This window comes from Chiloscyllium punctatum, chromosome 3 (assembly GCF_047496795.1).
Source record: "Chiloscyllium punctatum isolate Juve2018m chromosome 3, sChiPun1.3, whole genome shotgun sequence".
NCBI classification, from domain to species: domain Eukaryota; kingdom Metazoa; phylum Chordata; class Chondrichthyes; order Orectolobiformes; family Hemiscylliidae; genus Chiloscyllium; species Chiloscyllium punctatum.
This window is the reverse complement of record NC_092741.1, coordinates 56,831,951-57,314,744: the sequence shown is the minus strand read 5'-3', so window position 1 is coordinate 57,314,744 and position 482,794 is coordinate 56,831,951. Positions and strand designations below refer to the sequence as shown.

The following is a 482,794-nucleotide window of genomic DNA, read 5'->3' as shown; positions in this document are numbered from 1 at the left end:
CAAAATATTAAAAGCAAGAAATGAATTACTAACATGAAAATAACTTAGTGAGGAGTGCTAATGGTGAATGCACTTATTTGCTTCACTGCTGCTCTTGGGTGCCATGGTGAATGCACAAGGGTGATAATTTTTTTTAAAAAAACAGCACAAGTCAAGGTGAAAACACGAGGTAAACAAGTGATGGACACACGAGAGATGCTTTCATGACTACTTCCTGGGACGAACTAAACAATGTGCGACCTGAACATGGTGTTCGGATTCTAGGGTAAAATTTTCTCGATTGTTTGGATTCCAAGTTGTTCGAACATAGTGTTCGGCTTCTGGGGTCACCACTGTATATAGTGTAGGTTCAGCATCAATTGTTTAGAACCTTTTAAATGCTCTTTAATACTTTTGAATCATGTTTTGGTTTCTTACAAGCAGGATATGACATAACTAAATTAATGAAGTAATGTTGCACTGACATTATCTTCTACTGTAGTTGATGCTAAATCTCAGATTTCTTGAAAAGAGAATCAAATTTCCAGAATCCTGTAAGTATTAAGTATCACCTTGGCTCAGTGGTAGCACATTCTGCTGAGTTACATGTTGTGAACTCCTGTCCCATCCAGTGCACCAACCAGCTGACTGTTTAGTGAAGTTCTGAGGGAATGATATTTGAATATATTGACTGCTAAAGGAGGTCCTTTGTGAACCCAAAATAGATTAGCTGATTACAATTGTACTGATTTGAGTGAAAGATTTTAGTCAAATGTGAAATTGAATTTAACATGCTGTATTTTTTCCCATCTATAAACTTTGCAGGTAATATCTAGCCTCTCATTTGTCAAACTTGGCTACTTTCTGTACAGCAAACTACCACTAGGATACAAGTTGATGTCAGGAATGGTGTGTTTTTTTTTAATTGCGACACAGTCCCTCAACAGTTCTGCACTCAGGATAGACTATTACTCAAATTGGGGCTTGAATTAACAACATTGTTACCATTAAGTCAATAGAGTACTTGTTGATCAGGACTAAGAATAAACAAATCTGTGTTTGCAGTAACTCTAGCATTGTGGGCATCCAGTAGCTCAAACCCATTGATCATCTGTTCCTGTATCTTTATGGGCGATGATTTCATGATGCTTCCAGCAAATAAACTTAAAGGGGAAATGGGACAGACCAGTTTGCCCTTCATCAAACTGGCATGGAATTGATAGTCTGACCTCATTCTGTGTTTGTAGATGACTGGGTATTTGAAGTCCAAATGTGATCCATCTAGGGTGGTGATACTGCTTTATTTAAAGGTTACATTGTCCAACATATGTTAGGACTTGTCACTGGTGGGCAATCTTCATTGACTTTGTAACCTACAACCTGATTTTGGAGATCAGACTTGGAGGCTGTTGGAGGGGGTGTGTGATTTCTACGAGGTTCTTTGTCATGTCTGAAATCAGGGCCCACGTTTCAAAGCCTTGCATAAGAGGTAGATGCTTAATAAGCAAGATGGAAAAGAGTGCATGTAATTATGGAGTTTTTAACCAACTTACTGACTTGGGAGACCAGAGGTTCCACTTACTATGAAATACAAAATGTGCATGAACATAGAATTGGCCAGAGGTTGAAAGTCTTTTGTTTTACTTTAACCTGATATGTATGAGGTGTACTTTGGTCATTACAGATAAGCAGTGAATCGAGGTTGATGCAGCCTGTCTGTGTATAACCCGATTTTGAATTTGCTGAATGATTTACCTGTTTTGCTAATACGTGGTGCAGTATCAGTTCCTTTATAATTTGATCTTTTTAATCACTTTGCAAATCTTTGAAAATTGACCTTGCACCCACTTCAGTTTGTTCATGTAGACTTCTCAGCCTTTTGAGCCTGCTCTGCCATTCAATAAAGATAATGTTCAATCTGACTTTAACCTCAACTCTAAATTATTGTATATGTCTGATAATTATCCCCTTGGTAATCCAGAATCTCCCTAAAAGCTATCTTAAAAATTCTGCATCCACTGTCTTTTGAGGAAGGGAATTTGAAGACACTCAATCCTCTGACCGAAAAACTGATTCCTCATTTCTGTAATGGAGTGAAACTTTTTTTTTATCACCCCAAGTTCTAGATTCTCCAAGACTAAACGTTGTGTACATGTCCCAACATGTCTAGTTCCCTCTAGGATATTTTGTTTTAATTAAGTCACCTGTGGCTCTTAACTCCAGAACTGTAAGAGCCATCTTTCAATTTACAAGAAGCAGAAACCTCCAATTTGTGCTTAGTTCATCCTCGCCACTGTGGCCAGTTTTGTCTGGGACTTTGGAATAGAATGTTTTATATGAGCAAAATAAATCATGAACTAGAGGGGGAAAATAACACAGTATTGTGGATTCTGGAAATCTCGAAAGAAAAACATTTGTAGGGGAAGCTCAGCAGGTCTGATGGCATTTGTGAAGAGAAAAGTTAACATTTTGGGTTGAGACACCTTTCAGAACTGAGTGCAACTAGGAAAAAGTGGTTTATGTTACTGAAATGGGGGAGGGAAAGGAGTAAATGACAAATAGATATGGAGCTCAAAGAACAGCAGTTGGGTAGGCAAAGGAATGGATAATGGTGAGCTGAGGGGAAGGATGAGCTGCTTAAGAGGCAATTAATGTGTTTAAAATGGGTTGGAACCATCGGCTTCCAATCTCTGGCGCAAGGACAAATGTATTACTTTTTTTCCTGTTTGGCAAAATGGCTCTTAGCAACATTAGGGTTTGCTATAATTTTTAAGTTTGAAATGCATGATAGCAGGAAGATGCAATATTCGAATTGCTCTAAATAGTTCCAGTTTAAAATCAATGTTTATGACCACCATGGAATTAGCTTTTTTTAAAAAAAATACTCAGTTTGAACTGGACCTAAGTGCAGGTGAAATAAAAGAAACCTCCAAAAGAGAGCCTCACGAAAATTGTGATCAGTCTCTGCAGATACCGGAATTGGTGACACTGTTGGAAAAATCTAGCTGTCAAGTGCATATTTCAAAAAAATCTTGCATTAAGAAATGTATGAAACAGCAACTGTGATTTTAAGTAAAAACCGAAGGTGCTGTAACTATATCTGCAACATCTGTGGAGGAAAAAGTTCACTTTCAGGTCACTGCAGCACAAGTGTTTACTGCAATTCCTGGCATCTTCAGAACATAGTTTGCTGATTATTAATATGTAGAAGATTACTAAATTTTGGGATTTTCAATGATAGGTGTAGGGGGGGAAAAGGACATTCCAATTTCTAGAATCTCTGAAGAGAGGTGGTAATTTAACTTATTTGAAAGGGCTGTCTAATTATCTTATTTTCCCCCTGGATTCATCCTTTTTTAAATTACTAATAGGTGTCATTATCACCACCAGGCAGTGCATTCCTGTCTGCAGACACCAGGCTGAATGGCCTCCTTTGCAATGTAAATCACTTTTTGTATTTGTATTGCAATACAAATACATCCTCAGTGCAGTTATGTGGTGTTCAAATTTTTAAATGTTACTTTTTATTTTTGTTTCTCCAAATTGATTCCTATTTCTTCACTATTGAATGTGTTATAGCGATTTAAACACAAAATAAGAGCAAATTAAGTGGCACAGTGGGAAGTGAACGAAATGGATGACAACAATAACCTACATGCAGGCCAACTCTTTGTTTGTACGTGGCTACTGAAGATGTGTTACATCGATTTTATTAAGGTATCTGGAAACCTTGAAAAGACTGGACACTGGACACATTTCATAATTTAGTAACAAGGGACTGGAAGTGCTTTTGAGTATGATTTAGGACATTTTTTAAAAAAAAAACAAATGCACCAATTAATAAAGAGTATCTTCGCCTACAAGCTATACAGCCCTCCTTGAGCTCAGCAAGAAGGTGCTGAGGCTTGAGGGTACATAGGATGATCCAATAAGTTATTGGAGCGATGGGGCGACTGTCTCTGTTTGTATTAGGGTAGTAGCAAACGTGGTCTTGAAATGGGAAGACATGGATTCTGGAAAGCTCTCCCTTGGAAGGGAGGCAAATTCAAGAGACTCCTGATATATGCTTGGCCTAGTTGGGAATAGCCATACACCATCTAATAATTTATCACCTATCCTTTTTCAGGACCATTATTTGTATTGTTATCTAACATTACATAATTAAAATTAGAAGTTGATTTATGCAGTTACCATTGTTTGAACATTCTTACACCTTAAAAATGATTCCTTGTATTTTCCTAAAAGAAATAACAGGATTGAGGGCAAGAGTGGTTGATGTAATCTACATGGACTTCAGTAAGGCATTTGATAAGGTTCCTCTAGGGAGACTGGTTAGCAAAGTTAGATCACCTGGAATACAAGGAGAACTATCCACTTGCGTACACCACTGGTTGAAAGGTGGTGGTGGAGGGTAGCTTTTAGCCTGGAGGCCTGTGACCAGTGGTGCACCACAAGGACTAGTGCTGGGTCCACTGCTTTTTGTCCTTCATGTAACTGATTTGGATGTGATCATAGGAGGTATAGTTAGTAAGTTTGTAGATGACCCCAAAATTGGAGGTGTAGTGAACAGCAAAGCTTACCTCTGATTGAAATGGGATCTTGATCAGATGGGCCTATGGGATGAGGAGTGGCAGATGGAGTTTAATTAATCTAATGTGAGATGCTGCATTTTGGAAAGGATAACAAGGGTGTTTGGTATGCTTTTATTGGTTAGAGTATAGGAATTGGGAGGTCAAGTTGCAGCTGTACAAATCATTTGGTTAGGCCACTTCTAGAATATTGTATGCAATTCTTGTCAACCTCCGATCGGAAAGATGTTGTGAAACTTGAAAGGATTCAGAATAGAATGTTTCCATGGTTGGTGGGTGAGCCATAGGGAAAAGGCTGCATTGGCTAGGGCTATTTTTCACTGGAGCTTCAGAGGCTGAGAGGGATTTTTATAAAATCATGAGGGGCATGGAAAGTGAATACACAAGGTCTTTTTCCTGCATTGGGGTGGGGAGTCCAGAACTAGAGGGCAGAGGTTTAGGGTGAGAGGGGAAAGATTTAAAAGGGACCTGAGGGGCAACATTTTCATAGGGTGGTGTGGGTATGGAATAGGCTGCCAGGGGAAGTAGTGGAGGTTGCTTAAAATTACAACATTTTAAAAGGCATCTGGATGGTGTGTATGTATATAGGAAGGGTTTAGAGGGATAAGGGTCAGATGCTGGTAAACAGGACGAGATTAACTTAGGATATCTGGTTGGTATAGACTTTTCACCAACTATTCCATAGAATCCCTACAGTGTGGAAACAGGCCCTTTGGCCCAACAAGTTCTGTTTTACTTTCATGAACAGAATCTGAGATTTGATATTTTTTTTTAAATGTTCCTATAGAACAGGATTAGTTGTTGGCTGGTAATATATGGAAAAACTCATCTTCACAGGATCTGAGGAGAACATAAGCCAAAGGGTTGCAGATATGAACTGGGAAATTCTTGAAATAGTTCTGTAATGTGATGGTTATGTCCTTATGCACCATTCCTAAAGCATGATTGCTCAAGTGCTGGTGATGTAATCAGGTTACAGCCACCATGTTTTAAAGGTTGCATTTTAGAAAGTGCCCCTAGTTCAAGTGCATTACTGAATTTGCAGAAGCAAAATGTATGTTATAGTGGAATGACCTGTATTCAGCTGTGCACATTGGTAAATGGTTAGGGCAAGTTCTACTGCCACAATTGGCTGAGTCAAAAGGATATGGGTACTAGACTGTCTGGGGGTAGAGGGAAAATGTACCTGCCCTTGTCTTAAATGTGCTTGTAGCATATACAGCTGTCTATAACAGTATCAACAATAATGACCATTGTAATTTAGAGACCGTGTTGTGTTATTATCATGCTGCATACGATAGATTTTGAACAGGTGTTGTAACTCAGACACCTATTAAGAGTTGTCAGTCATCAACAAGCACTGTAGTTGATTTACTGACCATCTGAAACCTCCTGGCCAGGCTTATCTCTCACTCTTCATTGAACCAAAGTTGGTTCCTGGATCATGACAGAGTGCAGGAGGCTATGCCAGGAACAGCCATACCTTTTAAAAAAAAAGTGTTAATCTGGTGAAGGTAAATGCAGAACCATTTAGGATGCCAAGCAGTGTAATCAGCCTGTAGTATAGGCAGGTGCTTCTACAACTGAGATCTGATCTAAGCTCTAAAGTCTTGTCACATCTATCCATGTTACAATAACTTAATGGAAGAGGCTGCACAAATAACCACAGCCTTAATGAGCCCAGCTCATTAATGCACACAAAAAAACAAACAATTGCATACATCTTTATCTCAGCCTCCTCAAGGCATTCTCTGTCACAGATGCTGGTCTCCCTAAGTTAAATTCACTCCATGTGATTACAAGAAAAAGCACTGAAGACTTATGCTCCAGAATCAGTCCTGCTGCTGTACCTACAGCGTGAACCTGACAATGTGGAAAATTGGTCATGTATGCCCAGGACAAATCCATCTGGCCAACTACCATGTTCAGTCTAACCTTGATCATTAAATTGGTATAAGGAGTCACTAATAGTGCTAATCAAGTGGCATTTATTTAACAATAAACTACTCAACAAAAAAAAGCTGGAAATCAGAGCAAAATTAAGAGCTTTAATCAAGATCAGTGAGAATGGCTGTCATTGCCATCAATGTACCATTTGATTGAGGGTGGCTTAAGGAGTCCTATCAAAACTATTATCACTGAGAATCAGTCAAACCTCTGCTGCTTGGAGTCATAGCTAACAAAGAAAGATGTTATGGGTGCTGGATGTCAATCATCTCTGCAAAAGTTTCTCAGGCTGGTGTCCTCAATCCAAACATCCTCACCTACTTCAATGACTTTCCCCCTACTGTAGGTCAGAAGTAGCAATGTTTGCTAATGTTCAGTACATTTCATTGGACACAGATGCAGTCTATCCAAATACAAGACCTGGACAACATTCAGGCTCAGGCTGCTAAGTGGTAAGTAATATTCATTCCATTTACAACTGCAGTATTACACCAAAGTTTATTTGACAGCACCTTCCAATCTCATAGCCTTTACCACCCAGGACAGCAGTTACAAAGGAATGCACATCTGCAAATTTCCCTCCAAGTCACTCACTATCCTGACTTGGAAATATATTGCTATTCCTTGCCTGTCACTGGGAAAACAGCTGATACAACTCCTCTAACAACACTGGATGTCCCATGGGCTGCAGCAGTTCAGAGGCAACTCACTGCAATCTACCCAAATACAGTTAGGGATAAGCAATAAACACTGGGCTGGCTAGCAAAGCCCACATTGTGATTATTTTTTTTAAAAAAGCAACTTCTGATTTCAGTTCCATTATGTCCAGTCTGATCAGATTTTGGAGTTTCAATGCTAGATAATTATCTTTGTATGTTGTACCAAGACAATTTATTTGCTCCTTGGGGGCTAACTTACTCTTTCCAATGTCCAGGGAAATTGTTAGATAAAAACAATGACTGCAGATGCTGGAAGCCAGAGTCGAGATTAGAGTGGTGCTGGAAAAGCACAGCAGTTCAGGCAGCATCTGAGGAGCAGTAAAATCAACATTTCGGGCAAAAGCTTTTCATGTATTCCTGATGAAGGACTTTTGCCCGAAACATCAATTTTACTGCTCCTCGGATGCTGCCTGAACTGCTGTGCTTTTCCAGCACCATTCTAACCCAGGCAAGGCCAAGGGTGGAACAGAAAAGGTTTGCTACTCATGCCATCTTTAACTTAAGGTGGCAGAATAAATATTTCAGTGGAGTATGGCTTATGATAACTACCAAACATTCATGGTAGTATGTATGTGTACTATGTATATATGATATTGACTTAGGTATATACAGTACTTTGCTTTGTTGCTCATCGCCCATAACAGGCTGTGAATTATTTTCAATATTTGGCTGATTTAAAAAAAGTTGACTTTTCACTTCCAGTCAAAGCAAAACTTGGCAACCAAACATATCCTGATATAAAAGCCATATTTTAATTGATGGCTTGGCCCTTCCTCTGATGTTTGCATCGTCACAGATGTTTTGATGACATTAGTAGCTTGAAATCTATCTCTGTTTTGAACTTAGTTCATGACAAAATTTCCACAGCCCTCTGGGTTAGACAATTCCAAAAATCTACCTCTCTGAGTGAAGTAGTTACACTATATCAGTTCTAATTGCTTGTTTTTTTTATTCTGAAACCAGGTTCTGGAGCAGGGTTTAGATAGTCTTTCCTCTAATCACCAGAGAGTACAGTTGATCAAATGTCTCTTCATAGACACTCAAACCATTGCAGGAATTATTCTGGAGACCCTTCTTTCCTATGGTTTGTGGGTGACACGGTGGCACAGTGGTTAGCACTGCTGCCTCACAGTGCCAGAGACCCGGGTTCAGTTCCCGCCTCAGGCGACTGACTGTGTGGAGTTTGCACGTTCTCCCCGTGTCTGCATGGGTTTCCTCCCACAGTCCAAAGATGTGCAGGTCGGGTGAATTTGGCCATGCTAAATTGCCTGTAGTGTTAGGTAAGGGGTAAATGTAGGGGTATGACTTGTAATGTAACCTAATTTCTGAATGAACATTTGGTGCAAGAGGCCTCGGATCATGTCCCAGCTGCTTTATAGATGTATCATAACAATTGAGCATAATGATTAAAAATATCTGTCCTTCCTTAGACTTGACTCAAAGAAGTCTTGGACCACACAAAAACTTCAATTTTAAAACTTTATTTTGATTAAGCTGGCCAGAGATCAATAGTCTATGATCCAGAGTATCAATCAAGACATCCCTAGATGGACTAATGAGATCTGATATTTAGCAAAAAGGCAACATAGTTTATAACCCTTGTGTGTGTAAGAATTTCATTTGGTTTCAGTTCCCATGCAATGTAACATTTCTACTTTTAATAATCTAATTTTAAATATAATTTATACATTTTAGTCTTGTTCACATAGATCTAAGCTATTGATATAAAGATTTCTACCTTGTGTCAAAACAGATAAAGCTAAACATTTATCAGTATTTTATTTGGAGATGACCAAAGTTCTGCCTGGGGAAGTACAACTTCACGGTTATGCCAAGAGTCTTACATTCCTTAATTCATTGTCATGGTCACTGTGACATCCATTTTAAACATGTAATAATAATTTGTCTTACAAGTTGGAGACTTAAAATGGAGGTTTTTAACCATTATTGCCCCAATACTTTATCATTCCCTCCTTTTAATCGTCTTTATGACGATAGCAACTAGGTGTTAGTGACCATAAGCATTTGAATGCAACAGTAAGTAATGTTGTCCCAAAATGTGAAAACATGCCCCGATAGTCTAAAGAGGCCCTTAAATAGCCACCATCCTGTAATACTACCAAATGCACCATAATCTCTATCTCTGAGTTTTGGAACCTCCTGGGTAATGTGCCTGGAGAGGTCAGGATCTGTCAGGAACATAGGTACAACATTGCTTTCCTACAATGGCACAAGTGCTACCCTCCTTAGCTAGTTGAATATCCAAGACCAAATGATTCTAAAGGGCCACTGTCCTGATTGATTTCAGCATTGATGTTAGTCAGGGCATTGCCAGTATTATTGGTCCTTAATCTACTTAACTCACTGCCCTGCAAATGGAAATGCAATTGGTTGGGGTTGGGGTTGGGGGGGGGGGGGGGGGGGGGAGGAATCCCATCCCCATAAAGGATAGACCAGGAAGGTACCTCTTGGTCCTTGGGGGCAAAGGTAACTTGTCTAAAACCCACATGAAAGGAAGTACATACCCTATATAACAAGATTCCCACCAGTCTGAGGGGAGCCATGGCTTCGAATCTGCAAATAAAATAAGTGCTGTTAGGCTATAACTCCATCTCTCCATGGCTTGGGAGTGGGGCCATTCCAGAGGGACCCTGATGTTTTATTATGGACGGCAGACCAATCAAACAAAACATAACCAAATGTAGTCCCAATTTTGGCTACGTTCAATCCATGGGATAGGAAAGAGTTTCGGCGTATTAGCCATTTGATCACCTTGGGCCAGCGAAAGGAGATAGGCCATAAAGGAATACACCCTCCCTTCTCTCTTTCCCCCCCCCGTGAACATTGTAACTTTTCCCATCATTTGGGTACTTTGGTAAGCCAAATACAAAAACGCATCATGGGGTATAGATCATCTTAGTCGCCCTCCCAGGGACAAAGAGGTGTCCATCTGAAATCCTTCTGCCTCAAAGTAAATCCACCCTCAAAGTCACCAGTATCCAACACATTTTTCTTAGTCCTTGTCTGTTCCTTCACTGACTCGTTTACAGTCTGTTCTATGGATCCCGCAGAGTTGTCCTTGCACCTTTGTGGCCATAGGGTGGTCAACAACACCTGAAATGCTCCTTTCCAAGTTACCCCAGTCTCCGTTCTTAATCAGGACAAAACCTCCAGTTTCTCAGTAGGGCAGTCTCCCTCAAATGACCTTCTCAATAGGCTTGCCATACCCGTGGATGTAAACTTTGAAGAGTTTGGGTCAACTAATTTAGATATTTTCCTACATTTTCATCACTGTTGTAGCAATATTATCAGTTGTTGGGATGGCTTTGATCCATCTACTACTACCAGCCAATGCTTACAACAATGTATGAAGTAATTCTATAAAACTAAGTTGTAGGCAAGTAAAAGGTGCACCAGGCAAGGGGGTTGTTCCAGAACCGCAGGGCATCCCTTTTCCAGCATTTGTCTTTTTACAAATTAAACATGCTCTAGCTCTTAGCTGCTTTCTGGAAATCTGGGTGCCACCAGGTTTGAAGTAAAGTATTAACCATCCCCTCCTTGGCCAAGTGTGTACGATTATGCACACAATCAACTACAATAAGTCAGATCAAGGATGGAACAAACATGTCCTGCAGGGGTGACCACAGCTTGGTTTGAGTGTTGAGGGAGCACCCCATTTGAGTATATAGTTCATGCTCCTCAGCAGGGGCGTCCCCCTGTCATTCCTATATCTCACCCAAGCCTGGAATACCGGTCCTTATGCTGTTTCTGACCAGATGTTTTTGGGAACCCAATGGAAGCAGACGTATGGGGTGTAAGGCCACCTGCTTAGTATCAGTGTCTACCTACTCATTGCCTTTGGAGAGCGTAACCGTTACACCAGTGTGAGCTAAACATTTGTTTACCGCTAGCCTGGCTGGCAATTGCAAAGCTGTAAGAGGTTATACACAAGAACAGCATTACTGATAGGCTGTCCTGTGGAAGTTAAAAATTGTCCATGTTCCTACAAGGCTCCGTAATCGTGGGACACGCCAAAAGCATAAACGAGTCGGTATATACATTTACCGATATTCCTTTGCTGAAATACAAGCACGAGTGAGGGCAAACAAACTCAGCTTTCTGTGCCAACAGCAGACTTTCAAAAGCTGTTTGCTTAACAATCACAGAATCGGTGGCAGCTACGTATCCTGACCAACATCGTCCTATCCCAGGGAGGGTAAGTAGTTAAGTAAAACTGCAGTATTGGTTTCGCAGCTGGACACGCCGTTACTGACAACAAGCAAATCATTGACATACTGTACTACTGTCAATCCCCGTGGTAGTTCCACGGTCACGATAAGGATGCTTCACTTCCCGGTGGCCATCTTTCCCGTGGTTAAAGCAAGGGCCTGCCATTCATCCCGGAGGGGATTTCACTGTCTTATTCCCAGTCCCAGAAGTGTATTACTGGGGCCTGCCTGTACCCCTTTCCAGGGCTCCCTCAGGAAAGGGTTACTCAGCGGTGGTCAATGACAGGCACCTGAGGTAGGGTCTGCCCCCCCGTGGGCACCCTGGTCCCAATCAACCTCGTCAGGGTTGGCACACTGGGTATAAGGACTGAGGTCACTGGACATATTTGCTTTTTACCTGTAACCTGGATCGTGATTTGGGATCCTTCTGGCCATCCCAGAAGACGACCACCGCTCACCTCAATTGCAACTGGGAATTCTTGGTCCAGATCATGTCAACGACACCAGTAAGAAAACATTGCAAAAGCGTAGCATTAAACAAAGGTGAGTCATCTTGATTAAAGGCTTGATCACCTGCAAATGTTCCTAACAGGCAACAAAACTCTCCCAATAATCACTTCCTGACCCTCCAGATTTGGGCCTTTACGCCAGTACTTTACTGATGTTTACTGGTTGTTGTAAGGCTTGTTCTAATGCCTGGATTAAGTGGTCCACCTGGACATCATTGTTAGGGAATCTTGCCTTCAAGTCCTCATAACTACGGCCTGGCCCCGCACCACCCTGGTCCATCTGTTCATGTCACTTGGTAACTTCTTCAGGAGAAAGGATCATACAGCAAGGAGCAAACAAGTCCTCGGGAGTGGCATTATACATCTGTATTGTCCTTTAGGCATATTGAGCAAATGGGGCCGGTTTCTCCTTGCGGTATGGGGCTTGGTTCATTATCATTTCTTGAGATTTCCAGGGAATATAAACACCGAGAGTAGGTGGTTGGTTGGTTAGTTGGTGGTCTTCAGCAACCTTAGGATTCAGAGTTTATCGGTGAATATTGCCCCCTGCCCCATCAAGACTTACTGGACTCTGTTTCCTGGGATGGCCCTTGGTTGAGGATGATCCAGGCCGCTCGTCCCAGTGATGTCGGAAATGAAACTGGTGACCGATACTGAACCCTACATCTTCAGAGTAAGGGGGAGGTTTAGAATTTGGAGTGTACAGGGACTATCAGGTAATGTTCAGGGCTCAGCGGGTATCCTGGGATTGAAAAATCAATTCCTCGTCCTTATCAGTATTATCCCCTTCCTCATACAATGTCGGTATGCCAGGCATAGGCTCAGGAGCCTGAGTAGAACTTAGGTTCTTCTTATAGTGCTGTTGCTTTAACCCTTTCTTATCTTTCTCAGACTTAGTGTCCTTACACTGTTTCTTCTGTTCCAGTATTCACCTTCCAGCCACCCTCAGCTTTTAACATCTCCCAGCTTTTGGGAGTTCCATCTGCTGTACATACTTCTATCCCCCTATCACATGCATTATTCCTCCAACTGGCCATTAAGATGTCTTTCCATTTGCTATCAGCTTTATCCTTCCATTCTTCAATTAATAATTTACACTTTTTCTCTCAATTTTTCTTTCAAATTAGGTTTACTGCCTGTTCACAAGAGGTCACATTCCAGATCCCTAGACAGAAGGTTCAGAATCAAGACTTAAATGTCATATACTTCCTAAAGTGTTTAAATAATAAATTTACAGTCATTAGTAATACTTCAAGTACATCCCTGTTAAATTTTCAAATTTTTTTAAAAAATAAGTTGATTAACTATTGTTGAGTCCTAAAATTTTCAACGTACCCACTGCATCTGCTAAACTGGCTGCTGAGCTGTTTGTTTGCGGCCAATGTTGTCATTCCCCCAAGAATGGCCTTTCTTTTGCAACTTTTGCTTTCAATTCTTTAAATTTTCCTTTTTGCCCTGTCAATTTGAACATCCATGAGAATTCAAGCCTTCATACTATCCAGAAATAGCTTTGTATTCAAGAATTTTTGAAAAAAACTCCAACAGTTAGATTTTTCATACTCTTAAGCAAGCTTATCATAGATCACAAAATCAAAATGGCTGCAGCACAGAATGTTATCCAACCTGTTGTATCAGTGCCAGTTCTTTGCAATGAGGAACGCAGCAAGTCTCAATCTCCCTTAATGTTTCTTCTTTCGCTCCACTTCCATACATTTTACTGAATATTGCCTTTACTTCTATTGCCAATTGCATATACAATGCTCAATTTGTTTTAAGGGATGGTATTGGTGAACATTAATCATTACAGCCATGCGTCCACTTAACCATGAGGCAATGACTCAGATCACTGACAATGTATAAAGGTATGAAAACCAATTGAACTTGCCAACTAATTCTGATTTTGTAATTCAGGACTAATATAAATACGTTGACCAATATAACCATATCCTCTAATTGAGAGATGGAAACTGAACAAGTGGCTAAGACGTTTCACTGTAAATTAGAAATCTATTTTATACCACATCCACAATTTCCTTTTCTACCATCTTCAGAGAAAAACAAAAGCAATTTAAAGTATTCTGAACTGCTGTAGGTCTGATTTTTTACACTACTGGCACTCTAACTTAACCCTCACAAATTCCACAGATTTTAAAAGGCACCAAACCCAGAAAAACAAATTAATATGGTCAAGCCCACATAGGAAATGAATATTTTCCATGTCTGTGAGCACAAACATACCAATTTATAACCATAGAGATAATTGATTTATCATGCCTGTTTTTACATTAACAAAAATGGGACAGACTCAAAAGTGAATCAAATGACATAAACAGTATAAATTTTATTTCCAATTAACCCAAGTGACTAAACAGATTATGATTAGAATTATCAAGTCAATCTGTCCATTCCAAAAATTCTATTATATCAATAAAATGTAAGTGAATGCTTCCTTGACCACCATAACCATCTTCATTACATATTCTGAGTAAATGTTATATTTGCATGTGAACCTCTATGAAAGGGGTCAAGTAATAATCACTCTCCATAATGATGTATACTGGTTGACATGCCTACATATTAATCCCACAGCAGCAGACTAGTTTTTCTTTCCAGAGAAGGGAGTGTTTTTTTTTTAAGTAGAGTGATTTTTTTTTATTATGCTCGCATCGCTGATCACAGAACTACAGTAGCAGTTATAAGGGCAGGAGCCCTCCCATCTCATTCAATACCCAAATATCAATGAATGTCACCCTCACATTTTGATCAGTTTTCTCAGATTTTGGAACATTTTTCCAAAATTTAGTTCCAACAGGATTGTATTTCAAAAATTCCAATTTTCACTACTGTTTCAAATCATCATGGATTTCCAAAATGTAGACTTAAACAAAATATTCCCGGATCTCGAGTTCCAGGGACAAAACAAGACATATTATACAAGACCACATGTAACCACAAACAAACAAAAGTACATTCAAACCAGACCACAAAGAGATCACACTTAATTCAGTGATCACACCACCAAAAAGCTGCCGTCTGTCTCAGTTTCCTTTGCCTTTTTGATTTTTTTTCAAAATTTCTGCCAATTGTCTTATGCGATCGTAATTAAATGTGCTATCAGGTGGAAATGGCTTCTCAGTTCTTTGTGTCCATTTCACCCGTTTTGTGACAAAGTTATTGTTTTGGAATCAGTTCTCCAGTCATTAGGCAGCTCTCACACAAATACACACTATCAAAATCATGCAATCATTCAAACTGGACGTCACTTAATTTGTATATTACAATTTACCAAGTTGCCCAGTTTACACAAAGGATTTACTAAAATGTCCAATTTTTCTGAGGGGTCTCTAACTCTTATAAATCATTTTCCTGATCAGGTATTTGCTCACACATAGTCTGAAATTGAGTCCCCTATCCAGCTATCATATGTTATGACTTCTTACTCTAATATAAACATATTGCAACTGGCTTTACCAGTACTATGGAGTGAGGAATTTACTGAGCCTGCTCTCCTTTCTCTATAATCTCAATTTCAACTGGCCATATCTGAGGGAGGCAGCTCTCAGTCAAATCTGTCATTTGGTGGTAGCCACTTCCCTGACTGGAGTCCCCAGTCTCGACTCTATCTCAGGAACAATACAGAACAGCCAATGCCACCCCACAGCAAGCTAGAGCAACCTCGTCAAAAAAAAATCCTACTGACTTTATAATCCAAGTCCGCGTGGTTTGTTTGATCCCTTCAAGGCACTAGTCTCACTGGGCAAGGGGCAGATCATCCGCCCAAACACAAGGAGTGGTCTGAGGTAAAATACTACTACTACTCCATTATGCTCAATTCAAACTCTCAGTCACTTATTCAGCCCAGAGAAATGTTTCCTATGTTGCGATCAGAATCATGGCACCAAAAATGGTGACTCAAAGTAGTCTTGGACCACACAAAAATTTCAATGTTAAAACTTACTTCATTTCAAGTAAGCCGGCAAGAGATCAATAGTCTATAGTCCAGAGTATCAATCAAGATATCCCTGTGTGGAGTATTGAGAGATCTCTGATTTTCAGCAAAAAGACAACATATTTATGGCCCTTATGTGCATAACAATTTCATATGTTTCCATTCCCACACGATGTAATGTTTCTAACTCTACTTGTGTTCTCATAATTAAAATTAGATGATGAATATATTTTAGTCTTGTTCACACAGAACTAAACACATGGATGGATTTAAATGTTTCTACATCTGATGCCATTCTCTTGCTCAGATAAAGGTAAACATTTGTCAGTATTTTGTTTGGAGGTGACGAAAGTTCTGCCTAGGAAAGTACAACTTCACGGTTATGCCAAGAGTCTTATATTCCTTAATTCATTCTCATGGTCACGGTGACTTCCATTTTAAACTTGTAAGACAAATTATTATTGCAAGATGGAGACTTAAAATGGAGGGTTTTAACCATTGATTCCCCAATACTTTATCAAGACAAAGGAACTAGAACTGCACTCAACACTTCAACTAATTGCATGTTGTCAGTTACACCCCATCAAGTCCATTCTTTCCAATCTCCATGGGCTTCCCCTACACCAGAAAATGAAGGTCACCACCAGAGAATTTGTTCTGATGAAAGGTTAACTGATTCTCTCAGAGGGTCTTACATGCTCAGTATTTCCAGCTTATTTTGTTCTAACACTTGCAGTATTTTGCTCTGTATCACTTAATGTTATTCCTCCATGGACGTGATCCTCTAAGATCTTGAACAATCTATTCTCTTTGCAGACCACTTCCAAACGTTTACTTATTTTGAGTTCCACCAGTTACTTTGCTTTTTCTTTCAGCCACTGTACCTCATCTTCTGCAATTCTCCCCTACAATCTCACTCTCTGTTGCTACTTTGATTTGTCTTAAAAATTTCCTGAAATCTTTCCTCTTCTCTTGCACCTACTACAATCCTGAGTAACTAGATTGTCTTAGTTGTGATGTACATGAAATGCAATTGAGATATAATAGATGACTGGACAACTCTATAAACTTTTCTCCCTCCCTCCAATTTGCATTGATACATCCAATTATTTGCAACTTGTTCTGACAAAGGATAATTTTATTCCAAAATTCCTAGAACTGGAATGAGATTATTCATTCAAAACAATTGTATACTTTTTTTTTCACAATTACTGAACACGACAATGTGCTTACCGCTTATGATATATTTTGAACTTGCAGGAAGCACAGCAGCCAAGGGTGGCCCAGTGGTTAGCACTGCTGCCTCACAACACCAAGAACCTCGGTTCGATTCCACCCTCGGGTGATAGTCTGTGCGGAGTTTGCACATTCTGCATGGGTTTCCACCTGGCGCTCTGACAGTCCAAAGTTGTGAGGGTTAGGTGGATTGGCCATGCTAAGTTGTTCAAGGGATGTGCAGGCTAGGTAGGTTAGCCATGGGAAATGCAGGGTTATTGGGTAACGGGGTTTTGGGTGGGATGCTCTTTGGAGGGTTGGTGTGGACTCGATAAGCTGAATGGTCTGCTTCCACACTATAGGGATTCAATGATTTTGGTCACAGCAAGCCCCCACAAACAGGAATGTGGTCATGAGAAACTGATCATCTGTGTGATGTTGATTGAGAGATAAATATTAGCCAGGTTTGGGTGCCCTACTCTTATTTGATATAGCATATTGGATATTTTACACCTACCTTCGAGAACAGTTGGAGCCCAAGTTTAACATTTTGCCGGAAAAGTTTAGGTTTCTCAATGGGGGGGGGGGGCTTTAGGCAACATTTTTCTGAATCAAACGGAGGGAGTGTTACCAATCCTGCTCCATTACATCTGCTCTCTTTTCTGTTCTATTGACTACAAAATACACTTCAAATGTGTTGTGAATATCTAGCAATGGGAACAAAAACAGAAACTGTTGGAGAAACTCAGCAGGTCTGGCAGCATCTGTGGAGAGAAAGCAGAGTTAACGTTTTGGATCGTGACCCTTCATCAGAACCCTTCTTTCAGGATCACTGGGTCTGTAACCTTTATTATAACCTAATAGATAGTGGATGGGTTTTGGACATAAACTTCCCTGAAGCAATACTAGTAGTTTTAAAGAGAAGCAAATTTAACTTGTATAATAACAACTTCAAACTCACAATTTCTGAAAGCTAACAAACTTAATTAATTGCACATTTTTGGTGCCCCTACTGTCACAAACTGCATAGATGATCAGGCACGAGCAATTGTCCATGACGGTTTCAACTGGGTGGTTTTTCCAGAGACGACAAGGTGAGAACATTCTCAGACAACAGGAAGAAAATAAATATAATGCAATATATCAACTAGGTTATTGTTAGACATTCTGCTATTTGGTCAAAGACCACTTTGGACTGGTAAGTGTTTGATTGCATGCATGCTCATCATCTGTTAATGTGAAAGTTCAAACAATATCTTCATAAAGTGCAACATGTATGAAGTAGATATTTTATTGGCCATTGTAAATGTTCATTCTATACTATAGCACATCAAATTCTAAATAAACACGTTGTTAGCATGATCTCCAGTTCTGGTGCAAAATGTTCAAAAAAACAAAAAGGAAGTCGGGGTGTCTGTGATCAGAAGCCACCCCACGTTAGCCTCGCCACATGATCAGTCTTCTGTTTGGTTGGTTTAATAAAGCCCAAAAACTCCAGCTCAGAAACAGCACGAATAAAACGAGCACTGACAAAGTTAGTCAAGGAAAGCTGTGTGCTTCGAAAGTACTATTTAAAATTTAGGCAAGTTACATAACATTTCCTATAATTAATCTTTCTTTTCCATGACTATCCCTGGTTCTGGACAATACTCATTTATGGCAATGTAAATGAAGAGACAGTCCAAATTATTTTCCTCAATCTCCATTTAAGAATGGGGAGCACTGAGTGAATGTACAATGTGGTCTTTCCTGGGTTCGAACATCCAAGTTCAACTCTTGATCAGTGCTTCACAGCCTGTCACACTGAGGCGGGAGTGAGTTGCTATGATTGGCCTTGAGTCATGGCTAAGAAAGCACTTTGAAGAGAAAACTCGTTTTATTTGAAAAATATTTTTTAAAAAATCATATGGATGGAGGGACAGGATCAGAATTGGCTGCGATTTCCTGAAATACTGGAAGAATCTCATGATCTTGCAGATAACAAAGAAATGGAGGCTTCACTTATTGTGTAGCAAATTGAAACTTGCAAACAAGCAGAGATGTACTGCCATTCAATTGCCTCATGTACCACAATTACTTGTGCCTCGTCTGTTATCTGGCTCTAAGTTTGCTTGCCTTTTATTCTCCTCTGGCGTCTCTATCTACAATTCCTGTCTCTAAACATTTGTCAAACCTCATCAACAGGTGGTTTCATAATGACAAGAAGTGATTCATGCCCATAGCCAGGCAGCTGATTGGAAAGTTGAAAAACAGCAATTACTTCAAAATGAAACCTAGTCACATTATTGCATAAAAAAATGAACTAATTTTAAATAAAAGTTGGGAGCAATTCAGTTTAATTGCACGCATGAATTTTGGTCACTGATTAGTCACCATCTACAAGTCTGAAGCATGCAACATTATAAGAAACAAACTCGAGCATGGCTTTCACCAACCTCACTTTCTCCCCCTCCCTTTCTCTCTCTCTCACACATATGCACAAAACTGTGCCTAATGGTCCCTTTCAGAAGTGGATTGTTACCACGTCTCTGAATCAACCAGCAAACCATCTCAGCTGCCATGCATGGTAGGGGGCGGCTGGAACTATTGCTGAATTATTTGAATGAATTCCAATTGCAGAGGGAAAGGGGAGGAAAAATTGTGGTACCAAGGAGATGTTTAAAAAAAAAAGATCCCTGCACTCTGGGAGCTTCCTCTTACACAGCCAAATGGAATTAATGGTCCAATTCAGATTCCCTTTTTCTTCGTGAAGCTTAGGATAGCACATTTTGTTCAATATCTCAAGGTCATGGGAGAGAACACTGGTTTTGTGTAACTGAATGCTAGGTCATTTAGCACAGCATAATTCAATATACTCAATTTCTTGCATATCTCTAAAAGGATTCGGGTCGGGCTGGCTTCACCAAATGGTCATGAAACAATAGACTAGTGACCACAACTTATCGTCTTTCTCTCAAACACCCTGTTTGAGCAAGGATATAAGTGGGGCTGTTGGTGGGTGGGAAGAGGGACATTAGCATGTTCTGAACTCTTACATTTCATTGCCGTAGCAATATTGTTCAATTTTACAAAAATTATAAAATGAGAAGATCAAAAATAAGATAATGCCTGATCTGGGTTTTGCCTCAGTTGCATTTTCCTGCACGTCCCCCATAATCCTCCGGAGAAGTTAACCCTGCCTGACTATTTCATGGTTAGAACAGACACACATCACTTACAGTGTGCATTGTATGTGACAGGAAGCATGATGAATAGATTGTAACATCTGCCTGTGTGCATATTAGCATTTGCAGTCTCCCATTGAGCTGCATGCAGGAGCCGGAGGATGTATGAAAATGTAATTTATTGCAGTGTCTGAAGAGTGACAGCTAACAGTGCCAGGAAGCCTTCACAATACAGAAGATTTCACTGATACATCTATCTACACGTCGTACTTAACATAAACTACTTTTGTTGCTATGGGTTTCTAATAATAGAACCGGTTGGTATGTAAATGCAAGAAAGGATACTGCAGAACTTGATCCACCTGTCCTTTACTTGGTTTATCTGGGTCCTGTCCTTCTGAAGCACTAACAACAGTAACAAATGCCTAGGAATAAAGAAAAATCCAGTTCAAGTAACAGCAAAAGCAGCAGCACAGATACACTGTCTGGCCACATGGCCATTTTCAGTCTCATAAGCAACTCTTGCTAAACAAAAGAATTATAATTAAGGGGTAAAGTGTACTTAGTTTGAGAGACATTCATCCATTCAATCTTCCTAAATAATATGTCTTTATCAACACGGCAGGATTTTCAGAAGGTATAAAGGAAGCAGCAAGAGACAAAGAAAGTTCTATCAGGCAAACTGATTTTATTTTAAACAATTAAAAATAACAGGGACGTTCACTGGTGATTGCACCATGTTCAGCACCAGTCACAATTCCTCAGATACTGAAGCAAATGCAGCAAGATCTGAAAAATGTCCAGGCTTGGGCTGACAAATTGCATTTAATATTTGCACCACACAAAGGTGCCATACAATGACCATCTTCAACAAGAGAGAATCTAACCATCCCCCTTGACATTCAATGGCATTACCATGAATTCCACACTATCAACTGGGGGTTACCACTGACTTGAAATTGTGTCAAAATCCTGGAACTCATGTTCCCAACAGCATTGTGGGTTGATCCATAGTGCATAGATTGCAGTGGCTCAAGAAGGCAGCTCACCACCATCTCTTTCAGGGCATCTATGGACAGACGATAAATACTGGCCCAGCAAGTGATGCCTACATCCCATTAATGATTTTGAAGATAAATAAAGCAGCTTAGCAGTACACCATGATGAGGGCTCCAACCGCACTGCTGCATGGTGACAGGACAACATCTAGAGGGCTCATTCCCCACATACCAATGTTCCAAATTCCAGTCAGTATATAAAATATTCTTTCAGATTGCAAACAATTCTTCCGAATCCACCATTATCTACCCAAGATCTCGGAACACAATATCACAATGTAACAGGGAACTCTTACTCTCTTTCTTCTTGAGTTCTCTGCCTAAAGGCAGGTCTGACTCACAGAGCTATGAGTGGTAAGGTACATGGGTAGGTCAACAATTCAGCCAGTCAGAATGGGGATGAAACCCTGTGGCTTTGGTACAGGCTCCAAATCCTTGCCAAGATGTGGCTGACCAGAATTCCCTCCTGCTCTTACCACCTGGCACTGGTGTACATTGGAAGGATTTGCAAAATGATACCCATCCTGCTTGGCTGCGGTATGAATGCACTTTCCTCGGTCATTACGTCCCACAGATTCTGGGTTCATAGGGGCACTCCCCACTGCATCTTCTGACCTCCCTTTACTGTTTACATCCACATCGCAATACATTTCCAGCAGTTAGTGCACAGAGTGAGCATTTTGTCAAGAATCCCGGTTTGCAATATCATTTATCCAAAAATCAGGAAGAAAGCAAGTACATTCCTCATCAATATACCCATCTATTTAAACTGAGGTCGACAGAAACTCTGATTAACCCGACATGCAGTCACTCAGCCAATAAATGATACTATTTACAGAAGCTGGATGGATAACAGTACACAGTGAAACAGTGACATTTATACTCTTTCATGCATAAAACAGACGCCACTCAGTTTCATTCTAAAACTGAAAACAGAAAACCACTTTCTGTAAGCTCAATCTAACAGAGCTCATTAAAAAAGACGCCGAGGCCTGTATAAAACAGACAGCCCTTTGACTATTGTCTGTAAGATGTGCACTCACTACCAATATAAAACGTGTAAAAAGTCTCTGGCCAGTGACCAATAATTCAAGATAACAACCAATTAAATTGCGAACAGGATTCGAAGGGAAAGCTGTATATAGGCTAGCACAACTAGCACTAGTCATAACTATCACCAGGAATTTATTGGTGTTAGGCCTATCAGCTCTGTTCCAGGATATCACTCAGAGTGCTGGAAGCTCCTCACTAGTATAATGGTTAGTATTCATGCTTATTACACAGGAGGGGGTCCACTTCCTGATAGGGAGAGCTTGATCTCTGTGCAATTAAAAGCATCAGTCTTTGTGGTCAGTACATTCAGCAGTTCACCGAAAGGTTGGTATTGCCAAACTGTCAAGGTCGGTCGCGCCATCCAGGAACCCCTTTCCAATGGGTGTACCTACACCATATAAACAGAAGCCATTCAAGACAACAGCTCACTGACAAAATCTCAAAGGGCTGAGAGAGGGTGGGTGATAAATGTTGGCCGTATCAGCAATGCCCACACTGAAAAACAAATGATAGAGATCCTGCCCTTATTCAAAGGATTTTGAAACTGCCATCAATTAAAGTTACTGCCCAAAAATACGTTATCCATTATTTCTGTGCCATGGGCAGGGAGCTTCTTCCTAATTCAAGTGCCAGACAACCGAATGAAACACCACCTTAAGCAGCAGGCTATCCTAAAGTGATAGGCAAAAGTGAGGATTGGAGCTGGAAATCAGAGTTGAGATTAGAGTGGTGCTGGAAAAGCACAGCAGGTCAGGCAGCATCTGAGGAGCAGTAATATCGATATTTCGGGCAAAAGCCCTTCATCAGGTCCTGATGAAGAGCTTTTGTGGAAACTGTTGATTTTCCTACCCTGCGGACCTGCTGTGCTTTTCCAGCACCACTCTAATCGATCCTAAAGAAGTTCTGAGCAACAAACAGCACAAGCTTGTTGAGGCTGCACATAGCTCATGGGGTGATTCATCAGGTCGCTACTGCACAGGGTCAAACAAGTGTGGCAAACCTGTGGCAAATTCAGCAGGCAATAAAATACTTTACATAGCCCTTGGAGTTAGCCCCTTATATGTTGATGTCAGCAATTCATAAATACAAGTGATAGAAATCCCAAGAGACAAATAATTTAAAGGAATCACCACCTCAACCATACTCAGGCTCCTTCGAGGGTCTGTTGCAGCAATGGGAAAAAAGAAATGCAAGTTACTTAATCATCTCTGTTGCACATCAACTTCTTTCATCAATGCTCCTTCTTTCTCAAGCATTTGGCTTCTACTTAACATTCGATTCCATACTACTTTTGGCTACACAGGTACAACTGGCCAGTTTTCTGAGCGAATGGTGACCCAGCAGTTGCTTGCCATCAAACTCATGGGATTTCTCATCAGCTAATGCCCTGGACCTGCTTTTCCAGTATAGGCCATTGGATGGCAATCAAAAAGAGGGAAACCTCCTCTCCCTCAGCAAGAAGCAAACTACGGCATCTACATTATAGCCCTGGCTGATGCAAGCCAATTCAGCCATAAACAAAACAGTTGTTTTATATTATTACACTGAGTCATCAGGGAGTTATAAAAATAATTTTAATAAAATCATTTACGTTTGTATTTGGAACCAAAGCCACGTAAAATCCAATGGATAAAAACAATAATTGCGATCTCATGCACTCTTTAAGAACGCACACAATAGAACAAGGTCTCAAAAGGGAATGCTGTCTATTCCATCTGGTACAGGAAGTTACAGTTAAATGACATCTCTGCCTGAAACAGCTGTTCCCACCATTCAAAATTATCGTGCAATTTTATTTTTAGAAAAATTTCAAAATTTCTATTTCAGCCTATCATGGTTGTAACTATTGTCATTAAATTTTAGTGGGAGTCAAATCACAGATGTCCGGAATTGTTTCCAGCAAGTTGGGATTATTGGTGTAAAGTTTGCACTATGCTGTTAAATTACTGCGACTTCCTGCAAAGGGAAGTTAAACTGGGAAACTTACTACTTTCCTGAATTTGACCAGAATTCAACCAGCGCAGCGTGTGGGAAAATGGGCGGTAATAATAAATGGCTGAGGCCTTGAGATTAGCCAAACAGGGAGCTAATATGGTGCCAGGTGGAGATAATGCTGGCTTTGATAACTTAACCTTCGATGTTTATTTCAAGTCAGCCTAGTCTACCTCAGATTACCCCAGAAGGGGAAAGGGTTGTCAGAAATGTGAATAGGTGAAGCTCATCGTGTTACTATTGTGCAGCAAATCCACAAGTAGGTTTGTCCACTGAAAGGCCAAAAGGATGTGTTCCCTACCACGCGAATGAGGGATGTGATAACTGAGCTTCAGTGCCAGTGTGATGTAGGCTGGACATTCCAATGACTGATGGATCAGATTAAAAACACATTCCACTGACCTGTGACAGCTGGCAGCATGCCACTTGTGCTCAACTAGCTCATGTTTACAAGTCTCAGAGAAGCATATCCTCCATTAGATATGATTCTGTCATTGTCATTCTGTTACTTAATAAATAATCTGGAGTGAGCGAAGACTCTCAGTGAAAATCAATTTAAGATCCTCAGCCAGGCCTGCAGTGTGATGCATTTGCATGTGCTAGAAACTGCATGCGTGAATACACAGGACCACATGCACATTCACTGCACCTTTTTCCAAAAAGAAGAGGGCTGTGGAGCCAGCCAAACTCTGCTGCATCCCCATGGCAACACCAGGACAAATCAGAATCGACCTGCCTGGTCCGAGCATTAAGATAACTGTTCTTGCTGCATCTCCATGCAGATATCGGCCTGACCAATCACCATCCTCTTCTCATTCTGTATAAAGTCGTCTCCCTTTTCTCCAGTCTGATTCTTGTGTCCAATGAGTGCAAGACAAAAAAAAACTTCAACTTAATGTCTCCTTTCAGCAACGGTTTAATTCTGAGCTGAAAAGAAACTTTAAAATTTGGGAGTCTGGAAATAACAACGCAGTTTTGTCTATTGTGGGGCTGCGGGAGGAGCACACAGGCCTTTTGAGGCCCAGGTCATTTGAAGACTGGGCTTCATTGACCTGTTGCTCGTAAGCTACCTGCTCCAAAGAGATATCTAATTGTTTAATGGTCTGCAACGTTTCAAACAGTATAATTTTGCAACTTCAGGCATGGGAAGCATTGCAGTACACCCGCAGGAATTTAGCCTCTAACCACAACAGAGATCAAGCTTAAAATTGGCTGTTGGACAACAGTCAATAATTGAATTCTTTTTGAAACTGTAGGGTTACATTTTTACAGTCTCAACATTTCGGATTTAATTAGGTAGAATAATATTTCTCATCATCAGATGCGGTTACTGTCTTCTAGGTTAATAATGATGTGAACAGAGTACTGACTGCCAGACAGGACACGAGTAGGAATAAACAAGGCTTTTTTTGAATGGCAGCAGTGACTAGGGGGTGGATCAGTTCCTCGACCCCAGCTATTCACAATAAATACGAGTGAAAAATCTCCAAACTCGCAGATGACACAAAGCTGAGGGAGAAGGTGAGCTGTGAGGAGGATGCAGAGATGCTTCCCTGTGATTTGCACAAGTCGAGTGAGTGGCCAAAAGCACAGCAGATGAATATAATGTGGATAAAAGTGAGATTAACCACTTTGGTAGCAAAAACAGAAAGGTGGATTATTCTCCAAATGGCAATTTAGAGGGGGAGGTCACAGATTAAGGATATGGGGTGGGATATTTCGGATTGAGATGACATGTAATCTCCTCACCCAGAGTCTGTGCAAATCTCTGTAACAGAAACAGCTGAGGCCAAAATATTAAACGTTTTCAACAAGGAGTTAGATATAATTCTTGGGGCTAAAGAGATCGAAGGGTACAATTGAAAGCAGGAACACAGTACTGTTGGATGAACAGCCTTGATCATATTGAATGAAGTAACCAGCAGGAAGGTCCTGTTTGCTAAATTCCCCAGAATATATAGCTGCATACAACTGGACTGCTCCTTAGGTGTAAAGATCAGCTTGGTTCAGTACAAGGCTGAACAGAAATATGAAAACAGACTTCATTCTTGTTTTCACAGTTGAGATGTATGCTCTTATACAACACCGTAAAACAGCTGGTAAAGTAATCCTCGTGCTCTGGATGCAAGCGGAAATTTATTATCATGACGACACAGAACATAAAACCTTAACATAACCCTATTCAGTTTGATGAACATTAGTGGCAAGTAACAGAAAGGTTCTGTTCCAAGCAAGTCCAGAAAACTCAGTGTCGACTTGATTCTACAATATCTGAGTGAGGCACGTTGTAAAATTGTGGCCGTGAATATTGAGGCTTAACTATTAGTACTGATACTTCATTGATGAATGAAGCATAAATCAGAACATCAATATTTGTTAGTTCCTAAACCAAGCTTGAAAGATATGCAATTTAATGGCAAGAGCTTAAAGTGGTACATTAAGTTGGAAGGATTAGGCACTCCTAGTAAAATTACTATATTAACTGGGGGAGGCAATGATCTAATGGTATTATCGCTGGGCTATTAATCCAGAGACCCAGAGAATGTTCTGGGGACCAAGGTTCGAATCGCGCCATGGAATTGGAGTCTAATGTTGACCATGAATCTATTGTCAGGAAAAACCCATCTGCTTCACTAATGCCCTTTAAGGAGTGAAATACCTGGTCTGGCCTACATGTGACTCCAGACCCACCGCAAAGTAGTTGACTCTGTTCTGCCCAATGGGCAATAAATGCTGGCCGAGCCAGTGATGCCCTCATCCCCTGAACGAATAAAGAAAAAAATTAACTGGAAAGCAAGACATGAATACAATTTGAGCGACAAAGAAACGAAAACCCACCTGCAACCAGTCATACAGGTTAATCAATCGCCCGCATTCCAGGTGAAGTTTATAGACTATACAAATATCAGGTGCTGTATTAGTAATGGTTTCTCCCTCACTCCTCAAGGCTTCATTCTGTTCCAGTGCAAAATGGTAAAATTAAATTTCCTTTTTGAAAGATGCCACGTGCTGTATAATAATGATATTTGTGGAACTGAAAGTGAAACTGTGTTTCATAAAATCAGAAAAACATTCTAAACCAAATATAAGTATTTAGCTTTCATGTCTCTACATTAAAACGAAAAGAGCTAGTAAGAGGCAGCTACTTAAGCTCGATTTTATACTTAGCTGAATCAAAGGGAATTATATGGATGAAATTATTAAATGCTTCAATAAATAATTAATAATACACAATTAGTGAAATAAATACAAAATAAAAAAGCTAGCGCTAGTTCACTAGTAGCCCATCAGGAAGCAAATATACTAAATGGTTAAGTTATGACTGATTGTTTGCTGCGTTTTACCTGTAGATAGTTGTACGGCTTACTTAAAGCTGTCTGCAAGGCAGTGCGAGGGGTAGCATTTAAGTGTCTACGAATAGTGCTGGCACCACTGAAATATATAACCTCATGGAGTGGCTGGGTCTCTGGTGGCAAAAGATACTGCCTGCAAAAGGCACAAAAAACACATGTAGTTGACGTTTACAACTTCAAAAAACACATCTATCTCAACTGACTAGTTAGAGTCCACTCTGCTCCAATAAAGAACCTCATTTTCTTATCGAGAACATCCAGCGGGAGATAAAACACTCTCGCACTAGTATTTCTCTTCAGTTCTTTGCAAAACGCATTATAATACATTTTAATGCAAAAGTGGACCACAAATAAGACAACCACTGTTAAACACAATAAGGAACTCAGGAAGGAGTTCTAAATCCAAACAGTGGTGAGAGTGTGGAACTTGAGAGTGAGTGGAGCAGCTGGGACAAATAGCACAGATGCATTTAAGGGAAAGCTAGGTAGGTACACCAGAGAGAGAGGGAAAAAAATAGAAGGACATGTTCATAGGATGAGATGAAATTTGCGTGGACCACAAACACCAACTTAGTGTGCTCAGCCAAATGGTCTATTTCTGTGGTTTAAACTATGTACCAATTCTAAAGTTGACAGGATTTTTCTAATTTTGCAATCTTGGGCAGGGATGTTAAACAATTAAAGCTGGAGTCGAGACTAGCAATACCTGACATTACAGCAATGGCAGCTGATTAAAGTTTGCAGGCCACACATTTCTATCATCAATGTTACTTCCAGCAACAAGAGAGTGTTTCCAAGTCATTGCCTGGCAACTGGGAAGAAGAACTAACATAACATTCTTAAAGACAAACACAGATTGAGTCACGTTTGGTACAACAATAAACATTCAGCTCTGGGTGATGTGAAGAGAGCAGAAATGTCCGACTATGTCAACAGGCAAGCAGAAACAAGAACTGCCTCTCAGCAGATGGTGAGTGCAATGCTTGAAAAATGATATGCTAGAATAAATTGCTCTTCTTTCCTGGGTATGCTTTAATTTTATTTCTTCAAAATTATTTTTCAGTTTTATTTGCAAATGGACTGATCCAAAGTATGTTTCAGTCTGATGGTTTCAACTGAGTTTGGAAATTTTAAACTCATTTAAAGTTAGGGCAATTGCTTACAAATAACAAACAAGAATTGGCTCTAAGTTGTATGCTTTAATTTTTTTCAAGCTGGTATTTTGACTGTACTTTATGTAGCAAAAGGGCAAAACAGAACAAGCAAATTCTATAAGTAATTGTTGATTTTCATAGCCAAGGATCCATTCCTCAGCTTTCATTTTAAATGTTATCCACAAATAATATAGCTAGGAGTTGGCGTGGCTCAGTTATCCAGATGGTTACAGTGCAATGCAGAGTGATGCCAATGGCGCAGGTTCAAATCTCCTTGCTGGCTGTGAAAGTTCATGAAGCTCTGCCTACTTACCTTGTCCAATGCCTGCTAACTGGTGCTCTTCAAGATGTATGTAATAATTGTCTTTCCTCAATGGGTAGAGACCCATAAAGGACAGGAACAGGCCTCTCAGACCAACAAACATGCGCCAACACATGATGCCTTTCTAAACTAAAAACCTTTCATCTCTGTAGGATCTGTACCCATCTATTTCTTGTCTATTCATGTAACTGTCAAGATGCCTCTTAAATGCTTGTACTGCCTCCTCTGGCAGTGCATTCTAGACACTTATCACCCTGTGTAAAAAACCTTGCCTCTCACTACGACTTTAAACTCTTCCCTCTTTTACTGTAAACCTATGTATTTTATATTTCTACCCTGGAAAAAGATTCCAACTATCCATTTTATCTATTCCTCTCATAATTTTGTAAACTTCTATGAGGTCACCCCACAGTCTCCAACATTCAAATGAAAACAAATCAAGTTTCTCCAGACTCTCCTTATAACTAATGCCGTGCAGTCAGGCAAAGTTCTGGTAAACCATTTCTGTACCCTGAAAAGCCTCCACATCCTTCTGGTAATGTGGCAATCAAAATTGTACACAATTTTCTAAATGTGGCATAACTGAAGTTCCACATAGCTACAACATGACTTGCTAGTTTTTATACTCTATGCCCCAACCGATGAAGGCAAGTATGCCATACACCTTCTTGACCACCTTATTCACTTTTGTTGCTGCTTTCAGCAAACTGTGGAATTCTATGCCTAGATCCCTCTGAATATTAATACTTCTACAGGCTCTGTCATTTACTGTATACTTCCTTGTTGCATTAAACTTTCCAAATCTTCCATCTGTTTAGATTAAATTCCATCTGCCGTTTCTCCACCTAAGTCTCCAGCCTATATATATATATCTGGCAATCCTCCTCACTATCCGCAGCTCCCTCAGTCCATGTGTTGTCTGTAATCTTACAAATCAGACCACCTACAATTATCCCACAAATCATGTATGTATATTACAAACAACAGGGGTGCCAGCACTTATCCATTCAAAACACCACTGGTCACATATCTCCAGTCAGAAAAACACCCTCCCCTGCTACTGTTTGCCCCTGCTGGCCTTCATAACAAGAGGAATTGAGTATAGAAGCAAAGAGGTGCTTCTGCAGCTGTACAGGGCCCTGGTGAGACCACACCTGGAGTACTGTGTACAGTTCTGGTCTCCAAATTTGAGGAAAGACATTCTGGCTATTGAGGGAGTGCAGCATAGGTTCACGAGGTCAATTCCTGGAATGGCAGGACTACCTTACGCTGAAAGACTCAAGCGACTGGGCTTGTATACCCTTGAGTTTAGAAGACTGAGAGGGGATCTGATTGAAACGTATAGGATTATGAAAGGATTGGACACTCTGGCAGGAGGAAACATACTTCCACTGATGGGGGAGTGCCGAACCAGAGGACACAACTTAAAAATACGGGGTAGACCATTTAGGACAGAGATGAGGAGAAACTACTTCACCCAGAGAGTGGTGGCTGTGTGGAATGCTCTGCCCTAGAGGGCAGTGGAGGCCCAGTCTCTGGATTCATTTAAGAAAGAATTGGATAGAGCTCTTAAAGATAGTGGAGTCAAGGGTTATGGAGATAAGGCTGGAACAGGATACTGATTGGGAATGATCAGCCATGATCATATTGAATGGCGGTGCAGGCTCGAAGGGCTGAATGGCCTACTCCTGCATCTATTGTCTATTGTCTATTGTCTATTGTTTCTTCTATAACCAAGCCAGTTTTGTATCCGTCTTACCAAATCACTGCAGATCCCATGTGACCTCACTTTCTGTGTCAGCCTGCCAGGAGGCACCTTGTCAAAAGCCTTGCTAAAGTCCACCTAAACAACGTCTACTGCCCTGGCCTCAATTCTCTTCGTCACTTCCTCAAAAAACTCAATCAGGCTTGTGAGACACAATCTCTCCCTCACAAAGTTATGCTGCCCATCGCCAATAAGTCCATATTTTTCCAAATGTGTATAAATTCTGTCCCTAGGAATCTTCTACAATGATTTCTCTGCCACTGATGTAAGGCCCACCAATCTGTAATTTCCCAGATTAACCCAGTTGCCCTTCATAAACAAAAATGTTGTGCACTATGCTAATTACTTACTAGTATTTATAATGAAAAAATGATTGAGCCATGCTAAAATGCTTTATGTTGCAAATTACATACTAGTCATACAAATTTCCTAGCAAATTACAGGCACTTTCCTAGCCTTGATTGGAAGCCACAGGCGGAGTTAAAATGCTCGACATTGCCAGAGCTCTTTGCCTTATTATACCCGACAATCAGGATTACATGTAAGGGTTAAAAAACATCGGCAATAGTTCTGTACAGGGAAAAACAACATTTATGCTTTAGAGAACTTTAGAGTAAATGTATTGCATACTTTGTAAATACTCACTTATACTCATCAGTGATACAGCTGCATAGATACACCGAGGGAGTCATTTTGACATCATTATTCTATCAACCGGGGACTAATCAGTCAGAGCAATACTCTGGTTACTAATCATACTGACATCAATTTGGCAGAAAGCAAACTTGAATTTATTTCCTGTTATTTTAGATTTTGAAACCACATCTTCTTTCAAACAGGCCTTTTGGAAACTCTACCAAATATATAAAACCATAAGACATAGGAGTGGAAGGAAGGCCATTCGGCCCATCGAGTCCACTCCGCCATTCAATCATGGCTGATGGGCACTTCAACTCCACTTACCCGCATTCTCCCCGTAGCCCTTAATTGCCTGAGACAATAAGAATCTATCAATCTCTGCCTTGAAGACATTTAGCGTCCCGGCCTCCACTGCACTCTGCGGCAATGAATTCCACAGGCCCACCACTCTCTGGCTGAAGAAATGTCTCCGCATTTCTGTTCTGAATTTACCCCCTCTAATTCTAAGGCTGTGTCCACGGGTCCTAGTCTCCTCACCTAACGGAAACAATTTCCTAGCATCCACCCTTTCCAAGCCATGTATTATCTTGTACATCTCTATTAAGTCTCCCCTTAATCTTCTAAACTCCAATGAATACAATCCCAGTATCCTCAGCTGTTCTTCATATGTTAGACCTACCATTCCAGGGATCATCCGTGTGAATCTCCGCTGGACACGCTCCAGTGCCAGTATGTCCTTCCTGAGGTGCGGGGACCAAAACTGGACACAGTACTCCAAATGGGGCCTAACCAGAGCTTTATAAAGTCTCAGTAGCACAATGGTGTTTTTATATTCCAACCCTCTTGAGATAAATGACAACATTGCATTCGCTTTCTTGATCACAGATTCAACCTGCATGTTTACCTTTAGAGAATCCTCGACTAGCACTCCCAGATCCCTTTGTACTTTGGCTTTACGAATTTTCTCACCGTTTAGAAAGTAGTCTGTGCTTTTATTCTTTTTGCCAAAGTGCAAGACCTCGCATTTGTTCACGTTGAATTCCATCAGCCATTTCCTGGACCACTCTCCCAAACTGTCTAGATCCTTCTGCAGCCTTCCCACTTCCTCAGTACTACCTGCCTGTCCACCTAACTTCGTATCATCTGCAAACTTTGCTAGAATTTCCCCAGTCCCTTCATCCAGATCATTAATATATAATGCGAACAGCTGTGGCCCCAACACTGAACCCTGCGGGACACCGCTCGTCACCGGCTACCATACTGAAAAAGAACCTTTTATCCCAACTCTCTGCCTCCTGTCAGACAGCCAATCCTCAATCCATACCAGTAGCTCACCTCGAACACCATGGGCCCTCACCTTGCTCAGCAGCCTCCTGTGTGGCACCTTATCAAAGGCCTTTTGGAAGTCTAGATAGACCACATCTACTGGGTTTCCCTGGTCTAACCTACTTGTCACCTCTTCAAAGAATACCAACAGGTTTGTCAGGCATGACCTCCCCTTACTAAATCCATGTTGACATGTTCTAATCAGACTCTGCTCTTCTAAGAATTTAGAAACCTCATCCTTAATGATGGATTCTAGAATTTTATCAACAACCGAGGTTAGGCTAATTGGCCTATAATTTTCCATTTTTGTCTTGATCCTTTCTTGAACAATGGGGTTACAACCGCGATCTTCCGACTCCAGTGACTCTTGAAAGATCTCAACCAATGCCTCCGCTATTTCCTCAGCCACCTCTCTCAGAACTCTAGGATGTATCCCATCGGGGCCAGGAGATTTATCAATTTTAAGATTTTTTAGCTTTTCTAGCACTCTCTCTTTTGTAATGACAACCATACTCAACTCAGCCTCCTGAATCCCTTTAATTGTTGGGATATTACTCATGTCTTCCACTGTGAAGACTGATGCAAAGTACTTGTTAAGTTCTCCTGCTATTTCCTTATCTCCCATCACTAGGCTTCCAGCATCAGTTTGAAGTGGCCCAATGTCTACTTTTGTCTGTCGTTTGTTTCTTATGTATTGAAAAAAACTTTTACTATCATTTCTAATATTACTGGCTAGCCTCTACCTTCATATTTGATCCTCTCCTTTCTTATTACTCTCTTTGTTATCCTCTGTTTGTTTTTGTAGCCTTCCCAATCTTCTGATTTCCCACTGCTCTTGGTCACTTTATAGGATCTCTCTTTTTCTTTAATACATTTCCTGACTTCCTTTGTCAGCCATGGCTGTCTAATCCCTCCCTGGATAATCTTTCTTTTCTTGGGGATGAACCTCTGTACAGTGTCCTCAATTATACCCACAAACTCCTGCCATTTTTGCTCTACTGTCTTCCTCGCAAGCCTCTTGGTGCACTATCAGAGTTCTGTCCAGACCAGTCACCACTTAGATAAATATAACCCTTTTGTTAACTATTTAACAGATACATTTGTCTGATTGGGGGAGTGGATGACTTCAATTTGAATTTACCAAACCTCAAGTTCAAGCTCAATGATGTAAAAGGTCAAGTCGCCACTGTCCCACAGGAGTATGTGGCTACTTTCTTGGTAGACAGAGCCAAGGCCAGTGGTGGTTTAACCGGAGGGTCACCATGCCTTAGACAAGGAGCAAATCTGAGAAGGTGGGCCCTTCATGGGAAATTCAACCTGCGCTCTTGGCATCACTCTGCTTTGCCAATCAACCATCAAGCCAACGGAGCTAAGTGACGAGACTCAACAATACTTTGCTGTGAAGCGGATGTAGATCACAGTTAATCAAAATCACTGGTTATAACCTGGAGACAAGAGTGTTGTGCTGGAAAAGCACAGCATGACAGGCGAATCAACATTTCGGGCAAAAGTCCTTCATCAGGAATCCTGATGAAAGGCTTCGGCCTGAAACGTCCATTCTCCTGCTCCTCGGATGCTGCCTGACCTGCTGTGCTTTTCCAGCACCACACTCTCGACTCTGGTCTCCAGCATCTGCAGTCCTCACTTTCGCCTCAAAACCTGCAGTCTGGCCATCTAACTCATTCAATCGCAGGAGGGAAAGAAACTGGGGGAGAAAAGGGGGATAAGACAGAAGAAAGAAGTGAACCTACAAGTACAGAAATCCTCCCAAGCTGTTAAAAAAACCAATCAGATAGAAGGTAGCAGAGACAGTGGGCAGATTTTTGCAAGCATTCTTAAAGTGTGCAAATCACTTAGTGAGATTCCAGAACAGCCAACACATAACTTTTCAACAAGGTGGGACAGGATGCTAAACTGTACAATGAACCAGTTAGTCTGACATCAGTCCTGGGTAAATCTTGGAATCCATTATTTAAAGTAAAATTGTTGAGTATTTAGAAATATGAGTTGATTGATGACAAATGCACACATTTGCAAAGAGCATTGTATTTTACAAATTTAAAGATTTTGTAGGGTGACCACCTGTAACAGATAAAGAACGAACAGTGCATAGAGAGGAAATAGATTTTCACAACATGTTTAATGGGGTGTCTCACAAGAGATTTTACAGGAAAATACAGCATGTAGAATTAAATATCAAAGATCAAAAGATCAAAACACACTGTAGTAGGGCATTCAGCCCGTCAAGCCTGTTCCACTATTCAATAGGGATCATGGATGATCCAACATTCTTTTAGTCCCCTTTCCTGCATTTCCCTGAAACCCTTGATTCCCCAACTGATCAAGAATCTTTCTAGCTCAGCCAAGTATACACAAGGACTCAGCCCCCACAGCTCTCTGTGGCAATAAGTTCCAAAAACTCTCAATCCTCAGAGAGGGAATTCCTCCTCACGTAAGTCTTAAATTGACACCCTTTTATTCTGAGACTATGCCCTCTGATCCTAGACTCTCCCATGAGGAGAAACATTCTGTCAAGCCCTTTAAGAATCTTTTATGTTTCAAAGAGATCACCTCTCATTCTTCTAAATTCTAATGAGAAAAGTCCCAGCCTGTTTAATTTTTGCTCATAAAACAATCCTTCCATACACAGAATTATTCCAGTCAATCTCCTCTGAACTGCCTCCAATTAAATGACAGCTTTCCTCAAATAAAGGGATCAAAACTGCTTTCACTATTCGAGATGTAGTCTCACCAGCACCTTCTACAGTTGCAGTAAGATTTCCCCATTATTGTACTCCAGCCCCCTCGAAATAAGAACCGACAGTTCATTCACCTTCCTGGTTACCTGCTGTGTTTGTGTGCTAGCTTTCTGTGTTTCATGTGCAAGTCCCCCCAAGTCCCTTTCAGGTGCAGCTTTTCTCCATTTAAATAATACTTCATCCTTTAGTTCTCCCTTCCAAAATGAGCAACTTCACCTTTTCCGATCTGTAGAATAGTTGTTAGGAAACAGAAACACAGATTAGGTGAAAGGGGACTGCTTGTATTGGGGGGGTAGGGGGGGGGGGGGGTTAAAAATGTGTCCCTGAGGGGTTTCTGCTTGACCACTTTTGTGCTGTGCTCGGACACAATTTAGACTTGGGCAGTGCAAACGCAATCCCAATCTCTAAGGAAAACCCAGCAAGTTACACAAGTCTTGGAGAGGACTCTGATATATCAGCGTGTTCAGCATGATAGGTAAGTGCTTCACTTTAATGTGAATTTTCCCTGGAGTGTTGGAGGCTGAGGGGTGACCTTAAACGAGTTTTAAAAATCATGAGGTGCACAGATAGGGTGAAGAGCCCATGTCTTTTTCCCAGGGTCGGGAATCCAAAACTGGAGGGCACAGGTTTAGGGTGAGAGGAGAAAGATTTAAAAGGGACCCAAGGGGCAGCTTTTTCACACAGAGGGGTGCTTGTGTACAGAATGAGCTGCCAGAGGAAGTGGTGGAGGCTGGTACAGTTGTAACATTTAAAAGGCTGGGTACATTAAAAGGCTGGGTAACACTTAAAAGAATGGGTATGTAAATACGAAGGGTTTAGAAGGATATGGGCCAAAAGCTGGCAAATGGAATGAAATTAATTTAGGATATCTGGTTGGCATGGATGAGTTCGACTGAAGGGTATATATCCGTGCTGTACATCTTTATGACTGTAAGTGTGAGGTAATATATTTTGAGAGAAACAACCATGAATAGCAGCATACACTCAACAAAAAATAACTAACAGTTGTTATTAGACAGACAGAGCCAACAATTTGAATATATAATGCCCTGAAAATGAATATCTATATGGAGCACTGTATTTAAAAAGGTCAACAGCATTTTGGGTTTTCTGAGGAGGATAAAGCAGAAAAGTTCACAAGTAATGAGAAGCCTCTACAAAATGCTAGAGAAGTTAGCATTAGTTCTTGGTCACCCCTTTGAAGAAAGGATGCAGTGATGGCACAGAAGAAAAACAGGAGGAAAGGCTGCGCTAACTGGGCTTGCTATTCCAATTAAGTGCAGCAAGCTATGACAAGACTTAACATGGCCTTTTAAAATGTTTGATGATTTTAATCGAGAGCAAGTAAGGACAACCTGTTTGGTTTGGTCGGGGAGCCAATGATAAGTTGTTGTCAGATTTGTAGCGGTCACTAAGACAGTGAGTGGGGCTTGGAGAAAGAACCTGCCTGGGATTCTCTGTGATAGGTATTTTTCAGAGCTTTTACTTATGTCTTGACACCCACTGCCCAGAGATGTTTTGGCAGCCTCCTGGTTGTCACGTTTCAGTCAGGAAGCAGGAAGAGATCGAAGTGTGTAGGGAATATGGGGAGGGGGAGAGAAGCTGAGAGATATGAGAGCGCAGTGAGACAGAGAGAGGTGAATGTGGATAGAAGGCTGGCACAGAGATCTGCCACAGCACACTCTCAGAACAGATGCAAATGCTCAATATTTTCTTTACACCCACCATCCTTAGAAGATCGAAGGGTTTTAGAGTCTTAGAGACATAACACACCATCACCTTGACTAAATCTAGCAGGAAAATGGCACTCAGCTCCTGCCTCACAGGAGCAGCACGACACAGACATGCTCACCAAGCTGAGAGGTCCAAAGGAAATCATATTCCTGAATCAATCATGACATTCCAATAGTTCCCACTACCATTTTTTCTGTCTCACCTCACAAGTTTGTCCATAAATTCAAGAACTTCCATCCGCAGTGCCTCAAACCTGCTTAGTTTTTTGGATCTTCTTGATTTCTTCATTTCCATCAAGGTCTATGAAATTAAAAATAATACAGTAGGTTTCAACAACCACTCATTCATAGAATGGGTAAACTGAGCACAATGCCTTTGTCCCATTCTCTAATGGGGTCTGTTTTTGCAAGCAAGGGTGCTCTCTTGCTGTGACTGGGCTCATACGCCTTGCACTGTGCAGCTCTTTCCCCAGACAGAGAAGTGAAACTAGGCAACGGTTCCAAGTAGTGTGATCAGCTTACAATCTGAAGTCATTCTGATCATCATCTAAAGGAAACCAGATTGTGTGAAAGACAGAATGTGCGAGACTGTAACAGAGAGGAGGTTAAGAGTTACAAAAGAGAAGTCAGAGACGGAGAGAAAATGAAAAGAAAGTAGTCATTAGGACTGCTCAACTTTCACGGCTACTTGGAACTCCCTGACATACACCAAATAAATATATCCTTTGGTTGCTCAGTACATATTTGCACTCTTCATAGGCCGAACAAAACAATATTACAACTCAGCTGAAAATGATTAAAGTAACATTCAAAATCACACAACACCAGGCTACAGTCCAACCGGTTTATGTTCACCTATGTTTTTGAATGCAAGTCAAATACAGAATTACAGAATGGCCTATGATCAGTCAAAGTGTAAAACAGAAATGTGGTGCTTTCAGATTATCCCTTGTATTCAGCAGGTGTTGATGGACTTCAATGGTTAGAACTAAAGGACAGGAAATGATGCAAGATAGTAGCTGCATATTTATAATTATGTATATGAGAGAGATTTTAACATCTATGTATGCATAGACCAAAGCACCTAGCAAGAGACGTGTGGTAGTAAAAGTACATCTTAACAACTAGAATTTGGGAGACATGGATGGCCACACAGATAGAAACATAGAAAGTGGAGAAGGAACAAGCCAAAATTCAAGCTTGCTCCACTGCCATTCAGTATGGCCATGACTGGTCGGCTAACACAGTATCCTATATTGCTTTCTCCCCATACCCTTTGATCCCTTCAGCCCTGAGAACTATATCCAACTCCTTCTTGAAAACATTCAGTATTTTGGCCTCAACCACTTTCTGTAGCAGAGAATTCCACTGGTCACTGCTCTTTGGGGGAGGGAAGAAATGTTTCCTCATCTCAGAAAACAAGATCAACGATTGATCTTGGAGAGTTCAAAAACAAAGGAAGTTTCCAAAAACAGTATGGAACAGGAATTGATACTTGTCATGCCTGAGCTCTTGAAAATAACCCTATGTTACGGAAGCATCCAGGATGGCCTTTTAAAACAGACATCCAGTCCATTCCATATGGTAACAAGAAGCTTATGAGGACCTCTGAGATCAAGAATGCTTTTAGCAGAGTAGTATTCAGCATGCAACCTACCAAAAAAAAGTCAGTGAATTTAAAACGAAGTTGAAATTTCTGTTGTACACACTGTACTCCCTACTGCTGTTTTCTGCCTTCATCAGCTCTCCTCCCATTCTATCCCTCTCTTCCCTGAGGATCTCTGTCAAGGTGCCCACACTGACAGATATGTACAAACCAAACATTAAATCATTATGACTTCTATCGACATTTTTCAAGTAAGGGTTTCAGCAATGTATATCGTGCCATTTTGTCATCTTTTTTAAAAGACAGAACAGAAACAATCTGGAAATTTGGCAACATTACAGAAAAATAAGGTAATTGAGAATTGAAAACCTTTTGGAGTTCATAAAGGTCAGTCTTTTTCTGTAGTGATTTCTCTGGTGACGTTTTGTTATTTTCATCGCCTTCTTTGTCGTGCATCTCAGGAGCAATGTCTAGATACAAATGAGACAAGATTTTTGTAAGATCAGTGAGGTAGTTTTTTTCCCCCTCCAAAGAACACTTACAGTCATAGTGTCATAGAGATGTACAGCATGGAAACAGACCCTTCGGTCCAACCCGTCTATGCCAACCAGATATCCCAACCCAATCTAGTCCCACCTGCCAGCACTCGGCCCATATTCCTCCAAACCCTTCCTATTCATATACCTTTTAAATGTTGCCATTGTATAAGCCACCACCACTTCCTCTGGCAGCCCATTCCATACAAATACCACCCAACAACTACTTCGGGACAAGAGAAAATAAAACTGACATAAAAACAGAATCTCCTTGTGATAGTGTGAGGTAAGTGCCACTCACCAAATGGCATTACTTTGCTTATCCATTGCTGGGCGACAGTGCTATTAACAAAAAGGGCCAAATAGCCGCTGACTGTGCTCCCTTTGCTGTTACTGAAGGCGATCCAGCCTCTACAAACACTTCAGAGACTCCATCAGCTAAAGGCTAATTTGATCAACGCAAGAAACAAAAAAAACCACCAAGGTATTTAAAAGAAATGAGCTTTCTTCTCATTTACTTTTAAGGCAAAGCAATACCAGTATGCCAGCAATAAAGGAACAGAAAGATACGCAAATCAGGTTTGATAAAACAAGGAGGGAAGACAGACTCGTGAGGAGCTTAAACACTAGCACTGACTAAATGGCCTGTTTCTGTCCTGTTATAACAATGCAATGTCTTTGTTCATTAGTTATAAAAATATTAAAGATCAGGGATAAAGGCTTTTGGACTAGACAGTTAAAGGTAGGAGGTCATCTAATGAAACCTCCAACTGGAGTTGGCAACTTCATTAAAACATCCAAGTGGCCTTAAGTACTCCCATTGTAAATGTTTGTGCAACTGTCTGATCAGGACCAAGACTTCTTAAATCGGAATCAAAACTAATTGGCATGGAATTTTTTAAAACCAATAAGGCAGATTGGTCTCTTACACATATAACGCCAATAGTTAGCAGGAAACTCTCGTTGTAGGCTTAACACAAATACAAACAAGCAGAGAGTATGCCTGCCTAGCTGTCCAAGGGGTTTGAAAATATCCTTTCACCTCAGATATAAAGGTCCCAAGGCAGCCATCGGCCAAAGGGTTTCTTCTCTGTTGCCTTCTAAATCAACTGGCAGGGTTGTCCATTAAACGCGTTTTGGTGGTCAGTGGGTCAGGGATAGAGAACACTCATTACATGGAAAGAAAACTGACAATCTCATCCAAAGATCATTGAGATAAATGGCGAGTGTACTGGAAAAATTCACATTGCCACCATTAATTTTGCTTAACTTCTGACCCGTGTCTTAATTCATCTGACATTACACAGCAGAGGATGACAAATGGATTTCATTTCTCCATCACTAGAATTCCTCAGCATGATAAACATAACTCATGACTAATAGGTTGTGACCATCACAATTAACTGGAACAAAAGGTCTTGTATCCATTTCTACATTCACTGATGCAAATGGTGACTAACTCCAAACTGATTAGGTATTGCTCAAGTCTGTAAGCACACCGATTTAAAACAAAAGATATGAAAGAGTGGTCAGGGATACGGCAGATGAAATTTGGTGCAGGGGAGTGTAAAGTGTTGTATTTTAGAAGGAAGTGGCAATTATAATTAAATGGTGCAATTTTGAAGGAGGTGCAGGGATACAGAAACATGGAGGTTTAGATATGCAAATTAGATAAATAAACAGTTGGACAAATTGAGAAGACTACTGAAATTGTACATCCTTTGAATTTATTAATAAAGGCATAGAGTACTAAAATGAAAGAACTATGCCAAAACTTTTTAAATCACAGGTTAGTCTCTGTGACAGAGCTGTGTCAAATTGTGTCTACCCCACGGAGGTTGTTGAAACTTTCGACAGAGTGTGCAGAGGAGATTTTCTCTAACTTTACCAGAGTTGAGGAACTTCGATTGCACGGAGAAACTAAAGATGGGGCTGTTTTCCTCAGAACAGAAAGGTGAAGGAAAGATTTGATAGAGAAGGTGGGGAGAATTGGTTTCCATTTACTAACAAGAGTTCACAAATGAGAGATGATCAATCAAACACATCTTAGTGGCAATGAAATGGCTTTTAAAAAACAACTCAAAGGTTATGACAATCTGGAATGCATTACTTAAAGGATGTTGGAAGTAGATTTATTATACGCGAAAGAGAAGTGTACCAATTCCAAAAAAGGGGAAATTTGCAGAACTATTGAAAAAGAGCAGTGAGTGGAACTAATGAGACAACTCTTTCAAACAGTCACAATGCACCAAAGGATCTCTTTGTATAGTTCTAGGAAATTGAATTGAATGAATCATTTAATATGCAAGAGTCTTGTCAGCTGACACATTCCACAATGATACTGGAAATCTCAGCACTGCAAGGCAAATTCTGACTTGTCATGCAACAATATTGTATCAGTGGAATACATTGCTCAGCACTTACCATCCAGTTTCTGAAACTTTGAGAGGAATTCTTCAAGTTTTTGCCTTATGTCAGTGAGAGGTTTTTGTTGCTTGGAAGACTTTAGCACGTCTATGCATTTCTGCAGCAGACTCACCAGTTCATTATTTGCCATCATTCTGTGCCAGATAGAAAAAAAAATACATACTTTACCCGCATCATAAATTCAACAAATGTACTGAAATGAACCTCCCTTTTCCACCTAAGGTAGGAACAGGTCAGGCCATTCAGCCCCTTGAGCTTGTCCGTTCATTCAGTGAGATTGTGGGTAACTTGACAACAGCAGAATACTGTATTTTTCCAATGCTTTAGAACAAATGGGTAGCTATGTGCCCTGCATAATATTGTTTAATTATTACAAAAATGCAAAATGCATATAGCAACTGATCAGACAAGAAGAGAAAATGCTGACCACGAGATGGAAATAATCATGCCAGGTGTTTTGCATGCCTCCTAGCAGATTAGCTCAAAATTGGAGCAGCACTGAACTGGCTTACTCACCCTACGTCTGGAGTAGAGTGGTGCTGGAAAAGCACAGCAGCTCAGGCAGCATCCGAGGAGCAGGAAAATCGACGTTTCAGGCAAAAGCCCTTCATCAGGAATATAGGCAGAGTGCCTGAAGGGTGGAGAGATAAATGAGAGGAGGGTGGGGGTGGGGAGAAAGTAGCATAGAGTACAATAGGTGAGTGGAGGTGGGGATGAAGGCGATAGGTCAGGGAGGAGGGTGGGGGAAGGTAGCAAAGAGTAAAATGGGTGAATGGGGGTGGGATGAAGGTGATAGTTCAGAGAGGAGGGTGGAGTGGATTGGTGGAAAGGAAGATAGGCAGGTAGGACAGGTTATGGGGACAGTGCAGTGCTGGAAGTTTGGAGCTGGGGTAAAGTGGGGGGGAAGGGGAAATGAGGAAACTGGTGAAATCCACATTGATGCCCTGGGGTTGAAGTGTTCCGAGGTGGAAGATGAGGCGTTCTTCCTCCAGGCGTTGGGTGGTGAGGGAGCGGTGGTGAAGGAGGCCCAGGACCTCCATGTCCTCGGCAGAGTGGGAGGGGGAGTTGAAATGTTGGGCCACAGGGCGGTGTAGTCCAACCAGAAGAAAAACAGGGAATTCGACCTCTTAAAATTTAAGAAATGTAAACCAGTGTTACAGCAGGAAACAGCCTCTACTTGGCCTTCCTGTTTCAAGTCATTAAACTGCTGCTGTAAACAAAAATGATAGGTTTTACAGTCTCAAATTCATCTGGCAAATAGGCCATGTTCCTGCAGCAATGTAAATATAAAGTCTCAATGATATTCCTTAAGGAGCAGCAGTGATAGCATCACTGCACTAGGAATCCGGAGCCCCAGACTAATGTTCTAGGGTCATGGGTTTAAATCCCATCATGGCAGGTGGTGAAATCTAAATTCAATAAAAAAAATTGGCAATCATGTATCACGGTCAATTATTGTAAAACCCATTTGGTTCACCAATGTCCTTCCAAGAAGGAAATCTGCCATCATTATCTGGTCTGGTCTACATGCGACTTCAGACTTACAGTGATTTGGCTGACTCTTAAGTGGTCTCCGAGACATTAGACCTCGCATCACCCATATGAATGAATTTAAAAAGAAATTGTGAATACTTTACAATTGTTGAAACAGTAGTGAATCCTGTGGTCTGACATAAATGAAAGAGTTGAGTTGGGGTTAGCTGACGAAAGGACTGAATTAATTTAGCACAGATGCATTTATGAAACTAGATAACACACGAGTACACAAAGCACAGTGGATTATAGAGTCATAGAGATGTATAGCATGGAAACAGACCCTTCGGTCCAACCCGTCCATGTCGACCAGATATCTCAACCCAATCTAGTCCCGTTTGCCAGCACCCGGCCCATATCCCTCCAAACCCTTCCTATTCATATACCCATCCAAATGCCTCTTAAATGTTGCACTGTACCAGCCTCCACCACTTCCTCTGGCAGCTCATTCCACACACGTACCACCGTCTACATGATAAAGTTGCCCCTTACATCACTTTTATATCTTTCCCCTCTCACCCTTAGCCTATGCCCTCTAGTTCTGGACTCCCCCACCCCAAGGATCAAACCTTGTTTATTTATCCGATCCATGCCCCTCAAGATTTTATAAATCTCTAAGGTTACCCCTCAGCCTCCGACACTCCAGGGAAAACAGCCCTAGCCTAATCAGCTTCTCCCTATAGCTCAAACACTCCAATTCTGGCAACATCCTTGTAAATCTTTTCTGAACCCTTTCAAGTTTCAAAACATCTTTCCGATAGGAAGGAGACCAGATTTGCACGCAATATTCCAAAAGCGGCCTAACCAATGTCCTGTACAGCTGCAACCTGACCTCCCAACTGCTATACTCCTCAATGCTTTGACCAATAAAGGAAAGCATACCAAATTCCTTCTTCACTATCCTATCTACAAGCAACTCCATTTTGAAGAAAAACTACCTGCTAGTATATTCATCCCCTTCCAATTCAGGTGCAATCCATCCTTCTTGTAAAGGTCACTTCTACCCCAGACTCCAATGTGTACAATGACCTCCTGCTGGGCCCTCTCCCCCTCAAGAACATTCTGCACCCTCTGAGACATCCTTGATCCTGGCACCAGGGAAGCAACACACTGTTCTGATTTTTCGCTGCAGGGCACAGAAACATCTGTCTGTACCTTGGACTAGAGAGTCCCCTATCATAATTGATCGCTTGGAATCTAACGTACTCCTCATTACATTAGAGCCAGTCTCAATACCAGAAACTTGACTATTCACGCTACATTCCCCTGAGAGTCCATCACACCCTATATTTTCCAAAAACAGCATACTTGTTGACACGGCTCAATAACGAGGGCTGCAGCCAGCATCAACCAGTTTGGCCATACGGACTGTGTCTGTGCTGCAAGCTCTTTGTAAAATGACCATATGAACCATGAAGGTAAGGACGCATCATTGACAGTCAGCCTCTCCAGAAGTGGCAGGAGGCACTTAAAAGCAGTAAGTGCAGTGGCTTACAGCTGCAAAATACTGAGAGATTCCAAAGGAGTGAGTGAAATTAGAGAATGTAATCACTGCCGATCATAATTACCCAAGCAATTGGAAGGCAGAGCTATACTCCTCCGTTTCCCATACGTTCCTCTCCAAACATGTAACATAGAGTTCCCTGATCTGTGGAGAATTACGAGTCATGTGTAAATTGCATAGAATGGGCAACTGAAGAAAAAGTTCAAAGTACACTGAAAGAGAAAAACAGCACCATTAAATAATAATGATTTACGCAAGACTTTTTGCCCAGAACAGCAAATTGTTGGTTACTCATGACTTCATTCAGCATGCTGCAGTGACTAAAAGTAAAGATGAAACACAACCTTTTTGGGTGAATTTGAGTCACCTGCTTCAGATCTAGGCCTTGGATGCCTGCTGTACTCCTCAAAAGGTTGGTGACCACACCTCAGGCACAGGATGTGAGAGCATACAGTGTTAGCTCAACTGACCATCAGATGCCCAGTACAGAGCTGTAAAATGGCGCCATGCAAATGAACATCTTGCCTTATGTTTCACTGCGATCAATCTCTCACTCCCCTAAGATGTCTGAAACATCCATGTAATTAATTGCCCTCTGGAGTAAATGATGACAAACGGAAATCACAGCTTCGATAAGGAAATGTTTACAATATGTATAAAAGCTGTTACCAGCTGAAGGGCCTTAACTGCTGGAGCAAGACCATGTCATTTCAAGCTGCATGCCCCCTGGATGGTGGTGAATCCTTGACTATAGAGAGGATGGACTCTCTTTGCTAACTGCAGCAGTCACACATAACACAATCCACAGTAACAAGAGGACTGCCTTCCCAACAACAACTCTGTTTCTTGAGACACAGGGTTCTTCATGTTTTAAAAAGTAACATCCACATGAAGACTCTCAGATAGGGTAGGATCTTACTGCTCCCTGTGGAGCAAGCTGGAAGACTTGGGTTTTCGGGCTCTTTGGCAGTGGTGCCATACCCACCTCCAATGGTTCTTTTACCAGCAGCAGGGGAATCCTGTGACCTGGGAAATATGGGGTCTCTCCCACTGGTGGCACCCTGACCCCAAGTAGGCTGTTGCATTTTCAATATTTATTCCATCAGTAATGAAAGCCTAGAACCTGCAGGTTTGTCTCAGCAACACGTTGTAGCAATCCAGAGATCAGTGTACTGATTGGTTGGTTAGTGGGCTCTTTATCCAGCAATACTCAAGTTCTGGACTATAAACAACAAATTAACATCTTGAATAAATAATCACTGATCCCCGGAGGACTAAAGAATCAATAAACATTGAGGAAATGCAATAGAGCAGAGTTTCACTAAGTTAAATATTTAAACGAGTGATATTCAGTGACTTGACTGCTGAGTGCAATATGCCCTCCGTTCTGACTGCTAGAATTAATTAATTTTCAACAATGGAGGACCATAAGACACTCCTTCCTTCCACTAACAATTGCCAATAACAATTTCGCTGACATAATGAGAAAGTAATTCCATTCACAGACGGTCAATTATAGATTCAAAAGTTCCCTGTTACTTTATGCTTAAATTCATAGAATCTCTACAGTGTGGAAGCAGGCCATTCAGCCCATCAAGTCTACACCGACTCTCTGAAGAGCACCCCACCCAGATCCACCCCCTCTACCCTATCCCTATAACTCTGCATTTCCCATGGCTAACCCACCTGGTCTGCACATCCTTGGACAGTATGGGCAATTTAGCATAGCCAGTCCACCCAACCTGCACATCTTTGGACATTGGGAGGAAACTGGAGCACCTGGAGGAAACCCACACAGACACTGGGAGAATGTGCAAATTTCACACAGACAGTCACTCATGGCTGGAATTGAATCCAGGTCCCTGGCGCTGTGAGGCAGCAGTGCTAATCACTGAGCCACTGTTAGCATCATTAAAGCATTGTTGGTGGTTTTAGACAATAACTCATCTGTATCAGAGTAGCAGCATAACGAGGAAAGGGCTTGCGAATAACAGTTGGATCTTCTCAATGTGAATGACAGAGGATAGCTCACATAATAAGCCTTCTACAAACCCCGAAAGTATTAGAAGCCCCGAATTCCATTAGTCTTTAGCAGCATAAACAATAAAAAAAATTCCAGTTATGTATTTCATGTACCATTTAAGGGAGCACTCACCTGTTTACCCAAAGGGTATTTTGGAAGAGACGATGTGAAAACATGAAGGCATTTCAGAACTGGGAAGTAATTCTCGTGGTAAATATGGAGGTCTTTCAGCAGCTTCTGTACATCATCCTGCATCATTTGAGGGACAAATAAAATGGAAGCAGCTTTTACTGCTTTATCTTCAATTATCACCCAACAATGAACTGAAAATTCTCAGAAAGTCATATCTTTATATACCCCTAAAGTATTTAATCATCTGGATCTGCTATTGCTAGGACCAAAGTCCACGGTTCTTGCCAGTTTTGAAGTAGATTGGCTGGAATGACCTCCACAGACTGGGTAAAACATTTCACAGTTCGTGACATTACCGCACTTGGGTCACTCATAAATTGTAGACAACAGATAAGATTCTAAATTGTGTCCATAAGCAAAACCATGCAACTTAACAGCATTGAATAAGAGCTATCAATCCATTGTGTGGTTGCCCATCGCTTCTGGAGCAATCCAAAACCGTACTTTCTTGCAAAAAGATGAGTATCTCTCTGCATTTACTCGAAATTTCCATAAAATAGTCAACAGCCTAGGTCACAACTACCATTTGTGTCAAACATCCCATATTCCATAAAACAAATTCCCCTAATCTGGTTTCTCTTACTTCCCTGCTCTGCCTATCCTAGTCTTTTGTTGCCAGGGCCTCCTAGCTTGGGTCAGGCAGTCCCCCCTCAATCTGCTCAGCTTTCATGTTGCTTCAGTTCCTCAGTAGGGCTATTGTGATCCCAGCAGTGCTCACTAAACCATTGCTGAGAAGGTGTGAGTTCCTGTCCTACTCTGGGCAAGCTCCTGGACTCTGACGCAGTGGGAAGGACCTCTGTTAAATTCAGCCCAAAATCAAATATTAATCCATATTCATTCTACCCAATTCCTTTGTAGCCTTCGTAACTGCTCAGTGAAACTCCTTTAAGTTCTCTTTTGAACAGGAATTGTCCTGGTTTTCTTCATTAATATGGGTTCTCATCATCCTGGTGTATCGAAGATGAATTTCGCCAATGTTTCTAACATCTTTACTGTAATGCGGCACTCAAAACAGCGCACAGTGCTCTAGTTTCAGCCTAACCAATTTCTGCATAAATTATTTCTTTACTCTTGTAGTCCAATCAAGAAAATCTTTCCACTTTAGAGAAACAACAGTATCCGGCAGCACAACGTTATCAACCTTACAACTGGGTCAACTTCAGGAGGTAAAAGCAGCTTCAACAGCAACTTGCATTTATGCAGCAACTTTTGTTTTAGGAACATCTCATGGTGTTTTTAAGTGGTGGAAAGTAAAAGTAGAGAACAGTTAAGAGCTAAGAGTTGAAAGGTCATTGAGTGAGACTGTAACACATTATGTGAGAGGTGGAAGGCGTGAACAGACATCTGCCTATTAAGATGGGTCTATGATGAAGCTGTGAAAGTTGCAGAGAGATGAAGAGCATGGAGGCATTGGGAACAAATCTCAGAGAGGGGTCTTTGAGCAACTGAAAGGTCTACCAACTTAAGGAGCACCAGTATAACAAAGGCTGGAGTCAAAAGGACTGAAGGTTGTGCGTATATACACAGGACTAAAGAAAGATACAGGGATAGGGCAAGGTGAGGACATGAGGAAGCTTTAAAGGGACAAACAGTTTAAGTTTAGAGCAGTGGATGATAAGTGGCCAGGGTTGATTAGGAAGGATGAGCAGGATAAGCACTTTGCCCCCATAACTTGTTTGGAATGCTGAATAATCAAATAGTTTACCTTTAAATATTGATCATTAGTCAAAAGTTCAATCTGCTTCTCAGAATCCTGACAATCAACATATCTAAAATGAAAATGCATACACAGATTAATTTTTCCAATAGGAGATACAACGATAAGAGGGCTTACACAAACATAGAGAATGCTGGAGAAACTCAGCAGGCCCGGTAGCATCTGAGGAGACTGAAATAGAGTTAACGTTTTGTGTCCGATATGACTCCTCTTCAGAACAGTGATTAGTGCTAACAGACTGGGGGAGGGGGTCAATGAAATAAGGCATTGAATTGTAGCATTGACATCATAAAATACATTGCTGGATTTTTAGACCACAACACGGGACCAATGTAATAATATAGAAGAAATGCCCAGGTAACAGCCCTCTAAACTTTGGCTGCTGATTTAAATCATATCACTGTAGTACAAATAGACTGAGACTTTCTTTAGTCAGCCAGTAACCTCCAACTCTCTTTAGCCAATTGCCCGCAAAATGTTCCAAAACTTACCCTCCACTTATATTCCCAATGACAGCTCACTTCAAATCAGATCACTGCAATCTCCTGGACTTAACTATTGTACATTCATTGGTGAAAGGCGACAGCTTCTGGAGTACATACATAACTAAGTCAGTGCCATCTTTCTGTTGCCTTCCAAATCTGAGAGAGGAGGTGCAGAAAGGTTCTTGCCTTTCACAGAATCACGTTCATTAAATCAGATAGAAGCAGGATCAAATGGCAAACAGAAGCAAGAGGATGGTAAAAAACACTTACTCAAAAGCCATGCATCATTGCAAAATATTTGAGTGGAACAGAATGGCAGCGTTACTGAGATGTTCCAATATGGCAGCATTAATGAGAAGTTCAAATACAGCATTAGTGCCAAAGATCTCACAGGGAATGATTTTAAAAAAAACTTAAATTTACACAGTTAAGGTTAAGGAATTAGAAGGAAACTTACTACATAATGTAAAACAATGAAAAGCAAGAGTTCAGTGAAATTTTGACATACCAGAGGCTGAAGGAATAAAGACGTCATAATAAATAAAAATACAACATTCCTGAAATACTCAGCAAGGCAACTAACATCTGGAGTCAGAAACCAGAGGTAAGGTTTGAGGCTGATGATATTTCAAAGAGTTGGAAGACATTAGAGATGAACAAGTCAAGGAAAAAAGATAGGAAGAAATTAACAAAATGGAAATTTTATTTCAGGACAGAACTAATTAACGGACAAAAAGGATGATAGTGCAAGGCAAAAAGAGAATGATAATGGATTAAATTTCTTCAATGATAGAACTGACACAGTAGGCTCATTGGAGCCTGTCCACTCCAGGCCTGCAGCAGCATTTTCTCTAGGTACTTATCTTTTTTCCTTCTTTTCTTCTTCATCGTTGAGGCTGAAGCAGTGTCAGCAGGACACTGATTGCAGCATGGGGTTGTGGACTGAGACTTCTGGTGGTGGTAGTGGTACCCAGAACCTGGATTCTTGGCAGTGGTACCCCCAGAGCCTGGACCCCTGGTGACAGTAGGCCCAGAGCCTAGTCTCATGGCGGCGGTAGGCTCAAAGCCTGGACCTCTGGCAAAGGCAGTGTCCACAGTGGAGGATCCCTGCTGGCGGCAAGGCCTGGAATCTGGATTCTCGGCATTGGTGGTGCCACCAGCAGGGACTCCTGGTGGCAGTAGGCCTGGAGCCTGGAATCCTGGTGGTGTCGGTGAGGCAGGGGCGGCAGCAGAGGTCTCATGGAATATCAGCATGGTCACTGCTGTTGCTGGAACAGGACTCCTCGAGGATTGGAAAAGCTTGTAGAAGCTCTGAAGCCGTGTTTGAGGCCCCAATTTGAACAGAAGCTGAACTCTTATTTAAGTAATTCCTTTTTGTCCCTATTGTACCTCAAAATGGTGCTGGATTGTAGCAACAAAACATTTTTCACAGTTTCTTCAAGATATGTGAGACAATAAATAAATAAATCGTTAATTCATTCATTTACTTGTTTGCTCATCTCTAACAGCTACCGATACACAATGCCAAAGCTTACACATTAAGAATCACTACTTGGATGAAATGAACCAACTCAAAATACAAAACATGGCGGGATGGAAACACTCGAGACAGAAAGTGAGAGAAAAATAAATCATGCCTTTGATGAGAAACCAGTAACTTCTACTTACCTCATAAAAGATGGCACTTGACGGATACGTTCACAGTCACCGTGGGCAAGATTCCGAATCCTGCCATTGGCCTCATCTAGTGAGCAGCACAGGAGACTAAGAGGCTGAGAGTAGAAGTGTTCTAACAAAGATAGCTGGTAAAACAAGGAGCCATGAGAGGTGGAAGGGATGATAATACAAGGTACTGATTAATAACAAATTTCAACATTTTTGCCATCTACGTAACTCCTTCAGCTTGCAACTTCAACCTACCTGAAAACCTTTAACGAAATTCCTTACAGAAAAATCATGGTACAGGAATATGACAATCAAAACCTGAAGCACTTTTCCACTCAACTTAAAAGGGAATTTCGTCGTCAGCACCAACTGTGAAAGATTGCAAAAATTAGAAAGAACATGCATTTATAGAAATCACTGAATCATATAGTAGAGAACATGCCCTTCAGCCCACTAAGTATACATCAAGAAAAAAAAAAAATTCTAAATCAACAATAGACTCACTTTCCAGCACTTGGCCCATAGCCCTGAACGTTATTTCAAGTATTCACCCAAGTACAGTTTAAAAGTCGAGAGGTTTCCAACCTCAGCTACCTCCCCAGACAGCGCATGCTCTGGGTGAAAACATTTTTTCCTCGTTCTTTCCTCTAAACCTTCTGCCCTTCACTTTAAAATTATGGCCTCTTGTTACTGACCCCTAATCTAAGAGAGACAGTTGCTTTCTATTCACCTTGTCCTTCCCCCTCTATTTTATGTACCTCAATTGTCAGCCTCCAAAGAAAGCAACCCAAGCTTACCTGGCCTCTCTTCATAGCTGGGCTCCGATCTAGACAACATCCTGGTGGATCTCCTCTGCACCCCCTCCAGTGTAATCACACCCTTCCAAAAGTGTAGTGATCAGAATTGCAGATAGTACTCCAGCTGTGGCCCAACCAGAGTTCTGTACAGCTCCAACATGACCTCCCTGCCCTCAGAATTTATGCCACAACTGATAAATGCTTTAACTACCTCATTAACCTGTCTTGCCACCTTCAGAGATCTGTGGACAAGCACCCAAGATCCTGCCGTTTCTTTGAGCTTCCTCGTGTACTATCATTCATCAAGTACTCCCTTGTCCTGTTATTCCTTCCTCACACTTATCAGGGTTAAATTCCATCTGCCACTGATCTGACCAGATAAAGAGTCACTCTCAGGAGCATGCTTAACTAGGCACAATATGCTTTAATAAACTAAATTAAAACAACTAGCAACAAGTGATATACACAAGAATTTGTGAATTGAAAAGATCACAAGAAATAGAGCTATCCAGTCTGGTCCACTGGTCAATAACATCTGACTGCAGCCTTAACTTCACTTTCCTGCCTATCCCTCAGAACGCACCTCTCCCTTGACAATCCTAAATAAAAATCTGTTTAACTCAACCTTTAATATCATCAATGATGCAGTGTCACTGGTCATTGAGGAAGAGAATTCCAAAGACAAACAACACTTTGAAAGCAGAAATTCCGCCTCATATTCACTTTTAGGAGGAAACATCTTAGTTTGAAACTGTGCTCCTTCATTCCAGATTCTCCCCCAAGAGAAAACATCCTCTCAGCATCAACCCTGTCAATCCCCGTCAGAGTTGGTTATGTTTTAATAAGGTTACTACTCTTTCTTCTGGACCCCAATGAGTAAAGGCCCAACTTGCTTCACTTTTCCTCATAAGACAACTCTTTCATCCGAATGATCAGACAGCTGAACCTGCTCTAAACTATTCGAAGTGCAAGTATATTCACTCCTCAGTAAGGAGACCAAATGGTACAATGTACTCTGGGTGAAGTCTCACCAACATGTTGGATAATTGTAGCAAGACCTTTCGGGTGGCACGGTGGCACAGTGGTTAGCACTGCTGCCTCACAGCGCCAGAGACCCGGGTTCAATTCCCGCCTCAGGCGACTGACTGTGTGGAGTTTGCACGTTCTCCCCGTGTCTGCGTGGGTTTCCTCCTGGTGCTCCGGTTTCCTCCCACAGTCCAAAGATGTGCAGGTCAGGTGAATTGGCCATGCTAAATTGCCCGTAGTGTTAGGTAAGGGGTAAATGTAGGGGTATGGGTGGGTTGCGCTTCGGCGGGTCGGTGTGGACTTGTTGGGCCAAAGGGCCTGTTTCCACACTGTAAGTAATCTAATCTAATCTAAACCTCGCTATTTCTTTTAAACACCACGAATGCTGGAGTAAGTCTGGCAGCATCAGTGAACAGCGAAACAGGCTTTATGTTTCATGTCTGGTATCACTCTTCTTCAGAGCTGTTTTGGCACATGCTATCTTACAAACGTTTCATTTTAAGATTAAAAAAACATTTATTCTGACACTGACTTCACTTTGGAAGCACAGGCCTTTAGATAAACACAGAACATTGGTGGTCGGCAAATTGTATTTTCCACAGTAAAGCGTAATGATTACCTTATCAATAACTGTAGTCAGGTGATCACTGCAGGAAAGAGACTGAAATAGTTCAATGCAGAGCAGTGAGGAAACTGCATGAGGCAGCATTCGGTGTATAGTGATCGGGGATGTGGCAATTCCAAAAACCAGCACTAGAGGCAGCTGTTGGATATAGTTACTGCAACAACAGTAAAACAGAATTAATGATAATTTCTTCATAAGATGGAACCTGTTTAGAAATCACATCATTCATTAACCCAAATCGACCTACAATCCCACAATCCATATTGCAACCTATTTCCTTCCCATAAGCTTTATTGCAACTTGACTATCTTCCTTTGACATTTGGCATTATCATTGCAGAATCCTCCATCAACATTCTGGAACTCACCATCAACGAGAAATTATCTGAACCAGCTGCATAAATACATTGGCTGCAAAAGGTTGAGGAATTCTGCAGCACGCAACTCACCTCCTTGTGACCTCTACAAAACCGGACAGGAGTGAGACGGAATATTCAGCCTTGTGTTGTTGGATAGGTGAGGTCCCAACAACACAAGAAGCTTGGCTGCATTCTTGGTCAGCACCACCTGAAATATTCACTCCCCTCACCACTGATGCTCAGTAGCAGCAAATGGGACTAACTACAAATTATGTTGCAGCAAATTACCTTTCAAGTCCACCTTTCAAACGGGTGACCACTACCATCGTGAAGGACAAGGACAGTCGATATGTGGGATCATCACTGCCTGCAAGCTCCCCTCCAAGCCATTCCCTATCCAGACTTAGAAATATATTGCCGTCCCTTCATTCATCAGACTCCCTCCCTAACAGCATGGGGTACCTGTGCCAGATGGACTAAGGCAGCTGGCATGATCTTCTTAATTAAGGGCAGGCAATAAATGCAGACCCAGCCAGTGACACACACACATCCAAAGGACAAATTTAATAAAATATAGGAGGTGTTCACTAGACACAAAAGCACTTGTTCACACTGAGGAAGTCTGCGATTCACAAAAAGGTTGAGGATGCTGAGCCAACTGAGGCTTTCCCGACAAATTGGTAGATTTTGTCAGGGAACAGTGTCAAGTCAAAAGGAACAAAGGTTGGTAAATGAGCTGCATGTACAGATGAGCTATGACCTAACAGTGAGAGTGAATGGCCTTGTCCAAACATAGAAAACTGCAGGAGGAGGCCGTTCAGCCCTTCGGGCCTGCTCCATAATTCATTGCGATCATGGCTGATTGCTCAGCATGGTAGCCTGTTCCTGTTTTTCTCCCATATCTTTAGATCCCTTTAGCCCCAAGTGCTGTACCCAACTTCTTTTCGAAATCATGCATGTTTTGACCTTGCGCTCACCACTCTCTGGGTGAAGAAATTTCTCATTTCAGTTCTAGATGGCTTAGCCCATATCCTTAAATGATGACCCCTGCCATGTTTCAATGCTGCTGCTGTGTGAGATAAAGGTGCCTTTTACCCATTCAATGATAGATACCAATGTGGCAGGAGAGCTTTCTCTGCCCTCGATATTCAACTTCTATTAATATCCAGGAGCAAACACATGATCAGTGTTGAATTTCTCCCACGAGGAGTGCCGTAGCCCCTTCAGATAGTTATTCTCTCTCTGTGCCTTAGCCAGTATATGTAGTTCAGATACTTCCAATTGATTGGTAAACTGTTTACCTAGGTTCACTTGGTCACATCATCGCTCACTCACAAACCACTGTAAATGTCAAGGGCAACAGAGAGCTTCATCCACCTCAAAAGTAACATTTTCCAAGTTCTCAGACTAGTGCTCAACACAGTTAAGTTCAGGAGCTTCTCCAACTGACGGTAAGCAGTAATATTAGAATAGACTTGTGTGCTCATCCATTACCTACAGATGGTAATGAAATTCTGCAGAACTTCGGGTAGGAAGGTCTCGAGGTCTTTGAAAATGATGACGATAGGAGGGGCCTGCTCCTTCTCAACGGCACAGGATTTCCTCTTTTTGGACGGGCTCCCTGATCCTGATGTCTGCATCAGAACAAAGTACATCCAAATTAATCCCATTCAAGGAAAGCCTCAGGTCTCTGACTACAATAAAAACTGAAAGAACTGCAGATGCTGTAAATCAGAAACAAGAAGTTGCTGGAATAGCTCAGCTGGTCTGGCAGCATCTGTGGAGTGATATTGCGGAGAAGCCGGTGTTGGACCGGGGTGGACAAAGTTAAAAATCACAAAACACCAGGTCATAGTCCAATAGGGTTACAGTAATTAGAAACACTAGCTTTCGGAGCACCGCTCCTTCATCAACATCCTCCATAGCATCTATGGAGGTAACGTTTCTGAGGAAGGGTGAGTGGACCCAAAACATTAACTCAGACTTCTCTTCACAGATGCTGCCAGACCTTTTCCAGCAACTTCTCTGTCTTTGACTCTGACTATAAGGTAGATTTTGTTAGTTTTTTTTAAAAAAAAAGATTCTCTGGAAGAACACTAAGATATCCTGTTTCCCAATTTGGAAAAGACAAACATTTAAAAAGTAATGCCATGTCACAGAAAGACAACTATGAATTCCCTACCCTGGCTATGCTATTCTATCGGGTAGAGAGAAAACTATTCTCCACAGAGCAGGACAAACTGGGGAGGCGGTGGCCTATTGGTAATGTCACCGGACTAGCAAAACAGCGTTTCATGGGTTCAAATCCCACCGAAGCAAATGGTGAAGTTTGAATTCAATAAATACCTGCAATCAAAAGCTAATCCATTGATGACCACATAATCACCATCATAAAAAAATCCATTTGGTTCACCAATTCCTTTAAGCAAGGAAACTCCTGTCCTCACCAGATCCACAGCACCGTGGTAGACTCTTAACTGCACTCTGAGATAGCTAAACAACTCAGTCCAAGGAATCTTAGGGTGGACAATAAATGCACACATAAATGAATAAATAAAAGTGAAAGGCACAAGAACAAGATAGTGGAGAGCATTGTTCCATGTGGTTCAGGAATGCCCGGCAGCTGTTTAGCTGCAGTCACTGGGGTATCTGCTGCCATATGTACCATCAACTTCTGTTTTTGACTCTGACTACAAGGTAGGTTTTGCTAGTTTTTAAAAATAAAATCTCTGGAAGAACACTAAGATATCCTGTTTCCCGATTTGGAAAAGACAAACATTTAAAAAGTAATGCCATGCCACAGAAAGGCAACCATGAATTCCTTACCCTGGCTATGCTATTCTATCATTACTTCATGATATGGAGGAGCCGATGTTGGACTGAGGTGGACAAAGTTAAAAATTACACAATGGCAGGTTTATTTGCAAGCACAAGCTTTCGGAGCGCTGCTCCTTCATCATGTGGTTGTGGAGCAGGACAGTAAGACACAGAATTTATAGCAGAGACTACAGTGTCATGTAACTGAAATGATATATTGAACAAACCTGAAGCAGGAGCTACCAGTATGGTATCGACGGCGAACAGGAAACAGCCATTGTTCTGCCGGAGAGAGCAAACAGCTCCTTACGGGAAAAGCAGTATCCTTAGAGATGTAAGGAAGCCATACAGGCAAATTTACAGAGCAGTTACAACTGGCACAAAGAGATTAGGAGAGGCCAATTATAAATTGATGGGCGGAAAGTGCTGATCTGGCAGGTATGTACTATCGTGCACCAAACTGCTAGGGCTTACCCAATCAAGATTTAAGTTCTGATGATGCAGGTATGCTCCATCACGTGCTGCTTGTTGACCACAAGGGACCATTAATTAGCAGCTGTTTAACTTCTAATTCCCTCCCCTCTTTGAAAATACAAGACCACCCCTGAGATGTTGGAAATCTGTGATGACCTCCTGGATTTCCATTTTAAATTTCCACCTGCACAGAGTCCCAACCTCCATGGTACTTTGAAAATCCGGTTCCATGATTTTGAACATGCACTGAAAATGCAACAGCGATCACGATGGCAGATTAAGAAAAAAAGGCAAGAATTTTGTGAGAAAGCACTATAAACAAAGAACACATTTGTATTTATACAAGATAGCCTCGGGGCATTCAAATGGACTTCACATGCAATGAACTGAATCCATTTTCTAGTTGCTGCTGTGAAATGAGAAATGCAGCAACAGCCAACTTGCACATAGTTTGATCCCACAAAGAGCTTTTATTAGCACTTTGGTCGGGGTATAAATGTTGGTGAGAACGTTGGGGAAAACTGTGCTTCTTCAAACGGTGTCTTGGAAGCTTTAATACCTACTTAAAAGGGCAGATGGGAACTTTAATTGAATACCTTATTCAAAATCCAGCACCTCTGGCTCATCCCTCACAATGTAAGTTGAGATATGGGTGTACAGCAGTTATGTGCTCAAGTGTCTGGAGTGGAGCTGAAACTTTTAACAGTCCAGCTCAGAGATGAACATAAGGCCACGGTTGTTTTATTTTGTAACGAACCAGTTCCAACACAGGATTAACAAATCATGAATGTGATCTGATTCGTCACAGCATGTCTTTCTTTCATGTCTCAATTTGTCTTTGGCATAACAGTGCTGCTCTGATTCTGTGAGTTACATTATGCAGTGTCCTCAGTCTTTCACAGCGAAGAACAGAAAAAGAAAAATTAATAGAATGCAGTTCTAACCATTTGGCAAGAATCAGTCACAAGTCAAATGTTTCAGATGCTGGAGAACAAAAATGGCAGTTTGCGATGCCTGAGACTTTATGTAAAAATTCTGTTCAGGACTTAAATACTAACTGGTGAAATGGAAAATTCTCTGATGCTTTTAAAAGCTAAACCCTCATTAGTTACTTAGGTGGTTTGGAAAATTGTCATGTCATGATAATCACGATAATAATGGTGGCTGCTGTCATTTACCTGTGTGATAGCTTTGTACCACCCAGGGAGGGAGGCCATAGAGCAGTGTATTCTCCTCTGGGAGAGTGGAGTAGAATGGTGCATATCCTCCTCTTCTGCCTCTTCATCATTCACAGTGCCACCCAGGAGGTGCATCAGAACTTTCTGTAAAACCTGCTTCACAGCTAGTCAGAAAAATAAACAAACATCATGGCAAAATGCCTGACGCAGCGAAGACACCATTATCTGGAAAGATCTTGATGGAACATTTGATAGTATCAGGCGTGTTGTCAAATCAGGCGAATAAATGACCCACAGTCAGGCTTTTCTCATTACACCATTTCAAATCAATTTGTCTGCACTGAGCGTCTTAAACTATTTCCAGGTCAGGGGGGTCACTCTGACAATCCAAATGGCAAAAGTCTGCCCTTGCTCGCAGGAGCATTGATAAACAAATGAACTTGAGCAATATTTAGACATTGGAACTGACTAAAGAAATATTTGCATGTTAACATTACAACAAATTTGTAAGTTCAAGTGACTTAATTTTCATCATTTCACCCTTGGCAGCTACCTAGGCTCTAAGTCCTGGCACTGCCTCCTGAACATCTCCACCTCACTGTCCACCTTCTTAAAACCTGCCTCTTGGTAAACTGCCCTAATATCTTTTGTTATGTGTACAAAGTTAAATATCACCGAAACGTGCTCCTGGGATATGATTTAGGACACATTTCCCACACTGAAATGTGCCAAATGAAGATGCTGTTGTTAATTGAACTTTCTCTATATGCAATTGAAACCCCCCCTTCTGAAAGTGGCTCATGGAAACATAGAAGATAGCAGCAGGAGGCAGCCATTTGGCCCTTCGAACCTGCTTTGCAATTCATCACTATCATGGCTGATTGTCCTTTGCAAAAACCTGATCCTGTTTTCTCCCCATAACCTTTGATCCCATTCGCCCCAAGTGCTATATCTCATCGCCTCTTGAATACATTGAATGTTTTAACATCAACTACTTCCTGTTGTAATGAATTCCACAGGCTCACCACTCTTTGGGCGAAGAAATTTCTCATTTCCATCCTAAATGGTCCACCCCGAATCCTCAGACTGTGACCCCTGGTTCTGGACACACCCACCAGCAGGAACATCCTCTCTGCATCTACCCTGTCTAGTCCTGTTAGAATTGTATAAGTCTTTATGAGAAACCCCCCCCCAACCCCTTTCAATCATCTGAACTCCCTCTCCTCACATGTCAGTCCCACCATCCCCGGAATCAGCCTGATAAACCTTCGCTGCACTCCCTCGAGAGCAAGAGCATCCTTCCTCAGAAAAGGAGACCAGAATCGCACACAATATTCTTGGAGTGGCCTCACCAAGGCCCTGTATAACTGCAACAACACATCCCTGCTCCTGTATTCAAAACCTCTCACAATGAAGGCCAACATACTATTTACCTTCTTTACCGCCTGCTGTACCTGCATGCTCCCTTTCAGAGACTGGTGCACAAGGACGCCCAGGTCCCACTGCGCATTCCCCTCTCCCAATTTACAGCCCATTCAGGCAGTAATCTACCTTTTTATTGCTTCCAAAGTGAATAATCTCACACTTATCCAAAATAAACTGCATCTGCCATTGATTTGCCCACTCAGCCAACCTGTCCAGATCATGCTGAAGGATCTTTGTATCCTCGTCACAGTTCACCCTTCACATAACTTGGCATCATCTGCAAACTTTGAGATGTCACCAAATCATTAATATATATTGTGAATAGCTGGGGTCCCAGAACCTATCCTGGTGGCATCCCAGTAGTTACTGGCTGCCATTTTGAAAACGGCCTATTAATTCCTACTCTTTCTTTCCTCTGTGCTAACTAGTTTTATATCCTCCAGCACTAACTTCTTCCCGTACCACAAAAACTAGCTGTTTTGTGGATTCTGAACTCATGCACAATCTAAAACCAAATTACAAAATCCAAAATTCTGCACTTCTGAACATTAGGAGAAAGTAAGGACTGCAGATCAGAGTCGAGAGTTTGTTGCTGGAAGAGCACAGCAGATCAGGCAGCATCCGAGGAGCAGGAGAATCGACGTTTCGGCAAAAGCCCTTCATCAGGATTCCTTATGCCCAAAACATCGGTTCTCCTGCTCCACAGATGTTGCCTGGCCTGCTATGCATTTCCAGCACCACATTCTCAACCTCTAAACAGGAGTCAGCGTGAGGAAGCACACTCGAATGCCAAGCCTGGAGTTTCGCACAAAGTTGTTTAAAATCCTAAAGGAAACACAAATAGGAGCCTAAGCAGGGAATAAGAACATAATCATTGCAGAAAAACTAGGATTAGACCATTAGCAGATTGTCTCATATAGAAAGCATAAAGTCGGTGTGGCATCAAAGTAGACTCGCTCTTACTTGTACACTCCTTCCCATGCAGACAAACCACATGTGGGGTAAGAGACTGTTTCACGAGGTCTGAAAATCTTTGAAACGTCATTTCATGGTCAGGAACATTCACACCTGCAGGGTAAGTGGATGAACAAGAGACAAGCTAAAAAAATGCACCGCACAGAATCACAGAAAGATCAGAAGAGTTTCACAGAAAGACTGACTGCTTTCCTCAAACACACTCATATTCCACCAATCGAAAATAGTACCTTACCTTCTCAATTGTTCACCAAAACAATGTTATCATTTCAATACATTGTCTTGATTTCATCCAAACATTTCTATCCTAGGCCAGTCGCAGTGTTCCAGTGAAGACCAATGCAAACTAGAGGAACAGCACCTCATTTACCATTAAGCACTTTACAGCCTTCAATTCAACAACGTCAGACCATAAACTCAGTCCTCCATTTTGATTAGTCCCTTCCCACCCCACTCCCCACCAAGTCTTGAATGCATGGGTTTGCTCTCAGTAGAGTTGACACACTTTCTGATTTTCTGCTATTCACACCTAACCTTCATCTATATCTCTTTTCTACTACTATTAGCAGTTTGCCTTATGATCTGGACACATTTCCATCTGTCCCACATGGTCCGCCTCCCCACTGCCATCTAAAACAGCATAGAAATCATCACATTTTTAGCCCTCTTCAGTTTCTGAAGAAGTCATACTGGACCTGAAGCATTAACGCTGCTTCTCTCTCTACAGATGCTGCCAGACCTTAAGTCATAGAAATAGATGTACATTGTGGAAACAGACCATTCAGTCCAACTCGTTCATGCTGACCAGATATCCTAAACTAATCTAGTCACATTTGCCAGCATGTGATCCGTTTCCTCTAAACCCTTCAAATATCTTTCCAGATACCCTTTAAATGCTGTAATTGTACCAGCCTCCACCACTTCCTCTGGAGCTCATTCCATACACACACCACCGGTTTCTCCGGCATTCTCTGTTTTTATTCCACCAAGCTAGTATTTGCCACACAGTTGTCTGAGTTACACTGGTAGAACAGTCAGGTATGTCCAATCACCTTCATCCATGTGCGTGACCCTGAATTTTCTGGAGTTTGCAATCTTCTTAACCTAATTTGCACACTGTCCCCTCAATCCCTGGTCTTCTAGACTGTTTCAACCAAGTTGTGGTGGACCCCTTGACAACGAGGGTATGAAGTAGGATAAGGGCTTGGGGAAAGTGAGGACTACAGATGCTGGAGGTCAGAGTTGAAGAGTGACAATCAAGTTCCTCTGTTGGACATAGTCCTGATGAGTTACTGCTGTGCCCTTGTGTTGGCTTAAATCTTTTTCCTCCATTTTGGACATGACATACTCATTGTCTGCTTACGTCTTTGCAGTGATCATGCCCTGTCTTGATGTGCAGGCTGATTTTATTTCTCAATTTTCTTACCTTGTTTCTTCGTGCCTCTCTCTCATAACCTTAGCCATCTGCATGTTTGATTTTCTTTTTGCTGATTAAGATGATATTATAATCTCATCAACTAGAGTATTGGTTATTTTCCATCTTAGCGATTTTCCCTTTTCCGAAAACGTTTGTTTGACTTTTTGAATCTAAAGCAGACTAATAATAGTCATTTCTTCAACACATGCTAACTTGTGCAGTTCTAACACTCTCTTATTCTCAGGCTCTCCTCAATTTGCTTGAGGGACTGCTGGATTTTAATTCCAGTCTGAAGGTTTCTAATTTCAGACTTCTGTTTACTTGCTGCTTCTTTTGTTGAAGTACCTTTGCCAAAATATGATACTTTAAGGAGACTGTCAGTGAAGGGAAATATGAGACTTTGTTCCTCTCTGTAAACCACAGCTAAGAATCTCTCTCTAAGAAAGCAAAGTCTGAACTGATGAGGATTTATCTTGATCTTGACTTCTGTCATGTCATGACAGTCACCATGGAAATACAATGAATGGGGAGGGTATATATTATCCTTTGCCATTTTGATGGAAAGGCTGGAGGCACGTGACTGGTCTGTGCCAAACCTGTCATTAGGAATGCATTAACCAGCCCATTTTGGAGCCGTGGTGGTAGCAGTTCGGGGATAATATCTCTTATAATTCTCTCACTTTTCTATGAGTTAATAACTTCAGAAAGAAATGTTCAGAAATGGATCTCAAATTGCCCTGACTCGTATGGAAAGCTGAGGTTATACCAGAATAGGGTAAATAAAAATAAACCATTCCCACTGATTGAAGATTCTCGAACCGGGGCATACTCTAAGAACTAGGGCCAGACCTTTCAGGAGAGATGTTAGAAAGCACTTCTATACACAGACAGACAGAGGCAAGCAGACACACACGTGCACACACACACAGCAGTGCAGCTTTGGAACTCAACTGTTAAAGTTAAATTTGAGATAGACAACTGTTATTAAGCAAAGATATTAAGGGATATGGGCCCAAGGTAGGCAAATGGAGTTAGGTCAAAGATCAATGATCTTGTTGATTGACAGATCAGGCTCAAGGGGTTCAATAGTCTACACCCTTTTCTATGTTCATGTAGGACATTAATCAATTCTGTAGGTCGTCAATCTCCAAGGGCTTAGAGTTAGAGAGTCATAGAGATGTACAGCACGGAAACAGACTCTTTGGTCCAACTCGTCCATGCCGACTAGATATCCCAACCCAACCTAGTCCCACCTGCCAGCATCTGGCCATATCCCTCTAATTCCTATTCATATATCCATCCAGATGCCTTTTAAAATGTTGCAATTGTACTCACCTCCACCACTTGTTCTGGCAGCTCATTCCATACACGTACCACCCTCTGCGTGAAAAAGCTGCCCCTTAGGTCTCTTTTATATCTTTCCCCTCTCACCCTAAACCTATGCCCTCTAGTTCTGGACTCCCTAACCCCAGGGAAAAGACCTTGTCTATTTATCCTATCCATGCCCCTCATGATTTTATAAACCTCTATAATGTCACCCCTCAGCCTCCGACGCTCCAGGGAAAACAGCCCCAGCCTATTCAACCTCTCCTTTTAGCTCAAATCCTCCAATCCTGGCAACATCCTTGTAAATCATTTCTGAACCGTTTCAAGTTTCACAACATCTTTCCGATAGGAAGGAGAACAAAACTGCACGCAATACTCCAACAGTGGCCGAACCAATGTCTTGTACAGCCACAACGTGACCTCCCAACTCCTGTACTCAATATTCTGACTGATAAATGAAAACATACCAAACGACTTCTTCTCTATCCTATCTACCTGCGATTCTATTTTCAAGGAACTATGAACCTGCACTCCAAGGTCTCATTGTTCAGCAACAGTCCCTAGGACCTGACCATTAAGTGTATAAGTGCTGCTAAGAATTGCTTTCCCAAATGCAGCACCTCTCATTTATCTGAATTAAACTCCATCTGCCACTCCTAAGCCCATTGGCTCAGCTGATCAAGATCCCATTGTTATCCGAGGTAACCTTCTCCATTGACCACTTCACCTCCAATTTTGGTGTCATCTGCAAATTTACTAACTATACATCTTAAGCTCACATCCAATCATTTATATAAATTACAAAAAATACTGAACCCAGAACCTACCCTTGTGGCACTCCACTGGTCACAAGCCTCCAGTCTGAAAAACAACCCTCCACCACCACCCTCTGTCTTCTACCTTTGAGCCAGTTCAGTATCCAAATGGCTAGTTCTCCCTTATTCCATGAGATCTAACCTTGCTAACCAGTCTCCCCATAGGGAACCTTGTCGAACGCCTTACTGAAGTCCATATAAATCATGTCGACCACTCTGCCCTCATCAATCCTTTTTGACACTTCTTCAAAAAAACTCAATCAAGTTTGTGAAAAATGATTTCCGATGCACAAAGCCATGTTGACTATCCCAATCAGTCCTTGCCTTTCCAATTCATTGAAATCCTGTCCCTCAGAATTCCCTCCAACAACTTGCCCACCACTGACATCAGGCTCACTGGTCTATAGTTCCCTGGCTTGTCCTTACCACCCTTCTTAAAAAGTGGCACCAAGTTAACCAATGTCCAGTCTTCTGGCATCTCACCAGTGACTATCAGTGATACAAATATCTCAGCAAGAGGCCCAGCAATCACTTCCCTAGCTTTCCACAGAGTTCTCGGATACACCTGATCAGGTCCTGGGGATTTATCCACCTTCATGCATTTCAAGACATCCACCACTTCCTCCTCTGTAATATGGACATTTTCAAGATGTCACCATCTAATTCCCTACATTCTATACCTTCCATGTCTTTTTCCATAGTAAATATGGATGTAGAATATTCGTTTAGTATCTCCCCCATCTCCTATGGCTCCACAGAAAGGCCGCCTTACTGATCTTTGAGGGGCCCTATTCTCTCCCTAGTTACCCTTTAGTCCTTAATGTATTTGTAAAAACCCTTGGTATTCTCCTTAACTCTATTTGCCAAAGCTATCTTATGTCCCCATTTTGCCCTCCTGATTTCCCTCTTAAGTATACTCCTACTACCTTTATACTCTCAGGATTCACTCGATCTATCCTGTCTATACCTGACATATGCTTCCTTTTTTTTTAAACCAAACCCTCAATTTCTTTAGTCATCCAGCATTCTCTATTTTCCTACCAGCCTTTCCTTTCACCCTAACAGGAACATACCGTCTCTGGACTTACTGCAAGAATTCTGCTTAGGGCTGAAATACTAACGAGTGCAATGGAAAATCACCAATACTCTTAAAAGGCAGAACCTCATTAGTTTCTCTGGTGGTATTCATGTGTTTGGAAATACATTATGATAATAATAGTCAGTATGATTATGGTGGCTGCTGTCATTTACCTGTGTAGTAGCTTTGTACTATTCAGAGAGGGGAGGCCTTGTCTACTGACATCAGAGATCAACATACTTACCAAGAACAACCGCTGCTGTGGGAATTTCACTGCATCGCATCCGATAGCTCCAATCATTTACTTTCGAATTAAGGTGAATGTGGGAATTTTTAATAAATGATAATAAACTATCAAATATCTTCTCATTTAAATTATCTTGAAAACGCTGTAAATTAAAAACATGTACATAGTATATTATAAACGTGTATTTTTAAATTATATATGACATATATACTATGCAAAATAAACATACTTGAAAATGACAGACTAGTCCAAAGAAAAATCCTACAAGTGTTCATATCTGTGTTTAACAATTGTTATGGGAAATGCTAGATTCTATTACGAAGGTGTTATAGCAGAACATTTGGATAATCTCAACACAATCAAGCAGAATCAACACAGTTTTGTGAAAGGGAAATTGTCTTTGACTAATTTATTAAGAGTCATTTGAGAAGGTAACAGTCAAGCTGGATAAAGGAGATGCTGTAGATGTGACGTACTTGGTTTTCAGGACAGCAAGTGATAAAATACCGCACCAAAAGTTTTACAAAATAAGAACTAATGGTGTAGGGCTAAGTTAATAGCATCAGTACAGGATTGGTTAGCTAACAGAAAATACAGCACAGGCCTACTTCTGTTCCTAACTCATATGAACATCAACCAATATAGAAATTGCCCCAGCAACAAAGTATCTTCAAACTAATGTTCTTAAATTAACCCGGCCTGTTAAACTTTTTCTTTCCCAACATGTTCTATTTTTATTTTAGATTCCAGCATTTAGAGTATTTTGCACTTTGATTACCTTCAAATTATCCTCAGCGCAGATGGCTGCAATTTCCAATACAATTTCTCAATCTCTCACTGGAATTGAGTATGACATCCAGTAAAGTGCATTAGCAGCTATTGACGAATTTCCTCAGAGCCTGCATTGACGTTACAGTGGAGCAACTGGGGGAACCGTGCATAAATTCTATCCCAGGAATTTACAGTGTGCAACTAGATTCAGCATGGCCTGGCAATTAGAATTGTTGATCTTGACAGACATCAAGAGAGGCATAGTCAGACCTCTGGCAGCAGAATTACTGACTGTCCCTAACATGGCACACTGCTGTCAGTGTGAAACACTGTAATGTCCCTAAAGCAAGGCTTCAAGAATATTTGAAACTTACTCATGCAGCCATACACACAGGGTATTGGGATAACCCAGCATAGATCACCCGTATCAAACTGCTCTTGGTACAACTGAATGGCTTGCTAAACTCATTGCTCTAGATCTGGAGTCACACACAGGTCAGACTAGATATCAAAGGCAGATTTCTTTCCCAAAAGAACATTTGTGAACCAGACGGCGTGTTACAAAATATCCAGCAGTTTCATGGCCACTGTTTCTAGCTATTCCAGATTTACTGAATTTACAAAATTTAAACTCTCCAGTGATGGAATACAAACTGGTGTCTCAGGCTTACTAGCCCAGTAACATAAGCAATTTAGTATGATATCCCCAAGCTTTCAATTGATTGTCGAGGATTCTAGGTAATCCAAGATGGAGGAGAGGAAAAAAAATTGGGGCTCTTTTTTTGAGGTATAATCAGTGTTGGAACTGATTTCCTCAAATTCTAGCAGTAATAACTGCTTTATAAGCTGTTGCATTGTTTTGGAACTTTGGGGGAGAAAAAAAAAGATCAAAACAGCTGCATTTTAAAAAGGAGGAAGGGTGACAAAGTAGAAGGTAACCTACACTGCTGGCTGACCCAGCAGTGAGTCTGCACAGCTGCTGACTTTGCTGTAGAGTTTCATGTATCTTTGAACATCAGATGTAGTTCTAAGAAAAATAAACGAACAGCGAAACTTACAGCTGACCTTAGAAAAACCGGTGCGTGGGACCTCATAGCAAAGGAGCAGCTAACTGGCTTTTTAAAGTGTAATCTTACTATTTTTCTTTTGTAAATCTACAACAGTGAGTAGAAATGGGCCCTTTTTGGATTACGTGTTGTTATTGAGATCTGTCTCTTGATAATCTTTAAAAACATGAAAACACAGGGACCAAGCTAGCCTGGAGCAGGGATTTTAGAGCAGAAAGATTGTGCTATTTTCTGGGTCTATAGATTGTTAAGGTGCAAAGGCAGCCATATTAGAGTGATCTGCTCTTCTTGTTTGATGTGGCAGATTAGGAAGAGTTTCCATGTTACTGATGTTTATGTCTGCAGCAAGTCTGTTTAGTTGCGAATCCTATTGGTTCCCATGGATCATTTGGAGCAGCTTTTACAGGCAATGAGGAATTTACAGGAGCTCAGGGTGTGATGGATGGCAGTTGCAGGAAAGGAGATAAACTGAAGTTATGGGTGACGTCCAGGAAAGGTAGGAGAGGAAGGGCAGGTAGTGTAGGAATCTCCTATGGCTCTCCCCATCTCAAACAAGTATGCTGTTTTGGAAAACGTAGGGGGTGATGGACTCACGGGTGAATGTAGCATGAACAGCCATGTTTCTGGTACCAAGACTGACTAAGGAGAGGTACATTAGATCCCAAGTGATTGATTATGACCGGGGACTCTCTAGTCAGAGAATATGCGATTTGGCAGCCGACAGCGAGATATCAGCATGGCGTGTTGCCTCCCTGGAGGCCAGGATCAAAGGTATCTCAGAGAGGGTGCAGAATATTCTCAAAGGGGAGTGGAACCAGAAGATGGTCATTGTACACATTGGGAATAAAGTCATAGGAAAAGGATGAGATTCTGAGGAGAGAATATAGGAAGTTAAACAGGAATTTAAAAAGGAGGTCTTCGAGGATAGTAATATCTGGATTGTTCCTGGTGCTACGAGCTAATGAGGGTAGGAATAGGAGGATAGAGCAGATAAATGTGTGGCTGAAGAGCTGGTGCAGGGGAAAAGGGATCACATTTTTGGATCATTGGAATGTCTTCTGGGGTAGCAGTGATCTGTACGAGAAGGATGGATTGCACCTGAATTGGAAGGCGACTAATATACTGGCAGGGAGATTTGCTAGAGCTGCTCAGGATGACTTAAACGAGTAAAGGGGTGAGGAGGGTGAGATCCACAGAGATAGTGAGGAAAGAGATCAGTCTGAGAATGGCACAGTTGGGTAAAGGAGGAAGTTAAACAAACAGGATAGACAGGAACAAAGTAGAGAACAAGGTACAACTAATAAACAGCATTTATTTCAATGCAAGAGGCCTAACAGGTAAGGCAGATGAACTAAGGGCATGGTTAGGAATATGGAACTGGGATACCATAGCAGTTACAGAGATGTGGCTCAGGGATTGACAGGACTGACAGCTTAATGTTCCAGGATACAAATGCTCCAGGAAGGATAAAAAGGGAGACAAGAGAGGATGGGGAGTATAGGAGTTGGATGGTCATGTTCTGGCTATACAGGACATTGGTCAAGTCACGTCTGAAAAACTGCGTGCTTATTCTGGTCTACCTGCTATAGGAAGGGTGTTGTGAAACTTGAAAGGTTTCAGAAAAGGTTTACAAGGATTTTGCCAGGGTTGGAGGGTTTGAGCTGTAGGGAGAGGCTGATTAGACTGGGGCTATTTTCCCTGGAGCCTTGGAGGCTAAGGGGTGGACTTATAGAGGTTTATAAAATCATATGAAGCACGGATAGGGTAAATAGACAAGGTCTTTTCCTTGAGGTGGGAGAATCCAAAACTGGAGGACATACGTTTAGGGTGAGAAGGCAAGATATAAAAGAGACCTAAGGTGAAACTTTTTTGCACAGAAGGTGGTGCGTGAGTGGAACGAGCTGCTGGAAGGAATGGTGGAGGCCGGTACAATGGCAACATTTAAAAGGCATCTGGATGGGTATATGAATAGGAAGGGCTTGGAGGGATATGGGCCGGGTGCTCTCAAATGAGACAAGATCTGTTTAGGATATCTGATTGGCATGGATGATTCGGATCGAAGGGTCTGTTTCTGTGCTGTATGACAACGTATCCAGAACAATTGTGTTGTGTTCTTACATGACGAGTCTACCAGCATACAACATTTTTGTTGAAAACCCTGGCTGTATTTCTCTGCATGGATTATATTCAATGGGTGAAAATCAGTCAATAAATATAACTGCGTCTAATCTGTGCATTAAGGCTGGAACAAGAGCCATTTATATGGTCCCTGGAGCTTTGGGTATTTGAGTTTTGTAGCAAGATATTTGATTGGCAGTTACCTTGGCAGGCAGGATGCTGCAACACCCCCAATGCATTATGGTTTCTACAAAACTAACTTGTTCAATTGTGAAGATCTAAGCGTAACTGCCCTATGAAAGCCACTCAATTCAAGGGATTTAGGGATTGGCCAACAAATGCCAGTAATGTTCACAATCCATGCAAAAATAAAAGAAATTACCATTGTTGAATCCCCTCACATTTAACATGCTGGGAGTTAGCACTGAACAGAAACTGGGTCAAAATCCTGCAACTCCCCCCTCTAAAAGTACAGTAGGTGGATTTACCACCTCAAAGACTGCAGTAGTTCAAGAAGGCAGCTCTCCACCACTTTCTCTAGGACGATTAGATCTGGGTAATAAATGCTGGTCTAGTCTGGAGTGCTCATAAACCATAACAAAAAATAAGCTATAAGCAGTGTCAGAGCAGACAGTAGTCTGTAACATCCTGCATCCTCATTCCTAATAAACAGCTTATGCTCAAAACATCGACACTTCTGCTCCTCAGATGCTGCCTGACCGGCTGTGTTTTTCTAGCACACATTTTGACTCTGATCTCCAGCATATGCAGTCCTCAGTTTCTCCTGTAACATCCTGCAGTCACGTGATATCAAGTTCCACTCCACTGCACTGGATTAGTATGCAACACACCAGGTCTGGGGACATGTTTTCAAACTTCATCATGGCAGAAGGTGAAATTTGAATTCAATTAAAAATTTGGAGTAAAAAAACCAAAGCAAGCTGTTGCAAAGACCCAGCTGGTTCACTAAGGTGCTTCAAGGAAGGAAATCTGCCATCTTTACCTAGTCTGCCTACACGTTACTCTCAGTCCACAGCAATCTGGTTGACTCTTAACTGCTCGGTGGACAATTAGACAGGCAATAGTTGCACCATCTTATGAACAAATATTAAAAGACGTAGTAATGGTGGACAGCAGGTATATTTTTGATGCCAGTAAGATCTGACATGATGTGACCAGAGAGGAAGGCTACACAATGCATCTGGGTACAGGTTGGCACTTTTTAAGGAGCACAGTCCTTGACTGTGATTCTGGATCAGTAAGCAACTGTGAGGTAGAGCGGCCCCTTTTAGTGAATAAGTTATACCTTCCATCCTGCATTCTGTTCTATCCCTGATATTTTAAACAAATCTGGAGCAGGTGGGATCTGAACTTCAGCCTCCTGGTCTAAGATATAGGTACACTACCAATGTGCTACAAGAGCCTTACCCCACTTCCCCCTTCCATTTTTTAAGCACTTATAGAGGTTTATAAAATCACAAAGGGATAGGGTGAAGAGCCAAGGTCTTCTCCCCAAGATAGGGAAGTCCAAATCTAGACTGCATAACTTTAAGGTGAGAGGGGAAAGGTTTAAAAGGGACCTGAGGGGCAACCTTTTTTTACACAAAGGGTGATTCGTATTTGGAATGAACTGCCAGAGGAAATGGTATATGCAGGTACAGTTACAATGTTTAAAAGACATTTGGACAAATACATAACTAGGAAAGGAAGGATATGGGCCAAATGCAGACAAATGGGTCTAGTTCAGTTTGGGAAACCTGATTGGCATAGACGAGTTGGACCGAAGGATCGGTTTCCATCCTATGACCGCTCACTCCCTTTTTTTTTGAAATCTGGAAGTGCTATCACACACAACTGAACAACTTCCCCATGACCAAAATCACTCTGACTGTGTGTTTTTGTTTTCCTTTTTAAATAGTAACTACCACCAGTAAAACACTCATGTAACTAATTCAATATTTTCATGCTAAGCCTGTTAAGGGCAATTCAAATCATCAGAAGTGAGAGGAAAGTCGGGAGAGAGGGAAAGGACTAAATCAAAATGGAGTTGGAAGGAGAGATAAAGCAATATATCCCACACGTTGCCTACCTCACTCTAAAAACATTAATGGACATGCTTTCATCAGTCACAGCATTGAGTATAGGAGTTGGGACATCTTGTTTTAGCTATACAAGACATTGGTAAGACTACTTTTGGAGTACTGTGTGTAGTTCTGGTCATCCTACTATAGAAAGGATATTATTTAACTAGCAAGAGTGCAGAAAAGACTTACTAAGATGTTAACTGGATTGAAAAGTTTGAGTTAGAAGAGGCTGGACAGTCTGGGACATCTTTCCCCAGGAGTGTAGGAGGCTGAAGGGTGACCTTATAGAGGTCTGTAAAAACATGACAGGCATAGAGAGGGTCGACAGCCAACAGCTTTTCCCCACTGAGTCTAAAACTAGATGGCATAAGTTTAAGGTGAGAGGAGAGAGAGATACAAAAGGGTCCAGAGGGGCAATTCTTTCTCACAGAGGGTGGTGGTCAGGAATGGGCTGCCAGAGATAATGGTGGAAGCGTGTACAATTTTATAAATTAGAAATGTTTAGACAGGTACATGGAGGGATATGGACCAAAGACAGGGAAATAGGACTAGTTTACTTGTGCACACTGGGTGGCATGGACAAGTTGGGCATGCTTCCACACTGTAAACCTCAATGATTCTATGATACAATGTTATCCCTCCCTTGGGAATGAACATGACCATGCAAAAGGGGCAGGCAATCGGCAGAGGTGACTTTCTCCATAGCCCAATGCCTGGAACTGTTAATAGCCAGCCTGGCTAGGCCCAGGAACTGACCCATGAGGACATCCTCCCATTACCCACACCTCTCCCCACTAGCTGCCCAACGATTAGGAGCAAGGAGCTGAAGCACAACCAAAAACACAACAAAAGGTTTTTCAAATAATTAAGAGAGTGCAAACACCCATAACCAATATACACATGGTCCACGGAGCCGAAAAATAAACAGTTTGGACAGGGAGTCTGTGAACCGCCACAAACTGTGGTTACATGGGACTGCTGTGTGCAACAAATCCACCCCAGGTCACCGAGTGGAAGAGAGAGGTCTCCTGCGTAAAGAACTCTCTACTGGGGATTCCTGCTGCATGGCAGTAAATAAGCAGACCAAGGCCTGTCTGGGTGACAGATGAAGGAATCAAAGTGGATGGAGTGTAGCAGCATCTCTGTGCCATATGGAGAGACACACTACACATTTTCAAGATGTGGCTCAGGTTGTGGCCTTCTGAGGGCGGTCCAGGAGCCTGGGGCCGATATGAAATTCTCTCCAAACAGGGGCATACACACACACACACGATCCAACCACACACCTGAACACCCTCCAACTGGTGCACTATGTTGGGTCCAAGCACTGCCATCGTGAGGAGATGGATGGCAGCGGCTGAGAGTTGGATGTCCACCCTGCACTGTGTGCCAATTCCCGGGGCAACATCCAACTCAGGCCCCCACCACCCAGCATGTGCCCAACTCTGGTCACCCCTTTGGCCACGGTGATGGTGCAAGTGTGGATTCCTGAGCAGCAGCTTTCTGACGAAAGCAGTTACTCCTAATGGTGGGAAGACCCGGCACAAGTTGACCGTGTTTCAGACATTGCTGAGGTCCAATTGCCAGGCAGCATTCGGAGTGAAACCTTAAGACCCTCGTGGTCTATGACTAGGAGCTGCGTATCGGAAATGAGGTCATGCACCTGGCAGGAGAAATAGAATCCTAGAGCACACCATAACTTTCACCTCTCTATCCCTTTATACTAAGGGTAAACTTAAACAACTTGCATATAATAAAAACTGTAGAAATTAATTGATTAATCTTCACTAAATGCAGCACATTTAAACTCACTGAACTGAACCTGCATTTATTTACACAAAAACACAGTAATGATCCCGTGAAGTGGAGGCTGCTCAAGTGGAAAGCGCAATTTTACGATTGATATAAATCAATTAAGTGACATCTTCTGTTAAACTCATTATAATCCGAATGTGTCATTAAAATCCAGGCCTGACTTCTATAGAAGAGCTTACCTCAGTTTCCTCTTTCATCTGTTGCCATAGTGACTCATAAGTACTAAACTGCAACCTGTCACTCTCTGAAATAGCATCGCCTTTATTGAAGAAGTCAGCTGCAATATAGAAAACAGAGCATAGCTTTGGTCAGAGTTATAATAATTGTCATAACTAAACAGCTCTGATCAACTGCAAAATTTAAAAAATAAATATTTTGGGATACCTTAAAATCCACCGCAGCCATCTTCTTTTTGTTGCCTATTCAGCATACACCTTCTTTAATGAAAACAGGAAATAGGTCCCCACTCCAGGCCCTTATAGAGGGGGGAAGCGCCTGAACTTCACATGGGAAGGATTTTATAAAATGCAAAAATGATTTCATTGAACTTCTTCCTAAAAGCTCAATGCAGCATATCAAACAGCCAGCAATGTCCTAAAGCGCACGTAATATAAATAAAATTTTCTTGTGCGACAAAAGGACTACGTTTCCTTGTTGTTCTCACTGACTATAAGTATCAAGGAGACTGCCTACACCACTGATAATGGTTCACAAATTCTTTGCCACCTTGGATCCGGGGTGACAGACAACTCGTCTCTTGATGCTTAGGGAAAGCACCCATCACATATAGACAAATGACAAAGTGTGCATGGAAATATATCAAGCCCTGTCTGAGGTCCAAGGTGTTGGTTTAAGAGGCCTGTGTTCTGAGCACCTTGTGGTACAGCAGGAAGCAGAGACAAGAACAGCTGCTCAATGACACTCACCTTCGCTGTTTGGAGTGCATTCTGCACACCTTGCAGAAGGACAAAATTATGAGCGCTGCAGTCCTCTCAAAGGCAAACCTCCAAAGTAACACACTGCAGCAAACAAGTCAAATCACCTTATCCGTTACTTCAATTTTCTGCTTCAAAAATTGTTTTTTTGGCTAGTTTTGGGATATAATTTCAGCCACAACATGCCAAACTCACATTCATAGTCAGCATCATCGTTGTGCCCAAGAAATGCATGTTCTAACTGGAGGTAAGGGATCGGCAGGTGACCAGGTTGTTGCTGTGAAGTTTAAGGCATGGTCACACAGAGATGATTCAATGTGGTCAACAGTGAAGTCAGTCTTCTAACAAGATAAAGGAAGCTCGTTTCCAGCTAATAGTCATAATACTTGCCAATTCTGTAAATATATGTACTACAGTGAGGGAATTTGGTGTTCATGAAGATCTGGTAAAAGAATGGAAGTAGTAGGAATTGACCCCGAAAGTGATGCTCAAGACTAAATGTGCATTGAGCTTTTAGGAAGAATTTCAATGAAATAATTTCTCTATTTTTGTTGCCATAAATCAAAACAGGGACAGCCACTGCCTGATATTGGAAAGCATGTAGTGGAATGGTTTCATCCTCATCAGAAATGCAATGTGTTTATACTCACTTCAGTGGGCCCAGTCAAACCTGGAGCTCAGCAAAGATTTCCGAGCAACAGTTAGCTGGTGTAGTCACCTTATGGAACAGCAATGTCTCGTTGCGGGAGAGACGACAAAATAACCAGCTAGCAGGGATTCATCATCAAACAGCAGAAAATACAGGAATAACCGTTATATCACAGCAGGATGAGACACGCATACATTCCGATATTCCCAGCAACCAAGTGATGGGGTGGAAAGATGGAAAAACAGTTCTGATGAAAACAACAGTGCACGAGAAGACAAGATTCACAGTGGTGTAAGCCTGCAAGACCAACAGAACAAAGCTGATGCCTGTTCCCATTTTCAAATATAAAATCACGCCAAACAATGGAGTTCCCCGAAAACATGTTAACACAAATCTGTGAAAATGGCGGGAAAAATAAGAGGGAGTGAAGTTATTAATTTGTATTGTGTGGAAGAGGCATCACAATCTTTTGCATTAATAATGCAGCTTTTATTCCGATCCCATTTAACCAGTGAGAGCTAGAAACCCCTACAAAGAAATAATGTACACATTGTAATTATACTGTGGGGCCTCATGTCTGCAGTCCAACCTTTAGAAGAGCTGGATGGCTGTTAGGGAAAAAACAAAATCACCAAGACTGGAAATGTACACACTAACCCCTTGACGGTTTGTCAACATTTTCCCATCAAATCATGGGAAGTCAATAATGTAAAAACTATCAGATTATTCAGACAACAAAAAAATGTTAACTATCCAATTTGATGGCAGAGGGAGGATTCTGAAACAAAAACACATCTAGCCAAAGGGACTCAGAATAAATTCTATGAACTCTTTGCATCAGACTCCAAACACAATGAAATTAACAGGTTTTAAGACTTCAATGTGGTTAATGGTATCTTTACACAACTACTTTCTGCATAAGCTTTGCCACATACTTCATATGAATTACTGGTATTTTGTCCCCCTGCATTTTAACATGAAAACCATCCACATCAGTGATCACACTTTGGTGTATAAGTTCACTTGACCCCCCAATCCCCATTTTGGAAACACCTTTTGGAGGCTTCAAAGGTCGATTTGTATGACAACATCTTCAGTATGTTGGCACTCATTCAGCTGCAGCACTTGTATGTAGAATGATGAATGAAAACAGGAATATTTCCTTCAAAAAGCTTCTGTATCAGCTGTACCAGAAGGTGGTGCTGTAATAGGTATTATCGACATCAAATAAAGTGCACACATTTTTACAATTTGAATATAACTCCTTTTTAGTCCCTTGCTCAAAATTTTAATTTGAAGTTATCAGACTCTCCCAAAAATCTGAATTGATCCAAGAAAAGCAAAGTTTCACACCTCAGTGTGGACAAGTTAGACCGAAAGGTCTGTTTCTGTGCTGTACATCTCTATGACTCTATGTTCATTGTTCTTCGGAGTGAGAGTTGAATTTAATTGTGCCGTCTGAATGCATGTCTGGTGACCTGCAAGACTTTGCCTTTATCTGGGAGCAAGATTATAAATTTTCAAAGTAAGTTATCAAACTAAAAGTTTCTCTGCACCTTAGAAGTTCAGTTGTTTCTCCGATTTAAGTAATAAACTGCCCTGATATTCTTCCTGCCAAAATGAACAAATTTACATGATCCTCCATCTTCCAGATTTTTGTTCACTCACTCACCCTATACAAATCAGTCTGCATGTGTGTATTCCTCACACAACATACTGTCCTATCTCTCCTACTGTCATCTATAAATCTTGTGAGCATACCTTTGCTTCCTTCATCCAAGTCATAGAGACATACAGCAAGAAAGTCATTGATATGAATTGAAAAAAAATTGATGCCCCATCACAGCCCTTTGCGGGACCCCACTCATGACATTCTGCCAATCTGACAAAAGCCCATTTGAAAATCCTCTGTATTCTGCCAGCTAGCCAATCTTCTATCCACGCTAATGTATTACCTCTTATCCTGTCAGCTTTTATTTTCTGCAAGAATCTTTTATATGCCAACTTATCAAATGCCTTCTTGAAATCCAAATATGGTATAGTTGCAGGCCTCCCTTTATCCATAACCATGTTAGATCGACCAATGGGCTGAGGAGTGGCAGATGGAGTTTAATTTAGATAAATGCGAGGTGCTGCATTTTGGAAAGGTAAATCAGAGCAGGACTTCTATATTTAATGATAAGGTCCTGGGGAGTGTTGCTGAACAAAGAGACTTTGGAGTACAGGTTCATAGTTTTTTGAAAGTAGAGTTGTAGGCCGCTTTTGGAATATTGTGTGTAATTCTGGTCTCCTTCCTATCAGAAGGATTTTGGGACATTTCAAAGAGTTCAGAAAAGATTTACAAGGATGTGGCCAGGGTTGGAGGGTTTGAGCTATAGGGAGAAGCTGAAAAGGCTGGGACTATTTTCCCTGGAGCATCAGAAGCTGAGGGATGACCTTATAGAGATTTATAAAATCTTGAGGGACATGGATAAGATAAATAGACAAGTTTTTTTTCCTGGGGTGGGGGAGTCCAGAACTAGAGGGCATAGGTTTAGGGTGATTTAAAAAGGACAACTTTTTCATGCAGAGGGTGGTGCATATATGGAATGAGCTGCAAAAGGAAATGGTGGAGGCTAGTACATCATTCAAAAGGCATTTGGATGTGTATATGAATAGAAAGGGTTTAGAGGGATATGAGCCAAGTGCTGGCAAATGGGACTAGATTAGTTTAGGATATCTGGTCAGCATGGACGATTTGGACCAAAGGATCTGTTTCCATGCTGAACATCTCTATTACACTATGACAGATATGAAGCCAAGTTGTCTATAGTTGCTGTTTTCTCTGTCCTCCTCTCTTTTTGTTTAAGATTAGAATTTTTTTAGATTACTTACAGTGTGGAAACAGGCCCTTCGGCCCAACAAGTCCATAGCAACCCGCCAGAGGGCAACGCACCCAGACCCATTCCCCTACATTTACCTCTTCACCGAACACTATGGGCAATTCAGCATGGCCAAGTCACCTAACCTGCACATTTTTGGACTGTAGGAGAAAACCGGAGCACCCAGAGGAAACCCACGCAGACATGGGGAGAATGTGCAAACTCAATACAGAGAGTCGCCTGAGGCAGGAATTGAACCCGGGTCTCTGGCACTGTGAGGCAGCAGTGCTAACCACTGTGCCACTGCGCTGCCCATTTCTTGAACAGAGGTTTAAGATTTGCTACTTTCCAGTCTGGAACCTTCTCTGAATGGAAGGATTTTGGAAAAGTAACACCAACAGATTTTCTATCCTGTTAGCAGCCTTGTTTAAGATCTGATCCCAGAGACTTGTCCACCTGAGGTTCTATCCATTTGTTTCCCTCATGATTGTAATTTTGCCAAGTTCCTCTCTCCCTTCTGCCTCCTCATGTACAGCCATTATCAAGATATTTTTGTAACCTCCATAGTGAACACAGAAGCAAAATTTGCTACTTTCATCTGCTTTAAGCATATTGTAGCTTTTTATCTTTCAGTATTCTTGGGACTTAAATGCAAAAAGATTCATTTAAAAGCCAAGGACTGTGGAAGTGATTGCTATACTTCTTAAAATCAAGAAACCTGACTCATTGTTCAGGCTTTTTACACTGATGCAATGCTCTTTACTCAGCCAGTGATGGGAGACTAGTTGCAGATGAATTGGATCAGTGTGTACAAAATGGGATTCAGCCAGTAACAAGAGGCTGATTGGTCCGTGGAGTCAATGACAAAGACCTCCTGCCTGCCAACAACTATGTGCTTGTTGATGTGAACAAAACAGGCAGAAGCTTTCATGCCTCCAAGACGGGAGGTGGTGCCCATGGCTCTGCAGTGAAATAGTTCCTAAAGCCTGAAAGTCACCAGTTTACTTTCCCTTAACAATTGCTGTAGGATGTTGCTTTTAAACATTAAGCCAGAAACTTTATAAATTGTGCATCTTTGTCTCCTACAAGCAAGTGAAAGTACCTGGAGAAGAAAGATCGAGATGCAGAAAGTGCTGACCACCCACAAAGCTCACTTCAGTTAACCCTATGGACAGGGACCATTGAACTGCCTCTGCTAAGAACACCAATTTTTTTTTCTACGTGTGAGTGTATGTGTGTGTGTAGGGGGATGTTAAAGAAAATCAAGAGTTTTAGAGTTTTAATATATGTCGACAGTTAATAATTATTTGCCTGTAGCTAGAACTGATTTATTTGTAATAGATAGCAGTTATTGCTATATACAAAAACCTGGTCTGAACTTTCCGTTAATCTGGGTCTTGAAAGAGTGATAAATTGGGGAATTTTGCATATACTGATAAATTCTTTTGAAACTTTTGTGACAAATTGAGGAAGAGCAGGGCTTGATGTCCAGATGTTACCCTAGTGAGGCATTGCATTGTTGTATATATAAACTCGTCATTCTCATTCTCTGGAAAACCAACACATGATTTACATATTCATTTCCTTTTTAAATACACGCAGAAACGCTTGCTGTTTTTAAATTCCTAGCTAGCTTCTTCTCACACTAATTTCTTCCTCCCGATTCACCTTTTATTCATTCTCTGCCATTCTTTATTTTCTGACCAATCATGTGAACAGCCAGTCATCTTTGCACAGATACACTTCTTCCTCAAGTTTGACACTTTCCCTAACTTTTGTTAGCTATGGATGGTGGGTTCTCCCTTCAGGGCTTTTCTTTATAATAGGAATATATATATTCTGTGTATTCTGAAATATCCGCTGTGTCTCTGTTCTATCCCTTACCTGGGAAGCCAGTTCACCTCAGTATTGTCAGCTTTCATACTCACATAATTGCTATTATTTCAATATTAATCTTAGTCCCAATCTTATTCCTTTAAAACTGGATGTAAAATTCAAATCATACTGAGGTCATGGATTCCCATAGTTAAGGTAATTAATTAATCCTGTCACAATACCAAGTCTAAAATAACCTGCTCTCTGGTCTGCTGTAACACTGATTGAGTGTTTAGAACAATGAACTCCCCATTCATCTGTGACTGATAATCTGATTTTTTTAAGTTTATATTAAAGTCTCCCATCACTATAGCCGTCCCTTTACCACAAACATCCAATATTTCTTCTTGTAAACTTTGTCCCACTGTATGATTAGTTAAGGACATTCAGACCACTAACTCAAGTAATTTCTTTCCCTCCCATTCTAGTCTACTACACACCCCTCTCTACCCAACAATTCTCACCTCTCCAACCCTGCACGCTCCCACCTTTCTTTTCCTGTTCATATTTTTGAGTAAATTAATTATTTAGGTTAATAATGCAGCTGAGCAAAGGGGCCAGGATTATCACTTTCATTTTGTACTTTACAAACTTTTAACTGTATGCAAGCTAATTTTAAAAATGAAAATGCATGCTGTAGCATCCTAGGCTGAATCATCCACTTGTATTAAGATACATTGCACCTCTTTCTGCAGCTGAAGTACAGGGTAGCAGTTGGTCAGGAAAAGGCACACACTCCAGTTCCCAGAATCTTGTGCACGTGCATGTGTTCATCCTCAAAACACCCCTTTATTGAATCAATGTTTTGGGAGGGGAGGTGGAAATGTAGGAATTAAAACATTTGAGGAAGAGACAGCAGAAACAAACAGGTGATAGAAATAATGATTGGAACATCATTAAATATGGCAGTGTTTTTGTTTTAAATGCAATACTTATTTACTCAATGTTATCATGGGTACAAACCTGCAACAGGTATCTTTCTCTTTTTGGAATCTTTTGGCTTGAAGACAAAACAACCCTGGATGGCAAAAGAAAAAAATAAATCAAGCTTCTTGCACCAACATATTCTTAAAATGATCAACACGTGTGGAACACATCACTAAATCTCAGGCAGTATTTATGGATGTGGAGATGGTTAGTATTGCAAATAGCTGCCTACATTAGTTTTAATTAATTAGTCTTCTATTGCCAATTGTAATATCCCTGCGGCCAAACCATCTGAACTTGCTACCTCAGTAGTCTTCTGCCATTTAACCCATTATATCAGTTTATATGAATTAGCCACCTTCAAAGGAAAACAGCGAGTAATAATTTTGACGAAAAACGTACGATGATTGACATTAATTTAATATCTTGTTCATGACACACTGAAGACAAGAATACAAAGAGCATAAAGTTTTAAAACAATCAATGCAGCAATGTCAGCCAGAATGGGCTGGACACATTAACACATCTACACACCAATGCTGCTATCCAACATTGTCAACATGGCTCCAGGCTATACCTAGGGGTAAGAAGCTGTTACTGAAGTGAGCAACTGGCTGGAACAAATTATTGTAGCTCAGGTGCTGGATTCTGTAGTGGAATACAGAGTTCTCCACACAAGTACATTTAGGAAGATGGCAGCACATAAACTGCTCCCTTAGCCAAGATTTTCCATTAGAACTGACACGGTGTCTACTTAACAGAGTGTAAGATTGCTCTGATATAGTTCAGCCTCAGAAAGCAAGGAAATTCAACATTTTCAAATTGCGCTGACTTATCCTCTACACCAATATCAGCAGCACAACAGCAGTAATCTATAATGCAGTCAAGACACACCAAATCATCAATAACTTCGCAACATTATGTAGGTTCTGCTAGTGTCACCTGGATCCGGATATTATCATAGCCTCAATCCAGACCTGGTGCAGGAACTGAGTGCTGGAGGAGATGGAAGAATTGTTGTCCTCAATATCAGTCAGCAATTAATCCAGAGATCTAGGTAACGCTCTCAGAACCTGGGTTTAAATCCCTCCACGGCAGACGGTGGAATTTGAATTCAATTATAATCTGGAAATGAGAATCTAAAGATGACCATGAAAGCATTGCTGATTGTCAGGAAAGGCCCATCTGGTTCACCAATGCCCTTTATGGAAGGAAATTTGTTATCCTTATCCAGTCTGGCCATCATGTGACTCCAGACCCACAACAATGTTGTTGTCCCTTAACTCTCCTCCGGCAATTAAGAATAGCAAGAAATGCTGGTCCAGTCAGGGACACCCACATCCTATCAGAATCCCACCGGGTCTGTACTGACCCTCTGAAGAGCATCCCATCCAAGCCCAGTCTGCCAGCCTATCCTCATATTTCCCATGGCTTATCCCCTTGGCCTACATTCCTGGACACTACAGGCCAATCAACCTAACCTGCACATCTTCAAACTGAATGAATAAAAATAAAAATAAAAATAAAAAAGTTTGGTTTAAGAAGATGTAGAAAAGCCAGGCCTGGAGTGTCATGAGGAGGAATACCCCTAAATAGTTGGAGCTATATGTTATGCAAAACTGGGATGATGAGAGAGCACGAGTGCAGGAATTCCTCTGAGAAGTGCTGTCGGTCCATGACCTTCCATCTATAACATGGAACTGTTTACTCATGATTGCACAGTTCCATTCCCAACTCGTTCTTCAGGATATCCAGGCTATGAAGCGAGAGCTAAATGTTGTCCACACACCCGTCAATTCAGTTTCATTCTACTTCTATTTCTTTCTTGAATTGTATAGTGTGGTTGCAAGCCTCATTCCTGGATTTAAACACTCCTTTTAAGCTGAAACCTACATTGCACTGAGTTCGTGCTGTTTTTGAGAAGAGTCAGTACACTGCGACCACACTTGCCCATTCAGGTGGATGCAAAATATCCAAATATTTCATCTGAACAAGGCTAACGAATTTCTGCTGCCATATTGGTCAATACTGACACCTCAAATAAAAATTAACAACCATCAATTCTCTCAGAGCTTATAATAGTTTATTTAGGTGGGGTTTTCTGGCACAGTGGTAGTGTCCCTATCTCTGAGTTCAGGCCCCACCTGCTCCAAAAATGCATTATAACATCTCTGAACACGTTGATTCGAAAATATCAAACATAATTTCTTCTCCTTGTGACCTTTGTTTTGTGACTGGCCGTTTGTTGGGAAAAGCAATTAATTTGTTCTGAATCATTTGGGAAATCAGGACGAACAGAAAGATGCTTCAATAAATTATTTAATTCATGGATCTGTGGGTGATGCAATAGACTGTTCTCAACACTGTAGCCTCAAGTCTATGACTCCAGAAATGATCAATAAGGCAAAATCAGAACACTGTTAGAATTAAGTATTTAGGGTATAATCAAGAGGTGTTTTAAAATTCTCTATATTGTGTGAAAGCTCATTGTATATACCCATGAGACTTGCAAAATAAAACATTTGGGGATACTCCTACACGCTCTGCTCACTACAACATCACACAAGTTTGTTAAAGACAAAGTAAGATTACATATGAATTTTTACATTAATATATTAACTGGCCTCCGACATAAAGCAACTACAGTTAGAGTTGCATGCATGGAGGCATCGGCGTCTGCAACATTACTGCAGTCCCTAACTTCACAAAATCATTACACTACAGGAGGCCATTCAGCCTGTCAGAATCCTCTAACTGTGCAGGGTTATGGGGAGATGGCAGGAAAACGGCACTTCCTTCCTTTTCAAATAACACTAATTCTTTTCAATTGATGCTGGCTCAGCCACACCCTCAGACAGCACACTGCAGCCCCAACACCTTCATGGCAATGCCCAGGCCCCACTGACAAGGCTGAGACAGGTTCAAGCACCTTCAGCCAGATGTGCTGAGTGGACAATTCATCTTGGTGTTTGCCTGAGGTCCCACAGGTTGACATACAGTCAATTTGATTCACTCCATACGCTATCAGGAAACAGCTGAAGACACGAGATATCACAAAAGCTATGGGCCCTGATGACATTTGGGCAGCAGTGCTGAAGACATGAACTCCAGATCTAGCTGTGTTGCTGGTCAAGCTAGAACACTGGCATCTACCTGACAATGTGGAAAATTGCCCAAATATATCCTGTCCTCAAGAGGCAGGACAAATCCAGTCCAGCCAACAACCATCCTATCACTCGACTCCTGGTGATCAAAGGATGCAAAGTGTAGATGACTGTGAATACAATGAAGTTGTATTCACTCAGATGGGTTCAGCCCAGGCTAAACCTCTCCTGTCCTTGTTACAGCCTTTGTCCAAGCATGCACAAAAGAGCTGAACCCCTGAGATGAGGAGGGGGTGACTGCCTTTGACATCAAGGAAACACTGAATCAAGTGCAGCATCAAGGAGCCCCAGAAAAACTAGTGCAGTGTAATGGGAATTGGGGTAATTCTCCATTGGCACAAGAGGATGATGGTTGTGGTTGTTGGACGACAATCATCTGAGGTTCAGGACATTGTTGTAGGAGCTCCTCAGTGTAATGTCCTAGGCCCAACCATCTTCAATCACTACAATGACTTACCTTCACCATGTCAGACGTTGGGATGTTCCCTGAAATTGTAAATTATTTAGCACCATTTGTCACTTCTCAGATACTGAAGCAGTCTTTATCCAAGTGCAGGAACACCAGGACATAACTGCCTGGACTGACAAGTGGCACCTAATGCTTGCACCACACAAATGTAAAGCAAAGACAAAAGAAAACATAACCATTGCCCCTTTACATTGAATGGCATTACAACTGTCTGAAGTGCAAGTTTCAACACCCAGGGGTTACCATTGACCAGAATCAGAAATGGACCAGCCATAACAATATTGCAGATATGAGAGCAATTTAGAAACTGGGACTTTTGACTCTCCAAAACCTGTACATCATCCTCAAGTCAAGAATGTGATGGAACACTGTTGAACGCAGCTCGAACACAATCTGTTTGATGCTAAAAATAAGACAATGCTGGTGAATTCCTGGCCTTCTTTCCTTGTTTATCTGTTTCAGCTCTCTCTCTTTCTGGGCCTCATTTTCACCTTTCCACTCATTGCTCCCCTCCCTTCCAAGACCTCCATTTCCTTCTCTCCCACCCACCCAACCAGTAAACTTCTACTGACACACTCACCCACCCGGCTGAACTGGTCCTCCCCCTCAACAATTTCTCCTTCGAATCTTCCCACTTCCTCCAGAGCAAAGGGGTAGCCACATGGGACCCAGCTATGCCTGCCTCTTTGTACATAGAACAGTCCATCTTCTGCAGTTACATTGGCATCATTCCCCACCTTTTCTCCCGCTACATTGATAACTGTATTGGCACCACCTTGTGCTCCCACGAGAAGGTTGAACAGTTCATCAACTTCACAAACACCTTCCAGCCTGACCTCAAGTTCACCTGACCCATCTCAGACATCTCATTCCCCTTCCTGGACCTCTCCATCTCTATTTCCAGCAACCGACTCGACATGGACATCTACTTCAAACCCACCAACTCCCACAGCTAACTGGACTACACATCCTCCCAGCACCCTCCTGTAAGAACGCTATCCCTTACTCCCAAATCCTCTGTCCCCGCCACATCTGCTCACAGGAGGACCAATTCCATCGTAGAACATCCCAGATGGCCCCCTTCTTAAAGGATGACAATTTCCCCTCCCATGTGGTCAACGATGCCCTCCAGTGCATCTCCTACACTTCCCGCACCTCCGTCCTTGAACCCTACCCCTCCTTCGCAAAAAGGACAGACCTAGCCCATCCTCACCTTCCCCTGCACCAGCCTCCAGATACAGCGCATCATCCTCTGCCATTTCTGCTACCTACAATCAGTCCCCACCATCAGAGATATATTTCCCTCCCACTCCTTTCAGCATTCCGTAGAGACCATTCTCTCCACCACTCCCTCATTAAGTCCACGTCACCTCCCCACTCCCCGTCCACCAAACCAACCTCCACTCCTGGTACCTTCCTTTACCACCGCAAGAGGTGTAAAACCTGCGCCCACACCTCCTCCCTCATCTTCATCCAAGGCCCCAAAGAATCCTTCCAAATCCGACAGATTTTCCTGCACCTCCAAACACCTCATTTACTGTGTCTGTTGCTCTCGATGTGGTCTCCTCTACATTGGGGAAGACAGGATGCCAACCTGCAGAACATTTCAGAGAACATCTCTGGGGCACACGCACTAAACAACCCCGCCGCCCTGTGGCTGACCACTTCAACTCCTTGTCCCACTCCACCAAGGACTTGCAAGTCCTGGGCCTCCTCCATTGCCAGATTCTAACCACCCAACACCTGGAGGAAGAACGCCTCATTTTCTGCCTTGGGACCCTCCAATCACACAAGATCAATGTTGATTTCACCAGTTTCCTCATCTCCCCTCCGCCCACCTTACCCCAGATGCAATCTTCCAACTTGGCACTGCCCTCTTGAACTGTCCTACCTGTCCATCTTTCACCTTATCCCAGATCCACCTTCCAACTCAGCACCGCCCTTTTGAACTGTCCTACCTGTTCATCTTTCTTCCCACCTATCCGCTCCACCCTCTGCTCTGACTTACCACCATCACCCCTACCTCCATCTTCCTATCACATTCCCAGCTACCTTCCCCCAAGCCCCATCCCCTCCCATTTATCTCTCAGCCTCCTTGGGCCTCCCTTACATTACTTTTGAAGAGTTTATGATCGAAACATTGACTCCCCTGTTGCTCAGATGTTGCTTGACTGGATGTGCTTCTACAACACCATACTTTTTGACACCTTCCCACTCACCCAAATTCACCTTCAGCATAAATACCATTTTTTCCTAGCTGTTTATGGTTCGGATGAAGAATCACTGGACTCAAAACGTTAACTCTGCTTTCTTCCCAGAGTTGCCTGTTTTGCCTGCAATTTTTTAAAATTTTTGTTTCAGATCTAGTGTCCAGTTATTCATTTTACTGTTTGACACTACTCAGCACAAAGCATCAGCCTGACTGACACCTAATTTAACACTTTTAACTATCACTTCCTCTAATACCCCAGGTAGTAACAATAAGACACACTTATCAATTAGTGTCTAGATTAGAGTGGTGCTGGAAAAGCACAGCAGGTCAGACAACATCCGAGGAGCAGGAAAATCAACATTTTGGACAAAAGCTCTTTATCAGGAATAGAGGAGGGATCTCCAGCACCACTCTAATCTAGACTCTGGTTTCCAGCATCTGCAGTCCTTGTTTTTACCTACACACTTATCAATTAGATAGCATTTCCAAACGGACAAGCTCCACTAAGTAGAAGGATAGGGGCAGCAGGTTCATGGAAGCACGACCTGCAAGCTTCCCTTCTGAGTCACATATCATCCTGAACTGGAACAACATTAATGCACTTTCACTGGGTCAAAACTCTGGAGCTCTCTTCCTATCAACGCTGTGAGTCTACCTAGGCCACACAAGGCTTCAGGAGTTCAAGAAGGCAACCCAGATCCATCTTCTCCAGGGTGACTGGGAACGAGGAATAAATGGTGGCCCAGCCATCAAAGACCACATCTCCTGTATGATTAAGAAAAAAAAACCGCCCACTTCATTTCAGTGCCCAGGGCCGAGATGCGGGTGCTGCACAGTGGCGGATGTGCTCAACTCTCAACACCTATCAGCATGCAAACAGAATCTCATATCATTGCTCAGTTCACAGTCAGGAAAAAGGTACGCTGCAATATTTCTACCACACGTGTCTGCACTGGCTAACCCGTTGAGCACATCGTTTGATTCTGCATGGTCCAGCCTCCCTCCGTCCCCTTGCACATTGTTACTATTTAAATAATCATCTCGAAAACCCCTTCTAAGTGCCTATGCTTCCACCGCACTTGCAAGCTGCAGACATCTCTGGCACTGGACAGTACTCCTTGGGGGGGTTTACAGTGAGTTGCAGCCTGCCCTGAGCTGCTGGAGGAGTCTCAGTAAGAGCTGCCTTTACCCGGGACACTGACGAAGTCGCCATTGTCTCCACATTCTCTTTCCGAACGTTGCAACATCCGCCCGCTAGCAGCCAATCAGCGCGCCTCTTCCTCCCCCCCGCCGGCGGCCGAGCGGCATCGCCATTGGCTGAGAGTTCCCCCCCCCCCCCGGAGAAGAGATCAAAGGTCGGAGGTTGGAGGCTAGTTGCTGCTGCTGCTGCAGCCAGGGGTGTGTAGCGTTAAGCAGATGTCAGCGGTCGGATGGATCAGGCACAGTCAGACTGGGAATTGAGAGCGGATTCCTGAATTTTAGGGCCTGGGCAAATGATGGTATGGCTTGTCTTTTCCGAAGGTCTATAGCAGCGCAGGTACGTAGCAGTAAGCAATGCTCTTCATATACACTAATGCAGAGGTTCCGTACTGCGTGACCTTCAGTTGCTGTTTGCTGAAGGTTTTCTTTTGGCAGTATATTCTAAATAGCCCAGCTTTTTAGGTTTTTCTAAATAACGCTTCATTTTAAAAAAAAATTGGAAGCTGAGAAATGGAGAAGCTTTAGGCTACGCAGAATGACAAGACCTAAAGATCTTACTTTCTAAGCTTTACTCTTTTTAAAAAATGTGAAATGAAATGTTTGCAGGTTGGAAGTGATATTCTCATAATCAGAGGTATAAACTATTTCATTTGATGAAATGTATGCTTAATCAGTTAATTTCCATTAGCATCAGCAGTAAAATAAAGATAAATATTTGGCATTTAATGATGGTATTGTACAAAATCATTACCTTCAGCTGTCTGAAGTGCCAAAATGATTTTAAAAAAATACTAATATTAATAAAGTAAATTGGATGCCCTTCTTTCCCCATCACAAGCTCTGTCTGGGGCTTTGAAACTGTGGATAGATGCTGTTGAGGAATTCTTCATTCCACATTGTATCACATAATCCAAACTGTAGCTTCAGTGCAGCACCCCTGAAGTTCTGCATCATTGAAGATGGCATCTTTGGCATGTGATTTAGACTACAGCTATTGTTCACAATAATATGGTAGTTCCTGTGGCATTACTGAAGTGCATGGAGTTGCCCTGTAGACCTGGCATTGTCCATGACCTTGTCACCAAACCAAAATCGCTAATAATTAGTTGGACAACAAAATACAGGTATTTGAAATCTGAAATGACAACATAAACTGCTGGAAGCATTCTGGTGCATCTGTTAAGAGATGAACGTATAGTTAACCTGGAGGGTCACTGATCCTCACGTCAGTTCTGATAAAGTAGTTGACTTGAAATAATAAGCCTATCTTTGTCTTTTCATAAATGCTGTCTGTCGTGACAGTATTTTCAATTCAAAACAATGTTGCTTTGTGAAATACTTTGGGATGTTCTGTGGATGTGAGGAAATCTCCTGAGGAGATCTCTGCAGGCTACTTCATCAATGACCTCCTCTCCATCAAAGGTCAGAAGTGAGGAATGTTCACTGCTGATTGCACAATATTCAGCATAATTTGTGACTGTTCAGATAATCCATGTCTAAATGCAGCAAGACCTGGAAAATTTCCAGACTTGGGCTGCAAAATGACAAGTAACATTTGTGTCACACAAGTGCCATCTCCAATGTGGTACTATCTCCATGTCACCCCTTGACATTCAATAGTGTTACCACCATGCAGTCTCCAGAATTAACATCCTGGAACGGGAAACTAACTGGACTAGCCACATGAATACAATGGCTACTAGAGCAGGACAGATGCTAGGAATTCTGCAGTGAGGAACACACACCTCCTGACTCCCCGAAGTATGTCCATCATTTACAAGTCAGGAGTGGGATGGAATATCCCTACTTGCCTGAATGAGTGCAGCTCCAACAAAACTCAAAAATTGACACTATCCAGGACAAAATAGCTCACTTGACTCGCACCATATCTGCAAACATCCACTCCCTCCATCACTGATGCTCAGTTGTGACTATCTGCAAGATGCTCTGCAGCAATTCACTAAGGCTCCTTCCAAACCCATGATCACTTCCATCTGGAAAGACAAGGAAGCAGATACGTGGGAACGCCACACAGCTGCAAATTCCCCTTCAAAACACTCCCCATCCTGGTATGGAAATCTATCACCATTCTGGAATTCCCTTCCTAAAGGCATTGTGGATCGACCTCCAGCACATGGACTGCAGTTTTTCAAGAAGGCAGCTCCCACCATCTTCTCAAAGGAATAAGGGCCAGCGATATTTGTTGGCCCAGCTAATGTCGCCCACAACTGAAGTTTTAGAAAAAAAGATGTGAAGTACGACATAATTTTCTTTCAGAAAACATGTATTTATGTTAACAACAATGGTTTACTACTTAAAGCATTTCAACTTAACTTAAAATAATAGGATTAATGAAGCTAACATAATTATTAGACATTTACAGCACAGAAGGAAAACCATTTGGTCCAAAGTGTTCTTGTTACTCTCAACTGTGTTTCGCTGTGTTTCCCTCAACTGTCCTTTCAGACCATGAGTTCTGGATTATCACCACTCGCCAGGTGAAAATGTTTGACTTGAATCCTGTCTGAGCATCTCGATCCTCAAACTTTTTGACCTAAGTCTTGTTATGGACCTCTTAACCAAAGGGAATAGAGATTTCATGTTCACCATTTCTAGAGTCCTGCATAACTTTATACATTTGGAGAGGTCTCTGCTCAGCCTACTATTTCCAAAATATGAGCTCGAGCTTATGCAACCATTCCTCAATGACTAAAATTCTCCATTTCATGGAATATCATTGTAAATGTTCTCTGTAGGCTCTTGAAAGCATCTTTCCTATCATGCAGTGACTAGAACTGCACACAGTACTCCAGCTGTGGCCTCACCAATGTTTTACACAGTTGCAGCATACCTCCCTGCTGGTAAGTGCCTTGGCTAATAAAAGCAATGTTTCCATATGTTTCCTTTACCACCTTACCTACCTTCACAGGAACTTCGGGGATCTGTGAACCCACATAGCAAAATGCTTCTGTTCCTGTACACATCTCAGAAGATCCTGTACAGTTCTCGGTTTACAGCTATTTATTGTACACATCGTTGCCTTATCATTCTTCCCCAAATACATTATTTCTCAATTCTCTGGTCTGAACTCCATTCACCACTGTTTTATCCAGGCTTCCACCAATTTTTAATCATGAATTGATAGAGGTTTACAGCTTTGCAGTTCTGATTCCTAATTTATCCTGTAGAAACTTCAGGAACAGTGTATACTGTATATTTATTACAAGCCTTTAAATAGAAGATCTTTTAAATTGTCACTTCTGTTTGTGACACTATCCAGACCATTTGACTTTGTGAAGACGTGAATGAGTGTGACAACATATATTAAATTGTCTAAGTATTTCGGAGTTCATTTTCTTCCTGTCCGTGTCAGATGTTTTCAGAATTCAACGTACCGTTTCATGTGAACCTCTTCCTCTGTGTAACTATAATAAATAGTCTTTAAATTGTTGATAGAAAGCTATATCATGTAAGATGCACCACATCATAAATATTATATGCAACCTTTTTTGGCATGAGATTGCTAACCGTGAGATTTGTAATGTGGGGATTAACAGTGGTGTACTGGTACGGATAGAGAACTGGTTGGCAGACAGGAAACAAACAGATCCATTTCTGAGTGGTAGACTGTGAACAGTGAACTGCATGGATTAGTACTTGGACACTAGCTGTTCACAATATATTTGAATGATTTTGGATGAAGAAGCTAATTGTAATATCTCCAAGTTCACAGCCAACACAAAGCTGGGTGGGGGAGTGAACTGTCAGGAGGATGCAGAGATGCTTCAGTGTAATTTGCACAAGTTGAGTTAATGGGCAAATACATGGCAGATGAAGTATAAGTGGATAAATGTGAAATTGCCCACTTTGCTAACAAAATCACTCCAGCAGATTATTGTTCAAATGATGATCGATTGGGAAAGGGGGCCTTGCTCATTCAGCAGTTGCTGAAAGTAAGCATACTGGTGCAGCAAGAGATTAACAAGACAAATAATATGTTGGCCTTTGTAGTGAAAGGACTTAAGCACAGTCGCAGGGATGTCTTTCAGTAATTGTATAGGGCATTGGTGAGACTTTATCTGCTGAAGGGTGTTTTTCTATGGAGGGGAGCACAACAAATATTTACCAGATTAAACTCAATCTCAGGAATGAGATGAGTCAGTGGGGATCTCACAAAAACTCATAAAGTTCTAACAGGACTGGACAGGTATTATTGCTAGACTATTAACCCTAGAAATTTAGCAAATATTCTGGGAACCCAAGTTAGAATCCTGCCATGGCAGATGATGGAATTTGTATTCAATTTTAAAAAAAAATGGAATTTAAGAATTTTCTGACCAGGAAACCATTGTCGATTGTTGGAAAAACCCGTCTGGCTCGCTAATATCCTTCAGGGAAGGAAATCTGCCACCTTCACCCAGTCTGGCCTACATGTGGCTCCAGACCCACATCAACATGGTCGGCTCTCAACTGCCCTCTGAAATGGCTCAGCAAGCCACTCGATTTGTTTCAATCGCTACAGAGTCGGCACAGTGGTTAGCACTGCTGCCTCAGCGCCAGAGACCAGAGTTAAGTTCCAGCCTCGGGCAACTGTCTGTGTGGAGTTTGCACATTCTCCCCGTGTCTGTGTGGGTTTCCTCTGGGTGCTCCGGTTTCCTCCCACAATCCAAAGACGTGCAGGTCAGGTGAATTGGCCATGCTAAATCGCCCATAGTGTTAGGTGAAGAGGTAAATGTAGGGGAATGGGTCTGGGTGGGTTGGTCTTCAGAGGGTCGGTGTGGACTTGTTGGGCTGAAGGGCCTGTTTCCACACTGTGTAAGTAATCTAATCTAATCTCAAAAAAAAATGAAACCGATGGAGCACCCAGTATCAACTGAAGCATCAGAAAAGACAACGGCAGGCAACAGCTCTGTTGACCATGCAGAGTCCTCCTTACTAATATCTGGGGGCTAGTGCCAAAATTGGGAGTCCTCAACATTTGACCCTATGAAGCCTCATGCTTCAGGTTAAACAGAGCAAGGAAACTTGTCGTTGATTACAATTCACTGTGCTCTCTTGGCTGATGAATCTGTATTCCTCAGTGTTGAACAACGCTTGGAGAAGCACTAAGGGTGGCAAGGACTCAAATGTGCGCTCAGGTGGTGTTGATTTCAATGTCCACCACCAAGAATGGCTTGGCAGCAGTACTACTGTTCACATTGGTCGAGACCTAAAGGACATAGCTGCTGGACAGGGTCTGCAGCAGGTGGTGAGGGAACAAACAAGAGGGAAAAACATTCTTGACCTCGTCCTTACCAAACTGCCATCTGCAGAAGCATCTGACCATCTATCGGTAAGAGTGATGATCACACAGTCCTTGTGGAGATGAAGTCCTGCCTTCACCTTGAGAATAACCTGTGTCGTGTTGTGTGGCATTATTACCGTGTGAAATGGGATAGAGTTCAACAGATTCTAGCAACTGAAGACTGGGCATCCACGAGGCACTATGAACCATTCTCCAGCACAATCTGCAACCTCGTGGCCTGACATATTCCCCATTCAACCATTAACATCAAGCCAGGGGATCAACCCATCTACCCAAGTTCAATGTGGAGTGCAGGAAGGCATACTAGGAGTATTACCAGGCATACCTAAAAATGAGGTGTCATCCAAATGAAGCTACCAAACACAACTACCTGCATGCCAAGCAGCAAGTGATAAAGCTAAATTCTATCCCACAAACCGCAGATCAGATCTAAGCTCTGTAGTTCAGCCACATCCAGTCGTGAATGGTGGTGGACAATTAAACAACTCTCTGGAGGAGGAAGCTGCACAAATATCCCCACCCCCTCTGATGGAAGAGCCCAATCCATCAGTGTAAAACATAAGGCTGAAGCATTCGCAGTAAACTTCAGCCAATTTCATTCACTCCACGTGACATCAAGAAACGATTGGAGGTACTGAGTATAGCTATGGGCTCTGGCAATAGTACTGAAGACATGGGCTCCTGAACTTAATGGTCTCCTCACCAAGCCCTTCCAGTACAGTTACAACACTGGCATTTACCTGACAGTTAGGAAAATTGCCCAGGTATATCCTGTACATGAAATGCAGGACAAATCCAATCCAGCCAATGACCATCCCATCAGTCTGTTGATCATTAGTAAAGTGACGGAAGGTAACGCCCAGTTTGGGTTCCACCAAGATCTTTCAGCTGCTGATGTCATTGGTTCATGCACAGACAAAAGGGCTGAATTGCAGAGGTGACAGTGATTGCCCTTGATATCAAGACAGCATCCAACCAAAGAGCTCTAACAAAACTGCAATCAATGGGTATCAGGGGCAAACTCTCCACTGGTTAGAGTCATACCTAGCACAAAGGAAAATGGTTGTGGTTGTTGAAGGTCAGTCATCTTAGCTGCTGGGCATCTCTGCAGGTCTTTCTCAGGGTAGTGTCCTTGCCCCTCATCAATGCTTTAATTACCTTCCCTCCATCATAAGGTCAGAAATTGGGATGTTCAAACATCAGTAAACAATGTTCAGCACTATTTGTAACTCCTCAAGATACTGAAGCAGGCTATGTTCAACTGCAACAAGATCTTGGGCTGACAAGTGGCAAGTAATATTCATGCCACGTGAATGCTAGGCAATGACCATCTGCAATAAGAGACAGTCTAATCACCGTCCATTCACATTCAGTGGTATTACCATCACTGAGTCACTGAATAGCAGCATTCTAAGGGTTACTATTGACCAGAACTCCTTGTTTATACAGCAAGTTCATGAACAGGTCAAATGCAATGAACACTGTGGCGAGTAACTTGCCTCCTGACTCCCCAAAGCCTGTCCACCAGGCAGTGTCTACAGGACTCCTGGTAGTGAATTTGGTGGCAAGGCGAAGGGACTCTAGGTGGGGCCGACCGCTTTGTGCTGACCTTGGACTCTGTGTCAGCGTGGGGAAAGGGTCTGATCCACAGCCATAGCTCAGGCACGTGAGGACTGTAATTTTGAACTTTTAAATTTTTACCTTGATATTCTTTTGAGTTGGTTTCTTTTCTGTCTTTTTAAGATGGCACTGATAGTGATGACATTACGGTGTTGGTCACAATTACATGAAATGAGCACATGATAATAAATCAATTAATATTTAGAAGGACAAGGGCAGCAGATAGATGGGGACACCACCATCTGCAAGTTGCCCTTCAAGCCACTCACCATCTTGACTTGGAAATATATCGCCTTTCCTTCACTGTCACTGGGTCAGAGTCCTGGAGTTCTCTCCCTAATGGCATTGGGGATCTGCCCACAGCAGGTGGACTGCAGTGATTCTGGAAGGCAGCTCACCACCACCTCCTCAAGGGCAACTTGGGCTGGACAATAAATGCTGGTTAATGCCCAAGCCCCATGAATGAATAATTTTTCTAAAAATAAAATGCAGGGAGGATGTTTCCAATGATGGTGAAGTCCAGAACCAGGAGTCATAGTTTAAGGTTAGGGGGCTGAACCATTTTTAGGCCTGAAATCCAGAGCAATTTCTTCACCCAGAAAGTGGTGAGCCTGTGCAGTTCTCTGCCACAAAGAGGTTGAGGCACACTCATTCAATGATGATTTAACTGTTCCATAAGTTAAAGGAGCCTGTGGTCAAATATCAGAGAGTAATGAGATCATTAAAGTTTAAAAAAACCATGCAAGCCAAATTACACTTCAATAAATAGCCAATTTAACATGATGTGATTAAATTACAGCCTCATACCTCAGGTGCTTATTGCTGTTTACATATTTAAATAACATTTTTAATTGTCAAAATTTTGGAAAGTTCAGTTTGCATATTCTCAAGATTACTCTAATTTTGTTGTTTTCCTCAGCTTTCCAAAGTCCTGGGGACCTCAACAGAGAAGCTTATTCCTATGGTGTCAGCTGTTCCTGTCTCCAAAAAACAGTAATTTAACCATTTTATATATTTTATGTACACTGTTGATTTAGATTGCATTAATAAAATTTAAAGAAAGTGCACCTTAATGCCTTTGTAGCAGTTTAGTTAGTATGTAGCCTAAAGTGACACAGTTTTCATATGCTCAGTCATGTGATTGTCTGGGATGCATCCTACTTTCAGCCCCTTTAATTCATCTTGACTTGCCTCCTCCAGTTCCTGCCCATCAAATCTCCGTCCACTCTGTACGCTATGCTTTGCCAATCATTGTTCATGCAGATATTGCTCCTCTGTGCTTGGCTGAGTGCAGCACATCAACACTGTACATCTGACCATGATTGGGATTCATTGGGTAATAAATAACTGCTGAATGAACTTGCTGACTGGGAAATAAATATTTTTAGACTCATGGAGCAAAGGAAGGAAAAACATCAAAGTAAAGGGAAAAGTTTAATGTTGCTGAAATAGCTCTCTTTATTGAGGAGGAACTTATGACAATCATGTAATATTTATGATGCTTTATAGGCATGTTTTACAAATCATGAAAACAAATAATGTAAAACTTTTAGAAGTTCCTTGACTACTTTTGAATTCTGAGTATTTAAAAATATCCAGGTGCAAGCAAAGATCAAGATTGAAAAGAATAAGGCAAGATATGAGGCAAAACCAAATGCAGTGCCATGCTATTTTTTTATTGGAAGTCTGAAGATTATCACATAAAGGGAACATTTCAAAGAAAACTTTGTCCTGGAAACAAATGTGTTCAAGGTAATAGGTTGAGAATATAATGCAACTATAATTGACACTTCACAAGATACACTTAGAAGTGGTGGCCTATGTGTTATTCTCATAATTGCAATATAAATAATTTTCAAACAAACATTTTAGATTTCATTCACCTACTTTCCATAAATTCATAGTTAGCTTTCTGTATTTTCAATTTTAAATGTTGAATCTCTTTTTATGTATAGATTCAGATTTCCTGTTTTGAGTCCAATCTCAATCTCTGTCATAGGAGCAGAGTTGGGTAATGGTGCAGAGCTGAAAGGCATTTTGGATTTGACCTCCGTTCTGGCGAGCTCAGAAAATAATGATTTTGGTTTTCCCGATGCTGACCTGAAAGAAATTATCGTGCATCCAAGATTTGATGCAGGTCATGCAGTACTTGAGCACAGAGCTCAATGACCTGTAAAAGTGATTTGATTAGATTAGATTCCCTACACTGAGGAAACAGGCCCTTCAGCCCAACCGTCTACACTGACCCTCCGAAGAGTAACCCACCCAGACCCATTCCCCTCTGACTAATGCACCTAATACTATGGGCACTTTAGCACGGCCAGTTCACCTGACCTGCACATCTTTGGATTGTGGGAGGAAACCAGTGCACCCAGAGGAAACCCACACAGACACAGGGAGAATGTGCAAACTTCACACAGTCACCCGAGGCTGGAATCGAACCTGGGACCCTGGTGCTGTGAGGCAGCAGTGCTCACCGCTGAGCCACTGTGCCAGTGGTTCCTGGAAGCTGATCTCCTGTTTGTAGCTGGTGTAGATAAATAGGCTCCTCCTACCCTACAATTTTCCAATTTTTAAATAATTCCACCACCAGTGAATGTGCTTTCTTCCTTGTTTCTCAGATTATCCTTTTAATCTGGTTTTTTGGTTATCTGCCCTAAAACCCTCCACGTGTGGCATGGTGTCAAATATTGTTAGTTAATGCTTCTTTGAAGCAGCTTCCAATGCTTCATTCTGTTAAAGACACCATATTATTGCAAGCTGTTATCCCTACTGATGGGGAAGACCCCAATAAAGGGTATGAATGATGAAATTGTAAGGGAGGCAGATTATTGGAGCAGAATAAACGTGTACATTCAATGACCTGAATTTTGCTGTTGCAATGACAGTAACACTGTCAGTGCTGTTGTAACTCCATTGAGACCTGATGGCAAATGTCTAGTTAGACACGGAACACCACTGTGTTCTCCTCAGAATGCAAGCAATTAGAAATTGCTAAACTGACAAAAACACTTCCATTCCTGCATGCTTAATCTTTCTGTAACAAGCTTTATGTGAAGTAAAGCTGGGGTTTTATAACTGACATCCTACCTTCATTGTTATTTTGAGACATACTGTTGTAAAAAGATGAACTTTAAATATTTATGTATGAATATAGGCCGTTCAGCCCCTCGAACCTGCCTTATCATTCAATAAGATTACAGCTGATGTGATCCCAACCTCAAATCTGCCTTCCTTCCTGCCTCTGATACCTTTTCACCATTGTGATGGGGAATTCTAAATGTGAAAGAGAAAGTTTGCATACAGTACTTCTATTTTCTTAATCTCGTGTGTTACAATCCATTATTGGTCTATCTATAAAAGGTGAAAATCCAAAATCAAGCAATTCAGTGATTTATATGCTTCCTGGTTTGCTCTTTGTAAGAATGCATCAATATGATTTGGCTGTTCACCCTATCTTGACGATACCAATATTATTGGTTACCTGGTGGTCTCATTGATTTGGAGCCAGATCTCAGTTGCTGTCAGCAACTGGATAGCTGTGCTGCAGAGCTCTGTAGGGTTTTTTTGGCAGCAGTTTTAAAATTAGCAACATATGACTTTGTTTTGGCATTGACTGCAAGCATGCACTGAATCGATCCATGCTTCTATTCTGTGTGCCAGTCACTGTGGTGTTTTTCCAACCTTGTTGCAGAATCAGTAGCTTCTGCAGGCAGGCTGTAGGAAACCACTGCATCCTAATGACTACCCCAAGGAACTCCTGTTGTGAAGAAGCAATGCGTTACCAATGGTGAGAAATCAGTGTTGTTAGCAACAAAAAAAAACTGTTCCACAGCGTTACATAAAGCAACAGGCAATGAACTGTAATAGTCAAAGTTGACGTACGGCCAGTGTCATGACTTTTCTAAAAAAAAGGTTTTGGAAGGTTTTTTTAAGATGGAGACTAACCGAGTCTTCTGCAGATACTTTTTTTTTTAAAAATACCCAATAGATAAGCCAAGGCAATCAACCCCACTTCTGATCTGATAATGGAGGATGTCATTGAAGCATCTGAAGATTGTTCAGTCTAGGACACTACCCTGAGGAACTCCTGCAGGGACATCCTCAGACTGAGATGATTGGCCTCCAACTACCGTAACTATCTTCCTTTGTTCTAGGTGTAACTCCAACAAACGGAGAGTTTAGAAATGATAAATAAAGCTAAGCTGATTTAAGAATTATGATTATGTTTTTCTTTCCTGATTTTCTTATCCAGTTGTCTGAAAATCCAGCGCACTTTGGAAAATATGGATGGTAATAAGATCAAAGTTCACCATCTTTTTTGTTTCTGTTTTGTGTGACCTATTTAAATAATACTGGAGTTTAAAACAACAAATGCCTGTACCTTATTAGAAGGCCAAGGCCTGATTAAGCTAATTCTAAGCCAGAATTAATGTAATAGTTCATGGAAAATATTGCAAATATCCACTCATGAAAGGCAGTTTGAAAGTAAAAACTTGCACTGTTTGTGGCATTTTTTTCCAAGCTCCCTGGATCTCTGAGTACCTTACAAACATTGAAGGACTCTTCAAAGTTGTTATTACAACAGTTGTAATGTAGAAAATGTATTAGTCAATTATATCACAGCAACTTCCAAAAACAACAATACAGTAATGAGTAGACAGCCTGTTTTGGGATGTTAAATGAGGGATAGATATTTCCAGGACACGGGATAATCCTCCTACTCTCCTTCACAGCAGTGAATGGGATCTTCTAAATCTAATGAAGGATAAATGGAGCCTCAGTTTATTATCTCACTAAAAGTAGGCTTTTTGAATCTGGAACTCTAGGACACCAAACTTGCTAGTAACCAGGGTGTGGGTGATACACTGTCTGCTTTGGAGAAAACAGCAAGACTGCATTTATTTGTGTAATAGCCATATACCTCCATCTTATTCATCTGTCCAGAAACAGCACCAGTTTTTTTTTGGTAAGGATGAACGATTTGTTTTTTTGCCTTCACTATTACCAGAAATCTATTCCATGTATTGATTTCTCTTTTTCATTTGGAGAATAATATCAGTACCCCATTCTGCCTTTTGCTAACTTGAATCTTCTTGCCATACCCTTTCAATTTACATTCAAACAATTCTCAAATGATCATATATGTCTCCTGTAAGGCCACTTCCTAGAAATTTCCTTTGAAAAATTGAAAATAATTTAAGAAGATGTCTGAGCTCCACCTTATCCAAGTCCTAACTGGCCCGTACATTATCCTGAGATACTACATAGTTGTATGTTATAAAATCAGAGGAAACAGCCCCTCAACATCTATCTGTTCATGTTTTCTATGTTTCAATAAGATCTCTTTTCAAGCACTTAAATTCCAGGCAGTATAGGTCCAGTCTACACCATCTTGCAGTCATCATTCATTACTCTGAGGATTAAAGTATTAAATGTCTCCATCATGTCTATGACCAGAACTGGATGTGATACTTGAGGACTGCATTTGACTCAACCTCTATACAGTTTAACCATATTCCATTGGAATTATTTTTTCTTTGTGATATAACTTAGCGTTTTGGTTGATGATTGTTGTGCTAAATTGCTTGGATGTGTTCAGTCTAGGTCTCTAGGTCTCTTTCTGTTTCAACCTTGGCCATCTCAACACTCTTCACTGAGTGCCTGTATATTTTTTTTTCTTCTCTGCATTGTTTTTTATTTAGAGCCATGGAGTCCTAGAGCTGTACAGTACGGAAACAGACCTTTCGGTCCAACTCATCAATGCCAATCAGATATCCTAAATTAAGCTGGTTCTGTTTGCCAGCACTAGACCTACATCTCTCTGAACCATTCCTTTTCATAAACCCATCCAGATGCCTTTAATTGTACCAGCCTCCACCACTTCATCTGGCAGCTCAATCCATATACGCCTCTGTGTGAAAGATTTGCCCCTTCGGTCTCTCTTATATCTTTCCGCTCTCACCCTAAACCTTTGCCCTCTAGTTCTGGACTCCCCCACCCCAGGGAAAAGACATTGTCTGTTACCCTATTCATGCTCCTCATGATGTTATAAACCTCTATAAGGTCACCCCTCAGCCTCCGATTCTCCAGGGAAAACAGCCCCAGCCTATTCGGCCTCTCCTCATTGCTCAAACTCTCTAACCCTGGCAACACTCTTGTATATCTTTCCTGAACGCTTTCAAGTTTCACAGTTTTGGGCGGCACGGTGGCACAGTGGTTAGCACTGCTGCCTCACAGCGCCGGAGACCCGGGTTCAATTCCCGCCTCAGGCGACTGACTGTGTGGAGTTTGCACGTTCTCCCCGTGTCTGCGTGGGTTTCCTCCGGGTGCTCCGGTTTCCTCCCACAGTCCAAAGATGTGCAGGTCAGGTGAATTGGCCATGCTAAGTTGACCGTAGTGTTAGGTAAGGGGTAGATGTAAATGTAGGGGTATGGGTGGCTTACGCTTCGGCGGGGCGGTGTGGACTTGTTGGGCCGAAGGGCCTGTTTCCACACTGTAAGTAATCTAATCTAATCTAATATCCTTCCTATAGGAGGGAGACCAAAATTGCTCATAGTCTTCCAACAGTGGCCTAACCAATGTCCTGCACAGCTCCATCATGACCTCCCAACTCCTATACTCAATGCTCTGGCCAATAAAGGAAAGCATACCAAATGCTGCCTTCACTATCCTATCTACCTGAGACTCTGCAATGTGATTTAAATTTTATCTGTCAGCATCCAGTAAAATGTTTGCTTCGTTAACTCATGCTACAATTTCATGTCCACTTCCATTTTAGTGTCAGTAAATCTTTCCACTCTCCGTATCCAGATTGTTTGTGGATTTGAGGTAGTAGTAGTGGACCTAAAACTAATCAAATACAATACCCCTACTTATTCTGGCTGCATTTATCTGCCTACTAATAGTTCAGTCTTTTTATCAACCCAAAAAGCCCTGAATCTCCACACCTTTTAGTATGATCTTTCATGTGAATTTTTTTTCTGTTGTCCTTTTGGAGGCCTGCATTTACCTGTATGATTTACAGACTATTTTTAGGTTGATGCCTGTTCAGAGATGTGAAAGAGTTAACCCAGATAGTATCTCCCTACTCTGAATCCATTTTGGCATCTGTTTGCGAGGATCTTTTATATATAAGACATAATATTCAACTTTACTCCTGATGCATCCGTTATATTATATTGCATGAAGTAGAAGTCAGGTTGGTGGGTCTGGTGATGTCTGTGTCAGTTTTGCTATCGGTTTTGAAAACGGACACTACATTGATCAGCTTCCAATCCATTTGTAACTCACTTGTTAAGTCTTTGCAAATCTCCTATCAGATATGTCTCCACACTCCATCTGTCTGTGGTGGTATTAATTTTGAGCCCTTTTAATCTGACTCTGATATCCATCTGATTTACTGTGCATTCGCTGGATTTTATCTTGGTCATCTGTCGTGTTACTCATAATCACCTTTAAGCATTCGCAAAGGAAGACATGTTCACCTTCAGTTTTAATTCTGATTACATCTCTTATGATTCTGTTTCCTCTCTGAGAGATCTTACTGTTGGAACACTGATAATATTCTTTACCCATCTGTTTGAATTTTGCTGCCGGGTTTTATTTTTCTGGATCACCCTTTTTGTCCCTTTGATCATTATGTTCGCGTCTTTATCCCAATGCAATGCTAATTCATTCTGCCTGCAGGATTTAAAGAAGTTCCTTTGTTTTAAAATTTGTAATAATCCATCAAAGACATAACCTGTTGACACAAAAACAGAAATGTCTGGTTAAACTCAGCAGGTCTGGCAGCATCTGTGGGGAGAGAGCAGAGTTAATGTCTTGAGTCCAGTAATTTTTCATCAGAAGCTTTCATCAGGGCAGTATGGTGGCTAAGTGGTTAGCACTGCTGCCTCACAGCACCAGAGTCCCAGGTTCGATTCCAGCCTCTGGCACCTGTCTGTGTGGAGTTTGCACATTCTTCCAGTGTCTTCGTCGGTTTCCTCTGGGTGCTCCGGTTTCCTCCCACAATCCAAAGATGTGCAGGTCAGGTGAATTGGCCATGCTAAATTGCCCCTAGTGTTACGTGCATTAGTCAGAGGGAAATGGGTCTGGGTGGGTTACTCTTTGGAGGGTCGGTGTGGACTTGTTGGGCCCAAGGGCCTGCTTCCACACTGTAGGGAATCTAATCTTAAAAACCCCAGTTTCCATAAAGATGTACCAGACTCGAACTGTTAACCCTGCTTTCACACTCCAGAAGCTACCAGACCTGCTGAGTTTCACTGCCAGTTTCTGGACTATTTTTTTTCTCCAGCATCCACATTCTTTCTTTTATTGTAACCTGTTTCCTCCCCAATGTCTGAAACTTATTGGTGTTTCCACAACTAGCCCCTAAAGCCTTTCATAAGCAAGGGTTAATCTATAATTTTGTGACTTGTGTTTACCTTTATGCCATTACTCATGCTATAACCCCAGTTCCCATTCTGTAGAGTTGGTTCTGCTATAGCACAGTAGTTCCATTCTCGTGCAACCCCAACTTATAAGAAAATCACGTAATAGCAGCACCATTTAAATTATGGGGCTGGAATTGTGATGTAACCAATACAACCTTTAAACATTCACACTTTTGAAACAGTGTCCCCAGTTTGTAAATCGTGCTGTAGCGAATTCACATCAAGGAAACCCGCATTATAGCCAAATGACTTGTACTACTTTATTTCCCCCTCAGTGCATGCATGTTAAAGTCTTCTTTTTGAAATTCCTCCTTATTTGAGTCATTGAGCATGGAAACCGATGCTTCAGTTCAACTAGCCCATGCCAAATTAAACTAGTCCCACTTACCTGCATTTGATCCATATCCCTCCAAACCTTTCCTAGTCATGTATTTACCCAATTGTCTTTTAAATGTTGTAACTGTACCTGCATCCACCACTTCTTCTGGCAGTTCATTCCACATACTAACAGCTCTGTTTTTAAAAAAATTGCCTTCCTAACTTTTAAAATCTTTCTCCTCTTGCTTTAAAAATCTGTCCCCAGTTTTGAAGTCCTCTATCTTTGCTATTCACCTGTCTATGTCCCTCATGATTTTATAAACCTTGACGAGGTCACCCTTCAATGACCTACGCCCCAGTGAAAAAGAAACTTCTAAAGATTGAACCCTCCCTAGCTTGAAGGGAAGGAAGACTGTAGTCTTAATTAGCTTAATGTCTTAAATATAAATTGACTGTGTTATAAAAACAGACTATAAAACCCTGTTTGGTTTGTTACTTGCTTGCCAACATATTATTCAGAACTCAAGTAATACTTTACTCTCTGCTCGCGTAAAATTAAAAGCTTTGGTTTGAGCAGCTTGGCACTGAATTTTTATTTGGGTGCAGAGGCATGTTCTGACACAAATGCTTACACTACTTTTGAGGTGAAATTCTCTTTTTTTTCTTTCACATTCCCAACGCTGGTGTCATTTTCATCAGGCCTTTTTGAGTCTTTGCTTATTTTGCTTTGAGAGTTTTCTTTCTTACGGTTCTTGTTTTCTGCTTGTCTTTTGGTTTCCAATTGAACAATGGAGTTCACCATTCAGCTGTTCCACTCTTATCTGTTGAATACATTTTCTGTGTCCTTTGAAACAATTTGTGACCTTAATCTCGCATTTGGTTTTGTCATTTTTTTTTAGTTTTTCCCACTTCCTGATGTTGTCTGCATTTCTTTGCAGTGGATTTTGACATTTTGTCTATCTGTACGTCTGTCTAATGTGTTGAGGAAAGGCAAGTTGCGTTTAATGTTCTTTCAAACATTTTTCAGGCAGACCCTAGATTTTCGCATATCCGTGAACTCTGTGCTGGAGAAAGGCTGCCTAAAATCGGGGTCGGCTGTCCAGAGTCAAGCAAGGCAATTGTCTGAGCAGGTACTGTTACTTGAGGACACCAGGTTGTGCATGTTGCGTTGGAAGAGGACGGTGGTTATTACTGACTTTAAGGTGGAGGTATTCCTGGGTCTGTATCAAAGCATTGGCTAGAAGCTGTGTTTATCAAGGAATCGCATTGGACGGAGTTTTGATTTGAATGGAAGGAGTATCAGGCAGGTGGGCGATGTTTGGCTTGGCTTTCCAGTTTTTGATGCAGCCAGGCAATCCAGTGTCTTCAATGGAATCCCAGGATTCTGCCCCTTAAATCTTTTGAGGCTAACAGAATAGAAAATGTAGATTCGGTACTGATTTTATATTTAAAAGGTGAGCTCCTCATACTGAAAGTGCCTGTGATGTACAGCCATTCCTATCGTGTAGCAGGGGAGTAGGCGTTTACTTTGGCAGAAAACAGCCACCCTCCCGATGATGAACGTTGCAGTTGGATCTGATATGCTGCCATCAAGTAGCCGATTGAAAATACATCTTTGTTTCTCTTTCCTAGCAAGAACAAATCCAATTGTATATAAACAGAAAACTTAATAAACAGAAATGTTTATCAACAAGGTAAAATAGATTTTAGAAATTTTTGTTATAGCTTCACTCTTTACTGGATGATAAAGTCCTCAATGGTTTGAAGAAGATTTCTTCTCATTGCTAATCTGTAGTACTTATTCTTCAGGATGTGGATGGTGCTGTGAGGAGGTGGTGATGAAGGATTTATCTTTATTGGACCTCAGCATTCTGTGTGGTGAGGGTATTCTTCCAGTGCTAAAGGACTATGGTTTGTGTAATGTCGACTCTGTCGAGTATTTTGCACAAGTCACTCCCTGGTAAAAGTAAGGCTGAGAAGAAATGCTTTTTTTTAAAAAAAATGCAAAGAACTGTCGATGCTGAAAATCAGAAAAAACATAAAGTGCTCAAAATGGTCTGTAGGCCTGGCAGCGTCTGTGGAGAGAAAGCAGTTAACATGTCAGGTCCAAAGTGTTCTGAAGAAGGGTCACTGGACCTGAAATGTTCACTCTGCTTTCTCTCCATAGATGCTACTAGATCTTGAGTTTCACCAGCAATTTTGAATTTTTGTTTCTGAGAAGAAATGTATTTGAATCTATTTTCATCAAAGTTGTGAAGAAACATTGATTCTTATAGGATCTTAAAGTTTACCTATTAATAGAACATGGAAAAGTACAGCACAGAACAGGCCCTTCGGCCCAAGATGTTGTGCCAAGGATTAACCCTAATCTAAAATAACCTAATCTGCGCAGCCATCAACTCACTGTTATCCATGTGCATGTCCAGCAATCATTTAAATGTCCCCAATGACTCTGCTTCCACCACCACCACTGGCAACGCATTCCATGCATTCACAACTCTCTACGTAAAGAACCTACCTCTGACGTCTCCTCTATACCTTCCTCCTAACACCTTAGGACCCTTTATGGCTGTCAATTCTGTCCTTGGGAAAAGTCTCTGGCTATCGACTCTATCCATGCCTCTCATTACTTTATACACCTTGATCAGGTCACCTCTCTTCCTCCTCTTCAGAGAGAAAAGTCCGAGCTTTGTCAACTTCTCTTCATAAGACAAGCCCTCCAGTCCAGGCAACATCCTGATCAACCTTCTTAGCACCCTTTGCAAAGCCTCTGTATCTTTCCTATAATAAGGCAACCAGAACTGGACACAATATTCCAAGTGTGGTCTCACCAGGGTTTTATAAAGCTGCAGCAAAATCTCGCGACTCTTAAACTCGATCCTCCTGTTAATGAAAGCCAAAACACCGTATGCATTCTTAACAACCCTATCCACTTGGGTGGTAACTTTGAGGGATCTATGTACTTGAACACCAAGATCCTGCTGTACCTCCACACTGCCAAGAATCCTATCTTTAATCCTATATTCAGCATTCAAGTTTGACCTTCCAAAATACATCATTTCACATTTATTCAGGTTGAACTCCATCTGCCATTTCTCAGCCCAGCTCTACATCCTGTCTATGTCGCGCTGCAGCCTACAACAACCCTCAATACTATCAACAGCACCTCCACCCTTTGTGTCATCAGCAAATTTACTAACCCGTCCCTCAGCCTCCTCATCCAAGTCATTTATAAAAACTACAAAGAGCAGAGGCCCAAGAACAGAGCCCTGCAGGACCCCACTCAACACTGACCTCCAGGCAGAATACTTTCCATCTACAACTACTCTCTGCCTTCTGTCAGCCAGCCAATTCTGAATCCAGATAACCAAATCTCCCTGTATCCCATACCTTCTGACTTTATGAATGAGCCTACCATGGGGAACCTTATCAACTGCCTTGCTGAAGTCCATATACACCACATCCACTGCCCAACCCTCATCAACCTGTCTAGTAAAATCCTCAAAGAACTCAATAAGATTAGTGAGGCATGACCTGCCCCTCACAAAGCCATGCTGACTGCTTTTAATCACTCAATGCTTTTCCAAATAGTCATAAATCCTATCCCTCAAAATTCTTTCCAAAACCTTGCTGACCACAGATGTAAGACTGCCTGGTCTTTAATTGCCAGGGATTTCCCTATAACCCTGCTTGAAAAGAGGAACAATGTTTGTCTTCAATCCTCCGGTACGACTTCTGTGGAGAGTGAGGAAGCAAAGATCTTCACCAGCAGCTTAGCAACCTCCTTTCTCATTTCCCAGAGCAGCCTAGGATAAATCCAGTTTGGCCCTGGGGACTTATCAATCTCAATATATGCCAAAATTTCCATCACGTCAACTTCCTCAGTCTTGATCTGTTCAAGCCTGTTTCCCAGCTCCTCAAAGTTCTCATTCTCAACAAGGTCCCATTCCTTCGTGAAAACCGAAGCAAAAAACTCATTTTGCGCTTTCCCTTTCTGCTCAGACTCCACGCACAAGTTCCCTACACTATCCCTGACTGGCCCTACCTTCTCCCTGATCATTCTCTTATTCCTCACGTCTGAGTAAAATGCCTTTGGGTTCTCCCTAATTCTTCCTGCTAAGTCTTTTTTGTGCCCCCTCCTGGTTCTCCTCAGTCCATTTCTGAGCTCCTTTCTGGCAAGCCTATAATCCTCTAAAGCTGTGCTAGACCCTTGCTTCCTCTACCTTAGCTGCGGCCTTCCTTTTGATGAGAAGCTCCTTTTGTTCTCATCGTCCGAGGATCCTTAATCTTACCTCTTACCCCTTCTTGCCTGTCTTAGAGGAACAAATTTATGCATCACTTGCAATAACTGCTCCTTAAATAATTTCCACACGTTTGTTGTGCCCTTTCTCTGGAACAATTGCTCCCAGTCTGTACTTCCCAACTCCTGTCTGATAGCATCATAATTTCCTTTTCCCCAATTAAATATCTTCCCATGGTAACTGCTGCTTTCCCTCTCCATGGCTATGGTAAATGTGAGGCAGTTGTGGTCACTGTCACCAACGTGTTCTCCCAACGTGACATCTGACACCTATCCTGGCTCATTGCTGAGCACCAAATCCAAAATGGCCCCCTGTAGGCCTGTCTACATACTGAGTAAGAAAACCCTACTGAACACACCTCACAAAAACGGCTCCATCCAAACCATCTGCACTCAGGAGGTTCCAGTCAATATTGGGGAAGTTGAAGTCACGCATAACAACAACCCTGCTACATCTACATTTTTCCAACATCTGCCAGCCTATGAGATCTTCGATTTCCCTACTGCTATTAGGGGGTCTGTAGAAAGCCCCCAATGAGGTGGCTGCTCCCTTGCTGTTCCCAACTTCCACCCATACTGACTCAGTAGACAAACCTTCCTCAACAACCTTCGTTTCTGTAGCCGTGATGCATCTCTCTGATTAGCAGTGCTACACCCCCTCCTCTTTTATTCCTCCTCCCTGTTCTTTTTAAATGTTCTAAACGCTGGAATATCTAGCAACCATTCCTGTCCCTGTAAAACCCACGTCTCCGTTTTGGCCACAACATCGTAGTCCTAAATACTCATCCATGCTCTAAGTTCATCACTCTTATTCCTGACATTCTTTGCATTAAAGCAGACACGCTTTGAGCAATCTTTGTTCCATCACATGAAAAACCTTCCCAATAGATTCACTACATTCTGTCACTGCCCCATCTGCAACTAGCCCCATATCAGATATGTAGCACTGATTCCCATCCCCCTGCCAAACTAGTTTAAACCCTCCCACACATAAACAAATCTCCTACCCAGGACATTTCTGTGCCTCCAGTTCAGGTGCAATCCGTCCTTCATGTGTAGATCCCACCTTCCTCAGAAGGCATCCCAATGATCTAAGTATCTGAAGCCTCCCTCCTGCACCAGCTGCGCAGACATGTGTTAAGCTGCACTCGCTGACTGTTCCTCACCTCACTATCTTGTGGCACCGGTAGCAAACCTGAAATCACTGGTCTACTTGTCCTGCTCTTCAGCTTCCAACCTAGGTCTCTGTAGTCACTTTTTAGATCCACAATCTCTTTCCTGGCTATGTCATTGGTGCCAATATGTACCACAATTTCTGGCTGCTCCCCCTCCCCCTTCAGAACCTTGTAAACCCATTCAGCGACATCCTGGACCCTGGCACCAGGGAGGCAACCTAACCTTCCGGGAGTCCCGTTCCTGACCACCCACTTAAAAAAAAAAATCACCTACCCTTCCCAGCAGCCCTTGCTTCTCTTCGCCCTTTCTCCTCGCTGCTCCATGACAAACAGATCAATCTATTACCTTCCAGTAAAGGACACAATCCAAAAGATGTTCAAACAAACTTAAATCTAATTATCATGACATGTCTAAAGGTGTCATCAGGTTTGACTTGCACAAGGAAATACATGTAGAGGTATGCTGGAGCCTTACTGTCTTGGCTTCAGAGCAATAGTACTATTAGGCCAGTGTAGGGCCAACCTGGTGTACATGTGCAGTACAACACAGTGATAGTGTTGGGGGTGAATGTTGTAGAATTACTGGAGTCTGTTAGCTTGAGACTGCAGGTAACAAATTCCTTAAGCTTCTAACATCTATTTAACATGGCTTCAAAACTGAAGTTGAACTATAATTGTGCTGCATTTTTAAAATACATTTTCATGTCTTGGTTAGGTCTAACACTTTTTTGTTTTAATATTTACTTTAGTTAACTTGTGATGATGTGGTTACTGAGATTGCTGTCGGGCAAGGAACCATTAATTTCAAAGTGAACCGATCCTTACTTGCTGAGGTGGGTGTCTAATGTTTGTTTGGCTATCAGTGACGCTCCAGCATTATTGCAGACCTTTCATTCTGGAACTCTAATCAATAGGTGAAATTTTCTCCCCTCTGGGCTTGAGAGTACAAAGAATCTCAATGTGAGAGTTGTTTCCGACTTTTCCCATACACTTCAATTGGTAACTTCAGACTCTGGTTATTGAGCAGTGACTACCTTCTTTCCTTATTTGCATGTCACTAATAGTCCAACTCTCCTTATTTATGCGTTGCTTCCAATTTTCCTCTCCTTTCCTGAGAAACCAGACAATGTAAAGGTCTGACGTGTTCGTCAGAACAAGTAGCTGCCCTTTGTGTGTCCTTGCCATTATCCAACTGTGTCTTCAGTGCAATGTCCTGGCACACTCCATAGGTATCATTCTCCTTGAACATGGGTTTGTCACTGTATGGGACCAGGCTATAATGCATGTACCTCTAGCAAAATGTCTGAAAGGAAAAGGTCAAGATGTTCTGCATTCCGTGAGGGAGTGCCACCACAGTCAGTCAAAGGCCCTGTCCAATTCCAATCCAGGGGGTTTTCAGTAGTCAGGAGCTTAGTCCTACTAGAGCCTGGGGCCCTTACAGTCTGGGTTCTGGGACTTGGTCAGTCTGCAGGTCAAGTCCCAGAATCCTCTGGGGTCTGCAGGTAGGTCAGTCAGCAGAATGTGGAGATGTCAAGCCAGGGGGGTGGACCAATTGTTCCTGATGATGGAAGTGTACAGCAGAGCACTTGGGGTGATGCAGGAACTCGAGAGGTGATGAGGTGACCCCCAGTGAGTCCCCATGAGCATTAGTGACGTGAGTGAGTGGCCTTGTAGGTGTGAAGTAGCATTGTTGGTGGAACTTCAAAGGTGAAGGATTCTGGGTAAGCCAAGATGGAGGACGGGAAAAATTTCTGGCAGTAACAGCTGCTCCTTTTTTGTTTGAGATATTTTAGGTGAATTCCAGGAGCAGCAATTACTATTTTATATGCTGTTGCATTGTTTTGGAACTTTAGTCAAAATAACAGCAGTTATAAAAGGGAGAAGAACAGACAAAGGAAGCACATGGTGAGGTCAGTCCAGGAGAGACAGAGAGAGAGAGAGAAAGAAACTGACACCACAGTGAATCTGCACAGTTACATGAATTCAAACAGCAAAGGCAGTATCGCTGGACATTGGGGCGCGCCTGGGAAAGTTAACAAACAGTGAAATTCACAACTGATCATGGGCCTGCTTCCAGCACTGCTGGGCATTCCTTTGAAGCCAGACACCTAGCTCCAGTCTGGCTGTGTCTGATGATGTGGCCTCATCTGACAGGGAGCTGGACCACACCGTTCACCAGCAACTCCCAGGTCCCTGTCCACCAAGCAGGGAGTGAGCTTTCCTTTCTGGGTCATGTCCTCAGTGACTGACTCTGGACATGCATCCAGAGTAATTGTCGTCATCATCTCAAGTAATGTGCAACTCGGTTTTAAATATGGGGTCAGCAGAGGGATCTCTCCTGTACTACCTCACCTTTCATGATTCCATGGAAAGGCCATTGATGATGAGCCTGGAGGCAAAATTAATGAGGTGAAGAGCAAAAGATTGCACGAGAGAAATTTCTGTGAATTATGACAAGTGACAAAACATGTTAACTGAAGATGAGAATTCTACCCAGTGTTACAATAGGCACTGGGCTTGTTTGAATACTTGGTTGTGGCTGTAGCACTGCATTTCTGTCGTCTTACGTTCTGTATCTTTTACCTTTACAGCTTGTGATGCAAGAGATTTCAAAGAAAGGTTCGAAATATGGAATAGAGAGTGAACTCTTCCAAGGTTACCCCTGTGGCCGAGTTATAGTGGAATTTAGGTAGGTTTCTGACTCGAGTAAATGTCCCTAAGTTTCAAACTAAATCTATTTGTTTTATTTCAAATTGGCTCTTTTACATGAATTAATTGAAATTTTATTCAACCTTTCCCTGGGGTATGGTGACCCTCAGATTAAACCCCGATTCTCTCCGCCCTTTGCCTCTCCCTCTGCCTCTCCGTCTCTCCCCCACTCTTTTCCACCCCCCCCCCCCCCTTGCTCCAGCAGCCATAGTATTTCTGCTCACAGGTAAGTCACAGCATGCTGATGGTGTGGAACACAGTAACGGTAAGGTTGCTGAATTTCAGAGAGAGATAGATATTCTCTCTCTGTTTGATGGTTGTTTCACGTGCAGATACGACTTGCCGTTTATTAGCACAAGCTTGAATTTTGTCCAAAGCATTTGCTATGTGTCTCGATTGTCTGAGGGTTTATGAAGGGTACTGAGCACTGTGCAATCACATCTGACTTTACAATGCAGGGCAGGTCATTGATAAAGCAATTTGAAGAGGGTTGAACCTAGAGTGGAACCATGACTAAGAGCTGCAGAGATTTCTTGGGACTTGGATGATGAGTCATTACAACTACCTTTTGTGCTTTGAGAATGTCTACAGCCAGTCTGGTTGAGTGAACCAAGCTGAGCTTCTGTGCGTCTTTGAGCAAGCTGAGCAATATTAACTTTTCCTTCTTTCTTTGCAGCTCACCAAATATTGCAAAAAAATTTCATGCAGGACATTTGCGTTCAACAATTATAGGTAAAAATTTGTCTTTGTACTGCAAGAAATGGTACTGTTTCTAGAATTATTTCAAGTCTGGTAAATAATACCAATTTGAAAGCCTAATACAGAACCCAAGTAAACGCTGAACTGCATTAGTGACCCAAAGTGACTTTTTCCCTTGGAGATAAATTTACTGATGTGCAAGTTACAAGCTGCATTTCAAATTTCATCACCAAAGGTAAATTATAAACCAAAAATAAATTAGCTGATTACTTGTAGAAGGTAAGAAAATATGATTTTGCCTCTAAAGCTGCTCAACAAGATCTTAAAAACTGTACACAACTCCTCAGGCAGGCAGACAAACTGGGATTCTGTACACTGTCAGCACTAGGGTATCCTGTTACTGTAGCTCTGCACTCTAACCCAAGGTTCTGCATATTTCCTTGTCCTAGGGGTTACACTGCAGTCATGTCCCCAGCTCAAATTTGGCTCGGGAGGTTCCAGTGCCTCCGTATTACTTTATCCACTTCTGCAATTGAAAGCAGCCACATTTCCACCAGGTGAATGTTGAGGAATTCCTCCTTTTTGGTTTCATCAGTGAAGTGTGGCAGCTGATCGCTCACTGATAGGGGAAGTGTGAGTATTCTAGTGCCCATAATACAGGAGCCAAGTCATTGCCTTCTGCTTTTCCGGGCTTGTTGAAGTGAGATACCTTGACAGAGAAACACAGCTTGAGCATTAATTACCGACAGTCTCAGACAGATGGCACTTCAAGCTTTCTGTAGGTTTGGATGTACATCACATTAGATTGCACTTTGTGTGATCATTCAAACTAACACTTTGATGTGCTGATAGTGCAAAAATATAGTTTCTTGAAAGAAAGAATAAAAAAAAAACACATTTGGTAGTTTATACCTTTTTATGTTCTTTGGAAATTAGTATTTGGAAACTCTGTTACTCCATTTGTAAATGCAGTAACTGCAAACTGTAGCAAAATAAATGAGTGAATCAGAGGATAGTCACAACACAAGGGCCCATTTTAGTCCCACCTCTGTTTTCTCCCTGTGTCCTACCAATCTTTTCTTTCTCAAATATTTACCCAGCGTCCTTTTAGAAAGCTGCTGTTGAGTATGTGCCCCCTATTCTGTCAGATATTGTTTCCCAAATCTTAACCATTCATTGCACTAAAAATGTTTGGGTTTTTTTGCCAATTACCTTTAAATCTGTGCTCTCTGTTTATAATTTATAATCAAGCTGCTCAGAAGTGTTCTTGCGCAGCTCTGTAGCAGGTGAGACTTGGACCCAGGTCATTAGAACTGTGCCACAAGAACCTGTGCTCCCTGTTTATTGACTTTTTTCAGCTATTGGCAACAACATATCTTTATTTAAAACCTTTGTAATTTTAAGCGCCCCTTCCAAATCTCCTCTTAGCTTTCGCTAGAGAGATCCTCTCTAGCTTCTCCAGCGGGTACACATAACTATAATTCCTCACGTTTGCAGGTATTCTGTGAAATTGTTTCTGTAACCCTAAGTTCTCCTTCAGTTCCTTCCTAAATCCCCATGGTCTTCAGTCCTTTCTAAAGTGTTATAGAAGGACTATAATGTGGATGTTGTAGATCTAAACTTAAACACTAAATGCTGGAGAAACTCAGCAAGTCTGGGCAACACCAGTGGAGGGAGAAACAGATGTAACATTCAGAGTCCAGAGGCACTTCTTCAGAATTGAAGGGGATAGGGAAAATATGGTTTCTATGTTGTTGACAGAGGCAGGGAAGGAGGAGCGATTGATTACAGATGGTGATAGTGCCCAGAGCAAAAACTGAAGGGAGTGTTCATGGTGATAGAAGTCACAAATAGGTGAGCTCAGTTGAGAGCAAACCCGTGCAAATGAGATATTGGTTGAAGGGGAAGAATACAAAGTGTGGTGCTCTGAGTTGAAATTGTCTAAGACTGCCAGACTATTAGATTAAGGTAAAATACTTCGGATGCTGGAAATCTGAAATCGAAACTGCTGGAGGAACTCAGCAAGTCTGGCAGCATTTGTCGAGGGAGAAACTAAGTTCCATCTGACTCTTCGGTGAAATCATTGAACTTGAAACATTAACTCTGTTTCTTTTTCCACAGACTCTATCATACCTGCTGAGTAATTCCAGAATTTTCTATTTTTAACCTAGTTTTCTTCCTGTTGTTTGAGCAAGGAATGTTGGCCTTGGTACTGGGGAAGAGACTCTCCTCACAGTATTGATACATTCCATGAGACCTTTGGTTAAGAGGGCAAACCTTGCACTAGTTTAATGAATCATCGAGAAGACGGCTCATTGGGCAATGTAGCACTCTCTCTTTGACCTGCACTAGAATGTCACCCTGGGTTATCATCTTGCATCCAGAGTTTAGGGCTTGAACCCTTTTACCCTATGACTCAGATGGAATCTTGCCAACAAATGGCAGTGCTCAAACAATATTTCACGATTTATTTTGAGAAAACCTAATTAATACAGCAGGGATAACTTGTATTTGTGTTGTACTATTTTGTTAGGTAACTTCATTGCTAATATAAAGCAAGCTTTGGGAAATGATGTGATCAGGATCAACTATCTTGGAGACTGGGGCATGCAGTTTGGTAAGTTTTTAGGGCTATTGCTAATTCTCAGTGTTTTTGTGTTGATTTAATATGTGAATCTAAGGCTATGGTTGTAAATGGTTTTGAGCTACTAGCTAATATTGACAAGGGAACTGTCGAGATTCTATTCCGTTACAATAGTTTATCAACCTGTTCAGACACAGTCATAGAGATCCACAGCAGATACATGGAAACACCACCTGCAAGTTTCCCTCCAAGCCACTCACCATCCTGACTTGGCAATATATCGCCATTCTTTCAGTGTCACTGGGTCAAAAATCCTGGAATTCCCTCCCTAAAAGCATTATGGGTCAAATGTGGGAGATGTCTAAAATAATGAGGGGCATTGATAAAGTAGACAAGAAGAAACTGTACTCCTTGATGGAAGTCAGGGGACATGGATTTAAGGGAAGTGACAGAAGGTTTTGAGAAGGAAAAACTTTTTCACCCAGTGGTGAGAATCTGGAACGCATTGTGTTTAAGGGGGAAACGCAGAAACCTTCTCCTAATCTTTTAAGAAAGATTTAGATGTGCACTTGCTGTGCCAAAACATGCAAGTCAATGAACCAAGTGCTTCTTTCTTGATGGAAGTGATCTGTTACAACGCACTTAGCCCTCTGGCCCAGAGGCAGGGACACTATCATTATGTCATATATCCTGTTTTTCTTCAGCTGCCTCTGATTTAGGTTGTAAGTGGCTAGCGAATGTTTCTCTTCGAGAAAGTGGAGTGGAATGCTGGCTGTGCTGTCGCCTTGACTGGGTAACAAACACATTAAATCTAAGGTGTCGTGAATAATTGTGAAGTGGGTATCTTGGCTAATAGATACAACAGAAACTTCAGGCCTTTTTGAGTCAAGTTGGGTGTGTGAGTGATCTTTAACAGGGCAAATTGTATATCCTTCTGTGAAGATAGTCTCCTTATTGCTGCATTGCAATTGTGGTAAATTAGAAAGACAAAGGGTTTTACATTTTTTTGGCTGTTTTGTTCTTTGTACTTTAGGCTTGCTTGGAGCAGGATTTCAGCTCTTTGGTTCAGAGGTGAAACTGAAAGCAAATCCATTACAACATCTTTTTGAAGTAAGTAAAAATATAAGAATATGTTCAAAGTTTGGTAGAAGATTTGTAGCTCGGGTGCTCGTTGTTGTGGTTCTGTTCGCCGAGCTGGGAATTTGTCTTGCAAACGTTTCGTCCCCTGTCTAGGTGACATCCTCAGTGCTTGGGAGCCTCCTGTGAAGCGCTTCTGTGCTGTTTCCTCCGGCATTTATAGTGGCCTGTCTCTGCCGCTTCCGGTTGTCAGTTCGAGCTGTCCACTGAAGTGGCCGGTATATTGGGTCCAGGTCGATGTGTTTGTTGATAGAGTCTGTGGATGAGTGCCATGCCTCTAGGAATTCCCTGGCTGTTCTCTGTTTGGCTTGCCCTATAATGGTAGTGTTATCCCAGTCGAATTCATGTTGCTTGTCGTCTGTGTGTGTGGCTACTAAGGATAGCTGGTCGTGTCGTTTCGTGGCTAGTTGGTGTTCGTGTATACGGATCATTAGCTGTCTTCCTGTTTGTACGATGTAGTGTTTTCTGCAGTCCTTGCATGGGACTTTGTACACTACATTGGTTTTGCTCATGTTGAGTATCGGGTCCTTTGTTCTGGTGAGTTGTTGTCTGAGCGTGGCTGTTGGTTTGTGTGCTGTTATGAGTCCTAGTGGTCGCAGTAGTCTGGCTGTCAGTTCAGAAATGCTCCTGAGGTATGGTAGTGTGGCTAGTCGCAATTTCATCAACAGATGCCTAAGGGAGAGACAACGGAACGAGGACATGCCGCAACCCAAAGGACTAGCCACACTACCATACTACCATGTTTTAAAATTAGGTGTCACTCTTTCAAGATCGAGATGCAGAGACACTTTCCTTCCTCAGTGGGTTGTACAACTTTGGAACGCTGCCCCAGAAGATGTTGGAACGTGGTCAGTGAATATTGTTTAAAACAAGTGTGGATAGGACCTTACGGCAGATGAATCACAGACAAAGCCTAATAAAATAACAATTATGATTCATCGGTAAACAGACACCTCCAACTGCATTTTTTTCTTTCACTTCTCTATTTCTCACCCAGAACTTTCTGTCCCTTTTTTTTTTATTTTCTTATTTTATTCATAGAAACTTATTGACAGGGAGCACAAAATTAAAACCCCAGTTTTGACATCAAGCAGACCAACTTTTGAAAAATGTAAAAATAGATAATTGGCATGGATTGCGAAATGAACTGAATTGTTAATGGAGAGCAGTATGGAAAGTGATATACAAAGTAGCTAGCCCAAAACACATGTTTAAGCACTAAACAAAATCAAAGTCATAATATAACCAGATTGTCAGTATTAAATGGTCTTGTATTTGTGTTGCAGGTTTATGTTGAAGTGAACAAGATGGCAGAAACCAATGAAGACATTCACAAAGCAGGGCAAGAGTTTTTCAAGAAACTAGAGGGAGGGGATGAGCACGCCTTGAGATTATGGCAACAGTTTAGGTCGATAAGCATTGAAGAATACAAAAAGATTTATCAGGTGTGAAATAGTGGATTCCAGTTGTTCCTGCTATGCTGGTGCATATCAGCCGTTGTTCTACTGTAACCAGGTATCTTCCCCCACTCCTAGCTCACAAAGCATGGTGAGCAGATGTGTGCTGATGTGGCTAACTAACAAAACATCTCTGCATCATAAGTAGGCCTTAAGTAAACCTTGATATGTAAAAATGCTGATCCAGGCTATTTGCATAACATTATTTAATTGATGTTGATTGTCCTACACTACTGCACTTGGGATTACCACAGGTGCAGTCATTGGGTGAAATGGAATCAAAGTATGGAGATGTAATCCAGTGCCCATTTTAAAGTCATACAATCTGTCATTATTATTAAATGTACTTTGATATTAACTAGAATTGAAATTAAGAAATAACAATTTTTTAAGCTAAGAAACAGAGTTGATTGGAATATTGGGGTATCTTTGCTGTATTGGCTAAGGAGTTGGGGGAATTGGAAAGGTATCAGAGTGACTAATATTGAGAGGGCATAATTGCAGCATTATATTTATAATAGAATTTAGAATTTATAATAAAAACAAATGACAAAAGTGCAGCAGTTTCCAGTATGTAAAATGTTGACTTTTAGTCATTTGGACCTTTCAAAATTTGGTTTTATTAATTTCACTGCAACACCTTTAATACATAAAATCAAATGTTCCTGTGGCTCTATTATATCCAACGGAGACCCTTTCAGGAAGTTAAAAATTGTACATCAGAGAGACAGTATCTGCGTGACGTTGACAGACTTTGTAACTGCGAAATGGCTGATCTTAAACTTTTCATTACAACAGGGCTGCAATTTAACAGATGCAGCTTGATGAACAGAAAATTTATTTTCTAATCATGTTCACACTCAGTCTGGGGAAGTATGTGCAAAGAACAACAATTATTGGTCATGATCCCATTGTCAAAGGCATTATTACCCAGCATGATACCATTAAAAACCTATTCAATTAATTCCTATTAGCTTCCGCTCCACCTCGCCCCACCTTATTTATTAGCTTCCGTTTCCTCAGTGTGTCTTATTGACATTGTCTATAGAATGCTAATATTGTAAGTCTTCCAGGAACTGCCTGACTTATATATATATATGTGTGTGTATATATTTTAGAACTTAGAATCCCCACAGTATGGAAACAGGCCCTTTGGCCCAACAAGTCCACACCAACTCTCCGAAGAGCAACCCATCCACACCCATTCCCCTACCCTATATTTACCCCTGACTAATACACCTAACCTACACATCCCTGAACACCTGTACATCTTTGGACTGTGGGGGGAAACTGGAGCACCTGGGGGAAACCCACGCAGACACAGCAAGAATGTCTGTGTGGAGTTTGCACAGTTGTCAGAGGCTGGAACTGAACCCGGGTCCCTGGTGCTGTGAGGCAGCAGTGCCACCATGCTGCTCTTAATGTGCGTGCCTACCAGCATGTTGGGTATGTGTTTGCGCATGCACAATTTTGGCTGTGTATGCAAACATGTCACCTGTGTAGAAGTCCAGAAATGATCAGGTTACATTTTCCATGCAAGCTTAAGTGGCACTATGTGGGAATGCAATGGGCCTTCCATTTAAAATCACATTTACAGTCAGTTCTGCTATAATGCAGTAGTTCCATTCTCATGCAATTCTGAGTTATCAGAAAATCGCGTAATAGCACCATTTAAACTAATGGGGCCGGAATTGTATTATAACCAATATGCCCTTTAAAAGTTTGTGCTGTAGAAACAGTTCGCGTTCTATTGAATTTGTGTTAATGAAACGTACATTTTAGCAGAACAACCTGTACAAAGTTAAAAGTAAAATGCCTTAAAATACCCTGAACAAATATTTTTAATTCAAAGTGTGTATTGTTCACTGTGTTGACTAATGGAAATAATAAGTGCACTTCTGTTCAGCATTTTGTTTTGTGATCAAGTAACTTTGAATATTTGAATTAAATTTCTGAAATGTTTTTGATACAGTTGCTGCAAGCTGCTTGTGGTTAATCTAAATTGAATTGTGATTTTGCTGTGAGACCTGATTTGAAAGTGATCTTTTACAATTAATCCAATTTGTTAAAATTGTGTATTCTAATAGCGGCTTGGTGTGCATTTTGATGAGTATTCTGGAGAATCGTTCTACCAAGAAAAAACGCAGGAGATTCTGTGGCTGCTGGATCAGAAAGGATTACTCAAGAAAACAATGTACGGTTAGACTTCAGTAGTCATATTTTGTAAATCTAAATGTGTACAAACATCAGATTAACGAATAGAAGTAAGCCGTTCAGCCCCTTGAAAGCAATCCAACCTTCAATAAGATCGTGGCTGATCTGTTGTTTTAAGTTCCACGTTCCCATTCACCCGATAACATTTGATGCGTTTGCCTGATGAGAATCTATTCTCCACCTCCCTGAAAATATTTAATGGCCTTGGCTTCACCATTTTCTAATGCAGAAAATTCCAAAGTGTCTCAACTCTGAGTGAAAAAAAATTCACCTCATCTCTGTCCTAAAAGCGTGACTGTTAATTTTAAAACAGTGCCCAGTAGGTCTGGACTGACCTTTTCCACATGCACCCTATCAGGAACCAATCAGGATCTTACTTACATCAGTCAAGTCACCCTTCACTCTGGTAAACTTCAGTAGAAACTAGGCCAGTCTGTACAATCCATCACCATAAGATAACCTGCTCATTCCAGGTATCAGTCTCGTATACCGCCTCTGAACCTCCTCCATTTCATTTACAACCTTCCTTAAATAAGGAGACCAAAACAGTATTCAAGATGTGTCGTTACCAATGCTCTGTATAGCTGAAGCAGTAAGATCTTTTGTTTTTTTTTGTTCATTTCCTCTTAGTATTCCATAATTCCTTTAATTTACTTACTGTAGCTGCATTCTAACTTGTAAATCATGTATTAGAAACGCATAAAGGTGGCTAAATCCCCAGGACCTGATCATCTGAAAGACGTTGTGAAACTTGAAAGGGTTCAGAAAAGATTTACAAGGGTGTTGCCAGGGTTGGAGGATTTGAGCTATAGGGAGAGGCTGAACAGGTTGGGGCTGTTTTCCCTGGAGCGTCAGAGGCTGAGAGTGACCTTATAGAGGTTTATAAAATTATGAGGGGCATGGATAGGGTAAATAGACAAGGTCTTTTCCCTGGGGTGGGGGGAGTCCAGAACTAGAGGGTATAGGTTTGGGGTGAGAGGGGAAAGATATAAAACAGACCCACGGCAAGGATGGGTTGGACTGAAGGGTCTGTTTCCATGCTGTACATCTCTGACTCTATGACTCTAGGTGTGTCCTAGATCTCTGTGGGAAGCTAGAGAAGTGATTGCTGGGCCTCTTGCTGAGATATTTGTATCATTGATAGTCACAGGTGAGGTGCCGGAAGACTGTAGGTTGGCTAACGTGGTGCCACTGTTTAAGAAGGGCGGTAAAGACAAGCCAGGGAACTATAGACCAGTGAGCCTGACGTCGGTGGTGGGCAAGTTGTTGGAGGAAATCCTGAGGGACAGGATGTCCATGTATTTGGAAAGGCAAGGACTGATTCAGGATCGTCAACATGGCTTTGTGCGTGGGAAATCATATCTCACAAACTTGTTTGAGATTCTTGAGGAAGTAACAAAGAGGATTGATGAGGGTAGAGTGGTCGATGTGATTTATATGGATTTCAGTAAGGCGTTTGAAAAGGTTCCCCATGGGAGATTGATTAGCAAGGTTAGATCTCACAGAATATAGGGAGAACCAGCCATTTGGATATAGAACTGGCTCAAAGGTAGAAGACAGAGGATGGTGGTGGAGGGTAGTTTTTCAGACTAGAGGCCTGTGACCTGTGGAGTGCCACAAGGATCGCTGCTGTGTCCTCCAATTTTTGTCATTTACATAAATGATTTGATGCGAGCATAAGAGGTACAGTTAATAAGTTTGCAGATGACACCAAAATTGGAGGTGTAGTGGACAGCGAAGAGGGTTACCTCAGATTACAACAGGATCTGGATCAGATGGGCAAATGGGCTGAGAAGTGGCAGATGGAGTTTAATTCAGATAAATGCAAGGTGCTGCATTTTGGGAAAGCAAATCTTAGCAGGACTTATACACTTAATGGTAAGGTCCTAGGGAGTGTTGCTGAACAAAGAGACCTTGGAATGTAGGTTCATAGCTCCTTGAAATTGGAGTCGCAGGTAGTTGGATAGTGAAGAAGGCGTTTGATATGCTTTCTTTTATTGGTCAAAGTATTGAGTACAGGAGTTGGGAGGTAATGTTGCGGCTGTACAGGACATTGATTAGGCCACTTTCAGAATATTGCGTGGAATTCTGGTCTCCTTCCTATCGGAAAGATGTTGTGAAACGTGAAAGGGTTCAGAAAAGATTTACAAGGATGTTGCCTGGGTTGGAGGATTTGCGCTATAGGGTGAAGCTGAACAAACTGGGGCTGTTTTCCCTGGAGCGTCGGAGGCTGAAGGATGACCTTGTAGAGGTTTACAAAATTGAGGGGCATGGATAGGATAAATAGACAAAGTCTTTTCCCTAAAGTGGGGGAGTCCAGAACTAGAGGGTGAGGGGGGAAAGATATACAAGAGACCTAAGAGGCAACTTTTTCACACACAGGGTGGTACATGTATGGAATGAGCTGCCAGAGGTTGTGGTGGAGGCTGGTACAGTTGCAACATTTAAAAGGCATTTAGATGGGTATATGAATAGGAAGGGGTTTGGAGGGATATGGGCCGGGTGCTGGCAGGTGGGACTAGCTTGGGTTGGGATATCTGGTCAGCGAGGACGGGTTCACCTGAAGGGTCTGTTTCTATGCTGTACATCTCTATGACTTCGAGCCCTCTACACCATCATGTTTCTCCATTATTCTGGTGTAATATTCTGCTTTGTTTTAAACTCTTCCCACCAAAATGAATAACTTCGCATTTTCCCACATTGCACTCCATCTGCCAGATATTTGCCTGGCCTCTGTCTATGTACATCTGCATCCTCCTTGTGCCCTCTTCAGAATGTACTTTCCTACCTATCTTTGTGCCATCAACAAATTTATCTACCATGCCTTTCCACCCATCATTGATATCAATTGCTAAAGATTGAGGCCCCACCACGGATCCATGCTGGATACCACTTGTTGCATTCTGCTAATCATACAAAGATCCATTTGTATGTACTGTTTTCTGCCAGCCAGCCATTCATGTATCCATGCTAATATATTACCTCCAACAGTATGAACTCCTCCTTTGTACAAATCTCACTGCAGGACATGATTTAATGTTTTAATAAAAAGACAGCTGGAAATGTGCACATGTTCAGCCAACATTTGAAAAGAAGGTCTCCTGGGTTGACATTCTTCAGAGCTGAGAGAGGAAATCTGGACGGTTACTTCTAAATGAGGTCAAGTCTTACAGTTCTGGAGCATGGGCCCATAGATGCCATGAGGCAGCAAGTTAAAGTGACCCAACAGAATTTCAGTACATGTTCTCCTAAATCATTTGAAGGATGTTGGGAATTAAAATGACCTTTGGTTCTCCTCAGACATTTAACCGTATTGATCTCATTGTACCAACGTACAAGTCCTGGATGAGCCCATGGGCTTGAAGGACTGACTCGTTCTTGTGCTCAGTGACTTTTGTCCAAAACTTTGTTTTATTTTGTTGGGACGTAATGAAGAGGGAGATTGGGTGCTTTTGGTGAAATTGGCAGCTTCAGTCTTCCCAGTGATTATCTTGGGTGAGCCAAAAGTCTTTCTCAGCTAGTGGGTTGGATGACTAGGACCAAGCAGTGGGGAAGAGGTCAGAAGAGGTGATGGGCAGGTAGAGCTTGGATGTTATCAGCAAACATATAGAATATAGCCAAGTGACTTTGGAAAATCTTACTGCTGAGCAGCCTGAGATATTAGAGTTTGGGTGTTCACGATCACAGTTATCTAATATTGATAATCAACTATTGAATTTTCAGATAGTCTATACGTTTAAGAAGTAGTTACCTAGACAAAAAAAGGTTTGCAGCCCATGATGATTGAAGCACTGTTCTTCATCCTCTGGCATCAATCTCATTAAAATTATGAAAGCAGCATCCTAAATGTTTGGGAACCCTTCCCTGAGTCTTCCTTAAATGTCTCCTGGTCCAACTTCCACAGAAGCTAGCTGACTGACTCTGACTCGGATTGCCTCCTACAACCTTCTGACCGTAACAAAACAAAAATCTACAATCAACCTGCCAGAGATGTTATGAGATGCCCCTGGGTCTCCTGATTCTGAGGTAGAGACACGGTCATTATGTTGCGAGAGTCCTAGGTGTTCAGCACAAAAGAGGAATGATGAAAGTGGGATTAATGCGCCCTATTTTTGGGCTGACACAGCATGGGTTGCCAGTCACATGTCTGAATCCTTTTTAACCGTTGAACATGAGCCAACCACTTGCAATGTCAGCACAACTATTGTTACCCTCTCTGCCCACCTCTATTTTATGGTCAGTTTACCACTTTTTTTTTCATAAGAACAAACTGTTCTATTTCTCTGAAACAAATGGGGCCCCAGGTTTCAGTGGGCTGGTAGCTTTTGTAATCATTATCTTTATAGCTTGCCGTTTGTCCTTGTTTAAGAAATCATTTGTATGGGGAAAGGTTAGAACTGTTGTACTCTCAGTTACATGAAGGCTCATGTAAATACTTGAAAAATTCTATTTCATAGGGACATGCCTCTGTGGCTTTAACTCAGATTTCATTTCGTCATGTCTCAGATGTTAAATGTGGGCTGTGTAAGGACAAGTTGTCTTCGTAGTTAAAGGATCAAACACTTCAAATGCATTCTGAAAGCTGGTTGGATTTTTTGAGTTTTCCAGAAGACAGCAAATAACTAATTCCTGGTGAGAGATATTAAAATGCAACTGACATTCTGCGTCCCAAATGCCAGTCTAAGTATCATCTTCCCTGAAGAAAATTCTGGAATTCATTGTTTGTTTTTGTGATTTGTAGTCCTCCTCTGGTGCCACCTGACTTATTGTATTCAGATCAGCGCCCCATCTTAGTGAGTTTGCAGGCAACCTCTTAATTTTTCTCTCAGAATTTAGAACGGGTAACTTTTGGAAGTCAGCCTTTAATTTGCTTGGCGAAAGTGAGGATTGCACATGCTGGAGATAAAAGTCAAGATTAGAGTGGTGCTGCAAAAACACAGCAGGTCAGGCAGCATCCGAGGAGCAGAAAAATCGACATTTTGGGCAGGAGCCCTTCATCAGGATGAAGGAGCTCCTGATAAAGGGCTCCTTTAATTTGCGAGGTTCTAGATTATTCCATTGGTAACTGATTTTTCTAATGTACATAACATAGCGAGTAGATTCATTGTAAAACTGAGGGAAAATTGGTATCAACTTAGATTTCATCATTTAGGCAAGTCATTGAACCTTCTGGCAGGTGGATGTGAAAGACCCCATGGCATGTTTTTTTGAAGGAGAGCAGGAAGGTCCATTTTCTGATCTATACTTCCCTTATCTCATACTTCACTGATAGTTAAGCCAGCTATTAATTCCTTTTACTTTAAAAATGCATTAATTAAATATGCAGTAATAAGGGATGTGATGAGGTGCTATACAAATTCAAAGCTCCCTTTGTTTGATATCTAGATTGATCTAATCAATAAAATTAACATTAAGCAAGGGCATTTATAATGTTCTCTGTAAGCTGTGTGTCTGTGCAGAAACCTGAAAACTCTCAAACACACCCACATTAAAAGTTTAAAGACACCATGTATTTGAACAAATGACCCAGTCACACCAAAGGAAACAAAATGAGAGATCAAATCTCTTTGAGGTCTTGATCACATTATCTGGGCTGGTTTCAGTGGAGTACTTTCAAGGTGTTGCACTGTCTTAAGGTATGGCATTTGGCAAGATATTAAGTTTTCTGTTTGTCTCCTCTGGTGAACAGGATCGTCCTGACACTGTTTAAGAAGAACAGAGAATCTTGTATTATCCTGGTTGGTAAATTATAATGTCCAAAATATCAGTGGGCACTTTAATCACATGCAGCTTCCTCCAGGCTCCAGGTGTAGGGAGAGAGCAATATCTGATTAAATTGAGTTCTGAGGAAGGGTCACTGGATCCAAAACGTTAACTCTGATTTTTCTCCATGGGTGCTGCCACAGCTGTTTCCTTCAGTGTGATTGGGCATGATGCTTTTAAAACTTTGTGCATATGAGGTCACCAGGAGCTGACATCTGCTTGGGAGTCTTCAGGTTCCTGCTCAGACACACAGCAATTTCTGTTTTTGTTTCTGATGAAATTGGGTTGGAAAGAATATGGAGTCCTTTCCCATTCAGAATTATCAAAAGCAACTTGTGGTCACTTCTTTGTTTGCTTTTGGATCCCGTTGTTATGTTTGCAACTGTTTACTTAACTAACACTAATCACTCCATTCATTGTAAAATGCTTTATTCCCTTTATGGGAAGGGAATAAATAGCAACCGTTGTCACATATCAAATAAGATTTCATTACAAGTGTGTGGCACAAAGCCAGTGCCTCCAAGGTTAATTTTGTATGCAGAATTTGTAATCAGTTATGCAAATAATGGTCCAACTGTGTTTTTTAAATTATTATTGGACAAATTGGATCTCAAACTGAAATCTGGCCTGATAGAAAATATATTGTTTTATTTTTATTTGACACACTGTCATTCATGGAAGCACAGCACACAATGCTGAAAATCTGGTTTTAACAATTAACACAAATTTGTTATATTAAGGAAAATATAAAATAGAATAAAGCAAGCTATTTACATGTAGCACAATTGTGTACAAATACAATATTCCAGCTCTCCTAATAGCATCTCTACAGTACTCAAACACCAGAGAATTCTCTTCTCTGACACATCTATAGCTTTGACAGTTTGATAACTTCTTCCTTGAGTATTCATGTATCTGAGCTTCTACTTTGAGTAACCCCTTTGGGGTACTAACCAAATACGTCGGCCCGAAACGTTCACTCTGAGGGAACCTGTTTTCTAACTTTTCTGAACTAACTGCTGTCTTGAGGAGAAAAAGTCTTATACACCAAACATCAACTAGGGCTTCAGTAAACTGAAACTAAAAGTTTTCCAAGCAATGGATGCTTCCCTTCAGCAGAAAAGATCAATTCATGATCCTTCTAACTGAAAGCTAGCTAATGCTCTTCAGCATTTACTCTGCCCACTCTTAAAACTCTCTTAATGCAAACCAGTTAGCATTGTCACTTCAGGAAGCTTCTCTCATTCTCATTTCAAAACTAAACCATGGCTCCAGAACTACTCACCAATATAATGATATTAAAATATATAAAAATTGGATACCTTGCGCTTCAAAATTGAGACTTTGCCTAACATCACATATAGAGTCATAGAGATGTACAGCACGGAAATAGACCCTTCAGTCCAACCCATCCATACTGACCAGATATCCCAATCCAATCTAGTCCCACCTGCCAGCACCCGGCCCATATCCCTCCAAAACCTTCCTATTCATATACCCATCCAGATGCCTTTTTAAATGTTGCAATTGTACCAGCCTCCACCACTTCCTGCGGCAGCACATTCCATACACGTACCACCCTCTGCGTGAAGAAGTTACCTCTTAGGTCGCTTTTCTACCTTTCCCCTCTCACCCTAAACTATGCCCTCTAGTACTGGACTTCCCCAGCCCAGGGAAAAGACTTTGTCTATTTATCCTATCCATGCCCCTCATGATTTATTAAACCTCTATAAGGTCACCCCTCAGCCTCCGCTCCAGGGAAAACAGCTCCAACCTATTCAACCTTTCCCTGTAGCTCCAATCCTTCAACCCTGGCAACATCCTTGTGAATCTTTTCTGAACCCTTTTCAAGTTTCACAACATGAAACAACATCAACCTTAAGTTAAGCCAGTCTTTCTTTCTTGTTAAACATTCATCTGTCAAAAGCATAAGAATCCATCATATAGAGTGGTGTTGTATATGACAATGACAAATCCAGTTTTCTTTATTTCTCCGTTTTGAATGACAAAAATATGCAAACAAAGTAATTGAAAATTTGCCTCTGTGTTTTTCTCCAAAGGCAAGGAACTGGGGTAGTAGATCTTTCACCAAACGGTGACCTCTCAGCTTATGCCAAGGTGCTTCGCTCTGATGGAACAACCCTTTACTTGACCAGGTAATTCTTCCCCATGATTGGTGTATTTTTGTTCCTATATGTTAAAGTATTGGTGACATTTACATATTATCCATCCAAACATTCACATCTGAAACTATTATATTTGGTCAAGGTATACTTTACCATACTTTCTGCCACCCACAAACAGCCCCCGCTACTAGGGATAAATGTCCCTCCACACCCCTATCTTTGTTTCAGAGAGACCATTCACTTGTCAGATCCACGCTCCACCCACCCACCGGACCACGCCCCATTCCCAGCACCTTCCCCTGCCAACGAAAGAAGTGCAAAACCTGCACTCACACCTCTTTTCCACCCCCCCCCACCTCCGTCCAAGGCCCCAAAGGATCCTTCCAGACATGTCATCTACTATATCCATTGCACCCGATATGGATTCCTATACATTGGGGAGACAGGAAATCAGCTTGTGGATGGTTTCAGAGAATGTCTCTGGGACACCCGCACCAACCAAATAACCCCACCACCCCATGGCTGAACACTTCAACTCCCCCTTCCACTCCACCAAGGACATGCTGGTCCTGGGCCGTCTCCATTGTTAAACCCTAACCTCCTGACGCCTGAAGGAAGAATGCCTCATCTTCCATCTGGGGTTCCTGCACCCACACTGGCTCAATGTGGATTTTACCAGTTTCCTCATTCCCCCTCCCTCCACCTTATCTCAGTCCCAAGCCTCCAACTCAGCATCACCCTCATGACCTGTCCATCTTCCTTCCCACCTATCCATTACACCCCCCTCTCTGTCCTTTCATCTCTCTCTTTTGCCCCCCCCCTCCCCAATCTTCATCTACCTATCACATTCCCAGCTACATTCTCCCCCCCCCCCCCCCCCCCCCCCCCCCCCCAAAGCCACATACCCCCTCCCACTCTTCTCTAAGCAGCCCTCCCTGGCCCACAAGCCTCATTCCTGATGAAGGGCTTGTGCCTAAAACATCAATTCTCCTGCTCCTCGGATGCTGCCTGACTGGCTTGCTCTTCCAGTGCCATCCTCTCGACTATATCAGCTGTATGTCTGCACTGGCAACGCTTTGTTCTTTCCTATAGGTTTCCACATTTTCTTTTAAGCTTGAAGGGAGTTATAAAATGGCTGCAATTAAGGTCAGGAACAATGGTTTTAACAAAGGTAAACCTATCCATCACTGATTAGTACCCTTACCATGAGCCATTTTGAGCTGAGTCTAAATTTACAAAATTGGATTTGTTCTGCATAAGTTAAAGTAAAAATTTAAAAAGGTTGAAGTTGGAACATTTAGCTGTAATTAGCTATTGACTCTGTGCAACAGCAAGAATGCTAATGGACCAATACTCCACATCAGTGTTGCAGCCCTAAGGCTGATGTTCACTTCCTTGTGCAGATAGTTTTCAGTCATGACGTTGTGAAGAGAAAGGTGTAAGAGATGAGATGAACTGCTTCCTCCTTGTGAAAGAACAAATTCAAGCAGATGGGTCACTTCAGCCTGCTGTTGTAAATTGCTGTAGTCAATTAAAGATTCATGGGCAGAGATTTGAAGAGAAAATCTTACTGAGTCCTTCATCCTGGGAAATGTGGTATGCCTTTGTCAGAAGACATTTGAGAAGAAAAGAGTTAGTTATGTCACTGAAAGCCCACAAAATTTCTGCAATTGATTATTGTTAAGAATAATTGAGACACTGTAAAAAGTGTTATTAAATCATGTCCTTGGGGGAGTTGATGTGGTTGGCCACAGGACAGTGAAGTTGTTTTATGCACGTGGACCAGAGATGTTCCTGAACTGCTCTGAGAGTTGGCGTCCTGTCTTCCCAATATAGATCGAGCACCAACACACGGAGCATTTCAAGGAACATCTCTGGTCTGCACGCACCAACCAACCCTACCACCCTGTGGCCAACCACATCAACTCCACCCTCCCCCTCCCCCAAGGACATGCAGTGGAGGTGGCCCAGGATTTGCCAAATCAAAGTCACCCACTGACTGGAGGAAGAACACCTCATCTTCCACCTTGGGGCCCTTCAACCACACGACACTACATCAGCTTCAACAGTTTCCAAATCTCTCCTCCCCCCGCAACTTCATTCCAGAACCGACCCTCCAACTCTGCACAGTCCTCTTGAACTATCCTACATGTCCATCTTCCTTCCCACCTATCTGCTCCATCCTCTACTCCGACCTATCACAATCACCTCCTACCTGGATCCCCCTATGGCCATCCCACCTACCTACCCCCAGCCCCAGCCCCACCTCCCCCCACCTCCTATCTGTATCTGAGCACCTCCCTTTCCCATTCCTGATGAAGGGCTTTTGCCCAAAAGGTCGATGTTCCTGCTCTTCAGAAGCTGCCTGACCTTGTACTTTTTCCAGCGCCATGCACTTTGACTCTGACTCTCCAGCATCTGCAGTTCTCACTCTTTCCACTTTGAATAGCTGAATACTGTGGAATATAAACCAGAGAGCTTTCCAGAAGTGTATTTCGCCCATCGACTTTACGCTGTTCACCACTGACTTGATCTCATGAGAATTTTGAATTGTACTTTTCCCCATTTACGTCATGGGTAATATGTTTGATCAGATATGCAGAAAGCTAATTGATTTTCAAAGTGGTAGATTGTACACAATGAAAATAATTAGATATGTTTTAACAACTGACTTTTTCTTTATTTACATAAGGAGTTGACTGTATCCACCCTTTCGTCTCCAATTACTCTCTACCCTTGAACTTTTGATTAGAAGATGCGGTAGCAAAGCTAGACCATTTGGTGGTCCATTTACATTGCGAAGGATTTATCTTTATCTTTATCTTCCACCTTGGTATCAACCCCCAGAGTCCTGCACATCCTGGTGTTGTCAATTAAATCAGATTGGAAATATCATGTGTTCTGTAGAATCATTGTTCATTGCCTTTCCAGAGTATGGCCAATTTGAGACCACAAACATCTTCCTTCCCATGTAGGCATTTTCAGTTTTGCATTTTCCAATGTTCGGGACAATGTCTAAAAGGATATTGTAACCTAACAATTTCAAATAACTTGAATTGGCATTTTTAAAAACTTGTTACCGTTGCTACATTCAGTCCATTCCCTGGAAGAGATTTTCCTCCTCTGCCAACACGTTGAATTATCATAGAGTCCTACCCATGAGGTGTCACGAATATGTGGGTGAGGTGTTGCCTAAAAACAAATGCAAAACAACTCTCTGTTCATGTTCTAATTTTTTGTTGTATCTTTAGCTGTAATAAAATATTTAGTGCAAGTTATTCCCACCTCTACAAATTGGTTGATTGAATGAAAATGGTGAGGCTTATGAATAGTTTGCACGTTTACAGATAATCAATCATTTATATTAAATAAATGGTGTAAATGACTTTCCCAGTTCATCTTCCATTCGGTGAGCAGATCTTTTTAATAGCTGTAATATATTTGCTTACTTGAATCAATGCTTTTGTAGAGAGTTTCTACATCATTAAAGTAAAACTAAGACGTTTTATTATGTGTGGATATGGGGATATTTTAAAGGTCTGTAATTAGAAATGGGTGTGTCTTGGTGCAGTACTGAAATTATAATCATAAGCTTTCTACTTTTTTTATGGTGGGACATTTCAAACAACATTAGTAAGCTCTTCGAGCTAAAGAAAATATGCAAAATGTACCTTTGCATGGAAATATGTCAATAGTAGAAGATAAAATGAAAAACATCAGCTTTTTTTTCACGAGCAGATGAGAGAAAGTCTTTATTTCCATCACTGAACCTAACAGGAAATATCCAAGTGGAAGAATGTTACAAATATCCCTTGCATCATATGTTATTATTTCATTCGTAATGATGTATTACCAGACATTACGACTGTGTGGCCTGATTTTTCCCTAAGTTTCCATTACTGTTTAAAGCAGCAGATTGCCCTGCTGTGTTAATTTATAGGCCAGCTTTGTAAAAATAGATTATTTGGATCTGCTGTTAACTACTTTCCTCAATTTCCTGAACAAGGGAGTACAATGGATATCCTCTTCAGTGAATGACACCAGGGTGAAATTTTAATTCGTTCACTTTTAGAATTAAAATCAAATCATTGATTTCTGTATTAAGTGTAAACACTGCATTATTTCTGCTAGTGTAAACTAATGAATGTATTTTGTTTGCAATGGTATTGTCTAAATTTGAACAACTTGTCTGTATCACCCCAAAATTGAGATACGGTTCTTTGAAAAATGTCAACATTTGCAGAAAATTTACTCCAAAACTTGAAAACAATTGTTCACGTATGTTTGCTCTCCTTTGGTTGCCTGTGTTTTGGACGACGAACAACGATAAGTGAGCAATTCACCACATAATATATTATTAAAATGCCAGAGGTATGGGATCTTTTGCTCCTTTACGTTGTGAAAGAGAATACCCATTTGTAAGGTTTGCTACCTGATCTACTTGATGGGAGGCATTTTGATTTTCAGCAAAAAATATTGAAACAAGAGATATCATCCATGGAAATAATTGCTGTTCTTTCACTATTTTGTTTACAGAGATATTGCAGCTGCCATAGATCGAATGGAGAAATATAATTTTGACCAAATGATTTATGTGGTAGGTAACTAAAGTGTTTCAACAAGAATTGCCCTTGGGAGCCTGAGAATTCATATAACTTGCAGTTTGTTTTTTTAATTAAGCAGTTTGGATGTACAGTCATTATTTCTACTACCTTTTATTTCCATTCTGAGGGAATTCTTTTTAACTGGAGTACTCAAAAGATTGAATAATGTCAAATTAAATGAAAGATCTGATGAAACTTGTATGAAATTATCTTGCTAAAGTTTAAACTGCTGTTTTTGAGAAATATTTGTCTGTGTTAGAATAACATAGCCAGAATAAAGCCATGTGACTTGCTTGGCACAACACAATATTAATAATTTGCAAGGAATTCATAAACTTTATGCATGAATTGGTCTGTTCAAATTTTCAAAGCCTCTCTTAAAATTCATTTTCTCCTATTTTTCCCATCTGTGCGTTTTCTCTCTCTCTCTCTCTCTCTCTCTCTCTCTCTCTCTCTCTCTCTCTCTCTCTCTCTGCTGTTGAGCCATTGTGAGATTGTAAGCCTTAATTTGTATCCTAAAGATATTCTGTCCAATATTGAATTCAGTGTCAAATGTAAGAGCTCTGTTGTCTGATTTGGGGTAGCAAGTGTATTCCTATAAAAAGGTAGCTGAAAGGTCAGATCTTCAGAAGCAAATATTGTTGATGAAGCAAGTTTATTTACACTGACCAGACTACCCTGACTATCCATTTCTATCAGTGAGAACTGCCAATAAATTTGAGAATGAGCCCGACATGCTTCACAGAGACATAATCAGACAAAACAGAGGCTCTTAAACAAGCAGGTATTAATTTGTGATCAAAAGACCGGTCAAGAGGTAAGTTTAAAGCACATCTGAAGGAAAATATGGAGTCAGGTGAATAAGGGGATTCCAAAGGATGATATCAGGGAGACTAAAACCAAGCATCAGTAGTTGAAGGAGGCAACAGGCAGGCATGTGAGACCTGATCTGAAGGTTATGAAGAACTCTGCTGGGTTGTAGACATTGGGAAGTTGCAAGACTATGATGGGGAGAACTTTAAATTCAATTGGTTGATGGATAGAGGACCAGTGTAGCTTAGTGAGCTGGGATGATTGGTGAAGAGGACTTCATGTTGGATAAAGTATGTACAGCAGAGTTTTAAATTTGCAGAGTGTGCAAGATGAGGCAGAGATGGAGATGGGCATGGTTAACGGCACAGCATGCAATAGCTAGAGCTACGTGACCCCACAACTAACTCTTGCAGTCAACACTCTGCATTCTTGCTACATGTATTGTGAATGATATTAGCAGTTAAGCCAATAAGAAGAGGAGGATCAGTGAATTTTATCACCTTCAATGATGACAGTTCCAGAGACCTGAGCACTGGAGGCAAAGTTTCAATCATCATTTGTCCAGAATTGCCATTGGCTTTGTATCTCATGGTGGGCATCTCCGGACAGATCTTCAGCCAATGCAGTTCACTCATTGGCACCAACAAAGTAACTGATTACACTGGCTACATCAAAAACTATCCTGAATGCCTGTATTTCCCAACTACCCTCAACCGAGCCATTCCAGTACAGCTACCTGGCACGTGGAGAATTGCTTGCATTTTTTTCTGTTCAGAACACACATCCAATCTGCCTGTGTGTACTTGATCATGAGGAAGCTGATGAGAAGCAGATGTTATTACTAATAGCCTGTCCACCAATGTAGAGGTTGGGTTCTGTGTCTAATGTTTGGCTTAACCCTCATGGCAGCTTTGGGTCAAAAACAGGAAGAGACAGGGATTTGTGTGTGGGCAGTGGGATGGATGGTGCAGGGTCAGGTAATTCTTTTGTGGACCCCAGGGAAACTGGGTAGGGAAAAAAATCCATGACTTTGTTGTCATTCAATGCGTAAGGTTAGGACTGAGCAACTGATATGAATGTCACGTGGTAACTCCATTTTCAACTTGATCATAAAAGAATAAAAACTTCATTCAGCGTGAGAGACACAAAGACCTATTGCCCCATGTTTTGTTGACAGAAAAAACAATGAATGGTGCTCACTGTGTGTTATGCATACTCTTGCAAAATATAGCAAGCTTTTACAGTACGGTTTACAGTAATTAGAAATTAACTTCTGCCTGATCTTCTACTGAGGATTTGGGGCCTGTGTAGACGGGGCTAAATACATATCTTTTTAGTCAATTAGATTGAAACATGCAGAATCTAAACCAGGAAGTGTAAGTTAGAATATTTAATTGAATGTAAAATCATTTACAGAAAGCAAAATAAAGAGCGAGAAAGAAAGATGGGAGTTGGAGAGGGAGAGAGACAGATAAGAGACAAAGCAAAGGTAAAATTTAATTTTTGTTTTAAATCTCCAATAATTAAAATCTGAGGGAATGACATTGTACTTCTGTTTAAAAAAGATACATTTGTAGTGCCAGGGACGTGGCTTGTCAATAATTATGGCTTATCGTTCTATTAAACATGCAGTTACACTTGAATGGGCAGCCTCTAACTTTTTATCCATTTAAAGGGTGTCTCTTGGATAACTACTGCAACTTCTTTTGTGTATGGGAATAGTGAGACTGTTGATCAGGCATAGGAAAGCTTCTGCAGAATAAGGGCAGCTTAAAAAGCAACTCACTGATATCGATGTTTAATTGCATCTATGAGTACACTGGAAGTTTTTGTCCAGTTTAATATAAGTGAATGCTGCTAGCCTTGCCCTTATACAAACTGCAAACTCCAGATTATTTCTAGTCTTCTAGTTCATGCAGTAATATAGGATGATGGAACATACAATAAAATTTTCATTTTTTTCCTCTTGTGAGAGGAGAAGCTGTATTTCAGCAACATTACAGTTGAATAAAGGTAATTATGAAGGCATGAGAGAGGAACTGACTAAAATAGACTGGAAGCAGAGGCTAACCGGGAAGACACTAGAGCAAAAATGGCAGGAGTTTGTAGGTATAATTGAGGACACTGTACAAAGATTCATTCCCAAGAAAAGAAAGATTAACCGGGGAGGGATTAGACAACCTTGGCTGACAAAGGAAGTCAGGAAATGTATTAAAGAAAAAGAGAGATCCTATAAAGTGGCTAAGAACAGTGGGAAATCAGAAGATTGGGAAGGATACAAAAGCAAACAGAGGATAACAAAGAGTGTAATAAGAAATGAGAGGATCAAATATGAAGGTAGGCTAGCCAGTAATATTAAAAAAAAATAGTAAAAGTTTCTTTCAGTACATAAGAAACAAACGACAGGCAAAAGTAGACATTGGGCCACTTCAAACTGATGCAGGGAGCCTAGTGATGGGAGATAAGGAAATAGCAGGAGAACTTAACAAGTACTTTGCGTCAGTTTTCACAGTGGAAGACATGAGTAATATCCCAAAAATTAAAGGGTGTCACGGGGCTGAGTTGAGTATGGTTGCCATTACGAAAGAGATAGTGCTAGAAAAGTTAATAAGTCTTAAAATTGATAAATCTCCTGGCCCCGATGGGATACACCCTAGAGTTCTGAGAGAGGTTGCTGAGGAAATAGCAGAGGCATTGGTTGAGATCTTTCAAGAGTCACTGGAGTCAGGAAAGGTCCCTGATGATTGGAAGATGGCTGTAGTAACCCCCTTGTTCAAGAAAGGATCAAGGCAAAAGATGGAAGATTATAGGCCAATCAGCTTAACCTCGGTTGTTGGTAAAATTCTAGAATCCATCATTAAGGATGAGGTTTCCAAATTCTTGGAAGAGCAGAGTCTGATTAGAACAAGTCAACATGGATTTAGTAAAGGGAGGTCATGCCTGACAAACCTGTTGGAATTTTTTGAAGAGGTAACAAGTAGGTTAGACCAGGGAAACCCAGTGGATGTGGTCTATCTAGACTTTCAAAAGGCCTTTGATAAGGTGCCACACGGGAGGCTGCTGAGCAAGGTGAAGGCCCATGGTGTTCGAGGTGAGCTGCTGGGATGGATTGAGGATTGGCTCTCTAACAGAAGGCAGAGAGTTGGGATAAAAGGTTCTTTTTCAGAATGGCAGCCGGTGACGAGCGGTGTCCCGCAGGGTTCGGTGCTGGGGCCACAGCTGTTCGCATTATATATTAATGATTTGGATGAGGGAACCGGGGGCATTCTAGCGAAGTTTGCCGATGATACGAAGTTAGGTGGACCGACAGGTAGTACTGAGGAAGTGGGGAGGCTACAGAAGGATCTAGACAGGTTGGGAGAGTGGTCCAGGAAATGGCTGATGGAATTTAACGTGAGCAAGTGCGAGGTCTTGCACTTTGGCAAAAAGAATAAAAGCATGGACTACTTTCTAAATGGTGAGAAAATTAATAAAGCCAAAGCACAAAGGGATCTGGGAGTGCTAGTCGAGGATTCTCTAAAGGTAAACATGCAGGTTGAGTCTGTGATTAAGAAAGCGAATGCAATGTTGTCTCTTATCTCAAGAGGGTTGGAATATAAAAGCAGAGATGTACTACTAAGACTTTATAAAGCTCTGGTTAGGCCCCATTTGGAGTACTGTGTGCAGTTTTGGTCCCCACACCTCAGGAAGGACATACTGGCACTGGAACGTGTCCAGCGGAGATTCTCACGGATGATCCCTGGAATGACAGGTCTAGCATATGAGGAACGGCTGAGGATACTGGGATTGTATTCGTTGGAGTTTAGAAGATTAAGGGGAGATCTAATAGAGACGTACAAAATAATACATGGCTTTGAAAAGGTGGATGCTAGGAAATTGTTTCTGTTAGGCGAGGAGACTAGGACCCGTGGACACAGCCTTAGAATTAGAGGGGGTCATTTCAGAACAGAAATGCGGAGACATTTCTTCAGCCAGAGAGTGGTGGGCCTGTGGAATTCATTGCCACGGAGTGCTAAATGTCTTCAAGGCCAAGATTGATAGGTTCTTGTTGTCTAGAGGAATTAAGGGCTACGGGGAGAATGCTGGTAAGTGGAGCTGAAATGCGCATCAGCCATGATTGAATGGCGGAGTGGACTCGATGGGCCGAATGGCCTTACTTCCACTCCTATGTCTTATGGTCTAACATTTGAAAATCTTGAAAGCCATGAGCACGCAAAATACTTGGCATGCTACATGTTCTGAGAGTGGGGAAAATTGCCTTGTGTGGGAGCAGTGGGAAATGTTTTTGAAAGTGTAACAATTACAGAGAATAACAACAAGGTTTCCCTGTAATCGGGATGTCCAATTTGACTTGTTTGACCATCGTTCTCTTGCCAGGCCTTGAAAATTGGAGCGATGAGGAGAGATAGAGTTTTTTTCCTGAGAACACAGGAAGCTGGGGTGGGAGGGGGGAGGGGCGCTGATGTAGTTGCGACACACAAAGTAACAGAGGACTTGGATAGAGTGACCAAGGGGGATCTGCTTCCCCTACCTGAGAGGTCACTTTCCAGAGGGTACACATTCAAGGTGACTGGTAAAATGATTAGAGGACATGAGACAAGTTTCTTGTCCAGAGGGTGGGGGCTATCAGGCATGTGTTCCTCCAGGTTGGTAGCTGACGCAGAAACCCTCAACTTCTTTCAGAAATACCTGCATCTGCACCTGAAGTGTTATAACCTGCAAGGCAACTGCCGAGGTGCTAATAAATGGAATTAGAATAGGCAGCTAGTTTGTTCAAGTTGGTACAGACATGATGGGCTGAACGGTCTCTTTCTGTGCTGTGTCTTCTCTATTGTCCAATATAAAAATACAATGCCTGTCGAATTGTGATAAAGCCTGAAAATCTATCTTTAAAAATGCCAGCTGTGAGAGATTGGGGAGACCACCTCTGTTCATTTCATCAGCTCACAATGAGACTATTCCCTGTTCCATAACTTTATTTCAAATGATGTTCGATCATTGCTGCAAAATGCATGACAATTATTTTTGATATTTTTATCAAACTATCAGTTTTTGAGTTGTTAACTAATTTTCAGTTTTCTTTTGCCCCTTCAGCATGTTGTTTTGTCTTCTCCCATCTTGGGTTCACTCTCTTGATTGAGATGGCTGGCAGGCAGTTTTACTGATGTTCATCTAAAATTCATGGAGATGCACCTTGCTCGGTTGTTTTTCTTTAATTCCCCTCATTGTAAAATATCTCCCTTCTAATGCATGACTTCAAGGAGGAACAACTTGAATTCAGGACTCGCCAAGTGAAGAGGTGGGGATGCCATCGTTACATTCAAACTGTGCGGCTGTACATCTCCAGGATTATTAATTTTGATAGGTATTTGTTTGCTCAGATGTTGCCCACTTGCTGAACTGAAGCCTTCTGCTCAAGGGCAGTTATAAAGTTGTTTGTTTGCCACAAGACTTTGATCATACTTTGCAACGGCTAGAAGCACAAAGTGATTCCTTACTGGTGCATTTGTGTTTCAGCATTTTTTTAAAAATAAACTTATGCTGTGCTGTGCTGTTTTCAGTTTGGATATTTTGGGATACCTCTTGACATTAGATTGAAAGGATTGTGATTGAGGCTTTCGGCTTTGATAGAGAATCATAGAGTCATACAGCATGGAAACAGACTCTTTGGACCAAATAGTCTATGCTGACTATGTCCCCAAACTAAACTGCCACCTGCCTGTGTTTGGCCCATATCCTTCCAAACCTTTCCTGTTCAAGTACTTATCCAAATGTCTTTTAAACATTGTAACTGTACCTGCATCCACCACATCCTCTGTCACTTCATTCCACACACTAACCACTCTCTGTGTGGAAAAGTTGCTTCTCATGTCCTTTTTAAATCTTTCTCCTTTCATCTTAAAACTGTGCCCCCTAGTCTTGAACTCTTCCACTCTAGGGAAAATACCCTTGTTATTCACTTTATCTGTGATTTCTATATTAATAGCTGTATATCTTTCTTCAGACAGATAAAGAACAGTGTACCCATTTCCAGCAGTTGTTTGGTGTACTGAAAGTCATGGGCTACAACTGGACCGAACGGTAGGTACCAAGTAAAGAAGGTTCTGTATAACTACCACATTTCCATTGTAATGTAGTAATAAACCACAGTCCACCACAGACTACTCGAGTACAATTGACTCCACCCTTTTCATATTCGATAAAATTATAGAAGCTGAAAAGGAAAGCAACTGTTGGGAGTGAAGGGAAATAGAGGGAGGGAAATTGAACCAACATGAACAAATGCTGTCAGGCATGCAGAGAAAAAGGATCTTTTTATTCAGTCATGGGAGTGGGCATGACTGTCTGGGCCTAGATGCCCCCGTCCCTAGCTGTCCCTGAGAAGGTGGTAGTGGGCTGTCTTCTGGAATCGCTGCTGCACGTTTCTTGTAGGTGCCGAGAGGAGGGGAATTCCTTTCTTTTGACTGAGTGACGCTGAAGGAATTCTAATTCTAGAAGTGAGACAAGCTGAGAAAAGCATTGGTTGCCAGGTAACTCGAAGCAAAGAAAAGTACAGAGATTTTTTTTTTTAAGTTTTAAAGTTAAACTTTTAAAACAATCAAAAGTGTCCATCACTCAAAATAAATTAACTGGTTTCTAGAATAAATAGTACTGGGAAACTTCAGCTATTGTTAAGAAAATGTTTTATCCAGAGGTCGCACTGGTGGCATTTTCTTGTTAACTGCCTCTCAATATCCTCCATTCTCACCTCTTTTTGTCTTCACAGACCAATTTGTATTCCCTGTCTAATGTTCTTCTCTGCCTCATTTGGCCTCTTCAGGACAGTCACTAATCCCTGAACGAAAGGTGTTTGGATCACCCATTCCCAGACCTTTGCTGGTACTGCCGAGTAATAGACTATTGGTCCAGTGTCATCATTAACTTTGAGTGGGGATATATGCTGATTATTGCACCATTCAGGTCTTCCCCCCAATACTGAAGCTACAAGAGGCTGACAAGTAGCAAGTAACATTCATGCCATACATGTGACCATCTCCAGCAAGAGAAAATCTAACTATCATCCCTTGATGTTCAATGACATCGCCATCACTGAATCCCCCACTATTAACATTGTGAGAGTTATCATTCACCAGAAACTGAACTGGACAACTACATAAATAGTGTGGCTACGAGAACAGATAAGAAACTGAGAATCCTGTGGCGAATAACTTGCCTTCCAACTCCCTAAAGCCACAAATCACAGTCTGGACTGTGTTGGGATGTTGCCCAATTGCATGGATGAGTGCAGCTCCAACAACATCAAGACAAAACATCCTGCTTGATTGGCATCTCATCCACAGATATTTACTCCCTCCACCACCAACTCTCAGTAGCAGCAGTGTGTATGATTTGAAAGATGCATTGCAGTAATCCACCAAATCTCCTTAATACCATCTTTCAAACTCCCACCACTATATCTAGAAGGACAATGGTATCAGACAAATGGGGCCACACCGTCTGCAGGTTCCCCTCCAAACCGCACACCATCCTGACTTGTAACTGTATCGCTGATCCTTTCAGTGCTGTTGGGTCAGATTACTGGATCTCTTTTTGCCCCCTGGCCCCGTAAAACAAAATGCCATTATGGATCGACCTCAAGCACGTGATTGCAGTGGTTCAAAAAGATAGCTCACCACCACCTTCATTTGAGCTCGGGGCAAGAAATAAATGATGGCAACCAGTGACACCCACATCCCATGAATGAATGAAAATAATTAAACAGTGTCAGGTTAACAAGGACTATCAATGGGACTCGGGGAAACGTGTCTTTTGTTCCTGAAAGGTTTAAGCTGCCCTTGTAGTTAAGAGTTAAAGAAACTCAAATCATCTTCCTTTTGCCATGTGTAGTACTTTCACTGGTCACTTTTGCAGATGCCGGCATGTTCCCTTTGGGTTAGTTAAAGGGATGAAGACTCGGAAAGGAGATGTTGTCTTTCTAGAAGATGTTATGAATGAGGCCCGGACCAGAATGCTGCAAAACATGGCTGCCTCAAAGAGTGAGTGCTCCACTCTAATGGTTAAAACTTTACCTTTTCTCCGTCCCTCCAAAGTACTGCCTCCTTCATAGCCTGAGGCTGAGTCGTAGAATCCCTACAGTGCGGAAAAAGGCCATTTGGTCCATTGAGTCCACACCGACCCTCCAAAAAGCATCCCAGCCAGTCTGACACCCCATCATCACCATCGTAACCCTGTAACCACCCAAATTCACCCAACCTGCACATCCTTGGACTGTGGGAGGGAACTGGAGCACCTGGAGGAAACCTGGAGGGAGAATGTACAAACTCCACACTGACAGTTGCCCAAGGGTGGCATTGAATCCAGGCTATGAGGCCCACCCTTTGTGTGCTACTCAAAGTTTTCTGAGTACTTGCTCCTTGGGTAATTTTCTGCAGCTAATGAATTTACCATCGGAACCATCAGGGATATCTGGGCTCCATTATGGTCAGGAAGCTTTGAATCCTTTTGTTAAAGCCAGGTGGTGATGGGTGAAATAACATTCCTCTTTCCCCTCTCTTTGTTTTCATTCAAATACGGTTCGTTCTGCTTTAATGCACATTTCATTAATGCAAAATCGCTGTGACACAATTGTTGAATTTGGGGACACTTTCTACAGCGCAAATTTTTAAAGCATATATTGGTGATAAAGCACGAATTCGGCCATGTTGGTTTTTAAATGGTGCTGCTAATTACCCGATTTTTTAAAAAAAATATATCACACAGGGTTGAACGAGAACGGAACTACTGTGCTATAGCAGAACCGACTGTTATTCACATTTGTGTTTCATACTTTGTTTTTATTCACATCAAGCAACAAAGGAATTGGAAGACCCTGAAGGTACGGCAGAGAAAGTGGGTGTGGCTGCACTTATTATTCAGGTAATGACTGCCCCTTGCTGTTTTCACCTTGTTGAGAGATTAGATGGTTCTTCAATTTTTAATTTTTTTATTTGTGAAAACTTTGGTGTGATGTGGGGAGTACGTTAAACTAGAAAATTCCATGATGGGACTTTTACTGGAAGACGACACGTCCGGGTTATGTGGAGTTATCTCAAGTTTTCCTTTCAGTGTTGTGGCTGTGTTCCGTTAACAAACAAACTGAAGGTGCCAGCCATTCAGGGTGGCCAGTTAGTGCCATCGGTCATCATAAGGACATGAGCTAGGAGCTGGAGCAGACAGCTCAGACTCTCAAGCCTGCTGCACTATTTAATATGATCATGGCTGAATTTCTCTTGGCCTCAACTTCACTTTCCTGCCCACTCCCTACAATCCTTTAAACTGTAACTAACTAAAAATCTGTCCATCTCCTCCTCAAATTCATTGTGTTCTGGCATCTGCCGGGCTTGGGGATAGTCAGTTTCGCAGACCCTGTGAAAGCAGTGATTGTTTTCCTCGTCTCTATCCAAACACTATGACCTCTTGTTCTAGATTGCCCCACATGAGTAAGCTACCTCTTTCATCTACTTTGTCAATCACCTTTACTGTCTTATCTATCTGAATCAGATCTTCTCTCACTCTTTGGAACTCTTGAGAGTATAGGCCTAAACTGCGCAATCTCTCGTCAGAAGACAAATCTCTCATCCCTAGAATCAATCTAGTGAACCTCATCTGAACTGCCTCCATTCCAAGTATATTTCCCTCAAGTAAGGGACCAAAATTGTATTCAATACCCCAGATTTTGTCTCACTAATGTCTAGTACAGTTGCAGCAACACTTCTCTACTTTTAAACTCCTTCCTTTTGACTTCAGCTGGTAACAAGGAAGTCAGAAGTCACACAACACTAGGTTATAGTCTGACAGGTTTGTTTGAAGTCACACATTTTCAGAGTACTGATGAAGGAGCAGTGCTCCAAAAGCTTGTGATATCAAATAAACCTATTGGACTATAACCTGCTGTTGTGTGGTTTCTGACTCTGTCCATCCCAGTCCACATCTCCTCTCCATATTACCGAACTGTACTTGCATACCAGTTTTTTCTGAATTATGCACAAGGACACCCAGATCCCTCTGCACTGAAGTACTCTGATGTTTATAGAGGCACTGAGATCTACAGCCTGCATTAGTCAAACACAACCACTTTCCTACTGTCACCCCATTTCCAACACTTGACATTGTATGCCTTGGCATTGCAAGTCTAAACACTTCTTAAATCTTACAAAGGTTCCTGCCTCTCCCACCCTTACAGGCAGACAGTCCCAGATTCCCACCACCGTCTGGCTGAAAAGGCTTTTCCTCACATCTCCTCTAAATTTTCTGTCCCTTCTCACTGATCATTCCATTAGGGAAATGTTTTTCCCAGTCCACTCTATCTATGATTCTCATTATTTCATATGTTTCAATCACACCCCTCTCTCAGTCTCCTGCTGTGAGGAAAACTTCCTCAGTCTATCTAATCTGCTCCTATCTGAAACTCTCCAGCTGAGCAACATTCTGGTAAATCTCCTCTGCATCCCCTCCAGTGCTGTCACATCCCTGCTATGGTGTGGATCCCTGACCTGCACACAATCCTGTAGCTGTAGCCTAACCAAAGTTGTTTTTTTTCCCAGCTTAATCTTCCTGCTGTTAAACTCAAACCTCAGCTGACAAAGGCAAGTACACCAAATGCCCACTTGGGCTCCTGTGATGCAGTGGTAGCATTCCTCTGTCTGAGCCAGGAGGCCTAGATTCAAATCCCACCTGCTCATGTTGAGTAAAATAAACACCATATACCTTTTTTAACCACTTTATCAACCTGACCTCATACCTTTTAAGGGACCAGTGTAAATACACACCAATGTCCCTCTGATCCTTGGGATTTTGTAGGGTCCTACCATTCATCATGTATTCCCTTGCCTTGTTTGTCCTGCCTAAGTGCACCACCCCACATTTCTCTGGATTGAATTCTACTGATCACCCCATTTGACCAGCCCGCCTATATCCTCCTGCAATCTAAGGCTATCTTCCTCACTATTTATCACCCCATTTAGATAATGAGTTAGCCTTGTATTCCTCCGTCTAAAATGGATAACCTAGCTGTCTTAAACTTCATTAATTTTTGGCCCATTCACCTAACCTGGTCAGGCAGCATCCGAGGAGCAGGAGAGTCAATATTTTGAGCATAAGCTCTTCATCAGGAATGGGAGGGTGGCCCAAGGGGGCAGAGAGATAAATGACAGGGGGCTGGAGATGGTGGGAAGGTAGCTGGGATTGCAATAGGTAAATGAAGGTAGGGGTGAAGGAGGGTGGAGTGGATAAGTGGGAAGGAAGATGGACAAGTGGAGCATTTAAGACGGCGGTTGGAAGATTGGATCTGGGATAGGGTGGAGGGGTGGGGAAATGAGGAAACTGGTGAAATCCACATTGATCCCGTGTGGTTGGAGGGTCCAGAGGACGAAGACGACACGTTCTTCCTCCAGACATCAGGCGGTCAGAGTTTGGCGGTGGAGGAGTCCTAGGACTCGCATGTCATTAGTGGAGTAGGACTGGGAGTTAAAATGTTTGGCCGCAGGGCAGTGGGGTTGTTTAGTGCGTGTGTCTCAAAGATGTTCTCTGAAATGTTTCACATATTGGTGTCTTGTCTCCCCGATGTAAAAGAGACCACATCAGGAGCAACGGACACAGTAGATGATGTGTGTGGAAGTACAGGTAAATCTGTTGGATGTGGAAGGATCCTTTGGGATCTTGGACGAAGGTGAGGGGGGAGGTGAGGTTGCAAGTTTTGCACTTCCTGCGGCGGCAGGGGAATGTGCCGCGTGTGAAGGGTGTGTTGGTGGGGGGCATTGACCTAACAACTACATGTACTTCAACACACATCATCTACCTTGCCTGTTGCTCTTGATATGGCCTCCACTACATCAGGGAGACAGAACACCAACTTGTGGAACATTTGAGAAAACACCTCTGGGACACATGCAATAAATAATCCCACTGTTCTGTGGCCAAACACTTCAACTCCCCCTCCTACTCCGCCAAGGACATGCAAGACCTGGGCCGCCTCCACTGCCAAACTGTAGCCACTTGACACCTAGAGGAAGAACACCACCTCTTCCACCTTGGGATCAATGTAGATTTCACCAGTTTCCTCATTTTACGCCCCCCCCCCCCCCCTTTCCTGGATCTAACCTTCCAACTTGGCACTGTCCTACCTCTCCATCTTACTTCCCATCTATCTGCTCCAATCTCCTCTCTGACTTATCACCTTCACCCCTGCCTTCATTACCTCTCGTATTCCCTACTACCTCAGCCCTTTCCATTTATCTCTCTGCCCCCTTGGGCCACCCTCTCATTCCTGATGAAGGGCTTATGTTCAAAACATCGACTCTCCTGCTCCTTGGATGCTGCCTGACCAGCTGTGCTTTTTTAGCACCCCTCTCTTCAACTCTGATCTCACGCATCCGCAGTCCTCACTTTCTCCTATTTACCTAACCTGTCCGTATAATGGTCAATTTCTTATTTCTTCAGTGCAACTTACTTTCCCACTTATTGACATGACCGAACAGGTCAATTTTTAATTCTCAGATCATTGATTAGACTAGATTAGATTACTTAGTGTGGAAACAGGCCCTTCGGCCCAACAAGTCCACACTGACCCGCCGAAGCACAACCCACCCAGACCCATTCCCCTACATTTACCCCTTCACCTAACACTACAGGCGATTTAGCATGGCCAATTTACGTAACCAAGCAAGGTGTCCTAAGGGGTGCTGTGATCTGGAGTGCAGATTTGCAATATTTTCATTTATTCTCGTTGAGCTGTTACGATTAAAAGCAAGATGTGGTTTGATGGACATGTTGTTGCCTCACTGAACAGTTGATAACAAGTTCCTCCTGACCATTCATGTCCTGCTGCTCTGCTCGCAAGGAGAGCTACAGAGTGTCTATGTAGTGTTTTTGTTGTCCATTCCTGGGCCACTGATCTTTTGAGTATTGCAAAAACTGGATTTGGCGGTGAGGCACTTTTCGATCATTCAGATATAGCCCAATCCATTGGCTTTTTGGACAAGCTTTTCCTGAATGTTTATGGAACTGGCTTCAAGAGGACATTGGTTCTTTGTTTAGTGGTTCTCTATTGAATGTGATGGAGTCTTTGCTGATGGAATTTTTCTCGTGCTGTTATAAGTTTCACACTGTGAACAATGTGGCAAAGCTTTATGTTCTGGCCTCGCCATCACCGATTCTTAGATTAGAGTTCCTACCGTGTGGAAACAGGCCCTTCAGCCCAACCAGTCCACACCAACCCTCCGAAGAGTAACCCCCCCCGACCCATTTCCCTCTGACTAATGCTCCTAACACTATATGGGCAATTTAGCATAGCCAATTCACCTGACCTGCACATCTTTGGATTGTGGGAGGAAACCGGAGCACCCGGAGGAAATCTACGCAGACACTGGGAGAATGTGCCAACTCCACACACAGTTGCTCAAGGCTGGAATTGAACCTGGGACCCTGGTGCTGTGAGGCAGCAGTGCTAACCACTAAGGCACTGTGCCACCCTTAAAACCAGCTGCTCAGTAATCTGCACAATTTGACCCCGAGAGTTAGCAGGCTAGCAGCCTCTGCACACTCATTCATCTATAAGGAATCTCTGCTGCTGACTCTGAGTGGATAGAGTCTCTGATTTGGAGGAGAGGTTGATTAGTGGTAATATCCCTGGTTGGGTAAGACAGAGATCCAGTGTAATGCTACAGGGCAGTGGTGACATTTAAATTCAGTTAATTAATGATCTGGTATTAAAAGCTGGTCTGTGTAACAATAGTACCATGAAACTATCATCAATTGTCATTAAAAACTGATCTGGTTCACTAATGTCCATTTCGGGAAGGAAACCTGCTGTCCTTACCCAGTCTGACTTGCGTGTGATCCTGCAGCATTGTGCTGGACCCTCTGAAGTAGCTGAGCACCATTGGACCAATCCGCTGCAGATATCAGATATACTGCCATTGTTCAGCAAAGTAGACAGGCAGGAGGCTGGAAGAACACAGCAGGCCAGGCAGCATCAGGAGGTGGGGAAGTCAACGTTTCAAAGGTATGCCAGGCTTGCTTGTTTTTCTGTGTTCTTCCAGCCTCCTGCCTGTCAACTTTGGATTACAGCATTTGCAGTTTTTTTTTTGTCTCTAACCAAGATTGTTCAGGAAGGTAACTCATCACCATCACCATCAGCTCGAGGACAATTGGGAATGGGCAGCAATTGCTGACCTTTGCTCCACTAAAGAATTTCAAAACCTGTTTCCTAAGTAGCCATATATTAGGCACCCACCTTTGTTACGCACTTTAAAACAAAATGGTGGCCAAATGCAGCTACCCAAAATGGAGGAGGTTAATTTCCGCCAAGAAGTGAATGACTTTTGTGACGCTCAGCCCCATGATTTAAAAGGAATGAAGAGAGAAAGTGTGCCTGTCAGGTTTTGCATCCTCTCCTCTCTAATTAGCATGCCCCTTTGGCATCTTGGTGTACGTTTGACACCCAACCAAATCTGAGCAGTCTCTCAGTCTGAGACCCTCTCTCTTCAGCCATGTTGGCAGACAAAGGTTTTGAATTTTAACAAGCTCTTCCTGGATATGGGCAGCACGTGCCAGGATCCAATATGCTGGTGGGTGGGTGGGCATTTTAGAAGGGCTTGGAATTTCTGCTTCACTGGGTTTATTTTCCTTTGCAAGGAGCCGCCTAACCTCACCCAGTGTTTCCAAACCATGAGCTGAAACTCAGTAACATTGAGGCATGAGGATTGAGAGTTCATCACCTCCTTTTGTCAGTACACCAAGCTGCACCAGTACACTGATTGTGTTGTATGTATATTTTAAACGCTCCAAGTAGATTGTTGGTACTACATAAAAACCGAACAAAAGTCTTAGCTAATGTACACTTTTGCTATTGTGGCTGTTCGACCACTGGGCCTGTAGAATGTGTTGACTATTTTGTAACCAGCAGGGAGTACATTGCACATTAATGTAAAGGCCTTTTAATAGATCAAAGCAACTATGTAAGTAGTATTGCCAACTGTGTTTAAGTATGTTTCTGGAGGTTTAATCACATGATTTTCCCCTAAATAACACCCATTAATCGGCAAACGCATCCATTCTGTGAAGCATTGTCTTCCTGTGCCAATTGGTAATCAAAGAGACTCCTTTTCAATTCGATGATGCTTGACTGTCGGCCAAACAGCCTTATTTGTTTCCATCCCCATTTTCAATGTGTTTATATCTGGCAAAAAGAAACATTCAAAGAAATGATAAAGAAGTGCTATTTTTTTAATGCCTATGACCTTTCTCTAGGATTGCATGTTCTGGAGATTGTTATTCAATCCCTGGAGACTCCAGGTCAATCCCAGAATGTTGGAACCTTATGTGCAGGATGTATCAGAGTTGTCAAATTGTGAAATATATATATATATATTAATGACCAATATTTTCATTGCTTTCCCAAAGTCAACTTTTCCTGAGTTTCTTCCAAGTTAGTAAATTAGGATTTTTTTTTAAAAAGTGACTAACTCTTTAATGTACTTTATAGGATTTCAAAGGTCCCCTCTTATCTGATTATGAATTCGATTGGGATCGTGTCCTCCAAAGCCATGGAGATACTGGTGTATTCTTACAATACACACATGCAAGGCTGTGCAGGTAAGGTGCAAGTGCGGAACAGCCAAAAGCACTTTCCAAGGTGCTGGATCAGTGTAAAACATACAAAGTTTTCAAAAGGTCAAAATTGCAGGTTAGTGGGAAATGGAAGGGCATTAGGATTGGCTGATTTGTTTATATTTCAAACTCTACATTCCTGTTTATCCCCATAGCTTTTATTTGCCTGCTTAGAACGAATCTACCTTCATCTGCGTTACAAATATTTAATGACTTTGCCTCAAGTCTCACAACCCTCAAAAAGGATTTTCCTCAATGCATTCCTGAAAAGGCAACTCCTAATTTTAAAACCGTGTCATCTAGTTATGGACTCAACCACAAGAGGAAACCAAATTTCCATAATCGCCTTGTCAAGATCATTCGGAGCCTTCTACTCTTCAATCAAGTCAACCCTCACTCTTCAAACCTCCAGTGGATGCAAGCTTACCCTGTCCAACTCATCCTCCTAAGACAATCCACTTACTTCATGCATAGTTCTCGTAAGCCTCCTTTTAACCACCTCCAAAGCATTTACATCTTCTTTTAAGGAGGCCAAAACTGCACATAGTATTCAAGACGTGTCCTGTCAATGCCTGTTAACTGAAACATAGTATCTTTACTGTTATATTCAATTCCTCTCATAGGGATAGCATCCCATTAACCTTTTTGAATACCTGCGTACTAACTTTTCCTGACTTGTCTACCAAGGTTGAAGTCCATCTGCACCCATAGAATTGTCAGTTTGCAGTTCCATCGGTTTGCTTAGTGCTGCTTCCTTTATGATTGTAAATTTGCAGAGTTCATCTCTCCCTTTTCACCTCCTGATTTACACCTATTATCAGCATGTTTTTGTATCCTCCATAATGAAGTCAGAGCAAAATATTTGCTAATTTCATCTTCCATTTCAGTTTTGCCTATCAACTCCATCCTCTGACCAACACTTACTGTACTTTATTTTCTTTTGAAACACTTGCTGTCCACTTTTACGTTCCTACCTAGCTTCCTCTTGCACTGTAATTCCTTCCCACCCATTAAACTTTTTATTTTCTGCCATTCTTTATATTCTGAACAATCCTCTGACCTGCCATTCACTTTGCACAGTTGTATGCTTTTTCTTTATTTAGTTAATCATAGATAGTGGGCCCACTCTTTTAGAATGTTTCTGATATATTCTTAATACAGTAAACGTTTTTTTAACCAGCACCTTTTGGGACCAGGAGGGTTTCATTTGATCAAATATTCCAGTTGATCAAGAGATCCACAAAATCAATATAAAAATACACACTAAGTAGCAGAAATTTAATGCAGGAGGTATGCATGTCACTGTTATAATTTATATTTTATTTGCAGCATAAGTTACTTAAATAATAATGCAATTTTGCTGTAAATAAAACTTAGCGGCAGAGAGCCTTCTCTCACACACCCTCAAATGATTTGGAGATGCTGGTGTTGGACTGGGGTGTACAAAGTTGAAAATCACACAACACCAGGTTATAGTCCAAAAGGTTTCATTGAAAGCTGGTGCTTCCATTTAAACCTGTTGGACTATAACCTGGTGTTGTGTGATTTTTAACTTTGTATACCCTCAACTGACTACTCCAACATTGCGGAGATCACAGTAATACAATGAATTTCCAGAATTTCAAATATTTAATTTTTGCTGGTTTATTAAGATTGCCAGTTAAAACAAATTTGGTTTGTACTCCAAGATATCACTTTAAATACCTGCCAGTGCATCTCTGTTGATCCATCCCCTAGTCTCTTGTGGCATTTCACTTCAGTTAGCTCAGGCTTCATTCCCACAAGGCCATATCCCTTTCCAATTAGGTGTACAATTCCATCACAGAATCCCTACAGTATAGAAGCAGGCCATTTGGCCCATCGAGTCCACACCAACCCTCCGAAGTTAGCTTCCCACTCAGACCTACTGCATTCCTGGTTCCCTGCAGTTCCCATGGCTAACCAATCTAGCCTTTACATCCTTGGAGACTATGGGCAATTTAGCCTTGCCAGACCGCCTAGCCTGTGTACCTTTGAACTGTGGGAGGAAACCGGAGCACCTGGAGGAAACCCACACAGACACTGGGAAAATGTGCAAACTTCACACAGATAGTCACCCGAGCCTGAAATTGAACCCAGGTCGCTGTGCTAGGAGGTAGCAGTGCCAACCCACTGAGCTGCCCATATGTTTATATTGGATATCATATTATGGTTGTTGCTACCTAGGGGTTCATTAATCCTGTTGTATTACACAGGTCTGATATAACCTGCTTTCTGGTTGGTTCTAGAACTTGCTGCTGTAAGATACTACCTCAAAAACGTCCATGAGCTTCTAATCCAGGCTGATGATTCCAGGTTACATATAAATTAAAGTAACCATGAATATTGTTGACCCTTTATCACAAGCACCCATATTTATTCTTGTATACTCTGATTCTTTGTCCCACATTGTTCCTTCAGGTGCCTAAACCCTAATGTCTGGAATTCACTTCCTGCCTGCCATTCTAATTCCTGACTGATTTAAATATGAAAGGCAGCCATGAATGGTCTTTAGATAGATGAGTTGGGAGGAGGGTGACCAGTCAAGTCTCTGGAGATTGGTCAGCCAATAAAATCTTTTGTTTTAGTCGTTCTACAATTATCTTACTTCAAGCATGTGCACTTGTGAATGTCTGACAGCCAAATCTTGATTTCAACGAGACCTCCGCCCTCAATCCTCAAAGGAAAGTCACTGAAGGATAGAATTCAAATATCTGGATTGGTTAGCCTGGACTCATTATGCACTTTTTAGATGTTTGGATGATCATTCAAAGCAGGAGCAAGTCTCCTGCAAAAGTCAGACAGTTATCTAATTATTAAACCACAATTGTGCTCTGATGCACAGCTCAGTGCTACAACATAAGTGTAACAGTATGTAAAGGGGGAAACCTTTAGCTGTGGGACATTAGGCTAGTGATCTTGAATTGGGAAGTGCTGCTTCCCCAAAGCACTTCCTTGGGCCAGGAGGAGAGCCTTTGAAAAGAATTAAATCCCTCCCAGTATCTCATGGGTACAGATGGGCTGGGCCAGAAACTTGACTGGAGAATTTTAGCTGTGGGATTGTAGAAGGGATGGGTGCACGTTTGGGAAATCAGAAGGAGTTCAGGAACTTCAGAGGGGAAATTATGTTGGAGATGGGCAGTTTACTTGCAAGGATACTACATGTGTTAAGTAGTAGGAATGAACCAGATCAGTAATCTTTGAAGGTGATGACCTTTTTTAAAAAGGAAGGTAGAAATGTAGTGACCACGGCAAGATATTTTTCAGCTAACTTGCAAGTAGTTAATGCCTTTTAGTACCACTGGTGGTGTTCTTTTCTGCTGCTTAACACGTGTTCAGCTGTGCAAGGTTGAAGAGAGTTCGAACATATTACCACTGATGCCAAGTCAACATTGCATCCTTATTTGGACGATCAGCCTTTTCTGTATATTTCCTGTGGATGCTCTCTGTATGTGGAAACATCCTCAGCAAGGTGATATCTGGTATGATGAGTGGCTGAAGTCCGAAGGAGCATTCAACTCCAGTCCGAGCATGAATAGCAGCCATAGCATTGGAAGTATCAGGTGACCAGAATCTATTGCCAGAAGTCATGCAAAGGATAGGTTTGTCTGCCAGAACAATGAAAACTATGGAACAATCTTAAAGAAATAATAATAGTAGTGACACAAGAGGTCTTAAACTGTCTGACTACAAAATGGTGTACTGCTGGTATGAGGGATTCTTTTGAGATTAGCCTTTCTTGTGAGCGATTTGGTGAATAAGGCGGTATTTGACCATCATGAAATCTCCACTGCAACAAGAACCTGTTAAAAGTTGGATTCCAAATCCGGGTCTGTAGAATATGAACAACTTAGACAAGTTGAGTGAGTGGGCAGGTACGTGGCAGATACAGCATAACGTGGATAAGTAAGAAATTCTCCACTTGGGTTGGGAGCAAAAAAAAACAATTACAGAGCATTATTTCAGTGGTGATAGAATGGGAGCTGGGTATGCTTGTACGCTGGCCCTTAAAAGCGAGCATGCAATTTGGCAGCAAGCAGTTAAGGCAAATAGTATTGCAAGAGTTTGAGTACAAGAGTAAGGATGTCTTACTACAGCAGTACAAGGCCTTGCAAGAGCACACTTGGAGTGTTGTGTGCAGTTTTGATCTCCTTACCTAAGAAAAGATGTAATTACCTTAGTAAGACTGTAGTGATGGTCTGCCAGACTGATTCATTGAGTCATACAGCATCCTGGGTTGGCAAATTTGTCCAATGAGTGGAGATTTTACTGAATTTCAGAGTGAGATGGAATTTCATTGAAACATACTATGTTCTGACAGGACGGAACAGATTGAGGCAGAGATGGTATTTCCCTCAGCCATAGGCTTTAGAGCAGAGTTTTATGGTCTCTGGGTGTGGGATAGGCCATTTTGGACAGAGATGAGAAATTTCTCCACAGAAGGCTGCAGAGGCCAAGTCTTTGATATGTTTAATAAACAATTAGATTTGTAGTGTGTTGAGGAATATGGGGGCAAACAAGAGTATGGCTTTTGAGGTAAAGGATCAGCTGCAATGGCAGAATGACCTCTCTGGGCCATATTTGGACCTACTCCTGTTCCAGTTTCCTATAAAAAATACCTGAGACTAAACAGTGACATTATTAATCTTGACTGCAGGGCTCAAATGTTGTTTATGATGTGTTCTCCTTGACATATTTACAGCTATGATGTTTTTTAATTAATTCAGTTTGCAGAGAACATTTGAAAATAGAATAGATGAGCAGTTCAACCCTGCGTGTTTACAAGATCCTCAGGCAATTGCATTGCTGCAGCACCTCCTCAGGTATGACAGGTACAGTTATATCTTTTGAGAAGCAGTGTTGCAAATATAATGATTTAATAGCTGTAAGTAAGGAATCATCTACTCGTGATGGTTCTTACTGTTCTAAATTGTAATCCTGATCTGTTGTGTTCTGTGCTGGATTAATATCCAGGACACCACTCCTATTGTGTGGCTGGTGAACTACAACACACAAACTCTAACAGTCCAAGGAGTTGATTCTCCAAGAGCAAATAAACAATAAATACCAATCTTAACAAATATACCTTTGTCCTATGAACAAATAATGTGGGTAAATAGTTTGTATTTTAAAATTATAAGAAGTCATTTTGCTAATTTGATTTCTTTAAGAAGTGCTTTTCAGATTTTTTTTATTGAAGTAGTACATGAAATGTTATGACAAGGAGTCATGTGTTTTTTTAAGGTATGATGAAGTTCTATTCCAAGTTTCGGAGGACCTCCAACCAAAACATCTTGTAAACTACCTGATAATGTTGAGGTAAAGATTGTTGCTGCCTCAGTGCCATTGGTCACCGTCAGTGCTTGAGGATTCATCTCCCTTTTCAAAATCTGCAGCTCCAGGGTGTCACAGTATCTTGACTGAATTAAAATGGCAATAGTGGGCAAAATGTCCAATTGAACAGGCACATTTTGATAACTCAGGGAATTGAAGGATATGGAAAATGGGCAGGAAGATAGAGTTAAAACCCAGCATCGGCCATGCCCATATTTATTGATTGGGTGGTACGGTGCTCCTATTTCGTGATGTACCCAATATGTACCTGAGCACTTAACAGTAAGCTTGAATATCAACCTCGATTAGAAGTGCTTCCTGAGCCTCTGCTTGGTCACACAGTAGGGCCCCCACTACATTCATAAAAAATAAATGTAACAATTCTGTTTCTCTTTATTAAAATGTAATTTTATTTTTTTGCAGTCGTCTTGCTTCTATAGCTCACAGGACTCTGCATGTCAAAGGCAGCTTATCTGAAGTAGCAATGGTTAGTATGTATTAACAAATCTGTCCAGCCATTAAGATGTTATTGCACAGTTTATTTAAAATAAATATTAAAAATCCAACAGCATTTTTGCTGTATCAATTTAAAGATTAAGTTTGAGTCCTGTTCTCTTTCTCGGGGGGTGGTAGATGGGGTCTAACTCGATGTGTTTGTTGATAGAGTTCCAATCGGAACTTTATCAACAAACAGAGTTAGACCCCATCTACCAACCCCTGAGAAAAAGAATCGGTAATGACATCACCACAGGAGATGTCATCAACAACCCAAAGAAACCCAAACAGGAGTTATCAGCAGTGCTTCGCCCGAAGGCCTACTGAAGATGTTACCTAGCTCAGTGAGCAAACCTACATCCAGAACCTCAACCTGAGCTACAAATCTTCTCAAAACTTGCTAATATCTGTCCTTCGTTAAGGAGCACAGTATTCTAGCTGTAGACTGACAAGTCCTTTTATATGGTTTTTGCAAAGCCTTCCTACATTTATACTCCATTCCCTTTCCCTTTTGAAATAAAAGGCAAAGTCCATTTGCCTTCCCTATTACCCACGGAATTTGGATGCTAAAATAAAACAAAACAAAGAACTGTAGATGCTGGACTTCTGAAACAAAAACAGGTCTGGGAAGACAGCAGAGTTAACATTGCTGTTTTTGAATTTGGATGGTAGCTTTTTAGTGATTTTTGCACAAACACTCAAATCCCTTTGTGCTGGAGCTTTCTGCATTTAACTAATAATCAGCTCCTCTATTCTTTCTGCCAAAGTAAATAGCCTCGCATTTTTTCTGCATCTGCAAAATCATTGCCCATTCTCTTAATCTGTCTGTATTCTTTTGAAGACTCTGTGCGTCATCCTTCTCATTTGTCTTCCCACCTATTTTTGTGTTGACCACAAACTTGGCTAAAGTACATTAACTTTCTCATTGGCATATATCTCATGAGTCATACTTCCTTAAACGTCTGCCAGTGTATCTCAACCATGACAGTGGTTTGGGGACAGTGACCACAATTCGGTGATTTTTACTCTAGTGATGGAGAGGGATAAGTGTGTACTACAGGGCAAGAGTTATAGCTGGGGGCAGGGAAATTATGATGCGTTGAGGCATGACTTAGGATGTGTGGATTGGAAAAGTAGATTCCAAGGCAAGAGCGTAATTGATATGTGGAACTTGTTCAAGGAGCAACTATTGAGTGTCGTTGATAATTACGTACCTATCAGGCAGGGAGGAAAGGGTCGTGTGAGGGAGCCGTGGTTTAATAAGGAATTGGAATCCCTTGTTAAATGGAAGAGGGCGGCCTTTGTAAAGATGAGGCGTGAAGGTTCAATAGGGGCAATTGAGAGTTATAAGGTAGCCCGGAAGGACCTGAAGAGAGAGCTAAGAGCAGCAAGGAGGGGACATGAAAGGTCCTTAGTTGGTAGGATTAGGGAAAACCCTAAGGCTTTCTATAGGTATGTTAGGAATAAAAGAATGACTAGGGAAGGAATAGGTCCAATCAAGGATAGTAATGGGAAGTTGCGTGTGGAGGCTGAAGAGATTGGGGAGGCGCTGAATGAATACTTTTCGTCAGTATTCACTCAGGAACAGGACATTGTTGTCGATATGAATACTGAGGCACGAATAAGTAGAATGGATGGCTTTGAGATATGTAGAGAAGAGGTGTTGGAAATTCTGGCAAGGGTGAAAATAGATAAGTCCCCTGGGCCTGATGGCATTTATCCTAGGATTCTCTGGGAAGCAAGGGAGGAGATTGCAGAGCCATTGGCCTTGATTTTTGTGTCCTCTTTGTCGACAGGAGTAGTGCCAGAGGACTGGAGGCTAGCAAACGTGGTTCCCTTGTTCAAGAAGGGGAGTAGGGATAATCCTAGTAACTATAGGCCAGTGAGTCTCACTTCTGTTGTGGGCAAAGTCTTAGAGAGAATTGTAAGGGATAGGATTTATGCACATCTGGATAAGAATAATGTGATCAAGGATAGTCAGCATGGTTTTGTGAAGGGCAGGTCGTGCCTCACAAACCTTATTGAATTCTTTGAGAAGGTGACTAAGGAGGTAGATGAGGGGAAAGCGGTAGATGTGGTATATATGGATTTTAGTAAGGTGTTTGATAAGGTCCCCCATGGTAGGCTACTGCAGAAAATACAGAGATATGGCATTGAGGGTGAGTTGGAGGTTTGGATTAGGAATTGGCTCTCTGCCATCAACTACTACCCTCTGTCTTCTTCCAAAGGTTCATCTTGGAGTGCCGTCACTAGCGGTGTTCCGCAAGGATCTGTTTTGGGACCATTGCTGTTTGTCATTTTTATAAATGACCTGGAGGAAGGGTTAGAAGGTTGGGTGAGCAAGTTTGCGGATGATACGAAAGTCGGAGGAGTTGTAGACAGTGAGGAAGGATATGGCAGGTTACAGCGGGATATAGAGAAGCTGCAGAGCTGGGCAGAAAGGTGGCAAATGGAGTTCAATGTAGCTAAGTGTGAAGTGATTCACTTTGGTAAGAGTAATAAAAAGATGGATTACTGTGCTAATGGTAGACTACTTGGTAGTGTGGAAGAGCAGAGGGATCTTGGTGTCCATGTACACAGATCTCTGAAAGTTGCCACCCAGGTAAATAGTGCAGTGAAGAAGGCATATGGCGTACTGGCTTTTATTGGTAGAGGAATTGAGTTCCGGAGTCCTGAGGTCATGCTGCAGTTGTATAAGACTCTGGTGCGGCCGCATCTGGAATATTGTGTGCAGTTTTGGTCGCCATACTATAGGAAGGATGTGGAGGCACTGGAATGGGTGCAGAGGAAGTTTACCAGGATGTTGCCTGGTATGGTAGGAAAATCCTATGAGGAAAGGCTGAGGCACTTGGGGTTGTTTTCATTGGAGAAAAGAAGGTTTAGGGGTGATTTGATAGAGGTGTACAAGATGATTAGGGGGTTAGATAGGGTTGACAGTGAGAACCTTTTTCCACGTATGGAGTCAGCTATTACAAGGGGGCATAGCTTTAAATTAAGGGGGGGTAGATATAGGACTGATGTTAGGGGTAGGTTCTTCACTCAGCGAGTCGTAAGTTCATGGAATGCCCTGCCAGTAGCAGTAGTGGACTCTCCCTCTTTATGGGTATTTAAGCGGGCATTGGATAGGTATATGGAGGATAGTGGGTTAGTGTAGGTTAGGTGGGCTTTGATCGGCGCAACATCGAGGGCTGAAGGGCCTGTACTGCGCTGTATTCTTCTATGTTCTATGTTCTATGTCTGCTGCTCAAATTCTTTGCCAGCCTATTCCAGTCAGCTCTGCCTTATTGCTTTGTAAGTACAGGTAGACAATCCTTTATCCAAAGCCCTCGGGACCAGCTGTCTTTCAGATTTTGGAATTTTTCAGATAAAGGATTAAATGACATTTTCATTGTAAAAATGTTTTAAAATCTACCGAACAGCAGACACACCTGTGAGTGCTACGAGTGCTGAGACAGAATTGACATCTGCAAAATGCTGGGTGACACTGCTGAGTCATACCTGAGTGACGTGGGTTGAGTGGGTGTGGAGTTGAGTTAATTGTTTGTATACCAAACAACATGGTTATTGAGAAAAAAAGTTCAGGCAAAAAACTTCACATTTCAGTGCTTTTCACATTTTGAGATTTCTGGTAAAGGGTCGTCAGCCTAAACGCTTATTTAAGCTTAGCCCAGTTGTTTTCAACCAAACGTTCTTCACTTTTAAACTGAGTGCTAAATTCTACTATGTTATGGTCACTGCCTCCTAGGGGATCTTTTTTACTCTGACATCATTTATTAAACTTGCATTATTACACATCAACAGATCAAAACTAGCCTGACCCCTAATTAGATTGACAACATATTGGAGTAGACTCGATGGGCCAAATGGCCTTACTTCCACTCCTATTTCTTATGGTATTTCTTATATTGTTCTAGGAAATTGACCGAAATTCTCTTATGAATTCTCCCTCAAGGCTATCTTGGCCAATCTGACTGTGCCTAGTGACGTGAATATTATAGTCATTTGTGATTAATGTACTGTCTTTGTTACTTGCCATCATTACCTTCAGATCTATTCTCTGTCCCACTGCATAGCTACTGTTAGGGGGTCTAGATTCTACTCTTCAGTGTCATCTTCCCTTTCTTTATTTCTTTCTGTCATTCATGTGGATTCTACACTTTTCAGTTTGAAATCTCCTTCTGTAATCGTGTTTATTCCGTCCCGTAGCAGCAATGCTACCCACGCCCTTTCCTTCCTGCCAGGCCTCAAAACGTCATGTACCCCTGGTTATTAAATTCCTAGCTTTGATCTCTTTGTAATTCTTTCTCTGTAATGACTGTAATGTATAAATACGTTAACCTGTATTTGTGGCTTTAATCCATTTATCAATTCCAAATACTATTAAGCATTTAAGAGCCATTAATTTTGCCATTTTCCATTTTGTTCCCCGGTTAACCTATTTAAGTGTTGTTTTTTCTGTTTGTGTACTCTGTCTATTCCTGTCCCCCTTTTTTTTGGTGGTGGGTGGGTGGGGGGGGGGGGAAAATGCTATTGTTTTCTAAGTAGCTGCCCTGTAATGCTCTTGTGCCTCCTGCTTGCTAAGCTTACATTTCCCCTCTCCCAAGTCCTATTTATTTATTTCACCAGGACACTGGTCCCAGCACAGTCCAGATTAAGCTCAACCCACCAGAACAGCTCCTTTCAATTCCAGTCCTGGTTCGAGAGCCCCATGAACTGAAACCCATTCCACTCACACCAGTTTTTTTGAGCCATACGTTTAACTTCTTAATTCTGTCAGTTTGCCTGTGGCCTAGGTAGTAATCCAGAGATGATTACCTTGGACGTTCTGCCTTTTTACGTAACTCAACAGTTCAGAGACTTTCAGAACCTCCTTTCTCGTCCCAGCAATGTTCATTGGTATCAAATGGAACCCTCCCTGCGCACGCTAAGTTCTTCTCCAGCCCTGCGGAGATGTCCTTAACCCTGTCAGTGGGCAGGTAGCACGTCCCTCAGGGTTCAGGTCACTGCTGTAGAGAACCATATCTATCCCTGCTAATTATACTGCCTCTACCTTGAACTTGAATGGTTCCCTGTACCAGGGTGCCATGGACAGTTGCAGGGGTTGGGGTTCCTCAATTGCAACTCTGAGTGTTCATACCTACTTCACTTGCAGTTACACCGTCCTGTCTCTAATCATAGATTAATTTTGAATTACCCAATTGAATACAATCTGTTAATATTACAGGGGTAATATCATAATACCTGAGAATTGTACTTGTATTAACACAAAAATGGCTGTCTTTTGTACCTAACTACATAATTACTTTATAAAGTACTTAGTGTCTATTAAAATCTTTTAACAATATAAATTCAAATGGATGTATTATTCAATATTTTTCATTCTTCAATCCAAAATGTGCAGGTATTTCACAAAGTTGTGCATCCAGTATTTACAATGCTCAGAGCTTTTTTTCACTTCTATTTCTCTTTATTCTAGGCAAGGTATCTACTTTTCAAGGGAACTGCTTCTGTCTTAGCCAATGGAATGAAGCTACTCGGTATAACTCCAGTGGAGAAGATGTGATGTAGCATCTGCTTTTATATTCTAACCAATTTAATGGCTCTACTCAACATTTAAGTAAAGATGTGACTAAACCCACACGTTTACAATAGTTGATTAAACCCAAAGTAAACTTTGTTTTTAGCGGAGTACCCATCAGGAAGAAAACAAGATGGTAGACTAAAATGCCCTGGTGCCATATTCAGTGGAGAGCAGGAATTCCTCTAAATCAACTCCACAAGTGATGTATAGCCTAGCATCCAGAGAAAAGAAAAATGAAGAGCTGAAGAAAACCTGTCTGGTTTCTGACAGCCTACTTTTATAGAACTGAGATCGTGAGAAATTGCTGCCGGCTCATCTGATAGAGTCACTGCAGGTGGAAGAAATGAATTGTATTATTTAAGAGAGAAATTGCAGAACTCTGTAGTATGGAGGGATTTGAGTATCCTAGGACACTAATGTCAAATTGTTAGTACACAAGTAATTCAGAATGTTGGAATGTCTAAGCCACAGTAAGACCACATGGAATATGCACATAGTGCTCTACAACTCCTTAAGGAAGGGTATAATTGCATTGGAAGTGGTTCAGCGAAGATTCAGTTGACTGATTCCTGTGGTAAAAGAGCACTTTTGTGACAAAAAGTTGAACAGGTCCAGTCTTTATCCATTGGAATTTAGAAGAATGAAAAATATGCTTATCGAACTTGCCAGGGTGGATACTGAGAGGATGTTGCTCTCTGTTGGGGACCCAGTTTAAAACCAACAGATATCCCATTCCTGCCATGGGGAGGAATTTTCTGAGGATCATGAGTTTGCCAAATTCTCTTCCCCAGAGAGCATTGAACGCAGAGTAATTGAAAGTTAAACAAATAATTAGACAGGTTCTTGATTCATATGTCTGGTCATATCCTCCTCATAACTTGGAAACCAAGTAATGTTTGCACCATTAACCTATTTGACCACAATACAGACCGTCCCTTCATCAGAACCATTAACATAGATCAGAAACAGTTGAATTCCATAAGATTTTTATTACTGGATTAATAATTCAATTTAACCTCCTAGATGGGGCTGAGGACAGGCAGATAATATGTGGTGAAAATAGTTGAGATATTGAATGAGGTCAGCACTGACTGAACAATGAGTAGCTAATTTTAAAAAGCCCTTTAATTACCCTTCCAATTCTCCCCATCGCCACACCAGCTATCAGAACTGGATTTCTACTCTGGAGGGGAAATATGGTCAAATCAGCCTGAAAATGTTTAGGCAACATCTGTCTTGTAATTAGTGTGATTAGAGTTACTATCCAAGATACCGCTGTCATGCACTCCTCCACAAACAAAGCACATCTGCTTTAATTTGGTAGTCATGTTTGGGACTTTCTGTGAAAGATCAAAGACATGAACTTGCACGGTATGTCACAAAACTAGTTTTTATTGTGGTAATTATCCATTTGAATTGGCTGATAGTGTTGCATATAATAAAAACTCTGAGGAGAATCATTTTCATTTGGATCTGCAACCTGTACTTTGGTATTAAGGAAAACAGCATGTTTGCACATTGTAATCCAAGTGGCTATAAAAAAGCTAGTATGGATAATAGCTACACCTCTCTTGTGGAATTAAGACTGAATAAAAGGAGCTGTTATTCTGCATCTGGCTATCCTATTGCTGATCTGGAAGTACAAAGTGGGGGGCGGGGGGAGTCCATGCTAATTGAACAGTGATAAAATGAGTTGTGGACATTGCCTCTCTAAGCAGTAATTTGCTACTAAGTCACAAAAAGAAGTTAAATGCAGTATTTTTGCTCACTCCAATCCCAACTTATTTATATGATGAAAATTTGTGGGTAAGTTTATTGCATCTTTTGTATCCAAGGGAATAGTTTGAAGCACACTTCAACATGAAAATGCTAACATTTTTCTGGTGTTACATCCAATGATAGGTGAATGCACTGAGCCAAGTGCATGAGCACCCATGCAGATAACCATTTTCTGCTGGATGTGGTATAATTTTGAACTTCCATAATTTAGCAATTTTCAAGCTTATTTTCCATGAAAGAACAATCTCCCCTATGAGCCAGAGCAAAGCTAGAGCCACAGTGCAGCATTTAACTGGTCTCCAAGCAAGCTAGTTTACAATTAAACAGGATTGCTGACAATGGTATATACCACATATCAGTAATTATATCATATCAGTAACCCTGGCCCAAAGTAGAACAAACAGACTAAGATTTGAACTGTTCGCAAAAACAATGAGTTTGTGTGTTTCAAGTTTGCTAGCGCTGCTTGGCTGGTTTTGTACACTTTGCAGTAGTCAGAGACTACTGTATTTAGCTGCAAACTATTAAAGAAGTTTAAACTAAGAATTGGCACTTGTTACTTTCCTCCTTTTATAGTTGTCTTCATCTCTAGTGTCATTGCATTTTTTAATTTGAATTGACCGGATTTATGTCTAAAAGGCAATTTCTGGTTCAGATATGTGACTGTTTCTTAGTACAGGCAAAATGGTCTAGATTTGAATATTACCTTGGGAATGCTGTGGCAATTTTGAGCTGCTGTAATAGATTGTTTTCTTTGGTCTTTGAATTTAGAGGCAGACTGCTACTGGGAGGTTTCTTTTGTACTCATTGCTAGCTTCAGTGACTTTGGTTCTCTCAATTATACAATCTGCATCTGAAATGGCACCAAAATGAATGTCCCTGTTCCTCTAACTTCTGTCAAGTTTGTTTACTATGTTGATTCAAATAGTCGATGTGGCTATTTTGTTTTTTTTTGTTTCTGCTGCTCTATTTGTTCAGTTTTCCACTGAAGTTGGATGTGGAGACATAAATTGTGAAATTGCTGGAATCGGCAATCTGGTAAAGTCCTTCTGAGACCCGTCATGGCTGATATGTTTCTCAACCCCATTCTCCTGCTTTCTCCTCCTTGATACTCAAGAACCTAGCTATCTCAGTCTTAATGATCTGGCCTCTACAGCCTTCTGTGGAAATGAATTCCATAGATTCACCACTCTCTGGCTGAAGTAGTTTCTGCTTGTCTCAGTTCTAGAATGTCTTCCCTTTACTCGAAGGCTGTGCCCTCTGGTCCTAGTTTCTCCTACCAATAGAAACATCTTCCCAACATTCACTGTCCAGGCCATCAGTATTCTGTATGTTTCACTTAGATCTCCCTCATCCTTCTAAACTCCAAGTATAGACACAGTGTCCTCAAACATTCCTCTACATGAAGCTTTTCATTCCTGGGACCATTCTCATGAACGTCCTCTTAACATGCACCACAGCCAGTACATCCTTCTGGAGATAGGGGGCCCAAAACTGCACATAAAACTCCAAATGTAATCTGACCAGAGCCTTTATATTCATGTCCTCTCAAAATAAATGCCATAATTTTATTTGCCTTCCTAATGAATGACTCAATCTGCAAGTTTACCTTGAGAATATCCTGGACTAGAATTTCCAAGTCTCTTTGCACTTCAGATTTCTGAACTTTCCCCCTCATTTAGAAAATAGTCCATGCCTCTATTCTTGCTACCAAAGTGCATGACCTCCCAATTTCCCACATTGTACTCCAGCTGCCACTTCTTTCGCCACTCTTCTAACCTGTTCAAATCCATCTGCAGCCTCCCCCCCTCCTTGCTACCTGTCCCTCTACCAATCTGTGTTGTCTGCAAGCATAGCCAGAATACCCTCCGTTCCTTCATCTAAAAAAGTTTTTTAAAAAATCACGAGCTCAGGTTATAGTCAAACAGTTTTATTTGGAGGTACTAGCTTTCACCTTTGTCGGATACCTAACTTTACCATAATCATCCAACTATTCCGAAATCTCATCCTTCACAATGGATTCCAGGATCTTACCCACAACCAAGATTAGGCTAATTGGTCTGTATTTTTCCCTCTTTTGCCTTACTTCCTTTTTAAAGAGGGGTGTCACATTTAGCAAATTTCTAGTCCCCACTACAGTCTCTCCAGTGTTGTTATTTTCCACCTAGCCCCTGTCCCTGTAACCCTGCATTTCCCATGCTTGACCCACCCAGCCTGTACAATGCTGGACACTATGGGCAATTTACCATGGTCAACCTATCTAACCTGTACTTCTTTGGACTGTGGGAGGGAACTGGAACATCTGGAGGAACCCCACATAGACAAAAGGAGAGTGTGCAAACTCCACATAGTCACTTAAGGGTGAAATCAAACCTAGATCCCTTTTGCTGAGGGGCAGCAAGGCTAACCACTGAGGCACAATGCTGCTCTAAAATACTTCACCTGGCAAAACCCACACCGATACAATGTATGAGAGAATTTCCTGGCAGGGGTTTGCTTTGATTAGAAATTTAACTGGACTCTCCATATAAATAGGAGAAAGTGAGGACTGCAGATGCTGGAGATCAGAGCTGAAAATGTATTGATGGAAAAGCGCAGCAGGTCAGGCAGCATCCAAGGAGCAGGGCTTCCTGAAGGGTTTATGCCCGAAACGTCGATTCTCCTGCTCCTTGAGATGCTGCCTGACCTGCTGTGCTTTTCCAGCAACATTTTTTAGCCATATGAATACAATAGTTTACAAGAGCCAGGGAATTCTATGCCAATTAACTTGTCTAGGGGCAGGAAACAAGAGTCAAGACAGGTTTGTAGTGAGATAGAATATTCCCAATTTACCTGGTTGAGTGCAGCTCCAACAGCATTCAAAGATTGACTCCTTAATAGCACTGTAGATTACCTACACCAGATGACTGCAGCTATCTTTTCAACAGTAATTAGTGAGGAACAATAAACGTTGGGCTTGTCAGTAACACTCCCATCAAATGCAAAACGTCAGTCTAAAAACTAACATGTATCTTGTACCTGTGCAGCAAGGCTATTTCATTGTTACTAAGTGACAATAACTGACCAATCAATGTATCATTGTAAAGTGTAGATGTCAATAAAAGATAATGACAAAACTATCACTTGTGATTCCTTTCCAGGGAGGAGTTTGCCAATGCAAAATCTATTTCCTGTTTTTCAGTTTCTCTATAGCTTCTCTCTACATTTGCTCATTTGTTAATCCCTGCCACAATGAAGTAATATGCAAATGCTACTTTCCATGATTGTGGTTCTATTGTAATCAATTTGTTCCTAAAAGCCTTCAATATCATACAAAAGTAGTCTTGTGCTTCAATGTATGGCACAGTCTTAGATTTAGATTTGTTTTGAAGTTTTTTTAAAAATTCATTCATTTACTCACATTCTGACATGGTGCCTCCAATTCCCTGAAATCAACGTCAGCAACTCCCTGGTGCAGCAACGTCCCCTGCTAACTCCCACTGACTTACACTGTGCTGACCCAAAGACTGACCATGACCCAAGCAACTTTGATGACAGCCACTGACTGATGGTCATGCGGCTCAAGGGACTTGCAAGACAGAAGTTTTTACATATAAATATAGAAACAGTCAAAGGTGACAACAAACCATCCAGAAAGAACGTAGGTGCAGATACATTAGCAGCACGAGTTTCGTTTGGTTTAGGAATAAGAAAACTTAATATTTACAAGAGGTCCCAGCCATGGAACAGACAATTGACCAGGTTAACAATCACACCCATATAAAATTTTGCATTTATCACTGTAACCACAGAATATCCTCAGACAACTGGTTGGTTGATTCACTAGAAGAAAGCAACGACACAGGAACCAATATGGGAGAGACGTTTACACCGAGAACCTCTTTCCCCCAAAGAAACAGAAAAAGATGAAGGGTGTCACAATTAGCCTCAAACAAAGGTGAAAGAAAGGTAGAGAGAGTAATCAGTATTTCTGGAATCCTGGAATTGGAATCTGCCTGCTGTGTCCCTGCACCATATGGTTTGCAGTGATTCAAATAATCTGATTAATACAAGATTTCACAAGCTTGACAGTAACAGTCACAACACAATAATAAATTTAAGAAAAAAGTAAGATTTAATTAAATCAATAATATTCTAGAAAATACATCAAGTGCCACGGACTGCTTTTCCAAATAAACAGACAAATCAATCCATGAAATAGGTTATGTTTTATAGTCCAATGAATGTGGAAAGGATACATGTTGCAAATTTGGTCATTTGCACTTCTTGACAACTTCATACAGCTGTAAGGCAAATAGCTTTGCTAGTAAAAAAATTCCCACCATGAAAAAAAAACAAAAAAAAATTTGGACGTTGAAAAATGATGTATCCTTCCCGGTAACTTGTGACATTGACACCAAAAGGTTTTCATACAAAAAAAATCTCAATACCAATTCATTTTTGATGCACATTTAAAGTATTAAAATACCACCCAATAATGACCAGCAAAACTCTGAGCACTGCACAAGTCTGTACTTAGAGGCCCCAAGACTCTGCTAGATAATCTACATTCAGGAAAAAAAAAGTCAACTCTGTAGTGGATTGTTTTAAATAGGCTCAATTCTGCATACAGCATTTACAGACCACACTTTCTACAAATATTTGCACCCACACCAAAACTGCAAATATGTACGTTAACACCAGGAACTTTCATCAGCTAAGTTTGCAGTAACATGTTGTTGAAGGCACTAAAACATAAATTAGTAAATGTTCCATAAATTAATTAATAAATGTACTGCTACATTCAAGAACATTTAAAAAGATCAGTTATAGAAAAATAAGACGAGGCAGAACTGAAATTAGGGAGGGAGACACTGGTACATTCATTTGCTTCATTCAAAACAAACTGTTACAGCCAAAAAAAATTGGAAAATTCCTCGGAATGATAATGATAAAACACTAGAAATTCAGTTATACTTCACTGACATCTATATATAGATATCAAAATTTTACAGACTTCAAATTGAGATTATCATGTCATTTTCTTCCAGGATCTCTCAGCAGTTCACATTTACTGTGAGCAAACACTTTAAAGAGATTGTTTGTAAATAGCCATTACCACAGAAGACGCAACTATTAATGAACGGTTAAATTGTGATAATATGACCAGGAATTATCTTGAGTTTTGAACAAAGAATGTACTATTTTGTACCCGATTATAGCAATCTTTAGTAATCGGCGGGAAAAACAAACATGACTCGAGCAGCTAAAGACCACTAGTCAAACAAGTGACAATGCTTGTTTGAGTGGTTATTACATTATTTTGCCCAAGGTAAGGGGGAAAAATTGAGAACAGCAGATGCATTAAAACTGGAATTTGTTTTTGCAGAGAAGTGCCAATATAACTTCAGGTTATTAAATTTATGAAAAAAGTATTTTAAATGGTTACAAAAAGACAAAGTTGCTGTTCTGAAGGAGGGTCGCTGGACCTGAAACATTAACTCCGTTTTCTGTCCATTAATACTGCCAGACTCCGTTTTTCCAACAATTTCTGTTTTTGTTTCTGATTTCCAGCATCTGCAGTTCTTGGTTTTTTTCCAGTAAGTTTAAATGGTAGTGTAATAAGAGTGAGTACACAACTGTTGAAGGGCAAATGCACCACACCTTCTGCAACTCCCTACAGGGCAAATTTCCTACTCGAACCAGCTGTCACAAAAAGTTCAAATGCAGTCTGAACACTTTGGTGCTTGAAAAAAGGAATAAAACATTGTATTTAAACAACAATCATTAATGTATGCTATGGAATGAGTGAATGTTTAGGCATTGTCCCATTGCATCCCTAGCATGCATTCAGGCATTGTTCTCAATCAGAAATGAGGAAAGAAACAAAGTTATCGCACATTGCTTGCAAAATGTATGTCAGCCTTCAATTCAGTATGCCAAGCAAATTCTGGTAACATCTAGAGATTTTCACACTTTGTAGCAACACATTATTCACTTGGGACATAAATCTGTCATATCCTTTTGTCAATTACAGGTGACAAAGTTAACTCTGCACTGCCTCTGTTACCTGCACAAAAAGAAAAGGTAAACGTGCAGTTATGAATGTCAATCCAGACTTTGGCAGGAAAGTGCAATGTAAGCAGGAGTACTAATTCCATGCTAACCCTGGTCAAATTACACTACAAAATTCACAGGAGCCTTGCTCAAATTTGACTCAGTCTTATTCGGTGGAATAACAGTGAGCAGCCTTCACGGGGTCACACAAAAGATGCATTAAGTTAGTACAGAACAGACTATGTTGACCTAATAAGTCCATCAACTCTGCAGACCAATCTAATAGTTTTTATCCCTGTAACATTCCATCTTTATTTCCCTCAACTGTGCAACCAATTTCATTTCAAAATTATTCATTGTCTTCACTCCCACCTCCCTAAGGGGCAGACAGTGCCAGATCATTATCACCATTTCAAACAAAAAACCTCCTTACTCTTCACCATATCCATTGTCCAGAAAAAAACCCTACAATTGCTGTCTCTTCCCTTGTTCTCACATCAGTTAATGAGAACAGGATTACATTGTTTCATGTTGTGAAGCCTATTTTAAGGATTTGCAAAAAAAAGTGATTTGATAACATCTCAAAATAACAACTACATAAGGTTTTAAGTACCAGACTTGTTATGAATGTCTTTATTATTCCCCCCAACTAGTTACCAAGTTGGAATTTTTGTTTCCTTCTTCAGATGGAATACGTGCCTCATTTGGAGGGATATATAAATGTTTAACTTTTACCTGCATCAGTTCTCTGACAGCCAGGTACCTAGTCTAAAAGGTCCAATTCAATAGTTGCTTTTTTGTTTGCAGAGGGCTAACACATAAAAAAAGTCATTTTTATATTCCTTAACTTCAGATCAGAAAAGCAATGAGTGTACATAATTTTCACTACAATTCCTCTTCTTGCATCAGCATTACTTCATGGTTAAGAATAAACTTAAGAAAGGATTTATTTTATAGATTATTTTAGCAACAAAAACAACACTTCTCATCACATAAGTAGATCATTATTGAAGGTTACAGAGATTTAAAAGAAACAAAGAGTTCAGAAACGTTTGATAATCTGGAGGAACTAGCAACAGAAAAGCAAGAAAATCCCAAAATTATTGTCTTGGTGGGTGAAGTGAGATTTTACTTTCCAAATAGTGGGAGAAGTCTTACAGCTAAATTCTCCATGGGCGACTGAAGTAGTAAATACAGGACACTAAGTTTGATGATAACAGGCTCATGTTTGAGGTGATCAATAAAACATCTTGGCAATCACTTTGTCTTAGTCAAAGGTACGAAAAGGGATTTCAGAATACACACTATTTCCCTGATCTGTAACACCAAATGCAATCTTCTAGATTATCCTGCAATTGCACGCAGACAAGTTTAAGAGATCAGATCAAACCAGTCATTTTGTCTCAAATCTAGTTCCTGTATAATGTCAATGTTGGTGAATGATAACTAGAATGCAATTTAAAAATTAAATCTTGCTCATGCAGAACACAAGTAGCAATGTAAACAGCAATTTTGAAAAAAACATCTTTGCACATATTCCAGCCAAATCACATGATGGATTTACAAGTAGACTGCCCCGCTTTCAGAGGCAACTACTGAAAATTAATCTAACAGTAGCAATAAGAGAAAAAGAGAGTAGAATCAGGATTTGCAAGGGAACGATTGCTTCTGATACCAACTAGGGAGACCAACACTGAGTAACCCAGTAACTAAAAAGTATAACAAACATGGCAGCTGCAAAACACTGACTTTTAAAAGTTTGCACTTCAAAAAGGCCATGCGAAAGAAAAGTCTACCAAAGAATTCTGTGACTGTTTGAAACATGACACCTTCCGGAAGTAGATGATTAAAAACAGCTTCTTTATAAACTTGTTAAATAACTTAGCTGTGTTCGTTGGATTGTCACAATGCAGAACAGATCGTCACCTTGTTGGCACTAAAGTGCAAAAAAAGGATTTATGAATCAATAACCAATGGAGATTTTTGTTTTAGAAAATATCCACATCCCTTGTAAAAGCTGGGAGAGGATGCAGATAAGGTTTTTTTAAACTCTTCACGTTTTGCCTTTTCTTAATGAAGTGTTTACGATCACATATCTTCCAGTGGCAGTTTGGACTTCTCTGTTACAGTCTGTTGAATTGTCATTGTATTTTGCTTTGGTAAACCATAACAGTATATTGCAATACAGACGAGAATGGCTCCAGATACAAAGGTGGGAGCTGAAATGAAACAAATAAAATAAACAGTACTTCACTAACATGAGAAAACTATTTGTTTAAAATTTGTTAAAACATTCCACAACATAACAAAAATTCTCAAATGCACTATTCTTCAGCCATGCTATTTTGTACATAGGACATCGATCACATTTGCAGTTTTTAGGAAAAATACAGCACGGAAACAAACTCTTCGGTCCAACCAATCTATGCCAACCAAAATCCCAAACTAAACTATAGCCTGCACTTGGCCCATATCCTTCCAAACATTTCTTATTCATGGACTTAACCCAATGTTTTTTTTAAACATTGTAACTGTACCCAAATCCACCACTTCCTCTGGAAGTTCATTCCACACAGGAGCCACTTTGTAAAAAAAGTTGCCCCTCGTTACTTTAAAGTCTTACTGCTCTCACATTACAAATATGCTCCCTAGTCTTGAAATTCCCAAACCGAGGGAAAACACATCTTATCTACACCCAGATGATTTTATAAACCCCTAAACTTCCTACGCTCCAATGAAAGAAGTCCCAGCCTATCAGGCCTCTCCATACATCTCAAATCCTTCATTCCTGGCAACATCCTGGTAAAGCTTTTCTGAACCCTCACTGGAATCCCTTGCTTTCTCCCAAGTAGGTGAGGACCTGGAGTATTACTTAAAGATGTTATATAATCTTCAATTGTTAATTTGTTGCTGGAAAGTTGAAGAGGACTTTGATACACGTTGGAAGACTTTCTGAAACACTGAATATTGGTGCAGTCTTCAGCAAGTAGCATATCCTCAGAGGCATTCATCCAAAAGATTGTGTGTTGTGTTCTCTACCTGTAAAGAAGTCACTAGGACCAAAAATGCGGACTAAACCAGATGTTTAAACATATGAATGTGGTAATAATACAGGACTGATTCAGCCCTTGCTTTCACCAAAATAACCCCAATGTTCACAGGATCTCGGCTCATCTAAACAAACCCTATTTGCCTGAGAGGCAAAATATGTCACTACACCAACATGACGTGTCATTTAGACAGTGAGAGCCCGGTGTTAGGAAAGGTGATACTTACTTATCTGCAAGCCAAACAACAACATGGAAGCAACAGTGGAAATTACAATTGCTGCAGCAGCTGAGAATCCTTTCATAATGTTGTCTGTGTACTTCACAACAACTGAGGTGTACAGACCTCCAAGACTTGCTAATACTGTGGAGATGAAAGCAAAGTGATCACTGCATAGGTAGTTAACAAGATAGCAAATTGTTTCAGTTTGATAAAAATAAATGTAGACTCTATGTGAGAAACACTGACAAGGTTTTTTAACGTGACAGTAGTCAGGAAGCTTTCTCCTTGGACCTGCAATTCCTTGTGCTGATCATACTCCCATAAGAGCCAGGACTTTTGCCCAATGACAACACAGCAACAATGCACAGGCAACTAATGTGCTTGGAGGGAGCAGAACCTGGCTGGAGATATTCATCCTACAGTTTAGCTGCTCTAGTTCTACTGGTGTGGGATGGCCCAGGAGTGAACCAGACTGTTGAAGTAAGCTGGTGTGTTGTTGCAGTGTTGTTCATAGTCAATACAAACTAGAATGAAAGCAGGTGTGAAAACTGGTCTCAGTGACAGGAACACCTGCTGAGTTAAAAGGAGGAGATAGATCTTCAAGACCCTACAGGGGAACCTTACTCAGCCAACAAAACCAAGCCCATTTAAACTATCAACAAACCACACAACCCAAATATCCACTGTGGGGACACACAAACCAGAAGGCATTAAAAAAGGTCATGCTAGGAAACAGTTTGGGAAACATTGTTTGAAGGCATTTAGTACATTGTACCAGGCCAAGTCTGCAGAAGCTCCTACTGCAAAAATTTCCCAAGCCAGCTCAGGGAAGCCTCTCTGAACCAGAATTCCAAGCAGATCTCACCATCCAAATTATTAAACTGGAAACTGAACTTGGATTGGAGTGGACAGAACACCAATCCCACCCGAGACACACTGGAATTCCATCAAAAAGAAGATTTTGCATCTCACAAAATGGAAGATTAGTCCTTTTGTTTGCTTATCTACTCACATTGCCATCTGAATCATATCTGAGCACCAAATGTTCTTTCACATCACTTACAATCTTTCCATTTGAGGAAGGGAGATTCCTGACTTCACTCTGCATTATTTTGAATTGTTATAATGTGAAAATAAAATTTCACTAGAAAGATAATGGTACTCACATACAACAAACCAGACCCAGTGGGTGTACCCAAAGAAAAAGCCCTTCTCCATCACTTGGGCACCATCATTCACAAGAACTCCAAATGCAGTGACCACAATGCCAGAGATATACATCTGTATGTTCCTCACCCACAGAGATGTTTCAGAACTTTTCAGCACCTTCTCAAAGTAAACACCTACATACGAGAGAAATGAAACATATTAGATGAACGACATCAAAAGCACAAGTTAAATGTTTGACTCTCACTAAATACTAATAAAATCAGATCAGATCAGATCAGATGTAAAATCCTAACCACTCTTCACCACACTTTCTCCACTTACACTGGACTGACGTGGAATTCACCTTGAACTCCAGCCTAAGAGCAGTAGGCCCGCCATATCCTGGAAGATAACCAGTGTGAAAAAGCTGTAATCTGATCTTGTTGAACGTAGGGCTTAACATACACAAAGTGGAATGCCATTCACTGCTTTCAGCAGTTTATCATATCTGACAAAAATCAAACTTTTGGAAGGACTTCCAATGCCTATTCCACAGCTATTTTTACATTTCCAGTGTAGTACAGACAGACGTTTCTGTGGTCAGGGGTTTGTGTTAGGGGACTCTCTTGTCCGAGGTACAGACAGACGTTTCTGTGGTCAGCAGCGAAAATGAGAATGGTGTGTTGCTTCCCTGGTGCCAGGATCAAGGATGTCTCAGAGAGGCAGAGTGTTCACAAGGGGAAAGCGGGGCCAGCAGGAGGTCACTGTCCACATTGGAACCAACAACATAGCAAGGGAAAAGGTTGTGATTCTGAAGGGAGATTACAGAGAGTTAGGCAGGAATTTAAAAAGAAGGTCCTCGAGAGTAGTAATATCTGGATTACTCCCAGTGCTACGAGCTAGTGAGGGCAGGTATAGGGGGATAGAGCAGATTAATGCATGGCTGAGAAACTGGTGTATGGGAGAAGGATTCACATTTTTGGATCATTGGAAGCTCTTTTGGGGTAGAAGTGACCTGTACAAGAAGGACGGATTGCACCTAAATTGAAAGGGGACTAATATACTGGTAGGGAGATTTGCGAGAGCTTCTCAGGAGGATTTAAACTAGTAAGATGGGGGGGGTGGGACCCAGGGAGATAGTGAGGAAAGATTTCAATCTGAGACTAGTACATTTGAGAACAAAGACGAGTCAAACAGCCAAGGCAGGCAGGGACAAAGCAGAGAACAAGGTAGGACTGATAAATTAAACTACATTTATTACAACGCAAGGGGCCTAACGGGGAAGGCAGATGAATTCAGGTCATGGTTAGGAACAAGGGACTGGGATATCATAGCAATTACAAGAACATGGCTCAGGGATGGGTAGGACTGGCAGCTTAATGTTCCAGGATACAAATGCTACAGGAAGGAAAGAAAGGGAGGCAAGAGAGGTGAGGGAGGGGTGTTTTTGATAAGGGATAGCATTACAGCTGCACTGAGGGAGGATATTCTGGGAAATACATCCAGGTAAGTTATTTGGGTGGAACTGAGATATAAGAAAGGGATGATCACCTTACTGGGATTGTACTGTAGACCCCCTAATAGTCAGAGGGACACTGAGAAACAAATCTGTAAGGAGATCTCAGTTATCTGTAAGAATAGGGTGGTTATGGTAGGGGGTTTTAACTTTCCAAACATAGACTGGGACAGCCATAGAGTTAAGGATTTAGATGCAGAGGAACTTGTTAAGTGTGTACAAGAACATTTTCTGATTCAGTATGTGGATGTACTTACTAGAGAAGGTGCAAAACTTGACCTACTCTTGGGAAATAAGGCAGGGCAGGTGACTGAGGTGTCAGTGGGGAAAGCACTTTGGGGCCAATGACCATAATTGTATTAGATTTCAAATAGTGATGGAAAAGGATAGACCAGATCTAAAAGTTGAAGTTCTAAATTGGAGGAAGGCCAATTTTGACAGTATGAGGCAAGAACTTTCAAAAGCTGATTGGGCGCAGATGTTTGCAGGTAAAGGGATGGCTGGAAAATGGGAAGCCTTCAGAAATGAGATAATGAGAATCCAGAGAAAGTATATTCCTGTCAGGGTGAAAGGAAAGGCTGGTAGGTATAGGGAATGCTGGATAAACAAAGAAATCGAGGTTTTGGTTAAGAACAAGGAACCGTATGTCAGATATAGACAGCAGAGGTCGAGTGAGTCCTTAGAAGAGTATAAAGGCAGTAGGAGTATACTTAAGAGGGAAATCAGGAGGGCAAAAAGGGGACAGGAGATAGCTTTGGCAAATAGAGTTAAGAAAAAGCAAAAGGGTTTTTACAAATACATTCAGGACAAAAGAGTAACTAGGAAAGAATAGCAAAGATCAGCAAGGGGGCCTTTATGTGGAGCCGCAGGAGATGGAGGGAGATAGTAAACAAGTATTTTGCATCAGTACATACTGTGTAAAAGGACATGGAAGATATGGAATGTAGGGAAATAGATGGTGACATCTTGAAAAATGTCCATATTACAAAGGAGGAAGTACTGGATGTCTTGAAACGCGTAAAAATGGATATATCCCCAGGACCTGACCAGGTGTATCCTAGAACTCTGCAGGAAGTAGTTGCTGGGCCTCTCGCTGAGATATTTGTATCATCGATAGTCACAGGTGAGGTGCCGGAAGACTGGAGATTGGCTAATGTGGTGCCACTATTTAAGAGAGGTGGTAAGGACAAGCCAGGGAACTATAGACCAGTGAGCCAGACGTTGGTGGTGGGCACATTGTTGGAGGGAATCCTGAGGGACAGGATGTACATGTATTTGGAAAGGCAAGGACTGATTAAGGATCGTCAACATGGCTTTGTGCGTGGGAAATCATGTCTCACAAACTTAATTGAGATTTTTGAAGAAGTAACAAAGAGAATTGATGAGTGCAGAGCAGTAGATGTGATCTATATGGACTTCAGTAAGGCATTCGACAAGGTTCCCATGGGAGACTGGTTAGCAAGGTTAGATCTCACGGAATACAGGGAGAACTAGCCATATGGATACTGAACCGGCTCAAAATAGAAGACTTTGGTGGTGTTGGAGGGTTGTTTTTCAGACTGGAGGCCTGTGACCAGTGGAATGCCACAAGAATCGATGCTGGGTCCACTACTTTTCATCATTTATATAAATGATTTGGATGTGAGCGTAAGAGGTACAGTTAGTAAGTTTGCGGATAACACCAAAATTGGAGGTGTAGTGGACAGCGAAGAGGGTTACCTCAGAATACAACGGGATCTTGATCAGATGGGCTAATGGGCTGAGAAGTGGCAGATAGAAATTAATTCAAAATGCCAAGTGCTGCATTTTGGAAAAACAAATCTTAGCAGGACTTATACACTTAATGGTAAGGTCCTAGACAGTGTTGCTGAACAGAGAGACTTAGAGTTCAGGTTCATAGCTCCTTGAAAGTGAAGTCGCAGGTAGATAGGATAGTGAAGGCAGCATTTGGTATGCTATCCTTTATTGGTCAAAGTATTGAGTACAGGAGTTGGGAGGTCGTGTTGCGACTGTACAGGACATTAGTTAGGCCACTGTTGGAATATTGCATGCAATTCTGGTCACCTTCCTATCGGAAAGACGTTGTGAAACTTGAAAGAGTTCAGAAAAGATTTACAAGGATATTGCCAGGGTTGGAGGATTTGAGCTATAGGGAGAGGCTAAATAGGCTGGGGCTGTTTTCCCTGGAGCATCGGAGGCTGAGGGGTGACCTTATAGAGGTTTATAAAATCATGAGGGGCATGGATAGGATAAATAGACAAAATCTTTTCCCTGGGGTTGTGAGTGCAGAACTAGAGGGCATAGGTTTAGGGTGAGAGGGGAAAGATAGAAAAGAGACCTAAGGGACAAGTTTTCCACGCGGAGGATAGTGCGTGTATGGAATGAGCTGCCAGAGGAAGTGGTGGAGGCTGGTACAATTGCAACATTTAAGAGGCATTTAGATGGGTATATGAATAGGAAGGGTTTGGAGGGATATGGGCAGGGCGCTGGCAGGTGGGACTAGATTGGGTTGGGATATCCGGTCAGCATGGACGAGTTGGACTGAAGGGTCTGTTTCTGTGCTGTACATCTGACTATATAAAAGTATTTCACCGCACTATTCCAGGCTGTGCTCTGCAGAGCACTACGTCAATGCAGACTGCTTCTTTGGAACTGGTTAAGAATATTCAGCAGCAAACATGGAACTCCTGAAGCGCCATTCTCAACTCAAAATGTGAACTCTTGTTTCAGATTTTCAGTATCCACAATATTTTTCTTTTATCAAAAATGCGCAAGGCTGAGGGAGACAGATTTTTAATCTGTAAGGGAATCAACAATTATGGGGAAAATGACAGAAATTGGAGTTAAGGATCATCTGATCATCACTGAATGGCAGACCATACTCAATTGGCTGCATGTGCTCTTTTTTATTTATGTTTTAAAGTTCTATGATCAGTCTGTTAGCCTCAGGTAACCTGCACTACAGTTCTCTCACTGGTTGCTGGGGATGCTGAAGATGTGACAGCGATTTTCACAAACGGTGAATATGGTATAGAGTGTATGGAGCATGCACTTTTAGTCCAAGAAATAAGTTAGTTTTCTTTACAACTGTAAATCTGATGTCTGCTTGACAGTGAGCAAAGAATGCATACGGTGAATATTGTTCAGATCAGTGAACTTACTAAGGGAGGAGACCACAACCAGAGAGAGTGTACTGTAATTAATCTACATAGCTCTGATAGATGGTCAACCAGAAATATTTGTATTTCTCTCAACACAGTCTGACTGACATACTGAGTACTTCCAGCATTTTGTGCGGATTTTAAATGTAGCTGCTGTACGTGGCCTAAGAAAATTCATGCAGAACACCGCCATCCTTTCACCGAGCTTTTCTTTCCTCCATATTAATTTGTGGGATGTAGGCATCGCTGGCCGGCCGCATTTATTGCCCATCCCTAGTTGCCCTTGAGAAGGTGGTGATGAGCTGCCTTTTTGACCCGCTGCAGTCCATCTACTGTGCCATTAGGGAGGGAATTCCAGGATTTTGACCTATTGACACTGAAGAAATGGTGATTTATTTCGAAGTCAGGATGATGACTTGCTTGGAGGGGAACTTGTATGTGGTGGCATCCCAATATATCTGTTACCTATGTCCTTCTAGATGGGAGTGGTTGTGGATTTGAAAGGTGCCGTCTGAGGATCTTTGGTGAATTTCTGCAGTACATCTTGTAGATAGTACACACTGCTGCTACTGAGTGTCATTGGTAGAGGGAGTGAATGCTTGTGAATGTGGTGCGGAATCAAGTGGACTGCTTTGTCCTGGATGGTGTGGCAGAAGCTGCACTCATCCAGGCAAGTGGGGAGTATTCCATCACATTCCTGACTTGTGCCTTGAAAATGCAGATAGGGCTCAGGGAGTCAGGAGTTGAGTTACTCTGACCTGCTGTTATATCCAGTGTGTTTATGTGGTGAGTCCAGTTGAGTTTCTGGCCCTAGCAGAACCCAAACTGGGCATCACTGAGCAGGTTATTGCTGAGTCAGTGCTGCTTGATAGCACTGTTGATGACACCTTCCATCACTTTACTGATGATTGAGAGTAGACTCCTGGGATGGTAATTAGCTAGACTGGCTTTGTGCTGCTTTTTAAGAACTGGACATACTTGGGTATTTTTCTACATTGTCAGGTTAGATGCTCATTTTATAACTGTAAAAGGACAGCTTGGTCAGGGGAGCAGCAAGTTCTGGAGCACAAGTCTCCAGCACTATTGCCGAAGTGTTGCCAGGGCTTGTAGTCTTTGCATTATCCAGTGTCTCCAACTGTTAACGATATCACGTGGAGTGAATTGAGTTGGCTGAAGACTGATATCTGTAATGCTGAGGGCCACTGATGTAAGTGCTGGTCTCTTACGTCAACGAGGATGACGATATTTGTGGAATGCTCCTCTAATGAGTTGTTTAATTATCTACCATCACTCACGACTGGGGTTTGGTAGGACTGCAGAGCTAGGATCTGATCCATTGATTGTGGGATTGGTTGTCTGTCTCTCAGTTGCTGCTTCTGCTGGTTGGCATGCAAGTAGTCAAATTAGTAGCTTCACCAGGTGGACACCTTGTTTTTAAGGTTTGCCTGATGCTGCTCCTGGCACGTCCTGCTGTATTCTCCATCTGCCACACAAATTCTAACATGAGTCACTAATTTGTTACTGACCCTCATACATACTGTACAAGACAATTTTTTTTGTTGTCACTTGACTTTTGAAGATACCTTGGCCAGGATTAGATTAAAACCACACAAAATAGGAACAAGAGTGGGCCATTTGACTCTTGAGCCTGCTCCACCATTCAATAGAATCATTGCTGATTTGACAATCCTCATGTTCACTTGCCAGTATTTTCCTTGCAACCCTCATTTCCCTGAATGATCAAGAATCTTATCTGACTCAGCCTTAAAATGCACAAAAGGATTCTGCCCCACAGCTCTTTGGTGTTCCAAAATCTCAACCTTTAGAGAAGAAACCTCCCCTCCTCACAATCCAAAATTGATGCTCCTTTATTCAGAGACTACGCCCTCTGGTCAGAGATGCTCCCAGGGGCAACATTCTCTTAGCATTTAACCTGAGAAGCCCCTTATGAATCCGATATGTTTCGATGGGATCACCCCATCATTCTCCTAAACTCCACTGAGTAAAGTCTTAACCTGTTTAGCCTTTGCCTATTAGACAATCCCTCTATATCAGGGGTCACTGTATTGACCCTCCTCTGAACGGCCTTCAAGTGGAATGATAGCTTTCCTTAAATAAGGGAATCAAACTGCTCACAGTACTGCAGATTTGGCCTCACCAGCACCTTGTACAGTTGGAACAAGAATTCTCTATTTTCATACTCCAAGCCACTGAAATAAAGGGCCAGTATTCCATTAGCCTTCCTGATTAGTTGCTGTACTCGTGTGCTAGCTTTCTGTATTTCAATGGCATGTATCTTCAAGTCCCTTTGTGTTGCAGCTTTCTGCAGTAGTTTTTCTCCCCGCTTAAAATTATTCCCCGTCCTCCCTTCAAAAATGAACTACTTCACATTTGCCCATACATGTAATGAGCTGCCAGAGGAAGTGGTGGAGGCTGGTACAATTGCAACATTTAAGAGGCATTTGGATGGGTATATGAATAGGAAGGGTTTGGAGGGATATGGGCTGGGCGCTGGCAGGTGGGACTAGATTGGGTTGGGATATCTGGTTGGCGTGGACCGAAAGGTCTGTTTCCATGCTGTACATCTCTATGACTCTATTATACTCTATTACACCTCTGGCTTAAGACCATCAATTATGCAAAATACTTCCATAATGTTAACCTAAAATTAATGGAACCAATATGCAAAGTTTTCTTTAGGTCACCAATAGAACAGTGGTTTCCATTCTGAGCACTTTAGCATCATTTTGGCCAGAGTTAATCATCTCATTCTATTTTATGCTACACTTGAGAAAAGAACTCATGAAACAGAGCACAAACCATTGGCTGGTTGTTTGACTGTTAGGAGACAGCACAGTGATTGAGTCAAATCACTTTAGTTGACAGGATGGGACTGGTTACATCTCAGATCTGCAAGTCAACCTCAAATACTCATTGTATTTATTTGCATAAATGATGAAACTGAAAGACACATTGCAAAGTTGTGAAATAACAAAATTAGATATTACAGATCAACCTGTTCATAGAGACTAGTGGTAAGTCTGGAATCTGGGCTGTCATTTACCGGGTGGCACAGTGGTTAGCACTGCTGCCTCTCAGCGCCAGAGACCCGGGTTCAATTCCCGTCTCAGGCAACTGCCTGTGTGGAGTTTGCACATTCTCCCCGTGTCTGCGTGGGTTTCCTCCAGGTGCTCTGGTTTCCTCCCACAGTCCAAAAATGTGTGGGATAGGTGAATTGGCCATGCTAAATTGCCCGTAGTGTTAGGTGTAGGGGAATGGGTCTGGTGGGTTGCTCTTTAGAGGGTCGGTGTGGACTTGTTGGAACAAAGGGCCTGTTTCCACACCATAAGTAATCTAATCAGCCTCAGAGGCAGGAGCACTATCTCTGTGCCACAGAAACCCAAATGCCATTTGAGAGGTTGATTACAGACTGAAATGTCACTGTTTTAATTATCCTGTTTAGAAAGGTTAATGATACATTAACCTGGAGCAGGCAGGACTTGAACCTGGACTTTCTGGCTCAGAGGTAGGAACACTACCCCTGTGCCACAAGAGCTCACACCAAAAGCCAACTGCACTTGGTAACTCCAGGCAGTCTCCCAAAGAACTAACCAGGTTGAAATAACTTAGATTAGATTAGATTCCCTACAGTGTGGAAACAGACCCTTCAGCCCAACAAGTCCACACCGACCCTCCGAAGAGCAACCCAACCAGACCTATTCCCCTACATTTACCCCTGACTAATGCACCTAACACTACGGGCAATTTAGCATGGCCAATTCACCTGACCTGCAGATCTTTTTTGGACTGTGGGAGGAAACCGGAGCACCCAGAGGAAACCCACGCAGACACGGGGAGAATGTGCAAACTCCACACAGACAGGTGGGAATCGAACCCAGGTCCCTGGTGCTGTGAGGCAGCAGTGCTAACCACTGAGCCATCGTGCCACCCATAGCTTCCAGGATCAAACATTCTCATGGCAGCACGGCTGTGGGCATAAAAATAGCAAGTGCAATTAAATCCGTTTCTGGGAGATAGGAATAGTTAATGTTCTTTTCCGAATGGGTAAAACTGTGGCTGGTGGATTTCAACAGCAGTGAGAGGTCATTTCTGGGGACTGAAAAAGTGAGCAATAAATACTTTCCAAAAATTAAAAAGTAGAAACTGTGGTGATTGAGACAGACCCAGGAGTTGACATGCATAGATCGTCACAATGTCATGAAGGTACAAAAATCATCCAAAAAGCTAATGTAATACTGGCTTCTAAACAGAGGGTAGAATACAAGAGGTTAGAAGTCATGCTATAAAGTATATCACTTCCTCCTATAAGTATACAAAGCCTTCTTTAGATCACCAATAGAACAGTGGGTTCAGTTCTGAGCAACATACCCTATGAAGAGAGTGCACAGGAGTTTGTGGGAATGCAATATAAGGTTCATTATACTGATCGCTGAATTCCAAGGGTTAAATCACAAGGATACATTACAAATAACTTGGGGTCATATTTCTGTGGATTATGATGAATACAGGCAATTTGATCTCCAATGAACAAAACAATGAAAAATGTTCAACCAAGAAACAATACTGGCATGAGATTATCTTAAGTGGGAAAGAGATGACATTTAAAGCTTGATCAGGTTACATCTACATACCTGCAAATCCGGAACACAACACCGCAATGGCTAAGGCAACAAATCCCAAAAGTGGATTCTGTTCAATCTGCAATAAGAGTAATCAGGAGGTGAAGAATGACCTCATTGTTGCACATGAATAACACAAGACTATTTTGTGAATCAAATCAGAGATGCAAAATTACTTTGATTAGTAAGGAAAACAAAAAAAAAGTACAAATAAAACTTCACATTAGTTATCTTCTCAGTCTTTATTTTGCTTTGTTGTTGTGAACCAATGAAGGTCATAATGTGGAGATGCTGGTGTTGGATTGGGGTGAACAATGTCAAGTTATAATCCAACAGGTTTACTTAAAAGCACTAGCTTTTGCAGCCCTGCTCCTTCATCAGGTAGCTGTGGAGCAGGGTCATAAGAAACAGAATTTAGAGCAAAAAAATGACAGTGTCATGTGACATATTGAACAAACCTAGATTGCTGTTAAGTCTTTCATCTTTTAGAATGGGTTTCAGGTTTTGGTTCATTAATATGTAAATCCCAGAACTTCTTTTAAGGCACATTCTCTAGATAACTTAAGATTTTGTTTAAAAAAAGTGACATTTCAGCTCAGATGATGCATTAAAAGGTGTGAGGTTAGAGTCTATTTGACTCACAATCTGGAGTCAGACTGGCTTTATTTCCAGAGAGTAGGAATTTATAAAATGTTACATGGATTGACTGCCTGCAGATTGTGTGCTTTTTGTGCAAAATAGAAGGCGCCTGCAAATACAAGAGATGGAGCGCGCGCGGGCGTGACGGGGAGGAGGGAGGATGAGAGTGTGAGGGCGCGAGGGTGCGATGGGGGAAGAGCGCGAGAGACACAGCTGTGATTTAGTCAATGTTGCAGGCAAGGATGCCCTGAGACATGGTACATTGGCAAGACCAAGCATTTGCTACAACAATGGATGAATGGACACCGCACAACAATCACCAGACAGGGATGTCCCCTCCCAGTCAGAGAACACTTCAGTGGTCAGGGTCTTTCGGCCTCAGATCTTCAGGTGACCACCCTCCAAGGCAGACTTCGGGGTACACAACAACACACAGCGGGCAGAGGCTGATAGCCAAGTTCCATACCCATGAGGATATCCTCAACCGGGACCTTGGATTCATGTCACACTGCAGGGTACCCTACTACACTATACACTCACACACAAACACCCACTCACAGGCTTATACGCAGTCACACTCACTCACACTCTCTCTCTCTCTCGCTGTCTCTCATGCGTGTGCGTATGCATTTGCAGACACCTATTTTGCTCAAAAAGCATACAATCTGCAGGCAGTCAATGCAAGCAATGTAACATTTTATAAATTCCTATGGAAATAGAACCAGTCTGACTCAGGATTGGAATGCAGATTCTACCTTCACAACTTTAATGCTTTATCTGAGCCGAGAGGTTTTTTATATATATAAAACCTTAAGTTATCTCGAGAACGTGACTTAAAAGTAATTCTGGGATTTACATATTAATGAACCGAAACCTGCAACCTATTGTAAAAGGTGAAAGACTTAACAGCAATCGGGGTTTGTTCAATATATCGTCTCATTTGCATGACACTGTGATCTTTTGCTATAAATTCTGCGTCTCATGATCCAGTTCCACATCTACCTGATGAAGGAGCAGCGCTCTGAAAGCTAGTACTTCCAAATAAACCTACTGGACTATAACCTGGTGTTGTGTGATTGTTATCAATGAAGGTGAACATGCAGAATCACAGATGCAGACTCTTAAATCAAATCAGTACAGCTTACCATTGGATTACAACAAAACAAGTAACAGCTCTACGAATGTTCCCTCTCAGTTTAGTTGTTCCGATATGGCGTTCTAATATTCTGCTACAACATATTTAAACCAGAGCAGAAATCACAGGGTGGGCCTCCAGGGAACATTGACCTGACCCTTCATCACTTCAGCAAGCTCGCAATCAGGCAAGATTCAAGTAAACTGGGCATAGTGGTTAGCAGGGACCCAGGTTTGATTCTATCCTCGGTAAACTTTGTGTGGAGTTTCACATTCTCCTCGTATCTGTGGGGATTTCCTCCAGGAGCTCTGGTTTCCTCCCACAGTCCAAAAGATGTGCAGATTAGATGGATGGGCCGTGCTAAAAATTGCCCACAACATGCAGGTTACGTGGGTGTGTCACGGTAAAATCTCCAAGCGAGATTACGGGAGGGGAGGGTGCATCCGGGTGAGATGTTCTTCGAAGTGTTTTTTGATTAGATTAGGATTACTTACAGTGTGGAAACAGGCCCTTTGGCCCAACAGGTCCACACTGACCTGCCGAAGCGCACCCACCCAGACCCATTCCCCTACATTTACCCCTGCACCTAACACTACAGACAATTTAGCATGGTCAATTCACCTAACCTGTATCTTTTTGGACTGTGGGAGGAAACTGCAGCACCCTGAGGAAACCCACGCAGACACGGGGAGAAAGGCAGCTGTCTGTGTGGAGTTTGCACATAGGCGGGAAATGAACTTGGGTCTCTGGTGCTGTGAGGCAGCAGTGCTAACCACTGTGCCAACGTGCCGCCCATTTGTGTAACCTTGATGGGAGAAATGGCCCTATGTCTGTACTTTGGGGATTCTATCAGCTAACTTGTCTCCAGTGTTCCTAACTGCTGCATCAATGACACCAGATTGCCTGCAGGTATTTGTTTTCAAACCAAGATTGAGCACCCATTTTGGGGTCAGATCGTCCTCTCTGTATAGTTGGCATGTGCAGCTTTTGCACCTAGTACCAACAATGGGCACTAGGAGTTTGATTACCGAGACAATTTTTTTAAAACCAGCCGAGGAAAGTTAGATAATTAAGATTGCGTGATGAGCCCCTCCTCCACTCCAGAGCATTTTTAAAAATATTTCCATGAATGCACTATGCTTCCAAAATAACTCTAAGTTTTCTGTCTGGCTAGGGAAGGGGTGCGGTTGAGACAGAAAGACAGCGGCAAGAGAAAGAAAACGGTTAAAACATAGCACCACTGCTTGCAAGAGGAGTGATTTACACTGAAATAGATTTCCGGAAGTAGACATTTTTTTCCCTAAGTATCTCAAATCATTTGGCTATTTGTCATGTGAATTACAACCACACAATTTTATCCACATATTTGCAGCAAAAGTCGCTGAACTTTATTTGACTCAAAATGGTAAGGGCAGATCTTATGCATTATGAGAGTGCATAAAAGCAAATCAGTGCTATTGTGGCACAGTTAGATTAGATTAGATTAGATTACTTACAGTGTGGAAACAGGCCCTTCAGCCCAACAAGTCCACACCGCCCCGCTGAAGCGCAACCCACCCATACCCCTACATTTACCCCTTACCTAACACTACAGGCAATTTAGCATGGCCAATTCACCTGACCTACACATCTTTGGACTGTGGGAGGAAACCGGAGCACCCGGAGGAAACCCACGCAGACACGGGGAGAACGTGCAAACTCCACACAGTCAGTCGCCTGAGGCGGGAATTGAACCCAGGTCTCTGGCGCTGTGAGGCAGCAGTGCTAACCACTGTGCCGCTCACGAATTGACTGACTCCACTGGTTTCTTACGAGCTTTCATACAAAAGCCAATAAACATTTGTCAAAATAACAGTCTTGCGTGGTGATATCACATATTGATTTTAAACTGGCTGAAAATTTTTGTTTTGACAAGAGGTTAAATAATTTGGAAAATACAGCCAAGTAGTAGGTCGTTTTGCCCAAACAGTCCATGCCAGCATCAATGCTTCACTGAAACCATCTCCCAATCTGCAATTACTTACCTGCACCTTTGTAGTTTCTACAGGCTTCCACTGGACTAGTGATACCCCAGCACACAGCATAAACACAGACACCCACTGCACCTTGCTGAGTGAGCGGTTCAGCATAAAGACCGTACACAACGCTGTACTGGGGATCTTTAATTGATACGTCACCTTAAAAAGAAAATGCAAAAATAATTTATAAAACAGAAGTTTACTCTGTTTTTTCCAATTGGCTCAGCTAAAAAAACTACAGGGCACCAAATTTATTTCAGTGATTATCATGTTGAGTGACACTGTAAATCATCAAGTGATCAACTTTTATATTGAACGCAGATTCTTATAAACGGTAATAAAAGTTTTGCATTGTTAAACTGTAAAGGCCTCTGGTTCAAGGTATACCAGTTGGGTTCAGCACATCTTTCAAGTTGACAGCTAGCCAATGCAAAGTGGCAAAAGGAACTGGCACCGACAGCCAGGCCCACAAGGAGAACACAAGGATAATCCAGCAAAACAACAAAGGGGATTTACTAGTCTGACTCATCTTGCATACAAGCAGCAGAAGTTCTGTATGATGGTTACCTCCAAGTATATATTTTTTTTTAAAAACTGCTCCCCACCCACCTCCCAAAAATCTGAGAACTAAATTCAGGGGCCATTCCATTATTCAATTAGACACCAAATCCATTCCAAACGTGGCACTGAAGTGCATGGCTACTAGGGAGCTTTTTTTTGTCCATGTGGCCCTTTTCTCTGGGACCACTTAGCTTAAATCTTTGTATTTTGATTTCACAATGCCAAATTCATGTACTGCCCATCCTCCTGTCCTAGTCACCAGTAATCAAATGTCATCGTTTCACAGATAGTAGCAAAACCTTGTTCGTCACCCTCCCAAACACTTCCAGTACACCTTTTGCGGTGTACCAGAAAAATACTTGAACAACTGGACTTCATGTTCATGGTCTAAGGACCAGACTCCCCAAAGAAGCTATTATAAAAAAGGTACTGGTCATACCTTAGTAGTTTTGCCAAGTTTCCACTGACCAAATGTGACCACTGAAAGACAGAGTAAGTGGTCTGGGCAGTTTTCATCTTACATCCTTAAGCTTCCAGCAAGTTTTCCAGGTAGAGACAGGCCTGGCAGCTTTCTGCCTGGAAGTCGTGGTCAACCGCTGCATTCTTGCTGAGATTGGTCTGCATCTGTTCCAGTTAAATCCCTTTTAAAATCAGCACTGTAACACACACTGCCTTCAATTCCAAAAAGCGTGTCTCTGAATTGTTATGCCATCGTAGAGTAGTTAGTGAAGTGTACCACAGAAGCTTTACACTCAGCACCATTTTGATGTCCTTTCTCCTCACCATTTTTATTTTTTCATTGCGTCAAATATTATATAATATTTTTCAAAAAATGTAAGAAATCCACTTGGTTAACAAATGCTTGAGAATATCTTCAATGATTGATGTAGCCAGATAGTCATTACCTGATACACTGCAGCATCCAAATTACTAAGTGCCACAAAAGCCATATTGTTCTGAACAGCATACACTAGAGATGGAACACTGAGCTTCAGCATTTCTTTGGGACTTCTTAGTATATGCTCCTGTAAAGTTGACAGCGTCCTACTCAAACTCCCAGTGTCCCTTAGGAAGGAAAAGAACAGAAGCAATGCCACATGTTAAATCATCAATGAGCAAAAAGATCCAGATTGACTGGTCACCTCCCATCCAGGGAAAGAAGGGGCTAAAAGTTCATAAAGCATCTCCGGGACACCTGCACCAATCAGTCCCACCACCCCGTGGCCAAACATTTCAACTCCTGCTCCCACTCTGCTGAGGACATTCAGGTCCTGGGCCTCCTCCACTGCCACTCCCTCACCAACTGATGTCTGGAGGAAGAACGCCTCTTCTTCCGCCACAGGACCCTTCAACCTCACCAGTTGGTGAACTTCACCAGTTTCCTCATTTCCCCTCCCCCTACCTTACCCCAGTTCCAACCTTTCAGCTCAGCACTGTCCTCATGACCTGTCCAGCTTCCTTCCCACCTATCCACTCCACCCTATGACCTTCACTCCCACCTCCATCCACCTAATGCACTCTCAGCTACCTTCTCCCTAGCTCCACCCCCTTCCCATTTATCTCCCCACCCCGAGGCTCCCAGCCTCATTCCTGATGAAGGACTTTTGCCCGAAACATCGATTTTTCTGCCCCTCAGATGCTGCCTGACCCGCTGTGCTTTTCTAGCACCATTCTAATCTTGACTCTAATCTCCAGCATCTGCAGTACCCACTTGTGCATAATCTGCAGTATGCCTGCCTCCCTTCGTCAGTGGCCAGTCTCAAAGCACGTCCCACATAGGGAACGGGTACCTGCACATTATAGGACACTGAAGAAAACGCTCCATACTTATTCAGTCCAAACACCTTGACTGTTTGGGACCCCTGGGCCCAGCATTCAAATGTTGGCAGAGGTGGTTGCAACTAACTGAGGTGGCTCAGAAGGTAGCATCATCAATAAAAGTAGAAATCTGAAGGCAAAGATACCTCCGTCAAAACAGCCTAGAGGCATCCTCTTCTTCCTATTGTGGGAAGAAACCATGAGACCACTTCCATTCCCAATGCAGTGAAGTTTTCTGTGATGGTCACCTCCTGTTTATATTTGAGGAGGGTGAGAATCCCAGGTTGCTGTGGTTACCCAAACTGAAAATGGTGACCGGTTTTATTTACTTGTTGGCTGAGAATTATGAATTAAACCAGGAGACCATGCATGGGGTAGCTGCCCAACGTCCCACACACTGAAATCAGCAGCACTTTTAGTATTTTGTCCCATGACTAGAAACAGCAATAAACTCAAAAAAATCTCAGGCGCTGTTGAGAATTAGTAACAGTATAAAACAAGAAACCAGACATGCCATTACCAGACAAGCAGTACATATTAAACAATAAGCTGACATTTTCTGAAAAAAAATAAAAATATGTCTCAAAAAAGACCTGAAGAAACTGGAAAATCCTAAGACTGAAAACAAAGGGGAAAAGTGATCAGTTAAAATCAGTTTATTCATTGTGACTCCTCAGGTTTTCATATAATTAGTTGGATTTTCTCTCCTTCACTTTACCCATTCCACATGGAAACCATTCTCTTTCCATTTTCTTGAATGGAATTTACAATTTACCACACATATTTACAACTCCCTCTCCTGACACTCACTTACAGAGTGGTCATTCACCTGCTGGTCAATTCATCTCCCAATAACATAGATTAGCTAAAGTAGTTCTTGTGGCCTTGAACACAACTAGAACGTATTGTACCAGAAGGTTACATTATCTGTTGTATTCTGAAAATAAAGTGACTTTCAAAATCAATAGGTTAGTAGTCACAGACATACACTACAGAAAAATGGGGTTCACACGGCATGACCCTTGTTTCATTCCAGATGCGCTCAGTCAGATGTACAGCACAGATACAGGCCCTTCGGTTCAACTCATCTCTGCCACCCAGATATCCTAAATTATTCTAGTCCCATTAGCTCTTGGCCCATATCCCTCTAAACCTTTCCTACTCATTTACACATCCAGATGCTTTTTAAATATTCTAATTGTACCCGTCCTCCACCACTTCCTCTGGCAGCTCATTCACCTTTAGAACATAGAACATAGAAGAATACAGCGCAGTGCAGGCCCTTCGGCCCTCGATGTTGCGCCGATCAAAGCCCATCTAACCTACACTAACCCACTATCCTCCATATACCTATCCAATGCCCGCTTAAATACCCATAAAGAGGGAGAGTCCACCACTGCTACTGGCAGGGCATTCCATGAACTTACGACTCGCTGAGTGAAGAACCTACCCCTAACATCAGTCCTATATCTACCCCCCCTTAATTTAAAGCTATGCCCCCTTGTAATAGCTGACTCCATACGTGGAAAAAGGTTCTCACTGTCAACCCTATCTAACCCCCTAATCATCTTGTACACCTCTATCAAGTCACCCCTAAACCTTCTTTTCTCCAATGAAAACAACCCCAAGTGCCTCAGCATTTCCTCATAGGATCTTCCTACTATACCAGGCAACATCCTGGTAAACTTCCTCTGCACCCGTTCCAGTGCCTCCACATCCTTCCTAAGTATGGCGACCAAAACTGCACACAATATTCCAGATGCAGCCGCACCAGAGTCTTATACAACTGCAGCATGACCTCAGGACTCCGGAACTCAATTCCTCTACCAATAAAAGCCAGTACGCCATATGCCTTCTTCACTGCACTATTTACCTGGGTGGCAACTTTCAGAGATCTGTGTACATGGACACCAAGATCCCTCTGCTCTTCCACACTACCAAGTATCCGACCATTAGCCCAGTACCCCATCTTTTTGTTACTCTTACCAAAGTGAATCACCTCACACTTAGCTACATTGAACTCCATTTGCCACCTTTCTGCCCAGCTCTGCAGCTTATCTATATCCCGCTGTAACCTGCCACATCCTTCCTCACTGTCAACAACTCCTCCGACTTTCGTATCATCCGCAAACTTGCTCACCCAACCTTCTAACCCTTCCTCCAGGTCATTTATAAAAATGACAAACAGCAATGGTCCCAAAACAGATCCTTGCGGAACACCGCTAGTGACGGCACTCCAAGATGAACCTTTGCCATCAACTACTATCCTCTGTCTTCTTCCAGCCAGCCAATTCCTAATCCAAACCTCCAACTCACCCTCAATGCCATATCTCTGTATTTTCTGCAGTAGCCTACCATGGGGGACCTTATCAAACGCCTTACTAAAATCCATATATACCACATCTACCGCTTTCCCCTCATCTACCTCCTTAGTCACCTTCTCAAAGAATTCAATAAGGTTTGTGAGGCACGACCTGCCCTTCACAAAACCATGCTGACTATCCTTGATCACATTATTCTTATCCAGATGTGCATAAATCCTATCCCTTACAATTCTCTCTAAGACTTTGCCCACAACAGAAGTGAGACTTTGTTAATGTATAAACTAGACAAACCCTCCAATGTAGTAAAGAATAAGTGGTGCACTTGCGGACAGTAATAAACTGCTCGCTCGATCTACTGGTTCATGAGAACATAAAAGATCCTAAAGAACATGATGCACCCATAACTGTATGACATTCTTCTCTTAACCAGTGACAGAAAAATTCAGCTTGTGAAATCTTCATGCATGGCACAAGTCTGTTAAACTGGTTTACAGTCACACCCTAATAATTGTTGTGTGCAGGATAAAGGTCGTCTTAGAGTTAGGAGTACTTTTTGTCACTACTCAGCCAATGATGATTTATGGCTGCTCAACAAATGCTGGCCTTGCCAAAAGAACTGTTAAAATCATTCTGCACAGCAAAGCAGGCTTGGTCTATAGTGAAATGTTTACAAAGATAAGGCAATAGTTTACACAAGTGATTTGCAATAAAAACAAAACTGATCTTCTTATTCATTAGCCAGTCATAAAATCCATGTTTCAAGTGAACACGAAGTGTTTTACACCTACCTTATTAACATACCTAAACTCAGAATTAGTTTGATGACTTCAGTGATACAAACGGCAGTGGTTGCAAAATACATCTTTGTTAAGACTGTCCTTGTGTACCGTAATGTTACAGTATAAGTAGCTGCCACAAGCGTCATTACTGACAAGCAGTACACTTTAAACAACACGCTGACATTCTCTGAAAGATAAAGTAAAGGAAACACTGTCTCAAAAAGACCTGAAGGGGAAAAAAAAAAGTCCTAGGACTACTAAAGCTAATAAGACAGAAAACAGATCAGCCAAAAATCAATTCATTGTAACACCTACAGCATCCACATGTTTTCAAACAGTTCATTTATTTTCCCTCCTTCAATCTACCCATTCCACATAACCATTCTCTCTCCATTTCTCTTAATAAATTATACATCTTCAAAAGGCCCTCTCCCAAACACACTTTCAAAGCTGAACCACCCAGAAGTTTTGACCTCTTTTAAAAAAAGTCAAACCCGTGATCAGTCTTTAGTCCATCTCTCCAGATTTGAAAGTTGCCCTGTTTTTCAGTAATTAAAAGTGGTCAACACATTTGGCCCAAGTTTCTCGATATCGCACGATGATATAGACTACAACAATTGGAATGTGTAGGATATTTTAGCCCATTAAAAAGGCACTGGACAGCAAGTGAAGGAGCTGGTTTTGGAAACTGACAGAAAATAATGTGAACTAGCCTCATGAAAAGTGGGTATAGTACTGTAAGATGGTTGCAAAAAACCCAAGTAAGGAAATACACCATTATTACTCAGTCTGGTCTATATGCCATTTCAGTGCCAAAGTAGTAATTATGTTAAAGGTTTATGCTCTTACTCGCTGTTATCCCACACAAGCTGAATCTTTAAAAGCTCAGTTTAAAGACTGGGCAATACTCACAGCTCTGCCACTTAGCCGTTGTTCAATGTGCAGACAATAATAATACGGTGTTTACTATTTCCCCAGTGCGGGGTGACTCAGTTTCTTTCTATACTGGTCTTTTAAACAAATCAATTTAGGAAATCGGCTGCGAAAAACTGAGCCAGCTCCCTAACAGTCAAGTGGCATCCCAGCTTCTCGACGGTGCATCACCTGTGCTTTCGGTAATAATCCGCATATAAAAGAAAACATGCTAACCCTGTTAACTGTAGGTAGGGATAAAGGTAGGTGGTCAGTAACAAACTCACGCCAGCTTTGTTTACATGGTGGTTTCAAGGTCTCGCCTCTCAAAATATTTCCGTCCATGTTAATCTCAAATTTACTATTAAGTCAAAAAAAAGGGAAACGTGCGTTTGTAAAGAGAGTGCATGAATATGTTATCTTACCGGTAGCCATCTTCCCGGTTAGCTGAATGCAGTGTATGGAGGAGATTCAGTCCCCAGACTGCCGCCTCCCAGGCTCAGTGCCGCTGACCCGCCGCAATCGAACGAGGCCCAGATCGGGAAACAATCGCAGACGTTCCGAGAATGCTCCGGGCCACGTTCTAATGCGCGCCCCCAAAGCCCTCCCCCAGTGCGCGTGCCTCAGCGTGGGGGCGGGACCCAGAGCGGACCGCTCCTTCCGCATTGTGGCTCTCTTCTGACTGCGGTGCTACCGCGGGCATTGCTCGCGAAGTTTGAACGTTGAGTGGGCAGGACTGTCGTCCTAACCTAGATATTCGGAAAATGTTTGGCAGCCGAGTCTAACTGCTGGGTAATTGTGGAACTGACCTCCTCCACCGAAACACCGCTCCCCCCCCCCCCCCCATTAACCTGCTACACAACACCCATGTACACACTACCCATTTATCAAACTATGCACTTACCACCTAATAGCATACTCAGCCATTACATTGCGCATTTAGTATCCTAACTAGCTACAGCCCTAACCATACGCTACACTATCCATTTACCAAAGTCAGATGTCTCATGACACCAGGTTATAGTCAGGTTGACGAAGGACCAGCGTTCAGAAACCTTGTGATTTCAAATAAACCCTTTGGACTATAACCCGGTGTGTGGTTTCTGACTTTGTCCACCCCAGTCCAACACCGGCATCTCCATATCAAGGCTATCCATTTTTCAAACTGCCCACTTACCACATGACTTACCAACAATCCGAGCCACACCACCCAATCCATTTACCACCTAACACGCCCCACATTACACACCTACCAACCTACTGGGTTTCCAGCTGCTTCACGAATATCCTTCACAGAAGGTTATCAGCCATCCTTACTTGTTCTAGCCTCCATGTAACTCCAGAACCACAACAACATGTGGTTGACTCTTAACTCTCCTCTCTAATGGCCCATAAGATATAGGAGCAAACTCAGGCCATTCAGCCCATTGAGTATGTTGTGCCATTTGATCCTGGGGTGTCTCAACCCCATTCTCCTGCCTCCTCCCTATAAGCCTTGATCCCCTTACTAGTCAAGAATCTATCTATCTCAGTCTGAAATGCACTCAATGGTGCGTCCACAGCCTTCTGCAGCAATGAGTTCCACAGATTAACCACCATCTGGCCGGATAAATTCCTTATCTCAGTTCTGAAGGTTCATCTCTTCATTATGAGGCCATGCCCTCAGATTCTAGTCTCTCCTACTGGTGAAACATCATCTCCACATCCACTCTATCCAGGTCTCTCAGCATTCTGTAAGTTTCAATGAGATCTCCTCTCATTCCCCTAACCTCCATCAAGTACAAGACCCAGGGTCCTCAGTCACTTCTCATATGAGAAGCCCTTCACCTCTAGGATCATTCTTGTAAACCTCCTCTGGACTCCGTCCAACACCAACTCCAACTTCTTTACATACTCAAGGGCTATTAGGGATGAGCAAAGGTTGGGCATGCCAGTGACACATCAAATGAAAGAAAAAGCAGAACACATTGCAGATGTTTACTCCTCCCTACCCAAACTGACTTGTGAAACTATAAAGATTTCAAAATGTGAATAGATTGGAAAGATCTTTAAACATGGAATAATGAGGGATAGTGTGAAAGTGAAAATATACCTCTGTCACAAAACATATCAGGAAATGTAGGCTTGGAAATAAGCAGCCAGCCAAGATCAACTGGGAAAGCAGCCTTTAGGACTTATGACTCGTCCTCCTCTTCATAACATCAGGGATATGTGAAGCTTGAATATATTCCCTATATGATAACTGTAAAATCAGCCAGTCAGCGCATCAGCACAGAGAATAGCAAATGTTAGCACAAATTCTTAGAATTGGAAAAACAAAGGAAGTCTCGCATTTGACTATATTACATTTTCCAGGAACGTAGAAAATCACAAAGCACTTTGCAACCAATTACCTACCCTGAAGTGAAGTCACTGCAATAAAACGGGTGGCATGTTGGCACAGTGGTTAGTTCCCGATGAAGGGCTTTTGCCCGAAACGTCGATTTTCCTGCTTCTCGGATGCTGCCTGACCTGCTGTGCTTTTCCAGCACCACTCTGATCTAGACAGTGGTTAGTGCTGCTGTGGAGTTTGCATGGGTTTCCACTGAGTGCTTCAGGTTCCTCCCACAGTCTAAAGATGTGCAAGTTGGATAGATTGGCCATATTAAATTATTCATAGTATTCAGGGGGAAGGCAGTGGGTATGGTGAACTTTTAAAAAATTCATTCACAGGATGTGGGCGTCGTTGGCTAGGCCAATTATCGTTGCCCATTCCTAATTGCCCAGAGGGCTTTTAGAGTCAACCAGGTTACTGTGGGTCTTGAGTCACATGTAGACCAGACCAGGTCAGGATGATGGTTTCCTTCCCTAAACAACATTAGTGAAGCAGATGGGTTTTTCCTGACAATCAACATTGTCATCAGTAGACTTTTAATTCCAGATTTTTATTGAATTCAAATTCTACCATCTGCCATGGCAGGATTCGAACTTGGGTCTCCAGATTATTGGTCAAGCAACAATACTTCTAACCTGCACATTGATGCTACACAGTGAAGTGAGGAAGGATCTCTGGAGTAACAGGTTGGGGGCTCAGTGTTTGCAGCATCATTTGACAGCATGCCCGGAAGGCACAAATTGCCAATGAAGGAGATTATGCAGCAGAGGAGATGGACCATGTTTCGGGGCCTTGAGTTAATGAGCTCTTCCCAGTGGCCGACCTCATAGAATGCCAGATGTGGAAGCACCTGGAGTACTAGAACACTCTGCTGCCAGGTGCTGCCCCCAGTCACAATTGCTTCCCCTGTTCAAATTTACTCAGTACCACTTATGACCTTGAAATTCCAGCCCAAAGGGTCCAGGAAAGGTAGGGAAAGAAGGAAAAGAGGCAGGGAAGCAATATTGATTGAGGGGAGTATTGCAGTACTAGAGCAAGTGAATATCCGAGAGGAGTAACGGCTAAAATCCAGTTGATTAGACCTAAGAAACTGGAGAGGGACCATTAAATAGTTTCTGGATGAATCTGAGAGTTGGTGGGAAATAAATAGATCTGCAAGGAAATTAGAGAATTGCATAAACTAGAGAGCAGTTATAATAGAGCTAATGAATTATGTAATTATACATGAAGATTATAATAGTGTAAAGGGCAGATTGGGAGAGAAATACATTCTGGAGATTTTTAGGTGTGATGGTATACTCTTCAACGTCACAACAAATGCAACACAAACAACATTCATCAAGCACAAAACCATCCAGAAAAACAGTGCACTTCTGTGTGCCACCCCACCCCACCTCCCCCATGACTCACACTATTCACCACCAGTGGACCAATGGCTACGGGGGTTTGCGAATCCTATCAGATTGAATGGATCGGTTGGAGAGGCAGTTAGAGGCAATAAGGAATTTACAAGAGCGGGGGTATGTGATGGATGGCAGTTACAGGAAGGGGGGAAAGTCTCAGATACAGACACATAGATGGGTTAACTCCAGGAAAGGTAAGAGAGGTAGGCAGTTAGTGCAGGAGTCTTCTGTGGCTATCCCCATTTCAAACAAATATGCTGTTTTGGAAAATATAGGGGGTGATGGATTCTCAGGGGAATGTAGCACGAACAGCCAAGGTTTCGGTATTGAGACTGGCTCTAATGTAATGAAAGGTATGTCGGTTCCAAGCGATTAATTGTGTTAGGGGACTCTCTAGTCCGAGGTACAGACAGATGTTTCTGTGGTCAGCAGCGAAAAATCAGAATGATGTGTTGCTTCCCTGGTGCCAGGATCAAGGATGTGTCAGAGAGGGTGCAGAATGTTCTAACAGGGAAGAGACCGCAATTTCCCTTCCCACGTGGTTAAAGATGCCCTCCAAAGCATCTCGTCAACATCCCGCACCTCCACCCACAGACCCCACCCCTCCAACCGTAACAAGGACAGAACGCCCCTGGTGCGCACCTTCCACCCTAACAACCTTCGTATAAACCAAATCATCCACCGACATTTCTGCCACCTCCAAAATGACCCCACCACCAGGGATATATTTCCCTCCCCACCCCTTTCCGCCTTCCACAAAGACTGTTCCCTCCATGACTACCTGGTCAGGTCCACGCTCCTCCCCCCACCCCCCCACAACCCACCCTCCTATCCTGGCAGCTTGCCCTGCCACAGCAGGAACTGCAAAACCTGCGCCCACACCTCCTCCCTCACCTCTATCCAAGGCCCTAAAGGAGCCTTCCACATCCATCAAAGTATTACCTGCACATTCACTAATATCATTTACTGTATCTGTTGCTCCAGATGCGGTCTCCTCTACATTGGAGAGACTGGGCGCCTCCTAGCAGAGCGCTTTAGGAAACATCTCCAGAACACCCGCACCAATCAACCACACCGCCCCGTGGCCCAACATTTCAACTCCCCCTCCCACTCTGCCGAGGACATGGATGTCCTGGGCCTCCTTCACTGCTGCTCTCTCACCACCAGACACCTGGAGGAAGAACGCCTCATCTTCCGCCTCGGAACACTTCAACCCCAGGGCATCAATGTGGACTTCAACAGTTTCCTCATTTCCCCTTCCCCCACCTCACCCTAGTTCCAAACTTTCAGCTCAGCACTGTACCCGTGACTCGTCCTACCTGCCTATCTTCTTTTCCACCTATCCACTCCACCCTCCCCCCCCGCCCCCGACCTATCACCTTCATCCCCTCCCCCACTCACCTGTTGTACTCTATGCTACTTTCTCCCCACCCCCACCCTCCTTTAGCTTATCTCTCCACGCTTCAGGCTCTCTGCCTTTATTCCTGATGAAGGGCTTTGGCCCGAAACGTCGATTTTACTGCTCCTCGGATGCTGCCTGAACTGCTGTGCTCTTCCAGCACCACTAATCCAGAATCTGGTTTCCAGCATCTGCAGTCATTGTTTTTACCTAGAAGAACTTAGGGCATGGTTAGGAACATGGGATTGGGATATCATAGCAATTACAGGAATATGGCTCAGGGATGGACAGGACTGGCAGCTTAATGTTCCAGTATACAAATGCTACAGGAAGGACAGAAAGGGAGGCAAGAGAGGAGGGGGAATGGCGTTTTTGATAAGGGATAGCATTACAGCTGTGCTGGGAGAGGATATTCTCAGAAATACATCCAGGGAAGTTATTTGGGTGGAAGTGAGAAATAAGAAAGGGATGATCACCTTATTGGGATTGTATTATAGACCCCCTAATAATCAGTGGGAAATCGAGAAACAAATTTGTAAGGAGATCTCAGTTATCTGTAAGAATAATAGGGTGATTATGGTAGGGGATTTAAACTTTCCAAACATAGACTGGGACTGCCATAGTGTTAAGGGTTTAGATGGAGAGGAATTTCTTAAGTGTGTACAAGACAATTTTCTGATTCAGTATGTGGATGTACCTACTAGAGAAGATGCAAAACTTGACCTACTCTTGGGAAATAAGGCAGGGCAGGTGTCTGAGGTGTCAGTGGGGGAGCACTTTGGGGCCAGCGACCATAATTCTAGTATTTTTAAAAACTACTTTTCCTAGTAGTGTAGGAAAAGGATAGACCAGATTTAAAAATTGCAGTTCTAAATTGGAGGAAGGCCAATTTTGACGGTATTGAGAACTTTCAAAAGCAGATTGGGGGCAGATGTTCGCAGGTAAAGTGACGGCTGGAAAATGGGAAGCCTTCAGAATGAGATAATGAGAGTCCAGAGAAAGTTAGGGTGAAAGGAAAGGCTGGTAGGTATAGGGAATGCTGGATGACTAAAGAAATTGAGGTTTTGTTTAAGAAAAAGAAGGAAGCATATGTCAGGTATAGACAGTATAATCAAGTGAATCCTTAGAAGAGTATAAAGGCAGCAGGAGTATACTTAAGAGGGAAATCAGGAGGGCAAAAAGGGGACATGAGACAGCTTTGGCAAATATAGTGAGGGAGAATCCAAAGGGTTTTGACAAATACCTTAAGGACAAAAGGGTAACTAGGGAGAGAATAGGGCCCCTCAAAAATCAGCAAAAATCTTTGTGTGGAGCCGCAGGAGATGGGGGAGATAGTAAATGAGTAATTTGCATGAGTATTTACTGTGGAAAAGGACATGGAAGATATAGAATGTAGGGAAATAGATGGTGACACCTTGAAAACTGTCCATATTACAGAGGAGGAAGTGCTGGATGCCTTGAAATGCATAAAAGTGAATAAGTCCCCAGGTCCTAATCGTGTGTATCCTAGAACTCTGTGGGAAGCTAGGAAAGTGATTGCTGGGCCTCTTGCTGAGATATTTGTATCATTGATAGTCACAGGTGAGGTGCCAGAAGACTGGAGGTTGGCAAACGTGGTGCCACTGTTTAAGAAAGGTGGTAAGGACAAGCCAGAGGTATATAGATGAGTGAGCCTAATGTTGGTGGTGGACAAGTTGTTGGAGGGAATCCTGAGGGACAGGATGTACATGTATTTGGAAAGGCAAGGACTGATTAGGGATAGTCAATATGGCTTTATGCGTGGGAAATCATGTCTCACAAACTTGATTGAGATTCTTGAGGAAGTAACAAAGAGGATTGATGAGGGTAGAACGGTAGTTGTGATCTATATGGGTTTCAGTAAGGCGTTCGACAAGGTTCCCCATGGGAGACTGATTAGCAAGTTAAGATCTCATGGAATACAGGCAGAACTAGCCATTTGGATACAGAACTGGTTCAAAGGTAGAAGACAGAGAGTGGTGGTGGAGGGTTGTTTTTCAGTCTGGAGGCCTGTGACCAGTGGAGTGCCACAAGGATCAGTGCTGGGTCCTCTACTTTTTGTCATTTACATAAATGATTTGGATGCGAGCATAAGAGGTACAGTTAGTAAGTTTGCAGATGGCACCAAAACAGGAGGTGTGGTGGACAGCGAAGAAGGTTACCTCAGATTACAACAGGATCTTGATCAGATGGGCCAATGGGCTGAGAAGTGGCCAATGGAGTTTAATTCCGATAAAATGCAAGGTGCTGCATTTTGGGAAAGCAAATTGTAGCAGGACTTATAGGTTTGCTCGGTGAGCTGGAAGGTTTATTTTCAGACGTTTCGTCAACATACAAGGTAACATCGTCAGAGAGCCTCCGCACGAAGTATTGTGGATGATTCCTGCTCTCTATTTATATGTTTGGATTTCTTTGGCTTGGTGATGTCATTTCCTGTGGTGATGTCATTTCCTGTTTTTTTTGCAGGGGTTGGTAAATCAGTTCTAAGTCAATGTCTTTGTTCATAGAGTTCTGGTTGGAATGCCATGCTTTGCATTCCAAAGAAACACAAACATATAAATAGAAAACAGGAATAATCAGCAATGCTTCGTCTGGAGGCTCACTGAAGATGTCACATAGTATGATGACGAAACATCTGAAATTGAACCTTCCAGCTCAGCAAGCAAACCTATCGCCACAATGGTACAGCAATATAGTTAAAAGTATTTCATGCATTTTGAGAAAACGCACAAATGAATTATCCCAATTCACAGCCCATCACTCAATTGTACCAGTTTTCGTTTCTCTCTATAGTAGAGAGAGCTAAGCCCTTTACAGGATCCATCTTCCACATTAGTCGAAATTTGGCAAGAGTTGATTCTGTAGAAGATTAACCTGGATTTTTAGATTCAGCAGCTGGCCTAATTAGATGGCTAGCCTCCAAATAAACTGGCAGGTATGTTCTTTAAAAAAGATGTACTGTATTGTAGAGCCAAAGGAGCAACTGTTCCGCCTCCCACATTAATATCACACTCATACCCGTCCTGTTTGCTGTTTCCTGTCTTCAGGACTTGTAAACTATATTGGAATGCCCATGGCTTTTATTTCAATGAGGCCAGTATCAATTTATATTGACCAATTCTTCCTTCAAGTTTCTGACTCCAATTATTTTAATTCCGGTAAACGCAAGGTGCTGCATTTTGGGAAAGCAAATCTTAGCAGGACTTATACACTTAATGGTAAGGTCCTAGGGAGTGTTGCTGAACAAAGAGACCTTGGAGAGCAGGTTCATAGCTCCTCGAAAGTGGAGTCGCAGGTAGATAGGATAGTGAAGAAGGCATTTGGTATGCTTTCCTTTATTGGTCAGAGTATTGAGTACAGGAGTTGGGAGGTTATGTTTCAGCTGTCCAGGACATTGGTTAGGCCACTGTTGGAATATTGCGTGCAATTCTGGTCTCCTTCCTATTGGAAAGATGTTGTGAAACTTGAAAGGGTTCAGAAAAGATTTACAAGGATGTTGCCAGGGTTGGGGGATTTGAGCTGTAGGGAGAGGTTGAATAGGCTAGGGCTATTTTCCCTGGAGTGTCAGAGACTGAGGGGTGACCTTATAGAGGTTTATAAAATCATGTGGGGCATGGGTAGGATAAATAGACAAAGTCTTTTCCCTGGGGTGGGGGAGTCCAGAACTAGAGGGCATAGGTTTAGGGTGAGAGGGGAAAGATATAAAAGAGACCTAAGGGTCAGCTTTTTCACTCAGCAGGTAGTACATATATGGAATGTGCTGCCGCAGGAAGTGGTGGAGGCTGGTACAATTGCAACATTTAAAAGGCATCTGGATGGGTATATGAATAGGAAGGGTTTGGAGGGATATGGGCCAGGTGCTGGCGGCTGAGACGAGATTGGGTTGAGATATCTGGTCAACATGGACGAGTTGGACTGAAGGGTCTGTTTCTGTGCTGTACATCTCTATGACTCTACTCCATTCATAGGATGCTGTGCAGCAGCTCAGTAGTTTCTTTGATGGTACTTTCAAGCTCATGTCCTCAATAATCAATAGCGATAAGGCAGCGGTTCACAGGATCATTATCACTACAAAGTTTTCTCAACATCACACACTATCCCAAGTACCACCATCCCTTTTTTAATCACTGGGTGAAAATTCTTGTAGTGCTCAACTCTTTTTGCCATGGACTGCAGAGATTCCCAAACAAGAAACAAACTCAAAAGCAACTGCTTCACCCAAAGATTGTTGAGATTATGGAATTGACTACTATGGGGAATGATTAAACTGAATAGTATAGAAGCATGTAAGGGAAAACATATGAGGAAGGAATACTTATGACTGTAGAATTAGATGAGAAAAAAGTACGCAAGGTTCAAGTAGAGAATGAATATGTACGTAGACTGTTTTGGCCAAATAGCTTGTTTCTGTGCGATATGTCCTGTGTGTTTCATCTATAAAATGCCCACCAAGCCACTTTCTCAAGTACAGAATAGTAGCTAAACTTCCCAATCTCCTATAGCATCATCCAAACACATTGTTTGATTAAGCCATTAGATTTATGAGCTACATCAATTTCAGGAGAAGGCCCTCACCATGGGGGAGGAGGTAGATGACCAAATTCCAGAGACAGACCTGCACAACAGCAAGAGGCACACACAAATAGAAGAAACCACAAAGGCAACTTTGATTTTGGATGACAGTGTCAAACAAATGATCCCACTCCACATCATTTTACTTTTCATTTCTGCTGATGAGAAGATAAAACATCTTGATAATGAAAGGAGCAACCTATATCTGTTCAAAAGGTATTTGCTTTTATTCTAGATATCAACAAGACAGCTACAACTATGATATCGTTCCATTAAATGTGGCATATCTTTATTCAAATTAATACCAACACTCCTCATTTCATGTGACGACCATGTGATAAACTCTGCACAAAGGAATCCTAAATAACTGATCCACATTCTTTCACATTAAATAAAAGGAACAATGGTACAGCAAGGTTTGAGAAGGTTTGTAGCTTAGGTTGAGGTGCTGAATATAGGTTTGCTCGGTGAGCTGGAAGGTTTATTTTCAGACGTTTCGTCAACATACAAGGTAACATCGTCAGAGAGCCTCCGCACGAAGTATTGTGGATGATTCCTGCTCTCTATTTATATGTTTGGATTTCTTTGGCTTGGTGATGTCATTTCCTGTGGTGATGTCATTTCCTGTTTTTTTTTGCAGGGGTTGGTAAATCAGTTCTAAGTCAATGTCTTTGTTCATAGAGTTCTGGTTGGAATGCCATGCTTTGCATTCCAAAGAAACACAAACATATAAATAGAAAACAGGAATAATCAGCAATGCTTCGTCTGGAGGCTCACTGAAGATGTCACATAGTATGATGACGAAACGTCTGAAATTGAACCTTCCAGCTCAGCAAGCAAACCTATCTCCACAATGGTACAGCAATATAGTTAAAAGTATTTCATGCATTTTGGGAAAACGCACAAATGAATTATCCCAATTCACAGCCCATTACTCAATTGTACCAGTTTTCGTTTCTCTCTATAGTAGAGAGAGCCAAGCCCTTAACAGGATCCATCTTCTACATTAGTCGAAACTAGGCAAGAGTTGATTCTGTAGAAGATTAACCTGGATTTTTAGATTCAGCAGCTGGCCTAATTAGATGGCTAGCCTCCAAATAAACTGGCAGGTATGTTCTTTAAAAAAGATGTACTGTATTGTAGAGCCAAAGGAGCAACTGTTCCGCCTCCCACATTAATATCACACTCATACCTGTCCTGTTTGCTGTTTCCTGTCTTCAGGACTTGTAAACTATATTGGAATGCCCATGGCTTTTATTTCAATGAGGCCAGTATCAATTTATATTGACCAATTCTTCCTTCAAGTTTCTGACTCCAATTATTTTAATTCCGGTAAATGCAAGGTGCTGCATTTTGGGAAAGCAGGTTCATAGCTCTTTGAAAGTGGAGTCGCAGGTAGATAGGATAGTGAAGAAGGCATTTGGTATGCTTTCCTTTATTGGTCAGAGTATTGAGTACTGAAGTTGGGAGTTCATGTTGCAGCTGTACAGGACATTGGTTAGGCCACTGTTGGAATATTGCATGCAATTCTGGTCTTCTTATCGGAAAGATGTTGTGAAACATGAAAGGGTTCAGAAAAGATTTACAAGGATGTTGCCAGAGTTGGAGGATTTGAGCTGTAGGGAGAGGTTGAATAGGCTGGGGCTGTTTTCCCTGGACTGTCGGAGGCTGATGAGTGACATTATAGAGATTTATAAAATCATGACGGGCATGGGTAGGATAAATAGACAAAGTCTTTTCCCTGGCGTGGGGGAGTCCAGAACTAGAGGGCACAGGTTTAGGGTGAAAGGGGAAAGATATAAAAGAGACCTAAGGGGCAGTTTTTTCTCTCAGCAGGTGGTACATATATGGAATGAGCTGCCACAGGAAGTGGTGGAGGCTAGTACAATTGCAACATTTAAAAGGCATCTGGATTGGTAAATGAATAGGAAGGGTTTGTAGGGATATGGGCCGGGTGCTGGCAGGTGGGACTAGATTGGGTTGAGATATCCGGTTGGCATGGACGAGTTGGACCGAAGGGTCTGTTTCTGTGCTGTACATCTCTATGACTCTATTTCAATATACATTATAAAAGTCTGGATTAGTGGTGCTGGAAGAGCACAGCAGTTCAGGCAGCATCCAACGAGCAGCGAAATCGACGTTTCGGGCAAAAGCCCTTCATCAGGAATAAAGGCTGTGCTCTTCCAGCACCACTAATCCAGTATTTGGTTTCCAGCATCTGCAGTTATTGTTTTTACCCCATTATAAAAGTCTGTTAGGCTCCTGTAATTCTAAAGTTTCTCAAGGGGGTTTGAATTTAATATGACCCAGGCTATGGCTGCTATCTTCAGCATCAAATAGTTCAACCAATTTTATTCAAAGCCTCAGAATTTATGTTTTTCGAGTAAAATATCTGCAATATCGCAACAGGAATTAACATCAAACTATATCTGCTAGAAACATTATCTTCAGCTATAGCATTTTTAAAAATACATTTTTGGAACTTTCTTTGTAGCTTAATGCTAAATTTGATCATTCAAGACAACATAAATGGGAAAAATTGATTTATTAGGTTCTTTGTCAGGGACGTTCAGTTTTATGTTTCATCTACTGCTCTTGTCAAATTGTACTTGATCACTCGCGTTGGTTCAGTAATGTTTCCTCCACGCAAACCAGCATAGAAGACCTGTGGTTTGGGCACGTTGCTGGAATTGTCTCGTTTTGTTTGTATTGACTTGTTTTTTGGTAGGTAGACTTGGGAAGTGTTGTCTCTTCTCATGTGACTGAGGTTTGTCTGGATATAGCGTGTTACCTTCTGACGCAGGTTTGCCTAGAGAAACCAAAAAATTTAAAATGCCATTTTTCTCAACCACAATCTTGTTGATAAAATTTTACATGGAAACAACATTTGTCTGACAAAAGATCACATTCACTACTTTGTAGCTGGTTTTGCAATTGATATTTGCCATCACTCATAAGCAGTGCTTATTCCTGCTTACAGCAATGAGGATCTATTTGTATTTTGATAAACATCAATGTAAGCCAATCAGTTGTCAGTAAAATACTTATATCTTGGTTCAGTAACCTTCTGAGGCACAGCTCCTGCTGCAGAAGTTGTTTTATAACAGTTGGACTATGACAAGATATGACAGAAAAAGTGTGTCAGACAAAACATTAGGGTGCACAGACAACATGAACACAATATAGATATTATTTATTGTTTTCCCACTGTGTCTGGTAGCACGCTATTTTATAAAATCTGGAGTAGTGTAGAAAAATGTATTATATAGTCTGCTAAAGCCAAATAAGTAATTTTGCTGCTCAGCAAAATCAAGTAAAATCCACCTTGAGATTATGTTTTGGAGACAGACAATGGAATGTTGCTTGTCAGTTTCAAGCTGCACCCAGGAAGTATTTGGTTTTTTAAGATGACATCTATAATAAACTGACATGTGAGTACAGTGTAGCTAGTCACCTGAACAAAAAAATCCCCAAGCTCTTTGGATGCTGGAAATCATAAACAATATCAGAAATTGCTGGAAAGCCCCAGCCAACTTCGACAAGGAGGTCTCCAAAATGTGCACATTCTTCCTCAACCAGGCCTTCCCCACCACAATAGGGGGCCTCAGCCACGTCTGAGACATCTCCCATACTTCGGCTCTCATCACCTCTCTTCCTTCACACAACAGAGATAGGGTGGCCCTCATCCTCATCTACCATCCCATCAAAATCCACATCCAGCGGAACATTATCTGCCAACTACAGTGGAGGCTACCAGCAGACACTAGTCCTCTTCCCTATTTTGTCAGCCTCCCTCTGGGACACCTTGGTCCACTCTTAAACCACTCCCAACATCTCCCTACATCCCCTTGGCACCTTCCCACACAATTGCAGAAGGGGTATCACCAGTCCATTTACTTCCTCCCTTCTCAGTATCCAAGGGCCCAAACACACCTTCTGGGTGAAACTCAATCTAGTCCACTGTATTCACGGCTCACAATGCATTCTCCTCTACACTGTGGAAATGAAGTGTAGACTGGACGATCACTTCACAGAACACATACATTCTTGCTGCAAAAAAGACCCTGAGCTTCCTGTTACCTGCCACTTCAACACAGGAGAAAGTGAGGACTGCAGATGCTGGAGATCAGAGTTGAAAATGTGTTGCTGGAAAAGCGCAGCAGGTCAGGCAGCATCCAAGGAGCAGGAGAATCGACGTTTCGGGCATGAGCCCTTCTTCAGGAATGAGGAAAGTGTGTCCAGCAGGCTAAGCTAAAAGGTAGGGAGGAGGGACTTGGGGGAGGGACGTTGGGAATTCGATAGGTGGAAGGAGGTTAAGGTGAGGGTAATAGGCTGGAGAGGGGGTGGGGGTGGAGAGTCGGGAAGAAGATTGCAGGTTAGGAAGGTGGTGCTGAGTTCGAGGGTTGGGACTGAGACAAGGTGGGGGGAGGGGAAATGAGGAAACTGGAGAAATCTGAGTTCATCCCTTGTGGTTGGAGGGTTCCTAGGCAGAAGATGAGGTGCTCTTCCTCCAGCCGTCGTGTTACTATGGTCTGGCGATGGAGGAATCTAAGGACCTGCATGTCCTTGGTGGAGCAGGAGGGGGAGTTGAAGTGTTGAGCCACGGGGCGGTTGGGTTGGTTGGTGCGGGTGTCCCAGAGGTGTTCTCTGAAACGTTCTGCAAGTAGGCGGCCTGTCTCCCCAATATAGAGGAGGCCACATCGGGTGCATCAGATGCAGTAAATGATGTGTGTGGAGGTGCAGGTGAATTTGTGTTGGATATGGAAGGATCCCTTGGGGCCTTGGAGGGAAGTGAGGGGGGATGTGTGGGCGCAAGTTTTGCATTTCTTGTGATTGCAGGGGAAGGTGCCGGGAGTGGAGGTTGGGTTGGTGGGGGGGTATGGGCCTGGCGAGGGAGTCACGGAGGGAGTGGTCTTTTCAGAACGCTGATAGGGGAGGGGAGGGAAATATATCGCTGGTGGTGGGGTCCGTTTGGAGGTGGCGGAAATGACGACAGATGATACGATGTATATGGAGGTTGGTGGGGTGGTAGGTGAGGACCTACCTGTCCTGGTGGCGATTGGAGGGGCAGGGCTCAAGGGCGGAGGAGTGGGAAGTGGAGGAGATGCGGTGGAGAGCATCGTCGATCACGTCTGGGGGGAAATTGCGGTCTTTGAAGAAGGAGGCCATCTGGGTTGTACGGTATTGGAACTGGTCCTCCTGGGAGCAGATGCGGCAGAGACGAAGGAATTGGGAATATGGGATGGCATTTTTACAGGGGGCAGGGTGGGAGGAGGTGTAGTCTAGGTAGTTGTGGGAATCGGTCAGCTTATAGTAAATGTCCATGTCAACCCTCGAACTCAGCATCACCTTGCTAACCTGCAATCTTCTTCCTGACCTCTCCGCCCCCACCCCCACTCTGGCCTATCACCCTCACCTTAACTTCCTTTCACCTATCGCATTTCCAACGCCCCTCCCCCAAGTCCCTCCTCCCTACCTTTTATCTTAGCCTGCTGGACACACTTTCCTCATTCCTGAAGAAGGGCTCATGCCCGAAACGTCGATTCTCCTGCTCCTTGGATGCTGCCTGACCTGCTGCGCTTTTCCAGCAACACATTTTCAACTTCAACACAGGACACTGTTTCCAGGTGAACATCTCTGTCTCAGGCTTGCTGCAGTGCTCCGGCAAAGCTCAGTGCAAGCTGGAGGAACAGCACCTCACTTTCTGCTTGGACACCCTGCAAGCTCCAGGATTCCATATTAAGTTCAATCATTTTAGGGCCAGAGCAGCTTTTCCCACTTCCCCACCTCAACCCTCACACACCAGGCCTTGTCATCACACGGGCTGCTACCACACACAACCCATTATCAACCACTAATATGTTAGCAGCTATTCATTCTCTCAGGCTGATCTTTATCTATTCCTTTGTCTGTCTAACTGGTTTTCCCTCCTCTGGGCTCCATCTCCACCTATCACTTACTCCTTCCCTCCCCCACCCCCATCCCTTCTTGAGTATACAGTATACATCCTTTGTTTAGCTACAATCAATTCTGAAGAAGGATTGCCGGACCTGAAACATTAACTCCGCTTTCTCTCCAGTGATGCTGTGTTCTTCCAGCAATTTCTGATTTTCTAGCCAGTCACCTGTGTGAGCTTGGTGTACCTTTAAAGATGTAGATTTCATGAACTGATGTTAGCTTTGGTTGGGAGGTCACAACTTTAAAATATTGACAAATAAACTTTTCTAAAAAGGCACACCTACCAACTTAATTGCTTTTCTTCTTAACTCCCACTCATTCCATTCGTATGATTTGACTATATTCGGTTCCAGGATGTGAGTGTCAGTTTGTGTGCAGTTGTCATACCTTTCAATGGGCTTTAAGCATCTGTCTGCCTAAAGCGTAGAAAACAAAGAAAAAGACTTAAGCAATATATTGCAAAATGATGATAAGTTGCTTAAAATGATTTGTTCTGCAATATTTGAATAATAAAAAATGGTTTACTAGTCTTCTTCCTCAACAAATTTCTTCCCCACCACAGAAAATATTATTTTAAAAGAAAATGTTGTAGAATTAAGTAGATTAAAAGTTTCCTCCTGGCCTGAAGGATTATTTTGGCAGTACTTATAGCACATTGTGAGCAACTAGGTAGGAATAATGCAAGATTCTTTTCTTTCCTAATGCTGATCCAATAAACTCAAATATGCACCCTATCTGCGAACATAAAACTTCATTGTCTAAAGCTACCTTAATCAGTTTATTAACATGAAACATTTGCATTATGGTAAGAATGAGTTTTCTTTGAAATCAGAGTTGAATTCTGCTGGAGCTGCGATGGTTTAAAGGTTACAAAAGGTTAATGTTATCCTGTGCTCTGGAGTTTGGACTGTTTCTGCTTGCATCTCACCACTCCTCCCAATTGACATTTTGAGCTGGGAGAACCACCAGGCAGAAAGTTAGGTATTTTGTAAAATACGTAAACGAGTAAGCAATTCAGTCACTTTGGGTCACTGAGTAAGATTACAGGAGATCTGTATCTCAATTTATTTCAACCACTTCGGCTCAGTTTTCAAAAAAATCCCTGATTTGCAACTACTTAATGTTAATTGAGTATCTACTGTTTGTTGGGGATGAGAGTGGAAGCACACATCCAACTATTTTTTCTCCCAACTTCTCTCTGAATAAAAAGAAAAAAAAAGTTGGAGAATTTCATCAACTCTAGCAGCAATGGTGGAGACAGAAACAGACATAACATTTCAAGTCAGAAATGGCTTCTTTATGCTGTTGGCAGAGTGGGAAGAAGGGAGGGTATCCAGAGCAAAAGAGAAAGGAAGCGCTAAAATTGAAGGTTAGAGATGTAAAAGTACATGTTAATGATAGGTGTGCAAAGGAGAAAATGGGTTCGCTATGCTGAGAGTAAAGCCAACAAGGCACAAACAAAGTATGGTTTGCAATCAAAATGGTTTTATAACCATCACTTCACTTAATGGAGGAGCAGCGCTCTGAAAGCTTGTGATTTCAAATAAACCTGTTGGACAATAACCTGGTATTGTGTGACTTTTGACTCAGAGGTCATTCCCTGAAGTTGTTAGACATAACGTTGAGTCCTCTGGGCTCTAAGGTGCTTAAGAGGAAATTGAGGGGTGGTCCTTCAGCTTGAGTTGAGCTTTGTTGGAGCACTGAACAAAGAACAATACAGCACAGGAACAGGCCCTTCGGCCCTCCAAGCCTGCACCAGCACATTATGCCCTTCCATACTAAAACTATCTTCACAAACAGGATCTGTATTCCTCTATTCTCTTCCTATTCATGTATTCGTCCATAGTGACAAAGGATGTAGTAGGTTGCAGAGAGATATAGATAGGATGCAGAGCTGGGCTGAGAGATGGCAAATGGAGTTTAATGTGGACAAGTGTGAGGTGATACACTTTGGACGGAGTGATCGGAATCCAAAGTACTGAGCTAATGGTAAGATTCTTCAGAGTGCAGATGAGCAGAGAGATCTCGGTGTCCATGTACACAGATCCCTGTGCTTCTTGAACACTGCTACTGTGTCTTCTTCCACCACATCCCCAGGCAACACAGTACAGGCACTCACCACCCTTTGTGTGAAAACCTTGCTTTGCACATCTCTTTTAAACTTACTTCCTCGTCACTTGAACCTGTGTCTCCTAGTAATTGACCCCTCCGCCCTAGGAAAAAGTCTCATACTTTCCACTCTATCCATCTATTGTGAGCAGCGAGTACAATAGGTTAGATTGAGTAAAGTGTAGGTAAATCACTGCTTCATCTGGAAGATGTGTCTGGATCCTTGGATAGTGAGGAGGGAGGAAGTAAGTGGGTAGGTGTTACACCTTCTGTGATTTCAAGGGAAGATGCTGTGGAGCAGTGGGGAAGTGTTGGGAGTGAAGAAAGTGAGGAATGGGATTGTGGGAGACAGTTTGGATCAGTAATTGGCTTGCTGAAAGAAAATAGAGGGTTGTAGTTGATGGAACATGTTCATCTTAGTGTCCAGTTACTAGCGGTGTACCGCAAGGGTTGGTGTTGAGTCCACTGCTGTTCGGCATTTTTATAAATGACCTGGATGAGGGCTTAGAAGGGTGGGTTAGTAAATTTGCGAACAGCACTAAGGTCGGTGGAGTTGTGGATAGTAACGAAGGATGTAGTAGGTTGCAGAGAGACATAGATAGAATGCAGAGCTGGGCTGAGAAGTGGCAAAGGGAGTTTAATGTGGACAAGTGTGAGGTGATACACTTTGGACGGAATAATCGGAATGCAAAGTACTGGGCTAATGGTAAGATTCTTGGGAGTGCGGATGAGCAGAGAGATCTCGGTGTCCAAGTACACAGATCCCTGAAAGTTGCCACCCAGATTATAAGATCATAAGACATAGGAGTGGAAGTAAGGCCATTTGGCCCATCGAGTCCACTCCGCCATTCAATCATGGCTGATGGGCATTTCAACTCCACTTACCCGCATTCTCCCTGTAGCCCTTAATTCCTTGTGACATCAAGAATTTATCAATCTCTCCCTTGAAGACATTTAGCGTCCCGGCATCCACTGCACTCTGCGGCAATGAATTCCACAGGCCCACCACTCTCTGGCTGAAGAAATGTCTCCGCATTTCTGTTCTGAATTTACCCCCTCTAATTCTAAGGCTGTGTCCACGGGTCCTAGTCTCCTCGCCTAACAGAAACAATTTCCTAGCATCCACCCTTTCCAAGCCATGTACTATCTTGTAAGTTTCTATTAGATCTCCCCTTAATCTTCTAAACTCCAATGAATACAATCCCAGGATCCTCAGCCGTTCCTCATATGTTAGACCTACCATTCCAGGGATCATCCGTGTGAATCTCCGCTGGACACGCTCCAGTGCCAGTATGTCCTTCCTGAGGTGTGGGGACCAAAACTGGACACAGTACTCCAAATGGGGCCTAACTAGAGCTTTATAAAGTCTCAGTAGCACAACGGTGCTTTTGTATTCCAACCCTCTTGAGATAAATGATAACATTGCATTCGCTTTCTTAATCACAGACTCAACCTGCATGTTTACCTTTAGAGAATCCTCGACTAGCACTCCCAGATCCTTTTGTACTTTGGCTTTACGAATTTTCTCACCGTTTGACAGGGTTGTTAAGAAGGCATAAAGTGTTTTGGCCTTTATTAATAGAGGGATTGAGTTGCGGAACCAGGAGCTTATGCTGCAGCTGTACAAAGCTCTGGTATGGCCCCACTTGGAGTATTGTGTACAGTTCTGGTCACCGCATTGTAAGAAGAATGTGGAAGCTTTGGAAAGGGTGCAGAGGAGATTTACTAGGATGTTGCCTGGTATGGAAGGAATATCTTACGAGGAAAGGCTGAGGGCCTTGAGGCTGTTCTCGTTAGAGAGTAGAAGGTTGAGAGGTGACTTAATAGAGACATACAAGATAATCAGAGGGTTAGTTAGGGTGGACAGGGAGAGCCTTTTTCCAAGTATGGGGATGGCAAACACGAGGGGACACAACTTTAAAGTGAGGGGAGATAGGTATAAAACAGATGTCAGAGGTAGTTTCTTTACTCAGAGAGTAGTAAGGGTATGGAATGCTTTGCCTGCAACGGTAGTAGATTCGCCAAGTTTAAGTGCATTTAAGTCGTCATTGGACAGGCATATGGACGTACATGGAATAGTGTAGGTGGGATGGGCTTCAGATTAGTATGACAGGGCGGCGCAACATCGAAGGCCGAAGGGCATGTACTGCACTGTAATGTTCTATGTTCTATAAAGAGTGGACCAAGGTGTCCTGAAGGGAATGGTCCCCGAGGAAGGCTGACAAGGAAGGGAAGGGAAATATATGTCTGGTGGTTGCATCCTGTTGGAGGTGGCTGAAATGGTGGCTCATGATTCTTTGGATATGGATGATGGTGGGATGGTAGGTGAAGATAAGGGGGACCTTATCGCTGTTGTGGGAGGTAAGAGAAGGAGTGAGGGTCAAAGTGTGGGAGATGGGTCAGACCTAGTTGAAGGCCCTCGGTGAAAGTGAGGACTGCAGATGCTGGAGATCAGAGTCAAGATTAGACTGGTGCTGGAAAAGTACAGCAGGTCAGGCAGCATCCGAGGAGCAGGATAATCGATGTTTCGGGCAGGAGCCCTTCATCAGGAAAGCTGAAGGCCTTGTCAACCATGCTGCTGGGTATTCCTCAGTTGAGGGAGGAAGTGGACATTTCAGAAGCCCCCTTGGCATCATCAGAACAGATGTGACGGAGACAGCGGAACTGGGAGAATAGAATAGAATGTTTACAGGAAGCAGGGTGTGAGGATGTATAGTCAAGGCAACTGTGGGTGTTAGTGGGTTTATAGTGGATATTGGTAGCCAGCCTATCCTCAGAAATAAAAACAGAGATGTCGAGGAAGGGAAGTGAAGAGTTAGAGATGGACCAGGTGAAGGTGAAGACAGGAAATTGGAAGGAAATTTGATGAACTTTTCCAATACCAGAAAAGAGGAAAGCAGCACTGATGATATCATCAATGTCTTGCAGTAAGAGTAGTGGGTGGGGATCGGATTAGAACTGGAACAAGGAATGCTCCATGTACCCCACAAAGAGTCATGTGGGTACCTATGGCCACCCCTTTTACCTGAAGAAAGTGAGAGGAGTTAAACGAGTTGTTCAAAGTCGGACAAGCTTGGTCAAATGGAGATGGGTGGTGGTGGACGGGGAAAGTTCTTGGAAGACGGATCCACAAGAGACACTTAATTTCCAAAACATCTGCATTAGCTGAATATTTTTTGTATTTGGCTCATTTTCTACAATATTAACATTATTTTCTGTTTTGTGGCCAGAACATTGGAGGTTGGAATCATGAACTGCCTGAGCTACAATGAGACTGCCAGCAATATGATTCGTTGTCACTTTTGTTTTGTGAATCAGCTGTACCTGTGTGTAGGGAGTGATTGTGGAAAACTGCTGGTGGAGCTCTAGCAACTGAATGAGTTCTGCAGAGTGCTTAGCTTCCTGTGCTGCCATACCAATGTAACATTCAGGCTTTTGAGCAAAAGCAGTTGCGGCTTCCTTTGAGGAGAATGCGTAGTATTTTTCTTGATATTTAAGTATACCAATATTTGGATTTCCTGGAAAAAAAAAGGTTAGATTAATTTTTGACATTTGTATAAAATAGTTTACATCTAATTATTCTGCTGTGTCTGTGTGATGCTGTCTTTTTAATCCACAATGTGAAGGTGCTGGAGTTTTGACGTTTTAACCCACAGCATCCCCATGTGTGCTGAAATGGCTAACAGTCCATATTACTTCCTTGAGAGAATCGTAGCACATTAAGGTCAATAAAGAGAAATTGTTTCCAATGGCTGAATCAGAGGACACAGATTAAAGATAACAGGCAAAACAACCAAAGGCAACTTGAAGGAAATCTTCTTTAATGGAATCTCGAGGAATGAAAATACATTATCTGATGGAGTGGTGGAAACAGCTTCAATCATAGCTTTCAAAAGCAAGTTAGAGACATACTTGAAACAGGAAAAAAATTGCAGGAATATGCTGAAAGAATGCAGGAACTTGATTCCTTGGATTATTATTCTACAATTCGATGAAATCAACAGAGAATGATAGAGATCTAAAGCACAGAAAAAGGCCCTTTGGCGTATTATGCAGGCTCAAATTAAAAACAATCACCATTATAATTCTGTTTAGCAGCACTTGGCCTGTAGCCTTGTGTGTCCTGGCATTGTTTTGAGAATCTGGATTAGTGGTGCTGGAAGAGCACAGCAGTTCAGGCAGCATCCGAGGAGCAGTAAAATCGACGTTTCGGGCAAAAGCCCCTCATCAGGAATACAGGCAGAGAGCCTGAAGCGTGGAGATACAAGCTAGAGGAGGGTGGGGGTGGGGAGAAAGTAGCATACAGTACAATAGGTGAGTGGGGGAGGGGATGAAGGTGATAGGTCAGGGAGGAGAGGGTGGAGTGGATAGGTGGAAAAGAAGATAGGCAGGTAGGACAAGTCATGGGGACAGTGCTGAGCTGGAAGTTTGGAACTGGGGTGAGGTGGGGGAAGGGGAAATGAGGAAACTGTTGAAGTCCACATTGATGCCCTGGGGCTGAAGTGTTCCACGGCGGAAGATGAGGCATTCTTCCTCCAGGCGTCTGGTGGTGAGGGAGCGGCGGTGAAGGAGGCCCTGGACCTCCATGTCCTCGGCAGAGTGGGAGTGGCAGTTGAAATGTTGGGCCACAGGGCGGTGTGGTTGATTGGTGCGGGTGTCCCGGAGATGTTCCCTAAAGCGCTCTGCTAGGAGGTGTAGAGGAGACCGCATCGGGAGCAATGGATACAATAAATGACATTAGTGGATGTACAGGTAAAACTTTGATGGATGTGGAAGGCTCCTTTAGGGCCTTGGATGGAGGTGAGGGAGGAGGTGTGGGTGCAGGTTTTGCAGTTCCTGCGGTGGCAAGGGAAGGTGTCAGGATGGGAGGGTGGGGTTGTAGGGGGGCGTGGACCTGACCAGGTAGTCACGGAGGGAACGGTCTTTGCGGAAGGTGGAAAGGGGTGGGGAGGGAAATATATCCCTGGTGGTGGGGTCTTTTTGGATGTGGCAGAAATGTCGGTGGATGATTTGGTTTATGTGAAGGTTTGTAGAGTGGAAGGTGAGCACCAGGGACGTTCTGTCCTTGTTAGGGTTGGAGGGGTGGGGTCTGAGGGCGGAGGTGCGGGATGTGAACAAGATGCGTTGGAGGGCATCTTTAACCATGTGGGAAGGGAAATTGCGGTCTCTAAACAAAGAGGCCATCTGGTGTGTTCTGTGGTGGAACTGGTCCTCCTGGGAGCAGATACGGCGGAGGCAGAGGAATTGGGAATACGAGATGGCATTTTTGCAAGAGGTAGGGTGGGAAGAGGTGTAATCCAGGTAGCTGTGGGAGTCAGTGCGTTTGTAAAAAATGTCAGTGTCAAGTCGGTCGTCATTAATGGAGATGGAGAGGTCCAGGAAGGGGAGGGAGGTGTCAGAGATAGTCCAGATAAATTTAAGGTACCATCGTTTTGAGAATGTTTGCCTCTGTCAGCCTTACAGACAGTGAGTTCCAGATTCACACCACCCTCTGGATGAAAACATTTTTCCTTACCTTATATCCTTGCCTCCTGGTTATTAGTCCTTTCATCAAGGGGAGTCTTCCGTTGCTCCTGATGCGGTCTCCTCTACATTGGGGAGACTGGATGCCTCCTAGCAGAGCGCTTTAGGGAACATCTCCGGGACACCCGCACCAATCAACCCCACCACCCTGTGGCCCAACATTTCAACTCTGCCTCCCACTCTGCTGAGGATATGCAGGTCCTGGGCCTCCTCCACCGCTTCTCCCTCACCACCCAACGACTGGAGGAAGAATGCCTCATCTTCCGCCTCGGAACACTTCAACTTCAACTCCATGGCATCAACGTGGATTTCACCAGTTTCCTCATTTCCCCTTCCCCACCTCATCCCAGCTCCAACCTTCCAGCTCAGCACTGCCCTCATGACCTGTCCTATCTGCCTATCTTCCTTTCCACTATCCACTCCACCCTCCTCTCTGGCCTATCACCTCCATCCACACCCCCATTCACCTATTGTACTCTATGCTACTTTCTCCCCACCCCTAACCCCCTCTCATTTATGATTAGATTAGATTAGATTACTTACAGTGTGGAAACAGGCCCTTCGGCCTCACAAGCCCACAGCGCCCCGCTGAAGCGCACCCACCCTTACCTAACACTATGGGCAATTTAGCATGGCCAATTCACCTGACCTGCACATCTCTCCACTCTGCAGGTACCCTGATGAAGGGCTTTTGCCCGAAACATCGATTTTCCTGCTTCCTGCTCCTCGGATGCTGCCTGACCTGCTGTGCTTTTCCAGCACCACTCTAATCCAGAATCTGGTTTACAGCATCTACAGTCCTTGTTTTTACATAATCTTTGCTTCCTGTCTATCCTAACTTATGCCCCTCATAATTTTATACATGTCAACAATGTCTTCTTTCAATCTCCTCTTGTCTGAGATAAACAATCCAGACTGTACAATCTGTCTTCATAATTGAAACCTTGCAACATGCTGGTAAATCTCCTTTGCACTGTCTCCAATGCTATCACATCCCTCCCATAATGTGGATTCCAGAAATGCACATAATACTCGTTTAAATTCTTTCATAATCCCTTTGAAGTCCTCCTCATAATTGACGATGCTTCCAAGTCCTGTATATTATCTGCAAACTTTGAAATTGTTCCTTGTACACCAAGGTCTAGATCATTAAAATATAAATCAGGAAAAGCAAGGGTTTTACGGCATGTTAAATCAATGGAAAAAAATGATAGGGAACTTAGGAATGCCAGGAAATTAAACTTTCATATATGAGCAATAAATTTGTTTTGTCTTATAATTGCCGATTCACAGGCATCCGATACAATTGGCTCGAACAACCACGGTTAATTTAGAAAGGGAAGAATTGAAAAGTAGGAGAAAGTGGGAATTTTGCCCTGCAATCAGTTACTTTTTTTTGGCCCATTTTGTTTGAAGTCTGTTAATAGCAAGGAACAATAGTTATGAGCTTTCCTTTGTTAAAAGAATAATAACACAAGGAAAAATTCTAAACTAAATTTTAATATTACCACATGTCCACAACCCAATGATCTCAGCTAATAGGTCAAGCACATTCCAAACAAAGGAACAACTGAGCTTTAGAAACATTTTGTTTTGATGCGTACATGTAGCTCCTGATACTTGGTTATAAAGTTATATCAATAAAGTTTTTGTCGTCTCAGCTGGGAATAGTGCGTCCTATGTTCCTATGTCTTTGATAACCCATGCTAGTGGTTCTGATCTATGATTTCTCACTTTTCCCATGATGAAACATCTGAACTTATTTCAATGTTGAATTTTGCCATCTTTTTGGTAGAGCTCTATTAAGTATCTTAGACAATTTTGTAACAAGTTCTTCTCAATAGAATTTGCTTGTCATATTTTTGGATTGGAGCAAAATGTTTTAATGCATAGGGCTATCAAGGCTGGGACATGAAGTATATTCAAGGCGAGAGTATACAGTTTTCTAAGCATTAAGGGAATCAAAGATTGTGGGGATAAAGGAGAAAACTAGAGTGAAGGATTGTCAGATCAGCCATGATATCATTGAGTGGTGGAGTGGACATAATTGATGGAATGGCTTCTGCTGTTTTGTCTCACGGTCTTAAATATATAAGTTTAAAATCACACTGATCACCATAAATGCAGTAGATATTTAGTCCACTTATATCTTCCACCTAAAGTATAAAGTACTCTAATAATGCACTCATTGCAATCAAGTCAATGACAAAGGATCACGTTATTGGTCATATTTGTTAAGGCCAGATTTTGAAACAAGAGACGAGAAACACGAGTCAGGAAAATTCCCAAATTTACAGCCACATCTCTGTGAAAGAGGCCCCCGCTGGTATAATTTTGGTCCAGGCACACAAGCCCATCTGTCACCTCACAAGATCTTAACCTCATCCTCCCAGCCAGCCCTCATGCTCCTTCCAAGACCTCCTTCAGATACCCCAGAGCCCTTCCCTGTGCCTGCCACCCCTCCCTGTGCATTCTTCACATCACTTTCAGTATCCACGAGGCACAGAACCAATGGAGGTAAAAACAATGACTGCAGATGCTGAAAATCAAATACTGGATTAGGAGCCAATGGTAAACAGCTTGAAACTACATGCTGGCTCTGTAAATGCAGTCAGTCAGATGTTACCGATACCTAATATTCTGGCCCAGATCCTTGTGGACAGCACAGACTGAGAAAACCATAAAAATGCTGAATTAAAATTGGATATGGCATTTTTATGCATGGTTTACAGGGCACCTAATGCCTGCACCAGAAACAGTTTTTGTAGAAACATAGTCCCAATAAAATGACTGCTTTTCTATGATAAAAACCAATCCACCCAATGTGTTGCCATCCTCATATTAGAAGAGCAGAAATCCTTACACAGCAAGGGTATACTGTCATAGAACATAGAACATAGAAGATTACAGCACAGTTCAGGCCCTTCGGCCCTCAATGTTGTGCCGACCTGTAAAACCAATCTAAAGGCCATCTAACCTACACTATTCCATTTGGATCCATATGTTTATCCAATAACCATTTAAATGTCCTTAAAGTTGGTGAGTCTACTACTGTTGCAGGCAGGGCATTCCACGCCCCTACTACTCTCTGAGTAAAGAAACTACCTCTGACATTGTCCTATATCTAACATCCCTCAATTTAAAGCTGTTAAACAATGTATATTAGACAGCAACCTTTCGATTTCTATGTTTAATAGGGCACAGCTGCTGGAAATTGCTGCCCAATTTAGACTCACCAACATTTCCGTTACAAAATCTAGCCCATGATGTTTCAACACTTTCAGAAGGCTATTGGATCTTCTGAGGGGGATAACTCAAGTTACACATTTTTTTGGCAAAGTGGAAAGTACATTCCATTTTAATTTAACTAAATGATAGGATCGTTATTTGCTAGAACAAACCGAAGGAGGCCTAAAAAGATAAGGATCAGCACAATTAAAGGTGACATCCAGTGACATAGTGACAAAATGTTTTGTAGCATCACCCCTCTAGCATCCCTATATTGCCATGTTTCCAATCTCTAATGCCTTCATGGGACGATGCCAAATAAAGTTCAGGCTTTCCCTAAAGCACTGGCAACATGGACAGTTGCTCTCCTTTGCCCCATTTGCTGAGGCATTATGCTGTGGAATTCCCTCCCTAATACTTTCTGGCCCTCTATTTTCTCCTATAAGACAGATTACAACTTTAACTTTTCACCAAGTGTTTGGTCAGCTCTGCTAATATTTCCCCAGATTGCTTGGTGTTAAATCTTATCTGATTACAATCCTGTGAAGTACAATGGGATCAGCTGTCCAGGACATTGGTTAGGCCACTTTCGGAATATTGCGTGCAATTCTGGTCTCCTTCCTATCGGAAAGATGTTGTGAAACTTGAAAGGGTTCAGAAAAGATTTACAAGGATGTTGCCAGGGTTGAAGGATTTGAGCTGTAGGGAGAGGCTGAACAGGCTGGGGCTGTTTTCTCTGGAGTGTCGGAGGCTGAGGGATGACCTTATAGAGGTTTACAAAATTATGAGGAGCATGGGTAGGATAAATAGACAAAGTCTTCTCCCTGGGGTGGGGGAGTCCAGAACTAGAGGGCACAGGTTTAGGGTGAGAGGGGAAAGATATAAAAGAGACCTAAGGGGCAACTTTTTCACGCAGAAGGTGGTGCGTTTGTAGAATGGGCTGCCACTGGAAGTGGTGGAGGCTGGTACAATTGCAACATTTAAGAGGCATTTGGATGGGTATATGAATAGGAAGGGTTTGGGGGGATATGGGCCGGGTGCTGGTAGGTGGGACTAGATTGGTTTGGACTGAAGGGTCTGTTTCCGTGCTATACATCTCTACGACTCTATTAACAATGTGACAGAAGTTAGTGAAATGCCAGCTGTTGGGGTTACCACTACCATCGAAGCAGAGCTACTAATAACCAGCTTTTCTGCACCACTGAGTAGTCTGTTCATGTGGCAGGAACTGAGCACTGGCTATCTGCTTTCCTTGTCAGACACTCGGACGTGCAGACCAAGGAGAAGGTTTTTCATGAATTAAGCAAATTGTTTCAACTGAACAGATGACTGGTGAATCTTACATACCTCTCAGAAGGAGACCATGTCTTGCACCAAGTGTGTAGGCACAGAATCCTCGATACTGTAAAGTTGGTTGACAGTATACTAGTCTGTCTTCTGGGAAGACCCACTCTCGGTTCTTGAAGTCTGATGGGTTAATTCTTTGCCCTGAGTACCAAACAATTCAAGGAACAATTGGTACTTTTGCTCATCACCAGAGATACACAATTTAATAATCACCTCAATTACATCAATACAATCTCTTATTACTCCTGAACATATACGGTTGCCTGAGCAAAGAAGAATCAGATAGAAAGGACTGTACATCTGATCAGGGAGCCTGACTCAATTTTCCATTCAATAAATAATGACTGCACAGAAATATCAGGACACTACTATTGTTCATTCACAGGACATGGGTATCACTGGCCAAAGTAGCACTTATTATCTATTTATTGTTAAGGGTCAACCACTCTACTGTGGGTCTGGTGTGACAAGTAGACCAGACTCCTTCCTTAAAAGACATTAGTGAACCTGATAATCAACAATGGTTTATCGGTCATCATTAGACTATGATTCCCATTTTTTATTGAATTCAGATTCCACCATATGCCATGGTGGGATTCAAACCCAGGCCCCCTGAGCATTATCTGGGTGACTGGATTAATGCCTAACCACTGGGCCATTGCTTCCTCCTCTATCATTATCCATGTCTCTAATTCACTGTGCCTGAGCAATATAATGCTCCTGGATGCAGGTAAAATAAAACCTGATGACAACATTTTTGGTTGATCTCCCACTGTACCTCCCCTGGTGTTGCTCCTGGGCAGACCAGGACATTGACAGGGGCGTGGAGCAGCTGAGAAAGAGATTACCACAAAGGGCCAAGATGTCCAACAGTTGTATAGGTGTTTTCTGGAGAGGGACACCAGTTGAAGTGGGATTGATATTGGATTTGTTTCTCATCCTCTGAGAATACTGAATACAAAACCTGGAGCATTAGAAGGCAGAGATCTCCCCATTAAGGCCTGAGAGGGGAAGCTCAGGACACTAGATGCTGGCACAGAATTAAAATTATTGTTAATTGGCAAATTTAAGACATCTAGTATTTAAATTTAAAATTGATGAAACTTACGCATCCTGAATGCAGAAAGAATAAAATCTGATGATCAAATTATGTATGACAGTCATTGAAGAAAGGGAATCAAATTGAATCTGTTTTTTTTAAATTGGGCATGATCATTACTAGGCAGGGGAGTTTGATAAATATATTCCTCCGTGAATTAGTTGCGAGTAATTATCATTTTCAGACTGATGAAGGATAATATTTGTAAACTGTGACAGTTAATTTTTATATTGGTCATGTTAACAATTACATGGTTGCTAAATTGGGCATGATACCTACTAAGGATTAAACTTGATTGTTAAACTTGGCTGGAAAACAAATTATTTAAGGGAAGCACTTTTTTTGTGATAATTATGAGATTGGACATGATTAAAACCAAAGGGAAAATAAAGTTACTGTTAACTGTGAGCTGGCACATAATGAAAGGTGCAGGCATGAGGGTGGGACAGAGAATTGAAGAAAGCCAAGTATTTTTTAATGTTTATAATTTTCACACTAATTATCTCCACCAATTGACAAGATACAATTCCAAAGATACCTGGTATTTTCTGGTACCTAAATGGCCTTTCTTCAGATGTGACCCCAGAGAATGAGAGTTGGCAGCCTAATTGATTGTGACAGGATTTTCAGAACAAAGCCTTAATTAGGCATCACCAATATTCACATGCAAGTATTTTCTTGGAAATGTGAGTGAATTAACAATCAGAATGAGCTCATTACAGCATCCCTTCTACAGTTTCACACTTGGATTAGCTAATTCAGCAAAGACTGGAGCTTAACACTTGAGGGAAAGGAATGTGTTTGATACCAGCACCTAGAATGCCTCACACATCAAGTAGATCTTGGTGTGTTCACATTTGGGAGATGACAGCAAGTTCTGTATTTAGTACCACCTCTACAGAATTCTGTGTATTAACTCCTTAGGAACAGTTTTTCAAAATTGTTAATCCAGTGGGGAGTACTGCCAAAAGTTGTGAATGTGCGTTCCTGGATTTATCCATCCATAATGCCCTGATGGTGTTATGGGCACGGTGGCTCAGTGGTTAGCACTGCTGTCTCACAGTACCAAGGTTCCAGGGTCTATTCCAGCCTTGGGTGATTGTCTGTGTGGAGTTTGCACATTCTCCCCGTGTCTGCGTGGGTTTCGTCTGGGTGCTCCGGTTTCCTCCCACAGTCCAAAGATGTGCGGGTTAGGTGAATTGGTTATGCTAAATTGCCCCATAGTATTAGGTGCATTAGTCAGAGGGAAATGGGTCTGGGTCGGTTACTCTTCCGAGGGTCGGTGTGGACTGGTTGGGCCAAAGGGCCTGTTTCCACACTGTAGCGAATCTAATCTAATCTAATGATAAATGCAGCTGACTAGCGAGGCTCCCTAATAGCAGTATACACTTGTACAACATTAAAATAAAAATTAATCTTATAGGCTGATAGATGTACAACCTCAATCTTCTCTCTACTTACTATCACTCTCCTCACTCCCCAACCTCTACCCTCATCCTCATCCTTTCGAATTGATTTGGGATACCTTTTGTCTAATTTGTAATGTTGCATGTAATGTTACTGCACAATGGGAGGGCGGGGGGGGGGGGAGAAATAGCTATTGTGTTCCACATTGAACTTGTTTTGGGAGTCAGTGTTTAAAAGAGAAACAATTACATTTGGATTTATATTAGAGTTAACAATATAATGTTTTAGACTTTTATGACCTCAACACTATTGACTGAATGTGTGAGGATATATCTCACTACCCCCCATTTATACACTATTCATTGTGAATTTATAATATACACACACTCTGTATAATCTTTACTACCTACGTTCTAATTTCAGTAATAGTAGTTTGTGATCTTCTGTATTAGCTCCATATAGTTCTACGCTTCCTTCATAACGAGTAAAGTTTGCTGAGTTACCTCACCCATAAAAATACTAATTGTGGGATTTGGGTTTAAATTGTAACCAAAAATCTACACCGTGCTCAAATTCCAACTGTGCCTTTCTGAAAACCAAAGCATCTCACCAGTGTTTCAAATGTGTAATTTTGTTTCAAACTTCTGTCCCTGCTGGGCATACCTGATACTTCACTTAACCTCTGCTCATCCGTTTTCACAACCACTCCTTCCAGTAAGGGTCCAATGACCCCATCTGGAAACAGCTGTGAGTGAGTTGCCAAGTATGGATCCAAGTTGGTTACTAAGTTGCTGAAAACACTGAGAAGTACCAACTCATCTTGGAAAGCAGTCCACAGGTTGGAGAGAGCAATAAAATGAGGCTGTAACACAGGTAAAACAAAATTTACAATAGGTTTAGTATAGATTCGAAGGATTTTGCAATCTTATAGATTATGTTTTAAATGTATATAATTTGCCTGGAATGTGTAGAATTTGCCTGGATAGCACCCAGAACAATACTTTTCCACTGTATTTTGGTGCATGTGACAATAATAAATCATTGGTGTTAGTGCTATTGTTAAAAGCTTCATCTGCTTTATAATAATCCTCTTTCTGCTACTTTAGTGGTGGAGGCATTACTGGTTTATCTTGATTTGTAAAGTAGAATACATTGGGCTGGAAATAACCAAAAAGAAGTCAATCAGGGGTCTTGGCCTGATGCCAAAGTGAGTGTCGGTGTAGAATGTGCTGATGTGATCATTTCTAAATTAAAGCTTATTTGGTGCCATTGGCATCTTCCCAATTTGTCACATATGGGCATGCTGGATTTCTAAGAACATTGGCAAGGTAACAATCCTCCTTCCACCCAGCTTTGCCATTTTTAATGGTGTATATGATAAGGAAAGGGTGAGGCCTTTTCCACTCTTTGTCAGGGGCATCGACGGGAGGGGCCTGACTTTCTGAGCATGTGAGGCTGTGGCGGTAACACATGTGGCTCCTCATGGCGATTGGTGGCAGCAGTGGAGGCAGCAAAGGGGATTGGATGGAGCATGCCTCAGGAGGGGGCTCACTGAGACCCCAGGCCAGTGCTAGGCCCAGTGAGATAAGACTTTGAGGTCTAGACGTTTTCCTTTTCTTTTGGCTCTGTTTCTTTTATTTCTTCCCCTGCTTTATTTTTAGAAATTCTGGCTTTGAATTTTAAGATGTGGCCAGAAAATGTCAACTTTGTAAACTTCTCACTGCACTCCTGTGTTTCTGTACTTGAGTACATGTGGCAATAACATCTGATGCTAATTCTATTAACATTTTCCTGTCTCTCTCACCATTCTGTACCATGGCCAGGAGTGAAAAATTTATGATAACAAACTATCATTCTCTTTTTCACATCATTCTTTTCTTCCTTTGTTCCACAAGTTTAAAAATGGGAGAAACAAATTTCATAACAAATTTCATAAACACTCACATAGACTTGGGCGGTGGGTACAGCTGCCTTTGATTTGACTATATCATTCAGCTCCAATATTTGTCTCTCTAACTGACGCTCCAGCATTTCTACCTGTTTAGCGCATGTGACAATTTCAGTCTGTGGAGGAAACAAGCACCACATAAAATTATTAAAAGTCAGAAGGGTCTATACGATTGTATGGTACTTCTAATCATACACCAAACCAGCAAAATCTTTGGATATATGAAAGGGAAGGGGGAGATATTAGGTTTTGGGCAGTGGGTGGGGAACAATGTCCAGCTGAAAGGCTTGCTTTGATGTTCATGCCATGTTCATAACCCGACATTACACCACATTAATTCAGAAAGCTGACAGTGCAAAACATGCCCCTGTTGCCAGCTTGGTATTTCAGAGAGTACGAAACCCAGCATGACAGCTAGTATTGAAGGGCAGGCTAAGGCAGTCTGAAAAGGAAAAAATTAAAGTGTTTCAAATGAAAAAAAAATCAGCTTTATGAAAAGAGCAAAATTATTGCTGTGCTTACTTAGAGAAAGCTGGACATGTAAACAGTTGATCTGCCCACTTATCCCCGACTACACGCAAGACTCCTTCTAAATGTTCAAATACTGGTCTAATGTCTGTGACGGGTGGAACCTGATTAAATGTTTGAAGATGGAAAAAGTGCCAAATGCATTGGTGTAGCAGCCATGATGTGATTTGATGATAAGGGCCATAGTTATCACTGACGGCTTGGATACAGAAAAGGATAGAAAGTGTTATTGGGTTGTTTTAGTCAGGGTTAAGCATTATCACCTTTGAGCCAGGTTTTTATCAAAGTCATAATGTAACTGGAATCAAACAGATGATTGTAGATGTCTTGTCAAGTGGACTGACCAGGGGTGCGTATCTAAGACTTTTTTTTGGAGAGCGATGCAGTGCTTTTAGTTGAGGTTCATTTCGAGAAGCTCCGTGATCCAGTACTCTGTGCTCAACAGGTTGTTGCCTTGGAATCACATTAAGACAAACATCAATTGCACCTCAAGGACCATCAACTCATTGAAAGATGGTCTGTCTTCCAGTGCAAGGAACTGTTCTTGATCAAGTGTTGCAGGCTGCCATATTTCAAGATCCAGAATTATATGCTGAGGGACTAAAGCTGGGGTGATCATTACCAAGAGGCAGTAGAGAAATGCCACAAACTGAGCTCTTTCTGCCAAGATATTCCTGAGACTCTGTTTCTTTTGAGAATCCCTCAAAGCTTCTATGGGAAAGGCCGTTGACAAGGTTCCACATGGGGAAGGTAAGGAAGGTAAAAGCTCATGGGATCCAGGATAACTTGGCTAGATGGATCCAGAACTAGGATAGTATTAGGACATAGAGGGTGGTGATAAAAGCTGTTTCTGTGACTGAGCCCTCTGCGCAGTGCCATACAATAGGGATCAGTGCTGGGTCCATTGTAGATAAGTAAGTTTGGGATGACACAAAGATTGGCTGGATGGCAGCAAGGAGGAAGGTGTTAGGTTATGGGAGGATATAGATGGATTAGTCAGATGGAATTTAACCCTGATGCACCTTGGACGGAGGAATGAGACAAGGGAATACTCAATGGATGGCAGGACTCTAGGAAGCCTAAAGGAACAGAGGGATCTTGGGTGCTAGTTAACAGATCTTGGACACTGTCCTACCGCCCCCAGTCCAGGAACTCCCCACATACGTTCGAGAAACCACCCACGCCCTCCACCTCCTCCAAGACTTCCGTTTCCCCGGCCCCCAACGCCTTATCTTCACCATGAATATCCAATCCCTCTACACCTCCATTCGCCATGACCAGGGCCTCCAAGCCCTCCGTTTTTTCCTCTCCAGACATCCCCAACAGTACCCTTCCACTGACACTCTCATTCGTTTGGCCGAACTGGTCCTCACCCTTAACAATTTCTCCTTTGAATCCTCCCACTTCCTCCAGACCAAAGGTGTAGCCATGGGCACACGTATGGGCCCCAGCTATGCCTGTCTCTTTGTTGGCTATGTAGAACAGTTGATCTTCCGTAATTACACCTGCACCATTCCCCACCTCTTCCTCCGCTACATTGATGACTGCATTGGCGCCACCTCGTGCTCCCACGAGGAGGTTGAGCAATTCATCAACTTCACCAACACATTCCACCCTGACCTTAAATTTACCTGGACTATCTCTGACACCTCGCTCCCCTTCCTGGACCTCTCCATCTCCATTAGTGACGACCGACTTGACACTGACATTTTTTACAAACCCACCGACTCCCATAGCTACCTGGATTACACCTCTTCCCACCCTATCTCTTGCAAAAATGCCATCCCATATTCCCAATTTCTCCGCCTCCGCCGTATCTGCTCCCAGGAGGACTAGTTCCACCATAGAACACACCAGATGGCCTCCTTCTTTAGAGACCGCAATTTCCCTTCCCATGTGGTTAAGGATGCCCTCCAACGCATCTCGTGCTCATCCCGCACCTCCGCCCTCAGACCCCACCCCTCCAACCGTAACAAGGACAGAACGCCCCTGGTGCTCACCTTCCACCCTACAAACCTTCGCATCAACCAAATCATCCGCCGACATTTCCGCCACCTCCAAAAAGATCCCACCACCAGGGATATATTTCCCTCCCCACCCCTTTCCGCCTTCCGCAAAGACCGTTCCCTCCGTGACTACCTGGTCAGGTCCACACCCCCCTACGACCCACCCTCCCATTCTGGCACTTTCCCCTGCCACCGCAGGAACTGTAAAACCTGTGCCCACACCTCCTCCCTCACCTCCATCCAAGGCCCTAAAGGAGCCTTCCACATCCATCAAAGTTTCACCTGCACATCCACCAATATCATTTATTGTATCCGTTGCTCCCGATGTGGTCTCTACATTGGGGAGACTGGGCGCCTCCTAGCAGAGCGCTTTAGGGAACATCTCCGAGACACCCGCACCAATCAACCAAACCGCCCTGTGGCCCAACATTTCAACTCCCCCTCCCACTCTGCTGAGGACATGGAGGTCCTGGGCCTCCTTCACCGCCGCTCCCTCACCACCAGACGCCTGGAGGAAGAATGCCTCATCTTCCGCCTCGGAACACTTCAACCCCAGGGCATCAATGTGGACTTCAACAGCTTCCTCATTTCCCCTTCCTCCACCTCATCCTAGTTTCAAACTTCCAGCTCAGTAACTGTCTCCTTGACTTGTCCGACCTGCCTATCTTCTTTTCCACCTATCCACTCCACCCTCTCCTCCTTGACCTATCACCTTCATCTCCTCCCCCACTCACCCATTGTACTCTATGCTACTTTCTCCCCACCCCCACCCTCCTCTAGCTTATCTCTCCACGCTTCAGGCTCATTCCTGATGAAGGGCTTTTGCCCGAAACGTCGATTTCGCTGCTCGTTGGATGCTGCCTGAACTGCTGTGCTCTTCCAGCACCACTAATCCAGTATTTGGTTTTCAGCATCTGCAGTCATTGTTTTTACCTTAGATCTTGGAAGGTGGCAGGACAGGTTAATAAAACAGCTAAGAAGGGACAGTTGTGGCATAGATTATGTGGGAATGGAGGTCATGTTGGAGCTGTGTAGAAGTCTAGTTAGGTCACAGCTGGAGTAATGGCTGTGGTTCTGGTCACACACTAAAGGCTGGAGGGCGTGCAGAGGAAATTCACTGGGATGCTGCTTGGGATGGAGCATTTCAACAGTGAAGAGAGATAGGATGAGTTCAGGCTATTTTCTTTGAAGCAGAGAAGGTTGGTGGGGGGAGCTGATTGAGGTGTAGAAGGTTATGAAATGTATGGACAAGGGAATAAAAGGACTGAAGGGTCATGAACAAGGAAGCATAATTTTAATTGGAAAGGCAGGAGTTTCAGAGGGGAGTTAAGGACAATAAGGAAAACGCTTTTCACCCAAACTTGGGTTGGGAGCCGGGTTGTTTGGAATGCATTGCTTTGGATGGATGTTGAGGTAGAAAACTTCATAATCTTTTAGAAATATTTGGATTAGTACTTGACATTCAAGACTATGGGCCATGTGCTGGAAAGTGGAACTAGTCCAGGTAGTTTTTTGGTTCAGACTCAATGGATCGAAAGATCTTTTTGGTACTGTATGACTCACTGATCTATGATCTATAAAAAGCCTTTTGCCATTTGGGGGAAAGTATATGAAGATCTCTGCCCGAGGGTGGGTGGCGACATTTATTAAGAAGGCAGAAGTAAAAAGAATCAAATGTCTCTCATTGAGGAGAGAAAAAAAAATCAACATTTCCCCACTGACTTAATTGGACATGAAAGGAAAGACGCTGAATACAGGACAATCAGCAAAATTGACAATTTCTTTTGCTTAGAGACAAGGAGAAAGCTAGAAAAGGTGGGAATGGCATAACAGAGCAATTACATACGTTTTACAATTTATCTTAATTTTGGTTTAAGTTCTACATTATCATCTTCATTTCCTTTAGAGAATCTCAATAGTGCCAGAGTGGAAATCCACCCGCCTCTTCAAAGGTAGTTCATTATAGATTCTGGGTTTCTCCTGGGAGATCCCAACATTTTTCCAGGTTCAAGAAAAGATACTTCAGAGAGAGATTCAACTCCAAAGGGAGACTGTGAAGGCATGCTGCCTTTCGAAAGACTTTGAGAATGCTGTTGAAGCCTATACAGGTGGAATGAAAGCAATACAATAGACAATAGGTGCAGGAGTAGGCCATTCTGCCCTTCGAGCCTGCACCACCATTCATTATAATCATGGTTTATCATCTTCAATCAGTATCCTGTTACTGCCTTATCCCCATAACCCTTGATTCCACTATCCTTGAGAGCTCTATCCAACTCTTTCTTAAACAAATCCAGAGACTGGGCCTCCACTGCCTTCTGGGGCAGAGCATTCCACACAGCCACCACTCTCTGGGTGAAGAATTTTCTCCTCATCTCTGTCCTAAATGGCCTGCCCCTTATTTTTAAGCTGTGTCCTCTGGTTCAGGACTCACCCAACAGCGGAAACATGTTTCCTGCCTCCAGAGTGTCCAATCCTTTAATAATCTTATACATCTCAATCAGATCCCCTCTCAGTCTTCTAAACTCAAGGGTATACAAGCCCAGTCGCTCCAGTCTTTCAACATAAGATCGTCCCGCTATTCCAGGAATTGACCTCGTGAACCTACGCTATACTCCCTCAATAGCCAGAATGTCTTTCCTCAAATTTGGAGACCAGAACTACACACAATATTCCAGGTGCGGTCTCACCAGGGACCTCTACAGCTGCTGAAGAACCTCTTTGCTTCTATACTCAATCCCTCTTGTTATGAAGGCCAGCATGCTATTAGCTTCTTCACTACCTGCTGTACCTGCATGCTTGCCTTCATTGACTGGTGTACAAGAACACCCAGATCTCTTTGTACTGCCCATTTACCTAACTTGACTCCATTTAGGTAGTAATCTGCCTTCCTGTTCTTGCCACCAAAGTGGTTAACCATACATTTATCCACATTAAACTGCATCTGCCATGCTTCTGTCCACTCACCTAACCTGTCCAGGTCACCCTGTAATCTCCTAACAACCTCCTCACATTTCACCCTGACACCCAGTTTTGCATCATCAGCAAATTTGCTAATATTACTATTTATACCATCTTCTATATCATTAACATACATTGTAAAAAGCTGCGGTCCCAGCACTGATCCCTGCAGTACCCCACTGGTCACTGCCTGCCATTCCGAAATTGAGCCGTTTATCACTACTCTTTGTTTCTTATCAGCCAACCAATTTTCAATCCAAGTCAGTACTTTACCCCCAATACCATGCGCCCTAATTTTGCTCACTAACCTCCTATGTGGAACTTTATCAAAGGCTTTCTGAAAGTCCAGGTACACTACATCCACTGGATCTCCCTTGTCCATCTTCAGAGTTACATCCTCAAAAAATTCCAGAAGATTAGTCAAGCATGATTTCCCCTTCATAAATCCATGCTGACTCTGACCTATCCTGTTACTACTATCCAGATGTGTCGTAATTTCATCCTTTATAATAGACTCCAGCATCTTTCCCACCACTGAGGTCAGACTAACTGGTCTATAATTTCCTGCTTTCTCTCTTCCACCTTTCTTAAAAAGTGATACAACATTAGCCATCCTCCAATCTGTAGGAACTGATCCTGAATCTATCGAACTCTGGAAAATAATCACCAACGCATCCACGATTTCTCGAGCCACCTCCTTCAGTACCCTGGGATGTCGACCATCAGACCCTGGGGACTTATCAACCTTCAGACCTAACAGTCTCTCCAACACCAATTCCTGGCAAATATAAATTCCCTTCAGTTCAGGTCCTTCAGCCACTGTTACCTCAGGAAGATTGCTTGTGTCTTCCCCAGTTAACACAGATCTGAAGTACCAATTCAAATCTTCTGCCATTTCTTTGTTCCCCGTAATATATTCTGTAATAATTCCTGGGTGTCTCTTGAACTGGGGGGGTGGGAAGATGAACTACCCCCTCCATTCCCACTAGAAATCATCAACCTCAAGAAGTCGAGTGGAGTAAGCAAATTTAATTCTGCCCTAAATTCCAGCCATTGGTAAGAGCTCTTCTTTGGAAAAAAAAAGTCAAACCAACAGCAGTTTAAAAGGGAGAAGAGCAGACAAAGGAAGCACATGGTGAGGACAGTGCAGGAGAGAGAGAAAGAGAGAAAGAGAGAGAGAGAGAAAGGCAGAACCTGCACAGTTACTGTCTTTGCTTTTTGAATTCGTGTATCGCTGGACATCGGAGTGCATCTGGGAACTGCTTGGGAGGATTTAAACTAGTAAGGTGGGGGGGGGGGGGGGGGGGTGTGGGTGGGACCCAGGGAGATTGAGGAAAGAGATCGATCTGAGACGGGTACAGCTGAGAACAGAAGTGAGTCAAACAGTCAGGGCAGGCAGGGACAAGGTAGGACTAATAAATTAAACTGCATTATTTCAATGCAAGGGGCCTAACTGGGAAGGCAGATGAACTCAGGGCATGGTTAGGAACATGGGACTGGGATATCATAGCAATTACAGAAACATGGCTCAGGGATGGGCAGGACTGGCAGCTTAATGTTCCAGGATACAAATGCTACAGGAAGGATAGAAAGGGAGGCAAGAGAGGAGGGGGAGTGGCATTTTTGATAAGGGATAGCATTACAGCTGTGCTGAGGGAGGATATTCCAGGAAATACATCCAGGGAAGTTATTTGGTGGAAGTGAGAAATAAGAAAGGGATGATCACCTTATTGGGATTGTATTATAGACCCCCTAATAGTCAGAGGGACACTGAGAAACAAACTTGTAAGGAGATCTCAGCTATCTGTAAGAATAATAGGGTAGTTATGGTAGAGGATTTTAACTTTCCAAACATCGACTGGGACTACCATAGTGTTAAAGGTTAGGATGGAGAGGAATTTGTTAAGTATGTACAAGACAATTTTCTGATTCAGTATGTGGATGTACCTACAAGAGAAGGTGCAAAACCTGACCTACTTTTGGGAAGTAAGGCAGGGCAGGTGACTGAGGTGTCAGTGGGCGAGCACTTTGGGGCCAGCAACCATAATTCTATTCGTTTTAAAATAGTGATGGAAAAGGATAAACCAGATCTAAAAGTTGAATTTCTAAATTGGAGAAAGGCCAATTTTGACGGTATTAGGTAAGAACTTTCGAAAGCTGACTGTAGGCAGATGTTCGCAGGTAAAGGGACGGCTGGAAAATGGGAAGCCTTCAGAAATGAGATAACAAGAATCCAGAGAAAGTATATTCCTGTCAGGGTGAAAGGGAAGGCTGGTAGGTATAGGGAATGCTGGATGACTAAAGAAATTGAGGGTTTGGTCGAGAAAAAGAAGGAAGCATATGTCAGGTATAGGCAGGAGAGATCGAATGAATCCTTAGAAGAGTATAAAGAAAGTATGAGTATACTTAAGAGGGAAATCAGGAGGGCAAAATGGGGACATGAGATAGCTTTGGCAAATAGAATCAAGGAGAATCCAAAGGGTTTCTACAAATATATTAAGGACAAAAGAGTAACGAGGGAGAGAATTGTGCCCCTCAAAGATCAGCAAGGTGGCCTTTGTGTGGAGCCACAGAAAATGGGGGAGATACTAAATGAATATTTTGCATCAGTATTTACTGTGGAAAAGGATATGGAAGATATAGACTGTAGGGAAATAGATGGTGACATCTTGCAAAATGTCCAGATTGCAGAGGTGGAAGTGCTGGATGTCTTGAAACGGTTAAAGGTGGATAAATCCCCAGGACCTGATCAGGTGTACCCGAGAACTCTGTGGGAAGCTAGAGAAGTGATTGCTGGGCCTCTTGCTGAGATATTTGTATCTCAGGTGAGGTGCCGGAAGACTGAAGGTTGCCAAATGTGGTGCCACTGTTTAAGAAGGGCAGTAAAGACGAGCCAGGGAACTATAGGCCGGTGAGCCTGACCTCGGTGGTGGGCAAGCTGTTAGAGGGAATCCTGAGGGACAGGATGTACATGTATTTGGAAAGGCAAGGACTGATTCGGGATAGTCAACATGGCTTTGTGCATTGGAAATCATGTCGCACAAACTTGATTGAGTTTTTTGAAGAAGTAACAAAGAAGATTGATGAGGGCAGAGCAGTAGATGTGATCTATATGGACTTCAGTAAGGCGTTCGACAAGGTTTCCCATGGGAGACTGATTAGCAAGGTTAGATCTCATGGAATATATGGAGAACTAGCCATTTGGATACAGAACTGGCTCAAAGGTAGAAGACAGAGGGTAGTGGTGGAGGGTTGTTTTCCAGACTAGAGGCCTGTGACCAGTGGACTGCCACAAGGATCGGTGCTGGGCCATCTACTTTTTGTCATTTATATAAATGATTTGGATACGAGCATAAGAGGTACAGTTAGTAAGTTTGCAGACGACACCAAAATTGGAGGTGTAGTGGACAATGAAGAGGGTTACCTCAGATTACAACAGGATCTGGACCAGATGGGCCAATGGGCTGAGAAGTGGCAGATGGAGTTTAAATCAGATAAATGCAGGGCGCTGCATTTTGGGAAAGCAAATCTTAGCAGGACTTATACACTTAATGGTAAGGTCCCAGGGAGCATTGCTGAACAAAGAGACCTTGGAATGCAGGTTCATAGCTCCTTGAAAGTGGAGTCACAGGTAGATAGGATAGTGAAGAAGGCATTTGGTATACTTTCCTTTATTGGTCAGAGTATTGAGTACAGGAGTTGGGAGGTCATGTTCTGGCTGTACAGGACATTGGTTAGACCATTGTTGGAATATTGCATGCAATTCTGGTCTCCTTCCTATCGGAAAGATGTTGTGAAACTTGAAAGGGTTCAGAAAAGATTTACAAGAATATTGTCAGGGTTGAAGGATCTGAGCTAAAGGGAGAGGCTGAACAGGCTGGGGCTGTTTTGCCTGGAGCATCGGATGCTGATGGGTGACCTTATAGAGGTTTACAAAATTATGAGGGTCATGGATAGGATAAATAGACAAAGTCGTTTCCCTGGGGTCGGGGAGTCTAGAACTAGAGGGCATAGGTTTAGGGTGAGAGGGGAAAGATATGAAAGAGACCTCAGGGACAACGTTTTCACGCAGAGGGTGGTACGTGTATGGAATGAGCTGCCAGAGGATGTGATGGAGGCTGGTACAATTGCAACATTTAAGAGGCATTTGGATAGGTATATGAAAAGGAAGGGTTTGGAAGGATATGGGCCGGGTGCTGGCAGGTGGGACTAGATTGGGTTGGGATATCTGGTCAGCATGGACGGGTTGGACCAAAAGGTCTGTCTCCATGCTATACATCTCTATGACTCTATGACTCTTGCCAGTGGCCAACCCAGAATTTCCAGCATAAACATTTCTTTCCAAAAGGCACATTTCTATAACACCACTTTACACAGGAAAAGGGATGCAGGGATAAAGGCAAAAGAAGTTGGGGGGCAGTGAGTGGTGAAGACAAAAATAGAGAAAAAAAACTTTACACAAATTTCCATTTAAAATTAAACAAATAAATATATATTTCTTCCATTACAATGGTAATAAATGTATAATAACACTTAGAATAATAACCTACCACAATAATACGTAGAAAGACCTCATGTTGCCTCACATTGTATAAAGCCTCCTTCAGTTTATCATGTAACCCATTTTCTTCATACCACTGTGCTCTGCTTTTCTCCAGCCTCTCGATAATAGCTGTATAGTGGTAGATAAGCTGCTGCGTGGCTTGAAGCTCAGACTCAACATTTTGTTTGGTTGCTGGCACAGCTTCATTTAGAATGGCAGGCACTGTGTTTGCAAATGTATTTCAATTACAGAGAAGTAACTTAAGATAACCGCAGTGAGAGTTAGCAAGAGATGAATAATTTGGAAATAAGTTGCAGCCATGGCGGGTTTACAGTTTATAATAAACTCTGACCTCAGAACTTGATTCTAAAGGAGAGGTTAATGGGTTTTCAGTTTTATGAGGATGACATTTTTTTCAAAGAGAATCGGGAAGTACCTTTTAAATTGCGGGTTAAACAGCAATTTCCAAACTACCATGTGACTTAAGCTAAATGACCAGACAAGCTGTTTGATGATGGTTGAAGTGTTTACTGAGCTGAGATTTTACAACCCAGTGGGAGACAGATGGAGAGGGCAGAAGCAGAACCGGGTCCAGTTCAGAATGAAAGATCCACATCAACCGGGTAAGTTGTTTAACCTAACAGTATTCAAAGTAGGGGGACAAGACCTGAGATTTTCTTAGAGTTAGTGAGGAAACATCTGTGTGTATCTTGGGAAGGAAATGATTATAAAGAAAATCATAGCTGGCGAACGTGCAGAAATTCATTGAAAGCACGCTGTTTGCGACTTTGTCAGTTGAGTCAGAAATTTTAGAGTAGTGAACTTGGGTTTGAGGAGGTTGAGTATCCATAAAGAACATTGTTGGGGATAGAGGGTTGAATCTTTTGCTCATTATGATAACAGCTTTCCAAACCATCTCAAGTGGAATTGACTTTATATACTTATTGATTTTTTAAAAATTAATTCATTCACAGGATATGTGCATTGTTGGTCAGACCAGCATTTATTACTCAGAGGACAGTTTAGAGTCAGCCACATTACTGTAAACTTGGGAGTTACGTGTAGGCCTGACAAAGTAAGGATGTAGTTTCCTTCCCCAAAGGATATTAGGGAATCAGTTGGGTTTTCCCAAACCACCAACAATGGTTTCATGTCATCATTAGCCTATTTACTTCAGAATTTTGTTTAAATTGAATTCAAAATGCCACCAACTGCCATAGTGGGATTGAAACCAGATGTACCAGAACATTACCTGGGTCTCTGGATTAATAGTCTAGTGATAACACCACTTGGCCATCGTGTCTCTTTGTTCTTTTATTAAAAGAATATTTGCAGCTCTTGTGTCTATCAAACCAGATTTTGCTCTTGGAGCTGACTTGTCCAATATTATCATCAGCTAGGATCATAACACAAGTTCACCGAAATACAGAAGGATCAAGTTAAAATAGATGCATTTTACCGCAACCAACAGATCAGATTAATGCTTCACTATCTGATCTCACTCAGTTATGTGTAATGGTAGACAATTCAAACAACAATAAGGAGCAGGCACCTCCATAAGTACTCCCTCCTGAAAGCTGGGGAGCCCTGCACATCTGGTTTGTGTCGTGTAGATCTCGCTCTGGCTTTGGAGATACAGGAGTTGAGTTACTTACTGCCAAACTCCCAACTTTTGGCCTATACAGTATCTATACAGCTGGTCCAGGTCAGTTTCTGGTCAATAGTTACTCCTAGGATGCTGGTGTTAGGAGATTCAGCAGTGGTAATGTAATTGAATCTGAAACAGAGATAGTGGGTTTGCTATTGTTTTCAGAAGGGAATTGTCTGGTGCTTGTGTGGCATTGATGTTGCTTGTCAATTATCAGCTCAGGCCTGACTGTTGTCTGAGACTAACTAATTGCAGACACACAGATTGCTTTACTACCTTAAAGATGCAAATGGTACGCAAGCTACCTCACTTCTGACATTATGATGGAGGAAAGGTTACTCATGGAGCAGTTGCAGATGGTTTAGCCATGGACCCCTGCAGTGATGTTGTGAGCCTGAGGTGATTGATCTTCAACAACCATAACTATCATTCTTTATGTTAGGTATTGTGTTACAGTAACACACAAAGTTTTGTTATTTAGGGTCTCATTAAAATCAATATTTCCTAGTATTTCCCATGTAACATGAGATTTTTAAATGCTTTTACGGCAGAAATTAGTTTTAATCACCACGATTGCCAAGGGCACAATATTGCATTAAGATGACATCAAGGAACTATGTAGCTCTGTACATATCCTATTATTGATGCAGTGTTTTGGGAAAATAGGAAGTTTCGTTCTTAGAAGAAATGGCAACTAACAGTCAGACAGAGGTGGGTAAGGGGACAGCAGTCATCTGATGTCATGTGGAACATGTGATTGACACAGCCCCTAGAAATAGGGTATCGCAACAAGTGCTCAGAGTCAGAGGGCAGTCCTAGTCAGGGAACAGTCTTCTTCAGTTGCAAGGTGAACCAAAAGTAGTTGAGGGTGTTTCCCAGCTATTTTACTTTACAACTTGAAAGAGTTGCTTTCACAACTTGAAAGAGATTGACACATTCTGTGTCAACTTCAAGTTTCTCCCTATCGTGGGCGGCATGGTGGCTCAGTGGTTAGCACTGCTGCCTCACCGCACCAGGGACCCAAGTTTGATTCCCACCTTGGGCGACTATCTGTGTGTAGTTTGCACATCCTTCCTGTGTCTGCGCGAGTTTGCTCCGGTTTCCTCCCACAGTCCAAAGATGTGCTGGTCAGGTGAATTGGCCATGCTAAATTGCCCGTAGTGTGAGGTGCATTAGTCAGGGGCAAATATAGGGTACGGGAATGGGTCTGAGTGGATGTCTCTTTAGAGGGTCGGGTTGGGCTGAAGGGCCTGTTTCCATACTGTAGGGAATCTAATCTAATCAGTGAGCCATCCTCAAATGTCACGGGTTGTACACTTTCTTTGCTTAATTAAACTTATGTATCATATCAAATCCCTGCTGCTCAATAAGCTTAAGAATCTGAAAATTCCTTATAAATGGTCAACTGCATGTACTTGGACAACTGTGATCATGGAGCCTTGAATTCAAACAAATGGAATTTTACATCAAAATTGGATACAGGGTTTACCTATTGATATTCAAAATGTGGAATTTAGGGAAAATTTACTTTAGAATTTTAACAGTCAAATCTAGAAGCCTAACTACATGGTTTGAAATCTTTTTCACAATACAGTACTTACAGTCATCAATGCCTTCACCACCCTTCTTACAGTTCTTATTGAACAGCCGAATGCCAGTGACAATCATACTTAGTTCATTCAACTGTCGCTCCTTGTCCTTTTTTGTGAGAGCAAGAAAGGTACCCAGTTCCACTTGTGGAAAAACACTTTGCAGAGCAGCTAAGTAAAGAAAAGTCAACAGGAAAAATAAGGTGCATTATGTCATTAGTAAAAATACTTTATGAGGATACTATTAGCAGAGAGAGAGAGAGAGAGAGAGAGAGACTGCAACAAAATCTGCAATCTGGAGTCTGCTCGTTGTTCAGTTCCTCGTCACTTCTAGGATGATGGCATTGCCAGCCGTCTGGTCAAGTGGAAATCCTACCTTTAGCCTGTTAACACTATCGGAGCACAAGCAGTTTTGTTCACTATTGGACAACAAGCATAGGTGGCGATTGGTGTTCCCCGTCAATGCTTTGAAAAGTGTGCCACCTAAAAAACATCAGTCCTAGCTTGTCAAATCACAACCTGAAAGCAATATTTGAATAAGATTACAGCTTTGTAGTTCTCACTAACTGTCCAGTATTCTCAGTGAGTGGTTTCTCTCAGTTAAGGATCATCCTTCCTACTTGCTCATGGTGGACCAGTGAGTACTTTAAGACTCCATACTTGGAACACTCCTTGTCATCCACATGTTGCTCCTTGATGATTGATGACATCCAGCATATTTTTCCAACTAGCCCTGACCTCAGGATTCAGACTGAGATGAGTCATTGGACATTTGATTAGGCACCAAAGTCACATGTAGGTAAGAATTTGCTCGAATTCAGTCTCCACACTTTATCTCATCCTGATCCTGGCATGTTTGCTTCAGCTGGACACAGCAGGGCACAACCTTAGTGTCCTATATGACTCCAAGTTAAACTTCAAAGCTAAACTCAGCCAGGATCGGAGGATCTTATTGGGCAAAGCTGCTCACTTCAAATATTGACTGATCTCAAATTCTACCTCAACAACTTTGGTGCTCAAATCCTTCCACTGTTCTTTCATCACTTCTGGGTTTGGGTGATCTAATATATTTTCCTTATCAGTCCCTCATATTCTGCAAATGTCTGAATATTTAAAGTTCTTCTGAAATGACACTAAGTTTCATCATCTCCAACATTAATTCCCTATCCATCAGTGCATCCATAACAAAATCCTTAGCTTCATTTAAAATGCTGCAAACGCCTCAGCTTTCCCCTTCCACTGTAATCTCCTCCAGCACTCTACGTTAATACATAAAATCCATTCTTTTGACCATAGCTTTCCCTTCATCCTCTGTCCTTTGCCTTTGCTTCTCATGCCTTCATCTAACTTGATCCAAACTTTGAAATGCTTCCTGTAAACCAGTGCTTCTGAAACCTTCCCTTTGTGACCCTCATCTCATGGTCAAAAAGTTGGTGTAAACTCTGCCTTGGAAATGTCAGGGCAGGGGTACAGCTGGGATTACTTGCTCAGGACTCCATGTCAATCATTGCTGCATCAGAACCTCCAAACCACCCCACTTGGGGTCCTGGCCTGCACTTGAGGAAGCACTGCCTGCCTACCTATCTCACTCCTTTCAAAATGCACCACTTTGGGCATGCTTCCAGTCACCTCTATGAATACATGGTTCCGTGTCAGTTTTCGCTTCGATGGAGGGGGTTAAGAATATTTGATTACATTCAAGTTTTTGTTACATATTAAAAGATGAAGAGAAATTACATCACCTACCGGTTGCCTCTCTCACTACACTTAGTTCAGTGGGAGAGCCAAGGCCTGAATGGAGCAGCATGTAGCTTACAATTTTACGGTAAAGACATTCAAATTCATCCCGTGTCCGAGCGCGACTGTCTGTGATTTCTCTGCATACTGGGGCCAACCTAGATTCCAAGACACTGCGATGCTCAGCGAGAAATTCCGCTGTAGTGAGGTAATGAAAACAGCTCAGTGCTAATTTGTAATTCCGCAAAAACATAGAAACGATATATAGAAAGATATTTGCAATTTTCCTGTGTCATTTCTCATGATCTCTTTAGTTATTGTATGGAAAGTGTGAACATTAACCCAATAAGCTTGAGTGACCAGGACAAGTGAAGTTGATTTTTTGCGCTCAGCCAAGGATTCTCTTCCGCTGTTGTTGACAGAGTCCTCAACTGTGACTGTGGTATTTCCCACATTTCTGGTCTCACCATCTTCCTTCCCTTCCAGAACTAGGATAGGGTTCCCTTTGTCCTCATCTTCCATTCCCGTGAACCTCCACATTTCTCAGATCTTCCTCTGCTATTTCTCCCACCTCCAGTGTGATGCCAACACTCAACACTGTTCCTTCCTTTTTCCATTCAATATGTTAAATGCACAACTTCCTCTGTGATAAGTTGACTCCTCAGTCACCCCCGGCACCTTCCTGTGTAAGTGCAGGAGATACAACATCTACAGTTTATCCATTCCCTTCTCACTGTCTAAGGCCTAAACACCCCTTTCTGGATGACACAGCTACTATTTGTACTTCTGTCAATTTAATATACTGTATTTGATGCTTATGGTATGATCCCTTTATCCTAGGGAAGACCAAATCCATATTTGGTGCCTGATTTGCAGAACACCTATGTTAAGTCCACAGCTCATGTTTGTAATGGCTGTCACTTTAATTCTCCCCCACACCCTCACCGTGCCCTCTCTGTTCTCAGTATCCTACATTGTTCCAATGAAACTCATTGCATGCTCAGAACAGTACCGTCAGTTTTGATTGGACACTTTACAGCTTTCTTGAGTTCAACAATTTTAGATCGTAACTTCTGCCACCATTTGATCAGAGAGCATCTGCTGGTGATCATACTGCTATTCCAGTTAAACCTTCTCCTGATTCATCTTTTGTTTCTCTTTTGGCTCCTTACCACACTCTTTTGCTTGACTGTGGGTCCCCAGAAGGAAAGCCGTCAGTGGGTAGACAAGTGCCAATGTGGGTTGGTTAGAAGGTCCACTTTTATTCTCTGGAACTTTGCCCCAGTTGCTTAGAAGATTTTAGATCCTTTTCACATCCCTCACCTCACTGGACACACCCTATATCAAACCCCCCCCAACCCCACCCCAACTCACCATTTGTCCATTCTCCATGGCCATTTATATTTTCCAATATACGCCATATCATGCACACATTCCCCTCATCTCTGCCCTTCCCACTAAATACCTCCATGGCCCCTTATACTCTCCATGCCAACTCAATGCTGACTGAAGTCTCCCTAAATGTCTACAATGGTCCCTTATCCTCTCAAAATGAGGCTTGGCTGTGAGCCCAAGCCAACAAAAGAATTTTCTCATCATGGGTATCTGTTTAGAAAACTAAAGTCAATTGTTGACTTTTCTTGATTGACATCTCCAGAGGTATGAAATTGATGAGGCCTCTGTTATTGATGTTTCAGTGGACTGTCTAATTGGTACTTCTATCAGGGTGTGGGCACAGCATTTTCAAAAGGAAGATTAGCGAATGAGTGTTTTTGTTTTGTTCCACACTTGCCACTTTTATTACATGGTTCACTGCTTAGACCTTAATGGGCTTGGAAAGATTGGGCATTTTATTAAAATTATACATTTTGTATAAAGTAAAAATTATATCCTAAAATTCTAAAAATAAAGACTCTATGACCTGGAATAACTTCACAAGCTTGTAGCCAGGTCCTGTAATGGCCCTATACTGTATACTTAAAGCAAAAGGGCTATTTACAACTGATTTGTATTACATTTGAAGGGGCATGCATTCTTGTATATAACTCTTAATTGAAAAACTGTAGCCCTGATGGGAGTGCTTCCCATATTTTCTGACATGTCACATTTGAAAGTGAGGCACAGGCAAATTTAATATAATTTTTAAAAGCTTTTTTAAAAAAAAAGTCCCTCCTGCTTCATTTTGTTATTACTTCCTGTAAATTAATAGAATATTTAAATCATCTTTATCGCTTTATGACTTTTCTTCTTACTCTTTTTGCTTAGATTTAGACAATTATTTCCATGTTGACCCTCACACCAGTCTTTGGGTTTATAACATTCTGAAGAACTTTGATTGAGTGAATACAAAAAGTCAATTCCCTGTGACTGGGGAGCCTTGATTGAACAATTGTCATTGAGACAGTGAGAAGAGGTTAAGAGAATATTCTTTCCAGAAAGAATCGAAGCACTTTGGAAGACACTGCCACAGAGAATGGTTAAAAGGGACTGTTAAATCTTTAAAGGGAAGAATTTGAGGTAAAGGTAGAAGCAGGACTCAAGGGAGTGAAGGGAGCATTGGGATTTATTCTCGATCCCTTGTGCAAAGATGTGACTCAATACTTAAAGGGATGAATGAGCTCCTTCTGTGCTCTAACCATCTACAGTTTCAAAGTCTTTTAAAACCTCCTTCAATTGTTGACTTTTCTTGATTGACATCTCCAGAGGTATGAAATTGATGAGGCCTCTGTTATTGATTAGATTAGATTAGATTAGATTACTTACAGTGTGGAATGTTTCAGTGGACTGTCTAATTGGCACACCCTATCAGGGTGTGGGCACAGCAGCAGATGCCTCTGAAAGCTCACCCATTCTACCAGGATGTGGAATAGGTTATTTGAGGATTAGATTGTTATTAACAGACTGTCAGAGTGGCAGAGAAAGCAGTCGAAGCAGAAAATGTCATTAGGTAGACATTTTGTTTGTGTCACTGGAAAAGGGTATGTTTAAAGGGGTGTCAGAATGTGGTGTTCATATCCAACCACAAGTTACAGGGACATGTTCATGACAAGTTCACTGCAAAATTCTCTTGGGAGAAGGAACAAATGCTTGACACGTTTACTGCTGATGTTTCTATGGATGTCACTTAACCTACTAAGTACTTCATAGAGATACGGTTTTCTTGGGTTTCTGAGCAATTTGTCTGTAATTTGTCTGGTACAGTCTGAAACAGGTAAAAGATATGGGGAGTACATTTCTTTTCAAAATGCTTGACCTTTGCAAATGTAAACTGGACTGATCAGAATGCTGAGAGAGCCCAAAAACATGAGATGGAAAGAAAATACAATCCAATGGAAGGTTGACTTCAAGCTTAGCAATTTCGATCAACCTAACTTTTTAAAGCAGTTCGCCTGAAAAAGGTAATAAGGGAAACTGACCTCTACTTGTGTAATTCATATCGAAGTAAACTTGCATCTTGATTGTGTCAAGAGATGACCGTTGTGTTTCAAGCAATCTGTCCACACAAGTCTAGAAAATAGGTGTTGATGGTCTTGTTAAAAAGCAAAATTGCAATAAAAAATATTCTGAATTATCCATTTAGGCCAGAAAATCCACAGTTGTACCTCTAAAGTTCTGGTTTATGTTCAAAATAAAGATGACAAGATGCCAGGAACATGCAGTAGAAGGACACAAGGTTAGTTTACTTAGTCCTCGCTGTATGACAGAAATGGACAAGTAATACATCCAGGCCTGTGAGTTCAGGTTTTATGATGAGGGGGCCCATAACTTATATGTATTTGATGGGCCGAATGTTATCCTTTTATATCATTATGAATACATCATTCTATGTATGCACCAAAAACAATGACTTGCATTTTTATAGCACCTCTAATATGGTAAAAGGTCAAGTGAGTAAATAAAATTTAACAAGCAATAGCGCATTGACCCTATCTGAATTTCTTTCCCACTTAGTTATTGCAACCATCATAAGACCATAAGAAATATGAATAGGAGTCTGCCCATGAGTCTGCTCCATCATTCAATAGGATCATGGCTGATTTGACATTCCTCAAATTCAATTTCCTGCATTTTTCCCCATAATCCTTGATTCCCCTATTGATCAAGAATCTATCACCTATCTCAGCTTTAAATACACACAAGGACTCTGGCCCCACAGCTCTCTGTGGCAAGGGATTCCAAAGACTCTGAGAGAAGAAATTCCTCCTTGTCTCAGTCTTAGATTGGTGTCCCTTTATTCTGCAACCTCTGGTGCTGGACTCTTCCATGAAGGGAAGTCTCCTCTCAGCAGTTACCCTGTCAAGCCCCTTAAGAATCCTTTATGTTTCAAAGTGTGCAAGCTGGCAACCCCTGTGGGGTCCTCAATGGTTTACAACAAGTGAGAAGTGTAGTTTGGTTCTGCCATTCTACAGCAAGCAGAAAGACGGTAATCTGGTAATATCGATTTCTGCCTCAACCACACATGTCTCACTTCCCTGGTCAGCTAATAAGAATATTATTGGGAAATATAACACCAGTAAAGAGAAGGGAACTCCTCAGGGCTAAGTGGGGCAACACGATGGCTCAGTGGTTAGCACTGCTGCATCACAGCACCAGGGACCCAGGTTCAATTCCAGCCTTGGGCGACTGTCTGTGTGGAGTTTGCACATTCTCCCCGTGTCTGCGTGGGTTTCCTCTGGATGCTCCCGCTTCCTCCCAAAATCCAAAGATGTGCAGGACAGGTGAATTGGCCATGCTAAATTGTCCACAGTGTTAGATGCATTAGTCAGAGTGGTTGGGTCTGGGGGGGGGGGGGGGGGTGTTGCTCTTCAGAGGGTCGGTGTGGACTTGTTGGGCTGAAGGGCCTTTTTCCACATTGTAGGAAATCTAATCTAAGTGCTCCTGAATCAGAAAGGGAAGAGACAACTTGGGAAAATGAATACAGTAGGGCCTATTTAGCTGATTTGGCAGGAAGGGCTGAGGTTAGGAAGGAGGATGTGCTGAAAATGTTGAAAAACATAACGATAGATAAATCCCCTGGTCCAGACAGGATATACCCAAGATTGCTAAAGGAAACGAGGGAAAAGATTGCTGCGCCTTTGGTTATGATCTTTGCGTCCTCATTGTCCACTAGAGTAGAACCAGATGATTGGAAGGTGGAAAATGTTATTCCCTTGTTCAAGAAAGGGAATAGGGATAATCTTGAGAATTACAGACTCCTATGTCAGTGGTGGGCAAAGTATTAGAGAGGATTCTGTGGGACAGGGTTTATGATTACTTGGAAAACCATAGTTTGATTAGAGGTAAACAACATGGCTTTGTGCGGGGCAGGTCAAGCCTCACAAACCTTATTAAACTCTTTGAGGATGTGACAAAACACGTTGATGAAGGTAGAGCAGTAGATGTGGTGTACGTGGATTTTGGCAAGGTGTTTGATAAGGGTCCCCATCATAGGCTCATTCAGAAAGCAAGGAGGCATGGGATACAGGAAATCTGGCTGTCTGAATACAGGATTGCCTGGCCCATAGAAGACAAAGGGTGGTCGTATTCAGTCTGGAGCTTGGTGACCAGTGGTGTTCCTCAGGGACGGTTCTGGGACCTCTGCTCTTTGTGATTTTTACAAATGACTTGGATGAGGAAGTGGAAGTGTGGGTTAGTAAGTTTGCTGATGACACAAAAATTGGTGGAGTTGCGGATAGTGTGGAAGGCTATTGTAGGTTGGAACAAGACATTGACAGGATGCAGAACTGGGCTGATAAATGGCAGATGGAGTTCAACCTGGAAAGTGTGAAGTAATTCATTTTGGAAGATTGAATTTGAATGCAGAATACAGGGTTGAAGGCAATGTGGTGGAACAGAGGGATCTTGGGGTCCATGTCCATAGATCCCTCAAAGTTGCCACCTAAGTTGATAAGGTTGTTAAGAAGGCATATGATGTGTTGGCTTTCACTAGCAGGGGAATTGAGTTTAAGAGCTGTGAGGTTTTGCTGCATCCCGATAGAGCCCTGGTTAGACCACACTTGGAATATTGTGTTCAGGGTTGCCTCATTACAGGAAGGATGTGGAAGCTTTAGAGAGGGTGCAGAGAAGATCTACCAGGATACTGCTTGGACTGGAGGGCATGTCTTATGTAGAAAGGTTGAGAGAGCTAAGGCTTTTCTCATTGGTGCAAAGATGGATGAGAGGTGGCTTGATGTTAAGAGGCATAGATAGAGTGGATAGCCAGAGACTTTTTCCCATGGCGGAATGTCTATCATGAGGGGGCATAATTTTAAGGTAATTGGAGGAAGGTTTGGGGAGATGTCAGAGGTAGGTTCTTTACAGAGTGTGGTGGGTGTGTGGAATGCACGGCCAGCGGTGGTAGTAGAATCAGATACATTAGAGACATTCAAGCAACTCTTGGATAGACACATGGAAAATAGTTCAATGAAGGGTATGTAGGTTAGTCTGATCTTAGAGTAGGATAAAAGGCCGGCATAACATTGAGGGCCGAAGGGCCTGTACTGTGCTGTACTGTTCTATGTTCTATGGAACTAGAAAAGGTCAGTGATCGCCAGAAAATGGCCAATAATTACTTAACACTAATTCAGTGGTTTGTATAGCATAGAGGCAGGAAGGCCATTTGGTCTACCTGGTTCATGCTGTTTCTCTGCACACGCAGTTTAGCTAATTACACACCTCTGTTTTCAAACAAGGGTAATGTTTCCAGGTACTGTAGCAAGGTGATGGAGATAGAAGTTACTCGGAACCACACCCACAGTGGGCTGCTCAATGACATATCACTTCATTTCATCCTCATAATCAGAACGTCTCACCACACGTACTCTACCTGTCAGAGGTAACTTGGAGCAGTCGGGATTGTGAGGATTGGAAAAGACTGGTTCAAAAATGCTGTATTTTTGAATGGGCTAAGTCGACAGTCAGGGATCAGTCCAGACACAATCAGTTTAAAAAGCTAGAGCAGAGAAAACGTAAAGGATACATTCAGCCTCAAAAATACACTGCCTGCTTTTTACTCTTCAATGTATCAAACTCAATTTGCCCTCCATATACACGGTACCTGCTAGACAGGTTAAATTAAATTTAGCCCCTGAGAAGTTGGCCAGCACCAGGCATTTGACCGTTCATTCTTATCAATGACCAAAACAAAGTGTGACAGTCATGCATTTATGAGCCCTGGTATCTTAATTAACTGGTAACTCTGGATTGCTGCACTTTTTTGATTTTACCCATGGGATGTAGGAACCACTAGCTGGATCAGCAATCATTACCCTTCTTGAACTGTTATAGTCCACGTGCTGTAGGTAGACCCACAATGCCATTTAGGGAGGGAATTCCAGGATTTTTACCAAAAAGCACTGAAGCAACAATGATAGACTTCCAAATCAGGATAGTCTGTGGCTTGGAGAGCAACTTACAGGTGGTATTGTTACCATGTATCCACTGCCCTCGTCCTCTGGATTGATGTGGTTGTGGGTTTGAAAGGTGCTGTCTAAGGATCTTCGGTAAATTTCCATATGCATCTTGTAGATAGTACATACTGCTGTTACCAAGTGTCAGTGGTGTAGGGAGTGGAAGTTTGTGGATGTGCCAAACAAGCAGATTATTTTGTCCTGGATGGTGTCAAGCTTCTTGAGTATTGTTAGAGCCGCACTTATCTAGGCAAGTGGGGAGTATTCCATCATAATCTTGACTTATGCTTTGTAGATGGTGGACATGATTTGGGGAGACAGGAAGTGACTGTAAGATTCCCTGTACTTAATGCCTCGTGCAGTTCATTTTCTGATCAATAGGAACACCCAGATGTTGATGGGGATTCAATGACGGTAATGCCATTGAACATCATGGGACAATAGTTAGATTGTCTCTTATTTAAAATGGTCACTGCTTGGAATTTGTATGGCTCAAATCTTGGCATCTTTCAGCCCAAACATGGATATTGTCCAGGTCTTGCTGCATTTGGTCATGGACTGCTTGCTGTCTAAGGAGTTGTGAATGATGCTGAACATTGTGCAATTATCAGCAAATATCCCCACTTCTGACTTTATGATGACCATTCTTGAAGCAGCTGAAGATGTTTGGCTTTAGGGCTTTTTATGTTTCTACAAAAGGCTACAGCACGTGAAATTTGCAAGCACAACCTCTCTTTTTGAAAGATTTTAAAAGATTCTTGCTTTTAAAATATTTTGAACTCATCTGCTATCTTGGTTAGTAAAATCACTCTGTTGTGCTGTAGTGCTGAAGGTACACCCGACCAGTTATATCTTTGGTATGCATTCAGTGAGTTGAACTCAATGGAAAGAAATGGCTGACATGCTAAAATTGCCCTTACTATGATCCTGCATACAGTGACCTACAGTAACCTCTGGTGGGACTGGAATGCATATCAACAAGGGAAAAGGTCAGCTGTGTTAGCTTCTTGGGTGAACAGTTCATCTCCAATCAATACTTAAGCTTACATACAAAATGATCACCTAAATAATGTATGAAGGAAATGGGACTGTAACTCTGCATGAGTTACCACTTTATTGTGAAGGACAAGAAAAGGAAGAAAACCAATGTGGGCAAAATACAGATCATTGTTTAGTTTTCACACATACAACATTAGCATAGTTAAACAGTTACCGTGATGAGTTTGCGAACATCAGTCTTTGTGAGGGTTCTGTCAACATTGAACTCATATCTTGGATCCAGAACAACGGCTTTAACCTATTAGAAAATAGATTCATCATATAACTTCAAGGTGTTTGCCAATCTGTTTATTTACAGAGTGAATTGTTTTCTGCATATTAGCTTTTAAAGAGACAGCAGGCTGCTTTGTAAAGCAACATAAAGAAAGATACATAACTCAGAAAAAAATTTCAATCACCAGAGGAAATTTGCATCTTCAGTGCTCCCAGTGCCCAATGTACCTTGCCAGGATTACATATTAGGAATTCAGGGACATTCCCGTAACTTGTTTCCACAAACACACACAATATACACTTGATTATAAACATGTTGTTATAGCTGTTGAAGATAGCTATCTGTAAGAAAAATAGGATGGTTATGGTAGGGGATTTTAACTTTCCAAACATAGACTGGGACTGCCATAGTGTTAAGCATTTAGATGGAGAGGTATTTGTTAAGTGTGTACAAGAATATTTTCTGATTCAGTATGTGGATGTACCTACGAGAGAAGGTGCAAAACTTGACCCATTCTTGGGAAATAAGGCAGGGCAGGTGACTGAGGTGTCAGTGGGGGAGCACTTTGGGGCCAGCAACCATAATTCTATTAGATTTAAAATAAATGATGGAAAAGGATAGACCAGATCTAAAAGGTGAAGTTCTAAATTGGAGAAAGGCCAATTTTGAGGATATTAGGCAGAACTTTTGAAAACTGATTTGGCACAGATATTTGCAGGTAAAGGGATGGCTGGAAAATGGGAAGCCTTCAGAAATGAGATAACGAGAATCCAGAGAAAATATATTCCTGTTAGGATGAAAGGAAAGGCTGGTAGGTATAGGGAATGTTGGATAACTAAAGAAATTGACGGTTTGGTTAAGAAAAAGAAGGAAGCATATGTAAGGTACAGACAGGATAGATTGAGTGAATCCTTAGAAGAGTATAAAGGAAGTAGGAGTATACTTAAGAGGGAAATCAGGAGGGCAAAAAGGGGACATGAGATAGCTTTGGCAAATCGAATTAAGGAGAATCCAAAGAGTTTTTACAAATACATTCAAGACAAAAGGGTAACTAGGGAGAGAATCGGGCCACTCAAAGATCAAGGTAGCCTTTGCGTGGAGCCGCAGAAAATGGGGGAGCTACTAAATGAGTATTTTGCATCAGTATTTACTGTGGAAAAGAAAATGGAAGATGTAGACTGAAGGGAAATAGATGGCGACATCTTGGAAAATGTCCAGATTACAGAGGAGGAAGTGCTGGATGTCATGAAACAGGTAAAGGTGGCTAAAACCCCAGGACCTGATCAGGTGTATCCTAGAACTCTGTGGGAAGCTAGAGAAGTGATTGCTGGGCCTCTTGCTGAGATATTTGTATCATCGATAGTCACAGTTGAGGTGCTGGAAGACTGGAAGTTGGCTAACATGGTGCCACTGTTTAAGAAGCATGGTAAGGACAAGCCAGGGAACTACAGACCAGTGAGCCAGAGGTAGGTGGTGGGCAAGTTATTGGAGGGAATCCTGAGGGACAGGATGTACATGTATTTGGCAAGGCAAGGAAAGGATTGATTAGGGATCATCAACATGGTTTTGTGCGTGGGAAATCATGTCTCACAAACTTGATTGATGAGGGCAGAGTGGAAGATGTGATCTATATAGACTTCAGTAAGGCGTTCGACAAGGTTCCCATGGGAGACTGATTAGCAAGGTTAGATCTCACAGTATCCAGGGAGACCTAGCCATTTGGATATAGAACTGGCTCAAAGGTAGAAGACAGAGGGTGATGGTGGAGGGTTGTTTTTCAGACTGGAGGCCTGTGACCAGTGGAGTGCTACAAGGATCGGTGCTGGGTCCTCTACCTTTTTTCATTTACATAAATGATTTGGATGCGAGCATAAGGGGTACAGATAGTAAGTTTGCAGATGACAAAATTGGAGGTGTAGTGGACAGCGAAGACAGTTACCTCAGTTTACAACAGGATCTGGACCAGATGGGCCAATGGGCTAAGAAGTGGCAGATGGAGTTTAGTTCAGATAAATGCGAGGTGCTACATTTTGGGAAAGCAAATCTTTTGCACGCAGAGGGCGGTACGTGTATGGAATGAGCTGCCAGAGGGAGTCAAGAGGCACTTAAGAGGCATTTGGATGGGTATATGAATGGGAAGGGTTTGGAGGGATATGGGCCGGGTGCTGGCAGGTGGGACTAGATTGGGTTGGGATACTTGGTTGGCATGGATCGGTTGGACCGAAGGGTCTGTTTCCATGCTGTACATCTCTATGACTCTAGTAAATGTTAGCTGCTGTGCTACAGGACTGAGGTACAGAAGGCCCTGATTTCAATCTACTAATTGAATCTTAGCAAAGGTGCTCTAGAAGTTCTGCCTTCCCTCTGCAGATAAGTGGTGGTTGGGTTGGAAATTGAGTTATGTTTTGAGGTAGGATCACGGGATCTAAAACGTTAACCCTGGTTTCTCTTCACAGATGCTGCCAGACCTGTTGAGCCTTTCCGGGAAGCTTTTTTTTGTGTACTTGCTATCCTGTGTTCACTATGGGCATGTGCAAGTCAGGACAGGTTCTGACTCACATATGTATTAATATTCAGGGGCCTGGTTTTGTGGCTGGTGAAAAAACATTGAGGATAGGAGTTGTAATTTCTCTCATATCTCATTAAAAGTCCCTTCCACAGTCTTTTATATTAAGATCATAAGACAACAAGATGTCATAATAGAGCATGCCTTTATTGGTCAATGCATTGAGTATAAGAGTTGGGATGTGACGTTGCGTCTATACAAATATTGGTTAGGTCACTTTTAGAATACTGCATTCAATTCTGGTCTCCCTACAATAGAAAAGATACTATTAAACTTGAAAATATTCAGAAAAGATTTACAAGGATGTTGCCAGGGTTGGAGGATTTGAGCTATAAGGAGGGGCTTTGAGCTATAGGGAGAGGCTGAATAGGCTGGGGCTGTTTCCCCTGGAGCAGCAGAGGCTGAGGGGGTGGCTTTATAGAAATTTATAGAATCATGAGGGGCGTGGATAGGGTGAATATCCAAAGTCTTTTTCCCAAGGTAGAAAAGTCCAAGATGAGAGGGCATAGGTTTAAGGTGAGAGGGGAAAAATATAAAAGAGACCTAACTTTTTCATACAGAGGGTGGTGCGTGTATGGAATGAACTGCCAGAGAAAGTGGTGGAGGCTAGTACAATTACAACATGTAAAAAGCATCTAAATGGGTACATTAGGTGGCACAGTGGTTAGCACTGCTGCCTCACAGCACCAGGGTCCCAGGTTCGAATCCAGTCTCAGGGTGACTGTCTGTGTAGAGTTTGCACATTCTCCCTGTGTCTGTGTGGGTTTCCTCCCACAATCCAAAGATGTGCAGGCCAGGCCATGCTAAATTAACCACAGTGTTTGGGTTAGGTGCATTAGTTAGGGGTAAATGTACAGTAACGGGGTAGGGGAATGGGTCTGAGTGGGTTACTCTTCAGAGGGTGATGTGGACTTGATGGGCCAAATGGCCTGTTTCCACAGTGTAGGGATTCTATGAATAGGAAGGGCTTTGAGGGATATGGGCCAAATGCTAGCAAATGGGACTAGATTAATTTAGGCTATCTGGTCGGCATGGACAAGTTGGTGCGAAGGGTCTGCTTCTGTATTGTACATCTCTATGACCCTAAGTAGGCCATTTAGGCCATCCTCTCTACTTCACCATTCAATGAGAAGATGGAAAATAATTGTAATCCTAGTGGCATTCCACTAGTTACAGATTGCCACCCTGAAGATGCCTCCTTTATCTCAACTCTCTGTCTTCTATTAGTTAGCCAGTCTCACCTATGCAAATGTACTTCCTCCAATACAATGGATTCTTTTGTTATTAAGTAGCCTTACATGTGTTACCTTATTGAATGCCTTCTGAAAATTCATATATATTACAGCAACTGCTCCCCCTCTATCTGTCCTTCTTGTAACATCTTCAAAGAACTCTAAGAAATTTGTCAGGTATAGTTTACCGTGCATGAAGTCATGCTGACTCTGCTTGATCACAATGGGCATTTCGAAATGCTCTGCTATCACATCCTTTACAATACGCTCTGATATTTTTCCAATAACAGATATTAAGCTAACTGGCCTAACGTTGCCTACTTTTTGTCTCCTTCCCTTTATAAATAAAGGTGCTACAATGGCCGTTTTTCCAATCCTCTGAAACTTTTGCAGGATCTAAGTACTCCTGGAAGATAACAAGAGTGTCCCCAATACCTCTCTCTCGCTATTTCTTTTAAAACCTAGGACGCATCCCTTCAGATTCAGGGGACTGACTATTTTTAGCTCCACTAGTTTCTCTAATGATAGTTTTTATATTTAATGGCATTGTGTGAATGCAACTCTTTACAAGTCACATTTTGTACCAAATGATTGAAGCGTACTGTACTATATTGATAAAGACACAAAAAGAAAACAGTTTAGAAGTGATTTACTCACCCATTCAATTTCATGGTTTGATGGGTGGGAGAAGTCTAAAATTATAGAGATTTTGCTCTAGTAATTCAAAAACTGAATAACTGTTCAGACTGGTGCAAAGAAAAGTATGGACCAAACTATTGCTTTGGTGGTACACTAGATCCCACGGCAGAAAAGCCCCAGGTATACCTCGGGCTGGCAGATGGGGAGGGGGTAGTGAAAGACCTACTGTAAATTAATGAAGATTGCTCCCAGCAAATTAGTGCTGTGGGGCAGTTGGCTTTTGAGTTGGCAGCCTCATCCTCCTCACTCAGGGGCTGGCGAATAGATTTTCACATAACATGCAGCAGCTCACTGAACCTAACAGACAAGGGTCTTTTCAGATCAAACAAACTGTAGAAGGAGATGCAACTCTTCAAGTGTTGTAAAAGAGTATTGGATATATAGAGATGAGGTGATAACCCAAAATGGCCAAGTGAGAACCCACAAACAAACAAGAGCCATTTTCCCTGAAGACATAAGGAAGGATTCCTGAAGCATACACATACAAGCCATCAAGGAATTGCTTCCACCTTGAGGAAGGCAAGAGAGTGCTCAATTGGTCAAAGAAACAACGAGATGAAGAACCAGAACAGCCAGTGCTGCGCTTGTCGTAGATATCAACAGACCTTCCCCGGATGGGAATAAACCACCTTCTGGAACAGCTTATCTTTTCACAATCGATGATTCATGTTACTGAGCAGCTGACCTTAATAACCACCAGTCAGTTTGTAGAAAGCCTGAAGACACATTTCCAATGTCAATGCCTTCCTGAAATCCAGTTTCATAGAACATCAACCCTCATAGAAACATAGCAAATAGGTGCAGGAGTAGACCATTTGGCCCCTCAAGCCTGCTCCACCACTCAATATGATCATGACTGAACATTGAGCTCAATACCTTAATCCCACCCTCCCCCTATTTCCCCTGATCATTTTAGCGACAAGAGCCACATAAATCTTCTTGAAAACACAAAATGTTTACAAAATTATCTGTATTCGTGAATAATTAGGAGGTTATCTCTATATTCTTTTTTCTTCATTCACAGGGTGAGGACCTTGCTGGCTGGGACAGCTTTTATTGCCCATCCCTAATTGCCCAGAACAGTTAAGAGTTGAAAAATGTGGTGCTGGAAAAACACAGCAGGCCAGGCAGCATCCGAGGAGCAGGAGAATCGACGTTTCTGGCATAAGCCCTCGGATCTGCCTGGCCTGCTGTGTTTTTCCAGCACCACCTTTTTCAACTCTGGTACTCCAGCATCTGCAGTCTTCACTTTCTCCCAGAACAGTTAAGAGTCAACCACATTGCTGTGTATCACTGTGGGTCTGGAGTCAAATGTAGGCTAGACCAGGTAAGAATGGCAGTTTCCTTCCATAAAAGACATTAGTGAACCAAATGGGTTTTTCTGACAATTGGCATTCCCTTAAGAAACCCTGTAGAGATGTCTGATCTCATGGTCAGCATTGGATTCTTATTTCCAGATGTTTATTTGAGGGCGGCATGGTGGCTCAGTGATTAGCACTGCTGCCTCACAGCGCCAGGGACCCGGCTTCAATTCCCGCCTCGGGAAACTGTGTGGAGTTTGCACGTTCTCCCCGTGTCTGCGTGGGTTCCCTCCGGGTGCTCTGGTTTCCTCCCACAGTCCAAACATGTGCAGGTTAGGTGAATTGGCCATGCTAAATTGCCTGTAGTGTTAGATGCAGGGGTAAGTGTAGGGGAATGGGTCTGGGTGGGTTGCTCTTTGGAGGGTTGGTGTGGACTGGTAGGGCCGAAGGGCCTGTTTCCACACTGTAGGGAATCTAATCTAATCTTTATTAAATTGAAATTCTACCATCTGCTGGAGCAGGATTCTAACCCAGGTCCCCTGGGTCTCTGGATTAACAGTCGAGCAATAATGCCACATGCCATCACCTCCTACATACTATCCCAAATCAAATTGAAAAGGCTGAAAATTGCCAATGAGATCATCGAAAATGATTAAATCCAGCATTGGTGTCTACAAGGCAATCTTAACAACAAGGGATATCAAAATCAGTTCCAAATTCTTCATACCAATGCTATTAGAAAACAAGAGGGAGGCCAGGAGCACATTGAGCAGCACTGCTGGAAGCTGATAACAACAAGATTGTTGCTGAAAATAATGTAATGCTTTAGCTCAGTTGGCTGGTTTGTTGGTTTACAGAGCAGCATGATGCCAACAATGTGGGTTCAATCCCATCCCTTACCTGAGTTATGGTGGCCCGCAGGTTAAATCACCACCAGTCACTTCTCTGTAATAAGTGAGTAGCCCCTATGGTCTGGTAAGACTATGATGACACACACAATGGTGGACATTTTGAATAATTACTTTACAAGAGTATTTACAGTAGATGATGTTAGCATGCTAAAGAAATTAATGCTGGATCGTGGGTAGGAACTAAAAACATGAACACAAGCAAAATAACAGAACTAGAGAAACACAACTCCTTGAGGCATGGAAAGTAGTCTAACCCAGTGACTAATGTCACTCTGCACCTACACTACCTTTCGAATAAATGAAAATTTACTGAACCAATAACTTGCAACAGAAGTGAGTGGCAAGATCAAAGTGAAATGACAGAAGGCCAAATTCCACTTTGACAACACAACCAAATTGTTGAGATTTGGATAGCTGGTGAGAGTGCAAACATTCAACATTCTCAACAATTATCAGCCCACTTGATAACTTGGGGACCTGTGTAAAGCAGTTATCATCTTGATTGTACATAGTGAAAGTGAACAACAAGATGTATTGTTGCAAGTGTGGGCGTATACATGAAACAAAAGAAGCTTTACTTTCCCAGCAGACAGCTGTAAGGCAAATTTAATTTCGCCAAAAAGAAACTTAACAATCAATCACAAAAACAGGGCAGACTTGGCAAGATGGCGGCGATTTTGTAGAATTGCTGTGGACAGCTCTGCCTAACAGCCAAGGCATACTGGTGTTTTTTGCCATCCCCTGGCTAACTTATGTGGTGGAATTATGAGTTTAAAACCTTACAGAACACATATTTGTTAATATTTGGGAGTGGGAAGGGAAAAAAGGGAAAAGGAGCGAGCAAACAGCAGCAGGGAGGACACTCCTCTGCAGCACCTACCACACCAGAGACTGCAGCAGCAACAGCCTCTCCTGAACCCCCTGGGGACCTGACAGACTCACAGGAATTGGCTGTGGCGATGGAGAGACTTACCTTGAACGTTGGGCCTGCGATTGAGGAAATCCGTGGGGAGATTCGTGCTCAGGTCCCACCTATTGCATCCATGCTGCAGGAGCATGAGCAGGAGATCCAGGGAGAGGCTGGAGGAGGTGGAGGGTCGAACTAAGGCCTCGGAAGCTGCAATGGAGTCCTCATCCGGTCGGATCGAGGTGCTGGAGGGAGAGGTGCAGGCCTTGTGAGACCATATCGATAACCTTGAAAATCGAGGTCAGAGGATAAATCTCCGAATTATCGGGCTCCCTGAAGGTGAGAAGCCAGTCAGCTTCTTTGAAAGCTGGCTGCCAAAGTTTTTGGGCCTTCATATCAGAGTCCAGTAGCCTGCAGATTGAAAGGGCTTAGAACATAGAACATAGAAGAATACAGCGCAGTACAGGCCCTTCGGCTCTCGATGTTGCGCCAATCAATGCCCACCTAACCTACACTAACCCACTATCCTCCATATACCTATCCAATGCCCGCTAAAATATCCATAAAGAGGGAGAGTCCACCACTGCTACTGGTAGGGCATTCCATGAACTTACAACTCGCTGAGTAAAGAACCTACCCCTAACATCAGTCCTATATCTACCCCCCCTTAATTTAAAGCTATGCCCCCTTGTAATAGCTGACTCCATACGTGGAAAAAGGTTCGCACTGTCAACCCTATCTAACCCCCTAATCATCTTGTACACCTCTATCAAGTCACCCCTAAACCTTCTTTTCTCCAATGAAAACAACCCCAAGTGCCTCAGCCTTTCCTCATAGGATCTTCCTACCATACCAGGCAACATCCTGGTAAACTTCCTCTGCACCCGTTCCAGTGCCTCCACATCCTTCCTATAGTATGGCGACCAAAACTGCACACAATATTCCAGATGCGGCCGCACCAGAGTCCTATACAACTGCAGCATGACCTCAGGACTCCGGAACTCAATTCCTCTACCAATAAAAGCCAGTACGCCATATGCCTTCTTCACTGCACTATTTACCTGGGTGGCAACTTTCAGAGATCTGTGTACATGGACACCAAGATCCCTCTGCTCTTCCACACTACCAAGTATCCGACCATTAGCCCAGTACCCCATCTTTTTGTTACTCTTACCAAAGTGAATCACCTCACACTTAGCTACATTGAACTCCATTTGCCACCTTTCTGCCCAGCTCTGCAGCTTCTCTATATCCCGCTGTAACCTGCCACATCCTTCCTCACTGTCTACAACTCCTCCGACTTTCGTATCATCCGCAAACTTGCTCACCCAACCTTCTAACCCTTCCTCCAGGTCATTTATATAAATGACAAACAGCAATGGTCCCAAAACAGATCCTTGCGGAACACCGCTAGTGACGGCACTCCAAGATGAACCTTTGCCATCAACTACTACCCTCTGTCTTCTTCCAGCCAGCCAATTCCTAATCCAAACCTCCAACTCACCCTCAATGCCATATCTCTGTATTTTCTGCAGTAGCCTACCATGGGGGACCTTATCAAACGCCTTACTAAAATCCATATATACCACATCTACCGCTTTCCCCTCATCTACCTCCTTAGTCACCTTCTCGGGTTATCGGGTTACAGTGCACAGGTCAGGGCCGGTGCAGCACCCCTGCTCGGTCCTAGTGCACATCCATTCATATAAGGACAAGCAAAAAGTCATAGAAGCCTCTCGATTACTAGGAAATAATCTGCAGGTGCTGCTGTACAAGGGGTCAAAAAAATCAAGTTTTTCCAGGATTTCTCAGCAGATTTAATTTGAAAGAGGAAGTCCTTCGATGAAGTTATAAAGAGGCTGAGGAACTTGGGCATCCAGTATTCCATGAGGAACCCTGCAGTGCTCCATTTCAGCCACGAGGACTCAGGTTATACATTTGATTCAGCAGATAAAGCTAAAAACTTTGTAGACACATTAAAATAGATGGAGTGGCCTGAAGAATATGGTTAATGTTCATTCTCTTTTCCTTCTTTCCCCACGTTTTCCCTTCCTTTTTTTTATTCCTTTCTTTCTCCCTAATAATTTCTTTTTTTGGAAAGGGAGGAAAAAAAACTTGGAATAAGTTGTTTCTTTTTTTAATAACTGGGAAAATTTTGTGGATGTTCTTTGTTGTCTCCCTTTTTTTGTTTCTCTTTTAGTCACAAGTAGGGGTGACATGAAGGCAGGGATGGGTGGAGTGCTCATCCTGACTTTGTCTTTTTTCTGTCGATTTAAGGATCATCTCCCTGCTTTTTTTCTGGCCTAAGGCTGGGGCACAGTCTGAGTTTGAAGGAGCTGTGACGGAGGGGGTGGGTAGGGTGAATGTCCCCTATGGACAGGGGGAAGAGCCTTCCATTCAAGGTTTTATAGTTGGTTTTCTTTGTAGCTTTTTGGTAGTAATAGTTGCTTACAGTTATATAGAGTAGTTTTTGTATGCATAATTCTTCGAATCTGAGTCTTTATTTTCTTGTGCTCAGCGCGTTGGAAGCAGGGTTCCACATCCCAGGGGTTCATGGGTCTCTGAAAGGGGATATGGCTAAGTGTCTTATTAAATGGTGCTCCTGGAACATCAAGGGAAGTCATTCACCTGTTAAAAGGAAAAAAGTGCTTTCTATCCTTAAGAGGGAAAGGGTTAATATTGTTTTGTCGCAGGAAACCCATCTTGATGATGGGGAACACCTGAAGTTACAACAGGTGGGTTATGACCAAGTATTCTTTTCATCCTTTACTACTAAAAGTAGGGGAGTGGCTGTACTTATCCAGAAAAATCTTCCGTTCACTTTATTAGAGCAGGTGAAAGATGAGCAAGGATGGTTTGTGATACTTAATGCCCTGACACATGGGGAAGAATATGGCATTTTAAATGTCTAATGTCCTCCAACGCATCCCCTCAAATTTTTGATTACTGCTTTCTCTAAGTTGAGTGCCCTTAAAACACAAAACATTATTATGGGGGGGGGGGGGGAATTTTAATTGTCTTTTGGATTCGACAGTGGGCCCCCAACTATTTTCTTCGCAGGCCAAGTATGTGGCTGACTTATGCAAGGAGTTGGGGCTGGTGGATATTTGGAGATGTCTTCACCCGACTGGCAGGGACTTCACCTTTTTTTCAAACCCACATAAATGTCACACGAGGCTCCCTAGGCCTTTCTAGATTCGATTATGGGTTTGCAAAATTGGGAATATAGCTATCTCTGATCACGTAGCAGTATATTTGGAAGTTAAGGCCAAGAGTGAGGGGCTAGGTTTGTGGCACTGGCGTTTGGACCCTTTTCTCCTTGAAGATTCCAAATTTGTGGAATACCTTTTGAAGGAGTTTCAGTAATTCTTGACTATCAACTCAGGCATGGCTAGTAGTCCGTCTATGTTATGGGAGGCCGCTAAGGCCTTTGTTGGGGGATTAGCTATTTCCTATTCGGCCGCCAGAAATGACAGAAGGAGGAACAGCAGCGTCTACTTCAGACGTGGTTGAAAGCCGCGGAGGCGGCACATTTTGCGCGGCCTTCGGTGACTAAGCTACAGCAGATCACGGCCCCCCAGGCTGCCTTGAATTCAATACTGACACAAAACGCAAAGAAAGAACTTGCTTTTGCTAGACAAAGGCTGTTCGAATATGGAGATAGGCCAGGGAAGTATTTAGCATACCTGACGAGGAAAAAGTGATCTCCCCAATCCATTACTGCAATCAGAGACAGCACCGGGGTCCTTACATACGATGCTAAAAAGATTAATGAGGCTTTTCAGAGTTTTTACTCTGAATTGTATCGGTCTAAAGATTGTGAGGACAGGAGTGCTAAAATGGAGGCCTTTTTTAAGAACTTGGACCTCCCAGGGTAATCTTGGAACAGGCTTCTCTTCTTAATGTCCCCTTGACAGTTTAGGAAATACAGGAGGCAGCTAGGCAACTTCAGAGTGGGAAAGCGCCTGGCCCTGATGGTCTTCCAGGTGAGTTTTATAAGGAGTTTATAGGGATTCTGTCAGGGCCGATGTTGGAGATACAATCACTCCTATATGCATGAATGCCTACCACCATCTTTGACAGAAGCTAATATTTCCTTAATTCTTAAGAAGGGGAAGGTTCCTGAGGATTGTGCCACATACAGGCCCACCTCTCTATTACATTCAGACTTCAAGATTCTGTCCAAGATCCTGGCGCTGAGATTGGAAAAGGTGTTGCCCCATATCATTAAAGAGGACCAGACAGGTTAGAAGGTTGCTGAATGTGGTCCTAGTTTGTCAGCAAGGATCGATTCAGGGGTTGGTGATTTCCTTAGATGCAGAGAAAGCATTTGACCGGGTGGAATGGCTGTATCTTTTTTATGTCTTAGAACAGTTTGGGTTGGGTGGAGTCTTTGCGAGGTGGGTGGAGGTTTTATATCGCCACCCTCTGGCTGTGGTCATCACCAACGGAGTGAAGTCTGGGAATTTTACAATTGGTCGGGGTAGTCGGCAAAGCTGCCCCCTCTCACCGTTGTTGTTTAAGTTGGTGATAGAGCCGCTGGCAGAGGCTATTCGTCAGAACGTCCACCTAACTGCTCCGGAAGTGGGATCGAGGGCACACAAGGTTACATTGTACGTGGATGATGTCCTTCTGTTTTTATCGAACCCAATCACCTCCGTACCCCATTTGATACAATGCATCAATTCATTTGGGGCTATTTCAGGATATAAGATTAACTTTGCAAAATCAGAGACTATGCCTTTGGGGAACCTTAAGGATATGCCAGAAGTTGAAGGTGGCTCTAAGTTCCCTTTTAAGTGGTCACAGGCAGGGTTCTAGTACCTAGGCATTTTTATTACCCCCAAGTTTGATGCGTTATTTCGGACTAACTTTGCTCATTTGCTCGACAATATTAGGTGAGATCTCCAGAGATGGGAGGCTCTTCCAATTTCATGGCTGGGTGGAATATCTCTCATTAAGATGAATGTTCTTCCTCGTTTGCTTTATCCCATGCGTATGGTCCCAATACTGTTTCCCAGGTCAATGCTGCAGAAGCTTATGGGATGGTTTGGGTCCTTTGTCTGGCATCGTGGGAACCCTCACCAAACTTACTCAATTGCAGTTATCTCAAGGAGGTGGTGGAGGAGTTGATGTCCCAGACATCAGGAGGTATCAATTGAGTTCCCTGCGGTTGGGTGGGTAACGATCCAAACTCAATATGGCTGGATATCGAGGCCTCCCATGCAAAGTACCCTCTTATTAACCTGTTGTTCATGAATAAGATGAGGACAGTTATGGATCACGGCCGGAACCCCATTGTCATTAGTACAGTCAAGGCATGGAGAGTGATGCGTCAGAGTGAGGGTTGTTTATCCAAGACTTTGCCACTTACACCTATAGTTGGCATGCCAGGGCTCTGACCAGGGATGATGGACTCGGGGTTCAAACTATGGGCAGCGAGAGGAGTTTCTAGTTTGGCAGACCTGTTTGAGGGGGAGGTTATGTCTTTTGTGCAACTGAGCCACAAATACGGGTTGCCCAGCAGAGACCTTTTCTGTTTTTTTTCAGGTTAGGGATTTCATCCAGAAAAAGACTACACTTCTCACTGTAGCCCTATAGGCCCGATACAGAGAGGTTGTTTCTACATTCCACAAGCACCCTTTCGGTTAGTGCCCTCTATCGCCTGCTAGGTGGCAGGGCCTGGCAGGATATTAACCAGTTATGTGAGGTCTGGGAGCAAGAGCTGGGACTAGAGATCTCTTCTGAAACATGGGAGAACATATGGGAGAATGCTCGAAAGATCTCAATCTGTGATAGAACATGTGCTATGCAGTTAAAAGTTCTGCACAGGGCTCATCTGGCACCGGACCACCTGGTGAAGTTTAAAAAAGGGGCAGCTTCAGTGTTCCCCAAATGTAAAAGAAGTGTAGGTACTCTTACCCATTGCTTCTGGACATGCCACAGGCTCCGTGTTTATTGGAGCACTGTGGCTGGAGAGATAGGGAGGGGATTGAGGACCGAAGTCAAAGTAGACCCGATATCTCTCCTCTTAGGTCTACCGAATTTACTATCTTTAGACGGGCATGGGAAGAAACTATTTAATATTCTTGCACACTGTGCACGGAAGAATATTCTGATGAATTGGGTGTCTGAGAACCCGCCGGGCTTACTGGGATGGCAGAAATTAATGATGGAGCACATTCCCTTGGACTCTTTTTACAAACATGGTGCACCACACAACAGATCATTTTTATAAGACATGGCAGCCCTACTTGAGTTATTTGGATATAGATTTGTCAGCTATCACCCCCTAGGGTGTTTGTTTAACCAGGATGGTTAGGTTTGCCAAGCCCTGGAGGGGGTCTCCTGAGTTAATATAGGTACATATACAATAAATTTACAAAAAAAAAATCAAATATCTCCTGCCAAATGCAACAGATCAACAGCAACAAATACCACAGCAACAACACGGCATGGCGACAGCATTACTCAGAAAGATAATGTCACTCTAGAAACGAGGAGACACCACACCAACAGCCAAGAACAAGTCAAGTGCATATGGTTCGAAGAACTGAACATTATGCGTGAAATGGATATGTAGGCACAGTTGAAATTGGAAGAGTTGACAGAACAAGCAGATGTTTGTTCATGCAAGAGAATATTCTTTATAGACTATGTATAAGTAATCTGCAAGTTATGGTGTATACAATTGTTTTCTCTAAAAAGGCGGGGGCATTTGAACAAAGACCTTTATTATTTTGGCTTATATATTAATGTATTCTCTGATGCCATTTATGTAGTCATTTTAGACACCAAATTGGGTCACTATGCATAATTTAGTTCAGCTCTGGTGATGCAGTAAGCCGGACTACACAGCAAGATTTTGCAAGCAGCGCTCCTTTCTGGTTGAAGACGAACTCAGTTGAGGTATTTATACAGTACTGTGATCTGTACTGCTTGTCCTCAATCAATGGGAAGGTAATAAGGGCGCCAGAGGCCAGCACACAACCTCCCACACCGGCAACACTGATCGACACAGACTGGGATTGCCGGCGCCACCACCTGGCAGTGCTCTTCATAGCTGTAACCAGTTTGAAAGTTGATGTGTTTTACGCACCGTCGGAGTATGCACTGTGACGCTCTGCGCCCGGTTTGCAAGAGCGCAGTTACATTTTCTTTCGCTTTATGAAGTTTAACTTTGTTTTTCAAATGCTGTTGTCCCAAACAGTAAGCAACCGTTGCTGCAACGAAGAATATATTAACTTGAGTAAAACGCTAATAATAACTCATCGGATTTACAATCTCACTGCACTCACCATGAACGCTACAAGAGTCTCAGAAATGGAGTGTCCTCTATCAGCGCACTCCTGGGCTATTTCCCGAATGATATTCTTGATCACACATTCGGCCTGAGTGTAAGCCATTCTGCAGGTTTCAAACAAGAAAAAAAAGACATGTGAAGGTTTGGACAATGGAAACATCAAAAGGAGGACACACATTAACTGTAGGTAGCAGTTTGTTCAGGTCAGGTCACAACTTGCTTTACAAACAGTCACATTCAGTTGACAATGTTCCCAGTTCCTGCTCTCCTTTCCCGGGTGGATTTTCCTCCTCTTCGTTCCCTCTTTCTGTTGTTACATGTAACGATCCCGTTACCTTGGAAACAGACATCAACCGACCGGCCTGATTGGTTGACGTCAATCCCCTGACGTTCTTACGCAGGTGGGACCTTCTCTGAGAGATGTTGCTCTCAGCTCACATTCCAGCGTTCACAGTAATTTGCTTTTATCCAGTGTTTAACCAACTGCCACCTCCCTTCCACGAATGCCTACCCTGAAGAAGTACTGCTCTTCTCTCCGACCAGCTTTAACAAAGGGGTCAGTTAGACTCGAAACGTCAGCTCTTTTCTCTCATTACAGATGCTGCCAGACCTGCAGAGTTTTTCCAGCATTTTCTTTTTTGGTTTCAGCTTTGGCTGTGCTTGGCTCTGAGCAGCGGCGAATATACACTTACTGGATGGGTCTCCAGTCAGAGCCAGTGGTGAAGTGTCCACAATGGTTAGCCACATGATAGCAACATCAAAAAAAAACTAGCCTACAGTTTCCTTGCTTTTTTCAGAGGTTGTCAATTGAAAGAAATACTCTAGAGCGCATAGTTTTCATGCCTGACTTAACGGAACAATCTAGCTTGCAGTTCAAATAAAAAGGGTTGCAGATGGGTCAGTCAACAGGAGACTTTTTGGAGCCGACAAACCTGCCTAACTGCTGAAGTGAAGCTAGTTTACAGAATGCACTGAATTAGATGCTCAATTTTTCTAACCAGAGTTGGCCACAGAAGTGCTACCTTTCGTTAATTTGTGTGAAATGGGCGTTACTGGGGGGGGGGGGGGAACCAGCATTTATCGCCCATCCTTAAATGCCCTCGAAGTGGTGGTTGTGAGCTACTTCCTTGAACTGCTGTGGTTAGACCCACAATGCAATTAGGGAGGGAATTCCAGGATTTGACCCAGTGACAGTGAAAGAACAGTCTTATACAGTCAAGATGGGTTGGTGAGTGGCTTGGAGGGGAACTTGCAAAATGATGATGTTCCCATTTATCAGTTGCCTTGGTTGGGACCAAGACTAAGGAGCTTTGGTGAATATTTGTACTGCATCTAGTAGATGGTTCACACTGCTGTTACTGAGCATCAGTGGTAAATGAAGTAGATGTGATGCCTGGTATAGTACATCCTTTAATGCTATCAGTAAGGATGGAGATCAATGTGTCCAATGCGGAGACAGGACAGAATGCCAGGAGCAGCACCAGGCATACCTAAAAGTGCCTACCTGGTGAAGCTACTAGATATAATTTTACGTAAAACAGCAGAAGCAGATGCAATAGACAGTGATCCAAAAATCGGGTCTGCATCCTTGCCACAACCAATCATGAATGAGGGTGGACAACTAAACACTGGAAGAGGATGCTCCACAAATATCCCCGTCCTTATTGATGAGACCAGTACATTAGTGTAAAGAACATACTGCAGTCTTGAGACAGTCTTCACCTACATGTGCCACATAAGTGGATCCATTTTGATCTCCCCTGAAATCTTTAGGTATATCCTGTTCTCAAAAAGCAGAACAAATCCATCCCATCCAATTAACAGCTGACAAGTCTACTCTCAATGATCAAAGTGATGGAATATGCTCCTGACAGTGCTATTAAGCAACACTTACGTAGAAATAATCTGCCCTCAGATCCTCAGTTTGTGTTCCATCACGACCACTGCTGACCTTTTTGCAGTGTTGGTTGATCAAGTGAGAGTGACTGCTGTTGATATTGGGGCAGAATTTTACCAAGTATGTCATCAACAATATTGAATTAATGAGAATCAAGGGTAAAATTCTTCAGTTGTTGGATTCATAGCCCACATAAAGCAAAATGGTTGTATTTGATGGAGGCCAATCATCTCAGTGTCAGACATCTCTACAGGGTTTCTTAAGGGAATACACAAGGAATAGAATAAAATCACTACAGTGTGGAAATAGGCTCTTCGACCCAACAAGTCCACACCGACCTTCCAAAGAGTATCACACCCAAATCCAATCCCAATTAGTCTACATTTACCCCAACTAATGCACCTAACGTACACATCCCTGAACATTATAGGCAATATGGCATGGCCAATTCACCTAACCTGTACATCTTTGGATCTTAGTTGTGTGAAGGCTCAACTATCTTCAGTTGTTTCTTTGATGACCATCATAAAGGTCATAAGTGGGAACATTTGCTGATGATGGCACATTATTCAACACCATTATGACTCCTCAGATACTGAAGCTGATGGTGTCCAGTAAGACTTGGACTGATGTGTGGAATGAATGTTACTCCCCCATTTAAGTGGTAGGCAATGGCCATCTCCAACAAAAAAAGATTTAATCATCGTTTTCCTGAGTTTATCTTAATGGAAGAGGTAATATTTTAAGGAAACTTTATAAACATTTCCCAGTTAAACATGGATATTGCAACAAGGAATCCACACAGGTATCACTAAAAGCGATGTTTAATTTAAAAATACTTTTATTTAGAACAAAAGATAAACTTATGCATTGTACAATATTTCAGATTATTGTACAGTGTAATATTTTACAGTTTTAAAAGGACAAAAAATACAAAGGTTCTGCTAATTATGCTTTTCTCACAAGCAACACATTTTTGTACAAACAATCCAACATAATGAAACAATACATTAGGTCAAGTAGTAAAGCCATCAACAATACTGTGACTTATGAAATTGTGATAATCACAAATGGAAAAGGATGTTGATTTCTACAAATGAGAGATATTAATGATAGTTATTCTTCTCTGCAGATCACACCCATGTGTGCATTTATAATAAATACCAGTGGACCTTTAGTGACTTTTCTTATGGCAAGTTGAAGAATATACTGACTTACAATGGCAGTATATATTACAGAAGTTCATCTCCAGTACTTTGCTCCTGAACAAGTAAAATGTCTTTACATTCATCATTCCTCTGGCTACGTTTATAGTTACCAATTTTTTAAACTAGTTTGTATTTCTCCTTTTATCAGACTGCCTATTCCTCCTTTACCCTTGTGACCCAATGTCCCAACATGGCTCTTGTGCATGATCCTTTAATAACAATCTATTCAGCATCTCATCAAATTGCTTTAGCCATGTATGCAGATAAGAATGAAAAATGAAAGTCACGGCTAAAAGCAGGTTGAAATAAAACAGTTGAGGTATTCAATGCTTTATTTTATAGCAGTTCCTTGTTCCTGATTCCCAGGGAAATAAGTAATTAAAATGATTGGATTGGTTCATATCAATACTGATGGGCAATTCTTCTACCAGATATCGGAGCACATCAGCATGGTTAACCGAACAGGAAAAATTTAAACAGTACTGAAAAGAGTGACACGTTTTCAAAGCTTTTATCTTGCACTCATTGGGACAAGCACGAGAAGGCTTAATTTCAAATAATCTCAACAATTCAGGCTGCAGAAGATGCTGAGTGGTTGGTAAGTTGACCCGGTTTGCCAACTAATCAGCACCCTTTTCTCCTGTAGCGTAAATGGTTGTGATCTTCAAAATTTGTTTTTTGTGTCATTGTCCTGCTGAGTGTAAGACGAAAAGCTTTGCAAAGTGTGAAGACTTGCACTTGGGTAAGAAGAATCAAAAGGCATACTATTAATTAAATGGAGAGCGCTTCCCAAAAAAAGTGCAGAATGGCTGTTTTGTGCATAATATGCAAAAAAGCATGCGGGCGCAGTGAATGGAATTATGGCCTGTATTGATATATGGTTGGAGCTTAAAGAACAGGAAAGTTTTGCTACAACTGTACAGGGTGTTGGTGTGACTGCATCCAGAGGACTGTGCTGAAACCAAAAAATGCAGGAGATCACAGCAGGTCAGGCAGTATCCATGGAGAGAAAGCAAGCCAACTTTTCAAGTTTAAATGACTCTTCATGTTTCGCGTCAGCTCTGATGAAGAGTCATCTGGACTCAACGTTAGCTTGCTCTGTCTCCATGGGTGCTGCATAACCCGCTGTGATCCCTAGCATTTTTTGGTTTCAGCAGAGATTCCAGCATTTGCAGTAATTTGCTCCTCCTGAGGACTGCGTACAGGTGTGGGCCCTGTATTTAAGAAAGGAAATACTGGAATTGGAAGCTGTTCAAAAGAGGTTCACTGGGCTGATTCCTGTGAGAAAGGGGTTGACTTATCAAGAACGGCATAGTAAGTTAGGTCTTTATTCATTAGCACTTAGAATCTTGCATGTTTCATTAAGATCATCCCCCCTCCTTTTAAGGGAGATTGACATGGAGGATATAAGTGGTTTCTGAGAGTGGAGGAATCTGGAACTAGGGAGTCATAGTTACAGAATATGGAAACACTCATTAAAACTGAGACGTGAAGGAGTTTCTTCTCTCAGAGGGTATGAATATCTGGATCTCTGCACCCCAGAAAGTTATGGAGGCTAGATCACTGAAAGTATTTAAAGGGGAAGTAGACACATTTTTGAAATATCAAGGGGTTGATAGCTATGAGGAGCTGCCATGAGCAGGACATGATCTTCAAATGGCCTTGAGGGGTAAAATGGTCTACTCTTATTTCTCATGACTTTATGTTCTTGATGTTGCACTGTTCAGGCTCTGCACTAAAAATGACTAAAATAATTTAAGCCAATTGTCAAAATAATCCAACTTTGCCTCCTTTGTGTCAGACTTGGTTTGATAAAAACAGCACATTAACTATTGTATTTAAAAATATAAACAGATGGATGTGACTGGCAGAAAACTGGTTCCCATTCATTGCATTTTCTTTAGCGTTACCTCACTGACAATAGCAAATGGTATCAACCCTGTCGACTGGAATTTGAGAAAATGTAAACCTATTCCAAACAATCCTGTGATTCAGCGGTTCTGTTTCAAGTAGGTCTCTTGGCAAATCTGATTCACATTTAACAGGTTTTAACGGCAATACTGATGTAAAAGCAAACAAAATTGAAATGTTGGAACAAGAATTGTAATAAAAAGCAGTTCCCCAAAATTATGATCATTGCAACATTCACATTATCTTTTAGTAATTCTTTCCAAAGGAGTATGAATTTCATCATGTCAATGGCACATAAAAACACATTCCTAAAATCCTCTAAGGCATGTTTCTCTTAGAAGCAGCTATTAGCTTAATGCAACATTACAAAGAATTACAGTACAAAATTTCAGGGCAATTTATAAGAAATAAAAGATTTCATGAAGTGAATCTCCCAGAAAGGGACCTATTATTCCTGATCTTAAAAATCAATAAAATATCTTTTGTTTTAAACGTTAAACTGATTTAAAAAAAAATGTTTTTACATATGACTGGCCTCGAAAAGAGAGAACCAGTCTTTTGCACAGAACTGAATTCATGGCACTATCTCAATACTCCTAAGTTAACCAGTAACTATATCTCTGACAATGATCCATAATTAGGGCAGAAAATATTTCAAAATTGTTTGTCATACTACTTAAAATCTGGGACAAGTTTTAATAGACAACACTCTGTATTCATGTAAACAAAAATTGTTTACTACTCATAACAGCTCAAGTTCCTTTCAATGTAGAAACAGAATGCTCAAAAGATGCATTTTCTTTTTATTCACTAAATATTCCTTCAAAATTATTGAAGGTATTTAGTTCAGTTAATAGCAAGTCTCTCCGTTGCCCTTACAACGAGTCAGATGAGTAGCTTGCAATTTAATGTTCCAGCAACTCATCTTCTTTTGGATGGCAGTCCAAATTTGTTTAACATATTTAACTTTCCTCTGCTTCCATCTCTTCACTTAACATAGATAACGTCAACAGTTCCAAATTTAGCAGCTTCCCCTGTTCCTTTGCCCCCATCCACAAATACAAAATTAACATATTGAAGGGTCAACATTATAACCACATCCTCCCACTGAGGCCAGTGCTTAAACGTACAATATTGTTAGGATGCAGCATTTTTTTCCCCTCTATCTGCAATATGTAGTGGGAATAGAACTTCCAGTAACAAACATCCAACAGTAAGCTTCAGGAATTGGAACATCAACATTTATATTACCCCTTGCAAAGAAGGACTAGGTAAAAAATTATTGTTCTGGTCATAACATAACATAACTGACCAGAAGCTGAAATAGAAAAGTCCCTGCTATAAAGAAGTATAGGCCTATTTAGGAATATTGCTTTCAATTAACACTGGGGTTACATGATTACTGCATTTATGATTAATAAAATAAAGTTTTAAAAAACTTTATCCAGGAGTGTAATCTAAAAGCACTTCCTATGAACAATTTTTGGACCAAATTCATAATAGTCTTCTCGGCTGATCCAGGCATGGTCAATGACAGATGAACTTGCCAGGGCAGCACCCCCACTCCACACTGTGAAGTCCCGGTTTGCTGGGCTTGAAATGTGTACATACTTTGACAGGTCCAGGGGCAACATGGAAGAGATTTCTTTTTGTACTCTTGCTCCTAATCCAGTCAGCAGCGTGTTTCCTCCTTTAAGAAAGTAAACATAATTAAAATGCAATTTTTATGGCAACGGCAATTCCATTTTAAGCATCTTTTAACCCTAACCCTAACTCAAGTTACTTTCACTTTCCTGAAACCGTTTGGGAAACACTGGCTGAGGTCGTGACTGGAATCAGTCAGCCACCCAAACAAGGAACCTGGAATGTTTCTGAATCTTGGAAAAGTTACTTATTGGAAAAACAATAACTTCATATCCCAATGGTGGAAAAAAGCCTGGAAAACTTCTTTTAATTGTACTTTTACAACAAAATACTACTTTTACTGACACCAGAAAAACAACTGAACACATACTGAACGTTAGGAGTCTTCTAAGATGAGAGATATGGATGAAGATTGTATGAAGCAATCAGACAAGAGTGAAGAAAATACTCTTGAAAGCACTCTTGGGTTGTCCAGTTACTTAATTGATTTCACTTATTCCTTCAACTGTAACCACATTTCACAATGAGTTATCATTAAGTCATACAATCGCTACCATTCAACCCATTGAGTCCACAGGGACCCTCCGAAAAGCATCCAACCCTGACCCACCCACTCCCAACCTCTGTAACCCTGCATTTCCCATAGTTAATCCCCTTAGCCAGCACATCCCTGGACACTATGGGCAATTGACCAGTCCACTAACCTGCACACCTTTGCACTATGGGAGGAAACCAGAGCAGTGGAGGAAGACCATGCAGACACAGGGAGAATGTGTAAACTCCATGCAGTTGCCAGAGGGTGGAATCGAACCTGGGACCCTGACACTGTGAGGCAGCAGTGCTAACCACTGAGCCACCCCTCCTCAGTAAAGCTAAGCTCGTCAATATTCCATATTTGGATTTAAATAGCTAATAGAATGGCTAAATAAGTGGCAGAAGTATGGCAACTTAATACAGCAAAGTATGAAGTGATGCATTTTGGCATGTGCAGTATTTTGCTTTTGTTTTGGAATAACAAGTATTCCACCACAGAAGTGATTGAAAAATCCCTCAGTCTATGTGTTAATGAATCAGTTAGTATCTCAGGAAAAATAACTTCCGCAACCACTTTGCTACCCTTTACTGGAATGTTTTCACAAACCGCCAGCTCTATCAGGGGATTCTTTTCCCAAATACATTAAAGATGGTCATTAAATCTTGGAACATGACAATGATATTCAGTGGAACAGGGTGACATTTTAACTTAGGTGTCAATCAAGCTCACTTTCAGACTGTCCATAAAAACGGTAATGCTCTTCACTTTGCTCACCAGGCTGGTAAAGCCATTGATACCACAAGCTGCTAAAAAGTTATAACAAAAAAAAAACCTATCCACTGCCATATTAGGATATACAATTTCAGTGCCAATTTATTTTGAAGTAGTTGGCCAGGCAATTTACCTGAGAGAACAATATTTCCAACAAAGGTTTGCCTCAGGTCCACATCACAGAGAATAATGGCACGGAGAAGACTCTCATGAATTCCATAGTGATCTCTTCCGATCACCTCTGGTTTAAACAAAAGCTCTGGAGCTCTGGAGATTTGGAAAAAAAAAACACAATTAGTTTTTAAGTGGTCACAATACAGTCAGCACTCTGCCTAAATGGGTCCCAGTATCAGGAATGGGGGGAGTGCCAACAGCTATATAATGCAGGAACAATAGTAACCCGTTCAGCCCATTGAATCTGTTCTGCCATTCAATGAGGTCACGGCTGATGTGATAAACCTCAACTCTACTTTCCTGCATTTTCCCCATAACCCTTCATTCCCAAATCGGTCTATCTCAGCCTTGAATATATTGAATGGCCCAGTCCTGACAGACCCCAACAATAAAACAATTCCACAGATTCACCACCTTCCGAAAGTAGAAATTCCTCTTTGTTTGTATTAAATAGCCTATGCTTTATTCTGAGGTTATGCCCTCCAGTCCCGACACTCACACAAGCTACACACCTCTCCTTGCCTCTGATATCAAATCCCCTCTTTCCTGTGAGCACCCCCACCCCACCACCAGCTCGTAACTTCCACCATCCCCTCACCCACTTTGCTTTGGTGCTTCACAATGTTCCTGGGCCTGTGCTGAGTACAGTGCCACCTGCAGTCACTGCTCCCACTGGCAGTGCCAAAAAGAGTTATCAATGTCTAATTCACCAGCAGCTCTCAGTGGGTTGGACTTGTGCTGCTGTGTGTATCAATCACAAAGAGACTCCACAGCAGTCACTTAAATATCTGAAGGACACTTGGTTCCACTGGGCACCCAGCACTGCTTCTCCAAACTGTGGGTGACACCCCCACTAGCCCAACAAAATCCAGTCCCTCATTTCCTCTCTCAGTTGGATGTAAAAGATCCACTTCATTAGTTTGAAGTGGAGCAGGGATATTATCCCTCATTTCGAGACCAACAGTTATTTCACAAACAACCACCTTGAAAACAGACGATTTGACCATTTTCACAGCGCTGATTATGGCAGCTTGCTGGGCAGTTCAAACGTGCTTCACTATGACTCTATAACTTTATTCTGTGTACAGCAAACTGCTCATTCATAATCATTAATAATCCCAGTCACCTTGAGATTCAGTGACAATGCCACACTCTTGTTTTGAGTTTTTTGCAGGTATTCTGCAACAAATGGATGAGCACCTTAATTGCCTTTATGTTATACCAGAGAAACAGGAGGCCATGCTTCTCAGTCACTGCCAGATAGCTGTGCCTAACCTCTTGGGAGCTTCATTGGTGCAGGTAAAGTTCCATGGTCCCAGAGGACCATAGAGCTACTCCCTCATTAGAGTTTTCAATAGCAGACCATGTTCAAACGCAACAAGATTAGGACAATATCCAGGTTTGGGCTGACAAGTGACATGTAACATTAGCACCACATCAATGCCAGGCTATGACCATCACCATTAGGAGACAAATTAACTATCTCCCCTTGATATTCAATAGTGTTACCATCACTAAATCCCCCACTATCAACATCCTGGGGGTTATCATTGAGCACAGAACAATGGCTATAAGAGCAGATCAGAGACAAGGAACACTGTGGTGAGTAAGTCACCTCCTGACTCACAAAGCCTGTCCACCATTTGCAAGGGAAAAGTCAGGAGTGTGATAGAATACTGGATGAGTGCAGCCCCAACAACACTCGAAGCTTGACACCATCCAGGACAAAGCAGCCCGCTTGATTGGCACAGCATCCACATGCTCCATTACGGATGCTCAGTAGCAGTAGTGTGTACAAGATGCAACGCAGAAATCACCAAAGATCCTCAAACAGCACATTCCAAACCCACGACCACTTCCAGCTAAAAGGACAAGGGCAGCAAATATATGGGAACACCACCATTGTCAAGTTCCTCTCCAAGCCACTTGCCATCCTGACTTGGAAATATATCACTGCTCTTTCACTGTTGCTGCATCCAAACCTGGAGTTCCCTCGCCAATGGCATTGTGGGTCAACCCACAGCAAGTGGACTGCAGCGATTCAAGAAGGCTGCTCACCACCACCTTCTCAAGGGCAACTAAAGGATGGGCCATAAATACCAATAACCAGCGCTGTCCACATCCCACAAATGAATTTTTTTTTAAAAAAAAGCATTACAGTAGGAATGGACAGTACATTCCTGATTCCATCAACTATCTCTGATGATTCATCTTTGCTCAATCTCAGTACACATTTGCTGTGGACATAATGTTTTATGGCGTAATTTCTTTCTAGATTTTGAGGAGTTAGGTACTCTGAACTCTTAACTGATTGTTAAAATGGATCTGATATGATGCTGCAATGTTACGAGCCTCAGACAGTGCACTGTTAGCAACATCCAGATGTAAAGAACAAAAACGCATGAAACAATACCACATACTGTTAGAATAAGCTCCATGTCTCTACTATCAAAGGGTCTAACAGAGGCACCTCATTCAAAACCTTTCAGAGCAAACTGACAATATAACTGTAATCTTCTGACTCATTTGGCCACATGATGGCAGGAAGTAATTTACTAACTACTGGAGAGGATTCATTGGAGATAAACTTCAGTCCCAGGAATGAAAGATGGCTTATGAAAAAAAATGGCCTTTTTTCTTTGGAAAATGCTATCATCCAATTTACTGCAACTGAAATAGGTATTGTCCACAAAAATTAAATTATTGCATAAAACAAAGTATAATTTTTTGCAAAAAATAGTTACAGCACCACATTTTAAAAATTACTAATGTTATTAGGAAAATTTGTTCACCATTTGCATTATAATGTCAATAGTTTTCCCATTTACAGGCTAATCATTGCGCAACTTCATTTCAATCAAACCAGGATTATATAAAATACAATTAGATTGCTTTTCAAACATAGGCCTGAAACTGAATTGGTCTCCAAGCTTCCATGTTGAATTTTGCCAGATGGGTAACTTTAAGCTTCTGGCAAAAACCTGCATTGAGGGCTTATAGAACTGGGAGTTGGTTAGCTCATTTGGATGGATGGTAGTGATATGGTAGTTCCCAAACTGGATGAGATCACCATGAAGATCCCCTCTTCTCAACCTCGCCTGAGATCTAGTGATCCTTGGGTCAAACTGACCATCAGTTGTCTCTCTCTCTCTCTCTCTCTAATGACACAGTGGGACTGGTAACTTTACTTTTACCTATAGAACTGGAAGCAAGTGACGGGCACACCACTCACTTGTGTAAACATAGAGTCATAGAGATGTACAGCATGGAAACAGACCCTTCGGTCCAACCTGTCCACGCCGACCAGATATCCCAAACCAATCTAGTCCCACCTGCCAGCACCTGGCCCATATCCCTCCAAACCCTATTCATACACCCATCCAAATGTCTCTTAAATGTTGCAATTGTACCAGCCTCCACCACATCCTCTGGCAGCTTGTTCCATACACGTACCACCCTCTGTGTGAAAATGTTGCCCCTTAGGTCTCTTTTATATCTTTCCCCTCTCACCCTAAACCTATGTCCTCTAGTTCTGGACTCCCCGACTTTGTCTATTTATCCTATCCATGCCTCTCATAATTTTGTAAACCTCTAGAAGGTCGCCCCTCAGCCTCCGACGATCCAGGGAAAACAGCCCCAGCCTGTTCAGCCTCTCCCTGTAGCTCAAGTCCTCTAACCCTGGCAACATCCTTGTAAATCTTTTCTGAACCCTTTCAAGTTTCACAACATCTTTCCGATAGGAAGGAGACCAGAATTGCACGCAATATTCCAACAGTGACCTAACCAATGTCCTGTACAACTGCAACATGACCTCCCAACTCCTGTACTCAATACTCTGACCAATAAAGGGAAGCATACCAAATGCCTTCTTCACTACCTTTTCTACTTGTGACGCCACTTTCAAGGAGCTGTGAACCTGCACTCCAAGGTCTCTTTGTTCAGCAACACACCTTAGGACCTTACGATTAAGTGTATAAGTCCTGCTAAGATTTGCTTTCCCAAAATGCAGCACCTCGCATTTATCTGAATTAAACTCCATCTGCCACTTCTCAGCCCATCTGGTCCAGATCCTGTTGTAACCTGAGGTAACCCTCTTCGCTGTCCACTACACCTCCAATTTTGGTACCATCTGCAAACTTACTAACTGTACCTCTTATGCTCGAATCCAAATCATTTATGTAAATGACAAAAAGTAGAGGACCCAGCACCTATCCATTGGTCACAGGCCTCCAGTCTGAAAAACAACCCTCCACCACCACCTTTGAGTGTCTTCTACCTTTGAGCCAGTTCTGTATCCAAATGGCTAGTTCTCCCTGTATTCCATGAGATCTAACCTTGCTGACCAGCCTCCCATGGGGAACCTTGTCGAACGCCTTACCGAAGTCCATACAGATCACATCTACTGCTCTGCCCTCATCAATCTTCTTTGTTACTTCTTCAAAAAACTCAATCAAGTTTGTGAGACATGATTTCCCACGCACAAAGCCATGTTGACTATCCCCAGTCAATCCTTGCCTTTCCAAATACATGTTAATCCTGTCCCTCAGGATTCCCTCCAACAACTTGCCCACCACCGAGGTCAGGCTCACCGGTCTATAGTTCCCTGGCTTGTCTTTACCGCCCTTCTTAAACACATAGTGCTGCAAAGTAAAACAAGTTACAGACTCCACCGTTTGAAAATCACTAACATTGTTAAAAAAATATCCATCTGCATTATATATATCTATACACTTGGATTAAAGTGAGTTATTTCTCCTCTGTTGCTATGTGAATGTTTCAAATGTAATTTTCCCACCTGTACGGTTTGATCAATAGCTAGCAACTTGTGGGAATTGAGAGCTCGAGGCATTAATCGCTTGAGTAAAATCCATGCTACAGCACTATCTTGTGCTACTGGCCATCAAGTTTACACACAATAGCCAGGGTTTTGTGTGGTGGGGGGGATCTTGCCCATGTTTAGAGAGACAGCAATTCCATGGTGGAAGCTCTTAGAATCAAGTGCCCTTTGGACAACAGGCCTTCTCTGAAATTGTCACAAGCTGCCATTCACCCCTAGGCCAGTGACCCCTCATGCAGCGTGCACAGTGGGAGAGGTGACTGCTGGAGGCACTGTACCCACCTGACACCCAGAATTGTGAACAGACCCCAGGCCAGTGAAGGCAGGATTGGCACCACTGAAGGGGACAGTGGAGGAGGACAAAATGCAAGGGGAGGGGCTGGCTTCCAGCATTTGCTTCAAATGGACACAATAGACCTGGCGGAGGGATCTCTCTTCAATGCCAATGATGGGTCGACAGCAAGTTCAGCAGGAGACCCATGCAGATTCCATTTCATCCCCAAGTCACCACTGATGGGGTCAGGGATAGTGTGTGTCAATTGGCTCCTTAAAGAGCCCTTTCCGATCCACCACTGGAAACAGATCCATCCACAGACTTTAGAGGGAGGCATTTTTGCACCATCAGGAGACTGCCTTGAGACTTCTCACATGATCTCCTTGTCCTGTTTCCATGGTTTTCACAGCAGTAGGCCGCATAAAATATTGTGCAATCATTCTGCTATAACTGGTACAGATTGCCCATGCAGAGTTTTAATGAAAATACTTGCAATTATTATAAAAGCTAAAACTTGTCAGGTTTAGAGTGTACAGTGTAACACAGAATCACAGCATCATTGCTACTGTCTTGTTACATGTCGTGACTTATACAGAATCGACATATGTTCAGAATGGGGCAAAAACCAGATCAAAAGACTACTTTGAACCCAGTAGAAAATCTGAAGCTTTGAAGCTTTTAAAACAAATACAAAACCATGATCATCGAGTTGTGGGTGGAAGTACTCATCAATATCACGTCCAAGTGAAATTGCACAGAGCTGTCAATTTCATCTTCAATGGAAACACTGCTCATCATCTTTTCAATAAGGTTTCTCAATTAATTTAACTAAGCAGGAGCAAATTGACTTTGATGTAAAATTCATCATGCAGAACACCAACATTGTCTATTATGTGGGAATGTTGGAAGGTGGAAGCAGGCCATTATAATCTGCATTACATGATCAATCACAGTTCTTTTTTTAGACCTGTGAATAAGGACTGCTACATAGTTTTTAAATGCATATACAAACTGGATTCAAATTCATAACATTAGTATCAAAGCCTCAGAATAATAGAGCGTACAGTTCTTTGGATGGAAACCAGAGATCCAAATATGTGGACCAAAACCCTGCATCTGACTTGCACCCGTGATATGGGTGTAACAATATGGGTACAGGTAGCTTTGCAGGTGTCCCGGAGAGCTGAGGAAAAGATGGGTTAGGTCCCAACACCAAACACTTTTTCGGAGCACTGCAGGTTCTCTCTCTTCAGGTGTTAATTCAAACCCACAATGAATCTGACTTCACTGCACTCTCAGGTAGTGCATTTCAGATCCTAACCATTCGCTGTGTTGGTTAAAAAAAGGTTCCCATTACAGGTCACTAAAGGGCCTAATGCCTGTGCTTTGTCCCCTTGCTGCTCGCACAAATGTAAACAGCATTGTAGTTGGAAATGTACAGGCTATTAACTGAGCAAGGGAGAGGATAAAATTGTGGCAAATGGATATTTCAGCACAGGTAAGCATCAGATCATCCACGCTGGATTGAGCCCTTTTTCTTAAAAAAAAGATGGTGGAGAGAGAGAGAGAGAGAGAGAGAGAGAGAGAGAAGCAGTGGAAGCCCATGGAGACTTGGAATTTCCTGGACACAGATCATTAAATGTCATGGACTGATGGACAAAATAATGTAAGAGATTAATGGAATGTTGATGATGGATAATGAATGCTCGTTATGGTTCTGAATAAGAGCTATAACAAATTCCCAACTCCTATCTGCTTTGTGTCATGGGGAAAGTCCATTTATTTCTTCTCCTTGTTTACACTATTTACTGTGTTGAGGCCACTCCTGAAGTGGTAGAAAGCTATTAACTCAAATGATTCCACCAGCTTTCTTTCTCCATGTTTCTGAGGAAAGTAGTAAGAGAAGACACAAACATGTTTAGCAATTTACAAACATGAATCAAGATTATAGCTGGCCACATCAGCATGAGAGGATTGGTGTATCAGAAACATGACAATTTATAGTTCCTCGACACATGGGATTCAAATAGTCTTTGGTCTATTTCTCTAATTTGATGTCAGATCGCAATGCTACAAACAGCAGAGGTACATTTACATACATGGTACTTTACCTGACCCTCTCATTGCCTATTGTAATTATTTGTCCATCAGGCAATCTGTAGTTTAGTTCGTCACAATTTTCCAAGTGCCCCACTTCTCTTTCATAGTCTTCGGCAACATAACAGTGCTTCTCTTTGATATCTCGGACAATTTCCTGTTCTGCTGAAGTATTAAATGAATAACCCCTTTCTTTCAACAGCTGTAGAATGAAAAAAAAAAGATTTTGCAATTAATTTGATTGACTAAGTTAAACATGAAACTGCCAGGAGAACAAAAGCTTCAATAAGTGCAATACAATCTCAAGATTTAATTGCCATTCACTCCAGATGCATACCAGTATGAACATGTTCTTGATATCAAACCAGAACGCTGCAGAGAAGAAAGCTTAATGGGTTTCCCCAGGCAACATTACCATTTACATTTGCACCCAGTGGCAATGATGAGACTCAGCACTCAGTGCACTCACTGGATTTTCACAAAGTGTCTCAACTTTCCTAACTCAAGTAAAACCTCAGGAGGTAGTGATCTCACAACATGGACCACCTCAACCTGTCCAAACGGCTCACCCACTCCAACTTCTCACCCTCATAACATGCAGCCCTTCACTTCCTCTGCTCCAACCCCCAACCTCACCATCAAACCAGCCGACAAGGGGGACACAGTGGTAGTTTGGCGCACTGACCTGTACACCACTGAAGCCAGGCGCCAACTCACGGAAACCTCCTCCTACCACGACCTCGGCCACAACCTCACCTCCCATCACCAAACCATCATCTCCCAGACCATACACAACCTCAGCACCTCAGGAGATCTCCCACCCACAGCTTCCAACCTCATAGTTCGGGAACCCCGCACCATCCAGTTCTAGCTCCTACCCAAGATTCAAAAACCTGACTGCCCCAGCTGACCTATCGTCTTCACCTGTTCCTGCACCATCAAACTTACCTTCTTATATTTCAACACCGTCCTGTTCCCCTTGGTCCAGGAACTCCTCACATACATTCGGGACACCACACATGCCCTCCACCTCCATCATGACTTTTGTTTCCCCAGCCCCCAACATCTCATCTTCACCACAGACATCCAGTCCCTGTACATATCCATCTGCCATTACGAAGTACTCCAAGCCCTCCGTTTCCTCCTCTCCTGCCAACCCAACCGTACCCTTGCACCGATACATTCATTCGATTGGCTGAACTGGTCCTCTCCTTCAAATCCTCCCACCTCTTTCAGACCATTTGCACCTGCATGGACCCCAGCTATGTCTGCTTCTTTGTCGGGTACGTGGGATCGTCCATCTTCTGCAGTTACACTGGCACCATTCCCCACCTTTTCCTCAACTACACTGATGACTGTACAAGCGACACCTCGTGCTCCCATGAGGAGGCTGAACAGTGCATCACCTTCACAAACACCTTCCCCCCTGACCTAAGTTCACCTGGATCATCTTGGACATCTCCCTCCCCTTTCTGGACCTCTCCGTCTCAGTTTCTGGTGACATCTAGTTCAAGCCCACCGACTCCCACAGCTACCTGGACTATTCCTCCTGCCATCCCCTTTCTGTAAAAATGAACAGGTAGGACAGGTTCTATTCCCAATTCCTCCGCCTCCACCGTATCTGCTCCCAGGAGATACAATTCCACCCCAGGACATCCCAGATGGCCTCCTTTTTCAAGGACTGCAATTTCCTCCCACATGGTCAACAATGCCCTCCAGCACATCTTCTCCACTTCCTGTACCTCCACCGATGAACCCTACTCCTCCAACCCCAGCAAGGATACAACCCCATTGATTCTCACCTTCCACCCCATAATCTCCGGATACAGCACATTATCCTCCACCATTTCTGCCACCTACAAACAGACCTCACTACCAGAGATATATTTCCCTTCTATCTGTGTTCTGCACAGACCATTCCCTTTGCAACTCCCTAGTTAGTTCCACACACCCCATCAACCCGTCCTCCACTCCTGGCACCTTCCCTTGCAAGAGGTGTAAAACCTGTGCCCAGTCTTCCCTCCTCACCTCCAACCAAGGCCCCAAAGTAACCTTTCATATCCAGCAGAGATTTTTCTGCACCTCCAAATACCTCATCTACTGTGTCTGTTGCTCTCGATGTGGTCTCCTCTACACCAGGGAGACAGGATGCCAACTCGCAGAGCGTTTCAGGGAACAACCCCACTGCCCTGTGGCTGACCACTTCAACTCCCCCTCACAGTCCACCACAAAATCCAAGCCACTTGATAACTGGGGAAAGAACACCTCATCTTCCCCCTTGGGATCCTTCAATCACAGGCATCAACATCGACTTTATTAGTTTCCCAATCTCCCTTCCCCCACCTCATCCCAGATCCAACCCTCCAACTCCACACCGCCCTCTTGAACCGTCCTACCTGTCCATCTTCCCTCCCATCTATCCGCTTCACTCTTCCGACCGACCTATCAAATCACCCCACCATCTGCGTCTACCACCTTCCCCAGCCCCACCTTGACCCTATTTATCTCTTTCCTCCCCTTCTTCCTGCCCCCACATTCCTGAACATTGACTCTCCTGCTCTTCAGATGCTGCCTGACCTGCTGTACTTTTCCAGTGCCACACTTTTCAACACAGGATTACCACCAGAGCTACGTGCTAGCCAGAGTAGAAATAGCAGGATACAATCTGTTGTGTGTGTGGCTGGAAAAGCAGTCCAAGAGGGAGGGTTTCAGATTCCTGGGACATTGGGAACCGTTCTGGGAGAGGTGGGACCTGCACAAAGTGGATGGGCTACATCAGGACAGGACAAGGACTAAAGTAGGTATTAGCTAGTGTGGTTGGGGTGGATTTAAACTAGAATGGCATGGCAGTGGAAACCTAAGTAGGGTGACAAGGGAAAGAGCATCAAGGACGGCAATAAAAGGAAAAAAATTAGTAAATCGTAAAAATTGTAGACAAGGTAATCAAGGGCAAGAGGCAAATATGGCCACAGTACAAACAGAAATTAGGATGATTAAAAATAGCAAAAGGGCAAACCTAAAGGGTTTGCATCGGAATACATGAAGTATTTGAACGAGGCAAGATGAACTGATGACAAATCAAGGTAAATGGTTATGAATTTGTAGCCATTATGGAGACACAGTTCCAAGGTGATTAGAACTGCGAGCTTAACGTTCAGGGATATTTGATCTTTCAGAAAGGCTGCAGGGAAGGAAAGGGTGATAGGGTGGCACTATTAAAAAGAGATGAAATGAGGACAGTTGTGAGAGATGGCCTTGGCTCGGAAGATGTAAAAGTCATTTGGGTGGAGAAAAATAACAGCAAAGGAAAGATGACACTGGTAGGAGTAACGTGTGGATCTCCAGTAGCCTACACTAGTCACACTGTAGGGAAGGGTATAAATCAACAAATAATAGGAAAATGTAAAAAGAATTGAGCAATAATCACAGTGAAATAAATCTTCATGGTGGTTGGGTAAATCAAGTTGGAAAAGGTAGCTATGACAACGAATTCATAGACTACGTTCACAATAGTTTTCCACAGCAGTGAGTCATGGAGCCAAACAGGGAGCTGGTAATGGATAATGAGACAAGTTTAATAAATCTCCTAGGAAGCAGTGATCATTAAATGGTAGAATTTAATATTCAGTTGAAAGTAAGAAACTTCAATCAGAAACAACCATGTTTAACTTAAATAACGGGAACTACATGAAGTGAGGATAGAGTTAGCTAAAGTGGATTGAGCAGATAGATTAGCAGGAAGCAAGCAGTGGCAGACATTAAAGAAGGTAATCCAAAAATCTCAGCAAAAATATATCCTTGTTAGGAGGAAAGATTTTAAAAGAGGGATAAACCAATCATGGCTAACAAAGGAAGATAAGGAGAAAATATACTTTAACGAAAAAGCATGTAAGGTGTAAGTCAGTGATAGCCCTGAAGACTGGGGTAAATTCAGAATCCAGCAAATGGGGACTAATTAGATAAGGACAAGCCTTCTCTGCAGCCTTCCTGAAAGCAAAACTGACAATACGAGCTTCTTTAAATATATAAATGAAAGAAATAGGTCAAAGTGAATTTAACCACTTTAGAAAATGAATTTGGGGAGACAGTTATGGACAAGGAAATTACAGAGGACTCAAGCAGACATTTTGCACCCATCTTTACGGTGGAAGATACCCTGTGTACTCAGCCCCTTACTATACTCCTTATACACTCACAACTGTGTGGCCAAATTCAGCTCCAAATCCATTTAAAAATTTGCTGATGACACCACTGTAGTGGGTCAGATCTCAAACAATGATGAGACAGAGTACACAAAGACAGCCAGCTTAGTGCCAAGGTATGAAGGCAATCTCTCCCTCAATGTCAGCAAAGTGAAGGAGCTGGTCATCGATCTCAGGAAGCAGAGTGCAGGACACCATTGGCCAGGTTAGCATTTATTGCCATCCCCCAGTGTCTTTGAGAAGCTGGAGGTTATCACTCTCATAACCTTCACACAACAGGACTCCATTAACACACTGGCTGCATTACAATCAGCTGTAAAGCACTTTAGGCTGTCCAGAAGATTTGCTAAAACAATAGATAGACTGAAAGGTTTTAAAAATATCTCGAGAAAGTCAACTGTCACTTACAAATCTGACTATAAAATGAAAATGATTACATGGGAATAAAGTTGTGATGAAGAATTGTTGGAAGAAACATCAATACAGGAATAGGCCAAACAGCCCCTCACACCAGTTCAACCATAAAGTTACATCATGACTCATTTGTGTCTTACAAATATGTGTTTCTGAAATGTAAGAAGAGCCACAAGTCTGAGTACCCTTTGGTATGTAATACAGTTATGGATCTCCCATCCAAATTGCTGGATTTCACCTATTTTAAAATAAACATTTTACACACCTTTCCAAAATATTCGGTGAGATCTCGGCCAGCCAGATTTAGGCGTTGTATGGCATGAGGCAGACTGTACCCTTCATAGACTGGTACAGTGTGTGTCACTCCATCTCCAGAGTCCAAGGTTATACCTATAATTTTAAAGCAAAGGTAATGCAAATAGTGCTTAAAATATAGTCAGTTATTCTTGAAATAGAACATTCCAGAACATTAGTGAGCTACTAAAAGGTTTTGGTATTCTTGTTAACATGAAAGACAATCTATAAATTCAAGTTGTTGTGGTTGAGCTGTCAAAACTCTGACTGTGTAACCGAGGAAGCTTGAAATAATTTATTCAAATAGTGAATGTCTTACAACAACATAACACTCTACACATGTCATTCCCAACTATTCATCCTGCAAACTGTCCTCATTATGTTGACTTTCATGCATATGCTGTGTAGCCTTGCCAGAAGATATGGTAATATTGCCAAATCATGAACATCATTCCTCTTAAATGTGTCCATGGAAAAACACAACAGCATGTTACACATACCTGTTGTTCTCCCAGAAGAGAAAAGTGCTAAGACAGCTTGGATTGCCACATAAGTAAAAGGCACATTAAAAACTTCAAACATGATCTCAACCATTCGCTCTCGGTTCCGGTGTGGGTTCATGGCTGCCTCTGTCAAGAAAACTGGATGATCTTCAGGCTCAATGCGGAGCTGGTGATAAAATGTATGATGCCAGATCTGGAATGAATTAAATCATTAATACTTTATTCCTTTCATAAAAACATATTCAATAAAATACTCACTAGCATTAACATGGTTCCATGTCAACATGCTTACCTCTGAATCAAAATATTTCAAGTTCGATTCCTGCTATGAATTTGCAAGCTTAATCTAGGTTGACAATTTGTTGCAGTACGGACAGAATGCTGCATCATTGCAGGTTATGCCTTTTGGATGAGGTATTAGATTGTGGTTTAGTTCAATATGTATTTTATTTTTGATGTTTTTCAAAAAGAACTGGGATATCCTCCCTAACACTTGGTCAACATTTATTGCTTAACTAATAATTGGTCCTTTAACTCTCCTGGTATTTCTGGGAACGTCATCCACAGACATTGCATTAGGCCTCATAATAATAACTTCAATGTCTGTGAACCACGAAGGAATATCCCAGAGGACGCACATTATATCAATATATTCTTTCTCTTTGTGCCAAGAATGAGAGCAAATCCCAAATCTATTACTCATTCTTAGTTGCCCTGCAAGGTTATGTTGAGCCTTATGTTTTTGTGGTGATGATGAGCTCACAATGCAACCAGATAAAGAAATTGCAAGTTACTGACCCAGCAACAGCGAAGGACTGACAGGACTGTCCAAGTCAGGATGCTGGGTACCTTATAAAGGAACACTGTGTTCTTGCAAAACTCTAGCTCTTGCCCTTCACAGATTTGAATAGGATGGGATTGAGTGAGACTGTCAATATCAAAAGAGCAAAAATGCATTTGCACATTACTGAAGTTTGATCCATGTCCTAAAACATGCTTTTTAAAAAAAGTCTGGAATTGGTATGAATGCTTTCTAAATGACAATGAAACCAATTTCTGTCCATCGTGTAAAATTATATTAAACAAGGATATCACAAAATTCCAGAATACAGTAGTTCTCAGTGCCAGGGTTTGATTCTGTACAGTTACTTAATTTTATGATTCAATAAAACTGTGTATTCTATAGAACTTACAGCACAGAAGCAGACCATTCAGCCCAACTAGTCTGTGCTGGTACTAATGCATTCAAGCCTCTTCTCACTCTACATCATCTAACTCTACTGGATTTGATGAAGATTGTTTAATCTTAAATTGAAAAGGTGGATCTAAAAAAAAATATGAATCATGAGATACAAACCAGTTCTTATAAGGTTTTGTGGTTTGGAAGTTAATGCAGGACTGGAGAAAGAGAGATGAATAGCTTGAAATGTACTTGGATAGAGGGATAGAAGGCTCTAAAGCCAAACTTACGGGACAACACAAAAATAGGCAGGGATAGGAAATTGTAATTTGGAAAGAAGAACCTTACAAATGGATATAGATAGGAGAGTGGGTCAAAATGTGGCAGATGGAGTTTAACATGGATGCATGCAAGGTCATGCATTTGGGTCGAAAAATTGGAAGATGGCCTATTATCTTAATGGGGAGAGATTTCGGGGTGCTCCAGTGTAGAGTGATCTGAGTGTACTCGTTCATGAGTTACAGCAACTAATAAAGAAAGCAAATGGAATATTGGCTTTTATAGCCAAAGGAATAGAATATGAGGGTAAGGAAATATTGTTGCAACTATACAAGGCACTGGTGAGATCACACCTGGGAGTACTGTGCACAGTTTTGGTCCCCTTATTTGAGGAAAGGTATAGTGGCATTGGAGGCAGTTCAGAGGAGATTCACTCGATTGATCCCCGAGATGAAGGGATTGTCGTATGAAGAGAGATTGAACAATTTAGGCCTATACTCTCTGGAATTTAGAAGAACGAAGGGAGATCAAATTGATATATTCAAAATGAGAACAGGTGTAGATAAAATAGATGTGGAGTGGATGCTTCCTCTTGTGGGGCGTTCTAGGACAGGAGGTCTTATAATAAAGGGTAGCAAATTTAAAAGAGTTGAGGAGACACTACTTATTTCTGAGTTTAACAGGGTCTTGTCAAGGAGTGAGGTCAACAGCAATGCACGCTGTAAATCATCTGGCTACAGAAAAATTAATGACTTTGGAGAACACAATCAAGTAAAGCTTTCAAAGAGAGAAGAGGTTTAGTTTAGATTAGGTTAGATTAGATTAGATTAGATTACTTACAGTGTGGAAACAGGCCCTTCAGCCCAACAAGTCCACACCGACCTGCCAAAGCACAACCCTCCCAAATCCATTCCCCTACACCTAACGCTACGGGCAATTTAGCATGGCCAATTCACCTGACCTGCACATTTTTGGACTGTGGGAGGAAACCGGAGCACCCAGAGGAAACCCACGCAGACACAGGGAGAATGTGCAAACTCCACACTGACAGTCGCCTGAGGCGGGAATTGAACCCGGGTCTCTGGCACTGTGAGGCAGCAGTGCTAACCACTGTTTTATTGCCTTAATTACTGGAACATGATTAAGGGACCTGTCTACTGATGTTTGCTGAGCAACCCCTGTCTGTACTTACGCAGGAGTCAGAAGGAATATACCCCAAAAGCTGCAAGTCTCTCTTATGAAATGCTGTTCTCAATAAAAGTTCTTGTGAACATGATATATCCAAACATCAGTATTTCTAATTTGTGAAACCTGAAAATTTGGACTATACTCATGTTCTAAAGACTGGAACCCAGACTGGTATCAGTAGGGGAGCACTTTGGGGCCAGCAACCTTAATTCCATTAATTTTGACTCCAATCAGAACTGAAGTTTTACCATCAGTCTGTCACTGTCCACAGTTTGACTTCATGTACAGTAAATCCAGTGGATGTGAGAAGTCATTACCTTCCATCTCTGGTTTCCAGACCCATGGCCAACAGGGTTTTCTGTTCCCCCCTTTTGCCTTTATATTTAAAAAAACCTGTTCTACAGGGACTTGTCTTTCTGTTGTTGTGTGAATGTTTCTGTGCTAGAATTAAAGTAATATAGTTTAAATTCCATGTTGTAACTCAGATGTTAACCAATGCCTGCGACTTGTTTTCAAAATAAATTTTGTTTCTAATAAACAGATTATTTTGAGTTCAAAGAATGCTGGTAAAAATCCTTTATTCTGAGGTAATACAAAAGAGAAGTAGTTGACCATTTTGGTAATCGATTTAACACGCTTACACTGATGGTAGGTCTAGAGGAGGAGTCGAGTTCTATTCTACATTCCACCTGGTAAAGTCATAACAACTGGTAAAGTTCCAAAACCTTTCAGCTTTGGAGAAATGTTAGTAAACATTCTGTAATCTTTAACTTTCTAAGCTGAGTCCACTTCAATTATGCATACCTTTTCTATTTCATCCCAGTTTGTCACAACGCCATGTTCCAGTGGGTAGTGCAAGGAAAGAACACCTCGCATATGTTGAGCATCGTGCCCAATGTAAACATCTTTTTGATTCCTCCCATTACAAACTCTCTGAAAATAGATAAACAAATTGTACAAAAAGTTCGCTTTGGCATTACAGGCAGCCCATTATGTTCGGGGTAATTTTCCCAGTTCCCACTGTCAGGATTATCTGTCCACCTGTACAGTTGTGGGCACAATGTGAATTTGGGAAAATTCACCTTCCAGCTACCCAAACGCAGTTATATTGTGCCCCTCCCATAAAGATTGCCTCAGCTTCTTTCATAAAAGGTACACAAATCAAAAGTGATAACAAGAGAGAGATCAAAAGATAAATTAAACATTTATCAGAAACACCAAAAATGAGGGAGATGATATTCTTCTCAGCCAAAGCAGACCATTTTACATTCCACCCAATTTTCCTTCTAAAATCATCAATCCTCCATTATACACAATTTGAATTTCACTCAAAATATTCAAGCTGGGCATTTCAGAGGACAGTCACTTCCTCCAATTCCTTCTGACAGGCCACATTAGCCAATAAGCACGGATATTGCACGGAGCTGGAGGAAGTGAACAGCAGTGGAGTGTCCATTTTGGGCATGCACCTCAACAACGACCGGCCCTCGAAATGGATGGGGCTTCTCGCTAACAGAAATGGGCAAATATTCTGCTCACTGTCCCATGCCTGGTTTTAAAGTGAGGAGAGAACCTGCAAACCTAAGGATGAAAGAGAAGGCGGAGGAGTCATAGGAGGCTTAGCAGGTGGCCTCGACCATGGAGGAAACAACTTATTAGAACCTCACATCTTGAATCAGAGCTGAAGTAGCAGAGGAAGGGTGGAGGTGGGTAGTTAGATGTGACACTTCCTGATTGGAAATAATGTTGACCAGATTGGGGCAAGTTTTAACCTCCCAAGGGATGCTGGAATATTCAGCCATGGAGAATAGGAGCTGATGATAGTTCGAAAAGATCCGGAAGTTAATGCAGCTGTTCATACATTTATGCCTTCTTTCTACAGAGTTGACAGCATGGCGCTAACTATCACATTAGGAACTGCTGGGGCTAGGAGCCTTTAATATGGTGGGAATCAAAGATGGAGGCCAATCGAATTGAGAGTTATTGAGCAGATTTGATTCTGATCAACAGAAATATGCATGCAATAAAGATAAGGTGACTGGGCTCTGGTATGGAAATTAATAGCTTCCCCACCAAACCCTAGGTACAGGTAGGAAGGATAGAGAGGTTAGAAGTAGACAAGAGCATAAAATATGGTAAAAGAGTTGTTGAAATGAATTGGAGAGATCCTGTGATCATTCTGAAGCTGTAGCTGATAAGTCCTAAGGAATAGCCAAGACAAAGAAATGGCAGGAAGTGTAGATGGAATGCTTTCTATGCAGGATGAAGAATGACGGGAGTATAAAGAGATATGAACAGTGGAGAGGTTGGGATATGGTAAAATGAAATTTGTGTGGAATTACGCAAAACGTGGAGTCAGCCTATTGTTTTTTATTCAAAGTCATTTTCATTTAAAAACAAATTACTTGCTCAAATTAAATGATTTTAATAAAATGGTACAGTTTTTTGCAGAATTTCTATGCAAATTAATGGTGAATTCAATTTAAACAACTTTTAAATTAAAAATCAGAACTTATTAATGGCACTTTCTTTCAATGGCTAGATAGAACATATTTCTTAGCAAATTAATTAGTGTATCCAAGCTAGAAAGTGCCATATCATATGACATACTACATTTGTATATTTTTGTGACTCAAATTACTCAAATGCCACTCTAGAAGCTAGTAAAGAGGAACAGATTGACTGTAGAGTAACTAGAGTTTTATTTAACATAAAATACAATTTCCTAAAAGACTAATGTCTGGTATGTTGCAAAATCAGGCATCAAGTAAAAGGCTTTATTTAATAAAATATACTAAAAGCTCCTAAAAAGCTAATATTGAGGACTATTTACCTCATATTTAGGTTGTCCAATTACTGTTGGAAATATAGTCGTTGGTAGGTCCTGATTTGCAAAGCCAGCTTTCATCAGACCAGAGCCTGTGTCCAACACAACTGGTATATTATAGTCACAAACCTGTCAGTGACAAAAATACACACGTTAACAGCCTGTCCTCAATTCCCACTCATTGATAATAACATTTTGAGCCTATGTCTTAAATGTCCTTAATGGAAAAAGCAGACAATTAAACATGGATCAATTTTGCAATTCACATTTGAAAAATGAGGAGACTGTGTGTCCAGAATATTTTCACATTGTATAATATTGGATACCATGTCCTACACAAAAAAAAAGCCAAACGCACTGAAGAGTGTTTTCTGTCTAAATGCTGGTTAGGACAAAAATGTACATCTAAGTAGACTAAGACGACCAAGGGAATTCATTTGTGGGCAGGGAAAGGGGAGGAGGAATCTCTGTGGAAAAAAATGTTGCTGGAAAGCTAGGCCCTTGACTGCTCCTCTAAGCAAAATCAGCATGCAGCAATTTCAAGCTATGGATCCAAGATTAATTAGACAGACGAGAAAAAAAGATAGCTGCTAGGAAAGGAGTGACTGGGAAGAGATCTGTCAATGGAGCAGCTAGGGTCATGGGGAAGTGACAAGTGTCACGATCTTAGGTAATTCTAATAAAGAAGTCAGATCCCAGAATTAATCCTGGCTGTTCACATAAGGTCATGGATGTTCCCTAACAACAGAATAAAAGTTTGTCTCTCTTTGTCTTTCACACACACACACACACAAAATAAACACACGTATACAATACAGTTATAAAGATATTAACAGGCATCAAAACAAAGTTTCAACCTGTTTTATAACATCATGCATACAGAGACTCCATTCCAGAGAAATGTAATTCCTATTTCAGCTTTTAAAATCTTTTCTCAACTGCACTTACCAGTTTCTTTCCATTAGACTGGTGAGGCCATTTTTCATGATTTCTTTCCAGGTCCGCTGGCAATAAAACCTCACCATCACCATGCCCTAACTTTTTAGTTTTAACAAGTTGAAGAGTTATATTCCTGTATTTGAAGCTCTGCACGGAAACATCTCACCTCAGGTGACTGGTCCCCATTAAGCGACTGAACTCTCTTGGGAGAAATTGTTCCACCTTCTGAACAGAATTTTGGGTTCTTCTGAAGTAAAACTTTGAACCTTCTGTTCAGGAGGACTAAACTGATTGCTTTAATATATTTACTCTGCCACAGACCTAACAGTATAAATATGTCATCCATTAACACAACAGCAGTTCAAGCACTGTAAGAATAATAGGGTAGTTATGGTAGGGGATTTTAACTTTCCAAACATAGACTCGGACTGCCATGTTAAGGGTTTAGATGGAGAGGTATTTGTTTAGTGTGTACAAGAAAATTTTCTGACTCAGTATGTGGATGTACCTACGAGAGAAGGTGCAAAACCTGACCTAATTATGGGAAATAAGGCAGGGCAGGTGACTGAGGTATCAAGTAGGGGAGCACTTTGGGGCCAGCAACCTTAATTCCATTAATTTTTAAATCATCACAGAAAAGGATAGACCAGATCAAACAGTTGAAGCTCTAAATTGGAGAAAGGCTAATTTTGATGTTATTAGGCAGAACTTTCAAAAGCTGACTGGGGCAAATGTTTGCAGGTAAAGGTACGGCTGGAAAATGAGAAACCTTCAAAAATAAGATAACCAGAGTCCAGAAAAAGTACATTCCTGTTAGGGTGAAAGGAAAGGTGAGTCGGTGTAGGGAAAGCTGGATGACTAGAGAAATTGAGGGTTCAGTTGAGAAAAAGAAGGAAGCATATGTAAGGTATAGACAGAATAGAGCGAGAGAATCCTTAAAAGAATATAAAGACAGTAGGAGTATACTTAAGAGGAAAATCACAAGGGCACATGAGGTAACTTTGGCAAATAGAGTTAACGAGAATCCAAAGGGTTATTACAAATACATTAAGGACAAAAGGGTAATTAGGGAGAGAATAGGGCCCCTCAAATAACAGCAAGACTAGCCTATGTCTGGAGCGGCAGGAGATGGGGAGATACTAAATGAGTATTTTGCATCAGTGTTTACTGTGGAAAAGGTCATGGAAGGTATAGAATGTAGGGAAATACATGGTGACATCTTGAAAGATGTCCATATTACAGAGGAGGAAGTGCTTTGAAAAGCATAAAAGTGGATAAATCCCCAGGGCTTGATCAGGTGCACCCTAAAACTCTGTGGGAAGCTAGGGAAGTGACTGCTGGGCCTCTTACTGAAATATTTGTATCATCGATAGTCACAGGTGAGGTGCTGGAAGGCTGGAGGTTGGTTACCGCGGTGCCACTGTTTAAGAAAGCCAGGGAACGATAGACCAGTGAGCCTGACGTCGGTGGTGGGCAAGTTGTGGGAGGGAATCCTGAGGGACAGGATGGACATGTATTTGGATTGATAGGGATAGTTAACATGGCTGTGTGTGGGGGAAATCATATCTCACAAACTTGATTGAGATTTTTTGAAGTAGTAACAAAGAGGATTGATGAGGGCAGAGCAGTAGACGTGATCTATATAGACTTCAGTAAGGCGTTCGACAAGATTCCCCATGTGGGACTGGTTAGCAAGGTTAGATCTCACAGAATACGGAAAACTAAAACAGTTTTAGTATTTGATTCCTACTTTGAGGAGACACTTAGAGGAGTTCAACAGAAACAGAAAGATGGATAAATGGAAATATATTATATACGTCAGTCTCTTTATCTCTCCAAATGACAACAGCAAGAAAGAGCAGGAGCACAGCCTTCACCATTTGACACTGGTAGCAGAAAAAGCCCACTCCACTGAGTCCCCTCACTTATATTCATTAGCTCAGACAAGTTAATTCAGGGTGATTAGGATATTCGAGATGAAGAATTGATACTACTGGGTAATTCAAAAGCCTTGAGGACATTAGTGCAATAATGTTTCACAAAATGGGCGGCACGGTGGTTAGCACTGCTGCCTCACAGCGCCAGAGACCCGGGTTCAATTCCCGCCTCAGGCGACTGACTGTGTGGAATTTGCACGTTCTCCCCGTGTGTGTGTGGGTTTCCTCCCACAGTCCAAAGATGCGCAGGTCAGGTGAATTGGCCAAGCTAAATTGCCGTAGTGTTAGGTAAGGGGTAAATGTAGGGGTCTGGGTGGGTTGCGCTTCGGCGGGGCGGTGTGGACTTGTTGGGCCGAAGGGCCTGTTTCCACAATGTAAGTAATCTAATCTAATCTAATCTAAAAATGTATTCATTCATGGGATATGGCTTGGCCAGCATTTACTGACTATGCCTAACTGCCCTTGGAGAAGGCAGCTGTCTCTCTGAACCAACAGTGTCTTTGGGATGTGCATTCAGACAATATTTTTCCAAAGCTCTCATCATGAAAAGGTGAAAGCTTGTAGCAAAATACAGTTATATGAAGGCACAGGAAGGAGACTGAAGGTGGTGATCATATAGCAGTGAGGATGGCACAATCCAGCGTCAGCCATTTGTCACTCTCAGAAAGGAAGCTCTGCAAAACAATCATGTGGAGTTGATTGACAACTCCAGGAAGTTATGCAGATATCCATGAAAAATATCTGAGGAACAATTATTTGTGCCTACACTCTGGCAGCTGGCTATCTACAGGAGAGTCAGGAACCTCTACAATGTGGATCTTACTTTTAAAAGGCTTGGTGCTTGCTCTTGTTTCAAGACAAATGCTGTTTCAAGATTGTTACAACATCATCATCATCATTAGAAGAAGGCAGAAAAACCAGTTTATATTATCTTGAGAAAAGTCTCCTATCTTGCCTCTCAGGGGTATAGTTTCTTGTAGGGATCCTAGCATATGTGAAGGTGACATACTGTTAGAAATTGAATCATAAACTCATTCTCCATAAAAATCTTCTTTTGCTATCCTTTGAAGTCCTAATTCCAAAAAAAACTGACTAAAATCCTTTCAATCTTCTGAGAGACTTTGTTCCTGTAACTGAGATCACAAAAAAACTATCACAACAATGCATATGTATCTATCTTACTAAAATTAAATCTTCAGTTACCTTCATAACAGATACTTGAAAAACATGAGCATTGATTGGTGGATTACATCCCACAGACACGTTTACATTACAATCTTCAAATACAGCATTCAATTCTTGTTTTGAATGATCGTGTATCTGGCTTGCAATATTGATGATCTGTAAAGAACCCTTCTGTGTCTCAGTGCTTCTGGATTCATCAGATTGCAACATCTCAAAAGTGTAATCCTCTCTTGATTCTACATTGCTGCTAATAATTGCACTACTTTCCAGTATTGCTTCATTAAATAAGGGAGTGCCTTGTGCATCACATTTACTTTCAACATATGGATTTGACTTTACAACCAACTTGGAATCTTTTTGTTCAAGACACATTTCTTCATTCTCAGAGTTTACTAAAGAGTTTGTGTCAGTGATTGAACCACCTTTCTCATACTTGACTTGACTATTATGCATGTTTGTTGAGTGTTCAGACAAATTAGAAGAGATTTTGCTCACATGGTCCTTTTTGACATCTTCTGATTTATTTTTGTTCCCTGTCTGTGAATTTGTTTCAAGAATTGCATTAATGATCATGGATTCCTTTGAAACTGGACAGTTCTCTAAAGACTCTAAAAACCCTTGCCGTTCACAAGGGTTCCTTACAGCACTAGGATTTTCCAAAAACAGTTTTGGGCAACTTTTGGTTTTGACACGGTTTTGGGGCACTGGAACTCTCAACTGCTCTTTCTTTACACTTTTTGTTACAACATCTACAAGAGATTCAGTGCAGAAGTGGTCAGAGCATGCAGACGTCAGACTCTTTTCCACTTTTACAGGTACACTGGTACGAAGTGCTGGTATTGGCTTTTCTTTGGTTTGCTCAGTTAGGTCTTTTTGACTTTGATAACCAGAGGTATAAATTTTATTTTCTTCAATTGTTTCCTTCTTGGAGGAGTAAAAAATCTGTTCAGGAATTTTATTATCTAGATAAGTAATAAATGTTTGGTCATCTTTTGAACGTGTTGGGTCATTTTCTTCATTCACAGCAATAGCAGTATTTATAACTTGACCAAGCACTTGGTCTTGATCTTTATTGGAACATACTTCTTTGGTGGCCTTTTTTTTAAAGCTACATACTCCTTTTACATGTGAAGGTGGTTTGTCTGGGATACGCTTGTTGCAAGATCGGTCCTGACTAGAGGCGGAATTGAAACCTTTTGCAGGGGACCTTAGTTCATTGGACTTTACATGTGCATCGGGGAACCCAGGTTGGCTTTTTGTTTCAGCTCTTTGGCTGTATTTTGAATGAGAACTCAAAACTCGTGCAGACGATTTTACTTTTCTGCTCTTTGGATTACTACATCCTGTCTTAGAAGATATTTGTGGCAGCTTCTTTACATTCTTGTGCTTCATTTTTTCTTCTCGAGCAAGACTCTGCTCCATTTTCTCAACTTCCTTTCTTTCCTTCTCCAGCTCAGCTAAAAACTTGATTCTATCTTCGCTCGGCTTTGACTTGCCCAAGACTTGTACCGGAGCATTCTGCTCTTCCTCAGAGGAACACAACTCTCTTATCTTCAAGTTCTCTTCCAGAATTCTGTCCTCAATTTGATTTAATTCTTTCAATTCTTGCAGTAACCTGGGATTATTGTGTACACCCCAGTTTGTCCCTAGCGTAGCAGTCGTAGTGTTACAGTTTATTGTATAAAAGCCACAGTCAGACCTAAAGCTTCTTTCCTGTTGCATGCTCTCGATATCACAAGACAACGGAGAATGGTTGCAACTACAATTACATTCCTGCTGTTCCCTTTCAGACCATTCATAGTCTTCTAATCCAATCACTCCAGCTTCTGAAAGTTCACTCAGGGACATTGTGACCTAGAAAATAAAAGATTTAGTAAGAGAGTTACTTAAAATGCTATATATCAGGACATCGAATGTATTTGCTTGTTTATTCAGTTTTTACAGCATAGAAAAAGGCCATTCATCCTATTTTGACCACACAAGTCATCAAGTATCCATCTACTTGAATCCCATTTTCCAGAATTTGGTTCATAGTCTTGAATGCTATGGTGATTCAAGTGATCGTCTAAATATTTCTTAAACGTCTTGAGGGTTCCCGGCTCTAACACCTCATTGGGAAGGGATACTAACCAAGGGATGTTTCCTCAAATCTCCTCCAAACTTCCTGCTCCTTACATAAAAACTATAGCCCCTGGTTATTGACTCCTCTAACAAGAGAAAAGATTTCTCTGCATCTGCACTGTCTATGCTTCTTCTAACTTTGTACCCCTCAGTCAGGTTCCCTCCTCAGTTTCTCTGTTCTAAGGAAAAGTAACTGAGCCTATGTCGTCCTTCTTCATAGCTGAGTCACTCCAGCCTAGGCAATATTCTAGTAAATCTCCACTCCGCCACCCTCTTTAATGCAATCACATCGCTCCTATTGTCTGGCGACCAGAACTGCACACAGTACTCTAGTTATGTCCTATACAGCTCCATCACGATTCCTTTGCCCTTTTGTTTAATGTCTTGTCTAATCAAGACAAGTATCCCAAATGCCTTCTTAACCATTTTATCTACCATTCCTGTTTCCTCCAAGAATCTATCGATGTGATCCTTTGTACTCATTGCATTGTTAGTCCTTCCAACCAGCATCACCTCTCACCTTTCAGGATTGAATTCCACTCGCCACTAATCAGCCCACCTTACTAATTGTCTATATGATCCCCGTGAATCTAAGGCTTTCCTCTGCACTATGTAACACCTCCAATTTTTGTCATCTGTAAACATACTGATAATACCTCCTACATTCACGGTTCTCTTGAGAAATGGAAAATTAGGAAAAAGCCTAATTCCAAATCAAACAAGGTGGTAGCAAAGAATCAATTTTAACTGTGGCATCTCAAAACAATTTATAGCAGACGTGGATCAGAACAAAAACCAGGCACACCGAACACCTTCTGACATAAAAATGCCTGTTAGTCAGACATGGATGCATCAATATTTTGTTCTTTTTAGATTGAAGATTAAAATACTTCACTGGGTAGCAAAACTGGCTTGTGCTTTGCCGGACCTAAGACAACTTGGTGCAGGTATCAAAGTAGAAAAGGGCTCAAACTACTAAGGACCCTCATTGCTTAAAGAAAAATCTTAATTGGAACATTTTCCACACTACATTGTCCCTGATCTATTGCTGGCTCCTGCAAAAGGAGACACGACTAAAACAAAACACAAACTTTAATTTCTATCATATAACAACACTTTACAAAGATCTTTAGCTGGAGAAACATTTTCGCCTTCAGTGTTCTGATGAATGAGTGATGATGGGAGTTGACAGGTGTGTTTTTGTGCTTGAAGTCCTGACATGCAGAGCTCAGCATCATAAAAGGTATAGATGATAAACATCTGTTCATGGCTTTCAAGAAACGATTAGGATTTTCCCAATTGAGGGCCAACGTATTGCATGTCAGGAATTTACAGACAAAATCCTCAATTTTCTCTCCATTAATTCTCATTGATGGTGAGTGTTATCTGCAGTTGTTTACCAAAAAGATAAGGTGCTTGCGGGAAGCATGCATTCAGAAGGTTATTCCTACAAATGTCCATCACAATCCAAAAAGGACAGTGCAATGAATGGATATCAAACAGGTTATGAAACTATTCAAGTAATGTTTGTAATTCCACAATGTATTCCTGCTGTTGAATCAGATTTACGTTACAATGAATCAAATATCTGGCTACTGAGCATCACAAAAACTCCTGCAAAATTATTTGAGATGACTACCTTTTCATTGTGCAAGTCAGAGACTGTGCTGTTCACTTCAGTATCATAGCACTTGCTGTCTTCCAACTGTAAAAGAAACTCTAGCTCTTCTTCTTGTCTAAGCACATCCTCTTCTTCCTGGATTCAAAAGATGGCATCACGTTAAAACCTGTAAAACTGGTGTTATCACTCAGGTTGTTCTTACTCAATGGAGAACAAACAGAAAGGTGCTGTCTTAAAGGATGTAACTATTTCAAATAAAGAGAAGAGTGCACAGTAGGTCAGTCAGATTCGGTAAAGCCAAAGCCTTAAACTTCACTCACTTCCACCAGATAAGAAGTGTCACATTGCAGGTCCATATGGATTATAGTTATGCCCATCTTTTATGGGCATGTTTGTCCCAGTCATCTTCAGGTCACCTACCCATCCACTCGATTATACCGATTGGTGTGACAATACTATCTAGCTTAATATGGATAGTGAAGAGAATATTTCAATTTTCTATCCATCCTTTCATTTCATGTGATCCCTTTGACCCTTCATGAATCTTGTGTAAACATATTTTCACAGATATCCAATATAATGCCACAGCATCCTTGATTACCTGGATGGTTATTATTCCAGCCCATTTCCTATAAGCACTCATTCTCCCTTCACAGTTTGGCCACCTCTATTGCAATCACTCTGATGCCATTATTCACAAAAGAGCTTCCAAGAGATTTCCTTTTATCCTCAGTCAATGTTGGAGGGTTTTCTGATCACTGACCCACCCTATTTCCACCCTAATTATATCCCCCTCAAAATTGGCCTTCAGGTTGAATGGGATTGAAATGAGAAACAGCCAGGTTTTCGAACATGATCACAATGCTGTTTGTGGGATCTTGATATACACAAAATAGCTGTCATGTTTTCTTCATCAGAATACTTCAAAAGTAGTAAACGTAAAGTGTTTTGGGATGTCCTGGCTATGTGCTACAAACAGTGTGCCTCTTTAATCTAATTTTGATTTCTGGTCAGGCAGCCCCTGCTGGGAACACCCATACTTAGACAAGATCAGCCCTTACTAAGAAAGGTTCTGACCTCACATGAACTGCATGCAGCCACACTTACTGATTCATAAAACTCACTTGGCTAAAGTATTAGGCACAACCAGGTGGCCATGGAACAACATTCAGGCAATCAATCTCCTGCAGAAGTGGAGAGGATCAGAGAATATGGTAAACATTGAATTAATACTGTTGACAGGTTAGTTGGTAACAGATTTGTTGCATAACCTGTCTTTCACATTGCTGAAATCATCAGTTTGAACCAGATCTAAACATCCTTTGAAAACCATTCAGGCTGTGATGCGAGCACATCCCATTCAAACTTACCTACTTCTACATATGCAACATGGTCCTTCTCTACTTCCACTTTATCTCCACTACAGTCAAACCCTTGAAGCAAATCATCATCATCACAAAGAGACTGCACTTCTACAACACTTGCATTCTCTGCTGTTAAGCCCTTAACTGTCATAAGTCGTAAATTATTCAAAGCTCAGATCCTGACTCCCACTCACATCCTTGCCAACCTATCTTGACCCTTACCTTAATCCTGGCCATCATCTACAAATCACTGTATGGTCTTGGAGAACCCCAACTTTGCAACTTCATTCAGCCCTTCATTCTTCTCCATGCTCTCCTACTTTCAGGTACATCCAGCTCCTCCACTCCAGCATCTTAGCCTTCAGCTGCCTCATTCACATTCACATGAATTACACAGTAACAATAAGAAAGAAATAACTCAATCACACAGAAATGCTTCACATTTACCTTTAAAATCTTTGCTGTCCTCAACAGAAGATTCTCGATATCGTCCTGCAGCTTCTCCTGATCCTTCATGTCCCTGTCACACATCTTTAATGCAGCATGATCTCTGCACATGAGAAGTGGAACAAAGTCGGGGTTGTGACTGTAAAGAAGTTCTGCACACTATGTACTGTATACAAAGATGTCAAAAAAAAAATAGTGGTTCTGGCAAAGGGTTCCCACCTGAAATCACAAGTTCTCTCACAAATGCTTCCCAGGTTAAGTAAGTTTGCTACTTTCTGAATCATCTCTCACTACATTCCTTTTCATTAAGCTAAAGACTGGAGGGACTTAACCACTCATCTGCTTCTTACTCTGTCGCAGATGTGTGCTGACTGCTTCGGATTTTAATTCTCTGCATAAGACGCATTACCTCATCTTCCAAATAACATCGCTTCTTATCAGATCAATGGGAAGCAGCATCGGACTTGGATGGAAAAAATGGTGGAGCTAAATCATGTGCTATCAACATTCTGTGGTGCACATCATTAGTAAGTTAGTGCGCATTAATTATCTACCCATTTTAAAAAGATAATTGACAATCTTAAGCCACTTTTATATTAAATAAGCAAAGTAAAGTAACGAAACAAGATTTTGGTGTTGTAGGTTGAGGCACCCTTGCAAAATTCACTCAAATTACATTATCCAAAGGACCACACTTTAGCATAGTTATGAAAGCAGTGTGTGTGTGTGTGTGTGTGTGTGTGTGTGTGTGTGTGTGTGTGTGTGTGTGTGTGTGTGTGTGTGTGAGAGAGAGAGAGAGAGAGAGAGAGAGAGAGAGAGAGAGAGAGAGAAGGTGATGGTGAAATTTTATAGGAGCTCCGCAAAAGCACAAAAAAGATTTGTCAGCATGTCAAAGGAGAGGCTCTTCCCAATGGCAGAAGATTCAGAAATCAGATAACAGATTTAAGGTGACTGGCAAAAGGCTGGCACGAGGAGATATCCGTTAGCACAGCTAATTTCAGTGATGGTGAATGCACTATTTGAATTAAAAGAAAGTGATGAAAACACATGCATCAAGCACTTTTAAAAGGGAATTGAAGAACCATCCCAGAGGGAAAGATTTGCACCTTTTGCAGCGGCAATGAAATGAAGTGGGTAGCTCTTATTTAAGACAAATTAGATTGAATACCCTCAGCCTGCACTGCATTATAATTGTTAGGTCCCACTTGATTAGGAAATGAAAGAGGGATTTTATTCCATTAGGCAAACTTCCAAAAACTGAGAGTGGTTCAGCAGAAAGTGGGATAGAGATTAGTGTAACAATTTAATACCTTGCATTTTTACTCCCTTCCAGTAACATTTTGGGTCCACAAAGTTCCCGATTGTCGTACAGAGTTTCTGGGATCTCCCTTCCAATGTCTTCAACAAATTGTTCGGCAGAATTCAAACACTGGTTCTTGTTGAACTGTGCACAAACAATTTTTTCGACAGATGGCAGATCAAAGTCCTCCAAAATTAAACGTCGTTCCTTTTCTGGAGATTTCACCTGGACTGAGGTTGCCCCAAAGCTGTTCTGTCCTGGAACCATAACAGTAAGCTGGTCTGCATTTTTTCCCTCAATTTGACGCAATGCATTACAGCTTCCAGCTTTTTTATGTTTGAGATGGGTTTCCAATGTTGGTTGTTTGGGGGTGATTGTGACCATATAAGATTGTTCAAGATTCTCAATAGGTAGACCAATCCAAGGATTCTTAGGTAAACTCGCTGAACGGCTCACTTTTATCTCAAAGTTTAAAGCCTTTGCATTAGACCCTGAAAGGGGCTGTACTTCACTTGATATGGACTTGAGATCAGCAAATCCAAATTGTTCAAACCTCAGCCATTCATTTGACTCAGTCGTACAAACTTTATCCACTTCATTTTGTTTTGCTGCTTTAGTTTTAAATGATAACTTTGAGACTGTTTTTACCCCGCAGTCCCTATTGGCTACTTCAGACTTGAATTTTATGTTTCCAGTCTCTAAATTGCAACTCCCAGCCCCGTCAATTCCAGAGTCAAAAGAACTTAAAGATGGGTTTTTTTTGGTTAATACCCTGTCGTTTTGGTCGGCTTGAACAAGAACAGATTGATGGGTGGATAGAAAAGTTGTTAGTTGCGACTGGTCACAGTCAAGATTATCCCTATTCTGTTCAATTTTCTCATTTGCATGAGAGCGCTTTTCTATGGAGGACACACCTGGTTCAGAGTCATTTTTTTGTTTTGCTTCCTGCAAGTTGCTTTCAATGAACTGTTCCTGAATAGCATGTGCATCGCTGACAGTTTTCAGGGCTTTATCAGCACTTGCACTGATCTTGGTATCAACAGATGAATTTGCAGGATGATCGATTGCATTTTGCAGTCTCTCTAAGTACATTTCTTGCCAGTGAATTGCTTGTTCTAGGTCAATCAGGAATACTTTCCCCAGAGAAGTCAACAGCTTTATTACAACGAAGCACCTACAGAAAGGAAAAATTGATATCATGGCAAAAGGTCAAAAGTTACAGTTGATTAGGTTAAAGCATTGATAAATCTTAAGCATCACATATTTCCACACAGAATAATCTCTCTTCATGAAAACTTTTAGTGGCTCCTCCTATCCATTTCCTTTCTGCTCCCTTTATTCCTCTGTGCCTCAAGATGTTTTCCCACATGTAAATTAACCTTACGTTATTGAAAAATCTATTAAAGTTGTAGCTTTCAGGGAGAAACAGCTGATTATTTTGGTCTACTGGAATCACCACAGCTTATAAAGTAATTTTAAGTCCCGAATGGTAGGAAAGGGGAAGACTAAACTTCAATCATTTTAAAAATTGTTTGGGGCAAGGAAAGAATTAAGTTTTCATAGAATCCCTACATACAGAAGCAGGCCTTTCAGCCCATTGAGTCCACACCGCCCTCTGAAGAGCATCCCATCCAGACCAATTCCTCTGCCCTGTTCCTGCATTTTCCATGGCTAATCCACCTAGACACTATGGGCCATTTAGCTTGGCCAACCCACCTACCTTGCCTATCTTTGCACCGTGGGAGGAGGCAAGAGCACCCGGAGAAAACCCATGCAGAAATGGGGAAAATGTGCAAACTCCACCCAAGGGTGGAATTGAACCCCGGGTCCCTGGCAGTATGAGGCAGCAATGCTAACCCCTGAAATAAACGGTACAGTCCATATAGCCCTTCAGCCAGCTCTGCCGTTCAATATGATCATGGCTGATTCTTGGATTCAATTCCACTTCCTTTCCCACTCTACATGTCCCTTGAATGCCCGAGAAGCCAAAGATTGTAGTCTTGAATTTACTCAACAAGGAAACATCCTCAACCAGCCAGGTATGAGAATTCAAAAATATTTCCAACCCTGTGAGTGAGAAAATTTCTCACTTCATTCCAAATGATTATCTTCTTTATGGTAGGACCATGCACTCATCCATAGCCCAAGGATATTACCACTCAGGTTTACCCTGTCAAGCCCCTGCATAAACTTATATTTTCAATGAAATCATTTCTCATTCTTCTCTAACAGACGATAGGTTCAATTTACTCAGCCTTTCATCATAGAATAACCGCTCATCCCATGAATCAACCGAATGAACCATCTGCCTTCATGGTGTATATATTCTTTCATAAACATGGAGATGAAAACCACGGATAATACTTCAGTGTGCCCCAGTCCTGCACAATTAAAACACGACACTTCTGTCCCTGCATGACTAAATACTTTGTGAGAAAAGTTACCATGCCGTATTCTTTCCTGCATTCACATCCATTTCTTTGCTCCTTATGAATAAATACAAACTTCTCTAACTATGAACATTTAAAAATTTCACATTTTAAAAAAGATTCACATTTCTGCACACCATAATCTGTCACTTAACCTGCCTATCCCACTTTGCAGCGACTTGGTATAATCACCACAGTTGTGCTTTGCATTATTAATAAGTGTGTACACAATACTTAAAAGATCTCCAAGTTAATAAGAAGACTTTGTAAAAAGCAGAAGCTGTAGCACTAATCTTTGAATTATTCCACAACAATTACTGCTTGCCAACTTTGAAACTGCTCCATTTATTCATACTTTCTTCTTGTCAGTTAACTAACTCCTTATCTGGGTAAATATTACCCCTAAGTCCACGAGTCCTTTTGTGGCACCTGAATGAATGCTTTTGTAAGTTCAGAAAAGCATAATCAGCATATCCACTATCTCTTTTAGAACACCTAGCTCTTCACCTTTATCAGCCCCATTTGTGACGTGAATTGCGCCTTCTGTTGTTTGAGACCTATCACCCTCCCATTCTGTGGAGTCATTCTTGGAATTCCCTAGATATCACAATTACTGGACCAATAGTTGTTGGATTATTCATGCAAGAGACTACTGCTGTAGAAGCAGGAGGTAGGTCTGTACAACTGATACGAACTAGTATCAGCAAAAATGACTGTCCAGTCCAGAGCAGAACAGTAACAATTCAGAGCAATTTTCTCAGGCGTAGGAAGAAATGCAACCTACTACAAAACTGGCCAGAGGAGGGGAAACCAACATGTATTTTTGCTGCTAAGAGCTTAAATGTAGGTTCAGGATGACTGAAGGGGTCAGATGAATTGCACATTTTAGAGCCCCACCCAACATTAATCACAATTAATCAATACATCAAACAAATAGATTGGATTTCACTAAATTTCCTGCTTGGTGAACTGACGGAACTTTTCTCTCTGATCTATTTGAAAATACAGCAGGACACCAATACTTACTGATGGGCTAGTAGTTTTCCCCTTCTCCTCAGCAGCGTATCTGGAATGTAATCAGCCAAATCCCTGAGTTGTACCAATTCTTCAATGGCTGGAACAGGAGCTTTTTTCAGGAAATGATTAACCTCGTTCTGCCAGCTTGGTTTAAGGCAGATTGTTGCTTCGTGAGGCATCGCCAACATTTGTGCATCATGGGTATCTACTGCCTCCTTAAAAAATACTTCTTGCAGCAATAAATTATACCAGCCAGCAACCTATAAAGGAATAGTTTTGCAAAAATCCCTTTTAAAAAATCTAGGTGAACATTCAACTTAAAAAAAATTAAACAAAGTGTCAATCTTGAACATAAGGGGATCAGTCCTGACTGAAATGAAACCAAAGGAACACTCTGCTGCTTCGGCAGTAACCACAGCTAGGGGACAGTCTAATTGTTTAGTGTCAGCCTCATTAACATCGGGCTTGGTGAGGGTGCATGGTGCCAGACAGCTATCCTGATGCAGCCAGCATTTATTACCCATCCTTAATTATCAAGAGGGCAGTTGAGTATGAACCAGATAAACATGTCTGGAGTCACATCTAGACCAAACCTGCAAGATAGCAAGTTTGCTTCCCTAAAGGATATTAGTGAACCAGATAGGTTTTGTTTTACAAAATCAATAGTGGTTACATGGTCAGCAGTAGGCTAGTTTTTTTTTAAATTGTCAATCTATTTTTAATGAATTTAAATTTCACCATTTGCCATGGTAGGATTTAAACCTCAAAGTCCCAGAATACCAGCCTGGGAGTCTGGATTAGCGGCCCATTACCACAATGCCACTGCCTCCCTATGGGTTTGAGAAGATAAGCTGTCCATTTTGAGGCTCTTACAGCCTGGGTAATGCTGAACTAAATGTCAAAGCTGACCCCCAATTGTGGAGCTTCTGAACAAGCTGATGCCAAATATCTGCACAAAAAGACTTATACACTTGTCATTTAGATTTCAGTGCTTTAAGAAATGTGAATGTACATTATGGTTCAGTGTGAAATCACCTTAGAGTTCTTCTGTCTTGAAATGGCTTTGGATAATTGAGTGTGCTTGCACTGGGATTGACCTTTGTAGCACCATAGTCTTTGTCTTTACAAAGCTCCCATTGGAGAAGCTATAATTACTTTGTCTTAATTGGTTTAAGTGAGATCTATATCAGAAATGACCTTGGATATGAAGAAGAACTGGTTCACAACCAGTAAAAATGGAATCACTGGGTCAAAATCCTGGAACTCCCTCCCTAATGGCATTGTGGGTCAGCCTACAGCACATGGTCTGCAGTGGTTCAAGGTGACAACTCACTACCAAACTTTTCAAGGGCAACTAGGGGTGGGCAATAAATGCTGGCCCAGCCAGTGATGCCGATATCCCACAAGTGAATTAAGAAAAAAGAGGAAAGAAGATTGTGGTGAATTAGTAAAACTACTTTGGCTGTTTGATATTGCTGGATGAAAACAAAACCAGCTAGTTAATATTTAAAAGTTACAAGAGTAGTAACCAGGCGTCTGAAGTAAACATAGAAATGTGCATAAAAATCACAGACACCCAAAAAGAGAAAATTTTCAAAGGACTACAGAAAATTGCTCAGCATTTGAAAGAGAAAGCCAGATTTAACACTCAAGATGAAATCATTAAGAGTTGAACCAATTCCTCAATAAATTACAGAAAGAAATTTGCGTGCACAAAAGAGCTCATTTATTTCAAACCAGACACACAGCCAGCCCAGTCAGATTGATTATACATTACCTACCTTTTCAAAAATGCGGTAGAAATCATAAACTGCTTTTAAGGTTTGGTGGGGCAGCTCTACAGCTATGTGGAACATATCTTTTAATTTGCTCAGTTTCTCTTTACAATCCTCCTCTTTTCCTCCAGGTCTTTCTTTGGTTATTACATCAAGATCCTGCAGCACTCTCTCAGATTCGGCGATCAACTTCTATAAATAGCATGGACAGTACAAACAATTCCATTATAAACTTAAAATACAATCAAGGCAACAAGTCCACAATTGATTAAGAAAAAACAGCAATCATTGTCATTAGAGGAAAACTGTCAGCTTTGTCAGAAAAATCTTTACTGGTCGAAGTGAAGCATCTTGCATACGTTAGCAGCAAGGCCAAAGGCCTGGAAAAGCTGTGGGCTGGATTTTATCTAGTCCACAGTGACAAGAACCAAGACAACCAGAATAAGGCCAAAGGCCATCAATAGTGGAGTGTGGCTGGGACCTCTCCCTGATTAAGTTGGAGGCAAAAGGTGCTGGGATGGAATTCCCAGTTGCCACCAGTAGGATGCCAAGTAGTCTCATTAATGAGATGATGACACTTTATAGCTTCAATCCAAAAACAATTTAGTGGTAACTCAGGGATTAAGCCTGATCAAGGGTCCTGGCATCAGGAAAGGGAGGGCCACTGTAAAATCCCCACTTGCGCACGACTCCAATTCTCCTTATCATCCCTGCCTTTTCTCTTCCGTGATTCCAACTGCTCAATTCCCCCATCCCTTGCTCCCTCACTAGTGTCCCGTAGTGACCCAGGAGCTCTGGTGGATGCATGAAGAGCTGCCAGCCTTGGGCTGCTCGAAGCTCTAGTCAGGCGGTATTTCTACAGCCAGCGGCCTCAATCATGGGGGATGCCTGTTGGCCAGTGAAGAGCCTGTTGGGCACTTGACCCACTGGGCACCCCCGCACTGATCTGACAGAGGGTGTCTGACCAGCAGGTGAGGCCTGACAGAATGCCAGCCTGTACACTTAACACAAATGTAAAATTAATACTGCAAACCAGTCCGATACGTAGAACAAGTTACATTACATTTAAACACAACCCGTTTTATAACTATTATGCAACATTACATTAAATATGATCCTAAAATAGTGAATATTTCATAATGAAAAAGAGAGGGAGGTAAGAAACTCACCATTGCAGGATTATAAATGGCAACATCATAATCCAGTTTTAGAATCTCTGCCTGGCTCAAATTACTTGCAATTTCTAATTTGTATGATTGGATCTTCCCCATTCCTTCATGGGTGATCAAATCAATAATCTGCAGGCAAAAGAAAAGCATTGATCTGTAATTTTCAAAACCACTATGCAAAGACATTCACACTGTGTGTCCTCAATGTGTAAAGGATCTAGACAATATCATATTGCCCTTTCTCCATTATATATATTTTAAACCAGAGGCCAATAGCTTGTTTAATGATGAACATTCTTAAAATAAATCACTTTGTATTCAAATAACTGAAAAAAATACAGAAAAATCTGAATGGTGATGATGAATTCCAAAAGCCTAGATGTTGTATAAAAGCGAGATGAGGGTGTCCCTGTTACCTTTGCTATAAAATAAATATTCTGCATAGATTAGGGTTACAGAAGCCAGGAACATCAGTTGTTCAAATCATAGAAATTGCTGGAGATACTGAACAGGTCTGGTAGCAACTGTGGGGTGAAAGCAGAGTTAACGTTTATGGTCCATAGACCCTTGTGTTACTGCTTTCTCTCCACAGATGCTACCTCATTTGCTGAGTTTCTCCAGCAACTTTTCCAGCATCAGCAGCTCCTTCTTATAATATTACCAATAGTTCGATCCTGTGCTATTTAGAAATAAGCTAGTCTCAACTGAGATGCCTATAGACTTCTATGATGGACTTCACTGCACTAGACTACAGGAGAAAGATGAAAATTAAACAACCAGGCTCCCCAAAACTGAGCTTTATCCAACCCCCAACTGGAAATTGTTAGATGTTGAGCAGATAATGTTGCATGCTGTGCAGACAACCAACAAGAGCTAATGGATGGGGTAGAGCATAACCACTGAGTCGAACAGCCTGTTGGCTAACAGTTGCAGAGGATAAACCCCTAGGGAGAAGAGGGAGTTTTCTTAAGATGCTGTATATTGCAAAATAGCAATAGGTAAAAGTTACATTGGCTATTTAGACATTTTAAGTAAAACTAAGGCTATCAGAAGACACTGATGAAACATATGTCCCCAATGGGATCTCAAGCTAGACTCTACTTTTCCCTACGAAAATATGTATGGCATCATCAAAGTGGGTGGAGTTTAATATAGTCTCCAATATTGACCCTTTCAGTAACTTACACAACTGATAGATCAGGCATCCACTGTGACTCCCACTCCAAATGAAGTGGGAGGAAGAACATAAGTACAAAGATGTAAATGTTAGATTCGAGGCCATTGGGTACAAGATGCCAATGAAGATAAATGATAACGGGCGTGGTGGACAACCAGGGTCATTGGACAACTACATGATGAGATACTGGCAACAGAGCTTTGGACAAACCGATAATTTCTAAGGGGCTAATATTATGCCAAAACTCACAATGATAAGTTTGCAGAAAGCAAAAATATGGATGAAGGTTTTAGCACCATGGGGCAAGGGGAAATGAAAAGACAGGTAGTGTCAAAAAATTAATATATATTACATATTTTAAAATATAGCCTATAACAGACAAAGCAAACCAATTTCTCAATAAAGTACGTGGATACATTCTAGTTCTGGAATTTTATAAAAATATGTTCATTTGCCCATCACCAAAGGCAGTTAAGATAGAGTGCTCAACACACATATTACTATGGGTCTGGAGTTACATGTAGGCCAGACCAGGTAACGACAGCAGACACTAGGGTTTTTAAAACAACAATAGTCATTTGTTACATGGTCACTAACAGGATAATTTCAGCAATATTTATTGAATTAAGGAGTTGAACTCCTATCCCTAGGACGTTCGACAGAGCATCTGGATTAATAATCCAACAATATTACCACAAAAACGCAAGTTCTGCCCATAATTGAGACAGATTTATACCACACTCAAATAACAGTAATAACATTTGTAGTTACCAGTTATCATCAGAATCAGTGCTTTCAATCAAACAGAAGAGTGATGTCTTCGGTTGTCTGTCTCACTAAGCTGCCATATCAGATCATCATGTGCACAAAAAAAAGAGCAATGTAGTGATTTAGTTTCACTGTATAGGAGGCGGCTGGTAGCTCAATTGGCTAGCAAATGACAGTGTAACACCGATGGTGTAACTGTGATTCCCATTCCAGCTAAAGTAAGTTTGGGACCTGCCTTCTTGTTTTGTCCCTGATTGTGGCCAAAAGGCCTTTTACTTATGAAAAACTGATCACGACGAAGCCGACAATGAGACAAGAGCCGGTCTTTGGGTGGAATACACAACAATTTGTATTAATTCACAGGCTAGGCCAGCATTTATTGTCAGTCCTTAATTGCCCAGAGGGCAGTTAAGATCAACCACATTGCTACAGGTCAGGTGACACATGTTGGCCAGACCAGGTAAGGACAGCAGTTCCTTTCCCCAAAAGATACCAGTGAACCAAGTGGATTTTCTAAACAATTGTCAATGGTCTTGTGATCATCAAAAGTCCGTTGATTCCGGATTGTTTTAAAAATTGAATTCAAATCCCACCACCTGCCATGACAGGGTTCAAACCCAGGTTCCCAGAATATTACTTTGGTTTCTGGATTAATATTACTTTGGTTTCTGGATTAATAGTTTAGGATGATACCATTAGGCAAGTATCTCCCCAATCAATTAACTAAAACAGAAAGAAAAAAAAAATTTAATCAAATCGGTTATTAGAATAGACAGAGGAATAAATCAGAGAAAGGTGGAATTAATCTGCAGGTCAGAAAGTATGGTAGGAAAGACAGTACTTGTGTTTTCAGCTCTGTGATCTTTATGAATCATTAAATCTCTTTCTCCACAGATGCTGCCAGACCTGAACATTTCCAACATTGTCTGTTTATGTTTCAGATTTCCAAGATCAGCAGTGTTTTGCTCTTGTACAAGTAGGTGTAAGCAGTATGCCTGTTTCCATCGCACTTCAGCAAGTTGTAGTCAAGATCTATTCAGTAAAATTAACTCAATTGCAACGAATTATTCTATACCAAGAACAAGTATTTCCACTTGCCATTTGTCATTCTGCTTAGTAAGTTAGAGAACAAAGCAATTATACTATGTACAATAAAACACTTTGCGTTTATGAATTTTACCTGCTCAGCCTTTTCCCTACACTGAAGGTCCTTCTGTAAAAGCTGAGCTCTGGCAAGAGCCTGTTGCCACTGTAACTCCACTTTCTCCACAACGGCTCTTATCCTATCCCAAGCAAATGAAAATAAGCAAAGTTATTGGCATGGTTAGATGTTTAAAAAAAGCTTTCTACACAAAATGAATAAGTACAGAAGAATCTTAACATAAAGGGTTTTTAATCAGAGTGCAATGTGACAATCAGATACATGTGATTATTCTAGGGAACTCTGGTGGTGCACCGGTAGTGTCCCTATTGTGAGCTAGGAGGCCTCATTTCAGGTTCCGTCTGCTCCAGACATGTGACACAACAGGTTGATTAAAGCCATCTACAACGGTGAGAAAGCAGTGAGGAGAGGAACCTCTGGGCCTTTCATTGAAGAATAAGAGTGTTGGTGTGTAAGGGAGTGAGTGGTTCTCACTTGGCCAAACTCATCTGAAATATCACAGGCAAGGTGGTGCACCAACACTTGAGTGAGAATGCCCACATCTTAGACTTTGAGAAGGTCAAGAAATGTTTTCAGGCTTGGGCTTCTTTTGAACCCAACCCAAGTTTATTACATATTCATACAAACTATTGCTATATTTGGTAATCTGAGTCTTTAATCTGACTGTTATATTATTAAAGACTATTCTCTACATGCATTTCTTTCTATTAAGCTAAACCAATTTCGCCTTACCTATTGATCCCCTTTCTAACTCCATTTACTTTTTGAGAAGATTTGTAGCTCAGGTTGAGATTCTGGATGTAGGTTTGCTCACTGAGCTGGAAGGTTCATTTCCAGACGTTTCGTTCCCCTACTAGGTAACATCTTCAGTGGGCTTCTGGGTGAAGCACTGCTGATGATTCCTGCTTTCTATTTATATGTACTGATGATTCCTGCTTCCTATTTACATATAAATCGAAAGCAGGAATCATCAGCAGTGCTTCGCCCAGAAGCCCACTGAAGATGTTACCTAGTAGGGGAACGAAACGTCTGGAAATGAACCTTCCAGCTCAGCGAGCAAACCTACATCTAGAACTCCATTCACTCTGTGCTAATACCCAGTGGGAGCAGCTCTGTGAGATCATTGCAAAGTTGCTCCAAGGTCCTAGAGACATTGCAGAACAGATTTTGTATCACACTTCATCATTTTATGAACACATCCACTGATTTGTCCTCACATCCATAAACAGATTTGCTCAGAAATGCAAATCGAATTGCTAGAAAAAAACCCAGTGGGTCTTGCAGCATCTGTGGAGAGAAAGCAAAGTTTACAATTTCAGGTCCAGTGACCCATCTTCAGAATGGATTTGCTCAGTTTACTGTGGACAGTCAATGACTTGTTTTGTTGAAGTTAGCTCTACTCAAATCTCTAAGCCGAGTAGCTATTTTGTTTTCACATTTCAAACATTACTTCGAACTCTATACTATGATTACTAATAGAAAAACATTATGTACATGAAGGCTGTCTGGCTCATTGCTCAAATTGGTGGTTCCAAGAAATAATGACAAAGAAAACTACTGAATGTTCAAGAAATCCACCATATTTATGACACTATTGATTCAGCAAAGCAGAGAAGCAAAACTCCCTGTTTCAAACCATGTTGTATTTCTTACACAATTGTTCAATTCTCATCATAGGACAGCTAAAATTCTAGATTTAAGGTAGGCTGACTTCAATATGATAATATGAAAGCTTGCTGTGTTATGTATTGCTGTCAGCTCACCTTTAAAAGACATGGCCATAATATCACTGCATTATAGCACATAGCAAGTATAAAGATCTCATGCTCCATCTTACCTTGGATCACTAAAGCATGGCATTGCTAGAAGTATTCAGCTCTGTTGTAACTTAATATTAACCCAAACACTTATGTATCTGAGGAATATAATGTTTATACATAATAGCTTGTTGTAGTAAATCTCAGATTCTTCAATACCATGCTGTCTATGCCCATTTTTTTAAAAAAACGTCACAGGAGATAATAGAAGCAATCCAGTGTCAGAGAGAACTTCCTCAGTTCTGAAGAAAAGTCACTGCACCCAAAATGTGAGCCCTGCCTTCTCTCCATAGATACTGCCAGATCTGTTCAGTTTCTCCAGTATTTTCTTTTCTTTGTTTGTTTCAGGTTTCCAGCAGCCAGAATTCTTTGTTTTTTTTTCTGTTCAGGTAAAATTTAATGGAAGCAATTGCACATTGTCGTAGCAGCAGTGGCCATCTATAAAAGAGTTCGATATCTTGTGGTAGATATTTAAAAAAAACAACTCAAGACCAACTACACAACACTTTCTGCCAACAGGGAATTTGGACAAAAGGGAGAGATTTTCACTTTCAAGCAGCATCGGTTCCTGTGAGTATAGACAGTTGTCCATCATACCATAAGATATAGAGCAGAATTAGGCTATTCAGCCAATTGAGTCCTCGCCACCATTTGACCATGGTGATATGTTTCTTGACTCCATTTTCCTGCTTTCTCCCCATGACCTTTGATTCCCTTACTAATCAACGACCTATCTATCTCTGTCTTAAATATACTCAATGACTTGGTCTCCACAGCCTCCTGCAGTAATGAGTTCCACAGATTCACTGCTCTCTGGCTGAAGAAACTCCTCCTCATCTCAGTTCTAAAAGATTGTCCCTTCAGTCTGAGGCTGTGCCCTCAAGTTCTAGTCTCTCCTACTAGGCGAAACATCTTCTCCACCTCCACTCTATGCAGGCCACCCAGTATTCTGTAAGTTTCAATGATACTCTCCCCTTATCCTTCGAAACTCCAATGAGTACAGATCCAGAGTCCTCAACCGCTCCTCATGTAATAAGTCCTTCATCCTATTCTTGTTAACCTCCTCTACAGTCCCTTCCCAATGCCAGAACACCATTCCTTAGACACAGGGTCCATGAACTGCTGACAATATTCCAAATGAAGTCTGATCAGAGCCTTATACAGCCTCAGCAGTATTTCTCTGCTCTTGTATTTTAGCATCCTTGAAATAAATGGTAACATTCCATTTGCCTTCCTAACTGCCAAATGAACTTGTACGTAAACCTTAAGAGAATCCTGAACCAGCACTCCCAAGTCCCAGGTGTTTCAGATTTCCATTTGGCTAATACTCTATGCCTCTATTCTTTTGACCCAAGTGCATAACCTCACACTTGCCCACACTGTATTCCACCTGCCACTTCTTTGCCCATTTGCCTAGCCTGTCCAAGTCCTTCTGCAGCCTCCCTGCTTCCTCAACAGTACCTATCCCTCCTGCCTATTTTTGTGTCATCTGCAAACTTAGCAACAATGCCCTCAGATCCTTCATCCAAATTGTTAAATAATAATGTTGTGGTCCCAACACAGGCTTGTGGAATTCTGCAGATCACCGCAATTACTGGCTGCCATCCTGAATAAGATCCCTCTATCCCTAGTTGCTGCCTTCTGCCTGTCATCCAATGCAATACCCAATCTAGTACCTTGCCCCTAACCCATGAGACATAAGTACCATACTTATGCTACTACCATAAGTAGCAGCTTCCAGTGAGGGATCTTGTAAAAGGCCTTCTAGAAATCCAAATGTATTACATCCACTAGCTTGCCTTTGTGCTCATTACCTCCTCAAAGAATTCTAACAGATGTGCCAGGCTTGACCTCTCCTTGATGAAGCCGTGCTGACTCAGCCCTATTTTACCATGCACTTCCAAATACTCCACAATCTCATTTTTAATAATGGACTCTAAAATCTTACCAACGACTGGGATCAGGCTAAGTGACTTGCAGTTTCCTGTCTTTGTCTCCCTCCCTTCATAAATAGAGGTGATACACTTTCCATTTTCCAGCCCTCTGGGACCCTCCCTGACTCCAGTGCTTCCTGAAAGATCACCACCACAATCAGATATCCTAAACCCAAACACCAGGCAGGTGACACAGCATTCAGGACTCTCAAATCTGGCCACAAAGAACAGTGTCTATTCCCCTGACTATACTATCCCCAATTACAATTACAATTCTCTTCATTCCCCTCATGGTCTTGAATGGCTGCCTATACCGTGGTGCTACAATCAGTGTGCTCATCCTTCCTACAGACCCTGCTCTCATCTAAACAGGGAGCAAGAACCTGTTAGACAGGAGCTGAGGCTCCTTCAACACTACCTCCTGGATCCCTCTACATTCCTCGATTGTTGTTACACCCTTCTGTCCTGACTATAAGGCAGTCAATCTCCCAGATTGTTTTTTTTGGCATTAACAATCCAGAAAAGAGAGATAATTTCTTTTTGCTGAGAATAAAAGTATGCTGATTAACTCCATTAGGAAAGATCACTTGAACAAGAAAAATAGGGCAATACCATTGAAACATTATTTGAGGATGAATGCAAGTATGAAGCCATAGTGGTTTTCCACTGTAATAGTCTAGGATCCAAAGACAGTGTAGTTACAGTCAGCAAACTACACCAAACCAACAAAATCTGCATCAGAAGGGATTCACCTCACCTACTCAAAAGCAGTCTAACCCTTCATGACGATTGGAAAGCATGTGGCACCAAAGGATAATGGACACCCATGCACACATCCAAAGATCAAACCAGACCCAAATCAAAACACAAGTGACCAATAACATAGTACAATACCACAAAACTAGCAGTTAGGAAAATGTTAAGACGGTGCACAAATACAAACAGACCAACAATGTTCACTAGGAGAAAGTGAGGACTGCAGATGCTGGAGATCAGAGCTGAAAACTGTGTTGCTGGAAAAGTGCAGCAGGTCCTGAAGAAGGGCTTATGCCCGAAACGTCGATTCTCTTGCTCCTTGGATGCTGCCTGACCTGCTGCACTTTTCCAGCAACAGATTTTTCAGCAACGATGTTCACTGTCAACTGGGTAGTGCAAACATGGCAATACAATAAGGAGATCAGAAGTTTTTTTTTATATACAGTCATTAATATATGTCCTGAAAAGGCAAAATGACACACATTGAAAGCTAAGGCCAACATACGAGGTAATGTTACCACTACACATCCTGAAAGACAGGTAACTCAGCAATGGGAGAATGTCACACAGCTTATAAAGGATCACCAATTTTGTGCTTTGGCAGTATTACACAGTAAAGCTAATGTGCAGATTTGTCTTGGCTTTCCAAATTCTACGAGCAATAGTTAACAACAGTCTAGCTATGGCAGGACTATGGTATTCACAGTCTAGTCACAATCGTGAGATCCAATCCACACATACAGTGGTAGAACAGGCCATATGTATTGCAACCAAATCAGTCAACTATCTCATGTTGAAGTGAGACAAAAATCAAATACCAAGATAATTGCATCCGACACACTGAACAAATTACCCATCCTATATAAAGACCAAGATATTCCTCTTCATTTACACATTATTGCTTTTCACTATAAAGTTGAAGATATTCTTATGGATGATCCATTACACTTTGGCCAAAGCCAGTGTGAACAGTTGCAAAAAGCAACAACTAAAAGTAAGCAAAAAACAAGAACTGCAAAAGGTCATCATCCAGGGATGGCCTGACAGTATTACAGAAGTATCTGGAGAGGATTCATTCATTGGGGTGACACGATGGATCACTGGTTAGCATTGCTGCCTCACAGCGCTGGGGAACAGTGTTTGACTCCTGCCTCGGGCAACTGCCTGTGTGGAGTTTGCACATTCTCCCCGTGTCTGTGTGGGTTTCCTCTGGGTGCTCCAGTTTCCTCCCACAATCCAAAGCTGTACAGGTTGGATAAATTGGCTATGCTAAATTGCCCATAGTGTTCAGGTATGTGTAAGTTAAATGCATTAGTCAGGGGTAAATGTAGAGTAATGGGGAATGGATTTCAGTGAGATATTCTCCGGAGGGTTGGTTTGGACTTGTTGGGCGAAAGGGCCTGCTTCCACACTGTAGGAAATGTATGATTTTATTTCCGATATACTGGTATAACAAGGCAACTCAAGAGCAAATAAGTTTTATGACCAAAAGCATTACACCAAGCTATCATGTTGATATTATACCAGGGACACAATGCACAAAGCAGCTAGCATGGGAATATGATTCAGATACACAACACATAGACAGAGCTGCCAAATGGTCCACTGGGCAGACAGTGCATGTTAGAAATACAAATACTTGGAAAGCAGAAGTTTTAGAATAGAAATACTGCTACTACATTGCAAAGGAACCAAAGCCAGCTTCGACCAGTGTACAGCACAGCAATCATGCACAAAGTGGGAAGGAAGAACACTCTGACAGTGATGACCATGTGCTGATGTTGAGTGACAGCAACCAGTAGTTCATCAATCAAATTTCAAAACCAGTATGACAGAGGACAATATGTATATCTTCAGATAGGTATACAATCATAAATACTAAGACAATTAACAGACTACAAAAGGTATTATATTGAAGCTTGAAATGTTTACCATACAGATTCTGTTTTAACTTTGTATAACAATGAAATTGATAACATATGCTAATATAACTTGGCAGAGATTTTTATCTTTGGAAAATGTGTGTTATGATCAGTAACCCTTTAAGAGACTTGCTTATGATATCATCATTCTACCACAGCATGCAAACTGAGCATGTAAAAATCCCACACTCCATCTTATCCCAGATCACTTGATGCATGAACACTTTATTGGAAGCATGCTTCTGTTATAATCTAAAATTAATATTAGCCCATGTGCTGAATGAGTGTAATGTTTGTACATATTGTTATTTGTAATGATTCTTGAATACCATGCTATCTGCCCAATTTCTTGTTTTAGGGGAGATAATATGAGCATTATTGTATCAGGTGAAACAGCTTATTGAATGCAAACTCACAACAAGACTGTACACAGCAAACTGGGCAAATCTCTTAATACCACAATGAAGGAACATCAGTAGCTGATGTGCAATATATGAACTTAAAGTGATACACAACCAGTTTAAATTAAGAACTCTATAAAAATCCAGGGATGACTGAAGGAATAAGAGGCAAGCAAAAACTAACAGGAACGTTCAGAGAAATGCAAAGGTAAATGTAGCCCTGCCAAATGGGAGAGATACAAAGAACAGCACAAAGTAATTAAGTAGTTGCTATGAGGTGCAAAGAGGGAATGTGAGAAACAACTGACATGGAATACTATTTGACATCTGCTACCACAGAGCCAAGACAACTCTTGCTACAGTCCATTTTCAATTTCTAAATCCTACTCATAGAATCTCCCCAATCTTTTAAATTCTTATGTCTTCTCTCATCATTGACATAATCCTTAATCATAAATACATGACACTCTACATTGCCATCCCTGAACACAGCAAACATCTTGTGATATAAATGGTTCTTCCAGCATCAGAACTTTTGTCAGTGCTACTCTCCAACCTAACATTCCATTACTTGGACTTTCCTTTATTCTACTATTGAAAGTTGCGGCATCAGCCCAACGTTCTGGAATTCCCTACACACATCCCATCTGCCATCTACAAGGCGCAAATCAGGAATATGATGGAATATTCCCCACTTGTCTGAATGAATGTTACTCCAACAACACTCAAGCAGCTTGACACCATGCAGGCCAAAGCAACCCGCTTGACTGGCACTACATCCACCGACTCCATCCACCACTCTCACTCAGTACACAATACTGCTACTAGCTACAAAATGCAGTGCAGCAATTCACCAAAGATCCTTAAACAGCATCTTCCAAACCCACAGCCGCCTACACCTAGAAGGCCAAGAGCAGATACAAGGGTACACCATCCCTACAAGTTCCCCTCCAAGCCACTGACCATCATGACGTGGAACTATATTGCTATTACTTCACTGTTTCTCGGTCAAAACCCTGCAATTCCCTCCCTAGGAGCACTGTGGGTCAAGCTACAGGACATGGACTGTGGCGATTCAAGAAGGCAGCTCACTATCACCTTCTCAAGGGCAACGAAGGATGGGCAATGAATGCTAGTCAGCCAGCAACAATCTCAACCCATGAGGAAATTTTTAAAAATAGACATATCCTTTTCTATTTAAACCCTCCAGAAAAATTGTAGAAGAACCTTCTTATTTCTCTTCTAACGATATCTACAGAGCTCCAGCAGCCTCCCAAATAAATCTCATGTGTAAAGATTTTCTGGATTAGTTTTGAAATGATGCCTGGAAATTTTGCCTGGACACTCAATGTCACAAATCATTCTTGGTCAAGAAAGGATTCTCTTCTTCCTTTATTTTGACAACTGCTCAGAAACCACAGTGAAGTTTCCAAGCCGGTATTGGGTAAAATACCTTTTTCTGGAGATTGGATGCACCCTTGGTGAGGTACGTAACCCAGTGACACCCTGGCTCCCTGACTGGTGGCAGCAAAGAGACAAATGGTACAGGGCTATGTTGTTATTGGACTAATGATTCAGAGGATTCACATTATTTGGTGAAATATTAATTCAATAAATAAAATCTGGAATTGAAAGCTAGCCAAGGTCAATGTATTCTCAGTTACAGTAAAAACTCACCTAATATCCCTTAGGGAACAAAATCTACTATATTTACCTTATCTGGCCTACATGCGACTCCAGACCCACAGCAACCTGGCTTACTCTTAATGCCCTGGAAATGGGACAGGAAACCAATTAATTCCAGGGCACTTTGGGATGGGTAACAAAATGCTGGTGTTGCCAGCAAAGCCTGAAGAGAACTGAATCAGTTTCAGTTGGTTAAGGGTTAAATTTTCAGATGCAGTAAAATCAAAAGGGAAGCTCAGATGCACAAAGGCAAGCTCGAAGTGCCAGAACCACACCAGCAGCAAGATAACGTTGGCCTTGGCTGAAATACAGACAATTCCTCTTTTTAAACTGTGGGCAAACAGTACATTATGTAAGACACTTGGATGAAGAAATGTGGGAGTTGTGATATGTAATGTTACATATGAAGTTAGGAGGGGTCTGTAATCCGCAAGAGTTGATTTTATCCAAACCAAGTCGTATCATGTGAAATATGTGGAATGAACTGCCAATAGAAATGGTAGGTGCTGTTACAGCATTTAGACTCAGAGTCAGAGATGTGCAGCATGGAAACAGACCCTTCGGTCCAACTCGTCCAGGCTGGCCAGATAGCCTGAATTAATTTAGTCCCATTAGCCAGTACTTGGCCCATATCCCTCTAAACACTTCTTATTCACATACCCATCAGATTCCTTTTAAATGTTGTAATTGTACTGGCCTCCATCACGTCCTCTGGCAGCTCATTCCATACACATACGACCTGTGTGAGAAAAAGTCACCCCTTAGGTCCCTTTTATATATTTCCCCTGTCACCCGAAACCAATGCCATCTAGTTCTGGACTCCTCCAACTCTGCGAAAAGACCTTGTCAATTTATCCTATCCATGCCCCTCATGATTCTATAAACCTCTTTATAGGTCACCCCTCACACTCCAATGTTCCAGGAAAACAACCACAGCCTATTCATTGTCTCCCTATAGCTTAAAAGACATTTGAACGGTTACATGAATAGGAAAGGCTTAGAGGGATGTGGACGAAACACAGGCAAGTGGAACTAGTCAGGTTTGAGAACATAGTCAGCATGGACTAGTTGGACTGAAGGGTCTGTTTCCATGGACAGACTGAAGGGTCTGTGGTTTGCTCTCTTTATGATCATGGCCCTTTTTATTTTGAGTCTTCCGTCAATTTGTTAAGTTGTGCAATAACAACGCCCATATCTATCGAAAGGAGACCCCCTAATAGTCAGAGAGAATTGAGAAAACAAACCAGTAAGGAGATCTCAGCTATCTGTAAGAATAATAGGGTGGTTATGATACGGGATTTTAACTTTCCAAACATCGACTGGGACTGCCATAGTGTTGAAGGTTTAGATGGAGAGGAATTTGTTAAGTGCGTACAAGACAATTTTCTGATTCAGTATGTGGATGTGCCTAACAGAGAAGGTGCAAAACTTGACCTACTCTTGGGAAATGAGGCAGGACAGATGACTGAGGTGTCAGTGGGGGAGCACTTTGGGGCCAGCGACCCATAATTCTATTAGATTTAAAATTGTGATGGAAAAGGATAGACCAGATCTAAAAGTTGAAGTTCTAAATTGGAGGAAGGCCAATTTTGAGGGTATAAGGCAAGAACTTTTGAAAGCTGATTGGAGGCAGATGTTCGCAGGTAAAGGGACGGGTGGAAAATGGGAAGCCTTCAGAAATGAGATAACGAGAATCCAGAGAAAGTATATTCCTGTCAGGGTGAAAGGAAAGGCTGGTAAGTATAGGGAATGTTGGATAACTAAAGAAATTGAGGGTTTGGTCAAGAAAAAGAAGGAAGCATATGTAAGGTATAGACAGGAGAGGTTGAGTGAATCCTTAGAAGAATATAAAGGAAGTAGGAGTATACTTAAGAGGGAAATCAGGAGGGCAAAAAGGGGACATGAGATAGCTTTGGCAAATAGAATTAAGGAGAATCCAAAGGGTTTTTACAAATACATTAAGGACAAAAGGGCAACTAGGGAGAGAATAGGGCCCCTCAAAGATCAGCAAAGCGGCCTTTGTGTGGAGCCGCAGAAAATGGGGGAGATACTAAATGAGTATTTTGCATCAGTATTTACTGTGGAAAAGGATATGGAAGATATAGACTGTAGGGAAATAGATGGTGACATCTTGCAAAATGTCCAGCTTAGAGAGGAGGAAGTGCTGGATGAATTGAAATGGGTAAAGTAGAGAAATCCCCAGGACCTGATCAGGTGTACCCTAGAACGCTGTGGGAAGCTACAGAAGTGATTGCTGGGCCCCTTGCTGAGATATGTGTTGCTGGAAAAGCGCTTTTCCAGCAACACATTTTTCAGCTCTGATCTCCAGCATCTGCAGTCCTCACTTTCTCCTCTTGCTGAGATATTTGTATCATTGATAGTCACAGGTGAGGTGCCGGAAGACTGGAGGTTGGCTAACGTGGTGCCACTGTTTAGAAAGGGTGGTCAGGACAAGCCAGGGAACTATAGATCAGTGAGCCAGACATCAGTGGTGGGCAAGTTGTTGGAGGGAATCTTGAGGGACAGGATGTATATGTATTTGGAAAGGCAAGGACTGATTAGGGATAGTCAACATGGCTTTGTGCATGGGAAATCATGTCTCACAAACTTGATTGAGTTTTTTGAGGAATGTCTCACAAACTTGATTGAGTTTTTTGAGGAAGTAACAAAGAGGATTGATGAGGGCAGAGTGGAAGATGTGATCTATATGGACTTCAGTAAGGCATTCGACAAGGTTCCCCATGGGAGACTGATTAGCAAGGTTAGATCCTATGGAATACAGGGCGAACTAGCCATTTGGATACAGAACTGACTCAAAGGTAGAAGACAGAGGGTGGTGGTGGAGAGCTGTTTTTCAGACTGGAGGTCTATGACCAGTGGAGTGCCACAAGGATTGGTGCTGGGTCCTCTACTTTTCGTCATTTACATAAATGACTTAGATGTGAGCATAAGAGGTACAGTTAGTAAGTTTGCAGATGACACCAAAATTGGAGATGTAGTGGACAGCAAAGAGGGTTACCTCAGATTACAACAGGACCTTGATCCAATGGGCCAATGGGCTGAGAATTGGCAGATGGAGTTTAATTCAAATAAATGCGAGGTGCTGCATTTTGGGAAAGCAAATCTTAGCAGGACTTATACACTTAATGGTAAGGTCCTAGGGAGTGTTGCTGAACAAAGAGACCTTGGAGTGCGGGTCATTGCTCCTTGAAAGTGGAGTCACAGGTAGATAGGATAGTGAAGAAAGTGTTTGGTATGCTTTCTTTTATTGGTCAGAGTATTGAGTACAGGAGTTGGGAAGTCATGTTGCGGCTGTAGAGGACATTGGTTAGGTCACTGTTGGAATATTGTGTGCAATTCTGGTCTCCTTCCTATCGGAAAGATGTTGTGAAACTTGAAAGGGTTCAGAAAAGATTTACAAGGATGTTGCCAAGGTTGGAGGATTTGAGCTATAGGGAGAGGCTGAACAGGCTGGGGCTGTTTTCCCTGGAGTGTCGGAGGCTGAGGGGTGACCTTATAGAGGTTTATAAAATCATGAGGGGCATGGATAGGATAAATAGACAAACTCTTTTCCCTGGGGTCGGGGAGTCCAGAACTAGAGGGCATAGGTTTAGGGTGAGAGGGGAAAGATATAAAAGAGACCTAAGGGGCAACTTTTTCACACAGAGGGTGGTACATCTATGGAATGAACTGCCAGAGGATGTGGTGGAGGCTGGTACAATTGCAACATTTAAGAGGCATTTGGATGGGTATATGAATAGGAAGGGTTTGGAGGGATATGGGCTGGGTGCTGGCAGGTGGGACTAGATTGGGTTGGGATATCTGGTCGGTATGGACAGGTTGGACGAAGGGTCTATTTCCGTGCTGTACATCTCTATGACTCTATGAAAGAGCAAGTAATAAATAGTGCAGGCTTACAGTCGGACAAAGTAGAAGGACATTATTGTCTGTGGGACAGTATCTTACCGAAATCAATAATTTCAATCGAAAATGTAATAAAATTGAAAAGGACGCAGAAATTAAATATAATGTGATTGTTGAGACTTCCTCCAAATAATGTCTCTCAGATGATTTTCAGTAAAAGCATGCTTCAAGAGACAAATTAGTGCTTAAAACAAAAATGAGTTCAGTGCCGGTGCAAACAGGTAGTGCACAGTGGCGATCTGACAATAACAACCACTCCTTGGAATATTTAAGACCATGTTATCATTCAGAAGTATTGACTGGAGCAGCAATTGGGCTCTGTCTAAGAGACACCATCAGAAACTCAAGTGTTTCATATTTTATTGAAATGTCACTCGTGCAGATTTCCTGTAGTGTTGAATTTAATAATGCCTCCAGGTTATTAGTCCTAGTGATACAATGAGCATGTAATCACCAAATGAAATAAAAAAGGAGAAGCTAAAGACAGTTTTAAAAAATACTGCTAATGGTGAATTGTTTAAAAGCCAAAGACATATTGTATTTCTAAACAGGTTATCGTTATTTCGTCTGCCCACCACCCCCCCGCCCAAAAAAAACCAACTACTATATTCTTGTCTAACAAGCATTCTCCTAAGTGTCTTCACCTGCACTGTAATGGTCAGTGTATCTTGTGACATTTTATCTGTGAATTCAGGAATTTATCTACTCCCCACTCAACTCATTACCCCAATCTTAACCATTCTGTTTATCCAGTACCTTCAAATGTATCATCCCTTAGCTTGAAATTCCTGGGTTAATATTCACTGCTTTGCAGTAATGAAATGACAAAGGCATCAAAGTGGATTGCTAGCAGAAAGCTCTGTTCTGAATTTGACCAAATGCTAAGTATCTATAACTCCCATCTGTTTCTGGCCCTTGGTACTGTCGTGATTGTAATGGGATCAGCAAGGTGGACCTCTGAGTAGGAGTTCCCTGATTAGGGCTGTTAATCTGACCGAATCTAAACAGGAGTATCAGGGGTTCATTCACTCTGAGAGCTGGCTCTGAGGCAGCTGGATCAGTGTCAAGGATTCTCCAAGTGTAAATAAAGGGTGACTTGGTGACGGGATACCAGCCTGTGTGGAGTTACTTCAGTTACCTTTTAACATAGTTATCAAGCTGGGTTGGAACCTACAAGTGTCCAAATGCGTGATAGAAGGAAAGAAGCCCATCTCATCCCAACTCCACAAAAATAACCTGGGCTGCTTCCGCACTATTTTATACCTTCAACCGCAAGGAACTCCATGCCAAGATTTCAACCTCCCTGCTTCCTTAGGATTCATAAAACCAATCACTTTGGTCAAATTTCCAGTCACCTAATGTCGCCTGTTTAACATGGTGGCAAATTTTGTCCGGCCTAACTCCTCTGAAGCCTTGGGATGTATTACTACATTAAAATTGCTAAAAAATGAGGAACTGTTATTCTTGTTTAACCAGTTTTAAATCGGAATACAAAAGAAAATAGAATTTGCCTACACGTACAGTATTCATTAGTCATTTAAAACTGGTTACATACTATGCAAATGTACCATAAGTTTTAATATGACATATTTTCTTGAGATCAGTGTTTTCACCCACACTCAAAGTGAATCTTATGTCCACTGAGATCCAGAGTGTACCTTTTGCTGCATAACAACTAGATAAGTAACTGCAAAACACAGTACTTGTAATGGAAAATCCTTACTCATACTTACAAACATATATTTGATATGTATTATGTTTAAAGCACATATACGATTAGCATTCTTACTCATACCACAACGTAACCTCTCCTTTCTTAAGGCAATGTATTAACTGAATACTCTTGCTGAACTAAGACAAAAGCATGAATAAGCAATCTTATTTGCAGAAGATGCCCCTCTTATCCACTTATAAATTTTGTCCACCTTTGACCCTGCATCAATATATCTACTCAATCTTTCTGCTTGATTTTGTTCCTGCCAACTATTCCATTGATCTCCTGTGTAGCCTTTTATCTCCCGCTCTGCATAAAATTAAGCATTCCAAAACTCTCCTGTCCTTATCTCTATGCATATGAAGTCCTGTTCACCCATCATGGCTGCGCTCACTGATCTCTAAAGTCACAGAAACAGACCCTTTGGTCCAACTTGTCCATGCCCACTGGACATCCTAAATTAATCTAGTCCCATTTGCCAGCATTTGGCCCGTAACCCTCCAAACCCTTCCTATTCATATACCCATCCAGATGCCTTTTAAATGTTGTAATCGTACCAGCCCCCACCACTTCCTCTGGCAACTCATTCCATACATGCACCACACTCTGCACGAAAAAGCTGCCCCTTAGGTCCCTTTTAAATCTTTCCCCGCTCATCTTAAACTTATACCATCCAGTTTTGGACTCCCCTACCCTGGTGAAAAGAATTTGACTGTCCACCATATCCATGCCTCTCATGGTTTTATACTAGGTCACCCTTCATCACCCAGCCTATTCAGCCTCTCCCTGTAGCCGAAGCCCTCCAAATCTGGCAACATCCTGGTAAATCTTTTCTGAGCCCTTTCAGGTTTAACAACTATACTGACGCCCTGAGTGGCAACACCTCAAAATTAAAATCTCACCTTTGTGTTTAAATCCTTTCATGACCCCTTCTGTACATCCTTTCAAGAACTCCAATTCTGGTCTCTTACAGCATTTTTTTCCTGAAAGGCCTGTCCCACGAGTAATTTGTCATTCCTAGGTGAGCATCCCTCTTTGGTTTTGCAGGTCTCATTTTCTCCAGCATTATTTCGAGCCGGAGTTGAAGTTCTTGGATCTGCACATGATGAGTCTGATCTGTTTTATGTGCATAGTTCCCTAAATGTTCCTGTAAACTGACAATCTAATGAGATAGACACAGTAAGCGCTGCAGATGCTGGAAGTCAGAGTCAATAGATATGAAGCAGGAAATGCACAGCAGGTCAGAGAGCAGGAAAGTCAATGTTTCATGCTGAAACCCTTTGTCAGGTCCTTTCCTGCTCCTTGGATGCTGTCTGACCAGCTGCGCCTTTCCAGCTTCAAATTTTTCAAATAAAATCCCTACAGTGTGGAAACAGGCCCTTCGGCCCAACAAGTCCACACCGACCCTCCAAAAAGGAACCCATTCAGACCCATTCCCCAACCTTATACTTACCCCTGATTAATGCACCTTAGCTACACATCCCTGAACACTTATGGATAATTTAGCATGGTTAATTCACCTACCTGCATCTCTTTGGACTGTGGGAGGAAACCGGAGCACCCGGAGGAAACCCACACAGTCACGGGAGAATGTGCAAATCCACACAGTCAGCAGAGGGTGGAATTGAACCCAGGTGCCTGTGTGAGGCAGCAGTGCTAATCGCTGAGCCACTGTGCCGCCACATCTATGGACTCTGATGAGATAGAGCTAGTCATTCATCCTATTCCCTTTCCTTCTCTTTTAGATTTCCATCTATCTTTATACCTTGAGCAGAAGTTTCCCCTAAAGACTCCAACTCACAAATGATATTCAAGTTTAGATCTATCCTGAATCCAGCCTTTTCTGTTTGAATTTTCATCATCTTTTCACAGCAGAGAATGGAGATTTTAGCTCCACTAATACTGAAGAAAGTTCCAGTATTCTTTCATCTTCAACTCTGCAAGTGTTACTTGAATAGTCTGCTCCAGTTTCATTTGTCTGTCTGATGTCTGACTGATTCTTGCAAAGATACAAATTAGGAGAAGCAGGCCATTCGGCCCATCAAGTTGCTCTGCCATTCAGCAAGATCACGGCTGATCGGTTTGTGTTTCAAATTCCACATCTCCATCAATTCCTGATAGCCTTTGGTTCTCCTGCCTGACAATGTCTACTTAATACTCAACTAAAATACTCAATAACCCACCATCATCCCCTTCTGTGGTAGCGTGTTCTCAAGTTGTGCAACCCTCAGAGAAAAATAAAGTTCCCCTCTAGCCTAAAAGGATAACTCTTAATTTAAAACACCATCCCCAAATCCAGGACTCACAAGAGCTAACCCCTTTTCCACATCTATCTGGTCAAGATCACTCAGGATCCCATCAACTTCAATTGTATCACCCCTTGGTCTTCTGAACTCTGGTGAAAGCACGCTCAGCTTGTCCAATCTTTCCTCATAAGAGTGATTTGATTAGCAAGTATCTATTCCCTCCAACACCAATGTTCAGTAGCAGCAGTGTGCAAGGTCTACAAGATGTACAGCAGAAACTCACAACGGCTCCTTAGACAGCACCTTCCAAATCTTCGACCAACTTGAAAAAGAGTAGAAAGTACATGGTAACACCACCATCTGCAAACTCCCCTCCAAGTTATTCATGGTCTTGACTTGGAAATACACCGCTTGTCACTGAAACTTCCTTCCCCACAGCATTGTGGGTGTACCTACACCAAACAGACTGCTGCAGCTCAAGCAAGCCCCTTCCCCACTACCTTCTCAAGGGCAACCAGGCTCAGGAAATAAACAATGCCCCAGTCACGTCCATGAGTGAATAAAAGAATACCAGATCCTCACCAACCTATAGGAATCCCTTGCCCAAGATCACCCTAACTGCAAAGAAGCATATGTGCTGATAACAACCAGTTTGAATATTTCTGACTGGTCAGGTGGAGGCAAATCGCAAGCAGTTAATGGAGTCAGAAAACCTGCTATCGCATCCATCACAGGTGCCCCATCTGTGCCAGTCTGTGAATCCAGTATTAGAGACTTTTTGATCATCTCAGGACCCATAACCAAGAAAGAAAGTCATCCTCGGACCCATGAGACTGTCCGATAAGAAGTCGTCAATCAAGTGAGGGCAGACCTTAAGGGTTCATGTCTTCAGTTCATGCCTGGAGAAGGGGAATGTGGTTATGCTGGGATTGCATCTGATAATCTGCCTCCTGACTGTGTTCATTCCTGCAGCCCTGCTGTAATTCCAGTGTAAAATACACAGAGGGCTTTGGACACACTCTCTTAGCTGCTGACTGAAAGATGTGGACCCAGTATTAAATTAAAGCAAAAGTGCCAATCCATTTTGAAAGGAAGCAATTTCTATTATTAACAGAAGGTGTTCAAAGACCTTTCCCATTCCAGTCAACTGGCACCTTTCTCAGTGAAATACTAATTTAACTTATTACTCACTCATTCTGCCAATACAGAAATACAAACTTAGAAACCCAATGAATGTCAACATCTATTTTCCTCCCATAATATTCAAATATAAAGCTTAGCTGAAGAGAACACTAAGGACTTTCTAACCCCCAAAATGCTCCTACAATTCAACCTTGGAAAAGGGCCATCTAAAATATACATTAACCAAGACAGTCAGAGCAGATTTCTTAAAGGAAGGTCACGTCTGACTGACATGATTACATTTTTTGAGAATGTAGCAAGGAATGTTGATGAAGATAGTGCATTTGGTGCAGTCTAAATAGATTTTAGCAAGACTTTTGTTAAGGTTCCATTGGCAAACCAGTCACTGAAGTAAAAGCCCATGTCATCAAAGACAAAGTGGCAAGGCAGGTGCAAAACTAGTTCAGAACCAGGAACACAGCTCAAATCAATGCACTTGTTTTAAGGGTTCTTTGTGAATTTTCCCTGAGAGCTACATTTTGTTTTTAATCTTAAAAGGTGATTTTCAGGTTTTCAGGGCCTCCTTATCCATTCTCACTAACTTCATTATGAGGTGTCCCTCAATTATCTAATGCAATTATGTAGTATCACTACCTTCTCTATTGTGTTAACTTTTTAAATTGGTTTCTTCTTTACTAATGGATAAGATAGCACAAATACCAAAAATTGTATTCCTACATTACAAGCATTATTAGATAATTAAACTTGAAATTTGCAAATGTATTTTATTAATTTATCATCGATAAATCTCCCATATGCTATCTTTTTCTGCATTCATCAAAATAAATAGTTAAATACATGTAAAAAATGTAAAAATAATGCAAAATTCATCTGAATTTTCCAGGAATTAATATTCATGTAATTTGGCAAAATATAAGTTTATATTAAGTAGCCATAAGAATATCTTCATAAAAGTTGAATGCAGGATGCTGACGTTATTGAAGGGAACAGTTTGTCGATAATTGTAGTCTTTTTGGGGCCTGTAAGGGATGAATCCATGAGTTATCCCACTTATTTTGAATGTCTGGCAAAGGGCATTGTTGATGGATGCTTTTGAGGTTGAAAAGAGCTCTAATTGAAATGTATGAAATACTATGCCAAGACAGAGTGAGAAGTAGAAGTAAGGATATAGAAAATCGCGGGGCACAGATTCAAGTTGGAAAGTAGGGTCTGCGTATGTCCAGAAACTCCTATAATCGGGGAAAAAACAGTGGTTGCTATTGCACTGAAACACGTGACAATTTTTAATTTACAAGGGTGAATGAGATTTGAGATGCATAGAAATGATAAGAAGTGTCTGGTTAAAATATTCCAACTTCATGAGTATGCAATGCATTAGCGATGACAACGGCAATGCTATGGGTGTGTTCAGGGTGATGGTTCTTTGTAGAAGTGTCAGTTATTTTGATGATGACCTTTATTAATAAGTTGCAAACATTGTCTTGCATCCATTTAAGAACTGTGCGGGCTAGGAAATAAGTGCTTTTCACATTTGTTGTGACTTTGAAATTAATAATTCTTCTAATTCTGCTTCGATGAAAGTCCGAATGCCTGTTGTGTCAACACTAATACAGAAAGTAACATTTCTACGTGATTGCACCACCTGATAAAGGAGTTAGCGACAATGAAAAATAACCCCCGAAAACCATAAAGTGACACTCAAAAGCAGCTCTTATAAGATTACTGTGTCCTGGAGGAGATTTTTAATCATCAAGATGGGGCTGATGAAAAACTCTTATTTATCAAAGTAGTAGTGGCGGCATAAACCTTTGAAACATTTCAGAAATACTTGAATATACATCTGAAATGGTTTAATCTACAAAGCTATGGATCAGGAGTTGCAAAATAGAATAAGGTTGGATATCTGCTTGTTGGCTGCTGTGAACATGTTGTAAATTTCTATGATTCTATGAACGTGACATAGATATAAAAGGCATAGAATCCCTAGAGTGTGGAAACAGGCCCTTTGGCCTAACAAGTCCACCAAAAAGTAACCCACCCAGACCCAATCCCTTGCATTTACCCCAAACTAATGTACCTAACCTACACATCCCTGAACACTATGGGCAATTTAGCATGGACAATTCACCAAACCTGCACATCTTTGGACTGTGGGAGGAAACCGGAGCACCCGGAGGAAACCCATGCAGACACGGGGAGAATGTGCAAACTCCACACAGGCATTCGCCCGAGATGGGAATTGAACCCGGGTCTCTGGCGCCATGAGGCAACAGTGCTAACCACTGAGCCACCGTGTCACCCCCACATGTGTGCTTGTGTTATATGCTTCTTAAGTTATACATCATCCAAAAGGCTATAATTTACCACTTAGACTTCCAGATGTTTTTGCATTGTTGGGAGAGCCTTCACTGAAAACATACCTGTAACAATAGGGCTGCAACCTATAAATAATAACAACAAGGTTAAAGTGACTGCCAAATAAATAATTTGGGATTCCAGTCATTTGAAAATGTTATATAAAAAATGAAGCAGTCAATTAAACTCAAACTTACTTAATTAACTTTGGAAACAGATGTCAATTCCTTGGTAGATTGCACCTATAAAAATTTGTCTCAAACATAAAATACTTCAAATCTTTGAACAGTTTGAAGTCATTTCTGGCTCTGCGTATATTTACACAGGAAGCCAATGTTAAAAATACAACAAACTTCAGCAATGAAACAGAGTATCTACAATAGAAGCACGTAGATGACAATACTAACCAAAACAGATACTTTATTTTGCAAGTAGTCAAGGTCTGTGATGACCACATGGGTCAGTTTTCTCAGAGGAATTTTTTTTTTAAAAAGCAAGGCTGTATGTGTTCACTCTGATACTAATAGGTTTGCCAGTTTTTCCAAATACATTTCAGAAAGCGATCTCCCATTGCAGCTTTCAAAGTGTGAACCAAAGGAGCGTCTTTCGCCACTGATTGCTGACCTTCACATTTGAACATCCCACAAAACTGAGACTTTGGCTTTGTTACCTTTCATTCTTTTCACGTAGGTCCCCAAACGTCTGCCAAAACTGGGCAGTCCCAGCCATGGCCGAAAAGCAGGGGTCGGATTTCGGATCCGTGAGCTTCTCCAAGATCCCCTCACAACTTCTCAACAGGTCATCGATTCCCAGATCCCTAAAGCAAAAAAAGGCCGACCTCAAAATCTTTAACTAACATAACATCAAGCACACACTCATGTTAATAAACTATTACAAATTCTATGTGCGTCCAAATCTAAATGATTTACGAAATAATTACATAATAATAATTAGTGTACAATTCATGATAATGACAAAGACAGACACATACCCCTGGAGCTTTAGGAATAGGTCAGTCGATATCAATTAAGATCATCCTCTGACCCTATGCACAAGGGTTTGAAGGTGATCTAACAATGAATGGAATGTCTACCAGATTTACTGCAGATTTCCACAGTCACGTTTCTGAGCAATGGACTGGTTCCTTCAGATTTGAATTCTTGTTAAAACATAAAGCAAAACCCTTGCAGAAGAGTTTAAATAAGGAAGCCAAAAGGATTGGCTTGTGATGGGAGGAGAATCAAAAATTTGTGTGCGCATTGTTATGAAAACACTGGTCAATTGTTGGATACACATAATGAATTGATTTATTAGTTTTCTGGAGCTGTACATTTCTACCTGTTAGTCTGATTCCACACCCTGCATTCACAAAGCAGGAGCTTAACTAGATACAAATGCTGGAAAGTTACTGTTTGGAACTTAGGATTGTTGGCTGCCTGACTGTTCCTGATAAATGGACTGCTGGTTGAGATGCGTCAGTCTTCCTGTGTCGAGATAAAATCGCAACTGGAGATATCTAACTTTGCTACTTCAGCGCTACTGTCTCTGAAGCTGCGAGAGCAAAAAGACAACTCCTCAGCTAGGTCTTGGCAGCTCTGGAAGCAGTGATTTCAACATCAGTATTGTGCTCCGGCCTGGTGAGAAGGGTTTAGGAGGGGAGCGTTGGAATGAGATCAGGCCCATCTCAGTCAGAGGCCTTACCCTGGTGCCGCCAGCACTTATTTTATGCCCTTCTCTCGAAAAGGTGACGATTCCCACCTCAATTCCCATCTAAACCCACCTGACCGGAAACCCCTCCTCCAGCTAGGAGTTGGGCTTCATTTTCAATGTTTTGGAATGCGCTGTAGGATTTAAACCGTGAGAACGTATGCCCTTCATAACTTTATGAATGGTGCATCGTTAACCTGAGGACTACCCCACAGATGCACTAGTCCGAGCTCCTCTTTAAACTTGGGGTTACAATCTCATTTACTTTGCAACAGTTCCATCACACGCTAAACATAATCCGCAAAACGGAAGCAAATCCCGAGGTGTAGTATAATGTATACTTGGAGGGATTACATCAGCATTACTGCGGCTTTCTCATTCATACACAGCACCAGCCACACAATGAATGTCAGGGGAGGGAAGGACAGAGTTAACCTTCCCTTCAGTGAGCGACAGTTTTCTTTCTGCCACTAATTACTTTGTATAGAAAAGTGCAAGATGTCAAATGGTTCACCTACTCACCACTTAAAATCACCAATGTTCATTTCTGATATAGAAGATACTGTACTCTAATCTTAGCATTTTAACACTGCACTGCATCCTCCGGCCTCACTTGGAAGACTTCATGTTTTTATATGAAAAGAATTCTGCGCAAAGTAGTGACATTTTTCTCATTAGGAGGAAGTATATACAAAGTATCTCTCACTGACAGAGCCAGCTGTGTATTTCATAAAGACATCATGAAGTGTTGTCTCAGCGTGTTCAGAACACACAGTCCTCCGTAACATTAACTACTCATTCAATTTGAGAGGAGTAACTACAGATCGATAAATTTTAGCTTCACTGGATGTTGGAGAAGTGCATTTGTTTGTGGGTATCGCTGGGTGTGTCAGCATTTACTGTCCGTCACTAATCACTCTTGACGGAGTGGTGGTGAGCCACCTTGAGCTGCTGCAGTCAGTCCATGGAGTGGGTGTATCCATTGTGCTATTAGTAAGGGAGGCCCAGTGGCTGTGAAGGTGCAGCAATATAGTCTTGGTGTCAGGATGGTGAATGACTTGAGGGGAAATTGTAGATGGTTCCTGTGTGTCTGCTGCTATGGTCTTTCTCAATGACAGAGATGACGAGTTTAGGAAGTGCTGTTAAAAGAGCCTTATTGAGTTGCTGTGGTACATCTTGTCGAGGGCACACACTGCTACCACCGTGTTGTCAGTGTTGGACAGAGTGAAAGCTGAATTGAGTGGTGTATGGGATGGTGACCAAGGTGGTTGTGTTGTCCAGGATGGTGTTGAGTTTCTATTAGTGCAGTGTAAGTGGTACCCTTTTTGGTAAGTGGAGTATATTCTTTCACACTCTTGACTTGTGCCTTGTAGATGGTGGACACTCTTTGGGGATCAGGGGGTGAGTAACTTACCATGGCATTGCCAGCATCTGACCTCTTCTTGCAATCATTCAACATATAGTCATAATGAGGTCAGTTTCTGATCAATGATTACCCCCAGGATGTTGACAGTAGGGGATTCAGTGATGATAATACCATTGAATGTCTGGGGGGAATGGCTAGATTTACTCTTGGTGGAGAGAGTCACTACTTTACATTAACTGGATGTAGTAAACAAAATTGAAAAGTAATATTTACATCTTGAAATCAAAACAAAGACATTCGACAAAACATAAAAAACACTTGCTTTCAATGAGATGATGTGGTATGGTAACTACAGGAACTCTCTCTAAAGTGGCTTTTGCAAACAGATACTTTCTGGAGGCAAAAGCAAAATACTAGAGTCATTGGAAATCTTAGATAACAATGGAAAAATCTGGAAATATTCAGCAAGTCAGATAGCATTCGTAGAAAGAGAAGGAACTAACAAGGTGAATTTGATGGGAGTGGTTGGAGAATGTTCTACATTGTTGTAGTTATTTCCAAAATGCAATTCAGATATTAAGTACAGATGTTTGGAAAATCATTGTAATGCAGACAGATATCTGGATTACCACCCCCAACCACATTGAAACCAAAAGAGATGTATTTTTTTACTGTAATAGCACCCTCTTGGGCCTATGTATACACCAGAATAAACCGGTTCAGGTCAGCATTGACTCTTTGCAAGCTGCACATTGTTGCATTTCTCATTTAGGTTTGAATGGAACAGCAGTGCACGTGTTCCAAATTGGCAAATATGCTCTTGTCAAATGAAAATACTCGGCCCAAAGGGGAAGTAGTATTTGATGTAATTGCATCACAAATTGACAATTTTGTTTTTGTTTATTTATCACTGCACACCTCATCCTATGACTGGTAGAATGTCAGCTGAATTGTTCTTTAGAAAACAGGCTTTCACTGCTGAAGGCACATTTACCACCGTCTGCAGAAGGAAAACGACCGAGACAGAAAGAGAGGCATGATGGGAATAGAGAAATAAATCTGAGGATTGAACCTGAAGGTTAAGGTGAAGGAACATCATCATAAATGGTTCAAGTGGCTAAAAGGGAATGGCATAAAAATGTGTGATCCTCACACATATCAAGTCCAGATGCTTGATCGTGGATAGATTAGTCTTGCAAATGGAGTTTATATTTTACCTTCAGAGATTCACGAAGAGGGGAGATAAGAGAAGTCAAATGATGAACTGGTTGGGATACAAGTACAGGACCAACGTACCAACAGATTCAAGAACAGCTTCTTCCCCATTGTTATTAGCTTTTGAACAGACCCGTCATAGTAGAGTTGATCTTTCTTTGCACCTTCTCTGTCGCTGTAACACTCTATTCTGCATTCGGCTCTATTACCCTGCTATATTCATGTAAGGTATGATTTGCCTGGATAGCACGTAAATCAATACATTTCACTGTATCTCGGTACATGTTACAATAATAATCAAACAATAATTATACCATCTCAAGCTGCACCTTAAACCATTTCAGATCCTAGTCAGAGTAAGAGTCAGGAGACATATCCGCTGAAGGAGAAAATTCAACTGAAGGTCAAAGAAAAAATTGATCCTGTTAAAGAAAGCCTCTCCTCATTCCCAGGTCAAGGGCAGTCTCAATTCTTTGCCCAGTTTTGAACTTCGGAATCAAAAAAGGAGTAGGAATAGATTTAAATAGATTTAGTTAGATTTGTAACTAAATGGGAGATGGAAGTTGTACATAAGTTGCATGGAATTTTGAATGTTGTGTAACATTTTCACTACGGAGGAAGGAATGATCAGACTAATACGCAGTTTGCCAACTCGAAAATGGGTTGGCAGCAGCAATAATACCCTAGGGCTGGCCTGAACAAGCTGAGAGCGGGACTTTCACTTAACCACGGATACGTCCTGGCCAATAGCCAGCAATTGATAAGAACAAGCAGTGTCAGAACTCCACTGCAGCTGCTTCTGGGATGCCAAGAGTCTTGAAGAGAGGCTCCACTGAGACTATACTTACTGTGAAATTCTGGATCCACAGTCAGGGATTATTCAAGGACCCCAGTGAAGTGGTGGTTGTAAGAGGTGTCATACCTGGGTGAAGGTGGTAGGGAGAGATGCACAAAGGTAGGGTTACCATTGGGAGATGGCCCTGATAGACAGAGGGAACCACTAAAAGGAGGGAACCCTTTCTTCTCACACATCCTTTCCAGGTTTAACAAGAAATGGGATAGTCATTTTCCTTTCACCTTTACTTACCAACTTAATAATGGCAGAGGCAGCAGGAGGACCTTAAATGGCCTTCAATTGCCAGCTGAAGGGTCTCAGAAGGCCTGAGAACTGACAGCTTACTGACCCACTGTAATATCAGGCACAACGTGAGGTGCTCAGGATGGCGGTGGGCTTGCTACCGAACATATTTACATGCTCCTGCATCTTCAAAAATACCGGTACATAGTCATGAAAATGTCCCTCAGTGTTTCAGATCTATAACCTATCATTAGAACTGGCAAAAGTTGAGAGACGTAATAATTTTGAGGAAGTGAAAGTGGGATGCAGTCAAGACCATAAGAAACAGGAACAGGAGTAGACCATTCGGCCCCTCAAGCCTGTTCCGCTATTCAATAGGTTCATGGCTGACACCACTTTTCCCCATAACCCTGATTCCCCTGCTGATCAAGAATCCGCCTTAAATATACACAAGGACTATGCTCTCACAGCTCTCTGTGGCAAGGAGCTATAAAGGATTAGAACCCTGAGAAGACATTTTTCCTCATGTCAGTCTTAAATCGGAGCTACCCTATTCTAAGACTGGTGCTAGACTCTGAAGAGCCCCGTATGTCTCAATGAGATCACCTCTCATTCTTCTAAACTCCAATGACTCCAAATCTGTTTAATTTTTGCTCATATGACGATCCCTCCATAGTGGGATCACCCTTCTGAACCATCTCCGATGAATATATCTTTCCTTAAATAATGGGATGAAAACGGCTCTCAGTACTCCAGATGTAGTCTCACCATCATCTTGTACAGCTGCATTAAGACTTCGCTACTCTCATACTCCAAATCCCTTGAAACAAAAGGCAAGGTCTATTATAAGGTGGAAGGATAAAGGGACTGGAAGGTAAAAAGGATGAGGCAAGGCCAAAGGAAGTGATAATGGGACAAGCAAAACAACAAGATACAGCAAGAGGAGCTGTGCATAGCAGAATCATGAACAGGTGCTATCCAAAAGCAAAAAGGACACAAGACAGTAAAACCAAAAGCTGTGAAGAAAATAATAGGGGCAGAGATAAAGTCATTGCTGAGCTCAGGGTGAGAGTGTACAACATGGTGACTTCAGTTCTATCTACCTGCCTGCACTCGCCTCTTCCATAAGTGTTTCTCCCTTGTCAATCAAAAATCTGTCCAACTCTGCCTTAAATACATTCAGTGACTGCCTTCATTGCCCACACCTTTGGAGTATAGGAGTTGGGACGTCATGTACAGAACCTTGGTGAGTACTTTGTGCAATTCTGGTCACCCTGTAACATGAGGGGGTTTAGAAAAGATTTACCAGAATGTTGTCAGGAATGGAAGGCTTGAGTTATAAGGAGAGGCTGGAACCTTTTTCCACTGGACCAGAGGTGGTTGAGGGGTGAACTTATTGAGGTTTATAAAATCATGAAGGGCATAAATAAGGTGAATAGCAAAGGTCTTTTCCCTAGGTCGACAAAGTCAAAAGTCACACAACACCAGGTTATAGTCCAACAGGTTAATTTGAAATCACAAGCTTTCGAAGCACTGCTCCTTTGTCAGGTGAAGTCCCTAGGAGTGGGGGAGTTCCAAACCAGTGGGCATATTTTTAAGGTGAGAGGAGAAAGATTGGCAAAGGACATGGGGCAACTTTTTTTATTGAACCAGAGAGGTTCACGTGTGGAACAATCTACAATAAGAAGTGTGGATGCAACATTTACAACGTTTAAAAGACATTTGGATAAATAAGTGAAAGATAAGGTTTGGAGGCAAATGGGCCAAAAGCTGGCAAGTGGGACTAGTTTAGTTTGGGATTATGGTTGACATGGACAAGTTGGACCGAAGGGTCTGTTCCAATACTGTATGACTCTGTGATTGAATTTCCGCTGCTCACTGGTGAAGAGAATTCAAAACACTCACAGCAGACTGAAGCTGCTCCATCCCACCCCTGTCTTGCCTGGGAGGCGTCTTATTTTGAAACTATACCCTGCAGTTCTTCATAATCTCATGAGTAGAAACATCCATTCAGCAACTTCCCCGTCAATCCCTCCCACAGTGTTACATGATTCAATGCGATTACTTCCAATTCTTCTAAACCCAACCCCATTGGCCTAACCTGCTCAACCTTTTCTTTCTCATAAGACAACACCAATATCCCAGGAATCAGTCTCTCGAAGGTTCTCTGAACTCTGAATAGAAAATCTACACATTCATTGTACTTCATTTAGGCACTTTCAACTGTTCTCAATGGATTAAATAGTCAGGAAGACTGCACTTCATTTATTCCCATTCATTAATATTGACGTTTGAGTTAGTATTAGGGTAAATAAACTCATTTGTTTACAATAATCCCTCCTCAGACACCTGGAATAACTTCTACACCATATGGGAATAAAGTGGAGCTTAACCAGTGCTTTACACAGACAGCACAAAATGTTTTCCATCCAGCTGAACCATAAATCAACAGTTTCAACAAAAATACTGGAGACAAACTTACAAAAACATCCTTTTGCAACAGTTAGCCACCACACAGCAATGTAAAAAGCTGGAGTTCCTTTTGAAAAAAAAAATTCTCTGGAAATTGAACATGCTGTACAGAGTGGTGATATTGCTATTAATGGGCCCAGATTTGTTGAATCATTACTGTCCGCACTTTGAAGTTGCTTCATACAAATTATGCAAATAAAATGGGCACATTTAGAGACAGTCAGCTATGTACATGGAATAGGAGGAGAAGTTGGTAAAAGGAGATGAAGGTAGATGGAGAAAGTTCATTTTCTGAATTAACACTAACATAGGCCACTTGGACAAAATTAACTGTGTTTATGCTGTAAAATCCTTCATAGTTCAATGAATTGGAATCATGCAAGAAATAAGAAAAACACCTTTTATAAAATTTCTTGTAAATTTGGAATAATTTGAGCAAAAAGATTCTGACTGAACAAGATGTGAATTGTATAATATTAATCTAATTAGTTTGTTCACCTCCTCCATGCTATGTGAAGCTCCATGACTTGGTAAGAGAACTGTTCAAATTCTTCTGCTTCTGTCGGCCATGACTGGAGAGACAGCTGCTGGAGACCAGCAAGACAGCGAGGAAATCTCTGGATCAAGGTATAATATTCATGTGTGAAGCCATCAATCTCCTGCAAGAAATAAGCTACTTCATGCATTTATAATTGCAATTATCCAAAAGAATTAAAAATTCACTAAGTCATTTAGACTGCACAGACATTTATCAATACAAAATTAATACCATGTACACGGCTGAAATTCTTGAAAGGCACAAACTTATTTATTCCATTATACATAACTTTACACTAATCGTAGAAAAGTATACTTGTAAAGGAAAATGTTTGAGAATTGACTAACTTTTACCATGTTTCTCTACTTTCAGTTTACACTGAACACACATGAATTTAACTGAATATTAACATCTCCAAAATCTGTGCGCTGAATGGAAATGCCATTAACTTCAAGCTCCCTTTGAAGTCACACATCATCCACACTTGGCCATCCATCATCATTGCTGAACCAAGATGAAGGAACCTTCCCCAACTAACAGCACCATGGCTGTAAACGTTCACCCCACAGAATGCAGCAATTTAAGAAAAGCAGCAACAGGCAACAGCCATTTCTCAGACACACCCAAAACCGAAGAATGAATAGCATTTTTGAAAATTATGTTGAGTTAAGGCCATCTTAAAATGGTTGGTCTGTAAACTAAGCTAATTTGTAGCTAAGAACAAGATTCAACAACACACACAAGAAGCTCCGACCATGAAATTCCTCCTCTGAATAAATTTAGCAAAAATTGGCTCAATGTATCATTAAATTGACCTTTCAGTGAAGTTCCAATGTTATATTACTCATTTTTTGTTTCTATTCTCCCTTCAATACTTGAGCTACGTGAAACGTACTGAATACTTTTACTGCCCCAATTCCCAAAATGATGCAAGATTTGCAAATCAAAGGAGACAACTGAAGAGACTGTAGAGGCATTGGTGACCATCTTTCAGGAATCACAGGAGTCAGGAAGGGTCCCAGAGAGCTGGAAATAGCTACAGTAACACCTCTGCTGAAGAAGGGAGGGAGGCAGAAGACTATAGGCCAGTTAGCCTGACCTCGGTCTATGGTAAGATTTTAGAGTCCATTATTAGGGATGAGATTGTGGAGTATTTGGAAGTGCATGGTAAAATAGGGATGAGTCAGCACGGCTTCATCAAGGAGAGGTCATGCCTGGCACATCTGTTAGAATTCTTTGAAGAGATAACTAGCAAGTTAGACAAAGGAGAACCAGTGGACATATTTATCTGGATTTTTAGAAGACCTTTGAAAAGGTGCCACACAAGTGGTTGGTAAATAAAAGTCCACGGAATTAAAGGCAAACGGCCATAGATTAGAGGATTGGCTGATTGGCAGAAGGCAGAAAGTGGGAATGGCAGCCGGTAACTAATGGAGTTCTGCAGGATTCAGTGTTGGGACCACAACTAATCACTTTAAACATTAACAATCTGGATGAAGGAACTGAGGGCATTGTTTTTAAGTTTACAGATGAACAGAATAGACAAGGGACAGGTAGTGTTGGGGAAGTGTGGAGGCTGCAGAATGAGTTAAGACAGGTGAGGATAGTGGGCAGATTGAATACAAAATGGGAAATTGAGAGATTATGTACTTTGCTAAGAAATATAGAGGCATAGACCATTTTCTAGATGCACATGTTGATATTAGCTAGAAATAGGATTTGGCTTGGCAACAATAGTCTGGAGTCACTTCCTGTCCCAAAGGCATAACAAAGTAGCAAAGGATTGCTTTCATAACCTAGAGGTGCTTGATCATATAGAGTTCGAGTACTACTGAGAAAATGGACTCACGCTGTTAAAGACGTTTGTCTTGAGCTCATCAGGACAAATGCATGAATATAAATTTCAAATGAAGCAACAACTTATCCTGCATGAGAAAGTGTTACTTGACCAGCAAGGGAATTCTGATTGGCTGGAGCAACACCAAGAATTTAGGAAACCATTTTCCCCATACTTTAATTCAAACAACGATTGGAAAAAAGCCCTGCTGTTTGCAGAGGACAAGTCCTGCATATTCACATATGTAGTTTATGGAAATTTGGTGAACCAAAATACGAACCGGAGTGAAAATATTAAATTGGTCATGAGTGTAATTTTTAGCACACTCAGAATTGTATAGCCAGCGTTGTCCAATCTTTGAATCACACCAAACATTGCACATTTGAGTTCTGAATGCACAGGCTCCTCGAGTATGGTTAAGACTCTTCCTCTTGCTGTTTGATAGGAACTGCTGATCAATGGAAACTATATACCTGGTATCACACCAGCACTGTAATTCATATACCAGACTGTACGTTTGTGTAATAGGCAAAGCATCATTTGGCTGGTCAGCAGCTTCCTGTCAGTGGAAAATACCACTCATGTTGCTATGCCATACTCACAGTTCAAATCAGCTTGCTATATCTGTTGCTTACATTTCTGAGATAGCTTAGATTGAAATAGGTTGGGCACTTCTCAGGTTTTAAAATGATCTGTTTGTGAGGACGTGCTGTTTGAGGTAGCTACATCTTTTGAAGTTTGATGTTTTTGCATCTGTGCAAGATAAAAGTGCAAGATGAAAATTATGTCTCTTTTCACAACCATAGTTTAGGTTTAGTCAGGAAAAAGTAAACTAAAACTACTTCCGTCAAAACATGATGAGTTTGGAGAAAATTGTAAGTATTAAAATGGGATATCTTAGAACATAGAACAGTACAGGTCAGGAACTGGCCCTTCAGGCCAATATGATGCCATTCTCAACTAGTTCGGTCTGCCTGTACATGTACCGTATCCATCTATTCCCTGTCAAAATGCCTCTTGAACATTTCTATCGTACCCACTTCTACCACCTCCCCTAGCAAAGCATTCCAGGCATCTACCATCTTCTGGGTAAAAAAAAAACTTGCCTCGCTCATCTCCTTTAAACTTTTCCTCTCACCTTAAATCTATGCTCTCTAGTATTTGATATTTCCACATGGAATAAATGATTCTAACCATCTACCCTATTACTGCCTCTCAATTTTATATACTTCTTTCAGGTCACCCCCTCAGGTCTTTTACTCTAGTGAACACAATTCAAGTTTGTTCAACCTCTTTTTAAAGCTTATATGCTCCAATTCAGGCAACATCCTGGTAAACCGCTGGTGAATGCTCTCGCAAGCCTCCATATCCTTCCCATAGTGTGACGACCAGAACTGCACACAATACGCCAAAAGTGGTCTAACTTACATTGACATTAAAATACAGGAATCTAAATATAGTCTGTGAATAAAACTCTTAGATATATGCTTTTCTAAAAAATTATTGTATTCTAGAATACACTCAAAAATGTTCAGTAAATCCTTTTAACATTTGCAAATCTGGCATGAGATTTATAAATTTGCACATTTTTAATTAAATCCTGTAGTAAGGGAGTAACATATACTGCTCAGGTCAAAGGAATTTTATCAGAATGGCAACAGTAAACTAGGCATTACTTGAGCACCAGACATGATAATAGCAGAAAAATATTTAGCGAGTGACCTTGAATAAAAATTAATTTATCAGGTTCCTGTTGTTAGTTCAAGCATGAATGTTTCAGCCATGCAGGTCAGGATCCCCGATCTGTGAGGAATTAGCTTGCATTTGTATAAAACCTTGCATGACCAACAGACACCTCAAGTGCTTTATGACTAACAAAGTATTTTTCTCGAAATGTAATAGCTGGTGTAACATAGGAAACATGACAGCTGACTTGCACATTGCAACATTACACATGCAGCAAATGTGGCAATGGCCAAATAATGTGTTTTGTGATGTTGACCGAGGGATAAATATTGGTCAGATCATCAAGCCTGCTCTTCTTCAAAATAGTCCTATGAAATCTTTTAAAATCTACTTGAACAGCCTCAGTCTAATATCTCTTCCAAAAGACAGTACCTAAAACAACACAGGACGCCCTCTGGTTTGGGATTTGAATCCAGGGCTCATAACTCAGACGTGAGAGTGCCATAGCTGACACTAAGAAAAGGATGCTCCAAATTCCCTGGGTCAGGGAAGAGAATAAAACTGGACAGGAGTTTCCAATCTCATTCTATTATCCAAGGGCTTGTTAAGGTAGCAATCATCTGTATGTACCAGGAAAGGACAGGGTCAGGCATCGCTGTAATGCTCTTTGGGACCAAGCAGACTTTCAATATTGATTACCTAAGCTTATAAAAAAGGGACAGTTGAGAAATAACTCTGACACAGAAAAGAAACATGTAAATTTGCTTCAAAGGTTAAACCAGGAGCAATAAGAATAGACCACAAATACAACAGTTTTTAGATCAGAAGGTGCTGGAAAAGCACAGCAGGTCAGGCAGCATCCGAGGAGCAGGAAAATCAACGTTTCGGGCAAAAGCCCTTCATCAGGTATGGAGGTTGGGAGCCTCCAGGGTGGAGAGATAAAAAACAAATTCAACAAGTACACAAGTACAACAAATGGGTAGCTAGAAAAGAGAAGTGCAACAAGGTTGTATTCTGTCTCCAGATTTTTAAAAAATCTTTACCAAATGCAAGATATCGGTCAGTAACCAGGAATTTCTATTGGAGGAGAGATTATTTTGGGTGAAATCACTTGTTTCTACACTGTAGGGATTCTATGAATTGATCACCAAAAGACAACCACATTTCTTTGGACATGTACTTTATAGAGAGAAACTAAAATATCTGATTAAATTGAGGACAGCAACACAAGACAGACACAAAGGAGAAAATACATCAATAGCTTAAGGATTTCTCCAATTAAAGATTGGAGAAATACCTTCAAGATAATACTTATCATCAAAAACACTGGAAGTTCGAGAAACATAATCACTGACATAATACATGGCACCTGAAGAATACAGGGTGACTGTAAAACTGTATACCAGCAAGCAATGAAATTTGAACTAGGATGGTGGGGGGGTTGGGGGAGATTAAATTGCTGGAAACAGAGTCACAGAGCCATAGAGATGTACAGCATGGAAACAGACCCTTTGTTCCAACCCATCCATGCCAAGAGATATCCCAGCCCAACCATGTCCCGCCTGCCAGCACCCAGCCCATATCCCTCCAAACCCTTCCTATTCATATACCCATCCAGATGCCTTTTAAATGTTGCAATTATACCAGCCTCCACCACTTCCTCTGGCAGCTCATTCCGTACACGCACCACTCTGCATGAAAAAGTTGCCCCTCAGGTCTCTTTTATATCTTTCCCCTTTCACCCTAAACCTATGCACTCTAGTTCTGGACTCCCCCACCCCAGGGAAAATACCTTGACTATTTATCCTATCCATGCCCCTCATGCTTTTATAAACCTCTATAAGGTCACCCCTCAGCCTCTGACGCTCCAGGGAAAACAGCCCCAGCCTGTTCAACCTCTCCCTATGGCTCAAATCCTCCAACCCTGGCAACATCCTTGTAAATCTTTTCTGAACCCTTTCACGTTTCACAACATCTTTCCGATAGGAAGGAGACCAGAACTGCACGCAATATTCCAACAGTGCCCTAACCAATGTCCTGTATAGCTGCAACATGACCTCCCAACTTCTGTATGCAATACTCTGACCAATAAAGGAAAACATACCAAACACTTTCTTCACTATCCTATCTACCTGCAACTCCACTTTCAAGGAGCAATGAACCTGCACTCCAAGGTTTCGTTATTCAGCAACACTCCCCAGGACCTTACCATTAAGTGCATAAGTCTTGCTAAGATTTGTTTTCCCACAGAGCACCACCTCACATTTATCGAAATTAAACTCCATCTGCCACTTCTCAGCCCAGACAGTCTAGGGAACTATAGACCAGTGAGCTTGATGTTGGTGGTGGGCAGGTTGTTGGAGGGAATCGTGAAAGACAGGATTTACACGTAGTTGGAAAGGCAAGGACTGATTACGGACAGTTAACATGGCTTTGCGCATAGGAAATCATGTCTCACAAACATGACTGAGTTTTTTGAAGAAGTAACAAAAAGGATTGATGAGGGCAGAATGGTAGACGCGATCTATGTGGACTTCAGTAAGGCGTTCGACAAGGCTCCCCATGGGAGACTGGTTAGCAAGGTTAGATCTCATGGAATACAGGGAGAACTAGCCATTTTGATACAGAACTGGCTCAAAGGTAGAAGAGGGAAGGTGGTGGAAGGTTGTTTATCAGACTGGAGGCCTGTGACCACAAGGATCAGTGCTGGGTCCATACTTTCGTCATTTATATAAATGATTTGGATTGAACATAGGAGGTATATTTAGTAAGTTTGCAGATGACTCCAAAATTGGAGGTGTAGTGGATAGCAAAGAGGGCTATCTCAGATTATAATGGGATCTTGATCATAATTCACTGTATATCAGTTGTAAAAACGTACAATCACCTGATGAGGGAGCAGTGCTCCAAAAACTAGTACTTCCAAATAAACCTATGGGACTATAACCTGGTGGTGTGATTTTTAACTTTATAAAAATGTATGCATTCCTTTACAAAGAAAATGTACTTGTTTTCTCTTAGTGAATTTACTGCAATTTTTATTTTAATACAAAGTACTGTTTGTTTTATTACCTGAATTAACACACCATTTCAAATCTCTTTCTTTAATTTACTTTCCAGTACATCAGGGGCAGCACAGTGGCTCACTGCTACCTCACAGAGCCTGGGACCTGGGTTCGATTCCCATCTCAGGCAATTGTGCAAATTCCACACAGATAATCCTCCAGGTGCTCCAGTTTCCTCCCACAATCCAAAGATGTGCAGGTCAGGTGAATTGGCCATGCTAAATTACCCATAGTTTTGGTGCATTATTTGGGGTAAACGTAGGGTAAGGGAATGGGTCTGGGTGGGTTGCTCTTCTGAGGGTCAGTGTGCCGAAGGGTCTGTTTCCATTCCGTAGGGAATCTAATCTAATCATGCTGGTTGACCATTTTAGTTTTGGAGCACTTTATCTTCTTTATGTTGTATTTGTATCTGCACTGTTCTTGAATAATTCCCCAAGTCGAATTAAAACATTCCCATTTGGCTTTAAATGTTTGTAAATTTATTATAAATCACCCTAACAACAGTAATTTCTTTACGTTCCCATATATTAAAAGAACAAAATGATGCAAATTACTATCGCTATTCATAGAGGCTGTTGCCTGTTTTGTCGTTGTAGTAATGACAGAAAAAAACCATTTGCAAATCAAATTTCCTTTGGCCCTTTTGCTCTCACTATGTATGTTTTTGTGCATGCATTAATTAAAGGATAATGAAAGCATGGAACTTATCTGGTCCCATTGTACAAGCATAATTTAATCTAATGAATAATATTTACTTCTAACTGTTGGTTAGTAATGCTTGCACGAATTTCTCCTAGCAACATGACTACAGACTCTCTATATCAAAACAGGTTACATTATACCGTCAGCAGATTACAAAAAAAAATGCAAAACACGCTTTTGCTGATCAATCACAGTCTTGTGCATAGGAAAGAATATTTTGTGCTGTTACACAATAACTCCATATTTCAACTGTAATGTAATGTGTAACTGTTTTGTCAATTGACTTGAATCATATGCATTATTTAACATGCTCTGCATAATTCAGTTTAGTGCTTCACAATAAACACAGAAGGTGATTTAACTCTCAGTGCTGAATTTCTTCAAAGCACAATTTTCTTTCCAGCTTTTGGGCCCACTGCTTTATGTTGTGGATAAAATGGTGGACATAATCGGTTACCTTCATCACTAGGTGTTTTCTTGGTTGGCTAAGGGGTCAGAGGTGAGGGATGCCCAGCCCATCTCCTTCCCCTGACCTGTTCCCCGTAATTCGACCACTAATCCGTCTTTGGGATAACAGAGGCCCTGAACTGCTCAAATAAGGGCAGTTACTCACTGGAGAATTTCACATCCCTGACCTGTAGCCCCAGAATTAATATGGCTCATCCAGAGTTTCTGCTTAGTAGCAAGCCCCAGAACATCATAATAGGGAATTCAACAATGGGAATGCCAATGGCTGTCAAGGTGTGATGGTAAGATTCTCACTTATTGGAGTGAGAGAGAGAGACAGAGAGAGAACAAGCAAGCGAGTGTGCAAGAGAGCGCGCAACAGCGCGAGCAGGCAAGTGAGAACACGCAACACACAGCGCGTGACAGAGAGAGAGAGAGAGAGGTAATTAGCTGGATTACATTTGTTCTACCATGTTTACCTTTTAAAAAAAAAGACAGGCAGATGCTGGAGTTTGAAAAACTAAAACCAGAAATAAAAAATGAAAAGAACTGCAGAATCAGAAACAAAAAAAACAGGTCTAGCAGCACCTAGACAGCAAAGCAGAGTCAATGGTTTTGAGTCCAGTGACCCTTCCTCTTAACTTCTTCCTGTCAAGTGGAAGCTGAAGACATCATGATACTGTTCCAAAGAACAGCAGGTGAGTTCTTTTTGGAGCTCTCCTATGGCACAGTGGTAATGTCTGAACCAGAAGGCCTGGGTTCAAGTCCTGCCAGCTATAGAGTTGTGTTAGAAACATCTCTGAACAGGTTAGTTGGAAACACAGGTTATTAAATTAAAATAAACAAATTCCTAATTGGTCCCCTTGCACCACAAGTTACATCCGACAGCTTGGATATCATGTGCTCACAGCCAGCGCCACTCAATTGACTCATGGTATTAGGAATGTCTGAGAGTGTAGCTACCACCTCTCCTGGAACTTTGGAAATGCCTGCTGCATTTTGTGTTTGCCTCCAAACAGTATTGTCAGAAATGAGGCAGGCAATTTGCTATTTCTGGTAGCTTTCTGCATGCAACATGATAATGACCAGATAACCTTTGACATTGTCTTGGCTGAGGACAAATAACTTGAATCTTTCACACTTGCAAAGCTCACAGCATGTCAACATTAGATACAAACCTGCAATTGGGCAATGTTTACTGGCTAGTCCTGTGTGTGAGAACAATTACACTGACAACTAATTTAGAATTGTCAGTCAGACTTGAAGTGTGGCACGCATGTGTGCTGGAAGCTACATACATAAAGGAACCTTAAGTATCTGAGCAACACGGACAGGGAGCATTTTGTTCGGATAATCGAATGTTCGGATAATTGAGGTTCCTCTGAGTTTAATGCACTGAGCCCTGTCCTTTGCAAACAGAACAAAAATACCATAGCCACACACTGCACCTACTTCAATGCAACAAACTAAGTGCAGCATTTCTCTGGGCAATGCTCTCACCAATGTCAAACTGCCTGGTTTAAATTCAACCAAAGCTGAGGTGTTAACTGTCAATCATCAATATTTAAGGCAATCTCCACAGGAACATCTCAATCAGAGACACTTTGCCAATCAAACTAGTTCTCACCATATTGAATATAAGTGTTTATTTTTCCCTTGAATTTATACTCTTGGGAATGTCAGTATAAGTACAAAATGAAAAGCTTTGACAAAAATATCTTTCAAACAGTAATACTCAAATTACTAATGATGTGTATCACACAGCTTTCACCATACAGTCATTTAGGTCTACAGCACAGGCAAAAGGTCCTTTGGCCCATCATGTCTACGCCAGCCAAAAACAACCACCTCAATATTCTAATCCCATTTTCCAGCTCTTGGCCCACAGCCTTGGCATTGCAAGTCTACATCTACATACTTCGTAAACATTGGGAGGGTGTTTCTTCTAACACCCTTATAGTTAGTGAGTTCCAGAATCCCAGCACCCTCACATCTCTTCGAAATCTTCTGCTCCTTCCCTTAAATCTATGCTCCCTGGTCATTTATCCCTCTATCAAGTGAAAGGTTTCTCCTGTGTACTTTACGTCCTTCAATTTTACACATATCATCACTTTTTAGAATTAGAATTAAGTTTTATTGTCAAGTGTACTCAAGTACCAGGGATACAGGAGTACAGTGAAGACTTTACAATGTTACTATTCACAGCACTATCTTCGATACAAGGTACCTTTAGGTACAAAATCTTAGGTAAAAAGTAGGAAAATAAAGAAATAAGTTAAAAGCTCCACATTGCAGTTCTTCTTGGTATAAAGTAGTAAATAAGAAATGAAGTTGAAAATTCCAAATTCCAGTCCTCCTTTAGCCATGGGCCTGCAGTTGCTGGGCTATCCCTAAGAGGACTCTATCTCTCTCCGGTGCTTGGCTCAATCTCTCTACCCCCATGTCTCCATCTCACTGTGGACTACTATCCTCTCTCTCCCATGCAATGCTCAGCCAAACTTATTAAGTAGGCAAAAGTGAGGACTGCAGATGCTGGAAACCAGAGTTTAGATCAGAGTGGTGCTGGAAAAGCACAGCAGGTCAGGCAGCATCCGAGGAGCAGGAAAATCGACGTTCCGGGCAAAAAAAAACCTATTGATCAACTCTCCTACGTTCAAGTGTATATCATTTATTGAAATCAGGGGCTCCAATATTGACTCCCATGGAATCCCAACTCAACTAGACAGTCTGGGGCCTGAACTCCTGTGTCCACATGCTGCAAACATCTGGGATTCTGGAGTGCAGAGAGAGGAAAACATGTCTGTAACTCTGTTATCTGGGGTACTGGCTGATTGTGAGAGGATGTCAAGGTTTTAGAGAGAGGGTACAGACTAAATTTCCTCTCTGGCACAAAAGGATGAAACATTTCAGTCATATGTAGAGACTAGCGATTGTTCTTTTTTTAATAAAATGAGACAGGGTGACACACATGGATTTGCTACAAACACCACAGCACACTGGGTTCAAACATCAACTTTATAACAAGGTTTCTCACGACAGATCAACAAGTTTTGCTGCTCAAATGGTTTTTGCAGTATATTTCCTGTCATCTTCCATAGACCTATACACAAAGTTAAAAATCACACAACACCAGGTTATAGTCCAACGGGTTATTTGGAAGCATTAGCTTTCGGCTCTGAAAGTTAGTGATTCCAAATAAACCTGTTGGACTATAACCTGGTGTGTTGTGTGATTTTTAATTTTGTACACCCCATCCAACACTGGCATTTCCAAATCATATACACACAATGCTCTTCAGTAGTATACCACAAATTGATTGCAGCAACAGTATTAGAGATTTGGGTTCATTCCATTGTAAATAGCTACTGAAGAAATTAAGTGAGAATTCTCAGTATTTAAAACTATTCATTCTAAAAGCAGTGCACATCTTTCTTTTTAAGAACTTTTCTTTCTCCAACAATTGTGTACTCCCCCTAAATGTGCTGACTCAAGTTGAACAAATGTCCAACTTCACACAGGAAGCCTTAGCCACTGGCAACACATCAGGAATTCAGGCATGAATTATACACATTTTTCTTCAAGTAGGAGTAGAACAATCAGCCCTGGAGTGTATCCGTCATTTAGTTCATCACAGCAATTGTTCGCCTCAGATCTCTCCCTTTTGGATGCCTTTTCGAGGTGATGTCATTGACTATTCAAGGGTTGCTGAAGCTTAGCATATGCCAAGGGAATTACCATTGGCCAGGCTGCTGATTGGTTGGCAAGGTGACTCTGATGTACTGAGGCAGATAACTGCTCATTAGTCACACTCAAACATGGCTCATTTGCAGTTTACTGAGAGCAACTTACATTCCTATTCAAGGACCATTCTCTGCAAGCAAAGTCTGCATGTGCTTCTACTGCCTCCCATTTCTTTCCTCATGGCAACATCACAGCCAGAGTCAACTTCAGAACCAATCATCACCTTCTTTCTCCAGTGTGGGCGGCACGGTGGCACAGTGGTTAGCACTGCTGCCTCACAGCCCCAGAGACCCGGGTTCAATTCCAGCCTCAGATGACTGACTGTGTGGAGTTTGCACGTTCTCCCCGTGTCTGCGTGGGTTTCCTCCGGGTGCTCCGGTTTCCTCCCACAGTCCAAAGATGTGCAAGGCAGGTGAATTGGCCATGCTAAATTGTCCGTAGCGTTAGGTAAGGGATAGATGTAGGGGTATGGGTGGGTTGCGCTTCGGCGGGGCGGTGTGGACTTGTTGGGCCGAAGGGCCTGTTTCCACACTGTAAGTAATCTAATCTAATCTAATCTAATCTAATATGAACTGCTGTGATCAGTTGAAATTTGGTGCGCCAGCATCTATTCTGCTGAGCCCAAGACAAAATTGCTTGAGCATCATGGGATCAAATGCTGTCACAGCAGCTGGTACAATACAATGTCATTGGGATATACACAATGGAAACACACCCTCCGGTCCAGTTGTCCATGACAACCAGATATCCCAACGCAATCTAGTCCCACGTGCCAGCACCCAACCCATATTCCTCCAAACCCTTCCTATTCATATATCCAGATGCCTTTTAAAGGTTGCAATTGTACTAGCTTCCATCACTTCCTCTGGCAGCTCATTCCAAATACATACCACCCTCTGCATGAAAAAGTTGCCCCTTAGGTCTCTTTTATGTCTTTCCCCTCTCACCCTAAACCTATGCTCTCTAGTTCTGGACTCCCTCAGGGAAATAACCTTGTCTATTTACCCTATCTATGCCCCTCATGATTTTATAAACCTCTATAAAGTCTCTATAACCCTTCAGCCTCCGACGCTCCAGGGAAAACAGCCCCAGCCTGTTCAGCCTCTCCCTATAGCTCAAATTCTCCAACCCTGGCAGCATCGTTTTAAATCTTTTCTGAACCCTTTCAAGTTTCATAACATCTTTCCGATAGGAAGGAGACCAGAATTGCTCGCAATATTCCAAAAGTGGCCGAACCAATGTTCTGTACAGCCACAACATGATCTCCCAACTCCTGCCTTCTTCACTATCCTATCCACTTCACTATTCTTCACAGGAGCTATGAACCTTTGTTCAGCAACATTCCCTAGGACCTTACTATGAAGTGTATAAGTCCTGCTAAGATTTACTTTTCCAAAATGCAGCACCTCGTATTTATCTAAATTAAACTCCATCTGTCACTTCTCAGCCCATTGGCCCATCTGATCAAGATCCCGTTGTAATCGGACGTAACCTTCTTCCAACCAATAAAAGCATAGAATGTAAAGCAAATCTCAGTGATTTTGACAATGACAACTACAGAGAAATCGTGGTTAGTCCAACTCCAGTTGTAGCAAGTTGTCAGCCAATCCTGCTGGCACAATACGAATCTAATACAAGGATTCAACCGAAGAAAAGGAAAATGTTTACTTGGACCATAAGATCCAGGAACAGAATTAAGACATTTGGCCCATGAAGTCTTCTGCACCATACGATCATGGCCAATATGTTTCTCAACTCCAATCTTCTGCCATCTCCCTGCAATATTTGATCCCCTTACTAATCAAATCCTATCCAACTCAGGCTTAAATAAATTCAACAACTTGGCCTCCACACCTTTCAGCAGCAATGAGTCCCACAGATTAACCATCATTTGGCTGAAGAAATTCCTCCTCATCTCAGTTTTAAAGGGTCATCCCTTCACTCTGAGACTGTGTCTTCCAGTCCTAGTCTCTCCTACTAGTGGAAACATTTCCACATCCATTCTGTCTAGGCCTCTCAGTATTCTTTAAGTTTTAATCAAATCCCGCCCCCCCTCCCCCCCCTTATCTTCCTAAACTCCAAGGAGTACAGACCCAAGTCCTCGACTGTTCCTCATGTGACAAGCCCTTCATCTCCAGAATCATTCTTGTGAACCTCCAATGAATCCCCTCTGAGGCCAAAACATTCTCTATTCTTCCTACCAAAGTGTAAAATCTCACACTTTCTCACACTGTATTTCATCTGCCACTTTTTTGCCCACTCTCCAAGCTCTTCTGGAGCCTCCCCTGCTCAACAGTACCTGTCTCTCCATCAATCTTTGTGTCACTTGCAAACTTAGCAACAATGTCCTCAGTTTCTTTGACCAGATCATTAAGCTATAATGTAAATAGTTGTGGTTCTGATCCCTGCAGAACTCTACTAGTCACCAACTGCCATCCCAAAAAAACAAAGACTCCTTTCTCCCACTGCTTTTTGCCAGTTAGCCAATCCTCTATCCATGTCAGAACGTTGCTCTGCAGCTTCCAGTGCGGTATCTTGTCAAAGGCCTTCTGGAATTCCAAATAGATCATGTCCATTGGCTCTCCTTTTTTGTCTAACTTGCTCGTTATCTCCTCAAAGCATTCCAACAGGTTTTGTCAGGCATGACCTCCCCTCGATGAAGCTGTGCTAACTCAGCCTTATATTACCATGCACTTCAAGATACTCCACAATCTCATATTTAATAAAGGTACTTAAGATTTTCATCTTACCAATGATCGAGGTCAGGCTAACCGGCCAATAGTTTCCTGTTTTCTGCCTCCCATTCTTCCTAAACAAAGGTGTTTAATTAGTCATTTAGCAGTCTTTTGGGACCCTCCCTAACTCCAATGATTCCTGAAAAATCACTGCAATAGCCTTGGCAATCTCCTCAGGTATTTCCTTCAGAACTCTGGGATACAGTTCATCTGCTGAGCTTCCAGAATGACCCCTACCTTTGTTGATCCATCAACTTCCTCGCTCGGCTACCCTCCTCATAGATACTGGTCAGTTCCTGCCTCATGGCTTTGTAGTTATCTTTACACAATTGTACTAATGTTTTACATCAGATTCCAATTTCTCCCTCTCAAACTGCAGGGTGCACTCTATCATATTATGGTCTCTGATCCCTTGGGGTCCCTTCACCTTCAGCTCTTTAATCAAATCTGCCTCATTACACATCAGTCAAATCTAGAACTGCCGGTTCCCTAGTGCATTCTACCAATGCTGCTCCAAAAAAAATCTTGTGGATATTTCATGAAGTCCTTTTCTTGAGATGTTTTATCAACCAGACTTTGCCATTCCACCTGCATATTGAAGTCCCCTCTGATTGTTAGTGTCTTTCTTACATGGCTTTTCTATCTCCTGATTTAGTTTCTTCCCCACATCCTCACTATTGCTAGCAGGCCTGTACCTAATTCCCGTCAGGATCTTTTTTCCAATACAGTTCCTTAACACGAGCCACACAGATTCCATGCTTTCTGACTCTATGATTTCTTGTTAGCAAGTTAATTTATTTTCTTGTTAACAAGGCAACCCTGGCCCCATCTGCCTGTCCTTTGGACTGGACATGTATTCTTGGATATTTAGCTCCCAGCCCCGATCCCCTTGTAGCCATGTGTCTGTGATACCCAAAACATCGTACCTACCAATTTCACTCTGTGTTACAAGCTCATTTATCTTGCATGTGTTTATGTACGACACCCTCAGTTCTGCATTGACTGTCCCCCTTTTCATACTTGATGATGGTGAATGGGAAGACTTGAAGTAATGGTGACCCAGTGAGGGGCCATGAAGAGGAAGGCTGGTCCTTAGAATACTGTGTTGGTAAAACTAGGGCCAGGGGTTAGGGGAAAGTTGTCTTTTAAACTTAGACCAATGCGCTAAGTGAACCTCACAGTAATCAGGCCAATGTGATCAGTAATGTGTGCCATTCCTGGTCTATTGTCATCATCACCATCTTCTACATCCACTTTGCTTCAGAAAAAGCTATGTGTCTCACTCCTCCTGCAGCTCCAAACCTCGCAGGCAATATTCTGCAGAGAGCAGAAGATCACTACCATTTTGGAAACTTGGCTGATTTATGCTTATGTCCCTACTTATTAATGGCTTATGTCACAAGGTTGCTTTGCTTTCATGTCCCAGTATGCAAAGACTAGAGAATACCTCTCCTCTGGTCCCATTGTGTAGCTCTGTCCTTTTGCAACAGGAAATATTTGGACACAAATTATATTAAAATACGTTTGAAACAAAAGCTACCTGAAGAAGTGTTAGCTAGGCATCACATTCCCATGATGCATTGGCCAAACAGAGGGTATTTAAAATGTAAGATGCCATCATTACATGGTACAATGGGCACAGTCTTGCTCTATACTGCTTAGTTATTGTTATGTACAAAGCTGCAGAAAAACACAAAATTCACGTGGTGAATTGTGTACTTGTTTTCAATACTGAATTCTGAGGACTAGACTGGAGGCATCAACAAATCAACAACTACTTAGGAAACATTCCACAGGAAAATATATGACGAATACTTAGCATTGCACAGTTTAAATTTGTGAAGGGTGTAAGATGGGTGGTCATTAGAAAAACATTTTAATAGCAAATCTAAAAGGTATAGATGGGAGATTCAGAAGGTAGATGAATTGAGACAGGGAAGCAATAAGAAATGTTATAGTGATAGATGTAGGCGATCTTCTTGACGTATGGTGAGAAGCTCAAATTTGGCTCAAGATTGTGAATTGTTTGCCAACAGACATGCACTGGGAAGAAAGACAGGGTGGTGGTGTTTCCAGTGGTGGTCAAAGGCTATGTCTTCAGTTCTAAAACATTGAAAATCACAATATTTACTTGGAGGAAATTTTGCCAGATGTTGGACAATCAGAGACAACATAAGAAGTTGAACAAGAGAGCAGTGAGAGCGTGCTGGAGTCACCAGTACATAACCTCTTGGTAAATATGATTGGAAATGTGTTGGTAGTTGAATAAACATTTCATAATTCACATAAACTATGGCACACTCTCTAATTAACAAGTCAGCATGATCACTATTTCAGTCTGCTGAGACATTTTCATTCTAAAGCAATAAATATGGACATTCCTGAAACATATTGCACGGCATTTAACTGAGACACACTGCATAATGTTTACAGCATGGAAATAGGCCATTTAGCCCAACAGTTCTGGTAAACCTTCAACATCAAACTCATGGATACACCTTTCAGAGAAATATTGCAAAGAAGAAACTCAGATGAACAAATTGAAAAATATATCAGAGGTGGGGTAAGATGTACAGGTTACAGCTCTGAAATCTTACCTTCCTGAACTGGACCCATGCTTCATGTTGATAAATCAAATATCCTCCAAGGTCAGAGGTCAACTGACTTCTATCAATGTAGTTGTACAACTCAAAGACTTCATTAAGAAGCACACACTAACATTGGAGGAAACAAAGCATTATTTTTAGCAGATATTCTGTAAAACTGCAACTGTTCCGAAAAGAAACTCACTGCACTTTCAATTTTACATTCAAAAGCAATAATTCACTTGATGTTCTGAACACGAAGATTAAAAATAAAACCTCTCCAGACATGCTCAAAAATATCAAATTTGTTGCTCTTAATGTGTGAGGACTGCCATGCCGAGTGAAGACATCTTACATTAATAACTTTAAAAGCATGAACTTCTCAGCGTGGTATCTTCTGGAACTGACACTTCAAAACGGAAAATTGTGGGTTACAAAATGGCAGCCAAGGGCCACCTGATTACTTACAGTCCCAATCCCTCCCACGTTACAGTGACATAGCTGGAGTGTAGCAGGAGAGAATGTGCAATAATAGAGACTAAATGAGCTGAATGAATTTGTAAGGTGAGATGGGAAACAAAAGGCATTGCAGTTGATGCAGGGACCAGGGTAAAGGAAACCTGATAAGGACTGGAACATCAGCAGCTTACTACAGGAGGTGGTCATAGTTGCTTAGTCCAGCTAATTTGCTAGCACGAGGATTCAGGGTGTAATGAAGATTAAAAATCTGTGTAGTTTCACTTGGTGCTGTTTCCTTGTAGATTAGGAACAGCAGAATTGCTCCCTCAGGACATGGGAAAAGTTTGGGAATCTTCTTCTGCACCTTCCTTTCCCCCTCCCCAAGCCAGTAGAGCCCCATCCCTCCACAACCATTCACCCGTTTATGAAATCCCGACACCAACTCCCCCTGCTAGCCAGCACTCGGTTAGTATCACTCAGAATTCAGGCAAAAAACTGATATGATCTGAGGTGTTAGGGTTCAGAGGTTGAAACCTCCCAGGCTTCAAGATGTTGCCTCCACGATATCTGCCAGGAATGCAAAAAGATTCTGATGCCTTGGTGATTCTTTTTATTCATTGCTGAGATGTGGGTTTCACTGGCTGGGCTAGCATTTATTGTTGGTCCCTAGTTGCCCTTGAGAAGGTGATGGTGAGCCTTCTTGGACTGCTGTAGTCTGTTTGATGTAAGTGCAGCCACAAAGGCATTAAGTAGTAAATTCGAGGATTTTGAGACAGCAACACTGAAGGAATGGCAATATAGTTCCTGGATGATAGTGGTCATGGGTTTAAAAGATGCTATGAAAAATGCCTTAGCAATTTGTTGCAGTGATGGTACACACTGCTGCACCAGAGGGTCGGTGGTGAAGATGTTAGATGAGTGTCAACCAAGTGGCTACATTGTCCTGGATGATGTTGAGCTTGCTGAGTGTTGTTGGAGCAGCACACATCCAGACAAGTGAGAAGTGTTCCTCAGACTGCTGACTTGTACTTTTTAAGACAGTAGACAGGCTTTGGGGAGTCAGGAGGTAAGTTGCTCGCTACAGAATTCCAAGCCTCAGACTTGCTCTTGAAGCCACAGCATTCATATGACTGGTCCAGTTCAGTTCTTGATCAATTATATCTCCTAGGATGTTGACAGTGGGGTTTCAGCAATAGGAACACCATTAAATGTCCAAGGATGATGGTTGGAAGATGGCCACTTGCCACTTGTAGGACATCAATGTTACTTCCCACTTATTGGGCCAATTCTGAACATTGTCTAGGTCACACAAAATAGAAGAATCTGTGCAGGTAACAGAGGAGGCTGAGGGAATCAGAGCATGAGGTTTGAAGAAACTGGTGGAAATCACAAGGTATTGACAATGACGAGCTAAAGGAAATTGCTGCTTTTCCAACACCCAGGAATTGAAGAACTCTTAGATAATCTGACAGTAGCCTTTGGGCTATTGTGGCCATTGCTGTGGGATCCATGATGGCCAAGCCCAACTAATTGCTAGAGAGCATTGCATTAAGCTGCAGTTGGGAAAGCCATTGTCAATAAAGTTGGAGGGTAGAAAGAATGGGGGAAAATGTCTGGCTCCCAATGGTCGGATGCCAATTAAGCTCATTAATGACATTAATGCTCGGTGCCTTTGAACAGTAATTGTAGTTTTGTGGTGAGATCAAAGATCTGAGGATCAAGTGCTTCGAAAGGTGTGAGTCCTACCCTTTCTCCTACTTACACAAACAGAATCAGCTGCAGAGATAGCGATACACAACAATTGAGGGCAAACCTTTTTTAATCAGGGGTAAATTATGTCATAAGTTTGGAAGTGTGCAGGGTATCTTCTGGAAAGGAAGAGCACAGACATAGACCAGGGAGAGTTAGTGTGATTCCAGGAGCTAATAATGGTACTGTCAATATTACACACGCAACAGGTCAGACGTTTATCACATTTGACACCTGAGATGAAGATGGAGCTGGAAGAGGATGTTTAGCTGAGAAAAGACGTTTGCTTTTTGTACCAGTCAGTAAAGTACAGTGTCACAATTTATGTACAGATAAATCTCAGAACCTAATTTAACCTAACATTGAAAAATTGATTCTCCAGATACTCTTCAAAGAGAAAAATCGATAACTCAAAACTTTAAAGAATATATTTTATTAAAATGCAATCAAAATAGCAGTAAAATAAGATTTTTACTTTGATACCTTGAATGGTGGCTCTGAAAGCACCTTGCTATGGCTTAGGCCCAAAGACTTCAAAATGCATTTTCTAATTGCTTTTGTCTGTGGCTGGAGAGCATATAAAGTGTTGAATATTCTTCCAATCTGGCGCTAAGTAAAAGAAAAGAGAAAATCTGATGCAAGTGAAGAATTCATTTCTTGTCACCTCATGTTTGATTTAGCCCTCACCCGTGTTCTCAGTGGGGAGCTTGTAGTTCAATGGCTACCAGCATTCCTGCCTCAGAGCCAGAAGATCGAGGTACAAGTCCCATTTGTTGGTCAAGGAAGGGGTACACAAGATGCCAAATTGGTTGAACATCAACCTATGCCAATATTGTAAATATCCCCATGGTACCAGAGGGAACTAGTTTAGCCCAAGGGTCACTATGTTTCAGGCAGAGGACAAGGCTAAGAGGGTGGGACTTTCATTGTGACCTCAACCAGTACAAGAACTGAACCCACATTGGCAGCATCACTTTGTATTACAAACCAGCTGTCCAGCCAACTGAGTCAACCAGTAAACTGGGGAAGAAATGCCTGGTCAGCCATGCAATGGCAAGAAAGTTGGAACCGTTCCCAATCACCATCAACAGCTCGGGTCTACAAATGTGCATGTTCTCACAACAACGCAGAATCCTTGAGTGAACCATAACATACCACCATGCAGGGCTTTCATTCCTCAGAGAATCTATCAGGTAGTAAACAATGTAAATGGGTGCAACGCAAATATTTTAAGCAGTTAATTTGCACACTGATGTAATTAAGGCTGACTGGCAATCAACTCCCACTAATTAAGACCTAAGATTATAAGATATTACATGCTCCAGCAGTCACGTCACTTAATGGATACTTAAAGGTATCTGACTTTAGTATGGTTCACAATCAAGGGCTTGTGGCACAGTTGTACTCGCCCTATCTCTGAGCCAGACAGCCCAAGTTCAAGTTCCACTTGCCCCAGACACCTCTGAAAGTGCTGATTGAAAAAGCTCTATAACATATTATGTTATTTACCTGAATTTCCAGCAAACTATTTATAATGATGGAGGCAACATCCAACTTGGCACATCGAAGATCAGTTATAATTGATACTAGACAATTTGTGGTTTGTGATTCACTATTAAGACAAGAAAATCAATCGTAAATATAAGACTAATTATATTTGCTCCATGATTTGCCCCACAAAAGAATGATTCCACAGTAACTTGGTTAAATAATGAAACAGAATTCTAAACTTTCATATGGAAAGATTCAATGGATCACCTTCCCTCTTTTAATGTCATCCAACCAAGAAAGGAATGAGGAAGTTTCACACCTAATTATTACAGATTAGTGATCGTTAAGTGTTAAGTAACAATGGTGCAGATGCGTACTCCACTGGGTTACAAACTTCTGTTCAAAAAATATTTATTACAGAACCAATAGCTACAGTAATTATTCCCAATTCTCTCCTAGTGAGAAACAACAGTGCTGAAAGAGAGAGAATAGGTAGGGCAAGGCGGCCTGGGATCAAGTCCCACTTTCTCCAGAATGTCTCATAGCACATCTAATAGTCTGATTTTAACAAAACCTCAGGGGAGAAAGTGTCTTTTGTTGATAATATAAGAACCAAGAAGAGAAAGGGAGGGAGATATATCGGAATATTTTAATGATTTATGACGTACTTTGTATAGAATCATAGAATCCCTACAGTGTGGAAACAGGCCCTTCGGCCCAACAGGTCCACACTGACCCTCTGAAGAGTATCCCACCTAGACCCATTCCCCTGCTCTATTGCTGTATATTTACCCCTGACTAATGCACCTAACTTACACATCCCTGAACACTATGGACAATTTAGCATGGGCAATAATATAATTCCAAAATGTTGTGGTGCTGTTGTGAGCTGGTGGGAGGGTGTCCCTTTTGACTGCACACAGTGTGTCCAAAAGAGGTCCCTGCACACAGTGCAGCATACCTCAGCCCACCTGTCTCTCCCAAGCCTGCCCTCCCCACCATATTACAACAGGGCCCTCACTATGGCTGCCCTCCAACCCTCTCATTCAGACATGCCAGACCAGTCCCACTGTAACCCTGACTCACCGTGTTATCCAGCTCAAGCAGGCTCCTTGCTGGGCAGTGGTCACCACTGCTACCTCTGAAGTGCTGCTGTGAGTGGGCCCTCTGATTGATCTGCAGCTCTCAGAGGCAGGACTTACTCTCAGATGGGATTTGCAAGCCTTACTCTGTGCCAATGAATGGCCTGACAGTGATGAAATCAGCATGGGGCTTACCAGCTCCCCTGGCAATAGGTTCTCCCTGACTATTCAGCCCAGCAAGGAGCCTGCTTGAGCTGGATAACATGGTGAATTAGAGGGTTACAGTGGGACTGGTCTGGCAAGTCTGAATGGGGTCTAGTATCTTCAGGAGCATTGGTTACGCAGCTTATCTGATCATCTCATTCAAAACACATCCTTAAAAACACAAGGTATTTATTCGTGGTATTAATGAATTATTTTATATGAATGTTTCAACCTTTTGCTGTTCTACAGGACATTTAATTCCTTGTCAGATCTCAGAATGACTGCATTGTCCTAACATAGGAAACGTATACCAGACGTCAGAACCCATGAAACGTTGATAAAGTTAAGTTCACATGTGACTGTAGCAATTGATTCAATGCTGGTTAAACAGGAATTGCATTCGGAAGAAGTGTCTCCCCATTCTTGATGGAACTGCTATCCCATTTGAGCATTTTCCACTTTCACTTCATGATCTACCTCAATCTACCAGTCCAATATCACACATATTCCTGCTCAACGTGGATAATTGCTAAATCATCACAAGAAATAAAAACGTACAACAAAGCAAAAGATTTCATGTGAACTGACCGAAGATGATGGAGAAAATATTTGAGAAGTTCAACAATGTCACTGTGCGTTAAATCCGACATTAGCTTGCTATGCTGCGCTCTGGGGAATATAATAAGTGGGCATCCCTGATGATCAAAACTCCCTGCCAAGAAGACAACAAAAAAAGTCAGGGTTAACATGACAATAATCAAGCCAAGAAATCCTCAGAGTCAAAAATATTAAATATGTTAGAAGGAATGTCTAATGGAAGATATTTTGGCATTGGAAACAGTCCAGAGAACATTCACTAGTCTAATACAAGGTACGAAGGAATTGTCTTATGAGAAGAGTTGAGTTAGTGGAACTCATTGGAACTTAGAAGAATGAAAGGAAACCTTATTGAAGCACAAGAGATTCAGAAGGAACTTAAGAAGTTTGAAACAGAAAGATTGTTTCCTTTCCTGTGGAAGAGTTTCGGATCAGAAGGCATAACATCAGAGTAAAGGATCACCCACTTAAGACAGTGATGAAGTGGAATTTCTTGTCTCAGAGAGTTAGTGGATCTGTTGAATTCTTTACCACAAAGGACCATCAAAGCTGGATCATTAAGTATATTCTAGGCTGAGACAGACAGAATTTTACACAGTGAGGGAATCAAGAGTTATGGGAAAAGGCAGGAAAGTAGAGTGGAGGGTCATCAGATCAGCCATGATCTCACTGAATGACAGAGAAGACTTAATGAACTGAACGGTCTACTTCCACTCCAAAGATTTATGATCTTTATGGATATAATGCTTTCTAATATCTATTGAAGTGACTACTGGAATGTCTGAGCGAAGCTAAATGTGATAATAGGGGTAGCACTGATTATTAATGCATCACTTTCTGCCACAGAACAGTTTCAGATAGGGGTTCCTGATCGAAGCTGGGGGAACGGAAGGTCTCAGGTTGAGACTCCAGTTTCTTTGCAATGCAGGAAATGAGGTCAGAACTGTCTTGGTAGCACAACTGAACGGTCAGATAAGGGGACATCCAAAACAGGCAAAGAGTATGTTTTTCTCTGACACTAATATTCACCAGCTGTCTATAAACCCTCTGCATTAACCATGAGCACTACATCAAGGCAGTTTTTAGTGCTTTCTCTCGACATAGTACACATATATCTTTATATGCAGCACAGAATTCAAGCAAAAATAATAAAGTTTAATCATTCTAAGTGCATTACATTTTCTAAAATGCCCTAGACTCCATCTCACCAGCAAAACCGCTCGAATATAACTTCAAATACTGAGTTGGGAAAGAAAACAAAGTGTGTCCCACCTGGGATAATGGCGACACCAGAATACAAGATTCGATCCTCAGGCAAGCCCAGAAGAGATTTCTGAAAACCTAAGACAAAAATATGGAGTCACAACAGACAAGAAGCTGGTCATTCAGCACATCAAGCCCATGCTAGCTTTCTGTCCAGTAGTTCAATTAACCCCATTCCTTCTTTTTAAAATCCTCTTAGCTCTCTAGGTTTATTTGGTTTGTGTACCCAGTCAATTTCCTTTTGAAATCGTTCATCATCTCTGCTCCCATCACCCAGGGAGGTTGAGAGTTCCAAGCCATTATCGCTCACTGTTAAAAAAACATTCATCTGCACACACTCCCTTGCATTTCTTGCCTAAAACTTTAAATATGTATCTCTTAGTCCAGGTACCATCAACTAATGGAAAAGATTTTCTTGGTCTACCAAATTCAAACGTGTCATAATCTTACACACCTCAAATCAAATTTCCCATCAATCTCTCCAACTCTGAGATTAACTCCAACCTAACAAGGAAGCTAAAATTCCTCATCCCATGGAATCATTTTGGTTAATCTCTTTGGCACCCACTCAAAGGGCCTTCACATTCAAGTGTAGTGACTATAACTGGACACAATATGCTAGTGATGGTCTAACAGTTATGCTTTATACACAGTCACCACACTTTCTTGCTTCTGTATCCAATATTTTTATTTATGAAGTCTAGGGTCTCAGAACCTCTGCAAACAACTCTCAAAATGTCCTGCCACATCTAATAATCTATATACATTACCTTGAGGGTCCCCATCACTTAGGATTTTTAGAAGTGCATCATTTTAGTCTGTAACACCACTTTCAAAATATCACGTAACAGTTCTCTGCTTTAATTTCATCACTTGTCTGTCTATTCTTCCAGCCCATCTATGTCCTGTTGGACTTCATTGGTAACAATCTCACTGATTTCACACCTCCAGAACGAACACAAACTGACCCAGAAAGAGCACCACTATAATCCATCTTCCAATCTGAGAAACAATTCAACAACCCATTGAGCCTCCTCCACCATATTAGATTCCCTACAGTGTGGAAACAGGCCCTTCAGCCCAACCAGTCTACACTGACCCTCCAAAGAGTAACCCACCCAGACCCATTTCCCTCTGACTAATACACCTAGCACTATGTGCAAATTAGCATGGCCAATTCACCTGACCTGCAGATCTTTGGACTGTGGGAGGAGACTGGAGGAAACCCACGCAGACACAGGGAGAACGTGCAAACTCCACACAGATAGTCGCCCAAGGCTGGAATTGAACCTGGGACCCTGTGCTATGAGGCAGCAGTGTTAACTGCTGAGCCACCATGCCACCCAATATGATCAGACCTCATCCTCTGTCTCAATACCATATTCTCCCTTTATTCTCATACCTTTTTGACACATTCATCCTCTAGAAATATATCTTAAATACATTCACCCATCCCAGCAGAGAACTCCACAGGCTCGCATTCCACTGATTGAAGACATTTCTTTTCATTCCTGGCTCCAAATGGCCTGTGTATTATGTGCGGTGACCCATTGTACCACAACTCCCAGATTGGGGGATAAGACTGTATACAGTCTATCCTACTCTGTCAGAATTTTATATGTTTCAATGAGATCCCTTTTCATTCTTCTGAACTCCAGTGAACATTGGCTCAGTCAACCCAATCTCTCCACATTTGGCAGGTTTGCCACCCTAGGAATTGGTCTGGTGATCCTTCACTGCATTTCCCTCTATCAAGAATATCTTTTCTTCAATAAGGAGACAAAAACAGCACTCATTATTCCAGGTATGGTCTCACTAAGGCTCTCTACAGCTCTAGGAAGATATCCCTGCTCCTGAATCCAAACCCTCCTACATAAAGGCCAACACAAGCACTTGCTCCCTAACTGTTAGCTGCATCTGCATGCTTGCATTCAGTGACTGATATACAAAGACACCTAGGTTCCTCTCTATACCAACATTCCCTAATTTATCAGTATTTAAATAATACTCTACTATTTTGTTTTTCCTACCAACGTAGATTTACACACTTATCCACATTATACTGCATCTTCCATGCATTTACCCACTTACTCAGCTTGTCTAAACTGCCCGGAAACCTCTCTGCCTCCTCCTCACCACTCCCACTCCTCTGTAGTTTTGCAAAGTAAGGAGACATGGAAATATTACATTTGATTCCCTCATTCAAATTGATATATTTCTTGAATAGCTGGTGTCCCAAGCTCTGACCCTTGTGGTACCCCACTAGTCAGCATCTTCCATTCTAAAGCTGACTGATTTATTCCTACTCTGTGTTTCTTGTTGTTAACCAATTCACAATCCATGCCAGAATATTATCTCCATTCCCATGTGCTTGGATTTTGCCAACTTTACCTCTTAGGTGGGATTTTTGAAAACCTAAGTTTTCACCACATCCTCTGGTTCTCTCTCATCTATTTTTCATTATATTCTCAAAAAAACTCTAACAGATTTCTCAAACATAATTTCCCTTTTAGAATTCCTTGTTGATTTTGTGTAATCCCATCATATTTTTAAGTGTTATGTTATCATGTACTTTTATAATAGACTCCAAGATTTTCCCTCCTCGTAATATTAGACGTACCAGTCTGTATTTTCCAGTATTATTTTCCTCACTCCAGTTTAAATTGTGGGATTACATTTTCCCCCTCCAATTTTGTAGGACTGTTCTAGAATCTAGGGAATTGGATGCATCCACTCTATCCATGGGCACTTCCCTTAGTGTGCTGGGGTGCAGCCTGGGGACTTATTGGTTTTAATTTCATTAACTAATCAATGGCAGGACTGCTCATCCAAGTGAAATGTATATCCTATGGCATGTGAGGGGTCATGGATAAGTCTCTTGACCCAGACAAGCCCATGTGTAGGGAGTGTAACCACCTGTAGAAGCTCAAGCAGCTGCTAGAGTCACTGAGATGCATCCACAAGGCGGAGAACTATGTGGATAGCACATTCAGAGAGGCAGTTGCACTGCAGGTTAGGAGTAAGCAAGCAAATAGAGATTGGGTGACTGCCAGGGTGTCAGGGTGTCCAAGAGGCTCTTATTCACATTCTTCCTCACTCTTCCTTTTTTAAAACTACACTAAACCTTATGCAATGGTCACTCTTACCCAAGTTCTTCTCCCATAATTGAGGAAGAGTCGAGAGTTCTGAGGAAGGGTCACTCAACCCGAAATAAAACCTCTAATTTCTCTTCACAGATGCTGCCAGACCTGTTGAGCCTTTTCCAGCAATCTCTTCTCCCACAGTTGTGTTGCTCACTTCACTCCACCTATTCCCTAGCATGAGACACAGCATCACCTCCTTCCCAGGTGGACACTAGAGTACAGCAAGCTCTCCTGAACACTTTTCAGAAATACCTCATCACAACGTATCTAGTGACTACTACCCATCCCCACTTACCCTTTAACATAATCCTAATCAATATTTGGTTACCAAATCACCATTCTACACTGCAGTTTTCTATCTCCAGTATTCCAGTTCTGAACAAGGGTCACTGGACCCCTCTGATTTCTCTCCACAGATGCTGCTACACATCTTGAGCTTTTCCAACAATTTCTGTTTTTGTACCATTCAATACTTCCTGTACACCTTAGGTCTCCCAGGAGATTTGCTCCCCTAAAACCCTGTTACCATTGGGAGGCTGATAAATAGAACGGGCAGCAGCACGACGAGACCCAAACTCTAATTCCACATTCATCTTTTGATTATTTTTGCAGTCTTTTGTGAGAACTGTTGGGTACAACAACTGCTACAATTTACAAACTAAAAATCATCCACTTAGACCACATTTGGAGCACTGCTACAATTCTGGTCATCTTGCTACGGAAGGATATTATTAAGCTGGAAAGGGTGCAAAGAAAATTTACAAGACGTTGCCAAGACTGAAAGGTTTAAGTTTAAAGCAAAGTCTAGATAGGCTGGGACCTTTTCCTCTGGAATATCGGAGGATGAGGCGTGACCTTATAGACATTTATAAACTCATGAGGGGGCATGCGTAAGATGAATAGCGAAGAAAGCATTTTCCCCGCTCAGGGTAGAGAAATCCAAAACTGGACAGCACAAGTGTAAGGTGAAAGGGGAAAAGATTTAACAGGACCTGAGGGACAACTTTTTCCACACAGAGAGCAGTGTGAATATGTAATGAGTTACCAGGCAAAGTGGTGGAGGTGAGTACAATAACAACATTTAAAAGACATTTGGACAGGTAAATGGATAAGAAAGGTTTAGAGGGTTATGGGCCAAACATATGGGACTGGCTCAGTTTAGGAAACCTGATTGGCATGTGCAGGTTGGGCCATAAGACCATAAGACACAGGAGCAGAAATTAGGCCATTCAGTCCATCGAGTCTGCTCCCCCATTCAATCATCGTAGATATAACCTCTCGTTCTTGACTCCCTCACTCCAGGGAAAATACCTTGTCTGTTTCTCCTATTCATGCCCCTCATGATTTTATAAACCTTTATAAGGTCACCCCTCAGCCTCCGATGCTCCAGGGAAAACAGCCCTAGCCTATTTAACATCCCCCCGTAGCTCAAATCCTCCAACCCTGGCAACATCCTTGTAAATCTTTCCTGAACCCTTTCAAGTTTCACAACATCCTTCTGATAGGAAGGAGACCAGAACTGCATGCAATATTCCAACAGCGGCCTAACCAATGTCCTGTACAGCCACAACATGACTTCCCAACTCCTGTACTCAATATTCTGACCAATAAAGGAAAGCATACCAAAGACCTTCTTCACTATCCTATCTACCTGCGACTCCACTTTCAAGGAGCTATGAACCTGCACTCCAAGGCCTCTTTGTTCAGCAACACTCCCCAGGACCTTACCATTAAGTGTAAATGCCCTGCTAAGATTTGCTTTCCCAAAATGCAGCACCTCACGTTTCTCTAAATTAAACTCCATCTGCCACTCAGATCCATTCTCAACTCCATTCTCCTGCTTTTCCCTGTAATCCTTGATCCCCTCATGCTCAAGAATGTACCTCAGTCTTAAATACACTCAATAGCCTTGGCTTCACAGCCTTTTGTGGCAGTGAATTCCATGGATTCACCACTCTCTGGGTGAAGAAGCTTCTCCTTATCTCTGTTCTAAAAGGTCTTCCCTTTGCTCTCAGGATATGCTCTCCTACCAATGGAAGCATCTTCCCAACATGCATTCTGTACAGGCCATTCAGTATTGTTTGTTTCAATTAGATCCCACTCATCCTTCTAAAAGCCATCAACTATAAACCCAGAGTCCTCAAATATTCCTCATATGTTAAGCTTTCATTCCTGGGACCATTCTCATGAACCTCCTCTGAACAGACTCCAGGGCCAGTATAACCTTCCTGAGATATGGGGCCCAAAACTGTGCACGATACTTCAAATGTGGTATGACAGAGCTTTACAGACCCTCAGAAGTATAGAAAGTTTGCTGATGACACCAAAATTGGCAGTGTAGTGGATAGCAAAGAAGGTTACCTCAGATTACAACGGGATCTTGATCAGATGGGCCGCTGTGCTGAGGAGTGGCAGATGGAGTTTAATTTAGAGAAATGTGAGGTGCTGCATTTTGGGAAAGCAAATCTTATACACTTAATGGTAAGGTCCTGGGGTGGGTTGCTGAACAAAGAGACCTTGGAGTGCAGGTTCATAGCTCCTTGAAAGTGGAGGCGCAGGTAGATAGAATAGTGAAGGCGGCATTTGGTATGCTTTCCTTTATTGGTCAGAGTATTGAGTACAGGAGTTGGGAGGTCATGTTGCGGCTTTACAGGACATTGGTTAGGCCGCTGTTGGAATATTGCATGCAATTCTGGTCTCCTTCCTATTGGAAGGATGTTGTGAAACTTGAAAAGGTTCAGAAAAGATTAACAAGGATGTTGCCAGGATTGGAGGATTTGAGCTATGGGGAGAGGTTAAATAGGCTAGGACTGTTTTCCTTGGAGCGCCAGAGGCTGAGGGGTGACCTTATAAAGATTTATAAAATAATGAGGGGCATGGATAGGATAAATAGACAATGTATTTTCCCTGGGGCGGGGGAGTTGAGAATGAGAGGGTATAGGTTTAGGGTGAGAGGGGAAAAAAATAAAAGCCCAAGAGGCAACTTTTTCACTCAGAAGGTGGTACATGTATGGAATGAGCTGCCGAGGAAGTGGTAGAGGCTAGTACAATTACAGCATTTAAAAGGCGTCTGGATGGGCATATGAATAGGAAGGGTTTGGAGGGATATGGGCCGGGTGCTGGCAGGTGGGACTAGATTGGGTTAGGATATCTGGTCGGCATGGTCGGGTTGGACCAAAGGGTCTGTTTCCGTGCTGTACATCTCTATGACTCTATGCTAAGTTCATCCCTGCCTTTATATTCAAGTCCTCTCAAAATAAATGCCATCATTGCATTCCTAACTACTAACTCAACCTGGAAATTTACCTTGAGAGAATCCTGGACTAGAACTCCCAAGTCGCTTTGCATTTCAGACTTCTGAACTTTTTTCCCCATTTAAAAAATAGCCCATGCCTCTATTCTTCCTACCAAAGTGCATGACCTCCCACCTTCCCATGTTGTACTCCATCTACCAATTCTTTGCCTACTCTTCTAACCTGTCCAAATCATTATGCAGCCTCCCTGCGTCCTCAATGCTACCTCTCCATCTACCTATCTTTGTATCGTCTGCAAACTTAGCCAGAGTGCCATCACTTCCTTCATCTAGTTCGTTACGGGTCTGTTTCCACGCTCTATGACAGCATTACATTAACTTTCCTCATTCCTGAAGAAGGGCTCATGCCCGAAACGTCGATTCTCCTGCTCCTTGGATGCTGCTTGACCTGCTGCGCTTTTCAAGCAACACATTTTCAGCTCTGATCTCCAGCATCTGCAGTCCTCACTTTCTCCTCCAGTATTATATTAACAAGCATAATTGACACTTTCTTTTGATAATCAATATTTGTACTGATATGAGAAATGCCAAAACACACTGAAGGTCATTTTAACTTGGCGTCACTATCTATTAATGACTCCAGTTTTGTCAAGCTGCCAACAACAGACAGAACTTAATGACCTGGTTAATTCTTCATCTCAGACAAATAATATTTGAATCTCTGCAGGAAACCCAGCTATCAAATTATGGAACACTTTGAATTGGACAATAGAGGAGAGGCCCTTTGGCTTTGTGGGCTGTACTAGTCCCACTTTCCAATACTTGGCCCATAGCCTTGAATGTTATGTATTTGAATAGGCTGTGCCAAAACCTCTGCTGGCAAAGGCTGATTATAATCACAGGTTTTCAGTTTTACTATATATTGCCTGAATACCTGCCTCTGCCTCAGCCTCTGGTGCTGCTGTTACCCTTATGCATTTCTACTATCTTTGAACTGAACAACTGCAATACTTTAATAAACATAAAATACTGCAGATGGTGGAAATCTGAAACAAACACAGAACACTGGAGAAACTTAGCAGGTCTGGCAACACATCTGTGGAAAGAGAAACAGAGTTCTTCAGACTTCTTCCCAACATTCACCCTTCCGACTTCAGTTGACTTAAATTTCTACCGTGTCCCATCCTACCCATTTGCTCAATTTCCTAATGCTCACTCACCCACATTCATTTATGGTTCAACAAATCAATTTTAAAATTTATATTGCTATGCCCAAGTCCCTCTATGGAGTGAAGCCTGCACATTTTCTAATCTTCCCCAGCCACACAACTCTTTGATATTCTTCAGTGCTGACTTCTCATGATATCCCAATTTTAATTGCTCCAACATTGAGACTCATGTCTTCAACCGTCTAAGTCAATACTGAGAATTCTCTCGTTAATTGTCCACCTTGTTCTGCCTGTCCTTCTTCAAGGGGCTCCCAAGATCTATCTGCTTGAGCAAGCTTATGATAATCTGACCCAATATCTCCCAAAACATAGCTTACTGCCAAATTCTGTTTATGCATATCCCTGTGAAACATGGTGGGGGGGGGGGGGGGGTGTTCTATTATGTTAAGCAAACTACATAAATGCAAATAAATGTTATTGAATATGTTACAGAACAGGGCGGCACAGTGGCTTGGTGGTCAGCACTGCTGCCTCACAGCACCAGGGACCTGGCCTTGGGTGACGGTCAGTGTGGAGTTTGCACATTCTTCCTTTGACTAGTTTTCTCCCACAATCCAAAGATGTACAGGTTAGGGGTAACTGGCTATGCTCAACAGTGTTCAGGGTATGGAGGTTAGGTGCATGAGTCAGGAGGAAATGTCAAGTAATCGGGTAGGGGAACTGGTCTGGGTGGGACACTCTTCAGAGGGTCGGTATGGGCTTGTTGGGCCGAAGGACCTGTTTCCACACTGTACGGATTCTATGAGAACAAGAGCTGTCTTGTGTACTGGGTGGAATGTGATCAGACTGCTCTGTTTATCTCAATGAGGTGCACTATATTTGTGGATTTTCAGCTGGAGTCAGTGCAAGGTAACCCCTACCACACCATCGAGGCCAGGGGAAAAGAGGTGGCTGGCCTTGATTCCTCAAGCACCTCCTAGTGGCTACACAAAAGATTGCACTGGAAAACTCTCTCCCAACCTCGGGTCAGAGGGATTTTGCCTTGTCTGGGACAGCAGACACAAAAAATGAGAACAACGAATACAAGCAGATTATCCTTCTGTTCCACCGCCGAACACTGAAGTTTGGATAAATCGGCCCAGTAATTTAAAATTAATTCGGAAATTAATTTGAAGGAGGGGGGAAGGAACCTGCAAATGCAGTAACCTGAAAGTCCTGAAAGGGCATGAACCTAAGAAAAAAATCAAACCCATTTTCATTGCTTTTCTTCAGTGCATATTCTCAGAACTGAATTTTATTTTAAAAATCATATTTACTTAAACTATTTATCTGACTGTAAAATACAGGGTGCTTTAATTGGTATGAGAATGAATTTACTGCACGACATTATCCCAGTAGGTATGGAACTACTTGCATTAGTTACACTCGACAATGTTTTCAGCACATTTAAGTTGCTGTTATCAAAATCCCATCTCGCTCGTGGGATATCCTCATGTTTGAAAAAAAATGGGAGAAACATTTGTCATTTTGTTCACAAAACAAAACAGAGACAAAAATCTAACGGCAAGACCTCATCCAGTGGTTGTTGGTTGTAGCCTGGTGAAAACTGTTTCCCCAGCTATCAGAGAAAAGTTAGGGAGACCAGTTTCTTCAAAGTTACCGCTGAAAAATGAACAAATCTTCCAAGAATTTGACGAAGAATGCGATTTAACAGCTTCCTTGCCAAGCCCTGGCGCACAGGAACATCAGGTTTTTCTTTTGAAAGGGAGAAAGAGGATTAACAATATAAAAACTGGGGCTTGCAATAAATAGTTAACGGAGGAAAGGGGAGAGCGAAGTGCAGCCAGTGTGTAGCATTAACATTGAGGCTGGTTCAGTGTGGTATTATTGCACCACAGCAACTCTTCCCCGCCCCCCTGTTATACCCAATCCTTACCTTTATTGTTAAAAAGAGCCCCACGATCGCTGTAAAAACCGCAATTAACAGCTGTTATTTCTGCAGGTTTCGCTGCTGCTGACACAGAGCTTCTTTACCTGTTGCGCTGTCCCGGCTCATTTTTCCTCTTCCTTCCAACTTCAGCTTCAGCCCGGCGGCGACCTCCAGCAACGAAGAGTTTAGCCCCCGGGGTCTGATGAGTGAGTGGGGAATTCTCCAGGTGCTTCACATGAGCAGAGAGGCTGGACAGCTCGCCTCCTTAGTCCCTCACTCCGCCATGTTCCCAATCCTGAGATCTCTCTCTCTCTCTCTCTCTCTGTCACATTCATTCAGCCGATAGGCTGCAGACCTGCACTTGCTTGGATTGGATGAAGGCCAGGTTTTTCACAAAGCAATCTCTTTCCTCCACCCCGCCTCCAAAACTCTCTTCCTGCCCGAGTCCCCTTGTCTACCCTTGGGCAAGAATCCAATGTCCTAGCATCACCCCCAGGACACCTCACTGTCACTGAAAAGTTGCAAGAAGGCCTGGTCAGTGAAAAATGCCTGCAAATGCTAAATGGCCATTCTATTGGGGTGGCATAGTGGTTAGCACTGCTGCCTCACACCGAGGCAAGAGCGAGGCCATGCTCTTCGGGAACTGGGCCGACCAATCCTCTATCCCCTTCACCGTCAGGACTGACCACCTGAAGGTGCTGGGTATTTGGTTCGGGGGGGCTGGGGCGTGCGCCAAGACCTGGGAGGAGCGGATCAGGAAGATGAGACAGAAACTAGGCAGATGGGGGCAACGGTCGCTCTCCATCGCGGGAAAAAACCTGGTCATCAGGTGTGAGGTCCTCTCAGTATTGCTATATGTGGCACAGGTCTGGCCTATCCCCAGGACCTGTGCCGCCGCAGTCACCCGGGCCATCTTCCAATTCATTTGGAGATCAAAGATGGACCGGGTCCGAAGAGACTCTATGTACAAAGACCGGTGCAATGGGGGAAAAAACACGCCCAATGCCACCCTCACCCTGATGGCCACCTTTGTGTGTGGCTGCATCAAGCTGTGCGTGGATCCCCGGTACGCAAACACCAAGTGTCACTACGTACTGAGGTTCTACCTGTCCCCGGTGTTGCGAAGGATGGGCCTGGCCTCGCTGCCGCGGAACGCTCCGAGTAGTTGGACCGTTCCGTATCACCTGTCCTTCGTGGAGAAATTTATGAGGAAAAACACCTTTGACCACAAGTCCATCAGGAAGTGGTCAGCACGTAGCGTCCTTGAGACCCTTCGGGAAAAGGAGAGGGCGGATCCTGTCGAGCGGTTCCCTGAGCAGACTGTAAAAGCCATTTGGCAGAATGCCTCATCGCCAGAACTTTCCAACAAGCACCAAGACGTGGCTTGGCTGGTGGTGAGAAGGGCTCTGCCTGTGAGATCCTTTATGCACGCCCGGACTCTCTGCCGCACCGCACGCTGCCCTCGAAGTGGCTGCGGGGGGGGACGAGACTGTCACACACCTCCTTCTGGAATGTGCCTATGCAGAGGAAGTCTGGAGAGGAATGCAGTGGTGCTTGTCGAGGTTCGTCCCGAGCAGCGCCGTGATGCGGGACTCCGTGCTCTACGGCCTGTTCCCCGGGACTCACACCGAGACGAACATTAACTGCGCCTGGAGGATCATCAACTCGGTGAAGGACGCTCTCTGGGCAGTCCGAAACCTGTTGATCTTCCAGCTGAAGGAGTTGACCCCGACCGAGTGTTGCAGACTGGCACATTCCAAGGTCCAAGACTACGTGTTGAGGGACGCGCTGAAGCTTGGGGCAGCTGCCGCCAAGGCGCGGTGGGGAAAGACCACCGTGTAAGATCGGCCTGCCGAAAGAAGAACAGGGGGCCCATACAGACGTTTTTTTGGGCTCTGCTGATGCCTCAGCCAAATATATGTATATATACAAGATTGAAAAAATGCACAGGATTGTAAAGGACAAGAATAAAGTCGAATCTGTGTTTGTAAATATGGACATATGTATGGCATGATCCAATGTACAGAAAATTAAATCATTTATGAATAAAGTATATTTTTGAAATAATTTTTTTTTGCTGCCTCACATTGCCAGAGACCTGGGTTCAATTCCCAACTCAGGCAACTGTCTGTGTGGAGTTTGCACGTTCTCCCCATGTCTGCTTTGGTTTCCTCCCAAAGATGGGCAGGTCAGGTGAACTGGCCATGCTAAATTGCCTGTAGTGTTAGGTAAAAAAGGGTACATGTAGGGGTATGGGTGGGTTGCGCTTTGGTGGGTCAGTGTGGACTTGTTGGGCCGAAGGGCCTGTTTCCACACTGTAAGTAATCTAATCTAATTCCATTGTTAATATCCTAACGTGCCTTGTTGCTGAGTCTATCAGGAAGGATGCGAGCCTGAGAGGGGTGACTTCCTGGCAGCTGGAGCCTGCTGGTTAAGGCCTTCCTGTACATAGATGACATTGCTGTTTTCTGCTCGGATCCGCTGTCCATGCACAGACTCATGTGCATATGTGGCCAGTTCGAACAGGCCTGGGGGGCTAAGGTAAACCGATGCAAGAGCAAGGCCATGCTCTTCGGGAACTGGGCTGACCAATCCTCAATCCCCTTCACCGTCAGGACCAACCACCTGAAGGTGCTGGGTATTTGGTTCGGGGGGGCTGGGGCGTGCGCCAAGTCTTGGGAGGAGCGTATCAGCAAAGTGAGGCAGAAAATGGGCAGATGGAAGATACGGTTGCTCCCCATCGCAGGAAAAAACCTGGTCATCTGGTGTGAGGTACTCTCAGTATTGCTATATGTGGCACAGGTCTGGCCTATTCCCAGAACCTGTGCCACTGCAGTCACCCGGGCCATCTTCTAATTTATATGGAGATCAAAGATGGACCGGATCCGAAGGGACTCGATGTATAAAGATCTGGGTAACGGGAAAAAATACACCCAATGCCACCCTCACCCTGACGGCCACCTTTGTGTGTGGCTGCATCAAGCTGTGCATGGATCCCTGATACGCAAACACCAAGTGTCACTATGTACTGAGGTTCTACCTGTCCCCGGTGTTGCGAAGGATGGGCCTGGCCTCGCTGCCGCGGGACGCTCCGAGTAGTTGGACCATCCCGTATCACCTGTCCTTCGTGGAGAAGTTTATGAAGAAAAGCACCTTTGACCACAAGTCCATCAGGAAGTGGTCAGCATGTAGTATCCTTGAGACCCTTTGGGAAAAGGAGAGGACAGATCCTATTAAGCGGTTCCCTGAGCAGACTGTCAAAGCCATTTGGCAGAATGCCTCATCGCCAGAACTTTGCGACAAGCACCAAGATATGGATTGGCTGGTGGTGAGAAGGGCTTTGCCTGTGAGATCCTTCATGCACGCCCAGACTCTCAGCCGCACCGCACGCTGCCCTCGAAGTGGCTGCGGGGGGGAAATGAGACTGTCACACACCTGCTGGAATGTATCTATGCAGAGGAAGTCTGGAGAGGAATGCAGTGGTGTTTGTCGAGGTTCGTCCCGAGAAGTGCCGTGATGCGGGACTCCGTGCTCTATGGCCTGTTCCCCGGGACTCACACCGAGACGAACATTAACTGCGCCTGGAGGATCATCAACTCGGTGAAGGACGCTCTCTGGGTGGTCCGAAACCTTTTGATTTTTCAGCTGAAGGAGTTGACCCCGACTGAGTGTTGCAGACTGGCACATTCCAAGGTCCAGGACTACGTGTTGAGGGACGCACTGAAGCTTGGGGCAGCTGCCGCCAAGGCACGGTGGGGAAAGACCACCATGTAACATCTGCCTGCCTAAGAAGAACAGGGGGCCCACGCAGTCATTTGGGCTCTGCTGACGCCTCAGCTAAAAAAATGGACCTATGATTGATAAATGTACAGACCTGTATATACAAATGATAAATTCTGATCTCTGTATGTAAATGTTTACGTATGTATGGCATGACCAACTGTACAGACCATCAAGTTATTTTATGAAAAATGTATATTTTTGAAATAAAAAAAAGTGTGGAGCCACGATTCCGAAGTAAAAATGACCTGTGATGTGAATGACTCTGTAGCAGTGCAAGTCTTTGCATTTTCTTGCTCAATACCTGGGTCTGCTGGAATCTCACATTGCCCACTGATTACAGGAAAATGCCAAATAGCACACGAGCTGCCACTGGGGCTGAAGCTTCGCTGGGCTGTGGGAGCAGGGTCCTTGTGTATACTTAAGGCTGAGTTAGATTTCTGATCAGGTCGGGGAATCAAGGGTTTTGGGAAAAGGGAAGGAAAGAGGACGTGAGGAATGTCAGATCAGTCGTTATCCTATTGATTAGATTAGATTCCCTACTGTTAGAAAACAGGCCCTTCAGCCCAAACTGACAAGTAACCCATCCAGATCCATTTCCTTCTGACTAATATACATAACACTATGGGCAATTTAGCGTGGCCAATTCACCTAACCTGCATATCTTTGGACTGTAGGAGGAAACCCATGCACACACAGGGAGAATGTGCAAACTCCACACGACCAGTCACCCAAGGCTGGAATTGAACCTGGGACCCTGGTACTGTAAGGCAGCAGTACTAACCACTGAGCTACCACGATGGCAGAGCTGAATAGCCTACTCCTGGCCCTGTTTATTATGGTCTAATGGACTGACTGCCTTGAAAAGTCAGGCTGGTCAAAAGACCCACCTGGAGGAAAACTACAACAAGAATTTTGCATTTGAGAAGGAAAATACTCCAAGAATGTTGTCAAATAAAATTTGATGTGGGCTACATAAGGAGATATCAAGACAGCTGGCTAAAAGCCGTGGTCAAAGAGGGAAGCACAGATGTGGACCCAACAGAAATCGGGGGTAAGGATGTGATCAATGAAGTGAATGGAAATAGAAACTGGGATTGTGTAAGTATGGGCTGCCAGTTAGCTATCACTTCTTTTACAATACCTCACACAGTCATGTCTCTCACTTATTTAAGAATCTCTAAACCAGTATGAACAATGCAATGAATAAACACTAATTATAGTCCTCTCAACTCTAATCTCCAGCATCTGCAGTCCTCACTTTCGACTAATTATAGTGGCTCTGTTTGTAAAAATGACCCCAAGCTTCCAGTTGCCTGCCACTTCAACACAGCCTTGTGTTCCCTGGCCAACATCTCTGTCATGGGCTTGCTGCAGTGCTCCAGCAAAGCTGGAAGAATAGCACCTCATGTTCCATGAGGGACCCTGAAGCCTTCAGGATTCAATATCAAGTTCATTAATTATAAAACCTGAACATCTTACTCTGTGTACCCACCCCTGAAAGCCCAGGCCATGTCATGATGCGGACTGCTTTCAGCACAGCCAACATCTAGCCCTTACTGTCAGCTTTTCTTTCTCCCTGCTTACCATCATCTATCCCTTTGTCTGTCTGTCTTCCTCCCTCTGTCTGGGCTCCATCTATACCTATCTCCTTGTTTTTAATATATAGACTACCTTTTCCAAGCTACTATCAATTCTGAAGAAGGGTCTCTGGACTCAGAATGGTAAATCTGCTTCTCTTTCCACAGAAGCTGCCAGACCTGTTGACTTTCTCCAGCAATTTCGCTTTTTATTTCAGCATCGACTATTATTTGTTTTAGAACAAAGAAAATTACAGCACAGGAAGAGGCCCTTCAGCCTGTGCCAATCCAGATCCTCTATCTAAACCTGCTGCCTATTTTTTAAGGTTTTGTATCCCTCTGCTCCCTGCCCATTCATGTATCTGTCTAGATACATCTTCAATGACGCTACTGTGCCCGCCTCTACCACCTCCGCTGGCAACGCGTTCCTGGCACACACCACCCTCTGCGTAAAGAACTTGCCATGTATATCTCCCATAAACTTTTCCCCTCTCACCTTGAACTCATGACCCCTAGTAATTGAGTCCCCCACTCTGGGAAAAAGCTTCTTGCTATCCATCCTGTCCATACCTCTCACGATTTTGTAGACCGCAATCAGGTCCCCCGTCAACCTCCATCTTTCTAATGAAAATAATCCTAATCTACTCAACCTCTCTTCACAGCTAGTGCCCTCCATACCAGGCAACATCTTGGTGAACCTCCTCTACACCCTCTCCAAAGCACTCACATCCTTTTGGTAATGTGGTGACTGGAACTGTGCAGTATTCCAAATGTGGAATAAAATCAAGTCCAATACAACTGGAACATGATGTGCCAATTCTTGTACTCAATACCCCGTCCAAAGAAGAAAGGCATGCTGTATGCCTTCTTAACCACTCTCGCCACCTTCAGGGTACAATGGACCTGAATACCCAGATCTCTCTCTATGTCAATTTTCCCCAGGGCTTCCCCAGGAATTGGATCTTCCAAAATGCATCACCTCACATTTACCCGGATTGAACTCCATCTGACATTTGTCTGCCCAACTCTCCAATCTATCTATATTCTATTGCATTCTCTGACAGTACCCTACACTGTCTGCTACTCCACCGATCTTAATGTCATCTGCAAACTTGCTAATCAGGCCACTTATACCTTCCTCCAGATCATTTGTGTGTATCACAAACAACAGTGGTCCCAGCACAGATCCCTGTGGAATACCACTGGTCACAGTTCTTGATTTTGAGAAACTCCCTTCCACTATTACTTTCTGTCTCCTGTTGCCCAGCCAGTTTTCTATCCATCTAACTAGTACACTCTGGACCCCATGTGACTTGACTTTCACCATCAGCCTACCATGAGGAACCTTATCAAATGCCTTACTGAAGTTCATGTAAATGACATCTACAGTCTAGATCAGAGTGGAGCTGGAAAAGCACAGCAGGTCAGGCAGCATCTGAGGAGCAGGAAAATTGACGTTTCGGGCAAAAGCCCTTCATTAGGAGTAAGGCAGGGAACCTCTGGGGTGGAGAGATAAATGGGGGGGGGGGGGGGGGGGGAGGTAGCCAAGAGTACAATAGGTGGATGGAGGTGGGGATGAAGGTGATAGGTCAGAGAGGAGAGTGGAGCAGGTGGGTGGGATGGAAAATTGGCAGGTAGGACAGGTCATGAGGACGGTGTTGAGCTGGAAGGTTGGAACTGGGGTAAGGTGGGGGGAGGGGAAATGAGGAAACTGGTGAAGTCCACATTGATGCCCTGGCGTTGAAGGGTCCCGAGGCGGAAGATGAGGCATTCTACCTCCAGGCGTCGGGTGGTGAGGGAGTGGCAATGGAGGAGGCCCAGGAACTACATGTCCTTGGCAGAGTGGGAGGGGGAGTTGAAATGTTCAGCCACGGGGCAGTGGGGTTGATTGGTGCGGGTGTCCCGGAGATGTTCCTTAAACTCTGCGATAAGGCGTCCAGTTTCCCCAATGTAAAGGAGACCACATCGGGGGCAACGGATGCAATAAATGACATTGGTGGATGTGCAGGTAAAACTTTGATGAATGTGGAAGGCTCCTTTGGGCCTTGGATGGAGGTGAGGGGGGAAGGTGTGGGCGCAGATTTTGCAATTCCTGCGGTGGTAGGGGAAGGTGCAAGGAAGGGAGGGTGGGTTGTTGGAGGGTGTGGACTTGACCAGGTAGTCATGGAGGGAATGGTCTTAGCGGAAAGGGGTGGAGAGGGAAATATATCCCTGGTGGTGGGGTCCATTTCCACTGACATTTCTGCCACCTCCAAATGGTTCTCTAATCTTGCCATTTCTATCCCTCATTTTCACAGCGAGGTGTGTCTGTCCTGGACTACAATCAACCTCTCTTCAAAAGCCTCCCACATATCACATGGATTATCTTACTGCTTACAGTGGTACACTTGCTTGGTATCACATTTTTGTTTTCAGTGTTTGCTTGTATCATGCAGTTCTTCATCAAGTGCTATTTTCAACACATTTCTACTTTGTTTTATTTTTATCATTTGAATGCCACACTGACTCATTCCAAGATTGCTGGCAATCTGTGAGCACGATTCTGCACTTGTTCACAAAGGATTATTTGTTGCTGACCCTTATAGGCCTGTCCACTATTGCTGTTTTTAAAGCATTTCTCATGTATGCGAAGATGGCAGTCAGCAAATACTGTACAAGGTAAGCACGTTACAAAATTCAGTACCAACTGAAAACACACTCTTTTATTAGGCACTTGCTTGTCAGTATTTGCTGAGTCACTATTAGTGCTTCAGAAAATTAAAAGGACAGTTAGGGAATATTGCCATAACCCAATAGTCATCAATAGTGTTAAAGCATGGAGGGCAATTCGGCAGAGGGAAGGCAATGTTGGCAAAACATCTTTGTTTACACCTTTAGTGGATATGCCGGGTTTTCAACCGGGGATGATAGATTCAGGATTCAAACGTTGGGCAGCTAGGGGTGTGTTTTGCATGGGCGATTTATATGAGGGAGACGTAATGATGTCTTTCGATCAGTTAGTACAGAAGTACAAGTTATCTAATAGAGACCACTTCCGTTTTTTCAAGTTAGGGATTTTATTCAAAAAAAGACTACACTTTTGACTGATCCCTACAAATCTGACATAGAGAGGGGATGCTCAGGGCTAAGAGTACACTCTCTGTCAGTACTTTATATCACCAGTTGGGGGGTGCCACCTCAGATGAGTTTGATCGACTCTGCAAGATGTGGGAGAGAGAGCTGGGTGTTGAAGTTTCCTCAGAGGCATGAGAGGATATTTGGGAGAATGCAAGGAAGATATCAATTTACAATAGGACCCATGCTTTACAGTTAAAGATTCTCCACAGGGTCCACTTGGCTCCAGTCCATTTGTCAAAATTTAAAACGGGGCACACTAAACGTGTCCCAAGTGCAAGGTCTGTACGGGCACTCTTACCCATTGTCTCTGGTCTTCCAATCGGCTTCAAGCATATTTGAGTGCTCTGGCAGGTGCAATGGAGAGGATTTTGGGTGTATGGGTGGAGAAGGACCCTATCTCTCTTCTTCTGGACCTGCCCACTGTATTCTCTGCAGACATGCGTAAGAAAAAAAACTGTTCAATATTCTCACATTCTGTGCAAGGAAGAATATCTTGCTAGGTTGGATATCCGAAAAGGCTCCAGGCCTGTCAGGTTGGTGGAAGATTGTTATGGAGCATATTCCCTTGGATTTTCTCACAAGAATGCTACATCACAAAACTGAGATTTTTTTAATAGGCATGGCAGCCCTTTTTGTAATACCTGGACACAGATTTATCTGCCACACTAACATGGGCTTTTATATAGCCGTAGCGATTGGGTTTTATGAGTCCAATATCCAGGGAGGAGGAACTGTGAATGTATGAGCGTTTTGTTTGGCTGGGCTGAGTTATGACTAATTATTAGTTTGTTGTTGTTTATTATTTATTTATTTAGTTAAATAGCCAGTTTGGTTTGTTTTTTTAATTCTATACTTTTTTATATATGTTTATACATTTGTACTTGAGGGTGAGTTGGAGTTTTTTCTGTATTGTTTTGTACTTGTAATATTATAAAATCTATTTTTCCTATAAAAATATATTTTTAAAAAAGCCTAATTTCCCAACTCAGGGATGACAAACTGCCTATAAGTTTGGTTGCTCGTCAGATTGACCAACTGTCCCATCTTTTAAGGCATTGTCCCTTATCCTGACTGTCTTAGAGACACTTTTTGTCCCTTATTTCTAAGACAGCCTGTGGGAGACTGAACTTGAGAGTCTTCCCTTGTCTTTGCTTCTTCTTTAATGAGCACGTGCGCATCTCAGATTTTGGGGCATTCTGAACACCAGAATATCCTTTGTCCTTCCTCTCCTTGTTTTGGTTTGATGGTCAACAGCATACCTCCTCCACTAACTCTTATCACTAACTCACTAACACACACTATTTCCTTCCTTACACTTTCACTTGAGTATCTCTATTCATCATTTCAGTTTGTTTTTTTCCCCTTGATGTTTGAATCGCACTTCGTCATAAATAACCACCAAGTGGGCAGCACGGTGGCTCAGTGGTTAGCACTGCTGCCTCAAGCACTGGGGACCCAGGTTGATTCCAGCCTCGGACAACTGTCTGTGTGGAGTTTGCACATTCTCCCGTCTGTGTGGGTTTCCTCCAATAATCCAAAGATGTGCAGGTTAGGTGGACTGGTCGTGCTAAATTGCGCCATAGTATCCAGTGTTGTGCAGGCTACGTGGATTAGGCATGGGAAATACAGAGTGACAGGGGTAGTATAGAGCTGTGGAATGATCTTCGGTGGGTCGGTGTGGACCTGATGGGCAGAATGGCCTGATTCCTCACTGTAGGGATTCTATGCACAGTAACGTCTGGTCAAACTGGTAACACAATTCACTTTAGAGTAAAAGTGAAATACTGCAAAAACTGAAAATCTGGAAGAAACACAATGCTGGAGAAACCCAGCAGGTCTTGTGGCACCTGTGGAGAGAGATACATGTTAATAGTTTGACTGTTCTTCAGAACATTAATTTAGTTGATGGTGCTTGAACTTGAGAGAATTGGGAGACCTGCAAAAAAGAGAAGGGAGAAATATATATAATTCCAAACAGAAAATCTTTAATGAGAATCTTGACCCGGAAAACAAAAGCTGCTTTGGAGCCTTAGCTAGGAGAATGGTTGTGGCCTCAAAGAATGTGCTCATGACATATTAATATTCCCATGAGAGTTTGAGCTAAAACCAACAGGAACTCATCTGATGGAACTGGAAGAGAGGAGTTCACATAAAGATTTTAGCTCCAGAGCAAAGGAGCCTTCAGGAAAAACCTGGTGAAGCAAATTGATAACTGCCATGTAAAAGAATATTTACTAGGAGCCTAACCTTAATAAAGGTAATCTTCAGTTTGGAAAAAAGTTTACTAATATTTTTAGTTGGAGCCTTGGAATTTGTTAGACTTTTATCAACTTAAAGGTTGGTTAGCGTAGCTGCCTGGATGGCTGGTACAGTGTGTACTGACAGTGCACAGTCAATTCCTATATTGGCTGAGGTCGCCATGAAAGCCTTACCTTCTTGACCTTACCTGAGATGTGGTGACCCTCAGGTTAAATGCACCACCAGTCATCACTAGTGGACTATGATGACTCTCACATTTTCATCATGGCTTACTGTTTTCCCTCTCTTAAATCATTGATTTGATTTTCAAGGTTAAAGATATATATTACACTGCCTTGTTTTAATATCAGTTTACTGTGGCATTGGCATGGTCAGGGTAAAGCTTCTTTTACAGTTATACTCAGCACATTTACTTTACCCAAACTCTAAGTTTTATACTTTCATTTTTAATGCCTGCATGGAGGACAGAAATGAAAATCAGAACCCTCTGGATTTCAAGAAGACAAAAATCAGCTGCCTTATGTTACCCTCATGCAATCCTTGCTACCACAGTTTCTGTGTTTCATGGGCTGTGAAAATGAAAATCCACACAGTACAATCTTACCAATTATTGTGAAATGTTTCTGATATGTTCCTGGTTTGACAATGTCCTTCCTTTTGTGACTATGGTTATATTTCTTCCCCACAGTTTATTAAAATGGTGAAAAGTCACACAATGGAAATGTTAACATTTCTCTCACCAAAGATCTCATCAGGCCTGTATGTTTCCAATAATTTCTGTTTTTATTAAGATGACAAGTTCTGTCATAAGTTGCACTTTTCAAACCTATAATATAATGTAAGAACTTAAGTATATCAAAATATAGGTTCCTCAATGGACACTTTTTGCATCTCTTGATAAGGAGTCTCAAGTCTTCAAAATTGTACGTTGACCTACAAAATCATAAGTTACAGGAGCCGAAGTAGGCCATTTGGCCATTGAGTTTGCTCCGTCATTCAATCATGGCTGTATTTCTCAACTCCATTCTCCTACCTTCTCCCTTTGATCCCCTTACTAATCAAGAACCTATTTCTGTCTTAAATCCACTCAATGACTGCACAGTCTTCTATGGCAATGAATTCCACAGATTAACCATCCTCTGTCTTAAGAAATTCCTCCTAATCTCAGTTCTAAAAGTTCATACCTTCACTCTGAACCTGTGCCCTCAGGTCCTAGTCTCTTCTACTAGTGGAAACACCTTCTCCACGTCCACTCTATCTGGATGTCTCATTATTCTGTAAGTTTAAATCAGATAACCCCTTATCGTTCCAAACTCTATTCAGTACAGACCCAGAGTCCTCAACCTCTCCTTATATGAAAGAGCCCTTTACCTTTGGAATTGTTCTTGTAAGCCTTCTCTGGACTCCCTCCAATGTCAGCAATCCCTCCTTAGATACATGGCTCAAAATTGCTCACAATATTCCAAATGCAGTCTGATCAGAGCTTTATACAGTCTCAGCAGTATATTTCTGTTCTGGTGTGTCAGCCTCCCTGAAATTAATCCAAACATTGCATTTCTCTTCCTAACTGCCAATTGAACCTACATGTTAAACTCAGGATCCCTCAGTTCCTTTGTGCTTCAGAATTCTTAAGTGTTTCCCCATTTAGAAAATAGCTCATGCCTATATTCTTCCACTCAGATTGCATAACCTCACACTTATCCACACCGTATTCCATCTACCATTAATTTGCCAAGTCTCCTACTCTCCAAGTCCTTCTGCAGCCTCCCTGCTTCCACAATACTACCGACCCCTCCACCTACCTTTGTGTCATCTGCAAATTTAGCAATAATGTCTTCAATTCCTTCATCAAAATCATTAATAGATAATCCTCTTTCCATGACGGTTCCTTACCCCTAACACCATGGACTCTCATCTTACTTAATATCCTTCCTATGTAGCACCTTGTCAAAGGTCTTCTGGAAATCCAAATACATCACACCCACTGGCTCTCCTTTGTGTAACTTGCTTGTTACCTCCTCAGACTTATCAGGCATAACCTTCCCTTAATGAAGCTATGCTGACTCAGCCCTATTTAACAATGCATATCCAAGTGCTCCACCATCTTTAATGACGGATTCTAAAATGTTACCAACAACCAAGGTCAAGCTAGTCAGCCTATAGTCTCCTGTCTGCTGCCTCCCTTCCTTTTGAAATAGGGGTGTTACATTAGCCATTTTCTAGTTCGCTGGGATCCTCCCTGACTCCAGTGATTCCTAAAAGAATACCTGCTGGCAGGTGGGACTAGATTGGGTTGGGATATCTGGGCGGCATGGACAGGTTGGACTGAAGGGTCTGTTTCCATGCTGTACATCTCTATGACTCTATGACACCCATGCCTCTGAAATTTTGTCAGTGATCTCCTCCAGAACCATGGGGTGTAATCCATCCGGTCTGGATGATTTACCCATCTTCAGACCTTTCATCTTTCCCAGCACCTCTTTAGTGATGGCCAGTACACTCGCCTCTGCCCCCTGACTCTCTTGAAGTTCTGGTATGCAGCTATAACATAACTCTTCTTCAGTAAGTATATGGGAACTGGATTACCATTAGCAAATTCAATCACAAATTCAGGGTAGTTCAATAATTATGTCATGTGTGCATATTTGGTTTCTTCCTTCTGAATCAACTGCCTCTTCACCAATCAGTGTCATCAATCATATACTTAGATTAGATTACTTACAGTGTGGAAACAGGCCCTTCGGCCCAACATGTCTACACCAACCCGCCAAAGTGCACCCACCCAGACCCATTCCCCTACGTTTACCCCTGCACCTAACACTACGGGCAATTTAGCATGGCCAATTCACCTAACCTGCACATTTTTGGACTGTGGGAGGAAACCAGAGCACCCAGAGGAAACCCACGCAGACACGGGGAGAACGTGCAAACTCCACACAGACTGAGGCGGATATTGAACCCTGATCTCTGGCGCTGTGAGGCAGCAGTGCTAACCACTGTGCCACCGTGCTGCCCCAAACTGTGCCAATGTCCTGCCCCCACTGTGCCACTGTAATTAAAAATGAGTTTCCATATTTTAAAATATCTTCAATGGTATTTGAGTATCTCTGGCAAAGTCGGCCTCTGTTGCCCATCTCCAATTGCTCTTGAACTTAATGGTTTTCTCAGGAATTTCAGGGGGTAGCTAAGAGTCAATTACATCGGTGTAGGTCTGAAGTCATACGTAGGCTAGACGAGGTAAGGATAGCAGATTTACATCTCAAAAAGACATTAGTTGGTGAGATTGGTTGTTGTTTACAACAATTAACAGCTTCATGACACCATTATTAAAAGTAGCTTTCAATTCTAGGTTTTATCAATTTGATTTAAACCCTGCTGTGTACTATGGTGGGATTAATTTCCTGTTTTCAGGAGGTTAGCCTGGCAGCTGGTTTACCAGTTCAGTGAGACTGCCACAACAGCACCATCTCCCCTCAAGTAATTTTAAACTAGTGCAGGTTTTGAAAGGTTCTTGATGTACAGATGCCTTTCTTGTACCAGATCTGAGGATACTGGGGCATCTATTCTACTATTTAGTGAAATACAGAGGAACCTTGATTATCCAGCATTTGATTATCCGAATATCGGATTATCTGGCAAGTTCGCAAGGTCCCAATGCTCGGCTAAACCATGTTATCCAGCATTCGATAATCCAGAATTCAATTAACCGCACGAAATACTCCCTGCCCATGTCTTGCAGATAATTGAGGTTCCTCAGTAATGATTTTATATTTTATGATTGATAATATTTTTGTGATTGGAGTGATACAGTGCATTACTAAGTACAACTGCAGGGCACTGACAAGTTTAGTATAAGTTATAATTACTGAATGATTTTGTTACAATAAAAGTGGAAACACTCCCCATTTTTTGTAATTCTTTATTCCGCTTGGGGACGTTTTTGAACTTTTTGGGGTTTGCAAGTCGTAAGGGAATCTCTGCACATTTGTCGAGTTGGAAGCAAGAAGTCCGCCTGTCCAGGTGCTAAGTCTGGGTAGGTAACATTAATGTAGTCCTGAAAAGCTGCCCTTGTGTTTCGTAGCTCTGTCTCGAGCTCCAATTCCAAGATAGTCATGGTTTCCACCTTATCATAAACCTCTTTGAGGTCAACCTCTTTCTCACATAACAATTTTTTCAACATATCTATTTCAGACTGATGTCTACTTTGGAGGATAAGGATGGGTTCCACAGCTTTTGCCTTTTCTTCATCACGGGCTTTAGCAACTGCAGCCATTATCTTCTCTTCATATTCTGCTTTTTGGATCTCCAAAGTTTCTTGTAGAATGGATTGACTTTGTGTTTCGGCATCAGCTTTTAACTTTCTGATTAAAAATTTTAAAAAAGTAGTATCAGTACCTACCAGTGAAAATTAACACATTTGAAACTGTAATATAATTATGTGGTCTGGGTCTAGTGCTGAGTTCTGCATGTGAGCCCAGTCCAAATAATTGTCTCATTACTTTGTTGATCACATGAATAACCTCTGGGGACTCATAATCAAATTATGTTATTTAGAACTGTAAATCCACAAAGACAACTGCTCATAATTCAGCACAATCATTCAGCTTTACTTAGTGGAATGACCAAGATGAATTTAGAAGTGCGGGAGCAAAATCGCACTGTTATTGTGAGTTTCAGGTTTATTATTTGTACAGACTCCAGCATTCTTCTGCTGCTGGGTATACTTGACGCCAAGCTTGGGGGGAAAAACATTTGTGGGTTTGGGAACCTCTGGCCGAATGAGCAGAACCTGTACCCCCGAAACCATGTCGTTTTAAAATTTTAATTGTGAGCTTTACCGCTATTGCAAAATATAATTTTCCCAACTCACTTCATTCAAATATCAAATAGAATTTACAAATGAAGGAAATGAAAAAAGGTATTGCTAAAAAAAGGCACATTTTGTTGAAGCTTTTGATTTTGCACCCTTCAGGACATTTTGAAAGAATACAAATTCAAAAGGAAACCAAAACTTTCTACTGTGTGAGAAGAGAGTGCTGATTGGTTGGGAGGTGGACTCTGATTTGTATTTCCATGGAGAATACACCCGTTAATGCTGTGAGTTAACTGTCAGGCTTTGTTAAATTTTAAACCAGGTGGGTTGACTCTCATTAGTCAGGGCATTGCACTAAGAAATGAAGCTGAGAATTGCTGTCACCTATTTTGTTGACTTGAAGTGTGTGTATACATGTTCTTTCTGTCTGCAAAAGACATGGCTCCATACAATATTGTATGTAGCTTCAAGTATATGCAAGTGTGCCATACTACAAGGTGGTCTGACAATCCTAAATTGGCTATCAGTGATTATAATGCCTCACCTGTTCAGGATTATCCTGCAGATGTTGTCCAATTGCAGAATCATACCTAATGACACTGTGCTGTGAAGTTTGCAAACGCTGGCTGTTTGGTTATGTTAAGTATCCAGCTTGTTGCAAACAGCCAAAGGGGCATGCTCTTTCTTATGATCTACTCATCTTTGGGATGTCCTATTTATTGTAGCAATGTGAAACAACATCCACCACCTGTTGCTCAATCTTTTTGACACCTTAACTATTCCAGGGTAATCTGAGATAGACTGGGCACTTTTCAAGACTAAAAATGACCTCTTTAGGGCCTTGCATGAGTTTGCACAACATACAGTGAAAAATTATTTGATCAACATAGCTATTATTCAGCAGGATGGCTTTGATGTCCCTATTTCCATTTGAGTTGCACAATGAACAAAGGCTTGGACCCTATTTATGAGGTTTCCAATAAAGTCAATTTTGTAACCTATGGAACAGTAGGGATCCCAATCTATAGACTGGCCAGTGAAGGTAGGTTTGTGCCAGACAGTAATAGAGAAATCCTTGATCAATGTTTCAACTAGGATATTGAGGAAAGGGAGTTTATTTACCTGCTCCATTTCAAATGTGAATTTGAGTGCAGGATGGAGCATATGAAGACATTAAAGACATTTGCAGTTGCAAGCTTAAATGTAGCAAGTACGTCATCTACATATTGGAAATATGCAAGTGGTAGAAGATTAAGTGCACTTCAATCAAATAAATAGTTGTCATTGAATCCAACAAAGACACTTGTGAATGGTGGACTAGCAGGAATATCCCATGGCACCATCATATATTTGGGCGTAGATATTATCAGTGAAACTGAACTCAACGTTCTGAGTTGTTGAATTCCTATTTCAAGGAGAACTGATTCACACCGTGGTGGTGGGTCTAGATCACCATGACATACTGCTGCAGTACAGACATTTATGACTTCCTGGAGTCGTAAATTGGTGATTAGCCAGCAATGGCAAATGAGTAAATGAACCCCATGTAGCAATTGTCAAGCAAATCATGTATAGTCTTTGCAAATGTGAAGGAATCCTTTGCCATGTAAGTGGGTAACCTGCTCAAAACTGGCTGTTTTTACCCAAATATTTGGCCAATTCATGTTGCGCAGAACCAGTCATAGATAACATTGGGTGAAACTGACATCACTTTTGTGTGCCTTGGGGTATCCCATACATACACAGCCCCAACACTGCCAGACATCCAATCTGCATGTGAAAACTGGACAAGTCATTCAGGACACCACAATATGTGCATTATAGATCAGCTAGGTTAGCCTTCAGGATTTACTGTCTTCACTGTTTTCAGCAAATATCTCTTTCAGTTTGATGTGGAATGAAGGCACACCAAAGTTGAGACCATGCTTACAAATAAACCTCGCAATTTCACACAGTACATGGTGAGAGAGATTTATGTCATTTTAGTGACATTGTTAATTATGTTGCCAAACCGTTCCTCAGAGGTGAGTTTGTAATGCAAGTACATTTTAAACCATTACTGTTTATGGTGGAGTCATCTATTGAAGCAATGCAGTGGCATAGTTACATCACATCGAAAAGCAAAAGAAATGTGTGCATTTCAGACCAAGTGCAGTGCAAGGTAAGTACAAGGTAAGTAAATAACCTATTGCCAATCTCTTCAATCTCATCTCAGAAATGGCCATTTAGTTGTGAGACTGTATCTCACTTTTGGAAATATAGCCTTATTCAAGATATTCAATAAAAAGTGAAAACTGCATGGTATTATGAAAAGCCAAGGGGCTTCTCATCCATTCACCTAGTGTTGATGTTTACATTCATGTCAGGTCCACAAACAGGAGCAGGGACAGAGAAAAACAAGCCATTCAGTTCAAGCAGTCTGGGCTGGTGCTTGTGCTGCACATGAGACTCCTCTCAATCCCCCCACACCCCCGCCCCCCCAGCTTATTCACGTATTCTTCTAACTTTCTGTCCCTTGCGTATTTATCTAGCTTCTCCCTAAATACAGCCATATTTCCCTCTTTAAAAATTCCATGGGATGGAAAGTTCCACATCATAACTATGCTCTAGATGCAAAGATTTGTCCTGAATCTCCAAATACATTACTCCTACATTTGAGAGTCCTGGAAACATCTTCAGCTCCTCTACCTAATCACAATCCTTCCGAAAGTTCATCATCTGTCAATCGCCCTTCAGCCTTCTCTGTCTGAGACAGAAAAAAACCCGCTGTTGAATCTATCCTGATAGATATGATCTCTCGGTTTTGTATATATCTTGTGAACTTTTATAAATTTAAATGTACATAGTTTTCAACACATTACATATGAAATTACTTTACATTTACAATACATCTAGATCAATGGCTCACAAATTGGGATCTGTGGGTATTTGCCAAAATGTGCAGACCCCTGTTGCAAGTTTCATCTGAAGTATTCTGAAGTTTGCAATTAGAGACAATTTCAATGGCACTCAATGAAATTTTATTGAGACCAGAAGGAGGGACAGAAATCACAGATCCCGACGCTCCAGTGGGTATAGGCCCTTGGTCCTGGTCCTGGCCCTGACCTGTCTGCAGCAGCTTTGCTTCCTTAACCACAGACAGTGGAAATGTGCCTCAAACCCAGGGCTCCCTACCCACATGCACCAGCTCCACTCTGGATACATGCTAAAGGGCCGTGCCCCAAACATTGCAGCACCCCCCCCTCACCAAACCCAAGTACAGTTGACCCCCTCAATCCTATCTTGGGTAATGGGCCCTTATGTAACCCCTGGTCCTGAGCCATAATTAACCCACAGAAGCCTAGAAAATAGAAGCAGGAGTAGGCCATTCAGTCCTTCGAGTCTGTTCTGCTAATCAATATGATCGTGGCTGATCATCCAGCTCAGTACCCTGTTCTTACTTTCTCTCAGTACACTTTGGTCCCTTTTACCCTTGAAAACATTCAATGTTTTGGCCTCAGCTGCTTTCTGTAGTAGAGAATTCCACAGGCTCACCACTCTCTAGGTGAAGAAATTTCTCCTCATCTCAGTCCAAAATGAACTACCCCATATCCTTCACGGTGACCCTCGGTTCTGGACTCCCCAGTTATGGGGAACATGCATTTATTTGGTCATTAGGTGAATTGGCCATGCTAAATTGCCCCTAGTGTTAGATGCATTAGTCAGAGGGAAATGGGTCTGGGGGGTTACTCTTCGGAGGGTCGGTGTGGACTGGTTGGGCTGAAGGGCCTGTTTCCACACTGTAGGGAATCTAATCTAAACTCCTGCTAGAATTGTACAGGTTTTTGTGAGAACGCAAGTAATAACTTTCCCCACCAACCGCCATCAAAAGACATTCGGTAAACATTCCAGTGGGACAAAGAAAATATGGCAATGCATCAATAATAGTGTTGCTTACTTAGACCACTATATGCCGTGCTCCATGGGACTGATTATTGTTCTTCACTAATTCTTGTCATTGGCAAGACCAGCATTCATTGCCCATCCCTATTTTCCCCTGAACTGAGTGGTTAAATGGGTTTTTATAACAATTAGTGCTAACTTCACAGCCATCAATGTTCTGATAAGTTTTCAATACCAGATTTATTATTTGAACTTGACATCCACCAGTTACTGAGCTGCAATTAACAAGGATGTCCCAAGAGATTAGAATGTGCTTCTATATTTCTAGTTTACAACTACATCACTGTCTCTCTCAAAATGAATGAAGGCTACCAGAATGATTCCTAACACAGTGGACCATACTTACCAAGATTTTACCAGTAAGGAAATGGTGCATCACTTCACAATCATGGGAAACACAGGGTCTTGTCAGCAGAGTCAGCTGCACAGTTATTCCAAATGCTGAAAAGGTACCTGCAGCTATTATTGCATAGATCTGACACATATAGTGAGATCCAAGAACTTACATTACCACTTGATCAAGAGCCTGGGATGCAAGTTGCTTTTCTTTTTCTGTGGCAGCAGCTATAGCCTTTTCTTTTTCAATTTCATTCTTGTGAAGCATCTGCTGGATTTCGTGCGCTAAGCGTTGTTTTCCAACTTCATGTTCCTTCATCACCATCTGCTCTTGTTGCCATTGCATCTTAACCTCTGTTTTTCGTATTGCTCTCTATTAAACCAGAGTGATTGTCAAACAACATTGTAAAGAGATTAAGTTCTCCATTAGCTCGGAAATCATGTGTCAAACTGAAAAAATGTTTTAAAAAACTTATCTTACACCATGATTTGAAAGAAAATTCCTATCATCAGATCTTATAGGCCTCAGAGATCTGTCTGTTGTGATATATTTTCATCTGGTGGGCTTTGTTTACTTAACTTCCAATATTGTGTAACTTTATACTTTAGTGTAAGTCAGCCCAGCAAAGAACAATACTGGTTATGATTCCACTGTTTACATTTTTGGTAGGCTGCTGATATTGTCTGCAACTTCACATATGATGTCTGTCCTCTTGGTAATATACCCAGAACTACATCACATCTCCCCAATAAAACCAGAGTGAAGTCAAGAATCACATCACAGAAAGAATTGTTGGAATACTTCACATCCCATACTCCATTAGAAACACACTAGGAAGCTGAAACGTTATAGTACCTTCCTACCTTTCTAGTTTAAAGGCAAAACTACCGTGTGGTGCCTCATGGTGTATGAATCATACTTGGCATTTCTTCTCACAGTGAATTCCTAAGTTCATTATGTTGACTTTAACAGTTGCATAAAAAAGATAAAGAAAAAAATATGATAAATAAATTATTTCAGAGTATGAAGCATCTGTGGTGTTGTATAAGATAATGGTTCTGACGATGTCACACCATCTTTGGGTGGAGGAACTCTTAGTCTTAGATGATTTCCAATGAAACCCATGTGACATGCCTGGCTCCTGATAGTTGTAATTATGCCTGGCTTGTTAATGTTAAGAGTACCTACTGCTAGTGCACACTAAATTATACCTTGTTATCAAAGAAAATGTATCTTTTTAAGACTCTCTGGTGGTTTATGTTCTACCACTGATTTGTGGGAGCAGTTGGGAGCTCTGGCAGTAAACTTAGACATCATTGAGGGCAATAGGGATGAACATCACAGTAATTGTGATTTAAAAAAGGGTAGAAAGAAAGTAAAGGAGGGAGGCTGTTTTTCAAAATGAATTTCACCAGCATTGTAACTCCATGAGTCATGGGTAAACTAAATGCAGCAGGGGTCAGAGAAGTAACTTACACCAAGGCCCCATCATATTTCTAATTTGTTTGATTCTTGAAGGTTGGCACGGTGGCTCAGTGGTTAGCACTGCTGCCTCACAACGCCAGGGACCCAGGTTCGTTTCCAGCCTTTGTGTGGAGTTTGCACATTCTCCCCGTGTCTGTGTGGGTTTCCTCCCAATTCCAAAGATGTGCAGGTCAGGTGAATTGGCCATTCTAAACTGCCTGTAATGTTAGGTGCATTAGTCAGAGGGAAATGGATTTGGGTGGGTTACTCCTCAGAGGGTCGGTGTGGACTTGTTGGACCGAAGGGCCTGTTTCCACGTTGTAGGGAATCTAAATTAATCTAATTACTTGAAACATGGCCCAGTTTATTTATGGCAACAAAAAGATAAATTTGATCAACTTGAAGAAAGAATCTAATAGAAGAAGAAAGTTGGAAGAACTTTGAAGTATTTTACATGATCTAGACACCCAGAATTTAAATTTTGGTAGAAAGAGTTATTTTGGCACAATATTAGAAGTTAATTTTAAACTTCGAATGGATCATTGATTGTGTGATAGGCCTTAAAATTTAGGAAAATGCCCATTTCACCCAGGAAGCAACAGGCAAACATCCAGCTTGGCTGCAGGAGGTTGGAAAATGCTACAGAAGAAGAAACTACCATTTTGCTCATTAAAGAAAAGGCAGGAAAGCCTCCAGCAAGCAATACAGAAATACACTATTGCTATTTAGCAGAATGTGAACCTTGAGAGGTAACACAATACAGGAATGCTCGCTCACAGAATTTAAAGCTTTCTTGTAACAATATCATAGAGTACTGCAGTAGAACATTGTTTTAAAGTCCACATGCAGAGTTTAAAAATCTAAAGAAACATTGATAAAGATTTTAAAATGCATTGATATAATGCAAGAGTGCAAGCTTGAAGAGAACTGATTAGTATTGAGGTGGCACAGACTTAAAAGAGTTTAAAACAAACAAGAATAAATACATATGTTATGAAGAAATGCAAGTAGAAATAATACTTTTAAAATTATGTAATGTGAGAGATGGGCCAAACAGGACACAGGATTGGACATCATAGAGAAAACAACTTTTAAACTGCAGAATTTCTTCCAAATTAAATACTAAGGTTGAATTTTAAATAATAACTATTTTATTACCCTCAATGAATCGTATAGCAAATGACCACCAAATAAATCACCAAATTATCAATAAAGATAGAGATCTTTTTAATGAAGTGTTAAAAGCTTTTGAAAATCACTATAATCTAAGAATAAGTCTATAAAAGGGCAAAATTTTACATTTAGATTGAGCTTCAAGGGGAATCCAGAAAAGTTCTTGCATTAATAATCTCAATGGTGTTATGTCACAGGGATAGCAAGGCAGACCAAATCAGACTCACTAACACAGTAAAATTAAAACATTTGATGACACTCAAAATTGCTCAATTGATCCTCACTAGACTTTATAAATAATCTATCTTGGGCACCAAGATAATAATTAAACCAAAATTAACAATGTATTATTAATAGTATAACTTTAGTAGAACACAAATGAACTACAAGGTAATGGAATTAATATCTATGATCTAAGTTCAATCCTCTTTGATCACCAACTCCCACTCACATGACAATAGATGTATACAGTTCAAGACAAATTTTGAACAAATAAAAGATATGTGAGTTGCCAGTTTGATAACCACTTCAATGACGAATACCAAGCCTTTATGTAAGATTGTATCCTGCTTAAATCCTGAAGTCACTGATCAATGCAAACAGCTTTCACAAACGTCCAGAGACTTTCTTTCTTACAGACCGGGATTCTTTTCCCAGGACTTTCAACAAGCCAATAACTCTTTATTTTTAACCATTCTCTGTGGTTGGCTGGCCAGCACTGGCTCTCCTTTGATTAATCAATTCAACAACTAACCAGCTACCAGTTCTTGAACATAATGACATTTCAGTGCCAATTCATCATCTATAGTGTTCTTAGTGCTGTACTTAACCTGCATTATCTTTCCATGCCAGTTTCCAAAAGCAAACAACAGTCTTTTGTTCTTTCTGCTTTTAAAAACAAGCTGCTGATCACAATTCAAAGTTCAGTTCTCAACTGCAACTCACAGTTCAAACCAATAATGAGAAACATAACAGAAAAGTAATATGGTTTCAACAATAGATCAGTAGAAAAATATGACCATGAAATCAAAATTCATAAGAGAATATTGTTGTTCGAATTATTAATGAGTCTTTGTTAGATTCCTTACAGCCCAAGCAAGATTTACCTTTGGAGAAAGCTATTCAAAGTGCAGAAAGTGGAAATTCGAACAATACTCAGGAAGAGTCCTGAGAGGAGAAAAACAGCCCTGTCACAGAAGAGCTACAGAACCCATTCATTTTTTGTAGTATGGACGTAGTAAAGAGGCACATGATAAGCTACACAAAAAGTAACTGCAGATACTAAGAGTTAGTGTCAGTAGTGTGGAAAAGGAAAGCCTCACAGACATGGGGAATGCACAGCCATGGTGAAAGAATGCTACATCTACAAGATGGTAGGTCACTTGCAGAAGATGTGCAGACTGTTCTCCTTCTTATCGGAAAGATGTTGTGAAACTTGAAAGGGTTCAGAAAAGATTTACAAGGATGTTGCCAGGGTTGGAGGATCTGAGCTACAGGGAGAGGATGAACAAGCTAGGGCTGTTTTCCCTGGAGCATCGGAGACTGAGGGGTGACTTTATAGAGGTTTACAAAATTATGAGGGGCATGGATAGGACAAATAGACAAAGTCTTTTCCCTGGGGTCGGGGAGTCCAGAACTAGAGGGCATAGGTTTAGGGTGAGAGGGGAAAAATATAAAAGAGACCTAAGGGGCAACCTTTTCATGCAGTGGGTGGTGCGTATATGGAATGAGCTGCCAGAGGGTGTGGTGGAGGCTGGTACAATTGCAACATTTAAGAGACATTGGATGGGTATATGAATTGGAAGGGTTTGGAGGGATATGGGGCGAGTGCTGGCAGGTGGGACTAGATTGGGTTGGGATAACTGGTCGGCATGGACAGGATGGACCGAAGGGTCTGTTTCCATGCTGTACATCTCTATGACTCTATAATTTTAAAAAAATGCTCACATTAATAAGGGGTTAATGTGGTCAGCCCCATTAGAAAAGATATTCACATTAGACAATATGTGTCCATTAAAAAAAATGACATTTGCAATTCTAGGGAAATTAGTGCTTCAAGCAAAATTATTGATGCAACTGACTCAAGTTTCACAGAACTTGTTAATGTTAATGAACATGAATTTAATTTTAAGCTTGATACATAAACAAGTATTACCATCCTGTTGGATCAGATACCATATGAAGAAATTACAGTCTACAAGAATGAAACTACATGATCCAGGCAGAATAATTCCGAACATTACAAGTATACTATGAATAGGATACAAGAGTCGAAAGTAGGTGTGTGGTTCATAATCAGCACTCCTCACTTTGAGCCTGTATGCATGTCTTAGCGGTCAAGGACATTTGGTCTAGGATCTTTGGGGGAACGTCCAAGTTGGACTTCAGGATGCACAATAACGGAGTCACTAAGCAGAGGCTGATAGCCAAGTTACCGACGAGGACAAACTCAACTGGGATCTTAGGTTCATGTCACACTACACGTGACCCCACCACACACACACACTCACACACAAGGACGTGTACACCCACATACACTCACACTCTCTCACACAAATACACTCACACACTCACACAGACCGTCTCATACCCTTGCTCTCTCTCACACACACACGGCCTTTCACATGCATACATTCCATCACTCTCACACAGACACTCTCTCAAGCACGTGCACACACATTCTCACATGATGGTAGTAGAAAATGAGGACTGCAGATGCTGGAGATCAGAGTCGAGAATGTGGTGTTAGAAAAGCACAGCAGGTCAGGCAGCATCCGAGGAGCAGGAGAATTGAAGTTTCGAGCATAAGCCCTTCATCAGGAAGGGCATGATCACCATCCTGTTGGATCAGATACTATATGAAGAAAACAGCAGTTACAGCTCCTGCTCTTCAAATGCTGCCTGACCTACTGTGCTTTTCCAGCACCACACTCTCGACTCTCACGTGCATACACATCCTCTCTCTCTCTCACACACACACTTTCCCTCACCCTCTCTCCCTCACTCCCACACATACATACATGCACACACACACACAATCTGTGGGGTGAATTTGCATTTGCCGATTTGTATTTGCAGATACACTTTTGTTCAAAAAGCACACAATCTGTTAGCACTCAACCACTTTGACATTTTATAATTTCCTACTTTGTAAATAAAACCAGTCTAACTCCAGATGGGACACAGACAGACTCTAACCTCACCAGCATTGTCTGAGCTGACATGTCACTTTTTTAATATACTGATAAAACCTTAAGCTATCTCGGGGCAGTGACTTGAAAGAAATTCTGGTATTTACATAATCAATTGAAACCTGCATCCCCATTCTAAGTGATTAAAGACTAAACAACCATCTAGGTTTGTCTAATACATCGCATCAGTTGTATGACAATATGATCTTTTACTTATAAATCCTGCATTGTATGTATCCTGTCCCACTAACTACCTGATGAAGGAACAGTGCTCCGAAAGCTTGTACTTTCAAATAAACCTGTTGGACTATAACCTGGTGTCGTGTGATTTTTGACTTTGTCCAGCCCAGTCCAACACCAGCACCTCCACATCACGTCTTAGTCTCATCGTTGTTGAGATAGCAGAAGGATTTGACTAGGTTCCTGAGGACAAGTAGTTCCAAAATAAACCATTGTCAACAAACCGGTCAAGAAACAACAAGTAGAGATTTCACTGGGCCTTCCTAGACTTATGGCTAAACCTGAGAATCTATTGAGATTACTGGCATAAGAACATTTTTTCATACTGGTAACAGAGAAAAAAGTTATAGATTTTATATGGAATGGCTGAACTGCTTTCCATTTTTACCATTCCTGAAAAACACTTCACTCCATTGTTTCTCAAAGCAAACTTTTCATGACAGAGATGGTGCTGTCATGATCAACAATCTTCCAATAAGGTGACTGAGGAGGTGAAAATCTGTTTCTGCAGGAAGACATTCACAGGGCAATTGAAAGCGTCTGACCTACTCAACAAGGTGAAGTACAGTACTTATAAACTTAAACACTGACATAAACATTTGTGTTGTCTGAAGATCAAAGATACTGCAAGAAAGAGAGACTACCTCTTCAAAACATAAAGGCAATTGCCTGGTCCAGAAATCCAGGATACTGCAAGGAAGAAAGTATGTGTTTAAACAGAGAAGCCATATTCCATGATGACATTCAGCAAATTAAAGTCCTCCAGATGATGTTATGTGACAAGTATTTATGTTAGCTGGGATGACCTCAGCTGAAAAGCAATTTCAGGAGATTTAAGGTTCTCTAAATAATACAATGGGTAAGCTACTGAGTTTAATAGAACAAATATCCTCCACAAAAGAAAGTCAAGAGACAAAGGATCCAACAATGGAGGAATGATTTACAGTGAATCAAAATCAAACACTGCAGCCCTCAAGCTGAAAGCGTGCTAATCATCCAACTCAGAAAGAAATGCATTCTGCAAACTCCAGAAGTCAGGGAAGCAGAGGAGAGTGGGTAATGGCAAATAGTCAAATTGTTAGTCACATAAATATATACATGGAGGAAAAATATTGACCAGTAACTGAACTAGGCTATTCATATGAATAAGGTAGTTACAAACGCAGGTGAGAAGCTAGGAATCATTTCCATGGGCAACTAGGGACGAGCAATAACTGATAACCTACCCAGTGATGCTCATGTACAATGCATGATCAAAACACTTGTGCAGCGGGTTCACTCACATCCTGACTCCCCAAAACCTGTCTGCCAGTACAAGCCACAAGACAGGAGTAGATTGGAATACTCCCCATGTGCCTGAATGAATGCAGTTTGAACAACATTCAAGTTTGGCACCATCCACAACAAAACAAAATTAGGAAAATATGATCCAATAGAACTAGTATGAACCACGGGATTTGATTACTTGCTTTCTTTCTTTTCCTTTTGATTCGTAGTTCTTTGCACCCTGATGCATTATTTTTACAGGGTTTATTTTTTCTACCAACAGGGGAATTACAGAGAAAAATGAGTGGAAGACAGCCGGTTGCCACTGAAACTTTCTGCTACCATACAACAGAGAGACAGACAGACAGACAAATGTTTTGATGCTTTTTCTTGCTTTCCTTTTCCAGTCTAGAGGTTTTTCTGCTGCATTGGCCTCACCCAAACCATAGTCATAGAGTCACAGAGCTGTACAGCATGGAAACAGACCCTTCAGTCTAACTCATCCATGCCGAACAGATATCCTAAATTTATCTAATCCCATTTGCCAGCACTTGGCCCATATCCTTTTAATCCTTCCCATTCACGCACCCATTCAAATGTCTTTTAACTTTTGTAACTGTACTAGCCTCCACTACTTCCTCTGGCAGTTCTTTCCATACATGCACCACCTTCTGTGTGAACAAGTTGCCCCTTAAATCCCTTTTACATCTTTCCCCTCCCACCTTAAACCTATGTCCGCTAGTTTTAGACTCCTCCAGTCTGGGGAAAATACCTTAACTATTCACCCTTTCCATGCCCATGATTTTATAAACCTCTATAATGTCACCCCTCAGCCTCCAACACTCCAGGGAAAACAGCCCCAGCCTATTCAGCCTCTCCTTATAGCTCAAATCTTCCAAACCTGGCAACATCCTTGTAAGTCTTTTCTGAACCATTTCAAGTTTTGCAACATCTTTCCTATGGCTTGGAAACCAGAACTGAACACAGTATTCCGAAGGTGGTTTGACCTATGTCCTATACAGCTGCAACATGACTTCCCAACTCCTACACTCAATCCACTGAGCAATAAAAGTAAGTGTACCAAATGCCTTCTTCACTAACCTATGTACCTGCCACTCCACTTTCAAGGAATTATGAACCTGTACTCCCAAGTCTCTTTGTTCAGTAACACTCCCCAGGACCTTGCCATTAGGTTGTAAGTCCTGCCCTGATTTACCTTTCCAAAATGTACCATCTCACATTTATCTAGATTAAACCTTGGGCCATCTGATCAAGGTCATGTTGTACCCTGAGTTAACTTTCTTTGCTGTATACCTACGGCACCAATGTTGATGTAGTCTGTAACTTACTAACCATACCTTCTATATTTACACCCAAATCATTTATATAGATGACAAAAGGCAGTGGACCCAGCACTGATCCTTGCAGCACATCGCTGGTCACAGGCCTCCAGTCTAAAAAAGCAACTCCCCACTCCCTCCCTCTGTCTCCTATCTTCCAGCCAGTTATATTTGCAAATATCTAGTTCTGGCTGTAATCCACATGATCTAACCTTGCTAGGCAGTCTACCACGCGGAATCTTGTCAATTGTCCATATAGACAACGTCCACTGCACTACCTTCATCAATCCTTCTTGTCACTTCTGCAGAAAACTTAATCAAGTTAGTGAGACATGATTTCTCATGCGCAAAACCATGTTGACTATCTCAAATCAGTCCTTACCTTTCCAACTACATGTAAATCCTGGATATGTGGTCAGGAGCAATCAAGATATTGCTGTCAAACAACTATTCCTCTTATGCATTAACTCTGTGGTGTCTACTTTTGTTCTCACTGTTTTGGGGGAAAGCAACATTGCATACAATGTGCTCCACTAAACATTTTAAAAACTGCAGCGATCTCTTCACATAAGTCTCCTTGTTTTAAAGCAGTATCTTCCTTTTTGTAGACCCCAGTTCAAAAAGAAGGAAATAAAAAGATGTGGTCCTCATACATCAAATGGTACCTTGTTATGTAAGGAAAATCCTCTTCTTAATAAGACTCTCTAACAGTCTAATAAGTGGATACTGGTAATTAGACAGGCTCTTACATGCAATGTAGAAAGTGGATTGGTGGCAGAAAATTTCCCAAAGACCTGCAGCCAATGGTTAATAAAAACAAATAGAAATCTGTGGCGGAAGAACAGTGGAGTAAATGTTAACTATATTTCTCTCTCTACAGTTGCTGCCAGAACTGCCAAATATCACCAACACTTTCTCATTTTCTTTTCGATTTTAAATATCTGCAATACTTCACTTTTATTTTATCTACCAGTGGTTGGTAAGTAGAACCCAAACAACGCGTAGCAGCTCCTGAATATGTTGGACCGAGATTAGTGATTGTTTATGATCTTCAACAGTATAACAAGGCCATTGGAAAATTATTTCAATATTCAATGTAGCTATGGAAGTAAAGCAGACTGAGCTAAACATGAACAGAAGGTAAATCCTTTGCCAGGAAGCATGTTTATGGATAAAGGAGCACACTTCCAACCATAGCAATATACAAAGGATGTAATTGCAACTGAGTAATGTCAAGTCAAATGATAAGATTCACTGCTGTGCACATTTGCTTAGAACTCATATAATATTGCAGTTCTCTAAATTATACTGCTCTTTGAAACTCACTGGACAGAACTGTAGCAGATAATGGGCTGAATCTCACATTATTTTGATTCAGTGCTTGTTGTGTCAGGTTTTTTGAAGAGTCTTTCACTGTGATGCTTTGCAGGTTTTCTCACCATCCCTGACCAAATCTACATACTTCCCAACTACATACTCTCTACCCCTACAGAAACCCTCACATCCGATTCCAGCTCGATCTTACCATGATCCATTCCCAGAACAACTTTCCACTGCTGGGAATATCCCAGATTTAACCTGCATCCCTTGCATCTGCACTGTCTTTAAAAGTCCGTTGTGTACCCAGACAGGCGGTATCAGTCTGATCCTTGACACTTGCTCTGGACTTTCACAGATAGGGGTAATCGGTGCCCTGTTTTCTGGGAAGGGATCTGAAGGTCCTGCTGGATGGGGTTGCGAAGAGAGGGTGCACATCCTCATTCTCCAGACCAGCAGTGATGCCATGAAACCAGAACATGCCAACCTGGTCTGATGCCACCCAGATTCCAGCAGTTTGATGTAGGCACATGGCCAGTGGACTTCTCCATTCTGCCAATGTAAGTGCCACCACCTTCTCTCTATTACCTCTATCTCTGTTACTGTATCCAGCTCCCACCAAGGCTCATGCTCTACCATGCTTACAGTTGACTGAAACATCTTACTTTGCCTGCTCCACGCCCCAACCCCCAGAAGCACCAACAATGCATGCCCTCTGCACTGCCTAATCACTCTTTGTGCACCTCCCCACGTGCATTCAAGTGCCACCCAATTTCATTTCCCCTGATACCCATCCCTCTCTCTCATTCTAGGAGGAAAACCCACACTAGGGGCATTTGGCTCCTGACCCCTTATGAAAAGAGTTTCCTGACTCTAACTGCCTTGAATGGCTGACTGACCATTGGTCATGGAGAAATAATACAGGCCTGGCATCTCTGGCTAATGGACAAAATACAAAAAGGAATATAACACAAGGGAGAGAGCTGTAAGCATCTGGGTAGTCGCAGAGTGAGTGAACACCGTGAGAGAGAGCAAAGAGCCTGGCGATGCAGCCTGTCCAGGCCTTGTGGTGGTTGTGTGTCCCTGAGAGCACAGTGTCCTTGCTGTAGTGTTACAATGAGAGTTGCTGGTGCAACCTGAGATGTAGCATTGAAGTGCAGAAGCATACTGTAACTAGATTGGAGAGGTGCCATGAGGATCTTTAGAGGGTGGCACACATCGGATGTCAATGTCCATAGGGGGCATTTGGCGAGTGCCCATGGAGCATGTGTGGGGAGATTGGAGGCTGGAATCCAACATGGATGAATAGGCAGAGGCTGTTTTCCCTGGAGCATCGGAGGCTGAGGCATGACCGTATAGAGGTTTATAAAATCATGAGGGGTATGGATAGGGTAAATAGACAAAGTCTTTTCCCCAGGGTGTGGGAGTCCAAACTAGAGGGCATAGGTGTAAGGCGAGAGGGGAAAGATTTAAAAGGGACCTAAGGGGCAACTTTTTCACATAGAGAGTGGTGCATGTATGGAATGAGCTGCCAGGGGAAGTGGTGGAGGATGGTACAATTAAAAGGCATCTGGATTGGTATATGAATAGGAAGGATTTAGAGGGATATGGGCCAAGTGCTAGCAAATGGGACTAGATTAGAATGGGATATCTGGTTGGCATGGATGAGTTGGACTAAAGTGTCTCTTTCCGTGCTGTACATCTCTATGATTCTATGGATGTCCTTCAGAGCAAGCAGTGAGCTGCAGTCACCAGGTACCTGCCCCGATTTCCACATTGAGTTTTCTTGATGTTTAGCTTTTTTAGGAAGGCAGGAAGCTGAGTATTACTGAAGTGACTTGGGCTGTTAACAATGCTTTTTAAAAAGCTGCATCCCATACCCCTTAATTGACTACTTGATGCTGCCTAGTGAGAAACTCATTTCTCCAGTGGTGGAAAACATAAAAGATGGAGTGAGAAGATCCTGACATCAAGACAGGGCTCTCCTGGCTACTTGATTCTGCCAGAAAGCTCGCTTTGATCTTCTTCACTCAGAAAAAAAAATCTCTAAGGTCCCATTCCACATTATCAACTCGAACATGACCTCTCTCTCACTTGTTCTTTTCACTCCCACCTCTAACACCATGGCACTAAACGCTGGTTTATATGAAACTCTGGCCCCATTCACTCCCTCCTCCTCCCTTCATTGACTTATTAGCTTTAGTTTCCATTACAGCTCATATTTAAAGATTTCATTGTTATTTTAAAATCTCCTCACCTCTTCTCCAGCACAAAAACTGTGCCCACTCCCAAACAGTCTGTTCTTCTAAGTCTGTTTTGCCTCCCTTTACCCCTCCCATAATCACCTTTATCTAAATGGTCCAGTGCTCTGGAATATCCTCCCTAAAATCTTTTGCTTCCCCACCTCCTTCTCTTCTTAATATCTGCAATTTGACAGTGCTCGTATCTCTGAGTCAGAAGTTGTAACAAACGGCTGAATCAAGTGCTTACCTTAATTTCATCCACGTGTATCTTGTTTAATTCTTTAATCTCTTCTTTCTTTTCCTTTTCAGCCACAACCAAAGCTTCTTTCACTGCCTCCTCTTTCTCCTTTTTGGCCTGGACAAGCAGTTGCACAAAATGAAAGAGTAATTAGTGATAATCACCGTCTTTTTTTATATGAAAGATCATTTATATTGGTTTTTAGTCATTCTGAGTGGGAACTTTGACAGCTATCATTAAGTATTCACACTCATCTCTCCATAGTGGGTAAGATTCACTAGGCCTCGGCACTACTCCCAGACAGAATGTGAAAATTGGCTTGTCCACGAAGAGCACCTGTTATGGTGCAACAATGATAACAGCCAGGCTCACCCTTGGCTCAGCTTATCTTACTTTTTGTCTGAAGTGTGCAGCAGTATGCAGAACTAAATAGCAAAGTGAAGACATGATTCACATATTATTTAACATTGACAATACAGAGTATAAGCAGACCAAATGTATGATTTAAAGCAAAAAAATCTTCTATTTGAATGCATCAGGGGAAATTAGTTCTCCAGAAAACAGTCTGTAAATAGATTTAAATGTCCATGATACTTGCACTATGCAATGCTTTAGGGTTAGAATGGCATATCTTGTTACTGCCAGCACAGGTGGCAGGAAACTGGGAGAACATCGATCCTATTAAATCTCTTCCTGGTCTGCACTGCACTTTGACAAATTCTCTTCTGGACTTCAGCTTTAGAATGCACTACTTCAGTTTAATATTCAAAACTATTTAATTTATTTCTTTTAATTTTTGCACAACTTCCCTGCAACTTTCATTTGTTTGATGTTAAGCAAAATAGTTGTTGTGGACATGGCACATTCTGGGCTGATAGGAAAGCAACATTTGAAGAGGAACTTGCCCTATTTTCAGGAGAACCTCCATGAATCGAATTTCTCCTCAACAATGTGTTGAGTGCTATTTTCTATTGGTTATTTACTTGACGTTTTGGCCAAGGATTTAGGCTAAAACAATTTCACCTGCTATGGCAATAATTTAGGAGGTAGGAACTCTAATTAGGGGCTCCAATTTTACAGGAGGAAGAATCACTCTTATTGGTACTGAAGGGAACAGTGAGAACTACAGAGGGAAATACCAAGAGGAATCTGCAGTGAAGTGGTCATTTTCTTAGTTGTAATTGCAGCAACGGAATTGTCACTTACTAATGGAGTCATATCTACACCCTCTTAAAATGATATAGGACATAGTGTCTGATAGTTCTGCTTCATGAGGGAGACAGTGACAAAGTTGTGCTGTGTATTGGATTCTGACCACCACCACAAGGACAGTTAGTCACCATGTCACTGAACTATTTGAAAATCTGGTTTATTCTAGGTGCTACAGAAGACATCACAATTACCTGTTAAAATGCACTGAATGGGGATTCAAGATGGCGGCGACCCAGTAGGCCCGAGTTTGCTGAGCTCTGCCCAGAACCCAGACAAAGTGGGGTACCCACCTTCCGCTCATGTTTTAAACTACTAATACCAGCTTTTTCCCAGTTCCTACAGCCATTTTGCACCAAACCTTAGCAGTTTGGTACATTTTAAAATGACTAAAGGTAAAGGATCACAGAGTTTGTGACAGGCAGGGACCTAGTCCCCAATCGCAGCAAAAGAGACTCCGTGGCCGCCCCGGGGGACTTACCTGCAGAGGCGAGCCTGATCTCGGAGCTTACCAAGCTCTGAGAGAAGATCGATGCTTCAATGGAAGAGATCTGGTCCAGGTGGGAGTCGCATGCTGCATAAACATGACCGAGAGATCGAGAAATTGGGGCAGCATGTTGGAGGGGCGAAGCAACGGGCTGTGGCCTCCGAGACCGCTGCTGAATCCTCTGTGGGTCAGGTCCGGACTCTGGAACACCAAGTCCGGGCCTTGGAAGAACAGATTGACAACCTCGATAATCGAGGTCGTCAGAAGAATATTCAGTTGCTGGGCCTTCCCGAACGGCTCCCACAATTGCTGAAGCTGGAGTCAGAGCTGGGCCGGGAGCAGGTTGAGCGGGCCCACCGGGTTGCTGTTCACAGGCCCAGGTCGGACCAGCACCCCCGCCCAGTTCTAGTGCGATTCCAACACTACAGGGACAAGCAAATGTTGCTGGAGGCCTCCAGAGCTTTGGGGATGGATCCCCAAACTGTGATATATAAAGGATCCAAAATAATGCTGTTCCAGGACTCGTCTCTGGTTGTGGTGTTTAAGAGAAAGGCTTTTGATGAGGTAAAGAAGCGCCTGAGGGATTTAAATATTCAGTACTCCTTGAGATTCCCAGCAACGCTCCACCTCAGTCACGGAGAGTCTGTATATAACTTCGGTTCGCCGGAAAAAGCAAAAGAATTTTTGGATGCTCTTAAATAAACTGAAGGACTTGACTCAAATGAATAATTACTTTTCATCTTTACCCCCCTTTTTACTTTCTCCTCCTTCTCCCCTTTTCCTTCTTATCTTTTCTTGGGGACCTTGTCTTTTAACTTTTATTTATAATTTGCTTGGTTTATCAGGTTGTTGTGGGATATTTTTGAATTTTTTCTAGTTTACCTTGAATATTTTCTGGGATTGTAATTTTATGTATATTTTTTCATGATGCTGCTTTGTTAAGAATGCCCAGGATAATAATATGGAGGGGATGGGCTAGATGCCTACTTTTAATTTCCTTGTTATAAAACATTGGTATTTGTTCATTTTATTTTGTGATGTCTGGGGTGAGGGCATAGCTCCAGATGGAAGGAGTTATGGCGGGATTCTTGGACAGAAGGAGTGCCCCTTGTGTACAAGGGGGAAAGTCCCCTCTGAGCCATACTTTATGTTATTATTTTTAGGAGTAATCTTCAGTATTTTTGTAAAGGTTGTTTTTTTACACTTACGTGAATTGTCTACGGTCTTTACTCAATGTTTATTGTGTGTGGGGTCCTTCCTCCAGAGGGTCTCGGACTTTCTTGAGCGATCATGGGTAGCCATTTGTTTAAATGGTGCACCTGGACTGTTAAAGGGAGCCACTCGCCCATAAAAGGGAAAAAGATATTATCAAGTCTTAAAAAAGAGAGGGTTAATGTAGCCCTTTTACAGGAGACACATATAACTGACAAGGAGCACTTGAAGCTGCAGCAGGGAGGATTTGGTCAGGTGTTCTTTTCATCCTTCAACTCGAAAAGTAGGGGAGTGGCCATTCTTATCCGGAAAAATCTTCCATTCCAAATGCTAAGCCAGATAAAAGATGAGTCTGGACGGTTTACAATACTTAAGGATCTAATATATGGAGAGGAATAGGGTATTTTGAATGTATACTGCCCTCCGGCACATGCGTTTAAATTCGTAACAGATACCTTCTCCAGTCTGATGGCCCTTAGTGTACGTCACATAATTATAGGGGGAGATTTTAGTTGTATTATTAATCCCGAGGTGGACAGGATACCTAGGAGCTCCTGCGGAAATATCTCTGCAATCTAGGCAGTTGGTTGATCTGAATAGGGAGCTGGGACTGATGGATATGTGGAGGTGTCTTCACCCTGAAGGTAGAGATTTTACTTTTTATTCTAACCCACACAACTGCCACACCAGAATTGATATGTTTTTTGTACCCTCAACCTTCCTGAAATCGATACTGTCCTGTAAAATAGGGAATATAACTGTTTCTGATCAAGACTAGTGGTGATAAGATAGACTCCCGACACTGGCGTATGGACCCTTTCCTACTGAAGGGTCCATACTGAAATTCCTTCTTTGAGGAATTTAAAGCTTTCCGGGACATTAACATAGGCACGGCCAGTAACCCATCGGTGATGTGGGAGACTGCTAAGGCATATGAGCGCGGCTTAATTATTGCATATTCTGCGACCTGGGGGAGAACAACAGCGTCTGCTTGAGGCTCGCTTGAAGGCAGCTGAGTCAGCGTATGCTGATAGGCCACCCATAATTAAATTCAGGGCGACCTTGAATGCTACTCTTACTCAAACAGCAAAGAGAGAGATACTATTTGCGAAGCAGAGATTATTTGAGTATGGCGATAAGCCGGGCAGGTATCTAGCATACCTTGCCAGAAAAGAAGAAAGCTCCCCGATCCATTACATCTATTAGGGATGGTGATGGTAGGTTGACTTATGATCCTAAAAAGATCAACTCAGCTTTTCGAAAGTTTTATTTTGAGCTGTACCAGTCGGAGGGTTGTGCAGATAGAGCGAGGAGGATGGAGTCTTTTTTTAAGAATCTGGATCCTTTGGACATAACTTTGGAGCAGGTGTCCTCTTTGAATGCCCCCCTGACAACTCAGGAGGTGCAGGAGGTGGTGAGGCAGCTCCAGAGTGGCAATGTGCCCGGGCCAGATGGATTCCAGGTTGAGTTTTATAAAGGGTTTATAGACGAGTTGGCCGGACCACTTATAGACATGTACAATGACTCATTTAGTCAGGGTAGTCTCCCGCCCTCTCTGAGAGAAGCAAATATCTCTCTCAACCTCAAGAAAGGGAAAGTCCCAGACGACTGTACCTTGTAGACTAGATTACTTATAGTGTGGAAGCAGGCCCTTCGGCCCAACAAGTCCACACCGCCCCGCTGAAGCACAACCCACCCATACCCCTACATCTATCCCTTACCTAACACTACGGGCAATTTAGCATGGCCAATTCACCTGACCTGCACATCTTTGGAGTGTGGGAGGAAACCGGAGCACCCGGAGGAAACCCGCTCAGACACGGGGAGAACGTGCAAACTCCACACAGTCAGTCGCCTGAGGTGGGAATTGAACCCGGATCTCTGGTGCTGTGAGGCAGCAGTGCTAACCACTGTGCCACCCACAACTGGCCTATAACCTTATTAAATGTGGATTTTAAAATCTTCTCAAAAGTGCTGGCAATAAGGCTGGAGAAGGTCTTGCCAGTTATTATAAAACAGGATCAGACTGGGTTTATTAAGGATCGCAGATCTATTAATCACATCAGAACAGTGTTAAATATGGCACAAGTCTGCCGGCAAAAAGCAATACTGGGATTAGCTGTCTCCTTAGATGCAGAGAAAGCATTCAATCGGGTAGAATGGCCATATCTTTTTTATACTGTGGAGCGGTTTGGTATTGGAGAGGTTTTTACTACTTTTAGATAATTACCCGAACGCAGCGGTGATTACTAATGGCATAAGATCGGATAGTTTTAGTGTTGGCAGAGGTTGTTGTCAAGGATGCCCTCTCTCACCACTACTATTTACACTAATGATCGAACCACTGGCAGAAGCCATCTGAACTGATGCCAGTATAACGGCCCCAGAGGTAGGACCTGGCAAGCATAAAATTACTCTTTATGCGGACGACATCCTTCTTTTCTTAAATGATCTGTAGACATCTGTGCCCTGCTTAATTCAAGTGGTTAATTTATTTGGTGTGTTTTCAGGATATAATTTTAATTTCATGAAATCAGAGGCCATGCTGGTAGGAGGTCTTACCAGCATATCTAACTTTGCGGATGGATTCCTCTTGCCCGTTCAGTGGTCACTGGGGGTTTTTCTCTATTTAGGTATTTTTATTACCCCGTATTCGGTCAGCTAGATCAAACTAATTATATTCATTTATTAGAGAAAGTAGGCCAGGACCTCCAGTGTTGGGAAGATCTCCCGATATCCTGGTTAGGAAGAATAGCCTTGGTTAAGATGAGTATCCTCCCACGCTTATTATACCCAATCAAAGCTTGGAGGATGATACGACAGGGTGAGGGTAATTTACAAAAAACCTCCCCTTTACTCCTATAGTAGGAACTTCAACCCTAGGGCATCAATGTGGACTTCACCAGTTTCCTCATTACCCCTCCCCCCCACCTTACCCCAGTTCCAACCTTTCAGCTCAGCACTGTCCCCATGCATGACCTGTACTACCTGCCAATCTCCCTTCCCACCTATCCACTCCACCCTCCCCTCTGACCTATCATCTCCAACCCCACCCCCATCCACCTATTGTACTCTTTGCTACCTTCTCCCACCCTCCTCTCTGACCTATCACCTCCATCCCCAGCCCCATTCACTTACTGTACTCTTTACTACCTTCTCCCCAGCAGCACCCCCCACCCCCCATTTATCTCTCCACCCTGGGGACTCCCTGCCTCTATTCCTGATGAAGGGCTCTTGCCCGAAACTTCAATTTTCCTGCTCCTCGGATGCTGTCTGACCTGCTGTGCTTTTCCAGCACCACTCTAGTCTAAATTCTGGGATTTCAGCCAGGTTTGACAGACACTGGATTTAAAATCTGGGAGTCCAGAGGAATCTCCTGTCTGGGAGATTTATTTGATGGGGAGGTCATAATGTCCTTTGAATAGTTACGTCAGAAGTTCGGGTTGCCTAGCAAGGATCTCTTTCGATATTTTCAAATACGAGATGTTGTACAAAAAAAGACTACATTGATGACCAATCCTTATAAATCGGATATGGAAAGGAGAGTGCTTCGGCCGATGGGCGCACCCTCGGTCAGTACTCTCTATCGCTCACTGGGTAATAATGTATCGAAAGACATGGAATGGCTATATAAACCTGGACTCAAGAATTAGGGATGGAAATCCCCGTACAGATGTGGGAGGGCATCTGGAAAAACACCAGGAAGATCTCTATCTGTAATAAGACTCAAGCTATTCACTTGAAGATACTTCATAGGGCCATCCAGCACCAGAGCGACTTGCAAACTTTAAGGCAGGAGCGTTTCCAATGTGCCCGAAATGTAAAATAGAAGTTGGTACTCTCACTCATTGTTTGTGGACATGCCATATGATTTGTAGATATTGGGACAACGTAGCAAAGGCCTTGGCAAAGATTTTGGGGACGGAGATTGTGTTAGACCCAGTCTCCCCTTTTGGGCTCTTCAAACCTTCCCTCTCTAGGTGGAAATGGGAAGAAATTATTTTCTATGCTTGCCTTTTGTGCAAGGAAAAACATACTAAGCAAGCTGGGTATCTGAAAGTCCTCCTGGTCTCTCAAATTGGCATAGGATAGTTATGGAATATTTCCCTCTTGACTTCCTTATGAATACGGTGCACCAAAAAAACTGAATAGTTTTATAGAACGTGGCGGCCATTCCTGAACTATGTCGATGCAGATGTATCGGCCATGCTATCTAGGGCCTTTGTTTAGCCATGAGGACTATGTCTGTCAGTTCGGGGGCCCCGGGAGGAAGAATCCCGTATAAATATGGGTTTTGTTATGACTTGACATAATTTTACTTTAAGTGCCTATTTATTTATTCATTTACTTTTTTTATTGTTGTTAGTTATGTACTATACTGCAGCTTTTTTTTGTTAATGTATAGATTATTTCTTTTTATATCTTATTTTGTGTTTTGGTAGTCTGTAGAGTAGATTAGTAGTTAGCTTTTTTATACTGATATTGTCATTATACTGTAAAGAGATTACACTATTTTGTACTGGCTTTGTAATTTTGTGAAAAACCTAAAGTCTTTCTTTCTTTTGAATAAAAATATTTATAAAAAAATGCACTGAACCAATCAGAAAACTGATGTGTCACTTGTTACGGCAAAGAATTTCACCATATTCTATGTATCTGTGACCAAAATAAAATATTACTTTTCACTCTTCACCATCTGTAGCATTTAACATTGGTGACCAGAGATCTTCAGTCACAGTCTATGACATGTTTATGCTCCACATTAGCTTCCTCCCAACTTCATGTGTAAAATCTACTCTTATGGCTGTCTGTTCCCTCCTTCCTCATTGTTCAACTAGCTTCTCCTTAAATGCACCTATACTATTCAGTTCAAATTTTGCTCCTAAAAACTCGCTCAATTATAGCCATAGTCATAGAGATGTAGAGCACGGAAACAGACCCTTCAGTCCAAGCTTCTGCATACAATTCCACAGTATTGAGGGCTACATGGTGACTCAGTCTTTAGCACTGCTGCCTTACGACAACTGGAACCTGGTTCAATTCTAGCTGTGAGTGACTGTGTGGAGTTTGCAATGTTTATCCTGTGTCTGCATGAGGTTTCCTCCATGTTCTCTGGTTTCCTTCCACAGTCTAATGATATGCAGATTAGGTGGATTGGCTATGCTAAATTGCCCTGTAATGTGCAGGGTAGGTGGATTAGCCAGGGTAAATGCAGAGTTACAGGGATAGTATCAGGGTGTGAGTCTGGGTGGGGTGCTCTTCAGATGTGACATCATGGATATAAATGGAGTTGAAAAATGTGGTGCTGGAAAAACACAGCAGGCCAGGCAGCATCTGAGGAGCAGGAGAATCGACGTTTCGGGCATAAGCCCTTCTTCAGGAATGAGGCTGGTGTGCCAAGCGGGCTGAGATAAAAGGTAGGGGGGAGGGAATTTGTGGGAGGGGCACTGGGATACGATAGGTGGAAGGGGGTGAGGGTGATAGGCCGTAGAGGGGGTGGAGGCGGAGAGGTTGAGAAAAAGATTGCAGGTCAAGATATAAATGTCTACTTCCAAGGCAGCAGTCACACTGACTTCATTTTATGGAAATCTGCATTACCTGATGGAGCTATAAGTCTTTAAGGATGGATCCCAGGAAAGCTAACATTTGTGAAACTCCCACAGACAATAACACAATGTTGTTAAAATGAAAGGTGTGAAATCTCAGGATCATAAGCACAGTTGAATGTCAAAATAACCTTTTAGTAGTGTTGAAGAGCACACAATTTAAAAAGAGAATGGAACAATTTGTAGGGGGTGCAATTTGCACTGTGGGTATCTCCACTTTTTTGTCATGCTCTTGTATTCATACCATAATCACTGTATTCACACAAGATAAAGGTACATTAAAGTAGTGATTTTAGGATATCATTCTCACATATGCCAAAACTTTGAAATGAAAAGATAAATGACGTCTTCAGCCTTGTAATTACAGCATCCTGGGAAAACACTTCTTAAACACTGCATTATATGCACATACCTACAGAGACTTTGACAGGGTAAAGTACCTCCCTGGCTTGCCCAAGTAGTCAATTTTTATAGATTATTGGCAGCGTTCTAATTGGCCATAGCAGAGAAAAGCAGAATGGTTGTTGTTAAGTTTAATCCTCCCTCACAAACAAAAAAATACAGACCCAATTCTAGATGGGTCCAAAATTGGACTTGAAAGATTAACTGTTTCTCTCTCTCCAGATGCTGCCTGACCTGCTGAGTTTCTCCAGCACTTTTTTTTTACCTGGGATCTTTGGTGCAATGCTTGTCACAGTTACTCACTGCCATTATCCATTGCCTCTTTCCCTTTAGAATGAATAGTGATTTGTATGCTTTGTATGTCAATAACTGTCAAAGCTATGCCACATCAATAACAGTCAAAGAAACTGCTTTCAGTCCAATCCAATTTCTCCCCTCTCCCTTTTCTCTTGTCTTGTAATTCAAATCTCAGGCTATAAATCTGTATTGTTTCATGCTTTAGAATTTAATGTTGATTTTTAGAGGAAGTGTGTATGTTGTGTTACTGTGGAATTGGACTCATCAGTGATGTCTATCTTGATGGAATAAGATGCAGCCAGTTGAGTTCAAAAAACTCAAACTGACACCTGAATAATGTGTATTTGGGTAAGACTCAGATAGTGGCCAGAGTTAATGCTTTTAGAAAATGAGGAATAGGAGAAAATTGAAAATTAAAAAAACTTTTATACCCAATATAACATTGTTGCTCGCACTTCATCCACAATCTCCTTAATGTCACTCCTAGCCTCTTCCATGTATTTGTCATGAATCTGTGAGCCCAGACCTGTAACAGAAGAAAAAAAGTATTTTAATGTATGCCTTTTAAAGTACAGTAGATATGAGCACAAAACACATTTATGAAGCAAAGGTGGATTTTGTGTCTAATGTTTGTCTGAAGAATATGTACTCAGTTGCTTTTATCAGTGATGACTGAAGAGAATATTGGCTTCACACTGTTTGAACTGGATGAAGTTACAGATCACCTGGCAGTCTAATAGCAGGGGTGGCATTTGAGATCAAGGCAGAGTGATGGAACAATGGAACTCAGTACCAGTAAAGACATGGGATTGCTAACCATATACTTCAGACCATATTCCCAAGGCCAGGAGGTACTTTAAAGAAAATGCAGTGCAATGGAAATGAGAATAACTTGATATCTTTTATGGCAAGAAAAAAAACGTTGTTGAAATTGTCCTTCAAAATCTGATCAAAATATGTAAATCATTTGAAAAAAAAGATCAGATGTTTGATTCATCATGTCAGTGATCAAAATTATTCTGGACAAGATGCCTACTCAAGCATTTGCAAGTGTAATTATTATCAGGGACAACAGACTTTTTCTAACTAATAAATTGTAACCTTCCATTGTATAATTAGCTTGCATGTTAATTATTTAGTACAAACGTTAAGTGCAGCATTACCTTATCAGTTAGGTATCGCCCTTTGCTTTCCCCTGTGATTATTTGTCTACCATGATAATTTTAATCAATTTTTTTCCCAGTTTGCTAGGAATTGCCAACACGAGGTGAATTATTTGAAGGAGTGTGCGAACTGCCCTGCTTTGATTAATCCAAGACCGCTCAAGGAACGAATGGCCCCGTTCACCCGCGCTGAGGAAAACCAGGCAAATCCCACCTGGACCTTTGTGATGAGCCTGCTCTGGGTGCATTCGGAAAAGCACATTCTCAAAACCCGCTCCAGCTCCGGACAGGGTGAAATCCCGGGATCCCACTGAACCGGCAGCAGGGGGACCAGAAAGCTGAGCCCCACTTTCTGCAGCTTCACTCACCCCTGGCCCTCTAGGAGCCGCACTCAGACACACCCAGAGGCATTGCAGCGTCTCCCACCCGCCCCGGTTTGACTGTAACCACTCGCGGTTCTTACCCAGTATACACTTGTGGGCATCTTGTTGAATCAAAGCGTGAGTTGGTTCCTTGTACCAGGTGGGCAGTCCAGGGGTCCCTCCATCTGGTGTAACCAGCAGAGCCTTCCTGGATCCGATATTGAAACACCAAGTGTCCATTAGAGATCAGATATAGATATATTTTAAACTAATAATAAAGGAGGGATTAAATAAAGGAGGGGTGATTGAGATTCCTTCCAATTAACTATAGATGGGATACTATCCCCGATGCAAACCAAAAGCTCATCTCGGCTTGATAACACTTTAATGTTGATGTCTAGGTGCACAGCAGACATACATGTGGCTCACGGTGACCAGGGAAACGGGTCCTGGTTAAAGTCTAGCATTGTCACAGTGACGTTGCTCCAGTGAGCTGGACAGGGACAAATGAAGACAGACACAGAGGCGGATAATGGCAGTGGGGGAGAGTGGATGAGAGACTCACAGAGAGGAGAGAGGAGCAAGAGAGAAAGAGAGAGGGGTGGAAGGATGTGGGCGGGGGGGGGGGTGCTGCTGTCAGAGAAGATAGTAGGCAGAGAACAGATAAATGACCTAAAAGGAAGGGGTGAAGGAGGAGGGCAGGGGGGATGCAGAGGTAGGTAAAGAGGAAAATTGAGGTTGAATTGGGGAGGTATGGGAAATAAGTGATGATGAGAAGGCTGGGGAGGGAAGGAAAGGTAGCAAGAAGGAAAAAAAATAATGGATTGAAATTGAGGAGGAGGGGTGGGGAAGGGGAGGTAATAAGGATAGAAGCAGAAGAGCAGACAACTTCCTGGTCCAAGGTTGAATATGGACAGTCCTCGGTTATTGATGGGATGTGAGTTCAGTGGCAAAGTCAGCGTTTATTGCCAATGCCCTTGGTGTTGGGCTGCTTTCTTAACCTTGCAGTCCCTAATGGTGTAGGTTCACTCACAGCAGTGTTAAGGAGGGAGTTCCTGGATTTTGATCCAGCGCCTGTGAAGAAATGGTGATGTAGTTCCAAGTCAGGATGCTGTGTGGCTTGGAAAGGAATTTGGAGTTGGTGTGTTCCAGGCATCTGCTGCCCTTGTTGTTCAAGATGGTAATGGTCATGGATTGGGAAGGTGCTGTCTTAAGGAGCCTTAGTGGTTTGCTGCCTTGTATGTTGTAGATAGTACACACTGCCAAAACTGTGCAATGGTAGTGAAAGGCATGAAAATCGAAGATGGTGGATGTGGTACCAAGTGGGCAGCTTTGTCCTGGACAGTGTCAAACCTCTTGAGTATTGTTGAAGCTGCACTCATTCTGGGGACTATTTCCTCACACTCCTGACTCGTGCCAATTAAGATCCATGGAAAGCCCCTGAACACTGTGAATCAATTCTCATACCATGGGGGCCTCCTATCAGCAAGTGCAGTCATTGATGATAGAACTCCATGTGTCCTCTGGTGGTCCAGTCCAGCCTGTGGCTATCAAAGAAATAGTGTTTCATGACAAAGACCTCAAACACAGCACTATGCTCATGGTCTACTGGGCCACAGTTCTTCTGTGTGATTCAGAGAGGTCGATAATATACATCAGACACCTCATATCCCTGCAGAAATATCATCTGAGATGCATCGGCAAAATACAGTGATGGGTAGTCACTGTAATTAGATTAGATTCCCTACAGTGTGGAAACAGGCCCTTCAGTTCAACAAGTCCATACCGGCCCTCCGAAGAGTAACCCACCCCCCTCTGACTAATGCACCTAACACTATGGGCAGTTTAGCATGGCCAATTCACCTGACCTGCACATCTTTGGCCTGTGGGAGGAAACTGGAGCACCTGGAGGAAACCCACACAGACACAGGGAGAATGTGCAAACTCCACACAGTCCCCCGAGGCTGGAATTGAACCTGGGACCCTAGTGCTGTGAGGCAGCAGTGCTAGCCACTGAGCCACTGTGCCGCCCCTTGTCAGTGTCTTCTCACAGGCCAACATTCCCAGCTGCTGTGAAAAAGTTTTTGCTCACCTCATATTTGCTTCTTTTGAAAGTGCTTCTCAATCCATTCACAAGTGGGAAAACTTTCTCTGCACCTACTCTGTCCAGACCCGGCATGAGTCTTGAAAACTATCAAATGACCTCTTAAACCCCTCCAGTCCAATGTAAATAGTCCCAACGTTTCTGACCTATCCTCAAGTGCCTTATCCTTGTAACCATTCTCATAAAACTCTCTCCATACCATTCACATCCTTCCTATAGTGTAATGCCCAGAACCGCAGACGGCTGTTGTCTAACCAGTGTCTTATATACGTTCATCATATCCTCCCTGCTTTTGTACTCCATGTCCTATTTATGAAGCCCAGAATGCTGTATGTTTTAGTCACAATGTTAGAGACAAAAAAATCCTGCAGATGTTGGAATCCAAGATAGACAAGCACGAGGCTGGAAGAACACAGCAAGCTGCCTAGTTTGCTCTGCTCTAGCCTCCTGCTTGTCTACCATAGGTTTTAGAAACAGCTCTCTCTACCCTGCCACCTTTAATGACTTATACTGTATACATGTACACCCAGGTATCTTTGTTTTTGCACACCTTTTAGAATAGTACCCTTTATCTTATGCTGTCTCTCTACTCTTTCTACCAAAGCATAACACCTCACATTTCTCTGCACTGAACTTCATCTGCCACCTATCCACCCACTCCACCAATGTGTCAATGTCCTTTTGAAGTTAATAAATGTTTCTCCTCACAGTTTACAATTTTCCCTCGTCTTGTGTCAACCACAAACTTTGGATTTGTCCCTTTCACTGAGATCCTCCACATCTGAATCATTAATATGAAGAAAAAAAAAGTTCCAACAGTGATTCAGGAGTTCCATTACAAGCTTTCCACAGCCCTCTCCTCCTCAAAAAAACCCATTAACCATTATTCTCTGTTTCTGATTCCCTCAGCCAATTTTGGGTCTTATTGGGTTTTGTTATTTAATCATTGATACAGATTGTAATTAGCTGGCAGGCCAAGAGTAACAGTCTGCCATCTTGACCCATTTATTCAGATTCCCTTTTGTTCTTGTTTGCCAACAGCTCAATTCATGCCACAACTGGAGCCCATTAGCAAGTCTTGTGCAATAACTTCGCTTGACGCTTTATCAAATGCGTGTAGAAAATCCCAATACAAACCATTCTTATCTACCCTGCTAGACAGCTCCTCAAAAAACTTAATAGATCTGTTGAGGAGGATTTTCCTTTCAAAAAATTATGGTGAGTCTGTGAGGGAGGAGAGTTAAGAGCAGGAGTGATCACAAACTATGAGTTTTTGAAATTACCCAAATGGACTTATGTCATTGCTGCCAGTGGGCTATTTTCCATTGAACTTCAATTCTGTTCTTCATAATGAGTAAAAACCACGGAAATATTCAGCAGGTCGGGAAGTGCCGGTGGAGGATTAGAATCCATGAAACATTTGCTGCATTTTTCTCTCCCCATGCAAGTTTTCAAAGCTGAGTTTCTCAAACCTTTTCTGAATTTTATTTAAGACATCTGACATCCACAGTGTTTCACAGCTTCCCCATTCCTTTCTGAATACAATTTTTCAAAATAAAATTAGCACTTTTCCTCCCTCTGGTGGCTATTGTGCGTAGATAGGTTTCACTTTAAGAAATTCATTAAAGTAAGAATGAGACTGTTAAGAACAGGAGCAGGAATTGGTTATCCTGCCATTCAATGAGATCATGCTAATTTTCTACTTACAGTACTATTTTCCTGCATTATCTCCTACACCTTGATGTTTTATATATGTGGAAATCTATCAGCTTCATGCTGACCTATACATTTTATGCAGCTCTGAACACATCGGTTTTCAGTTCATTGAGTATTATCAAGTTACCTCCTGTTTTAATCACTGGCTAGCATTAAGCTCAGCAAAGATAACAGACAGAGCAACTGAGAGGTGCAGTAGACTCATTGTTACATTCATGGGCTTTCAATGCATTTCTGTAAAGTTCCAACACTTTTGCTATCAAAGCCACCAAAACCCTCCCGTACCAACCTTTCATTTGGAGTCTCCTATTAAAAGTGTGGCCAGCGACAATGATACACAGTGCCAGCAGCTTAACTCCTGAGCCTCCTTTGCTAGTCAACGAGATCACGGTTGATCTGTCTGTGTTTTGAATTCCACATTTGCATGTAGCCCTTGATGACTTTGTCTAAAAAAAATTAGAGGTGGTGAATAGCAAGGGAGATAGCCTTAGATTACAGAGAATATAGAGGGGCTAGTCAGATGGGCAGATCAGTGGCAAATGGAATTCAGTCTGACTAAGTCTGAAGTGATGCACTTGGGCAGGACAAGCAATGCCAGGGAATGCATGATAAATTGGAGGACCCTGGGAAGCACTAAGGGACCTTGGTGTGCATTAAGGTTGCAGGACTGTGAGGTAAATTGAGAAAGCTTACGAGCTACTTGCCTTTATTAGCCGAGGCATAGAATTTAAGAATGAGGTGGTTAAGCTGGAACTGTACAAAATGTTGGTTAAGCTACAGCTAGAGTACTGTGTTCAGTTCTGGAATTGACATTACAGGAAGGAAGTGTTAGCAGTGGAGAGGGTGCAGAGAAGATTTACCAAGAGTTGTCTGGAGAGTTTTAGTGATGAAGAGAGATTGGACAGACTGGGCTTGTTTTCCCTGTATCAGAGGATACCGAGGGGGAGCTGTGATTGAGATGGATAAAATTATGAGGCATAGACAAGAAGAAACTCTTCGCCTTGGTGAAGGAATCAATGACCTGGGGTAAAGGCTGATGGGAAGGGACAGAAGATTTAGACAAGATGGTGGGAACCTGGAACTGACTGCCTGTAAGGGTGGGAGAGGAGAAACCCACCATATACTTAAAAATGTAGATGTCCACTTGCAATGCCAAAGCATACAAGACTCTGAGCCAGATGCAGGAGAATTGGATAAGAACAGGGGACCAGCATGGACTCGATGGGTCAAACGGCTTTTACTATTTTGTAGACCTTTATGACATTTGTCTGGAAACTGCAACAATTTGATAGAGTTAATTCTGAAGACGTTCAGATTCTCAAACTTTATATTCACTACACATTCACTTTTTCTCATTGGTAAAAAAACCGCAATTGTTTGTGGGTCAGGTTCAGTCACAAAGATAAAGTTTCTGAGCTACTTTCAGGAAAAGAATTAACAGTTTACATTTAGTTAAAAATCACACAACACCAGGTTATAGTTCAACAAATTTATTTGGAAGCACTAGCTTTCAGAGCGCTGCTCCTTCATCAGGTGATTGTCGAGGATAAGATCATAAGACACAGAATTTATAGCAAAAGTTTACAGTGTGATGTAACTGAAACGATATATTGAAAAAGACCTGGATTGTTTGTTAAGTCTCTCATCTTTTAGAATGACGATGTTAGTTTCAGTTCTTTCATATGTAAATCGCAAAACTTTTTTAAAAGTTACATTCTCAAGTGAACTTTAACAATAGGTGCCATGTCAGCTCAGATAATGAACTGAAAGTGTGAGGTGTCCTGTGTGAGGCTCTCTGTGCCCCAATTTCAGACTGGTTCTATTTCTTGAAAAGGGACTTACAGAATCTTACATGGATTAATGCAGTTTTTGAGCAGAATAAAATGTAATTCTGCAAGTATAAATTCACCCCACAAACTTATATGCGGGTGTGTATGCGTGGGGGGTGGGTGTGTGTGTCTGTGAGAAAGTGTGTGAATGTGTGTGAATATAAAGGGGTATAAGTCTGTGAGAGGGTGAGTGTATAGGGTGTGTGTATGTGTGAATGCATGAGAGAAAGCCTGCATATGAGAGAGGGTCTATGTGAGTATATGGGTCTGTAGTAGTCTGTGTGTGTCTGTAGGTGTGTGTGTGTAGTGCAGTGGGATCACCTGAAGTGTGACATGAACCCAAGGTCCCGGTTAAGGTCATCCCCATGGGTACCGAACCTAGTTATCAGCCTCTGTCCTTAGAGGATGGTCACCCGAAGGTCCGAGGCTGAATGTCCCAGACCACTGAAGTGTTCTCCGAGTGGGAAGGAACACCCCTGTCTGTTGATTTTTGTGCAGTGTCCATTCATCCGTCGCCGTAGCCTTTGCTCAGTTTCACTAATGTACCATGCTTCAGGGCATCCTTGCCTGCAGCATATGAGATAGACAATATTGGCCGAGTCACATGAATACCTGCCACATACATGGTGGGAGGTGTCCCCACACGTAATGGTGGTATCCATGTCCACACTCTGACATGTCTTGCAGCCTACCATGACAGGGTTGTATAGTGTTGTCCTGAAGGACAGGCAGTTTGCTACGAAAAATGATCTGTTTGAGACTTGGTGGTTGTTCAATGGCGAGCAGTGGAGGTGTGGGGAAGGTCTTGGCAAGGTGCTCATCTTCATCGATAATGTGTTGCAGGCTGTGAAGAACATGGCGTGGTTTTCGGGTCCTGGGAAGTACTGAACAATGAAGGGTACCCTGTCGGTTGCAACTCGTGTCTGTCTCCTGAGGAGGTCTTTACGGTTTCTCGCTATGGCACGTCGGAACTGGCGGTCGATTGGTTCAGCATCGTACTCCGTTCTTATGAGGACATCCTTGAGTACTTCCAAGTGCCCATCATGTTCTTTCTCATCTGAACAGATCCTAGGTATGCGCAGGGCTTGTCCATAGGGGATATGTTTTGGATAGAAGCTGGAGAAGTGTAGCATTGTGAGGTAACCCTTGGGTTTGTGGTAGAGTGAGATGCTGAGATACACATGCTTAATGGAGATGCATGTACCCAAGAATGAGACAGATAGTAGAGAATATTCCCTGGTGAGTTTCATGATGGGTTAAAACTCATTGATATCACTGTGTAGTTGTTTCAGCGACTCCTCACCAGGGGTCCAGAGGAAGAAAATGTTCTCAATATACCTGGTGTATAATGTTGGTTGGAGGTCCCGCGTAGAGAAATCTTGTTCGAACCTGTGCATGGAAGTGTTGGCATATTGGGGTGCAAATCTGGTCCCCAAGGCTGTTCTGTGTGTCTGGATGAAGAACTGATTGTCAAAGGTGAAAATGTTGTGGTCGGGGATAAAGCAGAAGAGTTATAGGATAAAGCTCAGAGATTGGCAGTTGTCGGTGTTGAGTACTGAGGCTGTTGCCGCGATGCTGTCATTATTGGGACTGCTGGTGTAGAGTGCTGAAACGTCCATTGTGATGAGGAATGTTCCTAGTTCGATTGGTCCATGGGTGCTGAGTTTCTGTGAGAAATCTGTGGTGTCGCAACAGAAGCTGGGGGTCCCCTGTACAATGGGTTTCAAGATGCCTTTGACACAGCCAGAGAGGTTCTCACACAGGGTCCCATTGCCTGATACGATGGGATGTCCTGGTTTTCTGGCTCTTTGTATCTTCAGAAGGCAGTAGAATCACCTACACGAGAAATATGTGGCGTGAAGGTGCAAAGGGAACTCTGAAGGACTGGATCAAAAGTTTTGATCAATGTTTTTAGTTCACGGGTAGGGTTAAGTAGCTTCTGAACATGCCTTCACCTTTACAATCAATAAATGCATTTTCTGACTCACAGATACCATTATGTTCAGAAACAGTTATCAACAATTTCAGCAACGCAGAATCTAACAAACCACAAAATAATAATTAGCTTGTCATTGATTTGAGTCAGATTAGCCCGGGAGTTGGGAAAACTCCCAAGTGTTCATCTAATAGGGTCACAACCATTTTTAAAAAGGGTTGATGTCTTGTGGAAACAACACCACTACCAATTGTGTGGCAAATGCTCACTGCAGACCTGCCAGTCAATCAACACGGGCAAACTAAAATCTGACCAATCCCCTGGGCTTGGTGGTCTACATCCTGGGGTTTTAAAGGAAGTGGCAATAGAGGTTTTGCTTTTCCAGAATTCCTTAGATTTTAGAACACTCCTAAAGGGGGATTGGAAGATCAAAAGAACAACTCCATTATCCAAGTTAGGAGGAAGAGAGGAAACCAATAACTCTAGCTCAGTTAGTCTGGCGTCAGTGGTAAGGAAAATGGTCCAACCTATTATTCGCTGAGAAAATCATACTTATTTGGTGGGCTAACACAGATTTATGGAAGGGAAATTTGGTTGACAAATCAGCTGAGTTTTTTTTTAAGGATGTAACCAGTAAGAAGGAAAAATAGGAAGTAGTGATTATGTTGCTTAGATTTTCATAAAGTATTTGATAAGCTATGACAACAGGTTATGACTCAAAACTTAGACTCATTAGATAGGGGAATAATATTAGTATGGTTTGAGAATTGGTGAATTATAGAAAACAGAGCAGCAATTCATCAGCTACCTTCAGTATAGCAGAGTGTAAGGTGCTACAACAGTCACTGGTTAGGTTTAAGCTATTTACATTTTAAACAATGACTTAGAGATGAGGGGTCTGAGTGTAATATCACAGAATCCTTATAGTGTGGAAGCAAGCCATTCGGCCTCTTGACTGCACACCAACCCACCAAACAGCATTCCACTAAGCTCCCCCCCCGCCCCCCCTTCTGTGCTGTTATTTAGTGAATATCCTACTTCATGTCAACTATTTTAAATAGTACTTTCTAACAGAACAGAAGCATTTCAAGAAATGCAGAACATTGAAAAGAAACCTGAGAAGTTAAACAAAAAATAATCTTTATTTTATATGATCTTGAATGTAATTATCTCAAAGCAGGTATCTTCAATTGATTCAGAACTTGGCCAGTTGTAACTAAGGGCATCTAACAGGAGTGTTCAATTTGTTTTCTTCTCTTCAGATGCTCATGGAATTGTGGTTTATTTTCAAAATATTGTGTTTATTAGCAGCAAGTACACTTGACACAACGAACATGGATTTGAACAGAAAAATCTGGGTGTCAAGAAATTTAGCAATGAAGATGAAAAGCAAAGGTCTCCAAAAAAAATTACATGCAAATTGAGAGGCAGCTTAAAAATTTTAGGCTGCAGATAAGGAGAAAGTTTTTTAAAAGATCGAGCTTTTCATGATGGCAGACTGAAAATAATCTGCTCAATCTGTTTGACCAGAGTGGCACAGACTCTCAAACATTTATTTTCCCTTTGTCTCTTTCACTCACAGTTCTCCATAAAATAATGACACTCCTTACTGCTTTGATAACAGAAAGAGGAAATCACACGCTTTACAAGAAGGTACATTAGGTAAATGGTATCACATGCAAGAAATTGGAGGAATTCTTAAATTCAAATGTTATTACTGTACAATGTAATAATTTGAATACAATTCCCAAGAAGGTGCTATAGCTGAAGACTGAATTATACATTTATACATTATTTGGGAAAGAAAAATATATATTTGAGAATCTAAAGTAATCGAAAAATTAACCAAGAAGTTTGCTCAACGTCATTAGGACACTGGAGGCACTGATTTGTTTCATATATTCTTAGCTGTATGTTGTAACTACATAATACTAATAACATTTATATAGTTTCAGGTTTGTTGGCAGCAATATTGCTTGTCTGTTTTCATCTGGTATTTCATTCCCACTTTGAAGTCTTTTGTCTCATGTACCTTGTTCCTTCACTGTCAATCGCTTCATATAAATCTGCTTTGTTTTCAGCAGTAGCATTCAAATAAGCAACGTAACTCACACATAGTGTTATAGTCAGCAGTCCAAAAGCCATCACAGGTTTATTCTGTTGCAGGAACACAGAGAAAGAAATTAAATATTACCCAAAACAAATGGAACTTGCTTTGTCATGTGAAAGAATATTGCTATTTTGAAAACTTTGACTTATCATACCACTTTAGAGAACAATTTGTAAAATGTGATGCCTCAGTGTACAATTATTGCCTTTCAAAGAAGCAATTTCTTTTATATTGACAAATTTTGTACTTTCAAACTAAAGGAAATTAAAGAACTCAGACCACCAGAGTTGGATTTTCACATTGGTTTACAGGAGTAGGGACTACTTCTGGCTCCTGAACCTAATTCCACAGAAGGAAACAGTCATTTGTTGGGATTTTCATAGAGACACCCCCTTAATTGGCATGGAAACCAGTACACTGCCTAAGGACAGATAGCAGGCAGGATCCCAAAGCTGACAAAGTCAATATCTCTGTCTCAGGCTTGCTGCAGTGCTCCAGTGAAACTCAGCATAAGCTGGAAGAACAGCACCTTATTTTCCACTTGGGAACTCCACAGCTTTCTGGACTCACTATCGAGTTCAACAATTTTAGGGTGTTAGGCACCTTCTCCCATGTCCTTACCCCAACCCCACATACCAGGCATTGTTATCACATGGTCTGCTATTACACACCACCCATTGTTATACACTAAATTGTCCCCATTAGTAGCTATTCATTCTTCTAGGCCGATCGTTATCCACTGCTTTGTCATTCTTCTCTAATTTTGGGCTTTATCTCCACCTATCCCCTTACGCGTTTCCCCCAACCTATCTTCTGCATAAAAACCAACTTTTCCTAACTACCATGAGTTCTGAGGAAGGATCACCGGACCTGAAACATTAACTCTGATTTCTCTCCACAGATGCTGCCAGACTTGCTTCTGATTTCCAGCATCCGCAGTTTTTTTGGTTTTTTTATTGCCAAATAGTGAATAGTTTATTACTATGAAGATGTCATCGTGAAGAAATGCCTTACATTTTATCAAACTCACTTCACACTGACTGACAACCAGCACTGCAAAAAGACCCATGTAGCTCACTTGGTTCGACTGGAATCAAGGACAGAAATAAAATATCAGTGTGCCCACCTGTGACAAACTTCCATGAAAGCATGATGCAAGGGCTGACAGTCTGCCAATAAAATTATGATTAGCCAGCAGAAATTTATTTGCAATGGAGGATAACAATATTTACTGCCTACCACTGAGTAATGAGACAGGCTGATATCAAACAAAGCTTGCCACAAAGCTCAGTAGAGTTGGGAAGAAGATTGTAAATATGGAAGTAGGCACAATGGTGAACCTCCAACATGAGAGCCGGGTGTTCAATTGCTTTTTCTTGATTAACCCCGAAGACAATCCTAACTATTTAAAAGCAGAGCTGTCCAAAGTTAAGTGGCAATTTCCTTACAGGTTTAATGAAGAGCTCTGGATTAACAGCTCGGAAGAGACTGGTGGTTCGGATCCCTCTCAATCCTGGACTTTTGTAACCAGCACTCTTCGGGGGCTCTGTCTTGGCATCAGTTGGATCGGATGAAGATGACATAGCTTACAACTGTCCAATTTATGAACCTGAGCACAAATATGGTAAACGTCATTAAGGTAACAGATTATCCCCAAGAGGCTTCATGGGAACATTATAAAACAAATTATGACACCGAGCCACATAAGATCATTATCAATCAAATAACCAAAAGCTTCATCGAAAAAATAAGTAATAAGGAGTGTTTTCAAAGAAGAAACTGAGGTGGAAAGGATTACGAAAAGAATTCCAAAGGTCGCTGAAGGTGTGGCCATCAGTGGGGGACTGGACACAAATTGGAGACAGACACGAAGTCAGAACCAGAGGAGCATAGATATCCTGCCAAAGCGTGTGGTCCGAGGAAATTAGAAATAGGAATGGAAGCAGTCATGGAGAGATTTGAAAGAAGGATGAGAATTTTAAGATCAAGATGATGCTTTATTGGGAGCCAAAATGAGTACAAGGATGAACAGGATTTGGTGCAAGTTAGGAGATGGGCAGTATGGTTTGGATGACCTCGGGTTTAGAGTGGGTTGAATGGATGAATGGGAGGGTGGCTCAGTGGTTAGCACTGTCGCCTCACAAAGCCCGCGACACTGGTTTGATTCCAGCCTTGAGTCACTGACTGTGTGGAGTTTACACATTCTCACTGTGTCTGTGTGGGTCTCCTCCCACAGTTCAAAGATGTGCAGGTTAGTTTGACTGACCATGTTAAATTGCCCATACTGTTGATGGATGTGTAGGTTAGGTGAATTTTTCATGAGAAATGCAGTGATACAGGAATATGGTCAGGAGGCGGGTGTGGGTGGGATGCTCTTTGAAAGCTTAGTGCAGACCCAATGGGCCAAGTTGGCTTCCAAATTCCAGGGATTCCAAGAATGCGGGAGACCTACCGGGTGTATGTTGGAACAGTTAAGTCTTAAAGAAGCAAAGTGATGTGTGGGAGTTTCAGCAGCAGCTGAGCTGAGATGGGGCAGTGTTACAGAGGTGCATCATTGCAGGGTGAAAAGTGACAAAGGCTGCAAACAAACTGGCTCAATGTCAGCCTGATGCCCCAGAGAGGGATGAAGTGAGTAAAAGTTCTATGCAGATGGAGCTGAGGGGGTCTCTATTTAGAGAAGGAGGGCACTAAACTAACATTTTCTGCTCATTGTAACATAATCCAACACTGTTCACTCCAAACATTAAAATAAAGGTCAAGTCAATAACACAGAAATAGCTGCAAACACATCAAGGGAAACGAGTCGATAATGACCTTTCTGAAAGTCGCGTATACTGAAGTGACAGTATAAGAGTAGTTTAAGTACTCTTCTAAGATAGGTTCGTTTGCAATACACTCGACAGCAATCAATCCAATGCATCAAAGCATTTCCTCCCCTGGGGGTTGAGTGATAAAAATAATGATTTTGAATAATCATCATTATCCTGAATATTTGCAGGGTCAATGCTCCCTGTAAGGTTTATTCCTTGCTTGCCTGCTTACACATCAGCCTGACATTTGGAGTCAATGTAACAAACCTCACTCTGTCTCAGCAGAAACACAACAATCTACTGCCCAGCTTCTTCCTGCCGACAAGCTGCACCAAAATCAGGCTGAACCTGCACTTTATCCTTCTACATGACTGCCAGCGCCACCGTATGCTTGGAGGATACCATAACAAATAAACTCAACTATTTCATCCCCCCCCAGACTACTGTACCTGCAACTTCAGGGAAAGCCCTGCCTGGATGACTCATCCAATGTATTTTCACCTCGGAAGTTATGGTGATGATAAGACATAATATTAAATAGTAGCCAAGCTACTCAAATCCCTTTATCATTGCCAAAACAATCACTGAAAAACACCTTTCACTGTGATTCCAGTTGTGGTGCAGCTTTCGAGTTGATCTGGGCTCCTTCACATGTAAGTAGTTACAACTTGGGCTACCACACCTCCCACTAATGCTGAATTGTCTAAGGCACACCCACCCCCACCCCGCCACCCGGAAGTCACCCCATGACATTGTTTCACATATAATCCTACAATGTGAAATTCAAAACATTTGGATCAAGTGTCATATCACTAAGTTTGCTCCCCAAGCTCCCCTTTCAAATTTTAAAGAAAGGTGCATTTTAAAAAATATATTTTTCATCTACTGCAATCATATGTTGGCCTCTGTAATTCTATTCTCCACAGAAACAAAACCTGATAGCTTGTATCTACCTGCATTAAATTATTTTCTGTTGGGTGGGGGAGATTTATACTTAATTGGCTATAAAATAACTTCAATTTCCAGTCAACCAGATTTATAGGGTTGTCCTGGTCAGGTCACCATTCATAACGAAGTAATTGAATTGATAGCACAATAAAATGTATATGGATATTTAATAGGAAATAAATATGACCTGATAGCCATGCAGAGGTGTGGCTGCAGGATGATAAGCATTTGGTCCTGAATATAGGGGGGTACATGGCACTCAAGAAAATTAGGAAGCTAGGGAAAGGTGGAGGGGTTGCACACTTAATGAAGGACGGCATTTGTATAATAGATATTATCTTGGTTCAGAAGATTGAGATATAGAATCAGTTTGGGTAGAAATGCAGGATTGTAGGGAACATATGAGAAAGTGACCTGTAATTTGGGATTGCGTATACAAGAAGGAATATTGAGAACATGTGATATGGGGATGGTAATAATCATATACTTTAACCCATATGTAAACTGGAAAAGTCAGATTGGCAGCAATAACCTGAACAAAGAGTTCATAGCATACATCCAAGTTTCTTGGAGTGACACATTTTGGAACTGAACAAAGAGCAGGTTATATTTGACTTGGTATTGTGTAATATGATGGAATTAACTAATGGCCTTAGATCCCTTTTACCAGCAACCACAATATAATTGCATTTTACATCTAGTACAAGTATTAGATTTTCTACTAATATTTTAAACTTAAACAAGGGCAACAAATGAAGGCTGAGCTAGCTGAATTGAACTGGCATTTAAGAGTGGGGAAAGATCAATAGAGACCTAAATGCAATCAACTAAGGAAACATTTCAGAATGCTCAGAATATTTATAGGGAGCGTCCACCATCTGTTGTTAACTCAAGAAGTAAGGGAAAACATTAAACCCAAGGAAGAAAAATCAATTATTCTGCAAAGATGAATGGCAAGCCAGATGATTTGTCAAAATATAAAAAAACTTCATTGAGCACCCTTGGCCTCCGAACTGTCCTGCTCAACCCTTTATCCTACCCTTTATCATCCTTACCCAATCCTTGTTGCAGCTTGGCACCCACAGCGTCATAGAGTCATAAAGATGTACAGCATCGAAACAGACCTTTCGGTCCAACTCGTCCGTGCCGACCAAGTGTCCCAACCTAATATAGTCCCATTTATCAGCACCCGGCCCATATCCCTCCAAACCCTTCCTATTCATATACCCATCCAGATGCCTTTTAAATGTTGCAATTGTACCAGCCTCCACCACTTTCTCTAGCAGCTCATTCCATACATGCACCACCCTCTGCGTGACAAAGCTGCCCCTTAGGTGCCTTTTATTTCTTTCCCTCTCACCCTAAACCTATGCCCTCTAGACCATTTACTGACTCCCAACATGAGCTGCTTCGGCAGAGGTTAATCTTTCTTCTGTCATACAGCTTCCTCTGCCTGTGCCTCTTGATCTTTTCTAAGGCCACCATGACCCAGCCTTGTACTGTAATTTCTTGTACTGACTTGACAAGCCAGCACCTGAGTTCATTGTAACAGCTCAAACATTTCCCTGCTGTTCTAACAAAATTCTTCATTCAAGAGAAGTCATTCATACTTGCTCCAAATCCACCAGCAAGACTCCCTGGAGATGCACCTATCCAGGCAAATGCGGAGTATTCCATTACACTCCTGACTCAAATATTGTTGGTGGTGCAAAAGCTAAGGGGAGTCAGGAGGTGAGTTACCCGCTGCAGTATTCTTAACCTCTGACCTGCTTTTGTATCCACTATGTTTGTATGGCTAATCCAGTTCTGATCAATTGTAACTCCCAAGATGTTGAAAGTAGGGATTCAGTGATAGTAGTGCCATTGAATGTCAAAGAGTGTGGTTGGATCCATTCTTGTTGGAGAGGTCATTGACTGTCACTTATGCATCATGAATGCCATTTCCACTTCTCAGCCCCAATCTGGATAATGTCCAGGTCTTGCTGCACCTGGAATTGGACTACTTTAGTATCTGAGGAGTCGTGACTGGTGCTGAACCTTGTGTGGTCACCAATGAACATCCCCACCTCTGACCTGATGATGGAGGGAAGGTCATTGTTGAAGCACCTGAGGATGGATGAACCTGGGACATTATCATGAGGAGCTCCTGCAGAGAAGTCCTGGAGCTGAGATTTCTAACCTCAAGCAGCCACAACCATCTTCCTTTGTGTTCAACATTACTCCTGCCAGCAGAAGGTTTTCTCCTGATACCCATTGACTCCGGTTTTGCTGGGGCTCCACAATGCCACACGCAGTCAGCTGTGGCATTGGTGTCTTAGGCAGTCACTCATTTGTCTGTAGTATAGAATCCTGACAGTGTGGAAACAGGCCATTAGGCCCAACAAGTCCACACCGACCCTCCAAAAAGTAACCCACCCAGATCTGTTCCCCTAACCTATTACTCCACATTTACCCTAACTAATGCACCTAACCCACATATGCCTGAACATTATGGACAATTCAGCAGGACCAATTCACCTTAGCTGCATATCTTTGGACTGTGGGAGGAAACCAGAGCACGCAGAGAAAACCCACGCAGACACAGGGAGAATGTGCAAACTCCATACAGACAGTCGCCCGAGGCTGGAATCAAACCTGGCATTCCTGGCATTGTGAGGCAGCAGTGCAAACCACTGAGCCACCATGCTGCTGCTATGTTTGGAGCAAGGCTGGAATGAGGTCAGGAGTGGGATGGTCCTGGTAGAATCCAAATTGGGTATCAGTGAGCAGGTTACTGCTAAACAAGTGCTGCTTGATAGTACTGTTGATGGCACATTCCAATACCTTAGTGATGGGAATTTTGTAGCGAGTTACTGCATTCCTCAGCACTGAGTATTACATTCGTGCCATCATTGTATTAGGTAACAAGAAGCCTGTAGCTTTAAGGCTTGTTTGAGAATCTGCCAAACAATTACTGTGCTTGACTACTAACTTTTTTTATTGTTATGTATCAACTTGCACAGAATAAAATGATCTATAAAGTAAATGTTTGTGTGTTACTATGATGTGGGAGTAAGTGAGAATCACTTCAGGGTCAGACCTCTCCTGGATGAGTCACCTTGTTCTGGTTAAAGGGCGGAACATTCCTGGACCCATTTTCCATTTGACTGCACAAATATTTTATCATTCAAACTCATTTGTTAAGTTTAGGTCTTTGAATGCCAGCATTAAGGTATAAAATTAAATTCATTTTTGACTACAGAGTGAAATTAAAGCAACATTCAAGGCACCAATCAAAATAAAAGTAAATGGATGAATCGGTAAGACGGACTCAAAATGCACAATTATATATAGCCAAGAAATGTAAATTGTAATTGAAAAAGTATAAACAGACAAAAAAGTGTACATAAGGATTAATAAGGTAGCAATGTCATCCCACAAATTTCCACATGCCAGTTGTGATTCCATGTTCTGCCCAACTTCAAAATGTTCAAACCACTGAAAGTGCCATTTTCAATTATTTTATTCAACAGCCACACTTTTGCTTTGAAATTCGCTTCATGGGGAGTTCCAATCAATGAAGCGAGGAATTTCTAACATATAGCTTCCTCAATAGATGAATATAGAATAGGATAAGAAACATAATCACAGATTAGCTTTCTGTTTGTGTTCCTTTTTGGGAAGTACCCAATCTCAACCATCACCTTACTGTGTTCCACCGATGAAAAGTGTGTGAGTGTGAATGTTGGACAACGGGGTTGATAAAGCTGCAGTAACTGCAATGGTCAGATAGCATGCTTACTGTCAAGGCTTATGCATGGGGAAGGAACACTTGAGGAAATTAATTGTCCTTGCCTCAGTCATTATCTTATGGAATGGGTGAATATAAGATAATTAGAGGTAGAAAGTGAGAACAAGATATTATTGATTTCAAAGCTGCATTGAAACAGCTATTTTTCTTGAATAGCTTTGTAAATGCTATTCAAGACTGCAATATTAGCATAATGTTCCAATGACACTGAGGTTGATTCATACCTGATGTCATCTATCAATAGAACTTCTTTCATCACCTGAAAGGTGAGTAAATAGCCCATGTGTGTTTTAAAATGAAAAGGAAGGTAACTGATACATATCACTGCACAATTATATCACATATTAAAATTACATTCTGGATTTTTTGGTCACAAAGACTGAAGCTGTTGTTAATTTGGAAAAAAAAACTATTTGAGATAAGCACTTTTTAAATTTTGCAATCACTCTGACTGGAACAGTCTGCAATATAGCAAAAATGTAATGGATATATTCAACACCTGTCATTCAAGAACATTGGTCAATTGAAGCATGAGTTGCAGTTATAGGCAATTGTCATCAGTACTCTGAATTATAAAGCCCCATTGGGAGCAGGGGAGTGTTGACTTCAGTCTATATTTAGAATATGCAACTACTATACAGTCACTTCATTTGTTATAATTTCTAAAGGGTTAGAATACAAGGGCAAGGGTGTACTGCTGAGACTGTATAAGGGCTGAAAAATGTGTTGCTGGAAAAGTGCAGCAGGTCAGGCAGCATCCAAGGAGCAGGAGAATCGACGTTTCGGGCATAAGCCCTTCTTCAGGAAAAACTGAGACTGTATTAGGCTCTAGTTAAACTGTTTTTGGAATATTGTGAACAAGGAAGGATGTGCTGACCTTTGAAAGGGTCCAGAGGAGGCTTCCAGGGATGAAGGGTTTGTCAAATGAGGAATGGTGAATGTTATGACACTTCAAGTGTTCATCCAAATACATTATAAAGGTTATGAGGTTTCCTGCTTCAACTACCCTCCCATGCAGTACATTCCAGATCCCCAACCACCCTGTGAGTGAAAAAAGCCTTTCGAGAAAGCCCTCTAAACCTCTTGCTTTTAACTTTAAACTTTTTCTTGATCTGAACTAAGGGGAGCAGCTGTTTTCTATCCACCCTGTCCATGCACTTCGTAATCTTATACAATTCTGTCAGGTTCTCCCCTCAGCCTTGACTGTTCCAAAGAAAACAGCCTAAGCCTATCCAGCCTCTCTTCATGGCTGAAATGCTTCATCCCAGGCACCATCCTGGTGGAACCCAAAATAATTGCGGATGCTGTAAATCACAGAAACAAAAACAGAAGTTGCTGGGAAAGCTCAGCCGGTCTGGCAGCATCTGTGAAGATAAATCAAAGTTTACATTTTGGGTCTGGTGAGGAAGGGTCTCTGGACCTGAAACATTCACTCTGATTTCTCTTCAGAGATGCTACCAGACCTGCCGAGCATTCCCAGTAACTTCTGTTTTCATAACATCCTGGTGAGTCTCCTTTGCATGCACTCCAGTGACCAGAACTGGACACAGTACTCCAGCTGTGGCCTAACTAGAATTCAATACAGCTCCAACATCCTGCTCTTATAATCTGTATTATGACTAATAAAAGCAATCATCCCATATACCTCTTTAGCTAACCCATTCACTCATCCATTCACATTCAGGGAGCTGTGGACAAACACCCCAAGATCCCTATATGATTATGTTGAATGTTATCATGATTGAATAGAGTCAAAGAGTCATAGAGTTCTATAGCCTTGAAAACAAGCCCTGCAAGCCATCTTGATATTGCCACCCAGTTTTACACAATTTAAACTAGCTCCATTTCCCTGCATTTTGTCCATATCCATCCAGACCTATTCCATCCATGTACACATTTAAACGTTTATTGAATAGAAAATTGTACTCACTTCCACCACTACCTCAAGAGCCTGTTCCAGACACTCTCCAGCCTCTGTGTGAAAAAACTGCCCTTCTGGACCCTTTTATATTTCTTTCCTCTCACTTTAAACCTCTGCCCTCCAGTTTTAGACACCCCTACTGTGGGGAAAAGCTCTTGACTATCTGTCTTATCTATTCCTCTCATGATTTTATAGACATCTATAAAGTCATCCTTCCGTCTTCACACTACAGGAAATAAAGTTCCAGCCTATCCAACTCAAACCTTCCAGTCTAGGTAGCATCGTAGCAAATCTTTTCTGTGCTCTTTCTAGTTTAATAATATATTGAGAGAGCATCAGATGCTGTGGAGGCTTCCAACAGTTTGTAACCTTAATGTTAACTTTACAGCAGGAGAAACATAAAAAGGTCAAACCCAGTAAACTCCATTTGCAGTTGGAATTAAAAAGAGGATGTTGGCCTCAGCAGCACCAAAACATTTTCAGTCAATGAAAAGTGACTTCCTGTGACTCAGTTCCACTGAAAGTGGATGGTAAATAAGCTTTGCCTGGGTGGCTGTAGGCAATGATGCTGAGCTGTAAGATGGTGAAGACAATGCTCCTTCTGATGAATAGATCTTCATTACATCCCATCACATACACTTGTTGCATACTCCACTTGTCCAGATCCTCTATCTAAACCTTTGGCCTATTTTCTAAGGACTTGTATCCCTCTGCTCCCTGCCCATTCATGTATCTGCCTGGAGACATCTTAAATGATGCAATTGTTCCCTCCCCTACCACCTCCACTGGCAACGTGTTCCAGGCCCCCACCACCCTCTGCGTGAGGAACTTTCCATGTATATCTCCCCTAAACATTTCCCCTCTCACTTTGAACTCATGACCCCTAATAATTGAGTCCCCCACTCTGGGAAAGAGTTTCTTGCTATCCACCCTATCTACACCTCTCATGATTTTGTACGCCTCAATCAGGTCCCCCCAAACCTCTGTCTTTTTAAGGAAAATAATCCTAATCTACTCAACCTCTCTTCATAGCTAACACCCTCCATACCAGGCAACATCCTGGTGAACCTCCTCTGCACCCTTTCCAAAGCATCCACATTCTTTTGGTAATGTGGCGAAATGAACTGTATGCAGTATTCCAAATGTGGCTGAGCCAAAGTCTTATACAACTGTAACATGACCTAACCAACTCTTGCCCCGTCTGATGAAGGAAAGCATGCCGTATACCTTCTTGACCACTCCACTGATCTGCATTGCCACCTTCAGGGAACAATAGGCCTGAACACCCAGATCTTTGTGGACCTCAATTTTCCCCAGGATGTTTCCATTTACTGTTTAGTTCGCTCTTAAACTGCATCTTCTAAACTGCGTCACCTCGTACTTGTCCGGATTGAGCTCCATCTGTCATTTCTCTGTCCAACTCTCCAATCTATCTATATTCTGCTGTATTCTCTGACAGTCCCCTTCACTATCTGCTACTCCATCAATCTTAGTGTCATCTGCAAACTTGCTAATGAGTCAACCTACACCTTCCACCAAATCATTTATGTGTATCACAAACAGCAGTAGTGCCAGCATAGATCCCTGTGGGACACCACTGGTCACAAGTCTCCATATTGAGAAGCTCCCTTCCACTACTACTCTCTGTCTCTTGTTGCCGAACCATTCTCTATCCATCTAGCTAGAACACCGTGGACCCCATGTGATTTCACCTTCTTCATCAACCTACTATGGGGAACCTTATCAAATGCCTTACTAAAGTCCATGTATATGACACCTACATCCCTTCCCTCATCAATCAACTTTGTCACCTCTTCAAAGAATTTGATTAGGCTTGTAAGACATGACCTTCCCTTCACAAAACCATGCTGCCTATCACTGATAAGCCCATTTTCTTCCAAAAGGGTATGTATCCTATCCCTTAGTATCTTCTGCAGTAGCTTCGCTACCACTGACATCAGGTTTACAGGCCTGTAACAACCTGGATTATTCCTGCTACCCTTCGTAAACAAGGGGACAAGATTAGCAATTCTCCAGTCCTCTGGGACCTCACCCGTGTTTAGAGACTACTGTATTGAACCACCAGACAAAGTGTGATGTTGAGGAGATATTTTATGGCTCAGGTTGGCCACATTAGAAGACTTAGTTGCATTGCAGATACACTGGGCATCATGACATGTTGGTCTTACCCCTACCTCTACACAGAGTAAAGCACTACCTGTCCTGCTCCCATCTGCATGACATTTCATGAAAGATCAATGACTGTGGATCTCCAGCACTTCTTCCGCATCTTGAGGGTAACCTTGGCTGGAAAATCTGCACTTGGAGACAACTCTACATCCACTGGAGGTTGGTGCTGGTCCTGAGCTGGTGCATGTGTTCCTCACAAATTCTGGTTGACCCATTGCGTGGCAAACACAGAGACAATATCAGCTTCTGTGCTGGATCTATTGGGAATGGTTCCAGTGAGCCTTTGTGGACAATTCAGAAACAAAGCAGTTCCTCGATAATTTGATCATTCAACAGTCACAGACATTGTCCTACAAACAATGGGAGATGGATACCTCCAACAAAGAGGCCAGTGTGATGCCTCTACATGGACCTTTTATATCAGAGACCTGATTCAGAAGTAAGTGATGCAAGCTGTGTGGCACACATGCAGAAGGAGTGGTAAACAAAATAGGAACTTCTTCCCCTCCCTCACCCATACATCACCCAAGAAAGGTAGCATGCAAAATAGGCTAAATATGTAGACATTTTGTACACCAAGGTGTGAGGGGGAACAGTTACTGGACCCTGTGCAGGCTATAAGACCTTGGAATGTTATTGCAAACTGTTGAACTGAGGGAGTATTTGCTTGATATTTATTATGTTTCACCAGTACTGGAATTAATTGATAATGTTCAATGACATGGTCCTTTTGGTATGAAAGCAGCATCCTGTCAGTGGTAAACTGCAAATGTTGCTCCTGAATAGTAACAGCATGAATCAGGCAGCACGAAACAGGCATCTACACCTGTTGCTCAAACTTTTGGGATCCCTTATCTCTTTGGGGTAATCTGAGGTAGAAAGTAAAGATCCCACCGAAAGTGAACAATGATGCTGGTCCTGGGGAATGACCACATTTGGATCAGTCCAATGAAAGGAAGTCTTGACTTTCCACTTTTTGTAGTAGAATTCAGAACCATTAGATACTGTGAATGCCCATTGCCAATTAAGCTAATTGATTTTGTGAATAAATTACTTATTAATAAACTGCCAGGGGTAACTATCTGAAGCACAATGATCTCCATACTGTAGTTTTAGGTATTGTGTCTGCTGTTGGCTCATGACCTGTATACTACAAATAACATGAACCAGTGAACCTGCGAAGTAGCCCAATGACTCACAAGTCCCACTTTCTACGTTCTTCCAATCAAATTCACTTTTTCCGGTGTTTGTGTTGCTTTGACAAAGAAGTGTAATGCCTTCTGTCTCCGGGTGTGTAACAATGATTAACTCAGAGATTTATACTTCCTAGGAGTGATCTAATACAGGAAAGATTTGTCATTTGCTGAAATCGATAATCAATGAGGCAGAAAACTCAAAAAGGGATCATGCTGTAAGGTTGAGTGAAATAGGAGTTGATGGGAAGGGTGAGGGCAATAACAAATTAAAAATACTATACGTGAATGCATGAAGCATTAGAAATAAGATGGATGAGCTTGAGGCTCTTTTGGAAGTTGGCAGATACGATATTGTGGGGATAACTGAGATGTGGCTTCAAGTGGACAGGGCCTGGGAAATTAATATTCAAGGCTACACTTGCTATCGTAAGGACAGACCGATGGGCAGAGGGGGTGGGGTGGCCATGTTGGTAAGGGGTGATATTCAGTCCCTTGCGCGGGGGGACCTAGAATCAGGGGATGTAGAGTCAGTGTGGATAGACCTGAGAAATTCTAAGGGTAAAAAGACCCTCTTGGGAGTTATCTACAGGCCCCCAAACAGTAGTCTGGATGTCGGATGTAAGTTGAATCAAGAGCTGAAATTGGCCTGTCGCAAAGATGTTACTACAGTTGTTATGGGGGATTTCAACATGCAGGTCGACTGGGAGAATCAGGATGGTATTGGACCTCAAGAAAGAGACTTTGTGGAGTGCCTCCAAGATGGATTTTTAGAACAGCTGGTGCTGGAGCCGACCAGGAGAAGGCAATTCTGGATCTGGTATTGTGCAACAAACCAGAATTGATCAGGAACCTCGAAGTGAAGGAGCCATTGGGAAGCAGTGACCATAATACAATAAGCTTCAATCTGCAATTTGAGAGGGAGAGGGTACAATCGGAAGTGACAATATTTCTGTTGAATAAAGGGAACTATGGAGCTATGAGGGAGAGCTGGCCAAAGTTCAATGGTGCAATACCTTAGCAGGGATGACAGTGGAGGAACAAGGCAGATATTTCTGTGTATAATGCAGAAGATGCAGGATCAGTTCATTCCAAAAAGGAAGAAAGATCCTAGGAGGAGGCATGGGTGGCCATGGCTGATGAGGGAAGTTAAGAAAGATATAAAGTTAAAAGAGAAAGAGTATAACATAGCAAAGATGAGTGGGAAAACGGAGGATGGGGAAGCTTTTAAAGAACAACAGAGGATTACTAAGAAGGAAATACGCAGAGAAAAAATGAGGTACAAATGTAAACTGGCCAAAAATATAAAGGAGGATAGTAAAAACTTTTTTAGGTATGTGAAAGGCAAAAAAATGGTTAAGACTAAAATTGGGCCCTTGAAGACAGAAACAGGGGAATATACTACGGGGAGCAAAGAAATGGCAGAAGATTTGAATTGGTACTTCAGATCTGTGTTCACTGGGGAAGACACAAGCAATCTCCCTGTGGTAACAGTGGCTGAAGGACCTGAACTGAAGGGAATTTATATTTGCCAGGAATTGGTGTTGGAGAGACTGTTAGGTCTGAAGGTTGATAAGTCCCCAGGGTCTGATGGTCTACATCCCAGGGAACTGAAGGAGGTGGCTTGAGAAATCGTGGATGCGTTGGTGATTATTTTCCAGAGTTCGATAGATTCAGGATCAGTTCCTGTGGATTGGAAGGTGGCTAATGTTGTACCACTTTTTAAGAAAGGTGGGAGAGAGAAAGCAGGAAATTATAGACCAGTTAGTCTGACCTCAGTGGTGGGAAAGATGCTGGAGTCTATTATAAAGGATGAAATTATGACACATCTGGATAGTAGTAACAGGATAGGTCAGAGTCAGCATGGATTTATGAAGGGGAAATCATGCTTGACTAATCTTCTGGAATTTTTTGAGGATGTAACACTGAAGATAGACAAGGAAGATCCAGTAGATGTAGTTTACCTGGACTTTCAGAAAGCATTTGATAAAGTCCCACAAAGGAGGTTAGTGAGCAAAATTAGGGCGCATGGTATTGGGGGCAAAGTACTAACTTGGATTGAAAGTTGGTTGGCTGATAGGAAACAAAGAGTAGTGATAAACGGCTCAATTTCGGAATGGCAGGCAGTGACCAGTGGGGTACTGCAGGGATCAGTGCTGGGACCGCAGCTTTTTACAATGTATGTTAATTATATAGAAGATGTTATTAGTAATAACATTTGCAAATTTGCTGAAGATACTAAGCTAGGTGGCAGTGTGAAATGTGAGGAGGATGTTAGGAGATTACAAGGTGGCTTGGACAGGTTAGGTGAGTGGTCAGATGCATGGCAGATGCAGTTTAATGTGGATAAATGTATGGTTGTCCATTTTGGTGGCAAGAACAGGAAGGCAGATTACTACCTAAATGGAATCAATTTAGGTAAAGGGGCAGTACAAAGAGATCTGGGTGTTCTTGTACACAAGTCAATGAAGGCAAGCATGCAGGTACAGCAGGTAGTGAAGAAGGCTTAGAGCATGCTGGCCTTCATAACAAGAGGGATTCAGTATAGAAGCAAAGAGGTTCTTCTGCAGCTGTAGAGGGCCCTGGTGAGACCACACCTGGAGTACTGCGTACAGTTCTGGTCTCCAAATTTGTGGAAAGACATTCTGGCTATTGAGGGAGTGCAACGTAGGTTCACAAGGTCAATTCCTGGAATGGCGGGACTACCTTACGCTGAAAGACTGGAGCGACTGGGCTTGTATACCCTTGAGGTTAGAAGACTGAGAGGGGATCTGATTGAGACATATAAGATTATTAAAGGATTGGACACTCTGGAGGCAGGAAACATGTTTTCGCTGATGGGTGAGTGCCGAACCAGAGGACACAGCTTAAAAATACGGGGTAGACTATTTAGGACAGAGATGAGGAGAAACTTCTTCACCCAGAGAGTAGTGGCTGTATGGAATGCTCTGCCCCAGAGGCAGTGGAGGCCCAGTCTCTGGCTTCATTTAAGAAAGAGTTGGATAGAGCTCTCAAAGATTGTGGAATCAAGGGTTATGGGGATAAGGCAGGAACAGGATACTGATTAAGGATGATCAGCCATGATCATATTGAATAGTGGTGCAGGCTCGAAGGGCAGAATGGCCTACTCCTGCACCTATTGTCTATTGTCTAGTTACTCTTACTCAGCACCATGAGATAAGGATTCTAGCCACTAAGCTCAGCAGCATTGTAAATGTTCTTTTAAAGCATTCTTGGTGAAATAATAAGGAGGTCGTAAAGGAGCATAACTTTGATTTTACTCAAGAAGACAAACAGGCGGAAGCTAAAAGCTAGATGCACACTCTGAACATTTCAGAGAACACCTCTGGGACACCCGGACCAACCAACCCAACCACCCCGTGGCTCAACACTTCAACTCCCCCTCCCACTCCACCAAGGACATGCAGGTCCTTGGACTCCTCCATCGCCAGACCCTAGCAACACGATGGTTGGAGGAAGAGCGCCTCATCTTCCACCTAGGAACCCTCCAATCACAAGGGATGAACTTGGATTTCTCTAGTTTCCTCATTTCCCCTCCCCCCACCTTGTCTCCGTCAAATCCCTCGAACTCAGCACCACCTTCCTAACCTGCAATCTTCTTCCTGACCTCTCCGCCCCCACCCCCACTCCGGCCTATCACCCTCACCTTGACCTCCTTCCACCTATCGCATTTCCAACGCCCCTCCCCCAAATCCCTCCTCCCTACCTTTTATCTTAGCCTGCTGGACACACTTTCCTCATTCCTGAAGAAGGGCTGATGCCCGAAATGTCGATTCTCCTGCTCCTTGGATACTGCCTGACCTGCTGCGCTTTTCCAGCAACACATTTTCAGCACAGAATATCCGTGTCAGCTTTGTTGACAAAATCAGGAGCTCAGCCTTACCAACCAGAGAGGCACCAACTGCTAATCTTGGGTGTGCACGCAGACCAGCAGGCACTGTCATCCATCTGTTTGTGTCATAGAGCTTTTAAAGCATGGAAAGAGGCCATCATGTCCACACCGATCATCATCTATCTACCTATACTAATCCCATTTGTAGCCCTTGGCCCATTACCCTGTGCGCTCTGGCGTTATTCTACTATGGATGAGTTGGTCAGCCATCCTGGGTTTCTGTTAATAGAAGGAGTTACTATTTGCCACAAGAAAAGTCTGAGCAAATGAAAGGGAATGTCACGCTATGATTTTCCTGAATGGTAGAACAGGGTTGAAGGGCTGCATACCTTACTCCTGACCCTACTTCTTATGTCCCAAGTGGAGAGATAGCAGTCTCACAAGTAAGTAGATAAGAGCTGAATACTCATTCTTGTAAACTGAGACCATTAAAGGCAAACAGATGAACTGCCTTACAGTTCAATAAATACATATACAGCTTTCATTGGCTGCTCCCTCATTGGTAAGTACTTTAATTGGCTTAATACTGTGCCATGTAAACTAGGAAATTTGCAAGTATAATCACTGAATTAGCTGATCTTACCTTGGGTGCTCAACATACTCCCTTGTTTTGGGATACAAATAAACCAAAGATGGTTGTCGCTATGCAACCATATCACAGATGGTCACAGCACAGAAGCAGATAAGTGGATTTTAAACGCGGCTTTAAAATAAGTCTGCAGTAGTGAGTAAAGTGGCTTCTTTCTTGATGATATGTTTTACTGAGATATGTCTCTTGATTAAACTTAAAATATAAGCCATAAGTATTAATTTAACCTGGAGCAGTGTTTTGTAGAGGAATAAGACAGTGCTATTTTCTGGGTGTGTGTTTTGAAAGAAGCAAAAATGGCCTTTAGTAAAGTGATGTGCTGTTCTAGACGGATGTGGGAGTTTAGGGAGAGTTTGCAGGTTACTGAGGATTATATCTGCAATAAATGCCGTTGGTTGCAAACCCTATCAGATCGAATGGATCGAATCAGTTGGAGAGGCAGTTAGAGGCAATTAGGAATTTACAAGAGCAAGGGGATGTGATGGATGGCAGTTATAGGAAGGGGGGTAAGTCTCAGATATAGTCACATAGATCGGTTAACTCCAGGAAAGGTTAGAGAGGAAGGCATGTACTGCAGGCCTTCTGTGGCTATCCCCATTTCAAACAAGTATATTGTTTTGAAAAATGTAGAGGGTGATTGATTCTCAGGGAAACATAGCATGAAATGGCGGCATGGTGGCACAGTGGTTAGCACTGCTGCCTCACAGCACCAGAGACCTGGGTTCAATGCCCACCTCAGGCGTCTGTGTGGAGTTTGCACATTCTCCCTGTGTCTGTGTGGGTTTCCTCCAGGTGCTTCGGTTTCCTCCCACAGTCCAAAAATGTGCAGGCTAGGTGATTTGGTCATGCTAAATTTCTCGTAGTGTTAGGTGAAGGGGTAAATGTAGGGGAATGGGTCTGGGTGGGTTGCGCTTCAGCAGGTCAGTGTGGACTTGTTGGGCTGAAGGGCCTGTTTCCACACTGTAAGTAATCTAATCTATCTAATCTAAACAGCCAAGTTTCTGATATTGAGACTAGCTCTAATATAATGAGAAGTATGTCAGGTTCCAAGTGATCGGTTGTGTTAGGGGACTCTCTAGTACAGGTACACACTGACGTTTCTATGGCCAGCTGTGAAAAATCAGAATGGTGTGGTGCTTCCTTGGTGCCAGGATCAAGGATGTCTCAGAGAGGGTGCAGAATGTTCTCAAAGAGGAGAGGGCCCAGCAGGAGGTCATTGTACACATTGGAACCAATGACATAGGAAGGGAAAAGTTTGAGATTCTGAACGGAGATTACTGAGAGTTAGGCAGGAATTTAAAAAGGAGATCCTCGAGAGTAGTAATATCTGGATTACTCCCAGTGCTAGGAGCTAGTGAGGGCAGGAATAGGAGGATAAAGCAGCTGAATGCTTTATGGGAGAAGCAGCTGGTGTATGGGAGAAGAATTCACATTTTTGGATCATTGGAAGTGTTTTGGGGTAAAGGTGACCTGTACAAGAAGGATGGATTGCACCGAAATTGGAAGGGAACTAATATACTGGCAGGAAGATTTGCCAGAACTGGTCAGGAGGATTTAAACTAGTAAGATTTCAAACTGGTATGGTTGAGAACAAAGGCGAGTCAAACATCAGGGCAGGCAGGGACAAAGCAGAGATCAAGGTAGGACTGATGAATTAAACTGCATTTATTTCAATGCAAGGGGCCTAACAGGGAAGGCAGATGAACTCAGGGCAATGTTAGGAACATGGGACTGGGATATCATAGCAATTACAGAAGCATGGCTCAGGGATGGGCAGGACTGGCAGCTTAATGTTCCAGGATACAAATGCTACAGGAAGGATAGAAAGGGAGGCAAGAGAGGAGGGGGAGTGGCCTTTTTGATAAGGGATAGCATTACAGCTGTGCTGAGGGAAGATATTCCCAGAAATACATCCAGGGAAGTTATTTGGGTGGAACTGAGAAATAAGAAAGGGATGATCGCTTTATTGGGATTGTATTATAGACCCCCTAATAATCAGAGGGAAATTGAGAAACAAATTTGTAAGGAGATCTCAGTTATCTTTAAGAATAATAGGGTGATTATGGTAGGGGATTTAAACTTTCCAAACATCGACTGGGACTGCCATAGTGTTAAGGGTTTCGATGGAGAGGAATTTGTTAAGTATGTACAAGAAAATGTTCTGATTCAGTATGTGGATGTACCTACTAAAAAAGGTGCAAAACTTGACCTACTCTTGGGAAATAAGGCAGGGCAACAGGGTAACGAGGGAGAGAATAGGGCCCCTCAAAGATCACCAAGGCAGCCTTTGTGTGCAGCCGCAGGAGATGGGGGAGATACTAACCAATTAATTTGCATCAGTATTTACATGGAAAAGGATATGGAAGATAGAGAATGTAGGGAAATAGATGGTGACATCTTGCAAAATGTCCATATTACAGAGGAGGAAGCGCTGGATGTCTTGAAATGCATAGAAGTGGATAAATCCCCAGGACCTGATCAGGTGTACCCTAGAACTCTGTGGGAAGCTAGAGAAGTGATTGCTGGGCCTCTGACTGAGATATTTGTATCATTGATAGTCACAGGTGAGGTGCCGGAAGGCTGGAGATTGGCTAACGTGGTGCCACTGATTAGGAAAGGTGGTAAGGACAAGCCAGGGAACTATAGACCAGTGAGACTGATGTCGGTAGTGGGCAAGTTGTTTGAGGGAATCCTGAGGGACAGAATGTATATGTATTTGGAAAGGCAAGGACTAATTAGGTACAGTCAACATGGCTGTGTGCATGGGAAATCATATCTTACAAACTTGATAGAGCGTTTTGAAGAAGTAACAAAGAGGATTGATGAGGGCAGAGCAGTAGATGTGATCTATATGGACTTCAGTAAGGCGTTCGACAAGGTTCTCCATGGAGACTGGTTAGCAAGGTTAGATCTCATGGAATACAGGGAGAACTAGCCATTTGGATACAGAACTGGACCAAAGGTAGAAGACAGAGGGTGGCGGTGGAGGATTGTTTTTCAGACTAGGGGCCTGTGACCAGTGGAGTGCCACAAGGATCGGTGCTGGGTCCACTACTTTTCGTCATTTATATAAATCATTTGGATGTGAACACAGGAGGTATAGTTGGTAAGTTTGCTGATGACACCAAAATTGGAGGTGTAGTGGACAGTAAAGAAGGTTACCTCAGATTACAATGGGATCTTGATCAAATGAATCAATGGGCTGAGAAGTGACAGATGGAGTTTAATTTAGATCAATGTGAGGTGTTGCATTTTAGGAAAGCAAATTTTAGCAGGACTTATACACTTAATGGTAAGGCCCTCGGGAGTGTTGTTGAACAAAGAGACCTTGGTGTGCAGGCTCATAGCTCCTTGAAAGTGGAGTCACAGATAGATAGGATAGTGAAGAAGGCATTTGGTATTCTTTCCTTTATTGGTCAGAGAACTGAGTACAGAAGTTGGGAGGTCATGTTGCGGCTGTACAGGACATTGGTTAGGCCACTGTTGGATTATTGTGTGTAATTCTGGTCTCCTTCCTATCGGAAAAATGTTGTGAAACTTGAAAATGTTCAGAAAGATTTACAAGGATGTTGCCGGGTTGGAGGATTTGAGCTATAGGGAGAGGTTGAATAGGCTGGGGCTGTTTTCCCTGGAGCATCAGAGGCTGAGGGGTGACCTTACAGAGATTTGTAAAATCATGAGGAGCATGGATAGGATAAATAGACAGTCTTTTCCCTGGGGTGGGGAGTCTACAACTAAAGGGCATTGGTTTAGGGTGAGAGGGGAAAGATATAAAAGAGACCTAAGGGGCAACGTTTTCACTCAGTGGGTGGTACATGTGTGGAATGAGCTGCCAGAGGATGTGGTGGAGGCTCGTACAATTGCAACAGTTAAGAGGCATCTGGATAGGTATATGAATAGGAAGGGGTTGGAGGGATATGGGCCGGGTGCTGGCAGGTGGGACTAGATTGGGTTGGGATATATTGTTGGCATGGACGGGTTGGACCAAAGGCTCTGTTTCCATGCTGTATATCTCTATGACTCTATGTCCATTCCAGAAGCCGAGTCTGTCGTCACCAGTTGAAGACAACATCGCAAAGAAGTTTGAAGGCCTGAGAATTGCAACAATAGTTGACTTAAAGATCGAGACTGGATGACCAATTTCACAAAGCCACTCACCTCAAAGACACCTGAATTCAATCCTATGTCAGCCGTGCACAATTTCCAGCTGTTGTGGCGAACTAATGCCAACTGATTTTCAACCTTTGTATGTGCTAAGAAAGGGCCTAATGGCTATTTAGGAAGTTGTCATTAAGACTTGTCAGTGCAAAGTGGGGCCAAGCATGCTCCAGCCAACTGTTTTTGGGATGGGAGCAGTCACTCAATCACAGCATTATTGTAGTTCAGCAGAGGTCATTCAGCCCATCATTGCTTTCACCAACTCTCTAGTTGTGAGCAGAAGATGGGTTTTTGTTGGAGTTACTTTTCTGTGGAGCTCAGAAGAACAGGAATGCACCTTCTGATTAGACAGCTCTCAGGAGAGATGCTCTAACCTTTTCCAGAGGAACCCCCATTATCCGAACGAGATGGGCAGGCAATCATTTGTTTGGATAATTGATTATTCGGTTAATTGATTCAATGCCTCTCCTCTGGGGCTCAGAATTTTTTGAAGTTTCGTTTTTCCTTGCTCTCCTTGCTTTGCTCCCTCTCTCTGTCTCAGGTTTTGTTTTCGAGCAGAGACACACTTGTGTGTAAGGGACCTGAAGCATTGCTGAAGCCTCCTCCCCCCCCATCAGTTCAATAGCATTGATACAGCGAGCGCTTGCTAAGTACGCTCCCTGTTCAGGAGCCTAGGCAGTAGCACACCACACGCAAGCTCCTGGTCCCTGTTTGTACCCGCCCCTACTCACTGTCTGCACCCTGTCTACTCGGCCACCCACCACCCTCCAACCCCCATGAGCCCCAGCTCCCCCCCATCCCCCCAGGGGCAGCTGGACTGCACACCAACAGTAAGACTACTGCTGCCTGTCAGGGGTGACACACACACACACACACTCACACATCAACACTCCCCTACCTTTTCACTACAACTTTCTGACAAGTTCCACCTTTGCCCTGTACAGGACAATGTTGGAGCGATTATCTGGGGAAGGGGGGTTCTGGGTACAGCCCTGTGTAGAACTCCAGGGAAAGTATGGGGAGAGACAGAGAGAAAGGACAGGCAGTTAGTCATTTGGAGACAGTGCCTGGGCTCCCATCATTGTCCAGGAGTGTTCTTGGCAGCATTTCAGTAAGCCAAGTTTGTTTTTAATTACTGTAAATAGAAGACATGATCAGTGTTGGAAACACCTCTTTGATGCAATGTTTCTAATGGGACCTTGAGATCTTCTTTGGATAATCCAAAATTTGGATAACTGAGATTTGGATAATTGAGGTTCCTCTGCCTAGCACCATGGTTACTTGAGGGCTGCTAGTTGTAAGGCAGACCAGCCATACTAGAACAGTTGTTAAGGTTCACAGTATCTCTGAAGGAGCAAAAGCTTCTGGAATAGCTGCCATAATAATAGAACAGATGCTTGCTTAAATAATCGAGGAGTCGTCTATAGTATATTATGAAACTACATTCGAGCTTCAGGAGAATAATTAGTTTAACGAGTTTTTTTAAAGGTGTCTATCATACGTGACTATAGCTATAGTATAATTAAGTGTTTCTGAAAACAGAAACCGTCGTCGTTATGGGTGGTTCCAGTTCGAAGGATTGGACCCAGGCAAACTGGAACTGTGCAAGCTCAGGTTACATCTGCTGAGATCATAGTGAGGGAAGAACAAACAGAGATCACTTTCAATATGCAGTGAAACAGAATGCATTGACCACTTCCAGTTTGCTTGATGGATGGAGAAAATCGTTTTACAGTTTATGTAATTTGACATTAACTTGCCAGGGCATTTAATCTGGAGAAGACCGAGTTGGCTGTTACAAGGTAAATCTCTCCTTTTGTTTGTTTTAATTTAAACAAATAGTTTGATTGGAGCTTATGATGTGACAACTTATATGCGCTATAGCATATTTCAAACACTCAGGTCATAACATGGAAATGAGGTGAAAATTCGTTTTGTGTTTTATTTTATGTTTTCATCAAGTCAAAATCCATTGCTACTGATTTCAGTTAATTTAGTGGGACAACTAGCATCCTGTTAATAAAATTGGGAAGCACAAGACATATCAGTTCCTGTGTTTGCAAACCTTTAATCTTTGTGTGCCTTTAGCTACCCTACAGAGTTTATGATTTTGTCCATTTCCAGGGGAACATTTTACACAATAACTATGGACAAAAGTGGTCTGAATAGTAGGTAATCCAGCTCTGCAATAGTAAAAGTGCAACTCTGAATTGAATTAATCAAATGAGGAACTAATGCCGTAGTTTCCCAGTCGTGATCTTGTAAATGGGAATTGAGTAGCACCAGGACTTTTAATTCAATGTCACTGATGACAGAGTTAACATTGAGCTCAATTTGTAGGCATTCAAATGACAAAACGTTTACCTTAGATTGTAGTTAGTTTTTAAATCTCATTTAATCCACTCATGACTCATGGTTAGTGAATACTGGTGTTTCAACATTCTTTAGCAAGTCGTCTTCCTCTTGACTTTTAAAGCTATCCAGGGACTGTAGTTATTTTACCAATGTGGAACATAGTCCTGTCTTCACTCGGTGTCCATTGGCATACCCTTTCCTCACTGATGCAGTGCAAGAGGAGATATCTGACTGAATTTTATGCCTCACATACCCTCCACTACCATCTCAGTCTAAGTGTTCTGAGATCTGTTGTGGCAGATTAGCTAACTCAGCGCAGACCAGGGATCAAACCTGGAATGTTATTGATCCATTTGGCATTTTTCCACGTCTTAAGGCAATGTAACTCACAGAGGTATTTGGCAAGGGTTTGGGAGGCATAGTCTGGTGGCTTTGGGATTGCCTGGTAACTTCAAACAGAATTAATGGCTCTGTGTGGCAAACTGTGATATAGGTATACCACACCTTTAAGAATGTTCACCTTTAAGGATTCTATTTTTACAATGTTGTCGCTCTGCCTGCCATTTACTCTGCTGTGGCTTTACAAGCTGCATGTATCACAGATATCAGTTGGTTTGCTGTACTGTCTGCTTCATAACTGGGAATGTGTCTTACTATTTTAAATAAACTAAAATAATTAAAGGGAGTTCATCAATCCCTAAACAGTAGTCTAAAATATTGAGTTAATCATGCCATTTGCCAAATTTAAATTGGGACACAGCAGACCTTCTAACAGAATTCAGATTGTCTAAATGGCATTCAAAGTCATGGTTTCTAGTAGAAAAGCAAGCCATTAAGATTTGCTTATGAATGGGGAAGACGTTTACACAGACTGAATATTTTAGAATTAACAGCTGGAGAGCTGAATGATTCCCAAATGCATTAGATTTTATTAGAAAACCAAATTAGAATCAGAGTAAACTATCATCAAACTGAATTCATGTCACTTAGACAGAAATTTATGTAATCCATTGACCACTGGGTGTGCAGGTACAAATGAAAGGGCACAGAATGTAATTTTTCAGATGGGGGAGCTAGTAAACAGAATTGTTAATCTGGTGATTGTACCTGTCCCTTTTGATGCATTTCCAAATAATTCCAAATAAGACCAATAGCATTGCAGAACTACTGAAGGATGAACACAAATAAGACGCAGTCCTCACAAGTCAATGAGGTTTACGGGTCCTAAGTACAAATTCAACAAACGGCAAATCACTAGAGCACCCAAATATAGCAGTGCATGTGTACACTCTTGTGTGGACCAAGAAAATCTCCAGCTTTCAATCAAGGATTTCTATGATTCCATGTGGCAGAAAAGGCCATGAGCAGAGGCAGTGCACTAGAGCAAAGGCTGATGCAGCAAAGAGCCATGCACCCCCAAGTAGACTGCTCACAAGGAACGTATTCAAGTTGTAACAAAGATCATTTGATATCCTGCCAGAGGCATGTGCATGAAGTGATCAACAAATTAGAATCATACAATGTACCCGATGAGACAAAAATAATGAACATATGTCTCACACTGCCAACCTCATGAAAAACATTAAAGTTATCATTCCATCTAAAGAAATGATCTGATCTCAGAAAACTGAGGATTACTCATTGTTGGTGAAGATTGACAAAGGGGCAAGTGCTAATATAGTACCCCGAGAATCATAAAAGGACATATTCCCACTGACATGGGAAGACATGACCGAAACCCACAAATGTAAATCTTTCAGCATTCATTGAACAGGAACAAGTGCAGTCAGTCTGACTGGATGTCACGGATGACCTACATCACAAACACTGCAGGACCAACAACTGCAGGTATACCAGCTTGTCATGACCTAACACTAGTCTCTAGACAAAGATCAGAAACACAAATGAAACTGCAACCAATTATTTAAGAAAAACTTACAGAGCTAAATATGAATGAAGAACAGAACCTTCACTTTCTTCTGAATTAGTGAAGCCAAAATCTTCGCACTCTACTGAGGTGTGAAAAATGAAGGTTCAAGAGGAAGAGAGTAAAGGACTAGTTCTGGATTTGAGACTATCATCTCTAGTGTGGTGAGGACTTTAAGGAAAACTCTGGCTGAGCTCACAAAGGTGAATGAAGAGAAAGAAAGGAAACAAAAAGGATCAACTACAAGCTCCATATTGTCAATCAAGGCAAAGATCACTAGTTTGCAGGAATATGTGGAATAACATGCACATAAAACAGATTAGGTTTGGCAGGAGCAGATACAGAAATTGTTTTGAGCTCAAGACAATGCAGGATAAAATGCAGACCTGCAAAAACAGATGGAGAAACATAGTGCATAGGTCAGGAGCTGCAAATCATTCATAAGACATGTTGATTCAGAAGTAAATGCTAGTGATGCTTCTCTAATGAAAGAACTCAAGTAGTGTACAGAGGAAGCTAAAGAATTGCTGAAATGGAATTTCTTATGGAGCAAAACAGTAAATTCCAAAAAGATCTGAACCACTAATATACAGGTTGAGGAACAGCCAGCAAATCTGGAACCAATCTTGGCCATATCGTATCAAGGTGTGAAAGTTCTAGAATGCCAATAGCTGAAAGAAAAACTTGACAATGTCTCCAAAGTCACTATCCAAGATCTGAATGTACCCGTGCCTTTTAGCTACTTATCAGGTGTCTTGTGGTATAGTGGTAGTGTCCATGCTTCTGAATTTAGTAGGCCTGGGTTCAAGTCCCACCTACTCCAGAGGTGTGTAATGGCATTTCTGAGCAGATTGATTAGAAAATGGTCAATTACTTTTTAGGATGACTTATTATTGTTCACAATTAAGCTGTTTTTTGGAAAGGAAGGGGAGATTGCATGCCTACGCTGCTTTCAAGAGAGTTTACATTTAAGAGCTCCATGTGTATTGGGTACACAATACTGCAAGTTTGCCTGTCAGTTAGTTTGTTATAGATTTGTAAGCTGCAAGAAATCAATTGGTTTGTTGTAATGTCTGCCTCATAACTTGCAGTAAAATTCTTTGTTTTAAATAAACTAACCCACAAAGTTGAGAGGAGGTGATGGACTGGTGGTTTTATGTGAACTTGGAGCTAGTGAGGACTGCACATGCTGGAAAGTCAAAGTTGATAAAGTGTGGAGCTGGAAAAAAACACAGCAAGTCAAGCAGCATCAGAGGAGCAGGAGAGTCGACGTATCAGGATGGGACCTTTAATCAGGACTCAAGTCCCGACCTGAAACATTAACTCTCCTATTCTTATGCTGCTTGACTTGCTGTGCTTTTTCCAGCTCCACACTTTATCGACTCCAGTGGTTTTATGACTCGGCTAATAATTCAGAGATCCAGCAAATCTTCAGGTCATGGCAGAATACATTAAATAAAATCAGGATTAAGAGTATATGATGACCATGAAGCCATTGTTGATGGTCAGGAAAACTCCCTCTGGTTCATTAATGTCCTTTGGGGAAGGAGATTGCTGTCCTTACCTGGTCTGGCCTACATGTGACTCCAGACCCATGTAATGTAGTTGGCTCTTTAAATGCCCTCTGGGCAATTAGGAATGGGCAATAAATGCTGCAAGCTAACTGGCAGCATTCACATCCCATTAATGAAAAAATAAATTGCTGATAATTATAAGACTATTATCAATAACATGACATAACTGTACAAGCAAGTAGAGGAGATCATCACAGAATCACAGAATTGTTATGGCACAGAAAAAGGCTATTTGATCCATCATGCCTGTACTGGCTCTTCAGACGAACATTATTACCTAGTGCCAATCCTCTGCTTTTTTCCTACAACCTTACGCAATATTTCTACCCAACAAATTATCCAATGTCTTCTTGAATGCCTCAACTGAATCTGCCTCCACTACATTTTCAGACAGTGCATTCCATACCACATCTACTGGCTGACAGAGAAAGGTTTTCCTCATATCAGCCTTGCTGCTTTTGGAGATCTCGGTAAATCTGTACCCTCCCATTCTTGTTCCTTTCATAAGCGGATCATCTTCATTTTATTTCTTTCCAAGGTTAATAAATTCCCCAAATTAGGCGCTGACCCTCTGTACTTTATGCCCTGCATGGGACGATCAATTGGAAACATTCCATCCTGGCGAATGATCCAGTCAGAGTGAGCTTCAATGGAATTATGCCATTGTGTTCATTGACACCTTGTTAAATTTGAGGGAGCAAGCACAGGAGAGCTGTATACCAAGTCATTGGGTGGATCAGCTGTTGTAACATCTGATCCTGCCGTCAACAATATTTGTGAAAGCAAATTTGAACCACACCCTGTGAAACTGGCAACAACTGTTCTCAGACAGTACTGCAGTTTCAGTGCGGTTTCCAGCTGAAGTTGATGATCACTGTATGGCAATACCACCAGATGTGTGCAGAGTTACCTCCCAAGCCTCATCGTTGTGCTTGGGCAACTAATCTGCACTGTGACCATTAGCTGCAGGTTAGACTTTCTGTTCAGCTGTTGATCACTCCCTGGAATCGTGCTGCAATATTTCCACTGGCAAGTGCCAGTTGTTCGTATTTTGTTTCCCGCATCCTGGCTGAGTTTCGTAGATTGGCTTTCTTCGAACTTGTTGCAAAACTCTGCTTTTCTGAACCTCTCCTTGCTTAATTACACTGCTTGGCAACTTGAAGTCAGCTACCCCTTTTGTTAGCACATGTTTGCTTATCACTGATTTTGAGACTCTATTCCTTCATTTGGTACTCAAAATAGAGCAGAAAAGCTGAAAGGTGGATAATGTTGATCCAATTGTCAAGGACATGCTCAAAACTTCATATATATTTACACTACAGGCCGAGGCCGTATGGCCCATTGTGCCCAAGCTGGTTAATAAGTGTCTGACTACACTCATCTTACTTACCAGTTCTTGGCCCATAGCCCTAGAGATGATAACAAAGAAAATGAATATTTAAACACTGCTTAGATTTTCTGTTGATCAAGTGGTGGTGAGTTCCAGACTCCCACCAGCCAAGTGCATAAAAATGATTCCCCTTATATTCCCGTCTGGCATTCCAACACTTAACTTAACTCTATGCCACCACCCCACCTCCCCCTGCACTCCACCCACCCACCCACCTTATTAATCTCTATTCTAATGGAAACAGTGCCTTCCTATTCAGTCTATCTATCCCCATCAAAATTTTACATTGCACAAACAGGCCCCTTCTTAGCCTTTGCTTCTCCACACAAGGGAACCCCATCTGATCCAGTTGTTCCTCCTAGCTCAGACCCTCCAACCCAGGCAGCATCCTAGTGAATCTTCTCTGCACCCTCTCTAGTACAAACACAACCTTCCTATATTATGGTGATCAGAACTGCACACATTACTCCAGCAATGGTCTAACTAGCATTTTATACATGTCCAATGTAACCTCCCTGCTCTTGTATTTTAAGCCTCAGCTAATAAATGCAAGTAATGCATAGACCATCTTAACCACCTTATCTACCTGCCCTTCTCCCACAGGAATTTGTGAATAACACACCAAGGTCCCTTTGATCTTCAATACTTCAAATCTTCAATATGGGTGGCACGTGGCTCAGTGGTGCCTCACAGCACCAGGGACCTGGGTTCGATTCCCACCTTGGGTGACTGTCTGTGTGGAGTTTGCACATTCTCCCCGTGTCTGCGTGGGTTTCCTCTGGGTGTTCTGGTTTCCTCCCACAGTCCAAAGATGTGCAGATTAGGTGGATTGGCCGTGGCTAAATTGCTGATAGTCAGTGGTAACTAGATATAGGGTAGGGGAATGGGTCTGGGTGGGTTACCCTTCAGAGGGTCAGTGTGGACTTGTTGTGCCGAAGGGCCTGTTTCTATCCAGTAGGGAATCTATCTAATCATGTTTTCCATGGTCCTACCATTCATTATGTAGTCCTTGTCTTGTTAGACATCGCAAATGCACTACCTCATGCTTTTTTGATTGAATTCCATTTGCCACTGCTCTGCCCACCTGACTGCACTGTTTGTATTCTCCTGCAGTTTATGGATATCTTCTTCACTGTTACCACCCATACCAATTCTCATGTTAATTGCAAACTTGCTGATCACAACCCTTACATTTAAGTCCAAAACATTAATCATCCACTGCTTTATGCCTCTTAGACACTTTGCATTAAATCCCATGGGCTTTTATATTCTTGACCAAACTTTTATGAGAGATCTTAGCACTGCTCTGACACAGTTTTTCCTGCTCCCAGTCCACTTGGGCCAAATTGTATCTATCCTTATTAACATTTGCCTTTTCCCAGTTTAAAACTTTTATTCCTGGCTCACCTTCATCCTTTTCCATTACTATCCTAAATCTAACTGGTTTACGGTCACGATCTCCAAAATTCTCACCTACTGATAACCCTTTTCCCTCTGCAGCTCATTTCCTATTATTTGGTCCAGAACCACTCCTTCATTAACTGGGACTTCCTACGTATTGGGGAATCAAAGTTGTTCTTGATGTAATTTAAGAATTTTGGTTCCTCTTTACTTTGTATAACAAAAGTAATCCATATCTGGGTCATTAAAACTGACTTTATTACTGCCTTAATATGATTCATTTCTCCATAATTTGATTATATTTTTCATCTTCTCTCTCTCTCTGTCTCTTACTCCCTCTCTGAGTATTGCTTGCTTCTTTTGTGTTTTACACGTACCCATATGGCCTCATTTGATGATTCTTCTAAGACATTACCCCTCCTCATTGTTATATTTCATTTCTTGATCAATATTGTGACCACCTCTCCCCCCACCCTGACACTCAATGTTTTCCAAGGCTGAAAAATTCCTTGCAAGTAAGATGCACTTGGGGATTCTCTCACTACCTGCTTGATCCTCTCCCTCTGACTGACGGGAACCCATTCTCTCTTCGGACCTCCTTAAGCTGCAGGGTGTCAAAATCTTGCTATCCTCAAACCTTTCAGCCTCACAAATGCACTAGTGTCCTTGGCTGCTGCTGGACTCCAGAAGCCCAAGTCTTTGTTGCTCCAGCCAGAGGCACCTGTACACAGGGTCATTCAGCCTGCTGGGAGCATCCAGGATAGTGTACAGTGTACAATGTGCATATCACAGATCTGAGCACCCCAGCTAACGTTAACTAAAGAGAAGATGGATTGTTCCTTGTACTTAACCATTACTCCTACTTAAGTATAGACTAGAAAAGTACTTTCTTTATTGTTGCTGCTCCTAACTCTCAAATAACTCACCCACTGCTCTGGAGATCTCTGCTCTCATTATTCTTTTTAACCTCACTGCCACCACTCTCGAGTCCCACACGCTGGTCTTTTTCTGGGACTTTTCTGCTCACGCTGCTCCTTTTGGCCTTCCTACTGCCACTTCCAAGTCACACACAGCTTCTCCTCTCGTCTATCTGCTTCTGGGACTCCTCAACTCTCACCAAAATAACCGGAAGAACTGTGGATGCTGTAAATTAGAAAAACAAATAGAAATTGTTGAGGAAGTTCAACAGGTCTGGCAGCCGAGCATCAGGACCTTGCAAACTTGCCGGATAATCCAATAATCAAATAGAGTCATAGTCATAGAGATGTACAGCATGGAAACAGACCCTTCAGTCCAACTCATTCATACCGACTGGATATCCCAACCCTATCTAGTCCCACCTAGCCCATATCCCTCCAAACCCTCCCTACTCATATATCCATCCAAATGCCTTTTAAATGTTGTAATTGTACCAGCCTCCACCACTTCCTCTAGCAGCCCATTCCACACACGCACCACCCCTTAGGTCTCTTTTATATCTTTCTCCTCTCATCCTAAACCTATGCCTTCAGAATATTCAATACTCTGACCAACAAAGGAAAGCCTACCAGACGCCTTCTTCACTATATTCTATCTACTGGCGACTCCACTTCCAAGGAGCTACCAAACTGCACTCCAAGGGCTCTTTGTTCAGCAACACTCCCTAGGACATTACCATTAAGTCCTGCTAAGATTTGCTTTCCCAAAATGCAGCACCTCGCATTTATCTGAATGAATGCTGGATAATCAAGGTTCCTCTGTAAATGGTAGGGGGGGGAGGGTAACGAATAAACAATAGGTATGGATAGAGTCCAAAGGGAGAGAAAAGAACAGTTAGACAGAGATTGGATAACGATCTGGTTAGGAGGGTGAATAGCTGTTAATGGAGACTGTTAGTGGCTAACAATGGGTTGTGTGTTTTGAAGGAGCTCGTGTTGGACTAGGTTGGACAAAGTTAAAAATCACACAACACCAGGTTATAGTCCTGGAAGAAGCAGTGCTTTGAAAGATAGTGCTTCCAAGTAAATCTGTTGGTCTATAAACTGGTGTTGTGTGATTTTTAACAATGAGTTGTGTGTAATTGCAGACGATGTGAAAACAAGGCTTGGTGTGGGGTTTGACGTAAGGACATGGGAGATCTCGAGCCCTAAAGTTAGTGAACTTGATGTTGAATCCAGAGGGCTGTAGGGTCCCTGTTTGGAAAATGAGATGCTGTTCTTCCAGCTTGTGCTGAGCTTCGCTGGAGCACTGCAGCAAGCCTGAGACAGAGATGTTGACCAGGGAACAGGGTCCTGTGTTGAAGTGGCAGGTAACCAGGAAATCAGGGGTTTTTTTGCAGGCAGAGCACAAGTACTCTACAAAACAGTCACCCAATCTATGCCTCATTTCTTCAATGCCAGGGAAACCACATTACGAGCAGCTCTCCACTCTCACTGTTACTGTTTGGTAAGTCCCACACAGCTTTGTTGCTGATTTAGCTGCTTCTCCAACTGGATAAGATGATAGTTGCCTGATAGCTTTGAGTTTTATCCACAACTTGTGTGAGGCTCCCTTCCTGAGGTGCCAAAACAATTCTCTGGTCTTATTGATGCAGCTGGTTCCCTCTTGACGGAACTTGGCATTGATGGCACTGCCCTGTTTGTTCATTAACCCGATTAATAGTGAAAACAAAACATTAATTTCGTTGTCAAAATTACAAATTTCTCTCAAGGTAGGCTACAAATTTAGGGAACAGACCGTATAAGTGGAGGCCTGGAAGGAAATGGAGGAAAGAATGAAGTAGAATTGAATAGGTATTACAAGCATTTATTTTAAAAAAGCTATTGTTGATGCCAAAAGTCAATAGCTATTATCTGGGAACTTTATTGCCCAGAATATTCAACCAGTTCCAATGTAGCCCACACATGAATAGGAACTTGCCTTTGGGATTATGGTCAGCATACCTATTCCCAAGGTATTCCCAACAACTCATTAGTACACTACCACTGCTTGCCAACACTCCACAAATTCCTTTCTGGATTGCTTGCAACAAGCATCTGAGTCCATCATTGCTGAAGGTTCCCAGACAATCAGAGAGGTTGGTCAATTAGTGACTGCTCAGTATCTCATTAGTTAACATTGTACAAAAGAAAACAAAATAGCTAAGATTTGGGATTGCTGTGCCTGTTTTCAGGTTGCTATGTATGTCTTTTGAACTCCAAAATGAGTGTACACATAAACAGACTGCAAACGTGGGCAATCAGAAACATAAGTAAAAACAGGAACTGCTGGAAAAGCTCAGCAGGTCTGGCAGCATCTGGGGAGAGAAAACAGTGTTAAAGTTTCAGATCCAGTGACCCTTCTTCAGAGGAAGACAGTAGTCTGATGAAGGGTCACTGCACCTGAAACGTTAACTCTACTTTCTATCCTCAGATGCTGCCAGACCTGCTGATCTTCTCCAGCAATTCTTAATTCTGTTTAAGAATTTCATCACCAGTGCTATTTAGTGGGATCATCACCTCCCTACAGATTTTTTGAGGGCTGATTTCTTCAGTCTCCAGCTTTGATTTTACAAATATTTTGGTTCTTTCTATAGTGGTTTAAAGTTGCAAAGATCTACAGGGAATGGCATAGAGTTTTTACCAAACATAAGGCTTCTGCATAGAGCCATAATCTATGAGTCAATGGTTTATCAGTGAATGTTTCTCATGGGATGTGGCATGTTTGGAAAAATAAATGGAAGTGACACAGAGTAGGACAAGCTTCTGGAAGTGGCAGAAGAGGAGGGTGCTGGTGAAGGAAGATCTTGCATATATTCTCCCACAGTACCCAAGGTGCAATTCTCCCTGAACACAGCACTTGGGATATCTACCCTTCCGTAAAGAGTCCTCCGTGTGCCTGCTGCAGCCACAAGTGCAACTTCAGAACTAGGCAAGGAGTGCATTGCCAGTGGCTGTGAATATGACCATGCTGAAGAATCTTTAGGGGTCTGGTTCCTTTCCCGTTGGAACTAGGAATATTTGTGTCACACTAGTTATCTTATCAGTTTATGTACATCCATCAAAACTCAAGCTTAGGTAATATAAATTCTTCCTCTCGCGGGTACCACTGTTGTTCACCAAGTACATGGACGATTTAGATGCAGATTCAGAAATGGAAGCTGTTATATCTTTTCAGGCTTGAAGTACTTGACAATGTTATGAAGAGAGTAATTATAGAAATGTTGAGGTATGTTGTATAGGCCCTCTCATTTATCCATTGTTGATGTTATTTTATTAACATTTCTCTTGCTCTTTCACAGATACAGTTAAAAATCACACAACACCAGGTTATAGTCCAACAGGTTTATTTGGACACACTAGCCTTTGAACCACTGGATGAAAGAGCAGCACTCTGAAAGTTAGTGCTTCTGAATAAACCTGTTGGACTATAACATGGTGTTGTGTGATTTTTAACATTGTCCAGCCCAGTCCAACACCAGCTCCTCCAAACCATGACTTTCACAATTACACGGGAGAACCTCAGTGGAAATCTGTCAGTTACATTTTTGAGTATTTTATTCACTTTACGTGGAATATGAAATGACTTGAACAAATATGGATGTGCATCTAATTCTCCAGCAAATTCTGAGAGCAATACACAAGTTTTCATTTTGTAATTTTTAACAGTGGAGTGCTCTCCAATTATGGAATAAGTTCAATAGCTTCCAAAAAACCTTCAGCTAGAAAGCAGACCATCAGAAATTATGATGTGCCATTAATCTGTACCTGTCGATTGCTATTGCTGAAAATGTGTTGCTGGAAAAGCGCAGCAGGTCAGGCAGCATCCAAGGAGCAGGAGAATCAACGTTTCGGGCATGAGCCCTTCCTCAGGAAAGGGCTCATGCCCAAAACGTCGATTCTCCTGTTCCTTTGATGCTGCCTGACCTGCTGCGCTTTTCCAGCAACACATTTTCAGTTCTGATCTCCAGCATTTGCAGTCCTCACTTTCTCCTGTCGATTACTATGTCAACTTTGGGCTGCCTGATGGTTTGAATTACTTCTGTAACTGACCAGTGCTAATTTCACTCTTGACTGACTGGATGCTTCAGAAGTGGACAAATATAGTGAGCTGCCAGGGAAGAGGACAGGGATAATGCAGGTGCCATGTGGGTGAAAGGCAAGGATAATAACTCTGCTGCACAGGATACAGATCAATTATTTGTTAGGGATGTTTAGAGGAGAATACTGGTAAATGTCTGAGATAATGCTTGGCTCATTGGCAGGCATTCTGGAAATGTTTGCATCCACTGTCAAGGGTCAGAGAGAATACCAAAACCAACTTTGCATGTGGTTTTTCGCAATGCTTAGAGCTCACCCTTTCCAGCAGGCCCATTTATGCACTCAGCCCCAATACAGGGCTTGATGGTGGTTGTTGTAATTTCCATTTCAACACAAATGGCAACTATCCAATTGTTGAGTTTTCTCCTTCACATTGGAATAATTTATTTTAATTCCTAAACCTGTTAACTTTGTGGTGTTGCTGTGCTCAGTTGCCAGTCTGGTGCTAGTTTGTGGCATATTCACATACACACTTAGGTCTAAGGCATGGTTAAATTCAAGTTTTAAAGCACTTTCCAATCGGTAGATAAAAGTGCCTTATTACTCATTGTCTAAATTGGTTTAAATGAGAATATCTGAAGTTACTGTTCAACATCTTTACGGAATGAGCTGCCAGAGGATGTGATGGAGGCTGGTACAATTGCAACATTTAAGAGGCATTTGGATGGGTATATGAATAGGAAGGGTTTGGAGGGATATGGGCCGGGTGGGACTAGATTGGGTTGGGATATCTGGTCGGCATGGACTGGTTGGACTGAAGGGTCTGTTTCCATGCTGTACATCTCTATGACTCTATGACCTTTGAAAAATATGGTTTCTGATCAGTGTATACAGACAATATCAAAAGGGAACTCAATGAGGACATGAAAATGGAATAAATCTGAGTTCTCTGAAAGAGTGGGGAAGTGGGATTAATTGCATATTAATTTTAGAGTCATCGACAATGATTGGTTTAATGGCCAAGGTCTTTTTCCTGGGGTAGAGAAGTCCGAAACTAGACAGCATAGGCTTATAGAGTCATAGAGTCATAGAGATTACAGCATGGAAATAGACCCTTCGGTCCAACCCGTCCATGCCGACCAGTTATCCCAACCCAATCTAGTCCCATCAGCCAGCAGCCCTTCAAACCCTTCCTATTCACATACCCATCCAAATGCCTCTTAAATGTTGCGATTGTACCAGCCTCCACCACTTCCTCTGGCAGTTCATTCCATACACTTAACACCCTCTGCATGAAAAGGTTGCCCCTTAGGTCTCTTTTATATCTCTACCCTCTCACCCTAAACCTATACCCTCTAGTTCTGTAGAGGGGAAAGATTTAAAAGGGATGTGAGGGGCAGCTTTTCCGTACAGATGATGGTGCATGTATGGAATGAGCTGCCAGTGGTGGAGGCTGGTACAATTATAACATTTAAAAGGCATCTGAATGGATATATGAATAGGAAGGGTTTAGAAAGAATTAGGCCAAATGCTGGCAAATGGGACTAGATTAATTTCAGATATCTAGTCGGCATGGACGAGTTGGACCGAAGGGTCTGTTTCCAGCTATACATCTCTAAGACTTTATGGCATAAGAACATGCTCTTGTAGTGCATTGGTAGTGTCTGTAACTTTGAGTCAGGAAATGTGGGTTCAAGTTCCATCTGCTCCACCTGGATTGGTTATTTAGAGAATATCAAGAATGTAAGAAATAGGTGAGATATCACATAGCAGCATAACCTGACCTACCATGCAAAACGATCACAGCTGATCTCCTATATGATTTAATTAAAGCATAATATTCAAACATTGTAAGTCACCATAGTCCTGCCAGAGAGAGAGAGAGAAAGACACACAACTTTAACCTGAAGGTCACCAACCTTCAGGCAAGAGAGGAGGTCAAGAAGGAGAATCCTTCCTGATAACTTGGGCTTGTGTCGGAATTGAACAATGTTAGATTTACTCTGCAGGAGACCAACCATCCAGCCAACTGAGCTAACCAATCCCCACATATGTAAGCAGCTATCAAATAGTTATTTGAAGAAATCGGGTTCTGAACCCATTTCACGCAGCCTGTTGTTCTACAAGTTAAAACCAGTTTCAATTAAAGTTATGAAGAGAATGTAGTACATGGCTTCCAGTGAGAACAGTAACCAAACCTTCTTTACTGCAAGTATTGTTAATGAAACAGGTTTGTATGATATGTCATAGTCTCTAGAGAAAAGTAATAACCTGTATTGGTATGTTTAACCAAGACAGTGGGTGATTTAATCTGTTTTGCTGTTGGTAGTGCACATCTCTTTGGGTTTTGTATTGATTTGTTCTTGTTCTGTTTGGAGTAATAAATTTAGCAAAGTTCAATGTTTGTTCAGCGCAGATTTAAAATATATTTAGAAATGCACCCAAGGGTGTCTCCTTCTCATAGTAAAATCAGAACAAAAGGGATGTGTCATGACCAAAGAATTTATTACAAATTACAGCCAAAATAGAGTGGAGGGGACAATGCTATAACAACAAGTCGAACAATATTTTCATCAGAGTAACCTCATAATTTAATTCTTTCTCTCACAGCCCACAACTTCATCAATACTCTTGAACTGAAACAGATATCAGGAAATTGTCCTATCACTCAACGGGCAGAAGTCTTCTTCACTGTAGGTAAGAAATAAATTACAGTGTTACCTAAAGGTAAATGTGTTATCCCAACACCAAATAGTAAGAGTGTGGCAGAGTGTCACATCACATAAAAACAGACTTACAGGATTATAATGTTCTCCTCCCCAATATGTAATGTTAAAACTAGCTATAATCATTAATACCTAACATTAATCTTGCATCGCCACATCCTAATAAACTCTTGGTCCCAAAGACGTGAAAATTGAGCCCTGTTTCTCTGGCTTCTTTTTTCCCTCTTTCAGTAGCCTCTCTTGATCCAGACTTGTTGCTTTGATGACTGCAGCACATATAAAGTCAATGTGTTAAGCTGCACGCAACAGAAATTCTGGGTGGAGTTGTGAGAGCTGTGGAGATGAGGTTGGGAGCAGGATCTGGAGAGAAATCAGACAGGTCAACAGCAGCTTGCCCTCATCACCCTCTACCCATGCCACCAGTACACTTTAAGTTATTTTTTGTGTTTCCAAGATGACACCTCCATATTGAGGCATACTCACAATCCCCTATCTGCACTGACACCGCCTGACTTGGCAGTGATGGTACTGGCTAGCTAGAGCATTAGGAATTCCCCATTTGCCATCCTTAATTCAGCTGGGCTTTCAGATGGACTCCTCTTTATTGCCATTTCTAAGTACATCCGTCAGGTGGACGGGACTCACAAATCGTTGGGGTCAGAGTTTTATCTCCAATGGAAGAATATTTTCAAAGTTGGACAGGCTCCACCCGCAGAGAGAGAAGTTTAATAAATATCTTGTGTCTCTTGCACAGGATGAAACACACCCTGTCTATGAAATAGCTTTCAGGTTCAAACCGATTTATCCACATCATGATGTAAAACTCCTGTACATAATTGACAAGGAACTGCCTAGTCAATCATTTGGAATTTGAATAAGCAGGAGCAAAAGGTGAAGTAAAATACCAAGCCCTCAAGTACATTTCATAATGAAAAGGTACACAAAATTCTTTGAGAATGGCCCCAAGGATAACCTGTTGATATCTATTACTGGAGCAAGGAAATCCATTCTTTAAAATAGAACTTTGAAAGTAGAAAAATGAAATGCCACTTTTACCCTCATTCCATGCTGCTTTATCGTTCATTCATTGCTGGTGATGGGAAGGTGTAAAATCTCACAGCACTGTCGCTGGGTTCAATGTAACAATGCTGACATTCCTACATTGTGAATGTAGACAAGGGGGAATAGCTAAGTGAAAGTGAGGACTGCAGATGTTGGAAATTAGAGTCAAGATTAGAGTGGTGCTGGAAATGCACAGCAGGTCAGGCAGGATCCGAGGAACAGTAAAATTGACGTTTCAGGCAGGAGCCCTTCATCAGGAATGAGACTGGAAGCCTTGGGGATAGAGACATAAAGGGGGGAATAGCTAACAAAGTAAAACTTAGGAGAAACAATTACAACTGTGTGAAGTATAGATGGAACATATAAAGCAAGGGAAATTATATTGGCTGTCTGCTGTATACAATACCCAATATTTAGTTGCAATAGAGGGGTCAATGCTGGTTCAGTGGCTGTGAATTGCCTCAGTGGCTCAGCTATCCATCTATGACAGATAATGCCCATGCACCTCTGGTTGCACCTTTGCTGCTGGCTGAAGGGGCCAATCTATCAGAGGTGGGTTCTTCCATCAGGACCTCGTAGGAAGCTACCAAGTGTCCTTTTGGCTTCTGAAGGGTGGTCTCTAGTTTTGATACATTAACTCTTTTTCTTTGCTCTCTGAGTCATAGAGCCATTGAGATGTATAGCATGGAAACAGACCATTCAGTCCAACTTGTCCATACATCCATATAACTGACCAGATATCCCAACCTAATCTAGTCCCATTTGCCAGCACTTGGCCCATATCCTTCTAAACCCTTCCTATTCATACACCCATCTAGATGCCTTTTAAATGTTGTAATTGTACCAGCCTCACTTCCTCTGGCAGCTTATTCCATGCATGCACCACCCTCTGTGTGAAAAAGTTGCCCCCGTAAGTCCTTTTTATATCTTTCCCTTCTCACCCTAAACCTATGCCCTCTAATTCTGAACTCCCTCACCCCAGGAAAAAATCCTTGTCTATTTACCCTATCCATGCCCCTTATGATTTTATAAACCTCTATAAGGTCATCCCTCAGCCTCCGACACTCCAGGGAAAACAGCCCCAGCTTATTCAGCCTCTCCCTATAGCTCAAATCCTCCAACCCTGGCAACATCCTTGTAAATCTTTTCTGAACCCTTTCAAGTTTCACAACATTCTTCCAGTAGGAAGAATACCAGAATTGCATGCTCTATTCCAAAAGTGGCCTAACCAATGTTCTAGGTAAAAACAATGACTGCAGATGCTGGAAACCAGATTCTGGATTAGTGGTGCTGGAAGAGCACAGCAGTTCAGGCAGATTTCGAAGCTACTTGGATGCTGCCTGAATTGCTGTGATCTTCAAGCACCACTAACCAATGTTCTGTACAGCTGCAACATGACCTCCCAATTCATGTACACAATTCTCTGAGCAATAAAGGAAAGCATACCAAATGCCTTCTTCAATATCTGATACTGCTAGATCTGCTGAGCTTCTCCAGCACTTTCTGCTTTTGAGTCCTTCTGGGTTGTCATTTTCTATGTTGGAATTTGTTGCCAACCTGCTGGTGCCTATGGAAGAATTTGTTTTATTCAGTTAAATGAATGCAATTTATCTATTCCCTAAAGAAGATAGTGGCATGAATATTGCAGTGGTATATTTTATTGTTCTTTTTATTTCTTAAATGGACATGACAGGATGTTTTAACAGTAATGTCATGCATATTCCTTAGCTTAGAGTTTCCACTTGGTTCCTTTGATTTTTTTTTTGTAATGTAATCCTCTTGATATTGAGTAATTTTGAATACATATTGCAAACAGAGCAATTCAAGCTTCTGTGATTATTAGCACGAATCTTAAAAACATCGCCCTAGAAACAGATCCAAGTATAAAATTGTTGACACCCCTGCTAGGAAGGAATAGTCATTGCTGAGAATTTCAACTAAATATCCTTGATTGTGGAACTTTGAGGACAGTCCATCCAATCAGCTCAAACGTTTCATTGCAAGGACATGAAAAGATATGTATTGAATGGTTTTGGATGTTTTTCCCTTCACTTGCTAAACTTGTCACTGCTGTATCCCATTACTGCATTGAACCAGAAAATAGTTTTGCATTTCTTAAAAGTTCCTCTCAGCACTTTAGAATCATGAGACTCACAGGTGGTGGGTGAGCATCGAGAATGTGACCAATCTCTTTTCAGATATTTCCACTGTGTTTCCAAATTCCCATTCATTATGGAGAAGAGTATTTTTAAAAAAGTAAACTTATTTTTCAAGAAAAGGCTTTCAAATACTGCCCAATTAAGTTAGCCCATGGCAAATTTTGCAAGTTTGAGTGAAACTTGAGAAAAATAACCACTTTTCAAAATGGATGCAATTTTCAGCTGATGGTACTGACAGCAACGTGTTGGCATTTACTTTAGAAAATATGGATCAGGATATTAAACAGACACCACAGCCCATTTTCCCTCTGTGACCCCATTCAAGGCTTGAAAGTTGGCCAGAGCTTCTTTGGAGGTTGTGACGTCAAAATTTCAGCTTGCAAGTCAACTTGAGATCCAGACTCCTGCTTTGGAAGCCTTGTCATAGCTTTCTCAGCTCCCATTATACTGACAGCTGGAACATAAAGACAAGGAGAAAAAGCCAACTGTATTTTGACCATTGCCAAGACATAATCAATTAGCGAAAATGTTTCTGGGGTTTTGGTGATGATAGCATTTCAAACTTGAGTTGGAAATTCACCACTGGAGCAGGAAGGGTGAGCTTCACTGATCTGTCCCTCTGCTATTATGAGAAAAGTAAGAGTCCTTTTTTTCGGTGTTGTGAGTCATCAGAATTCCCTTCCTCAAAGACTGTAGCTACAGAATCTTTCATTATTTGTAAGGCAGAGATAGACAGATTCTTGATTAAAAAGGATAAAGTCACCATTGTCCCCTTTCATTAGAGAGCACTCATACTTCATTCGAGAGGAGAGATTGCGAAGGTAGGTACCTTCAAGTTGATCTCAGCTAGTGTACGAATTGAACCTGTGGTGTTAATGTCTTTTTTTACAAACCAACTATCCAGCCAACTGAGCTAACTATCCTTCCAGGTTTTTTTGATTACAATGGTGATGAAAAGTGTTCAGAGCCATGCAGGAATATAGGGTTGAGATTAAGATCAGATTAGTTGTGAATGGCAAAGTTGCTTATCCTTGTTTATATGATGGTTTATAATAAAAACAAAACACACAGGAAATGTTCAAAGGTAATTGCGGTCATGTTGTAGATTCATAGAGCATGGAAACAAACACTTTGGCCCAACTTGTCCAGGCCGACCACATTTCCAAACTAAACTAGCCCTATTTAGATTAGATTCCCTACAATATGGGGACAGGCCTTTCAGCCCAACAAGTCCATACTAACCCTCCCAGACCCATTCCCCATGCACCTAACACTATGAGCAATTTAGCTTAGCCAACTCACCTGACCTGCACATCTTTAGATTGTGGGAGAAAACCCATACAGACAATGTGCAACCTCCACACAGTCAGTTGCTCAAGGCAGGAAGTAAACCTGGGTCCCTAGTACTGCAAGGCAACAGTGCTGATCACTGAGCCACCATGCTACCCTTTGGCCCGTATCCCTCTAGACCTTTTCTATTCATGTACCTGTCCAAATGTCTTTATAAATATTGTAACTGCACCTGCATTCACCACTTCCTCTGGCTGTTCATTCCACATACAAATCACCTTCTGTGTGAAAAAGTTGCCCCTCAGGTGCCTTTTAAACCTTTCTCCTCTTACCTTAATAATTATATTCTTTAGTTTTGAATTCTCCAATCCTCGGGAAAAGAGTCGACAGTGTGGTTCTGGAAAGGCACATCAGGTCAGGCAACATCCTAGAGCAGGAGAGTCAACATTTCAGCCAAAAGCTCTTCATCAGGAATCCTAGGGAAAAGACCATAGCCATTCATCTTAGCTATGCCCCTCATTATTTTATAAACCTCTTTTAGGTTACCTTTAACCTCCTATGCTCCAGTGAAATAACTCTCAGCTTATCCAGCCACTCCTTATAACTCAAACCCTCCAGTCCTGGTAACATCCTTATAAATCTTTTCTGAACCCTCTCCAATTTACTAATATCCTTCCTATAGCAGGGTGACAAGAACTGTACATAATACTCCAAAAATGTCCTCATCAACCTTCTGTGCAATCACAACATGACGTCCAACTCCTACACTCAATGGTCTGAGCAATGAAGCCAAATGCCTTCTCTACCCTGTCTACCTGTGACACCACTTTCAATAAACTATGGACTGGCACCCTTAGATCTCTCTGTTATACAACACTCAACTTTTTTCCTCTTCAAAGATGCTGCCTGCCATCCTGAATATTTCCATTGTGTTTTGTTTTCTTTTTCATTGTGTTTGGCTCTTGCTTGGGGTGGCATGGTGGCTCAGTGGTTAACACTGCTACTTCAGAGCACAAGAGACCTAGGTTCAAATCCTGCCTTGGGCAGCTGTCTTTGTGGAACTTGCACATTCTCCCTATATCTGTGTGGGTTTCCTCCCATAGTTCAAAGATGTGTGGGTCAGGTGAATTGGCCATGCTAAATTGCCCATAGTGTTAGGTGGCTTAGTCAGGGTAAATATAGGGGTCTGGGTGAGTTGGTGTGGACTTGTTGGGCTGAAGGGCCTGTTTCCATACTGTAGGGAATCTAATCTAATTTTAGATTTCTACCATCTGTTGTATTTCATTTTGTTTTGATGGGAAGGCTTGGGTGATGTTGTGGGTGATTGCGGTAGTGATTGGACTCAGCCCTCTAGTCTGTACTGAGGAGCAAACTGTCTCAGCTGTAATCGTTTTGCAACAGCTGAGATATTATTAGACATACTTACAAAGTTTCACTCTAATTCATAGGCCACTTAAAACACACCCATTGTTCCTATTCTACCAATGATGACCAACCACAGAAAATGTGTGGTTCCCTCACAATATGCCCCCCATCTGACCTGTTAGTTTGCCCTATCTACCCCCATAGTCTTTGGAGTTGCTTTACTCTTGATCCTCGCATGATCTTTTACAGATAATGGCTGGGATGAGCCTGCCAAATGAATTGAAAAACAAATGCTTAGGGATAAGTGAAGTAGGTGTAGTGGATGTTGGGGCGATTGCTGCTTGTGTCTATGTTCTAGAACATTCTCCATCCCAACAAAGACTTTTCCTTTTATCCCTAGCTCATGGATACCTGGTGCTGGAATGCAGGTACAAGATGTGGGAGATTGAGTACTCCCCCTGCTACCCTCTCCTTGAACAATCCACATCATCACCCCAGAAAAAAAAACACAGTAATTATCACTAAACCAGACAGGAGCCAGACTAAAATTTTAATTTATTAATTAAACATAAATGCAAAGTAAAGGCAAGTCTGAACAAGAAAACAAATTATCAAGTGAAATGCTGTACAAATCCACACTGAACAATTATACATCATAAACAAATGCTTATGAGTTGAACTCGGTCAAGTTACTGACGGATCGTGGTTGCTGAGGAGCCTGGAGTGTTGAGGTCAATAACAATTGTTGTAGAATTAATGAGGTCTTGAAAATTGACAAACTCAACAGTACGAGTGCTGACAGAATGAGGCAGGTGTTAGATGGAAAATGAACAGCTGAATGTGTTGTTGATTATGAAGGTGTTTGTTCTGCTTGGACCTAAAGGCAAGGCAAAATCATACCATGAAACCGGGAAAGAAATCGCCACACTCATGTCTGATGAGGTGACAGTTATGGACATGTTGTCTATCTATGATGCCAACACATGTCACTGGGAGCTGTGCCTTAATAGAGTGCGTAACAAAGATCCATTGGACTTGCTCCTAGATCGTCTGAGGAAGGATTGGTTAGAATAAGGAGATTGAGATGAGTGAGTTTGAGTGATGTTACTGAGGTCGAATTATCAGTGAGGTCGCAAACATGAGGGTGGGAGTTCATCTTGAGAACAAATATATCACTGGGGAGGGAACAGACTGTCTTAATCTCTGATGAAGGGCTTTTGCCCGAAATGTCGATTTTCCTGTTCCTTGGATGCTGCCTGACCTGCTGTGCTTTTCCAGCACCACTCTAATCTAGACTCTGACCTCTAGTATCTGCAGTCCTCACTTTTGCCCTGTCTTAATCTCAGATTGTTCAAAGATTCGTGGTCAATGAAGTGTTGATATATCACAAGGATGAGAAAGGCACAGCATAAATATAAAACCTCTTTATTTGAAGACTTTCAGGCTTTGGAGAAACAGCAGCCATGATGAACTCTGTCATAATTAGAATCTAAATCTTTCCATCTCTGGAGCGCTGGAGGCAGGCGTGTGCCCAAAGATGAGGGTCAGATTCTCAAACAGTTCCAGTGCATTGACCTCCATGGGGAATGCCCAGGTACTTGCAACTCCCAATTCTGGTTTATTTAGCTGAAGTTGGAATGTGTGGTACTGGAGGACTGTGGAGATTTTGGATGTTGGAAACACAGGGCCCCTTGAATATATGAATAGGAAGATTTTGGAGGGATATGGGCTGGGTGTTGGCAGGCAGGACTAGATTGGTTTGGGATATCTGGTCAGCATGGACGGGTTGGACCGAAGGGTGTGTCTCCATGCTGTACATCTCTATAACTCTATGACTCTGTCTGCAACTTTGAGTCAGAGATTGCAGGCAGATCTGACTAATGTTCCTGAATTGATATCCAGGAAACATTAGACCAAATTTAGGGTGAGAGAGTAGCTCAATGGTTAGCACTGCTGCCCTCACAGTGCCAGAGACCAAGGCTCGATTCCACCACCTGGGTGACTGCCTGTTTGGAGTTTGCACATTCTCCCCATGTCTGTGTGGGTTTCCTCCCACAGTCCAAAGATATGCAGGTTAGGTGAATTAGCTGTGCTACCTTGCCCATAGTGTTCAGGGATGTGTAGGTTAGGTGCATTAGTCAGGGGTAAATGCAGAGTAATAGGATAAGGGAATAGGTCTGGGTGGGTTACTCTTCAGAGGGTCGGCGTGGACTTGTTAGGCTAAATGGATTCATTTGTTACAATGAGGTGATTTACACAAAATTTGGCAATTCTGACATTGGTTACAAAATTGCATGTGTAATATTCCATTCTCTAATGTATAGATTAAATATTCATCAAAGGGGAACATGAAATTTGTCTCTGGTTTGATTTTGGATGGTATTAATTAAATTTACGAAAAGAGAACACAATGAAATTGAATGGTGTATTTGCTAAAGATTGCTGCAGTCTTCATATCTGTCAACAAAATTTGCACTGAATTAAAATTTGATTGCCAAAACCAGTTTTTTCTATTTACAGTGTTAGTAAATCTGTCAATAGAGAGTCATTCTGATGCTAATGCATAACAAATTTCCCGTGTGAAATTAATTAAATCGATACCATATTTTAAATTACAAAAAAAGAAATCCTTTGTTAGACTAATTCAAAAATATTCTTGCATTTTGGATTGGAACTCTCAATTAAACCACTCCATACATTGATTGACACTAATTTAAAATGTAGGATCTACAATAATAAAGTTTGTATCATATAAAAAGAAACAAATCATTGATCATGTACGCATTTCTACTGGAATTATCATACACTCAGTACCTCATATAATGAGACAATGCATATTATACAATTTCTAATCTGACAAGGTTAAATATCACACAACACCAGGTTATAGTCCAACAGGTTTAATTGGAATCACTAGCTTTCGGAGCACCGCTCCTTCATCAGGTAGTTGTGCTCTGAAAGCTAGTGCTTCCAATTAAACCTGTTGGACTATAACCTGGTGTTGTGTGATTTTTAACTTTGTACACCCCAGTCCAACACTGGCACCTCCAAATCATAATCTGACAAAATGTATTTGCAACTGAACAGGCATCCAGGTGTCGGCATTCTAGGTTGTGCTAGTGAGAGACGTGAACTATAATTGATGTGAACCCCTAGCACATTTGTCAACTACATCATTATATCAAAACAAAGTTAAAGAAAATATTCCTTTGCAGCATAAAATGAAGGTACAGACTTGATGGGTCGAAGGGCCTCCCTATACTGTATGGTTCTATAAATGATTTGACATGTCTTCTATCTAATTAAAAGGAGTCTGTGCAATTCCATAGTTCACTTAATAGCTGATGCAGATGAAAATCATCTATTATATGACAGCTAAAGTGCTTCCAGAACAAATATGGTTTCCTGAATAATTCCTGGATTTTTTTTTGAAGACGAAAGGTCTTTGCTACCTAGACTTCCAGAAATGTCCTGATGTGATTTATTTGGGGAACACAGAGAGAGAGCAACAACATACCTGTTCAGTTGCTGATTCGTTCTCCATTTTGGATCTCTCTTGAGCCTTTAGTGACTCTAACGCTCTCTACACATCTTGCATCTTATGCTGCACGATACCACTTGTAAAGAACAAGATGCCTCACATTTAAGCAAACATCCTATTTCCTGCACCACCATTCACACAGTGTTTTTCCACACCCAATTTGTCACAGCAGCACTAGGGGATATCTAAGTGCTGCTGTCTTTCAGGCTAAGGCAAAGCAGAACAACCTAATTGATAGGGGATAGAAATTTTAAAGATAAATAAAGATCAATAAAATGTGACTATTGGCACAAATGAATTAAATTGTGTATTCACTGTTTCTCATTAGATTATGGCCCATAACAATATACCCGCATCTAATACTAGGAGCATCTGAGTCACGGTAGAGCTTCTATTTGAATTGCTGTGACAAAATTGGAAGCCATAGAATCATAGATATGTAAAGCACAGGAACAGACCCTTCAGTCCAACTTGTCCATGCCGACCAGATATCCTAAATTAATCTAGCCCCATTTGCCCATTACTCATCCAGATGCTTTTTAAATGCTGTAATTGTACTCGCCTCCACCACTTCTTCTGGCAGTTCATTCCCTGCACACCCCACCCTTTGTGTGAAAAAGTTGACCCTTAGGTCCCTTTTAAATCTTTCCCTCTCACTGTTAATGTATGCCCTCTAGTTCTGGACTCCCCAACTCTAGGGAAAATACCTCGTCTATTTGCCCTATCCATGCCCCCTCATGATTTTATAAACCTCTATAAGGTCACCCCTCAGCCTCTAACCCTCCAGGGAAAATAGACTCAGCCTATAGGCTCTCACTATAGCTCAAATCCTCCAACCCTGACAACATCTTGGTAATTCGTTTCTGAACCCTCTGAAGTTTCATAACATCCTTTCTATATCAGGGAGACCAGAATTGCACACAATATTCCACAAGTAGCTGTAACTAATGTCCCGCACAGCTGGAACTTGACCTCCCAACTCTTATACTCAATGCACTGACCAATAAAGGCAAGCATACCACATACCTTCTTCGCTATCTTATCTACCTGCTACTCTACTTTCAAGGACCTATCGACCTGCACTCCAAGGTCTCTTTGTTCAGCAACACTCCCTAGGACCTCCCCATTAAGTGTATTATTCATGCCTAGATTTGCCTTACCAAGCTTTCAAAGCCCTTCTTTGTGGCATCTTCATTCTGTCAAATTGAATGTCTCCACTTTTGTCCAAAGTTCACAGTTTAACTGAGGGGCAGCAGGAAACCAAGTGACATACATGTAACACAATATTGAATTTAAACAAACAATGCAGAAAAACATCAGATTGATGCCTAATCCTCTACAAATGCCGCAATCCTAATCTCAGGTTCCCAAACCTGTTTATTCCATGCAGCCATGGACTGGATTTAGACCAGTGGTGAAGAGGTCTATACCAAGAGACAAGGCAAGGATTCCACGTGTGGGATTGGAGACAAGGGGCGAGAGAGGTTAAAACCATCCCTAAGGTGGGTTCCCCTTGGCCTCCAGTTGCTTGGTCACAGCGTTCCCATCCTCCTCACTGGCACCTCTCTTCCTTTTACCACATCGCACACACTCCTTCCTCTCTCCAGGGATAGCAGTGGCGGTCTCAGGTGAAGAGGCAGTGCAATACTGGCTGTAGCTACTACTCCTAGTATGGAGATCTGCCAGTGTCTCTTTGGTCAGGAGCTCTCTGACGTGGGTCTTCCTGATGAGAGTAAATCTGTACTGGACTCTCCCTATGGCCTTCACACTCTTCCTATAGTGCGTAGGTCAAAGATACAACGAATACTTCAACTGTGTTCTTAAATTTTATATATCACCATCATATAGCAACTTTTATATTCTATACTGAGCTAGAAAGGAAAAGGCACTCAAATTAAAGTGGACAGATGAAGGTCTGAGATAGTACTCGATGGGGTGAGAACTACGGTAGATATTTTTGAATGTTTTTGAATTTCAGATGCTAGCTTTGAATCTTGCTCACCACAACTGCAGATTGAAAAAACCCTCACAACTTGCCATGGAAAACCTTTGGGTCAGCCTTCCCAATTTGCACTAATGGTCCTTGTGTAAACCATGAAGGAATTCGTGGTTTAAGGGTTCAGAAGAGATTTACTAGCCTGTCTCTGGGAATGGAAGGTTTGATTTATGAGGCTGGATAGACTGGGACATTTTTCGCTGGAGTGTAGGAGTGTAGGAGGTTGAGGGGTGACCTTGTAGAAATTTATAAAATAATTAGGGGCATAGGTAAGATGAATGGCAGATATCTTTCCCTTAGGGTGGGGTATTTCAAAACTAGGGGGCCTATTTTTAAGGTGAGAGGAGAAAGAATTTAAAAAACATGGGGGCAATTATTTTACACAGAGTGGTTTGTGAGTGGAATGAATTTCCAGAAGAAGTGGTGGATGCACGCACAACTATAAAGTTTAAAAGTAATTTAGGTAAGTACATGAATAAGAAATGTTTGGAGGGATATGGGCTAACCACAGGCAGATGGGGCTAGTTTAGTTTGGGATTATAGACAAAAGTGAGGACTGGGCCTCCTCCACTGCTGCTCCCTCACCACCCCAGGGCATCCATGTGGACTTCACCAGTTTCCTCGTTTCCCCTCCCCCCACCTTACCCCAACTCCAACCTTCCAGCTCAGCATTGCCCCCATGACCTGTCCTACCTGTCAATCTCCCTTCCCACCTATCCACTCCACCCTCTCCTCTGACCTATCACCTCCATCCCCACCCCCATCCACCTATTGTACTCTTTGCTACCTTCTCCCCAGCTGCCGCCCCTGCACCCCCTTTAACTCTCCACCCTGGAGGCTTCCTGCCTCTATTTCTGATGAAGAGCTTTCGCCTGATTCATTGATTTTCCTGTTCCTCGGATGCTGCCTGACCTGCTGTGCTTTTCCAGCACCACTCTGATCTAAACTCTAGTTTGGGATTATGATCAGCGTGGACGGGTTGGACTGAATGATCTGTTTCCGTGCTATATGGCTTGACGACTAATTGGTTTTCCTTCTCGTCTACTGTTGAATTCCTTATTTGAGCCTCAATCACTTCTTGACTTGACCATTGCACTACAGTCTGCACTTTCACATTCTACCCTCTGATTTTAGATGATTCAAAGCTCAGTTGCCTGTACATAATGTCACACCAATTCCCATTCTGCTCTCAGTCCTGGGTTTGCTGATCTGTATTGGCTCCATGTAGCAAGCAAGGTTTTGTATTTAAATTTCACATTCTTGTTTTGAATATCTCCATGTCCTCACCCTTCCTACTTCTTTAATTTCCTCCAGGCCCACAATCCACTGAAATATCTGTACTCCTGTAATTTTGGCCGGTCATGCATTTTCGATTATAGTTTCTCCACTATTTGTGACCAAGCATTAAGATTCCTATGCCCAAGATTTGGAATTGCCTCTGTAGACTTCTCTGCCTTACTGCCTCACTGGCCTCATTTAAAATGTTACCCAAAATGTACATCTCTATTTAAGCTTTTAGTCATCTATCCTAAAATCTTCTTATACGGCTCAGTCTCAATTAATTTTATTATGTGAAGTTCCTTGGGATATTTTATTATGTTTAAGGTGTTCATGAATATAAGTTGTTGCTGTTGAGACAATTAGAAACTTTAAAGCCTTGAAATGCTGCAGGCAAAACTGATAAGATTGCTTCTCAGTGTTCAATTATATGTAAATCTCAATTGAAAGTCTCTCTTAAAATCTCTTCCACCTCTCCACCCTCTTTTAAAACTTGTCTTGAAAACTCATCTCTTTGAAAAATAATGGGATAGAGAGAGGTCAAGTGAGTGAGCAAAAACATGGCAGATGGAGTTTAATGTATGAATGTATGAGGTGATGCATTTGGGTGAAAGAATCAATAGGCAGACCAATATTTAAATGGAGAGAGGCTCCTGTAAAGTCCAATACAGAGAGATGCGAGTGTTCATTCAGATGCAACAAGTAATTAAGGAGATAAAAGGAATTTTGATTTTTATGGGTTAGGCTGTAGGAGTTTAAAACAGGGTACAACTGTACAGGTGTTTGTAAGGCTGCATGTGGAATGCAAAGTAGAATTTTGGGCCGTGTAGTTAAGAAAAGTTATACAGTCAACTTTGTTTGAACTGGCCCTCTTGATAAACCAGCGAAAATTATTCACCTCAAAAACCAGACATTTGCTGTATTATTGCGATGTCCGAGTAGTCAGCTGAGGGTGCAAGTGAGAAGATTCTACTGTAAGTTTTATTGGAGGCAAAGTTGCATTATTATTTAAGTCAATGTATAGCAGTGATGTGTATACCTCCTGCATCATGTTTCTAATACTTAGTGTGTGATTATTGGGATCTCTTGATTATCTGGAATATATGATCAATTGGTGCACTCCTTGTCCCATAGGGGCTGGTTAATAAAAGGTTTGCTGTACTGGTATTGGAAGTTACTCAAAAGAGTTTCACTAGATTAATTCCTGCAATGAAAGTGCAGAATTATCAAGGACAGCTAAACAGAATAAATATTTATTCAATAACATTTAAAAGAATAAGCATGACAACCTTATTGAAACATGGAAGATTCTGAGAGGGAATGACAGGGTAAATTTTGAGAAGATGTTTCTGTTAGTGAGGGAATCTTGAACTAGGGGTCACAGGGACACTTATTTAAAACTGAGAGGTGACGGAATTTCTTCTCCCAGGAACAGCGTTCCCTCAAATTTGCTTACCAACTGCACGGGCTCTCCAGGATCCAAGCATGGCTTCTGGAATTGGATGTCAATGCGAGGGTCAGGATGCCACCACTGATCGTTGTGTGTGGAACATCAGAGCAGCTGCCTGTAAGCGGTTTGGAGGAAATATTGCACACAAAACAGAGAATGTCTGCAATTCTCTACCGCAGAGAATTGTGGAGATTGGATCACTGAAAGTAATTACAAAGAAGGTAGAGTTTTGAAATATGAGGGGATTGTGGGCAATGAGGAGCTTGTAAAAGGAGAAGGTGACCCTTGGTTGTGATCTTATTGAATGGTGGGTCAGGCTTGAGGGGCTGCTCCCACTTCTCAATATTTTGATTCAGTGCCTTAACACTCCTTTATGTGTTACAACACTTTTCTGCAGGTTCTTGGGAGGTTTTATTTTATTAAGTACTCTCCACAAATATGTATTGTCATTAAAATATGACAGTACAAAGTTTAGCGAGGTGTCTTGTGGTAGAGGCCCTACCTCTAGGCCAGGGTGTCTGGATTCAAGTCCCGACTGCACTAGAGGTGTGTCTTAGAAGTTTGAGCAGGTTGACTAAAATAACTATAACTTGTTACTGTATTATTTCCAAATTTCTTTTCTCTGTTCTGTAGATCCAGCTTCAAGTTATTGAGGAGCCATGAGCTGGGGTTTACTCCGTGATGTTTTGAGTGGAGTGAATAAGTACTCCACCGTTGTGGGGAGAATCTGGTTGAGTGTTATGTTCATATTCCGAGTCCTTATCTATGTGGTGGCTGCAGAACGTGTCTGGAATGATGAACAGAAGGAGTTTACCTGCAACTCGAGGCAAGTTGGTTGTGAGAATGTATGTTTCGACCACTTCTTTCCAGTGTCACATGCAAGACTTTGGGCACTGCAACTTATCTTGGTTTCCACCCCTTCTCTTCTGGTTGTCATGCACGTAGGTTACAGGGAACACCGCGAGAAGAAGTACAAAAAAAAGCTGTATAAAGACAAAGGGAACATAGATGGGGGCCTGTGGTGGACCTATTTCTTCAGCCTGGTGTTCAAAACAGGAGTTGAGTTCACCTTCCTGTTTGTGCTGGCATGGATGTACGAAGGGTTTATTATTCCTCACCTTTTAAAGTGTGAGATCAAGCCTTGCCCCAATGTGGTGGATTGTTTTGTTAGTCGGCCAACAGAAAAGACCATCTTCCTCTACTGTATGGTGGTCTCCTCAGCTGTGTGCATACTGCTAAACATCTGTGAGATGACCTACCTCATCATAAAACACTGTAGAAACATCTGTGAAAAGAGATCTATCAAACAGGCGAAGCGGTTGAAATGTGGATGTGATTCTTCAGAATTGAAGCAAGCTCAACGAAAAGGACTTAGAAACGGCACTCTGAGGTCTTCTGTAAGTATGTGCACATTGTAAAAACCAGAGAAACAGCAGTACAATCTCTGAAAGCTGGTTTTCGAAGAGAGGCTCCAGTGGGCAGTTACCCGCTATTTAAAGAAATAAACAAACATGGATTATTGCATTAACACAGACAGAGAATGCTGGAGAAACCCAACAGGTCTGGCAGCATCTGTGGAGAGAGAAAGAGAGTTAACGTTTCAAGTCTAAAAACGCTTCTTCCGAATTTCAGAGTCATATTGGACTTGAAACATTAGCACTGTTTTTATCTCTGCACACATTCTGCCAAACCTGCTGAACTTCTCCAGCACTTTCTACTTTTATTTCAGGTCTCCAGCATTCAAAATATATTGCTTTTATTTGACTTCTGGAGGTAATGCCTAGGATTCTTTACCGACTCATCGAAGGATTAAAAACAAATCCTGAAGAGATTGTGGGTGTATAGAGTACTAAATTTAACATGATTTAATTATATTTAATTCAAAACCAAGCTTTGTACAATTGAGTGCAGGACACCTGCATAAGGCTGCATTTCGGTTTCCAATATATTCCGGGATTGGTTTACCTTCATAACTTTCTAGTTTTTCTTCAGTATATAATCCCAAAGCCTCCCCCACTCCAAAGTCCCTCCAGTCTTCTGCTTTCTGTCCTTGACGTTATATGTTACACTGCAACGTTCCCACTTGCCTTATGTCCATGTCCTTTTCTTAGTAGGTTGTTGCGCCTGATAGCCACATTTCTGTTCCCAGGTATCACACTCAGGTGCAGAAGGTCTCACATTCTATTTCACATGAGTTCGACAGTATTCTCAGGGATCACACTCTGCTCCTAATGGTGACAAGTTCTCTGGTCTCAGATGTTTTACCCTCTTTCCAATTTGCACCTCAGGGTGACATTCTATGCTCTTGAGGGTCACAAACTCTATTGTTCACACCCTGTTTCCAAGAGGTCAGTTTCTGTTCCCAGGAATTACATTCTATGCTCTTGTTGATCATTGTCTTCACCTTCCCGATTTATCAGCTTCTCAACTTCAAATCTTTCTCTTCTCCGTCAGCAGAGTGCTCCCAAATCCATTCTCCAATTTTTCCGAAAATTCTGCCCTGGACACACTTAACTCCAAAAAGCAATCCCCAATAAATTCTCTCCCAGACTTCCAGGTACTTCCAGTCACTCACTACTACCCTATTTAACAGAATGCTTTCCAATACTCAGTTACCTGAAAGCAGTAAAGATAGAACTGGTGATTTTTTTTGAGCACTACATGACCTTTCAGCTATGAAAACATTCACAATAAGTGAACATGTTTTAATTACAGATTTCTAATTGTCACCGTGATGAAGGAGAAACAACCCAGGGCACAACAGCTTTCTTTATAAAACTGACACACAAATAAATCATTTTTACATTCTGGATTAGTGGTGCTGGAAGAGCACAGCAGTTCAGGCAGCATCCAAGGAGCTTCGAAATCGACGTTTCGGGCCCTGATGAAGGGCTTTTGCCCGAAACGTCGATTTCGAAGCTCCTTGGATGCTGCCTGAACTGCTGTGCTCTTCCAGCACCACTAATCCAGAATCTGGTTTCCAACATCTGCACTCATTGTTTTTACCTCGTTAAATCATTTTTACAGTTGAATGCTTAATATGCTTCACCCAAATTCCATTTTAATTAGAGTTTTAAATTTGATTGGTTAATGCCATTACAAAACTAGTATTGACAGAGATGTAGTGAGGGTTATTTTTATTTGACCTTCACTTGTTAAAGGTCAGCCTTAAAATGTTGATTAATGATCATCAAGCATCATTGGTACTGATTTAAATCTAAAGCTTAATTCACTGATAAAATTAGAAGATCTGACAAAACAGTGGAGATGAGTATGATCGAAATCCATGTGCGGTACTGAGAGGAGTCTATTTTCATTGTGAAGGTAATGCCATGAAAGCTTTGCATTTTGATGCTCCAAACCTGGTTTGACAGGTCGAACAAGCAACTATACATTGCACATGCTCAGTTCACATATTTCCATTCATACCATTTGTGCCTGTGGGTGTCAGTTGTTGCTTAGGATACTTTATTTTTTTTCTCATCATCGTTTTTTCCTAGTGCAAACTAACAAATTGCTGGATTTATTGAATTATTCAATAATCACTACTCAAACTCATACTCTTTGGATTATTATTATTTGTTTCTGTTTCTGCTAAACTATTTCTGTTCATCATCATTATTTCAAATGTTGTGGACTCGATGTTTGTTTTGATATTTCATATGTCGATTCTGAGATGATATTTTATATTTGGAAAGACATATGTGATTTCAATATTTTACTTAATTACGCTTCTGTGAAGTACTTTGTAACTACTGTATCTATTTAAAGGCAGTGTGTAAATGCAAGTCGCTGCTGGTACAATATACTCACTCTAACAGACTTTGTCTTGAAGAAAATAAACAAACTTGTTAAATGTACTTCTTAATTCATTTATTGTTCATTTTGGTCTTCATAAACACTTGATCGTTTTGATTGGGATTTTCAATAAGTAAAAACATTTAGCTGGTTCCATTCTAAAACACAAATGTTCTAATGTTTGATACCAATTGATCTGACTTAATGATCTTTCAGAATTCATTTTCCTCATGCTATTATATCTATAAAATTTATCCAATCCACTTGAGACACTGGAATGCTTTTGAGTACATATTATTCTTCCAAAAAGGTTTGTTCAAAATCTAATTTTAATTTATTGACTGTTCCTTTAACTTAGTGCATAGCAGTTTAAAGAAGGATTATATGTGGGTGCGGCATACTAAGCTTAGTCTAATACAACACTTTGAAGTTTAGTTGGTTTCGATATAGAGGGGGTAAAAGTTTAAACTTAATGCTATCGTGCGACTGCTTCTGCTTTAAAGAGAAGGAATAGAGACATAGCACAAAATGCAAAAGTTCTAGTTCCTCTTTTGTAGAATATAAAGAAGAACAACCCAGGTTGAAATTAAGTTGCTTGGACAGCTTAGCGGAAATGGGAACTGACCAGTTTGGATAGTAAGCAACAATAAAAGGTCTGTTTCAGTTTTCAAAAATGTAACAATTACTGTAATTAAGCTTCCACAGTAGCAGGTGGTGTAGGAAAAAAAATTTTTAAAAGTTATTTGCACAGCTGTAGTTTTGAACTTGAAATTTTAACTGTTTCTCTCTCAACAGATGCTGCCAGACATGCTGAGTTTCTCCAGCATTGTTTTTATATCAGATCTCCAGCATCCATAGTATTTTTATTTGAAGCATATATCAGATAAGGTTTATTACTACTTCCCGATGAAATACAAAAATCACACAACACCAGGGTATAGTCCAACAGGCTTATTTGGAAGCTCTAGCTTTCGGAGTGATTGTGGAGCAGGATCATAAGACACAGAATTTATACCAAAAGATTACAGCATCACACAACTGAAATGATATATTGAACAAACCTAAATTGTTGTTAAGTCTTTCATCTTTTAGAATGGGTTGCAGGTTTTGGTTCATTAATATGTCAATCCCTGAACTTCTTTTAATTTACATATTAATGAACCAAAACCTGCAACCCGTTCAAAAAGATGAAAGACTTAACAGCAATCTAGCTTAGTTCGATATATTGCATGATGCTGTAATCTTTTGTTATAAATTCTATGTTTTAGGATCCTGCTTCACAACCACCTGATGAAGGAGCAGCGCTCCGAAAGCTAGTGCTTCCAAATAAACCTGTTGGACTATAACCTGATGTGGTGTGATTTTAACTTTGTCCAGCTCAGTTCAACACTGGCTCCTCCACACCATACTTCCTGATAATATTAGCAAAAGCTTACCTATCTGTTAGAAACGAAAATCGCTTCTTAATAATCGCTCTAGACAAATTCAGGAAAACAAAGGTTTATTAGCAAGTCTGCAGAAATGGGCACCCTTCTGAGTAAAAGGCGCGCTGAGGCTTACAAAGTTTCTCATTATATACAGCACAAGTCCCTCCCCTCCTTGGTTCTAACGAGCCATGAGGTTCACATTCTTAAAAACATTATTATTCTCCAATTTGCACCCTTATCACAAAGTCTGCAACAAATGTCTCCAGACCCTCCCCTTCCTGGCTCTTAACGAGCCATGAGGTTCACATTCTTAAAAACATCATTATTCTCCAATTTGCACCCTTATCACAAAGTCTGCAATAAATGCCTCCCATGTTCCTAGAGGTGCTGTCTTTCTTCCCCTGTAGTCTTATCAGTCAAGGACTCATCCTTCCCTGCCTGTGTTTATGGTTTCATCAATCAAGGGCCTGTTTGTTTTTACTCTGCTCACAAACTGCATACACTATTTTAAACTATTTTACTTTTGAGTATACAAAATGTTTTAAAAAAGCAAAAGTCTAATGTTTTAGAAAAGAAGCAAAAGTTTTGTCTTTTATTATAGATCAGTCTGTGGTCTAGGCACATCTTCAAGTTTGCACCGAAATTACCTCTCACAATTCCACCCTTTTCTCTTTTTTAAGATGTGCCTAGACCAAGATAAACCCCCCCTCCTTAAGGGCCCGGGAAATCTTTGGTCTTTCGCAGCAACATCACTTTAAGTTCCCGTGTCCCATGTTGTGGAAACACCACTGCCTGGAGTCGGGAAATATTTTTCTGAATTAGAAGCTGAATACAGGGGATTAGGCAGGGTAATACGAGAAGAAGAATCACAACCCCCCCAACCATCAGTAGCGCCGTGTGCCACCAACTACCACCTAGGAGACCACCCCACCATCCGATGCCACTAAGAGGACGCCAAGATTGTACTGGCACATGGGCCAATTTCCGAATTTCATCGGAAATTTCCAAAACCGCTTTACCATTATCGTCAATTTCTAGGCAGCAGTTAGTCAGGTTAAACTTCCCGCACACGCCCCCCTCCGAGGCCAACAGATAATCCAAGGCAAGTCGGTTTTGATATATAGCAGCCCTCATCTGATCCTGCTGCTTAGCCAGCAGCTCCAGGGCCAGGGCAGTCCGGTTAGTAATAACCTCTACGACTGCTTGGAGCCTGATAATACGATTTAACATATAGATAGGAGTACGGTATCCCCATGATCCGTCCTGTGCCCATGTAGCTGGCCCATAGTATTCAATAATCCGGGCCGGTGGCCACTCATCCCCCCCAATCACCGACTTGGATATCCCTTGGCGACCTACGGAGGGAGTCAAAGAGTTTAATTCCCAAATCGTCGCCTTCCTTCCGTGGTAATAGGAAGAACGCAGGTCGTATTAGACCCAGGAAGCATACCCCAGCCCATCCCATGGGCAGTTTGGAGTATGCCTGATTACCGCATATCCAAAATAGGCCATCTGGAGCAGGCCCTCCCTGCCTCACAACGTTATCCCACAGCTCCTTCACCCCGGGGACGCCCTCATAAGGACCAGGACCACTGCAATTCCAGTAATCAGCCCCCAGCTTGTCAGAGGAGGAATCAGTACGTATTGGAACGCACGAGCCATGATCTCGGTTTGCAATGTACCAAGTAATATCCTCAGGCCACCATACTCGCGTGGTCGCATCCAATACATTCTGACAGGGACTAATCCCTACCTCCACGGTCCCCTTGCCTTCAATACAGAACTGGCCCTCAGGGCTATTTGTCAGTCTCCACCCCTGGCTTTTCCTTTCGTTGACATGAGTCCAAGTGGTTTGCAGC

General features: G+C 42.0%; 8 protein-coding genes across 24 annotated transcripts; 2 read left to right on the top strand and 6 right to left on the bottom strand.

Annotated features, from left to right (window-relative positions):
* Positions 1–18,411: 18,411 nt before the first annotated feature.
* Positions 18,412–87,907, bottom strand: orc3 (origin recognition complex, subunit 3). The gene is made up of 20 exons (XM_072553668.1): positions 87,837–87,907; positions 80,839–80,893; positions 73,735–73,832; positions 65,698–65,842; positions 60,806–60,910; positions 58,418–58,581; positions 55,443–55,582; positions 53,585–53,744; positions 51,398–51,511; positions 51,146–51,279; positions 48,981–49,044; positions 47,216–47,332; positions 45,125–45,204; positions 42,021–42,157; positions 39,430–39,530; positions 37,658–37,755; positions 27,748–27,889; positions 27,242–27,358; positions 20,646–20,725; positions 18,412–18,662 (listed from the first exon to the last, which is right to left on the bottom strand). Exons 1-20 carry the CDS (start codon positions 87,858–87,860, stop codon positions 18,557–18,559), a joined length of 2,181 nt encoding a protein of 726 aa, XP_072409769.1. The 5' UTR covers positions 87,861–87,907; the 3' UTR covers positions 18,412–18,556.
* A 96-nt stretch (positions 87,908–88,003) lies between these two features.
* On the top strand, positions 88,004–165,080 carry rars2 (arginyl-tRNA synthetase 2, mitochondrial). 3 transcript variants are annotated; one of them, XM_072553666.1, is made up of 20 exons: positions 88,004–88,184; positions 95,692–95,765; positions 104,553–104,655; positions 109,750–109,833; positions 111,592–111,689; positions 112,386–112,441; positions 114,942–115,025; positions 116,026–116,102; positions 117,416–117,574; positions 119,674–119,780; positions 127,624–127,719; positions 132,226–132,286; positions 139,111–139,187; positions 141,018–141,142; positions 141,955–142,022; positions 148,630–148,739; positions 153,500–153,595; positions 154,017–154,091; positions 154,530–154,593; positions 160,078–165,080. In XM_072553666.1, exons 1-20 carry the CDS (start codon positions 88,149–88,151, stop codon positions 160,162–160,164), a joined length of 1,737 nt encoding a protein of 578 aa, XP_072409767.1. In that variant the 5' UTR covers positions 88,004–88,148; the 3' UTR covers positions 160,165–165,080. The 3 variants fall into 3 exon arrangements, with proteins under 3 accessions (XP_072409767.1, XP_072409768.1, XP_072409758.1); XM_072553667.1 differs by lacking the exon at positions 88,004–88,184 and adding an exon at positions 96,372–96,524; XM_072553657.1 differs by lacking the exons at positions 88,004–88,184; positions 95,692–95,765 and adding an exon at positions 98,534–98,562.
* Positions 165,081–166,052: 972 nt separating this feature from the next.
* slc35a1 (solute carrier family 35 member A1) lies at positions 166,053–192,515 on the bottom strand. The gene is made up of 8 exons (XM_072553646.1): positions 192,345–192,515; positions 191,017–191,194; positions 186,992–187,151; positions 185,532–185,684; positions 181,746–181,812; positions 172,434–172,610; positions 171,274–171,408; positions 166,053–170,216 (listed from the first exon to the last, which is right to left on the bottom strand). The coding sequence occupies exons 1-8, from the start codon at positions 192,352–192,354 to the stop codon at positions 170,086–170,088; spliced, it is 1,011 nt and encodes a 336-aa protein (XP_072409747.1). The 5' UTR covers positions 192,355–192,515; the 3' UTR covers positions 166,053–170,085.
* A 9,374-nt stretch (positions 192,516–201,889) lies between these two features.
* On the bottom strand, positions 201,890–263,198 carry cfap206 (cilia and flagella associated protein 206). 2 transcript variants are annotated; one of them, XM_072553637.1, is made up of 13 exons: positions 263,113–263,198; positions 262,892–263,000; positions 247,918–248,001; positions 242,733–242,823; positions 239,326–239,514; positions 237,592–237,750; positions 234,350–234,564; positions 224,301–224,420; positions 223,020–223,218; positions 219,851–219,991; positions 213,077–213,270; positions 207,928–208,059; positions 201,890–204,494 (listed from the first exon to the last, which is right to left on the bottom strand). In XM_072553637.1, the coding sequence occupies exons 2-13, from the start codon at positions 262,997–262,999 to the stop codon at positions 204,261–204,263; spliced, it is 1,866 nt and encodes a 621-aa protein (XP_072409738.1). In that variant the 5' UTR covers position 263,000; positions 263,113–263,198; the 3' UTR covers positions 201,890–204,260. The 2 variants fall into 2 exon arrangements, with proteins under 2 accessions (XP_072409738.1, XP_072409729.1); XM_072553628.1 differs by having other exon boundaries at positions 262,892–263,189.
* A 2,511-nt stretch (positions 263,199–265,709) lies between these two features.
* LOC140458858 (actin-1) lies at positions 265,710–371,255 on the bottom strand. 8 transcript variants are annotated; one of them, XM_072553557.1, is made up of 23 exons: positions 371,059–371,255; positions 361,469–361,537; positions 360,188–360,311; positions 358,332–358,434; positions 357,306–357,431; positions 354,627–354,743; positions 337,777–337,937; positions 330,111–330,257; positions 309,561–309,663; positions 306,436–306,564; positions 305,273–305,458; positions 303,501–303,751; positions 300,056–301,219; positions 298,746–298,848; positions 296,953–297,069; positions 293,211–295,046; positions 289,138–289,260; positions 287,109–287,237; positions 283,655–283,850; positions 283,126–283,250; positions 278,259–278,446; positions 270,996–271,129; positions 265,710–269,602 (listed from the first exon to the last, which is right to left on the bottom strand). In XM_072553557.1, the coding sequence occupies exons 1-23, from the start codon at positions 371,078–371,080 to the stop codon at positions 269,370–269,372; spliced, it is 5,886 nt and encodes a 1,961-aa protein (XP_072409658.1). In that variant the 5' UTR covers positions 371,081–371,255; the 3' UTR covers positions 265,710–269,369. The 8 variants fall into 8 exon arrangements, with proteins under 8 accessions (XP_072409658.1, XP_072409665.1, XP_072409675.1 ...); XM_072553564.1 differs by having other exon boundaries at positions 305,273–305,455; XM_072553574.1 differs by having other exon boundaries at positions 337,777–337,895.
* Positions 371,256–385,609: 14,354 nt separating this feature from the next.
* LOC140454087 (uncharacterized protein C6orf163 homolog) lies at positions 385,610–414,365 on the bottom strand. The gene is made up of 5 exons (XM_072549027.1): positions 414,094–414,365; positions 412,899–412,993; positions 403,264–403,371; positions 390,952–391,154; positions 385,610–386,051 (listed from the first exon to the last, which is right to left on the bottom strand). Exons 1-5 carry the CDS (start codon positions 414,230–414,232, stop codon positions 385,610–385,612), a joined length of 987 nt encoding a protein of 328 aa, XP_072405128.1. The 5' UTR covers positions 414,233–414,365.
* An 8,335-nt stretch (positions 414,366–422,700) lies between these two features.
* On the bottom strand, positions 422,701–427,180 carry smim8 (small integral membrane protein 8). Of its 5 annotated transcripts, none has more exons than XM_072553539.1 (3): positions 427,093–427,180; positions 425,136–425,296; positions 422,701–423,734 (listed from the first exon to the last, which is right to left on the bottom strand). In XM_072553539.1, exons 2-3 carry the CDS (start codon positions 425,268–425,270, stop codon positions 423,576–423,578), a joined length of 294 nt encoding a protein of 97 aa, XP_072409640.1. In that variant the 5' UTR covers positions 425,271–425,296; positions 427,093–427,180; the 3' UTR covers positions 422,701–423,575. The 5 variants fall into 5 exon arrangements, with proteins under 5 accessions (XP_072409640.1, XP_072409647.1, XP_072409621.1 ...); XM_072553546.1 differs by lacking the exon at positions 427,093–427,180 and adding an exon at positions 426,947–427,044; XM_072553520.1 differs by lacking the exon at positions 427,093–427,180 and adding an exon at positions 426,765–426,858.
* Positions 427,181–446,390: 19,210 nt separating this feature from the next.
* Positions 446,391–478,535, top strand: LOC140458826 (gap junction beta-7 protein-like). 3 transcript variants are annotated; one of them, XM_072553499.1, is made up of 4 exons: positions 446,391–447,001; positions 461,454–461,540; positions 472,377–472,488; positions 476,344–478,535. In XM_072553499.1, the coding sequence occupies exon 4, from the start codon at positions 476,370–476,372 to the stop codon at positions 477,126–477,128; it is 759 nt and encodes a 252-aa protein (XP_072409600.1). In that variant the 5' UTR covers positions 446,391–447,001; positions 461,454–461,540; positions 472,377–472,488; positions 476,344–476,369; the 3' UTR covers positions 477,129–478,535. The 3 variants fall into 3 exon arrangements, with proteins under 3 accessions (XP_072409600.1, XP_072409610.1, XP_072409590.1); XM_072553509.1 differs by lacking the exon at positions 472,377–472,488 and having other exon boundaries at positions 461,454–461,536; XM_072553489.1 differs by lacking the exon at positions 472,377–472,488 and having other exon boundaries at positions 446,394–447,001.
* Positions 478,536–482,794: the final 4,259 nt, after the last annotated feature.

Excerpts from the sequence above, each read along its gene's own strand:
- orc3 (XM_072553668.1), bottom strand. The coding sequence starts at position 87,860 with ATGGCGACTTCGTCAGTGTCCCGG. Across the intron at positions 55,583-58,417 it reads GGTACAAAGCTATCACACAG|ACATCAGGATCAGGGAGCCC; the intron begins GTAAATGACAGC and ends GTTCTGATGCAG. Across the intron at positions 49,045-51,145 it reads CAAGTGCCATCTTTTATGAG|ATATGTTGATTGTCAGGATT; the intron begins GTAAGTAGAAGT and ends TTTTCATTTTAG.
- rars2 (XM_072553666.1), top strand. The coding sequence starts at position 88,149 with ATGGCTTGTCTTTTCCGAAGGTCTATAGCAGCGCAG. Across the intron at positions 127,720-132,225 it reads ACAACCCTTTACTTGACCAG|AGATATTGCAGCTGCCATAG; the intron begins GTAATTCTTCCC and ends TTTTGTTTACAG. Across the intron at positions 142,023-148,629 it reads TGGCTGCACTTATTATTCAG|GATTTCAAAGGTCCCCTCTT; the intron begins GTAATGACTGCC and ends TGTACTTTATAG.
- slc35a1 (XM_072553646.1), bottom strand. Across the intron at positions 185,685-186,991 it reads TGGATGCTGCAGTGTATCAG|GTGACGTATCAATTAAAGAT; the intron begins GTAATGACTATC and ends TTTCTTTTTAAG. Across the intron at positions 170,217-171,273 it reads GTTGTTTGGCTTGCAGATAA|CTCCCACCTTTGTATCTGGA; the intron begins GTAAGTATCACC and ends GTTTCATTTCAG.
- cfap206 (XM_072553628.1), bottom strand. The coding sequence starts at position 263,074 with ATGTGTGTCCTCCTTTTGATGTTTCCATTGTCCAAACCTTCACATGTC. Across the intron at positions 224,421-234,349 it reads TCTTTCTACGTATTATTGTG|ACTGAAATTGTCACATGCGC; the intron begins GTAGGTTATTAT and ends TTTCCTCCACAG. Across the intron at positions 213,271-219,850 it reads ACATGGTCTCCTTCTGAGAG|GAAATCCAAATATTGGTATA; the intron begins GTATGTAAGATT and ends TTTTTTTTCCAG.
- LOC140458858 (XM_072553557.1), bottom strand. The coding sequence starts at position 371,080 with ATGAGCCGGGACAGCGCAACAG. Across the intron at positions 309,664-330,110 it reads CTACGTGAAAAGAATGAAAG|GATAAGAGCCGTTGTGGAGA; the intron begins GTAACAAAGCCA and ends TGCTTGGGATAG. Across the intron at positions 283,851-287,108 it reads ACTGGGATGAAATAGAAAAG|ATCTGGCATCATACATTTTA; the intron begins GTATGCATAATT and ends AATTCATTCCAG.
- LOC140454087 (XM_072549027.1), bottom strand. The coding sequence starts at position 414,232 with ATGGACACTTGGTGTTTCAATATCGGATCCAGGAAGGCTCTGCTGGTT. Across the intron at positions 403,372-412,898 it reads GAGCAACAATGTTATATTGG|GCCAAAAAGGAGAAAGAGGA; the intron begins GTATAAAAGTTT and ends CTGCTTGTCCAG. Across the intron at positions 386,052-390,951 it reads GCTCTTGATCAAGTGGTAAT|AAAGTTAAAAGCTGATGCCG; the intron begins GTAAGTTCTTGG and ends ATTTTTAATCAG.
- smim8 (XM_072553539.1), bottom strand. The coding sequence starts at position 425,270 with ATGTCATCTTCATCCGATCCAACTGATGCCAAGACAGAGCCCCCGAAG. Across the intron at positions 423,735-425,135 it reads CAGAGCTCTTCATTAAACCT|AATAAACCTGTGATGGCTTT; the intron begins GTAAGGAAATTG and ends TTCCTGCAACAG.
- LOC140458826 (XM_072553509.1), top strand. The coding sequence starts at position 476,370 with ATGAGCTGGGGTTTACTCCGTGATGTTTTGAGTGGAGTGAATAAGTAC.